Raw genomic sequence first — 576,716 nt, forward strand, 5'->3', positions numbered from 1 at the left:
CTTTAGCCTCCCCCATGGCTTTCAATGTGGGGCAGGTGAGTTAATTATTCAAGGAGGTGTCTCTGCCAAGAGAAAGTCACCTGTGGAGAAGAGTTCTGTGTCTGGACTTGGAGCACAGCCATGATGCTGTCACCCGCTTCCTCTTGGCGCACACCCTTCATCCAAGGCTTGCCATTTTCACTTCTAAATTACTAGGTTAATAGAAATGGCATCAAAACAAGAAATAAAATGAGGCATATACCATGGATCTGCAGTTCTAATTGATTTGAAATTTAGAATCCGACAATTATTAGCACCACGTTAATCTCCACTATCATATGTGTAGCGAACACTGTGCAAAATAATTTGGGTAGAGAACATGCAACTGTACTTTCAAAATGATGCCTAATGTGACTCTATTCCGTGCTGTTGTTGTCTCACTGTTTCGCTCACCAGAGTCTAACAATAACCCTGTGAGTGGCAGACGGGGTATTTTCATTCCGGTTTTCCTCCTGGTAAACTGAGGCTCAGGGTGGTGAGGGAACTTCCCATGGTTGACACAGGACCAGAGCCCCCTTCTAGGCAAGTGGACTCCACCCCCAAGCCCCCACGTGACACGCTGTTTTTCTGATGGCCTCTTACAGCCGTTGCTGCTTCTGTGCTGGGAGTTCTCTTTTTCGCTTGAATGTGTTTCTTCTCCAGGGCTGAGGACGCTCTTTGTGTTGGTAGGCAGCCTGTACTTGTTCCTTTCAGTCCTGGCAAGTAAAAGCAGGAATTCTAAAAAGCAACGATGATTCCTCTTGGTTCCTTTGTATAGAGCCCTGTAAATAATTTATTTGGATTTGAGAGGATAGAGACTAGCAAACATATTGAATCTCTCAGTAACTGGGTGAATTCTGTGTTCAAAGTTTCAAGGCAGTGGAAAGAGAAATACTTCTTTGAAATCAGAGAAGACTTTGAGTGACCCGAGAGCTCAGGCGTGAGGCTGGAAACAGACCACAACAAGAAGTTTTTTCTTTTTTGGCATGTAAAGGTCACCCTTGAGGTTCCCACATCCACATCCTTCACAAATGTAGCTGGGATATTGAGACGACTAGCTCTGGAGTTGGAAAACCCTGGGACAGGTCCGAGCTGGGGCACTGCCCAAGTCCCTCCTGTTGCACTCAATACCTGGGTTAAACAAAGAAAATTGTGTTTGCCAGTCTCGCTAGCTAAAGTCACAAGATTCCGAGTATCATGCAGCACTCTGGAATTCCTACAAAAACTCATCAGCAGGGGTATGCTGCCTGCTATGCAGAAACGGCCGTGCATCGGACTTTCCAGATACAAACATTTAGTACAGAGTTGAAAAACCATGTGATGGTCATGGATTTTGTGAAGAGTAACTGGTTTCCCTCCCAGAGAAGAGCCAAAGTTTGTATCATCCATATGTGTCAAGGCTTGAAGACGGCCGAGCAGACAGCCAGCAGATATGAGGTACGGCTGAGCCTGGGTGGGTGAGTGGGTACACACTTGACTCAGAGAGAGATGGACTTGTTGCTCCTCAGACAGTTCAGGTGTTTTATGTGGTCTGATCAATTAATCATATGTGTTTGTAGACTTCCCTGAGGGATTTGGAAAAACCTTCTTCGTTTCTGAATTTATTTTAGTTTTTGAAATATGGGGGAAGGAGAAAGCATATTGGATGAAGGTAATTTACGATGACACATGTCTGCATTTACAAACGTTTAGTGGTGCTCCAAAGACTACTGAGTTGGGTAATTTGTATCTATGTTTAGAAACTACAGCATGTTTCTGTGAGTTAAATATTCTTAGCTCTGTATGTTTGCAATCACCTGTCTTTAAAAGCAAATTCCTGTTTGTTTCCTGTTGTGTTTTGCAGGAGAACATGTATGACATGTTTTCATTGAGTTAAAATAGGATGATTCAAGTTAGGTCAGTGAGAATGGTCTTTTATTTTTGAGAGCAAGCTCTAATTTTCAAGCAGAGACAACTTTGTAAAAAAAAAAAGAGAGAGAGAGAGAGAACTTTGGAGATTTAAAATGTCAAAGTGAGATAAACACCTTACTCTGAAACATATTTGTATTCTGCAACTAGTATCAGCCGCAAGCAGTTATCTTTTCAGGAAGTAAACACGCGTGAAATCTGATCGGCTCTTTATTGTACATGGAATAAATTATGAACGACATTGTAATTGACTCCCATATAGCTCATTTACCCATCTCTTTTGATAGATGTAACATGCAAATTGCTAATGCCTTATGAAAAGGTAACCTTTCTGAATATTGATGCTGTTATTAGGAAAGCCTTCCCATGAATACTGGCAAATACGCCAGGTCTTTTGTTCCCCAGACTGGGCAGAAGGAAGCCAGCACAATGTGGAAGGAACAGGTTTTGCAAGGTTCAAGGCTGGCTTCTTCCAGTTCCAGCCCTGGGAGTGTGAATTTCCTCGTTCACAACAGAGATGTAAAGGCCACAGAAATAATGGTGCTAATTAAATTCAGTAATAGTTGTTCATTACTCCATTGCCCAATCAACCAGAGCAAAAGGTGTGCAATTAGAATATAATTGAAAGAAATCAGAGATGTCATTATTCACAAGTAATTAATCAGATGGGGACAGAATTTTTTATCATTGCATAATTTTCATTGAGGTTACTTTCCAGTCCTCCAGAGAGAGAAAAACTTGTTGAATTACATTATCATGCATCTTACAAAAGTGTTCATGGCTTCATTTTAAACCCTGTGCAGCGAACAGTAGATCTGGGATTCTCATTTTCTTCATATGTAAAACTTCACTTATTCCTAGAGCCACACTAAATAAAACAATGTGAAAAAAGTACATCTTTTTAGGAGGTTACAAAAAACTTCAAATATGTGACAGTCACAGCTACATTTTTTTCAGGGCCCAATGCCCTGCTACTATTGACAGCCAACAACTGAGCCACCAATGTTAAAATGAATGCCAGATCCAAGCCTCCACCCACAATCAGTCTGATGGGCTGGATGGGCCTCACTGTGTCCGACTTCAGAAGTTGTCCAGGAAGGGCCTGCCTCCTTGGCTCAAGGGCGGGCCAAGTTTGAAAACCATCAGATGGGATTTGCACTCCCTGTCCCTCTGAACTTCAGGCTCTGCTCTTGATTTTTGGTAGCAAACATTTCCGATTTTAAAATATTCCACATCCATTAAACTATTCTTCATGTTGTTCCCACCAGGACATCTCAGCATTATTTAGATTAGGAAATTTAGGAAGAAGGAAACTTCCTTACTCAATTTCCCGAGCAGAACTGATGAGAGACCCCAATTAGCAACTTCTGGATTCTGTCTTTGGACTTGGCCCCGTGACTCTTTCTCTTCTATCAGCTCCAAGGCCATCGATTAACCTGCCCCGGGTTTTGACCATAAAGTACTCAATGGGCTGACAAATGAGCAAGGTCTCTGGGATGAACTCTCAATGCACAAAGGTGCTAGATTAAAGAAACTGACTGGTTATCTGGCAAAAGTGAGTTTTGGAGATTTTATTTCTGTAAAAACCTTATGGATTTCAAGTTCTTCCCATGAGGTCCTGCAAATCTGCTTGATTTTACTGTAAAACCTACAGACTCAAATTTTTCCAAAACCATGGGCTTAGTCCTGAGCTGTCTTAATGATTGGAGAACCCACCTCTCACCTGCTGAACTCTAGCCCAGGGATGATCCAGCCACATGCATACCCTTACATAGACTTCCTTCTGATAGCAACAAGGAGCAGAGCCTGCTGTGCTGAAAGTAACCAGGATTGGAAGCAGGTGATGGTGAGGGGTGCTGAAGGTCCCCGGATTCATATTTTCAAAGCCTTGATGTCTGCACACTCAAAAAATGCCCCAAACTCTGAGAAATACAGTGTGTTAAGGGCATGTCTCCCCCTGCATATGTTTTTGATGAATTTCAGACATCAATGTAGCCATAACCGGAGGATAGGATGAGCCCATATTGAAGCTCTGCCTTCTGTCCACATGGCAAGCAGGGACACTTTCTGAGACTCTATGCAGCAGAGCTTGAATGGTTTTGCCAACCTGGGAAGGGAAACCTCATAGAATTCAGTGATGTGCTCATATCTCCTAAGGTGTGAATGTAGAGGGCATCTCCTAATTGATTGTGGAGACCTTTCTGATGGTAGGTGTAGGCTGAGATGCATCAGCCAAGGCTTACCCATCTGTTCTCTGATAGGCGACAGTTTCTAATGCCTTTAATCATTAGAGGAGCCAAAGAAAGATTATGTATTTGGAAATCACTATTTGGCCATGCCTCCCAATATTTTTCAAAATCTCCATCATCATTTCCATCTCCCTCTTCTATTCATTCTTTTAAAAAATTTGGGTTTAGCCAGCTGGGCACAGTGGCTCACACCTGTAATCCCAGCACTTTGGGAGGCCAAGGTGGGCAGATCACGAGGTCAGGAGATCGAGACCATCCTGGCTAACACGGTGAAACCCCGCCCCTACTACAAATACAAAAAATTAGCCGGGCGTGGAGGCGGGTGCCTGTAGTCCCAGCTACTCAGGAGGCTGAGGCAGGAGAATGGCGTGAACCCGGGAGGCAGAGCTTGAAATGAGCTGAGATCGTGCCACTGCACTCCAACCTGGGTGACAGAGCAACACTCTGTCTCAAAAACAAAACAAAACAAAACAAATTGGGTTGAGCCAGTAGTGCTGAATTCACAGTGAACTTTTTTTTTTTTTTTTTTTTTTTTTGAGACTGAGTCTCACACTGTTGCCCGGGGTTGGAGTGCAGTGGCACGACCTTGGCTCACGGCAATCTCTGCCTCCCGGGTTCAAATGATTCTCCTGACTCAGCCTCCTGAGTACCTGGGATTACAGGCGCATGCCACCATGCCTGGCTAATTTTGTTGTATTTTTAGTAGAGACGGGGTTTCATCTTGTTGGTCAGGCTGGTCTTAAACTCCTGACCTCATGATCCACCTGTCTTGGCCTCCCAAAGTGCTGGGATTACAGGTGTAAGCCACCGTGCCCGGCCTCATAGTGAACTTTTTAAAGAACTGCATACGCCTCTGGCAAAGTCATGGCCATTGTGACTCAGTGGGCCCAGGGCAGCGTGAAGGCATTGGCAATGACAAACAAGGAAGAACACTTACCAGGCGACTCCTTTCATCTCCCATGTCCCTCCTCATGTCTGCACTTTCCTCTACCTTCTTGAGCTGTTCTAAGGTCCTTGTCTGCTCATTTGATCATCATGTGTTATTTCTGCATCGTTTCTAGTGATTGATTTTCCTCCTGATTACAGGTCATGCTTCTTTGCACACTAGGTAATTTTTTTTTATTATTATACTTTATGTTCTAGGGTACATGTGCACAACATGCAGGTTTGTTACATATGTATACATGAGCCATGTTGGTGTGCTGCAGCCATTAACTCGTCATTTACATTAGGTATATCTCTTAATGCTATCCCTCACCCCTTCCCCCGCCCCACAACAGGCCCCGGTGTGTGATTTTCCCTTCCTGTGTTCAGGTGTTTTCACTGTTCAATTCCCACCTATGAGTGAGAACATGCGGTGTTTGGTTTTCTGTTCTTGCGATAGATTGCTGAGAATGATGGTTTCCAGCTGCATCCATGTCCCTACAAAGGACACGAACTCATCCTTTTTTATGGCTGCATAGTATTCCATGGTGTATATGTGCCACATTTTCTTAATCCAGTCTGTCATTGATGGACATTTGGGTTGGTTCCAAGTCTTTGCTATTGTGAATAGTGCCGCAGTAAACATATGTGTGCACGTGTGTCACTAGGTAATTTTAAAATTGAATTTTGGACACTGTGAATTTTACATTGTTTGGTGTTTCATTTTCTTAAGTTTAAGTTATTTGAAAACAGCTTGACACTTTTGAGGCTTACTTTTTGGATTTGTTTGGGCTTGCTGAAATGTCCCCGGGGATATTCGGTAATGTCTGGAGACAGTTTGGTTGTGACAACCTTGGGGACAGTGCTACTGGTGTCTAATGGGTAGAGGCCAGAGATGCTGCTAATATTCTACAATGCACAGGACAGTGCCACCTTCCACCCTGTAACAAAGAATTACCTGGCTGAAAATGTCCATGGTGTTGAGGCCGAGAAACCCTGATGTGGGCTAATTTAGTCCCAGTGTTACAACGTGACCTTCCTGAGGACTCTACCTGATGTCTCGTGTGTGACAAGGTGTTTGTACCTTGGCTGGCGGGAACCTAAATTGCTTCCAAGTAGGTCCTGAATGATGTGACCTACCACTTTCTGGAAGTTATTTTCTTGGTTTCAGGTATTTTTCTCTTGGGCAGGTGCAGATCAGTATTCAGGCAAAGACCTGGGAGGTCCCTTGCAGGCTGCTGGAACTCTCCTTTGCAGTTCTCCTCTTCCCAAATTCCAGCTACATCGGCCTCTCTAATTTCCTTCTCTACCTCCTCCACTCAGCAAAGACCCCAGGCTCAGCTGAGTTTCCCCTCCCAAGCTGCAACCTGGACACGGCCTCCAGGTGGGGACAATTGTAGGACTCACCTCTCAGGGGTCATAGTGCTGCACTGCTTGTTGTTCAATGTCTAGAAGTCATTGTTTCCTAGCTGTTGTCTGGTTACTCTGTCATGGCTGGAAGAAGAAGTCTCCCAGAGTGGTTTCAATATCCCACTATAGTTTGGAAACTTAGCTCTGGGCTTTGCTGAATGTTTTCAAGTGGTTGGAGTACACCGTTCGGTCTTGTAAAATAAAAGCACTCAAGTTTTAACTATTTGGGCTTCAAGAGAATTTGATTCAGGAAATAAAGAGGTCACTGAGACCAAACAGGAGGTAAAGCGAACATTTCCTTTCTTCTCACAGTTATCAAAAGGTGCAAAACAATTTTCCCTGTTTCCAGACCAAGTTGAAGAGCTTAGCCAGATCAAAGCCTTTGGAGTCTCACCTTTCCCCCTGAAGTCCTGGCCTCCAAGCATTATTTTTGCTGGGATGTGCTCGTGGCTCTGACTGCAGTGAAGACTCTACCTCCAGCCTGAGAAGGGCTGAGAAAAGGCTGTTTAACAAAGGGCAATAAAGATTTTCATGAGCTCCGCCACTCCGCCAACAGGCTGGGAGCCCCTGCCTCATTCCTCTGCCTTGCCTGCTGTCTGGTGGGTGCTTGGGCTCCTCCTAGAAGCCTCAGCTCAGCCTCCACTGACAATGGCTGATGGCTTCCATTCAAACGCAGACATGAGAAGCCCAAGAACTGAGAGGGAAATGAAATGGCTGTGCTTGGGTCTCAATGCTGCCCTCTCACCATATTCTTCCAGCCCTCCCTGCACCTGCCAACTGGAGCTGCCTGTCACAGGGCAAGGTCCTAAAGAGGTGTGAGGAGTCAGAAGTCTGAAGTCAGTTTTGTTGCATCAGGAGGCAGATCTGGTGAGTGAGGTCTCCAATCTTGCTACAATGGACAGTATTTAATGAGAGGTCAAGTGTGAGTTGACCCATGGCATTGGCAGCTAAAGCTTGTAATATCTATCTGACATCATTTTAGTCAATTTCCACCAGGGAATTGGGAACTTGTGGGGAGACCACATCCACATTTCAGCCAAACCGAGGGAGAGAAGAGACAGCAGATGAAAGGTGGTAGTGTGGTTAGGAGAAAGAGCACTGGGTTGAGACTGTCTGGGCTCATGCCAGCTAAGTGATCTTGGCAATTTTCTTGTTCTCTTTGAGCCTAGTTTTCTCATCTGTGTTCATATGAACAATGATAATATCTGCCTTATAGGGTTGCTGGGGGCATTAAAAGAGATAACCTATATAAAGGGTTAAGTCTTGGGGCTAGCATGGAGGCTGTACCACATGAAAGTGACACAGAGCTGTGGCACCAAGACGTGGCCCCTGGGTGCAGGCCAATTGTAACCAGTGCTTTATGGGTGCTGCTGCTTTGTAAGCCGTCTTGTTTAAGTTGGGGCAAAACACTTCCCTTCCCTCCTTCCCCACACTCAAAATGTCAGGTCACAGGGACTTATGACCACCTATATTCTTGGCTCAGGGTAACCCCATCCCCCAAGCAATTTAGAAATTAGTCATCAAATTGGCCAGGAGCTAAATGCACAGTTTTCATTCAGAGCACGCCCACTCCTGGGACCAGCTGCAAATTCCATCACCCACAAGAGACTCTTGAGAGTGTGAGTTCATCCACACCTGACTCCCTCACGATAAAGCTAGGGTTAAGGCAGAAAGCATTAATGAGGCATTTTTGACATAAAATGGACCTCCCTAGGAACAAGGATCTAAATGAGGTTTTGCCATCTTATGGAAGATTGCATGGCCCCTGCACCTTAGTGTATTTTAGAATCCTTAGAACATTCTAAGAATTCAGACCCCTGGGTTCTGGGAGGGGTGGCTTCCAGAAATCTATGTTTTTAAATAGAGAACTTGGTGGTTCTGTTGCAGTTCTGAAACCATGATCTGCAAGTTCTAGACCATTATTTTCCAACTGCATGAACCCCAAAGAAAGTCACAAAAAGGCCAGTGGAATTGTCCTTGTTAAGAAAACTAGTGTGTGGAAGGGCAGGGAGTGGGGGCAGATGTGAGTCAGAGAGGAGAGTGTGGAAGCCAGGACCACTGTGTGCAAGGAGAGCTGAGAGATGGAGATGGAACAAAAGAGGCCGGTGTCAGCTGATTCCTGAATTGCCTCATTGAAGCTCACAACAGCTGTGTGAGACACATGAGGCCTATTTTTCCAAAGAGAAAATTCTGTGAGGCCAGAGACATGGTGCAGGCTGCACAGTGACACAGTTAGGAGCGGCAGAAGGAGGATTCCATCTAGGTTACGTCTTCTTCTACAGATTGTACTTCTCACGTGGTGCTGGGGGAGGCAACACATCTCCTGAGAACGACAGCTGGAACCCAGGGAGGTTCAGAGCTAACTACAGAGAAAGTCAACTACACCAGAATGAAGTGGTTAGGGGCAGTCATCGTGCTCCTCTAAACTGGAGGCCCTTTCTCTTTCCTTCTGATTGAGACACTTGTCCACCCACAGCTTTCTCACTGAGAACCTCCTTACAGCTCTGAGGACCACACGTGTTCTTACCACCCTCTGTAGTTGCCACCCTGGGTCCTCTTCCTCCTCTACTGGAGCAGATGGATTAAAGAGGAGACACGAGCTTGCTCTTGTAACAAATACGTATTAAGGACCTACCCTGTGACAGGAACTGTGGTAGGTGCTGGGGACATAGAGGTCAAAAAGGCTTATCATCTGATTGAGGAGGCATCCATCCCAGTGATGCCAGGCCAGGGTGTCTACACAGAGTTGTGGATCCAGAGAACTCAGCAAGACTGCACGGAGGAGACCTTTGGGCACATTCTTTGTGGAAGAGTGGGAGGTTTCCAGGCGTGGCGGGACAGAGAGAGTATAGGCAATTGGGGAAGGGGAGGACATTTCAGGCAGAAGGAATGGCAATTTCTGGATGGGGGCACGGGAAGGGAAAACCTAAGCAGAACCCAGTAGTCTCTCTGAGCTGAAGAGACACAGGGTGTGACTGTAATTTGCAAGGCACACTTCTTGAGAGGAAGGAGGTAGGGGAAAAAAAAAAAAGAACTCCAGAAGTTTGCATTGGGCCCTCTTGAGTCTGGCTGAAAATTAATCTGTGCTGTGTAGGGAGAAAGTCTCTATGACCAGACAGAAAACCGGCAAGGAAAGAACATCTTACTGGGGAGCTGTGAGATGAGCACTTCTCAGCACTACCTCAGAGCCATGAATCATTCAGGTGCCTCACCACCTGGAATGTAGAGACCGCACTGAATACAGGAAAATCACATAGAGCCCCAAGGAGGGTCATGTCTTAGTAGTGTGGCTAAACTAGCCTCAGTAAAGGCTACCCTAGATCCATCCATAGTAATTTTAAAACCAGTTGTTGAAATAATCAAGCCATTCCTCAAGTGGTTTAGTTGGCAAACAAAGTTCAAACTTTTTTTTTTTTTTAACAAGACTACAACAAAATCCAGCAAGCAATAATATAAAATTTACAGTGTCTGGCATCCAATCAAAATTACTAAACTTTCAAAGAATCCAGAGCATATGACTCATAACCAAGATAATGCTAGTTAGTAAAAACAGATTCATTAATGATGCAAATGAGAGAATTCACAAGCAATGATCTATTAAAAGGCTATTACAGATATTATAATTATATTGTTTTCCCTTTAAATTCAGGGATTTAAGAAAAGACATCACCGTAATGGGGCAAGAAATGGATTATTTTTTTAAAAAGAATTTCTTGATAAGAAAAAATGACACTGTCTAAAATGGAAATTTTACTGGATGGGATTAACAGCAGATTAGATGCTGCAGAAGAAAAGATCAATGAACTTTCCAAAATGAAGACAAGAGAGAAAAATTTAAAAAAAGAAGAGAGAGCCAGAGTAAGATTTGGAAAGGGAGACACGGCAAGAGAGAGAGCACTGTAAGATCTATCTGACATCATTTTGGTCAGTTTCCACCAGGGAACTGGGAACTTGTGGAGAAACCATATCCACATTTCAGTCAAACCAAACCAAGGGAGAGAAGAGATGGCAGATGAAAGGTGGTGGTGTGGTTAAGAGAACGAGCACTGGATTGAGACTGTCTGGGCTCTTGCTAGCTGAGTGACCTTGACAGTTTTCTTGTTCTCTTTGAGCCTAGTTTTCTCATCTGTGTTCATATGAACTACGATAATATCTGCCTTATAGGGTTGCTGAAGGCATTAAAAGAGATAACCTATATAGAGGATTGAGCCGTGGAATTGGCAAGGAGGTTGTTCCGCATGACAATGAGTTGTTGTTGTTGTCCAAGTTTCAACATACGTTTTCCCGCCATCTCCACCTCTATCACAGAGCCATGGCGAAAAGACGTGGCCCTTGGGTGCAGGCAAATTGTAACTAGCACTTTATGGATGCTGCTCCTGTGACCTGGAGGATGATATCAAGAAGCCCAACACACATGTGATTAGATACACAGAAAGAATGGGGGGGGAGGAGTGAGGAGAAAAAAGATTTGAAGAAATAATGGCTAAAAGTTTTCCAAGTTAATGACATTTGTATCAAGCATATAATAGCAGAAGCCAGATTCTCAAGGTTGTCCCATGCCACATTAAGTATTTCCAAAATGATGGTCCACAGGGTTGTCAGTAGGGGTTCTCCAGTCCAAGGGAAATGACCACCATGTACAAATTAACTGAAGCAGCTAGCTGCTGTACTTATGACTGAGATGATACCAATTTAGGGTAGGATCACATATTGTGTCTGTTATGATTGGCTATTAGTAAAACTAAAAAAATCTGGCAGACACAATCTGTATTTATTTTTTATTGTTGCCTAACTAATTATTACATATATAGCAGCTTAAAACAATGCCACTGATTATTTGTAGATCAGAAGTTCTGGTGTAGGTTAGATGGCTTCTCTGATTAGGATCTCTTCAGGTTGAATCACGGTGTCACTGAGACTGTGATCTCTGAGGCTTGGGGGTCGTCTTCTACGATCATTGGTTCTTGGCAGAATTCAGTTCCTTGTGGCTACAGGACTGAAGTCCCCATTTTCTTACAGGCTGTTAGCCAGAGATCATTCTCAGCTTTTAGAGGACTGCCTCAGGTCACTGTCTGAGGCTCTAGCCGTGGTCAGCTCACAATATGTTGTTTGTTTCTTCAAGGCCAGAAGGAGAATCTCTGCTACTTTGACTCTCTCTGACTTCTATAAAAGGCTCATCTGATTAGGTCAGGTCCATCTTATATAATCTCCCTTTTGATTGACTCAATGTCAACTGATTAGTAACCTTAATTACATCTGTAAAACCCAACCCTTTTGCTGTATAATGTAACTTAATCATGGACGTGATTGCCCATCATATTCATAGGATCTTTTCACCATCAAAGAGAGGGGAACATATAGGGCATGTACACCAAGAGGAATCTTAAAAACCATCTGAGTATTTAGCCTGCCACATTCTATTTTAAATTTTTGCATCTGTGGAGTAAAGGAAATAGAAGGAGCCCTTGGGATTGAAAGCACATAGGTTGGAGTCTCTGGGAGCTCCATGAGGCAAAGTGCACATAATCTGCTCTAGCTCACCATGTGCCCCTCGCACAGGTCAGTTCTCAGTAGACATTTGTGGGATGAATTATGAATGAAGAAATGAATAACCAGAAGTGCATGCAGTATGTTTTAGATGAGCACCTGAGGCCAGAGTGAATGATGGTTGACTACTTAGTGCATGTAAGAGATCTTCCTTGATTCAATACTTACATTAGTCTCTATTACAGATTCACTCATTTTTCAGTGATCACAGACAAACAGACAGATGGACAAACAGGTAACAGCTCTAGTTTGTCCAAATGAAGCTAAAAATGAAGGTCACTTGTTTGAGCAATGTTTTCATTAATCCAATTCCAAAAAGTGAAATTATTTAACTTCCTCTCTGTGAGTCTAATTTATATCTCTTCTCCATCTAGAAAGGACTTTGAGACAGCCCTAAAAATGAGTATCTTGGAAAATATCCCAAATTTAGGAATAATAACATATTAGAAAAACAAACAGGGCTGAAGACAAATGGGAGAAATATTTTCTCAAAGTAAACAACGCATTGCTTGCTATTTTATGTCTAATGCAGGAAACCACCTCCCAGCAGAGTGGCCAGCAGCCAGGAGCAAGTACATTGGCAACCCAGGGCCTGTGTCAGGGCCCAGATGCCTCTGATTCAGTCCTCAATTTACAGAAAGTTCACAGATCCCCTTATTTTAGCTGCAGATGCACTCATCTCCTCACTGATGCTGTCTAGACACTGCCGGCTTCTCAGTGCGTAGCTCTAGGTTGGCTGCCTCATATTGCACTAGTTTTCAAGGCAACCTGTTTGGTGATGATGTTCTGGGTGAGCTGTGTGAAAGGGACTTGGCTACTGGATATGCAGAGAGGCTCAGAAGTGAATGGGAGATGCCGTGTGCTTACCTCCTCACCGCTGATTGGAAGTAGGAAAGCTCTGTAGTTCCCAGCGCATGCAGCCACTGTGCTAGCTGTCAGATATACAGGAAAAGCAACCGTGAAGACTCTGTGGAACAGCTCCACAACCATGGCCGTTTACTCAGGTTCAGCCTCTGCAATCTGGAAGAAGCTTGCAAAATGAAAATCTGATCCCCTTGTTTTAAAACTAGGGAAAGGGCTAGGAGCAATGGCTTCCGCTTATGATCCCAGCATTTTGGGAGGCTGAGGTGGGAGGATCGTTTGAGCCCATTCAAGACCAGCCTGGGCAACAGAGTGAGACCCATTGCAATCAATCAATCAATCAATCCATGAAAACCAAGGAAAATTGTCAGCAATGGTACTAAAATATAAATCATTCTCATCCTATTCTGTAGTCTTTCTCTTGACTTTTTTTACAGTGTTTTAAATTTGCTATTTATGTTGGTCTAAGTACAAATTAAAATGTTATTATCACAAATTTTACTTTTCAGCTTTACATTGTGCAATGACAGTTTTAACACAAACTCAAAACCATGTAGCTCACAGGTAGACTCACCAAAATGACACAGTTCATGTTTTTTGTAGCTCATAGGTGCATATATGTATTTCATTCAAACCAGAATGATGGAAGTGCTGCAAACATCAACTCAACTGTTTGTAATTTCATTGCTTCATATAATTTTACCAGTACTCTCTGCCCTTTGGCCTGCTGATGAGTGAAGAAAGACTATAAGGAAAGGAACTAGGGTTGCCCTGTCTTTCTCTTCCTTCTGTGTCATCATTTCAGCATATAAGTGGCTGGCTATACAGGGAAGTAGCATGAGTAAGAGAGATTTTGATAGGGCTACTGGTCACTCGTGTTTTTCAGAACATCATTGCCTTCTTTCTGCCTTTGAAGTCAATCTGGTTCCAATGGGAAGTGGGACCTCATGGCTGTTGGCATTTCAACGTCCTTGTTCTGGGACAGAATGCACTCACCTTGTATTCACTGTGTATCATCCTGAACTCCCACACCCAGACTTTGTAGGTTCACCCAAAGTCTGTGAATGAGGATCACCTTATGTCAATGGGGTGGTGAGGGAGTGCACGTGCCTCCTCTGCCCCCAGCATGCCCCATGGTCCTGTTGGCTGTCACTTACAAAACACAAGTTCAAAGACAAAGTATTGGCAGCTGGGTGCAGGAGCTCACGCCTATAATCCTAGCACACTGGGAGGCCGAGGCAGGCAGATCACCTGAGGTCAGGAGTTCCTGATCAACATGGAGAAATCTTGTCTCTATAAAAATACAAAAATTAGTTGGGCATGGTGGCACACACCTGTAATCCCAGCTACTCAGGAGGCTGAGGCAGGAGACTCATTTGAACCCAGGAGGCGGAGGTTGCGATGGACCGAGATGGGGCCATTGCACTCTAGCCTGGGCAACAAGAGCGAAACTCCGTCTCAAAAAAAAAAAAAGATAGAGACAAAAAAATAAAAAAATTTTCAAGTTGGTGATATCAAAAGCACAGGTCCACAAAAGAAAAAAAATTGATCAATTGGACTTCATCCAAATTGAATATTGAGTGCATTAAGGGACACTCAATGGAGTGAAAAGGCAGCCCACCTTTGGATGAACTGTGAGGATGTGGTGCCAAATGAAATAATGCAACACACAGGGACAAACATTGTTGTACTCTGCTTTTATGAAGAACCCGGAATTGTCAAATTCACAAAAACAAAATGTAAAATAGAGCTCCCAGGGGCTGGGAGGAGGAGGAATGGGGAATTATTGTTTAATAGGTACAGAGATTCTGTTCAGGATGATAAAAAAGCCTGGAGATGGTTCGTGGTGATGGTGGTACAACATCGTGAACATGCTTAGTTGTGAACTTGAAAATGATTTAAATGGTTAATTTTATGTTGTGTATATTTTACCACAATTAAAAAAAAATTCAAAATAATGACATTAAACTGAGCATGTGGCAATTCAGTGTACTGGCCCCTATGCAGATTCACAGGTCTCACACCCATGAAGCTGGCCCTGCACTTACCTGTGTTTACAGAACACGAAGTATGAATGCCTAGGACAGTTGTCAGTTGCAGATTCTTTCGTTAAGACAGTGAGATCCCTGAGGTCAGGGTGCATGTCCTATTTCCCGTACTAGTTATATGTTTGTTGAATTGAAATTCTAAGCTAAATGGAAGTTTATTCACAATATATTTGTTAAAAATCAGCCTTATTAAAACATAATTTACATACATGATTACTCATACGTTTTTGAAGCATACAGTTCATTTTGTTGTGACAAATGGATACAGTTGAACACCAGTACCAAATTGTGACATAGGCCATTTCCACAAGCCAAAAAGTCTCCTGTGCCCTTTGTACTCAATGCCTTTCCCAGCCCAGTCCCTGGCAGTCGCCCGTCTGCTCTCTATAGCTATAGTGTTGCTTGTTCTGAAATGTCTTGTAGCTGAAATCCTGAAGTACGTAGTATTGTGTGGCCGTGATAAATTTCGGTTACAACTTCTAGCATCTTAATTAAAGAAATGATGTTCTACTGAGGCAGCAGAGGAGCAAGGGCTTGGCCTTGATCAGGTGAACTTGGATATGAATCCCGACTCTTCCATTCATTAACTCTTCAATTTTTCATGGACTCTCAGTTGCCTCAGTATCAGTCGCCTCATATGTAAAATGGAGTTACCAAGAGTACCTTCCTCTTGTGCTGCTTTGAGGCTTGAGTAAGTTGTGTATGACAAGCACTTAGGGAAACCCTTGGCTCATAATAAGAGACCAAAAAGTCAGTGATCACATCATTATTGATGTTATTATTAATAACATTTCTTTGCCTTTAGAATGGGATTACAGTAGTGCCTTCCTTTGGGAGTTGCCATGGAGATTACATAATGCCTATGAAGCATTTGGAATGGTGCCTGGCCCTTGGTAAGCACTCCATGGTGTGGCTGCTACGATTTTTCTGTTATAAAGCCATTAAGGGCCAAATTTTGCTAGTGTTCAATAAGCAGAAGTTATCATTTCCCCTAATTCTGAGAAGGTGTGAAAGTCAGCCACAAAAAGCACTCCTTTTACATTACTTTCTGTCAGTCTGGGTGAAAAAAAATCACAGAAATCAATCACCAGTGTAAAATATACCAAATCTGAAGGCCTTTCCCCCCCGCAGGCCCAGGACAGGCGTGTCATCAAACAGGTGAGCCAGGGAGCTGGAAATGCCTTTGTTCTTCTTGTTTTTTGTTTTGTTTTGTTTTGTTTTGTTTTGTTTCTGTGGCTTTGAAAGAAGAAAGACAACAATTGAGTTAAAAGTTAAAGGGTCAAGTGAGCTATTGAATTCTCAGAATTTTCTGAGGTGTTCCAAAGTCAGAGTAACTTCAGTGTATTTGATTTCAAAGTATTTCCAACTGCTCAGGACTCTCATTGGGGGAAAGCAGGAAGTGGTGGTAAACAATTCCTGGAGAAAGACGTTTCCACACGGAATGAGAAATGGACTCAGTTCTAGAATCATCAGCTCACATTGTCAAGTACAGCTCATTCTATTGCGCTTTCCTTTATTGTAATTGCAGATATCACGTACTTTACAAGTTGAAGGTTTGTGGCAGTTGTATTGGGCAAGTCTAGCTGTGCTGCTTTTCCAAAAGCACGTGCTCACTGGATGTCTCTGTGCCACATTTTAGAAATTCTCTCAATATTTCAAACTTTTTCATTATTATATCTGTTATGGTCATCTGTGATCAATGATCTTTCATATTACTTTTTTTTTTTTTTTTTTTTTGAGACAGAGTCTTGCTCTGTCAGCTGGCTGGAGTGCAGTGGCACCCATCTCAGCCCATCTGCAACCTCCGCCTGGTTCAAGCGATTCCCTACCTCAGCCTCCCAGTAGTTGGGACTATAGGCACGTGCCAATCAGGTCTAGCTAATTTTTGTATTTTAGTAGAGATGAGGTTTCACTGTGTTGGCCAGGATGGTCTCAATCTCCTGACCTCATGATCCACCCACCTCAGCCTCCCAAAGTGCTGAGATTACAGGCGTGAGCCACCGCGCCTGGGCTCATATTACTATTGTAATTGTCTTGAGGTGCCACAAATTGCACCCAGAAAAAGATGCCAAACTTAATCAAGAAACTGCTCCAACAGCTAGTTTTCCCCTCACCTCTCAAGTGCTACCTATTTCCTGAGCTACAAAAGTATGAAAATTAGGCTAATTAAGCCTACAATGGCCTCTGAGTGTAAAAGTGAAACGAAGCGTTCACATCTCTTGCTTTAAATCAAAAGCTAGAAATGATTATGCCTAGAAATGATTAGTAGAGATGATTAAGCTTCGTCTAGTGAGGAAGACATGTCAACAGCCCAGTCAGGCTGAAAGCCGGGCCTCTTGCACCAAACAGTTAGCCAAGTTGTGGATGCAAAGGAAAAAAATTCTTGAAGGAAATTAAAAGTGCTACTCCAGTTGATAAGAAAGTAAAACAGCTTTATTGCTGATATGGAGAAAGTTTGAGTGGTCTGGATAGAAGATCAATCCAGCCACAACATTCCCTTAAGCCAAAGCCTAATCCAGCCATAATTCTATGAAGGCTGAGAGAGGTGAGGAAGATACAGAAAAGAAGTTTGAAGCTAGCAGAGGTTGGTTTATGAGGTTTAAAGAAATAAGCTGTCTCTGTAATATCAAAGTGCACGGTGAAGCAGCAAACGCTGATGTAGAAGCTGCTGCAAGTTATCCAAAAAATAACTGATGAAGGTGGATAAACAACAGATTTTCAATGGAGACTAAACAGCCTTCTACTGGAAGACGATGCCTTCTAGGACTTTCATAGTTAGGGAGGTAAAGTTAATGCCTGGCTTCACAGGACAGGCTGACTCTCTTGTTAAGGATAATGAAGTTGGTGACTTAAGTTGAAGCCAATGCTCATTTCCCGTTGTGAACATCCGAGGACCGTTAAGAATAATGCTGAACCTACTCTGTCTGTGCTCTATAAATGGAAGAACAAAGCCTGCATAACAGCAAAGCTATTTACAGCATGGTTTATTGACTGTTTTAAGCCCACTGTTAAGACCTGCTGCTTAGGAAAAAAAAAAAAAAGATTCCTTTCAAAATATTATTGCTCATTGACAATGTACCTGGTCACCCAAGAGCTCTAATGGAAATGTACAAGAAGATTAATGTTGTTTTCATGTTTAACACAGCATCCATTTTGCAGCCCATAGATCAAGAAGTAATTTCAACATTCAAGCCTTATTATTTCAGAAATACATTTCCTAAGGCTATAGCTGCCATAGAGAGTGATTCTGCTGATGAATCTGAGCAAAGTAAATTGATAACCTTCTGGAAAAGATTCACCATTCTAGATGCCATTAGGAACATTCATGATCCATGAAAGGAGGTCAAAATAGCACATTAGCAGGAGTTTGGAAGAAGTTGATTCCAACCCTCATGGATGACTTTGAGGGGTTCGAGACTTCAGTGGAGGAAGTAACTGAAGATGTTGTAGAAATAGCAAGACAGCTTGAATTAAAAGTGGAGCCTGAAGATGTGACTGAATTGCCGTAATCTCATGATAAAACTTTAATGGATGAGAAGTCACTTCTTATGAAGCAACAAAGAAAATTGTTTCTTGAGATGGAACTATTCCTGGTGAAGATTCTATGGACATTGTTGAAATGACAACAAAGGACTTAGAATATTCTATAAACTTGTTGATAGAGCAGTGGCGAGGTTTGAGGGGATTACCTCCAAAGTTGAAAGAAGTTCTACTGCAGGTGAAATGCCTCCAAACAATGTCACATGCTACAGAGAACTGTTTCATGAAAGGAAGAGTCAATTGATGCAGCAGACTTCATTGTTGTCCTATTTTAAGGAATTGCGACCGCCACTCCAGCCTTTAGCAACCACCACCCTGATCAGCTGGCAGCTGTCAACACCAAGGCAAGACCCTCTACCAGCAAAAAGATTGCAACTTGTTGAAGGCTCAGATGATTAGAATTTTTGTTTTAGCAATAAGTATTTTAAAATTAAGGTATGTACATGTTTTTGACATAATACACCTTTAATAGAGTACAATATAGTGTAAACAACATTTCTATGACCTGGGAAGCCAAAAAATTCATGTGGTTTGCTTTATTGTGATATCTGCTTTATTGTGGTGGTCAGCAACCGAACCCCCAATATCTCTGAGGTATGCCTATAAGGAGAAAATGTTACAAATGATAAGAAACATAATAGAACATGCTGAAAGGAATACTTAACGAATCCAGGGAAATCTACCTCTTTCATATACAAAATAATTCAGCTAAATCTGACTTGGTAACTGGGTAATTAACATGCCTATATTTTAGTGTCATTCTCCCCTCATGGCTGATGTTTGCATAGAAATCTCCAGCCAAGTGCTTCGTCCTTGCTGCTCTCACTTATACCTGCAAACACACAGGGAGCTGAAGTCACCTGGTGGGAAAATGAAGAGTGAACGCTCTGCAGACCACATCTCGTTAGACAGCCAGGGGAGGTTGTCTTCCTCCATGTGCCTCCAAGAGCAGAAATAGTAGGAATAATATATCCACTTTACATCCTGATTCATCTCATTTTCAAATCAGAACCCCACCAGCCACCACCTTGAAAACAAAAGTGAAGGAGAAACAAGGAGAGACAGATAGATTGAACTGCGGCATCCTCATTCAGATCCTAACAAGGGAACAATCCTACCATTTGCAATCAGATAAGGGATATTATCTCGGTAATAAAAGGCAATTGAGAATCTAAATGAAAAATCTAATGCTTTTCATGCTGATTTATTTTAGATTAGAAAAAGTTAAACCAGATGTAAACATGAAGAGATGAAGCATGAACAGGGAATCATGGTAGAGCGATATATCTCAGTTTTGTTATTATAGGTGCAGGGTTGCATTAACCAGAAAATACACTGTTGATCCATAAACTGATCTGACATTAATTATGGTTGCAGAAGAGTTCAGAAGATTGAATAAAAACATGCAACGCTGGCAAAGATCAATCTTGCATCTAGATTAGCAGTAGAGAGTATATATCATACCATCCCCACTAGAGTCTGTGCTCACCAACAAATCAGCAGTCCAACCTGGAACCATCCATCGCACGTGCTGTCTGCCCTCTAGTGGAACCTCCTACATCCCTTGGAGGAGACATTCAGATGCTGAAAAGAGATAGTCCTCTTTTCTTTGGACTCCAATAATGTCTATCTTTATCTTAAAGGGAAGATGCAGCCAAAAATCCACCTTTGGTCTTTGTCTCCTTGGGATCCAAGTAGACTTGGGATGTCTCCTCTGTTTTCTCTGCAAACCACGCACATGTCCAGAGAGGCAAAGTTAGTGGAGGAGGGTACTGGCAGCAGGGTTCTGTGTAGACCCTGGGAAATCCTCAGCTGTTTTCTCCCCTCTCTTCTTTCCTGCTGTGTATAATGTTTCTGTCCCTGTTCTGCTTGCTTAATGCTGTACAAAGCTCAGAAGCCATCTCTACCTACCCCAACCACCCCTACATACACACACACATGCACACACACACGTGCATGCACATACATTGCATTCTAGTTGGAGAAGGGAAGGCCTAAGCACTTGGTGTAGGAGTTAAAAATGCTGCTGAATCGTGGCTCTGGCATTTAGTACCTCCGTGACCAAGAGCAAATTACCCAATCTCTCCATACCTCAGTGTCCCTGTCTATTAAATGCAGGAGAATGTCTGCCAAATGGAGGTTGAGATAAATTAGGACTGGATGAGGGGGTATATGGAAAACCCTCACCCAGAAGCCGGTGATGAATATTCATCAAATGTCCACAGTACTCATTGACAATCCTCCATCCCAAACTTTTGGGATCAGATGTGATTCAACAGTAAATTTTTTTTTGGATTTTAAAAAGATAATATTGTGCAACAACTCCATCAGGATCTGAGGGAGAACTCTGTAATTAAGCTTAATTAATAACATGTATGAATATTCACACTCAATGGAATAAATTAATATCATAAATAGCCTTAGGTTAGTTCAGGTAAGGTTTTGCTCTCAGAATAGTTTGCTACAAACCGAGGGAGAAAAACTCTCAGACTACAGAGCTTTATGCATGTTAGCATTGCAGATTAGGGTCTATGGATCCATGGTGAGTACTTGGATATCTCGAAGGGAGAGTCAGGAAACAACAAAAACAGTAAAATATTCACTCATTTGAGCCCAGCTATGATGGCAGGATTTGGGAGAACAAGTGAGAGAATGTAGGAGTTGCTTTGTAAAGCATTTAGTCTTACATAAACGGAAGGTTCTACTATTATGGCACCTACAATGTTTAGTCAGAGCTCATGGGAGCACTGCTTCTGGCTATGGATGGAATTCATAGATCAATGTGATGTTGATGTTACTATTGTCTTAGCAGATACCAGGCTTGACCACAGAATTTCTGCAGGGCAGGTCTGGCAGGGTTGTACCTGTGAAGTGGCCGGTGGTGTGGCGGGGGGTGGTGGAAGGAAGGCTGGACCAGGGTCAGGAGGGCTGGTGTAGGTGACAGAGCCACCATTTTCTTGTTCTTGGACACTTAGGTTTCTTATCCTTTCTGGGCCTGAGTTTTGTTATATATATATTTAAAAATCTATGTGTCCTAGCCACCACCTTTCAGGGACTTCAGAGAGTTAAAATGAAGTCATGTGAGTATCAGAGCTTTGCAAGCTGGGGCATTCCACTCTATCAAGGAAAGTCATTATTTTCTTACGGTACTTGATCCTAATCTTAGTTTTCTATTCCCTAGGACTGATTCTAATAGCATGGGTTCCAATTTGGGGTCCTTTACTCAATTATTAGGAGGGTGTGACTTTGGGCAAGTTGCTTACCCTCTTTGTGCCTCACTTTCCGTAAAGTGGAAATAATAGTGATCATGCCTCTGTCACAGAGTTGTCAGAACGATCCTGTGAGGATTAATTGCCCTCATACAATGATAGCTCCTCACGTGATCCCAGGCTTAAATCAGGCCCATGAGTCACTGGGAACAGAGGTGAGAAATGGTTCTTAAATCTTTTTCCCATTGTGTGGCTTTGGTAAACTGTTTCCATTCACTAAATAACACCCTAATGGCTTCAGAGACTTAAGGGAGACACAGTCTTGAAAGGACTGAGTTAGGAGTCACTTAATGATCACTCATGAAATAGTGAAGGCTGATCAGGTTCTCCCTCAGAGTAGTAAACAGTAAAAATTGGAGTCAACCTTTGGTTTATTGGGGAAAATATTTCCACGTGTAGAAAGAGTGCCACATAAATCCCAGGCATTGCAGGCCAGAGGCTGGTGTCTCCTGTTAACTCCTAACCTTGATCAGGAACTCCGCCCTTTCCCTCCCTCTCCCCTCCCCTCCCCTGTTTTCCTCTTCCCCTATGTCCCCACTCCCTCCCAAGCTCCCTCTCTACCTTTTCCCTTACTACTTCCTTCCTTCCATCTTTTCTCCTCTTCTTTCTTCTGCAAACATCCACTGCGTTTCTCATTAACACCCACCATGGTGCTGAACACCAGAGATATACAGGTAGGTCCTGCTCCCAGCAACCTCTAGGTCTCAGGGTGAGGCAGACCTGGTTGGGCGAGGAGGAATCCATTAGCAAGCAAGGCCAACAACTTTCTTCTCACTGGGGTTATGGTTGAGGGAAGATGCAGATGTCAGTTGTAGATTCACATGCATCAATGTGTATTTACAAACCGAGGCAAGTGCTCTGAAGGAAAAGGAATGCTTCTGCAGGAGCTTGTACATCAGAAACCTGATTTTGGTTTGAAGGTAATGTCAGGAGAGACAATCCTGTGGGCAGCTCATGTGAGCCGAGCTTCAGAAGGACCAGGGAGACGTGTTATGCAAATAGGACAACGCGTGCTAGGGCCCTGTGGTGGGTGAGCGTTTAACCAATCGAGGGGACGAGGGGAGCTCATAGAGTGTGTGGCAGGAAAGAGGTGCCCAGTGAGTGATGTCACAGAGATGAGCAGGGGCACCATCAGGGCCCTCATCATACTTTACCCTAATGGCAATGGAAAGTGTTGCTCTTCTGCGTGAAAGGATTACAGTGAGAAACCAGCAGAAAGTAGAGACCACGGCAGGTCTTTCCAGGATGTTGTGATGGGGCTGAGACCCGGGGTCCAGCTGATGAAAGAAGTTCCTGAATCACCCCATTGTTGAAAATTCTTGAATCAATAGTGCCCACAGCCTGTGGAACATGGTTCTAGGCTTTGGAGAAGCCAGGCATTTGCAGAAGGCTGTGGGTCTTAGTCAATTTGCCATCCATTGTGAATTGCTGAGTCGAGAGAGAGAGACAGAGAGAGAGAGAGAGAGATCATATGTGATCCAAACTGAAGCACTTCAGTGTTTGTTACTTAATGGCAAGGCTGGGGCTCTTGACTAACAATTGCATGGTGCATCAGGAGATTTTCAAGTGAAAATTAATTCTGTGTTGTCACATTCCAGGTTAATTAACTTGCTAGACTTGATAGAGTTACATTAAAAATATGCATAACAATCGTTCTTGAAAGAACCACACAAGACCACAACCCAGGAGAGAAGAAGCTTAAAATTTCCTCTATGCCAGTTTCTCTCTGCATCCCTCCACCTCCAAAACAGCCTCCAGATCTACCTGACTGGTGTGAAGCACTGGAGAGATAACTTGCTGCTTCTGACAGACTTAAGATTTAAATTATTTTCCAGCCCCATATACAATGTTGCAGCACTTTTATTTCCTTCCCTGAAAATTTTTATGCATTATCCAGTATTTCCCATGATGCATCTATGCTAAGTCTGAGAAAAGGATATATAGAAGTATAATGGCTATATAAGTATAGCCAGGTATAGTCAAATAGCCAAATAATGATACTTAGTGTCTTAGTCTTCTTTGTGCTGCTATAACAGACCATCTGAGATTGTGTAATTTATAAAGAGCAGAAATTTGCTTCTCACAGTTCTGGAGGCTGGGCAGTCCAAGATCAAGGTACTTGCATCTGGTAAGAGCCTTCTTGCTTCTTCCTCCCTCCTTCCCTTCCTGTGCATTTTGAAATCCTCAAACACCTTCCTTTTATTCACTGGTAGAGGTAACCCAGGAGAAAATGGAAGTACATCCTCATTACAATCTATAGTTGTTTCTTGGGAGAATGAAGAAATTCCAGGATGTTCCTGATTTAAAAAAAAAAAAAAAAACCACCAAGGCAGAGGAGCAGAAGAGAGCAAGCCCACTCCTATAAGTCATTTTAAAAACAGCAGCATTGATTCATTCATGAGGCAGAGCCCTCATGACTTAAATACCTCCTGCTAGGCCCCACCCTCAACACTGTTGCATTGGGGATGAAGTTGCCAACACATGAATTTTGGGGGACACATTTAGACCACAGCACTTAGTAACAACAACAACATTTGGAACACACGGGCTAAAAGCTAGCGTGTTGGGTCTAACTGGCCCGATCTGATTTCCTGGCTCCATCACATCCAGCTGGGTGACCTTGGCCTGTTACTAAACTGAAGCCTTAGCTTTCTGAGCTTTCACGGTGGAGCTAAAAGTAGCATATCTTTCTGAGAGTTGGGAGAATTCAATGAGAGGATATATGTAAAGCACTGAGCATACATAACCAGTATATGTGAAGTCTCAATAATTTTCAGCACTTATTACAATTAATAATCACATGACTGATTGGTGGTGGCTGAGTTGGGCCATGAGGAGGGGCAGAGATGGTAGCAAATAACTCTGTGGATCTCAGCTCAGGCAAGGTCCCTGTCCCACCCCATTCTTTCTCTTTCACTATGGGATCGGGGGGAAGCCAGACTTCTCCTTGGGATGGAAGAATTGCTTGACTACAGATTCTCCACTGCAACCCCAGAAATGGTTGCCCAGATGCAGGGGGTAAGAAGGGGCCGATAATGGGAACTGAACACCAAAAAGTTTAACTCAGCTTCTGGACTGGGGCATGAACTGAGGCCCACGATGACAGCCCAGCTCATGCTCTAGGAATGTGTTGCCCCTTCAAGTCATGCCAAGATGATGACAGGACCATCAGCACAGTTGCTCTCCAGCTTTGGGGCGAGGACACAGGATATTCCAAAGGACGATGGGGATAGGGCAAACCCAGTATGGAATGAGATAATCTGGAGTATCATTAAAGTCAGAAATCAGAGCCAAAAATCTCACCCACAGCAAACTGCTTTGAGAATAATATTACAAAAGAAATCTTTATCTTTTGGCAGAAAAAGTCAGCAAACAGTCATACCTGCAGACAACACAATAGTTTCCTACACATTCTGCTTATTTTCACTGGGTCCTAAAGGCCTGAAATTGGATGGCTCATAGCTAATCAATTTACCAATATTTATTGAATGTCCAGCTTCAGCCCAGCACCTATTCAGCACTGTGATGGGCTAGAAGAGAAATATTAGATGTGGTTCCTTGATCTGCTAACAAAATCCACGGCAAAATCAATGTTGGCTGAATTTTTCTAGTTTCCCTTCCTCCCTCCCTCCCTCCCTTCCTGTGCATTTTGAAATCCTCAGAAACCTTTTTATTCATTGGTTTTATTCATTGATAGAGGTAACCCAGGAGAAAATGGAAGTACGTCCTCATTACAATCTATAGCTGTTTCTTGGGAGAACTGAGAAATTCCAGGATGTTCCTGATTTTAAAAAATGTACATTATTAAAGATTATATATCTGGCAAATCAAAATATGAAATTGGGAAATGTTTCTGTTTGTTTTCTAGATCCACAGTCGACTCTTCTCATCCCCCAAAGATCATTCTGCCTGGGAAAGAAATGAAAGTCTTTCGAATGCAGGTAAACGACTGGGGTCTGCCCAGGCAGGGTTCCCTTTCAAGCCTTTATTTACTCTCTCTCTCTCTTTTATTTTTATTAATAATGGAATGTACTTTTAAGCCTAGTTTTCCCCCAAATGTGAGATGATAGCTCAGTGGCTCTGACAAGATTTGAAACTGGTTTGAATGTTTAAACAGCCAGGCCTTGAGACTAAGATGTCACAGGGGCAGCAGTGGCTTCAGGGGCACCTGTGGAACCTGAGCTCCTTGCAGAGTGCAGAGCATGTGGGTCAGGCCAGCATGCAGCAGGGCTCCCCCAGGGATGAGTAATGGGACAAATACGAATATTCTCAGAACAAAGTGGATGCAATTTAAATATAGGCAGGATATGTGCATTCATAAATCATTTTTATAAAGCTTCCATTCTCAGCCACTAAACTGTAAAAACACTAGGTGAGATGGTTACAGTTCATCACTTTTATTAAGTTTGTTAACATAAATGATGTGAAAACCAGCTCCCCTGCCCCACCCTTTGTGAGCGAAATCCTACGGATTTAGTCCAATGTTCTGATGGAACTGTAATAAGACTACTGGGTTAATAGACTATTTCCATTCAGAGACTAGCAAAATTCAATTCTAAAAGAATGCTTTAATGTCACAATTTTATTTTTTAATCCTCATTTTAATTTTAATTTATAAATATGGCAGATGAGCCACTACAGATGAAAAGTGCATGTGATTATGTGTGTGTGTGTATGTATGTGGATGTGGATATATATGCATGTATGTATACATGCACACACACATAGACACATTTATGTCTTCTCTTCACCACCTGCCTATAGCAAAGATATCAGGAACCTGAATTCCTTTCCATAACTGACACAGTCAACCCAAGACAAAAACACTACTTGAAACAAGTTTTCATATTTAATCCTTTCTGGAAGTCCCGAAGCAGCATGGTTTACAGCTTGTTCTTTTTTTTTTTTTTTTTTTTTTAAACAGGGTCTCATTCTGTCACCCAGGCTGGAGTGCAGTGGTGCTATCATGACTCACTACAGCTTTGAACTCCTGGGCTCAAGGGATCCTCCCACTTCAGCCTCCCAAGTAGCTGGGACTATGGGCATGCACCACCATGCCCAGCTATTTTTTTTTTTTTTTTTGGTAGAGAGGGGATCTTGCCATGTTGCCTCACCTGGTCTCAAACTCCTGGGTTCAAGTGATCTGCTCACCTCAGCCTCCCAAAGTGTTGGGATTACTGGCATGAGCCACCACACCCAACCTCCAGCTTTTTAGTAGTGACAGATACTTAGTTTGAACTTTTTGAAAACTTAGCCTAGAAATTGCCTGTAGTGAGAACACGAATCCATCTGCAGACATTTACTGTGGTCTGAACAGCAAAGGCAGGCTCCCAAAACATGTCTGGCTACTTGCATCCCACAGGGAGTTTGGGGACACTGAGAAGAGTGCCACGTTTTCCTCAGAGCACTCAGAGGTGGCTGTGACATCAATGAGACCTGGTGACTTAAATGTGGATACCTTGGTCCTCTTTATCTTAGGACTGGGCACTTCCACAGTGGATGCCTACTGGAGAGGGCCTGAGCACTTTAATGGCTTAGGAACCAATTCCATGCTGGCCCGAGGCTAGAGGTTAATGGTGCAGGCAGCAGGGAAATTGCTTAAGCAACCCTGGGTTGGGAGGGAGACAGAACTCTTGGCTTTGTATCCTTTTTTTAGTCTGTCAATATTGTCAAAGTGCAGATTACAGAAGGACACTTAAAGGCAGTCCTAAACCTTGAGTATATTCTAGTAGAAGGCAAGGAGTCAGACCTAAATGGGTTTCACGCTTCCCGGCAGGGCTGATTCTCCAAGGCACCCTCTCACATTCTCTGTGTCTTCCCGCAAGGTTGTTTCCATCTGTTTAAGAGAAATTGCACTGGGCACTTGTTTAAAATGGTAAGACAGATTTTACTGGAGTTCTGCAGTGGAAGAGAGAGCCTTCAGCGCAGGACTAAGCTCAGCTCTGAGTACAGCAAGGGCAGCTGGAGGTTTACGGCCAAAAGGCAGAGCGAGGAACTCAGCTGATGGAAAATTACAAAGAGGAACTTAGTATCCAAGGTGGGGGAGACGGACATGATTAGCCATCAAGGGTGGGGGGCATTCTGCCTAAAATGGCTTTGCAGGAACTCACTAATCCTGGGCTCAGAGCGATTCTCACTAACCCTAAAACTGGGCTTAACAGGCCAAGGGTGAGGCCTAGTCAAGAAGAGGGCCCAGAGGAGCCTGGCTGAGGTTTGGTCAAGGAGGGAGTCCAGTTGCACCTCTTCTACAAAAGGAGGGCTAAACAGCCGCCCGTGCCCTCTGGGCTCTCCATGGCTGGCCTTTCTCCCTCAGGAAAGCATAGGGAGTTTAGCTCAGGACTAAAGCCCTTGTTTCCATGCTCAACAGAAGGGCCTGGGACAAGGATGACGTCTTTCTTAGCCCTCTCAGTGGCTTTGGGAAACCCAGAGAACAGAGTTTTAGGTCAAACTCTGGGTTTGGAGACCAGAAACCCACTATTGTAGACAAAGGGAAACTGTTGCAAGGAAACCAGTGAACTTCATGGGAGGATGAGGCACTGGGTTGCAGAAAGACAGGAACCAAGGTTGCTACTTGGGCCTTGGCAGCAAGAGTGTGCGGCCCCTTACCTGGAACTGCTGGGTCAGGCGCACCTGACCCGATCATCAGTCAGGAGGCAAGGTCAGATATTAGATGCACAACTTCCAGAGACCCAATCCTGGGGGTGATGGGCTAGTGGGGCAATGTTCTAGAAGGAATCCATGGGCCATGCATATGTCTCAAAAGGCATAAGTAGGCACATAGGATCTTCAGCTAGGGAGGGGCCACAGAGGTCCTTCTGTCCAGCTTCTTTGAGATGTTTTAAACCCCTCTTCATCATCCCCATGCAAGAATGTGGAAGCCCCTGAGGAGTGGCCTGGCCACATAGTAAACTCCAGGGACAGGGGACTCACTCTGTTTTAAGGTAGCCCGTGGCATGCTCACACAGCGGGGATTGTTAGAAAGCTTTTCAATGGCATCAAGCCAAAATAAATCAGCCTTCTTACCTGTATTTGTTAGGTAGGCAAAGAGGAACAATGAAATATTTTGAAGTTGCTGGAATACACTATCTGATCCAAGCACTAGGAAGACAACTCTGTTGTGATATTCCAGGTGGCAGGTAATGTGGGTTTAGCTGGGGCAGTGGCTATGGTTGCTAGAACTTTTGGAGCCCTAGAAATTAGTCAAATTATTTGCATGCTGTTGGGATAAGGGGAAAGTTAAAGATGTTCCTGGACAGACAGTGCTGTCATTCATTAGGTAGGGAACTCAGGATCCAGGAGGTTTATGGGGTTAGCAGGGTGCTAGTGGGAGGATCCTGAGTTTGTGGTGTTTAGAAACTCTATGTGTGAGAGGTCAGTATGGCCTCATCTGCTCCAGATGCCCAGGAAGCAGCTGGCAGCATGGCGTAGAGATCAGGAGCCAGGTCAGGGTTGCAGGTCAGCATTGTAGATCTTGATATCATCACGGTGTACACGAGGGTGGTATGACAAACCATGAGAATGGCTGAGATTACAGCGGGAGAGAAGATATGAGTTGGGAAGAGGATGAGACTGCAAAACCAGGAGGAACCACATGTGTGGGGTGGGAAGAGGAGCACTGTCCTGAAAACCACAGAGCAGACGTCAGGGTTTTGTCTTTTCAATTGAGATATGTAGTGCCCATGTTGACCTTGCCATCAGTTAGCATTTTGTCTTTGGAACAGTCCTTCCACTTCCTCATTTCTTGGTTTGCTCTTAGACAAGGGTGCTTTTGGATGCTGTGATCTTTATGAAGCTGCTCTAAACTTCAGTGATGCGGGTGGTAGCCTCCAGCAGCAGCTCCATCAGTGGGCTATTTGTTCCAAACAGGCTGTATAGAGCCCAAGCAGGAAATCGGAACTGAATGTCGTCTCTGAATTTTCATTTTTGCATCCTTCACTTTCACAATGAAGCTATTCACTTCCTCAGTCACTGGAAATTCCAGGACTTGGAAGGGTGGTTAAACTGTCCTCCTGGCAGGGCCTTTAAAATCTGTTGGCCTGTTTAAAAGGTTAGTTTACTATGATTAATAGGATCTGAACACGAAAGGAGAAAACAAAAGTAGGAAGGGTGACTGTTCTGTCCAAACTCACATCTGTTTTTAAAATCAGACAGAGGTAGAAAGTCCCTTTCAAATCCCCATTCTGCATGTTACAAAAATACTTTGTCACATTTCCCCGTCACCGTGCTACCTGTCTGCCCATGAGACTACTTGGTCTATGGATTGACAATGATTGGAAGTCAGGTGTCTGGTTCAGCCATTTCTGGGGAAATCATTTAGGGGAAATGTAAATAGAGGGGGAAATGATGAAGGTCACTTGGAACTTTTAATTACCAATTCACTTGGTTTAGAGAAAAAGGCAGGGCCAGAGGGCATGGAATTTTCTTCCTCCTGATCAAGTAAACCTGACCTTTACAACTTAAACTTTGATTGATGAGTTTAAACTTGAGGATGATTGTTCTTTTATTCCAGATTTTACAAAAGCAGTGATTTGTTTCCTTCATAACAATAGTTTCTATTTCATTAGTACTGAATTAAACCATTAGTTGCCCCCCAATAAACCCCATACCCTTCGTCATGATTCACGGAAGGTTTGTTCTAGGATCCCTTACAAACACCCCAGAACCTGGTGTGAGTTACATGCATTTTCTTTTCCAGAAGAAGCCACTTGTAAATGCAGTTTCTTTGGGAACGAGGTATAGGAGGGACACCACATTTATCTGTTTGCTTTCCCTGAAACACCTGGTTTTTAGGAAGCCTCTAATTGTTGGAATTTCAGTGTGTGGATTATCTTTTGATACAGAAACTCTTTGATTGTACCTCACTCCATCCGCTTCCTTCTCATAGATTCCTCCCTGCCCATGGGAGAATCCATGTGTTCAACAATTTATAAGAGTGTCTCCAATCAATGCAACTTCTCTGGTCAAAAATCACATCAGTCCCCAGAGGACAAAATATAAGCTCCCTGGCATAGCATTCAGTGCCTTTCCCCTTCAGAGTCTGATTTATCCTTCTGGGTTTTTCTCCAGGTCCACGGCCTTGCAAGCACCCTGCACCCAGCTCTTGCCTGTCTCTCTCCTTGTCCAGAGACTCTTCTGTCTGAAAACCCTTCTATATGTTTCTGTTGATAAAACCCTTTCTTTTGACTGAAACTTGATTCAACCTGCCCCACCCCACCCCCGGTCTCTCAAGGGCCTTTTGTCCATTGCACAACCACAGCCACAATCCTTTCACGTGACCTTGCTGACTCATCCTTTTTCCCTCCAGAACCGCGGGCTCTGAGTGTAGGGACCTTGTTTTACTCATCTCTGTATTTCCAAGCTCAGGGATCCGCAGGGAGAAGTGGTTCAATAGCTTGAATGGCATAATTTGTCTGAAGAAGCTATTGGAGCCATTTCTCCTTCAGAGGCTCTCACTTCACCCTCCCAGGCAAGCCAGAGCAGGGTGGGAATCAGCGTGTGAGTGACCGAGAACCCCACGGGGAAAACATCTGCCTTTCTGCTCTTCAAGATTTTTTCAAGTGCTTTGAGCAACAGGCTCCTGACCTGCTCCTCAGCTTCCCTTGTCGAGAGGGACAGAGGCTCCCCTAGAAGTGGCTTGGATGGGGTCTGCTTGGCGTTTTCTCCAGCTAGCATCCACCCTGCTGTGCACAGCGGCAGTGGAAAAAGGCAGCGCTGCTTTTCGGATCACTGGAGAATAAAACGCATTTACTCCTGCTTCCTGTGGAGGACATAAGGAGATGCATTTGAGTCTGTTCTGCCTGCTTGGGTAGGATGTTATTAGAGAGAAAGCAGACCAACCGGCCCTTGCCACTGGGGCTGCATGACACCTGGGTGCCCTCTTATGAAGAGCCGCTGTGCTCCTGTGCCATCCTCGACTTTGCTTCGTGGCTCCCTGGGCCTTGACCCCCAATTTTGTTGCAATCACCCATAAATAGTGCAATAAGCAACTCTTTCCCCCCGTATGTGTTTCTGCCTCTAATTTTGCCTTTGCCTATCACCTGGTAACATAATCTAATTTTAAAAATAATTGGTAAAATGCTGTACACGAAAAGAGCTCAACTGCAGATTTTGCAGTCTATATAGCTTTGTGTCAGACAGGAATGAATCAGCCAGATTTTACAGCTTCCTTTCAAAGGCATGAATGCTCAGTTCCTGCCTCTTGTGTACCAAGGCAGTTGGCAAGAAGACTTCATCCAGATGTGAGGAAATCAGACATTGGGGTAGACATGTGGGGCACAGTCCATGTCTCATTCTCAGAAGAGTGGAATGAAGAAACCTACCCATGATTTCATTGAATTCCCCTCTGAAATGTTTGAGCCCTTCCACCTCGCCATGCGCGTCAGGGTGGGCACCTTTGGGCGTCAGTATCCTGATCTGAATAAAGACCTGAATCAGGTCTGAGAGACAGGCATCTGGCACTGGTTTTTCTCTTTGCTTGGAAGGAGCATCTCCTGGGGAAATATCATTAAGAGACCTGAATATGATGGCTGAGCAGCAACCCCGCACCATGTGCCACGGAGACGAGGTTTTCCTGCAACCACAGAGCAGGATAAATGGCTTTGAGTTGGCAGCAGTTCCCAACTGGAGGGGTGCATCTGAATCTGCGATCAAGCCTAGAGCAGAAATAGGTCTCCAGGCCTCACCCAGGCCTGTAGCATCAGAGCCTACAGGTGTGGAGCCCAAGAAGTTATCATGAGCATCCCTGTGAAAACCACCACTCAGGGTCTTTGGCGTTTGCTGGGTTTTTAAGAAATAAAGGTGTAATATTTGTCCATCCAAATGATTGTCATTCCCGCATGTCTAAGAGTTACTCAGCGTAAAGTTATCCCATAGAAGGCTGTTTTAATGGCCTCCTCTTCACCCTGGTGATGAGGGAGGGATTGCTGCTCTAGTGTGATGGAAATGCCCACACATGATACCCAGCACTGGGCAGTTGAGGTCAACAGCTGTTTATTGGTCCCATATGCTCATAGCTCCAGGGAGGAGGGCTCCGTGTGTCCTGCAGGGCTACATGAGGACTGCACTGAGGAACTGTGTGAACACATCGGGTCTGTGGGAGGCAGACTTTGTAGTAAAAAGAGGGCGGGGTGACCTTGGGTTCCTATGATCCCATGATAAGGAGGGCTGTTTGGCTGTGGGAGCTTATCTGAGGGAGCAGCATGGGAGAGGAATTATGACGGGCCATCCGAGGACCTCATCATTTTCCCCAGATGTCAAGGCACATGTCATACTGGACCTCAATGTTAGGCCTTTCACCAGGAGGGCCTGGCAGGGGGAGAGAGAAGATGTAGAGGAGTGGGCAGAATGAGACCTGCTGGGGCAGGAAGACAGGAAATTGAGACTTGGCTCCTAGTGGCTTGGTGAGAGGCACGTGTGGACACCAGTCAGGCAGTGTCAGGGCTGCAGCAAGAGGACACAGAGTCCTCAGAAGAGGCACAGGTGGGTGACTGGGAATGTAGGGTGGAGTGCAGTGGAAAGAGGTGGTGTCCAGGTCCCACACACATCCCTGGCTCATGACCAGCCCCATCCAGAGCTCCTGAGGTCCCAGGATCAAGCAGAGGAATCAGATCCAAGTCATGAACTCACTTCCCAGAGCAATGCAGAAATCTGAGCTCTAGACTGGGTCCAGGGAGGCCGGGGGGCCCAGCGAACCCCGACCTAGAGCCCGCCGTCGCTCTGAACTCAGGAATGCTGCTCCATGTCAGCAACGGCACCGCCATTGCCAGCCACGCCGGAAACCTGGAGTCTTTCTGCCTTCCCTCACTGCAGTGTCCAACCGTGACCAAGGCCCTCTGATTTGCCGCCTCATCATCTTTGGGGCAAGCCTCTTCTCTCTGCCGCTGCCATGCTGGCCTGGACTCCTGCAATAGCCCAGCTGTGCCTCCCTCATTCTCATCTCCACCTACAGCCAGAACGACTTGCTCAGGCCACAACACCCCGCCTTAACACCCTTCCATGCCTTCCAGTTGTTCTTGGAATAAGGAGCATTTTTATTGTGCAAAAGGCCCCGAGGCCCTGGGCCCTGCACCCCGCACTCTGTCTCCTTCCCTTTCTGTCCCACCCTCTGCCGCCACGTGCCTCCTGCTTCGGGATCCCTGCCCGTGCTGGTGGATTCCATCCTGCTAAGTGGCCATGACCCTCACCGACCTGACCTGTAGCCCCTTACCTGCATGTCCTCTGGAAGCCAGCCCGATGTCATGACCAATCGGTGGTGTCCACTGTTCTCTCCCCTACTGTGCCCGTTGCAGTCATGCTTTCAGGTTGATTTGGATTTGATGAATACTTGCTCCTCCATCCAAACTACAAGTTCCACAAGAGCAGAGGCCTGTCTGATTTTGCTTGCCAGTCTCAGTGCTATGCCTAAGCACTCAATAACCCCCTGGTGGGAGAATGCGCTGGCTGATGGGAGGTAGGAGCTAAGTCTAGGATGAAGTCTGGGTGGGGCATGGAGACAGGGAATCAGGCCCATCTCCAAGGCAGACATCAATAGGACTTTGAGACGACACAGAATACATGTCCCCTCGTGTCTGCTTTCTACTCACCACTCTGAATCAATCTGCCCTCCTCCTGACATCAGCCCCTCATCTTCCTCTGACTCCATCAGCCTCTCTCCTCCTGGTGTTGCCTGACTCCACAGCAAGAACCGTAACCTCTGCAGAAGTCCGCGTTGGGCTTATGCGTTATTTTTGGTGTGATTTTAGGCTCCTTTAAAGAAAGAGGTTTATTTGTTTCGACTTCCTTATTAATTGCTAGTTGTATATCAAGAGCACCCCCCAAGAGAAAAATAATACTTACAAATAATCACTGGAAGGCACACACTCCTTCCGAGGGCTGTATATTATTGGGAAAACACTGAACAGAGAAGGCATGTTCCCAAACTTTGTGGTCCCCGCTGTGCGGAATGCTGCTTGTTTTGGTGAAATACTGTTAATAAGGCGTGGAGAGAATAGACTTGGTTATGAGCTAAAGTGTTATTTATTTATTTTTTTAAGTGGCTTTTGCTCAGTTGACTATCTAAGGAAAGGATTTCTAAAAAAAAAAAAAAAAGCATATAAACAAATGCAACGTAAATGGAAAGCGACACAAGGATTTAAATGTATTTTTGAAGCTTGTTGTGTTATTTAATATAATGGTCATGTTAATATCCAGCTTCCCAGCAGAAAAGGAATATTTATCTGGCAGCTGAAATGTGGCAGAGCCGGAGGAGACAAGGACAGGCGGAGTGAAGCAACTGCCAAACAAAACACAATTATTTGTCCTCTCATTGTACACCTATGACTTTTCATGGTTTATTTTATATCTCGGTAAAAATGTCAGAGTGTTGGCCATGAAATCATTATCATACAGCATCTTTTTCTGGAACGAATTACCTCCTAACCTGCTTGCTTCTCTCTTCTTTTCAGCAGTGGGTCTCTCTCTTTCTCTCTGTGTGTGGTTGACCGCTGATAACTTGCCCTTAACTCCCCTTGGTGAAATGCGGTAGGCAGGAAGGCCCACGCCTGGCTGAGAAGAAACAGCTTGTAACACGTGTGAGAGGTCATTGTTATCAAAAACAGAAAATTAGAGCCAGTGACTCCTTTCCAGCTTCCAAGGGGTACAAGGATGTCACGTGTCCTGCTGCAAATTGTATTCCTGTGTTTGAGCAGAAGACAGGTAAGGTCTGGCTTCCCGTTCAACCGGCTTCATGTCACATGCCTACCTTAGGTACATGAGGAGACCTTATGATTATAAAACCTCCCAGAACCTTCTCCCTTTGGGCTGGTATTTGACAATGCCACCGTTTGACCTCTGTGCTGAGGGGAGAGCTCCTGAATAATGCTGTAAGAGATTCAGCTGTGAAGTATCTGTGTCTCTCAAACTACCTTGACCGTTTGGAGTGAGTACAGATCACAGAGGGCTAAGTTTCCCTAAAGCAGTTTATATTTTTAAATGGAAATCTTTCTGAAAAGAAAATCTTGTGGGAGGCCACGTTATAAACCAGATTAAAGCAGAGAAGCTGTGGCTGAAGGAGGGCGGTGAGCACCCCTGCCAGGTGGACAGTCTCCCCTGAGCAGTTAGAGACATCCCTTAGTGTGTCAAGCAGGATTTGAAAACGACTGTCTGCAGGTCTGGGAGGGGAGTGCAGACCATTTGAGTGACATTGACCGATTTCTCATTGAATATTGAGATTGCACCTCGTTAATCTGGAGCCCCGTGGAAGGAGCAAGTTATCACTGTGGTAGTCCTTTTTAACCCAGAGACAGGCCCCGCTTCTTTATTGATCTGCACTCGAGTTCCTAAATCCTGAGCCCACTCTATTTTACAGCTCTTACGAATGTGATTATCTTGGTGCCCTTAAGCCACAGCTGATATTTTGGGCTCTTCAAGGCTGAAATGGTTCCGGGCCCCTCTTCTCCCCGCCCCCCATACCTTGAATGGAGAAGAGGTGGTAGACGTGTGCCCTGGATTTTAACTGGAAGATGGGAAGAAGCAATAATCTGTAATAGGACAGTGCTTTACAATTTTCTTCCTTTTCCGGTATTAAATAGCTTTGCTTTAATGACCCTCAGCTTATAGCTTCTTTTAGATCCTCCATACCAGTGCTGGCAGGAGTCCAGCTACCAACTCATCTCTGAATGTGGTGTTCACTAATGCCTTGTGTGTGCTTAAATTTGATTTGTTCTTTTTATGAGACTTAGGAAACAATCTATGAGGGTGATTAAACATTGAGACAGGCAGCCTAGTGGGGGGGCTGGCCAAACCCTGTTCTTGGACACCTTTGAAAACAGGCAACACTGGGGGTCAGGGACTTCCCTTCCAGAAAGCTGTACTGTGTGATGAAGTTTGGGAATGTGGATTCTTAGCTTGGGGTGCCCAGAGCATGGATTAAAATTTGTATCAAAGGATACTGCTCTTTCCTTAGGAGACAAGATTGAGAGTCAGTGTCTGGGTGAAAAATAGGAGGCTTTGGAGAACCCCAGCTCTTCCACAGTTCATGCTGTGACCATGAACAACTTAATTAATTTCTAAGACTCAGTTTTACAATTTGTAAGTGAAAATGGTAGTACCTACCTTGCATTGTTTTTTTGAGGAATAGTTGTAATAGACATAAGACAGTCATCATAATCTCTTTTTTATTATTGTGGTAAGAATATTTAACATGAGATCTACCCTCTTAGTAGATTTTTTTATGGTACAATGCACTATCGTTGACTCTAGGTGCAATGCTGTACAGCGGATCTCTAGAGCTGATTCATCTTGCTGGACTGAAACTTTATGCTCATTGATTATTAAGTCCTTATGTTTCCCTGCCTCCCAGCTCTGGCGACCACCATTTGTTGATTCTATGAATTCTGCTCTTTTAGATACCTCATATCAGTGGAATAATATAGTATTGGTCATTTTGTGTCTGGCTTTTTCACTTAGCATAATGTCTTCAAGGTTCATTCATGTTGTAATGGGATTTCCTTCTTTTTAAAAACTGAATAGTATTGTATTGAGCCTATACACCTCATTTTCTTTATCCATTCACCTATCGATGGACACTCAGGTTGATTCCATATCTTGGATACTGTGAATCATGCTACAATATCCATGGGAGTGCTGATATTTGTTTGAGAATCTGATTTTAATCCTTTCAGATGTATGTCTAGAAGTGGGATTGCTGGATCACATGGTAGTTTTATTTTTAACTTCTAAAGGAAACTCCACATTGTTTTCCATAGTGGCTGCAACATTCTACATTCCCACCAACAGTGTGCAAAGGTTCCAATTCCTCTGCTTCTTTGCCAAAACTTATCTTTTGTTCTTTTTTGATAACAGTCATCCTGACAGGTGTGAAGTGATATCTCATTGTAGTTTTGATTAGAATTTCCCTGATGAGTAGTGACTAATTCTAATCATTAATTTTTAAATTAGCAGTGCGTGATCTCAACCTCCCCACCTGCCAAAAGATACAGATGCTTACAGGTGTGTCCGTGTAATTATTTTCTGTTCTGAAGCATTATGTTTCCTGCATGTTGGGGGAAGCAGAGAGGTTGGGAAGAGGGAAAGACGGTGAGCACTGGGGTGGGTCTCACAGAGGGGAAGGACAACCGGTTGGATGACCTGAGAGCTCACTCGGAGCCTGCCATCCCAGGAAGTCAGGCATCTCCCCGCTTGCTAGTGACATGCACAGTTGGCCTCCATGCTCAGCCTGTCCCCGCACCTGGCTTCTTTATTCCCACAGCCTCATCCCACAGGAGGGGCTGCTCTTCTTCCAGCTTGCCACAGAGCCTCCTGCCCCAAATCTTTCTGGGCCAGGAGCCCTGCAATGGCCAGCTTTGTCCTTGGCCTTGGCTGTGTCCATCAGGCTGCCCCATTGGGTGGTCAGGCCTGTCTCCTGGCCTGTACTTCACAGCTGGTCAGCAGGGGTTGGTGACCTCACAGCTCCTGTGTGCTGCTCCACCTCAGACAGAAACTGCCAGGTGTTCTCCAAGACACCATGTGGCCCTGGAATGTCCTAGGCCTCCCCTTCCGCATCATTTCTTGCCCATCAGCAAAATTCCTGCCTCATGGGTCTTTGGGCAGTTGATGGAGGGAGGATGAAAAATGCCTGCAGAACCTGGACATCACCCCCTTCCAGGTAGTTTTATCACATGGTTGCCAGGGGTAGGGGGCATGTCTGGATTGTGGCAGCAGGTGCCATGTAGATCCAGAAGTGCCGTTGTGTCAGAGGACCTGGCATGGGCTTGGGTAAGAACAGCCATGGAATTCAGGTATCTGTTGCCACAATGCCAATAAACAAAGTGTCTTCCAACTCAGTAGCTTATGGAACAACAAGCATTTCTTTAGGTCTCAGGGCTGCAGGTCGGCAGTTTTGGCATTCTGCTCTCACTGGGCCCACTCGTGTGTGGGGTCAGTGAGCTGTCAGTTGGGGTGATGGCTCTGCTCACTCAGGCTTATCTAAAAATGTTCACAAGGTGAAGGCCAGGGCCAAGCACAGAAAAGGAAATGCATAAGTTCACGTTCAAAGCAAAGCAAATATAATGGCACAACTCCGAATCTAGAGGTGGAAATATAGACCTTACCTCTTGATCAAAAGATCTAAAAGTTCATTGAAAAGAGCAGGGGCCCTGGGGAGGGGCCATAGAGAATTGGAGCCCTTATTGCCATGCTTCTACAAGGCAGCAGCAGGTGCATATTGTCTGGGACCAACTCCACACCCACCAATTCACTGGGCATTGAAAAGGATTTGTGCTATTTTCACAACCACTACATGAGAATGGGATAAATAAATATTCCCATTTGATAGATGAGAATACTGAGAGCTAGAAAAGTCCAGTAGTTTATGGGGTTTCTGAATTGCTCATGCCTAAGATGAAGGTCCTATTTCTCCCCCCAGGACTGCAGTGGGGTTCAATGCTCTGGGGTGTGTTGAGTACCCAGAGAGGCAGTGCTGGATGCCTGCTGGCTTGGGAGCCTGAGGCCCAGCAAATGCCGGTGTCACACTCCTCGCTGCAGCCCCAGCACCCAACACAGCATTAGAACCCAATACACAGATGGGGACTGGACGTGTGGCAACATTAGAGGGTGGGGTGGAAAGGCCTCGAGGTCAGGCAGACCTGGCCTGAAACGTATCGTCACTTATGAACTATGAGACTTCTGGTTTCTGGGCAACATGGTGTCTCTTCGAGGTCATTCTTGGAAATTTCCTCATCTCTCCCATGATGAGTTTTGCCAGTTTCTTTGTGTTGGGATTCTAGGGCTGCTCCCCAGGGTTACTGTCTTCCAGCTCTACTGGGGCATCTGCAGCTACACACGTGAGGACAGTGTCTGGTCCCCTGTATCAGTGTCTGACGCCTGCCCCGTCTGCTCTTACCACTCCTACCACGTAGTGCTTGGGCTGCAGAGGAAGGTCCACGTTGCGGTTCTTTCGTGACTGTCTCGTTCTTTCTGTGCTGCTGCCTTTGCATCTGCTTGCTGGGTCTTGGTGTTTATGCTGCCTGTCCTCAATTTCATTTGCTGACTGTTCAAGTCCCTGCCCTGGGGGTTGGTGTCGGTGGTGTTCTGCAATCTCAGAGGCCAGGGAGCTACAGGGTGGGTAAATCGGAAGGGTGGTTCCCCTCTTACTGAATACTTCCTATGCACCAGGAACTGTGCTGGCACTGAGCATGCGATGCTGAGCAAGATGTCAAGGGAACTTGCCCTCCTGAAATCTATGTTCTGGTGTTTCGGGAAAGACAAACATGAAGTGGACAAACAAGTAAAATCATCGCAACAAAGAGAGAGCAAAAACCAAGGGGTGCTCTGCTTCAGGTGGAGAGGATTGAATAGGAGTTTGCCATGCAAGCAACAGGGCAAGGGGCAGCTGTCTCCAGGAGAGGAAGCAGGATCTGCAAAGGTTTTGAGGAAGGAACGGGTCGAGTGTGTTCAAGGAGCCAAGAGAAAGCTCACTGTGGCTTGATCCTACCAAGAAATGGGGTGAGTAGTAGGAAGACAAGTTGGAGAGCTGGAAAGGAGGGCTGAGGTAACAGAGGCGAATTACCTGTTTGGTGCAGGAGAAGCTGCTAACAGGTTCAAAAGGAGGGAGTTACAGGATTTGTTTTGCTTTGTGAGAAGACTGTTGTGCATGCTGGAACAGATTCTGGTCTAATACCTAGATAATCTGGTCAACGCTGTTTAAGAAATGTAAGACAAAATGACAAGTACAAAACTGCTATGGCCCCTTGTAGAGGCTTGGAAGGGTGTACGTGCGAGTGAGTGTCCTCTGCTCCACGCGGAATCTCCCTTGACGGTATGAACGGAGGAGGGCAGGAGTGAATGCTGGAAACACACCAGAGGCCTGCAGCAGCTGTTCCAGTTAAAGAGGGTGATTCCTAGGGTGTTGGCCTCTGGGGTGTTGGAAATAGAGCCCCAGGCTTGGCTCAAGCATTGGATGTGGATGGTAAGGGAATGGAGGGTGGAAGATGACGTCACATTTCACTTCATCCTCTAAATAGATCCAAGAGCTACTGATTGTTATTTTTAATAATAATAAATAACTGATTAATAAGTAACCTCTCCAAACCTGGCCTGCTGCTGGAGTACTTGCTTGTTAGCCGTTGTCACCATGGTGCTTGTGGGGGCTTCGGAGCCACAGACAACCCTGGGTGATCACTCATGGTAGTTGTTGACTTTAGACCAGACACACGGAGTGTCCATCAGACGGACTTGGCTTGAGTGAAGGTTCTGTCCTTTCAACCTTCCTCTTCATTGTCCCCACTCTGCGCTCTTCTCCCCATTCCCAACCCCACCATTACCAAGCCCAGGGCCCCTCTATGCTTCTCAGAACCCTGCCTGGGCCATCACATCAGCACAGTCACCTCTCCCTCCTCCTTCACCTATCTGAACCCCGACAAGCTCATCCACAGGGTGACTACACTGGGGCCATGCTGGGCCCTCTTCATCCAGCATCTGCAGGACTCAGCACAGAGTGGGGGTCCAGACAGGATTTGCTGAATGAAGGCCTTCAACATAAAGGCAGAGCAGCGTGTTGGTGAAGTACGAGGGCATCAGGGATTTAAGCTCTCCAGCTCCATTTTCTTGTTATTAAAGTGGGACAGTTATAGTCCCTGCATCACAGGGACATCAAGAAGATGAAATATGGTCCTGCCGGCACCATGCCTTGCATGCAGTGCACACACAGGCAGCTGCTATTTTTATTATCTATATTTTAAGAGGAAAGAAATATGAACAATGTCATATAGTTAATGCAGGATAAAACTCAGAGATATTTGCAAGCTAAAAGAGAAGTTGGTGAATGTAAAAGAAAAGCTTGTCTAGCAGTGAGGTTTACAGACGATCACTGGGGTCTGGAGACCCCTCCCTCCCACCACGCTCACCTTTCCTTGCAGCTGATATGCAGCAAATCCTGCTCTGCCGGGTCCGTCTCTGGACAGTGCTTTGCAGGGCTAGTGGCTCCTGTCTTCACTGAATACCAAGTATGTGGGTTTAGTAATGGAAAGGGATGTTGTATCCACCTGGAATACAAAACATTCATGACCGTATTATTTATAAGCCTATTTTCTACAAATGGCTAGTCATCCCTGTGAGCTTCAGTTTTCCTGATTAGTTTAACTAAAATTTAAAATATATGGAATTTAAAGCTACTTTGAAAACTTTCCCCCTTTCAAGTCATTGCATAAAGAATAGATCCCTTCAGATGTCTGCATCTGTCGGGCAGCTGGTAGCTCCGTCTCCTGCTCTTGCTTTTAACACCTGCCATTTGTCTCTACACAGACCTTTCTTGGTAATTGAGATGTGTTGTGCATCAGGCAGGAGGCTTATCTGAGGGTGCCGAAGAGATGGTCTCTGGCCAGATGTTTCCCCTTCATTAGAATGTGTCCATCAGACATTGCTCACGAGAACTCTTTGCTAAGGAGTGTCTGCCTCTTTCATCCTATTAGCTAGGATAAGCTGGGCTTCTAGTTCTCTCACCAAAAAGATGGAATTAGCATTTAAGAAGCTGTCGACATAAAAGTCTTTACCCTTCACAATTAATGCAGGAAGAGGTCAATGATGGTAAATGAATGCTGTAGAAATCAGCCTTCATCGTTCGCGAACAGTTAGGGCCCTAACTGCCACATTTGAAGGCTGCTTCTGTCTTCCAATCCTGATGAGGACGTAATTGTATGGAACACTGGCTTGTGTTTGGAATCCTAATTTGTGCATTGGCAGTGTCACAAGGAGTTCTATTAAGAGCCCTGATTCTTACAGAAGCACCATGCAGAGACCTCTTTAAAGGCCAGGGTATGCCACAGGGTACAGCAAGTGTCTCCCGACACAGTGGTGGGCACCCACGAGAGCAGTGTGTTTGGAAGGTGCAAGCTGTCCCAGCCCAGCTGCTGCCCCTCTGTAATGGCTGGGATCTCCAGTTGCACTCCTGCCAGTGAGGAACATAGAGAGTGAGTAGTGGGCAGGCAACCCTGGTTTCTGCAGAAGCTGCAGGGACTAGATACAGGAGAGGCAGGCAAGCGAGTGGCTGGGGAGACGCCCAGGTCAGGACTGCTTACTGCCAAGTGTTCAGAACTGTCCACTCTGCAAAACCATCCCCAAATTACTTATTGAACTGTTCTCACTGCTGAGAGGCAGAGCCAGTAGAACTCGCCTTGCATCAGGGAGCCTGACCTCTGGCAAGATCAGCACACCTCCCCCTGGGCTCCACTCAGTGTTCCCAGTGACGGCCAGACCCCAAGCAGAGGGCTCATGGCGAGTCCTGGAGTTCTCCACAAATAAAGAAGCTGTGATACAGCGACAAACACAGCATCCAATCACCCAAATCCATCCTATTTTTTTCATCTTTTTGTCCATCCATCCATCCATCCATCCACCCACCCACCCACCCATTTACCCTTCCACCACTTAATGGACTCTGAGAATGGCCTTGACAATATATGAATAAGACATAGGCCTTGGCATTTTAAATTCTCTCTAGCAAATGGACATTTGGAGATCCCAAGAATGTCAAAGCCAGAACTCTTGAGAGGCTGCCTTGTCTCATTTGTCCAATAAGAAAACTGAGCCACAGAACAGAGAAGTGGGCTGGAATCCAGGCCTCTTCCCTGCCAGTTGAAGGTGTTTTCACACATTACATGGAGGGAACTAATTTCATAATAAAGACAAATGTATACTTTATAGATTGGGTATAATTCCATGCATTTTTTCAAGAGATACTTGCTCTTTTGAGATTAAAAGAACAAGCAAGTTTTCTCATATTCAGAGAAAGCTGGCACAGCATTTTGAGAAATCAAAAAGCACTATTCATCTTAACATGAAAACAAGTTCTGCTTTATAGCCAGGCACATAGGCGCACACCGATAGTCCCACCTACACACGAGGTCGAGTTGGGAGGATTGCTGGAACCCAGGATTTCAAGACCAACCTGGATACCATAGCAAGACTCTGCCTAAAAAAGACAAGGGAGGAGGATTCTGCTGAGTACCTGGGAGCTGGATTTTCTTTTTGCTGAGGGGACAAGAGAAAGGAAATTACAGTGCATAACTTTAGCCTATTAACTTCCTCCTTTTTACCTTTAACTGCCACAAGGTAGAAATGAACTAACAGTGAGTATTCTAACCGCGAATCTCCCTTTTGCCTATGCTTCACCTCTTTTTTTTCTTTTTTCCTTTTAACCTTGGAGTTGTCAAACTTCTGGAATTCCGGCCATGATTTCCAGGCTAGAGGCAGGAACCCCATAGAGACAAGCAAGACGTGTGCTCCTTTGCAGAGTTTCCCTGTAGGCCTCACTCCTGGTAAATTCGATTCCATACACCCATATGAACCACAGTGAAGATTATCCTCATCACTCATGAGACATGTTACAGTGGAACCGTTTCTTAGAAATGAAAATAACCAGTTATACTCACAGTTTAAGAAAAAGAGGCTGGGTGCAGTGGTTCGTGCCTGTAATACCAGCACTTTGAGAGGCCGAGGTGGGTGGATCACTTGAGGTCAAGAGTCTAGACCAGCCTGGCCAACATGGAGAAACCCCCTCTCTACTAAAAATACAAAAAATTAGCAGGGCGTGGTGGCACATGCCTGTAATCCCAGCTACTCTGGAGGCTGAGGTAGGAGAAGGGCTCCAACTCAGAAGGCGGAGGTTGCAGTGAGCCAAGATTGCACCACCACTGCACTCCGGCCTGGGTGGAAGAGTGAGACTACATCTCAAAAAAAAAAAAAAAAAAAAAGTGAAAGAAAGAAAGGAAAGGAAAAATTGAAACCACCACTCCTATCTAGTCAACCTGGTTTCACTGAGCCTTCTTTGAATTTAGCAACATGGCCTTTGTCATGGCAGCCGAGGCAGCTGCTGGATGGAATTGTCCTTGCAGACAGAGAAGAGTTGAGAAGTTTTGACAGCCCCAAGGACAGTCACATTTTCACTGAAAAACCAAGGTGAATGCTCCTGGCGAAGCAGTTGCAGCGTCAACTCTGTTTTTTTCATTGCCAGCACCGGCCTATCAGGAAACCTGCAGCCATGGCACCAATATAGCTCAGTGTATTGATCCCTGTGATTCAGTTTCTGCTCCAGGCACATTTTAGCACTTTTAACACATCAGCACAATAGTTCAAAGATCAATCATTATTTCTCCTTACTGATCCGTTTTAATTGTGATATCAAAGATGCAGTAATGCTTCCTTAAGTTGGAAGAACATATCTCAAGCCAGGGTAAGGTTTTATTGTCATAGTAATGAGCCCTTCACACACGAGGCAAGGCACGTGGCTTTTCAGTTCTTGCACTGACCCCAAGCGTCCGGCACCCCTGAGCTTAACAGAAGTTTCTGTACTCAGCATTCACCAGCCAGGTGACCTCTTTCCCTCCCTCCTCATCCGGACAACTGTGGGTTCTGGGATGCAAATGGTCCCCACAGGACAATACAGATGCAAGTCACAATGAAGGAAGGACCCCTCCCTCTCTGTTCCAGGATGCTTCTGTCCTAAGGGTGTGGACAGGGCAGTGGAGGCAATGGTCAGCCTTCCCTAGGACCTTCCATGATACCTGCCTTCTGTTCAGAAGAGAGTGGCTTATTTCCCAGGAAATTGACGGTGCCTGGAGCCTTCTCACTTTTTTTTTCCTTTTTTTTTTTTGAGATGGAGTCTTGCTCTGTTGCCCAGGGTTGAGTGTAGCGGCACGATCTCAGCTACTGCAACCTCCGCCTCCTGGGTTCAAGCAATTCTCCTGCCTCAGCTTCCCAAGTAGCTGGGATTACAGGCATCTGCCACCAAACCTGGCTTTTTTTTTTTTTTTTTTGTATTTTTGTATTTTTGGTAGAGATGGGGTTTCACCATGTTGGCCAGGCTGGTTTCTAACTCCTGACTTCAAGTGATCAGCCCACCTCGGCCTCCTAAAGTGCTGGGATTACAGGCGTGAGCCACTGCGCCCAGCCCACCTTCCCACATTTGTGAAGGAATTCTGCATTTTATGGAAGGTCTCCATCCACAGAATTGAAGATTGCAATAAAAATTCCAATGAATGATGTAAAGGAATAAGGTTGGATTTCAGCCCTCAAGCTAATTTCCATGTTCCCACCTATTCACTTCATTTTGAGGCCTTGATACCTTTAGAAAAATGAAAGAGTCATCCAAACATCATTAGCAAACTCAAAAAGAGCCTGCACTGCCTCCCCCAAAGCTCTACGCTCAGAGTTTCTCCCGTCAGGATGCACTGGAGCCAACCAGACAGGAAAAGGGGGGCAGGAGTGCACCCTAAAAGAACCCTGGACTCTGGATGGAGTTTCCCGAAGGATGTTCCACAGAATACAGTTAAGCAGGATGCTAAACACCTGCTACATTTTATAAAAGTGTCCTGTGGTCAAATCAGTTTGGAAAGGAACACTGTGGTGAGCTCTATTCTCTACTGAGGGGCCTCCTAGGGGCCTCACTATGCTAATGGACGTATTTCTGCAAGTTCTGCAATCCTGCTTGGCCTCTGTGTGATGAGTGTCTTGCAGGACAAGTGTCAAGTGGATAATGCTGAGGAAGTGCTGCTGAGGCTCAGGGGCTCCCAGGACATTTGTTGAAGGGGGTCCAGCGTGGGCCCTGAGGCTGGCGGGGGAAATGGCACATGAGTGTCTGCTTACGTACAATCGCTCTACTTCCAAGAAGGAAGACTGTGGGGGAGATGCTGGGGTCCCATCAGGCACTCTCTTCAGCGCCTCCAGCTCCCTGCATCAGCATGCCTGGGGGCCCCAGGCCTGATGCCTCCTATAACTGTGATTTAACAGGAGGTGATTTCACAATAGAGTTTAACATTGTAATAGACTGCCCGCTCTCTGAGGGCAAGGGCCAAGTGGGTATTTGTCCATCTTTGACTGCTGGGTTCATTTCCATTTTCTACTAGCTTGCCACATTCTTTGTAGGCCTTAACCTGCTGCAGGCAACCTTGTGGGGAATAAATATGGATGCCTGTCTCCCACTGTGGGGACGAATGGGGCCCTTAGGCAGATTTTCTGCCAGACCTTTCCTTTCTCTGCTCTGTACACTCAGCAAAAATTCAAAAGATGACGCCTGTGGGTGCTCTTTCCTGGGACCTTGACCCTGGGATAAGTAACATAAGCAGGAAATAAAACAATCTCAGGTTATTTGACTCAAGGTTCTTATCCTGACTGTCCAGCTATGGAACCATTCCTAACTCTCTACTGTTTCGTTCCCAGGAGCCTACTTAGTTCCTGCTAAGTTCCAAGTCTGGTTCTTAGCCTTTTTAGCAATTTTGTGAGCTCCCCAAATCCCACTGGCTTAGGTGAGCTAGAGGCAGTTTCTGCTGAGAACTTCAAATGCAAAGCGACACACAAAAAGGGCCATGTTATACTATCTCGTCATCATCCTCTAATGCCAGCATTCACAAAACCTCAGTAGGATTCTCTCTCTCTCTTTTTTTTTTTCCCAGATGGAGTCTCACTCTGTTGCCCAAGCTGGAGTGCAGTGGCATAATCTCAGCTCACTGCAACCTCCACCTCCTGGGTTTCCCCATTAGCTGGGTCTATAGACGCCTGCCACCATGCCCAGCTAATTTTTGCATTTTTGGTAGAGACAGGGTTTCACCATATTGGCCAGGCTGGTCTCAAACTCCTGACCTCATGATCTGCCCGCCTCAGCCTCCCAAAGTGCCGGGATTACAGGCGTGAGCCACCGCGCCCAGCCCCAATTGGATTCTAATACCTGTTTGCTGAGTTGACCAGCAAAGTTCCTCATCTCTTTGTGTTATCAGGGTGGACCCCAAAACGCGATGGTGGAGTCATTCATTCCACAAATATTTATTAAATATTCACTCTGTTCTAGAAGCTAAGGGCTTCTAAGGGCTGGGACCATAGCCTTGAGCAAAGACCCTGTCATATGAAGTGCTCGTTCTTTTCTTTTTTTTGAGATGGAGTCTCTGTCACCCAGGCTGGAGTGCAGTGGCGTGATCTCTGCTCACTGCAACCTCTTCCTACTGGGTTCAAGCAATTCTCCTGCCTCAGCCTCCAGAGTAGCTGCGATTACAGGCAACCACCACCACGCCTGGCTAAATTTTGTATTTTTAGTAGAGACGGGATTTCACCATGTTGACCAGGCTGGTCTCAAATTCCTAACCTCAAATGATCCTCCCACTTTGGCCTCCCAAAGTGCTGGGATTACAGGCATGAGCCACTATGCCCAACCTCATGAAGCTCTCATTCCACTTGGGGAGAGAGACAGATCAAGATAGAAATTGTCAGGTGTTGGTGAGCTCCGCAAAGGAAAATAAAATGATGTGAGTGACCACAAAGAAACAGGGTGTACTACCTTATTGAAGATGGCCTCTCAGATAAAGTAGTGTTGAGAGACCTGAGGAATGGGAGGAAGTGAGATACACCGAAATTTGGAGAAGACAAAACCCTGAGGTCTGGACATGCATGGAGGGTTTGAGAACAGCTCTGAGCCCAGCCTGGAGCCAATGAACAAAAGGGATAGGGCCTCACTGGGGGGGGGGGGGGGGTCCTGTAGCCTTTTAGCTTATGCTCAAGGTGAAGTCAGAAGCCCAAGAAAGGTTTTGAGCAGGGAAAGTCTTGCTCTGACTTGGGTTTTTAAAACACTCCTCTGAAGTCTGCAATGACATGCAGCTGTGAGCTCATTCGACACTTCTTAGAGCTGCTGGCCAGGCAGGGTCGGGCCTGAGGTCTTGCCTGTGCCATTGTCTCTAACTTTTACATCTCCTGTGGAGGATGATTGCATCGAGACTTTTGAAATCAGATGTTATTCTTAATATTTCATGTGAGGCCTTCCAATATTGCTACTTAATTTGTAGCAATGAGGAGTCTGTGTGAAAATGTGTGCTTGCACATGTAAATTAAATAATTTTATGTCAAGTAGGTATCTGAAGGGTTGTTGAGGTTCTTTGCATAATAGGAGTGTGTGTGCCTTTCTGACTACAGCATGGTTGACGCTGTCAGAGCCAGGGACTGCGGCTGCATAAAAAGGCATCCTGGCTACGCCTAGTGAAAAATCTCCCTGTCATTCAGGCTTCAGGGGAATGGAGACTGCTAAGTAGTGGGCAGAGAGGGTGAGAGGCTAGAGTCATTGGGAAGGGTTTCATAGAGGAGGGGTCCTCAACCTCAGCACTATTGACATTTAAGGCCACAAACTTCTTTATGGTGGTAGGGATCCTGAGCACTGTAGGATATTAGCTGCACTGTGGCCTCTACCCATTAGCAGTAGTACCTCCTCCCTCTGGAGATAAAACCCAGAAATGTCTCTAGACATTGGCAACGAAACCCTGGAGGTTGTACATCACCTCTAGTTGAGAACCAGTGTCATCGAGTACCTAGGCTTGGAACCTGAGGCTTTTTTCTGGGTCACAGGGGAGAGAGACTAGAGTTCACCAGTGGGCGGGGGTGATGAAGATTGGAAAGTTGGGTCTGAGTCTCCTTTCTAAGTCTGACAATATTATTCATCAGCTGAGCTAGAGAAGGTTGGCGAAGGTGGAGTTTACTTCACTCATTTCAATTCACTCCACCATAAATCTTTGATTGCTACTATGTCCCAGGGACTGCGATAGATTCAGGAGTGAAGGGTGGGAGTCAGCATAAGAATGAACCAGACATGATCCCTGCAGACAGTTCTCACACTGTGTAGAAGCTGCTATGAAAAGGAACACATTCCAGGTTCTAGGAGAAAATAGTGTAGGACCCAACCAGTCCATGGGAGGGATAGGCCAGGATAATGCTTGCTAACCTGGGAATCTGAAGGTATTGGGGATAAGCCAGTTAGGGGGTGGTGTAGGGCAGGGGTGGTAGAAATGGTGGGGATTAGCATGTTCAAAGACCATGAAACAAGAGAGAGTGCAGTGTATTCAGTATTGCTGAAATGTAAAATAATCGTCAAGCATGAATAGCTGCATGTTAATGAGTTAAAGCAAAGTCAGGGGAATTCTCTTTAAAGTTCCATATTTATACTATGTTCATCATATAGAGGAATTTTTATTAATATCAAGAATGAGCGGAACGACCTCAGAAAAAACAATCCGTAAGATTGTCAGACTGAAATAACCAAATTGGGGATTCTTATTCATGGCAGATGCCACTAAAAATAAATATACCATATGTCATCATTATCATAATAAACAATCAACATTTATTAATTCTTTCCATGCACAAAGCACAGATGGTGGGAATATATGGGGAAGAATACTTGAAACAAACACAACTCCATCCACTCAGCAAAAATTGATTGAGCACACACTGCATGCCAATGACTTGCCAGCCACCAATGATCTGAAGAGAAATTCCACATTGTTCCTGACACGAAGGGTCACAAGGTCGAATAAAAAGCAAATAACGACTGTTTTTGTCAGTAAGTGTCACACAAATTGGTTAGAAAAATGTTAAGACTTTGTTGTATCAATGTACAAAGAATGAAAAAGGAGATGTAACTAGGAAACACATTGAGAAATATCCATCCCCACTAAAGTGTAAAGTAATTCACAATTTATATGTAAAATCTACGTTTATCTGTTGAAGCTGAATGTTTCCAGTGGTTATGTAAAGTAGTAAAATCCACTGGGAAAACAGAATTCAACAGAGTCAAGACAACTGTACACTTGAAGATGTTCATAGCAGTGTTATCTATTCTAAGAAAAATCAAAAGCAGCCTAAAAGTTTAATAGCAGGGAAAAGATTATCTACATTTTGGTAATATGCTTCATAAAATATTACATTCATTTAAAACAAGTTATAAAGAGGTTGCAATAATATAAAACATGCTATAATTCTTATGTCAAATTTAAAAGCAGTGACAAACTATACATATGAAATAAAGACCAGCAGAAATACATAAAAATCCGTAATTGTTGAGCTAGTTGGAACTATAGATCATCCTCCCTTCCGTTTACTGAAATTTGTGAAGTTTTTTTATAGCTTCTGTAAATTTAAAACCAAACAAAATGAAAGCAAATTAATAACAGTGCATCTTTCTAGCATTTTTTTTTCTAGCCCCCACTGACCAATAAGAATGATTCTGGATTTGCTGACATTTTTGTCCTCTCTCCCACCCTCCAAAGAGGGTCTTCTATTTTTTTCTGGCTTCTAAGATGGAAAATAAGAGAGTGGGGTAAAGGAGAAGGTGCCAAGAAATAATGTTCAAGAAACACAAATAAAAGTTTCAAATTATTTTGAAATTCCTTTAGCATTAATGAATGATATTCTTTTAAACAAGACTGTGTCCTAAGGATGAATCACACGAGTGACAATTGACAATGTGAATTTTAATATTTGTAAAAATTGATTAATGCCGAAAAAGCCAGAGTAATCAAGACAGTGTGGAATTAGTTTAAGGACAGACTTGGGAGCCCAGCCACAGACTCGCAGGTGTAGTCATCCGGTGTGTGGCACAGGGGCCACAGCAATGACGCAGGTGGAAAAATGTTCCTGACTCAGTTGGAAATTTGTATAAAAGTTTGCTTCTAGATGGATTACTGACTTAAACGTAAAAGCTAAAACAATAAGGTTTTAGAAGATGGCATGGAAAAATATTTTCATGATTGTGGAATGGGAAAAACATAAGACACTATAAAGGAAAAGGTTGCTGAGTTGAACTGTTGTAAAATTTAATTAAAATTGAGGACTCTTGCTCATAAAAGACACCATGTAAAAAAATAAAAATGTGAGCCACAGAGTGTCAGAAGATAATTTATATCTGTGATATATGTTAGATAATAGATCATTGATTTATATAAAACAAAGGATTTGTATCTGACATCCAGAATATATCAGGAATTTCTAAAAATCAAAAAGAAAAAATGACCAGGTACAGTGGTTCACGCCTGTAATCTTAGCACTTTGGGATGCTGAGGTGGGTGGATCCCAGGAGTATGAGCCCAGCCTGGGCAACATGGCAAAACCCCATCTCTACAGAAAAAATATAAAGATTAGCAAGGCATGGTGATGTGCACCTGCAGTTCCAGCTGCTTAGAATGCTGAGCTGGGAGGGTCACTTGAGCCCAGGAGGTTGAGGCTGTATTGAGCCATGATTGCACCACTGTGCTCCAACCTAGGTGACAGAGCAAGACTCTATCTCAAAAACAAAACATAAAATGAAAAAGAAAAAAACAACCCAGTTTTTAAAAGTTCCAAACACTTGAACAGATTCTTAATTAAAGAGGATATCTGATGACTAACAAATTTATGAAAAGGTTCTCAAGATCATTAATCATCAAGGAAATGCAGATTAAAACTATGATGAGTTATCACCCAGCAGAAGGTAAGATGAAGTAGACATTGTCAAGAGTTGATAAAGATTTGAAGTTGACATGCTTATGCATTGCTTGAAGGAGTAAGAACTGGCACACCTACTTTGGAAAACTGTTGAGCAGTCAGTGCTAACGCTGAACTGATGCTCTATGCCAAGTGATTCAACCCCTGTATATATTCCCAACAGGAATGCGTGCCTATGTGTCCTGGAGGGCATGCATAAGACTATCCATGACAGTTATTCTGAATAGGCATTAATGGGAAACAACCCAAATGTCCATGGAAAGTGAAATGAATAAATGTATTGTTACAGTGAAAAGGAACAAAGCACTGCCACACACTGCAAGATAGTGTGCATGGTGTTATGTAAAGAAAACCAGCGCGAGGAAGTGTAAGGATTATGGATAATGGCCATCGTACTTGCTAAGGATAATGCCTTCCAGTTCCATCCATGTCCCTGCAAAGGACATGATCTCATTTTTTTATGGCTGCATAGTATTCCATGGTGTATATGTACCACATTTTATTTATCCAGTCTACCATTTATGGGCATTTAGGTTGATTCCATGTCTTTGCTACTGTGAATAGTGGCTCCATGCTCTATGCTTTTGAAACTGTATGCTTTCCTTTACATACAGTTTGAAACAGGGAAAATGCAGCTCTGGTTTTGATGGAAGTCAGAATGATTCATTTGAGGATGGGAACGAGGAGTGGAAGGCACAAGAGAGTCTCATACTTTTTAAAAGTCAGCATGGTGATTTCCCAATGTGCTCACTTTGTACAAATTCCACGCTATCCGTTTGTGATTCGTTGTTTTTCTATGTATGAATCATACTTCAATAAAAGGAACTGAGGTTGTTTGACTTACAGGAGAAAAGACTGGAGTGCTTGCTTACTTTCTTTAAGCAAGTACAGAATTTTATTTAAAATAAGGGGGGAGAGGTTTAGCTTATTTCCAGGTAAGTGGGAGATCAAACAAGCATAAATTAAAGTAATAGAGAATTTGGCCAGGCAGAAAGAAGGACTTGTTGAGAATAAGGATGCTTCAAATATAACAGTGTGTGAGGAGGTGGGGGGCCCCTGTCTTAGAGTGTTCAGTAAGGACACAGTGTCCCACACCAATGGTTGAGTTTCCATGTCAATGTCAGGGGCAAAGCCAGAAAAAAATAGCATAGTTTTTTGACTCTAAGATGCACATTTTGTCACATTTGAACATCTCTGAAATCAAGATGCATCATGCGGGGCATAGCACTTGACAATTGATGGTAGTGTCTCTCTTTCTTAGGTCCAAAAAATAATGTGCATCAATATAAGATTGTAAGATCAAAAGGCACCTTCAATTTGATGAAATATGGTAATAAAATTCCTTTCAGCTTGTAGATTCTCTTCTGAGCCTCATGGTGAGGGAGGCTTATTCCCTTAGGAAGGCATTTTCTATCCCTCCTGAGGGTTTGTTCCACAAGAGGGTCAGAAGGGGCCTCGTCCATTATGGGCACTCAATAAATATTAAGCATCAGCCATGGCCCACAGCCAGCTCCGGATAAAATTTGGCATACGTTAACATTTATTGCTCATGGATCTTGTGACTGATGATCTCTCCCCCACCCCCTCTCTCTCTGACTGTAAAATCTATTCTCATAATGGTAAACACAAGGTAGGACAGAGGGAGAGCCCATGGGAGATGCTTTTTTACTGTGGAGATAAACAGTGGGATGAGGTAGCAGATCAGCCTGGCAAATCTGATCTGAGAGAGGAGACCAGGACACAGACAAGGACATGGGCTTTGGTTTCAGAGCTCCTTGCCCTAGCAAAGACCTTGGAAATTATTCCAGCAAATGAGACATAGTGGTGGAGAATGCTTCTCTTGCAGAGAATGAATTGAGGGGCACCTTGTGTCTGTGTGTCCACACCCAAAGACTGAACATTCACCCATGATATGTACACCTGCTAAGAGGATTGGCTCTGTGTGGGAGAAGCTGAGGACCCCAAGCCATAATGTCTCAACCTAGTGGTTTGGAAGAATCCAAGCCAGTCACTATGAGCAGGAAGGCACAATATCCCTGTGCAGGTGTTTAGGTCAGTGGTGTCATCTTGCTGTGGGACACATGACATGCTGTGGTGTTCATTCTTGCCAAAACTGCAAGCAGAACATTCTTTCCATTGGCCCCCTGGGGAAAAAACTGGAGATCAAGCACTGCTCTTATCACACTCTGGGTAGAGACCAAATTGGACCAAACTCCTGAAATGTTCTCTGTTGGGGTGGGATGTGGGTGGGTAGAGTAGTTTGGGAACGCTAAAGAAAAAGCAAAGAAAATTCACCCTGCTACACAGCGAAATGTGTATAATTATTCCCGATGTGTTTTTGCTCTATTTCTCTTTGGGTTATGAGAAACAGAAAGAATTTTGTCTAAGTAGGAATTAAGTCAGTTTCATTTCCTGACCGCAAATGATGTCCGAGAGATTTAGCAGAAACACAGTCCGGGAATTTTCATCTCCCATTGTCTTTCAGCTTAGAAGACATAGCCCTGGTTAGAAGGGGAGGTGTGGGAAGCAGGAAGGCAGGTCACACATCAATGCTGCAGACCTACTTTGCCAGGGCACTGAAGATCCAGAAAAGACTTACTGTTATTTTCCTTCCTGCCTGAGATTCAGTTAGGAGGAGACAAGCAAAGAGCAAAGATTAAAAGGTACTGCTCTTCAAGTGGCATGAATTGCCACAAGTTTGGCTTTAATGATGAACGGTCATTAATTAAGGAGATGGGTTGTACAGACCGGAAAGATGAGGCTCAAATATCCAAAAGCCCTGCCTCTGACCTCCAGTTAAGTTAGTGGACAAAGAGCCACCAGGTTGCTGACCAAGCTGCTCACGTCACAAGGCTTTCCTCTGTGCCCGTGTCAGCATCTATTAGGCGTCTCTGACTCTCGAAATCTTCCCAAAGTCCAGCTCACATTCCACATCCTACTGAAACAAACAAGTGTCACCTGGAGCTATTTGGTAGCAAGGCTCTATGGTAGATTCAATGGGGTAGGGAGAATCGTATTTTGAATGATTAATTGCTGTACTTCTCTCTTACTTTCTACCTTTATGCTCATCAAATCCTCCGGTGAGCCCTAAAAATCTTTCTCCTAGGACAGCTAGACGTGGCTCACCTGCTGCTTGTTGGAAGAGGGCCACTTCAGAGAAGGAAGCATAGATGGTGGTACAGGCTTGATTATTATGTTCGATAAATACAAGGCAGATGGATGTGGAGGCACATTTGCAGAACTAGTTTATTCCAGAACAGATGAAAGACTCACACCCTCAGAATTAGGAAAGCCTACTCTGACAAGCAGTGTTGGGGTCTTGGGTGGTGGGGGGCCTGTGTATCTCTGGTCAATAGTCCAGCAGAAATGATGCTCATTTGTGCCTCAAGGCAGTTCTCAGCTCCACCTCTAGCCATTGCAGGGGACACGCACATGGTTAATAGTACAAGCTGCTCACAAGTCCCTTAGACCTTGGATACCAGTGAAGGTGGTGGTGGCCTGATGGGAAGGCTCCAATAAGTGGCCAAATTGGAAATAGATGGAAACTGTTTGGGGAGTCCATGAAGCTACAACAGTGAGGGATCATAGGATACATACATAGTCCGATCTTGAGCCCGTTTGGACTTTCCTTTGTCTCTCTACTCCCATAATGCCTTTCCCCCTCTCTTATGGTGAGTATGACCATGATCTGAGCATAGGCATATCTCTCCTAGTTGGGTAGAGATGGCATCTCTTACTCATTTTTGGTCCCTACAATGCCTTACACATCGTAGCTACTGAACAAAAGATGTTTGCTGAATAACTGAAAGAAAGCTTAAGGGGGTAAAACATAACCATTTGATTACAGAATAAAATATAAGAAAATTAAAAGTATGAGCTGAATGTGATCATTGTGTTAAGATTTTCTATTTTTATAGCCTTGCTTCAAAGGCATCTTTTTTTCATAGACAATGGCTACAGAAGTCATATTATGAAATATTACTAACAAGTAAAATAACTTGGCCTAAGGTACCTATTCAGTGTTCTCTACATCCCATTCAACAGAAGAGATGTCCTTTGTTGGTTTAGGGCATCCAAGACCTCACATCTGGGATAACTTGGGACAGATCTGATGAATTGTGCTTCCCTGTAGCCACACCCTTGGGTATTTCCTCCCACCTGACCCTGGAGTGGGTCGTGTGACTTGCTTTAGGCAAAAGGATCGTAACAAATATGATGCAGGCAGAGGCTTGACAGGTTTGGTGAGATAGGGCACATCCTGTCTCATTTCTGGAAACCTTTGAGCCTCCATCTGAATAACCTCAGCCCAGCCTCTGTGGAGGATGAGAAAACACTGAGAGAGCTCCAACATCCCAGCTGAGACATGGCAGCAAGGCCACCTGGAACCATCTAGCCTTAGTCAAGCCAGCCAGAACAGAAGCAGCATGTACACAATCATGAGAAAAAATAAATATATGTCATTTCAGGACACAGCGTCTTGAAGAAATTTGTTATGCTGTAAGTCCTAATTGATATACAACTGAACCCACAGCGGCATAGAGGAAAGGGTATTTCTACTGCTATATTTCACGGATAATCTCCTATGTTATCCAGATATGTAAATTTATTGAACAGAAGCTAATACTCTGGGTCATGCCTTCTCAAGGGATGATGTCCTTTGGAGTCATCGAGCAACACCCCTCTCTATTCACTGCTATTCCTCGAGTTTGATGAACCTTCCCTGGTGGTGAAAGGCTGAGCTAAGCACAGCAGAAATACATGGAGGAGGATTTTCCCTGGATTGGGAAACACCTAAGCATGGTAGAACTGGTCTCCTCAACTAGATCCCCAGTGGCCCACATCCACCCCCACATGGTACCTCAATCCACAGGCATGGGAAGGGCAGAGATCATCGGAATTTGTGTAGCTTTAGGATTGAGCAGAAGGTGATACATGTTTCCATGGGCTTTTAAAAATACTTTTCTCTAACCCTGAATCCACTGAAGGCTGTTCTTGACCTTGGAATAATCTAGAGTATTTATCACATTTTCCCCTTTGAGTGTTTTTATTCCCTTAATGGTGACTGGACATCTTGATTCCTTTCTAACCCCGATGACCTTGAGTGAGTCATTTGATTTCCGTGGTTTTCTCTGTAAAGTGAGGATAAGACTTTACTTTCTTGGGAAAGTGGGCAGGGGGAGTCCCAGGGGCTCAGTGCAATGACCTCTAAGGTTTCACTCAGCTCTCTTTGTCCCTGAAAGACCTCAGATTGTTCTCACCCTCGAACCTGCTTGGCAATATCATTAACTTTTCCTGATATCCTGTTGCTGTTTTGGGGACCCGCAACACAAGGAGACGAGATGTGTGATGAGGACATGTAACCCACCCATATTATCCATGATGAATGTAACAGATCTTTAAGGAAGGGGAGTGGCGTCAGATTCATGGAACCTCAGTTTTCTGGCTTCCTTTGGAAGAGGACTGGGTGGTCTATCCCCATTTCCTAAGCATGGGGTGAGGGTCAGGCCATCACAACCAGCCACTTCTTCCAGATTATTGCATTTTCTGTTCAGATGTGAAACACTGAAAGCTTTGGCTCATGCATAAGCCAGAGGATCAAATCCAGAGGGAAGGATTTCCCTCGCCCTTCAGTCTTTACTTGAAGGTCACATGCTTGTGAATTTCATTTATCCTAATTGAGAAGTTACTGGTTGCATCTTTAAAACAACACCTGGCAAGTGCTTGTTTGTCTGCACTGATTGAAGGAGGATAAAGGCTCTTGGGAGGACTTGGCTTTTCAGTTTCTTCATATAGGTTTTCAGATTTGAATTGGTAATTGCACAGTTTTGCGTCAGTGGATTAAAATAGTCATCTCAGGCTGGGCGTGGTGGCTCATGTCTGTAATCCCAGCACTTTGGGAGGCCCAGGCGGGAGGATTGCTTGAGGCCAGGAGTTTGAGACAAGCCTGGACAATATAGTGAGAGCTTGTCTCTGCAGAAAAACAAACAAACAAACAAAAAGATTAGCTGGGTGTGGTGGCACATGTCTGTAGTCCCCACTGCTCAGGAGACTGAGGTGGGAGGATTGCTTGACTCCAGGAGGTCAAGCCTCCAGTGGGCCAAGATCATGTCACTGCACTCCAACCTAGGTGGAGAGAAGAGACGGAGGAGACCCTGTCTCAAAAAAACCAAAAACAACACAAAAATAAAAGAAAATGGTGACCTGTAGCTTTGGTCTTTGAATACCATTTAACTTGTGGCAAAATACAGTATTGTAATTTTAGAGATAAGTCTGGAGCCCTTTAATATGATATACAAATAGTTAGAGGTATTTGTATCCCTTTCAAGGTATAAATGAATATACTGCTTGAATATTAATAATAATTCTATTCAAAGGTATGTAAAATCCAACATTTGGTATTCCTCACGAGACACCAGCCCCCAGAATTCAAGGCCAACTCTGCTTTAGTATGTAACACACTGTTGGAGCTGCGAGGGCGAGCACTTTTCCTGTAAATGACTTGCATAACATTTCTAACATGCTGGAAGCTGAAAAATATTAATTGACTGCTAATTATTAGTAGCACATACACAGCAACTTATTTTTTTAGAAACACGTAAATGCTGGCAATCCTTCACAGAAGAGTTTTCAGAAACAGACCATTTTAGCTATTTAATATTTCTCATCTGAGACATCAAGGTTTGGGTAGTTGGACCCCGAGGAGTGAAAATAATAGCTTAAATGTTCTTGAACTGATTGGAAAACACGATAGTCCACTTGAGAGAGCTTGAGGTCTAACTTTGTGCTTTTCTACATGAAACAGATACCCTTTTATCTGACATCCCTAAGAATTCTCAACCTCTTCAGATGGCTGGCAAAATTGGCCATGGGTGATGGGGTACCTCAGCGGAGGGGGTCTGGAGACAAAGCCACTCTGAATAGCACCTCTCACAGGGTGGTGGCGTGTAGGGCCTTTTCTCTTTCCCTGTTTCATGCCATCCAGTAGAACTTTCTACAATGACAGAAATATGTTAGATCTTCACTGTCCAATATGGTAGCCACTAGCTGCATGGGACTTTTGAGCACTTGATTTTTTTTTTTTTTTTTCTTTAAAACACAGTCTCACTCTGTCACCCAGGCTGGAGTGTGGTGGTGCGATCTCTGCTCACTGCAACCTCCACCTCCCAGGTTCAAGCAATTCTCCTGCCTCAACCACCCAAGTAGCTGGGATTACAGGCGCGTGCCACCATGCGCAGCTAATTTTTGTGTTTTTAGTAGAGACGGGGTTTCACCATGGTGGCCAGGCTGGTCTTGAATTCCTGACCTCAAGTGATCCACCTGCCTTGGCCTTCCAAGGGGTTGGGATTACAGGCGTGAGCCACTGTGCCCGGCTGACCCTTGAGCCCTTTAAATGTGATTAATGTGATTGAACCACTGAATGTTGAATTTCATTTTAATTAATTTAAAATTTAAAATAAATTTGAAATTGAATAGTCACACATGGTTAGTGGTTACCATATTAGACAGTATAGGTCTAGAGCAGGTAGGATTTGTGCGCTTGTGAATTTGTACTCTCTATGCAACACTTGGGACCTAACTACTGTGTACCCCTGGAGCCCAGAGAGAACCCCAGAAATGGTGAGAGGCTGAGGAAGCAGTTCGAGAGCCCCTTAAATCTGTGGCCACTGCAGTAAGGAGTTTAGATCACTGACTGAAGCCACCTGCAACAAAAATCCCCTCTTCTGGGAAATTGAAGAATGAGTGTGGAACCAAAATTTAAAAATAATCATAATAATATTTGATGACAAGAGTTTGAAGAAGTTAAAATCCTCATACACTGCTGGTGGAAACGTAAAATAGTGCAGCTGCTTTGGAAAATAACCTGGCAGCTCCTCCAAAGGTTAAATGTAGAATTACCATATGACCTGGCAATTCCATCCAAGAGAAACGAAAACATATGTTCACATAAAACTTGTACACAAATGTTCATAGCAGCATTATTCCTAATAGCCAAAAAGTGGAAACAGCTCAAATGTCCATCAACTGATAAACAGATCAATAAAATGTGGTCCATCTTTACAACAGAATATTATCCGGCAATAGAAAGGAATGAAGTACTGGCACATATCACTACACGGATGAACCTTCAATACGTTATGCTAAGGGAAGGAAAGAAGTCAGACACTAGGGACAATACGTTTTGTAACCCATTTATACGAAACATCCAGAATAGGGAAACCCATGGAGCCAGAAAGTAGATGAGTGGTGGCTTAGGGGAAGGTGGCTGAGGGGGATAGGGAGGGAGTGGCTGCCAGTGGGTACAGGATTTCTTTCTGGAGTGATGAAAATGTTCTAAAACTAGGTAGTAGTGATGGTTTAACAACTCCGTGAATATACTTAAAAACCATTGATTTATACACTTCAAATGGGTGAATTGTGTTGCATAACAAGTACATCTCAATCAAGTTATTATGTCAAAAAACATAAATAAAATTAAAAGACAAATAGAAAAAAAGAAAGAAAAATAGAATATAGAGACTTCCACCTCACCTCTAGTTGCAAGGAGTAGTGTCTGGGGAGTGTGGCGTGCAGGTGAGATTTTCAGACGGGGCTTCATTTGAGCTCTCCTCTCTGCTAACTTGTTATGTGTCTGTTTTTCAATTATTAACTCTGAGTGGGTGAAGGTTTGATGATAGCTATAGATAAAAATAATGACTAAGGGAGGCAATTAATTCCCATTCTAAAGTGTTTTGAAGCATTTGATTTAATATGTGGAGAGAATGATAATGAATATTCATTTATCATTTATTCATCCAATGAATATTTAATAAATGCCTACTGTGTGCCCAGAATCCTTCCCAATCCTGGAGAATGGCAGAGTGCAGGAGAGAGGTGGTGTCTACCTTCCCAGAGGGTCATCTACATCTGAGGCGTTGGATCTATGGGAGTCCATTAGTTGGAGGACTGGAAGGAGACAGAGAACACACTCCCATTGGGTAATTTTAGGAGAATTTGCAAACAGAACCATTTATGAGATGTGGGCAGGGAATAGTGCAGAGCCCTGGGGCTCCTGTCTGAGCCCGTTGCAGTCCTGCTGGAGGCGGAGAGGGGAGTCTAGGTTACAGAGGGTAGAGGGTCAGGAGGAGTTGTCTGTAGGAACTGGACTGAGCCAGCCCATAAAGGGCCCACCAGGCAGAGCCAGGGGATTTAAACACCCCAACTGCCCTTCCTCCTATATCCTACTGTGGTCCCCTTGGGTGAACCCACCCAGAAGCCAGAGGCCAGGGAGCCCTGAGGACATGGTCCATGCAGGTCAGCCTGTGAAGGATGGAGTGGATCTGGAGAGGTGGAGAGGGGTCCACCAGAGAACAGGGGTCCAAGGGGAGAAGGATACACGGCTAACCCAGACCCTCATGATCCTGAGGGCCCCTGGAGGAGCTGACAAAGGGGTGATGTATTCTGCCTGGAGGCTCCTGGGAAGGCTCCAGGTACAGGTCCAAAGTGAGCGGCCCTAATAGGTCTGCCCAGGCAAGAAGAACAATTCTGGGGAGGTGCACATCCTCCTGATCCCATTACACTGGGAGTCAGATCACATCACACCCTTGCTCAGCATCTCCCATGCCTCACAGCTCTCTCAGAACAAACCCACAGTCCCCCTGCCCTCGCAGAGCCACATGGGCCATCACTGGCATCCCGTGCAGCATCTGGCTGGCTCCCTTGGCTCCTATTGTGTCACTCACAGGCTCCTTCTCCCTGCTCTAAGCCACTGCCCCTAAGGCCCTCCTCTCCCTCTTCTCCCACAATGCTCAGCCCCATCATGCACACTCGCCAGCTTACTTCATGTGCTTCACCGTGTGCTGCGCTTGGCGGAACCTGAGCACCGCAATTTGTCTGTTTTGCTTTGTTTCCCCAGTACCTATTGATAGCTAAGCACTGGCAATTAAATGCTTAACAAACAGGGACTGAGAAGCAGTGACAGCCAACATCATTGAGGACTTACTAGGGACCAGGTGCTGTGTGAAATGATTCACATCCTTTTTTTTTTTTTTTTTGAGATGGAGTTTCACTCTTTCTCCCAGGCTGGAGTGCAGTGGCACCATCTCGGCTCACTGCAACCTCTGCCTCCTAGGTTCAAGCAATTCTCTTGCCTCAGTGTCCTGAGTAGCTGGGATTACAGACGCCCACCACCATGCCTTACTAATTTTTGTATTTTTAATAGAGACAGGGTTTCATCATGTTGGCCAGGCTGGTCTTAAACTCCTGACCTCAGGTGATCCACCCGCTTTGGCCTCCCAAAGTGCTGGGATTACAGGCGTAAGCCACCACGCCTGGCCTGATTCACATACCTTATTTCATATTACCTCCTTTTACAACTGGAGAAACTGAGGCAGGAAAGGATGAAGTCTCTTGCCCAAGGCTATAAAGCTTGTAAGGGGCAGGGACAGAATATTTAAGCCAGTGGTTTTCTAAGTTTTAAAATTATTGGGGTCCCCAAAGAGCTTTTGTTTATGTAGGCTACTTCTATCTATATTTGCTGAACAACAAATTAAAACTGGGAAAAAATGAAAGTATTCGTTTGTTGACTCATTTAAAATAACAATAATAAATCCATTAAAAGTTTACATAAATAAGATTATTTTTATTAAAAAATAACTGTAATTTTCAAACAAAAGAAGTATGAGAAGCCTGGCATTGTTTTACATTTCTACACATCTCTGTGATGTCTGGATTAATGAAAACAGCTGGATTTCTTATCTGCTTCTGCATATAATCCATTGTGATATGCTGTCTGGATTGAAATATATGAAGAAAATCAGACATCACTCAGGTAAATAGCTGGAAAAGGAGAAATAGTTTAATAGCTTTTTCAGATAATTGTGAATATTGTTCCTTGATACTACACCAAAACTTGATGAGTGGAATTTTCTTTTTTCCATTTTATTTTGTGGTTAAGGGCACATATGGTAAAATGTAACATGTTAACCATTTTTAAGTGAACAGTTCAGTGATATTAAATGCATTCAGGCTAGGTGTGGTGGCTTAAGCCTGTAATTCCAGCACTTTGGGAGGCCAAGGCAGGAAGATCGTTTGAGTTCAGGAGTTTGAGACCAGCCTGAGCAGCATAGTGAAACCTCTTCTCTACAAAAAATAAACAAAATTACCCAGGCATGGTAGTAAGTGCCTGTAGTCCTAGCTATTTGGGAGGCTGAGATCGGAGGATCACTTGAGCCCAGGAGGTTGAGGCTGCAGTGAACCCTGATGGCACCACTGCACGCCAGCTTGGGCAACAGAGCAAGACCCTGTGTCCAAAAAAAAAAAAAAAAAGTAAAGAAATACATAAATAAGTTCATAATGTTGTGCAAACTTGACCACCATCCATCCCCAGAACTGAACTCGTTTTGTCTTGGAAAACTAAAACTCTACATCCGTGAAAAAACAGTTCCCCATACCCTCTTTCCCCTGACCCCTGGCAACCACCATTCTACTTTCTATCTCTGTGATTTTCACTACTCTAAATACTTCATTTAAGTGGAATCATACAGTATTTGTCCTTTTGGGACTGGCTTATTTCATGTAACATAATAGACATGTCAAACTTTCTTAAAAGTTGTAAGATCAATATGAAACAGTCTGAGTAAACTCTTACTTTGTTACCTTAAAATTCATTGATTGATCTGACACTTTGGATGGATCTTTTATCCATATATGATTTTGTAACCTCCTGCACTGGTTATTTTGAAAATATTGATTCTTTGAGTTATACAGATCTTCTCAATGTCGGCACATTTTATTTTACAATATGAAAAGAATTCATTGATAGTATCACTGAACTCGTCAGAAAAGTCTGTAATTATTGAGAATCTGTAAGGATAAAGGAGGCATGCAGAAGTTCTCAAAATTCTAATTTGACTTGAAAGTTCAAATTTGATCATTGATAACCCATATTATCACTTGTTTTCCTTAAAGTGACAGGCTCACTGTGTTCATCATGAAACAATGTCTGCCAAATACTCATGTCTGAGAAACCATAGTTTGTTAGTATTTCTTTCAAGTTAAAGTGGTGTTTCCTGAAAACACCGGCTAGTTAGATTTGCAACTACAATGAGTAACAATTGCACAGATGATTTTCAACACAGCCAATGTATCACAGCTAGTGTGAGTTTCCCGTTGTGTCACATAGGATATTAAAATGAAAATTACTCAATGGTAGCTGTATAATAAAACCCTTTTCCTGGCTGCATCAGGAACATTGTTGTCTCAGTGTACAAGTAATGCGGCGTTAAAGAGTGTGATGACTGATAGCAGAGTTGGGCACCCCTGCCTTCATTCATGTTACGGAGCCAGCTGCTTCACCCATCATGACTTCCACACCCATCTGTGCAAACGGTTAACTCCATGGAAAAGGCAAATCACAACTTGATAATATTATGGAAATAATCTTAGTGCTTAAGGATCATGGAAATCCCTATCTTTTGAGAATGACAGTTTTAAGAGACGCCTACTTCTAACAGCTTTCTCTTTAAGCCTTATGGGTCATTGCCATGACTCTTCTGATGGCTATTGTCTGATGTCATGAGGATCATCCGTTACATCTAATGACTGGTCTCTGGTCATGTTCCTGGTCTCCTGTAACTGAATGTGAAGTTTGGAAAATAAAATCGAGGAGCTACAGTGCTTCCCTCAGGTCCAGCAATGCAGAAATAATCCACAGCATTTGTACGAATAGTCCAAAATACCCCCAACAAAAGCAGCTACGTTATGGAAATGATTGAACTTCATCCAATCAAGAGCCAAACCAGTCATAGTTCTACTTTCATCCAGGGCCCCACTCCCCAATTCTAAAAGGATTCCGATGCTGCAAATCCTAATCCTAACAGAAAATCATCAGAGCTGCTCAAAGTTCCTCGGAGGTGGGACTCCAGGAGATGGAATGCCTGGACCTTTTCTGTTTGTCCACAGTGAGCTCACAGTTTTGACTTTCCATGAAAGTCAACGTTGGAGAGCCCACACCGGAATAACCTTGAGAAATGGCATAAATGATTTGTAGTGTCTTCTTTCTTACTCAAAGGGAACGATAAATCAGGTGTTCACAGGTCATAGCCAACATGCAGTAGCCCAACAGCCCCTAGTAAGAACCAGAACTGACCAACAGCCGATGATGTCAAGGCAATGAGCCATAGTTGTTTTCTCCGCCATGGGTTTTGAAACCCAAATCATTTATCATACTGATTATAACCTACAAGGGTGACATTATTCATCTCTTTAATATCATTTCACATCTCCAAGGACATAATCATTCTTTTAATTAATGCATCAATACCATTCCTGAGGGTATTCTGTCTTGGAAGTTGCTTCATGGACTGTGGGCAGAGCTCTTGAGAATGCCTGGGTTCCCAGGGTGCAGTGGGACAGTCTTCTCATGCTGTAGCATGAAACTGCATTGCCTCTGAATTGCTGCTCTATGGTTTAGCTATTTCTTCTATTTAATTTCAAGGCTACTAATTTGAATCTCAAAAGCGGTCTCCTTCAATTCACAGATGAAATTGTTAAATTTAAGGATCACATTTCAGTGAAACAGTCTTTTCTTTTTTTAGTGCTGCAATCAAATGTATGTATGTATGAATGTATGCATTTATTTATTTATTTATTTATTATTTATTTATTTATTTTTTAGGATTTCCTTTGTATCTTCTAGCAGTTCCGTGTCGTGACACACCTTTTCCGGGTCTGGTTGTTCCTCCACTCTTGGGCTGTTGAGTTCCCTAATCTTATGCTCTAGTCATTGCTAGAGTCCGGGTGGGTTCTGGAGGCAGCAATGCCACACCTGGCAGGCAGCCCAGCAGGCTCCATCTCTAAGAGTAGTTATCTTCACGGCACCAGCAGGAGACATTGGAACCTCCTTTTCTCCTTGGCTACAAAGGCTGGATCCACATTCTCTGCAGGGCTAGGGACTGGGAGCTGCGGGGTTCAACCCATCTTTTCTCCTCTCCTGACGTCTTGCCAGGACCACTTCCACAGGCTCTTCCCACACAGGGGCGCAGGGGTCTCCAAAGAACAGGTATCCTGCAGGAGTAGTGGGACCTCTCCAGGGTCCTCCACAACAAGCCCCAGAGGGAAAAAAGTCTCCTTTTGCACCTGGCAGGGCTTTGGTCCCTGCCTGCTCCCCACAGGCCTACAGCTGTGCATCTCAGAGGAGAGTCCTGTGCTTGCATTGGGGTCGGGAGAGGGGGGAGCGCTGGAGTCAGAGAAATCCCTTTCTGCTTCCATCTTTCCTTTGGTTTGTGCACCAAAGCACACACTCCTCCGAGGGCATTTACGGTCATTCATATTCATGACTTGCTGGCCCAAATTCTGGCTCTACTTAGAATAAATATGAAGCCATTTTTCAGAATAAAGTTTTTATTTCTTAGTTGTAAGGTTAAAATGACCATTAAGTGATGAGTGTGACTGAAGACATGAAGCAACATTCATCTGAAAATCGAGTTCTTTGAATGTGTGCAATCCGTTTCATTATCATGTATCTTCTGCGGCTAGTTTTGGCTTTTTTTCCTGAGCTTTCCTGGGGTGGCACCAGATCAAAAGAGCACCGTGGAATGAAATGTCTACATTTTATGCAGGGACTACGTGACCAAATCCCAAGATCCATTAATGGAAAAATATGCATACCTCTCGTGCCCTATTATGAAAACGGCCTTATCTTACCTGATTAAACTGTCAGCTCTTATTAAAATGAATCCATGTAGCTAAAGAAATTCAAGCTTGGTGGAACTTGCAGAGAAGTGTAGCTACATTGTTACCTCAGTGAAATCTGCGTCTCTTATCAGAATCTCAGCCTTTCTGACCCTTTGGATGTGGAGAGATGTGGTTCACTCTATGGCTCCTGAGGGGGAAAGAATCCCCAAATTAACTTTGCCGGGGGTCTGGCGAGAGGAGAAGACACCACGCCCACATCTGCATTTCTGTGTTTTAGAGATTATCTTTCCTGCCTTGAATAGCAGAGCTGAGCTTCTCCCTGAAGGCTGAGGACTTTTTGTTCAAGCAATTTCTCTCTACCTTTTCAAAAAGTGCATCTATATGAGTGTATATATTTTTTCTTTCAACTAAGGATCAAGTCTGAGAAAGAAAATGAGGAATCAAGATAGCCAAACAATTCAGGCAAAATAAATGACCTGCAGGCATTTTTTGAGGATGGTTGTTGCTTTGTGAGGGCTCCTGGGTGATGCCCAGGTGGCGCTGGTTTCCCCCGGGCTCGGTTTTACTCAGGGACTGAGAATGAGTCAGGCAGAATACCAGGCCAGACTGCCACCTGAGGATGGCCAAGAGGTCAGATGACTTCTCCAAATCTATGTTTCTGGATGGAGCCGGCCTTGCTGCAGGAATCGACCTGTCAAGGTGTCAAGGTGGTTGGAAGGGAAGCCTCCAGGAAGGAACTGCACACAGGAAAAGCCGTGATTTGGGTTCAGTGAACACAAGCATCCCTTCCACTCAAGTTAGTCCTACCTAATTTCAACTCCAGGCTTCGAGCTCAGCCACCTTTGACGAGCTTGAGTACCTCTTTGCAACCTTTGAGTTGAAGGGGAGGTCCTCTGGATTTGCAGTGAAGCAATCTTCAGTGTGAAGCTGGCCTTGATGGGCTCCTCCCTCTGCGTGTGGCTCCTCTCATCACCCAGCAAATGCTTCCCCCATTCTAATGTTTGTATTGATTCAACCACACCACTGTGAGGCCTTTGCCGCCTGGGAGGTACATAAGCACCCTTTCGTAGACGGAGGTTCCATACCATCTGAGAAGAACTGAGGGTGGCATGGAAGCCAGGAGCTGTTTTCAGCATCTTATGTGAATTATCACACTTCGCCTTCACATCCTGGGAGGCCAGCACAACTCTTAGGGCACTATTGCAGATAAGGCAACTGAGGCACAGATGGCTTCAGCAGCTCACCTAGGGTTACACAGCGAGCAATCGAGGCAGCCAGGGGTGAAACTCAGGTATATTGTTTTATCCATGACGTCGGATGACATGGATGATGATATGGTTTGTCTGTGTCCCCACCAAATCTCATCTCAAATTGTAGTTCCCAGAATCCCCATATGTCGTGGGAGGGACCGGATGGGAGGTCACTGAATCATGGGGAAGGTTACCCCCATGCTGCTCTTCTTGTGATAGTGAGTTCTCACAAGATCTGATGGTTTTATAAGGGGCTTTTCCCGCTTTTGCTCAGCACTTCTCCTTGATGCCGCCATGTGAAGAAGGACATGTTTGCTTGGACTTCTGCCTGATTGTAAGTTTCCTGAGGCCTCCCCAGCCCTAAGGGACTGTTAGTCAATTAAACCTCTTACTATAAAGTGCCTAGTCTCAGGTATGTCTTTATTAGCAGCATGAGAAGGGACTAATACAGATGACCTCCAGCTCCACCTGCAGACTGGAACTCTCCTCTGATGTCCAAATGCGACTCATGCAGGGCATCATCCCCTCCCCCACCCCACCTGTTCACTCCCTCTCTCCTCCCTCCTTCTCGCTGCTTCCCTCTGTCTCTCTGTCTCTCTCTCTGTTCTCCCCAACTCTGTCCCTCCCTCTGAGTTGCCAATCTGCAGGTGCTGCATTACCCATATTCTGATTTTTCAAAAACCGCGCTTTGGAATGTATTTCAACAAGAGGACGAATAGACATGACCATGTTTCATCAAATCCAAGACCCACTGATTGTAAGGTTCTCCATTATTTTATGCAGAGCTCAGAAAGACAAAACAAAACAAAACAAAACAAAAACCCTGCCAATGACACTATGACACAGCATCCCTTGTAAGACCCATCTTGCTTTTTGAGGGGGTTAAATGGTCTCTACTATCAGGGCAACTGAGCTTACAGATCATATTCAAAGCACTCGGGTGGATACGGGCTCTGTCCAAGCCAGGAAAATGGCCCTGCTCTGAATGTAAACAGGTGCTGCTCCCACCTTCAAAGGGCTGTGAGCCCACAAGTGAATATTTAGGGGCAGACGTTCCACAGTGAGACCACCCTGTTGAGATGGAGGCCAAGTCCTTTCACACCTAGGTCATCTGGGAGGGTTTCTTACCCTTGTTATATATAAGCAAGTACCTACCCCCCTGCGTGGGCATGAGATATGATATTCCAAGTAAGCTAGAGGCCCAGGTCAGAGCAACTACTGGCTAAACAGTAGCTTTCATTACTGTTATCATGATTTTACTCATAGCTGCTTATTTGTCAAGATGGGTGTTCAGTGCATCCAGCAACCCTATTGTAGCTCAAAGCCTAGGAAGAGGTGATTAGGATTACAGTATAATACCTCTGCTTAGAGATGTGATTCATCAGAAGGGCTTGTCCTGAAATACCAGCAATTGAGAGGACAATTTTCCTGGAGCTGGATGGGTGGGCCTCATTGGGAGGGACAGACTATGCTCTTAGGTCAGAGGGGCCAACTTTGAAGGGAATATTTACCTAGCAACGTGAAAGATGGCTGTTGGACTATCCCCTGCTTTTCCTAACGTAGGGTACTTGCACGCTGTTTGTTCATCTTTAGGATAGTTGCAGCATTTAGATCTGAGACTAGCTATAAATGAGAATGAGGTTAGGGTATAAGAACATCTTAGGGGGTTTTCCTACTCCCTGGCCGCAAGTGGACAAGTGCAGGCAGGCCACGTTCCCGGGCAATGCCAGGCATGCTTCCCCCTCCACCAGCATCTAGACCTCAGTGGCCTTGGTGGTGTCCCCGCTATTCCTTAAGAGGGCCACTTGCTGGTTATTCTGGGTCCAGGAAAGAGAGTCTGTGTGGTAGGATCCTTGTCGCATGAAACATTAGCCAGCCTCTGCATTCTAGGGTATAACTAGAAAAATCACGTTATACTATTTAAATGTTTAAAAAGCTGTATCAATCAAATGAGATAATTGGTGTATATAAATGCACCAAAAGGACAAGAAACTAGAAATATTGCTTGTTTGAGGTCAAGTTCATATGAGATGCTTTGGGGAAAGTGAGGGTAAGTGAAACACAGTCCCTGTGTCACCTTGTAAAAAAAATAAATTTTACTGTGCATATTTGAGGTTTATAACATAATGTCGTGGGAGACACATAGATACTAAAATGGCTAGTATAGTTGAGTAAATTAACATATTTACTATATACATGGTTACCTTTTTTGGGCAAGAGTAGTTACAATCTACTTATTTAATAACAATTTCAAATACATTTGCTTACCTGGGGTCCTCATGTTGTACATTTGATCTCTGGCCTTGTGCATCCCACACATCTGCTAGTTTGTATCCTTTAACCTACCTCTCCCCACCCCCAGCCCCTGCCCCTGGTGACCTGGGGGCTTTCTGCTCTATCTCTGTACATTTGACCTTTAAAAAGCTTGCACATCTAAGTGAGATAAGCAGTATTTTTCTTTCTGTGTGGGCTTTATTTCATCTGGCATGATGTCCTCCAAATCCATCTGTGTTGTAGCAAATGACACAATATCCTTCTTTTTAAAGGCTGAATAATATTCCATTGTATACACAGTACAGATGCCATATTTTCTTGATCCATCCATCTGTCAATGGACACTTAGGCTGTTTCCATATCTTGGAATAGCTGTAAAGAGCGCTCCCAGGGACGTGAGAGTGTGGATGTCTTTACAAGGTGGTGGTTTCATCTCCTTTTGGGTAAAACCCAGAAGAGGGATTCCTGGGTCCTCAATCTCCCTCAATTAAGGTAAGAAACTGCATTTAAACAGATGCCTGAGGAAACACACACACATACACATGCACACACACCCCTAAGAAACACACACACACACACACACATTCAGTCTTTTATGTGTAGCTGGGCCTGTAATACATCATATAAATTTTCTGGTTTGAGAACAGCGGAGGACTTAGGTATCTTCTGTTTACTTTTAAATTCAGAGCATTAATGAGATGGATTTTCCCAAGATGGGGTGAGGGGGTTTCTCATCCCTGCTCCGTGCCTCCTGACTCTCCGTAGGCAGTTGGCTTTTGCTCATTTGCATTTGATTGGCTTTGATTGCCATGTGTGTGCCCATGAGGTCCTCACCACATCCAGCTTTTGTTTCTCATATCTCCTCCCTGCACATGGCAGGCACAGGTTTCTGCATACAACAGGGCTCAGTGACTGTTTTCATCCAATGGCCACAAGAGAAGATAATAATATTGCCTGGAGATTTTCCGTAGCGTCTCCCAGGGACAGCCAAACCTGCACAGCTTGGACAGTCTGCACTCCACATGTCAATGCTGGTGAGCTGGCCTCCTGCTGGCCCTCTGGACCATAAGGAAAGTCACCTGCCTGCACACAAATGCATGCACACATATATGCATGCACACACACGTGCACACACACACATGCACACACATGCACGCACACATGCACACACACCTGTATGCACACACACACTGTGGAAACCTGCTTCTCATTAACTGAGCCCTCTCTGCTTTAATTGAAATAATTGGACTACAGTGGCCAATAAGAAAATCGTTGGGGGAAAAGATAGACATTTACATCTTAAAATTTAAGCACTTTCTGACTGATTAATTGGTGGAAAGCAAAAGATATTCTCTTGCTTCCTTTTTGTGTTTCACATCTATTACAGTTTATATTCTAGGAGTGAAAACATGCAGTGCTTTCCTGGATGGAAAAAGTAATCCAGTTATTACCCTACCAAACTATATTCTCTCTTTCCTCTTTTTAATGAAGTAGTTAGTGTTTGTTACATAATGAGAGAAAAAAGCACTTTAATTAATATTAACAATTGGAAGAGGATTAGTGCCCAAATCCCCTATTACCAGTTTTCTAATCCACCTTTAATTGTGTAGGCAGCTATCAGTGAAGCACCTAAAACTCTACAAAGCTTAGGGGCAGCCAGAGGGTGGGGGTCCACCCTCATATCTCTGAGGATACATAGGGCCCCATCAGCCTCTGTCTTCTAATCCTTCCCAGTGGTCTGCCCTTCCATCAATTGAATGGCTCTACGAGCTTGTCTTTAAGAGTGGAACCCAATGAGGCCTGGCATTCTTATCTCTGTAGTGCAGAGAAAGGTCCACTTCGTGTGCAGGGGAGACCTTGCCTGAAAAAGCCAAGATTGGGGAAATGTCAGACGGGCTGATGTTGAGGCCTGGTGTCTCCAACAGAAATATCCTCAGGTTTCTCTGTTATTGTCAACAAAATAGCTGTGAGAAGTTTGCCAACATGTACATGTGAAGATTTGTTTTGAATATAGAGCAAAGCTGAATTATAGATCATCAAGAATCATCTAAGCCTTCATTATTTAATTGGAAGGTAGGAAAGAAGGATGAAAAAAGAAAAGAAAAAAGCACAGTTAGCCTGACTCCCTAGTTTTCATCCATTCCTTTCCCCTCCTTACCCCAATGCCAAAGATGGGAATATTCCCTACTAAACTCATTAATTTCCTTCAGTTTTGACAGCTGCTTAAATCAGCTTAGAAATGCCACCACTGAATAAGCTAACCCCTGAGTTGATGATTGCTTCCTTCCTAAAGAGCAGCTCACACAACAACTGCAAGTGAAATGGTGTACTCCAAGAGTAGCTTAATTACAGATCTGATAGAGGAAGACACCAAATATGTGTAAGAGCTGAAGAGACCACAGGCAAGGGGCGTGAAACCATATTGGTGCAATGGATGCTTAAATCATAACCTGTGGGATGGCATAGCTGGAAGGCAAGGCAGATTTTTTTCCAGACATCTATCTCCCGTGGATTTGATATTCAAAGATACTAATTCTCATATGGGCATCATATAGGATGTTTAAAAAAAAGATACCAAGAGGATATTTGCTGTTTCTTTTTCTCTTCCACGAGAAGCATGCCAGACATGTAGGCAGCTATCAGTGAAGCACCTAGAACTCTATAAAGCTTACGGGCAGCCAGAGGGTGGCGGTCTGCCCTCACATCTCTGAGGATCACCTGAGTTCGTAACACATTGCATAGAAGGGCCAAAGGCTAGCTCTGCTAGACCTGTTACCCAGTCCTGCAGCTGATGGAGAAGGGCCAGGAGTGGATGGTATGCAGCATCCTGTGTATGGGACCGGCTCTGCCACTGGTGGGCAGCAATGAGCAAGGACCACAAGCGAGGCTATAGAGGTCCCTAGGACAGTTTACAGAAGGGTGGGTCATGTTAGCCTTCTTCCTTTTCTGATATGCTTACCAGAGCAGCAGTTCAGAGGAATGCCATGGAAATAGGGTATCTGGATGCCCACGAGGCATTTGGCCAGGTCTTATGATATCCTTGTGGGGAGACTGGAAAAACATGGGCTAGGTATATTCATAGCTGGTAGAGTGAAAAGCACTGGTCCAAATCAACCTGGAAACGTGTAGGGGAGTCTCTTGTCCCTTAATGCACCTTATCTTGTTTCAACATTTGTAGCAATGGCTCAGATGACACACATAGACACTGATCACATTTGTAAGGAATTGCTTATGGCCTGAGTGACAGAATCTAAAATGAAGGGTGGAAACTAACAAAATAAAATTTAATAGGGGTGAGTAGAATAATTTCTCCAAATCTAGTCATTTATCAAATTTTTTTGATGTGATCTCTTAAAGCTCTCCCACATGCACCCACTTCTATGCATCGTCGCCATCCTGACCCCAGCCATGATCAACCCTTGTTGGTCTCCCAGTTGGTCTCTCAGCTTCTACTTTTGTCCTTTTACAGTGTATTCTATTGCCAGCATCCAGTTGTCTTTTTAAAATGCAAAGGTGATCGAGTTCATCTGCTGCATCAGTTTTTCTTGTCCTTGGAACAAATCCAGGCTCATTAGCATGATTCACAGGGCTGTGTGGCATTTGGTTCCAGCCTCCTCTCCACTTGCCCTGCCCCAACCACGCAGCTCCTCAAGCACACCACATGCTATCTCGCCTCTAGACTGATGAACACATGTCCCCTCTGCCTGGAATAGCCGTTCATTCCTTTCTATTGCTGAGTACTACTCTCCATTACATGGGGGTACCACCAGTGTGATTCATGCAGTTATGAACATTCTCATACAAGTCTCTCTTTTTTTTTTTTTTTTGAGACGGAGTCTTGCTCTCTCACCCAGGCTGGAGTGCAGTGGTGCGACCTCGGCTCCCTCCAAGCTCCGCCTCCCAGGTTCACGCCATTGTCCTGCCTCAGCTTCCCGAGTAGCTGGAACTACAGGCACCCACCACCACACCAGGCTAATTTTTTGTATTTTTAGTAGAGACAGGGTTTCACCATGTTAGCCAGGGTGGTCTCGATCTCCTGACCTTGTGATCCACCTGCCTTGGCCTCCCAAAGTGCTGGGATTACAGGCGTGAGCCACCGTGCCCAACCTCATACAAGTCTTTTTGTGGATATATGCTTTCATTTTTTTTTGGGTAGAAATCTGTAGGAGTGGGATTGCTGGGTTGTGTGTAAACATATGTTTGACCTTATAAGAAATTGCCAAACTATGTTCCAAAGTGAACTGTATTACTTCACAGTCCCAACAGCAATGTACAAAAGTTGAGATTTCTCCATATTCTCTGCAACACTTGATATTGTCCGCATTTTTAGTATGAGCCATTATAATAGGTGACTAATGATATCTCATTGTGGTTTTAATTTGCATTTCCTAGATGACTAAAGATGTTGAACATCTCTTTGTGTGCCTATTTGTCATTTGTATGTCTTTCTTTATGAAGTGTCTATTTAAATCTTTATCTCATTTCTCAAAATTGAGTTGTTTGTCATATTGAGTTATAAGAGCTATTTATATACAGACAGTCCCCAACTTATGATGGTTCAACTTGTGATTTTTCAACTTTATGATGGTTTGAAAGTGATACATGTTCAATAGAAACCATACTTCAGGTACCCATACAACTGTTCTGTTTCTCACTTTTACTACAGTTTTCAATAAATTATATGAGATATTCACCACTTTACTATAAAATAGGCTTTGTGTCAGATGATTCTGCACATCTGTAAGCTAATGTAAGAGTTCTGAGTACCTTGAAAGTAGGCTAGGCTAAGCTCTGATGTTTGCTAGGTTGGGTGTATTAAATACATTTTTGATGTAGAATATTTTCAACTTACAATAGGTTTGTCAGGATGTAACCCCACTGTAAGTGAAGAAGCATATGTAACAGGTACAAGTCTATTGCTAGACATATTTAAAGCAAGTATTTGCTTCTGGTCTGTGGCTTTTCTTTTTTTTTTTAATGGTGTCTTTCAAGGAGCAGAAGATTTTAATTTTGGCAGTGTCCAATTATTTCTTCTTTTACTTTTTTTTGAGGCAATGATTTGTTCTGTCACCCAGGCTGGAGTGCAGTGGAGCAATCACAGCTCACTGTAGCCTTGACCTCCAGGGCTCAAGAGCTCCTCCAACCTCAGCCTCCTGAGTAGCTGAGACTATAGGTGTGTACTACCATGCCTGGCTTTTTTTTTTTTTTTTTTTAAATAAGAGATAGGGTCTCTCTATGTTGCCCAGGCTGATTTTCTTTTTTCTTTCATGGTTAGTATTTTTAGCATTCCGACAGAGGAATTAGTGCCTACCCCAAGGTACAAAGATTTTCTCCTGTGTTTTATTCTATAAGCTTTATAGTTGTAACTTGAACATTTAAGTCTATGACCCATTTCAAATTAATTTTCGTGTGTGGTGTGAGGTACAAGCTAAGGTTTATTCTTTTTCTAAATGTCACAGTCTCCTGAACTTGAGGACTCACAGGCACCCAAGATGAGGCACCTGGCTGGGATATGTATTGGGGTGTAGGGTACTGAGCTAGAGATGCGGACCCCAGCTCCTCCTCAACCCGTCAGGGGTCCTACACTGCTATATTTGCCTTTATTGGTCTTTGGATAAAGTTTCATTTGAATACAGGGTTTCACATCTAACAATGTTAGAATCCAGTCTAGTCTCCGAGTTATAAGATGGGGGATTTGAGTCCAGGGAAGGTTGTAGTTTTGCAGGTGAGTCCATGCCAGAACTAGACCTGCAAGCCCGCTCTCCTCCTAGAGTACCACACCTTCCTCGGCCCCACCTCCACACAGCCTCTGGTGGACAGCTGCTGGAGATTCCACAAAATCCCTTATTTGCAATTTGCCTTTTCAGCATTTTAAACATTGAAAATGAGTAACACTTAAAACTAAATAATTTAGATCCTCTTTTTCTGATGCTGTCACTTGCAGAGGAGATAAAAGATGAGTTTGTCAGGAGGGGTGGCAGTCGTCCAAAGGCTCTGCAAGCACATTCTGCATCTCAGTGGAAAAGCCCAACCTATCAATCAATGTGGAGCAGAGGTCAGCTTCATGGGTATCAATTAGAATTTCTTTTCCCCACTTTCTGAAATGTGGTCTGACATCCTAATGATCTGCTTGGGTTTCCAAAGACTCTAGATTCTTGCAAACTAGCTAATAACTGTTAACTGCAAGCAGTTGCACAATGAGAGTTGGAATCCAGAGTTTGAGAACAAGGCCAAAGAGTTCTCCTTAGGATGGGCTCTGAGATGGGAGAGTGCTATAGTGCCACTGTTTCCTGAACAACATTTTGCTTCTTTGAAAAACTTAAATTCTGTTTTAAAACCTTTTAAAGTACACAAATAGAACATGAATACATTTTCTTCTCAACCTGCTCTGATCCAGGTTCATCTCCCTTTCACCACTGAAACCGTGTAGGTCAAGGTCATCAGTGTTGGCCAAGTGGTCATATCTCCACCTTACTAGGAACCATCATCTGAGACAGGGGATCATTTTCTTCTTCCTGAACCACTTTCTGCTCCAGCCTTCAAGATCACCCAGTTACCCACTGTATTTTTTCCTCCTTTGTCTTGCTTGATGACCTCTCCTTCCCCAGGTTCTAAATGTTGATGTGGCCCAAGCTCCATCCTCTTATCTGCCTGCTTATTGCTTTAGGTGACACCATCTTGCCCCTTAGTGTTAAGCTCCACCTTCTCCACCTTCTTCATAGTTTCAGTCTGAACGTTCTCCAATGTTCCACACCTGTCTATATGACTGCCCACCTGTGTCTCCTCTTGAATGGCAACTCAGAGTGATACCACTGTTGATTTTTCCTCCAAATCTTGCCCAAACTCTCTACCCCTCTTCAGTCTGACCAGTTTCAACAATAAAACCATCTTTCAAAAAGTTGCTCAGGATGTCACCCAAGGGTTATAATTGATCCTTTTCTTCTGCCACATCCCGCATTGAATTCATCTGTACATCCTGCCAAATCTTCCTTCAAAAGTGGATCCTGATAATGACCACTTTATAACATTTCTATGACTACTTCCCTTGTCAAACCGCATCACCCCTGCCTGGGCTGCTGGAATCCTCCTCACAGGTCTCCCTGCCACTGCAGCAGTCAGAGTGGTCTCTCCTCCTCCACCTTAAAACTCTCCAGGGCCTTCCCATTTCACTGAGGACACGGTCCAGACCCATGAGCATGCCAATAAGTCTCGCACCTGCCTCTTGGGGCCCTTCTTTTTTCACCTCCTCTCTGTTCACTACTTGCTGGCCATATCCCTTATCTTTCTGTCTTTTGAGCACAGCGAGACCTTCCTGTCTCAGGGCCTCTGCCCTGGCTGATCCCTTTGCCTGGAATGCTCTTGCTTTGAATCTGCTGTAGTTCCATCCTCACTATCATCAGCTACTCAGAGAGGACCTCACCAGTTCCACGCACCATTCCCAATCATGTTACTCTCTAGTTCTATACATAGCATTGATTCATACCTGAATTACTTATTTTTATATTTATTTATTCAATCCTTCCATCTGAATACAGTCACCAGGAGGGTGCTGCCTCACGGGCTGGTTCACCCTGGATGTAGCATCTAGAACAGAGGTTGCTGTAGGTGAATGTTCAGAAATAGTTACTGGCTGCTACAAGTGAGCCACGTAACTCAGGAGGATGTCCCCTGTCCACGCTCATCTTCCCAATCCAAACTCCCTCCCCAGAGATGATTATTGCTCACATTTTCATGTATTTCCTTCTAGTCCTTTCTCTGAGTATTTACATATATATCACACAATCACGTATGAGTGCACACACACATACACACACACACATGCTTTGTCTCCATTTTTGCTCCTTTTTTGTTTTCTTGGCAGATGAGATCTTTCTAGCCACACTGTCCTGCAGCTTACTCTTATCACTTAGGAACGTGCCTTGAGGGAATTTTTCAGTTCACTTCAGCACGTGGAGATTGACTTCATTTTAGGTTAAAAAAAAAAAAAAGCATGGTCCTCTACAATTAGGTAACTATGTGATTATCAGGGGATACGTGGGCTGTTTTCACTCCTGTGGGTCTAGAACTTCATGAGCAGTTCCCTCCCTGGGCTGATCCTGCTTCTAAGTGTTCATTTTCTCTTCCCCTTGTGGAGGCTCCTTTACAATGTGGCCATCTGCAGTCTTTCCTGCCCCTCCATGCAGGATTATGTCAGACGATATCCTGCCCGGAAGACCTAGGATACTGTTTGTGGAGCATAAATATGATACACCCTCACCCCCAGACTCCTCACCAAGCACAATGTTTGGAAACAACAACAACAAAACTTTTTAAAACTACAAGATAGCAGAGAACACAATGTATGGTAGGAAATAAACAATTTTCTTTTTTTTTTTTTCTCATTGTTTTCCTTCAATTTTATTTTAAGTTCTGGGGCACATGTGCAGGTTTGTTACGTAGGTAAACATGTGCCATGGTGGTTTGCTGCACAGATCAACCCATCTCCTAGGTATTAAGCCCAGCATCCATTAGCTATTCTTCCTGATGTTCTCCCTCCCCCATGCCTCTTTGACAGTCCCCAATGTGTGTTGTTCCCCATTCCATGTGTCCACGTGTCCATGTGTCCTCATCATTCAGCTCCCACTGAATAAGTGAGAACATGAGGTATTTGGCTTTCTGTTCCTGTGTTAGTTTGCTGAGGATAACGGCTTCCAGCTCCTTCCATGTCCCTGCAAAGGACATGATCTTGTTCCTTTTTATGGCTGCATATACACCATTCCATGGTGTATATGCACCACATTTTCTTTATGTAGTCTATCACTGATGGGCATTTGGGTTGATCCCATGTCTTGCTATTGTGGATAGTGCTGCCGTGCACATACGCATGCATGTATCTTTATAATAGAATGATTCATACTCCTTTGGGTATATACAAAGGAATGAGATTGCTGGGCCAAATGGTATTTCTACTTCTGGATCTTTGAGAAATCACCACATTGTCTTCCACAATGGTTGCATTGATTAACTTTGTCACCAACAGTGTAAAAGTGTTCCTTTTTCTCTGCAAACTTGCATCTGTTGTTTCCTGACTTCTTATTAAGAAGTGGCAATTATTAATCACCATTCTGACTGGCGTGACATGGTATCTCATTGTGGTTTTGATGTGCATTTCTCTAATGATCAGTGAAGTTGAGCTTTTTTTCATGTGTTTGTTGGCTGCATGAATGTCTTCTTTTGAGAAGTGTCTGTTCACATCCTTTGCCTACTTTTAATGGGGCTGTTTGTTTTTCTTTTTTTGTAAATACAAGTTCCTTGTAGACTCTGGATATTAGACCATTGTCAGATGGACAGATTGCAAAAATTTTCTCCCATTCTGTGCATTGTCTGTTTACTCTGTTGATAGTTTCTTTTGCTGTGCAGAAGTTCTTTAGTTTATTTAGATCCCATTTGTCAATGTTTGCTTTCATTGCAATTGCTGCCGGTGTTTTCACCATGAAATCTTTGCCGTTGTTTATGTCCTGAATGGTACAGCCTAGGTTTTCTTCTAGGGATTTTGTAATTTAGGGTTTTACATTTAAGTCTTTAATTTATCTTGGGTTAATTTTTGCATGAGTTGTAAGGAAGGGGTCCAGTTTCAATTTTCTGCATATGGCTAGCCAGTTCTCCCAGCACCATTTATTAAATAGGGAATCCTTTACCCATTGCTTGTTTTTGTCAGGGTTTTCAAAGATCAGATGGTTGTAGGTGTGTGATCTTATTCCTGAGTTTTCTATTCTGTTCCATTGGTCTATGTCTCTGTTTTTTTTACCAGTACCATGGCGTTTGGGTTACTGTAGCCTTGTAGTATAGTTTGAAGTTGGGTAGTGTGATGCCTCCAGCTTTGTTGTTTTTGCTTAGGATTGTCTTGGCTATTCAGGCTCTTTTTTGGTTTCATATGAATTTTTAAATAGTTTTTTCTAATTCTGTGAAGAATGTCAATGGTAGTTTAATGAGAATAGCATTGAATCTATAAATTACTTTGGGCAGTATGGCTAATTTTTTATTTTTTTTCTTTTTTTGAGACGAAGTCTCACTCTGTCACCCAGGCTGGAGTGCAGTGGCATGATCTCGGCTCACTGCAAGCTCCACCTCCCAGGTTCATGCCATTCTCCTGCCTCAGCCTCCCGAGTAGCTGGGACTACAGGTGCCTGCCACCACGCCCTGCTAATTTCTTTTTGTATTTATGGTAGAGACAGTGCTTCACCGTGTTAGCCAGGATGGTCTCGATCTCCTGACCTCGCGATCCACCCACCTCGGCCTCCCAAAGTGCTGGGATTACAGGTGTGAGCCACTGCGCCCAGCAGCTATTTTCATGAGATTGACTCTCCCTATTCATGAGCATGGAATGTTTTTCCATTTGCTTGTGCCTTCTCTGATTTCCTTGAGCAGGGGTTTGTAGTTCTCCTTGAGGAGGTCCTTTATTCCCTTGTTAGTTGTATTCCTAGGTGTTTTATTCTCTTTTGGCAATTGTGAATGGGAGTTCATTCATGATTTGGCTCTCTGCTTGCCTGTTTTTGGTGTACAGGAATGCTAGCGATTTTTGCACATTGATTTTGTATCCTGAGACTTTGCTGAGGTTGCTTATCAGCTTAAAAAGCTTTTCTAGATGAGATCATATCATCTGCAAACAACGATAATTTGATTTCCTGTCTTCCTATGTAAATACCCTTTTTTTTTTTCTCTTGCCTGATTTCACTGGTCAGAACTTCCAATACTATGTTGAATATGAGTGGTGAGAGAGGGCATCCTTGTCTTATGCTGGTTTTCAAGGGGAATGCTTCCAGCTTTTGCCCATTCAATGTGATATTGGCTGTGAGTTTGTCATATATGGCTCTTATTATTTTGAGGTATGTTCCTTCAATACTTAGTCTATTGAGAGTTTTTAACCTGAAGGGATGTTGAATTTTATTGAGGGCCTTTTTCTTGTCTATTGAGATAGTCATGTGATTTTTGTCTTTAGATCCATTTATGTGATGAATTCCATTTATTGATTTCCATATGTTGAACCAACCTTTCATCCCAGAGATGAAGTCAACTTGATCATGGTGGATAAGCTTTTTGATGTGCTACTGGATTTGGTTTGCCAGTATTTTATTTTATTGAGGATTTTCACATTGATGTTCCTCAGGGATATTGGCCCGAAGTTTTCTTTTTTTTGTTATATCTCTGCCAGGTTTTGGTATCAGGACGATGCTGGCTTCATAATATGACTTAGTAAGGGGTCCCTTCTTTTTAATTGGTTGGAATAGTTTCAGTAGAAATGGTACCGGCTCTTCTTTGTACCTCTGGTAGAATTCAGTGGTAAATCCATCTGGTCCTGGGCTGTTTTTTTGGTTGGTAGCCTATTGATTACAGCCTCAATTTCAGAAATAATTATTGGTCTATTCAGGTATTCAGTCTTTTCCTGGTTCAATCTTGGGAGGGTGTATGTGTCCAGGAATGTATCAATTTCTTCTAGATTTTCTGGTTTATGTGCATATAGATACTTACAGTATTCTCTGATGGTTATTTGTATTTCTGTGGGGTCAGTGGTGATATTCCCCTTATCATTTCTGATTGTGACTATTTGATTCTTCTCTATTTTCTTTTTTATTATGGGGTTTGTTTACTTTTGGTTCTCTAGTTCTTTAAGTTGTAATATTAGGTTGTTGATTTGAGATCTTTCTAGCTTTTTGGTGTAAGCATTTAGTGCTATAAATTTCCCTCTTAACACTGCTTTGCTGTGTCCAAGATTCTGGTATGTTGTCTCTTTGTTCTCATTAGTTTCAAAGAATTTCTTGATTTCTGCCTTAATTTTAATATTTACCCAGGAGTCATTCAGGAGCACGCTGTTGAATTTCCATGTAGTTGTGTGGTTTTGAGTGAGATTCTTAATATTTAGTTCTAATTTTATTGTTCTGTGCTCTGAGAGACTGTTTATGATTTCAGTTCTTTTGCATTTGCTAAAAAGTGTTTTACTTCCAATTAAGTGATCAGTTTTAGAGTAAGTGCCATGCAGCGATGAGAAGAATGTATATTCTGTTGTTTTGTTAATTCTGTAAATATCTATTAGGTCTGCTTGATCCAGAGCTGAGTTCAGGTCCTGAATATTTTTGCTAATTTTCTGTCTCGATGATCTGTCTAATATTGTCTGTGGGGTGTTAAAGTCTCCCACTATTATTGTGTGGGAGTCTAAGTCTCTTTGTAGGTCTCTAAGAACTTGCTTTATGAATCTGGGTCCTCCTGTATTGGGTGCATATATATTTAGGATAGTTAGCTCTTCTTGTTGAACACTTTACCATTATGTAATGCCCTTCTTTGTCTTTTTTGATCTTTGTTGATCAAAAATGGATTGCAACCCCTGCTTTTTTCTGTTTTCCATTTGCTTGGTAAATTTTCCTCCATCCCTTTATTTTGAGCTTACGTGTGTTTTTGCAAGTGAGACAGGTTTTTTGAAGACAGCATAATGATGGGTTATGACTCCTTATCAGTCTTGTCATTCTGTGTCTTTTAGTTGGAGCATTTCACCCATTTACACTTAAGGTTAATATTTTTATATGTGAATTTGATACTGTCAGCATGATGCTAGCTGGTTATTTTGCAGACTTGTTTATGTGGTTGCTTTATGTCACTGGTCTGTATACTTCAGTGTGCTTTTGTAGTGGCTGGTAATGGTTTTTCCTTTCCATATTTAGTGCTTCCTTCAGGAGCTCTTACAAGGCAGGCCTGATAATGATGAATTTCCTCAGCATTTGCTTGTCTGAAAAGTATCTTATTTCTCCTTTGCTTATGAATCTTAGTTTGGCTGTATATGAAATTCTGGCTTGGAAATTCTTTACTTTAAGAATGTTGAATATTGACCCCCAATCTCTTCTGGCTTGTAGGGTTTCTGCTTACAGGTCCACTGTTAGTCTAATGGGCTTTCCTTTGCAGGTGACCTGGCCTTTCTGTTGGGCTGCCTTTAACATTATTTCTTTCATTTGGACCTTGGAGAATCTGATGATTATGTATCTTGGAGTTGATCTTCTCATGGAGTATCTTACCGGGATTGTCTGGATTTCCTGAATTAGAGTGTTGGCCTGTCTTGCTGGCTTGGGGAAGTTCTCCTGGATGATATCCTGAAGTATGTTTTCCAACTTGGTTCTGTTCTCCCCAGCTCTTTCAGGTACCCCAATCAGTCATAGGTTTGGTCTGTTTACACAATCCCATATTTCTCAGAGGTTTTGTTCATTCTTTTTCATCATTTTTTCTCTATTCTTGTCTGCTTGTCTTATTTCCCAAAGATAGTCTTCCAGCTCTGAGAGTCTTTCCTCCACTTGGTCTATTCTGCTATTGATACTTCTATTGATACTTGTGATTACATTGTGAATTTCTTGTGTTGTGTTTTTCAGTTCCATTAGGTCAGTTACCCTCCTCTCTAAACTGGCTGTTCTGGTTATCAGCTCCTGTATTGTTTTATCATGATTCTTAGCCTCTTTGCATTTGGGTTAGAACATGCTCCTTTAGCTCACTGAAATTCATCATTACTCACCTTCTGAAGCCTACTTCTGTCAATTCAGCCATCTCAGCTTCAGCCCAATTCCGTGCCCTTGCTGGAGAGATGCTGCAGTCATCTGAAGGAGAAGAGGCACTGTGGCTTTTTGAATTTTCAGTGTTGTTGCACTGACTCTTTCTCATCTTTGTGGGCTTACATACCTTCCATCTTTGAGGCTGCTGACCTTAGAATGGAGTTTTTGTGGAGTCCTTTTTGTTAATGTTGTTGTTGTTGCTTTCTGGTTTTTTTTCTTTCTTTCTTTCTTTTAATAGTCAGACCACTCTTCTGTAGGGCTGCTGTGGTTTGTTGGGGGTACATTTCAGACCTTAGTTGCCTCTGTCCCTCCCACACCCAGAGGTATCACCAGTGAAGGTGGAGAAACAGCACAAATGGCAGCCTGCTCTTTCCTCTGGGAGCTCCTTCCTGGGGGCCACCGATCTGATGCCAGCCAGAACACTCCTGTAAGAGGTTTCTGGAGACCTCTGTTGGGAGGTCTCACCCAGTCAGGAGGAATGGGATCAGGAACCTGCTTAAAGAGGCAGTCTGGCTGCCCCTTGGCAGTGTGGGTGCACCATGCTGGGGGAACCCTCCTCATCCAGACTGCCAGCAGTCTGGAAATACTGTTGTCTGAACCACAGAGACTGCAGTCACCCCTCTCCCTGCGGGCTCTGTCCCAGGGAGAGATCAGAGTTCTGTTCTGACTGCCTGGACTCCCAGAGCCGGTAGGCTAGAACAGCCAACTGCAACCACAGATATGGCAGCCACCCCTCCCCCTGGGAACTTGGTGCATCTCAGGCAGTCTCTAGCCTGCTGCTGCTGGCCCACTGGAATTCCAAGCCAGTGGGTTTTCACTTGTAGGGTGCCATAGGACTGGGGCCTGCAGAACAAGGCCACTTGCCTCCCTGGATTCAGCCCCCTTCCTAAGGGAATGCATGGATGGATCTCCTGCCTCGCCAGAATTCCTGGGGCTGCATAGCTCACAATTGTAATTCAACAAGGGCCTGGTTTTATTGGGTTCTGGAGGCACAGTGCCTGCCTACTTTTCAAAGATCTGCAAAATGGTTGAATACTTAAAAAGTCATTTTGCTGGCTTCATAATGTGGAAATAAAAAGTGCAAATTAATATTACTAAATGTTTAATAAGTGTCTACAAAATATTACATTATGTCAACTAATCAACCACATCTCACCTCTAAGTCTCTAGCAGAGAATTGCTATGGGCTGAATTTTGCCACCTCAAATACATATATGGAGGGCATAACACTCAATGTGATGGCATTGGGAGATGGGGTCTTTGGGAGGTAACTAGGTTCAGATGAGATCACGAGGGTGAGGCCTTCAGGATGAGATTAGTATCCTTATGAAAACAGACACCAGAGAGTTTACTGGCCTCGCCTCTGCCATGTAAGGATCCAGTGAGAAGGCAGCCATTGGCAAGTCAGGAAGAAGGCCCTCACCAGAAACCAAGCATGTGGGCACCCTGACCTCAGACTTCCAGCCTCCAGAACTGTGAGAAATAAATTTCTCTTGTTAAAGGCAGCCAGTTTGTGGTATTTTGTTATGGCAGCCTGAGCTGACTGATACAGGAATTTTAATACATTTCATAGGATGTGGCAAGGTCAAAGATCTTTAAATGCCCCAGATCCCATGCATGCTTTAAAACATAAGTTATCCAGTAAAATAGAAGAATACCTGGGAATAGTGAAGCCTCTGGATGTCCCTGTTGTGATGTCATGGGGCTATGACTTCACCGATGGTCATAGATTGGTGGATTCCAGCATACACAAGTATGAAACTTCATAGCTAGCCCCTCTTCGGCTGTTACAGTGGGGTGACTAAAAATGGATGATCACATCACTTTTAGATGGTTTGTTCCGACGCTATTCTATATTGGTCACCTCCTTTCCTGATAGAGAGAAGACCGTTGAGGGCCCTTTGCATTCCTGGCCTCTGAGAGCCCCATCATCTTGGACTATTTTCATCCACCGAGTCAGATCCCGAGGCTGGGGGGTGCGGGGAGCGGTGGAGAGTCACAGAGGAGCAGCACCTGTGCTGGATGAGACTGAAGAGACTCCTCATTAAACCAAAGCTTTGATCTCCCTCTGGCTGTTCCCCACTCCCGCTTTCACACAGGAACTTAGGAAGTCTCCAGAGCCCCTCGCCCTCCAAGTCCGACACTTATTTCTCTTAACTTTTGGGGATTCAGGGACCTAATTAAGAAAATGTTCCGTAGGCATATTCTGAGCAGCTGTATGAAAGTTAAGACCGTCCAGAAAGAAAAGGATGTAAATGGCCTTTTCGAAGGTGCTGGGCCAGCAGTTACTGACCCGGTTTCCAATCTGTTATTTTGAGAACAGCCACATGAACCTTGAATGGACTCACGAAAGGGTGCCCCGTTTACTCAGAACGCGTGCGGGTTTTCCTTTGCCTGACCTCTGTGTCAGTGGCTGGGGGCCACCTCCGTCTTGGCGTTGCAAATGCTCTTTTGCTTAATTAAAGCCATGGGTTTCCAGGCCACAGCTGCTGGGGATCCCCAGTGTGAGGCACGCTCAAGGCTCCGGTTACAAGACGGCATCCTCATATCTCTTTCTCCTTGAACAGATTTCCTGTGGCTCTTACTGGTTCACCTGATACTGGTCTGTGACGATTGCTTCTACGCTGTAAACGTTCTAGTAGCACAACTGTTCCTGAATAATTAAGGCTGGCTATTAGGAAATACACTAAAGCCAAAGGCATAAAATTAGGACATGAAACAACTTAAAGTTTGTATTTACCATTTATCTTTTGAGAGGCTGGAAAGAAAATGAGTTGCCTTGGTTTTTATAGTAGAGTTAAGTCGCTTCTCTGTTCAGTAATCTTCAGTGATTCCCTGTTGCTTACAGTAGCAGGTCTCAAACTCGAGCACGTATCTGAATTCCCTGGAAGGTTTCTTATTCTGTGGGGCAGGGGCCAGGGTCGCTTGAGAATTTGCATTTCTGTGTAGTTCCTGGGTAATGATGCTGAAGTTGATGCTGTGGTCTGGGAACTCCACTTGGAGAACCAGTGGTTTATAGCATAAGGCTCAAACACATTAACCTGGGACTGAAAGTGCTGTTTTCCGGCCCTAATTGGCCTTTCCAATTTGGTCTTCAATTCATAAATCCTTTGCTTTTGTCCAGTGGACTGCTGTCTATTCTTTACTCTTGCCTCATACATGCTGAATCTCACCTACCCTTTCTCACTCCCTACTCTGTTTCTTCCATTCATCCTTCTTTCCTTTATTTTTCCTTCCTTCCTCTCTTTCTCCTGCTCTCCCACCCTTCCTCCCTCTTTTTCTCTCTTTCTTCTCTTTCTGCTCTGTTTTCTTTCTTTTCCTCCTTTTCTTCTTCCTCCCACCCTTTGTTTCCTTCCTTCCTCCCTCCTTTCCTTCTTTCCATTTTCCCTCCTTCCATCCCTCTTTCCCTCCATTTCTTCCTTCTTTCCTTTCTTCTTTTCTTCCTTCCTTTCTTTTTTCCCTCTCTCTCCCTCCTGTCTCCCTCTCTCCCTTTCTTCCTCCCCTCCCCCCTCTTTCTTTCTCTCCTTTCTTTTTTCTTTCTTTCTTTCTTTCTTTTTCTTTCTTTCTTTTCTTTCTTTCTTCTCCTTCCTTCCTTCCTTCCTTCCTTTCTTCCTTCCTTCCTTCCTTCCTTCCTTCCTTCCTTTTCCTCCTTTCCTCCCTCTCTTTCTGCCTTCTTTCCTAACTTCCTTCCATTTTTTTCCCACTTTCCATCTAATTTTCTTCCAATGCCCAAATCCTACCTTTAAGGATTCAGACATTACCTTTATTCTTACTTTCGTTATCTTTGCCATGCACAGTTGGATTTCCCAGCAGGAATTCCTGTCTCCAGCATGGACCTCTCCATCCAACCTCCGTACTGCTGGGGAGGTGTCTCCCAGATCGAAATCTGGTATCATGGTAGCTCTCCTGCTTAGATTCGGCAGGGGCTGTGCATTGGCCACAGCTAATATTTGCCAACCTAGTGGGGATAGTGCATGTGTGTGTGCCCGTGTGTACTTTTAGGGATGAGAAGGGGAAGAGAGGGCTTGTCAAACACACCCAGGGAGCTCTACCAACACACACACATCATATAGTGTCAGAGATCGAGGTGGATAGGTATCAGAATTGTGAGAAATTCTTAATAACTAATATTATAAAATTTTAAAGAGAGATAATATCTCAACCCACACCTCCAAGTTCCAGAAATCAGCTGCTCTCAGTGGGATTCTGAGAGGGGGTTGGGTCCCTTGGTCTCTTGTGCTGTTAGCACAGGGACAGGGGAAAAACATGGGCACACACAAGCAAAGGCCGTCTCCCCTGAATGGGAAGGCCAGGCTGGCTTCATTCGGTATTTCCCACATGCCAGGGCCTGCATGGGCTCTGTTCACGCTCCCAGTCCCCACAGTACAGATGCAGATGCTTGCGGGGCCTGTTGAACAGCTCTATAACTGGATAGATGGACAGGTAGATGGATGGATGGACAGATGGAAGGTGGACAGGTGGACAGACAGGCAGGTGGGCAGGTAGACAGATGGCTGGATGGACAGATGGAAGGTGGACAGACAGACAGGTAGACAGATGGACAAGTGGACAGGCAGATGGATGGATAGGCAGACAGGTAGACAGATGGAAAGGTAGACAGGTGAACAAGTAGACAGATGGACAGGTGGACAGATGGACAGGCAGACATGTCAATGCATCAGCTGTTGTTGCGGCTGCTGAGGGTTTCCCCTTCAGGTCAGAGCCCTTGTATTTATTCTGAGATAGAGTCTCACTCTGTCACCCAGGCTAGAGGGCGGTGGCACCATCACAGCTCCCTGCAGCCCTGATTTCCTGGGCTCAGGTGATTTTCTTACCTCAGCCTCCCTGGTAGTTCGGACTACAGGCATGTGTCACCATGCCCTGCTAATTTTTTTGTATTTTTTTAAGTAGAGATGAGGCCTCTCTACATCGCCAAGGCTGGTCTCAGGCTCCTGGGCTCAAGCAACCCGCCCGCTGTGGCCTCCCCAAGTGCTGGGATTACAGGCGTGAGCCACCGCGCCCAGCAAGAGCACTGAATTTTTATCCAGTTTTGTTCATCATTTCAGCTAGACCGTTTGGCATTGGGAATGTGAGCAGCTGGACAGCCTTCTGGGAAAGCATTACTAGAGGCCCCTGGACCTTGGAAGAACTGGAGAGCTAAGCAGAGAGACTTCGGACAGCTGTGGCAAGGTGGGGAGGGGGGGCAGAGCCAGCTTTGGCTGGCAGGTGCCACAATCCCAGACTCCTTCCAAATGATAAGAGAAGCCACTCACCATGCCAGGCTGAAGTCTGAGCAGAAAAATGCCAAGAAATGATTATTTAAAAGAAAAAAATTGATAGTGTTCACTCTCATAAATATGAAACAGAATGAAAATTTAAGAATATAAATTCAGAGCTTTTAACCTGAAATATAAAGTTGAATAAGGTATCTGTCAGACAAACTAGATCTGTGTTCAATATAAAATCCCACAGAGGAGAATGACTTTTGAGAATGAGAGATTTTTAGTTCTTCATATGAGAATTTGTAACCATTTTTTTTTCTCCAAATGTTTCAGATACAAAATTGTTACACTAAGATTTAATGAACAACTTTTGAATTTTTCTTAAGCTACAGTAAATATGTGCACATACACACCAAAGTGTTTCCTGCAGTTTGTTTTGGCAAAGTGGCCTATTGTTCCTATCTTTAAAGCAGCATTTATTGACTGGAGGTGGTTTTGTCCCCCAGGCACATGTGACAAAAATATCTGGAGACATCTTTGGTTATCACAACTATGGAGTGCGGTTTACTGGTGTCTAGCGAGTAGAGGTTGGGAATGCTGCAAAACATCCTAAAATGCACAGCAGAGCCACCCCCCAACAACTAAGAATTATCCAGAACCAAATATCAATAGTACCAACCAAGTCTGAGAAACCCTCCTGCAGAATGACTTTGAACAATTTGCAGGAACAGTGTCTTGGTCTGTCATTGTGTGGCACCACCCATTTCTTCCTAAGAGCAGTGAAAAGTATATATTTTCAAGTTGTAAGTGGTTCAACACACCTTATATTTCAAGGCTTTTGTCTGGGTCCTTGAGATTATTGGGGATAACATGGGATATTGCTTGCATGTCTGGATTGCATCATTTTTATGATGTTTGGAAAACTGAAAAGACATATCATCAGGAGAGGAAAATAAAGAGACCCAAATGGAAAGATGCATATCTCCTCATCCATTTTCGTATTTACATTGTTATATTTTTGTCTCCGTCTCTCTCATACAAATCAAGGATCTTTGTCTCCCTTTTAACCACAGACGTTACAATGGGATCTGGAAACACCAACTCCTTCTCACTCTTCCCCAAGATCACAGCCGACATTTTTGCAGTGAAAGCTGGTGTCTCAGCAGGTTGCACGTATGCACATCTACCCTCCTTGTTTTACACACTTCCATGCGGGCTTCATAAGTGTCCTTAGGTTTCAATTGCGGAAAAGGATAAAAGAAACCATAGAGATCCATCAGGGAAGCAGAGTAAGAAGGCAACTGCACACTTCGAATCCAAAGCGGAGAAGATGTTGAGAAGGAGTTGGGGCAGGGGAGATGCATGCAATCCTATTCTTGAAAGGTGCCCTTAGCACACTCTCAGCACAGGTGTGTTGTACTCCCCATGGCTCTTTGTTACATACCAGCAGTCCCCTGCTGCTAGTTTGGGGGACTCATTAAGGGCAACATTGGAGGGGCCATGGCAGCAGACTATAGGCTAACCCCAGGAACACGTCCCACAGCAGCTGCAGGGTGACCTAGGAGAGGAGCTGCTGTGGATGCCAGGAATATGCTGTTCCTGTCATGGTCAGGAAACTGCTCTGTCTCCTTGCTCCCTCCCAGGTGGGAGCCCACTACCCCTGCTAGCATCAGAAATTGTCACCGCATCTGCCAACTGCCGAATCACATTGTCCTTCTGCAACTGAGATGCTGCCACCGTGCAGCAGTAAGGCGGCCCCAGGTCTCCTTCCATAGCTCCTGTCCTAATCAGTCCACGGGCGCCTGTCTGACTGGTGGCATCTGAGTCACATGTCTGCATTCTGGCAGCAAAGTCTGCTGGGAAGCATAGTTTTTTTTTCTGTTCTTAGAGTGTAGGAATCACAACGTGGGGAATTTTCTAAATACAGAGGTGTTCAGTATATTTTACAAGGCCACATATGATAAATGTGTCTATGTTTAACACTGGCAAATGTGAAGTACGTTCAACTTGGCCCTGGATATCAGTTTCATGCCCGTAAGGAAGATGACCAACCTGCAGAAAGATGAAAGGCAAAGGTCTGTGCCCTAAGAAAGGAGAAGAGAGGAAACATGACTGACCTGAGGATGGAGGACTTGCGGAGTGCCCGGGACCATCTTCAGGGATGCAGATTGCAGCATCCCTGAAGAAGGCATGATGATAGGACCAGCCAGCATGCAGTCCACGTCACCGGGCGGTTCTGGAACCCCTCTCTCCTGGCTATTCCAGATCAGTGATGTGTTCCTGGGAAAATGGCCATAGAGTCAGTCTGTCTGCTCTCCCCCAGTTCAACACTGCTGATCAAATACATTCTGGGGTTAAAATTCCCACTGTAATATGCCTTTTTCCTTCCAATTCCTTTGAGCTTTTTGGAACAAAATCACCTGCATGAATATCTCTGTTGGTCTCGTTTTGCCTAGAGGCTACATAAGACAGAGGAATGAGAAAGCTGATCTAGCTAAGGTCCAAGCTAAGCAAACAGCAGGAGACACAGTGTGTGTTCCAGGATTTCCATTCTGCACGGCGGCTAGTCTAAGCGAGGTGTTGCTCAGACAAGCTGTGAGTGCCTTCTCTGGTTGCACACTTGTAGTTTTGCCTGATAAAGGTAAATCTATGCCTCCTGCAACAACTGTAAATGTCAGTCATGACTGTTGGAAAAACAGGGCCAAGAACACAGGGGAGAACTGACAATGCGGCTAGCTACTTATGGGTAGAGGGAGGGAGGATGGAAATGTGTCCAGAAAACACACATGCACAGACACACACTCAACACATGAACATACACACACATATATACACTCTTGCACACACACCAACACATACACACACACTCACACACATGTTCACACACCACATATGCATGCACTCACACAAACAATACATACACACACACTTCTTGTTTGCGCAGTGGAGAAGCACAGGAAAGCATCTTGTCTTAATGTCTTTTTTTTTTTTTTTTTGAGTTGGAGTCTTGCTCTGTCACCCAGGCAGGAGTGCAGTGGCATGATCTTGGCTCACTGCAAGCCCCGCCTCCCAGGTTCACACCATTCTCCTGGCTTAGCCTCCCAAGTAGCTGGGATTACAGGTGCCCGTCACCACACCCTGCTAATTTTTTGTATTTTTAGTAGAGACAGGTTTTCACCATGTTAGCCAGGATGGTCTCGATCTCCCAACCTCATGATCCGCCTGCCTCAGCCTCCCAAAGTGCTGGGATTACAGGCGTGAGCCACCGCACCCGGCCTCTTAATGTCTTTTAAAACTTCTGTGGTGAGAGAAACCAACTCAAATTAGCCATTGGGAAAATGGATTTGTTCGAAAAGATCAAGATCTCCTAAGATCCAAGAAGAGTTGACTATCGAAGTCTCAGAAGAGAGAGAGCCAAGGCATGGCGTGAGCACAGCAGTGGGCATCCACATGCCCTCCTTCCCTCAGGTATTTTCCTTTACCAGACCCCATGCGCCTCTCACTAGGCAGTGTTTAGATCAGCTCTGGTCCCTGAGCAGAGAGTGGAGCAATTCCCAATGATCAGGGGTCTGCCCTTAGGAAATGCACCATGGCCCAGGAGAGGCGAGTTCTCATAACACCAAGACCCACAGCTCACTGTGTGGGTGAAAATCAATCCCAGGTAGAATTCTGAGCACTGGAACCAGGCAGCCTTGTGTCCCATCAGCTTCATATAAAAGATGGTGATTTGGAACAAACACTATCCCACTCAGCGTCCTCATCTATGAAATGGGAATAATAACAATCCTTGCACCGTGGGGTTGTCCTGAGAATAAATATGGGTTAATGCATGAAAAGTACCTGCATCAAAGCCCGGCATTTAGTGCTCAGTAAGAATCAGCTCTTTTTTTTTTTTTTTTCATTACTTTACAAACATATGTGAGATATTTTGCAGTAAAATTCAAGAAAGTGATGGTAGATTTCAGTAAGAGATCACCCCTGAAAAACTTCTGTTGTTTTTTTTCTTTTCTCTAGCCATGAATAATATACATGTTAAACTTTTCACAAGTTTCAAATGGTCTGTGAACAGAGTTCAACAAAATTTGTTCAGTGTAAACTGCATCAAGAAATACAGATTTGGCTGGGTGCAGTGGCTCATGCCTGTAAGCCCAGCACTTTGGGAGGCCAAGGTGGGTGGATCGCTTGAGTTCAGGAGTTTGAGACCAGCATGGTCAACATGATGAAACCCCATCTCTACTAAAAATACAAAAATTAGCTGGGCATGGTGGTCGGTGCCTGTAATCCCAGCTGCTCGGGAGGTTGAGGCACAAGAATCACTTGAGCCTGAGAGGCAGAGGTTGCCGTGAGTCGAGTGAGACTCTGTCTCAAAAAAAAAAAAAAAAAGAAGAAGAAGAAGAAAGAAAGAGATATAGATTCATAAAATGCAAATCTTGCTGAAACACCTGTATATGAATGATTGATAAGGTTGACCTGGTGGCCCCTGCTTCTGTACAGGAAAGCACATGGCGTGTGCTGTTGCTACCCTGGCAAGTGACACTAAATGCCTACTCATAAGAGCAGAGTTGATAGGTGTTTTTTTTTTCTTTACTTTTAATTGGAGTACACTATCTATACAGAAAATGTACATTTTATAAGTGTACAGTCTCATGAATTTTCACAAAATGTCTTCACCTATGTAATTGGGAGCCAGACCAAGAAACAGAACATGAATTTCTCCCATGTCTTATTTTAGCCACTCCCTTCTGGGATTGGCATACTGGCCAGATTGTTGGCCTATTTTTGCATTTTGTGTCAATGGAAGCATGCAATATATGTTTTTTTGTGTTTGACCTCTTTCACACAACATTATATTCGTGCAATTGTTGTGTTGTTATGTTCATTTATTCTCATTGTTGAGATAAATTTCTTTGTGCAAACATACAATTTAGTTACCCATTCTGGGCATTTGAATAATTTCTTCTTTGGGGCTATAATGAACACAACTGCAATGTATATTCTTATACGTGTGTTTGGGTAAACATATGTAAGCATTTCTGTTGTATACATACCCCGGAGTGATCTGCTGGATCACAGGACATGCCAAATAATTTTACAGCATATTTCACTAATATTCACCACCAGCAGCACTACTTGAGAATTCTTGTTGCTCTATATCCTTGCTAACACTTGGCATTTTCCAACTGTTTCATTTTAGCCATTGTGATGGGTGTGTCGTGGTTTCTCATAGTTGTTTTATTTAGCTTTGCCCTAATGATGCACGTGGTTGGGCACATTTCCCTTTGCTTATAAGCTGTTAGAATATTTCCTTTTGTGAAAAGTCTAAGTTATTTTCTCACTTAAAATTGGGTTGTCTTTTTGTTACTAATTCACAAGAGTTCTTTATGTATTCTGGATACAAATTCTTTGTTAGATATATGTACTATAAATATCTTTCCCTTTGTATGAATTATATTTTCACTCTCAATGTCTTTTCATGAATAGTTCTTAATTTAATAAGGCCCAATTTATTAATGTTTTATGCATTATGAGTAAAGCAATTATTTTCTGTTTATGGCATTTTGGCCTACTACAAAGTTGTGATGATGTTGCTGTTTAATTTTTCTTCTGAAAGCTTTATTTACTGATTGTTACCTTTTATACGGAGATACTATTAATCTGGAATTGTTTCTTGTGTATGATGAAAATAGGGGCCCAGATACATTTTTCTCTCATATGGATGTCTATTCTACTCAATCCCTTTTTTTGAAAGACCATTCTTTCCTCATTACATTACAGTATTGCATTTGTCATAAATCAGGAGAGGCTCTGTTTCTGGACCCTCTTGATTTCTACTGGTTAGTTTGCCCGTTCTTTCATTAGTATTACACTGTCTTAATTTTTGTAACTTTAGTATGAGTTGATACCTGGTAACGTAAGTCCTCCAGTTTTGTTCTTCAAGATTACGTGGAATTTCCAGGTGAATTTTAAAACCAGTTTGTCAATTTTGACAAAATATCCTGCTTGAATTTTTCTGGAATACTGCTGAATTTATGAATCAATTTGGGAAAGAACGAACATCTTTACAAAGTCAGGTCTTCTAATCCCTGAACACAGTATATTCCTCCATTTATTTGTGTTTTTCTATTTCAATAATTTTTTAAAAATTAGTCCAGAGGTCTTGCACAACTTTTGTAAGGTTTATTCCTAGGTTTTTGATTTCTAAATGTTATAAAAATAAGATTTATTTTGTTTTCTATTCATTTTTTGCTAGCAAATAGAAATACAATTAGATTTTGTGTCCTGGTCTTTTATATCAAGAAATCTTGCTAGTTTGACTTATCATTTTAAAATTTTTTCTTGTTAATTTTATCTTTTAATTGACCAATAATAATTGTACATATTCATGGGGTACATAGTAATGTTTTGATATATACAATGTGTAGGAATCAGAACAGGGTAATTAGCATATCCATCATCTCAAACATTTATCATTTCTTTGTATTGGGAACATTCAATATCCTTTCAGCTATTTAAAATGATATAACATATTACTGTTAACTATAGTCATCCTATCATGCTATAGAACACTAGGATTTATTCTTCCTATCTAGCTGTAATTTTGTATCCTTTAGCAAATATCTCCTTCTCTTTCCCCTACCTTTCTCAGCCTCTAGTCTCTGTTCTACTTTTTACTCATATGAAATCAACTTTTTTTTTTTAGCCTCCACACATGAATGAGAACATATGGTATTTAACTTTCTGTTCCTGGCTTATTTCACTTAACATAGTGTCCTTCAGTCCCATCTATGTTGCCACAAATGACAAAATTTTATTCTTTTTATGGCTGAATAGTATTCCATTGAAAACATATATACATATATATTCCATTTTCTTTATCCATTCATTCATTGTTGAATGCCCAGGTTGATTCCATATCTTGACTATGGTGAATAGTGCTGCAACAAACATGTGGGTGCAGATGTCTTTTCAATATACAGTTTTCCTTTCCTTTGGACAAATGCCCAGTAGTGGGATTGCTGAATCATAGAGTAGTTCTATTTGTAGTTTTCTGAGGAACCTCCATACCAGCAGTGCATAAAGAGTTTCCTTTTCTCTATATCCTCACCAGCATTTTTTATTATTTGTCTTTTTGATAGTAGCCATTTTAACTAAAGTGAGATGATGCCTCCTTCTGGTTTTGATTTGCATTTCCCTGATGATTAGTGATGTCAAAGTTTTTAAAATATCTTTCTTGGCCATTTTTTATGTCTCCTTTTGAGAGATGTTGGCTCAGATCATTTGCCCATTTTTAAATCAAATAGGTTTTTTTGCTGTTGGATTGTTTGAGTTCCTTGTGTATTCTGGTTATTAATCTCTTGTTGGATGAATAGTTTGCAAGTATTTTCTCCCATTCTGTAGGTTATCTTTTCACTCTGTTGGTTGTTTCCTTTGCTGTGCAAAAGCTTTTCAGTTTGCTATATAACCCCATTTATTTATTTTTGCTTTTGTTGCCTGTACCTTTGAAGTCTTATTCATTAAATCTTTTCCCATACCAACGTCCTGAAGCATTTTCTCTCTGTTTCTTTCTAGTAGTTTTATTGTTTGGGTTCTTACATTTAGGTATTTCATCTATTTTGAATTGAATTTTTTACAGGGTGAGAGGTTGGAACCTAGTTTCATTCTTCTGCATATAGTGACCCAGTTTTTCCAGCACTGTATATTGAAGAGATTATCCAATGAGTGTTCTTGGCACCTTTGTCAAAAATCAGTTGGCTAAAGATATGTAGATTAATTTCTGGGTTCTCTATTCTGTTTCATGGGTCTATGTATCAGTTTTTATGCCAGTACCATGCTGTTTGGGTTACTATAACTTTGTAGTATATTTTGAGGTATGATGGTCTGATACCTCCAGCCTTGTTCTTTTTGATCAGGATTGCTTTGGCTGGCTATTCAGAATCCTTTGTGGTTCTATACAAATTTTAGGATTTTTTTTCAATTTCTGTGAAAAATGTCATTGGTATTTTGATAGGAATTTTATTGACTCTGTGAATAGCTGTGGGTAGTATTGTCATTTTAACAATATTAATTCTTCTGATCCGTGAGCATGGGGTGTCTTTCCATTTGTTTGTATCCTCTTCAGTTTATTTCATCAGTGTTTTGTAGTTTTCCTTGCAGAGGTCTTTCACTTCCTTGGTTAAATTTATTCCTAGGTATTTTATTTTATTTTTGGTAGCTATTACAAATGGGATTACCTTCTAGATTTCTTTTTTAGCTCAGTTCTAAGAGTTCTTAGGTAGAGTATTTAGGTTTTTCTGTATATAAGATCATACTGTGTTCAAATAGGGACAATTTGACTTCTTCTTTTCCAATTTAAAGGCCCTTTATTTATTTTTCTTGCCTAATTGCCCTGGCTAGGACTTACTTTACCTATTCTAATAGTTTTTAGGTTCCCTTAGGTTTTCTACATGCATAATCATGTTATCTCTAAATAACAAAAATTTCATTTTTTCCTTTCTAATGCTTCTGTTTTTTATTTCTTTTTCTTGTCTTACTAGGCCAGGCCATGCCTTGAGTAGCATGTTGAATAAAAGTGGTCGTAAGAGGCATTTTATCTTATCCCTGAAGCTCAGAGGGAAAGCTTTCAATATTTTACCATGAGAAATGAAATTTGTTGTTGATTATTTTCCCTCTCCTAAATACTAACCAGGCCTGATCGTGCTTAGTTTCTAAGATTAGGCACATGCAAAGTGGTATGGCCATAGATTGCTGTGGATTTCCTTATACCCCTATCACATTAAGGAAGTTCCCTCCTGTTTTTAGTTTACTAAGACTTTATTTATTTATTTATTTATTTATTTATTTATTTATTTATTTTGAGACGGAGTCTCGCTCTGCTGCCCAGGCTGCAGTGCAGTGGCTGGATCTCAGCTCACTGCAAGATCCGTCTCCCGGGTTCACGCCATTCTCCTGCCTCAGTCTCCCGAGTAGCTGGGACTACAGGCGCCCACCACCTCGCCCGGCTAGTTTTTTGTATTTTTTAGTAGAGATGGGGTTTCACCGTGTTAGCCAGGATGGTCTCGATCTCCTGACCTCGTGATCCGCCCGTCTCGGCCTCCCGAAGTGCTGGGATTACAGGCTTGAGCCACCGCGCCCGGCCGACTTTATTTTTAAAAAGTTCATAAATGGGTACTGGAGATTATTAATTAATATTATTAGTTTTATACCTTTTAAGACATTTGTGTTATTAATGTTGTATAATGTGTATTAATGTTGTATATTGCATTGATTGATCTATTGTTAAGCCATTCTTGCATCCCTGCAATAAATCCCACTTGATTTTAATATATATTACTATTTTTACATATTACTTGCTTTGATTTGCTGATATTTAGTTTAATTTTTTTGCATTATGTTTGGAGACTGATCTCTAATTTTTCTGTCTTGTAAAATTATTTTCAGATTGCAATACTTTGTATTTTCTTCTTTATAGTGAGGTTAAACATATTTTCATGTTTAAGAAAATTCTAAATTTTTTTCTTCTGTGAACTTCCCATTTGTGTCCTTTGCCCATTTTTCCTCTGTTTTTCCTTCTTATCTATTTTAGAAACTCTTTACATATTAAGAAAATTTCTTTTGTCTCATGTATGAGTGCTCAATATATTTCTGCCAATTTCAAATTTATCTTTTGGTTTGTGGAATATTTTTGTGACTATGCACAACATTCAAATTTTTTATGTAGTCAATGCTTTCAGTTTTTCATGACTTCTGTGTTTGAAGTCTTACATTGAAGGGTATCCTCACTCATAAAATTATTCCCCCTTTTATACTTCTATGGCTTTATTTCTTAATGTTTAAATATTTGACTACTAGAATTTGTTTTGGAGCAAAGAACATAATACATTTTTGTTAGATGAAGTGAACTACCACAAACTTATATTTGTGAAACTAAAAAGTAAGTCCCTCAGAGCAGGACTGGGCCTATTTTCAGTCTCTGATCCTCACCCCACCCTGCACGAGGTAGAATTTGAACAAAATAGTAGCCGCTGTTTATGCAGGGTTAAAAAAAGCAAAGTTAGAGCTCTTCCTCCACTTTTGAAATCCTTTCTGAGTTTCCTTATGCCAGACCTTGTGTTGGGTACTGAGGAGCAGTCAGGGAAACAGCAGAGCCCACTTGGCTGAACCTCAGGTTCTGTGAAGGTTGGGGACGCTCTCCATGGAGACATCCCATAAGTGAGGCGGTGTACGCAGCATTCAAGGCAGGGGCAAAGCACAGAAGTGTGGGGGCTGTGGAAGGCCCTGGGGATTTTGGGGGACCCCTCTGTGAATGTGTTACTGGATAGGGGTCCTAATCCAGACCCCAAGGAAGGGTTCATGGATCTTGTGCAAGAAAGAATTCATGGCGAGTCTGTAAAGTTAAGGGAGGAGACCACCCCTCATATTGTCTTATGCCCAATTTCTGCCTCCAAAGAAAAAAAGAAGTAAAAACTAAAAGGCAGAAATGAAACCCACAGGCTAACAGCCCGGCGCCACACCCTGGGCCTAGTAGTTAAAGATTGACCCTGACCTAATCGGTTATGTTATCTATAGATTACAGACATTGTATGGAAAAGCACTGTGAAAATCCCTGTCCTGTTCTGTTCCGTTCTAATTACCTGTGCAGGTGCATGCAGCCCCCAGTCATGTACTGGCTGCTTGCTCAATCGATCACCCCCTTAGAGTTGTAAGCCCTTTAAAGGGACAGGAACTGCTCACTCGGGGAGCTTGGTTTTTGGAGATATGAGTCTGCTGATGCTCTCAGCTGAATAAACCCCTTTCCTTCTACAATTTTGTGTCTGAGGGGTTCTTGTCTGTGGCTCGTACTGCTACAAAGTGAAAGCAAGTTTATTAGAAAAGTAAAGGAAGGAAGAATGGCTACTCCATAGACAGAGTTGACTGTTTTTATGGTTATTTCTTGATGATGTGCTGAACAAGGGGTGGATTATTCATGCCTCCTTTTTTAAGACCATATAGGGTAACTTCCTGACATTGCCATGGCATTTGTAAACTGCCATGGCGCTGGTGGGAGTGTCAGAGGCATGTGAACCAGAGCAACACCATCTTGAATGGGAGCTGGGTAAAATGAGGCTGAAACCTACAGTGCTGCATTCCCAGATAGTTAAGGCATTCTAAGTCACAGGATGAGATAGGAGGTCCAGACAAAATACAGGTCATGAAGACCTTGCTGATAAAACAGGTTGCAGTACAGGAGCTGGCCAAAACCCACCAAAACCGAAATGGTGAGGAGAGTGACCTCTGGTTGTCCTCACGGCTACACTCCCACCAGCGTCATGACAGTTTACAAACGCCATGGCAACGTCAGGAAGTTACTCTATATGGTGTAAAAAGGGGAGGCATGAATAATCCACCCTTCGTTTAGCATATCACCAGGAAATAACCATAAAAATGGGCAAATAGCAGCCCTTGGGGCTGCTCTATCTATGGAGTAGCCATTCTTTTATTCTTTTACTTTCTTAATTAACTTGCTTTCACTTTGCACTATGGACTCACCCTGGATTCTTACTTGCGTGAGATGCAAGAACCCTCTCTTGGGGTCTGGATACGGGAAGGGTAGCAGTGAGGATGATCAGAGGTTACTCTCATCGCTATCTTGGTTTTGGTGGGTTTGGCAGGCTTCTTTACTGCAGGCTGTTTTATCAGCGAGGTCTGTGTGACCTGTATCTTCTGCCGACCTCCTATCTCATCCTGTGACTAAGAATGCCTTCACCTCCTGGGAATGCAGCACAGCAGGTCGTAGCCTTGTTTTACCCAGCTCCTGTCCGAGATGGACTTGCTGTGGTTCAAATGCCTCTGACATATGTACTAAGCATAGATGCTGGACCAGGGCATCAGAAGGTCTTTTGAGGTTTTCGTTTTGCCACCACCTCTTGCAGGGACTTCCTCCGAGAGGACAGGGATTCCAGGTGCTGTGTGTCCTGCCAGGAAGTGTACAGGCCTGACTACCTGCACTGTGAGGTGTGATTGGTGCCCTTGAGGTTTGGTAGCCAGTGGCCTGAGGTCTTGGGTTTATTTATGCTTGGAGTCCCAGGTTCTGTTCCCTGACAATGTTATTTCCAGTCCTGGTGGTGAACTGTCACCTTGCTGAAGGGTGAGTGGGAAGGTCAACCCCAACGGGTGATCTACCCTCCCCCTCAACCTACCCAGTGTCCCAGGTCTCACTTGCTTATTCCCGGAGACACTTCTCCTTTCAAGCCAGGAGGAGAAATGAATGCCTCATTTGCGTCCTTTGAATGGAATGCTAATGATGGGCGGGGAGAGTGTATTCATTATTCATGTGCCGCCTCCTCCCTCTGCCTCCTTCCAGGGTGCAGGGATGCCTGGAGGCTTCCAGGTGGCAGAGCAACAGGTAATCAGCCTGTCCCCGTCTGCCCCGGCTGCTAGGAGTCTCTGCTGCAGGAGCAGCTCTGCTGCCCCAGGGTCCCGACTGCACTGCTCCTGGGTGACTTGGGCCACCGGGCTGAGGGCCAGTCCTCCTGAGACAAATCGTTGCCCTGGTGAGTCTCACCTGCCCCTTGGCCTGGACGAGGTTGTGGGAGCCCCCTGCCGGGTCAAGAATGAGTGATACCTGTCTTTGAAAAGTGACTGCATTACCCTCACTTCTAAAAGAAGTCTCGGTGTCCCCAGAAGGACCTCGCGGGTCAGGAGCTGGGTGCATTGCTCTCACTGGCTGCATCTTCTCATTGCCTTCACGTTTCCAATTGCAGCTTCTTTAAAAGAACTGGTGCCAAACCTAACATTTATTTCCATGGCAATTTCCTGCCGGCAAGCACATCTATTTAATGGAAGTAGATAAAGCTGTGGGCTGAGCACAGGTTTGTGAAAGGGATGGGATGGAAATGGCATTGGAGACTGCTGTCTGTGGAGACGCTGCAGCAGGGAGCATTGAGAAAATATGTTTCTGGGATCTTGATACGGGTTCTATTATGACCCAAATAGTTTCATTTTTCTTTCTTTTAAATGAGATCATATTATTTTGAAAGACTGGATTGGAAGTGTGAGAAATAACATATCTGTGGCCTAGTATCATAAAACGTAAGGGATACGTAGGGACCTCCGCAAAGAATGCAGAAACGGACTGGTAAGATGGGATTTGCTTCTCATAGAAGTCGTGGCATTCTTGTTTGGTTTCTCATTTATTTTCAGCAAAATACTTTCAGTGAGGCTAAGAAATAGTTGCCTTGAGAATGATTTCACAATGGCTCGAAAAACCCTTTCTGAGATTCCCACGAGATAACTCTCAGGAATTTCAGTGCATTATTCCAAAGTTTTCAAAAACTCCTGATGAACCCTGTAGGGTCTAAATTTTCCTAATTCAGTTTTAAAGTCACTCCTTTTATTGCTTAAAAATCATTGAGCATTACATTACGGTACCGTGAAGTAAAACTGTGCTAACTGGGTAATAATATATTAACTTCTTGGGGTTCGTGTAAATGCATTTCACTCCTGAAGCACAGAGAACACACTGGCTTGGTGGGAAGTGAAAGGAAGAAAGTGAGGCAGTGCATGAAGTCCACTGTGTGCCAGCGCTGTGGAAAATGCACATAACTCTTTACTGATGGACACAAACCTTAATGAAGTCCCTGCCCCAAGGAGTTTCTGAGTCGCAGGCATGAAGTATACTGTGCAGGGGAATCAAAGGAAGAGAGATAGGGCAGCATACACCAGGGGCTGCAATAACGTGGGAGAATATGATTAGCGCAGAGCTGGGCATGCAGTGTAACACCAGCACCCGCAGAGAATTTTTGCTTTATTTAATTTTTAAAGAGACATTTCTTTTAGATGCATGCTGTTGCCTCTGGTTCACAAGGATTACAATGAATCATTTAGTACAGCCACCATGGAATGCACTGGGTCACCAGTTAAAAAGAAACGTTGTTTTGCTTTTCTTTTTTTTTTTTTGAAGCCTGAAAGTGACACATGACCTGCTTTCTCCATAATTCAGAAACACTTTAGGAGATTTGGGGTCCCTTGTAAACTTGGTTACCCTGTGCCTTGGGTTGATTTTACTAGGGACAATCAGAAGAGCTATTTTCCAGGTTTTGGTTGGCTATTCTTTCATAACACTGAGAGCCATTAGCATAGATTGGCCATAGACACCCAACAGGTTGTGCTGAGAGATAAGACTCCACACTTCCAGTAAATCCTGTCTTGTTCTTCTCCCGAGACACACCCTCTTTCTGCTCACCCTGGCTTCTGCTTCTAATTTTTTATTTTCACATCTCTTTACAAAAATGTATTGCCAAGATACTTACTTGGTTTACACCCTAACTGTGGCCTGCCTGGGTTTGATGTATGAGAGGATTATTTGTGGGTTCATATCAGACTGGAGAACCCTCAAAGGCAGATCCGGTCTCTCTTCGTCCCTCTCTGCTTAGCATAAAGTGTTGGAGTGAGTTGGGCCTTACAGGTTATAAGGAAGAGAAACTCACTCAAGCTCCTCCACTAAAGACAGTTTATTGTAAGGATCTGTGCTGCAATAAAGGAGGCAGGAATCTTGTGGGGCCCCAGAAAGAGCTGCTTCTTCTTTTTTTTTTTTTTGTATCAAATGTGGCACTAAGAAGAGGTTCTCTTGGGACTCCAGAGCCCTCAGGAATCATAGACCAGTTCCTTCTCAAAGTGGCTACCCTGTGGCTACCCTCCCCTGGCAGCCACGCTTGGAATTAGAGGAGGTGTCCTTGGTTCCCTGAAACCCTGCACTACTACTCCCAGACTCTGTTTCCCTCCCTTCTTGAAGAGCCCGACTTGCGTACCCTCCTGCCAGCTGACGTCGCCCTGCACCCTGTCCTCGGGTTGCTGCCCCTGCTCTGGCCCCAGCCCTGCCCTCCAACCCAGCAGGGCTCTGGCGCCCATCTTCCTCTCCAGCCCTCCTCCTGCCAGCTCGGCCTCTTCCCCTGGCTGAGAAGGTGCCCTAACCGCTTTGTCTTCATTCCTCAACCCTCCTGGAGATCCTCCTGCCTTCTCCTCAGGTGAACTTCTCTCCCGTTGCACCGGGAAATAGCACCGTGAGCTGCGAGCCCCTTTGCTTTCCCACTCGGAGCCTCCTAAAACACCTCTGCCTGGCTGTCTTTTGCCTCTATCTGGTGTAGGCAGAATGCTAAGATTCTGAACCCCTGGTACAAGCCCTGCACAATCCCCATGCCTTAAGTGTGGGTAGAACCCGTGACTATGTGATAGAATATCAATTCCATGATTAGGTTACTTGTTATTTGAGGTTGAGTTGATGGAAAGAGATTATCAGGGTGTGTCTGACTTCAGTGAGCCCATGAAAAGGTCCTGCCCTTCATGAGGTCAGGGATGTTCAGGGGGAGGAATTCTGTGCTGGCTTTGAAGACGGAGGGGCCATATGGTGAGGACCTGAGGGAGACCCCTAGGAGCAGACAGCATTCTCTGGCCAGCAACAGCCAGTAAGGAAATGAGGACATTGGTCCTACAACCACAAGGAATTGAATTCTGCCAGCAACAGAAAGAGCCGGGAGGAGGAGCCCAAGCTTCGGATGACAGCCAGCCCTGGCTAACGGCCTGATTCCAGCCCGGTGTGACTCTGGACACAGAGCCCGGTTGGGTCCGGCCTGACTTCTGAGCTAGGGACCTGTGAGATATAAATGTGTGCTATTCTGAGGGCTCCATTTGTGGTTTATTTTTTTGTTAGATAGCAGCAGAAAACTACTGCCTCCTCCCTCTGGCTCTGGAGATTTGCCCACCTTCTAGGTGGCTTAAGCTTAGGAAGTGGCCTAAGCTTCCACTTTGCTTCTATCCCATGCCCTCTCCTTTTCCAGAAGTTTCCTCCTTCTCTTTTCCCCTGTTTCTTGTACAATAAACAATACCACTCTTTTCTACTCCCGGATTATTTCCATCAGTGCACAAACCTGCCCCATCTTACAAGTATCTTTCCCCAGTCACTCATCCCTCTCAAGGTGCCACTCCAGGCCTCTGCTTCCCCCTTGGGAACACTTCTCAGAGGTGAGCACCATCCTCCATCCCTTGTCCCCACTCTTCCACATGCTCCAGTCTGGCGTTCACTCTAACAAGGTCCACAGTGACAACACCTCTCTCTCCCCACCCCGCTTGGTTTCCTAGCAGCACAGAATGCAGTCGCGTCTCGATCTTCTTCTGGCTCAAGGACACCCCTTTCTGTGGTTTCCTCCAGGTCACCTACCAGGGCTTCCGACTCTGCTTTGCTGATCTCCTTCCTTCAGCCAACCCAGCTGTGGGTTTGCTCCTCTCTGAGCAAATCTCCCGGGGGTGGGGGAAGAGGGTCTCATGCCTCCTGATACGGTTTGGATCTGTGTCCCTGCTCAAATCTCATGTCAAATTGTCATTGCCAGTGTTGGAGGAGGGGCCTGTTGGGAGGTGATTGGATCGTGGGGGTGGATTTCCCCTTTGCTGTTCTCATGATACTGAGTGAGTTCTCACGAGGTCTGGTTGTTTAAAAGTGTGTAGCCCGCTTCCTCTTCATCCTTTTCCTCCTGCTCTGGCCAAGTGAAGACATGCCTGCTTCCCTTTCACCTTTCACTGTAATGGAAAGTTTCCTGAGGCTTTCCCAGCTATGCTACCCCAGCCTGCAGAACCATGAGCCAGTTAAACCTCTTTTCTTTACAATTTACCCAGTCTTATGTATTTCTTTATAGCAGTGCGAGAACGGACTAATACAAACCCCATGGCTGTAACTACTTCTTTATGACCAGGGCACCCAGGTGTGGCTCCCCCCAGGGTCCCCTCTGAGCTCCATGTTCACAGCCAATGGCCCACCCAGTGCCACCTTTGGTGGGTAATATGCATCTCAGTCTGGGTGTATCTAAATGGAAATTTTCACTTCCTCCCATCTTGCACCCAAATATTCTCCCTGGGCTTCTTGCCTCAGTAGGAAATCTAGAGGTCATTTTAAAGTCCCTCCCCAGCCTATCTTCCCCACGTGTGCTCCATCGTCAAGTCCTGCGCGTCCTGCCTCCCAGGTGTATCCTCTTAACTGGTCTCTCTGCCTCCGCTCTTGCCCCTTCCTGGCCCATCCTCCACTCAGCAGCAAAATTGCTTTTCCTAAAAGGTCAGCACCTGCAGTCCTCCATGCCACTGCCCCACAGGCACCAGCTCCAGTCTCACTGTTCTCTTTCTGGTTCTCAACCTCACCAACGTCCTTCCTGCTTCGAGGTGACAGCCCAGGCTATTGCTCTGGCTTGGAATGCTCTTTGCCTTCTCTTTGCCGGTGGCTTCCTTTCTTCTCACCTTTCGGTTGGCTCTTCAGGGAGCCTGGTCCCGTGCACTCCAGCAGCTCTGCCCTGGCATCCCTCATTGCAGCCCTGGTGTTTCCATTGTGGAACTCACTGAAACTGAAAGGTAATCCTTTATGTTTTTCTTTCTTGTTCCCTGAAGGCCTGTACTCTTCTTCTGGGTAAAGATTCAGTCCACTTTCTTCACTGTTTTATCTCCAGGACTCAGCACAGTGCCTGACACATAGTGGACCCTTGATGAATATTCACTTACTTTGAAAAATAATAAACAACATCAGGTGTTGGCTTGCTGTCTTTCAAGCATAGCTACTTCGGTTTGGTCCATTCTATAACCCCATCTGTAAGTATCATGATCATGAATGTTGAGAAGGGGAGGAGACCAAATTGGAATCAGGTGAAATAATTTACCCAAGGTTATCGTCGCATCAATGCCAGGCTTTCTGGCTGCAGAGCCTGCCTGTCAGTCCTACACCTGGCTGGGCAATGAACCTGCTCACAGGACTATTGGGGAAAATTCGTAACTAATGACAATAGGGTAGCCTGAAAATACCCAGAGCTGCATACAGGGAAATGGTCTTCTTTGTGAATACAGAAATGATAAGGGGATGTGGAGGAGTGCTATTTGGGTTAACCGTCATGTCTTCGGTGGCCGGTAATATGCTGTTAGGTGCATTTGTTTGCATGTGCAGCGCAGCATCTGAGAGCTGGTTTGCTTGGTCTCAAAGCAGCGGGTGGAGGACGCTGCGACCAGCATCTGGAGCTTTGAGAGAGCAATGTGGCCACTGGGCCACATCAAAGGCTGATGAGACTCTGCTCCCTCCTGGATGGAGAGCGCTTGTATGGGGTTGGCCTCTTTTCATCCCTTTGTTTTCTGTTTCCAATTTGTTCAAACAACAAGGAGCTTTGAAGTTCCTTAAGCTACCACAAGTGCAGAGCCTGGACCACTGAGTGTGGAGAAGTTTCTCTTTTCACTGGAAACGTGCCAGTTTTCCAGATGTTAATGATGAAGGGCGTTTTGTTTTTGTTTTTGTTTTTGTTTTTGTTTGTTTTTTTTTTGAGACGAAGTCTCGCTCTGTCGCCCAGGCTGGAGTGCAGTGGCCGGATCTCAGCTCACTGCAAGCTCCGCCTCCCGGGTTTACGCCATTCTCCTGCCTCAGCCTCCCGAGTAGCTGGGACTACAGGCGCCGCCACCTCGCCCGGCTAGTTTTTTTGTATTTTTAGTAGAGATGGGGTTTCACCGTGTTAGCCAGGATGGTCTTGATCTCCTGACCTTGTGATCCGCCCGTCTCGGCCTCCCAAAGTGCTGGGATTACAGGCTTGAGCCACCGCGCCCGGCCAAGGGCGTTTTTAAAAAGCAGAGCTTGTTTGTAGGGAGGGTGACAGCAAATTGATGCACAAGTTTTTTTTTGTGTGTGTGTGTATATATGTGTGTGTATATATGTATATATGTATGTATGTATATATGTTTGTGTGTATATATGTGTCTGTGTGTGTGTATATATATATATATAGAGAGAGAGAGAGAGAGAGAGTCATATTCCTAAACTTGTAGTTGAGTCATGCAAAGAGGTCTTCATTTCAGTGTTTAATTGGATGCCTTTGGGAGGGTGGGGATGAGTGAAGGACACTCAGGACTCAGGCCCCACACATGTAGGAGGCAGAGTGAAGGAAGCCTGAAGCCAGTCGTGTGCCTGAGTGACTGTGGAGCAAGGCTGGCCACTTCCACGTGAGATGGAGGAGGTTGCTATGGTTTCAATCTGGGAACTTCTCCAGGCTGTAAAAGGCAGGCCCGTTCTTTGCTGTTGAAGGCAGGGTTCACACTGGGTGGGCGCCAGGACACAAACTCCATGGGACTCGGGCTACACGCTGCTTGGGTGAGACTCTGGCCTCCTCTGAGAGCCAGGCCGTTTGTTCCTTGAAAGTGTGCAGGCTTGGCTGTTGATTTGTGTTTCCGATGGCAGGAGGATGGCACCCACAGTGGGACTTTGCTGGTGCTGCCTTTGGGAGCCAGGTTAGAGTCACCATTTCTAGCCCTCTTCTGTGCTCACCACAACCTGGTGGGCTGGGTCTCCATTCTTGATGTTCATCTGGATGGTTACGAAGCCCACAGAGACTCAAATGCTCAGCGTGGAGAGGAAAGTTGCTGCTGACGCTTTGGCGTAGGCTTTCCGGATTTCTTCCGAGCCTCCAGATCTCCAGGGCCTGTGGTCTAGAGCCCTGTTCCTGGTCCGTGTCTCCCCAAGCACACAGATAGCAAGTGGGAGCCATTTGCAATGTCTGGAGACATTTGTGGTTTTCACAACTGGGGTGGGATGGGGACTACTGGCATCCAGTGGGTAGAGACCAGGGATGCTACTAACTTCCCACAAGGCACAGGACAGCCCTCATGCAGAGACTGCTCTGGCCCCAGGGGTCAGCAGTGCTGAGGTTGAGAATGTCTGTTCTCAGCTTCTGTGGTCATGGCCTTTACTCGTCTGGCCCTGCACAGGTCTGTGAGCCACTTGAAGGCAGGACCGCTGCGGCTGATCCTCGGTGGGTGTCGGTTAATGAGTGCAGGATGTCCGTCAGCTGCTGTCGCTGATTCCTCTGGCCTCAGGACCAAATAGTTTCACAGGGGGCAAATGAGCAAACTCTGGAGGCAGGATGCCACGGGCTGTGTTCCTATGTTTAGTGCTCACAGATTCCTCCGCTGAGCAGGCAGACAGGATATTTGCTCATCACCGTCACCTCTATCACAGCCATCAGTGTGGACTGGGCTCACGGCCACCAGCTGGTCCACACATTTTCACACAAATAGTCCCATTGAATCCTCACACCAACCCTCTAAGGATGTGACTGTGACTGTCCTTTTACTATAGATAGAAAAACAGGCTCCAGAGGTCACAGCCCTTCTTTCCCACGCTGCACCCCCAGTGAGCACAGGAGCTTTGCATGTGGCCATTTACAGCTCTGGTTAAACCCCGATCAAGCTAAGGCAGGTCTTGGCCTGGGCTGCCCAGGATCTATTTCACTGCACCTTGGGGGTAAAAGCTGGGGTCTCAAGGCCCATTCTGTCACAGGCCAGACGCAGTGTGAGGGTGGGGGTGGCAGGCGTGCGTCGGACGAGTGGCCCCTCTTTGGCCTCACGCTACTGCATTGCCAATGAACTCCCCTCCTGCGGCCCACGGCGGTTGAGTGGACATGCCCAGCATGTGCTGGTCAGTTTTGACAACAACCAGCTGGGCTGGGGGTGGGGAATTTTGCCTTGAGTTGTAGCATTTGCCGCTTTCTGTGGTATAAACACTCCCCCTGTGGCTGATTTCAAGTTGTCAATGTGACATCACGGGCGTGTGTGACGTCACTGCACAGCCGTGGAAAGCATTGTACGTGGCTGCCTCCTCCCAGCCCATGAGAGCAGGTGGCAGCACGCCACTGCCGGTGGCCGGGAGAAGTGAGTTCGGACTCCCTTCCCCTGGGAATCTTGGTCTCTGCACTGTGCGAGTGCAGCCTCCAGTTGGCAGATGCGGTTATGTGCATTTGGTACATTGTGAAAGAAGGGGCACGCCTGATGATTTTACTGTCCTGGTTGGGGAGCTCTGGCAGGCTGTGCTCCCTGGATATTGCTGACTGTCAGGTGGGTTATAGGCCTCTTAGCAGCAGGCTATAGGAGAAGTGTCTGTAACCACACAATTGGTGCCCATTAAAAATGATTGTGCCTTCAGAATCCAGAATAGTCCTATCCCGGGGAAGGGGGAGGAGCCGCTCATTGAGCATCTGCAGATTGCCTTGTGCCTGTTGGACAGGTGGGACAATCTGCATATCAGCAAGGTCGCTTGGGCCACCTAGGGTGCCACAGGTAGCAATTAATGGAGCCCGGATTTCCATCTGGCTTGTCTGGGCGGTTCTGTCTCATGCTATCTGCAGGAACGAGGGATTCTGTTAAGAGGAATGTCTCATGGCCCGTGTGGTTAGCAGGCCCCGTTGCTTCAGTGTTGGTGGGGGAACAATGCAGAGCATTGCTTGTGGATGTCCACTCTAGGCAGAGGCCCAGCCTTTGGACTTGGCTTCCGTGCAGTCTAAGGGAGCGCAGGGGGTGGCTAGGCAAATCCGATTGGATGTGGGAAGTTGGCAGATGTTAGCACGGGTATGCAGCAATGAGATGAGGGCCGCCTTCTCCCTCCATCAGGGACCCTCTGGGCCATGCTCATAGAGGTTCTGGATAAACTAACGCCGGCAGGAAGCTGCTGGGCCTGCAGTGTCCTCTGGGCAGCCTGTCCCCGCTGGGGCAGAGGGGAGAGAAGGCAGTCAGCACTTCAGTGGCAGGGCGGCACCCAGGTGAGGTGCGGAAGCCGGAATGAACGCTTCATGTCCGGCCCAAGATCTTTCCTCAGTTTTCTAATTAGGAAGACCTTCCTGGTCACAGCTTTTATGTCTCTAATTCATCTCTCAGTGGGAGTTCTTTCTCACTTAACTTCCAAACTTACACCTCTCCTCTCTCCCTGCGCTCCTATCTGGAGGTGTTGACGGGTGCTCAGCAGGCCGCCCCGGGCCCAGGGAGAGGGGCCTGCTCCCTCTGTGTCAGGCACGCATCTGCCCACTGTTTGCCTGTCCTCTCTGTTCCCTGATTCTCTCTGCTTGGAATGCAGTCATTGTTTCTGTGAGAGAGTCCCCTTGTTTAATTTGCAGCTGCAGTTCCGGGAGATGACATTTCTCAGTCACATCCAAGCCTCATTGCACTGCGGATATTCTGTGGCTCCTGCAGCAGGGAGAGTGAAAATCTGCTTTCATTTTTGTCATCGGGACCACCGAAATTCCACAGTCCTTCAACCCGATTCTGGGAGCAAATTTTAATGAATTCAGCAGAAACTTGTGTAGCAGTGATAAAATGTAATTGCCTACAATTTCACACCCACACTCTCCTCCGTGAGCTGCAGAATTTCAGCCAGCTTGCCGCTTTGCAATTTCATCTCCATGGAATCACTCTCTTCTAAGGTATTCAAGCCTCACGTGTGCTTGAATGAAATGTGTGGTGAATTTTCACCATGATACCAAGAGCAGAAGCAGTCAGCAGTGCCATTAAGATTAATTAGAGGTTGAGGGCCCACACTTCGGAAACAGCAGCAGGCTGTGAATTATATTCTTGGTGTACTTTTTAAATATTCTTTCTTCCAGACTCTGATTTTTTTTCCAGCTGTTGTGGTGCCTCTGACTACACATGGGGACTCAATTGTTTGTCCACTCTGACCTCCTCTTCCAGAGCGGGTGGTAAAAACCAGTGACGGGAAGTGGAAGGATGCATCGTGCTTGTGTCTTAAATTACCTGCGAGAGTTTGGTTTCATCCAAACAGGTAGAGGGATGCACTCCCAACACAGGCTTTGTAGGGTGATAGATACTATCCGAGAAGATCAGGTTGCCCGTTTCTGTAAGACCTCTGAGCTAAGAATGTTTTCTACATTTTAAAATGGATTAAAAGAAGCATAATCTTTTATGACATGCAAAAATTATACAAAATCCACATTTCAATGTCCAGAAATGAAATTCTATTGGAATGCATCCACGCCCATTGGTTGACATATTGTCCAGGGAAGGTCTCATGCCATGGTGCAGAGTTGAGTAGCAACAACAGAGATGGCATGGCCTGCAAAACCTGTGATATTGACTCTCTGGCCCTTTCAGAAGACGTTTGCTGACCTGTAGCACAGAAGAGCAGGTATCTCCATGGGGATGACTTTGGTTCCTCTGCCATCACTAAAGAAGCACTGTGCTGGGGGTCTCTTAGTAGAGTTACGTTTTCGATGATGCCCATGGGGTCACTCTGGTTTGAGACCTATGCCCTTCAATGGCCCTGAAGCCCATTGTGAGTCAGGACTGGACACAGTGACGAGGCTTCCTGGCAGCAGGACGGGACTGCCCATTAAGATGAAGACTCAGGGCCTCCAACCATTGACTGTGTGCATCAGCAGCTTATTATTCACCATTTATCACCATGCCTCAAACCTTCAGCAAAGTGAGAAATAGTTTGCCAATGAAGTAAAGTGGAAAATTAACTTGGTTTTCTCCTATTGCAAGTGAATGCTGAAATTAAAAATGAAGCCTCCGATCACTGGTGTGTTTTCCTCTTAGGCTGAGTCTTACCCACTTACAAATCATTGAGGTTGTGGAGATTATTTCCTTCTGAAAGTAATTCTTGCTGGCCAATGGGAACTGTCTAGCGAGATTTGTTGGGGGGAATAATGGAGCAGTTGTATAGAAATATGATATTTATTGTTAAGAGCAGATATTATAAACTGAAAATGTACAACCTTCAGGCAGCCTAACTCCACATAAGCTGGCTCTTATGAGAAGAAAGGAAAAAGGCCTAGAACTTGAAACGGCCAAATATGCAGTTCTCCGCAGTGTCTAATTTCACATTATTTATCATTTATAATGTAATGCTGTATTTTCTCTGAAACTCTTGAGGGTCTAATTTCAGTAGAATTTCCAGCAAGTATTTTGAGCATGACTAGGAGCTGTTAGTAAACACTAGGAAAAAATATTCCTGACTTGCTTGCTGAAGGAGACCCTCTGAATTAAGCTGTTATATAAAATATCCTGACTTGGCCGGTTCTTATCATATAAGAACAAGGTGAGGTTTCTTGGTTGGCTGGTTTCTTGCTTGGTTTTTTAAATGATTGGGCTTCTGCTTAGAGATGGCAGAGATAATCCAACTTCTCTGGTACCCATCTTCAGATCAATTCCACCAGCACTGACCTGGAGCAAGCAGGCGGAGGCAGAAGGTGGAAGGAGAGGAGAGAGGGTCAGGGGTTGGTGGGGATGGATGGATCTGTAGCCTCCCTGAGGCAGGTGGCTTTTCCTGGCTGCCTTCAGTCCTGCTCTTAGTGACAGTTCTGAATATCACTGCAAGAGATATTCACTGCTGCAAACACAGGACTTGCCCTTGTCAACTGAGAAATGACAGATGAGAGCAAATGTGATTGACAGAAGGGATATCAGGTGTCCATATAAAAGCAGAGCCATATGGGACCCGTTGATGTAAGGAGAAACCTTGTCTGGATTTTACTACGTTAAGAATGGGTGCTCCTTATAACAGAGCATGCATGGAAACATGGAAATGTTGGAAACATTTTTATTGCTTTAAAAATTTAAGGAAACAAGGAATAAGGAGTGACATTGAAAATGTTTAACAACTACAGGGCATAGTCATTGGCCGATGAGGATAAATGTGGTTGTAAACAACACATCCAGGTATATAGGAGAATATTGGCCAAATATCAGCTGGCATAGAATGGTTTTAGAAAATGTTCTCTATAAATTACTACATACAAGTATTTTTGGCACAAAGAGATGAACCTCAGTGATGTGGGAAAGCCACATTCAGGATACTGGCTTCTCAATCATTCCAGTAACGAGATCATTGCCCTTTAGCATTTCTAATGGTGTGTGGCCCTCAGATTCCCCCAGGCAGCCTGATTCAGTCCATCCAGTATTTACCCAGCACTGCCAAGAGTGGGCACTGAGCTGGGCCCTGGGGATCCAAAGTACAAGGCATGGCCCTTGCTCTCTGGGAGCCCAACTCTGGGTGGGGAAGAAAAGAGATGCATTTCTAGTGGGTTAATTTGTGACCTTGGATTCTTAATCCATAGCAGTAGCATAGAAGTGTTCCAGCAGTGTGAGTTTGACATGGGAGCCACAAACGCAAGGGATGCTGAGGGCCACAGAGCAGGGAGCCCCACTCAGATGGGTAGAGGCTCAAGAAAGGCCTCCCAAGGCTGCTCAGCTCAGCTCAGCTGTGTCTTGAAGGACCCGTGGCTAACATTGTCCAGGCAAGGAAAGGCAGAGCGAGCACACGCAGAGGAAACCATGTGCAAGGTGAGGGAGTGCACAGCCAGCCTGCAGAATTTCAGCAGCTTGTTAGTGCTGAGGTCTTAGGAGATGAGGCTGGCCAGGTGGGATCAGATCGCAAGGAGAGTCTTGTATGTCATGCTTTGGGGTTTGGATTTCATCCTGAAGACAATGAGAAGTCACTGAAGGATTTCTAAAGTGGAGGGGAGGGGATTTGATCAGGTACAAGTTTCTGTTTTAAGAAAATCCTCTGGCAATGAGGCTGGAGGCTGATCTAGTTTCACTAGTAATGAAGCTGGCAAAGTCATAGAAGTATGAGATAATGGTAACCTGGCCTGGGATATTAGTAGTTGGGATGAATGAAGGTGAGCTTGGACTAAGGCAAGACCAAAAGAAGGCTGGGCAAGTACAGCACCACAATATAGGCAAGAAAGGTGTTCGTTCCCCTGCTGTGAGGCCTGGAGAGTGAAGAGGATATTGCAGAGTCTGCGGGGCATTAGGAGGGGCTGCCAGCAGGACTGCATCATTGGCTGGGAGAGGAGTGGGGACTGGCGAATGCTTCCAGGTTCCTGACTCAACACCGTCACTCCCCAAGAATGAGAACGTAGGAGGAGTAGGGAGAAGGCATGTGGAAGATGTTTCTCCCTCGCCCCACTCACCTGATGGTCAAAGTAACACCAGCTCCATGGAGGCAATTTGGAAAGTGGAAAACAAGAAAGAGCAGAAAGAAGAGGACTACTCACATTACACAGGAGTGCAAAGGAACTTATTAGAGCTACAAGTGTTAACCTGGGTGAATCTCATTTAAAATATTGAGCAGAAGGAGAGAATTCCAGCAGGGTATGAACAGTACAGTATTATTTGTAAATGTTTCGCAACATGAAAACCATGTCACAGATTGCTAAAGAAATTGTATATGTGTATCAAAGCAGACCGAGGAAAGGACAGACCTCAAATCCCGGCAGTGTTTACCTGAGGAGGGGATGTTATGGGGGAAAGGTATAGGGGACTTTTGGTAACTTTTTTTTTTTTTTTTTTGAGATGGAGTCTCGCTCTGTTGCCCAGGCTAGAGTGCAGTGGCGCTATCTCGGCTCACTGCAAGCTCCACCTCCCAGGTTCATGCAATTCTCCTACCTCAGCCTCCTGAGTAGCTGGGACTACAGGCACCCGCCACCACACCCAGATAATTTTTTGTATTTTTGGTGGAGACGGGGTTTCACCATGTTAGCCAGGATGGTCTAGATCTCCTGACCTCGTGATACACCGGCCTTGGCCTCCCAAAGTGCTGGGATTACAGGCGTGAGCCACCGTGCCCGGCCACATTTATTTCTTAATCTGAATGGTGAGTATGGACAATCTGTTATTTATTATACATCCATATGTCTTGACTATTTCATGACTTTAAAAAAGTCATCAGAGACTCATCACCTGAGACCGTCATTCTAACATATTTCCTATGAGGTTGGTGCAAAAGTAATTGTGGTTTTTGCCATTTTTAAAAAATTGATTAATTGCAAAAACCACGATTACTTTTGCACCAACCTAATAGAAACAACTTTCTTCTCCCCTCTTATCCAGAGCCTTCAGGGAGAAACCCCACAGCACTGCCTGCCCCTCAGGCTCCAGGTTTCTGCCTTCCCCACAGGTCACAGCTTGGAGTACACACCTCTGTTCACGGTGTTTGACCTTCATGATGTCTACAGGAACTCTTTCCTGCCTCTTCTTTTCAGAGACCACAAAACACATCAGAGAAATAGGGTGTCTGGGTGGCTGCTATGGATTAAGAATCCAAGGTCATGAATTAACCCTCAAGAAATGAACTTGAAGATCACCTTGTCCCTTAAAGGGTGATTTGTTCTCCCGCGGGGACCTGGTCCCACAGCCAACAATACGCTGCTGGTGTATTGCACTCTGCTGGAATTCCACAGGCTGGTTCATAAATCGAATTTCATTTTCAGAACCAGGAGGAAATGAAGAAATAATTTCACATACCATACATTTATTGAAATTATATCAAAATAAGCAATGAAGGAAAATTTCTCTTGGTAATATAATTTCAAGGATCATTTCATGAGTTTGCAGCTAGAACAGCATCTGAAAATATCTGGGTTTGATAAGCACAGGGAGAAACCGACTGTTCTATTTAAACATGAAGGGAGAAGGGAGCGCCCTTTGCAGAGTCCCCACTCAGTTCTCCTCCCATCCTCGCTTCTTGCATCCTTGTCCCTCTGTAGTACTCGCTGTTGACATTTTGCGATTGTGCATATCCCGATTTAGACACCATTTCTTTGTCTTGATAGAGGGCCTGAAATTATCGTTACAGGACCCAGCACTCAACCCCGGCCATTTTGGTCTCCACATTGGCGTAACTTGACCACATGCCAGACCACCAGCTAGTTTTGATACTATCAGAAAGTGGAGACTCATTTGTGATCTGATGCAGGCTACGCCAGACGTTTTTCACCAATTTTGGTTAATGTGAGGTCAACTCACGTCACAAACTCACAGGTGTTCACCAAAATTGTATCATTTTATTTTAGGAGATGTATGGCAGGTTCAAGTGTGAAATGGACTCTGGCGTCATTTCTATTTCTATGAAGAAGCAACTTCTGACTAACCATTCATGTGGAGAGAGGGACTTCCATCTGCCAACTTCTATCAGCATTTCTATCTGATGCTGACTCCACTTGCATTGACCCAGGTGTAAATTTGGAGGATTCAAATAGCTTTTTTATTTATTTAATTTTTATTAATTTATTTATTTATTTATTTATTTATTTACTGAGATAGATTCTCCCTCTGTTGCTCAGGCTAGAGTGCAGTGGTGTGATCTCGGCTCACTGCAACCTCCACCTCCCGGGTTCAAGCGATTCTCCTGCCTCAGCCTCCTGAGTAGCTGGGATTACAGGCACACGCCACCATGCCTAGCTAATTTTTGTATTTTTTTTGGTAGACACAGGGTTTCACCATGTTGGCCAGGCTAGTCTCAAACTCCTGACCTCAAGAGATTGCACCTGCCTTGGCCTCCCAAAGTGTTGGGATTACAGGCATGAGTCACCTTGCTCGGCCTGATTGGCTTAAACAGTGTATGATGAGACATATAAATTAATATATCAATCTCTTTCCATTTCTTTTGTATCCAGGAGCTAGTACTTGGATACTGCTCTATTTTTTTTTTTTTTTTTCATTTCCTACTCCTCACCCCTCTGCCACCAAAGCCCCATCCATTTGACCCATACATTCAAGGTTATCCCAAAGTCAAGTTGTGAATTAGTAAGGAATGAAATGCTGGTAAGTCAGGTGGGGCCAACCATATCACCACCCCACCTTCCTTATTGAACTTGCTGATTGTAAGGGGGGTCCTGCTGATCAGGTGCAGACGCCACATGTCTGGAGAAGTTACTCCTTTTGTGTGGACCGCAATCACATTGTCTTCCCTGAATACAAGCGAAATTCAGGGGATATTTTCCAGGATTTTAAAAGACTCCTGAGGAAGGTGAGTGCCGTGAGATTGAAGCGAGCAGCAAGTGCTTCTGCAATGCCCAGGTTGCTCGACGCACCTGATGATCAGCTGTCTTCTCTGCGTTTCTTTCCTTCTCTGTTTTGATGCTGGCTTGATTGTGCTGTACATTTTGCTATCTTGCCCAAGAATAATCAGCAGGAGTAGTCATTTTGAATAAAAGCATCTTTGACTTTCATACACATTTTCTGAGACCAAAGAAAAAAAACAGAAGTCATTTTTAGCTTTAAAAATATTGTACTGCCTCTGCAGTGTTTCCAGAGAAAGTTGGTAGCAGGGAATGGAGTTGAAGAGGAATCTATCACTGTGATAGTAAAATTAACAAAAACAGTAGAGTGCTAACTTTTTGAGTGATTGCTATGCACTCTACACAATGCTTAGTGGATTTTCGTTATGTTTAATGAGATAGCACATATGTGTGGCGAAATACACAAATGTGGCTTATAGCTTGATACATTTTACAAATGTATATACTTCTATAATTACCACCCAAATCAAAATAGAATATATCCAGTAATTCAGAAGGCTCCTACCTTCTGAATTCCGAAGGCTTTCCTCATCCATAACTACTACCTCCAGCTGCCTCACCAAGGTAAGCACTATTCTGACTTCTACTGCAATCGATTACTTTTGCCCCTTGAACTTGATGGAAATGGTCATGTAATACATGGTCCGGGATCTGGCTTCTTTTGCTTGACATTATGTCTCACATTCATCCTTGTTCTAGTGTGTTTCTATGCCAAGTATTCTTTTTCATAGCTGCATAATATTCCATTGCATTAATACGTCACTATCTGTTCCACATTTGGGTTATTTCCATGTGTGACGGTTATGAACAAAGCTGCCACAAATATTCTTGTGTGTGTGTCTTCTGTGGACACGTTAATCCGTTTCCCTTGCATATATATCTATAAGTAGAATGGCTACATTAGAAGCTAGGTATAGGGTTTTTTATCTTTGAGAGTAAGATTCAGTAGTTTTCCAAAGTGGCTGTATCACTTTAGCTTCACACTAGCAATGTATGGGCGTTGTGGTTTTTCTACATCCTCTCTAAAACTTGATATTGTCAAACATTTTAATTTGAGCTTTTCCTCTGTGTTACAGCCATGCATCACCTAACAATGGAGATACGTTCTGAGAAATGTGTCATTAGGTGATTTCATCACTGCAGAACTACCGTAGAGTTTATGTACAGAAACCTAGATGGTATAGCCTATAATGCACCTTGGCTAGATGATATAGCCTATTGCTCCTAAGTCACAAACCTGTACGGCATGACTGTATTGAATACTATAGGCAGTTGTAACGCCCGGGTAAGAATTCATGTATCTAAATGTATCTATACATAGAAAAGGTAATAATGCATTGTACTATGATGTTATGATGTCTGTGACATCACTAGGTAATAGGAATTTTTCAGCATCATTATGATCTTATGAGACCATCATCATATATGTGGTCTGTCATTAACTGAAATGTCATTATGTGGTTCAAGACTGTATTTTGGTGATTAATAGGTGTTGAGCGCCTATTCATATCCTTATTTGTCACTAGATATCCTCTCTTATGAAGTGCCTTTTTAAGTCCTGTGCCTAGTTTTAAAATTGTGTTTTCTATCTTTTTCTCATTGATTTGTAGGAGTTCGTAATAGAACATAAGATATATGTATTGTAAATATCCTTTCTCCATCTATGGCTTGATTTTTCATTCTCTTAATGGTTTCTTTTGATGAATATAAGTTCTTGATTTTTCTTAAGTATGATTTATCCTTTTTTCTTTTAAAATCAGAGCTTTTCTGTATCCTTTTAAAGAAATCTTTGTCCCAAGATCATGAAGATTTTCTCCTATGTTTTCTTTTAGAAGCATTTTGGTTCGACCTTTCTTAGTTAGGTCTATTATTTATGTGGAAGTGAGTTGTGTTTATGATGGGAAGCAGGGGTTGAGATTCATTTTTGTCCCCCCAGCAGATGTCTGATAGACCCAGAACGATTTGTTGAAAATATTTTCTTCAAGTGTATTGCAGTGGCATTCTGAGTGTTTTCCATTCATTAATTCTCATAACCCTAAGATATAGATATTGGTTTTATTCCTAATATACATGTGAGAAAACTGAGGCTCAGAGAGATGATGTAACTTATCCCGCCATGCAGCAAGAGCTCAAGGTCTTGCTACTTCATCCTCCACCTTTGCGCATATGCGTGCAGGTCCTGCTGCAGCATTTCCTTTCTGCTGGGTAAATTATATGGCAAAGCGGGAAAGGAATGCCCACTGAGCCACACTGCAGGTGTGCGGGCTGCAGGTGGTGGGGATGGCATAGAATCTTGGGTGAGTGTCCTATATAAGACAGCATCTCCTGGCAGGGCTCAGTCTGGTCTTTGCAGCAAGAACACCTGGATGATGGACAACCTGTCGACTTCTTCTCTGTTTGGCAGGAGGACTCTCTTGAATGCCCATTTCCATTGCAGCTGCGTTTCCTCAGGTGTTGTGGAGGGAGGTTCTCGACCGGTGTGGGGACTTCTGTTCTGCGACTGGATTTAACTAAGACAAATGCAAATTTGTGCTACAGTTTACTGCTACAATTAGTGCTACAATCAGTACCCTGAAGCACTTAAAGATAACAAAGGCAAACTGTTCTGTTCATTCCTTCAACAAATATTTATTGAGTGTATACTATGTGGTTCCATGTACGGGAGTGAACTAAACAGATGAGGACCCCTGCCCTCAAGGAACTGACATTCAAAGAAGAATCTTTTGTAGAGGCTTTTTCACACTGATGACCCTGAAGCTCTATCAATTAAAGATTACCTGAACTTTACCAATCACTTCTTACCCCAAGCTTCTCCACCCCTACTGGCATTTTGACAACCTGGTTCTTCTAGGTACTAACCCTAGACAGTATCCTAGTTTCTTAACCATTCTACAGTAATTCCTGCTTTATCTCCAAAAACTGGAAAATGGGAGGAGTAACTTGAAATGCCCTGGAAAGGCAGCAGGTCCTATCTTGTTCTAGCAGATGAATTCAGTTGTAGGCTATGCTTTTCGTGGTTTTACCAAGAAACTGACACGTAGCTGCTACTTCATTATTCTGCAGGCCTTTTGGAGATTATGTTCAGCAAGTGTGCATGGCCCTTATCAATAAGGAAACTGATTTTTGATTTAATCCTGCAAACCACTTGTTTCTCTTCTGTGCCTTTTTCTTTGAGGCAATCTATAAAATGTCCTCAGATGCAGCCCGTGGTCTGAAACATTAAGTATGGAGTAATTGCACCTGGCATAGGAATCTTATGCTACTTGGATCTGCTGAGATTCAGTAGGTTGCATTTGACAGAGTTGTTTTCATTCTTTTTATTAATCTGCAGTTTTTCTGCCTCAAATTTTTTCCCCCACCCATATAATGTTTAACCATTCAGGAATTCAATCCGACATGTGTTTCTGAGATATCTACTGCATGAAAGACTGTAAAGTATACTTGGGGAAAAGCAAATTAATAGGACCCAGTACATTGCTCAAGGACTTTCCAGTCTAGTGGGGGAGGAGCTCATATTCCATCGATTATTGCACCAGGCAGAGTGGACCAAGTCCACACAGAGGTGTGGGTAGTGGTAGAAACAGTTACCAGTTACTAAGCATTTATTATTTGCCAGTGCATTATTGCAAATGTTCTCTCTAATCTCAAGACAATCCTTCAAAGTAGATTGAATTATCCCTTGCTTAGAAAACTGAGGCTTGGAGGGGATGAATGTCCTCTTGAAGGTTTTACAGCTTGGATGTGAAAGTCAAGGACTTAAATCCAGGACCAACAGCTCTAAGGCTGGCTCTGCCTTGGAGTATTTGTGTATTTAGAACATTTACATTTAATGTAATGATTGATATGTTTGGGCTTAAGTCAACCATTGTATTTATTATTTTCTCTTCCCTCTCCCTTCTTTCCTTATCCTGTTAACCTCAGAGGGAGAAAACACAGAGGAGAGGCAGATTAATCCTAGTTTAGAGAAAGGCAGTGGCATCGTAATTATTTTTAAACTTTTAAAATATGGTGACAATTATAGGTTCATGTGCAGTTTTAAGAAATAATACAGAAAGAGGTCAGGCGCAGTAGCTCATGCCTGTAATCCCAGCATTTTGGGAGGCTGGAGCAGGCGAATCACCTGAGGTCAGGAGTTCAAGAACAGCCTGACCAACACAGTGAAACCCCCATTTCTACTAAAAATACAAAAATTAGCTGGGCATGGTGGCACACACCGGTAATCCCAGCTACTAGGGAGGCTGAGAAGGGAGGATTGCTTGAACCCATGAGGCGGAGGTTGCAGTGAGCCGAGATCATGTCACTGCACTCCAACCTGGGCAACAGAGTGAGACCCTGTCTCCAAAAAATTAGAAAGAATACAGAAATATTTCATATGCCCTTCATTCTATTTCCTCCTAATGGCAACATCTTAAAAACTACACAAAGGATACTGCCATTGATACACTGAAGACGGAATATTTCCATGATTACACGGTTCCCTCCTGTTGACTTTCTATAGTCACACTCACTTTCCTTCTGCACCTCCCTCTTCCTAACCTCTGGCAACCACTTGTCTATCCTCCTTTTCTATAATTTTGTCCTGTCGAGAATGCTGTCTAAGAGCGAGACTCCGTCTCAAAAAAAAAAAAAAAAAAAAAAAAAAAAAAGAATGCTGTCTAGGGGCTGGGTGCAGTGACTCATGCCTGTAATCCAGCACTTTCAGAGGCCGAGGCAGGCAGATCACCTGAGGTCAGGAGTTCGAGACCAGCCTGGTCAACATGGCAAAACCCTGTCTCTCTACTAAAAAATACAAAAATTAGCCAGGCATGGTGGCAGGTGCCTGTAATCCCAGCTACTTGGGAGGCTGAGGCAGGAGAATTGCTTGAACCTGGGAGGCGGAGGTTACAGAGGCCAAGACTGCGCCACTGCACTCCAGCCTGGGCAACAGAGAGAGACTGTCTCAAAAAAAACAATGCTTTATAGAATTTTGCAGCATGTATCCTTCTGGGATTGTCTTTTTGCACTCAGCGTTATTCTTTGGAGGTTCATTCAGGTTGCTGCATCTATAACTAGTTTATTTTTGTGGAGTGTCCCATGATATGGGTGCACCAGTTTGTTTAGCCATTCGTCCACTGAAGGACATCTGGGTTGTTCCTAATTTTTTTTTTTTTTTTTTGCTATTATGAATAAAGATGTAATAAACATTCAGATGCACGTTTTTGTGTGAGCACAACTCTTCATTTCTCTGGGAGAAGTATCTGTGAGTGAAATTGTTGAATCATAGAATAGTTACGTATTCAGTTCTTTAAGAAATTGCCAAATTATTTTCCAGAGCAGCTGTACCATTTTACATTCTCACCAGCAGTGTAAGAGTAATCCTGTTTTTCTGTGTCCTTGCCAGAATGTGGTGGTGTCACTGTTTTTTAATGCTAGCCATGCTGGTAGGTATGTGGTGGTGGTATCTCATTGTGGTATTAATTTGCATTTCCCTAATGGCTAATGAGGCTGGACATCTTTTCATATGCTTATTTGCCATCTGTGTTTCCTCTTCAGTGAAATGTATCTTTATGTCTTTTGTCCATTTTCCAATGCGGCTGTTTGTTTTTCTTACCGTTGAATTTTGAGAACTCTTCAAATATTCTAGATAGTAGTCCTTTGTCAGCTATGTGGCTTGCAAATATTTTCTCTCACTCTGTGACTTGTCTTTTCCTCTTCTGAACAAGGTCTTTCACAGAGCAAAAGTTTTACACTTCGATTAAGTACAATTTGTCAACGTCTCCTTTTGTGGATCATTCTATTTGTGTTATGTCTAAGAATTCTTTGCCTCGCCTTAGATTCCGAAGATTTCCCTTAATCTTTCTTCTCTAAAATATTTATAGTTTTACATTCAAGTTTATCATCCCATTCGAGTTATTTTTATATAAGATGTGAGATTTAGGTCAAGGATTATTGTTTGGCCTTTGAGTGTCTACTTCTTTCCATTTGCTGAAAAGGCTAGCTTTCCTCCATTGAATTGCTTTTATACCTTTGTCAAAAATCACTTGATCCTATTTATGTGGATCTATTTCTAGATTTTCTGTTCTATTCTAAATATTTGGGTCTGTCCCTCTGCCGACGCCACAGTCTTAATTACAGAAGCTATATAATAAATTTTTCAATCAGGTAGAATGTTTTCTTCCACTTTGTTTATTATTTATTTATTTATTTATTTATTAGTAAAGATGGGGTCTTATGGCCGGGCGCAGTGGCTCATGCCTGTAATCCCAGCACTTTGGGAGGCTGAGGCGGGTGGATCATGAGGTCAGGAGATTGAGACCATCCTGGCCAACTTGGTGAAACCCCGTCTCTACTAAAAATACAAATATTAGCTGGGTGTGGTGGTATGTGCCTGTAATCCCAGCTACTGGGGCTGTAGAGGCAGGAGAATCACTTGAACCTGGTAGTTGGAGATTGCAGTGAGCCAAGATTGTGCCACTGCACTCCGGCCTGGTGACAGAGTGAGAGACTTTGTCTTTAAAAAAAAAAAAAAAAAATAGAGTCTTGCTATGTTTCCCAGGCTGGTCTCAACCTCCTGGCCCTTATTCTCCTGTCTCAGCATTCCAAAGTTCTGGGATTACAGGCATGAGCCACTGTGCCTGGCCCCACTTGTTTTCTTATGAAATTATTTTTGTTATTCTAGTTACGTTGAATTTCAATAGAAATTTTTAAAGCGTCTTGTCTGTATGTACAAAAAATCTTGAGATTTTGATAGGAATTGTGTTAAACCTACATATAGGTTTGCCTTTGGCTTTCAGGAGTTTAATTGTGATGTGTCTTGGTGTGGATTTTTTTCTTCTGTTTATCATATTTGGTGTTCACTAAGCTTTTTAAATTTGTAGGTTTTGGTCTCTTCAAACTTCAAAAGTTTTTAGCCATTATTTCCTCAAGTACTTTTTCAGTGTAACCCTTCCCTCTTCTCCTCTGGGACTCCACTGACATACAGTTAGATCTTTTAGTCTCACAGGTTCTTAACGAGGCTCTGTTCAATTTTTTTTTTTTTTTTCCAGGCTATTTTCTCTCTGTTGTTCAGTTTGGGTGATTTCAATTGTTCTGTCTTCTAACTCACTGATTCTTTCCTAAGTACCTTCCATTCTTCTGCTGAGCTTCTTTACTGAGCTTTTTGTTTCATTAGTTTTAAAAATTCTAATATTTTCATTTGACCCTCTCACAGTTTCCATTTCTTTGGTGAGATTTTCTGTTTTATTTGCTGAGGCTTTTTTATTTCATTTGTTTCAAGTGAGCTTATAATTGCTTGTTGAAGCATTTTTATCATGGCTGCTTTAATATCTCTCTCAGATAACTCCAATATGTCCTCTCAGTATCAGCATCTATTGTCTTTTTTTTCCACTCAGTTAAAGATGTTTCTGGTTCTTATTGTGATGAACGAATGATTTTCTTTTTGTTATTTTTGCTGTTTTTTGTTGGTTGGAGATGGAGTCTCACTCTGTTGCACAGGCTGGAGTGCAGAGGCACGATCTCGGCTCACTGCAACCTCCACCTCCTGTGCCTCAGCCTCCTGAGTAGCTGGGATTACAGGTATGCACAACCATGCCTGGCTAATTTTTTGTAGTATTAGTAGAGATGGAGTTTTGCCATGTTGGGCAGGCTGGTTTGGAACTCCTGACATTAAGTGATCCACCCGCCTTGGCCTCCCAAAGTGCTGGGATTACAAGCGTGAGCCACCGCACCTGGCAGTGATGAATGATTTTTCAGTCAAAACTCGGACACTCTTGTTATAAAACTCTGGATCTTATTAAATCTTCTATTTTAATTGACTTTTTCTGACACTGCTATGCATGGGAGTGCCACACTGTTACTGCCAGGTGGAGGTAAAAGTCCAGATTTCTCACTAGGCTTCAGTTGATGCCCAAGAGGGGAGAAATCCTCATTGCTGCTGGGCAGTGTGAGAAGAGCTCTGCTCCCTACTCGGCCTCCACCGACATCTCCCTGTGTGGAGGGAGGGTTAAGAGTGCCTCCTTACTGCTTCCCACGTGGCTTCCCCTGAACTATGGTGGAGGTGGTCTTGTTATCACCGGTGGGTGGTAAGAGTCCAAAATCTCCACAAGGCCTCCTCTGGTACCGTCCTGGTGAGGAGGGGAGGAGATACGTCCTTACTGCTGGGTGGGGATGGCAGTCTAGGCTCCCCAAGTGATCTGAGCTGAACCTGGGGGCAGGTGGGGGTGAGAATTCTGGCTCCCACTCAGCCTGGCTTTCTCTGACCCCACCCTGCTAGTTAGGTTAGGGTGCTTCTTTATAGCCTCACAGGTGTGGAGGCATGCTGGCCTTTGCTGGCATGTGGGCATGAGGGTACAGTTTTATTCTGTGGGATTTGGCTGGAGTAGAGTGGTTTTTTCTAAAAGTTTTCTGTCTAGCTATGTCGTGTCTGTCTTGGTTTTTGTTTTAGCCTAGAGAGCAGGCTTTGCTTGGGGTTTTTTTGTCTTTGTGCCTTGATGTTTTCAGGTTGCTGGTTCCTGCAGCTTCAAGTCTGAGATGCACGAGACAAAAGAAAATCCAGGGAATTCGTCACCACGTCATTTTTGGGTCTCGAGGTCCATAGCTAGTCTTCCTCCTCTCCACCTTTAAGAGTCTTGTTATGTTTGTTTTATACACAATAGATAGCTCTTATATATATTTTATATATAGCATCCAGAACAACATTAGTTGTATTTAGTGGAAGAAATAAGTCACTGCCCTCCCCAAGAAGAGCCACCGCCCCGACTTCCAACACCTAAACTGGGTTGTTGAAAGTTAAGAACCGATTAACTGGGAGAGAAGACGGGGAGGGGCATTCCATGCTGATGGTGTGAAAACAAGAGGTATATGCTCAGAAAAGTGCTGTACAGTGAGGATACATCATTCTCATACTTGCCTTCAGGAATTCCAGTAAATGGGTTTGCCAAAGAGAAAAGGAGAGAGTTCCATTTAAACATGACAGGCTGCTACCTCTAGATTCTGCAACAATCTTGGGATGGTAGGCTATATGGATAGAGTAAGCCTGAAATAGCCAACACATGTTGGTAAGAATAAGTGAATACTTCTAAAGGTTTTTTTTTTTTTTAATTAGTGACTAAAAAAACTAAAGGATTTATATCATTTACTGGGCCAGGCAGTGCAGGTCAGGATGCCTTCCTTAACATTATAAAAGGGGAAGAACAAAGAATTAATTAAGGCTACAGGGACACATTGACCAAGAAGGGTTAGGATATTGGAAAACTAGTCGTGGCTTATACATTTTGCAGACTGAACTGTAGTTTATGGGAGATTTTTACTACACTCAATATCACCTCCCTTTGCATGGGTCCCCGGGGTCAGAGACCTGGCTCCGGAGGATGAGGGAGATCAGAGGAGGGCTGGGTGTGATTAGGAAACAGAGATCGAACAAGGGTGTTAGGAGGGCATGGGATGAGGGGGGTGCCTTACGCATGACCTGCATGACTTTGGCTGAGCTGTAAGATGCTTATTTTCAGGCACAGGCTAACATTGCACCACATCTTTTAAACAATAGGTCAACATTTATCTCTTCTGAAAGCAACAGTGGTGTTCAAAAATCATTTTGTCCACACCAAGGATGGGAAAATCTAGCCTAGGAATTGGCTTTAACATTTGTCACCCTACTGGTGTCAATCAATACGAAGGGGCATAATACTGAAAATCACCAGGCAATCAAAGTCCCCCCCACCCCTTTTGGTGGTACAAATGGGCGGGATCGATAGGGCAAGGCAGGGGCATTACACCATCATCAGGGAAGAATGGACTTCAGAGGACCTCTCCCAGGCCATGAATTATGCACTTATTCACTCACCTCACTTAAGAAAAATCAATTCTGCAGCATTGCCTGGTGGCTTCGTAGTTCCTTTCCTCTAATCTGTCTTCCTCTTTATATTCATTTAATATAATCTTTCTAAAATCTCCACCAACACAGCAGAGATGCCGAATGTCACAAATTCTGTTAACTTATCGTGGAAAGGAAAAAAAACTCTTATATGCGCTTTCTTGCTTGAGAATGTGTCTTATGGTTTATTTTTCTGGAGTGAGTTTTGTGGATAGCACCGTACAGTTACAGGTGTTATTTCACATGATGGCCCCCAGCAGGGGTAGTGGCCCATGAGCGCCTTGTGGAGGGGAGGATGGGCCAAGTCCTAGAGGTGGATGATTGACAGGCTGGGGATGGGAAACCACCTCCCATGGAATGCTGGGCTTGGTAGGACCCAAAGAGTGCAGCAGATTGTTTTCCTGTGATATTTACAGTCGTGGTCTATGAGCATGCAGTTTCACATCTGTAAGGACAAACGTATGTCAAAGAAGTCACCAACTGGGGCCCCAGGGCTAGGTCCATCTCAAAAAGTCTTTGGCCCCAAGGAGTTTCTGTCGTTTACTTTGAGTTAGTTGACAATATTAAAGAATTGTAATATTTCACATAAAAATTCAAGCATAGAGTTTTTCTTTAAAAACGAGAAGATCTGGCAACACCAGACCTGTGCTTTCGTCAGCTGAATTGAGAGTCACCCACCCCTGGAGCACGGGGCTCGCCAGCTTGCCCCAGTCCCACCCAGCCTCCTTCCACTTCACCTGAAATGTCACCGTGACCCTGATATGTGGCTTAGGTGTGGTGATAGCTTTGAGGCTGGAGTCAGTAGCTCACCGAGGCCTTCGGGGAGGTCACATTGATACCAGCCTTCTGAGTGTCCTTTACTGCTTTTGAGAAAGCATTTTCTTGAAAGTAATGGCACTGCTAATGAAAATTGATCTTTCTTTCCAACAGTTGATTTTCCAGAGAACAAACACAGGAAACTCTTAAGCATATGTGCTAATGGTAGAAAGCACAGGCATGGGGAAATGGAATGTGACCATCAGAGGCAAAAGCATATTAGCTGTTTGTCTCCACCATGAGCCGTTGGCCTGGTCTCAGGGAATGGGGTGACCTGCAGCTTCCATGGTACTGATTGGTGATCGGAAGTTCTGATGCTCCATGTTAGCCTGTGCCTATGTTGCCATAGCCCTCATCACCTTGAATTATAGAAAAATTGTCCTGAATTACCTAACCCTCCTTTCCAAATGTCAACCCCTTGAGTGCCTAATATATCCCACACTTACTGTGTGCTTAATTAAGATGTGCCAGACATAATGCTAAGCACTTTATCTGAATTAACTTCGTTGCATCCTCTCAATAACGTTTTGAGGCAGGAATGTTTCTCATCCCCGTTTTTCAAATGAAAGAACAGAGGTGCACAGACGGTTGATGATTGACGGGCAAGCAGAGCTGGCAGGCTTGAATATTTACAAATTTGTTGAACTGCGTCTAAAGCAGCATGGCACTTGAGTGATTTCATTTTATTACAGCCTCTTTATGAAACTATATATATACTATACTATAAAGTAATATATTTATGCATTTGTATTGCTATATGGAATTCACACAAAACACATATAAGTAATTTATGGGTGATTTAAGGAAATTTCAAGGGAAATTAGAGACCAATTGGTTGTTCACTTTCTTCTCTGAGACTCTTAACAAAACCAACAACACGCATTTGACAATTTTTAAAATTTCAAAATGTGTTTCATTTGTAACTAAACAAAACACCAGTGAACAGAATATACACATATATAAACATATCTTGAGGCACATGTGGCATTGAATCCTATAAGTGAAATAGATGGGTCACAAGGTATGTACATTGTACATTTCAGTCGATACTGCCAAGTTTTCCTCTCCTAAATGTTCTACCAGTCTACATTTCAGCCAATAGTTTGGGAAGAACCCACCTTCCCACAACCTGATGCTGGATTTTTATAGGGGCGCGTGTGTGTATTTGCCACACTAAGGAAAAGACAGAGCGTCTCCTTGTTCCTTTTTTAATTGGGGTAAAATTCATATAATGCAAAATTAACTATTTTAAAGTGAACAGTTAAGTGGTATTTAGTGCATTCTCAATGCTATGCAACAAACACTTGTATCTAGTTCCCAAACCTTTTCTTAAAAACATTATTTCATTATTTATTTATTTATTTTTTGAGACAGAGTCTCGCTCTGTCACCCAGGCTGGAGTGCAGTGGCACGATCTTGGCTCACTGCAACTTCCACCTCCCATGTTTAAGCAATTCTCCTGCCTCAGCATCCCAAGTAACTGGGATTACAGGCGCCTGCTACTACACCCAGCTAATTTTTGTATTTTTAGTAGAGATGGGGTTTCACCATGTTGGCCAGGCTGGACTCGAACTCTTAACCTCAAGTGATGCACCTGCCTCGGCCTCCCAAAGTGCTGGGATTACAGATGTGAGCCACTGCACCCGGCCTAGTTCCCAAACCTCATACTCATTAAGCAGTCATTCCCTATTCCCCAGTCCCTATTTCCCCCAGTACTTATAAACTGCTAATCTGCTTTCCATCTCTGTAAATTTACCTAATCTGGACATTTCATATAAAGCAAATCGTACATGATATGATCTTCCGTGTCTGGTTTCTTTCATGTGGCATAATGTTTTCAAGGTTCACCCATGTGTCACGGCTTCATGCCTTTTGTTGGAATGATGTTCCATTGAATGTATGTACAACAATTTATCCATTTATTTGTTGATGGACATTTGGGTTGATTCCACTTTTTGGCTATTGTAAGCAGTGCTGATATGAACATTTTGTGAAAGTATGTACCCCTGTTTTCAATTATTTGGGGTTTGTATGCACGATCATATGGTCATATGGTAATTCTTTGTTTCCTTGTTAGGGAACTGCCACAGCAGCTGCAGCATTTTACATTCCCACTGGCAGAAGATGAGACTTTCCATTGCTCTACATCCTCACCAACACTTGTTATTTTCTGTTTTGTTTTAATTATAGCCATTTTAGTGGGTTTGATGTGGTATCTCATTACAGTTTTGATTTGCATTCTCTAATGACTAATAATGTGAAGCATGTCTACATGTGCTTGTTGGCCATTCATATATCTGTTTTGGGGAATGTCTGTTCTTTGCCCACATTTAAATTGGATTGCTTGTCTTTTGTTGTTGAGTTGTAAGAATTCTTTTTTTTTTTTTTTTTTTTGAGATGGAGTCTCGCTTTGTCGCCCAGGCTGGAGTGCAGTGGCCGGATCTCAGCTCACTGCAAGCTCCGCCTCCCGGGTTCACGCCATTCTCCTGCCTCAGCCTCCCGAGTAGCTGGGACTACAGGTGCTCGCCACCTCGCCCGGCTAGTTTTTTGTATTTTTTAGTAGAGACGGGGTTTCACCGTGTTCGCCAGGATGGTCTCGATATCCTGACCTTGTGATTCGCCCGTCTCGGCCTCCCAAAGTGCTAGGATTACAGGCGTGAGCCACCGCGCCCGGCCGAGTTGTAAGAATTCTTGATGTGTTCTGGATATCAAACCTTTATTTGATATATGATTGGCAAATATTTTCTCCCATTCTGTTGATTATCTTTTCACTTTCTTGATCATGCCCTTTGATGTACATTGCTATTTTAACTTACTTTCTTTAAATATTATTTTAAATTTTATTTACCCAATTGCTAAAGAGCTCTAGCATCTTTTTAGTATATATTATCCCATTGTATTTATTTTCCAGTAACATCCATGTTCAAATCATTTACTCACTTTTCTAAAGTGTTTTCTTCTAATACAATCACAGGAGTTACTTTTATAGCCAGAATATTACTGTTTTCTTCCAGTCTGTTAGGCATCTTATAATTTTTTGTGTAATAACATTGTCATATAAAAATTACTTGTTATAGTCCAGCTCTTCATCTTTCATGGCTTCCAGATATTTTGTCTTCTTTAATAAGACTTCCAATAGTATCAAAATATCTTTCTATTATTTTTGAAAATTTCACTTTTTTATGCTTATACCTTAAAGGCATTTTAAATTTAGTTTGGTGTATGGCTTTAAATATGGACCATAACATTATCCCCAAACAGATTACGAATATTATACACAAATATTCCTTTTGATTTAAAATATTCCTTTCATAAACTAAATTCCCAAATATGCATGGATGTCTTACTCTGTTTTCCTCCATGGATCTATCCATCTCTTCCTGTGCTGAGACCACACTGTTTTACTTAATACTGCCATAGTGTAGGTTTTGATATGCAGTATGTAAGTATTTCTCTCTCATTGTATGTTCTCACTAATTATCTTGGTGGTGGTGGTGGTTGTTGTTGTTGTTGTTGTTGTTGTTCTTCTTCTTCTTCTTCTTCTTCTTCTTTCTTCTTCTTCTTTCTTCTTTCTTCTTTCGAGACAAGGTCTCACTCTGTCACCCTGTCTCCCAGGTTGGAGTGCAGTGGCATGATCTCAGCCTCCCAGCCTCAAGTGATTCTTCCACCTTAGCTTCCCGAGTAGCTGGGACTGTAGACACGTGGCACTATGCTTAACTGACTTTTTAACTTTTTGTAGAAATGGGATCTCACTATGTTGCCCAGGCTGGTCTCAAACTCCTGGGCTCAAGTGATCCTTCTGTCTTGGCCTCCCAAAGTGCTGGGATTAGAGGCACGAGCCACTGCACCACTAGCCTTTGGTTATTCTTATGAATTATCTCTTCCACTTCAATTTATAAATCAAATTATCAAGTTTTTGATTAAATATGGAATTTTATAAATTAACTTGGGCAGGTATGACTTTACAGTTTTTACTTTTTCATCTAGAAACATATTAAGCCTTCCCATTCATTAAGTTCTCCTTTTATTTCCTCCAGTACAATTTTATGATACTTTCAATATAGTTCTTGCAGATTTCATGTTCGATGTCTTCCTGCAGGCCTTATAATTTTGTTGCCGTTGTTAATTGTTTCTCCTGATATTTTCTAATTGATTATTGCTGCTCTTTATGGAAGTTATTTATTCTTGGAGGCTGCTTTGACTCTGGCTAAACTATTCAACACTCCTAGTAGTTGTAATTGCTTTTCAGTTTAAACCCTTGGATTTACAGGTAGATAATTGCATCGCCTGAAATAGTGATCTTCCATTCCAGCTTCCTGCCTCTTTCTTTGCAATCTTTCTGTGTTAGCAGCACCCGCAGTGAGCCTGGGAATGCTTGTCTGTTCCTAGCATCTGAAGTTTTATTATTTAGCATTTCATGGTTCATTACAATAAATTTCATTGTTTACATGAAATTAAAAAAATCACAAGTCATGCAACGTATTTGATAACTATTTGCCGGAAAAAGTTAATTTACAAACTTTTCCAAATATGTTAGTCTTAGAAGTTTTCCCATTTTATAGAAATCACAAAATAGGTATTATATTTCTTTTGCTTTATTAAAGTTTTTTCCCCCAGGTTTTAGAACTTGATCATCTCATTTATATCATATTTATGGAATGAATTTATTGCTATAGTAGTTTGGCTGAAGGTCTGTGTGAATAGAAGAATCACTAAAATGCATTTATTCATATGGCCTCATTTTAACTAGCATGGTATGTGGCAGTAGCTTCTTTGATATGAAAGCTTCACTCCTGCGGTGAAACACTGCTGCAGAGACTCCCATTAACAATCAAGAATCCTTTCACACACATCCTCCCCCCGTGCGTTTAGTTTTATAAACACAGTGACCTTGTTTGCAGTATAAATTCACCTTCACCTGTCTGTAATAATTTTAGCCTCTCTCTGCTGTGGAACAGAACCCTAGCATGGATTCCACTCACAGCCGATTTGCTTTTCCTGCTAAATGCGCTAATTCAAATGGGTTCCTGCGCATTCCAAAAGTGAAAAATTCCTTCTGAAGTGCCCTGGTCTGCCACTGGGGTGGAAAGGTCCCCGCCTGCTGTCTTGCTCTGAGCTGGGACTGCGGGGACTGTGGGGGCTGCCTCCAGGCTCTTTCTCCCCATGGCCCTGCAGCTGGGGATGTTTAATCAACTTCAAAGCTAATTTTGTTCCAAGCCCAGCTTTCTGCAGCAGAAATCTCTTGCCCATCAGCCAAGGACCAGTTCCTGGCTCCAGCTCAGCTGGCATGCCTCACTTCAACATATTAAATATTTCATCGTGCCTTGGCGTTGGGGTTTCCCTGGCCTGGTTAGCAATTAGCTGTGCTTTTAGCTACTTTTGGAGGAAACCCCTCAGGATCAGGTGATGGGAGCTATATTTAGAATAAGCAGAAGTAGAGTGGCATAGGGTTAAGCATGGGATTCCAAGGCATCCAACTTGGGTTTGAATTCTAGCTCCTTCATGTTGGAGCTGCAGGATGTCGCACAAGTTACTCACTCCTCTGAGCCACATATTCCCTCTGTGTTAAATATGGTTAATCAAACATGGATTTGCTGGAGGAGTTATAGGAGAAGGGGAAAGGATACACCTATTAACAATGCATGGCAAGTGGTAAACCTTTGTGTTAGTTTCATAGGACTGCCATAGCAAAAGTACCATGCACTTGGTGGCTTAAGCAACAGGCATTTATTGATGCACAGTTCTGGAGGATAGGAGTCTGAGATCAAGATGTTCGTCCCTTCTGAGGGCCATGCAGAAGAATCTGTTCCATGTCTCTCTCCTAGTTTCTTGTGGTTTGCTGACAATCCTTGGTGACTGGTAAAAGCATCATTGATCTGGTTTGGCTGTGTCCCCACCCAAATCTCATCTTGAATTGTAGCTCCCATGATCCCTACATGTAGTGAGAGGTAATTGAATCATGAGATGGGTCTTTCCCATGCTGTTCTCATGATAGTTAGTAAGTCTCATGAGATCTGATGGTTTTGTAAAAGAGAGTTCCCCTGAACACACTCTCTTGCCTGCCGCCATGTGGATGTGCCTTTCTCCCTTTTTGCCTTCCACCATGATTGTGAGGCCTCCCCAGCCATGTGGAACTGTAAGTCCATTAAACCTCTTTCCTTTGTAGATTACCCAGTCTTGGGTATGTCTTTATGAGCAGTGTGAGAACTAATACAATCACCCCAATCCCTGCCTTTGTTTTTACGTGGCTTTCTTCCAGTGTATGTCTGTTTCTAAATGTTCCCTTTTCTGTACAATAGTCAGATTGGGTTAGGGCCACTCTAACGACCTCATTTTAACTTGATTATCCCTGTAACAATCGTCTTTCCAATAAGATCATATTCTGAGGTACTGGGGGCTAGGATTTCAACAGAGGAATTTTGAGGGGACACAATTCAACCCGTAACAGCATTCAATAAATATTATCAACTAAAAATTTCCAGTAGTAAGTTGAAACCTGGAAATTACCTTCAGATGAAACAGCAGTGTCTCTCCTGGGCTGTAGAATTTCTTGGGATCCAGAGAACTCTTTAGACAGGAAAGAGTATATTTCTGTCAAGCTGAGCTATAAGAGAACTTAAAAAAGTGGTGAGAAATCCAAGAATCCTAATCTTGGAGGAAAACAACCTTCGAAGCTCAGACCCGAGGCTTTTGCACTGGTCAAAGACCCAAGCGGGAAAGAGAGGCCTCCCCGGGTGGCTCTTTACTTTGGTAGCTGCAGGCAGTAGCTGTCTATTAAAGATGTTCCGTTTTCAGAAGATTCAGGTAACCAGCAGGAGTTTTGGGGGGCTAGGTTGCTAGGCAATAGCTTTCTCATTTTCTAGGAAGGCCATAAACTGTCTCATTCCACCTGTTCAAACATCTCTTTTTAGGTAAAGGCTACATTTAGAGAACTGAGGATAATTTAAAGCTTCTTTTTGCAGGAGGAAGGGGAATTTATATGTGTCATCCGTCACATAAACCCTCCTGTTGGAAATGACATGGTAGCCATTTCCTTTGTTGCTTCTGGGCTATTTTTCTTATTGAATCGTGTAAGGGCATCAGGGTGATTTGACTGCTGGGCCTTAGCAGGAGAAGGGGAAGTTAAGGATCTGTGGACTGCAAAGTTTATGTGTGATATCAAGCCTGGCTCCTTTTTTACTTTCAAATTTCAAGTGCTAGTGATAAAAAAGCAATTACCTGTTATCTTTTGTTGGAAAAGAAGATAAGCACCAAACCCACTCACGGTCCTCTTTATTTTTACTTTCCCGTGTTTGTTTAATCTCAGGTGTTCCTATTGCAGGTTCCTCAGAGTTGGCAGGGTGGCGGTTGACTTACCCAATCCAGCCCTCGGAAGCTTCATGTTTTAGGGGAAGCACAAAGTCCACATGTTCGAGCAGCCGCGAGCCTCCTTGCCTGGCCAGGTCTCCCTCTGTGAGGTTTTCAGGGCTGCCTTTGAATGGGAGACATTTTTACCAGACTCGGGAGGGCCCCAAATGAATTCAAGAACAATTTTGTCTGTAGAAAGACAAACGCAGCTTTCCTCACTGGCTCGTGGAGGACAGTCTTGGTGTGGAGAGCACCAAAGCTAAAGCCTTCCCTTTCCTTGATGCCAGTGAAGCTTGGTGGGACAGCTTGGGTCTGGAGTCAGGCAGTCTGGGTCGAATTCCCCGTCTCTCAGCTGGTTGCTTAGCTGCTCTGACTCTGTGCTTCTCTTTCTTTAAAATGGGGATCTTTCCACCAAGGAACTAGGCAATCGTGAGGCCTGGGATGATCCATCTGAGGTCCTTACACAGATAGTAGGCAGTCAGGAAAGAAAAGTAGTCTTGCCGTTTCCTGAAATCGTGGACAGCGCCAAGCCCCAGCTAATTGCTGAGGAGGCAGTGTGGGGAGAGTCATCTGTGTTTTACTATGACGGGGAGATGTCTCCTTACCCTCCTCTGTGACCCACTGCCACCATCCTGATGGGCTCTTCCCCCAAGTTCAAAGGAGTATCGAAAGCCCATATCCACGGGGGACGCCTTGCATCCAACGGCAGAGCTGATTGTCCCAGTCTGAGGAGGCCCACTGTTCCCATGCAGTGCACCGTAGCCACAGAGGACCCCTGGGAGACCCCGTTTCTTCCACACCGGTGGAATAAAACTTTGGTGCACATCTAGATTCTGCTCCACCTGCCCCGTAATGATGGACTCTCTGCACTGATGTCAGACGGTTCTTGGAGAAGAGAAACCCTGAGCGGGGATTCCAGTGTTCACTCCTAGCGTGGCCTGAGCTGTAAGTGCAAGGGCAGCTCTGCTTCACAGGGGGTTTTATGGCTCATTGTTATCCATGCTGTGCTCTCTAATGAGAGTGTTCAGAAAGGAAAAACCCAGCTGGCTAAGGCGGAGGAGAGAGCTTTGCTGTCACCTGTGGAAGAAATGGCCATTTTTCTCCACATTTATTTCCACTGGGGAGATCTAAGAAATTTTTAGAAAATGAAAAAAATTACAATTTTGTGTGAATCTCTCTCTCTCTCTAAATGTACACGCACACACACGTATATATATATGTGTGTGTGTGTGTATGTATGTGTGTATATATGTATATATATGTATTTATCAGAATCCGTGCTACCAGGAGTTTACACTGTGAATACTTCCCTCACAATCTCACAATATATTCAAGGATCTGTTTTAAAATGTCCTGGGGTGATAATATGTGGCTGTTTCACGAGTGTGGTCTCGGATGCTCTGAGCAAACCACCTTGGTCTCAGCTCCTGAAGGCGTGAGGTGGGAAGTGGCCCACTGCTGCCAGGAGGAGGGCGCTAATGGAGTGAGTGTGACCTCCGTGGAGGCCACCACCAGACACAAATGCAGGTGCAGAGCTCGCAGGTCCGTCGAAAGGCAGCGCCATCTTCCCACTCTGCGGAAGCAAGAGATTCCAAAGCCACCACTTGTTCCCCATTTCTTCAGTTTGCTGAGGCTGTAGGGAAAGCAGAAGAAACAGGCAAACCCAGAGTCCATTTCCAGATTTCTGACATACTGCGTAGAGAAATGAAGGTGGCACAGACCCAGTGGTGATATCATCTTCTCTTCCTTTGGAAATGGAAGAAGGATGTGGCAGAGCTTTTTCTGTAGACATCGTGGAAGTGGTGGATGTGCTTCTTGGATCTTGCTCAATGACACCAATGATACTCCCATGAAAGGAGAGACCAGGTCACCCAAACAGTGCAGAAGCCTCTTTTGGGAAAAAAATCTTTCAGACAGATCCTAAGGACTAAGAGAATTGGAGAGAAAGATGTCCACTTACAACTCTAAGAGCAGAGGCACCATGAAAAATGGCAGGCATTGACACCAGAGAATCTGAAAGGGCAGGGAAGAGATGACCAGAAATTCTTAAGTGGCAAATCCAGAGAAGTCGTTTGGACACAGGGCATAGGAGTTCTGAGGCCCACATTGGAAGCACAGAGTACGAGCAGCCAAGGAACCTGAGTTCGGCACAAGCAGGTACGCTCTGCAGCCTCACTGTTGGAGGTGGGTTCTGCACCCTGGCTGTGTAATGCAGAGGGTTCTCAAGGGAAGCTGAACTCGTCAGGGCAAGATGAAATCCTCAGCCTGAGGGCACATGCAGGGCTGGCAGTTCCAAGGGAGCACAAAAGGACAGGGAAGAGCAGATTCCTCCCTCTCATAATGGATCTTCACATCTCCTCCTCCCTCTTCTCTATGTGTACAGCAGTTTTGGAGGCTTTGTTCTAATGTGGCCCCATCTCACACAGGGTTCCTGGTCTCAATGGCAAGGTGCCACCTGAACACTCTGGATTGGGTCCACTCCTGAAGATCCAGCATTTGTAATTCAGCCCAGTTCAGCAAACATTTAATTAGCTCTCATACCTACTGGCAGCTGCCACTTCTTAGCTTCTGCAATGTGCCAGGCACTTGTGCTAAGAGCTTTTCATGCATTAAATAATTCCCTAAAGTGAGTGTGACATGTATTCTCATTTCACAGACAGGACACAGGCTCTGAGGGGTTAACTTGACTGAAATCAAACCTGGCCTCGGGTCCTTTTACCGTCTGAGCTCACATATCCTTGTTATTTCCCCATGTCCAGAATTAGGCAATGAGGACTCAAAGGTGGGGGCTCCTGTCCCCAAGAGGGCTACAGCCCATCCAGGGGAATGACCATGCAATCACCCAATTGCTACAATACAATGTGCCCTGAAAACAGGACTGGTTTGTTTTGTCCAGGGACAAAAAGTTCTGAAACAATTTGAGCTGGTTTTTGAATAAGACACATTTCCTTGAGTTTAAATGGACTGGACTGACTTCTGTATTCAAGGAACTTAGGAATGCTATCACCTTGATCTTAAGTTTTCAGGGCTAAAATATGTATGATATGGCTGGGAAGAGATTCAAGCACAAGCATATTATCTATGAAGCCAAGAGAGAAGCCCACACATATACTATTGAAAGTCCCACTGGCTTGATGTGAGGCTTAATAATGCAGTAGCAAGCTTTTATTTTATTTTAGAGTTTTGAAAACACTTGTTTTGTGCTCGCTCTTTATATGAGTCCAAACCTTACTTATCAGGGGTTCATTTGAGAGTGATGCCACTTTGATCAAGCTCCGTAAAACCCACAGGCCAAAGCTCAGAGACCATGAGGGAGCTGTCTTCTCTGAGGTTTCTGGGGCCAAGAAACAGGGTAGGGAATGGGAGAAAGATGCAGTTGTGATGCCAGCCACTGGAATCAGGGCCTCAGACCCCAGCCTCTGTGGCCTCTTAGAGGGTCACATTTACCATGAGGAGACAGTTTACACTCTGAACATTTGAGAACACCCAAGAGGATCATCATAAAGTTACTCATTATCCACCGATAGAGCCATAGGTCAAGTTAGGGACATGGCAGGCTGAGATGCAATGAGATGGAAGAAAACCAGACAGCCCTGGCAGGCTGGCGGCATATCTGTAAAAGGCGGAGGTCCATCCTAACTCCAGAGCTAAGTTGTATATGACTGGGGAGTTCATTGCCCTGGATGTAGGGGGCAACTGCCTGAATTTATACGTTATACACAGCTACCCAGAAACTAGCCAAATGTGTACGATTTCCAACCCAGTGAGGGTAGTTAAATATTCGGTAACTCCATTTTATATTGGGTTGGTTGTCTTTTTATTATTAAATTGTAGGGGTTCATTATATATTCCGGATATCTGTCCTTTGTCAGAAATATGGTTTGCAAATATTTTATCCCAGTCTGTGGCTTCCCTTTTTATTTTCTTAACAGCTTCTCCTTATGAGTAGAAGTTTTAAACTCTAATGCAGTCTAATTTACCTTCTTTTTCTTTTATAGTTGTTACTTTCTGGGTGCAAGAAAACTTTGCCTCCTCCTAGTTTACAAAGATATCCTGCTCTATTTTCTTCTAAAAGCCTTATAGTTTTAATGTTAGAGCTAGGTCTGTGATTTGTTCAAGTTAATTTTTGTGAATCATTTGAGGTAAGAGTTGAGGTATATTATTTTTCAGTGGAATATCCAGTTGTTCCAGCACCATTCCTGGGATAAACTCTACTTGGTCAGGATAAATATACCTTGTTTATACATTGTTGGATTTTATTTCTGATCTTTTGTTAAGGCTTTTTGTGTCTTTGTCAGGGTTTCTCATCCTCAGAAATGTTGACACTTTGGGCCTGGCAATCCTTTGTCATGGGGCTGTCCCATGCATCCCCTGGGGTTTTGCAGCACCCCTGATTGCTTTAACATCTACCCACCAATGCCAGCTGCACTCTCCCACCAAGGGTGACAACCATAAATGTCTCCAGACATAGCCAAATGTACCCTGGGCAGCAAAATCAACCCCAGCTGAGAGCTGTTGGTCTATGTTCATGAGACATATTTGATCTGTAATTTTCTTTTTTCTTTTCTTTTCTTATTTTTATTTATTATTACTATTATTATTATTATTATTATTATTTTGAGATGGAGTCTCGCTCTTTTGCCCAGGCTGGAGTGCAGTGATGTGATCTCAGCTTGGATCCTGCCTCCCGGGTTCAAGATATTCTCCTATCTCAGCCTCCCGAGTAGCTGGGATTACAGGCGCCCGCCACCACGCCCAACTAATTTTTGTATTTTTAGTAGAGACGGGGTTTCACCATGTTGGCCAGGCTGGTCTTGAACTCCTGGCCTCAAATGATCCACCTGCGTCAGCCTCCCAAAGTGCTGGGATTACAGGCGTGAGCCACCGTGCCCGGCCTGATCAGTAATTTTCATTCTTCCTTCCTCCCTCTCTCTGTTTTGCTTTTTTGGTTTTGTTTTTTGGTAATCTCTTTATCAGGTTTTGCAGTTTGGCTTTTGCTAGCCTCCTTTATTTTCTTATGTTTTATAGGGTTGGAATGTCTTCTTCCTGAAATGTTTGATAGAGTTCATTTTTCCCACATGTGCCTGCAGACTGCCTTGGCTAGGTTTGGTTTCTTCCTTCTCATTCTATCTCATTCTATCCCTTTCATTTTCTTGTCTCCAGTGAAGCTACCTGGACCTGGCATGTTCTTTATGAGAAGATTTTTGATAATGGGTCAATTCTTTAATAGATATAGGGGTCTTCATACTTTCTGTTTCATATTGTATTATTTTGGTAAGGTATTTTTTTCAAGCAATTTGTTTATTTTTTTCTAAGTTGAATTTATTCACATGAAAGTTATTCATAATATTCTCTTATTATCCTTTTCATGTCTATAGTCTCTGCAGTAATAATGTCTCTCTTATTCCTGACAATAGAAATTTCTGTGTGTTTTAAATTTTTTTCTAGACTGATTTGTGTGTTTTTTTTAGAACTGCCTTTTAACTTTGTTAAGTTTTTCTATCATTTCTGTTTTATTGCTTATTTTCTGCTTCCACTCTTATTTTGGTTTGCTTTTTCTCATCCATGTTAATGTGCACACCTATAGTTTATTCATTTTCACTGCTAGATAGTTGAATATTTCACTGTTTATAAATTCTCTTGTCAAAGAACATTTTTTGTTGTTTTCAGGAGCTTTTTTTGACACCATTAAAAATCGATGCAATAAACAGTCTTATATATCCCAGTGCAAATGTACAAGAGGTTTTAAAATGTACATACTATATTTCATTTAGTTTAAGATGCATTTTTTTACATTTTAATATCTCTGAGACCAGAATATGTATTAAATTTAATGACATCTTAGAGTATAATTAGCAGCTTTTTATTCCTTGATGATACATTTTTAAATGGCACATCTTATAATCAATGAAGTGTTAGATTTTGATGAAATATTGTGAATAAGAGCAGAATTGCTAGGTGTTAGGTATTTGCATCTTTCTGTTGATGAGGTTGCTCTTCATAGTGATCATATTAGTTGTGCTCGCTGATCATATGTGGGAGCCTCTGTTGTCTGACATCCTCACCAGTATTTAATACCACTGATTTTTTGCCAATCTGGGTAGATGCGAAATGGTCTCTTATTGTCATTTTATTTTGCCTTTCTCTCTTTACTAATGAGGTGGAATATCTCTTCAGTTGCTTGGGGAAAATATGATTCTACTGAGAAGTGCCTATTTTGTCTTTGTCTATTTTTCCATTGGGTTGCTGGTCTTTCTCAAATTAATTTATGGGCGTTTTAAAATTAGTTTTAAATCACCATAATAACCCTTTGTCTATTATATGGGTTACAAATATCTTCTTCTAAATTGTGGCTCACCTCCTCTCTTTATGGAATCTTTTGACGATCAGCAATTATTACATTAAAAATAATTGAAATTATCAAACTTTTATTTAATAGTGTTTGTCTTTGGGAATATTCTAAAGATATCCTTTCCTATTCAGGATCATGAAAATATTAACTATTTTATCTTTAAAGAATGTTTTAAAGTTTTACCTTTTACATTTCAGTTTTTAGATTATCTGGAGTTGATTTGTAGGTATGGTAAGGAAAAGATGTCTAATTTTGGTTTTTAAAATAGTGGTAGCTAATTGTCCCAGCATCATTTCTTGTAGTTTGTAAAGTGTTGTGTTTATTGTGTATATCCACTGACGGATAGTCTCACCTCATTATTTTTCACATCCATATATGTGAGCGTCTCTTTTTGGGTTCCTTATTCTTTCTTTTCCACTAGCCCATTTTTGTTTATTTCTGTAGCAATGACCTACCTTTCTTCTCGCCTTCATAATAAGTTTTGATATCTGATACGGCAGATCCCTGGCTACATCTACCTTTATAGATCTACTTCTCTCCAAATGGCAGTCATTGATACTGCTGTCTACTCAGATTTGACATATCCTCTCCCCTTTACACACACAAAGAGGCTGCTGTTGTCTGGCGCACAGAGAACCCTGCAGTGAGCTGAGAATCAGCATTGCAGGCTGTGGGAATGTCCTCTAAGAAGGACCTGAGAGTCCAGCCTCAGGTCCAGATGGGATCAGGGTTGTTGAGCCCATTTTGCAGATGAGGAAACCAAGAGGAGGTAAGTGACTCGCTTGGCTCCCACTGCTGGCCTGTGATGGAGCTGGCCTTGAGCACGGTTCGGCTGAGCGTTGCCACTGCAGACTTGTTGACCTCTAAGTAGAACAGTGTCATGATCTCAGGACCTCATTTACTCAAATGAGTTTCACCACCACGCTTCAGAAGCATTCTTTAGCCTAGGCTAGCAGTTTTCCTGTTAATCAGTCTCATGTTCAGCCCCACCCAGCCCTGTTGGACCAGTTTTTCAAGCATCAAGAGGTTCATTCCTTGCTCTTTCTTGCCACACACTCTTCTCATTTATTTCTTTTACACTTAAAAAATTATTTTTATGCTTGCAAAACTCCCCAAGATTAGTAAGTATATTTATTGGTACGTATGATCTCTCTCTTTGTCTAGATATCTGGAAATGCTAAATCTGGTGTTTGCTCCTTTTTTTTCCGTTCCTGAGACCTGGTGGACCCGCAGTCTATGGCTTCTCAAGCACCTCTTCTTCCCCATCTCTCTCTACAAGCAGAAAGGAAGGAAAGGCCACACTGGGGCCTGGCAGGAGAGCTGTAATTACTGAAGCTAATGCTTTGTCTCTCTGTAAAGTTCAAGTTCATTAGTGAAACTTCCTTTATCTTGTCTTCCTAGTTTCTGGTTTCTGATGAGCTGGTACTTATTTTGCAATCAACAGTAAAAATGTTAAATTGTAATAGTAACTAGCATCGTTAACTTTTTAAAGAAAGTTAACTACATGTAAGCTCCGTGAGGGCAGAGTCTTTTCTGGCTGTTTTGCTCATTGCTGTGACTTTGATGCCTAGACCAATGCCTGGCCCGTGGTCAATGCTATATAAATATTTGCTGGATAAATAAAAACTAAATTGTATTACATGCTTCCTACATGCCAGGCAGTGTGCTAAAGGCTTTCTATGTGTCTTCTTTCTTAGCTCTCATAATCTGATGAAATAGACATCACAATCCCTGCTTTGCAGATGGGGAAGCTGAGGTCTAGAGAAGTCAGGTGACTTCTAAGTCACAGATTTTATAAGTGACCAAACTAGATTCAAACCCATGTCTGTGGGACTCCAAAGAACATTCTCTTAGCCCCCATGTCAGAAATGACAGAAATGTCTCTGACATTAAAGGTACATAGATACGAGATGCTGCCTTACGGAGTCTGAGAATCATCACTGCTTCTTTCACTCATTGGCAGGGGTAGGGAGGCGTCACTAAGCATCTTTTCCCCAGAAATCCTAAGAAAAGACAAACAACCCAGTTATAAAATGAGCAAAGGATCTGGAAAGACATTTTTCCAAAGAAGAAATGTAAATGGCCAATAAGCACGTGAAAAGATGCTCCATATCATTAGCCATTAGGGAAATGGAGATCAAAACCATAATGAGATACCACTTCACACCCACTAGATTGGCCATAATCCAAAAGACGGACAATAACAACGGTGAGGAAGGCTGGGGAAAAGTGAAACCCTCATACATCGCTAGTGGGAATGTAAAATGGTACATTTTGGGAAACAGTTTGGCAGTTCCTCAAATTTAAACGTGGTGTGATCATACGACCCAGCAATTCCACTCCTAGGTATATATGAGAATAGAACACATATATCCACTCAAAAGCTTGTGCATGAATTTTCGCAATAGTAGTATTATGACCCCAAAGTGGGAACAACGCAAATGTCCATCAGCTGTTGAAGAGATGCAACATATGTGGTCCACCTATGCCCTGGAATATTATTCAGCGTTAAGAAGCAAGGATGTCTTGATACGTGTTACAGCATAGATGAAACTTGAAAGCGTTAAGATAAGCAGAAGAAGCCAGAAATAAAAGGCCACATATTATATGATGCAATTTATAGGATATATCCAGAATGGATAAATCCAGAGAGAGACAGTAGATGAGTGGTTGCCAGGTGCTGGGGTGAAGGGATCATGAGGAGTGCTACTAACAGGTATGGGAATTCTTTTGGGGATGATGAAAATGTTCTGGAATTAGGTGATGGTTGCACAACTTGGTGAATATACAAAAACCACTGAATTGTGTACTTTAAAAGGGTAAACTGTATGGTATGTAAATTATATCTCAATAAAGCTGTTATTAAAAAAATTAGTCTGCTGAGCGCCGTGACTCACACCTGTAATCCCAGCACTTTGGGAGGCCGAGGCGGGCAGATCACGAGGTCAGGAGATCGAGACCATCCTGGCTAACATGGTGAAACCCCGTCTCTACTAAAAATACAAAAAATTAGCCGGGCGTGGTGGCAGGTGCCTGTAGTCCCAGCTACTTGGGAGGCTGAGGCAGGAGAATGGCGTGAACCTGGGAGGCAGAGCTTGCAGTGAGCCGAGATTGTGCCACTCCTACCTGGGCGACAGAGCAAGACTCTGTCTCAAAAAAAAAAAAAAAAAAAAAAGAAAAGTCAATTGCAGAGAGAGGAGAGATCATCTCAGCCCAGCAGGAAGGGCTGTGGTTAGGAGAGAATGAGACTAAAAGTCAGAGACCTGGGGCCTCTCTTAGACTTGACTGAGGGAGCCTGACTCTGCAACTTCTTAGCTGGGGCCTCTCTGGAGAGCCCTGCCCCTCTTTGCCTCTGCTGCTTCTTTATTTATTTATTTATTTATTTATTTTTGGTTGTGGCAGGTGTGGACAAGCTATTTAGGCAGCTTTGGATTCTTAGGTGCCTACCCATTTAAGAGGACAGTTTCCCTGATCTTGCCTGAATTGAAGGTCTGCTATACAGCAGGGAATAACACAGGGAGTGCAGGGCTCCTCGCTCCATTAAACAGCAACAGCAAAAACAAAGAGCCAAAGAACTCGAAACAAAACCCACCCCTGGGAGAAGAACAGCCTTGTTCTAATTGTCTAGCGGTGCTGATAAGCCATTGGAGAGTTCTGTAGCGAGGCCACTTTGGTTTTCTAAGTGGGGACACAGGATAATGGCAGTGGTGTGAGCATCTTGAGCCTGGGTTTTTCCTTTGATGCTGGGCTCTCGGACCGGGTCCAGTGACAGTGGCTCTCTAGACCCCTGGTGTGCAGTGTGTGGCTAATGGCTCTTATAATGAGAGATTTATGACTTGGGCTTTCAGATGCTGCCCCAACCTCATTTGTCCAGCTCACAGCGGAGCCTGTAATCATTTCTGCGGGCTCCAGCTCCGGGCTCCAGACATTCTGCTCTGGCCAATTCAGCCGGACAGATGAGAAACAAGAAGCCCCACAGTCCCACAAACAAGAGTCACGTTGCTGCTGGGGAAGGAGAGGAAACCCATCCCGACATCTTAGGAAAATATTTTTGTGTCTTGTTTACATAATGAATCTGTCTGTTAATGAAAGAACCTGAGCTGACAAGTTCTTTGGTCTCACTGAAGTGTGTGGCTTTGCAGTGGGCTGAAGGCACCTCCAGGTCCTCTTTTGCAGGAAGTTTCAAAGACGTCCCCTTTTTCTTCCTGGTGGGTTGCTTGTTCACCAGTCCTGAACTAAAAGCAAATAATTCATCCTTGCTCATCCTACAGAAAGTCGCCTGGCTAATGAGTCTGGTAATTGGGACCCTGTTGTAGCATGGATCTTTCTTAGGGGGAAGCTGGGGTGGCGGTTGGGGTGGCAGTTGGGGGTGGTGTCTCTTTCTGGCCACTGTTGTCCACAGAAGCATCCCAATTTTCTGCCACCCACCTGCAAGGGCAGAAACGGTCTCCTCTGAAATCAAACCACACTGTGACTTTCAATACTATGTAATAACGATTCTTGTTCAGTGAGCTTGACAAAGGAGGGAGTACATAGTGATGAAAATGATGGCATTTTCCACTTAATGAGAGAAGCAAGCTAATGGAGACTGCCTCCCTCTCACATGCACTGTCTCTTAATGGCCCCCAGCTCTTGTAGGAGAAGCCCTCATGGCAGAGCTAGATGGCACCCTAGGGGTCATACAGGTCCGTGCACTCCTTGCCTTGCAGAAGAGGAAGCTGAGTCCAGAGGAGAGGCTGACATGGCTGAGTGGCCAGGTGGGATCTGGAGCCTAGTGTCCTTGCTGTCTGGACTCTTCTCAGCATATCATGCTGTGTCCTACTAAGGCTCCCCAAATGGGGACTAACTTGTCATCTTTCAACTTCTCCGAGTGCATTCTTGGTGCCTAAGCCCTGACTCTCTGCTTAGGTGAGGCTGTGCATTTCCTGGTCTTCCCAACAGAATTCCTGTCCCTGCTACCCAGGTCTCAGTTCTCCCTGACCTGGGCTGCCTCCCAGCTCTGGAATCTTTCTGAGAGGAGAGTGCCTCCTCTTCCTGTCACATTGATGTCCACATTGAAGGTGTTTGAGTTACACAACAGAGACCACCTGTGTCTAACTGCTTATGTCCATCAAGGTCTGAAAACAAGACCCTCATTCTTATATCCTGCTCCCTCTGCTCATGTGGTCATGAAGGGAGGAAGGAATGTTTTTAAAGATGGTTTTAAGATTACTACCAAATTTATCTATCCATCGATCTATCTCCTTGCCACCGCCACCTACCGCTCAAAACAAGAACTAGTTTGTGCTAAGAAAATATTATAGAATAAGATCAAGAACTATAGAATGAAAGGCAAAATACAATTCTTAAGAAGGAATTGAAATCAGGGACTTGGATACACGTTTGTACAACCATGTTCATTGCAGCATTATTTGCAATAGCTAAGTGGCGACTAGTGTCCACTGACAGATGTAGGGATATGGACATTGTAGGATATACATTCAATAGCATATCATTTATCCTTAAAAAGGAAGGAAATTCTGACACATGCTACAACACGGATGAACCTTGAAGACATGCTAAGTGAAATAAGCCACACAAAGGCAAATACTGTATGATTGCATTTGTATAAGGTTCCTAGAGTAGGCAAATTTGTAGGAATAGACAGTAGAACAGTGGTTGTTAAGGGCTGGGGGAACGTGGGAAGGGGGAGTTGGTGTTTAATGGGGAGAGAGTTTCCATTTTGCAGGTTAAAGAGTTCTGGAGATGGATGATGGTAACTCTTGCATGTTAGGAAAGTACTTAATACCACTGCACACTTAGAAATAATGAACATGGTACATTTTATGTGTATTTTACCACGAGTATCAAAACACGAGACAACTCATGAGAGAAAAGAAAATGGTCAGATCCACATTGCATGGAAAAATATCTCTTTATGTGTGTCATCTCCCCATTAGACTGTGAGTTCTTCCAAGGCAGGGATTCCTGTGTTCTCTGCATCGTTGCTATCTCAGCACCCAACTCAGGCCCTCAAACATGCTATTTTGTCCGTAAATGTTTGCGGCTCTGAGATACTGGCTTGATCACATCGATGTGGTACCCATGAGCGGGGTGCTTTCACGTGCATTATTGTATTTGGTTGTCATCATCATCCTTGAGGCTGGTGCTCCTGCTCTGTCACCAGGAGATACCCACACTCCAGCCACAGGGAAAGCGAAGCTGGAACACCCCACCCTGGCTGCCAAGGGCCAGAGGACCGTGCTTCACACTCCACGGGTCTCAGATTCAGCTAGAGCCCAAGTGACTACAAAATTCAGCAGAATAGGATTTTACAATGTCTTCATTATAACCCGTAATTTTCTGAGAGAGATGAAAATTATGTGTAAAACTGTGGCTAATAACACATTGTTTTTTGAGGGCCCGTTCTGTGACAGCACTGTGCTGAGCCCATGAAAACTTTTATTTGCCTCATTTAATGATTCCCAGCCCAACAAAGCCTATGCCAGCCTCTCTCTTACAGAAGAACAAACAGAGGCAAGGAGGTTACATGGCTCATACAAGGTTAGACAGCATTAAAATGTGGTGGCACCAAGCGTCAACCTGGACCAGGCGTCAAAACTCAAGCAGCTCTACTTTTGCCTTCTCCTAATCATGTACAGTGATTATTCATATTGCAAACTCGCAGCTTTAGTCTTACGGGAGGGGTGACACCTAGTAAGAGACATAAATGGAGCTCAACTTCCTCATCTGTAAAATGAGTAGTCATAGTGCCCTCCCCACAAGGTCATTTCTTTTTTTTTTTTTTTTTTGAGACGGAGTCTCACTCTGTCGCCCAGACTGGAGTGCAGTGGCCGGATCTCAGCTCACTGCAAGCTCCGCCTCCCGGGTTTACGCTATTCTCCTGCCTCAGCCTCCCGAGTAGCTGGGACTACAGGCGCCAGCCACCTCGCCCGGCTAGTTTTTTGTATTTTTTAGTAGAGACGGGGTTTCACCGTGTTAGCCAGGATGGTCTCGAGCTCCTGACCTCGTGATCCGCCCGTCTCGGCCTCCCAAAGTGCTAGGATTACAGGCTTGAGCCACCGCGCCCGGCCGTCATTTCTTCCATTAAAGGAGATAACACCTGACCAGTGTTTAGCAGGTGTGTGGCTCACGATAAATGTGCAATGCGTTTTAGCCATTATGATGTGACAGAGACCCTGACCAGACGCAGGGGGCTTGGGATTATCCAGTGAAATTTCCATTTGTCTTGTTTTTGTGAAATGGCTTACAAAGCCACTGTGCATTTATATAATGACCCAGGCTTTATCCCAGGAAATAAAAACTGCTCACCTTATAAAATGGTGTATTTCATTGGAAAGGTAATAAGTTATGCAATTTCTCACATTTCCCCTTTACTTCGGCAGTGGGGAACTCACCCTGTCGTTGTGATTCGTCTGTGCCAGTGCTGTCTCTCTTTTTCTTTTTGTTTGTTTTTGAAATGGAGTTTTGCTCTTGTTGCCCAGGCCGGAGTGCAATGGCATGATCTTGGCTCACCGCAAACTCCGCCTCCCGGGTTCAAGCAATTCTCCTGTCTCAGCCTCCCAAGTAGCTGGGATTACAGGCATGCGTCACCATGCCTGACTAATTTTGTACTTTTAGTAGAAATGGGGTTTCTCCATGTTGGTCAGGCTGGTCTTGAACTTCTGGCCTTAGGTGATCTGCCCACCTTGGCCTCCACAAAGTGCTGGGATTATAGGCGTGAGCCACCGCACCCAGCTGCCAGTGCCATCTTTAGCCCAGGTTTTTGAGTTTGATTCAGTGACTTCTCCAGCTCATTATGTGCTTTTTTTTTTTTTCTTTTTTAAAAAAAATCAGTTTGTTTTACTGTTTTTAAACTGCATTATTAACTATAAGCTACCTCAAATTTGGTTGGGTATAAATTATAAAACAATGCTCATTATAATTTAGTGTCAGATATTTCATTAGATTGAAAACCAATCATTCTTATAAGAGCTTGCATGGTAAATTTTTATATTGCTCAATTTTCTATATAAACCGTTTGTAAAAAAAATTGGTAACAAGTAGACTAATCACCAGTGTGATGTTATCTGGATATATTTTAATACTAAGAAAACTTTTAAATAACTCTCATGCAAACTTGTTTTACTCGTCAAAGAAGCCTCAGATGTAAACATCAAAGAGATGATTGCTGCTAACAAGAAATGTCACAAGGTGGGCTTGTATGCTCCCTCCCATGGTTGCCCTGTAAACATTCCGGTGACTTCATCACACATAGAGCTTTGAGGTTCTTTGGCCGAGGCTGGAAGGTGGAAGGCTGACTCATTCTGAGCCTAGTTACAGAGGTAAACTGTGGCCATTTTTTTCTTTCATTTAGCCAAATGCATCCTTGTCATTAAAAGACCTTTGAGACTGAGTAAAATGGCTTTGAAACCTCAGTAGAATATGCTCAAACTGTCTGGAGAAGGTACGTTCTAATTCTTTCCCACAGATATAACCCTTATTAAAATATAAAGTAATCTGTTCATTCTGTCCACACTGAGTGTCTTCTGGGCCCAGTACTGTGTGAGGCCCCAGGGGAAAGGAGATGAACCAAGTATCTCTAAAGACCTGGGCTAACTTGGGGAGATACTCAGGAACAGATCATTACACAACAGCATGAAAAGGATGCACGGTAGCGCCTGTCGGGGGTGCTGGTGTGGGCTGGCTGAATAGTGTTCTGAAAAGGTTATGTTCCAGGTCTAACCCCTGATACCTGTGAATGTGACCTTATTGGGATAAGGGCCATTTGGATAAGGACCTTGGCAGACGTCATGGAGTTAAGATGAGGTCACGCTGGAGTAGGGTGGGCCTTACATCCAATGACTGGTGTCTTTATAAAGGAGAGAGTTTTGGACGCACAACCAGGGAAGATGGCCATGTACAGGTGGAGGCAGAGATTAGAGAGGGGCTGTCCCAAGCCAAGGGACACAGAGGATGCCAGCGACCATGGGACACTGGGAAGGGCAAGGAAGGGTCCTCCCCTAGGGCCTTCAGAGGGAACACAGTCCTGACACCTGGATTTCTGGCCTCCAGAACTGGGAGGCAGTAAATCCCTGTTGTATCCAGCTGTTCCCTTTGCAGTCACTTTTCACGGAAGTCCTGGGGACGAATGCAGGCTCCAGTCCAGCTTGGGGGCCATGTGGGGTAGCGGCGGATCGGGACGTCCTTCTAAGAGAAGCGATCTTGAGCCATGTCACCGGTGAGGAGTTAGGAGTTAGCCCAGTGGGGGAAAAGGTGAAGGCAGCACTCTCGGTCATCAAGCCAGCCACCTGTGGGAAGCAGACTGGGTTTAAGGATTTCTAACCTGAGCTCCTTGAACTCCCAGGGTCCCTCTACATGTGTGCTTCGATTTTGTACCTTTTCTTGGGGAGAAACATGTCCCTTGCATTTGAGTTTTCGAAGGACCATGTGGCCTTCACAGTCACACACTGGCAATGTCAAGAAGGTTTGGCAGGACCAGCTGGGAGATAAGGCTGGTGGGGTCACCAGCTTGATTGTGACCTTGCTGACACCAGCAGGGCAGGGAGGTGAACTGATGCAATGGAACACAGCCTTTCTCTCAGGAGCAAACGGCCTTGGCCTTGGCTTTCAGTTGGATGTTGGAGGTGAGGAGGAGGGTGTGGAGTGGGCGCCTCTGTTTCCAGTGAGGACAGTGGGAGGGTGAGGAGGATGTTGCCTCAGATGAAGTCAGGCCTTTGGTTTTTGCTCGGCCACTGGCCAAGGCGATGACATAGGAGGAAGAAGGGACGGAGAACCATGAAGGGGCCTGGTTGGTTTCCTTTTGCAAAAGCTGTTTGAGGCGACTTGGAGGCAGCTGGCTCTGAGGCGGTGCTCACGGAGGGGATCTGGCCTCTCCTTAGCTGGATTGGTCCCTCAGGTTTGCGAAGAGGGCACAAAGGCAGGACAGAGGAATGTCAACGAGAGAACCCCCAAAAGAAAGTAAGATACAGTAGCCAAGAGGAAAAAGACGAGACGAGAAGTCGAAGACAGGAAGACTTCCCGGAGAAACTGGGTAGTCACTAGCATGGAATCACACCGAGATGATTAGCTGAATTTAAAGCTGAAAAGTGGTTCTCTCAGAGAAACATCTGTTTTAAAATATTAACAAGGAGTATTGTTAAAAGGATGGTGAAAATTCAGAATAAACCTTGACTTCCATAAGACTAGAAATAGGAGAAGGCAGGTAAAAACCCAAGAAGTAAGAATTTGAGTGTCCCTTCCCTGCCTCTGACGCTAATGATGTAGGTAGGAGAGTAAGTGTGATTATTAAACAGACTGAAGGCCTCTGGGCATTTGCCATTTGCACATTTCTTGGGTGGATCAATTCACGAGGCAATATGTGATGGTGCTTGTCTGCTACTTTTGTAGAGACAAGCCAAGCAGTATTGGGCAACAGATTGGAATTGGACATAATTTTTAACCATATTCTATGATTCACCCAATATTCTACTTGCTATTCTGCAAATAAGCTAGATTTTTCTGCTTTTATACTTTATCTTAAGCCATTCCTGCCTTTCCGTTTGACTGTGGCTTGGGCTGTGCCACGATCCCTCTCCACTCCGTTCACCCGTGTCTAAACCCAACCCTATCTGACAAGGCCATGTCAAGTGTCTCCTCCCTCCCACCAACTTTTCCTGGTTCCCTCTGCTGGAAGGGCTCTGTCTGTGGCTTATTAAGGCCAGGGATAGCAAAGCCGTGACTTTCTCTTAGAGTTGCTGGAAAAAGAGAGCATACCTTTATCTCTCAGCTCAGGGCCCCACACGCCCTGAACACTGCCTAAATTCCTGCTCAGTGGAATTCCGTTGCTGAAACTTACACCACCCTCCAGGCAGGAAACCGGGATTCTCAAGTGCTTGACTCAGGGCCTTGTGGTATGTTCATTCATGGTGGTTGTAGCCTCTGGGAAGGTGCTCAAAGCGGGGAATGGTTTTGGATGTGTGGTTCAGGCTGATGGAGATAGCAGCGGATGCAATCCTTCCAATCATCTTAGGAGAGAAGAGCTCTTGGCACCTACTAGTGAACACACACATTCCCTGGGTACAGAGGGCCCGCGTCCTGGGTAGCAAACACAAGTGAGTCATAAACCAGCAATAACTTTGGGGGGCTAATTGGGCTGGTTTTTAATTACTTTCAAAATAAAAGCATGCTGGCTCTCATGACTTTTTTTTTTTTTTCTATGACAGTTTTGTTTGAAGTGAAACCATTGATGAAAAGCCTCATTGAGATTCCCATGCCCACAGACTAGGTGTGATTTTTCTAAAAGTCATGGAGTGGTTTTCGAATCACAGCATTATGATTCTCTTCTGGGGCTTCAGACTCACCATCTGTAAAAGATGTCTTAAGTTGTCTTAGATCAACAAGCACTCCTGGATGTGGGCTGTGCCAAATGTCCGGGAATGCTTGCTAAAGCATAGGGCTGAACCTCCTCAAAACTCCTCATTTGCTAGGTCTGCAGGGCAGTAGGTGAGACACAAGAATGTGAATTTCTAACAAGTGCCCCCATCGTGTGGATGCTGCTGGTCTGGGGACCACATTTTGGGAGCCCTCGCTGTTGAGCAGCAATACAGGGAGGACCCTGTCTCGGGTAAGGTTTCTGAGGGGCAGAGCCTGAGGGCAGTGGGGTTGGGCTGTTCTTCAGGATAAGAACCACAGAAGAGTGAGGGAAACCTGATAAGGAAGGGGGAAGAGCCAAACAAGGATGTCAGGTGAAGTCAGGCCTTTGGTTTTTGCTCTGGAGCATAAAAGGCAGAGCTGTCCTGACCTTTGTACTCCTTTTTTCTTTTCTTTTTTTTTTTGAGAGGGAGTGTCACTCTGTTGCCAGGCTGGAGTGCAATGACATGATCTCAGCTCACTGCAACCTCCACCTCATGGGTTCAAGCAATCCTCCTGCTTCAGCCTCCCGAGTTGCTGGGACTACTGGTGTGCACCATCACGCCCAGCTAATTTTTGTGGTAGAGATGGGATTTCACCATGTTGGCCAGGAGGGTCTCAATCTCTTGACCTTATGATCCACCTGCCTCAGCCTCCCAAAGTGCTGGGATTACAGGAGTGAGCCATCTGCGCCTGGCCCCAACCTTTGTATTCCTAAGAGTCATCCTGGGCTGTGCTTCAACATGGAGGGTCATTCTCAGAGCGAAGCTATGAGCCATTGTCAGTCACTCTCCCAACAGCTGAGGTATGTGGCAGTTCCCCAGCAAAGGGCAGGACTCAGACAGTCTCCACCGCATATTCTAATTTCACAAATGGGGCATGGGAATCAATGAAGTTTAGTTAGAGACAAAGCCCTGTTTGGAGTGTATGCTGCTGTGTTCAGGGCCTGTACACCCTCTACCCGTTTCTTTAACCAGGGCACTTTCTTGATGCGGTTACAACTTTACTATTTTTTCAGATGTCTACACACACTTTTTAAATGTTGCAGTCATGTGGTTCATAGGCTTTTTCCTTCTTTTGATAAACATAGCATTGTAAGCACTTTCTCATGTTGCTATATAGACTTTATATTCATTATTTTAAAGGCCCTACATTACATCCAATACATCTGCCTCCATCTCCCCAACTAGTCTGTAGTGGGCAGAATAATGTCCCCCCTCCCACAAAGATGTTCATGTCTTAATCCCTGAAACTTATAAATATGTTACCTTGGCCAAAGGTACTTGGCAAATGAGATTTAGTTAATAACCTGGAGACGGGGAGGATAGCCTGGAATTTCCAGGTGGGCTCAATCTAATCCAAGGGTCCTTACAAGAGGGAGGAAGAAGGGTCAGAGTCAGATAAGGAGATGTGATATTGGAGGCAGAAGTTCGAGCGATGCAGGGCTGTGAGCCAAGGAATGCAGGTAGCCTCTACAAGCTGAAAAAGGCAAGGAAAAGAATCCTGCCCCAGAGCTTTCAGAAAGGAACCTAGCCCTGCCACCACCTTGATTTTAGCCCAGTGAGGCCAGGTTGGACTTCTGACCTCTAGAACTGGAGAATACCACATTGGTGTTGTGTAGGCCCTGAATTTGTGGTCAATTGTCATAGCAACCGCAGGCAGCTCGTGCTCAGCCTTTGTGTATCTGATCATGGCAGTTCCTCCGCCTCCCTGCTGGAGACAAGGCATCTCCCCAAAGCTAGTGTTTGCTGTATGTTGTTATGTTCTGAACGTTGCACTAAGGGTAGTTATGTCATTTAATTGCTTATAGTAACCCTCTGAAGCAGATACCCTTATTGTCTTCATCTCATGGTGAGGAACCAAAGGATGCTGAGTAACTTGTTCAATGCCACACTAGTAACCAGATCTGGGATTCAGGTGCTGGGACTCTGTGGTGTGATTCTAGCGACTTCCTGACCACTGATGCCACAGTGATAGCGACCAGTTGGGTCTTGGGGAGGGCTGCCTTGATCCTGCTCATTGCCAATCATAACTGGTGTCATTTATAAAACATTAACTCCACACTCCACCCTGCCCAAATGCTTTCCATTCAGTATCCTCAGTGCACTGATGGCAAGGCAGCATTTTTGCAGGAGGTGTTATTGCATGCATTTTATGAAAGAAGAAATTCAGAGAGGGTATACAGCCCATCCACTGTAGGTCGGCCTGGGGCCAAACCTGCAGGCCCAGACCTGTCTAGCCTCAGCCTGTGCTAACTCCAAAGTTCTTAACCACATGCGATGCCACATGACCAGAGCAGGATTTCTGTCTTCATCAGCTTTATTGTCAGTTCATCATGATGCATCAGCTCTGCACAGGAATCCAAAAGACCTTTCAGCTCTTATATTTGTGCTTCACGAAAAGTAATCTGTGCACATCATCTTGGATAACTGTCTCTGTCACTCAATAGCAGTCATAGATGGAGGCACAGCCCCACATCTGAATTAGAGCTGATGGCGCTCACTGTTACCCAAGGACAAGATGAGACACAGCCAGGCTCTGGACAGGTCAATGGTGGCCCTTGAAATTCCCTCGAGCCATGTCCTGACCCTTCTGCAAATCTGCCAAACTTGAAAATATTAGAGCACATTATTTTCCTCATAAAACTCTTTAAGTTACAGCCACGCAGTGCTTCAGGATGGGGATATGTTCTGAGAAATGTGGTTGGGGGATTTTGTTAGTGTGCGAACCTTGTAGAATGTACAAACCTAGATGGTATAGCCTCCTACGCACCTAGGCCGTATGGTATGGCCTATTGTTCCCAGACTAGAAATGTGTATAGTGTGCGACTGTGCTGAATACTGTAGGCAATTGTAACACAGTGGTAAGCGTTTGTATATCTAAGCATATCTGAACATAAACAGGATACAGTAAAAATACAGGCTAAAAGGTAGAAAATGGGCTACCTGTATAGGACAACTCCCGCGAATGAAGCTTGCAGGACTGGAAGCTGGTCTGGATAAGCGAGTGAGTGAGTGAGTGCGTGAGTGGTGAGTGAATGGGGAGGCCTAGGACAGTATTGTCTACTACTGTAGACTACGAGCATTGCACACTTAGGCTACACTACTTTTATTTAAACAAACAATTATACTACAATGTTCTGATGGCTACAGTGTCAGTAGGTGATAAGAATTTTTCAGCTCCATTATAATCTTATTGGACCACTGTCATATATGCAGTCCTTCACTGACTGAAAGGTTGTTGTGCAGTGCGTGACTGTATATCTAAAATGTTCATAAACCTTTTTTATGAGTTGATAAAGGCAGGACTCTAGTTTAGGGAGCTGCTTTCATAAATCTCTTCTTTCTCATCACCTGCACTAGCAGCTGGGGAGCCATTTATTACAGCCCCTTATAAAATCACCTTCCCTAGAGTATTCCCAGTGCAGAGGGAGAGTGCTTACCCTGGGCTGCAGAAAATGGGCCTCTTCCTGGGCTTGCTTCCCACTTCCACGCTCATACTATCTCCCTGTGTTTGGTTCATGTTTCTACATTAGCGACCTGACAAAGGTGACTTTTAGAGACTCGGGGGACTGCGGCTGCTGAGGGTCTGTAGCGTAAGGCGGTGTAAGCCCTGGGTAGACTTTGTAGTACTGCTGGCTTGCATCTGAGAGAAAGCTTCTGCCCAGGACTCCGTGAGGCACTCAGGGCAGGTTTGGTGGATGAGGAATTCAGGCAGAGTAGATCCATAGATATGTCCACTGTTATTAAGCCCGTGCTTGGGGGATCCAGGACTAGAATCCCGCTCCTCCAGTTCTCGGTCTGCTGCTCCGTCCAGCTGGACCTGACAATATTCTTAGCTATCTTTGTGGCAGACACTCACAGAGAGGCACATGTGGGGGATTTTACGTAGAGTGTCTCATGATATGATCACTAAATTATCCTCAGAGGGTCTAAAACAGTGTTCATATCAGTTTCTGAGTCATCCATGACCCCTCCAATAATGGTTGCATTAAGAGGCTGAATGAAGGTCAGTTTTGTATTTCACTCATTCTTAGCTCTAGTGATGTTGGGAAATCTATAGATGTGAATCTCTCTTCTGCTGAGTATAAACTTGGACACTGGTGAATATGATAGGCCTAAAATTATGTAATTGTGACTGAGTCTAAAGAACACAAACGATCGTATGGAAGAAATCTCGCAGCTGAATAAACTAATAACGAACCCAGAGAGGTTAAATGGACGGGATGGAATAAGAGAAATGTACAAGGTTTTGTCATGGTTAGACTATCCTGGATTTACTATTGGCTGATAGAATATGTGAGTAGGTGACATTAAATTTTACAGTGGAGTTATATATTCCATTTTATCCTTTTATCTACTAAAAAGTAGCAATATTATCTCCTTTTGCCTAGGATTACGGGACAACTACCACAGTACAAGCGATCAAATTGCCCTTAAAAATCTCCAGTCTGATGTCACAGAGGCGAAATCTGACTTCACCAAGGTAACATACATTTCTAACTTCTAGAATAGTCAGCAAAATGCACCCATCTATAAAACATAATCACTGGCCTACTTGTGATGTGATTGCGTTTTATTTTATTTAGTCAAAAATTGAATTAATGCGGCAAACAATCTAACCACGCTATAGATGTAATTATTCTTTTATCATCTTCAGCAACAATTTGTAAGCTTGCAGCATCTTAGAATATGGCAATTGCTCTCAATTTTAAACTAAAATTTATCTGCTGGAGAGAGAGATAGAAAGAGAGGGAGAATGATGCCATACAGCATTTTGAAGATGCGAAAGAGATACTCTGAAATCTAACAAGCTGGTATAGGTTGTTAGAACTGCAAAAAGTGTCAGTGGTCTGAACAGGGAAGAAAATCAGAGGTCATATTTATAAAATGAAATATTTCAGATTGTAGGGAACAAAAGAGCTTGGTGCACAGTGGTTAATATTGTCAATGTATCATACACCAGGCTCTGACTAATCGACTGATTCAGTTAATCCTTCCCATAGCCCCATGAGACAGGTACTGCTCTTATATTAATACCTAAAAATGAGAAAACTACAGCTTCAGTAGGTGACTTGCCCCAAATCTCACAGCTCGTATAATCTGCCTGGCTCTGGAGCTTTTGTTCTGAGCTTGGTCTAAAGGACTGTCGTGGTGGAAGTCTCTTTTGAGTTAACAAGATTTACAGTATGGACTTTCTCACCTTAAAAAACTGTCCAAGATGTTACAGTTTACAAGGCTTCTGCTATCTGTCACAAATGGAGATTCTGCCACCAATTTTTGTAGTTCTAAGAGAGAGTGAAATTATAAGAATCACTCTCTCATAACCGATTAAAGTAACAAAGATATCTGTTAAATATTTTTTTACCCAAAATGCTTGTGTTAGGTGTTACTTTGATTTAGCTCTGTATTTAATAAAGCTCAACATTTCCTTCAGAGACTCGGGACTTGAAATCCCACAAGATGGAGAAAGGAAGTTATTTGGGGTCCTGAGATTTACTCATCAATATTTAAAGCCCTTTCTATGTGAAAGCACCAAGCTCACTGTCTCCAGATGTAAAGATGCATGGCTGTAATTAATTTGCTCCCTCAGAGCAGGAGTCAGAGCCCTGGGTTTGGGGAGGAAAATGGGTGGAAAGAGCCGTGGATCACTGACAGCCGTCCTTAGGTGGAGATGCCAGTTAGGAGGAGAGAGATCGAGTCAGGGAAGGGCGTGGGGGCAATCCCACTGAGCTCCACCGCTACTTTTTTTTAAGACAGATATCAGCTAAGGATCTTTGTCACCTGTTTTTCACATTGAGCTGGCAAATTTCAGCATTTTCCTATTGATGTCACAAATTAATCATTTAGTCACTAATGTTGGTGTCCATGTTTGTGGCTATGTGGCTGCATCCCTGTAACACACACACACACACACACAGACACACACGCACACACACACACAGACTTCTCTCTCTCTTTCTCTCTCTCTCTCCCCTTTCGATCTCATGCTTGGTCATTATCTGTGACTGAGTTCAATAACTCTGGAAATTATACCTTCTGACTACCTGCTCTGGCATCATCTGGATCATCTAATTTGGTCAGTAGGTGACTCAAATTTTCCTCCTAACTTGGAATGTTTAGAGCTCGCCCCTGGGCGTGTGCTAGAAGGCTGCCATAAGATGATGAAACACGCCAGGGACTGCCCTGCTGCCCTGCGACTGTGGCTGCCGTAAGTCTCCGCCTCTCCTCCAGGGCCCCCACAAGATTGATCATTTTTCCTTCCAAAATGCATTCAAGCTGTAGCAATGATAGGAAGTCACCTTTTCTGCCACATGATTACTTAAAAGGAGTAAATATAGAACAGAGTTCTCTTCCTTAAAAAAATTTTTTTAAATTTTCCTCTTAATAAAAGTAAGAGCAAACCCATGCAGAAATAGGAAAATACAGAAACAAATAAGAAAATATTTATCTGTACATTTTCCTCTATTTTCCCCATGCATTTTAACATAAGACTGTGATGTAATTTAACTTTTGTAGCTCTCTTGTATTATTCTCTTATAATATCCCATCATAAGCCATTCCTATGTCATTTAAATTATTTGTAATTTGTATTTTTAATTTCTGCAGAATATAAGATACAGTTGTACAGTCACGATTTACTTACCCACTCCCCTTTAAAAAAAAAAAAACAGTGATTCTTGGTGATTGTGAGGGAATGGAGAAAAGGGACTGGGAAGTGAGTGTTTACTGGGTATAGAGTTTCAGTTTTACAAGACGAAAAGAGCTCTTGAAATGGATAGTGGTGATGGTTGTACAACATTATGAATGCATTTAATACCACTAAGTTGTACACTTAAAAATGGCTGAGATAGTAAATGTTATGTGTGTCTCACCACAATTTAAAAATTGGGGAAAAAATAGATTCTTTCTGGCTTTTCAATGTTCTATGTCACACTGCATTGAATTCTTTGTTTTTAGTAACTGCCTGGAAAGGCAAAAGTTTCATGATGCAGAGTGAGAAAAGATCAGATTTTTCCATTTGTCTTTAAACTGTCTTCCCCAGTTGCTACATAATTGAGCAAGCTCATACATTGGAAAATGCGCTTCCATTCAGGATGAAATGCCCCTAGGCTGACAGTGACCGTGGCTCCAGATCAACTCAAAGGAGGAAGGCAGGTTTGCAGCAAATGCGGAGAGGACTGCAGAGTCTTCTGTGGGAAGCTGCGGCCAAAGAATCTTCGGGCAAGTCCAGCATAGGTTGCAGAGCAGCAATGGGGAAAAATTCAGGTTTCAAGGTAGAGTTGGGAGGAGAGGCTTATTCTTTGAAGAAATAAATTGCTACAGGAATGGAGGTATCGTCACTCCAGTGTCTTAAGAGCCGATTCCTCTGATCATCTGCTACTTGACTCTTTCTGGCTTCAATTTATGAAATTACGCCTTTCTTAGAAATACCTCAAGGCATAAATATAAAGTTAAAAACAGTCAGTAAAAGCATGCAACTGTGAAAACAGTTACCAGAACTACAAAATCATCTTTGAAACATTTAAGAGAAATCAATATCTTAAAGCAGCATCTCTGGGAAAGAAAATGTGAAAAATGTGTTGTGTGGTGCTGGTCAGGAAATGGATGGTTCACCAAACCGAGACAAAACCCAGCCACGCATCTGACCTCTCTCCAACACGAACGTTCTACCGTAAATATGAGGTGATTTTCATCCTACTTTTAAATCAAATCTGATGTCAGTTAATTTTATTTTAGATGAAAGGAATCTCTTTGTAAAGACATGTTTAGTTAACCCAGTAGAAAGGAGGATGGAATGTCACCCTGAAATAGCTTAATTTGAGAAGATATTTGGCATAAAGGAGGTAATTACTTTCTAGAGAAAATTTGCCCAGTTTTAAAAGTAGTTGGCTGATTTAGGAACATTAAATAACCCCCCATCTCATCCCCTTCTTGGTTTCCGAGACCCAGAAGAGGAATGCAACACAAAATGATGTGTTAGGGGCTGAATCGTGTCCCCCCAACCCCCACTAAATTTATATGTTGAAGTCCTATCCTCTGCTTTCTCAGAATGTGACTGCGTTGGGAGGTAGCATCTTTCAAAGAAGTGATTAAGGTTAAGTGAGGTCATTAGAGTGGGTCCTAATCCAATCTGACTGGTGTCCTTATAAGAAGAAAAGATTAGGACCCACACATGGGGGCAGAGGACAGAGGGAGGACCATGTGAAGATGCTGGAAGAAGATGGCCGTCTACAAGCCAAGGAGCGGCCTCAGAAGAAACCAGCCCTGTGACACCTTGATCTCAGACTCCCAGCTCCTAGAACTGAGAAAATCAGTTCAGTTGTTTAAGTCACGCAGTGTGTGGTACTTTGGTGCTATGGTAGCCCTGGCAAACTCACATAGATTTTTAAGAGGTTGGACCTTATCTTCAATCATTTAATGGGTCTCACTGAGAGTAGGGTTTAATACACAGAACTTCCCAAACAAGAGTGTCCTGTGTATTAAAGAGCAAAGAGTCATCCAGTGTTTCCTTTTCAATATCTCCCAGTTTGTTGTTTGGGGACTTTTGTCAAAGCTGAGACTGCACACTGGGAAAATGCAGCACTTGGCACATAGTAGGTGCACAAATAAATACATGGAATGCACAGTTAAAGAGTTTGACCGTGACTGTATGTTATGAATAATAGAATTGCACCTAAAAATTTACATGACTTCTACATTTCTATCAACAAAATTTCAATGTATTGGATATACAATGAGTCATTTCTGTTTATGTAATTCAGGTAAACTCAAATGCATTCCATTGTAAATTCCACTGAAATATGGTATCGCTTTGATGTGAACACCCCTCACGCCTCTGTAGGTTGGATTATGTCGGATATCCACTCGTTTCTGCTGGGTCATGGGAAGAGTACCGGAGAATTACATCACACATTGGTATCTTGAGAGGGCAAATCGATTTTTCTTTGGAACTGGGCATTCATCAGTATTTGTCCCTCAGGAGCAGTGTCACCTTGACATCCTGAGTGACTCCAGAGCTTCAGAAATAAGTTCAAGTTCATGCCGTTCATGATTGCTCTTCCCTCATCCATTCACATCTCACAGAGTCAAAACATCACGGTCACACTTGCCAGGCCCCACTTAATGAAACGGTGGCTAATTCCTTATCCCGTCCTCTGGGCCGCTAGGATCTTCTGGAGGGCTGTACAGGCCTGCAGCCCCTCAGCACAGCCTGGGGGCATCCCTCGGCATGCACGGCCCTGAGCTCTGACTGTGGCTTCAGGGCTCAGTCCAGACGTGTAGGCAGCATCAGGTATTTCCCATTCCTGTCGTTCTAGGGTGAGATGACATTCACTCATTCCCAGCAACACACCCCTTGTTGATGCCAAGCTCATGGGTGTCATGGTGTCCTGAGCCTGAAGAATAGGTACTCTCTTGATAGTGGAGACCACAGTACGAGGAAGCCTGGAGGCCCCCCCGAGAATCACCCCTGTTTTCTCCTTGCTTAGCAGCTGTGACAGCCATAGGCCCTGTCCAAGGTCCTGTAGCCAGTATGGGAGTCCCAGCTCACGCTAGACCCCAGCTGGCCTGAGTCCTAGGCTGGCATCCTTCCCACCATATCCATGCAGAAGAATCACCTGGGAGCTGGTGAAAGACACAAATTCTAAGCTTTATCCCCACAGATCCTGAGCAACCTAGGTCCAAGGAGGGAGAGGTCTAGAAATCTACATTTTTAACATGTCCTCCCCACCAACACACACACACACACACACACCATCTCTCTCTCTCTCTCTCTGTCTCTCACTCACTCACTCACTCTAGGTGGTTTCTATGCAGGCAGTCCCTGGCACAAACTTTGGGAAACATTGCCCTGTAAAATAAGACCTGCACTGCAGTTTCCAAAGTGGGTCTTTTTTTTTTTTTCTTCAAAGAGCGGTGTCAAAGGAGTCCCTACTGGGTATGATTGCACTCCTCGTAGGGTACACAAGAGCAATTATGATCAGAACTAAATTTAACTAACATGGGAGGGACTGTGTACCAAGTGAAATAGGCACCAGGTGCATTTCAGTTTTCTTGTATGTAAACTACATCCATAAAAAGTGGTACAAGTGGAAAGGATTCAGGGTGCCGCAGAAGTGCTGGGGCTGCAGGCTGGAATCTCACTGGAAGCTCTAAGAACACTGATGCCTGGGCCTCCCTGCCCAGGAATTCCAATGTAATTATCTGGGAATGAGGCCTGGGCATTGGGGTTTGGATGAGTTCCCAGGTGACTGATGAACCCTGGGCTGACAACTACTAGAGAAGAAGCCCCACCTGACAGGAGTTCCAGCAGAGCTAGCCTCAGGGAAGCAACGCATGATATGATCTGGAAGTGTGAGGTAACCGTTGGGCTAAAAGAAAGAGCTGAATGTCCCCTTTCATAACTCGGTGCTACTTCATTGACCATTTTTTTTTGGAAAAATAGTAGCCAGGGATATTTTGATTTATTTTTAAATGAAGTAAATTTTAAAATGACTCTCCTGTCTATTTCTTCTTTGTTGCTCATCTCTGGGTATCTTTTGAATGTACAACTTCCCATGTATCTTTTTTTAAAAAAAAAACACATATAATGTGATGGAGATTGTCATGCAAAACAAGCCAACCATCTTCTCATGCCTGACTCTAAGGATACAGAGCCCCTCAGGCAGCTACGATCAGACACTGGCCCTCCTGCAGCCATGTGGACTTGCCATGCCAAATGTCCAGCTAGTGGGAAACATGCAGTTATTTGAGTCAGCAAATATTAGTCCTGCCCTGAAGAAAATAAAAATGCTACTGTGCTTGCTGTCACCTCTTGGAATGAGCAAAGACCCTGCTGCCAACATACACAGGCCCTTCCTCTCCAAAATGTATTGTCTTGAGAAGACCAGCAGCCTCACAACTTGTCTGTGTTTCTCAAAGTATGCGACCCAGATCACCTACATCAGAATCACGGGATGTCAGTTGAAATGCAAATGCCTGGGTGCCACCCACAACCAACAGAATCAGTCTTGGGGCCTGGGGAACCTGTACTTGTAACATCCCAGGCCATTCTCTGCATGTTGGGATTTGGGAGCTGCTGTGGCAATTGTTGGGCATCCAGTTATGTCCTCAGGTCCCCAAAGCAAAGATTATCTGCAAGCAGTGGGAGTTTAGTGGATACATACATCATTCCAAATCCTGTGCAGTTCTATGCAAGGATTCATTGTAAGCATGTACCGTAATGAATGTCTAAACGCAGGCTAGACATTCACTTAGCCTTCACTAAGTGCTGGGGTGCAGTCCATTTTCCATGTTGTATTTTATAGTGCTTCATACATAACCATAATAGAAACAAATGAGTACAGACCTGGTTAGACGCTTTGTTAAAAATCATAGCACACTCTTTTGGAATTTACATGAGCAATTTACCATTAGGACAATCTGCTGATTAGGAAAAATGAAACACCTTGGTCATTTAAAAATATTGGACAAAAACTCATGCAACCGATCATTGAAATGCAGCAAAGCTACATGTGCCTTGGTCCAGTGTCCCCATCCCCCAATTCTGATAGGTGAAATCAACTGATTGCCATAGTGTTGGTCTGGGCAAACATGGGCATTTGATTTTTTTTTTTTTTTTTTTTTTTAATGTGTGTGTGTGTGTGTGAGACAGAGTTTCGCTCTTGTTGCCCAGGCTGGAGTGCAGTGACGCAATCTCAGCTCACCGCAACTTCCGCCTCCCGGGTTCAAGCGATTCTCCTGCCTCAGCCTCCTGAGTAGCTGGGATTACAGGCATGTGCCACCATGCCCGGCTAATTTTGTATTTTAGTAGAGTTGGGGTTCTTCCATGTTGGTCAGGCTGGTCTCAAACTCCCAGCCTTAGGTGATCTGCCTGCCTCGGCCTCCCAAAGTGCTGAGATTACAGGCGTGAGCCACCATGCCTGTCTGGGCATTTGATTTCTATTGTTTTGCTCTCTGGACCTTGACTTCCATGATGCCAAGCAGCAGGGAGCAACTGAATTAGAGTCTAAACCGGCAAATGTGGAGGACTGCAAAGGACCAAGGTAGGGAGAGGCCTCCTGGTAACCACCATTGCTGTTTCTTTTCAGGAGTGCTGACTTATCTCCCACATGAACCTGCGGCCCCAAATTCCAGCCCACCTCCAGAATTCTGTCTTTCCTCTCCATTGAGGATGCGAGCCTGTATTTGGGGGCTCCTGGGCTTGGTGGAGGTGGTTATCAGAATTCGATGATTCCCGTTGACACATCATTAGATAAATTAAGAATAGATGCCCAGCAGAGAAAACCAATTCATGACTCAGGCCAATGTTTCCAGAACATGTAACTTGTCATAAACATCTAGTTTTCCTGCCTTTCCTGACATCTCTGAGCATCAGGTGTGCAGTAAAAAGCCTTGGACAAGACATCTGAGTGTTATGAACCAAGTGCTCCAGCATCCTGGTGGCCCTTGAAAGAGAGTTTACTGTCTGTGTTTCAACAGACTGCTTGAATAATTGGAATCTTTTTCTATTTGTAGGAGACCCTGGCATCACAAAACACAAAAATGATTTCATCCTTAGTCATCTCCCAGATGATTGATGAGAATAAGCCGAGAGAAAACAGGACCTCCTTGCCCCTGCCGTGTACGATTGGTCAGGCTCGTGCACATCACACCAAGCAATCTCTGGCTAATCGCAGCGGAGTCAACATTCACAGGGCATTTGCATTACTTCCGGGCAGATTAGGAATCCCAGCACCGTCAGATGAGCCAGGACCTGAGACAGAGCTGCCACCCAAAGAGGAGAGCCCCTGTGGGGGTCCCCGCAGAGGGTTTGCATCCATCACCATCACGGCCAGACGCGTGGGCCCCCCAGCCAGCGCCCTGCTGTGGGGGACTGTTGGGGACTCTCTGTGCCCCAAGTGCAGGGCTGAGGACACACTGTTACAGGCGCCGCCAGCTCTGGCCAATGGCACCCATCCAGATCGGCATCAGAGATCTTTTGCCTGCACAGAGTTCTCCGGAAACAGCTCCGTGGTGCGGCTGAAGATTCCCGAGGCCCACACAGGGTTGTGTGAGAGACGCAAGTACTGGGTCACCCATGTGGATGACAAAGGGACCAGTTTTTCTCCAGACACCCCACTGTCAGGAAAGAGCCCGCTGGTGTTCAGTTCCTGTGTCCACCTCAGGGTGTCTCAGCAGTGTCCAAATTCAATCTATTATGTAGACAAGTCTCTCTCCGTCCCCATTGAGCCACCTCAAATTGCCAGCCCCAAAATGCACAGATCCGTCCTGTCGCTCAACCTCAGTTGTAGTTCCCACAGATTGACAGCAGATGGAGTAGATGGCCTAGTGAACAGGGAGCCAATAAGCGGAGCCCTGAAGCAGGAGCTCGTGGAGGGAGACCAGGACCTCGTAGGCCAGCGCTGGAACCCAGGTTTACAAGAAAGTCACTTGAAGGAAACCCCATCGTTGGGGCGGGTGCAGTTGGGGACCGGCGCATGTCCTTGGAGTGGTTCTTTTCCATTGGAAAACACAGAATTGGCAAATGTGGGAGCTAACCAGGTCACTGTAAGAAAAGGGGAAAAGGATCATGCAACTCATTGTCATGCCAGCGGTCATGCCAACCAACTGTCCATTCACATTCCCGGCTGGAGTTACAGGGCAGGTGAGTGGTGCGTGCATCTGCAGGAGGGTGACCTGTGTAAATGTCCTAGCAAGGTGCTGTTGAGTGTGTTTCTTATACAAAACTTACTCTAAGAGCCATTTCTCAGTAGACTTGCAGTGATCTGCTCTGCTCATAGTTGACAACTGATAGCTCAGCATCGATGTCTGATTGGATAGATTTTTTTAGTTGACACTTTTGTAGATTGTAAGAGGCCTTCTGTCTAATTCTTGTTCCCAATAGTTCCAGACCATATGTAATGAGAAGGAAATGATAGCCTCCAAAGGAAGTTAATTTACAACATGCCCAAACTGCTTTCCAAAAGAGGGTGAGAAGAATGAAATGCCATTCGCCCCCAGATGTTTCATCTCTCTCGCCAAACATCTGTGTATTTGGAAGTGTCCAGATTTCTGTACTTTTTGCTTTTCAAGTTAGCCTCATTGATATAAAAGCTAGACTGCAAAGCTTCATAATGGAGTGTGTATGTGTGAATGTGTGCATGCGAATGTGTATGTGTGTGCGTGTATAGTAATTATAGGACATTTTCTAAATTAAGCAAGTCAGGGATTCTCTGTGCCAAATAGTAGCAGCAGCAGCAATTTTCTGTCCCCCTGGTTGTGTTTTCTGGGGCATCTCGGCCAGGATTTGTTGCTGTTTCTACCATTTCCAGGGTCGGGCAGAATTCCCAAGGTGGGCTGCCCTGAGGACTCTTTACCTTTCTTGGGAAATCAAAAGAGGAAAGCAGGCATTTTTTGGAGGAAAGAGGCCAGATTTCTTTCTTTCTGTGTGTAAACTTCTGATTTTCAACTTTTTACTTTCTACAAGAGGCTCTGGTTTATGAATTACTGAATTTCTATTTGGAAAAAGATATTTAAAGATATTAGTATACAATTGAAAATGCAGAATGTGCATAATAATTTTACAGTACAACTTTGGTTCATTAAAGCTTTGTTAATAAAAATGACTGTAAAACATTTAAAGTTATAATGTGTATAGAAATGTTGAATGATGTAATTAATGTTAACAAGTATATATATATTTAATGCTCAGAGATTTTTAAGGCAATTTTGATATGGCTTTCAGATTGATTAAACCTTTGAAACGCATGTCTTACAGACTTATTACAAGAAGGACAACATAAGCAGCTACCAGTGTTCCACAGATAAATCCCACTTTAGTATTTAAAGAGATTGCTCAAGCTAAGCACTTCATCTTCCTTATTGATGATGATTCCAGAAATATACCACTGCATTGTTGTGTGTTACCCCAGTTAAAGCACATCCTCATTTTTTAAACCACGTTTCATGGTGTGAAATAATAATTTGGATTTATAGTACTTTTCACCAGAGGCTCTCCACTAATAATAAGAGCCAGATCTCAAACACTCATCTCAGAGGAGGGCAACAAGAGTGTGGAAACTTCCCCCAACTTACTTTTTGGCTTTGGTGGTGCAGAGAAGATTTTTTATTGTGATTTTGTGAAATGACTACTCCTGTAAGGGATTATCTTAGGCAAGTAGTGTAAATTCATTCTACATCCTATGGGCCAACATTCCCCAGAAAAAGCACATATCCCAGAGATTCGCGAGTGGCTTTAAGCCATGAGGCTTCATTCTACCATTTGAGGAAAGAGATAGTCACAGAGACTAGGGGAGACTTGAATACCTTTTTAATAATTTCAGTAGCTTTGGGGGTACAAGTGGTTTTTGGTTACATGGATGAATTATACAGTGGTGAATTCTGAGATTTTAGTGCACCCGTCACCCAAGTAGTGTATATTGCACCTGATGTGTTTTTTTTAAATCCCTAGGCCCACCTCTCGCCCTCTCTTTTCTGAGTTTCTAAACCCATCATATCACTCTGTATGCCTTTGCATACTCATAGCTTAGCTGCCGCTTATGAGAACATACAGTTTTTGGCTTTCCATTCCTATGTTACTTCACTGAGAATAATAGCCTCCAGCTTTAACCAAGTTGCTGCATAAGACATGATTTCATTCCTTCTAATGGCTGAGTAGTAGTCCATGGTGTATATATACCACATTTGGAACACCTTTTTGTAGAGTTGCTGATCTGTTATTTCTAGCTCAGTGTATGTGGAGGAGTGACACTCTCTGAACTCCTCATCTGGGTAACTAGAGCAGCGGTTAGATTGGATGTTTTTCGAGATCCTATCAAGCTTCAAAAAATTTCAGCTCTATTTGCCTAAAGTGGACTCTGCAAAGAAAAGAGGCTCCATGTGATTCTGAGCCCTTCAGCCACAAAGTCCAAAGCCACCGAGCCCTGGGATGCACAGTGGGGCACTTGCCTCGGATGCCTACAAATGCACACCCTCACCTACACGTGTACCCCTGGCTGTGTGCTCCCTCACTGAGAAACTAATTTCCAGTGGACTCTATTTCTTCTCAGGTGACAAGAAAGCACATCTGTCCATGCTGTAGAATTCTGGCCTGAAATTTACCAGCACAGCTTATTGACTTTAATGACCACAGGCTGTCCTCACACAATGTGCACGACGTTTGGAGGGTGAGCTTGCTGACCTTCAGTTTCAACAATACCTTTTAGCCATAATGCAAGAGCTTTCAGACTGCAGCAGTGCTCATTAAAACTCAGAGGAACTGTTTATATTTTCCTGTGTGGAACTGGAATCCTATCTGAGACATTCTTGACAGCCTCCTGTGGTTACACATGCTATTAGCAGTCTTCATACTTCATAGTTATTGAATCTGATTCTTTTTATCTGAAGGATTCCAAAATACCTCATGAGCAGGATCTTCTGTTGGCTGGCTTACTGACATTCAGCTGCTTGGTGGGTGCAGCCTGGGAGATTCTACAAACAGAGGCAAAGCAATTTTAGTTCTAGTCATTATGTCATTGGACAGAAAGTTCTACAAATTGTATTCATGATTGAGCCTCCAGGATATGCACCCAAAAGATAAGATTAGGAAAAATGAGACACAAGCACATCATGCAATTCAAATAGCTGTTTCTACTGAGACATAGCATTCCAATAGACATGTGGGCACCTGCTCTCGTCTCGGGCTGAAGGTTAAGGAATTGGTTCTCTCTTTGCTCATCTCCTCGGTGCCTGTATATTTTGTCTTTACATCTCTACTATTGGTAAGCATTCAGATAGCACCATGTAGGTGGGCATTGGACAAATCTTCGCATCTATCATAAAAAAATTTAATCCCCATTCTTGTCATCATCACCATCATCATCTTCATCATCATCATCTTATTTATAACCACAACATATGTTGTAGAAGTCCTAGGCGCCAGGCCCTGGGCTGCATCCATTATTTTGAGTCATTCAACCATCTGTAAAGAGTATCATTATCCTTATTTTTCAGACAACACAAATGAGGCTTGAAGAATAAATGATTTGCCCAAGTCCACGTGGCCAGTTGGTGCTAGAACTATGTACTGGTCTCCTGCTGTTCCCTTCTCAGTGACAGCCCCAGGCAGGGCAATTAAGACGGTGGTGACTCAGTGGCAGGCCCCACCTCCACTGCCACTATCAAAGGTGGTATCTGAAGGCTGCTGCTTGTGAACGTCTGGAGTAATACTAGTATTTGGTTGCCAGTTACCGCGGTAGACTATTAGGAGAGTGAACTGCACGTTAATTTATGAAAAAATGTAATAGGCCATATTATTTGATACGGTTAAAATGTATTGGCTCAGAAATCCTCCTCAGCCTGAAATCCAGTTCTTTGTGGTGGTCTGTGAAATATACCATGTTGATCCAAATGGTTCCCGACTCACTGGATGTGCATGCCTGACTCACTATTGACTTAGACACATTTCTTCCTGCCAATTTTATTGTGCATCTGTGGCTTAAATCTGAAGCTTTTCTCCATTTCTGAGATATCCAAGTAGAGGGAGCAAAATCTTCCAACGATGGTAGATGCTACCGAAGAAGAGATTAGTGAATACACTGTCCACACCTCTTTGCGTTCGCGTTCTATGGTGGACCCATGTTGCAACTCCTTCAGTCAGTGCACAGGCTTTGGTGGCATTGGTCTGAGATGTCCTCAGTGGAGTTTAGCATCACTAGTGAATAAAGATGTGGATGATTGGAAGGCAGAAATCCCTGCCAGGTCTCCAAATGAGCACTGTGCCTACTCACACTTAGGTGGTATGGTACTGCCACATTAATAGCAAGTGAGGTTTATCTCACTTACACCACTCAAAGGAAGATAACAAACCATGCACACATAAGCCAAGCCTACCTGAAGGAGAGAAGCCTGCATTAGACTCCCACTCTCATCCCATGAAGACTTTTTACTAGAGGAACCAGAAGATATTTTACAAATTTGATTTTTTTTTCTTTAATGATCTAGAATTGGGATCAGCAACCTTTTCTTTTTCCCTTTTTTTTGTGAAGGGCCAGATTGAAAATATGTGTTTGGCTTGAAGGGCCATATGGTTTCTGTAGCAACTACTCAACTAACAACTCAGTCTTCAGATACCACCTTTGATAGTGGCAGTGGAGATGGGGCCTGCCATTGAGTCACCACCACCTTAACTGCTCTGCCTGGGGCTGTCACTGAGAAGGGCACAGCAGGAGACAACTTGCTGTTGTAGTGCAAAATCAGCCATCAACAATGCATAAATACATAAGTGTGGCTGTTGCCAATAAAACTTTATTTACACTAACAAGAAGTGGGCCAGATTTGACCTGCAGTCTATAATTTACTGACTTCTGGTCTAGTATTCAACTAAATCCATCCCCTAAGGCAAACTTTACTGTTTCCCAGTGTTGCATGTTGGATTCTCTAGAAATCAGACTCTGAGGTGGAGATGAATGGGCAGGGTATTCACTGGGGAGTGTTCTGGGATACAACATCCAGGAAGGGAAGCAGGACTGGGCAGAGGGAGAAGGTGTTCTGTGGTGCAGTCATAAGCAAGGCCTCTGCCAGCCACTTAGGGAACTCTGAATCTGGGATAGGCCTTCAAGGTTATTCTGAGTTTCTGTAAGGGGACTGGGCCCTTATATTTCCCAGGAAGGTATGTGACCTTGGGTGAGGCAGCTCTCTTCAGTCAGCCAATTCCTGTAGGGTGGATGGCCGAGGGCACTCTTCCTATAGGACTCCCAGCAGCTGGGGGAAGAAGCTCTTCTTTCCTGAAGGGAGATCTGAGCAGTATAATACAGTGTCCATCACAGCTGGCCATTCTGCCATTCAGTCTGTGTTTTCCACTCTGTGATTCCATAACGTTCTGAAATAAGTCAAGGATCTTGCTAGGCTAGACCTGAGGCAGGGGATTGGTGGTGAGCGCTATAGACCTTAGCACCTGTATGAGGAGGCTAGTGCAGAATTCTACACTCTCGCTCTTGATGTTTGTTCATTCAGCAAATATATATTGGACAATTGTCCAGTAGTGGGAGCAGTGACTTGGACAGGGTAGCAGTAGTGAAGGTATTGAGAAGTGGTCAGATTCTGGGGCTATGTGTTCAAGGTAAATCAATAAGGTTTGCCAATGGATTAGATTGTGTGGCAGTCCCACGCTGACTCCAAGTGACTGCAGGTATGCCTAACGCTCTCCTGGTTTTCTGGGGCTGCCTCTACCCTGCAGAGCTTCCCCACTTTTCTGCTGCTGGCTGGCGGACATTCACATCACAACTACACAGTTCTTCCTAATGAAGTGGGTACATGGTTGAGAACCAGGTAAATAATCTTACGATAGTCTTTTCTTACCTTTAGGGAAGCCAGAAGAATTGAGCAGAATGAGTTTTTGTGTTTTGTTTCATTGTTAACAGCAAGATAAGCCAGAGAGTCTTAGAATCAGCTGATGAATAGACAAGAACTCAGCCCCCGGTATTTAGCAGCAGCTCTTCGGCAGGCATGAGCAAACCACCGGGACTCCAAGTTCAGCCTGCTGCCTGTTTTTGTAAATAGTTGTATTGAGACAGAGCCATGCCAATTTATTTATGCATTGTTCTGTGGCTGCTTTCACACTGCAACAACAAAGTTGAATAGTTGGGACAGAGACCTTATGGCCCACAAAACCTAACATTTTTACTGTCTGGGCCTTTTCTGAAGAAGTATGTGACCCCCCTGCTCCAGGGCAGGCCCTCTGGGTGATTTTGGGCAGGTCCCTTGCCTGCAAGGTCTCTGTTTTTTTCATCTGTGGAATAAGAGAGGTGGACAAGATCATCTTGTGTTTTCTTCTTTCCTTGTTAGTTAATTTATACATTTTTTGGGCCTGTGGTTTTCTGCCACAGGAGCTGTCAGACAAGCCTGCTTCTCAGGTCGATTCTTAGAACATGGTGAAGGAGCAATGCTCAGAGTCAAAGGGAAGAGTTGTCGGCCTCCTTGCACTGTTTACTCTTCACCTTTTCTGACCAATACCGTCCCGTCTCGCTCTGTCTCTCTTCCTGTCCCATAAGAGCAGGTGCCCACTGCAGTTCCACCTTGGCCTCCAGCTTGCCTGCCACCTTTCCCATCAGCAGCAAGAACAGGTGCTCCTGTGCCGCTCATTGTGACTCAGTGGGCATGGCCCTGGCACCTCCTGCTAGCACCCAGACAACCTCCCCTCACTCACCTGACATTGATCGTGTCCGCTGTGGTACCAGACGCTGGGCTCTTCTCTGGTTCTGCGATGCTGACACATAACTCAGACCTGGTCTCCTTGCTAGGCAGGTAGCGGTCTTTTAATGTGATGCATTTGCTGTTCCGTAGAGGTCGTTGTTATACTTGCACACCGCACAGTCCTGGAGGGCAGGAATCAACTCTGAGTCATTGGCATTGACCTCATCTTACCCAGTAGAGAGCCTGGGAGCAAAGGCTCATAGAGAACCGTGGAGCAATGGCTTACAGAGTGGGTGCCCTGGACCTGTGGGCTGGGTGGAGGATGGGTTTTGTTGATGACCCAACAAAGCCCAATCTTATGTCAGGGCCCCTTAAGTGCTTGATGTGTTTCCTTCCTCAAGCTACCTTTCCCCATCCCCATATTCAAAGCCTCTCCGGCAAGGAAAGAGTGAGGAGCAATGAAAGATTCTCCGCCAAGAGGTAGGTTGTGAAAAGGAAAGTGAAAACGAGAATCCCCACTTGGTTTGAAGTTGAAGCGGAGGGTGGCGGGGGAACTGTCTCAAAATATTGTTTCCCTTTAGGAACTGAGTAAGAATAATCAAGTATTGTCAAGGAACAACTTTATGATCCTTCATGTGGTCACATTTAATGTTAAAGAGGTGAAAATATATAAGCAGTGTTGCAAAAATATCTTGAAGGTTTTTGAGAATGTTTTATTTATCTCTTGGTAAGTCTTGAGGAGATTGTGTCATTTTCCTCATCATCATAAACACCGTTTCCAGATCATTCCCAAGAGTTCATATGGTATCTAAAGGTTGGTCATGTCAGCCATCCCAGCTAGCTTCGTGGAGAGAATGGCTTTGTTTTTTCTTTTTTTCTGAGTAATTCTTTCATTTATATGAATAGGAGGTGTCCCTACAGTGTTTAGGAGAGAGTCATTATTAATGGGCCATTTACTCAGGTTTGCCAGGAATAGATTAAGAGAAATGGATTCAAGGCCTGAAGCAGGCTGACCAGGTAATGGGCTGATCTTTTAAATTAGGACACTGCAGAGCAGCCATTTACACATGAGTAACAGTGAGTAACAGGGTAATCTGGCAGAAGCACCACGGGCTTGGGAATGAGGCTCATCTGGGGCTCCATTTATACTCCGCCAGTTGCTTGCTTGTCCTTTACAAGGTAATTTACGTAAAGAGTGCTGAGCACTTGGGCTCGTGGTGGGGACTCAAACCATTTTGTAATTATCATTAGTCTTCAGTATCATCCAAGCTGTCCACAGGAAGTCCATTTAGAAGGGATCTTGGAAAAAGGCAGGGGTAGTAGCATGATGAGTTCTGAAAGAAAAAGTATTCTAGATACAGATGACCCTGGAAAATAGAACCAAAAAAGTGAGAAATCGATGATGTGTTTAATTCCTTTGACTTGGTGAGTTTTTGCTCTTTTCTTAATAATCTTAAAGCAAAGCTTTAAGATTTTCTGTAAAATGTGATTTTCTTTTCATCAATAATGGCTAACTTTGGCGAACAAGAAATAAATAAAGATGGTAGAGCCAGCCCATTAATTCTTCTTAAACTATGTTGTCAAAGTAGTTTGTTGTTAAATGCAGAAATATTTTTCATATTGCTATCAGATGTTCTTTTATTTCCCCTGCTAGGTCATAGCCCCATGAGGGCATTACTGCAAATAAAGTACTGCAGTCTATATTTGGAGCATTCTATTGACCTTAGGTGGTACAGGGGTTTTATCAGAGAGTATGAAAAAGATATTCTTAACCAGAGAGGTGCATCAGACATGAGTGGGTACTTTTTCAAAGCACACTCACTCCTGGCTTCAAGTGATCCACTCGTCTCGGCCTCCCAAAGTGTGGGATTACAGGCGTGAGCCACTGCGCCCAACCAAAACACACTCATCCAATGCTGCAATGAACATGTCTCAGTCAGTACCTCCCTGGTTAAGAGCTCTGTTTGGGGGATAAATTAGGATTAAATTGGGACACTGCAGAGCAACCGTCTCTACATGAGTGACAGTGAGTGTCAGGGTAACCAAGCAGAAGCACCACGGGCTTGGGCATGAGGCCCATCTGAGAACATCTGATAGCATTATGAAAAATATCCCTGCATTTTGCAACAAACTACTTTGACAACATAGTTTAAGCAGGTCCATTCTATAGTGTATCTTGATTCTCAGCTATTCATGGGTAATGGGGAGGTTCTTCAAGGTTAAGGTCCCTGTGAGAGCCTGACGGGCAGGTGCACAGGGCAGGTGTCCTCTTTGCAGGGAACACAACCTTTGTCACTTAGGATTAGAAGCTGTTCCTCAAATGCCTACTCTTGCCTAATCTAATTCTTGAAATAAATGCCCTTGTAGGAACAGCAAAAGTCACAGACAGATGAGGAGTATATAAACCGGTCCATTAGATGGCTGTTGTCTATAGAATCAGAAGTTAAAGACAGAAGCTACAGAAATTCAGTTTTCCTTAATCATTTCCTCAGTTCAGTGAAACATTTGCATGCAAGGACCACATCATGGCAGTCAGTCCCTGGCAGAACTGCACTGGTTTTCTTTGGTGTGCTTTGTGCTTTGGTGTGGTGCCAGAGCCTGCACTGAGCCTGTGTCTCATTCATGTTATTAGATAATGCTATTTATGTGTGCCCCACAGGAAAAAAAAAAACCTCAATTCTTTCTTTTTTCCAGAGTTGTGCATCCTCTGAACAACTCTAGGTTTTCTTTCTCAGAGCATTTGACCCATGGGGTAACAAACTGTGTGCTTCGTTGTGTGTTAAAATTCAGTGTCAACTTTGAGGCCCATCTCTTGCAAATATGTGAGCTCTCACGGTGATATTTGGTGTGCAGACCTCACTCCTGGCTTTGTCCTACTTTTCCCATTTATAAATATATAAGTGTGCTGAAATAAAGGGAAACTTATGTAGTTTTACTTAAAATCTACTCACTCTTCCAGTGTCTTTGGTGTATATTCAGCAGATGAACGACCCTGGTGTTTTAAGAAAATAGAGGCTTATCCGTTTTTGTATATGGGTGGGTCATATTTAGGCATTTTTGATCCAATGGCCTCTGTAGATAGTGAACAAATGACTTTGAGTTTCTTTGACAACTTCTGCATCTTCATAAATATCCTTGGGCATGTAAGAGCACGTAGACCACTGCAGTTCAGAAATTACAGCCAAAGAAACTGTGAACAGTGGAGCATCAGACCTCAGGCAGCGGAGCTGGGGAGGGATGGTCCATTGAATGTCACAGTGTTGTGCATTTGGAAGATACAGCATGCTAGACGTCAGGGAGAATTTATGCTGATGGAATTCACTGTCAAAACCCTCATGAACTTCGTGGCCTCAAAGCCTACCGTGGCTGTTGGCGTGGCTGGTAACTGGTTTCTTTCCAGGTCTAATATCATTCACTGAAATGTTGCTTAGAAAGGAATTTAAATGGAATCAGTTTCTTCTTCATTTCGTTTGCTTTTCTAATGCTTCATTTTCTCTTATTGAAAAAACAACACTCGGCCGGGCATGGTTGCTCACTCCTGTAATCCCAGCACTTTGTGAGGCCGAGCTGGGTGGATCACCTGAGGTCAGAAGTTCGAGACCAGCCTGGACAACATGGCAAAACTCCATCTCTATTAAAAATACAAAAATTAGGCGTGGTGGTGGGCACCTGTAATCCCAGCTACTTGGGAGGCTTAGGCAGATGAATCGCATGAACCTGGGAGGCAGAGGTTGCAATGATGCCACTGCACTCTAGCCTAGGTGACAGAGCGAGACTCTGTCTCAAAAAAAAAAAAAGTAAAACATGTTTGTTATAAAACTTAAAATATAAATAAGCAAAAAGAGGAAAGTAGAAAATCAACCATAATCCTACTGCCCAGAGAGAACATCACGGTTAACATTTCAGTAAATCGTCCCAGACAGATTACTTGGAATCTCTCATAAATGCAACAAACTTCTTTTTCTTTGTTTTGTTTCATTTCCTTTTTTTTTTTTTTTTTTAACGAAAAGGGGGATTATGTAAAATATATACTGTTTTCAAAGGCTTATTTTTCTCAACAATGGATTTTGAAGTTCCAGTACCTGTTAAACAAACTTCCTATTAATCGTTTAATGGCTACCTGGGCTTCCATTGTATAGCTTTATTTTTTATTATTATTATTTTTTTTTTTGACTGAATTAATTTAATTTTATTTTATTTTATTTATTATTATTATTATACTTTAAGTTCTAGGGTACATGTGCATAACGTGCAGGTTTGTTACATATGTATACTTGTGCCATGTTGCTGTGCTGCACCCATCAACTCATCAGCACCCAGCTACTCGTCATTTACATCAGGTATAACTCCCAATGCAATCCCTCCCCCCTCCCCCCTCCTCATAATAGGCCCCAGTGTGTGATGTCCCCCTTCCCGAGTCCAAGTGATCTCATTGTTCAGTTCCCACCTATGAGTGAGAACATGCGGTGTTTGGTTTTCTGTTCTTGTGATAGTTTGCTAAGAATGATGGTTTCCAGCTGCATCCATGTCCCTACAAAGGACACAAACTCATCCTTTTTTATGGCTGCATAGTATTCCATGGTGTATATGTGCCACATTTTCTTAATCCAGTCTGTCACTGATGGACATTTGGGTTGATTCCAAGTCTTTGCTATTGTGAATAGTGCCGCAATAAACATACGTGTGCATGTGTCTTTATAGCAGCATGATTTATAATCCTTTGGGTATATCCCCAGTATTGGGATGGCTGGGTCATATGGTACATCTAGTTCTAGATCCTTGAGGAATCGCCATACTGTTTTCCATAATGGTTGAACTAGTTTACAATCCCACCAACAGTGTAAAAGTGTTCCTATTTCTCCACATCCTCTCCAGCACCTGTTGTTTCCTGACTTTTTAATGATTGCCATTCTAACTGGTGTGAGATGGTATCTCATTGTGGTTTTGATTTGCATTTCTCTGATGGCCAGTGATGATGAGCATTTTTTCATGTGTCTGTTGGCTGTATGAATGTCTTCTTTTGCGAAATGTCTGTTCATATCCTTTGCCCACTTTTTGATGGGGTTGTTTGTTTTTTTCTTGTAAATTTGTTTGAGTTCTTTGTAGGTTCTGGATATTAGCCCTTTGTCAGATGAGTAGATTGCAAAAGTTTTCTCCCATTCTGTAGGTTGCCTGTTCACTCTGATGGTAGTTTCTTTTGCTGTGCAGAAGCTTTTTAGTTTAATTAGATCCCATTTGTCAATTTTGGTTTTTGCTGCCATTGCTTTTGGTGTCTTAGACATGAAGTCTTTGCCCATGCCTATGTCCTGAATGGTACTACCTAGGTTTTCCTCTAGGGTTTTTATGGTATTAGGTCTAACATTTAAGTCTCTAATCCATCTTGAATTAATTTTCGTATAAGGAGTAAGGAAAGGATCCAGTTTCAGCTTTCTACTTATGGCTAGCCAATTTTCCCAGCACCATTTATTAAATAGGGAATCCTTTCCCCATTTCTTGTTTTTCTCAGGTTTGTCAAAGATCAGATGGCTGTAGATGTGTGGTATTATTTCTGAGGACTCTGTTCTGTTCCATTGGTCTATATCTCTGTTTTGGTACCAGTACCATGCTGTTTTGGTTACTGTAGCCTTGTAGTATAGTTTGAAGTCAGGTAGCGTGATGCCTCCAGCTTTGTTCTTTTGACTTAGGATTGTCTTGGAGATGCGGGCTCTTTTTTGGTTCCATATGAACTTTAAAGTAGTTCTTTCCAATTCTGTGAAGAAACTCATTGGTAGCTTGACGGGGATGGCATTGAATCTATAAATAACCTTGGGCAGTATGGCCATTTTCACAATATTGATTCTTCCTATCCATGAGCATGGTATGTTCTTCCATTTGTTTGTGTCCTCTTTTATTTCACTGAGCAGTGGTTTGTAGTTCTCCTTGAAGAGGTCCTTTACATCCCTTGTAAGTTGGATTCCTAGGTATTTTATTGTCTTTGAAGCAATTGTGAATGGAAGTTCATTCATGATTTGGCTCTCTGTTTGTCTGTTACTGTTGTATAAGAATGCTTGTGATTTTTGCACATTAATTTTGTATCCTGAGACTTTGCTGAAGTTGCTTATCAGCTTAAGGCGATTTTGGGCTGAGACAATATACAATCATGTCATCTGCAAAGAGGGACAATTTGACGTCTTCTTTTCCTAACTGAATACCCGTTATTTCTTTCTCTTGCCTAATTGCCCTAGCCAGAACTTCCAACACTATGTTGAATAGGAGTGGTGAGAGAGGGCATCCCTGTCTTGTACCAGTTTTCAAAGGGAATTTTTCCAGTTTTTGCCCATTCAGTATGATATTGGCTGTGGGTTTGTCATAAATAGCTCTTATTATTTTGAGGTACGTTCCATCAATACCGAATTTATTGAGCGTTTTTAGCATGAAGGGCTGTTGAATTTTGTCAAAAGCCTTTTCTGCATCTATTGAGATAATCATGTGGTTCTTGTCTTTGGTTCTGTTTATATGCTGGATTATGTTTATTGATTTGCGAATGTTGAACCAGCCTTGCATCCCAGGGATGAAGCCCACTTGATCATGGTGGATAAGCTTTTTGATGTGTTGTTGAATCCGGTTTGCCAGTATTTTATTGAGGATTTTTGCATCGATGTTCATCAGGGATATTGGTCTAAAATTCTCTTTTTTTGTTGTATCTCTGCCAGGCTTTGGTATCAGGATGATGTTGGCCTCATAAAATGAGTTAGGGAGGATTCCCTCTTTTTCTATTGATTGGAATAGTTTCAGAAGGAATGGTACCAGCTCCTCCTTGTACCTCTGGTAGAATTCAGCTGTGAATCCATCTGGTCCTGGACTTTTTTTGGTTGGTAGGCTATTAATTATTGCCTCAATTTCAGAGCCTGCTATTGGTCTATTCAGGGATTCAACTTCTTCCTGGTTTAGTCTTGGAAGAGTGTAAGTGTCCAGGAAATTATCCATTTCTTCTAGATTTTCCAGTTTATTTGCGTAGAGGTGTTTATAGTATTCTCTGATGGTAGTTTGTATTTCTGTGGGGTCGGTGGTGATATCCCCTTTATCATTTTTAATTGCGTCGATTTGATTCTTCTCTCTTTTCTTCTTTATTAGTCTTGCTAGTGGTCTGTCAATTTTGTTGATCTTTTCAAAAAACCAACTCCTGGATTCATTGATTTTTTGGAGGGTTTTTTGTGTCTCTATCTCCTTCAGTTCTGCTCTGATCTTAGTTATTTCTTGCCTTCTGCTAGCTTTTGAATGTGTTTGCTCTTGCTTCTCTAGTTCTTTTAATTGTGATGTTAGAGTGTCAATTTTAGATCTTTCCTGCTTTCTCTTGTGGGCATTTAGTGCTATAAATTTCCCTCTACACACTGCTTTAAATGTGTCCCAGAGATTCTGGTATATTGTATCTTTGTTCTCATTGGTTTCAAAGAACATCTTTATTTCTGCCTTCATTTCGTTATGTACCCAGTCGTCATTCAGGAGCAGGTTGTTCAGTTTCCATGTAGTTGAGCGGTTTTGATTGAGTTTCTTAGTCCTGAGTTCTAGTTTGATTGCACTGTGGTCTGAGAGACAGTTTGTTATAATTTCTGTTCTTGTACATTTGCTGAGGAGTGCTTTACTTCCAATTATGTGGTCAATTTTGGAATAAGTGTGATGTGGTGCTGAGAAGAATGTATATTCTGTTGATTTGGGGTGGAGAGTTCTATAGATGTCTACTAGGTCTGCTTGCTGCAGAGATGAGTTCAATTCCTGGATATCCTTGTTAACTTTCTGTCTTGTTGATCTGTCTAATGTTGACAGTGGAGTGTTGAAGTTTCCCATTATTATTGTATGGGAGTCTAAGTCTCTTTGTAAGTCTCTAAGGACTTGCTTTATGAATCTGGGTGCTCCTGTATTGGGTGCATATATATTTAGGATAGTTAGTTCTTCCTGTTGAATTGATGCCTTTACCATTATGTAATGGCCTTCTTTGTCTCTTTTGATCTTTGATGGTTTAAAGTCTATTTTATCAGAGACTAGTATTGCAACCCCTGCTTTCTTTTGTTCTCCATTTGCTTGGTAAATCTTCCTCCATCCCTTTATTTTGAGCCTATGTATGTCTCTGCGTGTGAGATGGGTCTCCTGAATACAGCAGACTGATGGGTCTTGACTCTTTATCCAGTTTGCCAGTCTATGTCTTTTAATTGGAGCATTTAGTCCATTTACATTTAAGGTTAATATTGTTATGTGTGAACTTGATCCTGCCATTATGATATTAACTGGTTATTTTGCTCGTTAGTTGATGCAGTTTCTTCCTAGCCTTGATGGTCTTTACATTTTGGCCTGTTTTTGCAATGGCTGGTACCGGTTGTTCCTTTCCATGTTCAGTGCTTCCTTCAGGGTCTCTTGTAAGGCAGGCCTAGTGGTGACAAAATCTCTAAGCATTTGCTTATCTGTAAAGGATTTTATTTCTCCTTCACTTATGAAACTTAGTTTGGCTGGATATGAAATTCTGGGTTTAAAATTCTTTTCCTTCAGAATGTTGAATATTGGCCCCCACTCTCTTCTGGCTTGTAGAGTTTCTGCCGAGAGATCTGCTGTTAGTCTGATGGGCTTCCCTTTGTGGGTAACCCGACCTTTCTCTCTGGCTGCCCTTAAGATTTTTTCCTTCATTTCAACTTTGGTGAATCTGGCAATTATGTGTCTTGGAGTTGCTCTTCTCGAGGAGTATCTTTGTGGCGTTCTCTGTATTTCCTGGATTTGAATGTTGGCCTGCCCTACTAGGTTGGGGAAGTTCTCCTGGATGATATCCTGAAGAGTGTTTTCCAACTTGGTTCCATTTTCCCCCTCACTTTCAGGCACCCCAATCAGACGGAGATTTGGTCTTTTTACATAATCCCATACTTCTTGCAGGCTTTGTTCATTTCTTTTTCTTCTTTTTTCTTTTGGTTTCTCTTCTCGCTTCATTTCATTCATTTGATCCTCAATCGCTGATACTCTTTCTTCCAGTTGATCGAGTCGGTTACTGAAGCTTGTGCATTTGTCACGTATTTCTCGTGTCATGGTTTTCATCTCTTTCATTTCGTTTATGACCTTCTCTGCATTAATTACTCTAGCCATCAATTCTTCCACTTTTTTTTCAAGATTTTTAGTTTCTTTGCGCTGGATACGTAATTCCTCCTTTAGCTCTGAGAAGTTTGATGGACTGAAGCCTTCTTCTCTCATCTCGTCAGTCATTCTCCGTCAAGCTTTGATCCGCTGCTGGCGATGAGCTGCGCTCCTTTGCCGGGGGAGATGCGCTCTTATTTTTTGAATTTCCAGCTTTTCTGCCCTGCTTTTTCCCCATCTTTGTGGTTTTATCTGCCTTTGGTCTTTGATGATGGTGACGTACTGATGGGGTTTTGGTGTAGGTGTCCTTCCTGTTTGATAGTTTTCCTTCTAACAGTCAGGACCCTCAGCTGTAGGTCTGTTGGAGATTGCTTGAGGTCCACTCCAGACCCTGTTTGCCTGGGTGTCAGCAGCAGAGGCTGCAGAAGATAGAATATTTCTGAACAGCGAGTGTACCTGTCTGATTCTTGCTTTGGAGGCTTCCTCTCAGGGGTGTACTCCACCCTGTGAGGTGTGGGGTGTCAGACTGCCCCTAGTGGGGGATGTCTCCCAGTTAGGCTACTCAGGGGTCAGGGACTCACTTGAGCAGGCAGTCTGTCCCTTCTCAGATCTCAACCTCTGTGTTGGGAGATCCACTGCTCTCTTCAAAGCTGTCAGACAGAGTCCTTTGCGTCTGCAGAGGTTTCTGCTGCTTTTGTTGTTATCTGTGCCCTGTCCCCAGAGGTGGAGTCTACAGAGACAGGCAGGTTTCCTTGAGCTGCTGTGAGCTCCACCCAGTTCGAGCTTCCCAGCGGCTTTGTTTACCTACTTAAGCCTCAGCAATGGTGGGCGCCCCTCCCCCAGCCTCGCTGCTGCCTTGCCGCGATATCACAGACTGCTGTGCTAGCAATGAGGGAGGCTCCGTGGGCGTGAGACCCTCCCGGCCAGGTGTGGGATATTATCTCCAGGTGTGCCTGTTTGCTTAAAGTGCAGTATTGGGGTGGGAGTTACCCAATTTTCCAGGTGTTGTGTGTCTCAGTTCCCCTGGCTAGGTAAAGGGATTCCCTTTCCCCTTGCGCTTCCCAGGTGAGGCGATGCCTCGCCCTGCTTCAGCTCTCGCTGGTCAGGCTGCAGCAGCTGACCAGCACCAATTGTCCGGCACTCCCTAGTGAGATGAACCCAGTACCTCAGTTGAAAATGCAGAAATCACCGGTCTTCTGTGTGGCTCGCGCTGGGAGTTGGAGACTGGAGCTGTTCCTATTCGGCCATCTTGCTCCGCCTCCACAAAATACCGTATAGCTTTATTTAAACTGCTTTTTAAAAACCTTATTAAATAGGTTGTTTCCATTTTACATTTTTATAGCAATGTGTTGATACATTTCTTTAGAGGAAAATGTGAGCATTTTATGTGATTTTTCTGAAGCCAGATTTCTAGAACTTCTGGTCAAAGAATAGGCACAAATTTAAGACTTTTTAATCTAGATTTCCAAATAACACTCCAAGTGGCACTATCTGTACGTACATACCAGCTTCCTTAAACATGCACAGGTATTGGATATTGCCATTACAAAAAACTCCATGCCATTTTGATGCGTGAAAAATGATACTTATGATTTATTAATTTGCATCTTTTCAGAAAGATGTTGAACATTCTCATGTGTTTGTTGTATATCTGTATTTCATCTTTTCTAGGTCGCCTTTGTTTTCTTCAGAGTTCTCATATTTTGCATTTGTATTTCTGCTGAAAATGACCTTTTGTATTTTACTTTTTAATGTTGTCTATGGTAATTTTTAAAACTTTGAATTTTGAAATAATTTTGGATTAACAAGAGTTACAGAGATAGTAGAAAGCACTTCCATACATACATCCTTCACTGAGCTTCCCCTTACATTTACATCTTACATAACTACAGTACATCTATCTGAGACAGAGTTTCTTGACCTGGGTGCTATCCACATTGTGGGCTGGGTAAGTCTTCATCGTGGGCGGCAGTCCTTCGCACTGAAGGATGTTTGGCAACATCCCTGGCCTCTACCATTAGATGCTGGTAGTACCTCCCCTTCTCCCCCTAGTACACAACCAAAAGTGTCTCCTGGCACTGGCAAATGTTCCCCAGGAAGCAAAACTGGTCCCAAATGAGAACAACTGACATAAACTAAGGAATTAATATCGGCACACTACCGTTATCTAAACTACAGACTCTATTCAGATTCTATCTGTTTTTCTACTGATGTCCTTTTTCTGCTCCAGGATCCGATCCAGGATACCACCTTGCATGTAGGCATCATATCTGTTTCTGGTAATTTTTCACATTCAGATTTCTTCTTCATCTTTTCCCCTTTGTCTTTTCACAGACAGGTTTAGAAAGGACTTCTGTAACCCGCGTGCCTCTCTTGTACTTTTATTTAAATCTGTGGTCCTTCTGGATATATTCCCTGTACAGTGTAAGTTTGGAATCTGCTTTTCCTAAATGGTTTGCCAGTTGTCCACAGACCACTGATGAGATAATTTGTTATTTTTCTGCTGGTTGGAAATTCCAATCACACATTTAATTCTGGTTTGTATCTTGTTTATACAAGGATTTCCCTGACTTATACAAGTGTTTCCCTCTAGAAATTCTCACGCAACTTGAATATTGTGTGAATCACAAAAGCTCCTCTGTTTCCGTCTGTGGATTTGAAAGATGAGGAATCTTTCAGATGCTTCTAAGTGTAAATGGTTAGCATTTCATGTACCTCATTACTGCAGGGGTTTGGAAGTGAGAGAATCTGGCTGCCGTCATACTTTCTCCAAATTTTAATTTTATATTTTAAAAAAGAGCTGGTTCTCTACACTGTTGTTTATTTTTTTTCCTTTTACATTGGCTATTTGGAGACATAATATACTTATATTAAAGTGTACACATTTTATTTATATGCTTATGTAACTAACCACAATTAGATATAGATGATTTCTGTCACCTTAAAAAGGTTTAATCTTTTTGCGTTCAATCTTCCTTCACCCCCAGTCCTGGGAAACCACTGATCTTTCTGTCACTATTCTACAATCTATATAAATTGAAGTAAATTGAGCATACTCTTTTGTGTATGATTTCTTTCACTCAGGCTAATGCTTTTGAAATTCTTCCATGACATCGAATGAATCTTTAATTCCTATCAGCAGAGTTTTGTAGTTTTCATTATAGAGATCATGTACATATTTTGTAAAATTTATCCTTACCTATTTTATATTCTGAATGCTAGTATAAATGACTGATACAGATTTTTTAAAATTTCATTTCCAATATTTTTACTTATGGAGATACTGCTGTATAGGAACTGAATCCTGTGACTTTTGCTAGGTGCACTTAGTAGTGTTTTTATAGATTCCTTAGGATTTTCTACATAATATTTTTATACAGGAACAATTTTTTACATACTTTTTCCCATTTTGATGACTTCTATTTTATTCTTGCCTTATTGCTCTAGGTAAGGCTTTTCGTACAGTGTTGAGTAGAAATCATGGGAGAGAACATCCTCGCCTTTATCCTTTGTTAGCTGTGGGGATTTTCAAAAATAGAGATATATAGATTCTCTCTATATCTATTTAGAGAAAATTTACCAGGTTGAGGAAGTTTCCTTTTATGCCTAGTTTTGTCTTCTCTTTTTAAATTTTGATAAAATACACATAATATAAAATTTGTCATTTTAACAATATTTAAGTGTACAGTTCTGTGGCATTAAGCACATTCATATTGTTTTGCAACCATCATCACCATCCATCTCCAGAACTCGTTTCATCTTGTGAACTCCATATACCCATTAAACGCTATATACCCATTCCCTGGAAACCACCACCCGTATACCCATTAAACACTAACTCCCCATTCCCTGGAAGTCACGACCACTCTACTTTCTGTCTGTGAATTTGACTGCTCTAGTGTCACATAAGTGAAATCATACAATATCTGTTCTTTTGTGACTAGCTTATTTTACTTAATGTCCTTAGGGTTCATTTATGCCTTTGCATGCGTTAGAATTTCCTTCCCGCTAAGGTTGATATTCTAATTGTATTTTAACTGTATGTGTATATTCTAGTTATGTGTGTGTATATATATATTTGTTATTAATGCAATGCACAAGGGATATGAATGTGCTTAATGCCACAGAACTGTACACTTAAATATTGTTAAAATGGTAAATTTTATATTATGTGTATTTTATCAAAATTTAAAAAGTGAAGAAAAAACTAGGCATAAGAGGAAACTTCCTCAACCTGGTAAATTCTCTCTAAATAGATATAGAGAGAATCTATATTTCTCTCTCACTCTATATACAGACACACACACACACACACACACACACACACACATATAAATATGTGGCATATATTCCCCTGTTTAGCCTCCAATTGTATGTAAGTGTCTGTATTAAGGGTCTAATATTCTATGTATGTATATACCACATTTTATTTACCCATTCATCTGTTGTTGGGCACTTGGGTTGCTACCACCTTTTGACTAGTATGAATAATGTTATTAATACGATGCACAAGGGATATGCAGGTACATCTTTAAGTCCCTGCTTTTGATTCTTTTGGGTATATGCTCCAATGTGGAATTACTGGATCATACGACAATTCTATTTTTGATATTTTGAAGAACTGTCATTCTGTTTGCCATAGTGGCTGCTCCATTTTGCATCCCCACCAGCAATGCACAAGGGTTCTAATTTCTCCACATCTTCACCAACACTTGTCGTGCTCTGTTTTTTCAATAATGTCCATCCTGATAGGTGGGAAGTGTTATCTCATTATGGTTTTGATTTGCGGTTTCCTAGTGATTTCCTAGTAATAACTGAACATCTTTCCATGTTTCTGTTGGCCATTTGTATATTTTCTTTGAAGCAACAATTATTCAAGTCCTTTGTCCATTTTTTATTCAGGTTGTTTGGGGTGTTTTTAATTGTTGTTTCTATTCCTAATTTGAGAGATTTTTTACGCATTGGTGTTGAATACTGACAAGTGCTTTTTATGCACCTGTAGAATAATAATAGGATTTTTTTCTTCATTTTATAAATATGGGGAATTACATTGATTTTTTCATATGTTACATTAACTATTTCCAGGGTAACTATTTGGTCATGATCCATTATACTTTTAAAAAATAAATATATTGCTGGATTCTATTTGCTAATATTCTGGGGGATATTTTTATTTATGTTTGTGAGGAATATTGATATGTTGTTTTCTTTTTTAAAATGTTTTTGATTTTGGTGTCAGGAAAAAGGTTTATAAAATGAACTGGGAAGTGTTCTTTCCTTCTCTGTTTCTGAAGGAGATTTTAGAGGGTTGGTACTATTTCTTCCAAAAGGGTTTGGTAGAAACCACCCATGAAGTCCTCTTGGCCTGATGTTTTCTCTGTGGGAAAGGTTTTCATTATGAATTAAATTTCTTTATTTGCTGTATGACCAGTCAGGGTTTCTACTTCTTAAGTGTTTTGGCAATTTGTGTCTTTCAAGGAATTTGCCATCTCATAAAAGTCTGGTTCGGCAGTCTTCTGTGTCTTTCAAGGGATTTGACATTTTATCAAAGTCATTTAAATTATTGGCATAAAGTTGTGCGTAGTGTTTTTCTGTTATCCTAAGATCTTCAGTGATGGCCTCTAATCTATTCCTGATAGTGGTAGTTTTGTCTTTTCTTTTGTCCTCATCAGTCCAGCTACAGGTTTGTCCATTTTATTGATTTTTTCCCCAAATATCCAGGTTTTATTTTATTGATTTTCTCTATTGTTTGTTAATTTTCTTTTATATTTATTTCTGCTTTTAGCTTTCTTATTTCTATTTGTCTATTTATTTTGTTCTGCATTTGTTCCTCTTATATTTTTTAGCTTCTTAAAAAGCTTAGATCAAATGCTTATATCAAATGTTTTCATATACTAATTTGAGCTATAATTTTCTTCTAATTTTGAGCTATAATTGAGCTATAATTGAGCTATAATTTCCTTCTAATATTCATTTTTATTCATCTCAAAATATTTTCTGTATATACTCATAAGTATCCCCTTTGTTTTAATTATGTCTTCATCATGAACTTTAATACATTAGGGCAAGAGGCTGATTACTACATTTTTGCAAAACTTTGCTAGTTATTATATATTTGTAGAAAATTTAGACCATTTACGTTTATTTTGATAAGTAATATGTGTTGATTTATTTCTATCCTATTATTTAGGTTTTCTATTTGTCTTACCTCTTTTTCTTTTTATCTTTCCTCATATTGAATTAATTTTTTTCTGATTCCACTTTTTGTCTGTGATAGTTGGGAGTTACACTGTTTATTTCTATTATTTTAGTGACCAGCTAAAAATTGTAACATGTGAACTCTTCAAGTCCAAAATTAAATCAATATTTTTACTTATCTCTGGAGCAATTTAGAATCTTAGAATACTTTACTTCTAATTATCCCCTCAAGCAGAGATACTACTGCTATTATATGTTTTAGTTGTATCTTGTTTTGTTTTTGATTCTTACAAATAGGATTTTCCTTTTATATTATACAATATTTAGATTTACCTTGTGTTTATCATTGCCTTTGCTTCTCTTTCCCTTATGCACGTAGATATTATCAATTTTTACCTTCCTAAAGTACATATTTTACATGTTCCTTTCGGTGGCACATCAAAGTGGAGGGACTTTTGGTGGTAAATTGTTTCCGATGGCTTGGGAGAAAGTAGAAATCCTAAAAACATCTTTGTTTTACTGTATTCTTAAAAGAGAACTTTACAGGGTGTTAGTCTATGTTGACAATTATTTTCTATCAGTCCTTTGAAAATATCCTAGTGTCTTTCGCTTCCACTATTGCTATGGAGAAGGCAGCTATATGTCTAATTACTATACCTTCATACCTCTTTGGCTGTTTTGGAGATCTTCCCTTTGTGCTTGGTGTTATACTTCATTATAATGTATTTAAATGTGGATTTCTTTTTGGTTCTTTTAATGATTTGTTATCCTTCATGAATCTGATGGTTTTTGTCTTTATTCTGGAAATTTCGCAGCCTTTTATTTCCCCTATTATCTCCTTCAGAATTCTGATTAGGTGTGTTTTATACTATCTCGTTCTTTTCTTTTCTTTCTTTTTTGACAGATTTTCACTCTTGTTGCCCAAGCTGGAGCATAATGGCACATCTTGGCTCACTGCAACCTCTACCTCCCTGGTTCAAGTGATCCTCCTCCTCAGCCTCCCAAGTAGCTGGGATTACAGGCACCTGCCACCACGCCCAGCTACTTTTTTTGTATTTTTAGTAGAGATGGGGTTTCACCATGTTGGCCAGGCTGGTCCTGAACTCCTGACCTCAGGTGATCCATCCCCCTTGGCCTCCCAAAGTCCTGGGATTATAGCCATGGGCCACTGCAGCTGGCCTCATTCTATTTTTCTTTCTCTTAACCTGTCTTTCCTATTTTTGATTTCTTGACTCTCTATGATGCTTTCATTAAATTTTTTAGATTAATATTCTACTTCACTAATTCTGGTTTCACTTGTATCTAAAGTCATCTGAGTTTTAACTTCAATTAGTGAATTTTTTATTTATAAAAGTGCTTTCTAGCTCTTTTGAAATCACTCTGGTAATCTTTATAGTCTCGTGCTCCTCATTCATAAATTAATTATTTTATACCTTTAAACATATTAGTTTATATCCTGTATTTTTAATTTCTAAGATGACAATACAGGACATAAGCTAATATTTTTATTTATTTTTTTATCTGAGGCATACGTGTGTCTGATTCTGAAGTTTGGTGTCTCTACTGACTTTTGCTTAAGTTGTTTCTTATATTATTATGATTTCTGCTCCATATATGTTGTTACTATGATCCTGAGCTCATGTTTATTGGGACTTTATCTGTGAAAATTTTCTGGGGTTGAGAATAAGTTCCTTCAGATGGGGTCTCCATGCTTCTCTCAGCTGGGCTTACTTCTTGCTAAATTTCCAGCTTGTGGTTGTCCACAGTAAGCAGGTTGTGTGAACTTTTGGTCCCAAGTCTGAAAGGGGACTAGCTTATGATTATAAATTGAGCCTTTATACAGGGATTTCCAGTCTGACTTCCCACATTCTCATTTATTCTCAGGTCTCAGGTTTTGTCCCCTGGTGTGATAATAAATTTGTCATTAAATTTAAATGTCATTTGAATTTAATGACATTGGCCTGGCCAACATGGTGAAACCCCATCTCTACTAAAAATACAAAAAAAGTAGCTGGGCGTGGTGGCAGGTGCCTGTAATCCCAGCTACTTGGGAGGCTGAGAAGGAGGATCACTTGAACCTGGGAGGTAGAGGTTACAGTGAGCAACCTCAAATGACAAATTCAATTCAAATTTAATTTGACATTAAATTTGACATTAAATTCAAAACTATAAAGGACCAAAAATCAGCAGTGGCCCCCAAGGCAGATGGGGTTGTTCTCCAGTTTTCTTCTTGGCCTCTGAAGTGTTTCCTTACATTCTTGCAAGCGGAACCATATATTTTAAAAATATGTCTTTATACTTATTTCCAAGTTTTTTGTTTTTTTTTTTGAGATGGAGTCTTGCTCTGTCGCCCAGGCTGGAGTGCAGTGGTGGGATCTCAGCTCACTTCAAGCTCCGCCTCCCGGGTTCACGCCATTCTCCTTCCTCAGCCTCCCAAGTAACTGGGACTACAGGCACCCGCCACCACGCCTGGCTAATTTTCTGTTTGTTTGTTTTTTTTTCAGTAGAGACAGGGTTTCACCGTGTTAGCCAGGATGGTCTCGATCTCCTGATCTCGTGATCTGCCTGCCTCAGTCTCCCAGAGTGCAGGGATTACAGGCGTGAGCCACCATGCCGAGCCATTTCCAAGTTTTTATTTGCTTCATAGCATAAGAATTTTTGTGATATCTAGTCCACCAAATGACAAAAAAAAAAAAAAAATTCCTAAATCTATTTTTCCCACTAGAATGTTAAGTTGGCCATCCATAAAAAAGTTAGGACATTTTTGCTCTTTTAAAAAAATTAAATTCAAAGTTTAATTGTCATCATTGCATTCTTAGTTTTTCTGTATAGTGATGGTATGCCTCTTCATTTAATAATGGACTTCATGAGTCCATTTATACAAGTGGACTTAAATGGGATGTCTTAGTCTGTTAATGCTGCTATAACAGTGCCATAGACATGGTGGCTGATAAACAACAGAAACTTATTACTCAGAGTTCTGGAGGCTGGAAGTCTGAGATCCGAGTGCCAGCATGGTTGAGTTCTGGTAAGGGCCCTCTTCCTATTGCAGACTGTTAAGATTTTGTTGTGTCCTCATGTTGTGGAAGATGAGCTAGTTAGCTCACTGACTGCTTCTTATAAAGTCACTAATCCAATTTACGAGGGCTCCACCATATGACCTAATTACCTCCCAGAACCCTACCTCCTAATAATATCACACTGGGATAACGGCTTCACCGTATGAATTTGGTAGAAACAGGAACTTCAGTCCATTGTACGGTGTCTATTCTTGAAGATTCTTTTTTGCTCACATTGGTAGGCTTTTTCTAATATTGTCACAATTTTTATCAAGCCACGAATTAGTGACCTGTTTTCCTTGTTATTAAAAATTATTTTCAAACATATGAAATAGCTAATATTCAGATCATATGATGATATGAACTTTTAAACTGTATTCCTAATGTTGGGCATTTAGCTTGGTTCCTAGTTTTTCACCATTATAAATCTTCATATCTGTATGTGTAAAACTTTGACTATACCTCTGTTTATGTTCTCAAGCTGTATTCCTGGAAGAGGAATTGTTAGGTAAATGATTTGAACATTTTTAAGGCTTTTGATTCTATATTACTAATTGTCTTAAAAAGTGTCATGGTAATATGCGCTGCCATTGGCAATGTAGGAGAGTTTCTGCCTCCCTTTAGTCTCTCCGGAATTAAGTAGATATATCTCTACACTTTACTAATTGGGTAGGTGAAAAATATGTTATTTTTGTCTAATATCAACTCACAAATAAAGCAGGACTTTTTCATATGTTGGCCATGTATATTTCCTACTTAAGAAATGGTCTTAGTGTTAGGGTTTTTTTGGAGTCACTAGTGTAACTCTTTCACATCACTAGGGACCACAGTGGTTAACCTGTACCATTTGAGTCAGTGTACAGGGACCCCTAAATCCTTTTGAACTTGTGCTTTACATTTTTATTTTTCTAACATTTTTTGTTTTGTTTTTAGAGAATTGGGGTAGTTGTGACAACTCAAAATAATGATGAATCTAAAGGGAATTGGCATATACATGAAGAGAACTGGGATGCAAAAATAACACAGTTTAAAGTTTTATTAAGTATAGAAGGCATATTATGATACAGTGAAGAGAAGGATAACTTGCCCCAAGACGCACACAGACAGGAGAGAGAAAGAGAAGAGAGAAGGTCTACCAGCAATGACATTTGCAAAATGAGTCAATGTCAGGTCTGTGGAATATCCAAAGCCTATGCTGGCCTGCAGAGCAAGGTAGGGTCATCCAAAGCCTATGCTGGCCTACAGAGCAAGGTAGGGTCAGGGGCTTGCTTTTCAATGAGTGGGATGGGTAAGGACATCCCAGGATGGAAGCAACCCACAGCAGACACAGAAATGCACAGAGTCTTGGAGAATGACAAACAGAACCTGTTCTTGGATCACTGTGAACTTGATGGGTTGCAAATAGAATATGGTATTGGATGTTTAGGACCCAGCATGTGAGGCTAAGATTTCAGGCCTCACTCTGGGACCTCTGAAGGGTTGCTAAGAGAGAAGTGACAATACCTGCATCTGGTTGGTATGAAATCTATGCATATAGAGCTAATGCTGAAGTCTTATTCTGAAGATGCAGTCCTCATTTTTAAGGATTACCTTATAAGAATACATCTTATCTCAAATCACAAACAAAAGGAATGCAGGTATTTTCAGACAATGTTGACTAGGCTAAAATATCACCAGTCATTTCAAGCTCAGCTTGGTGCTTGCAAATGAGCTTTCTGCTTTTCTCCTGAGCATAGATCAAGTCAGCACACAAGGCATGGAGTCTAGGATTAGTAGAGAAAGGAGTGAGAGAGGATTTTTCACATGATGTAATTGGATGAGAATCTTTAATTACATTATAAAACTTAAAGCACAAAACTCGGGATCTCTGCAGCTGAGTTGAATTAGTTTCTCAACCAAAAGAAATTAGAGTACAAGTCAAAAGACTAGCAAAGACCAGAATGCCAAGTGTGGAACAGTGTATTTCACTTAGGCTCTACCTGCAAAGAATGAAATGCTGTTGGTTTGCCTTTGGCAACTCCTTTTCTGTTCCTGCCTGGTTCAGAATCTGCCTTCCACAGGCTATCAACCTGGTGAGCTGTCTTGCTTTTGTACATATGAAATAGCTAATATTCAGATCATATGATGATATGAACTTTTAAACTATATTCCTAATGTTGGGCATTTAGCTTGATTCCTATTTTTTCATGGAGATGTAATTCACACTCTATAACTATCATGCACTGTGTTATTTTAGCCAGCAATATCTTCTAGAAGGCAATTTTATTCAGAAATGCATTGAAAATCTGAGTGTTGCATATTATTCAGCAACAGTACCTAATGTCACAAATGCAGAGAACTTAAAGGTAAGGGTCCCCCAAGCCTCACTTGTTCCTTACCTCCTTTTCCAGCAGAGAAAATTTCCTGAAAGTTGGATTCTTTTTTCCTGCAAGGAAATGCACAGCCCTCTTCTAACCTCAGAGAAAGCCTGATCACCTTGTTTTCACTAATGACAACCAGAGCTTGGTATCTGGTCTGCGTGGCCTGGGAAGCTGATCAGCCGCTTCCTTCCTGAAAATTGTCCTCACATGGCTGAGCTGGTGGTCATGTCAGAAATGGAAAATGTGTAATTTTAATCCAGGGAAAAGTCATAGGGGCTACTACCAGCTAGTTAGGGAGTAAATGATCTCAATGACAGTGCAATCGAGCTCTCAACTTCTCCATTCCCACTCTCCTGCATACCTGGCTTTTGTCTAATTTCCTGCTCACCTGTGCTTCTGTGAAGGCGAGGTGCAGAGAGAGAAGGTGAAGTTGGAATTAGTCAAGTTTGCCACTTGGTTTATACAGGTTTCAGAGTGGAAAAGGACAGGCCTTGAGGGTCATGTGAAATGGTTCTGATGGAATCTGTACATTTGCATTGTTGCTTATGGCAATTGCTCACTAGGCTGTGCTGCACTCAACCCCGCATCCTGCCACCTGTCCCATTCAGCCAAGTAGATTCATAATATAGGGGCAGAAAAGGAGTGATCCCTTTCCCCTCCCCTTATAAGAGTCAGGACTGATACCCCTATAACAAAAGACAGGTTATCAAGACAAAAGCATAGCATGTTTATTTCATCCTATTTTTACATGACATGGGAGTCTTGAAGATGAAGACTCAAAGCTTCATGCAAGTCATCTGATTTTATGCTTAGGATCAGCAAAGTAGAGACAAATGTAGAAATGTGATTGGACAAAAAAAAAATATGAGCCAAAGGTAATAGACTAGGGAAACCTAGCAAGGACTGTCTGTTCAGACCCTTCGTGGCTTCTCTTTTGTAGCATTTCTTCCTCCTAGGTATGGGGTAGGAACCCCTCTGGAATGAGGGTCTTCATTTCTTTTTGGTCAGCTGTTACACAGAAAGGTGGGAAGAAGATGAGAGTCATCGTTTTAGGCTTTATGGCTGGTCTTTGGGACAAGACGTTCTGGTTTGTGTGGCCCAACTTGGGGAGGAGGGATTCTAGTTTCTGGGACCTGCCCTGGGGGAGGCAGGGAGAGACAGGAGGGAAGAAGAAAGTCAGAAACTTGGCTTCTGAGGTCTTCATTTTAGGGTGGTGTTTTTTGAGCCCCAGCACTGGTACCTGCCAATATGGTGGCCCAGCTAGGGGGAGCCAGGCTTCCAACACCCTCCTGACACGGAGGGAATGGGGCACGAAAAATGAAGGGCCAGAGAATGCAAAAATGCCTGTGCCATTGGGGATGGGGATTCTGTCTCAAAACAATTTTTCTTTCGGCTGAATGAAACCCATGAGGAGTCATCAGTTAAATGATGTGTCACTTGACATGAGCCATTAGTTAAATGATGATATAAGTCACTTGACAAATGTTTATTGAGTGCCATGTGTCATCTAGGTGTTGGGCACTGCAGTGAGCAAAGCAAGGTCCTTGCAGTCACAGAGCTTGCTATTCCATAGATGCAAATGGACAACAGATAGATGCTTCCAAGTGAGATATCTCAATGGTGATAAGAGTTTGTGTAGAGCACTAAAATCAGATGATGTGATTGGGTTGGCTACTCATTGGCTTCTTTAGATGGGTGGCCAGGGAAGGCTTCTCTGAGTGACATTTCAGTCAAGATCTGCAGATGATGGGAGGAGCCTGTCCTGTGACACTAGAGAGGACAAAGGAACAGCTGGCAAAAAGCCCCTGACATGGCACAAGAATGAAGCTGGCACATTCAAGGGACAAGACCAAGACCAGTGGGACTGCAGAGCAGAGGGGCAGAGAGGGGACACCTGGGCTCATGGAGGTGAGCAAAGGCTAGATCACACCGGGAAGAGTTTGTGATTTATTTTAGATGGGAGGAAAAGCCATCAGAGAGATCTAAGCTGATCTTTACCATAACCTGACCTACATTTTCTCAAGATCTCAGGTGAAGCAGGAAAGTCAACAGAGCAAGGGAGTCCACCAGGCGAGTGGTACAGGTGGGGATGGAGAGAGTATGGTTGGAGGGATGTTTCAGTTATGCAGAATTAGTGCTTGCAATGATGGATTCCATGCAGAACATAGGGAAGCAGGGGTTGACGTAATGCCTAGATTTGGAGGTAAAGAAGTCATTGAACTAAGGGATGTGATGGTTAAGGTTAGCACAGGTCCTAATCGTTAACTGATCATTTTCAAATGCATGTGACAGTGGGCAGGCCACTGTATGTTCATCAGTCCCTGGGGACAACCTTCATCTACAGGCAGAGACCGATGTGCCTGAAAGCTCCCAAGCACTGGGCCAAATGGTACATGGAGGTATGGCTATGTTTAAAGATGCCTATAAATTCAAGCAATGGGAAAAGTGCCCCAAACCATGAAATGGTCCTACGTGGAAAGTTAGAATGTTAAAGCCAATAGAAGACTGAGCAAATTTTGCCAAATTAGGAATTGCTATACTTACATGAGACAAAGCAGAACAGAGCTTTATTTTCAGTCGCTTTTCAGTGACATTTTGAGTTTGGCCTACAGTGTTACTTGTATTTTGAGTGGTATTAACATTTTATCACACTTTTCTCTTTACATGTAACTGTAAAAGTATGTTTATGTTTTTAAGTGTGATTTTATTATATCCAAGAGGCACCTTTTTATCTTGGCCATACATAATCACAAGTGAATAATAAAAGTCATTAGGAAAATAAAATTATCTTTTTAAAAATGTCCTTCCCAGTAAACTTTTCTGGAATACAGATCTTTTGGACCACAATGCAGTACTCCTCTAGCCAATAAAAACCTTTCAGTATCCTGGTCATCAAAGAAAAGATGGGATGTATTTTTCAAGGGATAAAAAGAACATTACTTAAACTGTGTTCATGTAAGAAACTGAGCAGGATGTCACATTATCCCACATCGAAACCAATTTAATGACAAGTAACCAGTCTGCTATTATAATCGAGAAGGAACTGGATGTCTTGGGCAGTGAATCTCTCTGGTTCCCTTTTGTTTATGTTCTTAAAATCCCAAATAGAAACAATACATATGTTTTCCTTCTCTGCATTTTATTTTTAGAAAATCTGGAAAATGAAATGCCTTCAGTTCAGCCACATGACTTCCATTAGCCTTAATGGGAGAAAGGCATCTTCATGGAGGAAAAGAATAACTCCCACGTGTATAAATAACAGCAGGCCTGCAACCATGGGGAGGCCTTGCTGCCATGCCTGTTGTCAACTGCGTCCTGGAGGGGGTGGGCCCTGCCCAAGTCAGACTCCCATTCAGGATGAGTTGGGATTGAACAATCAGGGTCTCCCAGGAGCTCAGCGCCCAGGGGCAACTTCTCTGGCCCACCTCTTCGCCCTCCGGATCTGGGCTGGGCAGGCTCTGCATGACTCACCAGAAATCCCATGCCATTTGGATTGAGCCCCGTTCTTACTGGATTCTCTTCCCCAACTCCAAAGTATACACCAGTGTGACCCTAAAGCTTGTCCCATTGACTGGTCTTTTCTGATAAATTTGTGCAGTTGTAATTCATTTCAATTCAACCAGCATGAACCTGAGCCCCACCTCCATGGGAAGCCATCAGGAGGACTGCCCACGTTGGAATGACGCACAGCCCCTTCCCTCAGTGCTTGCAGCCTTGTCGTGGAAGAGTCCAGGCATTCTTATTCACTGGTTGGCCTTGGACAATTATGTTCTTTTACTCCTCACACCCTGGGGTAGAGCAGGAGTTCAGCACAAATCTCACTCTGTGCTTCTCAGCCCCATTCCCCACCCTAGTGCAAATTTCAGTGTCCAGATGAATCGGACCAAGGTGTTTAAGGGCATCTTTGAAGGTGAGAAGAGTTAGAGTATGCTTGTTCCGGCAGGGAAGGGCACAGAGGGGCAAAGGCTGATGTCGCCCCACTTCATTCCTGTTTCGCATTTAAAGTTCACTGAGCGTCTCAGATCTCCTCCAGCTCCTGCAGGCAGCTCCATATCCTTCTCCCTGCTCCCCAGGGGACACAACACATGAAGGGAGTTGGCACATTGAAAGGACAAGACCAAGGCCAGGGTGTTGGACAGGAGAACCTCCTCCCACAGTGCGCCTTGGTTTGTTCTAGCCAAAGGACAGCCCTTAGCTCACCCTACAAGATGGTCACACCCCTAACTCGCATTGATCTTCATCCGGCCTTCATCCAGTAACTGTGACAAAAAGGGCAGGAAACAGCCATCTTTGAGCACAGGGGTGAGACACGGGTCAAAGATTTAGCAAACTGGCTTCCTGCCTTTCTGTGTCGTCTTGTGTGTATACATTTTTTCTTAGATTTAAAATAAAGAACAAAGTCTATGTCACTTACAGATCCTCTCTTTAAAGTTGTGCCTTAGCTATGGGCCATCCTAGGGCTGAGTCAATTATCACAAAGGCTCACGTCTGTGCACTGCATTGTTCTTGTCGCGTTTTCCGGTGGTCCTATTTCCCCCTCCTGGAGCAGGATGGCGATCGGCCTGTGACGTAGATGAGGAACTTGAGACCAGATGGATGGAGTGACCTGTGCGTCATCACCCAGTTGATGGGTGGCAGAACCAGGTGGGAATAGGTCCCAGTTATTTATTCCAAGGATTCCAAGTTATTCCAAGAGCCTGTATTCCAAGTTACTTCCAATGCCTTCCATCTTTCTCAAATGATGCCATGTCACAAACAAACCATCCTGAGAGATTTTATTCATGGTCTCGCTGGGGGACTCTGCCAGGGGCATGACTCAACAGAGTTGGGCTTGGTGGGATTCTGAGCAGCTGATGACCCATCTCTCCAACAGATAGATGGGAACTTCACCATGATCAGATGCACCTGGGTGCTTTAAGAAATATAGCACAGGTTGGCCATGCGCGGTGGCTCACACCTGTAATCCCAGCACTTTGGGAGGCCGAGGTGGGAGGATCACAAGGTCAGGAGATGGAGACCATCCTGGCTAACATGGTGAAACCCCGTCTCTATTAAAAATAGAAAAAGTAGCTGGGCGTGGTGGCGGGCGCCTGTAGTCCCAGCTACTCGGGAGGCTGAGGCAGGAGGATGGCGTGAACCCAGGAGGCAGAGCTTGCAGTGAGCCGAGATCGTGCCACTGCGCTCCAGCCTGGGTGACAGAGCCAGACTCCGTCTCAAAAAAAAAGAAAAGAAAAGAAAAAAATATATATATATGGCACAGGATTCACAGATATGTTTATGCCATTTCTGGTGAATCAACAGATGCAGAGATTGTATGTATGGCAGAGCTGCTGAGAAGTGACTCAACTGTATAAAAAACTGCTACTCCATGAGGAACTTTTAAAATCTATCACAAATAACCACTTTTAGAAACATTGCACATTTAGGCTTATGGAAATGGAGCAAAAATAGTACAAAGAGCTTCCTTGTACCCCAGCCCTGCTTCCCTAATGCTAACATGTAAGATGTTAACAATGACCATTCTTTTGTTTTTTTCTTAAACAAAGAAACAAGCACCAATGCAACCTAAAGACCAGCTGCCTGAAAACTCACTTTTTAAGGGGATCTGTACTTGCTCTAAAAAAGATTTCTCTGAAAGGTGTCAAGGCAAAACACAAAGGAGTGGGGCAGGTACTGGGTAGACCCAGAGGGTGTGAACCGTGGCAGGCTTGTCTTCCTAAGAGAAGCTTTGGGAAAATTTGACTGGGGTGTTCTGAGGCTTAAAAGCCCAATGAAAAGCAATCAAGTATCTTTTTTTTTTTTTATGTTCTTTAAAAACGTTGAATATTCTGAACCAAAAAAGGGGAGAAGGTCTGGGGGAAAAATACACACATCCTACAATCATTCCGCATAATTCACTGCCAGTGGTGTGAGTTCATATAAAACAACACTCAGCCGTATTCACTGAGCTTAAAAATGTCAGAATTCTGCCTTCTCCACATTGTTCCAAAACGAGAATTTTTTTTAAAAAAAGTAAAATGGTGATACATTTATTTTCCAAAAGAAATCCCTCCCTTCTTAGGGTGTAAGGGAAATGCTTTTCCTAGGTACAAATATTCATGGTAGCTTTCAAGAAGTAGTTAAGCATATTTCTATTTTCTATACCTAAGTGGTCTCATGGGGCAAAGCCATAAACCAAATACATTTTGTTTCTTATGAATTACTCTCAGCGAAGAGAAATAAATAACTCAGGAAGTCCACGTTAAATGGGAGTGATTAGAAAGTGGAGAATTTGTCTGGTGCCACACCACCTGTTTATTGCATTGAGAAAAGGTTGTCATTTGGGGAGGGACTCTGCAACAAAAGGACATTAAATGTCTAAGCTTCGCAGTCACAGAGACGGAGGCAGAGAAAACCAGCTGGGGTCAGTGTCGCCTTCCTTGCATCCTGCCTGCAGCCCGGCTTGCACTGACGCAGGCTCCTTTGGTCTCTTGATTTATTCTTAGTGACTATTTTCATGTGGCATGTGCTTCTCTTCAGAGGCCCTAGGGACTGTCTCCAATTCTGATTGTCAAAAATAGTTCTTCAAAGGGCACAGTGTTCTTAGAAGGCGATGCACACAGGGCCACGTGTTTCCAGCTGAGTTTGGGTTGACATGATTGAGGTTTGCAAAAAGTGTCTGAGAAAAGCAAAGAGGTGATGTCAGTCAGGCTAGGAAGCGCTTCCAGCGGCCCCAGGAGCGCTGAGAAGTGGAACTGGGGGCCTTTTCCACGGGAATCCTACAGCCTTGGAATTCACTTCCTTTCCTGACATGGAATCCTCTAAGATATTTATATCTTCCCAAAATGGGGTTTCCAGATCTTGTAATGGAAATGAGGGTTTGACGGGGCTGGAGGGAGGAACAGGACTGACCGGGAGAGGCAGGAAGTGGAGGTATTTTGGGCCAGGCAAGCCTGTCTCCATCCTGTCCCCAGCCCACAAAGCACCAAAACTATGGATCCCTTACGGTTGGTGTCCCGAGAACATGTTTGGACGTTGAATACATACCCCAAAAAAAACCCCACATATTAGAAAGGGGATTCTGTGATCAGAGCTCTCAACAGTAATATAAAACCTCTGATTTTATAACTTATCCGTAGGCCTAGTGTTTGGTCATATGTATTTCACATTTCAAATCGACTCTTCAATTTTGTTCATTTCCTTCACAACTCAGCATGAAATCAACCCATTTCTGGCTTCAGTCCCATGACCGTGAATTAAGGTTAAAGATTTGCTTCTTCCAGCACCTAATGATCTCCATCTTCAACTTAATTATAGTTATTACGTTTTGCCAACCATACTCATATGCCCATTTGCTACTCATTTTTATAAAGAGGGGAAAATGTAGTATATGTTCAAATTATTGCCAGGAAACAGCTGTCCAAACAAGAATGACGGCCATGCTAATGATGAAGGCGGCGTCCTGAGCAGGAGGCTGTGGTGAGTCGATGCGCCAGTGTTCAAAATCAATGCATGGAAGTTGCTGTAGGCGGATGTCCTAAAATGTAGGAAAGTGAAGACTAGGAACATCAAGATCTGCTTGTGTGTGGACTATCCCGGGGCTTAAGCCTAAGCATGAAGATAATTGAGGGATGATTAAGGCCTTAATTTAGTCTCCATGAGCCCTCACTCACTGATCTAGCTGGGGTCCTCCCTAGACTGCCTGCAAGTTTTAGTCTCATTCAAGATGCTTTGTGGCTTGCTGCCTTTCGGCCTTCAAAATGGTTCTTTCCACCTCTCTTTGACCAGGCTCATTAGCTCAAAGACTCTCCAGGGCTCCGTCAGCCAGCTCCCACATGTTGGATATATTTGTTCAGTGATTTGAACTGCTCAGCACAGGTGACATTCACTGCTCAGTGATGGAGTCGGAATTGATTATCTGAAGGAGCCTGCCTGGTCTGCCCAAATGCAAATCAAAATGATGTCCATTCGTTCTATGGAAGGGCCATTATTCCCCACTGGCCTCACCCCTCGTCCTTAGATCTCTAAGGCTTGCCCTTGGCTTACTTGCTGACAGAGGACAAAGCAAAGGAGCTGATGATGCTGGGGGAGGCCTGCAGGCCATTTCGTAAGCCTCATCAGAGTGGAATCCTCGTAGGGGAATTGCTGAATTGCAAGATATGTTCAGATGTGGCTTTGTCAGGCATTGCCAAAGTTCCCTTGTTTTACAAGCCACATTGAAAGTCTTTTTCTTTTAAAAGATAAGTTAAGTCCATTCACATTTATTGATATAGGCCAGGCGTGGTGGCTCACGCCTGTAATCCCAGGACTTTGGGAGGCCAAGACGGGCAGATCACAAGATCAGAAGATCTAGACCATCATGGCCAACACGGTGAAACCCCGTCTCTACTAAAAAAAAAAAAATACAAAAAAACCACAACACATTTATTGATATGACCGATGTTTGGTGTCAACACTATCATAATTTAATAATTATTTTTATTTTTTCATACTTGCTATATTTCTTTCCAAGATATGTATTCTTTGCTACATGTGAAATTACTATTTTCATATGTAATTTGAAATTACATATTTCGTTTATTTTGTTTTGGTATTTAAGAAGGTTTGTGTTTTGTTCTAGCAGATACATTTGTACTTATACTATTTTAAATTTCTGTAGTCCTTTTTCTGAGACTAGTTGAAGGACAGGAAAGAAGAAAGCCAGGCTGACTGTAGGAGTCCTTAAATTGTTCGTTCTCATTCTTGTTCTCTTTCTGGGAACCTGATGGGATTGCATACCCGCCACCCTGACATTAATGGTTGATGTAGTCCTGAGTGATGTGACTCACCTGGAGTGAAGCCTTGATGGGCCAGTGCAATGATCCATTCCATCCACTCCTTTCAGCGCCCATAGTCAAGGAGGCAGATGGAGCCTCCTTGACGTTCCTGAATGACCGCGATGGACAGAGCCCCCCAGGCTTGCACGGGCCATATAACAGGTCTTGCTCCTCAGACATGGACACGCATGTGAACCACTTGGGAACTGGTTACAATGCAGATTCGGATTCAGTGGTTCTGAGGTGAGGTCTCGGATCCCGTGTGTCTAGCAAGTTCCTGGGCATGGTCAATGCTACTGGTTTGTGTACCACCTTTTTAGTAGCAAGGCACTGTGCCACCAAAATCTGCTTGCTTCTGTTCTTTGTTTCTTCGCTGCAATGAAACCTAACCATGTGGGTCTCAAAGTATGGTTCAAAGCAGTAGCATCAGCATCACTTGGGAGCTCAGAAATGAACATTTCTGGGGCTCACTTCTGATATACTAAACTGGAAACCCCAGAGTGGGCCCAGCAGTCTGAGTTTTAACAAATATGCCATGTGATTGTGCTCTATGCTACCATGAATCTATCTACTCTTATGCCTTGATAGATCAATTAGGACTTGTGTTTAACTCTGAGTAACTAGATACTCAAAAAGCAGTGGCTTAAAAATGTAAGAGTGTATCTATTGTAAAAAAAAAAAAAAAAAATCCAGAGGTAGGTAGCCTGGGGAAGGGTATGGCTCTGACCCCTTCCTTTCTATTCCATTTTCCTTTAGGTGTGGCTCTCATTATTATGCTCATAAAGTAGTTGCCAGGACTCCAGCCATCACATCCACATCCATACTACATACTGTGGACTATCTCCTCTCAAGACCTGCTCAGTTCTCCCAAAGGACTTTTTCCACTTATATTTCACTGACCAGAGCAGTGGCCTATGATGCCAAAATGTTTTTAACTAGGACCATTGCCATCTTGAACAAAATGGGGGGTTTTCTGAGTTAAAACAAAAAAAAGCAAAAATGGATATTAGTTAGGCAACCAGCTGTGCCTGGCAACAGAGGTGCTGGGGACTTGAGGGCTCAGTGATTCTGAGTAAAAGGCATTAACAGAGTAGTGTTCTGTGTTCTGGAAGAGTTAGTGGATGTAGTCAGAGAGTAAGAGGCTTTAATCTACAAGCTCAGAGGTGAAGCAGCTGTGGTTGTATGAATGTGGGGCTGGCATGGAGATGATGGCCATTGGATATAGGAGGCATGAGGGCGAGAATTTTGTTTTTTTTCACTGTTGCATCCCAAGTGCCCTATAACATTTCCTGGCACATAGTAGGTACTCAATAAATAGTTAAATTGAAGATAAAGAAGTCACAAAATTTATTTGAGGGAGCAGGAGAAACTCACAGAAAAACTTTGTTTCTTCCCTCCCTGGAATACTAAAAGCTCAGTACCCTCAGATGAGGGTAGTAGGTTAAAAGTCTGACATGGAAGCCACCTCCTTTCTTCACTCATGCACACGCACACACACGTGTGCATGCGTACACTCATGCACATGCACACACACAGACACACACACACGCATGCATGTGTGCACGTACATGTCCGGTAGTTCTGGGATGACCATCTGGTCCTGAGCAGACATTTCACTCTGTGGTGACCTTGGTCAACATTCCTCTGCGCTGTTCCCTTCAACGCCTGGAAGATTACCTTGATTTTTTTTTCTTCCAATTTTTAACATGCAGCATTGTCTGCTTGGTAATTGTCAGAGTACCCAGGAAAGCAAGAGTGGGAGGAGACATGAAAGCCTGCTGAAGTTGCCAGGCACCAAGAAAGGAGAACCATCCATAGCAAGGAGCCCAGCACCCCAGCTCCACTCCCAAACAGGCATGTCTCACTGAACCTGTGCTTTTAGATGTCAGTGGATATGAGTATGAGAGAGGGTGACCCAGGTGAGTGACAAGCTGTATCCAAAGTGGAAATGAAAGAAATGAAGGAAAAAACTCATATATTAATATACTAGAAATATGTCATAGCTCCCAGAGACACATACTGTGAGCATTTTGGGAGTGTCAGATTGTCAGTATTTTAATTTTTAATACTTTTCTGTAGGTCAGATTTTCTTTACAGTGATCATTTATTGCTTTTATACTTTAGAAAAAGATGTTTTAAATGGAAATGTCTTAATGAAAGTAATTATTGAAATGTATGAAATAATTATTACTTTGAAGGATCACTTTTGGAAACTTTAGCAATGAGTTTTAAGAAAAGCTTAAAGTTATTTTCCTGTGTGCTTCTGGAATCTGAGCCATGCTTTGGGGATAAAGGACTGTAGGGTAACTGATCTTCTGGGACTGTACTTCCTGAAAGGAAGGTAGAAAGATGTGATCTAATATTTAATTGGAACTTGTTTCTATTGATCATGATTCGCAATGTAGTCGAAGTAATCTTGTTATTAGGAAGCAGACAGGCATGAGTGTGTGCACGTGTGTGTGTGTATGTGTGTTTTATTTCTGCCTTCCAAATAGTTTTGTTATGTTTTAAGACTTCTGTTCATCAACCTGAAGATCTCTAGGTATATGACATTATTGGAATAATCATAACTATCTAACAACAGAATAATAATGGATAACTAGAACTGGCTAGTTATCCAGTCCTTTCTAGAGATTCTTCGTGTGGATTGATACATATATTCCTACTTTGCAACAACTGCATGTGAGTCTTTACTGCAAATGAGAGTTGCCTGCACAATTGCCCACATGGTACCTTGAAACTTGACACTAGAACAATAACATTGAATATACTGGTTTTTTTTCCCTTTTTCTCTGAATACACAGAGTGCTTCTGATCACTGAATTTGCATAATAGTATCCTAACACCGTATTGACATCTTAACTATGGTTCTCCCTTCCTGACCATCTGCCCAAGCTCCCAAAAGAAGGAAGCCTCTTCTCATATATCACTACCTCTGTTTACAAGTCAGTCTGATTTCTTGGTCATCAGCCTCTCTGCCCCTGAGGTCTGCTGCTTGAGGGAGAAAAGGTTCTAATGGTTGACGTTTGTGGCAGAAGAAATCTGTTTACTGTCTAGAAAGGTATTTGTAGGAAGTCTGGTTTTCTGGCGAGGAAAGGCCCCCTCCATGTCTGCTTCCTCTAGCCCCACTGGTGCCCCTTCATCCCTGCGGGTAGATTTTCAGGTTGGCTGTCCTCCTTGGCATTCCCATTCCTGCTCTCTCCTTCTTCTTCCCAGTGGCGCCAGCTCCAGCTCCGCTTTTGCTGTGGATCATCTTTGTGGGTAACGCAGCTCACTGCTTCCGTCCTCTCTGCCGGGAGCTGTTTATCCCATTTGCTGTCTGCCTCCTTCTACCTTTTCTGACTCCCTTCCTGGGCTGCAATGCCACTACATAGAAATTGAAGAGAAATGTGCTGAAACAATTATCGGTTGATTTTGAACAGAAGTCTGGATGCGGTGAAATACAGCGATACCAAATGGAGACCCGATCCCATAAGAGGAAATAAAGTTTTAACCTGCAGCCAAAAGTTGAAGCCTTAACCGAAAAAAAAAAAAAAAAGGGAGAAAAAATATCTACCAGCCTTGTCCATGTAAAACGCTTGTTCTGTTCTGTTTTCTTTTCTTTTCTTTTTTTCTCTCTGTTTCTTTTCTTTTTCTTCTTCCTTTCTTTGCTTTTTTCCTTTCTGTATTTTTTTTTTTTTGAGACAGAGTCTCGTTCTGTCACTCAGGCTGGAGTGAAGTGGTGCCGTCACGACTCACTGCAGCCTCGAACTGCTGGGCTCAAGTGGTCCTCCCATCTCAGCCTCTAGAGTAGCTCGGACCACAGGCACATACCACCATGCTTGGCTAGTTGTTTTTTTTTGTTTGTTTGTTTGTTTTTTAGTAGAGTTAGAGTCTTACTATGTTGCCCAGGCTGGGCTTGAACTCCTGTGCTCAAGCAATCCTCCTGCCTCAGCCTCCCAATGTGCTGGGATTACATGTTTGAGCCACTACACTCAACCTCTTGTTTCTTAAAAGGCTACAAATTAACTTGACTTTATTTTATTTCATCTTCCATGTATTGTAATTGGAGGTGGTTTTAGGTTTTCTCTCTCCTTTAAAAGTAAAAGAATAAAGCAAACAACACTTGCTTGAAAAGCTGTGCGATTAGAGTGCTCATTGTTACTGCCTCTTCCTTCCTCTTTCGTGGCCTCCATGTCCACGGATGAGCATGCATCATGCAAAAGAATGCTTCCCTGCTCCTCTGCAGCACGCAACCTGCAGAAGAATGCCTTTCCCTCCGCTGCAGGACACCGCATGCAGAAGAATGCCTTCCCCCCCTGCAACATGCAACCTGCAGAAGAATGCCTTTCCCGCCACTGCAGTACGCAACGTGCAAAAGAATGCCTCCCCCTGCAGTATGCAACATGGAGAATAACGCCTTCCCCACCTCTGCAGCATGCAACGTGCAGAAGAATACCTCCCCCCCCGCAGCACACAACATGCAACAGAATGCCTTCCTTCCCCTCTGCGGCAGCCTCTCACTTGCCAAAAGGACACAGCAAAAGAGTTCTCAACTCACCTGCAGGTGCCTATGCAGAGTGGGTGTTCAACAGACACCCAAGCCTGCCAACCTCTCTTAACTGGTTTCCAGTTAGATGTTGTAGTTTTGGGGCTGGCTGGAGGAGAACCCAGGTGAGAGGAAGAGGTGAGACGCTACGTATGAAATGCAGACCTGAGAGCTTTGCAAAGGTGTTGAGGGCAGAAGGCAGTCTGGGGCTGCTTGTGTTCATGGCAAAGAGCATTAAGGCTCTTAGGAGATGCTGAGGGCCACCCTGCAGCTGAGTTGAGAAATTGATGTTTATGTTGATGGCCCAGAGACAATGACACAAGCTTGGGTTACTGGAGCTCTTAAGACACAGTTGGTTGTAAGATGGCCCAGATTCTGCAGGGAGAAAACGTCACCACCCGGAACATCAGCATATGGAGGAAATGTGTGGTTTACACTCAGGGAGGCCTGCTTTGTTCAGAAAGGTCTTTTTGGTTGAGTGGTTGGTTGAAGTCTGTTTTAAGAGGGCAGGAGGCTGTACAGAGCTGACTCAAAACCTCAGAGACAATCTTTCTCTTCCTGAATGAATGAATGTTCTAAAGAGCTAAGTTTCATCTTCAATACGAGAATACCTTTAACACAATTTAAACTAATCTGGATATAAAGGATTCTACTGCGAGTTCTGTATGTTATTTACCTGCCTTCGGCTATTAAAGTTCCTGGGGCAGCTGTATCCTCCTGGCTCGCGTGTCTGCTTTTCATAGTTTCTTGCTCTTCCTCTGAGATGTGACTGACAGTCTTGCTGTGATACTGGTTTCTCTCCTTAGCAACCACTCATGCTTTCTGGTTTTCTACTGTGAACAAAATTGCCATGGTTATGAGAACTGTGTGCGTGTGGGGAGCCACTGGCTCAACAGGGGCTCGTATAAGAACATCAAAGATTTGTACAATATTTGGAGAGACACAGTAAAGTATCTTCTTCTATCAGATTGGCTAATGGCGGCATTTTCTGGCCAATGGAGGTAAAATGTCCTGAAAAAGACCCACCTTTTTCTCATGTTGTCCTAAGGACCTGCATGGGCTGGCAGTGTCCCCACCTAGCCCAGATACATGCCTCTTCTCGGCTGTTCTTGATGATGTGTCATTGAGGTCCTTGAAATTCCACCACCCCCAGTCCCTGCCCTGCATGGGTTTCCATAGGGCTCACATTTCACTGCAGGTGAACTTATCCCTAAGGCCTACAGTTGAACATGGTGAGGTCAGGAACAGAAAATCCAGACAAGCCTGCTCCCCTGATGCTACTCCTGCCTGCCAGCATGCCCGGACACATGCCAGCCCTGCCTGATGCCAACCGTGATCATTCCCTGATGTCCAGGACTCATTCATCGCTTGCTACTTTCTTCCCCAGCATCATATCCTATAAACTCACATGAAAGCTATGGCCCAGCCAACCTGCTGAAGCCTCCTCTGGAAGCTTTTATCTAACAGATACAATGATGTCCTTACCTTAAAACAGCTAGCTTTTGCTGTACGTGGTGGCTCATGCCTGTAATTGCAGCACTTTAGGAGGCTGAGGCGGGGAGATCATGAGGTCAAGAGATCAAGACGATCCTGGCCAACATATTAAAACCCCGTCTCCACTGAAAATACAAGAATTAGCTGGGCATGGTGGTGGGCACCTATAATCCCAGCTACTCAGGAGGCTGAGGCAGGAGAATTGCTTGAACCCAGAAGGCGGAGGTTGCAGTGAGCCGAGACTGTGCCACTTCAAGCTGGCGACAGAACGAGACTCTGTCTCAAAAAAAAAAAACAAAATGTATTAATACCAAAAAAAAAGCTAGCTTTGTACTTGCTAGTCAGAATTTTGGTATCAAAACATATTGGTTAAGGGTAGCTACATAGGTGGGAAAATTAGAGACAAAAGGAATGTGGAGTAACCCACAGTTGAGGTGAGTGGTCCTGTCTCGTAGAATGTGGGTGGGTGCCATCCAAGAGCAGCTCAGATGTCTGAAGCCCCGGAAATATTCCACTTCTTAATCTAGGAGGTAACTTTGTGGGTGCTCTGTTTAATATCTTTACATTGTAAATATAATGTATTTTGCAGTAAAAGTGAACTTGAGGAAGGCATAAATGGGTACCGCATCATGACCCAAGGGGCTCTTCTATGAGTCAAGGATATGAGTTCAATAGAAGGAATTTACAACTGTTGGGCAGAATCCTTTGGTTGGTTTTTGTTCGCTTCCTGCTGCATAGCTCAATTCTGGGATAATCAAGTTTGTGAGATTGTTGCGCTGTGGCATGAGAAAAGGGGATATGGGGAATGTTTCTATTTAAAGAACAGTCATGAAGGCCTAGCCCTCTCCATGTGGCAGACTCAGGAGCGGGGCTTTGAACGCCCGTCCAGTGGATGGAAATGCCTGGGATAGGTGACTTCGTTGGCAGGCTGCTCTTGAGGTGGCCAGAGCCTGCGGTGGCCGTGGGTCCTCGCTGGGGTGATGCAGTTTAGAATGTTGGGCATGAACAGAGAACGCTCAGTCCCACCCACACGTGGAGTGCATGAGAGGAGAAGAGCACACGTGCCGCCTTGTCCTGCGAGGGTCCACCTGAGGGTGACTGCACAGCTGATGATTGTACGTTTCAGAACGCACGAAATGAGACCTGATCAATCAGTTGTCAGAAAAGTCCCTCTTTGGCTGCATATTTCTTTTCTGCGGTGCACTAACTGCCTTCCATTTTCTCTGAGTTGTTTTAACTCTTTCAAGTCACAGCCTGAATATCTGACTTACATAAGCTCATTCACATAAAAAGTTACAGTAAACCAGAGATAGATGAATAGATAGATGATAGATAGATAGATTAAAATATTGATCGGTTGATCTTATAAATCTATAAATAAATAGTTAATTTAAACAAATCTAACTCCAGGATGGATCCCTATCTTCTGGCAGATTGAGACTGCATCACTGATAACTAATTTGGTTTTTGATTCTGTCAGAGAGCTCTAACAAAAGAAGGTGGTATATGACTATTTTTGGGCTTTTTCTGTCTGCAATCTTTTGTACTTAAACAGAACCAATGTTTTGAAATAAGAGTCTGGAAACATTTTTCTGTACAGTTTAGCAAAGCCAACTTTACAATAGGTAGACAAACATCTCCAAATGACAAAGGCTGATAACAATTTCTTTCTTTTTGGTACTTTCTATGCATCCAACACTGGGGCCTGCAGGCACTTTTGACCTACATTCTGTTTATTTGCATGTAAGAACATGGAAAGCTGGGTTTCCCCTCTTGGTGAATAAGAAAATTGATGGCTCTCAGGTGGCCTCACCTGTGTTGGATCCCACGGCCAGCAAGGTGCTTTGGGGGCCCTCTAGCCCTAGAGTCTTCGCTCTTCCCTCTGTACTACACAGCCTGGCCTTGCCCCACACAGCCTGCTTCCACTGGCTGGAGCAGTGGGGACTCCAGGACAGAGGGGGTAGAACAAATGACAGACTTCTGAGAAATTGATGAGAGAGGTTGGTAGTCATGAGCTCAATTCCTTTTTATATATAAGACATTTGAGAAAACATAGCAAGAATATTCTTATAACTTTTATTATTCCGGGGATTCCCAATATGTTTTCTGTCCCAACACACAGGAAGGCTAGGACGCATTCCCACTGGCAGCAATGGTGGGGCCATTTCTCTTGGGTGGCATCAGCATGGGGGGCTGACAACTTGGTGCAGTCCCTCCCTTATTTAAAAAGAATAACTCTTTTAAAAATGTATAGGGCATTCCAAAATAAAAGAGGTTTAAAAAAATCAAAGAGTACAAAATGGGTGGTGGAAAGAAAGCCTGTTTTCCACTCCCAATTCCTAGTGTTACATTGCCCTCTCCTGAGACAACAGTCTCCTGCCTGTTCTGTGTCCTTTGAGAGAGATCTGAGTCTAAAAGCATTTACTGGGGAAACACATTGTCCTGCATTTTGCTTTGTTCACTAGATAATGTATCTTACAGATTAACCCACATCCACACAAGAGCATCTGCCTCATTCTTTTTAACCGTTGCAGAGCATGGATGTACCATCATTTATTTAATTAGTCCCCTATCAATGGACATAGGGTGGTTCCCAGGCTTTTGATAGTACAATGTGGGAACAAGTGACATGTTGTACACGTCTTTAAACCCACCGCTTTATTAGAGCTATGCACATTGACCCGATAAATTGTTTCCTACCTCTGTATTTGCCATAGTACGTAACTCGGCACCAATGCTTCTGCAATAGTAATCATAACGAACATTTGTTCAAAGCTGATTGTGCATCAGGAACTGTGCTAAACACTCTATATAAATTACTATTTCATTATAACATTACCTCAATTTTCATGTTTGAGATTTATATAATATAGATATGTTGTTATATATAATATCATATAAATTATATAAAATATATAATTTGTTATAGAAATAAACTTATTACAGAAACCTAAATAATATAATAATAAATAATTTAATATTAGTTCATTATATTATTGCCTCACCTCAATTTTATAGGTGAGGCTGGAAAGTTTAAATGTAGCAGAGGTGGGATTTGAACTCAGGTACTCTGGCCCCAGAATCAAGGTGCTAACTCACTCTCTTGCTCACTGAAGATAATGTAATATGAGTTCCTAAGGACACCACCGAGCACAGTCTCTTTCAAGCCCAATCCAGGACAGCCCTGTATAGAGATGGAGCTCCTAACTGAACTTGCAGTACTGTACTCCCCCTCAAGTTTGTCCCAAGAAAAGCACCATGTGCGGTAGATGTCAGTACTTCAGATTGGATTCACAAGAGATTTTGAGCACAATTCTCATTTTATTTTTAGTACACACAAAAGTATTTTCTGGAAGCAGCAAGAGGCAGCAAGGAGAAGTATGCATGACTCTGTCTGCTCCTCCAGTGGAACAGAAGCCCACTAGACATTTCCTTCCCATTGGGGATAGCTCTCCAAGCGATGACTGTCTGTCTAGAGACCTTTCTGAACCCACAGAGGGACGACATCAAAGCTTCCTGAAACCCAGAATCCTTTTTCCTGGGTTTCTTTGCCCCTTACAAGATGTATGTGCATCTCCACAGGAAGACAATGGTGTTCAGATAGAAAGCAAGTTCCCCAAAGGTAAGGAGCGAGGGTGGTGGGTGACATCATTCTGTCTTGACAGTCAATAAAAAGTTGTTGATTGCCTACTTGGACCTTGTGCATACAGTCACTGTTCACCTGAAGAAGCCTCCCCTTCTCCAACTGGGAGAGCAGAGAGGGGACAAATTGTTGCCACGTAAGAACCTCCCAAGCACCTAGGAGGCAGCCCTATGTGGGTCAGGGATTTTCCAAGCCCACTGTGTGCAAGGCCAGTACCCACTGTGGCTGAGAGAAGACCACACCCAGGTGCACAGCAGACTCCCAGGCTCAGCTAAGGAAAGTTGGAGATGCAGGTGTGTGTGGCTGCTCTGAAGGCAGCAGGTCCGCTGTGTTGACTGTGCCCCGTGACTAACGAGCAGGGATAATGACTAAGGCGCGAGGCTCCCACAGGTGCCCAGCACTTAACAAGCATGAGACACTGGAACTCACGTGCCCAAAAGGTAGGTCCCAAACTCAGCCTCCCACAGAAGAAGAAACCAAGAATTAGGACACAGTCGTCATTTCTCTGGGCGTCAAGTTGCTGACCACTACTGAATGGTGCAACAGTGATATAGAAAGGACATAAGAGCACATTGGAAAAACGTCCTGTGGCACCTGGTTATGTCAGCAGGAAAATTTATATTTCCTATCCCTCTAAAGATGTTCTCTAAGAACTACGGAAAAGGACAGAAAGACATCAGCTTGGGTTATAAAATTTAAATTGGTTATGGCAATTGATAAAAGTAATTTCACCTGGAACCCAAGTTAATCCCTAGCTTCTCATTCATTAATCGTTTAGAGAAGCATTTATTAAGCATCTACTGCATGCCAGACGCTGTGCTTTATATCCCCTGCCCTCTAGGCTCTCAGGTGGTGCAGGAAACAGCAGCATAGTTCTGTCTGTGTGATGGGCCATGGGGAAGCCGAGGACAGCCCCTGACACTCCAAGGAGGGTCTGTGCAGAGGCACCTTTGCCAGGGAAGTGATTTGAGCAGGAACTTGAAAGTATATTTGACGTTTTCAAATCAGACCTGAGGGCACAGGGAAAGGTACACACGAAACAAGGAGCTGGGACAGGAAGAACGTGGTTGATGTGGGGACCTGCAGAGGGTCGGGCCAGGACCCAAGGGTTGTGGAGGTAGCAGTGGCTGGCGTGAGTCTGCAGGGGTCACGTGCATCAGGTTGGAAGGCCTTTCTAAACTCACTTAGGAAGTCTGGATTGAAGGCAGAGCCAAGCCTTTGAAAAGGAAGAGACATAATTAGATTTGCTCGAGAGGAAACTACTGCCTCGTGTGCAATGTGGAGGGCAGATGGGAGAGGAGCGCGGCTGGGGCCTGAGGCCCAGCCGACGAGGAGAGCGTGGAGTCACTGTGCAGGAGGGGCCGCGGCTGCAGAGACGCTCGGGATCCAGGGATGGGTCTTTGAGCAGTGAAAAGGTGGGAATGTTAGGGTTGGCCCTGGGGTTTCTGGTTCTGGTGCTGGGGAGAATGATGGAGAAGGAGGCGGAGAAATTGTGGCTTCCTCCCCTGTGTACAGGGTGAACTAGAAAACGTGCTCACAAGAAGACATGGAAGCAGTGTGGCAGAAGGCAAGTTTAACTCCACAGGAGGGGGTTGGGCTAGTGTTAGGCCTGAAGGGGCAGCGGGAGACAGGCGGTGGGTGGGGCAGAGTGGTCACAGGGAAATTTTCCAGAAGGAACCAGAGCAAATGCTCAGAAAAATGAAAGAGCATGACTGGAAACCTAAGTGGTGTGCTGTTGTTAGAGACTCCAAAGCGACCGCTGCTGGTGGGATGCCCACCGTGAATGGCCATGAAAAGTCCACTTGGCTTGGGCTTGTAGGTAACAGGAACTGTGGGTGGGTCTTGAGCAGAGGTTGGACAACTGATCCAGGCAAGGGACGACCCAGGCATAAATAGTGAGTTATAGTCGTTGTAATTGTGGAGATGCATCCCACGGACAGGTGAGCCTCTAGAAGGCCACCTCCACACTCGCCACAGAATGAGCTCCTTTTGGGCACCTAGCCTGGTGCTGTGGAGAGAAGGAGGGTGGATATGATATGGTCCAGCCCTCAAGGGAGTCCTCGCTGGTGGGGTGAAAACATCATCTTCCAACCCCTCCCCCGGTTATAGATGCTGCTGAGTGAGCGACGTGTGTTCCCTGGGGTGACGTAGCAGAGGCAGGGATGGGTCCTGCCTTGGGAAGGGGAAAGAGGCTTTTGGAAGGTTTGGACTCAGCCTGGAGGTGGGAGTCCACTGGGCAGAGGAATCAAAGGGGCTTTGTGAAGATAGGCGAGCCTGTGGGTGAGGAGTGAGGGACAGGCTGCCATGCGTTTCAGAACCGGGGTGGTTTCAGGGCGCTGTGTTGAGGGGAAGATGCAGTGAGGCAAGCAGTGGGGCTCATATGGGAGGGGTGGACTAAGGACAGAGTGAAGGACGTTGTGTTGCAGGCTGAGGCCCGTAAGTGCCCAGTGAATACTCATTAATCCCCAATCCATCAGAAACGGTCCTGCCTGAGATGCTGTTGGATCCATTCATGTCCGGACCTTTTCCACAAGGGAAAGTCAAAATGGCCCCGGGAAGAGCCCAAAACCAGCCTTGAGCAAGAAGTCATCCCAATTGCTTATGCAAAGCCAGTGGTCGTCTCCAGCAAGTACAGCGGAGGGCTCTCTAATTGAATACCAGCGCTCTGTCCTTATATCATCAGTGTAGCAAGCACTGGGTAGATTAATACACTGTCCCAAAACAACCCAACTGTGATAATTGGACAGGACACACTTAATATGAAGCACTGAATAGAAAAGTTTCTTTTCATTTTGAGCAAAGCCATCCTAACCATCAGAAGCCTAGGGAATACCTCCCTGGCATAATTAGCCGGTCCTGAAGTCTGGCTGAATGCAAATGCTCTTCCTTGTGACCAGGGCGGCCGGGGGCTCTGTGATGAGGCATGATCTTGTCAGCTTAACGAGGCCCATTAATAATCCACTGGCGTTTCTATTTTCAAAATTGTCTTCTGTGTCTAATGGTATTGAGGAGTCAGGCGAAAATCACTTGGTGCCCTCTAAATGGGATTCTAAATCTTCTCTCCTAGGAGATTACACGTGCTGTGACTTGGTTGTAAAAATAAAGGAATGTAAGAAGAGTGAGGACCCCACCACGCCTGAGCCCGCCACAGCAGCACCCTCGCCAGCACCCCCTGAGACAGCAGGGAGCCCTGGCCTGTCCGAAGACTGTTCTGAGCCTCAGCAAATGCCTACAAGATCCTTGACCTTGCAAGTAAGGCCTTCTGTGTGTCGTAGCTTGATTCGTGCCAAAGGGAGAGGTTTCCTAGGGAGTCCGTGAGCACACACTCCCTCACTTCCACCTCTGAGGCTGGAAACCTGATTTCACTTCATAGCAGCTATGTGACTGGGCAGGTCCCCTAAGCTTTCTGGGCTACTCTGTCACTGTTTGAATAATGGAGACAATGACACTGACTCCTCCAGGTTAGAATGAAGATCAAATACTATCAGTAGTGACAGTGACAGCGGCAGTGATGGATGCTCCAGCCTTCCACAGGTCACTTCCTAGGCATCAGTGCCTCCAATCCATACAAGACTCCCAGGAGGTAGGAGCCTGTAGGAGCTCCAGATCTCAGTGTCTTCAGATGAGGACACTGAGCCTTTGAGAGGTGAAGTTGCCCAAGGTCACATGGTCGTGAATGGAAGGATAGGAAAGTTTTAGTTTGGCATCTTTTCCCAATTGCTTTATAAAATGTAGTATGCATACATTTTATAAAGTTTAAAAATACAGAGAAATAAAAATTAGGAGGGCAAACAACCTCAGAGAAAGTCTCTGCTAACTGTATTGCACAGCTAGCCACACCTTCTTGGAAGGCACTTAATAAGTTTGCAAACCTCCCTGCAGTTGCAGGTGTGGAGATGGCTCCACTGGCTGGCTCCTGTACCCAGGGGGCCTTGGTGGGACCTGGGTGAGGCATTCATGCTGCCCTCAAAGTCTCCAAGGACATTCTTGGTGGGGTGGGCAGCCGAGGCAGAAGCTACACGTAAGCCACCAGTCTGTTCCTAAGGGTTATCTCTTTAGGCGTGGAACTCTCCTGAAGCTTCAGCACATCCAGTGACTTATACCTTGTGGTTCTCTGCTCCTGGTGGCTGGCATCATGTGGGGAGCTGGCTGAGAAGACTTCTTCCCTAGCATAGCTGCCAGGGACACATATGTGACACAGACTGAGCCCACACTTCTTCCCCCTGGGCACGCTGAACTCCCAGAGGAAGAGGAAGGGAGCAGCGGAACATTTTGGTCATGGCAGCACGCCCAGCGAGCCTTTGCTGAGCGTATACATGCAGGACTCCTACTATGTGAGTGATGCATTGTTAATGAGACATGGCCCATGACTTCCTGGAGCTCACAGCCTAGCACCGAGGTAAATGCGTGACTCACTGTTGCTCAGGCCCATCGGTGAAGCACCATGCTCTGACTCAACAGGACATTTCAACAGGGATTCCTGGGGTAGATGGAACTTGAACCAATGGCTATGGGTGGTACTTCAGGCCGGGGACAACTTGAGCAGAGACACTCAGGAATAGTAAGTTAAGACCATAAAAAGCAGTGCAGGAAAAGAATGGGGTTCCCACGGATGGGTTGTTACCATGTGATCTAACAAACTACCATGAGCCTCAGTTTTTGTATCTGTCAAATGGAAAGAAATATGCCTGCCTTCGTGAACAGCTGTGGGACTCCACGAGGTGATGAATACACATCGAGCACCTAGCCCAGTGTCTGGGACACAGCGGAATGGCAGTTAGTCTTGTTCAGGAGACCTGTGTGGGTGGCTCGGTGCATGGAGGTGGGAGTGGAGACACAGGGACCTCTGACATGGTTTGTGGAGCTCACAGAACCTTCTGCATAGGCAAAGGCTTCCTCCCAACTCTTTCTACCCAGGAGGAGGAGCTGTTTCCTTTGGCCGCAGTTGTGGTGCCTCCTGAAAGGGCGTGTTTTTCACACTGAGTGAATGATCTGTGTCTGTGCTTCTTGGGGCTTCCAAGTGCAACAGAAGCAAGTGACTCAGCACCTCCGTTCCCTCCACACCCATGTCTCTTTGGAATACAGAATGTAGGGCTCTTGGATTGTCTTTTGGGAACAAATGACTCAGCAGGGTAGAAAGAGGAACGGGCAGACGTTGCCTCTACACTCCCGGCTTTGATGCCAGTTGCCGGTCAATCCTGCTGCAGCAGGGGTCTCAGCGCTGGCCAGGCCTGACCCCCAGGACCTGTGTTGTCAACATGCCTGTTACCCTCTTTACACAAGGATGTAGAAGAAAATTGTGACGTACTTTTGCACCATGGCTTTTGGTCTCGGAATGTCATGCTTGCCATCAGCTTCTTGGCCCCATCAGACAGATGTGTTGCCTTTGTGTGTCACTGCTCTTAAAAATGACATATTTTCTTTGCTTTGCATAGGAAGCACTGGAAGTTCGTAAGCCTCAGTTCATTTCTCGCTCACAAGAACGGCTGAAAAAGCTCGAACACATGGTCCAGCAGAGGAAAGCCCAGCGGAAGGAGGACCTGAGGCAGAAGCAGAGCGTCCTTCCCATCCGCACCAGCAAGAAGCAGTTCACGGTTCCCCATCCTCTGAGTGGTAAGCTGCAGGTGGCTTGTGGAGACTGGAAAAGACCGGGGCGGGGGGTTCCTGAAGCTGGAGGCTTCACTCAGGAGTGATGGTTCCAAGTGATGCCACTGACATATGCAGAACCTATTATGGCTCCAAGTGGCTGACCCTCAGCATCAGAAAGCCTGTTCTTGGAGCCAGCCCATTTTGAGAGATCACATATGGGCACTGAGCTCAGCAGAAACAACTTGGGACACCAATTTACCATTACAGCTGGGACAGAAGCCACACCACTATAGCAGCCAGGGTAGCAAGTTCAAATTCTTGGCTCCTAAAAGATATTTGCAAGAGATCCCCTTTGCCCTTTATAGATTGCAAAACAGATCTCGGGGTGAGAGGTTGACTCCAGCTTGTCTACATCAACATTCGTCATCTTGAAACCCCTTTCCTGCTGTGAGCTCAGAGGATGCATGGCCAGCTTCCCAGCACTGTGAGGCCAGTGTCACACTGACCCTGTGAGGGAGGGCACTTCCTTACTCACTGGAGAGGGAGTTATCAGGAACCTTCTCTGGGTGCCATGCTGGGAGCAAGACTGACCTCAGTCCCTACTTCATGGAGCTTATAAACAGACTATTAAACTGGCAAGAATAACAAAAAGAAATGAGGGTAAGGATGGGGGACATCAGAGCACATACTTAGTGACTGCCAACCCAAATCTTAAAATCTGGAGGCCTGGAGAAACCCCAGTTTTATTCCTTTGGATAGAGGAATGAGATCTTTCTTCCTAGGAAAATGTTTTGGCCCCTAGGAGGTGAAATCATGAGTATAACTCAGAATAAAAGTCTTTTGGGGAAATAACCGTATTCAATAAAGTGCAGCTTAGCAAACATTACCAAGATCTCATTCCGGGTGCCTGGGGGACTGAGGAAAAGGGTGTTGTAATAGAATTCCTGTGAACCTCCCCAGTCTATGAGCAGACTAAGTCTCCTTCCCTCCACCAGAACTCTGCTGGTGGAGCTGTCTAAAGACCTCGGGGAGGAATGAATTTGAATGCATCCTTCCCTGTGGCTAAATATTTGCCAAGACACCTGCTGCTCCCTCCACATGACAATTTCTAGTATACTAACAAAAGGGGGTATGCAAAGAGCTCCCCATGGGAAAACGTGTCTCTAACCAGTGCTGTAAGTCCGTTGGCAGATATAGGTTCAATGGGGATACAGTTTCCAGGGGGCTGTTTCGTCTCTGGCCCAATAAAGAGAAAACTGGGTTCAGGCACAGACTTCTCAAGTTGCTGTGAGAACCAAAGCCAGCACCAGGAGACCTCTGGGGCCTTCAGTGCCTACACTGGCCCTGGGCAGTGTTGGGTGTTGGTGCCCAGGCTGTGTGGGCCACTTAGCCTCAATAGTTCTGAAGATGCTACTTGAGAGCATGGTTAGGCTGCCAAATTTGTGGTCAGCAAATATAGAATGACGCCACTTTAGAGCTCAAGACTCACGTACACACACAGAATGGCGCTGAGGGCTTCCTTTTCAGTCAGGTCCCTTCACTTTGTGTGGGAAGAAACAGAGACCCAGAGACCTTAGGGAACCTGTTTAGTGTGGTGCTGTGCTGGGCTTCTCTTCTCCTGGGCCAGCACCTCCCGGCTGTGCCATTCTACCGGCCACAAGTGGTCTGGGACACCACCATCCCAAGTGCCAGAGGCAATGTGGCCTTGGCCATCTGTACTGGTTTCCTAGGGCTGCTGTGAGAAATCACCAAACACAGGGCTTAAAAGAACAGGACCTGGCGGGGCCCAGTGGCTCAAGCCTATAATCCCAGCAGTTTGGGAGGCCGAGGTGGGTGGATCCCTTGAGCCCAGGAGTTCAAGACCAGCCTGGCAACATGGAGAAACCCTGTCTCTACAAAACGTACAAAAATTGTCCAGGCATGAAAGTGCATGCCTGTAGTCCCAGCTACTTGGGAGGCTGAGGTGCGAGGATCACCTGAGCCTGGCTAGGTCATGGCTGCAGTGAGCCGTGATCGTACCACTTCACTCCAGCCTGGGCAACAGAGCACAAGACCCTGTCTCAGAAAAAGCAAAATACAAAAAAACCAAACAAACAAAAAACAAGCCCAGAAACATTTTCTTGCAGTTCTGGAGGCCAGAAGTCAAAATCGAGGTTTCCACAGGGTTGGTTACTTTCTAGAGGCTCAGTGGGCAATGCTGTGTCCAGCCTCCCTCTCTGCTCCTGGCGGCTTCCTGCAGTCCTCAGTGTTCCTTGGTTTGTAGATACAGCACTACGGTCTCTGCCTCTGTCTCTACATGGCCGTCTTCCCTGCGTCTGTGTCTCTATGTTCAAATTTCCTTTCCTCATAAAGACGACGGTCACTGGATTAGGGCTACCCTCATCCAGTCAGACCTCATTTTAACTTGATTACCTCTGCAAAGACCCTATTTCTAAAGAGGTCACATTCAGAGTTATGGGGGATTAGGACTTAAACATATCTTTTTGTTGGGGAGACACCATTATACTCATTATATCATCCAACTGGTGTTTGCCCAAAACAAATATCCTTACAAGTTCACATTCCTTTAAATGAAAATCTTAAAATTGTATGTAATAAAAGGTAACCAGGCTCAGTTCAGAATGTTAACTAACTGAGTACCTTTTACTCCCCAAATTCCAAGACAGTCCTGGCAACCAGCATGCTCTCAAAGTGGGACTTGGCCAACATGGGTTTTATGGCCACCCTGACCATCCCTGTGGTATTTATGTGTTGATGAGAGCTTTACTTTGGGGTTTGTTTGTGTTAGGTCAGTGAAATCAGACAACCTCTGAAACCATAGCCTCATACAAGCTTGGGGAAGTGAGAAGAAATGTTTAAGGCCCTATTAAACAAGTCTGCAGTACACATCTTGTCTTCAGCCTGTCTGCTGGCAAGATGATAAAAGTAAAATGCAGATGTTTTTCTTACATGCTAAATTAGTTAATAAATCATATGCGTGAACGAGCTCTGGCTACAGCGTCAAGGCGCCTGCTAAAAAGAAGACTCCTGTTTGCTTTTGGTGCTGGGGTAGCTGCCTCTGATCGGGACTTGTCAAGCAGTCTTGGCTCAGGAGCAGAACCTGAAAGGTTCAGGTGGGAGCCTTGGCAGCTGACAATGCCAGAGAAGCCAGTCCCTGGACTTGCAGGGGATGACTATGGTAAGAACCAGGGAACCAGCTGAACTTTATGGTAGCTAGTGAATTCTGAGCACCTTTGAGGCCAGGGGAAGAGTGCTGCATGTGGGTGAGTGTTAATTAGGGTTAGGGCTCCTTGTTTGGAGGCAGGAAAATTTTCATGAACAACTGGGGACTCTAGAGGGACCAGGAAGTAGCAATGTCAAGGTCCTAGCTACAGTCCATAGCCTGTCTTGACTATCTTGTCACCTGTAGTTTGAACTCTCGAAGCCAATAAATACGATGCATAAGTCTCTCTCCTCACCCGGGAGCTACCTGGGCCACCTTCCCATGGCTCTAGCAGTGACAGAAGGAACTTCTTTGTCCATCTCTTCAGCATACCTTGTTTGAGAACCCATACAGTGCTAGGCACAGTCCCTAGACTGCCCACCTTGTGGGGAAGCAGGCGGGTGAAGAGGCAATGCTCATAGGATTCTCATAGTGCCACGAAAGGGGTTTGCTGAGGTTGTTGTGGAATCTCATAGATGGTAGCCTTGCTCTCACCCTGGGGAGGAAGGTTCCCGACGTGGGGGAGAACCATGCCAATGGGGCAGGGTGGGTGAGGAGGGGAATACACAGTGAAGAAAGGAGGCTGGGGATACGCAGTTTAGCTATGATTGGATGGTAAAATGGGGATGGGCGGGGAGGTGAAGGGGCCAAAGAGGAGCCCAGGGAAAGATGAACTGTAGATGTGGCTAAGTGTAACCTTATTCTGAGGTCAAAAGCAGGGCTGGGAACTAGTAGTGTAGCTTCAGGTACGACATGATGAGGGTGGGGTCTGGGCAGGGCAGTGGGATGAGGAAGGTGGTGGATGCCAGGGGTTCTCAGGTAGAGGGATCAGTGGGAGGTGGTGATTGTGAGATGTGGAGGACGGAGGCTGACACCCACGGACGCCAAGGGAAGGTGGCAGGAAAGCAAGTCTCTAACATTAGGAACACTCCAACCCAAGGGCCTCTCTCCTCCCCAAGTCAGGGCTCTACCTGTGCAATTCACCAGAGTTGCCTGGGAGCGATAAGCAAGGCTTCCCCATCATCACCACACAGCTCCTGGGGTCCCAAGTGGATTGGGTCGTGTTCAAAGGCTGGCCACAACCTGGAAATTAGTGTATTCCAGAACTTGTCATTGCTCTGCCTTACAGCTGAATCCAGAGCAGGATAGGCTAAAAATAAGTGTGAAGCATCAGGCACAGCCCCTGCAGGTTATAGTGGGGACAGTGCCTGCAAGTATTAGGGGGTATAGTCCCCGCAGGTGGGAGGAGTACAGCCCCTGCAGGTAGGGGACACAGCCTCTGTGGGCAGTAGAGGGCATAGGCCCTGCAGGCAGTAGGGGTACAGCTCCTATAGAGAGTAGGGGTAAACCATAGCTTCCAGGCAGTATGGGGTCAGCCTGTGCATAGGGGCACAGCCTTTGCAGATTGTAGAAGGTACAGCGCTTGTAGGTAGTCAAGGTACAACCTCTGCAGGTCATAGGAACAGGGTGCCTGCAAGTTGTAGAGAGTATCACTCCTGCAGGCAATAGGGGGTTCAGCATTTGTAGGTCATAGGGGGTACAGGCCCTGAAGGCAGTAGGGGTACAACTCCTACAGGTCATAGGGGTACAGTCTGCAAGTCATAGGGCTACATCTCCTGCAAGTCATATGGATACAGCCCCTGCAGGTCATAGGGGTACCTCCCCTGCAGGTAGTAGGGGGCAGAGCCACTGCAGGCAGTAAGGATACTGTCCCTGTGTTCATAGGGGGTACCATATCTGCAGATTGCAGGTGCTCAGTCACTGGCAGTCTTCACTGTGCCCTGTTGACACAATTGTGCCTGTATCCTGTGCCCACTGGAGCTCATCAAACTGACCCTAGCTATCTCCTTCCAGGCTGGGGGCCCAGCTTCAGAGCCTCCCTGGATTCCATCCCTTACCCCAAAACCCAGACCCCTCTCAGCCTGACTCTGCCCACTCTCACCCTTGCCAGTTGGTCTCACTTCTTGTCCTTCCTTCACTCCCAAAACATTCATGATCAGGGTTCCCAAACCACCGGAGAGAAGCCTCTGTCGCTCCTCCTCTCTGTGCTATAAAATCCTGCCTAACCTTGCAAGCGCCTCTCAAGTCCAGCCTTTTTATTCAACCCTTACCCCCAGACCCTTTCCTGTGCTTCCTGTAATACCTGAGCTGGGCTGTGGCGGCTTTCATCTCTCAGCTGAGAGCTTTGCTATGAATTACTGTTGCTGCCTGTACTCACTGCAGTTAACTCAGCCTGAGAGTGCTCAAACTCAGCCCATGTTGCCCCCTTCTGTTCTCAGCTCATTTCCTCCTCTGAGGACACCTGTCAGGGTCCTCCTCCATGGCTCTCTCAGTTTATCCCCTTAACTTTCGAATGTGTGGAAAACCCTTCAGGAACATCCCCTTCGTCCACAAAGCCCTCCTGACTCCCCTCCTGTTTTTCTGCCCTTCACTCCCTCTCCTCTCCTCTCACTCCCATTTGAACACTCTTGGCATCCTGGTATTCTTGCGTCCCTCCAGATCACCTGCCTTCTTCCCTTCTTCACTTTGGCTTAAGGTTGTGTGGTTGCATGGGAAAACCTTCTAGATTGTAAGAGCTGGTGGGCACACTCCACGCCAAATCACTGCGAGAGGCCCTGCTGCATCTAACACAACAGACAGAATTCATCCGAATTGCATTATCCACACTTCCCAAGGTGAGCCAAGTCAGAGCCATTCAAATCATGCACCGGTAGAGGAACGGAATTCTCTGGAAGGCACGGCAGAATTCCTTCTCCAACAAATCTTTCCCTGATGATTCTTGGTTGGAGCAAGTATTAAAATTAATTTGGACTCCTAGAGCATCTAGCCGAAGATACGACCCAGCAGATAGGAGACAACAGTGGAAGGTATCTCAGTAATAAAGATTTGCTCACTGAGCACAGGCCACACCATCCTTCCTGTTGCCTGGTCTGATCTCAAGGCTCTCATTCTCCATAAGGCCTTTAAATAAATATTTGGGGCTAGTTCTCCCGATTTTACTCACAAGAGAATTTTTAAATGGGCTTATCAGATAAAAATAAATTTTTACTTTATCAGTCTACAAAGAAAACAGGAAGTATGAATTACTGAAAAGACTGTTTCCCCAATTCAAAGACGTTCACTTGTACACTTTTATTATCGTCCTTCACAGACACTGTGAGGTTGTATGTTTTTATTAAGATGCTTGGGAAGAAAAGATCAATTTATGTCTATTGATTGGAAGTGGATTTAAAGGACAATTGTACTTACAATTAAAATAATGTAAAAACACTGAGTTTCCAAATGATAAGGAAAATGACTTTGTGAGGAGTTATATTTCCCAATTGCCTTGATTTTATTTTACAAGTGATTTCCCTTTATATTCCACAAAGCAGCTAAGTAATAAACCTTGCAGTGACACCATAGATATAAATCTACTTGGCAACTAGCATAAAGTTTATTAATAATCTACAAATCACCATATTTTATGGTTCTCTAAAAAATGCTGGGAAATCCTGGAATTGGAGCAAATGGTAAAGTTACACTATCAGACTTGTACTGGATATAGCTGTTTTATGGTGAGGTTGTGATTCAAGTCATTGTTAAAATTCCTTTAAATGAGCAGTTTAAACTTGTCATTAAAAAAACCAAATGCCCACATTTTGTTTTAACTTTAAGATTTAATTGACAAATAAAAGTTGTATGTATTTATGGTGAATGATATGACGTTTTGATATATGTATATATTGTGAAATGATTACATGCAGGTAACATATCCATCACCTTGCATACTTTTGGTGAGAACATTTAAGATCTATTAATACTACTCCCAGTAATTTTCACATATAAAAAAGCTTTATTATTAACTATAGTCATCATGCTCTACAATAGGTATCCAGAATTTACTCCTTCTGTTTAGCTGAAACTTTGTACCCTTTGACCAACATCTCCCAGATTCTCCCCTGCTAACACCTAGTAACCAACATTCTACTCTGCTTCTATGAATTTGATATTTTTAGATTTCACATATAAGTAGGATCATACAGTATTTGTCTTTCTGTTCCTGGTTTATTTCACTTAGCATAATGTCCCCCAGGTTCATCTCTGGTGTTGTGGATGACAGGATTTCCCTCTTCTTTAATGCTGTATAGTATTCCATTGTATGTGTATGTGTGTGTGTGTGTGTGTATATATCAATAGACTATGAGAAATTGTGTACATGTATATCATATATGTATGATGTATATATACATATATGTGTGTATATGTACACACATATGGAGAGAGAGATATATATATATCAAAAGACCAATCAATAGGCATAAATTGATATTTTCTTCCCAAGCATCTTAAAAAAACACGACACCTCACAGTGTCTGTGAAGGACAATAATTCACACACACACACATACACACACACTACATTTTCTTTATCCAAGAAAATGTTTCTTTGTTGACTTTCTGTCTTGATGACCTGTCTAATGCTGTCAGTGGAATATTGAAGTTCCCTACTATTATTGTGTTGCTGTCTATCTCATTTCTTAGGTCTATTAGTAATTGTTTTGTAAATTTGGGAGTTCCAGTGTTAGATGTATATATATTTAGGATTGTGATATTTTCCTAAAATTGGATAAGGCCTTTTATCATCATGTAATATACCTCTTTGTCTTTTTTAACTACTGTTGCTTTAAAGTTTGTTTTGTCTGATGTAAGAATAGCTACTCCTTCTTGCTTTTGGTGTCCATTTGCATGAAATGCCTTTTTCTACCTCTTTACTTGAAGTTTATGTGAGTCCTTATGTGTTAGGAGAGTTTCTTTAAGGCAGCAGATGGTTGGCTGGTGAATTCTTATCCATTCTATAGTTCTGTATCTTTTAAGTGCAGCATTTAGGCTATTTACATTTAATATTAGTATTGAGATGGGAGGTACCATTTTATTCATCGTGCTGTTTGTTGCCTATGTACCTTGCTTTTTGTTTTCTTTGTTTTTGCTTTTTAAATTGTATTTTTGTTTTATAGATCCTGTGAGATTTATGCTTTAAAGAGGTTCCGTTTTGATGTGTTTCCAGGATTTGTTTCATGATTTAGAGCTCCTTTTAGAGTTCTTGTAGTGGTGGCTTGGTAGCGGCAAATTCATATATAATGCTTAGTTTCACTGGATACAAAATTCTTGGCTGATAATTGTTTTATTTGAGGAGGCTGAAGATAGGGCCCCAATCCCTTCTAGGCTGTAGGGTTTCTGCTGAGAAATCTGCTATTAATCTGATAAATTTTCCTTTATAGGTTACCTGGTGCCTTTGTCTTAGAGTTCTTAAGATTCTTTCCTTCATCTTAACTTCACATAACCTGATGACAATGTGCCTAGGCTATGATCTTTTTGAGATGAATTTCCAGGAGTTCTTTGTGCTTCTTGCACTTGGATGTCTAGGCCTCTAGCAAGGCCAGGGAAGTTTTCCTCGATTATTCCCCCAATATGTTTTCCAAACTTTTAGATTTCTCTTCTTCCTCAGGAATGCTGATTATTCTTAGTTTTAGTCATTTAACATAATCCCAGACTTCTTGGAGGCTTTGTTTATATTTTTTTATTCTTACGTTTTTTGTCTTTGTTGGGTTGGGTTAATTCAATGACCTTGTCTCCAAGCTCTGAATTTCTTTTTTCTACTTGTTCAATTCTATTGCTGAGACTTTCCAGAGCATTTTGCATTTCTATAAGTGTGTTCACTGTTTCCTGAAGTATTGATTGTTTTTCTTTATGCTGTCTATTTCCTTGAATATTTCTCCCTTCACTTCTTATATCGTTTTTTGGGTTTCCTTACGTTGGGCTCCAGCTTTCTCTGGTGCCTCCCTGATTAACCTAATAACTAACCTCCTGAATTCTTTTTCGGATAAATCAGGTATTTCTTCTTGGTTTGGATCCTTTCCTGGTGAGCTAGTGTGATTTTTGGGGGGTGTTAAAGAGCCTCATATGTTTTGTCATATTACCAGAGTTCCTTCTCATTTGGGTAGGCTCTGTCAGAGGGAAGGTCTAGGGCTGAAGGCTGTTGTTCAGATTTTTCTGTCCCACAGGGTGTTCCCTTGATGTAGCACTCTTCCCTTTTCCTATGGATGTGGCTTCCTGAGAACTGAGCTGCAGTGATTGTCTTCTCTCTTCTGGGTCCAACCACCCAGCAGGTCTACCAGGCTCTGGGCTGGTACTGGGGGTTGTCTGCACAGAGTCCTGTGATGTTAACCATCTATGGGTCTTTCAGCCATGGATACCAGCACCTGTTTCAGTGAAGGTGGCAGGGGAATGAAATGGACTCTGTGAGGGTTCTTAACTTTGGTGGTTTAATGCTCTATTTTTGTGCTGTTTGGCCTCCTGCTGGGAGGTGGCACTTTCTGGAGAGCATCAGCTGTGGTAGTGTGGAGGGGAACCGGCAGTGGACAGGGCCCTAGAACTCCCAAGAGTATGTGCCCTTTGTGTTCGACACCAGCGTGGGTAGGGAAGGACCATCAGGTTGGGGCAGAGCTAGACATGTCTGAGCTCTGGCTCTTCTTTGGCAGGTCTTGCTGTGGCTGCTGTGGGGGATAGAGGGTGAGGTTCCCAGGTCAGTGGAATTATTTACCTAGGAGGATTATGGCTCCCTCTGCTGAGTCATGCAGGTTGTCGGGGAAGTGGGGGAAAGCCGGCAGTCACAGGTCTCCCCCAGCTCCCACGCAATCCAAAGGGCTGGTTGCACTCCGTAATAGCACCAAGTCTGTTTCCAGGCAGTGGGCAAGCAGGGCTAAGAACGTGCCCCAAGCTACTTTTCTCCCAGCTGTGAAAGAAAAAGGCTTTAGTTCTTCCCCTACCTGTGGAGTCTGCATGCAAGATTCATACCCTCCCCTGAGTTCTGGCCAGGAGGCTTCTTGACAGGTTCAAATTGTTACAGAGTTCAGCTGGAGGTTTCCTTCGTCTTGTGGCATTTTCCCTGAACCTCTGGCTGCCCTCCCAAAGGATTCCTGTGATGCCTGGCAGGAATGGCCTGCTTGGGGAACCAGAGAGCTCCAAGGGCCTTCCCTGCTGCTTCCTCTACCCCTGTATTTTGCTCGGCCCTTCTTAAACTTCTGTAATGCAAAAGTGAGCTCTTTTGATGCTGTTCTATAAATCCCATAAGCGTTCTTCATTCATTTTCATTCTTTTGTCTTTGACTAGATATTTTTAAATAACCTGTCTTCGAATTCACAGGCTCTTTCTTCTGCTTAATTTGTCTGTTAATGCCTTTTATTGACTTTTTAAATTTCATTCATTATATCCTTCAGTTTCAGAATTTCTATCTGGTTCTTTTTAATTATTTCAATCTCTCTGTTAAACTTCTCATTTTATTCATGTATTGTTTTCCTGAAGTCATTTTTTTTTCTGTGTTCTCTTATAGTTGGATGAGATTCCTTAAAACAATTATTTTGAATTCTTTGTCAGATGATGCATAGAGTTCCATTTCTTTGGGGTCAGTTACTAGACAATTATCACATTATTTTGTTGGCATTATGCTTGCTTGCTATTGTTTTTCTGTTTCTTTTTGCCTTGCAATGATGTCTGCACATTTGATGGAACAGTCACCTCTTCTAGGTTTTAAGTACTGGTTTCATTGGGGGGAAAAAAGTCATCCTTTTCAGGTAAGTGCAAGAACACTCGGTGGAGTGTGGCAGTTCTAGCTCTAGTGAGGGTGCAGTGGCATAGCTGTCAGCTGAGGTTGACAATTGCCAATATTGCAGATGTCTTCAGTGGCCAAGGCTGTGGTTGTCTACAGCAGCAGCAAGGGTTCTTAGGGCCTTCAATGGCAAAGGCTGCTGGGATCCTCCTGATAGCTTTTTCTACCATCAGGAATGTCATGGCCAAGGGGATTTCTCTTGAACTGGGTCTGGCTGTTAGGTGCACTCATGGTGATGTTGACACTGGTGTATGATGTATGGTACCAATGGAGTGGCCATGAAACCAGGGTCTGGGGCATGGGTACATATGGAGGGAACACAACTCCAGGGTCTGGGGCAGCAGTTGTATAGGTTCTCAGGCATTGGCACCCCCAATGCCATGTTGGTAATGGCACACACACATACTTTTAAGAGATGCCATGTGGCCTGATTGTGTATACCAGATATACACACACATACATCATACATATACACGTGTATACATATATACACACAGATTAAATTCTATGTAACAGGTACAAATAATTTTGAAAACTGAGAACTAGTTATAGCTGTTAATATCCTATAGTTGATCTCATTTTTCTTCTTGGTTTCCTCTAGCCAAATACTAACCACAATGCATTCCAGAGGAGAACCAGATCCTTCAGAGTCCTTTGAAAAATATGTTATTTGTTGTATACTGTATTATTTTAGAAGTGTGTAGTGCTCAGTGTATGTTAAAAGCTTTGATAAATCCTACAGAAAAAAAGTGTTTTTTATGCTTAAATTTGTTTAATCCTATTTTTCCTAAATTATTTTTTGGACCTTGAAATGTTTTTATCTAATTCTCAATAGTCTGCTTTGGAAACATTACTTTAGGAATCTACAGTGCTTTGCCAATGAAACCCCCACTGGAGTTTCAATTTGCCATTTTCCATAGAAATCTGGCACTGTGAGAAAGTGGTCTTACCCTCATTACCTGCATCCTTTATGTCAAGCAATTCCAGGAAGTGACGGCTGAGGGTCCTGGGGTTCCTCTGGGCAGTAGGGTTTGGTGCAGGTTTCCATCTGTGGCTAGCTTTGCCTCACTGGAAGCTTGCCTAACAATGCACCCTGCCTGGAGCTGTCTCTGTGTGTGTACCCTAGCATCTGTAACAATGCCACCATGCTGGTGCCCAGCACAAAGTCCTCTGGAAAAAGTGGAGTCAGTCACATTCCCATTAGAAAGTCTTCACAGATGTCATAGTGTGAAATAACCACAGAAAACAAGATCAAGGGGGAAGTCTCATCCATACCAATTATATGAGAGAATAGCTGCAAGAAGCAATAAACTGCCAGAGAACTAACTGCATAACAAGGGCACAGGCTGGCCTTCCACAGCATTGCCTTCACATGCAGCTACTTCAGACTATGGCTTCAGGGATCCTGCAGCTGGGGGCCTGTTTGTTGCCATGGTATGGAGAGGTTCTGTAAACATTCAGAGTAGAGTTCCCAGATTTCTCTAATGAAAATACAGGATGCCCAGTTAAAATTGCATTTCACATAAATAATGAAGCTTTTTTAGTATAAGTGTGTCCCAAATATTGTATGTCCCATATTTATGCTAAAACATACTTGTTGTGGATCTGAAATGCAAATTTAACTGGGCAGTCTTTATTTTATCTGGCAATATTTCCTCAAAGCCTCCAAACCCATGTAGGGACTTGGCTTTTTTCCTTCTCACTCTTACTACGTTCTACCAAGGTAACAGTGGTCCTGAAACCCAGGCAGGCTTCAGAATCACCCAGAAAACTGCTAAAGCCACAGACCGCCGGCCTAGCCACGGAATTTCTGATTTCGATGACCTGATATAGGGACCGAGTATTTGCATTTGTAACAAAGCTGCAGGTGATGTTGATGCAGCTGGTTCAGGGACTGGAAGGTAACTGGAAGCCACACAGATGTTGACGTTTATGTGATAATACAATCCCTCTTTTGAGAACTTCAACCTTATATCTTTTGTGGAGAATAAAAATCCCACTGGTTCCATCAGTACTCAACTCTCAGGTCTCTTGTCTACTTACTTTGAGAATAGAGGTAATTTACCTACCCACAAAACCCCTGTAAAGAGGAGAGAAGACTAGCTTGAGTGGGTTGCTGTAAGGATGAATCAAAACATGAATTTGGGGGATAGGTGCCCAGTAGAGAAAGGAACGCCGGGGGAATAGTGGTCGTTGGCATTGCCATTAGCTTCTTCATGGTTAATAGAGCACCTTCATATGGACCACTCCCAGCACAGTGGCTCATACCTATAATTACCAGCATTTTGGAAGGCTGAGGTGGGAGGACAGCTGAGGCCAGGAATTTAAGACCATCCTGGGCGACAAAAGACCATCCTGGGCAACCAAGTGAGACCCCATCTCTACAAAATACAAAACAAAAATAACAACAACAACAATAACAAAAACCCTGTTATTTAGGGGAGGCTGAAGTGGGAGGATCGCTTGAGCCTGGGAGGTCGAGGCTGCAGTAAGCCATGATTGTGCCACTGCACTCCACCCTGGGCAACAGAGTGAGACCCTGGCTCAAAAAAGAAAAGTTTTTAAAAAATGATTCTGCTCCCACAATGGGTGCAGAGGAACCAAATCTTAGCATAAGTATCTTGTCCCAAAGTACATAGCAAAGCAAAGGCCTAAGGTGACCCCAAGTTTTTAGACTTATACATGAGAAAGCTTTATCAGTTTATGGAGGCCCAGGCAAGCCAAAGATATCATCACATATATGTCATGAAAGTACGATGTTTAATTTTCTAATGCTCATTTTTTTTTTTTTTTTTTTTTTTTGTAAAAAGAAACTGAATTTCCTGTTGTGTTTAGTGAAAAGTCATTAAGAATTTGAGGGTCGGGCGCTGTACCTCAAGCCTGTAATCCCAGCATCTCTTTGGGAGGCTCAGGACGGCGGATCACGAGGTCAGGGAGATCGACCATCCTGGTTAACACGTGAAACCTCGCCTCTACTAAAAAATACAAAAATTAGCCGGCGAGGTGGCATAGCGCCCAGTAGTCCCAGCTACCGGGAGCAAGTGGGGCTGAGGCAGGGAGAATGGCGTGAACCCAGGAGGCAGAGCTTGCAGTGAGCTGGAGATCCTGGCCACTGCACTCCAGCCTGGATGCATGGTGAGCTTGGAAGACCGCCTCAAAAAAAAAAAAAAGAATTTGAATCACTGAATCCTAGAGACTGGGTGTAGTTGCCCATCTTTCAGCTGATTTCCTTTCAACTTCAACAGTGTGCTCATTGCAGAAAATAGTCTGTATCACTTTGTTAGCCACTGCTGAGCTCCCCTGGGAGGAAATGCATGTTTTGGGCAACTGACAGGAGTCCTCCACTGGGATTCATGTTGTAAGTTTCTGGTCTTGGGTAAGAATCTGGTTAGTTTGAGAGTCTCTGATCCTGTCAACATTGGGGCAAACTGAATTTGCACAGGTAGAGCTTGTTGTTCTGTGGGTCTTTGGCACCACGGGCAACCTGAATTAGGAGGTGATGTGTACCAGCCTTCCTTAGCAGTTCCTATAGCTTTTATGGGGAACCCTTTGTCTATTACTGGATCTCTTGTGGAGTAACCAGTCCATTAAAAAAATGTTAAGCACTGGATATCTTTTGGCCATAGGAATGGAGTGCGAATGGGAAAAAGCAAGGATATTAGGGACTGAGAAGAGACTTCCCTGTCCTCTAGGAGTTCATGTGCCACTTGCGGAGAGAGTTGGCCAGGCAGACAGCTGCAAACCACGTCTAGAATCATATAGGAGAAGACCCCTAGGGAGCCAGGAAGAGAAGGGGACTGAGTGCTTTTGGGTCCAAGAGGTAGAGCAACATGGGCTCAGGGAGTACATCAAGATTCCATTTCTCTCCCAAAATGTTTTTAATAGACATGGTCGACTTGGGGGGTCTGGGATCCTCCAGCTGGGGAAGCAAAGCTCTGGTCCTGGGCCTCATCTGCCATATTGCATCAGGGGTCTCTCCTTGGAAGATCTGGGGAGGCTTAGGGCTGCCAGTGTTCATGGGAGGACATTCTCTTCACCACCTCCCCACCAAGGGTGCAGACCCTTTATCAAATCCATCTAGTAGCTCCATAGCACCCTGTCTTTCCATGGAAGCTCCAAGATGGGACCCCATTCTGAGCTCAAACTCAAGGGTAAGTCTCTGTGTGCAAGAGAATGATCTACCCTTCCTTTACCAGGAAGCCCTATACACCTTGCTTCTCAAACTGAGTATGCAGAAGGAAATCAAATTTTTGGAGACTCTCTGGCTTATTTTTTATTTAATTTTATGTTCCTTCACCAGAAAGTTCTCAGAACCTATTGTCTTTCCAAATTGTTACATCAGCAGCTCTCTCACGTGTCTGGACAGTAATTGGCACATGGCATCACTTTCATACCAATACCAACCTCTGTGTGGCTTCCACTCACCTGACAGGGTTCTGAAACAAGCTGCCTGCCATGTGCACATGTCATTCAGCAGCAGGATTCCACAGAAGATTAGAAGTGATTTTAGAAACAGGATAATGTTTAGAAAATGAGAATCCAGCATAAGATTTTATCATGAGAGCACTTCAGAGCCAAACCACCTATGAGTCATTAACTCACCTTCATATGGTGTCACCTGTGCTGTTTAATTTCTGGAGGGCTAATTTGGTCCAAGATAGACCACTCTCCTATTGCCTACATCAAGAAAATTAGAGGGTCCACCATGGTGAGTCGAACAGAAATTATGTACAAGTTTAAACCCTGAGAACCTTGTATTTAAACCCTGAGAACCATGATGGAATTACTCTAACGGCCAGCGGCAGAGACCCAGTGGCTTTGAAACTGCATGATGCACAGCCTTGTGATCTTAGAATTTACAGTTGTTAGGGGTTCCCTTAAACACACCCATTTCCATTCTTTTGTGAAGGTCCAATCTTTAATACGAGATTCAGGGAGGTAGAGACTTGACGTCTATACTCCAGGCTGGCTTGTGGACTCCCTGCTGATTTCTCTCCAACAGGTATCTCTTGGTTTTGGTGTTTCTAAGATAGGGGAAGCAAATGTCTAAAACATCCTTCAAAGTGCTCGGGCTGACTTCAGAAAAGAGGCTTCTGGAGGGCATTGTCCTAATAAATCGTGTGAACTTGATTATCATTTAGATTACCTCTTCAGTAGGGAAAATAAAGTTTGCAACCAGAGCTGTAGATAAGGGCTCTGCAGGCAAGAAAAACAGCCCAGCCCCCTAAACAACCAATCATGCTGGTGGCAGGGTGATCTTTGCTGCCTTCTGGTGACATCGTCAACTGTCTGAATACTGAGGCCACTTGTCCTTGTGTATGTGTGTGTGCCTGTGTGTGCATACAGGTGATATGAGGATTACAATAAAAACCCACATGTGTTTATAGAGATTAATGGGATGTCTGGGCTTTGACCTTACCAGAGTAGTTCTCAGAAGCACCCAAATCTTGGTACCTGGTTGTGTGCTGACTTTGACACAGGCAAGGGCTTGAGGAAGTCTGGCCTTACCAAATTAAATTAGCAACAGACACTGTAGTTTGGATCCAATAATGAGGCAGATGCAAGACTTTTTGGGGAAAAAAGTATTTTCCAGAAATATAGAAATGGGCAATTTACCTTAGTAATTTTATCGGGGGGAACCCTCCTCTATTTGAATAATTCGAGGTAAACACAACTGCAGTCTCTTCCCTCCATATCAGTGAATTAGAACACATGAAACTTCAAGGAAAATCTGTAAGAGACCCATAAGCAGGCTGAAAATGGTTCTCACCTGCCACTGTAATTTTATGCAGGCAGAATTTCCATTAAGAGTAATTTCATAGATAAGATTTCTCTGTTTTTTTTTTTTTGTTTTTTTCAAACGAAGCTCATGCAGGATAGGTTTCCATTCCATGAAGTGAAATCCCTGTGGGTCATGCTGTACATGTCCTGAAGGCAATTGCACCAGGCCAGGGAAGATGGCAGTGTGCAGGTAGCCATGGGAGTCTTCTGCCCTGCACAGGAAGAAACTGAGTTGTGGGACGAGGAGAGATGAATCAAGGATGACTTATCTCTTGCTGCAAGCAGGTCCATGTGGCCCTGGGCCACCATTTTACCCACCCGCACCCACCACAGGCTATTGGGGAACATGCCTCTCTACTTCATGACCTAGCTCAACTGTCTCCTATTATGGCGTCTTCCCAGATGCCCCTCTTCCCTGGTGGACCTGACCACTCCCTTCTGAGGTCTCCCCTCACCCTGTGCAGACTGCTTTTGGCATCTAAAGGCCTTATTTACCTCATTCTCATCCTGGGCTCGGAGCTCTTAGTTTTATTTATCTTTGTGTCCCTATCGCTTAGCACCCAGGAGATAAAAACTTAACAATGGTCAAATGAATGGGTTGCTTAAACCCAAAGCCTGGGAGTCACCCTTGATTCATCTCTCCTGGCCCCTACAACTCAGTTTCTAACTGTATAGGGTAGAACAGTCCCATGGCTACCTGCACGCTGCCATCTTTCCCCACCTGGCTGCAATTGCCTGACCTGTCTCACTGCTGCCATTTTTGCATCTCTGCGGTCATCTTTTAGCAATAAAAATCAGATCTCATGTTTAAAACTCCACGCAGCTCTGCATCTCTCTTACTCTGGAGGCAAACTCCTTAACAGGCTTGCAAAGCTCCTTAAATAGGTTTGCAAAGCCCAGCATGGGTGGTTTTCAATTCTAGGGCATATTGGAGTCATCTGGAGATTTGGTTGAGATTCCAATGCCAACACACAGGAATCTTTGCCAAATCCCCAGGAAGTTGTAAGGCATCACCTGGGTGGAGAACCAAAGTAATCTTAGCTCTCGCCTCTGCACACTCCCTCCCCACACAGTCACAATGACCCACTTTCAGTTCCTGCTGCAGAAGCTCACTGTGCCCTTCTCCCAGATCCTCCCACAGTTGACTCTTGTGGTCATTCAGGTCTTGGTTTAAAGATCTCCTCCCCCATAGGGACTTCTTGCCTCTCCAGTGCCCCTTTGATAAATGGTGGCATTTCATTTTCACCAGAGCATTTGCCGGATACTTTAGCTGGTTTGTGACTTGTCCAGCTTCTCCTGAAACAAATGAAATCTCATGAAGGGAGGATCTTATCTGTTATTTTTGTTTCTGAGCATCCCCTACCAACATAACTGCTCGTTAAATGTAGAAGGAAGGAGAAAGGCATATCTAAGAAATGAATTTTGGATTGGTTTTGGGAAATGGAGGAGCGCTTGGTCAGGGCTCCCGAAACACAGTTTCTGCAACCACGAGCCACTTCCTCTCTCAACGTGCCCAAAGCTTCTCCAGTGAGTTGTGTTCCTTTCACTCAAGTGAGATTGGGAGCTGTTTGCAATGCACTTGCCCTATTTCAAACCACTTCCTCACGTCTCTTTCCTCTAGGCTAGGAAAGATCCTGCTATTTATCAGATGAGCTTGGGAACCATTAGGAAAACTCCAAGTCAGCAGCAATCAACTTGCAAATACTTTCTGGGGGTGTGGGTTGAGGTCACCAGCAGGGGAAGCCCCTTTGGACACAGTCCTGCTTATTTTGCACCTAACATAGGCTGCTGGGCCCAGAATCAAAAGTTCTGCATGGCACAGCAGGCTGAGCCAAGTTGAGGAAACACAACACTGGAGGTGTCAGAGAGCTCACATTTGCTTTTGTTTCCTCTTGGGAATCAAACCAAAGCTTAATTGTGGTATCAGGTGTTCTAAAGAAACAAACTGAAAAAAAAAAAAAAAAAAATCTCGCTTTCCAGAGTAGACCACATACAGTTGAACCAAGATGATCAAAATCTTACAAATGGTATTTGTAATGTTTTTAATCTCCTCAGGACACCATCTGTCTACCCTGGTCTCACCCTACTCTTGAGTAGCCCATGAGGATTGCTAAGCTGGACTTGAATCTAATTCTTTGTACAAGGTTTCTTTTCCCTAAGTAGAATAAGTGACTGTCAAGAGTCACATATTTGCTTGCCCAAGGGCCTGACTGACTGAAGCTGACATTTCCTTTTTTCTTGGAAATGCCATTGGGATGTTTCTGCGACCCTTGGCTCCGACCTGGTGCTGCCTGGATCAGGGACCACTGGGTACTGGGAGGTATCTTGGCCCATTGCAGTCTCCATGGTGATGTTATTTTCTCACTGCTTCTTCTTGCAAATTGCTCTAGGGAAAGCTGGGATATTTCCTTGTCCTTAGAGGCCTCATACCTAGTGTAGGGATTTTTCTATGGGTGGGGTGACCTTGCACCCTGGCACTTCTCTCTAGAAGACCATGATTCTGTTGCTAAAAAGAAGCATTCAAAGTCATTGTTCTCCATAAAGTAAGTTAGGTGTTAACACTGTACTTCACACCCTTATTTAATTTGTCAAGATCAACTCTGTTTTTGGTCAGTTGTCAATACAGCCACTTAGTTGGAAATATTCTGATTTCTTTTTCTTGTTTCTCCTTTGAGTCTTGTCTTTGAAGTTAAGTGATGGTGCCATATTCTTTTTCATGTTTGAATAACCAGATGGGACAAGCTCAGCCACTGTGTTGTTTTCCATATTGTAAGTCAGTAGCCGTGTTGTCTTTCTCCAGAGAGGAAGAAATTTCTTAGGCTCCTTGGCTCTATCCCACCTTCTTAGATATTCCTAGAAAATTCTGTCTATTCTCAAGCCTGAGAAATATTTGGTTGCTCCACTGGATTGATGAGCAAAGGGACAGGCCCGGGTTGGAGGAGATGAATAGAAACAGACCCAGGACTTCACTGGGGATCGCAGGAGGCCCACTCCAACTCTGATGCTTGGCAAGGGGCCAAGTTGCCTGTCTGCTTCTGCTGAATGAGCAGGTTGCTGCCCAGGTGTTTTAGGAAGCATGGCAGTTGCTCAAACACACCTCCATGCAACAAGCGCCCCAGGAGCATTTACATATGCGAGACTCTTTGTTAATCTACACGGCTGAGTGTCTCATGGAAATTTGAGTTATTGGAACAGGCCTTTTTCAACTTTTGCAAAAGGATATATACTTTTTTTTTTTTTAACACACACCACTTTTAAGTGTGCCATCTATGAACATCATTATGATTAGTAATATGTACTTAGAATGAAAAAATCCCAGTCTCATAGTGATTTTTAGCTACTGTGTACTTTCTTAAAGGATACTGAGCATACATGATCATTATGTTGTGGTTCATTACCTTTCCCCTCATTAGGAAGAGGACAAGGTGGTCTTCATCTTGCAGAGGCTGAGCAACCCTGAGACAGGGCTAAAGACAAGAGTGACACCTCCTTCTTGCAAAATGCCCTAGGGGTAGGTGGGGGATTTCCTTGTCCTTAGAGGCCTCACAGACCTAGTGTAGGGATTTTTCTATGGGTGGAATGACCTTGCACTCTGGCACTTTTCTCAGAAAACCATGACTCTGTTGCTAAAGGAAGTATTGGGGGAACCCGCCCCCAATATTTCAATGTAGGTTCTTTTATTTTCCATAAGTGTTGGCCAGCTGAGAAATTATAAAGAGAGGCATTTTACAGCTGGGCCTCCGGGGGTGACATCACATATCGGTAGGACTGTGATGCCCACCGGAGTCTCAGACCAGCAAGTTTTCATTAAGGGTTTTAAAAGGGGAGGGGGTGTAAGAACAGGGAATAGGTACAAAGATCACATGCTTCAAAGGGCAAAAAGCAGAACTACTAATAAGGGTCTAACAAAGATCACATGCTCCTGAGGGAACAGGATAAAGGGCAAAAACAGAACCACTGATAAGGGTCTATGTTTAGTGGTGCACGTATTGTCTTGATAAACAGCTTAAACAACAGAAAACAGGGTTTGAGAGCAGAGAACCAATCTGACCACAAATTTACCAGGGCGGAGTTTTTCTCCACCCTAGTAAGCCTGAGGGCACTGCAGGAGACCAGGGCGTATCTCAGCCCTTATCTGAACCGCATAAGACAGACATTCCCAGAGCAGCCGTTTATAGACCTCCCCCCAAGAATGCATTCCTTCCCCAGGGTATTAATATTAATATGCCTTGCTAGGAAAAGAATTTAGCGATATCTTCCCTACTTGGACGTCCGTTTATAGGCTCTCTGCAAGAAGAAAAATATGGCTGTTTTTGCCCGACCCTGCAGGCCGTCAGACCTTATGGTTGGCTTCCCTTGTTCCCTAAAAATCGCTGTTATTCTGTTCTTTTTCAAGGTGACCAGATTTCATATTGTTCAAACACACATGTTTTACAATCATTTTGTACAGTTAACACAGTTATCACAGTGGTCCTGAGGTGACGTACATCCTCAGCTTACGAAGATAACAGGATTAAGAGATTAAAGACAGGCATAAGAAATTATAAAAGTATTATTTGGGAACTGATACATGTCCATGAAATCTTCACAATTTATGTTCCTCTGCTGTGGCTCCAGCCAGTCCCTCTGTTCGGGGTCCCTGACTTCCTGCAACAAGGAAGCATTCAAAGGTGTTGCTCTCCATAAAGTAGGTTAGATGCTAACATTGTACTTCATGTCCTTATTTAACTATTGTCAAGACCAACCCTGTTGTTGGCCATTGTCAATACAACCACTTATGGTGTATCAGTCTCTACTGAGTTCTGCTTAGACTCAGGATATGGATTAGAATAAGGATCAATTAACAGATTATGAACTAACCATAATGTTTCTCTAGAAATGTGCAAGATTCTATACCTTCTGAACTTAATTCTCTTTCTATTTTTTCCAGATAACTTGTTCAAACCCAAAGAACGGTGCATTTCAGAGAAGGAGATGCATATGCGATCTAAGAGGTACCTGGCTATTGTATAGTGTTTAAAGAAGTTGGTGGGGCAAGTGGGGTGGTTTGAAGGCTTCAGGTGCCCTCCAGTGGGACCACTGCTTGTAGGCCCATGTTTAAGGTCTGAGGTCTTTTTGGCTGCAGACCTGAAAAAACGGCTAAAATAAGTATGGTAGTTGAAGTGTGCTTTTGAATGTTAATGCTGCTCTTGGAAAAACCTTAGGAAAGTGATAGGTCTTGGATTCTGAACCAGTCCAGTAATTGGTCTCTAAGAGATTCCCAGACTCTGAGCTGGAACTCCTGCACATTTGTATTGTCGCTCTGGGCAGGAGCTATTTGTCACTGCACCTTTGAAGGTAATTTTATGAGGGCGAGAGAAGCTATTTCTCCTAAGGGTCCGGACTGTAGCAGGGACTGAAGGAAAGGATCCAACCTTGGAGGCAGATGGCACATGGGAGCCAGTAGAGCCTCAGAGGGGCCACGAGCTAGGTTTCCTGGTGCTGTCTCCAGCAGACCTGGTGGCCACGCTGCCGGCACATCCTCCTCATTCTGCTTGCCTGGTGCCTGTTCAAGACTCCCACTAATTCTCACCAATCTGGTGCACACAAAGGCTGCCATTCTTTCTGAGATCTGGCCTCTTAACCAAAATATAATAGCTCGGCAGTGTTGGCCAAGTTCATGCAAGTAAAATGTCATTAGTTTATAATAAAGTACTTAGCACAGGGAGGAATTATAATAAGTAAATCAAATTGATAGCACACTTAAAGAAACCATTGAAATAGGAAGAATACTTTTCTCCCCACTTCAGGCATACAATTTCTGCTTTTACCATGATTATATTGTTTCCATGGTGATTAGGTAACTTTGATCATTTATTGGAAGGCTCTTTGTAAATAAGGAAGTGAAAACGAGGAAAAGGGAGACTGTCCCATTAAATACTGGATTCGTAGCATTCTAATTGGGGTTTTTAAAGGGCCACTGGGCTTTAAGACTTGCTATTTCAGAAGTGCAAAGTTACATATGCCTCATGCCAGAACCGTTCCCTTTTCAATTTACAGAAAAATTTCAGCCAAATCCTCCCCTCCCAGTCCCCAAACCCTAAGCCACCATTACGGAGCCTTGCAAACTAAGCAATTAAAATAATAGATCTCAAAGTAGCATGAGTAGTCAGAGAGTATTGCCCTATCATTTTACTGAAGAGGAAACTGAGGCTCAAAGAGAACAATTGAGCTAGGTGACGTTTCATGTCGAGTAACTGGCTTCCCCCAGCTGGTCTCCTCTGGTGGACTTAGCAGCTGGGTTTACACTTTGCTCTGTGGATTATACTTTGGGTGGGCTCTGACTCTGGCTCACCCACAGAATCACCTGGAGCTTTCTTTTCTTTGTATTGTTTGCTATTAATTATATTGTTAAATTACATTTTTATTTTAAAAATGCAAACAATGCAGATAAAGCTAAAGTCCCCTCATGACCAGCAGTTCCCCTCCCTGTTCCCAGCCCACTTTCCCTGTCCCAGTCTCAGCTCCTCAGACACCCACAGTGATATCTCCTGTGTATCCTGTCAGGCCTTTCTCTTTGCCTTAAAGTAGACTTTTACTTGTGCATATACAGTCATGTGATTTTTAACCATGAATGGTATCATACTACACACTATCTCTTGGTAGCTTGTTTTTTCACTTTATGTCTGTGAACCCCTTCTGTGACGAATAGGTAGATTATTTTCCTTGTTGGTTTTGACTGTCTACAGAGTGGTCCATTGCATAGATGGACCATGATTTATTTGGAAAGTTCTTTTAAGAAAATACTGAATCAGAAGTAACAGAGGTGGGATCTAGGAGCCTTTATTTTACACTTCCCAGATATATTAGTCAGGGATCCCCAGCGGGATAGAACTAATAGGATATATGTATATAAAAGGGAGTTGATTAGGGAGAATTGACTCACACGATCACAAGGCAAAGTCCCACAATATGCACGCTGGGGAAGAGAGAAGCCAGTAGTGGCTCAGTCCAAGTCCACAAGCCTCAAAACCAGAGAAACCAAAAGTGTAGGCTTCAGTCTGTGGCTGAAGGCCCAAGAGCCCCCTGGTGCAAGCCCAAGAGTCCAAAGGCTGAAGAATCTGGAGTCTGATGTCCAAGGGCAGGAGGGGCCAGAGGAGGAGCATCTAGCATGGAAAAAGAAGGAAGCCAGAAGACCCAGCAAGCAAGGTTATCCTGCCTTCTTCCTCCTGCTTTGTTCCAGCCACGCTGGCAGCTGATTAGATGGTGCCCACCCACACTCAATGTGGGTCTTCCGTTTCCAGTGCACCAACCCAAATGCCAATCTCCTCTGGCAACACCCTCACAGACATACCCAGAAACAAGATTTTATCAACCATCCAGGCATCCTTCAATCCAATCAAGTTGGCACCTAATATTAACCACTCTGCCAGGTGATTGAGATGGTCAGTATCAGAAAGATCAGTCTATATGGATCTGAGGAAATTCCCACTGCAGAGCTTTGAGATATCTTTGCTTTCTAACTGACTCTTTAACAGTTTTCTCTCCTAGTCCTTCCTAGAATCACTCCCGAATGTGGCAATTATGTGTTCATTTTTTCATTCATTCATTCAACCCATGTTGATGCCTACAGAGTGCTAGGCACAAGCATTTCCGGGATCTCACGAGTAGCTTCATGCCATATTATGGTTGGGTGACAGGGTTGTGTAGAAAGAGTCAAACAGACCAAGGTTCGAATCCCAGCCCACCACAAGCCAGCCAAGGGACTGATACAAACCTCCTGATCTTAGTGGAGCTTGGGTTTCTCATTTATATAACAGTGGGACACTATATGCCTCTTCCAACTGTAGTGAATATGACAAGAAATAATTCATGTCAAGCAATTCAAGCCTAGTGTCCAATACCTAAGATGTCTTCTGCAAAGACAGTCATCATCATTTTTCTACATTGTCCTTATTATTTTAATGGTGGAATATCTTCCCTATATCGTATCTGGCTTCCAAACACGAGAGAAAGATGTTTTAGCCGAGCGCCACATGTACAGCAATCCAAATGCTCAGGCTACAGGGACTCCACTGTGTCTGTGGATTATAATGAAATATTAATTGGCATCAGTCCATGAAGTTTCTGTTAGAAAGTAGGAAAGAAGTGTCCAGAGGAAGATCCCTTGGGCCCTTAATTCAAAGTGCAATAGGTTGAGAGGTAAAAACACACACACTTATATGTGTTTTATTACAGTATTATAATTCCTGCTACTTCTATTTATTTGCTGTTCTTTTTCTAAGTCACAGGAAGGCAAACATTGAGTGGTAAGAAGGTATTTGGAAACAAGTTTACAATCAGAATACTAAAGGAGTAGGTTTAGAATCCTTCATTTTATGATTAATTTGTTAATTATCACAGAGAATGGAGGGACAAAAACAATGACTCTAAATAAGCAACTGGCCCCTCCAGCTTTGCTACTGGTGGGACTCTGCCTGTTTCGTTGACCCAGGTAGCACTGGACAAGGTGCCATCCCCTGCCATGCAGCGGGTTCTGGGTATGGTCAGGGAAGCCCTTCGTCCTGGCATCCTACAGTTGTGAGCTAGTCCATAAGCAGAAATCTTCTCTTTGAAATGTAAGAGCCTGCCATCAGGACAGGATGCAGCCCCACGGCAGGAGCGCGCTGTCAAGCTACCATTCCAAATGTGTTCTGAATCTGTTTCAGAATCTATAATAACTTGCCGGAAGTTAAAAAGAAAAAAGAAGAACAAAGGAAAAGGGTGATCTTACAAAGTAACAGACTCCGTGCCGAAGTCTTCAAAAAGGTAATGGCCTCGTCACCAGCAGGTGTGATGTGTGTGGCGCACAGATGCTGAATCTGAACTTGACATCTTTGTTTCCCTTTTCCTCTAGCAATTACTGGACCAGCTCCTTCAAAGGAATGCGGTCTAACCGCAGGCTGCCCTGCTGACCACACTACCTGGACCTGGGAGGACTTCAAATGCTGGATAAGCCATTAAACTTAGCAATATCTTCATGATGGGAAAACACTTATTTTACCTTTGATTTTTTTTTTTTCCATAAAGGAAAATGTCACTTCCTGAATTACTGACCCAAGCCAAACAGAAACAATAACACTTGAGGAAATAGGTCAACAATCTGTTGTGGGGAAACCACCTCCATGTAACCCACTAGATACAGTCCCCTTCACGTTTTTGCTTCTGAGTTGTACCTTTTGCTTCTGATTTGTTCTCCCCTGCTGTTTCCTGCCCATCAGAGAGGCCTTATACAAGCAAGTTTGCTTACATCCCTGGGGAATATTTTACATCAAACTTTTGGGATCCAAATCCGTCTCCTTTTAAATTTTAATACCAACACCTGCCAGTTATGCAAATGCCAAAATGTGGGTCATCATATAGTATATTTTTAAACTTTCTGAACACGTATACCACCAATGCTAGAGGCTGACTTGGAAACCAGTGGGTACAATGCCCGAGGCTGTGGAACAATCAGCCCATCTCTTTGTGACCTGAAGCAGTCAGAGTGGCCCTCAGTCACCCCGCCCCCAGCACCGTTCCTCACCAAGGGGAAAAGAATCCATTGCTATGGAAGCTCTGGTGTAACTTCAGTGTTTTCTGCAACACTCCTCCTGCCCCACCCCGTAAAAAAAGTTGTTTTGTTAAGAAATAGCCTAATGGTCCAGCTTTGCTGTCTGTTCTTCCAAATGTTTATAATACACATTATTTATAAATATGTGTGTTTGGGAAGCTAAGAACAAGCTAGTTTTTACAACACAAATGGAAATAAATGCAGTTATTATAAAAATTCAAGTATTTCTCTGTTATATATTCTGTTATGAAGTAGGTGGCCAGGATAGATAACATAAGGTATAAAATGCTGCCCAAGACCCAGCAGGCACTACTGACCTGCTCCACATCCTCTTCTGCCTCTGACCACCATGGAAGTCCTTGTGATTCTAGATGCTCCAGTGGCTAATGTTGCCTCCTAGACAACTGGTAAGAGAAAACCTGGTAAAACCATCGAGAGCAAGATTTAGGATCCTTCAGACTCTAAATCTTACTAGGATTCTCCCTGGGAATGAAACAAAAGGTTTGGGGATGAAGCAGGAGCTTGGTGATACCTCTGTCCCTTCCCTGAAGTTGTCACCCTTCCTTCCTTCCTCCTGCTGCTGTACATACTGTCCCTTCTTTCTGAAATGCCTTTCTTTTACACATCTGCTGCAAACTGTTGAAAACTCCACCCTGGGGTTCTCTCCTGACATGTGTCCTCTCTGCTTTGCCCTCCAGTATGAATCAGAGACCTCACATCAGCACACACCGAATCAGACTTGTGCTCTCCTGCCCACGCAAGGGTCTGACAACACTGTCAAGCACGGAAGCTGCCTGATTTCCAATCTTGGCGGCTGCTCCCTGGTCTGTGGCCTCTGGCAAGGGTGTCAGTCTGGGTCCAACTAGGAGAGAGAAACCACACAGTCATTTGAATGGAAAAGTTTAATATGTTTAATCATTAACCTTAATAGCAGATTAGAGTAGCAAAAGGTTGGCTAGTAAGTTGTAAAGATAGCCCTCAAGAATATAGTGGGTACAGCAAATACAAGGAGTCCTAGGAAGAGTGTTCCTCCTAGTCCTGGGCTGAGAGGGAACCACAGGGGCTCAGCAGGTGGTGGAGAAGTTTCTGTGGTGGTGTGCCAGTGGAACTTGGTGAAAATCTACAAATCTCTCTGGAACTTGCCAGAGATCTGCCCTCTAGGATCCACAGGGAACCATCTCCTTGGAGACACTGCTACAATACCACCTCAGGGAGGGGACTGGGGAAGCAGCTGGCCATGAGTGCTGCTGTCCACATGCCACCTGCAGGGCCTGGCGCTGGAGCTGGCTGGGCAAATACACTGCCTCTGGGAAGCAGCACCCTTTTCTCCTGCAGCTTCTCTCTAGCTCTCTCTACTGACAAAGCCTAACATTGTGTCAGCTGGCAAAGGGAAAATACTGAAAGGGCCTGGATCCATTTTAACAGAGCAGGCAAAAAGGGTGAATATGGAGTGAGAGAGAATATAATCAATATCTGGCACAGTGAGTTATTTAACCTTGCCTTTGTTTCCTTAACCACAAAATGCGGATAATTATAGTGCTCCCTTCATAAGGTTGCTATGGGAATTGAATAAGCCAGTGAGTGTTGAATGCTTAGAAGTATGACTAGCCTAAAGCGAACACACCATGAGTGTTTCCTATTCTAAGCAGAGGTGGAAGTTAGGACTGTCTTGGGAAACCTAAGAGCACAGGGGCTGTGAGTTGGTCCTCCTGGAATCCCTCAGCTTTGTAGTGAGTGCTACACAAGACCATTGAACTCATGGGTGCTGGTACAGCCAAAACCTGCCAGTATAAATAGGGTGCTTCATAAACTTCTTCCTTTTATGTTCTTCTCACACTCAGAAACCATTTCAGCAGGTGACAAGCTTGCCTTCAGGTTAATTTCTGTTTTCTTGAACTCATTAGACCTCTTCCAGGATGTTACACTGAATTTCTATTTATACTTTAAGTGATTTTTTAGAAAACATTTAAATCAAATCTATGATATTAGTTAAGGACAGTCTTTCCCAGATAAAGATCCTGCACATGGCTAGGTATGATGGTTCATGCCTGTAATCTCAGCACTTTGGGAGGCCGAGATGGAAGGATCTCTTGAGCCCAGGAGTTCAAGACCGGCCTGGCAACACGGTGAAACCCTGTCTCTACAAAAAATGCAAAAACTCATCAAGCTAATGTTTTAATTTTCTATAATCAGTCATTGAAACTCAGGGCCCAACCACTTCTAGACTGTTCTATGACACTTTTTAGATTTGTGTTGGCTAACATTTAAAGAGAGAATGCTTAGATGGAGCCAACCTTCAAAAATGCCCACAAAGAGCCTCATCCCCTTTGCAAATCCAATGCCCAGCCTTAAAATCTAAAGGATAAACAAACATCAGCTTGAAAGGAAATGCCTCTGAGTCATGTATTTCTGAGAACAGGTCTTAACTAAGGTGGCTAGGATGGAGAATTAAGGTAGGAATATGTGATAGCTGGTGTGAGCTGGTCTTTCCTCTGGGCAGCAGGCTCAGGACAAGGCTGGAAACTAAGATTTGGGTTTCTGTTGAACTAATTTTTTTTTTTTTGGCCTGTTGTTGTAACTGTCCTTCGATGCTGAGAAAGGAATTCAGAGAGCCAGTATTTCTTTTCTGTTATGAAAGATGTTAGCAGGAATATAATGTAATCATGTTATAATTCCTATGAAAGTAAAGCCCTGAAGAATCGTAACTGCTGTCCTTTATATTTCTCTCAGGAATTGGTTACCCATTTTTTGAATTCTGTTATTAAAATCAGACTTCAGGGAATACTTTGAGGTTTTGGAAAATTCTAAATAGAATTTACCATTGTAACTTCAATCATCAAATTCTGTTCTGGAATAGATTTATTTACGTCTGAGTGTGTTTCAGTTCTGGCCTAAAACAATTCTTCAGTGATACAGCTGGCAGCAAGGGGTAAAGATTGTTAGAGGACATTCATGAGCTTAGACCAAGCAACATCTGAAATAACTTGAGGTATCCAGGTGGTGACAGCACTGGACCATCTCACTGCAGTCTCCATGACTTCATGTCGAAGGAGCAATTCCTATTTCGGCTGTTTTCTCTGCCAGCTGGTAATGAAATAATGGAAAAACAATTGCCTTGGTTTTGTTAGTGTCTATTGCCAACCAAACTTCCTGGAAGTTTGCGGGCTCCCCGAGTGAGTCAGCAAATGCTTGCTCGGATGTAACAGGGCTCTTTGAAGAAACTGTTTCTGAAACAGCCAATTGTGGGAGAGCAGTTGAGACTTTGATGCCTGAGGTTCTCCCATTTCAACATTTGGTATAAAAATTGCAGGCAAGGGGCCTGGTCTCTGACCGCATCAAATGACCAATGGTCTGAGTATGAGGCACATCAGGGGCAGAATAAGCGAAGAGAAAGTGGGGTGATGTGGCTGCCCAACAGGAGGTATCTGGCAGTTGGTGTGTGAGAGCTCTGGGTTCAGGAAATAACACAAGAAAAACGATCCCCTGTGGGTCTGTGTGAGTGTGTCCGCATGAGCATTAAAAGCGAAGGGAATAATCTGTTTGGTAATGAAAATGAGCCCATTAGCAGAGGGTTTTATGTTATAGAGTTCATTGTAGTTGTGCTTTTATCAATACTTGATAATTACCCACGAATGTCTAGCTCTAACAGAAACCTTTTGGAAGTGGCTGTCACTGGCTGAAGCAGCCCGCACCGGGACTGATGGCTTTGGAAATCTCCCCAGCCTTCTCCTGAGTGTCCCACGCTGAGGGAACGTTTCCCCACTTAGGCAGGAGAGCAGGCTGCCTGGGAGACCCTTGAAATTCCATCAGATCCGCCCTTTCTGCCCACAGTCGCTGCTTGTTTGGGAGTGGGGGACTCCTTTACTCACACAGATGTTTCAGCCACATGGAATGGAGCCACGACTTTGGCATGTCACTTCCAAAATTCAGGGATTTTTTTCAAGTCAGGTCAATTGTCTCAGGCACAGTTTTGATCCTGAGACCCCAAGAAACAGTCTGAGGTAATGGCCTGGAGTGTGTGTTGGGCAGGGGGGTTGAAATCCTTCCATTTTTTATCCTTCTCTGAGAAGGTTTCCGCATACACATTCTGGATGCTGCCGTGACCTGCCAGGGTGCAGCCAAAAACAGGATGTCAACCTGTGGCTCTTCTCTCACATCTTTGCGCATCAGGAACTTGAAGAGCAGGGAGGGGAGGAAGAGACTGGACTTGCCTCTAGAATCTTAAAAAATGCCAGGTTATTCTTATCAAAGCTTAAAAGGAAAGAGAAAGCAGCTTATGATCTGAATTGCTGCTGAGAAAAAAAAAATGAATTTCTTTAAATCATTTTTATTAAATAGCACCAAGAGTGAATGGCATAGGAAAAAGTGTCCTTTTGATGACTTTCAGAGCATTCTTCCTCTGTTTAAACATCTCTACTTTCCCGACATGCCTGAAACGGTACAACAGCTGTAACTGACATCAGGGAAAAGATATTACAACCGTCACCCGTGTTAACTCCATACGCCGGGTAATATCCTTTCATCAAAGCCAACGGGGCTGCCTGCTTTACCTGCCCAGTGATGTCAGTGAGAGGGAAATTATAAATCTTTTCACAGCTGCCAATTGATAAAGAAATAAAGCACACTTTTGTGTTATATCCACTATGGTTCCTCTTGGCTGATATTATCACATGGGTACCAAAGAAATTAGTGATGACAGCACACTTAACGGGTACACGTTGCCAAATATGTGCTTAACATTAAAAGCTACTCAGTGCATAGACAGAAGTTTTGTGTTTGTTTTTGTTTAAAAATATACCCGAAGGCGAGTAAGGCCAGATTTAATTATTATATGCTGACATAATTAAAATGCCCGGTCTTGCTCTCTCAGCTGAAATGTTTATTAAATCAAAATGACAGAATAATTCAAAATATTTTCTGTTATTGGTTTTTTTTTTTTTTTTTTTCCAGTAGCATGTGACATTGTATTAACAAGGCTGAGCCTGGCTCTTTACAATGGAAAACAAATGTTTGTTCATGGATTAAACTGAGGTGTGTGGACACCAATATTTCTCAATAGCGGTTTTGATTCAGGTGGATGATGCATATGTTTCCATTGAAGCATCTCTTCCTGATTAGGGTGTTTCAACCCTAAATCTCAATTAGCAGTTGATTAATATTCCCCCTCCTCCCACCCCCTCAACACAGGAGTGTTTTCTGATTGGTTGGTGAACAACCTCTCAACAGGGACAAGAGCCTGAGCGGAAAACTCCTGAACCCGGAGAGTGCATTCTGAACATTTCTCAAAAGAATAGCTTACATTTGTTTCTTCTGAGTGCTAACCAAGCGACATTCACTTGTCATCTACTTTCTGTGTTCCCGCTGGGCCACAGCAGCTTTAACTCATGCAAATCAGTTGTTGCCTCTGTATATCCCATTCCCGCCCTGGCCCTTTTAGGAGCTTCCACCCTACTGCTAAGTGGGGACAGCAAGTTAGTATCTTGTCTCTTCTGTTCCTTTTGGAAGTGCTGTCACTGGCTAAAGCAGCCCGCATGTGGGACTGAATCACTTTGGAAACCCTCCCAGCCTTCTCTTGAAACAAAGAGTTCCATTTCATGTACAGGTCCCATCAGTTTGAAATGAAGCCCTGCCTAGGCTCACACTTGGCCTTTCTGAGTTCTGCCACCACCAGCTCCTTCCCAAGCTTGCGGCTAGCTTCATGATGGGGCTTCCTGGGGAGGGGATGAGCAGGACAGTCTCAGCTCTGTGTCCAGGGTCCTTGGGTAGCAATGGAACTGCTATGGACTGAATGTTTGTGTTTATATGTTGAAGCTCTAATCCCCAATGTAACTGTCTATATTTGGAGATGGAGCCTCTAATAAAGTAATTAAGTTAAATGAAGTCATAGGGTGGGGCCCTGATCTGATGGAATTAGTGTCCTTATAAGAAAAGACTCCAGAGCCGCCTCTGCCTCTGCCTCTGCCTCTGCCTCTGCCTCCCTCTGCCTCTGCCTCTGCCTCTCTGCCTCTGCCTCTGCCTCTGCCTCTGCCTCTGCCTCTGCCTCTGCTCCTGCCTCTGCCTCCTCAGGAGCACACAGCAGTTCCCTGAGCACACAGTGAGATGATAGTGAAACATAAGTCAAGAGAAGAGACCTCAGAATGAAACCTACTCTTCCAGAACCTTGATCCTGGACATCTCAACCTCCAGAACTGTGAGAAATCCATTTGTGTTGTTTGAGCCACCCAGTTCGGGGTATTTTGTTATGGTACCCCAAGTTGACTAACAGGGGACCCTTGCTGTCCTCAGTGGTGACAGGGTCCCTTGCCCATTCTACTGGCATCTGCTACTCAAGTCTATAGCAGGGGAACTCTCAACTTGCTGACTGTGCTCCACCTTTGCACTCACAGGGACTATCTGTCCCCCTGAGGCTGGCTGTGGCTCCCATAGACCCAAGGCTCTGTGGTCTACTTTGCAGCCCTGGGCTGCAGGAGGGCTCTATTGATGCTGGCACAATTCTGGGCAAGTTAGGCAACCAGTACCATCAGCTACCTTCCCCATTTGCCCCTGTGGTTTACAGAAGCTTCCTGATACCTTCCTGCATGCACCATGGAAGGGCATGGAAACCTGCTGAAGAACCAAGCTGGTGGAGGTGGATTTCTCCCCAGGTTATATCCTGAATTCTCTCTGCCCTGGGCAATATATTGGGCCTCTGGGACCTAGGCCCATAGGCATAGCTCTTGAAATGCTCGTGGAACTCCAGAAAATTACTCCCCACTCCCCCACAAGGCCTGGTTTTTCAAGACAACTGTGTCATGAAAGATGTTAAGAGACTAGGTTTTAGGGCTCGATGGCCCCTTTTTTATTTTGTGAGATTTCTCCATTACTTTCTTTTCTAAGGGAAAAAGTCTCTGGCTAATGAACAGATGTTCCCTATGCATTTAAAACTCATGCCCAATCCACACTTACTATTCTCAGGAGGGCCCTGGGAGCTAGGCAGCAGGCAGGCTCTGGACTGACTTCCTTTTTTTTATAGGGGCCAGAGGTGCGTGGGGGTTAGTAATCATTTTTAAAGTCAGATGCAATAAGAATATGATGATATCAGAATCACTATTTAAAGTCCCTTAAGTGTCATCTTGATGACAGACTAACATATCTCTTTACAGGTCAGCTCACCCAGACAGCTTCCTTCAGCTCTGAAACAGATCGATTGAGCACCAGATGAAGTTGGCATGGATGGGAGATGTGATGTACAAGAGGTATTTCCTTTAAAATATTAGACTCTTATTCAGCATGAGGAGAAGGCCACGCTTTGAGAAGCAAGGGAACCACACATAGATTTACATCTCCCATCTGGTTCTGCCTCCAGGGCAGAGGCTGTATTGGAATGATGAGCAGTCATTCAACTGCTGGTGAAACTGTCCTCTCTCTTCCTCCCCGAGCTCATCTCTGAATTAAGAGAAGCATGTACATGTGAAGCACTGCCCTTGAATAGTCCCCATTGTACGTGAGGAGATGGAGTAAGCCAGAGAACACGTGTAACTCGCTCAGAGTATTTCATGTTGGTGGGTTGGGACTGAGCTTTGAACCACGTCTGTTTCCCTCCTGAACTCTGAGCTCTTATACTGACATCATGCTGCAGATGGTGTACATGTGTCTAAGAATGAAAGATACAGATTTTTCAGGTTTCACTAGAATGTTAAGTAATTTTACTGGCCCCAAAGAGCCTTAAATTTTAGAATAGGATCCCTCAAAACTTTAGGAAAATAAAATTAGAAAATATTTGCCTTGGAAAATTGCATCCTTAACAAAATAAGGAAAAATTACATAGGGTTATCATGGTGTAGGTTTACTGTGATGTGGGAATCATGGAGGATGTGATGTTTCCACCAGACTGAAAGCACCCTGGGGGCAGGGGCTATACCATGCTTCTCTTCCCTAGAAACTGGTATCTCTGGTGTCAGGACATTCTCCTCACTCCAGTGTCACCAGCCATCAGGGCTTAGTTTTTCCCTTACATCGCCAGCTGTTTCTCACATTCTTCCCTCTGTGTCTCACTCCATCTAGAAAAGCAAACATTGCTTGCGTTCTCTCCCCAAAGTCAAAAGTAATGGGACAGTCAGACCCTCCTGAAATTCTAAGCAGAAATTACTGCTACATTTGAATCAGATTCTAAGAGGTGAGAAATGCTTCTTTATTTTCCCAACTTGTATTTTAAGTTCGGGAGTACATGCGCAGGGTGTGGAGGTTTGTTACATAGGTAAATGTGTGCCATGGTGGTTTGCTGCACAGATCATCCCATCATCTAGGTATTTTTTTCCGGCATCCATTAGCTATTCTTCCTGATGCTCTTCCTTTTCCCACCCTCAGGATGTGTTGTTCCCCCCATGTGTCCATGTGTTCTCATCATTCAGCTCCCACTTATAAGTGAGAATATGTGGTATTTGGTTTTCTGTCTCTGTGTTAGTTTGCTGAGGATAATGGCTTCCAGCTCCATCCACATCCCTGCAAAGGACACGATCTCATTCCTTTTTATGGCTGCATAGTATTCCATGGTGTATACGTACCAAATTTTCTTTATCCAGTCTATCAGTGATGGGCAGTTGGGTTGATTCCATGTCTTTGCTACTGTGAATAGTGCTATAATGAACATATGTGTGCACGTATCTTTATAATAGAATGATTTCTATTCCTTTGGGTATATGCTCAGTAATGGGATTGCTGGGTCAAATGACATTTCTGCCTCCAGGTCTTTGAGGAATCACCACACCGTCTTCCACAATGGTTGAACTAATTTACACTCCCACCAACAGCGTAAAAGCGTTCCTTCTTCTCCACAATCTCGCCGGCATTTGTTGTTTATTGACTTTTTACTAATAGTCATTCTGACTGGTGTGAGATGGTATCTCATTGTGGTTTTGATGTGCATTTCTCTAATGATTAGTGATGTTGAGCATTTTTTCATGTTTGTTGACTGCATGTATGTCTTCTTTTGAGAAGTGTCTGTTCACGTCTTTTGCCCACTTTTTAATGGGGTTGTTTTTTTCTTGTAAAATTGTTTAAGTATCTTATAGATCCTGGATGTTAGACCTTTTTCAGATGGATAGTTGGCAAAAATCAGAAAGACTTCTTACATACAACTGTGGATCAGTGCTGGTCACATGCCCCAGGCCATGATTCTTCATCAGTGCTAAGGCGTTCTTCTAGTGGACATCTCAGCATTGACGTGTTCAGAGTTGTGAGGGACTTGGATGGTGATTAAGCAAAAGAGGATGTCCTGGCAGCAACAACCTGGGCCAGAAAGTGGAAATAGCCTCCTGAATTCTGAACTTCCCAGGTTACATTAATGGAGGTGCTTTACTCTTGATACGAAAAAAAAAAAAGAAAAGAAAAGAAACTGGACCAGGCAAGGTTTCAGCAAATACATGTCACAACTGCACTATGATACAAAGAAGCAAGTTTATTCCAACTTTATAACTTTCTCATCCTTCTATAGAATACATGCATTTCCCTAAACATATATATTATTAATAGCCCATAAAATATTAACTCCATCTAAAAATGCATTATTAACAACATAATGAGTGCAATACACACATCGGTCTTCTCTAGACACTTTATTTAGAAACTCCAAGCTCTTTTGTTTTTGATGTCGGTGAAAAGAGACAATTCTAGAAATGTTTATCTAGAAATTCTAGAAATGTTTATTTGTAATGATCAAGAAAGTTCATGATCTTGTAGTCAAGGAGTCAACACAGAATCAATAGTTTGGTTCAAAAAGTAAGATTTCAAATCAAAGATTGTTCCCCAAAGTTGAGAAAACACAGAGGTACTGTGAAGCGGCACATCTTTATAGATGCACTATGTGGTATTTTGTTTGGTTTTGTTTGTGGGCGCTTTTTCTAAAATGGGATTTAAAGTCCAGAGACCATAATTAGGCCCACCGCAAATGATATTATTGTTGTCTTTAATGTATGGCCTTCAAGACATCATAAGAAGGTTCACAGTGACAGTTTACTCATTGCTGTGAGCTTGTGGACATGAGTTTCTGCTTTAAAACAATGCTCTGACTTTGCTCTTTGAAGACAAGCCCTGAAAAATCAGCTCTATGTATTTTCATAGATCATCAATATTAGAAGGTGCACATTGTAATTCAAGTCTCTGAAGAGGAAGAAGGAAGATGTTGACTTCAGTCTTCATTTAGTCCTGTTATGGGACTTCCGGACACTGGAAAAAGCTCATCCCTGCAGTCGGTTGGAGGATATTGTCCTGGAAGGGGCAGCTTTCACATATGGTTTGAATTCAATTAGCCAGCTCCTCTGAGAGCCACTAGAGTACCATTTAGGACATTGCTTCTTGAATTCTCATTTGCAGTCTTGCAAATAATTTTCAAAGGTCATTAGACCATAAGGAGTTTTCATTACCCTTCATTCATGTCAACAGCAAACACTTACTGATTGAGCGTCCACTTGGTGCCCTCTGCTAGGTGCTTCCAGGTACATCAAAAAAGGGATGCAGTACAAAACTAAAATGACTAGAAGCAGCAGCATATGGAAGGTAAAATCTTTCCAATAAGAGCAATTGAAGAAACGTTTCTACAAATGTTAATCTGTAAGTCAAATGTTTTTAAAAAGAAAGAAAAGATTTGATTAGACAAAAATGAGAAACTGCTTGCTGTGGTCTGAATGTGTCCCCCCAGATTCATATGTTGAACCTTAATTGCCAATGTGAGAGTATTAGGAGGTAGGGCCTTTAGGAGGTGGTTAAGTCTCTGCCTTCATGAATGGGATTAGTGCCTTTATAAAAAATGTGCAAGGAAGCTGCTCATCCATTCCACCACATGAAGATGCATCCAAAGGTGCCATCTGTGAAGCAGAGAATGCCCTTCAAACTAGACATCAAACCTAAATTGGCCTTGATCTTGGGCTTTTTACCCTCCAGAACTGTGAGCAATAAATTTCTGTTTTTTATAAATTATCCCATCTAAGGTATGTTGTTACAGCAGCCCAAACATACTGAGGCACCCTTGAATGTCAAAACACACTGTAAACAAAATTTAAAAGGCAAATGGCAAAATGGGGTAAATATTTAAAACCATAAAGGGTAAAATCCTTTATGAAAGCATCATGTAGCTCAATAAAGGGAAAACAGTCCAACAGAAACATGGTTCTAGAACATAAGCCCTTCACAGAAGAAATGCAAATCACTGACGAACATACAAAATGCCAAGAATAGCTAACATTCAAAGAAATACAATAAAAATAATGAAACATTTAAGCCTGTCAAATTTTCCTCTTCTTTTTCATTCTTTTTTTTTTTTTTTTTTTTTTTTAAGATTCAACGCCATTAGTGAAAGCACAGGAAACACTGTGGAGTTGGAGGTGTGGGTCATTGTCTGCCTGTTCATGCCCTGTTCTAGGTATTCTGTCCTCTTCCCAGGCTACCCTACCCACCCATTACTTCTCTGACCTACACTCACCATGGAGAGCAGCTCATCAGCAAGGGCCCGGAGTGTGGGGCCATACACTCTAGCAAAGCAAAGGCTCCCAGGAGCCGAGTGAAAGAACTCAGAGCCTTGCAGAGAAGCTACTCTCCCACTAACCGGAAGCTGGAGCAGAGGAGATGGCAGCAGAGACAACACACACAGACATAGCACCTGGCTCTGTAGGTGGGCAAGCCCAGGCTGTGTTTCATCCAGTTGGAGGCACTGAGATCCCCCAATAAGCCTACAACGGACCCTGCATCTCACCTGAGCTGCTGTGAGCTGGGCTCTGTTTTTAGCCACTGACAGAGCCGTGCTCCTGCATTGCTAGGGGTACAGCGCATTGGTGGAACTTTTCCAGGGCACGTGGCAATTTGTATTAGGAGCTTTCAGTTGGGAGTTGTTTTTCAATCCAGCAATTCCCAGTAAGGGAATTTATCAAAGATATGACTAAAGATTCGTGTCCAGGGACAGTTACTGAAATGTTATTTTTTATTAGTGAAAAATTGGAAACAATTTAAAAGCCCCACAGGAAGGAAATTGTTTCTGTCCGTAAGATGGTATACAAAGGTCATGGTAACATATCCATGGTGTGGCCTTGCAAAGTCTGCTGCTGAAAAAGTGAAATAATATGAACCCTCAATTGGCAGAAAATGATGCTTTTATGCATAAAAAACACTGAGAGTGTATCATCTAAAATCTATTAATCTTTTATTTTGAAATAATACCACTTGTATAGGTAAGCTGCAAAAACAGTACAAGGAGTGCTCATGTGTCTTCCCCTCAGCTCAACAATTGCTGACACTTCACAACATTTGATTTATTGTTCTCTCTCCATACATACATATTCACTCACATATAATTCTTATTACATGACTATCACAATTTTATACAATATATACATATATAATATGTATGTGAATTATATAACTTACATAGTTTTATATAATTTTGTATATATTATATATGTGTGAACATGTATGGTATTCAAAATGTAACTATGCATGTTATTTAAAATCATATACATTATTTTTCTGAACCATTTGATGGTAAGTTGCAGAAATCATATGCTTTCACCCCTCAATAGTGACCTTCAAATGTTATTTATATTTTTTGCCTCTTTTGTTATTCTGTATTTCCCAAGTTTTCTATCTTTGTAATTAGATAAAAATAACAATATACGTTATCTCAAGAAGTAAATCACAACTGTTTACTTCTGAAATTCTTTAAGTAATTTAAAAATTACATCTAGACAATAAGTTGATATATTCGTTTGAAATAAACTTAGAAATACATACGTTAAGCTTTAAAGATGTACATTTCTTTTGAACAAATAATCCTTCTGGGACTCCATTCTAAGAAATTATTCTAAAATTGCAAAATGGCAAGATGAACAAAATGTGTTTATAGTATTCATTTAAGAGAAAAAAATGTCTAACAACAGAGAAATGGTTATGAAAACTAGCACATCCTTCTAAAGAAAAAGTGTTCATCCATTAAAATGGCACCTGTGGCCAGGTGCAGTGGCTCGTGCCTGTAATCCCAGCACTTTGGGAGGCCAAGGCAGGCGGATCGCTTGAGCCCAGGAGTTCAAGACCAGCCTGGCCAACATGGCAAAAACCCGTGTCTACTAAAAATATAAAAATTAACCGAGCATGGTGGCAGACACCTGTAATCCCAGCTACTTGAGAGGCTGAGGCATGAGAATCACTTGAACCCAGGAGGCAGAGATTGCAGTGAGCGGAGATGGTGCCACTGCACTCCAGTCTGGGTGACAGAGTGAGTGAGACTCTGTCTCAAAACAAACAAACAACAACAACAGAAAAACCAAACAGACAAACAGCGCTTGTGAAGAACTCATTGCCACCAGGAAATACACACCTACACTATGGACACAGGCAGCCCTCACTGAGGGTTTGGGTGGGAGGGTGCGTGCACCACAGCGATCCTAAAAGCCTCAAGTAGATCCCTTGAGAAAGCCTCCCTGATCGTGAAGCCATCTGCTCTGTGGCCAGATTCATCTTTCCTGTCATGAACATCTGAGTCCACAGAGAGCTCTGGGGTCCCAAGCATCACCTGCTAGGGCCCCCCTCTAACAGGGGCAGTGAGCACAGAGGGACTCCTCAGGAGCCAAGCAAAGATCTTGCTTCTCCCCATTCCATGTCCAAGGCAGACCTCATGACCAATGGCAGTCTTCCTGACTACAATGCCCAGGTAAAGCCTCAGAATCATTCTGGACACAGCGTTCCTGGATGGAAGGAACCCATGAGATAAATGTATGTGCTGCCTGGGCCAAGCCTGCAGGTAGAAGTGGAAGCTGGGGAAGTGGGGGCTCAGTAGAGGGCCTGCTGGCAGTGACTGAGAGCCATTAGCACCCTGATCATGGAGCCTCACCTCCAAAAAGGCCAATTTTCAGGAACAATGGTTACCGACCTGGAAAAAGCATTTATTTTTAAAATGTGCCATTGGTCATGGTTTCATTTTCATTTCACTGGAGACTTATGTAGCCTCATTGATTGCCCCAGGTTTCTTCTCAAGGCTGCTTTCATGACCTGAAAGATGTAGCACCCTTTGGGCGTGGGGCAGTAACTGTCTCCCAGAGTCCTGAGGAAAGGCTGGCCTCACCTCTGTGGAGTGCAAGTTCAGATATTTGTTAACATGTCCTGACACAGCCGTGACTTTGAAAGGTAGGGTGCTGTTTTTTACCAAGATCAGGACAGATGCTGGGATACAGGCTGAGGTCCAGGACAGATGCTGGGATGCAGGCTCTAACTCCTGATCAGGCCAAAGGGACCAAGTTGATTGCTCCCACAGAGCAGAAGCGGACTTGGTGACATGGCTCTGGTGGACGCTCATCCAGGACATGATGGACTTGGGCAAATCTAATATGATGCATCCTATCTTACCAAAAAAAAAAAAATCATTTCTAAGGTGAATGCAACCATAATTGCTGCTTGAAGATAAAATTATTTAAAATAGCAATATTCTCTATGCTGAATGCACAATTGCAGCATTACAATCCTCAGGGGTGTCTCTGTGAGTTCAGATAGGAAAGATTTAGAAACCACAAGCCTCTCCAGGATTTGCAGGACGGCCCTTTATGTCAGGCTGCTACATCCAAGGGGTGAGCTGGCAGAAGGCGAAAAGAGACACGATCCCCAGGAATAAACCTCCAAGTGCAAGTTTTAACTTAAAATCCTATTTCATTTATACCAAATGAGATCTGCAAGGAAGTGACATTTTAAAGGTTCCAGTCGTGCAGGAATAACAAAGACAACCATTATGTTGGAAAGAGCAGCTGCTCTTTGATGTTTTAAAGGGCAGAGACAGAGTGCCCAGGTGGAATTAGAGTTGGATTAAGAGGCGAGTTTAGGGAAGAGGCTGAAAGAAAGGGCTGTACAGTTTCAGACACAGATCTGCAGACAGATTGGCCTGTAGAAATAGACAACCCACTCAGGCCCCAGAGAAAGGCAGGGCCACAGTCCGCTTCCCTGCTTAGGAAGATGCAACTGGGGTTGGGGGAGAGAAGGAGATGGATGAAGAGGGATTTGTTCAACCTGACTGATCCCCTCTGGTTTGCAGACAAGAGTAGAAATTACTGAATTGTTCCAGGAGTTAATGTCTTTGAAATATTGTGAACAAAGAGAGACCCTGTTGATCTATCTTCTACTGGGGAAAGAGCAAAAAAAAAGTGACTCAGGTTAACTTTCTTGGCAAAGCTGGGACCTCTAAGAGAGCACTTGCAGAAGATCATTTGCCTGTCTTATCTGTGTCCCAGTAGACATAAATGAGCACCCCACCCAACCCCATCCGCTGCCCATTTAAGCAACTCCTTGGAGTTCAAGTTTTTAAAAGAAAATTCAGCTCAGAAAACACCCTGTGGGTCATGGTTTCAGAATGTGTAAGGTTGGCACATTGCACCTGACAGTATCTGTCCGTATGCCACGACTTCCTTATAAGTTGGTAACAATTGAAAGTTCTTATTCTGTGTCAGTAAGTTCCAGTTCTACAGGAAAAGATGAGAAGGATTTCCATTTTTCCAAAAGGCTCCCAGGTAATGACTATTTTGATGTTATTGTCATTGGAATGTGATGTTTCTTGTGTTGAAGCCTTGTTCTAGGAAAATCTGCTTTGTGCATTTCTTTTCTGGAGTAGAGATTGCAGCTCTCGTTCAGAGGGAAGTTGTAAGTCATTTGTCAGAAAGGAATCCCCTGAAGGAAACAGTGAACAAACCCAGATAAGAGGATGGTCTTTAGGAGGGGGCTTACCAATCACGTTGGTGTGGAGGTAGTGAAGGTCGTCTGTGGTCTGACCCAGCTCCAGGCTTCTCCTCCTCCTCCTGGGCTCCTGCTCTTACCTAGGGGTGTGAACTGCTGCTGCGGGGACTGTGCTCTGGGCTTGTTCCTCTGTGTCTTGGTCCATACTATTCCTTCTACTGGGAAAGCCCTTCTAAGTGTCTTCGCCTGCTGAACAAGACCTCCTCTCCTCCAGGAAGGGATTCCTGACCCCATCACCAAGTTTCCACACCCATGTGACTTCTACAGAAACATTTCCAAGATCCGATTAAAAATACAATTTTAGAGACAGAAAAGGCAATATCTTGACATGGGAAACTGCCAATATCTGTTCAGTACAAATTCAAAAAATCAGCTATCAAAAGTATATACAGTGTGATTTCAGCTGGGCTAAGGTAGCTAAATAGATAAAAATATATCTGAACTAAAATGTGATCATCCAGGGATAATAGAAGTATGGATGGCTTTTGCTTTGTTCTTTGTGCTTTTACATAGTTTCTGACAATTTTGTAATGAAGGCCAGGTGCAGTGGCTCATGCCTGTAATCCCAGCACTTGGGGATGCTGAGGAGGGCAGATTGCTTGAGCTCATAAGCTCAAGACCAGCCCGTGGAACATGGCAAATCCATGTCTCTACAAAAAGTACAAAAATTAGCCAGGTGTGGTGGTGTGCGCCTATAGCCCCAGCCACTCAGGAGGTTGAGGTGGGAGGACGGCTTGAGCCCGGGAGGTGGAAGTTGCAGTGAGCTGAGATTGCACCACTGCACTCCAGTCTAGTCGACAAAGCCCCAGATCTTGTCCCCCATCCCCACCAAAAATTTATAATGAGCATTGCATTCTATTTTTATTGTTGCTATCACAAACAAAACAACAGGCATTTGTAATTTTACACTTCTGCAGCTCAGAAGCCTGATGCAAGTGTCACTGGAAAAAATGCTGGTGTCACCAGGGCAGGGCTATGCTCCTTTTTGAGGGCTCTGGGAATGCACCTGCTCTTGAGCTCATGCGAGTGGTTGGCAGAATTCAGTTCTTGCGTCGTACATTCCCTTGAGGTTGCTGTTTCCTTGCTGGCTGTCAGTGGAGGGCCATTCACAGCTTCTAGATGCCACTCAGATACCTGGTCTTATGCCCCCTTTCTCCCTTGCCAAAGCCAGCAACAGTGAGTCAAGTCCCCCTGAAACCTCAAATCTCTCCTGCCTCATTGTCCCTCGAATCTCTCTGATGGAATCTTTTGCCATCCTATTCTACTGGGTCATTGAGCCTGCTGGATAATCCCAGGCAATCCTTCTATTTTAAGGTCAGTTGATATTAGCAACCCTAATTCTCTTTTGCCTTGTAACTGACATATTCGCAGGCACACCATAAGATCTTAAGGTCAAAACCCTACCTACCACAAACATTCATTTTTAAATAATAATTTAAAAAGTCATTGAAAAAGAAGCCAATTTAAATAAAGGGAGGGGAGTGTCCGCCATATTTTGGCCTTTAACAAAATAAACAGTAGTCCTCTACAAATGGCTCACCACTTCTGTGAATGTCTTAATTTTCTAAGAAGCGTCTGGCTTCTTGGAACTCTCAAACACAATTCCAAATCCCTTGACAAAATTTTCTTCTATTTTTATTCTTTACAAATGAACTTCATTTTTCTGATTTCAAACGGCATGTTTGTTTGCCTGCATGGTCACGATTTCCCCATCCCTGTGTACACAGGCCTTTCGCACAGTGGTTTTGGGGTGTTTCCATTAAGAGGCAGAGTCTTGCCCCCACCCTCTCAAGCCTGGCATGGCACATAGATCATTTTGGCCAATGGACAGGAGCCTACATGATGCAGGCAGAGGTGTGAAAAGAGCATTCACCTTAGGACTTGCCCCTTCCTCCTCCTCTTTGGACCCCCAAGACCACCATAAAAGAGGCTTGGGCTGGCCCCTGGGAGAATGAGAGATGACATATCATAGAGATACCAGTCCCAGCTCAGGTCCTTGGACCAACCAACCTGCCAAAGCTAGAAACGTGAGTGCTGCCACAACAAGAGGGCATCTTGAGTTGGCCTAGCTGTCAGCTGACCTCAAGACCCACCACCTGGCCTAGACCCAAGGATCAGACACCTAGCTCTCAGCTGACCTCAAGACCCACCACCTGGCCTAGACCCAAGGATCAGACCCAAGGATCCTTAGAATTGTGAGAAATAGCAAATGTTTTTTGTTTTAAGCCATTAGATTTTAGAGTAATCTGTTATACGGCCAAGGGTAGCAAACATATTTTAAGAAACACTCAAAAAAATTTTAATAAGAAAACAAAAGTCAGCCACAATTCCATCAACCCAAAATAACCAGTGTGAATATTCTGGTGTATTTTCTATGAATTTTTGTATTTAGTTACATAGCTAGAGAGAACGAGAGACACAATGATCAATAGAAGATGATGGAAACATAGAATTTCTATGACATTTTGTTGAATTCTTGCCTTTCCCCCCTCTAATAAGTTTGATTGTATGTCATTAATTATTTCTAGAAGTATGGCTTTCATTGACTTGGTAACATCTTTCAAACACTGTGATTTCCCTAATGGTTACTTTATTAAATAATGTCACCTGTATTAGCTCCTTTATGAACGTCTGTACGTATGAATTGAAGCCCTAAAAATATTCAGTCTAATTGACTTTAAATGAAACAAATTAATAAATCTTTACTGGCCATCTTATGTTGTTCAAATTTTTCTGAACAACTGACTAGAGCTTGGGTTTGGTTGGTCCAATTTGGCCCTGGACGCAGGAATGAGTTCTTGCTACCGTGGGCTTTTTGTGAAATGCATGCTTTCCTTGGTTCCAGGACCCAGCCAGAGTGAACAGGAACAGCAGCTGATCACCACCTCCGCTGCATGGAGCCCCATCTTGGGCAGTGGTTCTTTCTCTGTGTACCTGTATCCACTTAGCCCCCAGTCTTGCTCACCATGGGCCCCAGACCTAGGTGGGCAGACAGGTGGGGCCGCCTCTTGCAGTGACCTCATCCTAGGCTGATGTCTAATTGGAAAGCCTGGGCTATCTGGAGAGAACAGGCCATTTCAACTGTAGCAGGCTACCTCATGTTTAGGTTTGTTCACATCTGAGTCCCAGGAGGAGCAGGGACTGCGAGTGTGACCTGTCACGCCACCGCTCATGTCAATTCCAAACAGCATGGTTCAAAAGCCACACACAAATCCACAGGGAGTCCAGCCCATTCTTTCAAGGCTCTAAATTGTAACACTCAGGAACTTGCACCCCGTTTTTTGGAGTCCTCCATTTCTAATTCTCTCCACCCCCACTGTCCTCTGACCCCAAATAAAGCACCTGTTAACTCACCCCATTCCCCAGCACCCCAGCTCCCTCCCCACTGCCAACTTTTGCTGAAGTAACTGCAACCTATTGTCATGGGCTTCCAGCTTCACCTCTCTTGCTGGCCTTTCTCCCATCCTCCTCTGCCCATCCCTCCTCTCACAGCACAAAACCAGGAATGTTCCTGGCAGAAAAAAACTATCCCCAGCAGGTTGGAGATACAAGGGCTCTCCATACAAGAATTTTTTTTTCCCTTGGGGGAGGGAGGGATGTAAGTTTGAGAATGCTAACAACGCTTCCACAATAACTTTTTTCAGCCCAAGCTGACAACTGCTATCTTCACAAAAATTCCAAGGAGACATGTGGAAACAAGGCAGTCTGATTGGTGTCACGTATCACAGTTTGACGTCAGAGTGCAGCCCTGGCCATCTGGCCCTTCCAGGGTTTCCTGTGCACAGCTTTAGGAAGATGGGGCTGAGGTCTCTGTGAGCTGGGGGTGGGGGAAGGGGGAGGTTAAGGGCATTTGTGCAAAGGCACACGTGAGACTGTCCTAGAGGCAACCGGGAAGTAATTGACTGAGTCTTTTGCCTTCATGTGGGCACAGGACCAGTATAGAAAATGCAGGAAAGTGGTCGGGTGTCATGGCTCACACCTATAATCCCAGCACTTTGGGAGGCTGAGGTGAGTGGATCACTTGAGGCCAGGAGTTTGAGACCAGGCTGGCCAACATAGCGAAACCCCATCTTTACTAAAAATACAAAAATTAGCCAGGCGTGGTGGTGACCGCCTGTAATCCCAGCTACTCAGGAGGCTGAGGCACAAGAGTTACTTGATCCTGTGAGGTGGAGGTTGCAGTGAGCCGAGATCTTAACACTGCACTCCAGCCTGGGTGACAGAGCGAGACTGTCTCTCCAAAAAAAAAAAAAAAAAAGGAAAGAGTCAGATAAAGGCAGCAAAATACAGTAAGGAATGCAGTCTCATTCTCACCCCCAGGCTGCTGGTGTGACTTGAAGAAACCCTGGTGAAACTAGACTTACATTTGTCCCAGTTTCTTTCATCCTTTTCTCATAGCTCCACTTTGATAACACTCAATCTCTTATTCTTTCTTTTCATCCTGCAGCACCCTCTGCATATAGAAAAGCTCATAAGTTGCTCACAACCAAAGTTGCAGATGTCAGTCTGCTGGTTGAAATCATTTTGCGGAAGTTCAGTGAAAGCCAAATATTTGTCTGAAAGACGTGCTTTTCAGTTTAATTGCTGGTGGTTACAATTATCTCCGCAGGCACTCAGGTTATTTTAACCTACCGGTGAATTCTCAATCCACCATTACACAAATGTCAACCCTTTCTGTGGACGTGTCTATTAGAGAAATTTAAAATAGCATCTCCGTGATCGTGCTTCTCTCTGGGCGTGCACTTGGACCATGAGGTCAGTGCTAAGAGTTCCTGGAGGCAGAGCCAGGGCCAGGGCCAGGGCCAGGGCCAGGGCCAGGCAGGCCCATTTGCATCCCATCAAGCCTCCACATGGAGAAGATTGCTGGTCTTGGCAAGTATTAAAAACGCAGAGTTTGTAAATGCTGTGTTCTGTGATCACGGCAATATGGTGGCCGAGGGGGAGAGGTGGACTTTTCAAAGCAGATTTGTGCGGTCTAAGCTAAGTGCCTATCACAGCGGCTTCCTCCTGGCTGCTGAGTCCTGCTCCTTTGCACCTCCAGGCCCCATGCGAGTGAAGCCTTGGAGATGTAAAATATTTCCCAGTCCCAGAGAGTTCTCTGAATTTCAGGCAAAATAAATTATCCCTATGTGTTACAACTATGGAAATAGGTTCACATGATCCAAAGAATTTAAGTGTTTAGTAATAAATACCAGGTCCTACCCGGTAAGTAAGTAGGTTTTAAGCTCTTAAGAATATTGATTGATTGATTAATTGATCCAGTCATTAAAATATTGCTTAAGCCAGGCCCTGTGAATAAACACTGGAATCTTAAGAAGAATAAGACACTGCATCTGGCCTGGGGGAATTCAGATCCTAATGAAGAGACACAAGCAGGAAACAAATGATTCTGCTCGGGGTGATAAGAGCTGTAGCAGAGACATGGAGAAACTGCTTTGAGAGCCACAGGAGGATTAATTCTGCAGGACACAGGACATCTCTGAGGAGGTTTCCAAGACAGGGCGATCCCAGAATGGCTGAACCAGTGGCAATCCCGGTATCCCTGTGAACGTGAAGAAGCTAGGGCTTTCACATTGTTCCAGTGGGAGTGACAATTGGTATAACTGTGTGGGAGATTCTTTGCTGGAGACTGTGTTGGAGATTCAGTCACTCACTGAAAGTAAATATATGCTGACCTCATGACCCAGCAATCCCACTCCTGGGTTTATACCCAAGATAAGGGTGTGCATACGTCTATAGAAGACCTTTATCAGAATGTTCATTGCAGGTTTCTTCATAACAGTTAAAAATCAGAAGCAACCCAAATCTCTATCAAATAGTAGGATAAATAAATAAATTCAGGTGTATTCATACAATGGAATATGCAGCAATGAAAAAGAATAAACTACCGCCACATGCGATAACATGCATGAATCTCACAGACATAAAGATGAGTGAAGGAGGCCAGACACAAGGAACCACCCACTATGAGGTCAGCTGTGTCTGTGATGTTGGAAATTAGTGTAGTTGATAGCTATGGGGAGACGGTTTTGACAAGGGACACAAGGAGTGGAGATGCTGGAGTGTTCTATATCTTGATCGGTGTTGCAGTACAAGCATTGCAAACATGAGCAAAACTCATGAAGCCATATACTTAATATGCATGTACCTTACTGTACGTATGTGATAATACAATTTTTAAAAGTCAAAAAGCAGCTAACAAATACACAAACAGAATGTCATTACTTAATACGCTAGGACACCTAAAGGATCTCCAGCTTTGCAGGAATTATGAATAATCTGCTAGATAAAAAGGTTTTATTCTTCAATGTCTAGTGGGGAGGGGTAGAAAGAACACAAACCTGGACAGAGACTGACATGGGATTGACCCCACTCGTGGCACTGTGACCCTGGGAAATGCCTCTGAGACTTCACTTCCTGACTCTTTTAATTGGTGATAATAAAGCTTAAGCTATAAACACCTGGAATCATCGAATATATCATCTCTGCACATAAAAATTGGATCAGTAACGGTCAAAGCAAATATATCTGTGTTTTCTATAGTGATATTCACATTTTAGGCATGAGAACCTATTTCAAACTTTTTTCCAATGAACTTTAAAAAATTTGTAATTATGAACATAATTTTTAAGGATATAGAAAAGCAGGGAGAACATTGAATAATGACTCTAATAAACCATCAATCCAATTGAACAGTTGTTAACATTTTGTTATAATTGATATACTATTTCTCTGAATTAGTCTTTTTAAAAAAAAGATCTTATGGAAAGATTGAAACATTAAAGAGAGAGAGTAGTATGGTGAACTCTCATGTACCCAGCACCCAATCTCAGTAATTATGAAGACCTATTTCCCCATCTCCTACCCTAGAATTATTTAGAAACAAATCTCAAATATGACATCATTACATGTACAAATATTTAAGTACATATGGTTAGGTCTCTTTTACAACATAACCACAAGGCAACTATCATATCTTTAAAAAATTAACAATAACTTCTTAATAGTAAATACAAAGTCAATGTTCATATTTCTCCATTTGTCTCATAAAACATGTTTACAGGTTGCTCAAATCAGGAGCCCAATAAGGTTCAAATACTGCATGTTGCTGCTATTTTTCAAAATTCTTTTTGAACCTATAGGTCCCGCTACTGAGTTTTCTTGCAGTTCATTGTTAAGGAACCCAGGTTGCTTGTCCTGTACATCAATGCTTCTCACATTTTAGCATGGAAAAGAACCCCCTGGTAAGTGTGTTAAAATGCAGATTCCTGGGGTCCAATCCCAGAGAGTCTGATTCAGTAGGTCTGGGCCAGGGCCTGAGAATTTGCATTTTTAACAAGCTCCCAAATGATGCTGATGCTGGTCTATAGACTCATGTTGAATAGTGCCACTCATTTCCCACAGTGCAGATTTAGCTAGTTACACTCCTGAGGTGTCTTTGAATGTGCTTTTCTGCTCCTCGCATATTTTTAAGTCACTTTGGCTAGATTCATATGTAGGGTTGTGTACTTTCATCAGGAGGCTTCACCTCTGGCCAGTAAGTAGCCATCAATGATCATCCCTAGATCTTTTATTTCAGCAGAGGTTACAAAATGGTAATTCCTAAATCTATCGTTCCTTCTTCACATATTACCTGGCTTAATTCAACAAAAAGAGACTTTCTCTCAACAACTATTTGAATAAGGTAGAGTTTATACAGAAAATTCAGGATAAATATTTGAATCTCTCTTTTTATTAACCCATTTTCAAAATAGTGACTTGGTTGCCTAGCCTCCTGAGCAATCAAAGACACATTTTGTTTGTCTGCCTGTTTTTTTTTTTTCTAATCCTGATGAATTCATGAATACAAACATATTTGGCGTGTTTCAATACATTAAGTTATTGTTTCTGTTCAAATTGTCCCATCTTTGACTAATGGGAACTTAGTAGCTCCTGGGTCCTTTTGACATGACTCTAGTGATCTTTGACAGCTTCCTTTCTTTGGACATGACAAGATATTATAGCTCACCTTATATATTTCCTGACTCAGACCCGGAGTCAGTCATATCTCCAAGGACCCCTGGTTGCATTTAAGGGGAAGTGGCAGACAGATCACAATCTAGGCACTAAAAGCATCATTATTAATGGATTGGTCATTGTTTCCAGACCCTTTCAGTGCACAAAGCTAGAAAATAGGTTTTATTTTTCCAAAACAAAATATGTCATGAGTTTATACGAACACTTTCAATTGGAGTTTAAGGGATATTTTACTTGATCCCATCAATCTTAAAACCCAGAAGAACAACTCTAACCCTATAGCCAATAATAGGATTGTTAAAAACCACTAAAGTTGTTTTTTCTTTTTTATGTTCTTTTTGTTTTTAGGGTATGTCTCACTAAGGATGTACAATGAAATCAATGTTTTTAAGTCACATGAGATTGTCTCTTTCTTTGTGGACATGCCACAAATCAATATATAATTATGTTTATTCCATTTAGGTTTTGATGTTTAAGAACTAATTTTTTTAATATTTCAATTTGTTTCATAATTATGTAAAAATATTTATGCAGTTTCAAAATCAAATCTACAAACCGAAGCATATTTTGAGATATTTGACCTGTTCCTTTTCTCTCTGTCATATCTCTTCATCCCCTTACATAATTTAAAAAAAATTTATGGTTTATATTTTCATTGAAAATCAATATATTAACAGTACATGTATAATGTTATACCCACACACATATATTTATATCACAACTTCCAGGATAAATGTTGTATTATATATACTTTCATTATATTACATACTATATTATATACACTTTTACCCACTTAGCTTTTGAGACCATTTTATATTGTCAGTCATTTTTATACTGAATATATATATCCCATTCCATTCTTGGCGTTCATTAAGGAAATATATAAGGACAGTGCATTTGGTCGCACTTTTAAATAACTTTGTTAGTCCTAACTTTGTGTAATTGGAAAATGCTACTCCACGTGTCTATTCTGCCTACAATAAATAGTCCTTGGTGCAAATCTTGATTTGAATTGCCTGGATAATCAGGAACCACAGGATAACTACTATTTCTTCCCCCTTTTAAGTTTTGGAATAATTCTGGATTTACATAAAAGTTGCAAAGTCAGTACAGAGAGGTCTCCCATATCCCTTCATCCAGCCTCCTCTATTGTCAACATCTAAAATAACATAGTACATTTGTCAAAACTAAGAAACCAACATTAGTATATTGCTATTAACTAAACTCCAGACTTTATTCAGATTTCACTGTTTTTTTCACTAATGTTCTTTTCTGTTCCAGGAGTCAGTACGGGATACCACATCATATTCAGTATCTTTCCATTTTTCATTGACCTAAAATTTGATCAGTGCTAAAGAGAACTCCCATTCTGTGGGCAGTAAATGACAGAAACCAAGTGGTTTACTAGTGGTAGGATAATCACAGGATTTAAGTACACTTTTGGGTAGAATTGACTTTTACAAGAGGCATTGTGGTTTATAGAAAAAAATGTAAACTCTAGAATTAGGCAGTCCTGTGTTTGAGTCCTAGTTTGGGACTTACTAGTTTTAAGGTTTTGATTATTTAATATCACTGAGCCTTCATTTTTCATCTGTGAAACTGAAATATACCTCACAGGGCAATAGAGAATTTAAAAAATAACGTATGTGAAGTGTTTGACTGTAATATGTGCTACTTCAATGATAATTGCCATTATCATAGCATTTTATCGGGCAGGCTTATAACCCGAGCTTGGGAGCTGGATGTCGGGTCATTTGCTAACCAGAACCCAACTCTCTCATAAAACAGATATGTAATTTTTATTCCTCCAGGTTTACTATGGGGTTACAGCTCAGATATGCAACCTCTGATTAAAGTGACACTAAGCAGGAGGAGACTTTTCGAGAGCCATTTGCATCTAAATCTACCATGACTCATATAAAAATTGCCTGGTTTCTGTTTATAAAATGAGGCTTTCCACCAACATGCACTGACATTACCCTGCAGGTATTTTTACCAGAAAATAAGATCTAATATATTATACATATTAGTTTTGAACATATATATATTTATATTTAGTCTTGAAGTACTGTTGACACTTTTTAAAGTACTTTCTGATGAGTTAATTTTTTTTTTTTTTTTTTTGGTGACAGAAAACAAATGCTCCTTTCTAGAAAATTACTCCAGCCTTGATTTCTGCATGTGTAAGTGTTCATGGGTGCCTAGGTACGTGTTTTAGTCTCTTCTTCTTTTGTAGGGATACAAAAGGCTTTTGTGTCACTTTCCGAAATAGAACTTGAAAGTAGGTCAGTAAGAGAGCTGTAAAATAGGTCAACTGCCATAAATCTAGGCAAACGAAGGAAATAGTGTTCAGCTCTAGAAAGATTTCATGTTTAGACCTCTGGTGCCGGTTCTGCTAAGGCCTAGAGGACCATTTGGGACACAGGGGTGACACCAGACACTCTACAGTACCATTGCTGCCTGCATTTTCTTTCTCCAGGGCAGAGATCACGGCTGCTGGTCATCAGGACCAAGTGGCAGATTTAAGCCTGATGTCATTAGGAAGCCCAGCATGAGGTTGAGGGCAACATTCTGCTTGGGGATGAATAAGCAGGATGCTTTCTCCCCTCCCTGGGTAGGTGAATAAGCACTGGTGTTGAATAACGTGATGTGAAACCACATTATTGGGTCATGCTTCTGGTATTTCAGTGCAGTGGAATTGGACATGGATCCTATTCCACAACACCCCCCACCCAGAGTGATGCTGCAGTTCCTGCTCTGCTGCTGGAAAAGTGCCTAAAAGACTCAGGCTGCAGGAATGGCTTTTACCTGATTTAACAGTCTCCCCTTTAATGACAGTATTGTGTCCTCATCAATGGGGGCCACTTTTCCATGCACGAGACTGTCTACATCTTACCCCCAACAGAGACAGCATTTTCCTGATGGTGCAGGATTTTGAGTTCCCACGACTTGATTTTGTAAGAATTCTTGGCACTCTACCAGATGTAAGGGGCTCTCTACTATATGAGATTGTAATTTTTGAAAAACCATCAAATCTGGTGTTGTGACCGAGGCTCTTCCATGTGACTTTCTGAGTTATTATGAACACACATTTCTGGTTTCAAGTTATTCTGACTCATGCTCATATTTATTTTTTCCATTGTTGGCAATATCTCCAACTAACCACAATCCTTATGTATTGTCTGATTACCAGAACAAAACACAGTTTGAGGTTATTTAGAGCCTTAAGAGTTTTATTTTGTTTCTATTAAATTTTAAAATAGTACCAGAAGTAATAGACTTAGTTTAAAATCAAAGATTTTCAAAAATAAAACATGTCCCAGTACAAAATGCTAACTCTGTGAAAATCAGTTCAAACTTGATTTGCAATGGTAATGAGCCTTAACTGGAATAATTAGGGAGATTATTGGAAAAATAGTTTGCGAGAGAAATGAAATATTGTCCACTTACTGTCTTGAACCTCAGCAATAAATACACTTACATGGAATCCCTGTTCTTAAGCCTGGATTGGGAAACTATATATAGAGAAAAATTCCTAAAGACCCAGATGGCAACATGGTCACACACTGGTTCATTTATCCACTTCACCAGAAATTCCTGTGCCTTCTCTGTCCCAGGCACTGGGCTAGCCATGGACAATAAGCGTGAGTAAGACAGGGCTACCTCCAAGGGGATTCCTGTCTCACAAGGCAGACAGGCTTGCACAGCAATAATTGCACCATCAAGCGTTAAGCCTCATGCTATCAGCAGATACACAGAACTGTGGGAGCACAAAACAAAATGTTCACTTTGCCTGAAGAGGTAGAGAAGGCATCACAGAGGAAATGGTGCCACTCTGGACCTTGAAGGATAGATCCGCTATGGAGTGGAGGAGGAGGGCATTGAGACAGTGGGAGAAGCACATGGAAAACCACGACGTGGTCAACATTTTGCAACAGTCAAGTAGTGCCATGTGACTAGAGGATGGTGCTGTGTCAGGTGGCAGGAAAGAGAGGAGGCTGGGAGTGTTGATTGTGGTCTGAATTAGTCCGTGCTCACGCTGCTAATAAAGACATACCCGAGACTGGGTAATTTATAAAGGAAAGAGGTTTAATAGACTCACAGTTCCACATGGCTGGGGAGACTTCACAGTCATGGTGGAAGTTGAACGAGGAACAAAGGCATGTCTTACATGGTGGCAGGCAAGAGAGTGTGTGCAGGGGAACTGCCTTTTATAAAACCATCAGATCTCATGGGACTTATTCTCTATCATGAGAACAGCAAGGGAAAAACCCACCCCCATGATTCAATTACCTCCCACTGCGTCCCTCCTACAACATGTGGGGATTATGGGAGCTACAATTCAATATGAGATTTGGGTGGGGACACAGCCAAACCATATCACAGCCAACCCCAAATTGCTTTATATGTCTCGTGAAGTAGATTTAATATATTTCTGAAGGCAATCAGGACCCATGAAAGTTTTGTCAGATTTCCATTGTAAAAGTGCCTTTGCAGGAGCAGTGGCTAGAATGACAGCAAAACAAGCCTCAGGACCCTACACCTTTCTGAGGGGAGGCACCTGGGTTCTCTACCCTGGGGGATTATGTGGAGAGGGCAGAGCCAGGGGGATATTTCCAAGGTGGCATGCACAGGACTTGATGCCCAGTCTGAAGGGCGTGGTTCAGGGAGAGAGAAAGGAAGGGGCCAAAGATGACTCGAGTTTTGGGCCAGCACTGGCAGGGAGAAGATGAAATGGAAGATCTTTGGAGCCAGACAGACCCAGCCTCCAATCCCAGTTGGACCACTTTTGAGTTTTGTGTTCATGGGCAAGCCACTTCTCAAAGGCACCATTTCCTCTCAAAAGAGGAGGAGTAGTTAACTGTCTCAGTGAGGGCTGATGAGATCTTGCAGGCCTTGGACAGAGGGGCTGCAGGACAGGCCCTGTCATTATTATTTTAGGTAGGCTCAAAGCCATTCTCTGTATCACAAGACCAGGAGGTCTTTGAAGGCAAGATTTGTGTCTGTGTCCTTAATCTGTGGGGATGCTTCCTCAACTATTGGTTCTTTACTTTTCAGCCCAGCCTAGGACAAAGAAAGCTGGAACATTGTGAGTATGGCTTAGGGATATTAGGGGAAAGGAACGCTGGAGTTTCTATCCAGGAAGGCAGTGGGATAATTCCTTCACTCAGGAGTGTTGGGGGACTTGCAGCAGTGGGGTGCTGCTGGCTCAGGATCTGATGGAGATGAAAATTTTAAATGCTTGCTAACTGCTAAAAAATTAAAGCTGCATTAGAGGCCAGACCAGAACTTAGTGTAAGAGGAACAACAATTGACCCCAGGCCCTGGCACTTCTGACCATTGTCTCGTCTGCCTGAGCTCATCGAGGAGTTAATTCTAGGGAGAACGGAGCCTTGGATAAAAGTGCTCACCAGGATGCAGAAATGAGAGAAACTGAAGCAGCAGGGAAAACTGAGATCTGAGAAGAGGACTGAAATAACTATGGTGAAGGAGGGGAACTGCATGTATCACAATCAGGGCTTGGGAGCGGATGGGTGCAGGGTCAGTCACCCCGCTCTCAGAGCAGCTGGCCTCCCCAGACCCAGAATCACTTCTTCATCCTCAGAGTAGAAACTAGGTCAGGCCTCCTAAAAGGAGTTAAAAGTCTCAGCTGCAGAGAGACCCCAGTAGGCATAATCAGCCAGCGCTCTGCCTCCCTTGGCTTCATGCAGACCCTTCTTGGAACTCTGTAGCCACATTTGGCCTCCACAGTTTAAGAGAAATCAAGAAACTGGAGAGGTGCCAAAGGAGAGCAACAAACATGATTAGAAAGAGTGAGAATAGGACCCAAGGGGTACATTAAAGAAATTGGGGTTTATTTGCCTGAAACAGTAAAGAAAAAATGGAAACTATTTTCAAGTACATGAAGTGGGATCAGTGTCCAGTTATTTGCCAATTTTAAGGGCACAGAATAAGAGGCAAAGGGCCTAATTAGCCACAGGAGAGATCAGGTAAAGACGGAGTTTCAATAAGGCATGTAGGTCTTGGGATGGCTTTTCCTGTGTTATTTTAAAGTAGGTCTGGCCTCTCTCTCTCGGAAGAAACCTGCTGGAGATTAGATAGGAAGGCCAAGACTTGTCCCCAGAGTACCATAGAGTCCTCCCCCAGCCTTCATCAAGCCCAGCCCTCCTGGCTTCTGGGAGTCCATGCATCCTTGCAGGAACAGAAACCTGACACTCGAGTGGCCAGCCTGGGTGGTGGGGCAGCTTTGCTTCCTCTGGTGATTCTCAGAGCAGGAACAAGCATGACCTTTCATCACATCTTCTCTTTGATGCATTGAAGATACTGCCACCAGCAGAGCCCCAGGTTCTTTGGCAGCCAGTGAAAAATGTCTTACAACTTCCGGAAATGGCAGTCCAGATCAGATCCCTGTGTGACTGGCTAGCCGCGCAGTGCGGATACTCAGACAACCTTGTGAGTCTTCATGGCCTCAGCCAGTTTTGCTTTGGGTGCTGTGGCTTTGTATCTATCACCGCGAGTTCACTCACTCCGTTAACCATCCTTCACAGAAGGAATCAAGTCAAGATGTACAACCAAGCATGTGTGCCTGCCCATCCCTCCTGCCCTGAAGACATGGCACAAAAGACACATTTATCTACAGACAGGATAACTGTGCACTTTGTTTACAAATCAGGACTCTAGTGAGAGAGAAAAGGGCTGCTGTTGATAAGTATAATAGGACAAGTTTGAGATCCCCGGCCACCCTATCAACACCCTGTTTTCAAAGCTGATAAACAAGAAGGGTGCCCTTCATATTGAAATTATCAAGATGTTCCAAAAACTAGAAAAATATATAGAAATGGAATGTTCACTTTATTAAATGCATAACAATTACTGCTGTGTAAAAAATTATTCCCCAAAGAGTCAAAACAACAAATATTCATTATCTCAGGGGGTTTCTGTGTGTCAGGAATTTGGGAGCAGCTTAGCTGAATGGTTCTGCCCTGGGGTCTCTCAAAAGGCTGCTGTCATTTGAAAATGACAGGCTGAATGATCCACTTTCAACACAGCTAACTCACATGGCAGGAAACCTCATTCCTCACCTCAGCTCTACTCCACTGGGCTGCTTGAGGCTCCTCACAATATGGCAGCTGGTTGCCTCCAGAGTGAGCAGCCTGAGTCAAAGAGCAAGCTGAAATGCCTTTCACAATTTAGCCTCACAACTTACACACTGCTCACTTAGGCGGCGTTTTGTTAGAATGAGTCACACTGCTCACTTAGGTGGTGTTTTGTTAGAATGAGTCACTAGTTCATAATTGCAAAGATATGGAACCAATCCAAGTGCCCATTAACCAATGAGCACATAAAGAAAATGTGGTGTATAGGCACTATGGAATACTACTCAGCCACAAAAAAGAATAAAATCATGTATTTTGCAGCAACTTGGATGGAGCTGGAGGCCATTATTCTAAGTAACTCAAGAATGGAAAACCATATGCCATATGTTCTTACTTATCAGTAGGAGCTAAGCTATGAGTGTGCAAAGGCATATCAAGTGGTATAATGAACTGTGGAGACTCAGAAGGGGAAGGATGGAGGGACATCAGGGATAACATATACTACTCGGGTCCCAGGTGCACTAAAATCTCAGAATTCACCACCATATAATTCATCCATGTAACCAAAAACCACTTGTACCCCAAAAGTTATTGAAATTTTAAAAAAAAATGAGTCACTAAGCCCAACCCACATGAAAAGGGAAGAGGAGTAAGCCCTATTTCTTAAATGAAGTATCCTCAAATGCTTGGTCATTCTTGTCATTCATGTTTGTTTTTGAGATTCCCGTTTGCCTTTCTCTGAGTGCTGCCTTTGCACTCAGCCTGCCTGCGCTGATGGCGGGAGAGATAAACACCTGGGCCAGGAGGCTGTCTCAGCAGCTGCTGCTCCAGGAGGTTGTCTGTTTCTCTTAGTACTGTCAGTCACTTGGGGTACATAAAATGGAATCGGGGGGTGTGTAGGGAGGGGCATAATAAGTTCCCCATCACAATACAGTCATGAGTCACTGAATGACGTTTTGGTCAATCACATAGTACGCACTTGAGCACTTGTAAGGATGCTCCCACAAAATTATAATGGCGCTTCCCTATCCAGGTGTACCATTTTAAAAAATCTTTTCCACTGTATTTTTACTGTACCTTTCTGCCTTTTTACTGTACCATTCCCTACAGTATTCAGTGGAGTCATGTGCCATACAGGTTTGTAGCCTGAGAGTAAGAGGTTATACCATAAAACCTAGATGTACAGTAGGCTGTGCCATCTAGATTTGTGAGTACACTCTGTAATGTTCACACAGTGACAAAACCGCCTCACGATGCCTTTCTTAGAATGTGTCTTTGTTAAGTATGACTGTCACTTGGTTGGAGAAGTTGAATGGTCAATGGGCAGGTGACATCGATGAATACAGATGGGGTGACCTTTCCTGTCTCTTGTGACACAGCGCATCCCTGAGTTCCCTGCCCCAGGAGCATTCTTTCTTTGGCATTTAGACAGGCTACTCAAGTGCTGATTCTGTGCAATTATGAAAGCATCAGAGACAAGAGGGTTTAATCTGCCCAGAAGAGGTTCATTGGGGGCAGGTTTCTGAGGAGGTGAAGGCATGGATTCTTGAAGTGAGAGATCTAGGAAAAGAAAAATGGACTACATGTTATTAAAATAGACTGAGAGGAGCAGTTTTCATCTCCAAGAGATAGAATTAAAATTTCCAAGAATCTTAATCTTGGGGCAATCACATTTGTTTACGTTTGGAGTAAGCCTTGGGAACTGTGCTTGGAGAGATAAAAGCTGTTCTACAAGCCTCTGTCTGAAGTTCTGTCAATAGGTCACTCTGCAAGGAGGCTGGCTCTTCACTTACTGCAGAAATTAGGAGTGGCTGCCTGTAAATTCCTGGCTTAGGAAAGTTTGCCTCCATTTTTTATCTGCTTGTACTCAGAGCAGAGTGAGCTTACATGAGCTTGGGTAAGAAATAAGTGCCCTGTTCATTGTGAATGCCCAGGCTGTTAAACAAAAATAGCACACAGGAAACAGTATTGCAAAGGTCAATTCTTCTAGAAAGGAAGGGACAACAAGCCATCTATCTGAAATTTTCATGTGCAGATCCTGGCCTCTGACCCCACACCATTACCTAACAATCCAGTATTGAATGAGATGTCGGCTTCCATTTCCTGTGAATGAGGAGGCAGAATTTCCATCCAAAGGCAGACCATCTGCCGGACGCAGGATTTGCTCTTTGCCTTAGCTGGCTGTTATTGATGTGTATGAAGGCTTTATGGAGACAGTGTCAACCCAGGCCCCTTGCTTCACAGAGACGGTGAATTACAGGGTTGAAATCCAGGGCTTGCAGCTAGGATTTTATTTCTCTTTATTTTTCCTCTGCAATGGCTGTTTTGTTTCATTCAGTCAAAAACAAATCAAGGACAGTCTTGGGGCACATTTAGTTCTTTGGAGGAAGCTTTGCAACTTCCAGGATTAAAAGAAATTGGACTTTTACAGCCAACAGTAACAATTGAATACTAAAGAGTGAAAATAAATTGATCATTAACAGAAGATGTATACAAGGCCCCCAGCCCAGCGCACAGCACATATTAGGTCCATTGTGAATAAACCACTTAACCAGTCAGAAGGATCCAAGAGGCCAGTGACTGGGCTCATCTGCAAGCAAATCTGGCTCTTTGAGCTGGAAGAAAACAATTTTTAATTCTCCTACATCGAGGTGTCTGAAGTTCTATGGGTCACAAGTATCAGGATCACCTCAGCACTTGCTAAAAACTGTCCTTCCCAGACCGTTCTAATGAGAATCTCCAGTGCAAACGCCAGAGGAATTGAATTTTTAACAGACATCCCAGGGATCAGGTAGGTTGGGAGACATTGCATTAGTTCACCTGGTGCTCACAACTACCTAGGAGGTTTGTATTTTACCTTCAATTAACAGCTGCTAAAACTGAAGTTTGGAACTCCGGCTTAAAGAAACAGGCTGTATCTTTAACAGGTCTGAGGATGGGCTCTGACCTACTTTGCTGTGTGGTGGTGGGAAAGCTACATCTCTATGCTGCAGTTTCCTCATCTGTATATTCAGGATTTTAAAAATGAAATAATGGAGGCGAAAGACTTTAGCACAATACTCCAATTATATGAGGTATGTAAGGAATTATGAAGCAGTAAATAGTCTGTTTTTGCGCTGCTGATACGGACATACACAAGACTGGGTAATTATACAGGAAAAACGTTTAATGGACTTACATTTCCACACAGCTAGGGCAGAATAAATGGAGGGGCAAGTCATGTCTTACATGGATGGCAGCAGGCAGAAAGTGTGAGAGAGCTTGCGCAGGGGAAGTCCTCTTTTTAAAACCCTCAGATCTTGTGAGACGTATTCACTACCATGAGAACAGCATGGGAAAGACCCCATGATTCAATTACCTCCCGCCAGGTCCCTCCCACAACACATGGGAATTCAAGATGAGATTTGGGTAGGGACACAGCCAAACCATATCAGTAAACAAGCCTAATTATTATTAAATAGGTTAAGTAACTAGCTCACACTGTCCAATAATGGTGATTTATCAGTTTGACCGATCAGAAAGAAAAGTCTTTGAAGGCAAGAGGCTTTCTCATTAGTTTCTCAAGTCCCTAACATAGTGTTGACCATGTTGATTGACTGAATGAACATAAGAAGTATACTGCAACGCTGGTTGGTAGTACGGTTACATATGACACACGGCTTGAACCAGGCCTGGTTTCCAGATCGGGGACTGAGATATGGCGGCATTGGGAAGGGGGCTGGAGAGCCTGTGCCTCCCACTAAGGTTTTTTAAAAAGAAAGTCCTGCACCTTGTTGGAGGCTCAACCTGGTGTTTGGGAACACTGCAAAACCTGCGGTGGGAGAGAACTCCCGAGAAAAGCTCCTCTGTAGTGGGAAGAGATGGTATGGAAGGCAGTTTCCTCAAATGCTGGATAACCGCCTCCTAGGAGTTAGGAATCAGTGCGGAGTGGCACGACCAGGATGGAATTTCTGCAGGTGGTCCTAGGTCTGAGCAGCACAGTAGAATCACCTGAGGCTTTGAAAACTATTGAGCTCCACGCATAGTGGGAAATTCTGAGTTAACTGGTCTCTGGGGTGGCAATGTCTTTAACTCTTACTATTCTAATAAGTCCCCAAAGCTGGGAATCACGGTAACCCGCAGGGCAGGCATCAGTCATCCAAAAATGGCTCCAGCCATTTTTGTCTGTGCGGTGGCCCTCGCTGCTGCTTTTGATGGTCTCCCTAAGGGCCGAGCGAGGCTGAAGAGGTGAGGTCAGCCCGGAACAAGGATGAGAAGGCACGGCGCACCATTCTTTCATTGGTGTTTGTCCAAACACCCGGGGCTCCCCTGGCCCCACAGTCTGAAGAGTCTCTCATTCTGAAAGCGTAGGAGGGCGCCCGGGAATCTTTTTAACAAGCCAACCCAGGTGCTTCTTACAATCAGGAAAGTTTGGGGAACGTTACTGTACACCCTTTTCTGGGTCCAGGTCATGGAAAGGAAACGTGAGCCAATCTATCAACATAAAACCTAACACTGTTGATCAAAAGTAACGCCCAGGTGTCCTGTGCCTGCGAATCCAAGCTTGTTTCTCGGGCACGAGATGCCCCTTTGGGCGCTTAGGGCCGGGCGGGGTCGCGCGCCGGGCTGTGGGCCTCGGTGGAGACCTGACCCGCACTCCGAGGGTTCCCGGAGAGCCGGGGAGCAAGCAGCCGAGTCATCGTTTCCAGCTTCAGCCTGGAAAGCTGGACCGTGCCGCCGCGTGTGCTCTTGGCAGCCGGGCGCCCGGGGCCCTGCGGCCACATCATCCTGGGGCGGGGACGTGTGCGCTCCGGGCGCCCGGCCGCCACCGAGCCACGTCTAGCTGCCGGCGCTCGCGGCCAGGGAGGCGCCCTGCCCCGAGCCGCCCACCCCCGGGGATGAGCGAGCCGCGGCTCGGGGCGGGACCCTGGCGGGGGGACCGGAGCGGTCTCTAGGACCCGCGGGACGCCGCCGACGGGCGGGGGTGCGGGGGAGACAATAATTTGTTCGGCGGTAATGAGAACGGTGACTGCTGGCCGTGGATCCATTTCACAGGCCTGCCTTCTCTCACTAACGCTCCTCCTCGTCCCCGGGCCAACTCGGACAGTTTGCTCATTTATTGCAACGGTCAAGGCTGGCTTGTGCCAGAACGGCGCGCGCGCGCGCACGCACACACACGGGGGAAACTTTTTTAAAAATGAAAGGCTAGTCGAGCTCAGCGGCGGCGCGGGCGCTGCGCGAGGGCTCCGGAGCTGACTCGCCGCGGCAGGAAATCCCTCCGGTCGCGACGCCCGGCCCCGGCTCGGCGCCCGCGTGGGATGGTGCAGCGCTCGCCGCGGGGCCCGAGAGCTGCTGCACGGAAGGCCGGCGACGATGGCAGCGCGCCCGCCGCCCGTGCCCCCCGCCCGCGCCCTCCTGCTCGCCCTGGCCGGGGCTCTGCTCGCGCCCCGCGAGGCCCGAGGTAAGTCGCCGAACCCGGGCGGCTCGCTGCCCGCCCCGCTGGGGGCACCTCACGCTGCGCCCGGGCGCGCCGAGGTCCAGGGCTGCCCCGAGGGGCGACGCGCCCGGAGCCCCGGGGCTCGCGCTTCCAGCGCGGCGAGACCGACCCCCTCCCAGGTGTCAGTTCCCTGGGGAAGGGGGACACTTGGCCCGCAGCCCCGCAGGAGCCAGTACCTGCCCCGGAGGGCACAGCCTCGGGACCGTTCCTCCGTCCTCATCCTCTTGGGTGACATTTGTAGATGTCTCTGTATCTTGACATTTACACGTGTCGCTCGGGACGATGCGTGTCGGGTCCTCTTGCTGGCCCTATCCCGCAGTTAATACCGCCACCCCAGGCTCCGGGCCAGCCCCCACCAGGTTTGCTTTCCATCCCCCGCCTCCTCTGCTTACACACTTAGGTGGGGCGCGCAGCGGCCCCGCAGGTGAGGCAGGCCCCTCCTCCGCAGGTGTGCCTGCTGCGCTAAACATTGGGCTCTGTTTTCATTAACTGACTCTCTTACCTACTTCTTTAGTTTCCTCCCTGCCCCTTTTCCTGGCTTCCAGGTCACTTCCTAGCTGTCAGTCGCGGGCAAACTTTAGCCGAATTCTCCTTCCTCCCTCCGCTCAGTTTCTCCGCCGTAAATAATCACCCACATCAACTTGGTGTACAAAGAGAACTTACTTAGTTTAACGTGCGCATCTTATGGTTGTTTTACAGACTTAGATTTTCCCGAGTTGTATCCCCTTAAAATCGGGCACCTGTGGATCCCGTTTGCACAGTGAGGACTCACTCAGCAGGTGCCTTTTTAAAAATCCGGGAGCTTCCCCGGGTCTCCGCCGCCGCCGCCTTCTTTCTGCCGCCTGGGGCGCTGTCGGTCCACCGATGAACGACTTGCCTTGGCCGCAAGCTCTAAATTTCTATGATTCTATATAACAGGCATTTATTTTTCAACAACTGGCCTCAATCACGAACCGTTACCACTTTATGATACGTTTTATTTTGCGATTGCCACTGCTGCCCTCCGCCCCCACCGCATCTACTGTAATGTGGTTAAAACCCAGGTCTTGTTAAAATCCACACTGCGAAGATCAATTTGGAGATTAACGATTAAATACAAAGATTGCACAAAGCAATGAGAAAGCCAAGAAAGAATACTGCTGAGGGTTTAAATAACTCTATGACCTGTAGTGAATTGTGCTTTGAAAGACTTTTAAACAAATTAGTCCTTTTGAATGTTTATTGAGAAAGAACTTTTTAAAAAACGGAAAGTGTCTCAAAGTGTGCCTGACATGGTCTTTAACTTGGCACGTGCTTTGTACACAGAAGTCTACTGAGCAGGGACAAAATTTTTTTTAGAAGAAAATGTTTATTAAATCCAGCTAATAATGAGAAATTATTTCTTGGGCATGTGTTTATTAAATCAATTAAAAATGTTTATTGGCCGGGCGCGGTGGCTCAAGCCTGTAATCCCAGCACTTTGGGAGGCCGAGACGGGCGGATCACGAGGTCAGGAGATCGAGACCATCCTGGCTAACACGGTGAAACCCCGTCTCTACTAAAAAATACGAAAAAACTAGCCGGGTGAGGTGGCCGGCGCCTGTAGTCCCAGCTACTCGGGAGGCTGAGGCAGGAGAATGGCGGGAACCCGGGAGGCGGAGCTTGCAGTGAGCCGAGATCGCGCCACTGCACTCCAGGCCGGGCGACAGAGCGAGACTCCGTCTCAAAAAAAAAAAAAAAATGTTTATTAAATCCAGCTAATCATGGGAAATTATTTCTTGGGTGTGTGTGTGTGGGAGGACTTTTACTATTTTATGACTTCAACTTTGGTGGAGAGACTGTTTCCTTAAGAGAGATATGACCCAAAATAGAAAACCAGGGGGGCCTAAGCACTTTGAGTGGGCTACCTTTTGTGATATATTCCAGGATTCACTGCTTGTTTACCCTTAGATTCTCAGTATCAAGTCTTCAATCAATCAGTGCCTTAGATTCTCAGTATCAAGTCTTCAATCAGTGCCCCAAATCATACCACTGAGGCTGTTTAAAACTCCAAACATATAACGAAACATTTCTTTGCATTGGCAAGAGAAAAGGAGGAATTACTACCTGTTGAGACTGAGCATATTCTGAGTTTCTTCCTAGCCTTGTCTGTACCCTGAGCCCTGGCACAGTTGCCTACTTGGTACTTTCTGCGGGCAACTCAGCCTAACAAGTCCAAAACAGAGCCCTAGATCCCAGACTCTAGTTGCAAATCATTCCTTCCCCAGTCTTCCTGAACCCAGTAACAACCTCCTCTGCCTTCTCCAGATGCCTTGTGCTGACATGTAGGAAGTCATCCTTGTGTCTCCCTTTTTACTCCGTAAGCCACCAACCTCCTAAGTATATTCCCATCTACCCACCTCCTTACATCCCGAAGTGTGCCTTTCCCAGTCCAGGTCACCGTATAGGAAAAAATCTCTTCTGCAGAAGCCTCTTATTCCTCTTATCCAACAGGCCTACTGGCTTTTCACCTTATCCCTGCATGGTATATTCTCCTCCACAATACAGCCAAAGTTATTATTTTCAAACATGAGTTACAGCATTCAAGTTTCCTGTCTGAAACTCCCCAGTGGCTCTGTGGCACCCTTAGGAAAGAAAATCCAAACCTCAGCATGACCTAATTCCTGTTTTCCTTTCTGATCTCCTTTCTTACCATTCTCCCTTTGCTCACTCTACTCCAGACACACTGCCTTCTCTTCTTTTCAACTACCCAATATAGTAGTGCCATCTTTAAAAAGAATTCAATGTTTGCACTAAGAAGACTTTGCAAATACTTTTCACTGTTTTGCCATGCAGTGTTTTATGGCATTTCATCCCTCTTGTAACTTTTTGCTTTTCCTAGAGTTAATGATTGCCTTGTTTTGATTTTTGTTTGCCTTATTTTCTGTGCACCAAGCTGTGATATTGTGATATAATAAGAAATGTATATTTGGTCTCTGCCCCTGGTTCCTGGCACAGAACTCCTAAAATCCTTGGACTCTCTGGGGTATTAAGAGTGTCTTTTGTATGCTAATCAGCTTATTAAGGCATGATTAGAGTTGAGACTTTCAGTGCCACCCCTCTTGCAACCTCCAGGGACGGGGAGAGGGACTGAAGGTTGACTTGATCGCCAGTGGTGCAATTAATCATGCCTATGTAATTAGGCCTCCATAAACCCCCAAAAGGACAAGGTTTGTAGAATTTCCAGATTGCTGAGCAAATCAAAGTTCCTGAAGGGTGGTGCATCTAGAGAGGGCATAGAAGCTCTGCATCCCTTTCCACATTCTCTGTCCTTTGCATCTCTTCCAACTGCTGTTCGTCTGTGTCCTTAATTACATCCTTCATTATATAATAAACTGGTGAATATAAGCAAGCATTTTCTGGGATTCTGTGAGCTCACCTAGCAAATTAACTGAACCTGAGAAGGGGGTTGTGGACCCCCAATTTATAGCTAGTTGGTCAGAAGTATAGGTGTGACAACCTACTACTTGTGATTGGCATCTGACATGGGGGGGATGTTTTGTGGGACTGAGCCCTTAACCTGTGTGATCTGATGCTTTCTCCAGGTAGATAGAATCAGAATAGAGTTCAATTGTAGGACTCCCAGTTATCTCTACTGAAGAACTGGTGGTTGGTGGGGAGAGATTCCCACACATTTGGGTGACCAGAGGTGAAACATTTGGTACTGAGAGTGAGAGTAGGGAGAATACTTGGTTTTTGGTTTTTCTCATTCCTTACACAACCTCTATTTTACCTCCACACTTTCTAGGAGAACTATCAACCTCCTTTCAATACGATCCAACACCTCAGGTAGTCTAGCCATGATTGTTTTTTCTTGATGTCATCTTTCCTGGAGCCCTTCATCCTCCTTTTCCAATGTGACTGGGTTACTTTGTAGGCACACATTACAGCTGTCATCTCAGGACTGCCCTTATTACCAAGACACTAAGAATTCCTCTTGTATCCTTCCTGTGTTGAATCATCTATATTCTGAGCACTATACATTTTTCTTAGAGTTCATTCCTCATTTCTGTGGAGCACATTTTCCAGTAACTTCCTGAGGAAGGGTGTTGGGGAGATACAGTTTTTTGTTCTGATAACTTGTGAATATGTCAGGGATGCTCTCAGCTGCAAACAACAAAAAAAAGTGACAGCAGCAATTTTTACAAGCTTGTGTTCTTTATAAGCAGTTGCAAAATAAGTAGTTTGGTGGCTGGTGTAACTAGTGTGGCAGGTCAGTGATGTGATCGGTCACCCAAGCACTTTCTTTTATTTCTATCTGCGATACTTAGATGTTGACTTTTGCCTTTATGCTTACTTCCTCGTGGTCTTATGATAGCTGCTGTACCTCTTGGCATCATATCTCCATTCCAGGCAGTAATGCAGCAGAAAGGACAAAAGGCAGAACCAGTCAAATCTATTTTCATCAGGAAAATAGTATTTCCATAAGCCTTTGTAGTAGATTTTGTCTTAGATATCATTGGCTAGACTGTGACACAGGGCCACTGCTAGCTTGTACAGAATACTAGAAAAGTAAATACTTTTAACTATATACATTGTGGCTTCAAACAAAACAGTTCTGTGAGTAAAAAAGAAGGTTGGAATGTGTCTCTGGCATACCTCGTATAAAATGTATTGATAAACACACATTCATTCATTCCACCCTTGATTGCTAGTTTGTTTAGGTATAAAATTCCAAGAAAGAAATCATATTTTCTCAGTATTTTATAAGGCATTTCTTCATTGTCTCTGTGGCCATTACTGCTTGAGAAGTTGATGGTATTCTGCTTGTCAAACCTTTGAATGTCGTCTTTTTTCTTTTTGGAAGTGATTATCTTTTTTCTTTGTCACTAGTATTTTGCGTTTTATGATTATGTGCTTTAGCAATGCTCTTATCAGTAATTGTTGGGAACTCAGTGGGCTCCTTCAGTTTGAATATTCATTTTGTCAAGTTTTAATATACTTTCTTATATTCGTTCTTCAATTATTTCTTCCTCACTGTTTTTACCACAGTTTTTCTGAAACTGCTATTAGCTGAATGTCCCAGCCTCCTGAAAACATCCTTTAATTTTCTTATCTATTTTTCATCCCTTTCCATTTTTGTTCTACTTTCTGGGACAGTTGTTTAATTTCATTTTCCAACCCTTCTATTTAAATTTTTTGGCCGGGCACAGTAGCTCATGTCTGTAATCCCTGCACTTTGAGAGGCTGAAGCAGGAGGATTGCTTGAGCCCAAGAGTTCAAGACCAGTCTGGGTAACATAGTGAGACTCCCCAGCCCTGCCCGCATCTCAACAATAAATTTTTTAAAAATTAACTGGGCATGGTGTCATACACCTTTAGTGCCAGCTACTCAGGAGGCTGAGGTGGGAGGATCACTTGGGTCCAGGAGGTCAAGGCTGCAGTGAGCCGTGATCATGCTGTACTACTCCAGCCTCGGTAACAGAATGAGACCCTGTATCAAAATAAATAAATAATTTTAAATTTTATCCTACCACATTTAATTTCCAAGAGGTTTCTTGTGCTATGAATGTTCTTTTATTCTTATTGTAGTGTCCTCTTCTTTTTTGTAATGGATATAAGATTACTATTAACTCTAAATGTGTTAGTCATTACTTGCTAAACACTTTTTGTTCACCTAATTCTCACTGTTAGCTTTGAGATTCTCTTTCCCCCCTATTTGTTTAACATCTATCTGACTTTCTTCAAATGTCTGATTTTTGGCTCTCTGTTGATATTTAATAATGGGACATTAAAGAGGTGATTAGAAATTCTGTGTACTTCCACAGATGGATTTACTGACTGGTGAACATTCATTTTGCTGAGAGACATCCACATATCACAGACTCTGTTTTTCTTAGGCTGGTCAATTTCCCCAAGGAAGAATCCTTCAGCTTCTTGCCAAGGCGATTTCAGTCTGGCAATTTAAGCCTGGCTCTAGGGCCTGTGAGCTTAGCAGGGGAAAAAAAGATAGTGTTGCCATTAAGTATGCTTATATTATTTAAACTTAATCCTTTTGTTTTCAGTTTAGCACTTTGCTATGCCCCCCACCCCCTTCACGAATCCTGGGAGTCCTTATGTTCAGAACTTCTCTACTTCAGTGTCTTCAGGAAATACACCTCCTGTGTTGGTCAGAGTAGGGCAGGCAACACCTAACTGTGTTGGCTTTGCAAGGGATCTAGGGCTCTAGCTTCTCCTTATACAGCCTTTCAGCCTCAGCCTGTATTGGCCTTGGCCCATACAGTGCCCCCTGTTCCAGTGCCCAGTGCCCCCTGTTCCCAAACCTTTCCAGGGTTCTGCTTATCCATCCCACCTTCTGATGGCTGCCCTCCTCTTCAGGTCATAAGTTCCCATTCTCTCTTCCCTGCTAAATAGGTAACAACTTGTCCGTCCCCTTTCCATCTTCCAAAGCTTTGCTGCTTTGTTTTTTAATTATTATTATTTTTATTTTTTTTCTTAGACAGGATCTTGCGTTGTCACACAGGCTGATGTGCAGTGGTGCAATCGGAGCTCACTGCAGCCTCGACATTTTGGGTTCAAATGATCCTCCTACCTCAGCCTCCCTAGTAGCTGGGACTCCAGGCACACACTACCATTCCCAACTAATTTGTTCTTAATTTTTAAATTTTTGGTCAAGCATGGTGGCTCACACCTGTAATCCCAGCACTTTGGGAGGCCGAGGCAGATGGATCAATTGAGGTCAGGAGTTCGAGTCCAGCCTGGTTAACGTGTTGAAATCCCATCTGTACTAAAAAAAAAAAAAATACAAAAATAAGCCAGGGGTGGTGGCAGGCACCTGTAATCCCAGCTACTCCAGAGGCTGAGGCAGGAGAATCACTTGAACCTGGGAGCCAGAGCCTACAGTGAGCCAAGATCGTGCCATTGTACTCCAGCCTGGGTGACAGAGTGAGACTCTGTCTCAAATTTTTTTAAAAAAAATATGCAATTTTTAAATTTTTATGCAGATAGAATCTCACTCTATTGCCCCAGGCTGGTCTTGAACCCCTGGGCTCAAGCATCCTCCTGCCACAGCCTCCCCAAGTGTTGGAATTACAGGCATTGAACCATGGTACGCAGCCTATTATTGCTGTTATAATTATTCCTTTATTGTAGGGTTTCGGGCAGGGCACACAGATCAACACCTGTGACTCTGCCATGTACATTTAGAATGTAGCCAAGGCTTTGATTACCATGCTCTACATATAGATGTATTTTCTTTCTCTCACTTGTCATTTGGCACTTTCTACTCCTTCCTTGTGGAAACAAAAATTAAACTCATTTTTAAATGTTTCAAAACTTTCTTTTCAAAATCTATAAAAACTCAAAGTCAACATATACCTAATTAGATAAATGTTGCAGCTGTGGAAACTGTAACAAAATTTTTCTTAAGGAATGCATCTACATCATTTAAAGAAGCTAAGCACATTCCTTCCTGGCGTACATGATGCTGTAATGAACTCATTAGAGTTGCAGAAAAAAAATTTTGTATCAGAGCGTGTTTCAGAGGCCTCCTTCAGCTAAATTGTTTCTGCAGCGTCCATGATTTACAAAGACAGGTGTAGAATTTTCAGATGTTTCTTCTATACCGAATGGCTAGCCCTACAGCCCTTTGGCTGTGTGCCCACAGGGAGCTATAGGAAGCAGCTCTGGAGTATGTCCATGCTCTTTAATTGTCAGGTCTCTGGGATGGAGAAGTGACATTGATATAATCTAGACAATGTTTATGAAGGTAGTTGCTGTGAATTTTTCATAATTGTTTCTTTATATGTTTGGATTTTATTAAACCTAAAAGCGTCATACCATCACATTGTTACTTAAAAAGGAGTTTGGGCCGGGCGCGGTGGCTCAAGCCTGTAATCCCAGCACTTTGGGAGGCCGAGATGGGCGGATCACGAGGTCAGGAGATCGAGACCATCCTGGCTAACACGGTGAAACCCCGTCTCTACTAAGAAATACAAAAAATAGCCGGGCGAGGTGGCAGCGCCTGTAGTCCCAGCTACTCGGGAGGCTGAGGCCGGAGAATGGCGTGAACCCGGGAGGCGGAGCTTGCAGTGAGCTGAGATTACGCCACTGCACTCCAACCTGGGTGACAGCGCAAGACTCCGTCTCAAAAAAAAAAAAAAAAAAAAGGAGTTTGTTGAGTGCGTCAGTGCCAGGAGTGGCGGTGCTCAGGTCTTTGCATGCACTATCTCATACAATTCTGGTGAAAGAATCTTGTTGGTCCTGTTAGTACTCTCATTCTACAGAAGAAGAAATGATAGCCTCAGATAGTGAGATCAGCGCTGTGAGGAGCAAGGCAGTCTAGTCTACCTCATGCTGGAGACTGCATCTTAACCTAGCTGTGGCAAACATTTCATAACCTATCTTTGCCATAACTATAGCAGTGAGATTGTAATTAGCTTGAATTTCAGCAGAATGGTAATGCAGTTCAAATAAATGTTATTTGCCAATTGAAATGTGCACATTAAATACTACACTTTCTTACAGGCTGCCATTTCAATCTTCATGCTTTCTCCAGCCCATTTTTCATCCTGTTTCTTTTGTGCTTTATTTAATGCCCAATATACCTTGCCTCCAGTTGATAGATGGGATGGAGAAGCCGAATAATTCAGCATCATGTTGTTATTTTTTATCCTTTAAGCTTTTATGTCATTCCAAGGCTACACTAAGAGCTCAGCTTCTTGGCAACTGTTTAAAAAATTGGACAGTTTCATTGGATTACATTTTCTGTCTGTTTACCTCCTCCAGGAAGCCTTGAACTGCTTAATCAGTTTAGATGATCCATTCTTAGAAATGGTGAAACACCTTGACATGTCTTCCCCTAGCAGGCGTGGTGAGCACTGGTCTGCAATTTGACCAAAAGATTCCTTGTATTATGTGTTGCCATGTTTGTAATTGAAGCCATGATAGGATGGAAGCATTTCTTGTGAGAGATATGCTCATTTGAATCTGAACAGGATCTGAGAACTTAGTCTTACTTAAAAAAAAAAATGGAAACATTGGCAGTATGTGAAGGATTGCCTAGATATATGACCAACTTTTTAAAATATACTTTTAAGTTTTGGGGTACATGGGCAGAGCGTTCAGTTTTGTTATGTAGGTATACAGGTGGCATGGTAGTTTGATGCACCCATCAACCCGTCATCTACATTAGGTATTTCTCCTAATATTATCCCTCCCCTAGCCCTCCATCCCCCTGACAGGCCCCAGTGTGTGATGTTCCCCTCCCTATGTCCATGTGTTCTCATTGTTCAGCTCCCACTTATGGGTGAGAACATGCAGTGTTTGGTTTTCTGTTCTTGTGATAGTTTGCTGAAAATTACGGTTTCCAGCTTTATCCATGTCCCTGCAAAGGACATGAACTCTTCCTTTTTTATGGCTGCATAGTATTCTGTGGTGTATAAGTGTCACATTTTCTTTATCCTGTCTGTTATTGATAGACATTTGGGTTGGTTCCAAGTCTTTGCTATTGTGAATAATGCCGGAATAAACATATGTGTACATGTGTCTTTATAGTAGAATGATTTATAATCCTTTGGGTATATACCCAGTAATGGGATGGCTGGGTCAAATGGTATTTCTAGGTCTAGATCCTTGAGAAATCGCCACACTGTCTTCCACAATGGTTGAACTAATTTACACTCCCACCAACAGCGTAAAAGCGCTCCTATTTTGGTTTTGTTTCCATCCTGGTTTTTTTATTGTTGTTGGTAGTGTTCTTCAGAGCCTGCATTAGGATTTAGGGTCTGCATTATACCTTAAAATGCAGCTGTTGTCTGCCTATGGAAAGGTACATTCCTAAAATTAAGCATACTAAGTAAAACTTTTAAACTAAAATCATTATTTCAGCCAATTTCAGTATGATTTGAGAAGATCATGTAAAAGATGATTGAAAAAGAAATCTGGCACCATCATTCATTTATTTCTAAAATATGACCATTTTAAATTGAAAAATGGACATAGAATAAGTTATACACGCATATATTTGCCAGCCAGATTCTACTATATATGCTTCAGAACTTTCAACATTTAAAGATGTAAAATGTTAAAGATATAGTTATAGCCATCCTTCTTCTCCCCACCCATTCAGACTATTTTATCTCAGTCTTCCTTTTGCAGAGGCTGAACTACTGTGAAGTTGGTTGGTCTGTGTGTATGTGTGTGTATACACACACACACCCCTAATCAATACCTGATATTCTTTATGTATTTAACTATTAAATAAATGGTACCCTACTATATATGACAACCTTCTGCAACTTAAAAAATATATATATATTTTAGACTTATTCATATATGTGCTTGGTTCATTCCTTTTAATTGAATGGCTGAATCATAATTTGTGTACCCCTCTGCCGATAATAAATCTGTTTTCCCCAACTTTTTGATATTGCGATGGTGCCAGGATCCTTGCTGTCTTAGGTATGGGTGTAAGCTCTAGGGAACCTATTACAAATGAATTACTGAGCTGTAGAGTACACGAATTTTTTACTGTAACATATTTTGTTAAGTTGCTTTCTAGATTGGTTGTACCAATTTATGTGCCCACTTACTGGAGAGCTCTGGTTACCTATGTGGTTGTCAATACTTGGTATTTTCAGGCTTTTTAAATGTTGCCAAGCTGGATGTTAAATATTTCATTGTTTTAATTGGCATTTTTCTCATTACTAAAGACTCTAAGATTCTTATGTGTTTATATGTTCTTTGTATTTCTTCTTTGAATTATTTGTATTTGTTTACTCATGTTTCTTTTTAAGTTTAGTTTAAGCAATCCTCCTCTCCTGAGCTCCGAAATAAATTTTGATACTTTCTTCTAAATTTAAAATTTTTGCTATTCCCTTTTAGAATAACTGGAATTTAATGTTTATTTATTGTATGAGATCTATGTCTGTTTCCCCCCATCTGGAAAACCAATTGCTCTAGTAACATGTGTTGAATCCTTTTCCACTTCTGATAACCAGCAAGCACACACAGATATGCTTCCGGGCTCTTTGTCCTACTGTTCTGTTTACCTCAGTTCCAGCCTCATATTGTTCTCAGCATCCTTTACTTCATGATAAGCCTTCAGTGTTTAGATTGGTTGGCGTGATGGTTAAGCTTGATTCGATTGAAGGATGCAAAGTATTGATCCTGGGTGTATCTGTGAGGGTGTTGTCAAAGGAGATTAACATTTGAGTCAGTGGACTGGGAAAGGCAGATCCACCCTTTGTCTGGATGGGCTCCATCTAATCAGCTGCCAGCATGGCCAGAATATAAATCAGGCAGAAAAATGTGAAAAAACTAGACTGACTTAGCCTCCCAGCCTACATTTTTCTCCCGTGCTGGATGCTTCTTTCCCTTGAACATCGGACTCCAAGCTCTTCAGCTTTGGGACTCAGACTGGCTTCCTTGCTCCTCAGCTTGTAGACAGCCTATTGTGGGACTTTGTGATCATGTGAGTTAATACTCCTTAATAAACTTCCCTTTATATCATCTCTATGAGTTCTGTCCCTCTGGAAAACCCTGACTAATACAGTTGGTATGTAGTGGTGCAGAAAGCAGACCCTGAAGCCAGCTTGCTGGAGTTTGCAGATCAGCTCTGCCACCTGGCTCCTGACATGTGATCTTGAGAAAGTAACAAACCAACCTGTGTGCCCAGACTTTCCTAGGTTTAGCACTGAAGATGACACATCACAGGAAACCTCTCAGTGCCAGGCAAATTGGGATCGTTGCTCACCTCAAACCTTGAACAAACTACATAATCTTTTTCTTTCCCCATTTCTTCTTGATGAAATGGTGATAATAATCGTATCTACCTCCACAGGGCCGTAGTGCAGGTGAAATGAAATAATACATATACAGTGCTTTGAGAAGTGCTCAGACCATGCTAAGCATTCAATAAAGTTTAACATCTCCTTTCCTTCTCCCCTCCTCTCCTTTAAAGTTATCTTGACTATTCCTGAAACTTTAGTGTTTCATATGAACTTTAGAATCTTCTTGCTAAGTTTCGCAAAATACTGTATGGGGACTTGTAGGCTAATTTAGGGGAGAATTGACATCCTCATGACATCAAGGCTTCCCATCATGAATGTGTTGATTTCTCTATGTATTTGTTCCCTTTAATGCTATTCAATATGTTTTCAATAATATTCTCTTCAAGGTTCTTGCGCATCTTTGTAAGATATATTTCTAGATATCATAAGTACCTAATAGTTTTATTGTCACTTTAGATGGTATCACTATTTTTAAAAATATTTTAACTTTTTAATATGAAAAGTTTTAAACATACACAGAAGTAGACAGACTGCAATCAATACCCATGTTTCTATCACTCAGTTTCAACAAGTGCCAGTTCACGGCTATTCTTGTTTTATCTGTGGAGTCATTTCTTTATTGAAAGTTCTAATTGATGTTTTCTTTTCAGTGTATATGAATGTTACTTATTTTTGTAGGTTGACTTTGAATTCAGAAATCTTGCTCAATTGTTTTAAATCCTGATGATTCAAATCATAGCTGGGTGCTTGCTCAATTTTTACTCTAATAGTTTGTCTGTAGATTGACTTCATAGAAATTCTAAGAGAATAATCACCTGAAAGGGTAAGTTTTTTTTTTTTTCCTTTACAGTCCTTATGCATTCTACTTCTTTTATTTTTCTTCTTTCATTGGGTAGCATCTCCATTACAATGATGAACAAAAGGATTAGCCAGGCCCAGTGATTCATACCTGTAATCTCAGAACTTTGGGAGGCTGGGGGTGGGTGGGGAGGGGGGATTACTTGAGCCCAGAAATTTGAGACCAGCCTGAGCAACATAAGGATATCTCATTTCTAAAAAAAAAAAAAAAAATCATATGTGTGGCACATGTAGTCCCAGCTACACGGGGAGGCTGAGGTGGGAGGATTGCTTGAGCCCAGGAGGTCGAGGTTACAGGGAGCTTTGATCTTGCACTGCACTCCAGCCTGGGAGACACAGTGAGACCCTGTCTCAAAAAACAAGGAAAGAAAAACAACAAAAAAAAGTGATTGCTAGTCTCCTTGTTTTTTTTTTTTTTTAACTTTAATGAAAATAACTTTTGCTATCTTTATACATCTTTCTTTTCTTTCTTCTATTGCTGTAGGATTATTTATTCCTACTTTTTCCCAGTTCTATTAATTTAGAGGTTACATATTCTCTTTCCACAGTTTCAGTAGTACCATTAAATTTTTAACATTTGCACTTCAGCAACGGAGTCTAAAGGTAGTCAATAACTTTGGCCTCCTCCCAAACAATTGCAGGCTAACCATGCTTTAGTGCCCTTCACTGTGCCTCCTGTTTTTTTTTATTATTGTCTAGAATTTTAGTTCTGCCATTTTGAAACACATCTCTCAACAAAAAATGTAGTGGGGAAATACTAGGCTTTGTTCTATGCTGAGCAGTTCAGGCTTATGCTGATTTATCCAATGCAACCAGTTTCTTTTCTTTTTCTTTTCTTTCTTTTTTTTTTTCCCCATGGTTTTTTGCAAACCACTTCCACTTCTGGATCCAGTTGCTTCTTATTGAAGTAGTCTTCCATCGAAGGTCTCTGAGTAGCAAATTCCCTATATTTGTTTGCCTGGAAAATGTTTTTCTTTTTCATGAATGTTTAGCTATGTATAGATAACCAAACCAAGGTTGGCAATTGTTTTCTTTTATCAGATATTACCTGTTGTATCCTGGCCTCTCCTGTTGTTGTTAAGGAGTCTTTCATTTAAGGACTATGCCTTTGCACTAAACCTGCCTTTTTCTCTGGTTACTTTTAAGGTAGTTCTTTGGTGGTGGTGGAGTATGTGTGTGTGTGTATGTGTAGTTCTGTATTTTATTAATGTGTTTTTATATGGTTTCATATTAAATTTGTGTGTTTCTGGCCTTGCTGTGCTTCTTGAATCCAATCAATTATTTAAAAAAAGTTTAGTAAGCATCTCTTTAATTACTGCCTTGCCCTTTTTGCTTCATCACTTCCTTTGGAACTTTTGTTATATGTAGTTGGGCCTTATAATTCAGTCATCCTGTTTTTAGCTTCTCTTCGTCTCTTTATCACTGTTTGCTTTATATTCTGGGTGATGTCTACAAGTCTAAATTTCAGTTTACCAATTCTCTCTTGAGCTGTGTCTAAATGCTGTTTAAACTGTCTATTGACTTAACGTTTTTCAATATCTTTAATTTTTCACGCATGGAAGCTTTGTTTTTCTCTTTTTCAAACTTGCCAGATCTTTTTAAAATGTAATATTTTAAAATTATCTTTTGTTATCTTTTCTTTGTATTCCTACATGTCTTTAATAATTTGGGATTTATTTATTGTTATCCATTTCAGGTTATTTCAAGTTCTTAGGATGCTGATTCTGTATTACCGTGGATTATCTCTTCCAATGCCTTACAATTTTAAACTGTGAGTTCATTTTCAGCTTTTTTTCCCTCCACTGCTACCCTCTTCATGCGAGCCCTATGTACCCTGGATTAGGAGAGTTCCTGTGGAGCAGAATCTGTTTACTCCTGACAGATGCCGCAGGGATTTCCCTTGTCTAAGCCCAGTTATTGTGGGAATTTTACACCACATGGCTATTCTAATTCTGGTCTCCATACCCATGTGGCAAAGGCTTGAAGTTTCTGTTTCTCTTGCAAAACTCCCTAACCCTCACCAGATCTCTGGCGAGACATGTCACTTTGAAGTTTCCCTGTGGCATTTGGTAGAGGTTTTCTAGCCCTGATGACTTGGGAAGGGCGGCCTGTCTGGGCTTGGTTTTACTCAAGGATCTTAGCTAGAATTCTCTGACTCATGGTGTTCAAGATCATGCCTCCTGTTACTAAACTCATGGTTTCCAGGCTGAAGGCTTGTATCTGCCAGGCCTCTGGGATTCCATGACTTTGGCAGTGGGTGGATGCTCTGGCTAGGAATTCCTTCATTCCCTGATAATTTCCTTTCTCTTCTTTCTAGTTCAGTTATACAGGTTGTCACATTTTATTTAACATGTTTCTGTGTTTGTAATAGAAAGGTTTTCTAGCTGTGTCAGCTCAGTCTACTGTGTTTTCAGAACTGGACATCTCCAATATTGATTCTTTGGTTCTTTTAGTCAACACATTTGTTTGCTGCCTATTGTAATCCCAGATTTGTGCCAGGAACTGGGGATACAGTGTTAAGAAGAACAGGCACCCTCATTTCATGGCCTCTAGAGTGAGTGGATCGTAAAAACGTACAGAAAATGAGTTGAACCCGCTTGGCAGCTTGATTCTCAACTTCCAGTACTCCAAACACTCAGTCAGAAAAGTCAGTCAGCTGCTTTCCTGCTGGCATGTTAGTCTTTGCCTTGGCAGCTGCCGGGGTGAGATGTGCTAATGATGGGGCCAAGCTGAGCTTTGGGGGTGAAGCCATCAGCTGTTCCCATCTCCCTCTGGCGGAGGCAAAATGAAAACAGCTGGGAAGCAAGGCCAACATACACTCCCAGAAGCCGCTGCTCTGCCAGCAGAGGTGTCAACAGAATTCCAGTCATGGGAGCCTTCCAGGAGTGTATAGTGAATTCATCCCATACTTAAACATTCTAGTATACAGAGAAGATTGTACAATGGAGTAAGCCGACAATGGAAATACTCATTTGTATATTTTTGTAACCTTCAGAATGAATGCTACGATTCCATATAGATTGGTTTCTCCACTGATTTATCTAGAAGAAAATCAGATGCCTGATTTGCCACTAGAATTTGGACATGTCAGATTTAGTCTATTCAATTCACTAAGCTTTACTTCCAGTTTCTTAGTAGGAAGAGTCTGCTCCTTGGAGCATAATTTATTCAGCTGCAATAGATGGTTCTCTTGAAACTTTTTTCTCACATATTTTAGTCTCTTTTCTCTGTTTCTCATCTCTGCTCTCCTTTAAAAAGGTGCTTGTCATCCTTCTTTCTCCCTCAGCACTGCTGAAGACTAAGCCATTGGTTACAGAGGCTCAGTGAGGAAGCAATTTCAAAAGAGGGAGGCAGAAAGGGCTGGGATAGGATATGGTTTGAAAAGCTAAATCAAGACAACTGTTTTCAAGCACAAAAGCTCCTAGTAGAAGCGTGTGCTTCTCTTATGAACTTCAGTGACATAAAATAATGAGATTTCTTCAGCTTATCTCTCCTGATGTTACTTCCTTATGGATTTAGTGGGTCAAGAGTGCTGTGTATTCTGGCATTGTAGTTATAAAATTGACAGGTGGCTTGGATCATGGCCAGAATTCTGGACTTGGAGTGAGAAGTGGCTCTGAGTTCCGGCTTGGCCTCTTTATAGCTGTGTGACCTTGAGGAACCCACTAAATCTTTCTGAACTTAGTTTCTTTGTCAACAATGAACAAGGATGCAGCCTACCTCCCTGGATTGTGGTGAATATCAAATGAGGGAGATGTTGGGGGATGTGTTTTGTAATTTAAGGTCTTCTCTTTCGATGGTACAGGGGGACACATGGTACCACTGTTCATTTGTTCATTCAGTGGCTGAGGTTTGCCCTCATGCCTTGGACGGCACAAGTTCTCAGCATCCATGAGCCACCGTCCCCTCCTGCTCGTGGTAGATGGGTGTCCAAGTTAATCCCAAAGTTTGGCAGAGGGGGTGGCAGAGATTTGGGAGAGGAGGGCAGTTTCTATTCCTTTTTTTCCTACCTTAAATCTCATGTTTCCATCTTTGTTATTTATCAGTCTACCATCAGGGGCATCTCTGTTAACCAGGACTATTTGAGATTGCATTAATAATGTGAACTCTTTCAAATATCATTTACTTATAGCACACAAAATGGTCGTTAGTTTCCTTCTTCTCTGCTGTATGGGACACACTGTGCGCTAGACATAAGGGCTGCAGAGAATGAATGGTAGCAGATGCCCAGGCCAGGGGCATGAGTTTTCCTGGCCTTCAACTTCCACTGACTTCTTGAGAAAGAGGTGTGGGAGGGAGGATAAACGTAGAATGGCAAGGCAAATAAAATTTAACATGCCTCTCAGGGTATTGGGTTGGCATGAATAAGAATTGCTGTAGAAATAGGAACCTCACATTTGTGGATGAAGCAGACACATAAATTCTTGACTTATGTGTTAATTACCAGTTAGAGCATGTGATTGCAGCAGTGAAGCCCGTTAAGCACTCTGCATCCTTGTGGCTCCAAACAATACAAATTTAGAACATCCAGAATCTGACAGAAATGTTCCACTCTAAGACCAAATATTGGTGGTGTTTTCCCAATGTACAGCAAAACATAAGTGAATGGAAATATCTCCCCCACACTACTAAGATTGTTCGTCTGAATCTTTCTGAAACTGTGGATTGCAGCTACCATATCTTCTGACTTGCACAGCAGCAAATGAATTTTCTAAAATGTTTACTCAGTCTTAGTTCAGCACATGATCAGACAACACCCAAGGGCTCCTGGTTGCAGGTTTATCTGTGTACCTGGAGAACAATTACATTTCTGAGTGGTAATTGCTCTTTCTTTATAGGATAGAATTGAGGAATTCCATAAGGGATTTTGCCTGTGTGGTTTCTGTGCTAGCACTGGTCCAAGGGCTTCTCATACATTCTCACCATGTCCTGGGAGGTAGGCACTATGACCACTCTTTCTTCCAAATAGGAAAGCCAAGGCTAGGACATTCAGCTTGTGCAGTTATGCAGCTACAAGGTGGCACAGCTGAGATTATGCACGTGAATTACTGCACAAATAAGGAATGTACTAGACATGGGACTTACACGAATAACAGTAATAGTGATGACACCGGCAGTTAACAAAGCATTCAGCAGACTCTGGACTAATCCCTTTACATGAATTATGTGGTTAAGATATCCTTATAGCCCTTAGAGGTATGAGCCATTATTATTTCCATTTTACAGATGAAGAAACTAAGGCATAGAGAACTCGTGATCTGCCTTAGCCTCTGCATCTTATAAGAGGCTGAGCCAGGATTGAACTAGGCAGTTGATTTCAGGGCCCACATACTAAACCACTGGACTGCCAAGGGAAGACCTATGATGTCCAGGAACTCTTCTGTACTCCAAACCATTTGCAGCTATCTCAGCTTGTGTTTATCTTGAGACATTGGGATTTGAGGAGAGAACCTAGGAACACACTGAAATAGAACAATACTTGAATTTTTAGCTGTGTGAATCCAAGGAACTTGTCCTGTGGGCTCTGACCTGCAAGGACTGGAAGGAAAAACGGGACTGGAGACCCATTTGCAGGGCCTGGTATCTCTGACCTTTCATTTTCGCATCAAAGGAGCATGTGGACTTACCAGCTAAAATGTATTCTTTTTGAAGGAGAAACTTACTGTTTAACAATTAAGTACACTATCTTCTGTTTTCTCTCACAAATAAAATGCAGGACTGAACCTAATAACTTCTACCTATGATGACTGTAGAAAATACTTGTAAACATGATAAACACACATGCATGAGTGCATTCGTTATTTATTGCTGTATGACAAATTGCCACAACTTAGTGGCTTACAATCACACCCATGTACAATCTCACAGCTTTTGTGGGTTATGAGTCTAGGCACAACTTATCTGGGTCCTCTAATTCAGCTTCTCTCACTGGTTTCCGTCGAGGTGTTAGCCAGGACTGGGTCTCACTTGAAGGCTCAACTGGGAAGGATCTGTTTTCAAGCTCACAGAACCATGGCAGAATTCAGTCCCTTGAGTTGCTGAACTGAAGGTCTCAGTTCCTAGCTGGCTCCCATTTTCCTAATCAGTATTCTCTCCAGTATAGAAGCTTGCTTCATCAAGGCCTGCAGACTGAGAAGGCAATAGAATCTGCAAACAATACAAAATCACAAGTTGTATAATCTAATCATGGTCCGTGAATATTGCTATAGTCTATTGGTTAAAAGCAAGTCACTAGGTTAAGAAACCTAGTGACTTGCTTTATTTTAACCCTACCAGGGTTACACATGGAAGTGAATACCAGAAGGCGGGGGCACTGGGAACCATCTCAACGGTCTACCACAGTGAGTTAATTAGATAGTCAGCATTGTAAATATCAGGAATGGCTTTGACAGGTGGAAGCTTCTGTTTTCAGAGGTGTCCACTCACTATGTACAGGTCTTGGAGCTGGCAGCAGCATCTGATTGGTAAGGTGGCTCTGTTTCTGCATTTTTGTTCCCTAGCTGTTTCATGTCCTTTTACTACAGCATCTTCATTATCTTTGCCTGACAGTTCTTTTCCCATTCTCACTCCAACACTTGGCCGAACTCCTCCTTGGCTTAGACTTCACTTCCTCACAGGCAGCCGGTTCTTGGACCTTCCCACCCAACCCCAGTCAAGGAAAGGTCCCCCTGCTAAATGTTCTCAAAATGCTATGTCTCCATCAGAGCACTTATCACATTCTAATCAACGGTTTGTCTTCTTGTTTAGAATTTAAACTCTGTGGTGACAGACCACATCCATCTTATTTTCTGTTGGGTCCCCCGTGCCTAGCACATCACAGCTGCTCAATAAATATTGGCATGATGAGTAAATAGTCCCACTTGATGTGCTGCTTTTTCATTTCAACAAATGTGATTCACTAAAGCTCTACTCTTAAATTTTTTGTGTTTGTACAACCTTTCATGTAAATGAATTTGCATATTTGGAAAGTCTTTTTGAAAAAAAGACCATGTGTCCAAATATTTGATATGGAAAAGGTAGTTAGTAAATATTAGTGATACAAAAGGAACATCTTTTGGAAATACTGTGATGCTGTTATGGATGCTGATTTTTATATTGGGTAGAAAATGTGAGGTGATAGTTTAATAAAAATCACAAGAGGTCTCTATTAATTTTAGCTTGTTCTTCTGATCTGCCTGAGAAATGTACAGATGTGAGGATGGGCATGAAGAACTCTATGCGTTTGCTTGGGTTTGGATATTCTATAGCTAGCATTTAGTGACCTGGTGATGATAAACTTAACTATATATTTACTTTTTTTCCTTTTTATTTTCTCTACCCTCATTTTAAACTTTTGAAGTGATTTTAACCTAAATGAGTCAAAATTCAATTGGGGAATGAAATGACTCCTTCTAAAACAGAGCTCACCTTCTGCAACTACAAAGGCAAACAAACCAACAAAAAACTTACATCAGGCTAATTTGCAAATCACAAGTTTTACTTTGTTTTATGCTGCTTTCTTACATTGAACTTGGTTATTTTATTTACATCCACAGTGGATAGTTTCAGTGGTTTGATGAAAATCATTTTTATATGCAAAAATTGGAAGACTTAACATGAAAAGTTGTTATTGATAAACCCATAGTAATTTTAAAAGTACATTTCTTAAAGTTGTACCATATTTATTGTTACAATACAGTTTTCTTTTGGTGGTTTGCCTTCAGTCCTTTGTAAAAAAAAAAAAAAGAAAAAGAAAAAAAGCACAAAATCTAACCTGGGATCATAAAACAGTGAATTAAGTTATCAAAGGAATAATGAAATTTATGTTTCTGAGGAGTTTTAATATAAATAACAACTGGGTAGCCTGATTAGTTATAGTCCTGGGAATATAGACTACAAGACCTACTTAGGTTTTCACAAATTAGCATGCCCATTCATTTGTTGTTTATCCTATATTATATATACACATACACACACATATATACACACATGCATACATATACATATATGCACACGTTTATACACACACACATACACATGCACACATATACATTTATGTACATATAGAGAGGGACCTGGGTTTATTACCTAATATTTTAAGGATTTTATGTCTGTTTTTATAAGAGATAGTGCTGTTTCTCTTGTTATATTATTGTCTGGTTTTGGTGTCAGGGTTATACTGGCCTCATAAGTTAAGGTTTTCTAACTTTCTGTATTTTGTGAAAGAGTTCATGTAAGATTGTTATTATTTCTCTCTTAAATGTCTAATAGAATTATTCAGTGTGGCCATCTGGGCCTGGAGGTTCAAAAAATATGTGCATGTCGTCTGAGTTAACAAACGTATTGGCATAAAATTTTTCATAATATTTTCTTATCACTTAATGCCTGTATTATCTGTAATGATGTACCCCTCTTTAATTCCTAAAATTGGTAAATTATGACTTTTTTCTCATTTTTTTTTTATCCTGCTAGGAATTTAACAATTTTATCAGTGTTTGCAAACAACCAACTTTGGTTTCAAAGATTTTCTCTTTTGCTATTTATTTTTTTGATTTTTGCTACTTATTATTGCTTTTCTTCTAGTTTGTCTTTGATTTGCTCTTTAGCTGCTTTTAGTTGATCCTTACTTTGAATATTAACATAACATTCTCAATTTCTAGTACAGCCATTTGGAAATGTAAATATCCCTGGTACAGTACTCCTTTAGCTGAGTATTATAAATTTGTATAGGTTATTTTTTCATTATCATTAGTTTAAAATATTTTAAAAATTTCTTTTGTAATTTTTTTTCCTGTGACTTATAGCTTATTTAGAAATGTTTTTAAATTTCTGAATATTTGAGATGTTAAGATTTTTGTTATTAATTTCTAATGTTATTTTCTTATAATCAGATTGTCTTGTTTATTACTTTTATCTTTACATTTGTTAGAGACTTGTTTTATACTCTAGCTCATAGTCTTTATTGATGGATATTCCATGAATGGTTGAAAGGAATGTAAATTCTGCTGTTATTGTATAGGGTAATGTCCTGTAAATAGCATAGTTGATGGTGTTTACTTACTAATATTTTTTGTTTATTATTTCTATCAATTATTGGGAGAGGAGTAAAACCTTTAACTGAAGTGCCAATTTATCTATTTGTGCTTTCAGTTCTATCAGTTTTCTTGATGTATTTTGAAACTCTTTTTAGGTTTATATGCATCTAGGATTGTTATGTCTTCTTGATGAATTGACCTGTTTATCCTGATGAAATTTCCTCTTTATCTCTGGTAGTAATTTTTGTCCCACACTTTGACTAACTTTGACTAACATTGATATGGCCTTTGACTAACATTGATATGGCCACCTCAGCTTTCCTATGCTTAGTGTTTGTGTATATATGCACAGAGCATCTTTTTTCATTTAAAAAAATTTTCAGTATATCTATATTTATGCTCAAAGTGCATTCTTTTAAACAGTGTGTATTAGCTTTGCATTTCAATGTTTTCTGAGAGTCACTATCTTTTAATTGAAATATTTAATCCAATTACATTTAATTATTCTTATGGAGAATTACATTCATTTTCTTGCTATCTTTTACTATTTGCCCAGTATGTTTTTTTTTCCCTTCTTTTCCCATTTTCTTTTGTACTGAGTAGTTTTAACATTTCCCTTTTTTAGCTGTAGTTCTTCATGTTGTTATTATATTTTAGTGCTTGCCATAGGGATTAGAATATGTATCTTTAACTTAGAGAGCTATAGAAAGGATCATGCATCCTGCTGTGACATCCAAAAAGGCTGCATAAAATTAATATGGAAGCAGTGTTTTCATACAGTAGTTCTGTAGTTTTAGTTTTTGTATTTAAATTATTCATTCATCTATCATTTTTACATAAAAAGTGAGGATAGGAATCCATTCTCTTTTCAGATGACTACCCAGTTATAACCACTGCCTATTTTACTTCCATTGATTTGAAATACTACCTTGTTTGGTAGAGTTTTATACATATTTGTGTCAATTTTTCTCACTTTCATTCACTTATATTGATCTGTCTACTCTTGGACTCTATGCTTAATTATTGCTATTTGATAACTCTAACACCTGGTAGATCTAATATTCTTTTCAGAATATTCTTTCAGAATTTTTGTACCTTCTTGATTACTTTCCATATAAATAAACTTTAGAATCTAAAAGAAATCACAATAAATGTGAGCAGGATTGCACTTAAAAAGCAAGTGATATCAGAGAGGAGTAAGCACCTTTAACATTTGTGCTATGTGTTGTAATTGGTTTTCCAATGGCTATGCTGCTCCATATGGTTTGGCTGTGTCCCCACCCAAAACTCATCTTGAATTGTAGTTCCTATAATCCCCATGTGTTGTGGGAGGGACCTGGTGAGAGGTAATTGAATAATGGGGGCAGTTACCCCGATGCTATTCTTGTTATAGTGAATGAGTTCTCATGAGATCCGATGGTTTTATAAGGCGGCTTTTCCCCTTGGCTCAGCACTTCTCCTTCCTGCCTCCCTGTGAAGAAGGTGCCTTTCTTCCCCTTTGCCTTTTGCCATAATCGCAAGTTTCCTGAGGCCTTCCCAGACACGTGAAACTGTGAGTCAAACCTCTTTTCTTTATAAATTACCCAGTCTTGGGCATTTCTTCATAGCAGCATGAGAACAGACTAATACACCCCTTTATGTTCTTCCTGGCCTGTGTCTCTGAAGCTTTTTAATTCCTAGCTAGTGGAATTATTGTTACAAATTATTATCATATTTTCTTGCCAATTTTCTAGGTTAAAATATTCTAACTTGCTTTTTAAATTTATTGTTGGGGTCTTAGTTGTCTATTAAACAACACCTTCCTTCCCCTGTTAGGTTCAGAAGTAAACGATGGCACAGGAAGCAGAATGTTAGAGAACAAACTATCTGCTATCAATAAACAGCTGATAGTAGAATTTGGCTTTAGGTCTTTGGCTGCGTAGGCTTACTACTGCTTTACTTCCAAATTTGAGAGTCACCAATCATACTGGATAATATTAAAATGTAGCATCTTGCCCAATAGGGTCATATCCCTTAACATATGGCAGAGGGCAGACCAGAGTGAGTGTGCTGTAGGCAGATCCAAGATGACAGGGAGATCCCAGAAGAAATGAGCCACAAAATTCAGTTCCTCCTTTGAAACTCTTATATACATCACTATTCTTTACCTGGGGTAGTTAGGGCAAGGGAGGGAGGCCAGGAATATTAATCTAATGAAAATTCATGTACACTAAAACAAGGACAAAGGTAGGATGGTGATGGAGGAGTTGAGGTAAGGAGATTCTCTTTAAATTCTTCATAATGCAGTTTAATTCCCCCCCCCTTATTTTATCAACAATTTGTGATTCTTTTTTTAATTGTTAGTTCATATCCTTTGGTCACTTTGTTATTGAGGATTTGTCTTCCTTTAATTGATTTGCTAAGTGCTGTTTATATATGACAGCATTACCCTTTTGTGAGCCATAATTTGGAATGAACAGCATATCACTCATTTCTTACAAAGTATTTTTTAGGTGTTATTTTTCTGGTTGTTTTTCTTTTCTTGTCATTATAAATGGAGTCCAATTTTCAATTTTATTTTAGTAATGATATTTCTTTTGGTTTATTGGTTTATGGTTTATATATACACATTCTGGGACTAGCCTGTTTATTAAAATATCTTGCTGGTTTTAGTAGATGTTCAGTTGACTTTCTTGGGTTTCCTAGGTAACTAATCATACCACTTATAAATAATTTTTCTTTTCTAACATTTATTTCCCTGAATTGTTACTGCTTTATTGCAGTGTCTCAAACATAAAGAATTGCTATAAAAATGTATACGAATAGCAATAATTCCTCTTTTGTTTTGGTTTTTAATGGAAGGCTCCTGATATTTCGCCATTGATTTTAGTATTGACTGTTGATTTAAGATGTGAGTTTATGATTTTAAGAAAGAACCTATTTCTAGTTTTCAAATAGTTTTTTTTTTTTAAAAAAAAAAACAGTATTGGATATTGAATTTTATTAACTTTTTTTAGACATTTACAGAGGTACCATATCTTGTTTCTCTCTTTTTAAATCCTGTGACCTGATAAAAATATTGACTTATTGATATAAATATTCATTCATGGATTTCCCCATATCAAAATATTCTTACATTTTTGGGATACATCCTGCTATGTCAAGGCATATCATATTTTTAATATGCTGCTGAATTTAATCCCCTAGTGTTCTAACTAAGATTGTTTGCATCTATATTAAGAAGGAAAGTGGTCTTAGTTCTCTATTTATACAAACTCAGTGGCCTTAAAACAGTAAAACACATCTTTAGCTCATGTGTCTGTGAGTCAGGGATTTAGGCTGGGCAGTTCTGGTCTCCGTTAGGCTTGCTGCCGTGTTTATGGGCTTGCTGAGTATAATAGAGTGACCAGGCTCTTCTCCATGTCTCTCCCATCTCCCTAGAAGACTAGCCCAGCATGTTCTCATAGGGAAGGCAGAGGCATAAGAACAGACATGTCCTTAGACACAGCCCATTTCAAGCATCTGCTTTGGACCCACCTGCTAACATTCCATTGACCTGTCAGGGAGGCAAACTGGGGAGGTAGGTTCTACCTCTTCAGAAGAGGAGTGGAAAAGCCATATCCCACCCCCAGCCAAGGGATTCCTTGGGGCTCAGATAGAGGGATGGTAAAGTATTAGGGCAATTTTAGCAATCAGCCATAATCCTAAAGTTTCTTTTGTACAGTCTTTTACTGTGTGTTTTTTGGGACAGTAAAAATTATATGAAAATAATCTGTCATATTTGGGGCTTTAAAAAACTCTCTCTTAAAATTATTTGGCCCCAACATCTTTATGGAACATAAATCTCGTACAGATTTTTGAACTTTTTACAGACTTACTGGTTTTGCTATTTCTTGTTGAGCCAATTGCGATAACTTATCTTTTCCTAGAAAATTATTTATTGTCGCCATGTTTTCAGATTCATTAGTATAAAGAACATGTAATACTTGATTACAATTTGATTTTTGTAGCTATAATTATACTCATTTCTTTTTTTAAAACTTATTTTTATTATGAGTTGACAAATTATATGGGGCCTAAAGTGATGTTATGATTTGTGAATACAACATGAAATAATTAAATCAAGTGAATTAACATATCCATCACCTCAAATATGTAGCTTTTTTTGTGATGAGAGCATTTGCAGTTTATTTCCTTCACGAATTTGAAATGTACAATACCTGTTATTAGCTATATTCATGTCACTGTGCAATAGATCTAAAAAAAACAAACAACCTTATTCCTCCTGTCTAACAGAAAGTTTGTACCCTTTAACCATCATCTCCTCACTTCCCTCATCCCCAAACTTTTGGCAACCACCATTCTACTCTCTGTGTGAGGTCAATTGTTTTAGATTCCACATGTAAATGAGAACATTTGTCTGTCTGTGTCTGGCTTGTTTCACTTAGTATGATCTCCAATTCCAAACATGTTGCAAATTACAGAGTTTTTTTCTTTTTAAAGACTGAATAGTATTCCATTTGTATATGTACTACATTTTCTTTATTCATCTGTTGACAGACCCTTGGGTTAATTCTATAACTTGACTATCATGAATATTGCTGCAATGAACATGGGAGTTAAGACATCCATTTGACATACTGATTTCAAATCTTTGGGGTAAATGCTGAAGAGTGGAATTGCTGGGTCATATAGTAATATTGCAGGGTCGTTTGGTAATATTATTTTGAGGAACCTCCATATAGTTTTTCATAATCATACTAATTTACATTTCCACCAATAGTGTACAAGTGTTTCCTTTTCTTCACGTCCTCGCCAACATTTGTTATCCTTTGCCTTTTTGATAATGGCCATTCTGACAGGGGTGAGATAATATCTCATTGTGGTTTTATTGGCATTTCCGTAATGACTATTTATGTTGGACTTTTTTCATACATCTATTGGTCATTTGGAGTATGTCTTATTTTGAGAAATGTCTAGTCTGGTACCTTGCCCATTTTAAAATCAGGTTAATAGTTTTCTTTCTACAGAATTGTTTGAATTCCTTATATATTTTGGATATTAACCCCTATTAGATGAATGGCTTGCAAATATTTTCTCCCAATGCATACATTGTCTTTTCATTCTGTTAATTTTTTTTTCATTGTGCAAAAGCTTTTTAGTTTGATGTAATTCTATTTGTTTATTTTTGCTTTTATTGCCTCTGCTTTTGGGACAAATCTAAAAAAAATCATTGCCTGTAGACCAACATCATGTAGATTTTCTTTGTTTCCTTCTGGCAATCTAGTTTCAGATTTTATATTTAAATCTTTCTTCCAGTTTTAGTTGGCTTTTTTGTATATAGTGTGAGATAAGTGTCCAATTTCATTCATCTGCCTATGATTATCCAGTTTTTCCAACACCATTTATTAAAGAGACTGCACTTTTTCTATCGTGTATCCTCGGCACCTTTGTCAAAAATCAATTGACTGTATGTTTGGGTTCATTTCTGGGCTCTCTGTTCTATTCCATTGGTTGATGTGTCTATTTTTAGGCTTAGTACCATGCTATTTTAGTTACTGTCACTTTGTAGTGTAGTTCGAAATTAGGTACTATGTTGTGTTCAGCTTTGTTCTTTTTGCTGAGTACTGCTTTGGCTAGTCAGGGTTTTTTGTGATTCCATATAAATTTTAGGATTGTTTTTTCTATTTCTACAAAAAATCATATTGGAGTTTTGATAGAGATTGCATTGAATCTGTGGATTGCTTTGGGTAGGATGGCCATGTTAACAATACTAATTCTTTCAATCTGTGAACATGGACTATCTTTCCATTTATTTATGTTTTCTTCAGTTTATTTAACATTTTATAATTTTCAATATGCAAGTTATTTAACTCCTTGCTTAAATTTATTTCTAACATTTTATTTAATTTTTATAGCTATTTTAAATGGGATTTGATAAGGTTTGGCTGTGTCCCCACCCAAATCTTATCTTGAATTCCCACCTGTTATGGGAGATAATTGAATCATGGGGGCAGATCTTTCCCATGCTGTTCTGGTGATAGTGAACAAGTCTCACGAGATCTGATGCTTTTAAAAATGGGAGTTTCCCTGCACAACCTCTCTCTTTGCTTGCTGCCATCCATGTAAGACATGACTTGCTCCTCCTTGCCTTCTGCCATGATTGTGAGACTTCCCTAGCCATGTGGAACTGTAAGTCCAAATTAAACTTCTTTCTTTTGTAAATTGTCTAGTCTTGGGTGTATGTCTTTATCAGCAGCGTGAAAACAAACTAATAAAGTAAATTGGTACCACTGGAGTGGCACTGCTGAAAAGATACCTGAAAATGTGGAAGCCACTTTGGAACTGGGCAACAGGCAGAGGTTGAAACAGTTTGGAGGGCTCAGAAGAAGAGAGGAAAATGTGGGAAAGTTTGAAATTTCCTAGAGACTTGTTGAATGACTTTGACCAAAATGCTGATAGTGATATGGACAATGAAATCCAGACTGAGGTGGTCTCAGATGGAGATGAGGAACTTTTTGGGAACTGGAGTAAAGATGACTTTTGTTACATTTTAGCAAAGAGACTGGTGGCATTTTCCCCTGCCCTAGAGATTTGTGGAACTTTGAACTTGAGAGAGATGATTTAGGGTACTGGAGGAAGAAATTTTTAAGCAGAATAGCATTCAAGAGGTGACTTGGATGCTGTTAAAAGTATTCAGTTTTAAAAAGGAAGTAGAGCATAAAAGTTTTGAAAATTTGCAGACTGACAATGCAATAAATAAGAAAATCCCATTTTCTGAGGAGAAATTCAAGGCAGCTGCAGAAATTTGCATAAGTAATGAGGAGCCAAATGTTAATCCCAAGACAATGGGGGAAAATGTCTGCAGGTCATGTCAAAGATCTACATGGCAGCCCCTCCCATCACAGGCCTGGAGACCTAGGAGGAAAAAAAAATGGTTCCATTGGTCAGACCCAGGGTCCCCGTGCTGTGTGCAGTCTAGGGACTTGGTACCCTGCATTCCAGCTGCTCTAGCCATGGCTAAAAGGTGCCAAGGTGTAGCTTGGGCTGTTGTTTCAGAGGGTGAAGCCCCAAGCCTTCGCAGCTTCCATGTGGTGTTGAGCCTATGGGTACATAGAAGTCAAGAATTGAGGTTTGGAAACCTCCAGTTAGATTTCAGAGGATGTATGGAAATGCCTGGATGCCCAGGCAGAAGTTTGCTGCAGGGGCGAGGCCTTCATGGAGAATCTCTGCTAGGGCAGCACAAAAGGGAAATGTGGGGTCACAGCCCCCATACAGAGTCCCTACTGGGGCACCACCTAGTGGAGCTGTGAGAAGAGGGCCACCCCGTCCTCCAGACCCCAGAATGGTAGATTCACTTACAACTTCAACTGTGTGCCTGAAAAAGCTGCAGACACTCAACACTAGCCCATGAAAGCAGCCAGGAGGAGGCTGTACCCTGCAAAATCACAGGGGTGGAGCTGCTCAAGACCATGGGAACCCACCTCTTGCATCAGAGTGAACTGGATGTGAGACATGGAGTCAGAGGAGATCATTTTGGAGCATTAAGATTTGACTGCCTCGCTGGATTTTGAACTTGCAGAGGTCCTGTAGCCCCTTTGTTTTGGCCCATTTCTCCCATTTGGAATGGCTGTATTTACCCAATGCCTGTACCCCTATTGTATCTAGGAAGTAACTAACTTGCTTTTAATTTTACAGGCTCATAGTAACTAACTTGCTTTTGATTTTACAGGAAAAGACTTGCTTTGTCTCAGATGAGACTTTGGACTGTTGCCTTTTGAATTAATGCTGTAATGAGTTAAGACTTTGGGGGACTGTTGGGAAGGCATGATTGGTTTTGAAATGTGAGGACATGAGATTCGGGAGGAGCCAGGGGCAGAATAATAGGGTTTGGCTGTGTCCCCACCCAAATCTCATCTTGAATTCCCATGTGTTGTAGAAGGAATCTGGTGGGAGGTAATTGAATCATGGGTGAAGGTCATTCCCATGCTCTTCTGGTGATAGTGAGTATGTCTCATGGGATATGATGGTTTTAAAAACAGGAGTTTCCCTGCACAGGCTGTCTCTTTGCTTGCTGCCATCCATTTAAAACGTGACTTGCTCCTCCTTGCCTGCCACCATAATTGTGAGACTTCCCCAGCCATGTGAAACTGTAAGTACAATTAAACCTCCTTCCTTTGTAAATTGCCCAGTCTTGGGTGTCTTTATCAGCAGTGTGAAAATGGACTAATACAGGATTCTCTTGATTTCTTTTTTGAAGAGTCTCTTTTTAGTGTATAGAAATGCTACTGATTTTTTTTTGTGTGTTTATTCTGTATCCTGCAATTTTACTGAATTCATTTATTCTAAATTCAAAAAGTTGTTTTAGAGAATCTTTAGAATTTTTTATGTAAAGAAACATGTCATCAACAAACAGCAACCATTTTACTTCTTCCTTTCCTTTCCTATTTGGGTGTCTTTTATCTCTTTCTCTTGCAAAATTGCTCTGGCACTATGTTGAATAGAAGTGGTGAGTGTGGGCATTCTTGTCTTGTTCCAGATCTCAGAGGAAAGGCTTTCAATTTTTTACCATTGAGTATGATGTTAGCTATGGGCTTATTATATTTTACCATTGAGTATGATGTTAGCTGTGGGCTTCATTGTGTTGAGATACATTTTTTCTATGCCTAATTTATTGAGAGTTTATCATAAAAGGATGTTGAATTCTGTCAAATGCTTTCTCTTCATCTAATGAGATGATCACATGGTTTTTGTCCTATGTTCTCTTAATGCGATGTATCACATTTATTGATTTGTCTGTGTTGAAACATCCTTACATCTCAGGGATAAATCCCACTTGATCATGATAAATGATGCTGTTAATGTGTTTTTGAATTTGGTGTGTTAGGTTTTTGATAAGGATTTTTGCATGTATGTTTAACAAGGATATTGGCCCATAATTTTCTTTACTTTTGATGTGTTTGTCTGCCTTTGGCATCAGGGTAACGCTGGCATTTGGAAGTATTCTTTCCTCTTCAATTTTTTTGGAAAAGTTTGGATTCATATTTGTTCTTCTTTAAATGTTTATAGAATTCAGCAGTGAAGCTAATATGGTTTGGCTGTGTCCCTACCCAAATCTCATCTTGAAATGTAGTTCCCATAATCCCCATGTGTCATGGGAGGGACCTGGTGGGAGGTAATTGAATCATGCAGGCAGTTACTCCTATGCTGCTATTCTTGTGATAGTGAGTGAGTTCTCACGAGATCTGATGGGTCTTTTTATAAGGTGCTTTTCCCCGTTTTGCTCAATACTTCTCCTTGCTTCCCCTTCTGCCGTGATCAGGGTCCTCCCCTGCCATGCTGAACTGTGAGTCAATTAAACTTCTTTGTTTTATAAGTTACCCATTGTTGGGTATGTTTTTATTAGCAGCATGAGTATGGACTACTACAGAAACCATCAGGTTCTGGGCTTTTCTTTGATGGGAGACTTTTTGTTAAGCATTCAATCTCTGCTTAGCTTTTGTTTGTCTAGGAAAGTTTTCATTTCTCCCTTATTTCTGAAATACAGCATTGCTGGGTAAGGTATTCTCGGTAGACAGGGTATTTTTTTTTTCCCCCTCCCTTAGCACTTTGAATATATCATCCCACTCTCTCCTGGCCAGCAGGTTTTCTGCTGAATAATGCACTGATAGTCATATTGAGACTTCTTTGTATATAATGTATTTTTTATCTTTTGCTGCCCTCAGAATTTTTTGTTGGTCTTTAGGTTTTGATGGTTTGATTAATATGTGTTAGGGTGGACTTCTCCTTGGGCTGAATTTGATTGGAAACCTCTATGCTTTCAGGACCTGGATGTTGGCATCTTTCCCCAGGTTAGGGAAGTTTTCAGCCGTTATATCTTTAAATATATTTTGTGGTCCCTTTTCTCTTTCTTCTTCTGAAATTTCTATTATGCAAAGGTTAGGTCATTTGATGGTATTGCATCATTCCCATTGGCTTCCTTCATTGTTTTTTTCTTTCTGCTCCTCTGATTGGATAATTTTAAATTATCTACTTCAAACTCACCAATTCTTTTGCATCTTGCTCAAGCCTACTGTTGAAGCTTTCTATAGCATTTTTAAAGTTTAGCCATTGTATTCTTTATCTCTAGTGTTTCTATTTGTTTTTTGATTGTTTCTGTTTCTTCGTCAAACTTTTATTCATGTATTGTTTCCAAATTTTATTTAATTTTTAATGTGTAATATTGTATAGTTTACAGAATTTCTTTAAGAGGATTATTCTGAATTCTTTGTCACTTTATAGATATCCATTTCTGTAGGGTTCATTTTTGCAGCTTTGCTAGTTTCTTTTGGTGTTGTCATGATTTCTGGATCTTTGTGATGCTATGTTCTTGCACTGGTTTTTGTGCATTTGGTGAGACAGTCACATCTTTCGGATGTTACAGGTGTTCTTTGGCAGAAATACACCTTTACTATTTAGTTTAGCCTGTGATTCTGGATGGGCCAACTGGTAATGACCCCAGGCAGGCAGAGCTTGCTTTCCGTTATCTAGATGGCTGGAATGCTGCCTTTGCTTTGAGTTTGGGTAGAGCTAAGCTAGCTGGGCTCAGGTGTCAAGTGAGATCACTAACTGAACTCTGTAATTAGGCAGAACTACTGGCTGGTCATTGCAATTTACTCTGATTGGGCTGGGCTGCAGGGTGTATTCCTTGGCCAGGTGGTACTGTTACTTGAATTCTTCAGTTGTACAGGGTTGCAGGAGGTTCCCTGGGGTCAGGTGGAGTCATTGCTCAGGAAGGTTGGGATGAGCTGGTGTTTTCAGTAGAAATGTATGCTTGAGGTTTGTTTCTTTGCCAAAGCATGGCCTTAGGGTAGGCTTTGAGGTTAAGCTGAGTGCTGTTTGAAGTTTTGGGTGTTGCAGAACTAGCTCTTGCTCTTTACCAAAATGTGCAGTGGTGGGGAGCTCTCTCTCCAGGTGAAGCCTTCAAGTAGAGCCTAAGGCTGGGCCTGGAAGATGGCTGTTGGGATTCAAGCCAGGCAGAACTTCTCACCACTTGCGAATGACCATCTTGGCTTTGCAGGTGTGCTGTGCTGTTTGCTGGTACCTCTCATTGGGGGCTGCCACTGGCAGATAGACAGAGATATCAGCAGTATCTGCTGTGGGCCCTCTCTGCTTGTTTTGTTTCTAACTGACTCCAGCTGGTCTCACCATGCTACCACCGCGAGCATTCTTTATGAAGTGAGACTGGGGTGATCTTCCTGGAAAGCATCTCAGAATGCTAGAGAAGCTAGATGTCTGCTTCTGGTTCTCCCTGCCCACTGCAGAAGCCATGGGCGCTGAGGCATCCTCTTTGTGCGGCACCATGCTGAATGAAAGGATGAGGGGAGAAGCAGTGTGGTCAAAGTGAGACCATTTCTCCTACCCTTCCAATGCAGACTTCATTCGTTTCTGTAGTCTAGGCAGGCCTCTCAGGCTTATTCCCAAGTTTTGGGGTTTTGACCCACATGTTCTTGTCTGTAGATAATTGCTAGTTGAAATTTTAGTGGATGACAGTAAAGGCTGGGGCCACCTGTTCCATTATGTTTGCCCACTTCTCTTTATTTACAATTTATCTTTTCACTTATTTAGACTTGTCAGAGATTTAGGTATGTGTTTGGCCTGTCAGAAGAATTCAATCTTGGATTTATTAATCAACACTATTCCTTTCATTCATAGCTTTTAATTGAGCCATTTCTGGTTTTATTTCTTAACTCCTTTGTCTTAATTTTTATTGTTTTGACTTTTTGGCTGAATGCTTAGTTCATCTATGTTCATATTTCTTGATAACAAAAGCAGTTAAAGCTATACATTTTTTGTTAGTGGAGTTTTGGTTTCATTCCATATATTTTGATGTATAAATTCATTCAACACAATTACAAAAATTTTTTACCTTTTAACTTTTTTTTTTTTTTTTTGCTGTGGGGAATTGCTATTTGACAGTTGATGTAAGAACTCTTGTGGGTCAGGTTTTCTGTGAACTACTATGAATTCCAAGATCACTGCAAGTTTTAATATAAATATGTGAAAAGCTCCCATCTCCCTATTTTGCCTCCCCTCCAACATAAAATGAGTACAGATTTAGAATTTCATTGATTAAATACATCTTCTGAGTGTTCATTTTTCAAAAAAAAAACTTTAGCAGTGGTTACTCAAAGTCTTGCTGTAGTCAATTCTGCAGTATTCACTAGAAGACTTAGATTTTTATCAAAATTTATTTCCCCCTAAAGTCTATGTGGTAGAGCTTTCTTTTTCAATCACTAACCAGTTTATTCTTGGCATTAAACATTATCTTTTTCCATTAAAGCTCTAATTTTTTTAAAAAGCTAATGATGAAAATTTTAGTTATAATTTAAATGTAATTTGCATGTACAATTGTCAGTAAGGACTATGAAACATAAACAGTTACATAATTTTTGAGATGCAGCAGATCCTAGAAACTTACCCAGTCCTGTGGTTGCCAACCTTTCTATGTCTCCCGCAGATGTTCATTGAGCACCTACTGCATGCCAGATACCATGTGCAGTAACTTCTGAATCCTCTCATCCTCCTACTTCCAGAACATAGGACTGTGAGTTACTTGAGAGCTGGAGCCAATTGCATTAAACTAACTAACGTTATTGCAAAATATATTCTAGGGCTTTTACTCTAATAAAAATGACTCCTGGAACTGCAGTACCATATTCTTAGAACCCCAAGAAGCCAGGTGACAACCCATAAATTTACCATCATTTTTCAGATGAGGAAGGCAAGTCTGGAAGGTCAAGTGACTTGTCCAAAGATAGACACCAAACCAGTAAAGGAGCAGGATTTGATGGAGGGAGGATGAAGTATCAATGAAAAAATAAGTGTAAGTAAAGAAATGCAAATATCTTTTTCTTTTTTCTTTTTTTTTTAAAAAAAAGCTTGTTATCATTATAAAAAACATTTCAAATATGGCATCTCAAGTTTGAATTGGTTAACTTCCTTTAGGGATATGGAATTTTCTGTCAACATGATTCCCCTGGCCAGGATTAAGACGTGGTCTTATAGACTTGTGAAAGGGCATTATCCCTGGAAAATATGCTTTTCAAAATAAGGGCAGCTGGAAGCCTACAGTTGACTGTTTGTGCCAGAGCAGTCAATTGATTACAGCAGGGAGCTTTCCCTTCTTTTTAAGGACTGTGGAGAGTTCATTATGAAATCTTTTGAAAGATATATGAGCAGGAACAGGCTAGACCTGGATTCCATTAGCTTTGTCTATTCACAAATAGTGGTTAGTATTAGAAGAGTCATAAATCTCTTTTTTATTTTGCTATCAGAGATCTTCATATAACTCAGCTCTTTAATAAACAGGTTGAGATACTCAGCAAACTGAATGGTAAAAATGATAAACTCATGTAAACACAGTGTTTGCCTTGTTTATCATCGAGTGCCTATCTGTGCTTGTTGCTTTCCGAACCTTGAATGCTGTTACTGCAGACCCTAGCTTTGTGCCTATTAGCCCGTGTCCCTTGGGAAACCTCCTTCACCACTGTCCTCTTGCTTCAGCTCTGGTTCCTTACTCCAGATACTGGAAGCCATTCTCCCTGGGAGCTCCACCATCTTGGTATGACACTGTTGCTTTCCCCACTTATACCGTAACATCGTTCAGATCTAGGCATGTGACCTTTGATTCTAACCTCAAGGAACTGGCCTAGCACATAGCTGGTGCTAAATAAAAGCTAGCTGGTTACATAATGATCTCATGAGGTTGTGAGCTCATTGATATCAGAGTTCAGGTCTCCACTCATGGGGTGTTACAGCCATTTAAGTATAGGGAGTGAGTGGCAATTCCCTTTGACTCTGTGGGCTGCATTTGGTATGCAGGAGATGCTCTGATGTTCCATGAATGGGAGGAAGGATGTTCTGGGGCAGTGGAGAGAAGCCTGCTTTGATCACAGTGAGGATGCCCCCACAGCAAGAGCAGCCTTTGTGCTTTGACTTTAGGTGGTGGTCAGAGATGGTTGGTTCAAAGGCTAGGGTCTGTGAGACTGCTGGTCTACCAAATGGTCTGCATTGAAACCATTCCCTGGGAGCTTGTTTTGAATGTATGTTCTTATACCCCACCTTGAATCTGGATCACATCGCTGCCACAGTGGTGACACCCTATTGTTTATTCCTGTTGTTTATGGCAAGGTCCCCAGCCTCCAAGGCTCACTTCCCACCCACCCCTTCCCCTGCTCAGCAGAATGGGGTGAAGAAAACCTACTGCAACGTCTTTGTGCACTGGCGTGAGGTGACAGATGCAGGAAGCACTTTGTAAACTGTCAAGTGCCTGGCAACTGAAAGACATCCGACATAAGACGGCCATTAGGTAATTACATGCATAGCAACGCTGACCAGCTGTGGTCCAAGCAGTTCATATAGTACCAAGTTTCCTAACTTGGTGTTATTTGAGAACTTACTTTCATGACTTTTTAATAAATGTATATCACCTGTGCTGTACACAGGTTTGCTTTTCTTAATATTTCTTAAACTTTAAGTCAGTATACACATTTTGCTTAAATTTGTTTAAGAAGGAAGTTGTACTTCAATATTATAAATAGGCTGGTATCACTTGGCATAAATACTATAAAGATAAATTGAAGGAAAACAAAACAATGTTATTAAAATGCAGCCAGACAATAGTGTCTGTTGGTGTCCCTGAGCCCCAAGACTTGTTCTCTTTGTGAACAGGGACAGAGAGCCAGTGGCTGGGAGGTTTTAGGCATGGTATACCAAATGGACTTTTTCCTAATTAGAGGGCTTTGACAGGAAACTGAAAAGGGAATAATTTGTTCCCCGCTTGACCTTATGTTAAGTGTCAGCACCACCAAGGACACCTCCACCAAGCCCGCTAGGTGTGTCTGGTCCTTGGAGGGGTGCTGATGAGTGCTGGGTTCTGAGGCTCAAGGCCGGAGGTCTTCAGTGAAGGCCCTGAACAACTCAGTGAGTCTTTGTCTAAAGCAGAGGGGATGAGGCCAGAGTCCTATAGTGCCTCGAGAGTACTTTCTCAGTCCACTCCTCCTGTGTGTGTCCAAAGGCCGGGTGAGGGCTGAGTGCTGGAGTTGGGGGCTTTGGGGGCTCAGGGCCTCTCACTGGGGGTGGGGGTACAGGGAGAGCAATGCACAGTTGAAGGCATTGCCTTGTTGATGAGGAGGTTTGAGATTTGTTCCTGGATCCTGGATCCAAACCCATCAACCAGGGAGCATTTTCATGCAGGTCACTGGAGGGCTTCCGGACCTCCCGCTTCTCTATCACATCTATTCAACATGTTGATTTAGCTTGTGGGAGGTCCAAGGTGTGATGCTGAGGAATCCAAGGAGAAGAAGCAGCAGTCTCTCTCGCAAGGAGTCAGCTCCCCTCCTGTGTGGCCAGGTAGTAAGCACAGGACATGCATGGGCTCTGTGTCAGGCGGGGAAATCCAGCACCAGAGGACCAGAGCAGGAGGGATCGTTTCTTGCAGAAGGCTTCAGACAGGGATCCACTGTAGCTCAAGCATACAGGGTGGTGACCACCAGTGAGGTCAAGAACCGGCCTATCCAGTGGGAACCCTCTTGATTTGGATGGCACTGGCAGAAGACAGAGCTGCCAGAAGCCGGTCACAACTGGGCCACATCTGGTGAGGTCCGGACAGCTGCAGGAAAGCCACGACTGAAGGGGGAAGTCGGGACAGAAGGGAAGGGCGGGATGGGGCACAGGTTGTCTGGTGCCAGCTTTGGGCTGAACAGGTGGGGTCTGGGCCTCCGGGCTGAGGGCACTGCCCATGGGCACCTCTGCCACAGCCTAGCTTTGCTTGAAATCCTGGCCATGGCCTGCTTTCCACACCCTGCTTCATTTCACTACATAGCCGATATGGGTACACTGCAGTGGGGAAACATGGCCCAGACTGATGGAAGACCAGCGTGAGCAAAGGTGCCGTGCAGGAGAGCCTGGACGGGGGAACAGGCAGGGCTCTGGAGGTCGGCAGCAGTTCAGGTCACAGGATACTCTGGATCTGAGGTGCCCATGGCAAGGCAGAGCCCTGGATGTGAGCCTGAGCTCTGCCCACTGCCAGAGGCGTGCATTCTGGCCAGGTGCCCGGCCTCCAAGGCTCACTTCCCACCCACCCTATCTCCTGCTCAATAGAATGGGATGAATCAAACCTACTGTGGCGTTCTTGTGCACCGACGTGAGGTGACACATGTGGGAAGCACTTTGTAAACTGTCAAGTGCCTGGCAACTGGAAGCCATCCAACACAAGACTGCCATTTACAGCAGACACAACTGCTCACACACGCAGGTCACTGCAGAAAATGCTCCAAGAGACAGATGGAGTCAGGCTGTGGAGCAGGAACCTCCTAGAATGATGGAGTTGACAGGGTCAAGTGAGTCTGGTTGTGGTGGCCATGCCCAGGCAACTGTCTCTGTCCCTGGGGCTGAAGTCCTCTCCCCTCTTCCTCCCTTTCTCAAAGTCAGCCTTGTAGAGAACTTGCTTTACTCGGGCTTGGCTGACTCTGTGTGTGGATGTGTATTTTCAAGAGGAGAGTTTCTCTCCATGTGGCTCTGATTTATGCTGATACTGTCAAGTTGAAAAATACAAATTGCTTGATTCCACAGAAAATCAGTTTGACAATTTCTTTGCTCCCCACCCGGCCCTTGACATGAAAAGTAATCTTTAGGACACGCTGGAAAAGTCGGTGTGTGGACGCTGCTTTGTTTTAGTTGTTTCAATTTTTTTCCAGCTTCTTCTTGGGGATGGGGAGAGCATTGAAATATTTTTGAGAATATCATTGGCCGGCCAGTGACAAGTACCCTCAGCTCTCTCTTCGGTGGAAGCTGTGTCCGTGTGCAATCACAGAGTTGGAGGAAAGACGAAAAGGAAACAAAGTCTACTATGTGGCTTCTTGGCTCTAAAGACAAATATCTGGATTTCAATCATATTCATTTTCCATCTAGAAATTTGTCTTATGGAGAAAACCCGTGCCTGAAGAGCAAGCCAGCATACCTGTGTGTTTCTGCACACGGAGAATTCCATTATGTGATCTTTTTCTGCTTAGCAGAGATAAATGTAATAGTATCTTCATTGTTATAGATCTCATAGATCTGGTGTCCAAACAGTTTACCTAGATGGAGGAGATACGCAGATAGTTGAGCCTGTAAGGGACGTTGAAAGTTTATTAAAATAGGAGTTACTTCCCTTGATAATTTCATTCTCAATTGGACATTTAGAGGGAAATTTCCTCTTCATATAAGGAATTATGCAAATGTTTGGTTTATAGTAGATACATTTGGATTCCTATCTCTTATTTTATAACAATTGCATACTAAAACAGGCATCTCCGGCACCAGCCCCCTCATAAACTTAGCTTTCTTTAACATATTTTAAAAGCAAATAATTTTGGTATTGTGGTCTGCTACAGACATCATTTGTAGTTGAGCCAGGATATTATTTGAGAACTGCAAAGCTCTCTAGGTATTACCTCCTATATAAACCATGTGTTAGAAAGATATAAATTCAGTTTTGAAATATTTGTTAGACTGCTTTTGGCTTTCAGTTCGTGCCAAACATGTGCTTTGGTGACAGATGGAGTCATGTGGGCCCCTGAATGAAACACTTTATTGTGTATAGACTTTGTCTTCCAGCAGTTGGGTTGGAGAAGCTGGGAGATAAAGAGGATCCAATTGCTGGTGTGTTCTCCAGTGAGCATAGGACCCTTTTCCCCCTCAAATATGTCACTAGGTTATTTGGTCTCAAATTCTGTGCCACAGAAAATAGTGCTGTACACTCTGAAGTTATCTAGAATAATTACATGTAAAGCATTCTCATGTTAACTTCAAATTTTCAAACTAGAACGTTTTTCCTAAGAATTTCTCGAAACATATTGGCTTTGTGGGCCTGTGAACCATTCAAGGAAGCCTGGACCTAGGGTTGCCAGGTAAAACAGGACTCCCAGTTGAATCTGAATTTCAGATAAACAATGAATTTTTTCTTAATGTAATTATATCCTCAGTATTGCATGGGACGTATTTATCCTAAAGTATTATTCATTGTCTATCTGAAATTAGATTTAACTGGAAGTTCTATATTTTTATTTGCTAAATTTGATCATTCTACTTGGATCCCAATTTATGGTTCACTCTCATAAACAGTGACTGTCAAAGAACATTCCTCAGTGATGAAGGCTCTGTGAGTTTGCAAGTCCACGTGGCACAGAGACGGAGGAAATCTCAGTCCAGTCCTTCTGCAGAATAAAAAGAGTGTTCTGTTAGAACAAAGCGGACATAGATCACATCTACTGCACTTCGGACTGTGCTCGTTGAATACTTTTTTCTCCCCATATGCCTTTGTTCTCTGTCATCTCCCCCTTTTGCATTTGTCCAATGTTGTATAGGCAGAACAGGGAGGTGAAGGGATAACTCGGAAAGGCATGCTTGGACCCCTTCTCTTTTCCATACAAGAAACTTCCTCTCCCTCCCCCATCCTCCCACATGAATGCCCAGATCCTACCCATTCAAAGCCTGATACCATCGGCACCCATGTTGTGAAGACGTCCTGCCTCAACTGCAATCAGGTTTCTAGCCCAACTCCGATTGCTCTTACAGGCACTATCCCTTTCTTTACCAGACTCTATGCTCCCTGTAGGCAGGATCCAGTCTAATTTAAGAAAACATCCAGGGAGGAGCCTCCAGGCTACTGACATTCAGAAGAGGTTTCTCTTTTTCTCTTCTCTCTGTAGGTAGCATGGTAGCTTCTAATTGAGCACTCAATGTACAGGTGCTAAGACAAAGGCTTTCCACAAATCCTCTCCTTTCTCAATTGTCTCAGGGGTTAAGCACCCTGTACTGTGAAGGTCCCACCTTTGGTGAAAGGCAGAGCTCACTGGAAGTTGTTATTCTAGACTCCCATGGAAACCTGAAATGCTGTTGACTTTCAGCCTGTACATCCGTACCCCATTTCTGAGCAGCAGTAGAGAATTCGTCACTGGATGTGTGACTCCCAGCCTCCACTCTCAGGGCAGGATTCAGGGTGACCCAGAAGTTTGTTTTAGAAATAAACCTGTTTAATATTCTTAACACATAAAGTTTCAAATAAATAAGAGAAAAATAGACTAATTAAAAATTGGCAATAAATATGAGCAAATAATCCCCAAATTAAGAAACAAAAATAACTGATGAAAATATGAGAAGGCTCAATTTCAGTGATAAGTAAATGCACATTAAAACAACAAAGAAATTTGTTTTCTTTATAAGTGGCCAAACAGTATTTGTAGGGCTTTCTCTTTATAATGATTGGCTATTGAGTTGTCAACTTGCCAGTGCCTGGTCGTTGCTGAATGAAGGGAAACTAGTCACATTTCAGGTCCAGCGGAGAGGAGGAGGGAGCCCTGCCCATTCCCCAGCCCTCCACCCTCCCTCCAGCCCTCATCAGTGGATTCACTTGTTGATTTATGGTGCTACACTGCGCGATCAGACACCGAAAGGAGAAAAACTGGGCGCTTGGATGACATATTAAGTGTTCATCTTGCAGAGAAGTGAAAATCCATTTAGAACAATTAATGCATAATTAGCATGGATTTTAAACCAAGGCAATGTTCTCAGCCCACAAATGTTCTTGTTCTGATAAGAGACCTGCCAGCCAATACTGGATTGGGCCAGTTCTCTTGTCTGTGGGAATAGATCAGAGTCAAGGTGGGTATTCTTGAGAGGAAATTATTTAGAAGTTCCTAAAACGAACAGTTTTCTTTACTCTTCTCTATGTAAGATGAGGCAAGGATTTAAACAGTTAAGTACACTGCTTAGTTTCAAACACTGAGAACAAAAAAAAAAAAAATTCTAATTAGAATTATTTAAAATGTTCCTGGGTCAATCTATATGCCTAATAAATATCTGTCAAATTGAATAGAATTAAAAGTTCTTCAGGATGCTAATTCTAAATTGTAATAGTTTTGTTTATCCTGTTTGACTATTTAAATTAGGATTGCCCATTTGGGTCCTCCAAATTCAATGGCCAAAGTCAATGGCTAGAAAATCAAAGGTTGTAAAAATCATGTCAGCACTTATCTCTAGATAGCCACATTTTCTCCTTGGCTATTGGAACTTAGGCAGGTGTCCCCTAACTTTGTGATTCCAATCATCACAGCACTTGAAGTCCCACCTTATTCCCCATCTCACCCTGTTCCCCACCTGTATCCTGCCCAAGCCACAGAAGTCCCTGCAATTGGGTGTCCAGCAGGTGGGGAAAAAGGGAAATGAACATTCCTGCTGTCGGGCATGGGACACAGGATATGCCGCTTCTTGTTGTCTTTTGGAATTCAGGTTCTATTTTCCCATAAAAACACACGAGGTTTCAGATATAGAAACTATTGCCCACATTAGAAGTCAAAGTGCATTTTTCTCATAAAGAAAATGAAATGTTCTAAATGGTGATATGAAAGTCAACTATATGAGTTAAAAGGCATTTAAGAGCTAGCCTTCAAAAACTAACCGAGTCTATAGAAAATACATTTCAAATTCAAATCATCAACTTGTGTCCACTGCCTTCTGGTGTGTAGCCACGTACGTGCTGGGGTTTAGCTTCCCCTCGGCTAATGTAGCAGGCATGGATCCTTAAACAGGAGGAAATATCAGGCTACCATGATGACAATTGCTATTATGGTCCCTTAGTTCTCTGTTCTTCTCTTAATTTGGGTTCTCAAGGAAGCTTTCCTGCTGGGTAGATAATGAACAAAATGTTTTAGACGAGGACTCTGGTTGACTTGGCAGTTCTTTCTCATTAAAAATAAGCAAATTGGAATTCTGGCTTATAAATAAGGCTCATGTGGATTTGGTTGTGTGCATCCACCTGCGAGGAACCAGACATTGCTGGGTGAGCTAAAAGTCAATCACCCATCAGAGTGTCCATGAGAACAAAGCCCTGGACCCCATCCCTGTCTCATCATGATCACAATGAGGCCATGGAAATTTTTAATTTGTTTGATGATAATTCATTGCACAAATATTTGTCTGCACATGAAGATACAGCAGTAAATTTGATAGACAAGGCCCCTATTTCTTGTTATTCCTATTTTTGATGGAGGGGTGGTAGAGACAGACAGAGGTAAATAAATAAAACACGATTTGATACTGATAGTTGCTGTAGGCAGCATAAAGGATGATGGGCCGGGAAGCAACTTGGGTTGGGAGGAAAAGTATTTAAATAGGGAAGACTCTCTGAGGGGTAACATTTGAGCAGAGACTTGAATAACAAGGTTTGGGGGCATGTGAAGGTTTGACAGTAGAGTATTCTATGTAGAGGGCACAACAAATGCAAAGGCCATGGCTGGGCGCAGTGGCTCACGCCTGTAATCCCAGCACTTTGAGAGGCCGAGGCAGGTGGAACATGAGGTCAGGAGTTCAAGACCAGCCTGGCCAAGATGGTGAAACTCTGTCTCTACTAAAAATACAAAAAAGAAATGAGCTGGGCATAGTGGGGGCACCTATAAACCCAGCTAGTCGGGACGCTGAGGCAGAGAATTGCTTGAACCCAGGAGGTGGAGCTTTCAGTAAGCTGAGATCGCACCACTGCACTCCAGCCTGGGCAACAGAGCGAGACTCCATCTCAAAAAAAAAAAAAAAAGGCCATGAGGTAGGACATAGCTGGGCATTATTAAGGGGTCAGGAGGGTGGTCAGTATGGTGGCAGTAGAGAGAGCAAGATGGTGCTATCAGGACATGAGGTTTTCCAGAACTTAGGAAAGCATGTGAATTATACTTCAAGTGTTTCCTAACCAGCATGATTGTTTATTTATCACACAGTAGGATTATGAGCACAGCATTCTGTAATGTGGCTGTGTGGGTCAGCCACCTGGCTTCATGATTTGTGTGATCCTGGGCAAGTTGCTTAACTTCTGTGCCTCAGTTCCATCATCTATGACATGGAGATAAATATCATAGGGTTGTTGTCAGGCTTAAACAAGGTAAGCTTATAAAAGATTAGAATGGGGCTTGCTTGCATAGCAGTTGTTCATTTAGCATTCATTATAATCAATAACTATTTCTTGATTATGTAATCTATGTTCAACACTCCGTGTTTGCCTTATGAATAGTTCTCATTCATCCATTCTTCAGGCTTTATACAATCCATTCTTAGGCAGAGTACGTGTCCATTATGGGTCACAGTTAGTCTGTTTAAAAGCCCTAGACTGGGGCTGGGCGCGGTGGTTCACACCTGTAATCCCAGCACTTTGGGAGGCCGAGGCGGGTGGATCACGAGGTCAAGAGATCGAGACCATCCTGGCCAACATGGTGAAACCCTGTCTCTACTAAAAATACAAAAATTCACTGGGTGTGGTGGCATGTACCTGTAGTCCCAGCTACTCAGGAGGCTGAAGCAGGAGAATCACTTGAACACAGGAGGCAGAGGTTGCAGTGAACTGAGATCATGCTACTGCACTCCAGCCTGGGTGACAGAGCAAGACTCCATCTCAAAAAAAAAAAAAAAAAAAAAAAAAAAAAAAAAGCCCTAGAATGACTTCCCACTTCACTCAAATAAAATCTAATTTTCCTGCCTTGAAAGGCTCGCCACAGTCTGGGCCTTGCCTACCACCTCGACTTCTGCTCCTCCCTCTCTGCATCCCCTCTCTCACTCCATCTTAGCCATACTGACTGCCTGGCTGTTCCTGGAACCTACAAAGCACTCTACTGCCTTGGGGTTTTCACATTCATGTTCTCTTGATGAGAAACCTGTTATAGATGTTTGCTCTTGTTAAATGTCCCTCCCCTTTAAGATTGGAAGAGGGAGAACTTGCAGATGATGAGGCTATCTAGAAGTATTCAGTTAAGAACTGGAAGCATCTTTTAGAAGACAAAAGAACAAAAGCAAAGCACAAAACGACCAACTGGAGTTTTACAGGAAGAGGACTCTGTCAAAGAAGTCAGTCATCCAGACACGTGGCTTAATAAAGGGTGATGAATGTGGATGGGGTATTGACAACTCATGTATGATTGAAAATGTGTTGGTTTTTCGCTGGGGGGTGAAGATTAAAAACCTTTGATTTTTAAACACGTTGAATGTGAGGTGGTGATGGTGATGAGACATTGAAATTAACATGTCCTGTAGATAAAATATAGACTGTGCTTGGGTGAAGTGGCCAGATGGGAAGAAAATATTGATTTGGGTAACATCAGCTTAAAAATTAATGAGTTCTCTGGGGAACAGTAAGGGTAGAGAGGGAAGATGGCCAAGAACGGAGACTTGGGGAATGTTCAAGTGGAGGAGGCAAGACCCGGGCAGAGGAGGGGAAGAAATCCAGAATCACAGAGTGCTGCCCAAGTTGGTGTGTATTTTGGCAGAAGGTGGTCACAGATACCCAGTGAAGCAGGAGGGATGTGAGAGAATGCCGTTACGTGGAGCTGGGGCTTTAATGTAGATGCAGAATGACTTGTTTTTCATTGTTGTTTAATTCCATTCAATAAGTTTGCAAGACTTAATGAAATATACAAGGTTCCATTCTTCTTTTGCTGTCAAGATCCAAAAATTATTCCTAGGTTTTAATCATTAGTTTCATTTTCCCCTTACATCATTTCTTGCAAGGTAAACATTGAAGAATTCTGACCCTCTGCAAAAGTGTTACAAAGTGATTGTATGTATTTGACATGCAGAGGATTTGGGTTTTGCCATTAATTCCGCCATTTATATTATTGGGCAACTTTGAGAAAAACCTATACAGCTCTATAGTTTAGTCTCACAGTGTGTCAAACGGGATTAGTATCCCACTGACCAGTAACAGGGGTATAAAAATGTAAGTTACTGTTGTAAGTGACTTTGCTTCCCACAGCTGGGAGGCACCATAGGCATGAACAGTTATGTTTATGTGTAGTAGAGACAGCTCGTGCTTGGTGTATGAATCTATTTAGACATTTATGAGAAGCCGTAACTAGCTTTCTTTGAATTTCAAAATGACATATAAAACATCTTTTCCAAATTGTAATTGTTCCATAGCACTTGATTGCTTTTATTTCCAAATGGCTCTGTCCTCTAACACGCCCAAGGCTGTGTGTCTGTGGTGCCAGGAGAACTGTTGTTTTGTCATCATGAGTCCAAATGATTTTTTTAAGTTTATTTTTTCATCATAAAAGTAATATGTGCCAATTATAGAAAAGCCAGAAATACATACAAGCATAAAGAAGAAAAATATAATGAATTCATAGCCCCAGCACTGAAAGAAAGCCAGCAAGAGCATTTTGGTGTGTTTCTTTCCAATGAGGGATTAGGAAAAAACAAAAATAACAACCTAAACTAAACGATATCCATCTGTGATGGTTAATATTAGGTGTCAGCTTGATTGGATGGAGGGTTGCCTACATGGTTGATAAAGTATTGTTTCTGGGTGTGTCTGTGAGGGTGTTGCCAGAGGAGACTGGCATTTGAGTTGGTGGCCTGGGAGAGGAAGACCCTTCCTTTCCCAGGATGGGTGGGCAGCCTCCCATCTGCTGCCAGCACGGCTGGAACAAAGCAGGTGGAGGAAGGTAAGATGATCTGGCTTGCTGAGGCTTCTGATTTCCTTCTTTTTCTGTGCTGGATGCTTCCTCCCACTCCTCCTGCCCTTGGACATCAGACTCCAGGTTCTTTGGCCTTTGGACTCTGGGACTTGCACCAGTGACTTCAAAACAGGCAGAGGAAGGTGGGATAAGCTTGCTTGCTGAGCCTTCTGGCTCTCTTTCTTCTTCCTATTCCTCCTGCCCTGGGACATCAGACTTCAGGGACTGAGACTTCAGACTCTGGGACTTATACCAGTGGCTTCCAAACCTTTGGCTGCAGACTGAAGGCTGCACTGTCGGCTTCCCTGGTTTTGAGGCTTTCGGGCTTTGACGGAGCCACTACCAGCTTCTGTCTTTCCCAGCTTGCAGATGGCTTGTCCTGGGACTTCGCCTTGTAATTGTGTGAGCCAGTTCTTCCTAATAAACTCCCTGTTTTATATACACGTATTCTATTGGTTCTGGAAAACCTGACTAATACACCATGTACACGTTTGCATCCATGATCTCATTTGATCCTCTTGCCGGCCCTCTGTGGCAGATGGTGTTCCATAGCTCAGCTCCACTCATCAAGGATCTGAATCGCAAGGAATGCGAGTAACTTGCCCAGGATCATTGAGAGTGTGTGGTGGGTGCAGGACGTGTCTTCTGACTCAAAATACTATGCTGCTTCTCCTACATCTGCCTACGTCTTCGTAATTCAGCCTGCCAGCGTGGTAGCTACAATCTTAGACTCTGAGAGAAGCTGTGTTCTGTCTTGACACGGTTTTATCAATGTGTTTATGCATGTGTCACTTGGTGTCACCTTCCCAAACCAAGTGTCAGTTTCTCCCTTTCACTTTTCTGGCATCCGGGACCCTTGTAGCCAATGATGCAAAAAATTTTAAGTTTTTATTTCAACTTGCTGTTTCTGTGTTTTCTAGAATATGCTGGAGTACTCAGAAGGCCCTTTCAGCTGCTTGAGAATCAATTATTTTCACATGCCTCCCTTTTCCTACTCCAGGAAACCCTGTCAGTGACAAGGTTTCAGCTTGCCTGCAGGTACCGCATCTTCTGTCTGAGCAAATAGCAATGTCGGAAGAGCAGTGAATGGTAAACGTGCCAACTTTCTGGTATTCAGAGCCCCCAGTGATAACCAGTCATCCCTGAGCCTTTTGATATGTACTGAACTGCTCCAGAATGTCATAATTATTCTTGCAAAATTCCGATTACATTTTAAAAGTTATTCTTAGTAGACTTCATTTTTAGAACGATTTTAGAGTGACAGAAAAATTGCAAAGCTAGAACAGATGGTTTCCAGACACTCCACATCCCATTTCCCCTATTCTTAACATCTTACCTTCGTATTGTACATTTGTTACAGTTAGTAAACCAATATTAGCATAGTTTAAATTAGGTTGATACTTTATTCATTGGTTCTTACTGAGTGCATTTTTTCTGTTGCTCAGTCCCATCCAGGATACCACATTACATTTAGTTGTCATGTCTCCTTAGGTTCATCTTATCTGTGACAGTACCTCAGACTGTCCTTTTTGTGATGATGTTGACAGTTTTGAGGATTACTGGTTGGTATATTTTAGAGTGTTCCTCTTTGGGAATTTATCTCATGGTTAGACAGGGGCTGTGGATTTTGAAGGAGAAGATCACAGATGGAAGCGTCACTATCATCACATCACGTCAAGGGCCGTACCATCCATAGGACTTATCACTGTTGATGTTGACCTTGACCGTCTGGCTAAAGTAGGGTTTGTCAGGTTTCTCCATTATAAAGCAACTCTTTTCAGCTTAACTTTTGCCACTGGTTCTTTTGCGGATCCTTCACTTATGTTATTTTAAAATTGCATCACTAATTTACATGTAGGGAGCATGCAGCTAAAATGAAAGAATTACATCATTATTTGGCTAAGATGGAAAATGTGAATCTGAACCAAGGAAATCTTGCTGTTGTTTATCGGAGCATCACCAACATATTGCCCTGAGACAAGGAGTTGCTTAGTTCTGTAAGATTTTCTTTAGGTCTCGGATATTCAGGGGCTAAAAAAAAATTACTTAATCAGTTTCCAAAACCTTGTCCCTGGCTTCTTTGCAAATGGCCGCCTCAACTTTTTGCTTTCACTTAGATTTTTCAAAATAATGTTTATCTTAATTCTACTTTTTGCATCTCAGATTGATTCTCCATTTTAAAGTTCACATAGGTGTTGATAATGGTTTCCCTTTCAAACCAGAACTCCAGGTGTGATATTTAAGTTTCTCTTGACTAATGATCTCATCAGAGTTCGTTTCCTCAATGACCCACTGGGTGGCTTAGGACGATTCCCACTGGCACCCACTTACACACTGGCATTTTCAAACAATCAGTATGGTGTTGTGATTTTCACACCAATAGTGTGGTTTGGTTAAACGGACACGGCCTCAAAGTCTAGAAACTTGGATTCTGATATGAGACTGATTTCATGCATTAAGCTTTTCAAATCCCTTTACTATGTTGACGTATTTGAGCTTCCTTAACCTAATGAGAATCTTAGAGGAGAGAGTACAGTTTTCATTTTGTGGAGGGTAGAGCCTCAGATGTCAGACTTTGACAAATGGAAATAAATCAAGGAGGAGTCAGGACCAGGGTTGGGTCTTGTGGCTCCAAGACATCTCCTCGTCACTGTATGTGTCTTCGAGCTACTGCATCAGTCTCCACCTCTTGTGAAATGAAGCTTGCGGGTGTGGGCATCAGGGTGGTGTGGACTTGGTTAGCCTTTCCTGTTTCCCTTCATAAGCTACCAAAGGAAGGTTGGCTAGAGCAAGGATGGGGCAGGACTCATGCAGGCAGCCAGCCTCTGGGTGACGTGAGGGGAAGATCTGGAGTCACTTTGAGAGGTTTCTTCTTTGCCTGGTTTCCCATAACCTTAAAAACTTTCATTGCAATCTTGACCAGCCTGAATCAGATCTGAAAATGACAAAGTCAGAAGACGAGACAAGCAAAGCAGACACACACTTCCCATGGGAAAGCACAGCTGATGATCACAGCAGATAACCATCAGAGACGAACAATCTAATATGTGTTTTTCCACTCTGAGGCTGAAGCAAACTGGCCATTTTATCAAAACTGCAAGCAGTGTGTCAGGTTACCCAGTGGCAAAAAACCTGGAACTTCCTGCCCAGTATAATCTATCCACATTTCTTATTTAGGTAACTATGAGTTCTATTGATGCCCAAATATATATTATGAAAAATAAAATATATGCAAACTGTGTATTTTATAGGGTCATATTTTTTCCCCGGGTTTCTCGGGCTTGAATGTATCCATCATTCAGCTCCCGCGTTTATAATTTATCAATAAGATCACTCTATAAAATATATTCTGATGCCTCACAGCTGTGTATAATTTATTCTGTCTATCCTTGCAGTAGAAATAAAATTTTTATTTGCATCATCTAAAGGAAATACCAATGTATAAATACATAAGAAAAGCTCATAAGAAACGGTCTTCTGACTACAGATACTGCTGAGGGGATGTTGTGCAGCCAATTAAAAAGCTGAGAGATGGCTTCATTATCCATGTACATAGATAATAAATACTGTACTCAGCAAATAGTGCAGTTACTCAATTTCTCAAAAAGGTTGCACCACATTCTACAAGGCTGCCACAGCCTGCTTCTAAATTCTCCTTCGAATGTTTGGAAATAAAGCCTCTTCAAGGAAAACATATTTGCCAAAAAGGGCTCCTTTTGGATTAAGATGCTGGAGTATGTAGGTAAAACAGGAAATGTTTCAGTAGTTGGAATATTTTGCCTTCAGGAAACTAAATAACGGTGTCTTTCTCAGCCACTAAGAGCCTTGGAAGAAACAGTCCAGAGGATGGAAGATGTTCTTTACAGTTGGTTTCTGTAGCCTCACCCTGATTATCCAACAGGAGGCCCCACCAACACCTCCTGAACTTCCCCAAAGTCAAGATGTGAAGTTGCTGCCTCTCCTACAGCTCTCCCTGCAGGAGCACCTGCAAACGGTTCAACTAGAAGACCCGGATTTCACGCATTATCTCCTTCCTCCTCACACATACAGCTTCTCAAGGAAAGTCTATTAAGTGCAAAGACTTTTCCTGCAGGCATCTGAGGCCTGGGTGAAAACTTTCCAGGTCTTTTGGAAGTGTGGCTGGAATACCCATGGAAACCATCCCATCCTCCCCATTGCTGAGGTTGGGTTGGGGGTGATACAGGATTCTAGTTTTAGAACTCTTTCTCTGCCCAATTTAACAGACCCTTGGCAATAGGATTGATTCGTGGTTACTCAATTTCACAATTCACTTGTGTTGGAAACTCAGCACTGCCAGGAGTACCTTATAATTAAATTGGTTTGTTTATGTGGAGGATATTTTAAAATGCTCGTGATCACTTTTTTGACAGTTTTAGCTGACTTTCCAAAGACTACACCGATGCCCATGGTAACTCACCGCGTGGTGTGGTTTTCGGCAGGTGAAGGGAAAGTTCAGATGGATCTCCCGTTTTCACTCCATAATTGCTAGTATTTTAAAGCTGCCTTAATCCAATTCCAATAACATGACAGCTGTCTTATAAGTTCAGTTAATTGCACTCTGTAGTCGGCCTCTGCAGGAGCTGTATAGCTGGATCAGAACTCACTTTGTTTCTTTGCATCCCAATGTGTGAATCCCGTGAGGTCCTGAGCAAGAGACCCAGGTCTTGGCAAAGCTTCAAGAAAGGTGCCGTTGAAACCGGTCCATGTGCCCCTCACACGTCATGTGATTTCCCTCGGGCTCACCACGCTCTGTCTCATTTTATGGAAAGGAAAGTCTTGCGCTCCCTCTGCTGCTGTCTGTCCTCGTGGCTATATGTGGAGCTGGAGGCTTCTCTTTGTCAGTTCTCAGCTTATAAGCTCCCCATTCCTAACAAAAAAGGGGGACTTTCCTGACCTGTCCTTCAGAAGTACCATCCCCAGCCATTCTGCTGTCTCCCTGGTTTTCTTCTTAATTTTTCAAGTTTGAAATAATGTTTGATTTACAGGAAGGTTACGGTTTTAACAGAGTTGCTGTGGTCCTGCTGTTTCACACACTTGTTGCTCTCTGAACTGGTCTTGTTTTCATCGTTTCTCTCCCAGTACAAGAATGCAAGTCCTGAGGGTAGCTTTCTCTACGTGCCCCTCTGAAATGCACAGGACGGAGAGAGAGGCAAGCCTTCTGGGATGAAGCTGTGCTCAGGAGATGAGGGTGTCAGTAGTATAGACAGAGGGAGCTGGCTCACTTTGGGGCAGAAGGCATCAGGTCTAGAGTCACTGACAAGAGTACCCGTTCCCAGGTAGAGAGTTGAATACTTGGTGAATGGTGAGTAAACGTGAGATGCAACTGGACCACGGCCCCGCAGCTGATGTGTGGTAGAGCTGGTGCTGCTGCGGGGTGCGACTTCCTCCAAAGCCTGCGCTATTCTGCCTTTGAGCACATGGAAGGCATGGGCTCAAGTGACAGGAGGAGGGAGACACACTTACTCAAGATCTCCATGGTGCCAGTGGTTGCACCCCTGCAGCCAGGAGAAGGACTTCTGATGCCTCCCATTCAGAGAGTCGACTCTTTACCTCCAGGCAGCCCTCCACAGATGTCACAGATATCGCCATCAGAGCCAGCACCTCTGCTTGCTCCACCAGAACCCTTCTCGCTTGAATGCAAGTTCATCCCTGAAGACTCAGCCCATCCCCACACTGAAGATGACACGTCCTGGGCCCATAGTCCCCTCCCTCCTTCCTTCCCCATGCGGCCGAGAGGCGCAGCTCAGCCCTCTCCCATTGGCTGTGTTTCGGACTTTCAGTTCATTCCTGTCCCTTGTCCCCTTGGTCCTCAGCACCTGAGAGTTTTAAATGTTCTGTGACCAGCTTGAGAATTTCTCAGAGGCTGTTTCAGACAGTGACTACGCGAGTAGTAATCCTTTGGTAACCTGAATATAACTGCAGACTTCCACATTGAGCATGATAAAATGGTGTGGATTTAAAAGTATTTGGGGAACTGTAAAATGTCTAGGATTAAAATTTCAATACCATTTGTGCCCAATAAATGTGAACTCTTTAGTAACTTAAAACTGTGCTATTATGACTCAGGTCTGAAAATTATGAGTCCTGCTTGAAGAAATGCGAATAACATGTGAGGGAATCTGGTCCCATCCTTCACCTTGAGGGATATACTGTGGTCAAACCAAATAGCAGGAACATGACCTCATAGGAGAGCAAGCCCAGAGAAATTAGCGTATTTGTTGAGAAAGTGATACACCCTCCAGAAGAGAAAAATGTTATACTTTCCATTAGGATTGTTTATGGAAATGGGGCTAAATTGAACCTGTGTCGGTATATTAACTGGTTCAACAGACAGGACCCCAAGAAACAAGATCGTATAATAGTTTATTGAATGACTTGATTTTTTTTTAAAACATAAACCGGTCTAGTCAGTCTGAACTGGAAAATTAATTTTGTCTATAGAATCACTTACTAAAGCATATAAAATTAGACTCCGTAAGTGCAGAGAGGAGAATTGGCATTATGTTTAACAGATTCGCTGGGACTTAAATAAATGGATTTAGTCTTAATACAGCTAAAGCCTTGTGACTTTTAATACAGAGCAGATCTTAAATAAGTATCAATTCATCATTTCAAAAAAGTCACTTTTGCATTTTTGTTGCTTGTCTAAGGACTGAATTATATATCTTGTCTATGATAATACCCCAGCACATGTTATAGGTCTTGAAGGAACAAATTAATTAACTTTTGTTTTCTTTAAGTTACAAAATTTTCATGGTTAGATTGACAGAGAATTCAGCAGTTTTAACACTTATCATGACTTAATGGGTTCTAGTGTTTCCCTGGGCTTATTTAACTTCCAAATATTTTCACTGTGTCATTTATGTAATAAGCTTCTGATGCCAAACTTTTCCTGACTAGAGTGAAATATGGGACTGTTTTCCTTTTGATTCAGGGGTGAGCTTATGGGACCAAGGAGGAGCTGATGAAGTTGTCAGTGTCTCTGTTCGGAGTGGAGACCTCTGGATCCCAGAGAAGAGCTTCGACTCCAAGGTGAGTTCCTTTTCTTCTTCTCTCCGCTCTGAGACTGCCAAAGCTTTTAAATCACATTAGCTGCTTTGGTATTCTTTCATTCAAGGGTTGCCTCTACTCACTTTAATGCTAACTCTGTCCTTATAGAATGGAAGCTTTATTCTTAAGAAGATGAAATGCAAACCAATTTTGATGTGACAGTGCTGATGAGGGATCCAACATTATTTGCATCTACTGAAAATTAGTTTTTGAACAAAAACCAGGGGTTACAATCCCAGATACACAACTTCCATGTTCAGTTTAACTGAATGAATGATGGGCATTTTTCTATATTTATGTCTATTTAATTAACATTGATTTCCTTGAATTGATTATTGCTAGAAATATATTTATGCAACTTAAAAACCCACTTGTCATGAGTTTTAATGCAGTCTAAACTTTGTTTACTTTGACATGTTTGATTTGAGCCTTTTATGATGTAAAAGAATAATATAAAATGATTGAAATAATAGTGATTAAATTTAATATCTTGGTGCATTCTATCTGCTAAACTGACATGACTTCCTTAAATTTCAGTGCTTGTAGAAACAGTTGGAAAGTGATAAAAATCTGTGGAAATATGAGCTCTTTGAAGAGATCATACAGATGGCTTGGTCCTTGTATTATATAGAACTATTTTTAGATCATTTTTCATAATAGAAAGCAGATTTTTTGAAGAGCAGTTGAGATTGTGAACATCCTCTGTCACTTCTGGAATGGTTGCAGTGGGCCGCCTTTATGTGAGTAATGCTAAGGTGATTTCCATCTAGGGAACTTACCTTGGAAACTGAGCTTTTAGAAAGATTGCTGGTTTGATTAAAAGACCCAAATGCCAAATGTGCACGTATTTCTAACATTGTTGTTTCATGGACATTGTTGCAAATTGAATATACAAGGTACAAGTCAAGTATAGTGGTGTTGATATTTTCTGGAAGGAAAACTTAAGATATTAAAGAAAATTCCATCATGCTATTGGTCAGCAAAATTAAAAACAACATAATAGATACAGTAAAAGAGGAGTGGGCTTTCATTATTTAAAAAGTTGATTTAAAATATTTAGAGACATGAATAATAGAAAAACATGGAATAATCTAAAGGTTCTTGGATTATGGGAGCCATTATATAGACTTTCCTTGGGGGTAGAGTTTCCAGATTTAGCAAGTTAGAAGTACAGAATGCCTGATTAAATTTGGATTTCAAATAAACAATGTATTTAATTTTAGTGTAAATATGTCTCATGCAATATTTGGGACATACTTTCATTTTTAACCTATGTGGTGCTTATCTGAAATGCAAATTTAACTGGATGTGTCCTGTCTTGTGTCTGGCAACCTTCCTGGAGGGGATCAGAGGGACAAGCTCCTGAGGGCTATGGGCCTGCCCCTGGGGTGGACCAGTTCAGGTCTTCTCTGGTTTGTGACCCCCAGCTTCCTCCTTCCTACCCACCAGCCACCTGGCAGACATCACAAGGTGTGTTGGAGGAGGAACTGGCACATCTGCTGCTGGCCAAGCATACCACCTGATAATTGTGGATCACAAGCATCATCTTTTAGAAAACTAGGAAAAACCATGATTATTAGGTAGCTGTCCCAACTCTTCTGGGTTTCTGCCTCCAGAATGAGAGCCCTGTGGGTGACAGGCGTATACCCACTGCACTAAAAGAATTCCAGGTGAGTGACATTATGTAGGGGCATGACAACCTAGGTGAGTTGGAGACAGCATTTTGTTGTAACGCCAGTGGGCTCATCTCAACATATAGTTTATGGCATCAGTGTATGGCCGTAAAATTACACTATGTACTCATATTTGGTGGGTAACCCCGAAAGCTTGTGTGAGAAGTGGTGCATGTCAATGTCTGTTACGTGTGTGTACCTGTTTGCAGGAGTTCCCCATGGGGAGGACGTGTATACATGCCGTGGGAATAGGCATTCTGGCCAAAGGTGTGTATGTGTGTATCTGTCCTCATTATCAGTAAGTCAAGATTTTCATTTTGAACTGAATCATGCCGTGTATCTTCAGTATGCAAAGCATACTCACGTTAAGAATATTTTTTGCAGAACAACGGTGCCTGCTGTGCCTCAGAATATAGACTTTTAGATTGGCTTCTCGCTCCCTGCCTCTTTCTGTTTGGCCAGTTTTTAACCGAGCACCTATTATGTGCCAGGTGCTAGGCATGCAGCCAATGCAGAAGGCAGGCACACTTTCTGCCACCTGCAGCTTACATTACAGTAAGGGAAACATAATTAAATAAATTCACATTGTGATAAGTGTTAAGAAAAAAACAACAAAGTATTCTAGGGGCCAGGAGAGGAGGTGGATTTTGATAGGTTGGCCAGGAAAACCCTTTCTAAGAAGGAAAGGTAATTGTTTCAATAAGTTCTAAAGAACCAGCCATGAGACGAGCCAGTGTGTAAGAGGCTGGAGGTGCAGGGAGGAGGCAGGTGTGTCTAGAGCATGGAAAATAAGACAGACCTGGAGTGATGCGGGAGCAGCAGGGGCCAAGACTCCCCACAGGGCTCCTCCCACGTGTGACCTCACTGTGGAAGGTAGTAGCCTGTAGGAAACAGACATTCCTCCTGAGATGACGACATGAACTGTGGCCTTCTTTCTCTGATAAATATTCTGATTTTTTATGACTTACCAAATCGTAACATTAATTTTTTGTGACTCTTTTTCCCCAGAGGTGACATGCAGTGTTCACAACCATATAGCATGTTCCTTATTTATACAGAAATGCCTAGCTTTTAAATTTCTTCTTCTTATTTATTTATTTATTTTGGTAGAGATGAGGGAATCAGGGGATAGGAGACAGGCCTCTTTTGTCACCTAAGCTGGTCTCAAACTCTTGGGCTCAAGCATCCTCCTGTCTCAATCTCCCAAAGTGCTGGGATTATAGGCGTGAAGCACTGTGCCCTGCCAGAAATCTCTAACTCTTAAACATTTTATCAGATGGCCGTGACACGTCCAGTAAGCCAGAACTGGAAGTTTAGCCAGCAATTTCTGGTTGGGAATGCCATGGGAACCTAAAGACAGGGGGCCTCAAATTCCAAGTCACAACCTTTCTGGCTTTCTTCCAGACAGATTTCCACAATTGTTTTCTTAAAATGAAGATCTAACTCATCACGATTTTCCTTGAGATCCTCTGAGGTATTCCTCGCATCCACATCCTAGAGTGTGAAGACAAACTCTAGGCTTGGCATGAAAAGCACATTACTCTATGACCCAGAGGCACTCACCACGGCCCCACCCCATGGCCGGGGGCTCTGACTGTCCCTCCGCTCTCTCCTCATGTGCATTCTTCTTCATCCCATGGTGCCATAGCATGGGGCCACCCCTGTGACCTCAGGCAGCCTGGTCACCTGCCCTGCTGTGCTTTGTCCCAAAGCACTTTGGGCTAAAAAGCGGTAACAAGTTCCTGGGGGTTCAGTCACTCATGCCCAAATCTGGATTATGTGCCTGCCGTGCACCCGGTGCTGGAGCTGCGTCCCTGCCCCGAGGGTGGTCAGGAAAGGCCTCTCTGTGGAGGTGACATCTGAGGGTGACCTAAATGACATGAAGGGTGAGCCTGCCATGTGGAGTTCTGGGGAAGAGCATCCAGGCCAAGGAAACCACGACAGAGGGAGCCAAAGAGGGAGCGTGGAGAGAGATGAGCAGGGCCCTGAGAAGGTAGAACAGCTATGGGAAGGTTCCTGGGGGCTTGGGGCAGGGTGTGCAAGTGAGTTTTAACAATGATCTGTGACAGCTGTGCACAGACTACAGCGTAGGGCCCTGAATGGAAACGAGGAGAGCCATGGGGAATCCAGTGCAACTGTCCAGGAAGGAGAGGGAGGCGTCCACACTGACCATGGAGAGCATGAGAAGCGACTGGACTGGAGACGTATTTTGAAGGGAAAGCTTGTTGGACTCGCCAGTGGATTCAAGGTGTTAAGGACAACCCCTGTGTTTTGGCCCTGGCTATGTAGGTGGCAGGAGCTTCCATCATATACACCCCCAGAGAGAAAGGACCCCCTGTCTAATTTGGTGTTCACCACGTCATTGACTTACTATGTATACTGGTTCTCAGCCTAGCTGCATTTTAGAATCACTCAGAAACTTTTACAAGTAACAGTGTTCAACCTCCAGTTGTTGAGATGGCTTAAATGGTTTGGGGCGGGCCCACACAGATTTCTTTCTTTCTTGCTTGCTTTTTTTTTTTTAAAAAAAAAATACTGCCCGGTGATTTTAGTGAGCACCCAAGGCTTAGATCCACTTGGGGAAATTAATGTTGCATCCAATGCCAGAGTGCTAGTAAAGTCAATTGAGCTGATTTAGGTAAAATTACTGTCAAGTTTTCCCTCTCTTTCTCTCTGAATGGGATGTTAGAATGTCCTTTCCAAATCAAGAATCGAGCCATCACTGCCACTGAGAATTTAGTGGAAGGAGTAGGGGGACAGGAAAGGATGCCACCGCGTGTGTGTTGGAGAGCTTGCACTTTTGTTCGTTGGTTGTTGTCTATAATGTAGGGATAGGCTTATCTGCATTCCCTCCCTCTAAGGGTCATTGTGAGAATGAGATGAAACAGTGGCTGTAAAATACACTAGAAACTTAACACTACTACAGACATGTAAGGTGACGCTAAAAGTTTAAAGTGTCTTTAGGAACCAAACTCCAATTTCATGTCTTGAAAAAATTAACCGCGGAACCAGCGAAGACGTGTCAAAATGTGATTGATCGTGAGATGACCTCACTTGAGCTCAGCCTTTGAATACTCCAGGAAATGTCCAATTTCCAGCTTTCTTGAGTGAGAATGAAGTTATAGAAAGAGTATGCGAAATGGAAAATAGAAGGTAAACCCATTAGAACATGAAACTAAAGCTTCCCTTAGCATATGGCAGGTCTCAAATATCAAATAGCAACTAATTAAAATGACAGAGGCACATTCTACTCTATACATTTCCATGTGCCTTTTTTTTTTACAGCTGAGAAAACGGAGCCCTGCTCTCCCCTCCAACAGCCATCCCCATTCTTTCCTTCACAGCCAGACTTCCCAGAAAGGTGGTCTGCGTTCACTGGTTTACCGCCCTGCAGTTCCCTCCCAACCCACGGTAGGAGCTCCCATTCCCAACATGTCATTGGAACGGCCTTTGCCAAGGTCAGAGATGGCTTCCTAGTTTCCAAAGCCAGCACACACCTTTCACTCTCTATCTTACGTATCTTGACACCCATTCCCTCTCCTCCTCTGAAATCCTCTCTTCTTTGGGCTCCTGAGACCCCATTCTCTTGTTTCTTCTCGTATGTTTTTGTTCTTGCTTTTCATTCATTTTCCTGGCTCTGTCCCTCACTCTTGGTCTCCTCTGAGTTTCTTTGTGGCCCCACTTCTGAAGAAGGGTCCCGCTGGTGATGTCCCTCTCAACTGTGACCTCATGGCCTACTTGTACCTGGGGACTCGCATGAGTGGCAGTGGCAGTGAGAGCCACCACATGTGGAGCTCCCCTTGTGTGAACCGCTGTGTCAGGTGTTACGAATGATAACTTTGGCTTTTGTCATCTAGCTTGCGTTGACTTAAAATCCACACCTCTCATTCTGCTTTGACCCCTGAGATCTAATCCTCTGCTTCCAATCAATTATAGGTACCCCCAGCTGAAAGTTCCCAATTATGCAAATGTATTGTCCCCCACGGTAGACTCTGCCTCCCACTTAATTGTCCCTAGAAGATAGGGTTGTCATCTTCCTTCTCCCCTGAAATAGTAAGGTTTGAAACACTTCTTAACTCTCCTGGCCCAGTATCCTGACATGAGCTTTTTCTTTCTGCTCTGCATTAGTCTTCCTCCATTCTATAAAAGGAGGCAGAGTGCTCTGTCTAAGGCACAGATAGAGCCTGTTCCCTTCCTGCTTTCCAGTCCTTTGGAAGTCCCAGATGACACCTGAATTCAAAGCCAGGCTGCTTAGCTTGTTGCTCATGGGACTGGGTAGCCTGGGCCATCTGGACTCTAGAGCCCCCACTCCTACATCTTAGCCATGAAGCTTGTCAGGGCAGCTAATTGCCGAAATAGGCCATGTTCTTTACCACCATGCTTGCACTATGTTCTATCCCCATGTCCCCCTGACTCCCTCAGTCCTACTCATTCTTGAAGCACCACTTAAGCACTCATTCTTAAATGGCACCTTATCTTGTGAAACCCATCCTGCACCCCTGGCCTCCTGGCCAAATTCTTCCTTCCCATACCTTTGTCTTTATAAGTTGTACACATCTCTGTGATATGCAATCACATCATGCACACATTTAATTCATGCAAATTCAGCCTTGCACATGGCAGAAACAGATGCTGCAAGATGCAACTTAAGTGACATAGGTGATCACATCCCCTTGGATCCCTAAGGAGCATGTGGGCATCTGCTGTTTTCTTGGTTCCTTCTGCCTCTCATGAGGCAAGCTTCTTACTTCCTAAGAGCAGTTCTAGTTCTTTCTGTTGGATATCATGAAATAGCACAACCCCTAAAATAAGCCACCTCAACTGTGCTCAACCCAATAAACAACGCCCCAGTGCTCTGTGGAGAAGAAATGTTGAACCTGTATAAAAGCATGAAAGCTGTGAGGCTTTCGAAGATTAATTTTGACTGTGCCTCAGGTACTACCTCTACCTTCTATATTGGCCTTCGACCCCAACCGTGCATGACTTGGGATGCAGCTCTCTGGCGTGATCACACAGTACCATCATTATTAGTTTTTATCTCTGCGTCTGCCAACCAGCCTGTGCCCTCCCTCAGGGCAGCAACCACAGCTCTGTGCCCTTCCACCTTGGTGCAGTGCTTGGCACAGAGTGGAGTGAATGCAGGATGCTTGTTGACTGACTCTGAAACTTTATCTGTGCCTGGATCCTGAGCCTTGCCCATTTCTGTGAAGAGTTTGCAAACCACTGACTACCACAACTTTTTAGATGTTTCCTATCTCCTTTTGGCAACTCTGGGTCCTTTAAAATCATCTGGAGGCCATGTCTAGCTGATAGAATGCTACCTTCTTCACTTTAGTGCTATGTGGTGTCTTACCTGGAACACCTCCCCCAGTGTGGCTCTGTGCCAGGAGCAGTGCTGTTACTCTACATGGGTGGGTTGACATAGCCAGACCTACAGAGAATGATTTTCCTCTTTATCTAAGGGATTATTCGGGTAATTACAGGAGTTGCTCAGGCTAGACGGTAGCACCTCCAGCTTGGCTGAGCAGGCTCAATAGTTAGCCTTTCGGACTTAGGAAGCATCTATTTTACATTAGCTTCCAAGCCAGCCGATGGTGTTTCCTCTTAAGAATGGAATGACTAAAATACCTACTGTGGAGTAGATCTCCTCATGGGACGTGCATAGTGGCTCATGGTTGGAACACTGTTTCCAGACTCTCTGGGTTCCTGGGTATGGTCTATCCCATCCAGCTTCTTACCTTCTGTGGGAACCCCAACCCCACCCTTGGCCTGACAATCCTCATGAAGCTGTATCTGCCACACAGGAGGCTGCTGGAGGCCCCAACTCCTGCACCAGGCCTCATGTAACCCACCATTATGGGGAGAGGATTTGGAGAAGTAAAAGCTGGCACCCTTGTATCTTGGCTGGGAGCTCACCTGTTTCAAGAATCATTGCCATCCATGGTAGGAGAAGAACAGTGGATGTTGGGGCCTGCAGAAATGGATTTGGACTCCCTCTGCCTTGCTATGTGGCATTGGGCCTGTCGTTAGCCCTTGCTCAGCCTTTGTTTCCTTAGCTGTAAAGGAGATGGTGATGGTGACCTTGTGACCTGATGTTACGCCCTACACATGCTGGCTACTTAGCAAATGCCAGCCTCTCTCCTGTCCCTCACTGGGTCCTCCTATCACTACCCCAGGGCTGGATAAGCCTTTGCTGTATGTGGGGGAGAGCACTGGCCTGGGAGTTCCTGGGTGTGTAGCAGCATCCCTGCCTCTACCCGACTGATGCCAGTGCCACCTTCTTCCACTCACAGATGTCTCCAGGCATTGCCACGTGGCCCCTGGGGTACAAAATTGCCACTGGTTGAGAACCACTGCACAGTGAGAGAAGATGAGGAAGGAAAGGAAGCTGGCAGTTACTGGGATCCCCCTCTTGGCCTTGGATGGAGCCAGACTGGGGTTCTGCAGATTTTTCTGGGAAAAGCTGAACAGTAAATATGTTCAGCAGCACAGGTCATAATGGTACCTGCTGCAGCGACTCAACTGGGTTGTTGTGTAAAAGCAGCCGTACATAATACGTAAATGAATGAGCATGGGTGTGTTCCAACAAAACTTACTGGACGTTGAAATTTGAATTTAGTATCATTTTCATGTGTCATGAAAAAATCTTTTTAAACAATTTTAGAACATGAAACCAGTCTTAGCTTGCAGACTGAACCAAAACAGGCAGTGCATTGGCTTTGCCCAAGGGCCACAGTTTACAACCTCTGGGCTACATGTTCCGTAGATATCAGCTCACTGGATGCCCCCAGCAGCCCTGCAAGGTGGATGCTGTTGTGCACACTTGCAGATGAGGATGCTGAAGCTCCCTACTCCCCCAGCCCACCCTGAGGTAGACCGTTAAGCGAGAAGACTAGCATCTGGGCCAAGGCCTGTCAGATTTGAAATCCAGTATTCTTTGCATAGTGCTCTGCTACCTTTCAGAAAAATCTTTAACTTTCTTTCCCCTGGGCATCATATCAGGACTGCTTCATAAATCTTGACTCCAGACAGCTGAGGTCACGGTTCAGGGGGCAGATGTGGTGAGCACTTGCCAGAGCTCCCTCCCTGCCCATCTTGCCTCCGAGGGAGATCTGGCTTTCTTCAACAAGATGTGATTGTTGCATCCCAGCTCCCTGCCAGGGTCTTTCCTGTTCACTCCTCCTTTTTGGCCAACACACAAAGAGGAGAAAGCAGGCCAAGGTATTGTACTTGTTTCAACTGTGTGCCTGGCCTAGGGAGCTCTCCTTCAACCAAGGAGGGGCTCTGCGTTTCCAACAACACTCACCACCCACCCGCTTTTTTCTTATGACCTCTTAGCAAGGCCTTAATATCATACTTTTAAATTGTTTTTATTGAATCAAGTTGTCTTAGATTCTGTACCTTTTCCTTCCCCTACAAGCTTCTGTCATCATCATTAAACTGGGTCCTTTTGAAAAAAAATCATATTTTAAAATAACAAATTTGGATAATGCAGGAGATACCATGATTTGCCTTCTTTAGACAGAAATTATAAAATATATTTTTATAATCCTGAGTAATGCTTTTTGTTTGACCAACACGTAGGGCTTATAGTTGCTTGATATTAGGAGAGAAGGAGTTTGATGAATTCTGTTTTCAGTTGTACATTTGCCCAAGGACGTATAAATGCTGTCTCTGAGACCCGAGGTCAAGTTCCCAGGAAACAAGGATGAATGGGACCCAATCCTGCCCTTGAGAAGCTCACAGACTGTAAGAGATTTAAATAAGTACTTAGTCAGACATGTGGGATTTAAAAAAATAAACAACTTATTTTAAAACAGTTTTGGATTTATTGAAAAATTGCAAGGACACTACAGAGAATTTTTATATACTGCATACCTTGGTTCCCCATTTCTCACAATTACCTCTGTGTAGTTCATTTGTGACAATTAATATTTTTTTCTTTTTAAGCCTGAAATTTTTTTTAATAAGAGAGAGAACATTCTGAGTATTGAGGTCATTTGGAAGAACATATAACTTCCAGAAGGGATTAGGATTCTAAAATCTTACTTTAAACTGAAGAGCCTATCTTCCCGAGAGATTTAATGTGTATTAATGTTGCATTTTATAATTTCATGCCACAGGAAACCTGAGGAAGCCTTCTTCTATGTGTTTACTGTGGAATTTCTCTGAAGTTGCAACATATAATCAGTGAGGACTGTTCCTTAATAATTACTCAATAAGTAGTTGTGATGGCAATGAAGATGTTTTTGTTCAACCAAAATGTAAAGTTCAGATTTTTAAAAAATCCTCCTATTCTTTCCTTAAAAAGTGAGAAACATTTTTGTACCTATCCTGATAGTGCCTGCAACCACATATATAAAATCATATTAACAGTTGACTACAGCACCCTTGTAGAATGTAACATATAGCTGCATAGAGAGCCCCTGTGGGAAGAATTTCCTTTTGGATGTATTTAACACACTCTTCATGCTCTTGTGTCTTGCATGTGTCCCTGAGAATGTGAGGAAGACATGCATTGTTCATGGTGTACACTGGTGCTTTAGCAGCATTTTTTATTACTACCTCCTAAAGAGAAAAATTAAATGAATTTAAATTTAATTTCTCCCTAACAAGAGAACTCAAACACTAAGGACTAAGATTTTATTGGGTTGTGCTAAGCTAAGCTTTGGAGGGTAACAACCTTTGTAACATCTAAGAATTTTCATCACCTTCCTGGTACCAATTTTGCTCATCCCCATTGAGAATGCATGGTGGGCACCACACGTAAATGGTCAAAAGGAAACACGTGTCTCCCAAGACTGCACGTGTTTAGAGAAATCTGCCCACTGGAGATTTGGGGCAAGGAAGAATAAAGTCGATTCCCACCCTTCCATCCTCCCAAGATTACTCTCGCTAGATCTTTAAAAATAAGCTTTTTATATAAGAAAAATTTTTAATTTATAAAAATAATTGCAAAGATAGTATGGTTCTCATGTACCTCACACCAAGTCTCCCCTGTTATTACACTTGTCACAATTAACAAGCCCATATCAATGGACTATTATGTGCTAATGTCCGTACCTTATTCCGATTTTCTTAGCTTTGACTCCATGTTCTTTTTCTGACGGTTCATCGAGGACCCCACATCATGTTCAGTGTCGTGTCTCTGAAGGCTCCCCTTGGTTGTGGCTGTTTCTTGGGCCTTCCTTGTTCTTGATGACCTAGACGGTTTTGGGGAGTAGTGATCAGGAGTGGCATAGACTTTCCCTCAGCTGGGATTTTCCAGCGTTTTTTCTCATGATGGGACTGGGCTTGTCTGTTGTGGGCAGCAGATCACAGAGGCAAATTCCCTGTCTTGTTACACCACGTCGAGGGGACATACTGTCCATATGTCTTATCTGTGGATGCTTCAGCACCTGGCTGAGGTTGTGTTTGTTGGGTTTCTCCACTTGTAAACTCCTTTTTCCCCTTTCCATGCTCTGTTGCCTGGAGGGAGGTCACTGTGCGCATCCCACACTTGAGGAGTGGGTAGTTATGCTGCACCCCTGGAGGGGGAGGTAGCTGCATCCATTATTTGGAATTCTCATGCATGTGAGATTTGTCTGTGCTCCCTATTTATGTTTTTAATCATTTAACGACATTAATGTGGTCTCATGGTTATTGATATGGTTTGGCGGTGTCCCCACCCAAATCTCATTTTGAATTGTAATTCCCACAATCCCCCACATGTTGTGGGAGGGACCTAATGGGAAGTAGTTTAATTACAGAGGCAGGTCTTTCCCATGCTGTTCTCATGATAGTGAATAAGTCTCATGAGATCTGATGGTTTTTTAAAGGGGAGTTCCCCTGAACATGCTTTCTTGCCTGCCACCATGTAAGATGTGTCTTGCTTCTCCTTCGCCTTCTGCCATGATTGTGAGGCCTCCCCAGCCATATGAACTGTGTGTCCATTAAATCTCTTTCCTTTAAAAATTACCCAGTATTGGGTCATCTTTATTAGCAGCATGAGAATAGACTAATACAGATATTTATTTTATACTTTAGAATGTAATCCAATACTCTTATTTATTTTGTTGCTCAAATTGTTCCTACTTTGGCCATTGAGAGTTCTTTTCATTGATTCCTGTGTCTCTTTGACATACACTCATGTGTGCATGTGTGAAGGTGTGTGAGAGAGTGTGGGTGTATGAGTGTGTGAGTGTGAATTTTAGTGAGTTTGAATGTGTGTGAAAGTGTGTGTGTTAGAATGAGTGTGTGTGACAGAGTGTGACACTGAGAATGTGTGAGTGTGAATGTCACTGCATGAGTTTGAATGTATGTGAAAGTGTATCTGTGTGTTAGAATGTGTGTGTATTTGTGTATGACAGAGTGACTCTGGGAGTGTGTGGGTGTATGTGAGTGAGTGTGAATGTATGTGAGTTTGTGTGTGAAAGTATATGTGAGTGTGTGGGTGTATGTTAGTGTGTGAGTTTGAGTGTGTGAAAGTGTATGTGAATGTGTAAGAATGTGTGAGAGTGTGTGTGAGAGAGATGGTGTAACTGTGAGAGTTGTGTGTGTGTGTGTGTGTGTGTGTTCTAGCACTTCCTTCTTTTCTGGCACTGCAATCTGCACTGGGTTCATCTGGTATATTTCCTGTTCCTGTCCTAAAGTCAGCCATTTCTCCACGAACCCTGATTCCTTGGAGAATGGTATTAGAGACTAGGTACTAGATAGGCTCACTGCTACTGGGCAGTCATTGCTTCTAGGCCCTCTCAGCTGACAGGGCGTGGGAAATACATGTGTATGTTTGCTGTGGGTAGATTATAAAGAAACAGATCTCAAATGATGGATCATGGCTGAGACACACCCTACCTTTTCACAAAATTAATTTAAAATGGAATAAAATTGGGAGGCTGAGGCAGGAGAATTGCTTGAACTCGGGAGGTGGAGGTTGCAGTGAGCCAACATCATGCCACTGCACTCCAGTATGGGTGACAGAGCAAAACTCCATCTTGAAAAATAATAAAATAAAATAAAATGGTATAAAAGAAAATATGCCAGGAATTTGGCTCTTTATGGATGTACCTATAGACATAAATAAAATAGCTATGTTCAGTACGTTAAATCAGTTACTGAGAATCAAACCTAATCATTAGGCTCTTTTCCCTGGGGAAAAAAAAAAGTTTCTTTAAAAAAATTAATTCCCAACTCTTCAGTATTTGACCTAGCTCTGGCATTTCACATTCCTTGCATTGATCCATGCCTCAAGGCTGCCTTTCTGCTAATTACTTGAAATTAAATTGACCTTTTTCTGAAGTTGGCACACAAAAAGGTTTCATTTGGGGACATAACAATTGTCATATGCACTTTTTACTCAGCAAAGGTACTAAGGTCTTCTTTTTGCTTAAACCTACTAGTTTTCCAAGCATATTGTTTAAAGATTTGTCAAAATCCCAAACAGAGTTGGTGAGAGCACAGAGCTACTGAGATCCAGGGTTGTGGATTGGGTCTCTGTTAAGATGTCCTGTTTCCATGGGAGCCATTAGCTTGGCTGTGTTCCTCAGCATCACCTGGCAGGTCCCACCCCAAAGGTGTCTCAGGAAGGACTCCTCAGAAGGGCCATGGTGGATTCACCAATTGCAGAAACATTACAGGTACAGCACTTCCCATCATTGACAGACTCACAGCGATGTTTCTGTATATGTAGGCAACGTAGTTTGCATCCATGTTTCTCAAACTTCAGTCACCCAGGTCCCACCAGTGTGAATTCAATCTAATTATAAAAGCAATCACATCATTAATATTATAGCTTATCATATTAATAGCTTATACATGCTTGAAGTACTTACGGATTTTTTTTCTCAAACACATAAAACTGATTAAAATGAAGTGTGCTGTATACCTCTTAAAATGTATTTGTCTATCATGGGAGAACACATTATACCACTTGCAAAATGCTATTTTAGCTGTTGTGGACTTTTAACAATTTCTTTTTTTTTATTTTTTGAGATAGGGTCTCACTCTGTCACCAAGGCTGGAGTACGGTGGCACAATCAGTGCACCATCACACCCGGCTAATTTTAAAAATTATTTTTTGTAGAGATAGGGTTTTGCCATGTTGCTGAGGCTGGTCTCAAACTCCTGAGCTCAAGCTATCCACCTGCCTCAGCCTCCCAAAGTGCTGAGATAACAATCATGAACCACTGTGCCCAACCAGTTTCTTTTATTTTTCTACCTTGAATACCTCATCAGGTGTATTTTTTCATCAATTTATATGTATAGCCATGTAAACTGAGCCCTGCACAACTTGGGGCTTAGAGTTGAGTGGCTCTAAACCTGCTCAGCTGCTGAGGGTGGAGGCCCTGTGTAGGATACTGTTGGGTGGAATTATCTCCATGAGTTTTGACTTAACACTTTTGAGAGGGAAGGAGTTACTGATTAGATATTACCCTGCTTTTCTGTTGAGTCCTTTCTGTATATTCATTTAATCAACACATATTTATCGAGAATCCTTCAGGTGCCAGGCCCTGCGCTAAGTGAAAAAGATACTTTGCCCTTTTAAAAATTGCATTAAAACTGGCCATTTCATTTCAGAGCTACTTTGCAACTTGCTCAAACAGAACTCTTGAAATGTTAACTCCTCCTGCAGTACAAACATAAGGAAGAGTTAAGAACCCACCAGGGGTAGAAAATTCTATCATATCTCCTTTGAAATCTATCTCCTTCTTTTATAGTTCAAAACAAGACCACGGGGGCATATAATCTCTGGTCGTGCCTATTCAGCTAATAGGAATGTGTTTGCATTGCCAAAAGTTATTGCTGGTTTTAGTGTTCCTTGACACAGGCAAATCTCCTAAGTGGACTTCGTGGGAATGCATCAGATCTCTGGGAGCTGTAGGACAGCCAGACACTAGCTGCCCATGTCTCTGTCTTTGCTTACAAGGAGCATTGGGAGTGGGCATTTGCTGTCCTGCGATTTTCATGTCTGGATCTGCTGTGGAAAAGTGAAGAGTCACAGATCTGCAGACACCCTTGCCTTGCAGTTTTAAGTAAAAAGAGAAGGGAGCTTTTTGAGGTTGATCTCCAAAATGGTCTCGGTGGAACTCCAGAGACTGAGTTTTCCAGCCTGCTGTTTCATTGGCAGGTACTGAGCCTCGTCTGGTTCAGTCTGGAAGTGTTTCTGGGAATGCAGCTGCCATGGGAAACGCCTGTGATGGGCAAAACACAAACTGGTCATCCTCCCAGCTCCAAGGATTAAACTAATATTCTGATTTTTATGCCACATACTTCAGTTGCCCAGACAGGGTTAGAAGGAGCCATCAGTTGGAAAGGACAGAAACAGTGTCCTTAAATCAAATACAAAAGATTGGATGCATTTTTGTTGGTTATAACAGACAGGAACACAGAGACGTTCTTTTGGCTCCAGCAGGCATTACGAGGAAAGAGCTGGCGAGCAGAGTTGGCAGGTGGGGAAATGAGTTGGAGAAGCTTTAAAGATCTTTTCCTATAAAATAAATGTCCAGAAGCTGTGGAAACGTACGTCTTTAGTTAAGTAAATACCCTCAAAGACAACACACGTACATTTTTCAGTGAAAGCTGACCAGCTACAACTGCCATGTTTTCAGATTCCAAGAATTTCAGCACACATAGAATTGGCCTCTCATGCTCATTAACCTCAGAGCAACTCCTTTCAAGAAGTTCCTGCAGCCATGACGGCAAATGAGTTTAACTGTTTCATTTTAAGTGCAATGACTTGGAGCAGCATGCTTACTGTTTCCTTGCCCTGCATCTCAGGCTCAAATGAGAGGGAACGTTAATTACCTTACCAGTCCTAGCTTCTGTGCAAACTGGTGCTGAAACCCCCACTTCTCCCTTTCCTTCCATAGAAAGCCTCATAGCAGGGGTTTTGGATGAGGCTCTGTGTTGACTGTACTCTGAAAGGCAAATTGCAGTCCTCTGTTTATGTTTGCGAGTGACTATTAAGTACCTATTCCAGCTAGATTTGGGGTTGGGGTGAGGAGTTTTCAGATTAAATGAGGCCCTGAATGTCATGCTAGGGGCTTGACTTCAATTCTGAAGGCAATGGGGAGCCATTGAAGGTTTCTGAGTAGTCAAGCGACATTTTGGGGGTGTAATTTTAGAAGAGGTTTGAAAATAGAGTATTATTGAAAACTTTATATAAACAATGGACTCTCAGGCAAATCTTTTTTTCCTGAAAATGTCCGTGTTGTATCTCTTGATTGATTTGTGTCTCATTTATGAGTGGAGGGTGCTCCCAAAATTTGTCCCAAATTCAAAGCAGAACTTGTTAACGTGTGGCCCCATTGAGGTGATGTTCCAAAGGGCAGCCAGACCTTGGCCTGCAGCCCTAACGCTCCCTATGCCCTACTCTGTCTGCATTGAAACTCCCTTTGGAGCACCTCCCTCACACCATGTCCTCACCCCACAGCATCCCCAGCTGGTTTCCGCTCTACCCCACCTGGGACATCAGGTGTCCTCTCTAGCAATCAAGCTGGCTATTTTTCCCATGGCTGTGGGACTTGCATCCATGTCCTTCTCTCCAAGCTTGCTTCCTGCCCCACCCTCAGCTCCTCCAGCAGTACTCAGGCCACGCCGCTCCTGCCAACCAGCGCAGGTCAATGGTGATAGCCTCATCTTCCACACCTCGCTTCTCATCTTGTTCCTGACTTGGTTCCTCCTCTGGCTTTTGTCCAGGAGAGCCCTGGGAACCTCCTTGGGAATGCCTGTTCCTGACCTCTGTCCGTGAGTGCCTACAGCACCCCATCTAGTTGCATGGTGGATGAGTCCCTTCTCGTCTCTGCCTTAAAACCCCTTCCTTAGGGAAGGTTTCCTTCCTTCATTATTTCATTTAAACAGATGCCCACTCAGTTGGTTGCTATAATTATTCTTTGTGTCTTCCATGCTCTGCCTCACCATTTTCTTTATCTGTTTATATCCTCATTTAATGTCTGCCTTTCAGCCTTAACTCTCCATCCCATAAGGAGAGAGACTTATCTTTTTTATTCACCACTTTTTCCTAGAGTTCACCACAGAAGCTTCTGTGATGAATACCAGTGATATGTGTGTAGGTGGATAGATGGGTGGGTGGGAAGACAGATGGACAGATGGATGGATGGACGGATGGATGGATGGATGGATGGATAGATGGACAGATGGATAGATGGGGCTCACACCTTGAAATAGATGGTGTTTATGAGGTGTATGTATTCTCTTCCACCCTTTTATGTGGTCATCTTATATGTCTGGCTATTCCTTTTAAGATCTTAAAATGTTCTTCTGTTTCCCAGGTGGGAGACTTTGACCCCATACTTTGCATTTTCAAAGTTGAATTCAAGGGCTTTGTGATAGCCAGCTTCCAAGGTGATCCTTGCCCTTCCAAGGCCCTCTCCTTTGTGAGGCAGGGTTGGTTTGGGTCACCAATAGAAGAAGGCAGAAGTGTGTGACCTTGAGGTTAAGTCATAAGAGACATGATACTTTTCACCTGGGTTTCCTGGCCCTCTCAACTGGTGGGAATATACTTAAACAACCCGGTGGAGATGCCGTGTGGAGAGCCGACAGCCAGTGCTGACTTGCCAGGCATGCTAGGGTGCCATCTTGCAGTGGGTCCTTTCATCCCAGCCAAGCTGCAGGCTCAGGTGGTGACTGCACCCCGAGAGACCCTCAGACTGGAGTCTTCCAGCCAAGCTGCTCTGCATTTCTGCTCCAAAGAAACTGTAAGGAAAGTAGCAACGTGTGCTGTTGTCTCTTCATCTGAACCACCATGGCTAATTTATGCAAGTAAGTAATAATGTCTTACTGAAAAGTAAAAGAAGAAACTGCAAAATCTGAAGACTTGGCCATAAATACCTGTTAGCTTTGGCGGTGTGGCTCACATATGTTCACGTGCGTACGTGGCTGCAATGAGAGGGCATCATTCCTGATTTGTCAGTGCCGAAGATGTCAGTGCCGAAGACGGGTTTGATGGCACCATTGTCTAACAAGAGAAGAGAAGGCAGTTGCTTGTTGCTGAAAAAGGGCAAAGTCTACAACATAAGGAGTATTTAATAAAGCCAGCCACAATGTTGATGTCGTGTTTGGCTTAGTGTTTAGGTTTAATTACAACAAATTCAGATTTAGAACCTAAGAAGAGACTTCTGCCTATTTATGTTCTCCTCCTCCTTGAAGGCTCCCCACAGGCCTGCCTCCTCCCTGAAGCTTTCCCTGACCACCCAGACTCCGCTGACCACAGGGTGTCCACATCCCATTAACCACATAGTCAGGACCGTCCAGCCACACACAGCGTTTCTCCTTTTGTGTTTGGTTTGTTGAAGGGAGACAACTATCTAAATTAAGTCACATTCATCCAGAGGCACAGCTGGGTTCTCACTTCAGGACTTGCCATTCTGGAGCTCGCGGAGGACAGAACGCAGGTGTTGGAGAGAGGAGGAGCAGGTGTGCCTGGAAGGCCCTGCTCTTTGGTTCCCTCTGCACCTGTCTTGTGGCCCCCGCTGGTGCTCTGCCATGGGTTTCTCACAGCCTCTCTCACATAGTCTCATTGCAGCTGTTGACAGAAAATGCAAACCGTGGCCTTGACGCTTACACTTCACTTCTGGTCACCAGATGTGGGTTTTTTGTTTTTTTTTTTTTCATACCAACGTGTTCTCCAACTTTGGACACCAGTTGAGTGCCCTACATTTCAATTATGATGCTGACTACCTGGAGTTAGCACAGACCCCACAGGCAAAGGGTTCCATCCCACAAGATGCCCCACTTCAGATGCCAGTTGCAATCCCCAGGTGACCCACACTTCACTCGCACTTGGCTACAAGTGAAGGAGTCCCATGACCCCCTTGTCAGGCTTAATAATGTGCTGTAATGACTCTGGACTCATTTATTTACTTAGTCTTGCTACTTTATTATAAAATATATGGTAAAGGACACTGATGAGCAGGCAGATGAAGAGGTGCATATAGAGCACGGTCTGGAGGATCCTGAGTGCGGGAGCTCCTGTCCCCGTGGAGTTGTGGTGCACCACCCTCCTGGCACGTGGGTGTGTTCACCACTCCAAAAACTGAATCTCCTCTTTTCAGGATGTTTGTGAAGGCTTCATCACTTTGGCATTATCAATTTTTAACTCCAACTCCAGCTTTTCTCCCCTCCCGAGAGGATGAGGGTAGGCTGGAAGTTCCCAGCTTCTAATTATGGCTCAGTCTTTCTGGTGACCAGCCCCCATCCAGAAGCTCACCAAGAGTCACCTTATTAGAACAAAAGACATTCTTGTCACCCAAGAAATTACAGGAGTTTTAGAAGTTCTGTTCCGGGAACAGGGGGCAGAGACCAGATACATGTTCCTTATGTCACAGAGGTCTCAACGGCTCTGCCAGTGCTGTGCCCTAAGCACTGTGCTACTTTTTTATAACTGTTTTTGGAGATTAGGTTTAGAGGGAATTATTTTCCTCTCCCAGGTTTCTCCTCCCACTCCAGCCCCAGTTATACTTCTGTATTTATTCAGCAAACATGGGTGGAAAGTGGCATTGCCAAATAAAATACAGGATGCCCAGTTAAATTTAAATTTCAGAAAAACAATGAGGAGTCTTTGAGTATATCTCATGCAGCTTGTGTGCATACAGGTGTGTGTGTGTGCGTGCGTTTGTGTGTATGTATAATGAGGAAGACCCATAACCCACTGAAAAGGTGGGCGGGAGATTTAGTATTACCTCAGCTCAGAGGAGGCATCTTAGAGATTTTCTCTGCAACCACCCTTAATGAAGACTGGCATTCTCTAAAGGCAGGAACTTCTTTCCTACCCCTTAGGGTCCACCATGTCCCCTTGCACAATAAATGCTTAGCAAAAATGTATCATCCCTCTCATAGAGCACAATTTCATATTTTGGTCCTATTCTCATGAAACAGCTATGAGACTATGTTAATAATTTCCCTGTGCCTGTGCTACTCTGCATTACAGCCTTCTTTTATTTACTGAGAAAGTTCTTTTGTACCTTCCCATTGATAACGAGACACATCCCACACAGTGATCTGTACTTAAAAACAATATAATGGTATTTACATAATTTTGAGGGTTAGCACTCCAATTTCCATACTGTTACCTCTGCACCCGCCTGCCTTTCTGCCTCTGCCTCAGCCACCAGGCATCTCGGAGGTAGCTGACTGCTTTTCGTGGCTGCTTTGTACCATGGGTTTTGCCGTGTAACTATTGCAGGCTGGTTCTACCCTACCACTTGCTTGGAACATCTTTTGGCAAGCTCAATAATGCTTTGGTAAATACCTTGCTTCTTTTACATTCTCTAGGGTCTTTAATTATTGGTATTTGTCGTTGGTGATTTCTTTCTCTTGCTCGCAACTGCTGCCCCTGGATTTCTTGGTCCCAGGTTTTGCCTTGTTCTCCTCCAACCCCTTTGACCACTCTACTAGCTTCTTTTCCACTCCTGTTCTCCACCTGCCTTCTAAATGTACGCAACTCCCAAGGTTCTGTCTTCTGTCTGCTTGTTTTTTACTGCATTGCCTCTCTGGACCCTTTCAGAATACTCCAAGATATCATCTATCACTTTTTTTTAATACTTTTGAGACAGTCTCGCTCTGTCACCCAGGCTGGAGTGCAGTGGTGCAATCTTGTCTCAGCACATCCTCCACCTCCTGGGTTCAAGCGATTCTCCTGCCTCAGCCTCCTGAGCAGCTAGGATTACAGGCGCACGCCCCTATGCCTGGCTAATTTTTGTATTTTCAGTAGAGATGGGGTTTCACCATGTTGACCCGGCTAGTCTTGAACTTCTGACCTCAAGTGATCTGCCCACCTCAACCTCCCAAAGTGCTGGGATTGCATGCATGAGCCACTGCATCTGGCCCATTTCATCTATCGCTTCTGTTAACATGACACAAAAACTTCACCTCCAGTTCTAATATTTTGCAAGGCTCAAGTCCATATTTACAACTGTCTTAAATCGTCTCAATCTGGTTATTAAACTACTCTCTCTAGCTGCTAGCCCACCCCCTAAAACTGCATTTCTCTGCTTCTCCAAAGCTTAGTGGCTTATTGATGTCCATATTTGCATTGTGACAGAGCCAACTCCCAAGAATGGATTTCCACTCAGTGTAATGCAATAGGAGCACTTTAATTTTATCTGCATTTTCTGGACCCGATGCACCATTCTAGCCCTTTTCTCTTGGAATGAAGTCTGGCTGAGAATGATGATCCATTAGTAAGAATTACCTAATAAATCAACTCTTGGTTATGAGTGGCAGAAAACTAAAGCCAGCTTATGTGAAATTAGAATTTGTTTTCTGTTTACAATACGCAGAAGTCCAGGGGTGTTTTCTCGCTTTAGATATGACAGACTCCAGGGACTCAACCAGTGTTCCCGAGACTGGAATTTATTCTTTCTGTTGTCTCTGCCCTCAGAGAGACAGAGATGGCTGCTAACAGCTACAGTCTTGTCTCCCCTTCTCAGCAACCCCAGCTGCAAACATTGTCTTCCTCAATGATGTAAATAAAAGTCCTCAAATAGAGTCTCTGAGATCTCATTTAGGTCATGTGCCCCCATTTGAAATGATCAATGTAGTCAAAAAGTATAGAATACAGTGACTGGCCAAGCCTGGGCCATGTGTCCACTCTTGGCACTGGGAGAAGGAGATAGTCCACCAAAATCACAAGGACTGGGTGGGAGAACCGTGGTTCCCCAAAATAACCCTGGGTTCTGGGATGGTATAAGAGAAGAATAGAAGGCAAGCAGGCAAAAATGGCAGATGTCTACTCAGTTGTATAAATTCGTCTCTCCACTCGTCCCAGAAGAGGCTTCATGACAGCTGACACATACATCATTCTTGGACTGGTGAGGGATAAGATCTGACCTTCAACAATGGATATGAATTAAAGGATCTCCAACACATCACAGCTGTTACTTGCAGTTGCTAACTATGAGATGATAATGCCTCTTATCTGAGATGAGATGTTCAGTTGTCTTCTACCACAAAGCACACCAGGCATCAACCAACTTGCAATGAATATTTTTAAACTTCTAAGATATAGTTTGAGGGCATTTCCTCAAATAGAAAATCAAAATTTGAAAAAATAGTCAAAACATCACTTACTCAAGATTTGAGTTAATTTTAAACAGTGGCTGTGTAAAAGTTTACTTTTAGACTGTTAACAATATTAAGTAAGTCTATAGTAAAAGCAATCTGCCTATGGTGATGTTTAAAGTGTTAATAGTGGGGGAAAAAAAAGACGTGTTGAAAGTTTGCTTGACAAAGTAGTATAAATGTACATATAATTTCTGGCATTGTTTAGGAGGCTGAGGCACTGGGTGAGAAAGGCTGAGTGAGATCTTCCACAATCTGCTGGTAACTTGGGAGACAAGGTTCAGCTAGAGGAATGGGGCTTGCAACAAACACATAACTGGTCTCCCATGTCATGTTTCTTGCCCAAGTTGCATGGGCAAGAAAACTAAACAGTATGCTTCTAGTTTCCAAAAGATAGAACTTAACTTCTTCTGTAGTCTTTTGTAGTGTTTTGGGGCCAAAAAGACAGATACTCCAGACCCTAAATTAAAAGCCTAGAATGGTCACCCTCAAGGAGGCATCCTTGAGGATGAGCCTTACTAAGGCTTGGACTGAGCCTTACTGAAAGTGCAACCCAGTCCTGACCCAGCTCAATTCCTGGCAAGTGAGAGACTGATCACATCAGTCCATTTTTCCTACAGATGAAAGGCTGTACTCTCTCTGGTGGGAAAATCATCTGGATCCTTTATGGCACTGCCATACAGTGTCTAGCATAAAATACAAAGTAGCTAGACATGTTTTCAAAAGCAGGCATGAGGGCCAGGCATGCTGGCTCATGCAAGTAATTCCAGCATTTTAGGAGGCCGAGGCAGGCAGATCACTTGAGGTCAGAAGTTTGAGACCAACCTGGCTAACATGGTGAAACCCTGTATCTACAAAAATACAGAAATTCACTGGCCATCAGAGAAATGCAAATCAAAACCACAATAAGGTACCATCTCACACCAGTTAGAATGGCAATCATTAAAAAGTCAGGAAACAACAGGTGCTAGAGAGGATGTGGAGAAATAGGAACACTTTTACACTGTTGGTGGGATTGTAAACTGGTTCAACCATTGTGGAAAACCGTATGGCGATTCCTCAAGGATCTAGAACTAGAAATACCATATGCCCCAGCCATCCCATTACTGGGTATATACCCAAAGGATTATAAATCAGGCTGCTATAAAGACACATGCTCCTGTATGTTTATTGCGGCACTATTCACAATAGCAAAGACTTGGAATCAACTCAGATGTCCATCAGTGACAGACTGGATTAAGAAAATGTGGCATATATACACTATGGAATACTATGCAGCCATAAAAAAGGATGAGTTCGTGTGCTTTGTAGGTACATGGATGCAGCTGGAAACCATCATTCTCAGCAAACTATAGCAAGAACAGAAAACCAAACACTGCATGTTCTCACCCATAGGTGGGAATTGAACAATGAGATCACTTGGACTCTGGAAGGGGAACATCACACACCGGGGCCTATTATGGGGAAGGGGGAGGGGGAGGGATGGCATTGGGAGTTATACCTGATGTAAATGACAAGTTGATGGGTGCTGATGAGATGGGTGCAGCACACAAACATGGCACAAGTATACATATGTAACAAACCTGCACGTTGTGCACGTGTACCCTAGAACTTGAAGTATAATTAAAAAAAAAAAGAAGAAAGAAAGGAATTCCCCAGCCTGGCCAACATAGTGAAACCCCGTCTCTACTAAAATACAAAAATTAGCTGAGCATGGTGGCATGCACCTATAGTCCCAGCTACTCAGGAGGCTGAGGCAGGAGAATTGCTTGAACCTGGGAGGCGGGGTTGTGGTGAGCCAAGATCGCACCGCTGCACTCCAGCCTGGGCAACAGAACAGAGTGAGACTCTGTCTCAAAAAACAAAAGAGAAAAGAAAAAAAATACAAAAATTAGCTGGATATGGTCATGCATGTCTGGAATCTCAGCTACTTGGGAGGCTGAGGCATGACAATTGCTTGAACCCCAGAGGCAGAGGTCGCAATGAGCGGAGATTGTGCCATTGCACTCCAGCCTGGGTGACAGAGCGAGACTCCTTCTCAAAAAAACTAAAAAGGCAGGCAGTAAACTGTGACTGACAATCAAGAGAAAAAAAAACAGAGCCACCAATGATGTAAGTATTGAAATTAGCTGAGAAGGACTTGAAGCTAATTAGGATTGGTATGGTAAAAAAGCAAAAACAAGAAAACAATCTCTGAAATGGAGAAAAACATGCAGAATTTCAATAGTGACCTGGATTCTACAAATATGAATCAAATAGACATTCTATAACTGAGTAATATAATCAATATCTAAAATTAAGTACTCACTGGGGTGGAAACAGAAGTTGTTAGGAATAGTGAACTTGAAGAAAGATCAATAGACATGAAACACAATAGACATGAGTGGAAGCAACAGAACAGAGCACAGAAGCCACATGGAACACTGAAAAATGTAATTACACATAACTGGAATCCTATAAGGAAAGGAGTGAGAGAGACTGGGAAAGAAGCAATGTCTAAGGAGATGATGGCTGAGAATTTTTCAAAAGTTATGACTAATAGTTAATTCATAATTTCAAACTCAGTTAGCCTCAATTAGAATAAATGCAAAGAAAACTTCATCTGAGCCCGTGGTAATCAAACTGTTGAAAGTCAAAGTCCAAGGGAAAATCTTTTAAACATTCAGAGGAAAGAAAGACTTTCAAAGGAGCAAAGTGAAGACTGGTGGTTGACATTTCAATAGAAACAGCCAGAAGAAAATGGAAAGATGTCTTGGAAGGGCAAGATGTAAGAAAAACTGCCAATGCAGAATTCAAACTCAGAGAAAATACTCTTTCAAATGGAGGAAAAATAAAGATATTTAAAGACCAAAAGCAGGTGATAAAATTCATCTCTAACAGAATCAAACTGTAAGAATTATGAAAGGATGTCCTTCAGGTTGAAGGAAAATGATGCCAGATAGAAGTATAGAACTGCAGAAAGAGCATGAGAATATCATCAGGTTGGTAAATATAGCAGCATTAACTCTTTAAAAGAATAATGCAAGATATTTAGGGCTTTACAACATACGGATAAGTAAAATATGAGTAGCACAAAGGGAGGAACAAATAGAGCTCAACTATTATAATATTTTTGCTTGTTCTGAAAACAGTAAAGATACTAAGTTAATAATAAGTCTACAATCCTCATTTTGATCTCCCAAGTAGGCACTGAAAGGATAACAATAAGATACAAGAAGCTGTTATGGAGAAAGATGGAATAATAAAAATATAAAATGTATTTTTAAAAACAGAAAGGAAAAAGAAATAAAATACTAACACACAAGAAAATAAGTAGAAGGATGCCAGACTTGCAACTCAACACTGCAGGAATTATAGTAAAATTAAATGGAAAAATAAAAAAACAAGGATTATCAGATGGGGTTAAGAAACCAAACTCCCTGTATATGATTTACAAGAGACACTTTAAATGTGAATACATACAGAAATGAAGTGTGTATAAATATAGAACTTCCGACAGAAATCAGGTAAAAGGACAGAAAAATATATATGCCATGCAAACACACCAAAATAAAGCTCACCAGCTGTAACAATATTAAATATAGTCGATTTAAGACAGGAAGTTTGATGAGAAATAGATAGGCATATCTCATAATAAAAAAATCAGTCTAGTAACCTGGTCATAATTCTACTCAGTATCATTTTCCTTCAATCTGAAACACTTCCTTTAGGATTTTTTCAAAATATGTACCATAAAAATTTGTAGAACTAAAAAGAGAGAAAACCATATCACAGTGGAGAGTTTTTGTAAAAATAAACTTTGAAGTAAAACAATAAAAAGATAAAATACACATAAGTGGACAGTTTAATGAATTTTGACAACTATATACACCCACATAACCATCACCCAAATCAAGACATTAAATATTTCCCTCATCCCAAAAATATTTCTTTATAGTCAGTTCCTTTGTAGTGTTCCTTTTCAATCAGTCTCTCTTATCAACTCTGGCTTCAAGTAACCACAAATCTGTTTTATATCACTAAAGATTAGATTTCTCTCTTCTAGAACTCATATAAACGAAGTCATATGATTGTACTCTTTTGTGTCTGGCTCCTTTTAACATAATGCTTTTGCTTTTAACAATTTCATCTGTGTTGTTGGTATCAGTGGTCCATTTCTTGTTATTGCTTGAGTAGTAGCTCATTGTTGGATATCCCACAGTTTGCTCATACATTCCCCTGTTGATGGATATTTGGGTTGATTCAAGTTTTGAGCTATTAAGAATAAAGCTGTTATAATTAACTCTGTGTAAGTCACTGTGTAGAAATATATTTTTATTTCATTTGGGAACATACCCAGGAGTAGAATTCCTGTTTCAAGTGTTTAGCTTTCTAAGAAATTGTCAAATTGTCTCCCAAAGTCGACCATTTTACTTTCCCACCAGAAATATATATGTGTTCTATTGTTTCCGTCCTCACCAAGGTATACATTATACGTCAGTGGTGATTTATAATTTACACTTCGTATATTCAGTCTTCTTAACCTCAACCATTGTAATGGATGGGTATTGGTATCTCATTGTAGTTTTAGTTCACATTTCCCTGATATTTCATGAAGTCAACCATGTTTACATGGAACTTATAGGCCATTCAAATATATTTTTTGTTTTTGTAAATGTTCAGATTTTTTTGCCCATTTTTAAGTGGGTTATTTAAATTCTTGGGTGGTTAACAGTTCTTTATATATTCTGGGTAAGAGTCGATTGTGTAGCAAATATTTTCTTCAACACTGTGGCTTAACTTTATATTTTCTTGATGGTGTGTTTCGATCAGCAGAATTTAAAAATTTTGAAGTCCAATTAATCAAATAGTATTTCATCTTCTATAATATATCATTTACTGCTCTTTCAGTTTTAATCTATATGCGTTGTTATACTTACAGTGGGTTTCTTGCTCACAGCATGTAGTTAAGTCTTCCTTTTTCACTGCCTGTGACCATCTCTGCCTTTTATTTTGGAGTATTTAGATCATTTATCTTTAATGTAATTATTGATATCATTGGCTTTTTGGAAGTCATTGTTTTTTATTTTCTACTTTTCCATGTGGGTTTTTGTTTGTTTTTTTCCCCTCCCTCCCTCCCTCTCTTCCTTCTTTCCTTCCCTCCCTTCCTTCCTTCCTTCAGTTCCTTTTTGTTACCTGGTTTTGGAATTTTAAAAAATCAGTATTCTAGTTTTCTATATGTTTGTTTCTTAGCTCTTTGTCTCTATTGTATTAACTATTTATTTGTTAACTAATTTATTACTTTTGGGTGTTTGTGTGAGGCATAGCCTCTCTTAGAGTGTTTCATCCTAATCACAGAAGACAGAGAAATGATTGAGCATCTTTCTCAATTCTCCCAAGGATGATACATAAGTAACACCATTCTAAATGCATAGGAGAGACATTAATTCATCATATATAATGAATGTGTTAAGGTATTGCAGCTTAATCTCTGGAGGAGGTCTGATCGAGAAAGGCTGTGGAATTTATAGTATGGTTCTATAATGTATTCATAGTCTACTGTCAAATAATAGTATACCACAGTGGGAGAATTTAAAAATATCTTCAGTCTAGGATCTTTGCCCTTCTGTGAACCAGCCAATTTGGTGTATAATATGGTGGTGTTCTCACAATTAGGAGAAACAAGGTGAGGTATCACCTTACAATGGATTTCAAACCCACCACAGGTAAAGTGGTTTTGCTATGCAGGGTTAATTTGTCTCAAAGCTGCTCTGTGACTAGGACAGCATTCAAGCATATTGCTTGTTTCCCTGTGCTCGGACCGTCTAAAGGTTGTGCAAAAATTATTTTCCTTTACCACATTCCCTGGTTTTGCACAAAGCATATCTCACTTCAAAAATGCCCAAGAGCCAGAAATAGGGTGATTTTCTTAATTGCCCTGAATGCTCTGTGTGAATCTTCTCCTCTTGGAAAGTAATTTAATGACCTGTCTTGGGAAATGGACTGGGATCCCTATACAGGCTATTACATTACTCTTTCTAATAGGATTTCTACAGCGATTTAACTATTCCCACTAATCACAAACAACCAATTTAATAAAAGGGAAAATGACAGTTTTGCTTAGAAAGCTGTACAAACATGTTTGCACTTTTCCAGCACAATGACAGCAGCAACAAAAACAGGTGTTGTTACATTGGTGATATACATAGGATAGTATGAACAACTGGAAATACCAGAAGGATTGAAAGCTCACAGTAATGAATGGGGATTTTATGCATGTAAAAAGGAATATCGATGCTTCCCAAAACAGCAATGGATCACATTGTACTTAAACAAACACTACTTTCAAATCGGTAAAAATGTTTAACACATCAAATAGCAAAAATGATCAAGTCAGCCCTCTCTCCCTTATTTTCCTCTGGGTGTCAGTGTCCTCCCAGGCACCCAGCTCCCCACTTTGCTCCATTCTTGACTTCTTTTTTGTGCTTAATGCCCAGCCTATTCCAAAACCATGCCACCTCTTCCTTTGTTCCCTTCTTATAAAAGTCACTTCTTTTCTGGTGTCACTGCCATTGCGCTCAACTAGTAGAAATTGGAAGTAGTAAAGTCTATACTGCATTATGCCTCAAAAATACACACAGTTAAGGCATTTATCATTCTGAAATGACACAATTTTTGTAATGGTATGTGTAGCCTATATCAAAAATCTTTTCCTTTCTTTCTAAATGTTATTTTTCAGGAGTGATTTATAATTTAGCATAATGAAACATCCTTACCACTGGTGGTTTCCTTTTTAAAAACAACTGAGTACAAACTGACTCTAGACAGGAGACAACTGTGCTTTTGTTTTAAACTTGTAGAGATCACTTCAAGCTCTTCAGACGTCCTCCCCTTCCACCCTCCGGTAGCTTAGACCCCCGCTCATTATCCTAAATGTCCTCATGAAAGGGATGAAATCTTCCCATCTATCTGTGTTCTTTCTTTTTCTTTCTTCTCGTCATCATTTCTGTTTTTGCCAAAACACATTGATCACATTCAAAGTATCATATAATATAAGACCAATTACTTTCTAAAAAGTGCTGACTTTCCATTTTTAGTCCAAGTGCCTTGAGATCACACACAAAAGGAACACAGATTAGAAGCACATCTGGGATCACAACAGGAACAAGTTAGTGAGGATTTAATCTGAACCCCCATCTTGTAGAAGGATAGTCCAAAGGCCGAAGGCTTAACTTGCAGAATTTGGCACAGAAACAGACTTAGTGAAGTAGAATGAACAGTTTGGATGGACAAAACCCTGGGGGTGGGGTTGGTGAGGTTTGAGGAACAAAGAGAGAAAGCCAAGAGATTATTTGATTTAAGCATCAGAATTGGATGACCCTGAGAATCCCTCTGGAGAACACACTAAAGACTGTTTCTCCAGAGAATGTCGAAATTTTAGATAAGACCAGGATGTTTTTGTATACGATTTGGACTTGAAATTTTTATTAAGTGGCTCAAGCTGTCCCACGGTCATGATACATGCTACCCATATATGTTCCGTGAATTTGAAAAAGATTAAGTAATTAGGCCCCAGGCTCAGAGTATAAATTATGATTTAAGGAGGCAGAGTATTAACTATGCCTGGAAGTTAGGGAGGATGTAAGAGTATGTATAAAGGGCGAGGTCTGCAATCTGGATGGGAAGAGAGTAGACCAATGTGTTTTTGTCTTCTGAGTATTTCTCAGTGGACTCATAATGGTTGCTGCCTTTTTATTGCTTGGGATTAAATATAACCTTTGATGATCGTCCTCAAAGCTTCTTACCAGCTGGTCACATCCTGCAAGTCTTGACCTCCTATAAATACAACCTCCTTCTCCAGAAGTCCACTGATTCAGCTATGTCAGCCACCCCACCCCTTACCCCCATGTTCCTCATTTAGCCTAGAAATGTGGAGGTTCTTCTTTCCTTACTCTTCCTCTAAACAAGAACTGAAGACCTAACTCTCAGGAAATCTCCCAGGTTAAATGCACAGCCACCTATTTTCCAATGTGTCATCATTTGGGGACTGAATCAAACTATACTCACCCTGACATAGATTGAATGTGATTACATTTTGGCAAGTTTTCTTCCATTCAAAGGTGGTCTTTAAAAGAACATAACACATCTGTTTGCATATATAAATAAAATAACAAGGGTGGGAGCTATGAAAGCCAGTGTGTTGTTAGCACTTATAAGGTTATAGACCATCTGGTTAAATACAGCTATTCAAGAAGAAAAATTTAAACCAAGGTTTCTTAACAATGACACTGTTAATATTTGGACTGGGTTTCTCTTTGCTGGGAGGGTACTGTCCTGTGCATTGTGTGACGTTTAGCAGCATCCCTGGACTCTACCCACTGCATGCCGGTAGCATCTTTCACCCTGTTGAGACAACCAAAAATGTCCCTAGACATTGCCACATGTTCGCTGGGGGGCAAAATTGCCCCACTTTGAAACCACAGATTTCGACCAACCTGTTTAAAGAGTTGCTTGTTTTGAATACTTGTTTTACATTAAGCAAATCAAACTGAAAAGACCTGAGGACAGAAAGCTCTGAGCTGCCTTAGAAGTTGGTCTTTTTCATCATAAAGTACTAGTGGGATCTTGTGGAATACTTGAGCAATGTTAATCTGTGGACACGGGAAGAGTTATGCACTCAACCTATGTAGACTTTTACATCAGGGTTTTACAACTGACATTAATTTTTCTGTGCAGAATTGTATTCTCCAGTAAGGTCAGGTGTTTGTGTTTCCTATTAATTAAAAAAAGAAAAGTGAGGTCCTATGGTAATAAGTTCTGTGGTAAATAAAATTGGGCTATTATGTTAATAGCAGAGATAATGAAACGGTACTTTCATTAAAAAAAAGTCTTTTTAAAATGTGTTTTGGCCATAAATTATCTACACACCCGTGATTGATTATTGCTGTATAGATACAATTTATCCTGCAAGTTGTTAAACAGTAATGCAGATATATGCAGAAGTTATTGCCAGGATTTAGGAGGATAACTCTTAGCGTGGAGGTACTGAATTTGGTAAGGGGAAGAAGGAAGGAGAGTGGTCTGGCTGCAGAGCCCCATGGATAGTATCAAAATTGGCCTCTTCCCCCCTGTTTATCACTGGGGGACCAGTGCCCAGGTCCTGTCAGGTGGGATGGGGTAAGGCAGGTGGAGCAAAGCAGTAGCCTCTTTCCTTCTTTCCTGGGCCACATTAGAGCTTTAGCTTTGACCCTGACCCCAGTTCTTGGCCAGGGCAAGAGGACAGTAGCTGTGTATGATTTGGGTAGCATCATTAAATGGTTGAAAATTCCAATAGGATTCTTCTTTTTTTTTTTTTTTTTTTGAGACGGAGTCTCGCTCTGTCACCCAGGCTGGAGTGCAGTGGCCGGATCTCAGCTCACTGCAAGCTCCGCCTCCCGGGTTTACGCCATTCTCCTGCCTCGTGACGGGGTTTCACTGTGTTAGCCAGGATGGTCTCGATCTCCTGACCTCGTGATCCGCCCGTCTCGGCCTCCCAAAGTGCTGGGATTACAGGCTTGAGCCACCGCGCCCGGCCCCAATAGGATTCTTCTAACTGCGGAACCTTGCATGTTTGCATCTTAAGAAATAGAAGGTCACGTGATCCATTTATTAACTCAAGATATTTTTATTCTACAAAGGTAAAAATAATAGGAAAGAAAGTGAAAAGGAATACTTTGAAGATGGTGAAGAGATTGACAGTGATATGAGGATGTCAGAGAAAAAAGCTGAGTGGGACCAGGCGAGGTGGCTCACACCTATAATCCCAGCACTTTGGGAGGCCGAGGCAGGCAGATCAACTGAGGTCAGGAGTTCGAGACCAGCCTGCCCAACATGGCGAAACCCCGCCTCTGCTAAAAATACAAAAATTAGCTGAGCGTGGTGGTGGGCGCCTGTAATCCCAGGTACTCGGAAGGCTGAGGCAGGAGAATCGCTTCAACCCAGGAGACGAAGGTTGTAGTGAGCCAAGATTGCGCCACTGTACTTCAGCCTGGGCAACAGAGTGAGACAGTTGAAAGAAAAGAAAAGAAAAGGGAAGGGAAAGGGAAAGGGAGGAAAGAAAGGAAAGAAAAAAGCTGAATGGTAATAGCAATAAAATACTAGAGAGTAATATGGGTAAATTCAACATGAGCATTCATGTATGTGATTTTTTTAGGGAGGGGAGTCAAGATTGCTTAGTAAAAATTTCATGGCGAGGAAATTGATCCAGGGTTTGGCTCTGCCACGTAGGAGCCAGGTAACCTTGGGCAAGTTGCTGAACTTCTCTGAGTTTTCCTTCTTTGCCTATAAAATGAGTGTCTTCATCTCTGTGGTCCCAGAACTCTGTACAGTGCCTTGCCCATAATAGATGCTCAACAGATTTGTTGAAAAAACGACTGAAAAGAAATGAACGTAGCCAGAAGAAATCTGGGCTATATCCCTAGTGACTGAAGTTCCAGGCAGGCATGCCGAGGCCTGGGGTCATGGAATCTTCTTCCATTTCAAAAATATGTTCCTGGAAATGAAGGCATTGAAAGTGGATATGTGCTGTGTTTAAACTGTTGTAAACTTATTCACTGGGTTCTGTTTACCTCCTCTCTTTCCCATTGTTGTACCATGCATTTAATATTCATTTAGAGGTTCCCACATGTTAACCTTTCCGCTTCATTCCTTCCTACAATCTCCAAGCAGCTGTCAAAAGTAATATTCCTCTCGCCTGAAGAAAAGCCCTTAGTATTTCTTTAATGCAATCTGCTGCTGCTGAATTCTCTCGATTTTTGCTTGTCTGAAAATATCTTTATTTCACCTTTAATGTTAAGGATATTTCATTTTTTAAAGGATATTTCATTTTCAATTTTAATGATACAGAACTTTAGGTGACAGTTGTTTTCTTTAAACTATATAGTATATTCTTTTGTCTTCCGTGATGTCATTTGTCAATTATTATTGCTCTTTTTAACATACTGCATCTTTCTTTTCTTTGTCTCTGTTTTTCAGAAACTTTGCTATGATTCATCTAGGTGTGGCTTTTCTTTTTCATTTATAATACTTAGGATTCATGTTTTTTAAATAAAAGTATGTGACTTGATATCTCTTCCCAATTTTGAAAAATTCTTATTTTCTCTTCAAATATTGCTTCTGCTGTTTTCTCTTACCTCCTTTGCTGGGTCTCTAATTACATATACCTTTCACCATGTCCCATATATCTCTGAAGCTTTTTTCTGAATTTTCCCACCTTTTATCTCTATGCTTTTGTCCTGCATATTTTCTTCAGACCGATTTTTCACTGTACAATTTCTTCCTTCAGCTGTGTTTAAAATGCCATTGAACCTACTCATTGAGTTGTATTCTCCAGTTTTTAGAATTTCCATGTGGCTCTAGTTCTCTGCTGAAATTTCTGTTTTTCAATTTCTTGAACATTTGAAGCGTGGCATTTTAAATGTTAAATTCTGCTTCTGAGTTCCTTTAACTGCATCTCCTATAGGTCAGTTTTTATTGCCTATGGTTTTTTTCTTGTATTTCAGTCTCATCTTCTCAGTGTTCACTTATGCCTGGTTATTTTTGGAGTGTCAGACATTGTATATGGGCAGCTTAAAGACAAATAGAGCCACTAGATGATGTCATCTGGTTGGTGCCTAAGCTAGGGGCACTTGTGATCAGTGACTGAACTGGTCTCAGTCTTTGTGAAGACTGATCTACTTCTCATTCACCCTCTCTCCTTGGGTATAGCATTTTGAGATCCCAACCCAAACCCTGGAATCAGGAGTTATCAATACTGCCTCTTCGCAGGCCCTCATCTCTTGGTTTTGTCTTCCTTGCCCTGTGAGTCTGTGGGAAGTTCTGGTGAGGTTTTTTGGCCTCTCAGCTGCCTCTCCTAATAGCTGTAGATTCCTTGAGTGGGACAGTTACCTCCCCATTCTGGGATCATACCTTCTGTTTTCTTCTCCATCTGGGTCATGGTCCCACAATACTTTATTACTTTGGAAATGCTACATTGCTTTCAAATATCATTTTTGTATATTTTCCCCAGCTTTTCTAGTTGTTTTTGGTGGGAAGTTAGGTCTAAATGACTCAAACTGTCATTACCAGAAGCAAAACCCCTCCATTTGTGTACCATCAGCTTAATGACTGCGGAATATCACATCATGAGGTTCCCATGTTGTTTTGTTGTTTTTCATTCCTGAGACAGGGCCTCGCTCCCTCACCCAGGCTGGAGTGCAGTGGCACATTTCTAGCTCACTGCAGCCTTAAACTCTTGAGCTCAAGTGATCCTCCTGACTTCAACCCCCTGAGTAGCCAAGACTACAGACACATGCCACCATGCCTGGCTAATATATATTTTTAAATTTCTTGTGGAGATGGGTTTTCACTATGTTGCCCAGCCTGGTCTCGAACTGCTGTCCTCAGGTGATCCTCCTGCCTTGGCCTCCCAAAGTGCTGGGTCTCTAATTACATATACCTTTCACCATGTCCCATATATCTCTGAAGCTTTTTTCTGAATTTTCCAGCCTTTTATCTCTTTATGCTTTTGTCCTGAATATTTTCTTCAGACTGATTTTTCACTGTACAATTTCTTCCTTTAGCTGTGTTTAAAATGCCATTGAACCTACTCATTGAGTTGTATTTTCCAGTTTTTAGAATTTCCATGGGGCTCTAGTTCTCTGCTGAAATTTCTATTTTTCAATTTCTTGAACATATGAAGCATGGCATTTTAAATTTTATGTGTTTTTTTTTTTTTTTTTTTTTAACCATTCCCCTGATGTGGACATAGAAGAGGTGTTTTCCGACTTCACTGTGAATTATGCTAAATGTCTTTCTGCTTATATCTGTGCATACTTTTCTAGTTAGTTCCTTTAGATGATTTCTTAGAAGTGGAATTGTTGAATCAAAGCTATGCACATTTTGAAGGAGTAGGAAACCTGTTTCCAGACTGCCTTGTGGAAAGCAGCACTAATTTACACTTTTACCAGCTGTGCATGGGAGCGCCCATTTCTTGACATCTCACCAACACCAGCATCTCATGCTTTAATAAGCCTAGCACAGTCCCGGGCGGCTACCAGCTTGGCTGAAGGACTCCCAGCTTTAAAAGTCCTCAATAGGTTGGAACTGTGTGTCAAAATTCGTAGGATAAGTTGTTAGGTGAAATGAAAAGGGCTGCAGTTAAAACAACCAACCAACAAAAAACTAGCTAAGCAGATTCAGGATAGGGAAACCTGATATAATAGCAGTTCATATTAAAAAGAATGAGGGGTCATTTTAGATGACAAGCAAACGCACTCCTGGACTGGATTTGTAGACCTTGAAGGTACAGATATGGAAACATGGGGTCTCAGTGAACGCTAAATTAGGTGGCTCATATCTGAAATACTCCAACCATGGTTACATTTTAAGAAGTCTGTGGCATGCTTCCAGAGCAGAATATAGAAAGAGGCTGGTCTGTAACCATGTGGCAGGGAAAGCAGCTGAGGGAACAGCGGTGTGTGTCCCTCACAAAAGATGTGTTTGGGGGAAGAAATGAATTTGCATGACTTTGAAAAGGTAGTTCTCGACTACGTTTAAAAATATTTAAAAGCTGGGCATGGTGGCTCACACCTGTAATCCTAGTGCTTTGGGAGGCTGAATGGGGAGGATCGCTTGAAGCCAGAAGTTCAAGACCAGCCTGGGCAGCATAGCAAGACCTTGTCTCTACTAAAAAATTAGTCAGGCGTGGTGGCATGTCCCTGTAGTCCCAGCTACTCAGGAAACTGAGGTGGAAGGATTGCTTGAGCCCAGCAGTTCAAGGTGGCAGTAAGCCATGATTGTACCACTATACTCCAGGCCTGGGCAATAGAACATCTCAAAATAAAAATAAGGAACAGGCAGTTACCTACCAAATATTTCATTTTAAAAATGTTTTGGTGCACATTTCCTGTTGGTCCCCACGCACAGGGATGGACATGAGCCTGCTCTTCTCTCCAGTTACTGCCCTTCATGGACTGTTGCTTGGAATTGGTTGTAGAACTTGGAATTGGTTGTAGCAGAGGGCAGATGCCTGATTCCCTGATTTACCCATGGGGTGTGTGTGTGTGTGTGTGTGTGTGTGTGTGTGTGTGTTTCTGTTGTTCAATACTTTATGACAGTGGTTCATTTTTAGCTTTGATCATCAGAGGAAGAAAGATGGGCTTGCCTTCTGTCTACCTTACATTCCATAATTTTGTTTTATTTTGTTTTTCTTTATTAACAGCTAGCAATAGGACCCCAAAAAGTCCAGGCATACTGGGGGCAAAAGAGTATGCATGGTTTTCATGGTGAAGGATAGAGTGCCCCAGAGTCATTGAGAAGGGATTTATTAACTTTTCTTATTCAGGTAACTATGATTGTCAGTTTGGATGAAATTCTTATGAGTGATTCTTTTTCTCACTTCCAATGGGAGAACAGAGATAAATGTGTGTGTGTGGGGGGGGGTAAGATGTTATGGTTTGCAACAAAATGAAAATTCTATTGCAAGAACAGTAGTATTTTCCTGGATTGCAGGGCAAAAATATATTCTTAGACAAAAGCAGCAGAGGTATGACCAGTACAAATGGCAGTGTGGTGTGATCCTTATTGTCAGTCACATGAAGTGCTTCTTATGTGCCATCCCTGTCCAAGTCATGATAGAAACTATGTCATTTAGTCCTCCCACCTGGCATCTTATGACTTACCCATGAGGGACACTGGACTCAGAAAGGCTGACAATGTCCAAAGCATCACACAGCTAGTAAGTGATGGAGCTTAGATTTGACCCCAGATCTATGTGATTCTAATTTTGGGGGGCAGAGGGAGAGGAGGTTATAATATTTTTTTTAAAAAGAGTTCTAGTTTCTTGTGAAGCTCTGATGGGTTTAATTGACCACTTCCTTTTATTTTCCACTGAGGCTGGATTTTCCATTTGTAAAGAATTAGAAAGGAAACCTTTCATTTATGCTTGATGATCATGTAACAGTTTTTGGACTTCCTTATTCTAGTGCAATTTTAGGTAAGAACCTGCCATATACTTGAGGAGAATACACACAGACACACATACACGCGCACACACACAGGCACATCTACACACAATTTTGTGTATACAAAATATCTCCTAACTAGTAATGCATCAGAAATATTTTCTGAACTATTTTCTCTGAAATCATTACAAATAAAATATTTTTCTGTAGGAGTTCAGGAATCTCTGTATGATATGATATCTCTAGAAAATAGTGGAATTTTGGTTCTTACTGGTTGTAAATAATGTTGGTCAGTTGTAAGTTTTTCACACCCACGTGCTACGTCTGTTAGCTGTCTTGACTCTTCCTCTGTCTTCCTTTTTTTCAAGTCAACATTAGTTTTATAGTCCAAGTAAGTTGATTACCCAGTTTTTTATCATTTAAGTCAGGTCATTCTTAGGAATGGAGCAACCCTTTCCTCTTCCTAGCAGAACAGGGAGGAAACCTGAACAGCCGAGACTGTCGCGGGAGAAATCCTGCAGTTTCCACAGTGACCTCTTAAATGCTGTGACATTTTCACTCCTGTGGTTTGGTTTCGGATGGGACAATCCAGAAAGGTTGAAAATACGCTAAGGTTTTGCTGATCACACACTTGTGATCACTCTAGCCTCATCCTCAGCAAGGACTACATTTTCTATTTTGGTCTGAAATTCGTCTGTGTTAAGGGTGAATTTAAGTACTTTGCCAACGAATCAACAGCCAAAATTCTATTATATTCATTTATTCCGTGTAATGATGACTTTGACTTTGTAGCAAAAATCGAGATTGACATCAGAGTGGACAGCCTGTAGTTAGCACAATGTCAGATTCTGCCCTGTAAGCATTTGATGAAGGCATGAGCACATTTTATGAGGCATTGATACAGTTAATTCAAAAAGGCATTGATTTCATACTTTCTATATACAAAGAAGTAATGCCTGAGGTACATTGATGGGTTTTCAAAGTTTGCTGAGGCCTCAAGAAACTTGAAGCCTAGTGACTGGGCAGTGTTTGTGAGTAAACAGAAATAACCACGTTTCAGGTAAAATGTGGCAGTATGGTTAGAAGAACAGAGACTGGAGAGAAGAGCTCTTCCTGAGCCTTCGTGGAGAGTTTTAAAGGCCAGGGCATCTGAAGGGGACTTATGGAAGATGGGGAGTACTTTAGGAAATAGAAGGAAAGGCAAAAGAAGAAATGGGAGGCCGAGGTGGGCAGGTCACCTGAGGTCAGGAGTTCAAAACCATTCTGGCCAACATGGTGCAACCCTGTCTCTACTAAAAAACAACAAAAGTTGGCCGGGCGTGGTGACACACACCTGTAATCCCAGCTACTCTGGAGGCTGAGGCAGGAGAATCACTTGAACTTGGGAGGCGGAGGTTGCAGTGAGCCAAGATCGCACCACTGCACTCCAGTCTGAGTAAAGAGCGAGACTCCATCTCAAAAAAAAATAAATAAATAAAAATAAATGGGGTGCTCATTCACTTGTTTCATGTGTATCCCACATCATCATCCTTTTGACTTGAGGCCAGGGATTGTGAACTCAATACCTGTAGGGGCCAGGCCAGGGATACAAACCAGTGTAGCTAGCCAGACATAAGACGACAGGTAAGGTTTGCCCCTTGGGCTCTGTATGTGCATCCCATAGGGCAGGTGCAGCTGGGAGAATTGGTGGCTTCTAGTTAGTTTTGGCCAACTGTTACCATGGAAGTAGAAACCCAGGGTTGCCATTTTTTTCCTGATATGTCTCCCCTCCCAGAATCTGCACATCCAGATTTGTCTGAGAATTCTCCTGACACTTAGATGTTAGCAACTTAATCAAATCGACAGCACTGGATGGCGCATACTTTGGGGCCATGCCAGTGACAGCTACAGGCTGAAGGAGACTTGTGGGTTGCTGGCCTGTGAAATTTGGTCAGGCACATGATTCTGCAATGTGGTCCCCAGACCAGCAGCATCAGCATCACCTGGGAACTTGCTAGAAATGCAAATGCTTGGGCCCCACCCAGATCATCTGAATCGGAAGCTTGAGGTGGGCGTGATGAGCTCTGTTGTAATAAGCACTCCGCGTGATTTTGATGCTTGCCCGTGTTTGATATTTTTTATTTTTATTTTTATTTTTTTACTTTTCTAAATGGCTGGAGAAGAAAATCAAAAGAAGAATATTTCATAACACATAAAATGATGTGAAATTCAAATTTTGGTGTACATAAGTAAAGTTTGATTGGAACACAGCCACATTCATTCATGTGGTCTATGACTGCTTTTGCACTGCAGTGGTGGAGTTAAGTGGTCACGACAGGGACTGCATGGCTAACAAAGCTTAATGTATTTATTATCTGTTCCATTACAGAAAATGTGCATCAACCCTGCTCTAGAGCACTGGATGTGATGGAAGGGGAGGAGGCAGGTCAGGGAGTCTGGGATGCTCAGGAACCTTGGCTTTATACCCAACCTTGGCTTTATATATGAAGGGCAGAAGTATTATTTGAGCCCTGCATTAATAAAACAGCTCGGGGAACAAAGTGTAGGACTGGCTGATGAAAGAGTAGCCAGGGGAAAGCTGGAATGAGGGCCATGTGGCTGGAATAGAGGGAATTGTGGAGATACTCCAGAGAAGGAATTGCAAAACTCAGTCACTAATTCAACATTGGAACCGAGAGGAAAAAGAGAGTCAGAAGAGGGTACCAGTGTGGGCCAAAAGGATGATGATGACAATAGGAAAAAGAAGGGGTCACAAGATGAGGAATGCACTTGGGGGAGATGGGAGAAATATGAAATGAGCTGGTGAGTTTTCAACACCATAGCCTTTGAGTTGCCAGGGAGAGATCTGCTGATTGTGGCTTGAGGGGCATTTGCAACGCTTGTGCTGGGCTCAAGAGAGCAGTCAGAGCTGGAGATTTGGAATCGAGCATCTTCTACATAGAGGACCAAGTTTTTCATAAGTATGCCTGGGCTTCATGACTGGCTGATTTTTCTAATGTTTTAACAGAAAAAAAAAAAAAAGCTGAACCCCAATTTTCATCAGCGAAGTATACAGATGGAGGATCTCTCTGTCCCAGAACCAGACTGGGTTGAGATGGAAAGTCATACCCGTAAAGGTTGCAAAGTCCTGCAAGCCTGGTGAAGTGATGGTCTGGTTCACCCGGTGGCTCCAAGGAGCCAAATAGCCAGATGACCCAGAGTCCTTCTCAAGTCCTTCATCTGCTTTTGCCTTGAGTCCTCAGTCCCAGAGCTGCATCCATCACCCCCGAGCCCTGGGATTTCTGGCTCCATCTCCCAACTCCAGTGGAGCTTCTCCTCCAGCCTCAGCGTCCACCTCTGTCCCATTCCTCCCATGCCATCTCCCTCCTGATGCTGAGGCTCTCGTGAATACCCCAAGATACAGCCAGGCAGGCAAGCAAAGGGAAGAGCAGGTGACAGTCTTACTTCAGTTTTTGTATGCAGCCACGAAGTGAGAATTCTCTTTGCAGGATCTTTGTGAGGCTTACAGCGTGCATTTTCATGGTGCAATTTGAATGTGTTTTATAAAAAGTTAGCAATTAGCTGTAATTCTGTTTGTAATAGAAAAACTTGTTTGCATTCGGCCTCACTTAGTACATAGTGACTCGCGGTGCCTCTGTGATCGATAGCAGGATTACTCTTTAAAGGGCTTAGTATATTCTGCTGATGTTTATTTGAAAGACATTACAGTGATGCTTTATAAATGGCTTTTACTCAACATATGAATGGGGTATTTTTCTAGAAGACAGCTTGCATGCAAACAAACTAGCAACTTAAGCTAACTTCCCCTGACTGACAGTTTTGAAATGGTGTTGTAGGAAAATGGTACATGAATGTTTCCAGATATCAAATTAGTTAGATAAATGAACTTTGAATGGGAAGCAAGCTTTCTGGTTAATAAACACAGTGCATGTTGTTCTACCACTGGCTGTGTCTTAGAAGGCACATAGGCCACTCCAAAACCAATGTTCTGTGCTTTTATAATATTTTAATATCCCTGGTTATATCAGTAAGCGTATCTTAGAAAGTATTACCTTAAAACATTCTACACCAAAATGAAGTACATTCACATATTTTGTGCTGCATCTCACAGGTCTTCTAGTACCTTCTATCCCCTTCTATGATTGGTCATACACATATTACATAAGAGCCTCTTCCCATATAGAAGAAGGGTGAAAGCTAACCTGCTTTCAGCTATCAACCCAGGACTGGACCAGTGCCTGGCTCATAAATAGGCCCTCAGTTAATAAATGTATAATATTCCTTTTTGAAAATTTTTTTAAATGTCATTTATTATGCCCATTTTGATCTAACTATAAAAAGCATTAAAAGGGTGCAATTTGGGAAAATAGCAATCAATAATAAGTGAAATGGTATCTTGTCACTGTCATGCTGTGCAGTAGCAGTTTGATTTGTGATTGGATTTCTGTAATAAGCATGCATTTTCATTTTGTCATGCATGATGGTTTCCAAACAGCCTTTTTACCATTTGAATCTCATAGCGATCATCCTAATTATGTCAGTTGTCTAGTGCTGCTATAACAAATCACACCAGTTTAAGTGGCTTAAAATGACACCCATTTATTATCTCACAGTCACAATCTCAAGGTCAGAAACCCAGTGGGCATGGCTGGATTCTCTGCTTCAAATCTCACCAGGTTAAAATCAAAGTGTCCACAGGACTTCCTTCTTGGTAGAGGCTCTGGGGGAGAACCCATTTCCTGCTCCTTGATGCACTGGCGGAATTCACTTCTACGTGGTTTTAGGAACATGGTTCCTATTTTCTTGCTGGTGGTTGAGGGCGGTTCCCAGCTTCTGGAGACACCAGGTTCCTTGGCTCATGGCTCGCTTACGTCACCTTCAGAGTAAGCATGGTGGGTCATGCCCTCTTGTCGCATCTTTCTGACCCCAGTCATGAAAGATTCTCTGCCTTCAGGAACCCTTGTGATTACATTGGGCCCATCTGAATAATCCATGGTGAAGTCCCTGTCCTTAACCTTAACTGCGTCTTCACAGTCCCTTTCACTGAGTAAGGTGACATATGTATACATTCCAAGGCTTAGCACATCTTAGGGGGCTGTCACTTCAATGACCACAATGATAGACAGGAAAAGTGTTGTTATCCCATTTTCCTAGTAAGAAAACTGAGGCCCAGCAGAGTTAAAAGACTGGCCCGCAGTCCATGGCCCACAGCTGCCATCTGACCATAGCCTTCTAGCCTGAGGCCCCTCCTACTATAGCCTCTTAAATGGAAAAATGCTACATTTCCAAAATGAAATAGTTCTTTGTTGCTTAAAATCATTGTTCCTTTGCAGTCAAAAGAGGAGGAATTTCTGCATCTCCATAAATTTTCAACTAAAGATGCTCCTAGAAATTGATCAGGGTGCTCCAAGACCTCCTTCTGGGCGGTCCTAGGATGCTGAAATGAACTGGGTCTTGGAACCCAGCCTAGGCCTTCTTCCCATGACAAGCACACCTCCTCATCAGGCCTGCTTTCCAGTGCAGCTGGCATTGACACTGAATGTTGCAAGGGGCTGGTACCCATGGATGTGGATGCCAGGCACTTGGCACTGGGGCTGTCAGTGGTCCTTATGAGCCCAGGAGGTGTGTGGCTGACAGGAAAGACTCATCCTGGCCTTGGCCTTCTGCCTCCCCGCCTTGGCATCTGATGGTCCTCAGCAGGCAGCCAGGTGCTGGCAGAGATGCCTGGAAGCAGGAGAGGGCACAGGGCAGCAGAGGTCCGAGGAGGTGGTCCCACAGCCTGGCAGGGGTTAGTGTCAGCTGGGGCCGGGTCAGAGGCTGACTTCAGCAACATGATGTCAACACACAGTCCAGCCCTGGGCACCAAGTCACCACATGGTCCTGTCCCCAAGCCATTGGGTCACCACGCAGTCCTATCCCCAAGCCATTGTATCACCACATGGTCCTGTCCCCGGGCCACCGAGTCACCACATGGTCCTTTTCTCTGGCCATGATGTCACCACACAATCTTATTCCTGGGTCACCATGTCACTATATGGTCCTATCCCCGAGCCATCATGTGACCATGTAGTCCTGTCCTCAGGGTTACCATGTCGTCATGCAGTCCTGTGTCCAGGCCATCATGTCACCCTGTGGTCATGTCCTTAGGGGTAACTATATTACCACATGATCCTTTCCCCAGGGCCACCATGTCACCACTTTCCTGTCCCAGGGCCACTATGTCACCATGTGGTCAGGTCCTTAGAGTCACTGTATCACCACATAGTCCTGTCCCTGGGCCACTATGTCACCACACGGTCCTGTCCCTAGGGCCACCACGTCACTGCATGATCCTGTCCTAGGGGCCACCATGTCACCACATGCTCCTGTCCCTAGGGCCACCATGTCACCACACTGTTCTGTCCCTGAGGCCACCACGTCACCACACGGTCCTATCCCCAGACCATCATGTCACCACACCCACCTCCACTCTTTACCTTGTATTTTGCATTGATTCAGATTTTATCAAAAGTCCTGCTGCTGCTGCTCCTCCTGCTGCTGCCGCCCCACCCTGTCTGTCCTATTTTGGATTTTTTTTATCACGAAGATCCAAAGAAACTGAACAGGAGGATGTGGAATCCTCTCCAGAGAGCTGAGGGTGCTGGGGCCCAGCCTGGGAACATGCCTTCGTTGGTCATTTGTATAGTCCCAAGTACAAATGTAAAAAATTCAGCTCACAGGCCAAGCCCTGTCTACTCTCCTCAGAAGAACAGAATGCAAGTCCATTTTCAAAGACCAGGGTTTCTCTGCTCCTTGTACAGGGATCCTTGTACAGCCACTTGTGTCCCACAGGGGACGTTGGCCTCCTAGGGTGAGACAAGCAGGCAGCCCACAGGTCAGAGGGCCCTCTGCTTGTGACAGTGTGTGACAGGCGAGGAGGGTCTGGAGGTCCCTGTTATACCTCCTTAGGGGACCGTTGCAGCTTTGGGGTCTCCTCTCCACCCTCCAGTTAGTGTTCCTCCTGCATCCCCGGCTCCTCCTGCCTGTACCCTTCATCCTACAGAGGCATCTCGGTGGCCCTGCTCCAGGTGTGGGGACTGTAACGTGGAGCACGCTGACAAATTCTTTGTCCTTGGGAAGTTTCTATTGTACCAAGGGAGATAGACTGTAAACAAGTAAAAGAAAACCAACAAATCATCACAAATGAGGAACTTTGCTAGGAAGAGACAGAACGGGGTGTGTGAGAACCAAGAGCCCCCTTAGGAGGTCACCAGGGCTTCTCTGAGGCGGTGATGTCCAGGCCAGTGCCTGGAGGTGAAGCCACACAGAGAGCCCAGGGAAGATGCTTTGGCAGAGAGTCAGCAGCCAGAGGGACCCAGAAGCTTCGGGAGCAAGCGAGTGATGACCTCCAAGTGAGCTGCCAGGTGAGCAGACGCCAGAGCCTTCGCGGCGTGAAGGCTGCAGTTTTATTCTAAGTGCATCAGGTCGCCATTGAAGGGTTTTAAGAAAGGGCATCGCTAAGCTCGGGAATTCTGGAGGAAAGCTAGAGTGGATTTTCTCCAACCTCCCCTCTGTCGTGGATCAGGGGTGATGGAGGGAGATGGTCAAATAAAAGCTGAATTTTAGCTGTGTTAAGTTTGAGAAATCCATGTCATCGTGTTTTCCAGGTTGCTTTCTGATAAGTCATGTTGTCACTTCCCTCTTCCAACCCAACCGTAAGCTTGAGAAAGAAACAGAGTAATGTCGTCTGCTTCAGAATTGGCCATTGTCCTCAGACAGATGCACGCACCTGGTGGACTGTGTCATTCTATAGCGTTCAGATGCACAGAAGCAGACCAGAAGTATTTCAGTGAATAAATAAGGCTTTAAGATGCTCTGGCTATAGCTAAAGTAATCTAAAATGAAAATCTAAAATGTTTGCTACAAACTTGAGGATTAGCAATCATACCAGTAGCAATGGGACAAAGAACTTGAGCTAAGAGCATCACAAGGACCAAAGGTGATGTGATTGTGCCTTTTCCTGCAGGGAGGGAGAAGCGAACTGAAAAACTGAGACTCTATCATGCGACAGAAACACAGTGAGAAGATCCTGTGCTAAAAATAATCCAACATTCTAACACACAAACAACTTCCAACTGCATTGTAAACCTAAGGATAATACGTGCCATCCGCTACATTTTAACAGGTTGTTTGCTAAGGTTAATTATCCATCAGAATAATTGTCAATAACTCATGAATAAACATTATCATTATTTTTGTAATAACAAACAGGCCCCAATCCAGGGACACCCCATTATAATGCTGCAGTGCCTTAATTCCTGACTGTGTTATACTGCAGTTAATTCAATTTTGTCCTCTCTAAATTCCACAGTGCGCATATCTTCCAGGCTGTGGAACTAGCACACTAATATTAAAGTGGTAATCAAGATTGCCTCTAAATATTCATAGCAATAAATGACTCCCTCGTGCCCCATGAATGCCAGGGCTGCAGCCTGAAGCATTTATTTAGTGCCGGAGAGGGATCTAGTTATTTTAGAGTTCCTTTGAATGCAATATTTTAATTTTGTTGTTCTGCTCGAAAAATTAGATCCCTCTGAGCTTCCAGTATTGATGGTTGAGATGAATGACTTTGGCTCTGGCTGACCATGGTCTTTGGAAGGATAACCTCAGAGTTGTGGTGGGAGTGGACTTGGCCATTGACCCCAAATCTTACTTTTTGGATGGTAATTCCCTCCTGCCTGCCAGACCTGCTGCCGTTCCACTGCCACATTAATTCACCCTCAGAATCAGGGCAGATTTTTCTAAGCTGTTGAAAATTTCTTATTCTCTAAAGAGAGAAAAACACCAAGGAGCTGATGCTGTACGACCTCCTGTCCTTCAGGGAAAATAATGAGCACCCTACAACCATGCAAAGCTACATTTATGGACTCCAGGTATTTTGTGTTCATCATGGGTGAAATGATTTAAAGTCAAATTTGGATCAGCCTCCAATGGCACACATTAAAGAAGGGTAGCACAACATGGATAGCACCAAAAAAAAAGAGAAAAGGGATATCAATCTAATCAGCCAATCAATCAATCATCACTTTTTGCACATCTGTTTGTACAGCCAGTTCACTGGGGTGCCCTGGCCAAGTGCATTGTGGGAAACTTCTGAGAGAACACAGGCACCTGGGGGCCCTAGAGGTGGGCCGCTGGGTCCTGACTGCACCCATCTTTGCAGATTTGCCTGGGCTCGCCGTCTCAGGGGGAGTCTGCCAAAAAAGCCTTTCTGTGAGGAAGGCACATGCCTCCTGCGAGCGCATGTGCACTGAGGGTAGAGTGTCTGATAAGTTTTTCCCAATGACAAAGCTTCTCTCCTAGGAGGAAAGAGGGATTTGGGGTATATGCAGTATCAGTCTTGGGGTTCATCTCCCAGTCTTCATGCCCTAATGAGGGAACCTAGATCTCACTCCTGGATGGAATTAGGAGTGAAGTGTAAGTACAAATAGCAAGAGCTATTTCATGAAAAATTCTATAATAAACTGGGACATCAGCCCAGGTCCTATAATACAGTTACACACAAAAGCACGTGTTCATGCACTTGCATGCATGCATACAGGTAAGTAGGGATATCAGTAAATGTCAGTGCCTTATGGTCTAAGAGGCAGTGCAGTAGATAAAAATAAATCGATTCACTTGAACTTTCAAACTTAAAAAGATATTTTCTTATGATTTTGGAGGAAACAGGAAGCTGTTGAACAATGCCATGACTTTTTTTGTCACTTTTGTTGAGGAGAACTTACCTCCAAATTTTAATGCTTCCCTTGCTGCAGAACCCTTTCCTTCTCTCCTGCCCAGCATCCCATAGGAAGTAGTCCCTTTCTCTCTGGAATGTCCATCCGGAGACCTCTGTCCAGTCTCTCAGTCTGTAACCCTTTCTTGGCCAACACCTACCAGCTCCTCTTACCTGCTGGCTCCCTCCCCTCCAGCCTGTATTCTCCCCTGGCCTTCGGCCACTCTCGGCCTGCACAGTCTCTAGTCTTGGGTCACACCCTTAACCCTACCTGCTTTTTCCAGTCTGCCATTGAGCCCCGAATGCTGCAGAAGACAGACAAGTGTGTATGGGTGAATAAGAAATAAAAAAACCCCAATGAAGAGAGTAAGAGAGCATCCTTTCTCCAAGGAGGACAAATCAAAATGAACAAATAAAATTCACACCCAGAGATACAATGGTCACACTGCCAAACATGGAAGAGAAAAGGTCACAAAAGCAGCTGGAGAGAAGAGATGGGTCACCTGTCCAAGGAGGCTGAGGACTGACTTCTCAGCAACAAGAATGGAAACCAAGTCATCCGTGACGATTCAAGCCTGTAGTCCCAGCTACTTGAGAGGCTGAGGCAGGAGGATTTCTTGAGGATAGGAGTTTGAGACCAGCCTGGGTAACATAGTGGGGCCTCATTTTTATTAAAAAGAGATAGAAACAGAAGACAGTGGAGCAATCCTAGGGTGCTGAGATAGTGGAGGTGAGAAGACTCACCTTGCCAAACATCAGGACTCAGAGTAAAGCTGTAGTAATTAACACAGGGTGGCATTGGTGCATGGACAGACAATGAGACACATGGCATTAGCTCAGAAACGGCTCTCTACATGCTGCTACAGATACAGGGGAAGGATAGGTTTTTTTTGTTTGTTGGTTGGTTGGTTTGTTTGAGATGGAGTCTTGCTCTGTCACCCACGCTGGAATGCAGTGATGCGATCTCAGCTCACTGCAATCTCCGCCTCCCAGATTCAATTGATTCTCCTGCCTCAGCCTCCCGAGTAGCTGGGATTGCAGGAGCACACCGCCATACCCAGCTAATTTTTGTATTTTTAGTGGAGACAGGGTTTCACCATATTGGCCAGGCTGGTCTCGAAGGCCAGACCTCAGGTGATCCCCCCAACATCGGCCTCCCAAAGTGCTGGGATTACAGGAATGAGCCACCGTGCCCAGTCAGGAAGGACTTTTAACAAATGGTGCTGGAACAATTGGTTAATCACATTTTCTCTAAAGTAGAGTTAGACTCCTACTGTGTACTAGACACAAGAATCAAGTCTGGATGGGACTTAAATGTGAAAGGCAAAATTATGAAACATTTAGAAGATAACGCAGTCTGCTCTTTGATCTTGGAGTAGGGAAGGATTTCTCAAATGAGGCACAAAGACTTTAAACCATGAAGGATTTTATTAAAATTAAGGCATTCTGTTCATGAGAACACATTCAAGAGGATGAAAAGACAAAACCCAAACTGGGAGAAGGTATTTGTCACCCATTGAACAGAGAAAAGCATCTACAGATTCAAAATGACAAGAGAAAGGGAGGAGGAAGAAACCAGGAAAGAAAATGGTCAGAAAACATGAGCAAGTATTTCACCGGAGAAGAAAATCAAATGTTCCGTAAACATAAGCAAAGGTGCTCTGTCTCGCTACTGAGGAGGGAGGCATAAAGGAAAACCCCGGTGAGCTGCAGTTGCACAGTCAGCAGACTGGGGCTGCCTGCCTTTTTAAATTTTTGCCAGATATTCATGAGGCTATGGAATGAGGGAAACATTTATAACCCATTTGTACTTTGGAAAACAATATAAAGATCTCTGGTAAAGTCAAACATGTGCAAACTACACCACCCAGAGTTTCCATCCCAGATTAGCCAGGGAAACTCATATCTGTCCAGCAAGGCAGAGGTCCTCAACCCCTGTAGCCTAGGAACCCAGCCACACAGCAGGAGGTGAGGTGAGCTGCAGGCGGAGAAGCTACATATGTATTTACAGCCACTCCCCACCGCTCGCATCACTGCCTGAGCTCCGCCTCCCGTCAGATTAGCGGAGGCACTGGGTTCTCGTAGAAGCACAAACCCTATTGTGAACTGTGTACGTGAGGGATCTAGGTTGAGGGTTCCTTATGAGAATCTAATGCCTGATGATCTGTCACTGTCTTCTGTCTCCCCCAAATGGAACCATCTCGTTGCAGAAAAATAATCTCAGGGCTCTCACTGATGCTACATTATAGTGAGTTGTGTTTCATTATATATTACAATGTAATGGCAATAGAAATAAAGTACACAGTAAGTAATAATAATGTGTTTGAATCATCCCGAAACCATCCCCCACCCCCAGCCCCAGTTCCCTGGAAAAATTGTCTTCCACAAAATCGGCCCCTGGTGCCAAAAATGTTGGGGACTGCTGTAGTAGGGGACATGTACACAAGAACATGCATAACAGCATTGTAAGAGCAAAAAGAGGAGTGGACAGAAAGAACGCCAAAGTCCACCTGTAGGAGAAAGGACTTACACATTGTTTTTACAATAGAATACTATATAGCAATGAAAATATATGAACTACAGCTATAAACAACCATATGTATAAATCTAATAGATATGAGATTAAGTAAAAGAAACCAGTCCAGTCATAGAAGAATGGACAAAGTATGAGGCCATTTTTATAAGGTTCAAAACTGGGTAAAACTAAACAGTGTATTGCTTAGGAATATGTACATTAGAAATAAAACTGTAGAAGAAATCAAGATAATGATTAATAGAAACTTCAGCATAATGGTTACCTCTGATTGCGAATAAGGGAAATGTAATAATGAATTTAGCATGAGGAGGTGTATGAGATGAATTGCCTCTCCCTTCCCCCCAGCAAATTCCTATATTGATATCCTAATCCCAGTACCTTAGAGTGTGACTGTATTTGGAGAAAGACCCTTTAAAAAGGCAATTAAAGTAAAATGAGGTCATATGTGTGGCCCCTAATCTGTTATGGCTGGTGTCCTTTTAAGAAGAGATCAGGACACAGACATACAAAAGGCCATCTGTGGACACAGTAAGAAGGCAACTGTCTCAAAGCTAAGGAAAGAGGCCTCAGAAGAAACCAAACCTGCCAATGCCTTCATCTTGGACATCTAGCTCCAAAGCTATAAGAAGATAAACTTCTGTTGTTTAAGCCACACGGTCTCTGGTATGTGTTATGACAGCCCCACCAAACTAGTATAGGAGGCTTCTAAGATTATAGAAATAGTCTCTTTTTCAGTTGGGTAGTAGGTGCCCTGGTGTTTATTTTACTGTTGTTTTCCAAATTGTACTTATACATTTTATATACTCTTGGATGTACTTTCCCACTTAAAAAAAAAATAGAACAACAATTACTGCCAAAACATTTCTGGCCCGTTGATTAGCATTTAATTGATTTATTCAGCAAGTGCATTTCTTTAAGCATTCAATAAAAGACACAGTTCCATTAGGGTAATCAATATATCATTTTTAAGAAAAGGAATGCCATATTTTACCAGTACTACTCCATCATCTCCAATAGGTAACAATCAAAAGAAAATGGAATGAATACATGCTTTTAAGAAGTCTAAGGCAATTAGTGGTCTTAAATTAAAATAGCTGTCTGTTCTTCCTCTCTATTGATTTCTCCTTTACTAGTCATACCTCAACTAATGTACATAAAGATCTTCCCTGAAGGAAAATATATTCTTCTGCAAGATGTTGACACTGGACTCTCATAACACTTCTAGTACTTTATGTGGAATTACTACAAATGTTAATGCTTAAACTACCTCAATTCCTTGGGGGAAAAGGGATGTTGCAAATAATATATTTTTATTCACATATAAAATTGTCTGGATTTCCATTTAAGGTATGTGATCTGTGCATTGATATCTTAGGCAAAGACAATTTGTAACTAAAGTAACTAAGTTATGTATATATACATACATATGAAACATGTAGTTATACACACACATGTATACATACGTATGGTGTTTGGGCACATTTTGACAGAATATTGAGAACGTATTTTGTTCTAATATTTTGTAAATATAATTAATAATCTTGTTTTTCACACATATAATTAATGAGTACATATTGCAAACCCTGGAGAGAACATTATAGAAACATTCATGGTTCAGCCCGGGTGTCAGCAAGTACAGGTAAATATGCAAGAGTCCCTGTGATGGACTCCAAAGCAAATACCTGTAAGGGCATAAGAACACTTTGACGGCCTACACTAAAAAGAAATGGTGTATGCTTCTTGGCATGTAGGATCAAATAGTAAGATTAATTTCCAAATTTGAGTAAACACTCAGAAATGCATACAGTTCTTATAAACACCAGACAGTATCAAAATATATAAATTCGGTGTGTTTTTGTAGTCTTTTGCTAGAGTAAGTCCATCAAAAACAAGGCCTGTGTAAACCCAGAAAACATACGTGAGAATTTCCCATATCTGGAAATTCACCAATTTAACTCTTAAGTTTAAGTAACTACATAAAATAACATCATCCTTCAATGAAAATGGAGAAAGAACCTCCTTGAAGCTCATAAGAAAAAAACCCTTGGGTTTGTACCTATTTTTATCTCCTGAAGGCCCTGAAATTTAAAATAATCTATTCCTCAGGCAAGCAATTGGATGATGTAAGTTTTAGGTCTTTGTCACCGACTCAGAGCTGTCCAATAGAACATTCCATGATGATAGAAATGCTTTTATATCTATGCTGTCCCACAGTGGTGGCCACCTGCCACACTGAGTTATTGATTCTTGAAATGTACCCAGTATGACTGTGAACTAATTTTTAAATTTCATTTCATTTTAATTAACTTAAATAGCCATACACAGCTAATGGCTACCATGGGAGACACAGAAAGACTACCAGAAGATGTGCAAAGGGCTGCCCTAAAAATAAAGCAAATGATGTTTCAGCCTTTCTGATTCTAACCCAGTTATGTGGCCTTAGTTAAGGCATGTTTCGCCTTTTTTCCCAAAACTCACGTGACCTTCAGTTGTTGTGGGTTTTCTTTAAATTCTGTTTCATTTTAACTAACTATTTTCATGTTGGATATTTGGAACCCACAGACCATTTCATCTTAAAGTGTAGTGGCATGTGGTTAATTAAGTCATGGTATAGCTGAAACATTATACATACTGTGAAAAGATCTTTTGAGCTCTGGAGTTATAAGACCAACTTTCAAATATGAAATATTAGAAAACTATGTCTAAACTTCTCATTCTCTTAGCTTTTATACAAGCATAGTACTGAAATAACTGACAAAGCAAAGGCAGACAAAGTCAACATAACTGAAGGAAGCACTAATTGAATGTGGCGGTGATCATGTCTCAGCAAGACTGAGTCCCCATGTTCCGCACTCATGCGGTGCTGACCAGGAAGAATGAGGTCTCCTTGAGTTTGTGGTGCCTGTCCCGACCCAACTCTCCCTCCACTCTTGTCTTCTTTTTTTTTTTTTTTTTTTTTTGAGACGAAGTTTCGCTCTTGTTGCCCAGGCTGGAGTGCGGTGGCGCGATCTTGGCTCACTACAACCTCCGCCTCCCAGGTTCAAGCGATTCTCCTGCTTCAACCCCCTGAGTAGCTGGGATTACAGGGGTGTGACACCGCATCAGGCTAATTTTTTGTATTTTTAGTAGAGATGGGGTTTCACCATATTGGCCATGCTGGTCTTGAACTTCTGACCTCAGGTGATCCACTCCCCCATCGGCCTCCCAAAGGGCTGGGATTACAGGCTTGTTTTCTTTTTTTGAGACAGGGTCTCACTCTGTCACCCAGGCTGGAGTGCAGTAGCGTGACCATAGCTCACTGCAGCCCGAACTCCTGGGCTCAAGTGATCCTCTCGTCTCAGTCACCCAAGTAGCTAGGACCTCAGGCACAAACTACCACACCTGGCTAATATTCTGATTTGTTTTTTAATTTTTGTTTTTTTGTAGAGACAGGATCTCACTATGTTGCCCACCTAAGCTGGTCTCAAACTCCTGGACTCAAGCAATCCTCCAGTGTCTGGCCTTCACTGCTCTTTTTAAGCTGCAAGAAACCTTAGTTTATACGCCGTGTTGTGATGGCATTTGGCTCTTTCTTAGGTTGACCGCATTTATTCCCACAATTGACTACTCCTGTGGGTCTTATTCAGCTATTTGCAAGTCAAAGCCAAGTGTTTTTCAACTGACTTTTCTTGTTTGTCTTTCAGAATCATCCAGAAGTGCTGAATATTCAAATACAACTGGAAAGCAAAGAACTGATCATAAATCTGGAAAGAAATGAGTAAGTTAATTCTTGTTTATTGCTTGATGGGAGAAAGTTAAGGCACCATGGACAGAAAAGTGCTCTGTGATTTATGCTGGGGTTTAGAAAACAAGAATGAGATGCGTGGATTTGTAATCCAAATTTGGATTTGAGGTGAGAATTAACTTTAAAAAATTATCTAATGGAAAAATAATTTTATCACTCTGTAAAGGAACTTTATAACTCAACACTATTTTTTCATAGTTCTGATGTTGTATTTTTTTCAGAGCCTGGTTGTTCAAAGATTTAACTTAAGCATCCCTGTACTGTTCAAATAACAGAGTTTCATAATTAATTGACTTTTGACAACTCCTGGATTGTATTAGGGGAAACAGCTTCAAACTGATAGAAATTATCTTCTCCCTGAGAAATACCAAGAGTTTATTTTATCTTTCAAAGCTTATCTCCAGTGGTTTGGACTATTTCTTTCATCTTCTTATTTTTAAAAATTGGTCCTTTTATGGAAAAATTATATAAATTTCCAGAAAGTGGCATTATGGCTTCTTCTGGGCCACTTGGATACGATTATATATTTTGTGTGCCTTGCTAGCAGAAAACTTTGTCTGCCTCCAACCATAAGTAAAACAACTCATTTTCTTATTCTTTATACCCTGGCTATCCCCACAGATTCCTCAGATTTAAAGGACTCCTTAATATTCTATTTCATTTGTACCATAAAAGAAGAACTTATTAGTTCTTCTAATAAGACAGAAGTCAATTTTCCAAGTCCTGCTTGGTCAAAATAGCAGTTTCTGTCTTCCAAAAGTACTGGTTCCTGTTCCTCACCCATCAGCAGGATGCTGATTTTTTCTGAAACAAGAGTAAATGAGTTCTGTCAGGGACGTGGAGTCCCAGAACCTGACTCAATATCGTCCTCTAAACAAGTCAGATCATTTACTTGTGTTGGTGCTTTGAGTTGAGCGTTTTAAGCAAGTCAGATGAAAGACACAGTCAATCAACAGCCAGCCCGAATGTTCAGTATCTAATGCCAAAATACATAAAAATGTATATAAAATCACACTACCTGCTCCCTGGGATCCGCAACCTGCCTCTTTGTATTTTTTTCTTATATGCTTACTGCTCACCATTAAATGGATCAGAAGCTTTGGAAACAAGAACTGAGGTGTTTTTAGCTTTTCTTGTGACTTGATCTTAAAATAGAGGTTCAGGCACATATATTATATAATCAGGAATCTGAAGAGAAAACTGTATATTGCTTTTGATCCATCTCCCTTAGCAAAGTACATATTTTCATACTCTATTTCTTTACATAAGAATATCGAGGGGCACACATTTTTGTACATTTTTAGGTATGGTTTTGAAAATATCTCAGTGGAAGAAGCTAGGCATTCCCTGAAAGATCAAAAGAATATAAGCCTTCTGGTGGTGATGCATTTTCTCCATAGGGTTCTGTGGTGGGCAGCTGGATTTAGGAGTGTTCTTTATTGCACCTGCTCCCATTGTTAGACTGTTGGAAGAAACGTGGTGCACAGTATGAGGAGAGGTAATCCTGAATGTTTTATGGAGCATTACAACTGCAGGTAGAGAAGCAAAAATCGACCTCATAAAAACCATAAGTTGTTTTTACTATGAAAATAATATACATACCCAGTGAAGAAAACTGAACATTATAGGTGGGAAAGGAACAAATAACCCTAAATTTTTTTTAAAAAGTACTTTTACCACCAAACACAATCCTGTTTAAGATTCTGGTGAATTATATAGATGGGTTTTTTTTTTTTCTTATAAATAAGCCTTTGCTTCTTTTCTTTCTTAGTTGATATCATAGTCTATATGCAATTTGATATCCTACTACTTCATTTAGCTTCATAATGGACATATATTTCCATAGAGAAATAATTTCTTAGAGCCCATCTGGTTCTCTGAGTTTGTAAAGTGACTTAATAGCCTTATCCACGGTTCCCTCTGAAAATGATTTACCTTCCATTACCGCAGATACTATAATACATGTTCATTGCTAGATAGTAGCTAATTTGTATAAGTATCATTTTAAAAGGTGACTTAATTTGCTGCCTTTCAATTCTGAGTCTTTCACGAGATAATCTCAAAATTATAAAAGTTGAAAACATAAAACTATCTCTTTTTAATTTATTCCTCTTTTTGCAACCTCACTGTCAGACTGCATTTTCAAAAATATATAGAAAATGTTTCATATGTTCCTATGATATTCTATCATTTTAATTGTATTACTTGTACCAATTTTAGAAATTCCATTATATTAAAAGTAACATTTTCATAATAAGAGGGGGCCAATATTACTATTTTACCGATGCATTACCAAAAATACTTCAGTGTAACAATTTTTTTGCAAAAGGTTACATATCTATTCCGAATTAACTATACCTTGGATGCAATGAATACTAAAAACAAAAAAAAAAAATTCAAGTAGGCTGAAATGGTTGTGCACTACCAGCATGTAAGGCTGTTAGACGCTAAAGGCAATCAATCATTTAGTATATAATAGAATTTTTAATTTACTTAGCCATTGGCCCAATAGATTCAAGTCAGAGAGTTTTTACAAATGAAACTATAAGAAACCAGAGATAAAAACATAAGCAGAGGCCATTTACATGTTTAACAATGAGTACAATAAAGGCCCTGACCAATCAGGATGAACAGCCGACCAATCTGACCAATCAGAAGGCAGGCTGGTCAGTACACCGCTCCAACACCTTCAGCCGCCACAGAGTCAGCCCTGTGCTTAAAGATGTTTTACCTAAAAGTACGTCAATAGGAGACTGATTCAATAATCAGCTATGAAACAGGATACCATCCAATAGTTTTAAATGATGAGACTTTTATTATAAAAAATTTATGGTATAATCAATGTAACTAGCATGTTAGAAAATAGTTGTTTCTGCTAGTGTTTATTTTTAAAAAATGAAAATAGTTTACATAGTATTCAATTTTTATTTTAAAATTATACACATGACATGTATCTCTGAGTAGGAAGATTATAGAAGATATTTACTTTCTTTATTGTATTAATGTTTCACAAAATAAAATATTTTAAAATTAGGAAAAAACATTTTTCTTTTGAAGGAAAAAAAAAACCTATCTTAAAAACTTGATAATGGTTGAAAAGAAGAATGCTAACGTATCTATTATTCCTAAAAAGAAAATGATAAAGGTTATTCTGAAAGGCCTCTGGAAGGCCTCTGGTGACTTTTAAAGAGCAAAATAATACCTACTCATTGAATATTGGGTCTTTAAATATCCAGAAGTTTGCTGTAATTGGAAAACCTGCTTAGAAACCACAACCTAAATTAAAGCGGTCCTATTCCCTTAAATCTGTAGCTAATGCTGAGAGTCATCTAATTAACCCTACTCAAAATGCTTCTGTGGTAAACCAATTCTTCATGGCACAGGGCTGGATTTTTATTAAATAGTTTTTCAGGGAATCTCTTTTATTTGCCTTCTAACATCCCTAATTTATGAAAAGACTGGATGCTGTTCACTTAAAATCTGTATTTGTATAGCTGTAATTGAATGTTTAAAGAAACACAAAGCTTCCCTTGAGAGCATTTTTCACAATATTGCTGTCTGCCTATGGACCTGCAGAAACCGGGTTGATAACTTTTCTAACTCTGCTAGATCCCCGTGGACTCTCAGGCCATCCCTTACACAGGTATTCTGTGAAACTATATCTTTGATCAAAATGTTTTATTGGACAGGCTGGCCAGCTTCAACATCAGTTTTTCCAGTTTAGGATAATGAAGAGCGATGGCGGTAGATCATGTTCCCTGCATCTCTCAATCCCAGCATGCCTTCAAACTCTGTTCCCATCACTGATTGAAGGCAGTTGCCATGGGAAGTCCATAGCCCTCTGAATTTATGTTTGGGGTATCTCTGGGATAGAATAACTTCAGCACTGACTTATTTTGTCTAAAACGATTCCAGACATCTCTTACGGGGCAACTTTAATTAGTAGTCACTCTAAAACAATAACAGAAAGGGCATTTTAAAATGGCCAAACATGGGTATAAATATTTGGAAAGGCATTTATCTTAGATCATCTCTCAGAATATCATGATACAGAATGGAGCAACGTAACCAGTGTGGAGATGGCATTAGATGGTTTGGTTGGCTGAATCACCATCCAGAGGACATTAGGCCGTTGTTCCCATTGACCCAACCCATGTTGAAGAGGGGGACTGAGGTTGCTGCCGATGGCCTTAGGGCTGTGTGCATGGCCTTGTCCTGGCCCACAGTTTCGTGGGCCATCGCGATGAAGACATAAAAGGTGCTCTGATCACATTTCCTGGCAGTGCAGAGCTGGGGGACATAACTGTGCTTGGCATGGCAAAATCTGGATTATGAGGATTTCAGCAGTTTGGATCAATGGGCCAAAACTAACAAGATGAGATTTAATGGGGATAAATGTAAAATCCTACACTTGGGTTAATAAAAAAATAAACATTGCAAGTTCAGAAGGAAATTTGTTAGTAGTTCTTGTGAATGAGACCTGCATACTCAAAAGACGCCCCTGGGGCAACGTGGCTGCTAAAAAGGTGACTGCTGCCTGAGCGTGTGGGGGTATACATGGTGGGTCCTAGACAGGGGAGGTCATCCCTCTGCTACACAGGGCGGGGCACAGTCAAAACCCTGCATCCTTCACTGTTCCTAGCCTGACATCAGAGAGCCACCTGCTGCTTTACTCTCATTTCCACCATTGGATGTTCCTTTCCTTTCCTCCTCCACCAACCATGACATCCTTACAGTGAGGGGTAGGGTCTTAATATCCTCCCTGACCACCTCCCACACAGCGTGGCTCATCATAGGCACTCGATAAGCACTTCTCAAATGAGTGGAGAGCCTGGACAACCTGGACCAAGCTGGAAGTGAGTTCCCAGGAGGTCGAAGGTCACCTAGGTGGGGTGAGGAACAATTCAAGGAGAAAAGCTTCCAGAAAGGAACACATGATTTGGAGTTAGGAGCCCAGGCTTTGAAAGCAGCTCCTAACAGCAAGCTGCTGATGTTCTCTCCACTTCCTTCATGGCCTCAAGCGATCTGCCCACCTTGGTCTCCTTGTTTGCAAAATGGAATAAGCATCTGTGTCCAGTCAGCGAGGGAGGATTAGAGCTCATGTTAATTTTGATGATCAAGTTTGAATGACTCAATAACATTTCTCTGTGGATCCAGCAATCTTAATTATTTTACCTAATTATATTATGTTTTGTTTCAGAGTTTCTAAATTAATGGAAATCAGGTTATGCCTACTCTTTACCTCTAAGTCTTGGTGATGGCCAAGCATCTCAATGCTCACAAGACTTGGAACAGATGTGCCGGGCTGGTCCTTTGGGATCCAGCTGCTGTAGGGTTCTTACCTTTACAATCTTGACATGTCCAGGGATTGGACTTTTAAAATCTTTGAGTGTAGAGTGCAATTCCTTCTTTTTTCCTTCTCTTGTGGAAGAAACCTAGACTGTTTCCCCGCTCCCCGCCCACCACCTTTTTTTTTTTTTTTTAAAAAAAAGAGAAGTTAAACTTATTTGCACTGTCCAAACATCAGTCAATATACTGGGCAGACCAGCGGAAGCCCTTGCCACAGCCCTGTTGTTGTACACACTGAACATGAACAATTCCTTGGAGAAGGCATTTGGCTCCTTCAGGGTCACAGTTCCCTTTCCTGTGGTCTGTTCATAAAGACCAAATGGCGGACAGAGTTTTTCTTCACTGATTGTGCCTGTTCTGTCCAGTTTCTGTTAAGATAAGGACTGGCACATTAGATATTCTTTCATCAGTCATTAAAGCATTGAGCTCCACTTTGGATTCCAGGATCTGAGGACAATCTGCACAGTCCCCGAGAAAGGCAATCCCATTTATTGCTAGGAGATCGCTGTTCCAAACCCCGTGTGCCTGCTCACACCCCAGAAGATGAAAAGTTGTAAAAGTCATGCCAGCAGCTGTCAGCTCTGCTGATGTCAGAGGTCGCGTTGGAGCCTCTTGGCCTAGTCCACCATCTTTGAGCATGTGAGGAAGAATAGTTTCATCCACATTGTCCCAACCCAAGAGAACAAGTTTTCTAGATTTCTTGTAGAGTCCTAGGAACTGGAGCACACTGTGGAAGCTGTTGTAGATCCACTCACAGATGAAAGACATTATTAATGCTGACCATGGCCTGAGGGGTTCCTTTGGAGGCAGCATGTGGCCTGGACCCTCCCTCAGAGAACACAGACCAACAGCACCCGGGCCAGCAGTGACTTGCTGGGTGGACATCACACCCCTTCCCCACAGCCTGTCCTTAGGAATGGGGAGTTCTAAACTGCCTGGTGGTTCTAATTAGTGATTAAACAAATGTCGATGGAACTGTATCTCAGAAATAATAGTTTCATGTTTCCAGCTCTCAGCTTCCCTTCTACTATTCACAGATCTTTATTGGAATCTTTATTACTATCTTATAATTATCCTTACTAAACATTAATAATTAATAAAGCTAATTAAGACAATGTACTTGCTCATGTCCCCCAAGATCAAAAGTTGTAAAAGTCATATCAACAGTTGTCAGCTCTTCTGATGTCAGAGGTCATGTTGGAAAGTGTTGGCCTAATCTGCCATCTTTAATGATTATCATCTGCCATCTTAATTATCTTTAATAATTAATCTTTGTTGATGTGTTAAATCACTTACTCTTTCACTTCTTCACCTGGTCATTTATTCACAAATATGTGTTTAATACCAGACAGTGTAATTGACCCTGGAGGGAGAGTAGTGAATAAGATAAACTTCTTGTCTTCTTAGAATTTAGTCAAGGAGCCCAACACTAAGCAGATCATTACAGAAACAGTAACTGGGTGACTGCAGTGCTCAGTGCTTGGGAAGGAAAGGTATGGGGCCAGCACCTGGTCTGGGGAGGGAAGATGTAGAATGAAGCAGCTTTTAAGCTGTGCACACACAGGGAAGAGCCCAGTCAAGGAGGGCAGGAGGTAGAGAGAGAAAGAAGAGCAGAAGTAAACGTCCAGCTTCTCAGATTCTAGAAGATCTTTGTACTGATGACCAAGAAAGAGAGACAGAGGAAGCCAGGCCATACAGGGGTTTGTGTGCCCTGATAAGGATCTTGACTGTATTCCTAAATACAGTGGCACACCATGGAAGAAAAGGCCTGTAGGCAGAACAACGACATGATAAGATTCTGCTTTTCATTTGTTTGAGATAGGGTCTCACTCTGTCGCCTAGGCTGGAGTGCAGTGGTGCAATCACGGCTCACTGCAGACTCAACTGCTCTGGTCTCAGGTGATCCTCCCATCTCAGCCTCCCTAGTAGTTGGGACTATAGGAATGCACTGCGATATCCAGCTAATTTTTCTATTTTTCGTAGAGACTGGGTTTCACCATGTTGCCAAGACCAGTCTTGAGCTCCTGGCCTCAAGCAGCATGCCCACCTCAGCCTCCCAAAGGCATGAGCTACTGCTCCCCGCCAAAAATTCAGTCTTTTAAAGACCATCTGGCTGCCTGTGAACACTAGCTGGGAGGGTAGAGTGGGCGTGGTTAAGAGCTGCATATTGCTGCTGTCCAGGGAGAGCTGATGATGGCTTGAGCCAAGAGAGTATCTGTGGGAAGGAGTAAGTAGTTAAGAAATGTTAAGTAGGCAGAATGGACAGAATCTGATGAATGATGGAATATGTGGGATCATGGAAAGGAAGGCATACAATTCTTACCTGAGATGCTAGGAGAACAGTGATGCCTTTGATCAGAATAGAGAACCCTGGAAAAGGACCAAGAACTTGCCCTTTGAGCAGCGGCCAGAGACACAAAGATGTGGGTCGTAGTAGGCATGGTCCTGAGAGTCTGGAAGGGGCTGAATATTGGGTTTCACAGAGTTCAGTCTGGAGGTGCCCTGTGGAGGGCCCTTGTAGAACTGGGCATGGCATTTTTGAAGGGTGGTGTTCATGACCAGTGGCTGGCAGCTATGAACTGGAGATCAGGAGCCGGCAGTGGGTAGAACATGGAGAGGCATCAGCTGTGGCCCTGACAGTATCCGAATAGCTGTCACAAGCCAAGGCAATGTCAGTGCTCCACTGAATTCTAAGCTGGAGCCTAGTGGGTGAGCCTCTGGCCTCTAGGCTCACTCCCAGGCCGTATTCCATATCCTTCCTATAGTCTGTCTCCACGCACTGGGTGTTCCCCACACATGGACTCCTGCCCTGCTTGAAGTCTAGAGCATTGCTTCAAGACTGCCAGCATGAGGACCACCTGGAGAGCTTGTTAAAAAGGGCAGTGCCTGGCCCCACTGCTATTGAACCAGAATCCCCAGCTATAGGGCCTGAGGGTCTCTATTTTTAACACATTCTGCTAGGAGTTATATTCACGCTTTACGTGGACAGCCACTAGCCACATGTGACTATTTAAATTAAGCTTAATTTAAATAAAATTAAAATTTTAGTTCCTTGGTCAAACTAGCCACAGTTCAAGTATTCAATAGCCACGTGTGGCTAGACGGACGTTTCCATCATCACAGAAAGTTCTGTTGGACAGCATCGGGGCCAGCAGGGAAATTCCAGTTCATTGGATCCTTCTGTGAGACTTTGGGGTATCTGTCATAGCTGATGCATCGCCCACAGGAATGTTCTTTCCTACAGGGAGTGACCACACCTCTTCAGTCTGCCTAATGCCTGCCGCGTAAAAAGGCCCATCTTGTGCCTTGGAGAATCAGGTGCTACCAGAGGGGTCATCTCTGCCCACTTTGATGAAAGGGTGATGGTGCAGTTGGAAATTCTCTAAGCATGACTACAGACTCGGGGAATTGACTCAAGCTTCATGCACTTCAGCTGTCTAACTAGACCAGACTCCTTCAGATTTAAGTTAAAATCTCTCAGCCTTAACATTTAAGATCTTTTTAATTGAGCTAAATTTTGTTTCCTGAATAAGAGCTAAGTTCCCTTGAGCTTCTCTCCTCATGTTATTCTTTGAAGTTGTACAGACGCTGAAAAAGGTCAGAACACCATTTTTAGAGCTTTTTGTTCCTCAACCCGAGTTAACTTGAAAGTGCCTAAACTGGTTAAGATCAACCTTTTTAAAACAGGCCCTTCTGGGTTGTGATTTGAGAGTGTGGTGTCCTTGAGTGAACTCTTTGAAGTTGGTAGAATGAGAAAGGGCATTTGAGATGGAGGTGGAGTTCCGCATTTCATTACATCCCCCGTGCTCCTTCCCTTCTGACTGCAGACTCAGGGTTTTCTGATGAAAATCCTGCTGTGGCCTTAAGCTCCTTTCCCCAACTCTGCATCCCAAAAGGACAATAATGGCTGTCCTGGCTCTTCCCAGGAGGTCTCTGGCATTGGAGAGGCCGATGCCATCTTAGCGGTTGTCGTTGCATCTTCCTTCTCCTGGTGCGGCCAGGATGGTTACGTGCAGACACTGTGCAGGCTGTGGTCGTTATGGCCCATCTCTTCTGGACTTTTTCTAGTTGTTGTGTCCTCAAAACAAAGACCACGATGCTTTCATTGATTGCTTACGACAATGAAACTAACTCTCTGGAAAGCTTGAAAGTTTTGTTAGAGGCGTTTGAACCAGAGCAACTCCATCTTGAATAGGAGCTGGGTAAAATGAGGCTGAAACCTACTGGACTGCCTTCCTAGACACTAAGGCATTCTAAGTCACAGGATGAGATAGGATGTTGGCACAAAATACGGGTCATAAAGACCTTGCTGATAAAACAGCTTGCAGTAAAGAAGCTAGCTAAAACCCACCAAAACTAAAATGGTCACGAGAGTGACCCCTAGTCATCCTCACTGCTACACTCCCACCAGCGCCATGACAGTTTACAAATACCATGGCAACGTCAGGAAGTTACCCTATATGGTCTAAAAAGGGGAGGCATGAATAATCCACCCCTTGTTTGGCCTATCATCAACAAATAACCATAAAAATGGACAATCAGCGGTTCTCAGGGATGCTGTGTCTATGGAGTAGCCATTCTCTTTTTCCTTTACTTTCTCAATAAATTTGCTTTTGCTTTGCACTGTGGACTCACCCTGAATTCTTTCTTGCACAAGATCCAAGAACCCCCTCTTGGGGTTTGGATCGGGAACTCTTTCCTGTAACTCTTTGACATAATTTTGCTGAGTTCATAAACACAGATTCTGCTACATTCTTAGAGTATCATGCCCCAGGAAGCCAAAATCCTAGATTACTGTTTTCAGATGTGTTTACTTCAAACTCGTTATCTTGAGTGGAATTGAGCCCTGTCTGTGATTGGCCATGTTTCATAACGTGCATGGGAAAACTTCAATTGATAGTAACAGCTCTGTTTTCTTGAGGCCTTCTTACTGGTTTCTCATACTGTTTTCATAGTTTATTAGTGACGATAACGAGCTGCAATATAACTCTACTTACCAATAGCTCATTTGTTGCATGCTGACAGTATGTGGCATGCCTTTATTCCTCATCACAGGTAATGTCATCATGAAAAAGCTGGACTTCATCGGGGGCTTACAGAGATTTGTACACCCACCTTCATAGCAGCAACATTCACAATGGCCAAAAGGTGGGAACAGCCCTAGTGTTTGTCAGCAGATGAGTCAGTACACAAAATGTGGCATACATAAAATGAAATTTTATTCAGCCCTGAAAAGGAATGACATTCTGACACATGCCATCACATGAACTTTGAAGACATTATGCTAAGTGAAATAAGTCAGACACAAAAGGACAAATATCATACGATTCTATTTACATGGGGTATACTTCAAATAGGCAAAATTCGAATAGGCAAAATAATAGAAACAGGAAGTAGAATGGTGGTTACCAGGGACTGGAGGGTTAGGGAGTGAGGAGCTTGGTGGGCAAAGATTCTGTTTGGGATTCTGAAAGAATTGTGGAGATGGCTGGCAGTGATGGTTGCACAAAATCGTGAATGTGCTTAACGCCATTGAATTATGCAATTACCAATGGTTAAAATTATAAATTTTATATTATGTATATTTTGCCCCAGTTAAAAAACAAAGTTGGGCTCCTGATATGTTTTTATCATCTAACAAAAGGTCTCCCTCCCTGTCCTCCTCCATGAAGGTACATAGTGTAGAGGAAGACGGTGCTAGTTTCTTCTAAATCCCCGCCCCACCGCCGCTCTTTTTGGTACCTCTAGGAGAATCACAATCCTCCAGCTCCATTTAGGCTAGGGGTCCCCAACACCCTCTCTGACGTGCTCTTCCCAACCCTTAGGAAATGGGCCACACAGCAGGGGAAGAGCATCTGATGAGTGAGTGAAGTTTCATCTGTATTTACGGCCGTTCCCCATCACTCAAATTACCGCCTGAGCTCTGCCTCCTGTCAGATCAGTGGCAGCGTTAGATTCTCATAGAAGCAAACCCTCTTGGGAACTGCACATGCGAGGGATCTAGGCTGCACGCTCCTTATGAGAATCTAATGCCTGATGATCTGTCACTGTCTCCCGTCATCCCCAGATGGGACTGTCTAGTTGCAGAAAAAGCAACTCAGGGCTCCCACTGATTCTACATGATGGTGAGTTGTATAATTATTTAATTATATATTACAATGTAATAATAATAGAAATAAAGTGCACAATAAATGCAATGTGCTTGAATCATCCTGAAACCCATCCCCACCCCTAGTCCATGGAAACATTGTCTTCCATGAAACCGATCTCAGGTGCCAAAAAGTTTGGGGACCACTGATTGAGGTGACTGTTCTGAGCTAATGAATAAGGGTGTAACTGTGATTCAGCTCACAAAACCCAATCTGACTTTCCTGGACTCTTTCTAGAGCTGCTTCCATATCCCTATCAGAGATGATTGACAGTGTTAGGATCTGGATTTGGGTATCAGGCTGCTTGGAGACAAGCCACCTCAGCTCCTCCATTCTAAAATGGAGAGTAAGGCCTTCCTCCCAGGCTGTTAGGAGACCACAGTGATATGGTTTAGATCTGTGTCCCACCAAATCTCCTGTTCAGTTGTAATCCCCAGTGTTGGAGGTGGAGCCTGGTGGGAAGTGATTGGATCTTGGAAGCGGTTTCTCAAGCGTGGTTTAGCACCATCCCCCTAGCGCTGTTCTCGTGGTAGACCTCTCATGAGATCCGGTTGTTTAGAAGCATGTGGCACCTCCCACCTCTCTCTCTTCCTCTTGCTCTGGCCATGTGAGATGCTTGCTCCCACTTTGCCATCCACCACGATTGAAAGCTCCCTGAGGCCTCCCCAGAAGCCGAGCAGAAGCTGTCATGCTTCTTGTACAGTTTGCAGAACCGTGAGCCAATTAAACTTCTTATCTTCATAAATTACCCAGCCTCAGGCATTTCTTTGTAACACTGCGAGAACAGACTAATACATAAGGGATGTGGTATTCAGTGTGCTTGACACTGCACTGCCATTCACAGCGTGTGTGCTGCTCTGCTGCCATTGCTCTCCCATTATCTCCTTCCTCATCCTGTCCACCTCTGTCTGTAGGAACAGGAATCACATGCTCAGGTCTCATCATCTCCCCTCCTGCAACCAGCTTCCTGTGATTGCCCCTATTCCGCTCTCCTCACCCATCTTTCTCTTCTTCCCTCACTGTGATGGTCAGATAGGTCAATCCCAGTACCCTGCCTCGTCCTACCCTGCACCTGCTGCCCTTGTCACCTGAGGGTTTGGATACCCCCATTTCCACTGGCCCTGGCATCAGCAATGAGAGAGCCCCCAAGTCACCTGTGTGCTATGGATGGAGGTGGGCCAGGAGGTGCAGTGCAATTCTGTAGGCCTGTGGAGCCCAGGGGCCACCTGTTTGGCTGGCCTGGCTACAGATTAGGTGAAGTGCATGCAACAGTTAATTGCTATGTACCCGTAGCCTGTGTGCAACAATTACCATGCAATTGTCGGACTCCCCTACCTCCAGGCATCACATCATTTCACCTGCAAATTCTGACATATGTATTGCTAAAAAAAAAAGAATTATTTTTATCACACCTAAAAGATAATGATTTCTTAATACTATCAAATGCCCAGCCAGTATTCATGTTTCCCAGATTTTATATATGTCTCTTATAAGATACAAGATAAAAGGCAAGATAATTTTTTTTCTTGGCAGTTGGATTGCTTGAACCAGGATATAAACACAGTCCCCACATTGTATTTGTCTGCTATATTTTTAATGTCTCTTTTAATATATAGGTTTCCTATCCTTCCTTTTAATTCTTGCAATTAAAATCTTGCAGTCCTGAAAAATGAAACCAGATTTTTACTCAGTAGAATTTTCCACACTCTCAATTTGCTGCTTTCATCCTCTTGGTGCGGTCTAGCCTGTTCCTCTGGGCCCTGTGTTTTCTGTTTACTGGTAATTCAGTGTATGGGCTTGTACAGATTGAGGTACTGGTTTTAGGCAGGATGACATTGCAGGTGGTCCTTGTTCTTCTCTTGTGCCATGTCAGTAGTTCTCTGACCTCTGATTGTCTTGTGTTGACAGGTTGATCACTGAGTCTGGGGTCACTCTGAAGCTTCCATTAGAAAGCTCTGCCTGAGCCTTCAGCCACTGGGTTCAGTGGCCATTAACAATCAGTGCCTGCATCTGTTCTTTCTTTGGGTCTTGCAAAATTGCAGTATTCTATCATTCTTTCTTCTTTTATTAGCTGAAATGCTCCTATAGAGAAGAACTTTCCCTCATCAATTATCGGTTTCCCTGAGATATGAGATAAAAGGCAAGATAAATTTTTTTTAGAGACCACCTCTACTTATCACTCTGCCTTTGCCAATGGGTAGCCACTGTGTTCCCCAAATTTAACATCTCACACTTGGTGGTATGCTGCATAGCTCCCTGTTGAGGGTCCACATTTGTAACAGGTTCTGTAGGGGTACCAACGTGCACCACAGCCTGTCCTGGAGTAGCTTCTTATATGCTGTAAACACTTCTTGATCCAAAAGCCTTGTATTTTCACATTGAACCATAAATTACCCATATAGATATTATGCAAATCTTTTTATTTACAGTGCTGGATAAAAGGCTGACTTTGAAACTGCTCTACAGAGACCTAATTTTCTTGTTGTTTTTAAAGACAAAGGCATCCTCACATCTGGCATGGAGGCAGATGCTGGGGCGAGAACAGGAAAGCAGGAACTGGTTCTAGTGTTGCTAGTAGGAAAAGCAGGGGTGTGGATTGGAGTCTAGACATGGCCTGTCCCTTGGAGGGCTGTTTCCATTCCAATGGCATTGGCAAGTTTAAAAAAAATTCATTTCATTCACAAGCAGGCTTAATCCCACTGAAGGAAAATTGCTGTAATTGGTAAAGACCAAAGCCAGAGAAGACATAGAGGCTAACCCTACTTGTTCAGGAACCCGTGAGAAAAACAGAATGGTGTGTTTATCTAAAAATGTTATAAAATACTCACTTCTTTCTTCTCAGTATGCTGGTGGATTTCACTGTGGGATGAGGTAGATTCAACATAAGGGGAGAACAAGGCTTTCTTTATTTTCTTTTATGATTTTCTTCCTTATGAAAAACATGTGGTCAGATAGAAGATGATACAAAACCAAGCCCCCAGCAGGAGGGTTATCTGGGGAGATGATTTATTTAGAGAAAGTTATTTTCACAGCCCTTCTAAGGCCACCTCTTCAGTTTCAACTGGCCTAGAGGATTTCGTTGGTCAGTTTCATGGTTTTCTTTGAAAATCTGACAGGCTCCAGTGGAGAAGCCGCCCGTGCTGTGTCCACAGCCGGCCAGCACCCATTAAGCAAATATCAGTGTCATAGAAGTTCCTTCAGAGTTGTGGGAAATGGTTTTTACATGTGGTTTTCATAAAACGAAAACAATTATTCATTAATATGCTCAGTAAAGTTTTGATAGTATTGTACATTCATATCAACAAAATATATAGAATGTGAGGCTGGTTAAATGAAAAACTGTAAAATGACATTAAAAACTTACTGAAAATACTAGCCCCTCAATTTAATAAATATATTTAAAATTCATTTAAATTTTGGAACAAATTCATGATCTTACCAAATAGGGTAATGATTATGACTTGATAACATCACTTCTTATATTCTGTAAGTACTTCCTGATCCAAAAACCTTGTATTTTTATATTGAACCATAAATTACCTATATAGATATTACATAAATCTCTTTTTATCTAGAACATTATTTAAGACAGTTGCTTTTTCCAAAGTAATTTTACATGTAGGAACTGAAATCATTGATGTAGAAGGAAATATGTTATTCAATTGGTTAATTAATTGGTTTTTACCCTATCATAGAAAAGATTCAAGGTTACTGAAGGACACATAAATTAATTAATAAACTTTTCCAGATGTGTGAAATACCCCCCTGCCCACCAATAAGCTAACATGTCTGCATTTTACTGTTTTTGGAGCAGCAGTTCTAGTTCATATTGAATAGAAGTGATGAAGACCATTTGAGGCAGTATGATGCATGCCTGTTACTGCTTTACTTAGACAAACAAACAAAAAGCAGCAAAGAGGATTTAGTATGATATAGGGGAGAAGCATTGAGCCAAGGGAAAGGAAATGTGAAATCTCTGGTATTTGTAAGCTCTGTGACTTTAGGCAAATTAATTAACCTCTCTGGTCCTGAGTTCTCTCATCTGTAATCTGAAGTTAAGCCTTCTCAGCTTGGAGACTGGATCAGATGGTTTTCAGGGGCTCCATTTCCACTCTAAGATCTTCGGCCTCAGTAATTTTCTACATTCAAGTATGTCCTCGCTTTACCCAGAGGAATGCTTAAACTGATCCTACTGGCAGAAATCATACTTACAACACTAGATGAGGAATCATGTAGGGCATGTGGTATTCAAGCATCAAAACAAATTAAACGATTCCTACGAGAGCCAAGGTTTCTTATCTCATTTTATTTCAGTGAACCAGGAAACCCTGAGTGAGTGGCTCCTTCCATGTGATACTGAGTGCTGTTCCTTGGAAACCTGAGAATCCAGGCTGCATCTCAGTGCCCAGAGCAGTCTATTTTGTTGGGAGATTTAAATGTCTGAGATTCCTCATCTGGGGGAAGTGTGTGCTCAGGGGACACTCCTGGCCAACATGATGAAGCCAGCAGTACCCCATCTGTGGGATGGAGGCGGGGTGGGAAGTGCCCTTGGCCTGAGGAGTGGGTGGCATTTGATAAAAGCTAGATGGCCTTCATGATACACTTATATATAATGGCAACCTTGACCTCCTTAAAGGCTTTTAAAACAATTTGTAAAGCAGTTATGATAGAAGAAAGGCACTGGGAAGCCCCTGGGACTCTAGTTATGTCCTATTTTTTAAGCCAAGTGATGAGGGCATGGGTGTTGATTTTAGTGTTCGTTTTTCCACGTTCTTTTATGTGTTTGGTGTAGGTCACAAAAATAAAACATTATTTTTTGGTAGCAAAACCTGACAAATAGTCTTGTCCAAAAAGGGTAATTGTACTACTCTTTTTGAACACATTTGTTTTCTTCTTCCCCTCTGACCTCCTTGGCTAGGAATCCTGACTGATTTGCAGATTTACAGAGGACATTGTCATTGGAATGAGTTTAAGGAAAGTGGCCACTGTTTGTTGCCAAAGACAAAACTTGGCTAAATATTTTGATGAATCAGCATCTTTTTTTCCTATAATCATTGGCATTAATTCCTATAAGTGGAAATAGTGAAAACCAACACAAATACTATATAAAGAGTAGGATTTCTCAGAATGTCTTTGTAATTAAATTTGAATACTGATATGAATATATATAAATATATGTACATATTCTACATGTACTATATGTTATATGATATTACAAAATACAGGTCATTATGTTTAGAATGCAATGATTCATTTTACTAGGTTGAGCCAATAACAAATATGCTATGTTTAGAAAAATATGTTAGTTCAACCTATACTATTGATGACTTTTCAAAAATTCTACTGCAGTACAAACGTGGCTGATGCCCTAAAAATAATCTATAGGTTTTGATTTAGAAATAGAATTCCTTCCAACATTTAAATGTTGGGTATTAAAAATACTATCCCAGGAGGCTGAGGCAGGAGAATGACGTGAACCTGGGAGGCAGAGCTTGCAGTGAGCAGAGATCGTGCCACTGCACTCCAGCCTTGGTGACAGAGCGAGACTCCATATCAAAAAAAAACCAAAAAACAAAAAACAATAAAAACCTGTCCATCCTTGCTTATTAAGAGAGAAAAAGCCTTTTAATCTGGGGTGGGTTTTTGCCATTTTCATTTTTTACATTTGGATGTTGAAGTGCTTGATGCCATACTGCACATTCTGTACATCTATTCACGTTTGTTCATTTGCTTATTCATTTAACAAACTGTGTTCCAGATGTTGTATTGGGGTTTGGGACACAGATGAATAACACATAGCTCCTGCCCTTCCTAAGGCCTAAATCCACCACTGTTTTATACAGTAGCAAAGGATAGGCTTGTCTGAATTGATTTATAACAAATACTCACTATAGGGCATCAGTGAACTAGATTGCCAATTAATAGGAAAATTAGATAGATAATATACTGCTCTTCCTCTCCCAATCTTTGCCATGTCTTTCCTCCCAAAGAATTCGATAATTTTTGCTTTTTTTAAAGTATACTCTTAATTGCTAAGTGTATTCTCAATTTTTCCAAACAAGAACCAGATGAAATGCAGCCCATTCATTGTTTCAATCTCCTGTCCTCAGATGAAGCTTTCTTGGTTCCCATATAGAATTTTTAAACATACCAGCATGTGTGTGTGTGTACATGTGTGCGCGCGTGCACAGTCATCCCTTGGTATCTGGAGGAGATTAGCTCCAGGACCCCCCACGGGTACCAAAATTCAAAGATGCTCACATGCCTAATATAAAATGGCATAGTATTTGCATATAACCTACAGACCTCCTCCTGTATACTTTAAATCATCTGTAGATTACTTATAATACCTAATACAATGTAAATGCTATGTAAATAGCTGTTATCCTGTATATTTTAAAATTTCTATCGTTTTTATTGTTACATTATAATTTTTTGTTTTCTCCCCCAATTATTCTCAATCTGCAATTGGTTGAAACTGAGAGTAGGGAATCCCAGGATGCGGAGGGCCAATTGTGTGGACATAAATATAAAGCTCAATATGTATGTCACATCATACAAGTACATTTTTTGGTGTAATCTATGGGTGGTCTGTTTCTGTCACAGTGCTTTGGGGTGGACATGATAGAGACGCATGTCGTTAGGGTGGCACTGCCACGGCACACCCCTTCTGTCCTAAGATGGATGGTCTCTGGTTTTCAGTGGCAGCACTTCTCTGAAGTGCCATAGCTGTCATCACTCACCCTCTGTCCACTTTTCATGTTCCCTTCCTCACAGCCTGACAAGTTATCTGAACAATTAACTGGCCTTAAGGAAAGTTTCAACCTCTATATGTTCAGAATGAGGGATCTGCTTGCCTGTAAACATTTATTTTGCTTCCTATTTTTGTTTTTACTCTTTTCCCCAGTTGTCCAATTTTTCTGAATAAGAAGCAGATGAAAAGCAGCCCATTGGTTTCTCCAATCTCCTGTCCTCAGATGAAGGTTTCTGGGTTCCCATATAGAATTTTTAAGTGTTTGGGGCTGGCTCAACAGCTTTCCCTTTGGACCCTGTTGTAAACACCGACCACTTTTGATTTATGAGAATCCCAGCCAGGAACAGAGGGCAGCTTTTAAATTGCTAATTTGTATCCATGTTTGCCTGTGAGTATGGATAATCTAGCAGGCAGCTTGGAGCACTGGCTCCTGGTCATTTGTCCTGTTGTCCCAGGACAGATCTGAAGAACCAAGTGAAGACTACTTGGCACCAGCCATGGGTAGGTAGGTAATGTGTATGGTAATGTGTGTGGAAGAAATGCTGGGGCTCTTGTAGGCAGGTGGGACCCAGGTGTCACTTGAGGTGGTGGCTGACCTTGCAGGCAGTACTGTACCTCTGGGAGATCATCCCAGCTTTGCACATCCACAAATCATTCTCCACGGAACTCAAGAGGTCTGACTTACAATGACCAAACTCACATGTGACAGACACCTAAACCAGACTCATCACTGTCATATATGCATCATTTCCCTATCACCATCCATGAGCTGACTTGATTTCCCTCAGTTTTCTTTAAAGAAAGAATTTCAGTGTTAGATGTTTGACCCAGCAAACCATACTGTGAGCTCTGGAACTTTTTTTTAGGAGTGATCATCAGTTGGGTTGATTGCCCTGGTTTAGTTCTCAGAGGGTGACTTTATTCTCTCATGGGTGGAGAAGAGGTACTTTCTCTCTAACCCATGTGTGGATGATGAATGGGTTATCCCATGGTCTTTGTAATAGAGAACAAACGAAATCAGGACATCAAATTCCCATCTAAGTATCAAGTATTAGAATTGCATTTTCCCATAGTAAAATATTTTGCTATCTCAGACCAGATCAGGTGCCTGAGACCTTCTCAGTGAACAAAGAAATGAGTGGCCTTTATTTTTGTTAGTAAGAAAACATGTGATTATTCTTTTCAGTAAACAAACTTTGCAAAAATCTTGAAAAGAGACTTTTTTAAGCCACAAGGGCTAAAGCTCATACTGTAAGCTTATTATAACTTTACAGAGCTTGACTTTCCTCTCAAAGCTCCTTGAAGCTTTTTTAAGAAGGTTTTTTCTTCTGTATCACATTTACTTGGATATCTAAGGTTATTTATTTCACTAGATAAATTGAGAGCACTGGGCTGGGAATCTGATAATTTCAGGTGAAAGCTGCACTCTGCTGTGTGAATTTAGGAACTGAGCTGTCCAAGCCTCAGTTTGACATCTATTAGATGCAGACCACCAAGATCCTACTGTTGTTTTAGGAATTAAATGCAATAATCCATAAAACCATTTACTACAGAGTCTAAGGCATAGCAAATATCCCACAAAGGTTAGCTGGTGCTGCTGTTATAAATTCAACCATTGTTTTTGAGCTCCTGGTATATAACAAGCATGGAACAACACACTGGGGACACAGTAGGGAACAGGGGAAAACAGCCCTTGACCTCAAAGAGCTTGCAGACTAGTGGGACTGTGAGATGTCAAAGAGATGATCTTACAAATAATGGATTATGCTGTTATGTGCACCGGAAGTGCTTACGGGTGTGGGCAATGAGGGGAAGAGAGGTGTCTTGATGTGGCAGCCAGGGAAGGCCCACAGGCTAGAAGTACCATCACCTGGGAGTCAGCCAGGTGCAGAGAGGAGGAAGAGTTTCCAGCCAAGCAAGCAGTATATGCAAAGGCCCAGGTGGGTGAGGAGCTTGTGGCATAGAGGCTCTGGCCGAATGCCAGGGCATGGGTTGAAAGAGTAACCCAAAAGGGAGACCAAGGGGCTGCCGAAGACCAGACCAGATCTGGCCAGGTTTCAGACGCCACCCTGCACCAGGGGAAGCCCCTGAAGGTTGGTAAGTAGGGTATGGATGGAATGAAATTGGTGTTTTAAGAATGGCTTCCTGAATGAAACATAAAGTAACAAGAGCAGATGTTGGAGGCCACTGGGAGACCGTGACACCGGTGGGGCATGTGGGGCACGGAGGCAGTGGGGGTGAGTGAGATGGAGGAATTTAAGAAATAATTAGGGAATAATCCTGAATCCTGAAACATTTAGATGCAGTTGAAAGTGATAGCCCACAAAACTGTGAGATGACTCAGACTCTAATGAGGACAAAGACAGATTGTAAATAAAAATGTTTTTATAAGATATGAGAGTGCAGAAAGCAATATCAATAAACTTGTGCTTACATTATTTTAAATGGGTGCCTGAATTGGCCAATTAAATATTGCCAGTAGACAGTGGATTGTTCCCCACTGTGTCCCCAGCATATTGTTCAATGCTTGATGTATAGCGGGAGTTAAAAATTGAATATAAATATAGGGACACAGATACAAGATGGCCAAAAAGTCCTTTTGGTATCTTCTCATTGTGAAAATTGAGAGGCCACTTCTATTTGAGGTTGCCAAATATAGTAGGCGCCTATCTTACTAGTTATTTCCAGACATGGGGGCTGTAAGGATACCACCCTTGTCCAGAAATCCATGACCTCTGGTGAGGAACTCACCTGCTTGTAAGTGCCTGGAGTCATTTGCGCTGCTGAGCGTTTCCTGAGCCCTTGGCAGGGCTGACTGTTTTTATAATTCTAACCTCTGCATTTATATATTCTTATCTTTATCTTTGTTCTTACCTCTATAAAATGAGGGTGGTTATATTTCCTTGCCCATCTCCACAGTTGATGGATGAAAGTTATTTCATGAAGCGACTGCAGTATTTTATCTGCGATGTAAATTTTTATGTGATTGTGTGACAGGTCATATTTCCCCATTTTCCTTTATTGTTGTGGATAGAGTTTTATTTAAAGAGTCAATACAGTGTTTTTCTTTTAAATACAGCATAGAAATGCATGACCACTTTTGTGCACCTGAGAAAGTTGGTGAAAAGAATAGATTATCACATGCTTGAGAAGTTCCTCTTTGTTCTAAGTTGTATTGAGTCAGAAAGAGTTACTTTGCTAAACTCAGTGAAACTCTTGCATTCTCTCAGCAGTGAAGAGGCCATCTCAATACAAACGGAACATTTTGATCACAGAACAGAAGACAATGTGCACGTTTACTTACTTAGGTGTTTTGGTGAGGATTGAGCATACCTGGTGTCTGGGTTTTAGGACATCGTTGCCTGATATCGTTCCTTCCTGGTACTGTCTTTGGAGGGTAACTATGTGTGTTGTTGTGTTTTGCAGAGCACATTTAGGGTTAGGAGGTTGCTGTCAAGTGAAAGAGAATCCAGGCTGGCAGTACACATACAGGTGGTATCAATGTTCAGGGAGGAAGGGGCTGAGAGTGGGCACTGCAGGCCTTGCACAGGATACAGAAGTGGGCTGGGGAGCCCCTAGGTGGCCAGTGGGTCACCTAAGAGTGGATGGCAAATGCTCTGCAAAACATGAAAAGCTGCAAAACCACAGAAATCCCGTCTTCGTCGTCATCATCATTATTATTATTATTATTATTATTATTATTATTCCTACCCCAAAGCTGCAGGAACAGCATTTCTTCAGAATAAATACACGAAATGGTACTTAAAGAACCAGACTTTGCAATGTTGGTGTTGATATAGAAGAGATTTCTGGATAAACCCACTATCTCGCCATCCTCTTGGGCTCCTACCTCATCTGTCTGTGTTGTTTTGAAGCCCTCCAGAGTGATTCAGGGAAATTTTTCTCCAGTTCCTCTGCTTTTTAGTTGGTATAATCTCTGCTTCTCTGCACTGGGCTATTGTCCAGATACATGAAGTGGATTCCTAAGTGGAAGTAGATGGAAGTGAGGATGTCTGCTGGAAAGTAAGCTCCTGAAGGCCCCCGGGGCTGAATCTCCAGCACCCAGACCAGAGTCTGGCACACAGTGAGGGCTCAGGGTGGTAGAGCCTCTAACAGTGCAGAGAGAACAAAGGGACCTCAGAGATCACCATGTCCACGTCACCCATTTTACAGATGGAGACTAGAAGAGCAGAGAGGTTTAGATACTTGCCCAAGATCCTGTAGTTTCTGGTGGAGTCGAAAACTAAACCAAGGGGTCCAGGTCATAAACCAGAGTTGTTGTTTCCTAATACATTGGTCTTCTACTGTTACAAAGCCATAGGAGTCTGCCTTCATGCTTACCCATTCATTCACAAACTAATCATTCATTCATGCAATGTGATTGGTAGACCTTAGACCAACGGCTTTCATTCTGCTTGGACATTAGAATCACCTGGAGCACAACCCAAAGTTGCCAGGTAGGACGGTGATTTGATTTACTTTTACCTGGACATCAGTATTTTTCTTAAGTGTCCCGGGTGATCTGCAGAAGCAACAGGGTTGAGCACCACCTTGGCAGACTTGGCTGGTCCTAAGTACCAGCCATGGTGGGCGAGTGAAGATATTCCCTTGGCTGGGTGGTAAGTGCCCTGACGAGATGCCCATGGGCACCCACCTTGTCCCCTGCACCGTTCCTGATGCAGAAGGCCCTTGGACAGCCTGCACTAGCTGGATCTGGCTCCAGTAGAGGTGAGGGAAGGGTAACACCGTAATGATCAGATGTGTGCCTTGGCTGTCCGCTGCCTCTGTACAGACATCTCTGAGACTAGCTGCAATGGGGCCAGTTAGCTTTGCCATCCCCTGTTCAGAGTGTCATTCTGTTGTCCTGGAGACAACCCTCATGGAGCCAGGTGCTTTGCTGGGGATTCAAAGAAAGGTAAGATGAAGCCCTCATTGGGAGGGACCCTCCATGCACAGGAGGAAGTGTTTTGATATTAGTATAAAGTGAGGTTGTACTGACTACTTTGTTTAATGCTGGGATTTAAAAATCAGTTTTCCTGGAACCTTGCTGTTTGCTTTTTAAAAAAATTAATACTATGGCCATGATTACATCATCAATGTTTAAAGTGCCTTATTGGACCCTCCTAGTCCCCCTGCCGTGAAGGGGCTGCATTCTAAGAGTGAGTGTGTGAGGTGGAGCCGCAGGGAGGAAGCTGGGACTGAATGCGAATGAGAGCTGGACTCGGGACACTGTCTGAGATCGCCACACACCTGAAGCTTCTTTTTGACATAAAAAGGAGCAATGTTTTACTTCCCAATGTAAGTCAAAACCTGAGTCTGTTCAGTTCTCAGGCCTCACAAACTTTCATTGAGTGTAGCACAAGGAAGACAGGGAGAAACCTGTATCCATCACCACCTGACATCGGTCTGAGTGCCACCTGGCCGGCGACACCACTGGGAGCTGGGACTCCTAGTGTGGAACCCACAGAGGATGGCATTGCGGGACAAGCCAGCAGATGGGCTCACGACAGGAACGCCCCAAAGCTGTCTGAGCTGACCCCACTTCTGGTGCAGGAAAGCTATACTCAAAGGGTGGCCCCTGTCCAAATGCCGCTGGGGGCTGGTGACTGGGGCAAGCTATGACCAGAATGTGAGACTTCTGTGCTTTGTAAAGGGGGACTGATGTCAGGGAAGAGAGATGGTGCCTTAATGGTTTTAATTACGGTTTACGTCAAGAGAGATGACGTTTTAATGGTTCTAATGACAGTTTCAGGCTGTCAGTACACTCGCAAGTCCTATTATCTTGAAGCAATTTCTGAACATGTGAAGAAACCCCTACAAAACAGAGGGGCCTCCCCAGGGATGGCGACTGTTGCACAGTTCAGAGGAGGCCTGGGAGCATGTGAGCGGAGCAGTCAGTGGCCTTCGTCCCCACCACGGTGCTGGCTCCATGGATGCTCTGTGGCATCCCAGAGAAGGAAGCAAAGAGGAACAGCAGTTCAGGAGGGCCAAGGAAAGGGCCTCCCACCTGGGCCAGGTGTGGAATTGACGCTGAGTAACACACCTGTACAGGTGGACTCTGAGCAAAGGCGAGAGGAGAGGGCGGGATGAGGAGAGCATCTCCAGGGGAAGAGGCCAAGACCGCATCCTGAGAAGGAAGTTTTGTCAGTTGCTCTTGCTGGGGTGAAGCTGACCAGACCGCAGGTGCTCCCTGGAGCTAGTGACAATGCCAACAGCTGACATGGAGGGAGCACATGACTCATGCTTGGCATTTGCATGCATTATCTTGTTTATTCCTCACATCAGCCCTATAAGGTATGTGCCATTACTGTCCTTGTCTTCCAAACGAGGAAACTGAGGCACAGCCCTATCAAATGACTCCTGCCAGGTCACACAGCTGATAGGTGACAGAGCTGGCTGTGGACCCAGACAGGCTGCCTGCAGACCCCGAGCTTCAAACCTATTCTGATGGCGGAGAGCTGAACACACCTGTGGGGCCTCCCAAGGGAAGGGAAGGGATGAGCTGGGAAGATGAACAGTGCTGCCCAGGAGGGACCTGGGGAGGGGTAGCAGAGGGGCCATAGGGCCTTGGAGGAGGGCCACTGAATGGCTCTGACTGAACACGGCACTGGGCTGGGTGAGCCAGCTGAGACATCGCGCCCTGAAAGTGTGGCCCTCAGCATCCTGCACTGTAATTGCTTAACTCCAGGTACAGGATGGGGCATGGCAGGCCTGCCGGTGAATAGAAACAGGGAGGGCTCTGGGCTTACCTCACTCATCCTTGAGGTTTCTCTCCTGGAGCCTGTGCCAGCTTAGGCCAGGCAAGAACCGCATCTCGTTCCCTGCTTATCCCAGGCTCTGCCCTGGTCCCTACAAGCCCTCCAGGAGGAAGAGTGGGACGGTATGAGGAGAAGAGCAGAAGCCCTCCCCCCACCCCACTCACAAAGATCTGCTCATGCAAAGTGAGTCCAGGAGCTGTCAGAGGAGCAGGGTTTTCTCGGCGGGGGGAGTGGATATTCCCCCTCTTAGCCCAAGCCCTGCCATACAAGAAGCAGATGTCTTGTTCTAATCTTCAAGTGGGATGATTCGTGGACACTGCCATTAGCTAGTTTTCTTAACATGAAGAGACGGCTGCTTAGTGGCTATTTCTATGTGGGCTGAGATCATTCAGTAGAGCAGCTTTCCCCCCTGGAGAACAAGAAAATGATAAGCGAGCATAAATCATGCTAAAAGGAACGACTCCTCATCATGAGTCATTAGGACACATGCCACATTGGCGAGCAGATGAAAAACCTTTGATGAAGACCAGTTGTAAAAGCACAAGCTAATGCTGGAGAAATGCATCATGGTGACTTGAAAGTGTAATGTATGCATGCTCTCGCTCTCGGTCTTAAAAAAAATTGCAGTGCATGTCAAGAGTGGTCCAAAAGCATTTCCTGTGCTCGACCCTGCAGGGAGAGGTTCAGGGGAGGGTGGGTCTAGAAGGGTACTTCAAATCAGTGAGTGCTAAGCGTAGTTTGGCACAGTCCTTCTGGAATGGCATCAGGAATGTGAACCACAGTCCTAAACAGGTATGTCCTGCTATGTGACAGTAGCTATAATAGAGCGTCATTTCAGGGTTTCGAGAGCACACATCAGAGCATGGATGAACAATCATCCAGTGAATTTCCAAAGAAGACCATGAAGTCGCAAGTGCCACCTTCCTTCCTACAAGCAGCAGGAGGCAGTATGCCAGGGCTAAGGCACCAGCTCTGCATGCAGGCAACCTGCTCAGTGTCCCTGTTCTACCACTTCATAGCTGTGTGACTGGTGGTGAATTTAGGTGTCAACTTGACTGGGTTAAGGGACACCAAGAAATTGGGTAAAGCATTATGTATGGATGTATCCATGAGGAGGGTGTTTCTGGAAGAGATCAGCATTTGAATTGGTGAAATGAGTAAGAAAGATCCCCCCTCACCCAATGTGGGCGGGCACCATCCAGTCAGTTGAGGCCCTGGATAGAACAAAACTACAGGAAAAGCGAATTCGCTCACTTTCTCTTCTGGAACTGGGACCCTCATCTTCTCCTGCCCTTGGTTGGACATCAGAACTCCAGGTCTCCAGTCTTTAGACTCTGGCCTCCCAGGTCCTCAGACCTTTGGCCTTAGACAGAGTTATATCATCAGCTCCCTTCGTGTTCAGGCCTTTGGACTTGGACTGAGCTACGCCACTAACTTCCCTAGTTTTCCAGCTTGCAGACAGCATATCATGGGCCTTCTTATTCTTCATAACTGCATGAGCCAGTTCCCATAATAATTCCCCTCCCATCCATCCATCCGCTCCATCCCATCCATCCCATCCATCTATCTAATCCATTCATTCAGTCCATCCCATCCATCAATCCAATCCATCCATCTCATCCATCCCATCCATCCAGTCCATCCATCGTCCATCCATCCCATTCATCCACCCATCCATCCTGTCCATCCATCCATCCCATCCATCCCATCCATCCATCCAATCTACCCATCCCACCCAATCCATCCACCCACTTATCCATCTGTCCATCCATCCCATCCCTCATCCATCCATCCATCCCATCCATCCATCCATCCATCCATCCCGTTCATCCATCCATCCGTCCATTCTATCCATCCCATCATCCCACCCATCCATCCTATCCATCCCATTCATCCATCCATCCTATCCATCCTATCCATCCATCCCATCCATTCATCTATCCATCTGTCCATCCATCCATTCTATCTATCCCATCATCCCATCCGTCCATCCATCCTATCCATCCCATCCATCCATCTCATCCCATCCACCCATCATCCCATCCATTCATCCATCTATCCTATCCATCCCATCCATTCATCTATTCATCCATTCATCCTATCCATCCCATACATCCCATCTACTATCCTATCCATCCCATCCATCCATCCCATCCATTCATCTATCCATCCAGCCGTCCATCCTATCCATCCCATCCATCCCATCCATCCCATCCATTCATCCCATCCATACATCCCATCCATCGCATCCATCCCATCCATCCATCCATCTATCCTATTGGTTCTGTTTCTCTGGAGAATTTTGACCAAGACAGTGACCTTGGGCAAGTTCTTTAACTTCTTTAAGCCTGCTTCCTCATCTAAATAAAGAATAATATTCACACCACCCACTCTCTGGACAGGTTTCTCTTATTGCAGGCAAGACAAATGCACACTGCTGACTTAAGGAGAGAGGAAATGTTTAGGAAGGAACTGGAGGAAAGCACAATGAACCAGGTCTCAGAAAGGTCAGGGACCAGGCCACTTGGGGATCTTGGAAAAAGAACCAATGAACATGCTCAGCAGGGTCTGCCAAGGACTGTCCTTGTGTCATCTGGTCATGTCCCTACTCCTTGGCCAGAGGAGAACAAGCCACTTTGATGTTAGCCAGTGAGAGAGGCAGAGTTTCTATTCCCAGAAGAAGGAAGCAAGAATGTTAGGGGGATTGATTAACATCATGTGTGTCAAGCTAGTACATCATAAAAGCTGAAAAATCAGCAGTTGTATATTAACAATTATAAATTGGAATGACTTATAGCAGATCAATAATGTAAACTATTCCAAATAAAAAGCTAATGATGCATACACATAAATGAGTGCAATTAAAATTAGAAATATGAATAAGATTGTTGGACTGTATCAGTGTCAATATCCTGGTTGTGAAATTACACTAGAGGCTTGCAAAATCTTTCCACTGGAGGAAACTGGGCAAGGTGAACAGAGATTTTCCCTGTATTATTTCTTAATAAACGCATATGAATCTACAATGGTCTCAACAAAAATTTCAGTTAGCAATGTAAAGCTAATGATGGCTTCAGAATCCCAAGAAGTGTTTTGTCTCCATTGCGGCTCATTGTTTTAATTCCCAAGCCACACACACACAAAAAAAAAACCAGAAAAATGTTGTTTACATGTAAGAGTCTTGATGAATAAAAAATTATTTTTAAATGCTTGAGAGAAACGTAAGATACAATAAAAGAGCAGGGCCAGATCAGAATATTCCCTTCTTAAAAATGCTCATTATTAGGCATATGGTAAGCTTGACTACACACACACACACACACACTCACACACTCACTCACACACTCCTGCCCTCCCAATAAACATGTGAACAAAATGTCAGCCTGGTTTGTCCCCAGTGGTTTATCTTAGAGAGCACTGTTTGTTCTCAAATCTTATCTTTAAATGTTAGTTTATTGAAGTAAAGGTGGGCCCCAGTGAGTGTCAGCTCTGGAGGGATATTTGTTGGGTTTATTGAGTCCTTGAGTCCCTGTTTATATATTCTGGGATTATGCTGGGGGAAGAAACCTCATGCAAGGACTTTGAAGGGCCTTGTGGTCAGTATGTCCTGGCTTGCAGCTTTCTGTGGTGGTCCCGGATAGGCTGGAGTATTGCTTTGGTGGAAGGGGAATCTAGCCATGCACCGGATTTTTGCTTACTCCTTTTTTTTTCCCCCTTTCTTTTTCTTCTAGCCAGTGTTTATCAGTGGCCTACTTACTGTGTATGAGTCCCTGTGCTGAGTAGTGAGGATCCTAAGACCCAGTTCTCCCTTTAAGAAATTTGCAGTTTGATAGAGGACCATGGTGTGTGCTCCAATAGTGAGCAGTCAGGGAAGTGGGTCTGTATGTCTTATGCATGTAACAAAGTGCAAGATGAACTCAAGAAAAGAAGAAAAGCAAATTCAGCCATGAATTCTAAATTAGAGTTCCTGCAATTTAAATGACATTGCTGGCAAGGGCTGCATGCTGGTGTAGGTTTTCTAAGGCACTTTGGCTAACTCATAAGGCCTCCGCTTCCCCTCGCAGACATAAATGCACTCCCCATCACCACCTACCCCCACCTAGACTGCCCTCTTTGTGGTCTAGAGGTAGTGGAGAGTAGAGTGTTTGCATTGGATTCTCTTGGCCATTAGCTGTGTGGCTAGATTTTAGGAAGGGAAATTGATTACAGAATAAAAAATATCTTCCAGAGTTAATTAGAAAGAACGGATGGGAACATTTTAGCCTAGAGGAGGCAAGACTTAGGAGAAACATAAGCTGTGTGGCCTCAGGCAGAGTACTTAATTTCTCTGTGCCTCAGTTTCCTCCAACTGTAAAGTAAGGATCATAATCTTACTCTATAGTTGGTTCTGGAAATGAAATAAGTAAATAATTGCAAAAGTCAGACACAGTGGCTCACGCCTGTGATCCCAGCACTTCAGGAGACCGAGCTGGGCGGATCACTTGAGGTCAGGAGTTTGAGACCAGCCTGACCAACATTGTGAAACCCCATCTCTACTAAAAATTAGCTGGGTATGATGGCGCCTGTCTGTAGTCCCAGCTACTTGGGAGGCTGAGGCAGGGAAATCACTTGAACCCAGGAGGCGGAGGTTGCAGTGAGCCAAGATCGCACCACTGCACTCCAGCCTGGGCGACAGAGACTCTGTCTCAAAAAATAAATACCTGTGAGGCTCCTAGAGCAATACCTAGCTCATGGTATGCATTCAATAATTGTCAAGAATACTGATATGTGTTTGCTTGTTGATGAACCTGTCAGATGGCAGAGACATCTGTTTGGCCACCAAGGACGAGAACAGACCAGTGAGAAGCCAAAGCAGTGCAATCGGCTCTAAAACAAAAGTCATGTTGCCTCGAGGGGTGGCAAGGCCTGTGTTTGGGAGGGCCCAGCCATGACTTAGTGGCAGTTGTGTGTCCTGGTCGAGAGTCAGAAGCCTAAGGAGAGACAAATATGGTTGTTCATTATGTGCCAGGCGCTGTGCTAAGTGCTCGCATGTTGGGGCCAGGGGCCTTGCAAGTTTTGTTCATTTCTGAGTTCATTTGTTTATTCTGAGTACCTAGACAAATTCCTGACATGTGAAGTCGACATCACCCTAGAAAGAACATGTGAATTATGGCCTTTAATTCTTCCCGCTACCCAGTGATGCATAGAGGGTATGACTGCCACACTCAATCGGCAGATGAGGACACTGAAGCCTAGGGAAGGAAGTTATATCACCCGAATAATTTCAGCAATGAGCTTTGCCACCAGCAGGTGCAGAGCCAGAGACTTGAACCCACATCTGATACCTTCTCCAGCAATCTTCCACCAGCACTGCTGCCTTTACGGCCCACAGACACCATTCTGATTCTCCAGTCTTTGGTTTGAAGAAATTACGAAGTTGAAAGAGCATCTCACTCAGTCACTGGATCGTGGAGCCACCAGATCCCAGGAGGCAGGCTTTATTTTTATTTCTTGGAGTTTTAGTGAGTGGCTTGACAGAGGAGGAGGTGAAGTTATGGCCACTGCGTGCTGACTGCATTATCTGTTTGTTGCCACCATGCTGATTTGAGAGGTATTTTTAGAGTCACACGTTCATTATTCATGGCTGACATTTTTACTATTACCAAAAACTAGATAACAGCGAAGAATTCCTGGTTGGTGACTTAGTCTCAAGATTGGCGCCAAGCCCTGTTTTAAATGATTCACTCTTTTCTTTGGCTGTGGAATGCCATTGGGTCCTTATGACTCAGGGCCAAAAAGCACATGAGTTTCTCAGGACTGAGCCGGGCGCTGGGATTGCCCATACGTCACAGATGGCAGGCTGTCTCCTAAACATCTAACAATAATTGTTGAGTGGACAAGGGTTTCCAAGTTCCTGCTACTACTGTGATACATGAGTGAAATTTGGTTAGTGGCTCTGTTGCCGGGAAGTTTTTCTTGTTGCTGGTTTTGTTGACATTGCACTTGAATGGAATTGAAACTATTTTGTCTAGGAAGAGGGTGAGAAGAGTTAATATTATACACAGACATTTTATATAGTGATATTTTCAAACTCTCTCCAAAGGCAGTAATGTTTAAATAAAGGAGGCATTTGATTCTCCTTAAATTTTTTAGCAATGGCCTTCATGTATTAGCAAAGTTGAATTGAGATAGATACACTAAGGTCAACATGGAAAGGATTTTCTTAGAAACCACTCTCAGATACTTTACAGGATAATTGGAATTATTTTCCAACAAGAAGTAATTTTATACAATTTTGAAACCTTTTTCATTTAAATAACAAGTGACATTTCTTCTTTGCTGTAGAGAAAGAAAAGTTTAAGGAGCTTTTGGGCTGAAACTATGGGTTTTGCTAGATGTAGATATAGAATCATGTTGTCTGCTAACAGGGATAGTTTGACTTCCGCTCTTCGTATTTGGATGCCCTTTATTACTTTCTCTAGCCTGACTGCCCTGCCCAGAACTTCCAACACTATGCTGAATAGGAATGGTGAGAGAGGGCATACTTGTCTTGTGCCAGTTTTCAAGGGGAATGCTTCCAGCTTTTGCCCATTCAGTATGATGCTGGCTGTGGGTTTGTCATAGACGGCTCTTATTATTTTGAGGTATGTTCCTTCAATACCTAGTTTATTGAGAGTTTTTAACATGAGGGGATGTTGAATTTTATAAAAAGCCTTTTCTGCATCTTTTGAAATGATCATGTGGTTTTTGTCCTTAGTTCTGTTTATGTGATGGATCATATTTATTGTTTTGTGTGTGTTGAACCAACCTTACATCCCGGGGATGAAGCCTACTTGATCGTGGTAGGTAAGCTTTTTGATGTGCTGCTGGATTCTGTTTGCCAATATTTTCTTGAGGATTTTTGCATTGATGTTCATCAAGGATATTGGCCTGAAGTTTTCTTTTTTTGTTGTGTCTCTGCCGGGTTTTGGTATGTACTTCATGGATAGCTGGATATTCACATTTACCTTGAGTTGTCTATGGCTATTTTCCTGGGGATAAAACTATAAAATCCAGGGCATTTTACAACAGATTCAAAATAAATTGGAGAGTCAAGTAATTACTCATAACTTTACATCCATATATCAATATCTCTATCTTTTCATCCTTCTCCCAGTTTCTGAGAAAGAGGGTTATCTTTTTATCCCCAAAGCCATTTGTTCACCTATATCTTAGGCCCTATTTATTCCTGGCTTTCTCCTCTAGAATGCAAGCATTTTGTGTCCCTCATTATTTTCTTTGTCTTTACCATTTTTCCTAGGCCTTCCCTGTGTACTCCTTCCTTTCCACCTCTCAATATGCTTTCTGTCTCCACCATTTAAAAAAAAGTCCATCCAACTATTTTCTCTGTCTGTCTGTCTAGCTATCTGTCCATCCATCCATTCCCACCCAGTCAAATTTTTCCTTCATCTTGTAGCCAAACGGTACACACCTGTAGGGTGCTACCCTCTCACTTCTTCATCCATTCCGCTCTCCTGTCACCCCTCCTCTCCATGACCTTTTCTTTCAGACAACCCAAAGACAGGGCCACTTTCTTGCCAAATCCAATGCTTTCTTCTCAATCTACTTCCTCCTTGTCGTCTGACACTGACGTTCATGCTCCCCCTTGTGAAGCCCCCTGCCCTGACTCCCATGATAACTTTTTCCTGGTGCTCCCAACCTCTCCAATGGAATATCCCCTTTACTGCCTTTCTTTCCTGCTTCTAAGTGTGGGTGGATGCCAGGGTGCCTGATCCTTGGCCCTAGGGCCTGGATTCTTTAGGCTTCCTCTGGGACCTATCTCCCACTCCCATCGATTCCAAAGGCAGTGCCTCTAGCCCTGACCTTCTGCCCACTGCCCAGTCCTTCAGGATGGTCCCCCTATCTTCTAAAGCCATCCTCCCCAAATGGGAGCTCCTGGTCCCCCCAGCGCCTCCGTAGTGGGCTGCAGTTCCCAATTGTGCGCATTCCCTTCTCGAGCTGGCAGGACTCTCTCCTTTCACGATCTAGGTTTAGTCTAAGTTCCATGTTCTTCAGCGTCTCTGGGGGATGTGTCCTTCCTCTTCCCTGCCTTGCTGCACATTTGCTTCAGGTCCCACCTGGATTATTTGTCTCCTCAATGACCTTTCAGAAACATCCTGCCACCAGTTTGTCTTACAGAGACAAGTGCCCTTTCCAAAGCACAGACTGGAACATGCCACTGTGATACTCTCCCTTGAGGGTTCCCCGAGGCTGACGAAGGGGATGTCCTAGTGCTTTCAGGTGACACCTACATCTCTGTATCATGCCCCCGCCTTGCTGTTTGCATTTACTTCTGCTTACCATCTTCCTTCTCCTTGGTGCAAACCCCTCCCCTGATCATGTGCCCTACTCCCCATCTTCAAACATGGCCAGATGTTGACATCTCCGTGTCTCTGTTCATCCTGTTCTCTTGTCTGGAATGTCACTGTCTCCTTTGCTTGGTGAATATCTACTCATTTGCTAATGTATAACTCCAATATCATCTTCTCTTAAAGCTTTTGCTGTTCAATTTCTAGTCCCCCCATTCCTGTCCCCACTCAAGTAGCATTTTCCTTCCTCTTTCATTCTGTACAACTTTACATCTCTCTTTATCATAGCATGTGCACTTTATTAGATCTATTAATAGGTCTGCTTATGCTAATGGAGCATGAGCTCCCTGATATATGAAATTTAGTGTCCTCTCTCTGTGTCCCCAGCACCACACCTGTGAATTAATCGCTGTCAGTATATACTGATTGAATTAAATTTTAAGTGACACTTTCCTGCTGAGGGAAGAGGATACAATCTTGTTAATTGGCATCTCTAGTCTAAACTTTCCACCATGTCTACCATGATCCCCCAACGGTCAGTCAGTCAGAGTTTTCTGGAAATGCCTAAGCCCATTCTCACATTTCTCATTCCTGAGCCCTCCCTTCTCTGCTGCTTCGGAGTCTGTCTCCCCTTTCTCACCATCTGTACCTTCTCCTCTCTTACATGCAGGCTGTGGTTGCCTTCAAATACAGGCAGTGCACTGCGTGGTCATGGACCCAAGCATGAACCCTCAGCTGATTTTCCGTGTTTGTCTGATCTCTCAGAATTTTGTATGAGCCAGATGAAGGCAGAGGCTGGCCGTTCGTTTCCCTTGAGTACAACTCATGTTGGATTCATGCTTTGCCCATAGTTGTACATCAGAAACTTGATGAGTTGTTTAGATATCTTAGATTTCATTGCCAAGTATTCAAGACCATCAAACCCACAGTTTTATGGCTAAATCCATGTGCTCTAATCATCGAGTTGCCAAAACATGAGTAGGCAGTCTGGAAATGACTAGAATTTGAGAAACAGAAACCTTTTGCCCCCAGTCTGATCCAGTTGGTGCGATGTCGTCCCCCAGATTTTGTTACAGATGCAAAGCTTTTCCAAACTGATTTACTCTAGAATTGTTAAAAGCGTATAGAGGACAGTCACTGAGGTTAAGCCTCACATTCCCCACTGTCTGTGCCATTCCATGACAATCAGAAGCCCTCCTACCTTTGAACAATAGCTGTGGTCTAGTTCCATTGTGAAAGACATCAGAAGCTGCTTCCATTTGGCTGGTTCTCTAAAATGACTAGATACTTGCATACAAGCACCTACAAAGCAGGGTGTGCTGTCTCATTAGTATTCTACTCAGAAAGCAGCTATCTGCAAGAATACCACTTTTATCCCACCAAAAGAAGTCAATAAAAATGTTTTCACCCTGAAAGTGAAAAACACATCCCGTAAGTGTTTTAACGTGGCCTGAATGACCTACACACACACACACACACACACACACACACAGTTGCTCCCCACTGGTCTACACAGAAGATAATGTTAGTCCCTGCCTCCTGGGGAACTGGGAGAATTAAGTAAGATGCATGAGAAGGCCTGAGAACAGAGTAAGAGATCAATAAAGGTTTGCTCTGGTTATAATTACATACTCAAAATTGATATCCATAGTTATTATCAATTGCACTTTTATGCTGCCTCAACATCCAAGAGTCAGACACAAGACATCTGGCAAGGGCTGCCTGTTGGCATCAGCAACTTGGGGCAGGAACCTCAGGCTAAGGGTCCCCTGCCGCCGGGGCGGCCTCTGTGCTGCCTGCTCAGCAGCTGCATGCCCAGGAACATGGTAACGCTGGCCTGCTCCCAGCAACATGATGCAGCCATCACAGCTGCTCTGCGCACACCGACAGGGTGAATGTGTCTACAGGGAAAAAGAAAAAAGGATGAAGTCATTGCTAGTTCCATATGGGTGGATGGGTGGCCACCCCTTGGGCTTGTATTCACATGTCTCTTGTGTCACAGCCTTGGCTAGATCATATCCCTTTCAGAGGACAGTTTTAATCTGGAGAATGGAAGAAGGTTCTCTTATACGAGATCATAAAAGTCCACAGCCCTTGGTGATGTCAAAACCAGGCACTGGAAAGAGCCAGCGAGAGCTCTTTCTCACGAAGTGAACCCAGAGCTGGGAGGCAGACCTGTGTCCACTTCCTTCTCCCCACATGTGGACATCTTGAAATCCTGAGGAGCCTGGGACCCTGGCCATGGCTTTGTTTGTTATTTGTGTCAGAAACTCAGAGAGAACACTTCTGTACCTATTCCAACTCAAATAAAGCACAATTGGGCTTCATTAAGAGGGTTTGCTTGGCCTGTGTCAGGGACGTTGTGGAGGACCCACTGTGGATGGGGCTGGAGGTGCCCACGCTCCGGGAAGCGCTGCCTTCGCACAATCTCGTGGAAGGGAAGTAACCCTCAGACACCACCTCCCTACTCCTGTCTTGGGCCAGAATTGCTTACATGTGCTTAATTTTCCATCATTTTGCCTTGATTTTGAAAGTCTTTGGGGAATTTCAGTGGAAAGTGAGCAAGCCTGTTTAGTGTTTACTGCTGAACCATAAATACGACTCTCTTCCCTGCTGGTAGAAAAGCCTTAGGAATAAACGACTGGTTTTACAAAATAGTAAGTTAGGGGTTCCTTAGAATGTCAAGGGGGTTTTAAAGTATGTTTTTACAACTTGACAGAGTCTGGGGAGAAAAGAGGCTGAAAACTAAAGTGTTAGGATCTGCTGCCAACTGGAAATCCATCACAAATGAAGATAAATCAGCCCTGAGCCTATAATATGGAACAATGGGAAAATATGATGAGAATTGTAAAAATTTGATTTGCATGCAACTTTTCAGAAACATGGCTTTGCAAGCATAAATTGAAACAAGCAGACTGACTCATATAACGGGGGGAAATCAGTCTAAGAATCCAAACATGTATGTCATGGGATGATTATTAGATGGGTTTTAAAAAAAAAAAACTCCGTTTCACAAAGTATACCCCACTAACTCTTTCTTTGCCATGGAGAATCCAAATAGCATTTATAAAATGGACTAACTACAAAGGTACTAATCTATAAAATATACTGTCAAGACCCTGTAAAGTATCAATAGCACTATTAATAACACCTTATTTATTTATTTATTTATTTTGAGACGGAGTCGTGCTTTATCACCCAGGCTGGAGTGCAGTGGCACAAATCTCGGCTCACTGCAAGCTCTGCCTCCCGCCATTCTCCTGCTGCAGTCTCCTGAGTAACTGGGACCACACCCGGCTAATTTGTTTGTATTTTTAGTAGAGACAGGGTTTCACTGTGTTAGCCAGGATGGTCTCGATCTCCTGATTTCATGATCCGCCCGTCTTGGCCTCCCAAAGTGCTGGGATTACAGGCGTGAACCACCGCGCCCAGCCCAATAACACCATTTAAGTATCTGCTGCTTATATTTATCCCATGCACATATCATTTCTAATACTTACAGTGATGTTCTTGTAGAAGTCTTGTCCCCATTTTTACATGAGGACACTGTGCAGAGCATTCACGTAGCTTGCCAGAGGCCACAAAGCTATTAAGTGGCAAATCAGGGTTCAGGCTCAGTTTCAGGCTCAGTTTGCCCTGGCCTTAAACACACCTGCTTTGTCATGGCCTTAACGTGTCTTATAAACAGAAAATTGAACATTGGCCCAATAGAGGCATAATGCTTGTTGGAAGGAAGAGACCTTGACCAGAGAGAAATTCTGCCAGTTTGAGCACAAGTCATGATTTCTGAGACTGAAGGAAACAATTTACTAGATGACATATTTTTTTAGTAGTCAGTTTTATCTTTCTGGTTACGATTCTTCTAATTGAGATGTAATTCATGTAACATAAAATTCACCATTTGAAAGGTGCAGTTTCAGTGGGTTCTGGTATATTCACAATGTTGTACAGCTGTCACCACTATCTAATTTCAGAACGTTTCCATCCTCTCCAAAAACAACCCCCAAACCTGTTAAAGTCACTTCCTATTCTCCGTTTGCCCATCTCTCTGAATCTTCTGGCAAATGCTCACCTTTCTGTCTCTATGGATTGGCCTCTTTTAGACATCTCATGTCAGTGCAGTTATATAGTACATGTCCTCTTGTGTCAGCTCCTTTCACTTACAAGGTTTCCAGGTTCATCCATGTTGTTTGTAGCATGTACCAGAACTTCATTGCTTTTAATGGCTGGAAGACCATTCCATTAAGACAGTATGGACATGCCCCATTTTGTTTATCAGTTCATCTGTTACTGAATGACATTTCAATGACACTTTAGATTTTATTTCAAGGAGTTTGGTTTACACCATAGCAAGCTGCGGAAGAAAGGTCTTTCGCTGCAGGATGGATACCTGATGGTGATACAACAAAAAGTGGAGCTCCCTGGGGGCTCTGCGTTGTCCTTGGAATGACCTGGCATCTCCTGACCATGACCTTCTAGGCTGGCGTGCCCTGCTATCAGCCTGCATCTCCGACCGTGGTCAGATCACTCATTCACTGAGTTCCAGCTGCTATTTGTTCAGTTCTCAAGCATGTCATCTCTTCTACTGCAGGATCACTTGTGTCCTGTTCTCTGCCTGGAAGTCTCTGCCTCCAGCTCCGGCCTGCCTGGTAGCTCCTTCTCGGCCTTCAGGTCTCAGCCCAGAGACTGAGAGCACAACTGACCGCCTGTGTGAAATAGGCCTGCCTAACCCTCAGTCTTTCCTAGCATTTTCTTTCTTTCCCTTTAAACTGCATCTCCTCATTTATGATTCTGCACTTGTTGTGTGTTTACTCATTTTATGTAGGTCTCCCCCACTACCCTTAATGCCATTGACAGGAACCAGTTCTGCTCCTGTTACTTTGTCTCCAAGGCCCAGCCGAAGCACAGATTAGCACAGGTGTGACTTCTGTCACACTCTTAAGGGCTGATGCCCCCCAGAGCATCGCCTGTGCCGCAGTTGCCAGAGCTTAATGAGTGCTGTGGAATGAATACTTTAAAGGGTGTGCCTGTCTTGGTTGTATGGCTCCCCTTCAGCTGGTGAAGAGTCCTCAGCTATGCACACACTGAGTGGGAGGCAAGAACAGTGCTCAGCCAGGTCTCTGCCCTCGGGCTGGTCATTGCACAATGGACGGAGCACTTCACTGCTGAGCACTGCGTGCACCAGTGGGCAGTATAGACGCATGCTACAGCAAGCCAGGAGGGAGCTGAGTCGACTCAGGGCAGAGCAGGGCAGATGTGCTGCCTGAGCTTGGCACAGAAGGATGGAGGAGGAGGGCAGGGGGCATGGCAGTGGACACCCAGTGATTGGGTGTAAGACCCCAGTTTGGAAGCCCCACCAACCAGAGCTCACCTAGGACCTACTATATGGATTCCACCTGCCCATCATGGGGTGAGATGCTGGCCTTCCTTTAGAAAGGGGCCAAATTTTGATTCCCATCAGAAAATAATGAATACATAATCAGATAGTTCTGAATGAAGTGAATTGTTCTCTTTCAACCTTACAAGGTTTTGAGAGTCTAATATTAGGATTTGTGATCAAAAAGTTGCAAACGTGCATTATGTCATAACTCCTTAGATCCGACAGTGAAGGATTCCGTTGTAATTCTCCATCTTAAGTGACTTTTTTTTCTCTCAGATGAAATAACGACCTAAATAAATATCGTGTGCTTTAATTTCTGAAAGGAAAATGTTACCCCATACCCATCTATTTTAGAATCGGATTTGTTCCCCTGTGAACAAAAGTTCTGAGCTGCACATTGGTGTAGACAACCCCAAGTACTCCAGAAAGTTGAGGGTTAAAAATCGAAGAATAGATTTTATAAATGTAGGACTGATGAAATTTTCAGCAAAAAATCCACCATAATGTCCTATCTTGTAGGCAAGGCTTTATCCACACATGACTTCTTGATATTCTATGCTGTGGTTTCATCCAGTAGTACATTGGTTCTTATAGATACGTGAACACAATGAGGTTCTTTCTCCTATGTGATTTTTATTTCTGTAGTTTACATATCCCACCCGTTATCTAGAAAACACTGTTCAGTTATATGTACATGTGGTGTTACTTGAATTAGTTCAGCATCAAAAGCTAATCTTTAACACTGGCATTATTGCTGGAAGTGGTTCTCCCTTACTGCCTGCTAAAAAACTTGTTGACATCATTTTTACTTCTTAATTTTGGTTTATTTCAGCTCCCAAGATGCCTACTTAGTCAATGTGATCAAACTCCTAGAACCTGAGGCCTAACTATTTTAGTCCCTGAAACCTTCTCTCTTTTATCTCTTTCTCTATGAATAATTCATTTGTCTGCATAGCCTCTGAAGCAAATCTTCTTTATAAAAAAGAAAGACAGGGGAAAATGTAGCAGAGCAGAATAAGTGCCCATGAAATCTCAGGTTTGCCCTCAGAAACAGGCTAAGATTTTGAGGGAGTTTCTGTTTCTTGTGACTTCTTAGCTGGCAGAGAACTATGGATTTATTTTATCAGCTGTTGCCTGAAGTAATGACATTGATATTTAGGCATAATACTGCACATGTTCTTGGTCTGGGTATTACATTCCATGTTCTTGTGTTAATTTCTAGAATAGTCTATATGTTCTTTGATGTATGACTTTTAAAAATAAATTTTATTGTGTATATTTGAAGTACACAACATGCAGTTTGGGGATGCATATAGATAGTAAAATGGTTACTACATGGGTTTAGAACTTAAACTCTCAGGATTTAATTAATTAATTAAATTTTGTTTGCCTGTTTGTTTGTTTGAGATGGAGTTTTGCTTTTGTCTGCCAGGCTGAGGCATGATCTCGGCTCACTACAACCTCCACCTCCTGGGTTCAAGCAATTCTCCTGCCTCAGTCTCTCAGTAGCTAGGATAACAGGTGTGCGTCACCACATCTGGCTAATTTTTGCATTTTTAGTAGAGATGGGGTTTCACCATGTTGGCCAGGCTGGTCTTGAACTCCTCACCTCAGGTGATCCACCCACCTTGGCCTTACAACATGGTGGGATTACAGGCGTGAACCACCATGGCGGGCTAGGATTTAATTTAAAATACGATTGTAGGAAGAGTTTTGAAGGACCTTATTTTACACAATGTATGTATTCCTAAAACGGCATGAAAGTTGCACTTTTACAAATAAAACCATTTTGATGATCTTTGTTTAAAGGAATGCTTTAGATAATTATTTTGCATAGCTAACAAATGTTGTCCTTGCTTTGTTTTTTTCTGTACTATCACAGGGCCAGCAATTTCACCCATTCTCTTATCATTTCATCCCTAAATTCAATAAACAGTGTGTCACTCCTGAGTTCAGTGCACTGTGCTGGGCACTGTTGAGAGTACAGAATGACACACCTTGATCTTTATATCATCCTAGCTTGTCCCAAGCTCTTTACACCCCATCACTCTAGGGCTGGAGAGAGGATTTACGTTAGAGTTCTTTCCAATGGGGGCCTCTGAAGCTGTGCAGTGCTTAACCTGGGCCATCACATGCATGGGTTGATTGTCAGCGTGTGATTAGGAATGTTTTGCTACATACGTATGATTTTTATTTAGGTTCTACCTATGACCAAATATTATTTGAAGTGGCACATCCAAAATAATAAGGATCACAGCCCAGTATAAAGATGAAAACCAAGTAGAAAGAAAAAGGGAAGGAGGAGGACAAAAATATATTAAGATATTGTAGATAAGAAATGGTTCTAAAGCAAAACTTTTGCTGAAGTGTTTCCAGTGAAGATATCTGGGATTTGCTTCAAAATAATTCAGTGAGAAGAAGGGAGAGAGGGTGCTGCCATAGATGAAATGAGATTGGCCCCGAGTTAACGATAGTTGAATTGGGGTGATGGGTATAGGGGAGTCCCCTCTATTTTTCTGAGAATAATAGAATACAATAATAGAAGTCCTCTCTATTTCCCTATTATTTGAAAATTTTCAAATTTATTTTAAATTGCCAGGCCAGCAAACACACAAAAGATTCCTGTAGAGTTCTCACAGCCAAGGCAAAGAATAAAATAAGGAGTTATGTATCTCATAGTCCAGAAAAGGGAACACAGCAGTTTTAAAGAAAATATCTGAATTAGATGTGTCATGAGGGTATTTATTTGAAGAGTGCTAGAAAATGTGTTAATTAACGCAGAAGCGTCTGGGGAAATGGGGCGAGGGGTTGTGGGCGAGGCTGGTCCAGGCAGGGAGGAGTGCTTTCTCACTGATGTTGTTTAGAATGGGCAATGCACGGTGATAATAAAAACCAGGCAGCTTCTGCTCAGCTCTGTATTGTTTTAGATTCTCTGCAGGCAATGCCATGCTGCCTGCCCATGCCCAGGGTGGACGGCTCCTGTCACCCCTTCCTCCTGGAGGCAGCCCTGCCTCTTGGCTTTGGGGGTGCTGCCCCCAGGAGTTTCTCCATCCTCAGAGATCTGTTGGTTCCTTCATGGGCTCCTTCCTGTGAGTGCTCCTTCCTGTGGGTGCTTCTTCCCGTGACGCTCCTTCCTGTGGGTGCTCCTTCCTGTGAGTGCTCCTTCCTGTGAGTGCTCCTTCCTATGGGTGTTCCTTCCTGTGAGTGCTCCTTCCTATGGGTGTTCCTTCCTGTGAGTGCTCCTTCCTGCAGGTGCTCCTTCCTGTGAGTGCTCCTTCTGTGAATGCTCCTTCAGGTCCCCCTGCGGTTCCCTACTCTCTTTCCTTTCCACACACTCCCATGCAGTATCCACATCTGTGGTCCAGGCTGTGATTTATCTGGAGTTCCGTATCAGTCTGACAATTTCCAGAAACCAGGCTGTCCATACTCAGCTGTCCCACACCCATCTGAGACTCAGCAAATCCCAGCCTGAGCTCACAGGTTTGCTCTCCTGCTCCCCACTTATCCTGGGGGCTTCCCCATCATAGTCCCTAGCATCTCCATCTGACCAGTGGCCCCAGCAGCCAGACACCCGAGAGTTGCAGGGTCTGCCCCAGCCTTTTCCCAGGGCACTAGGCCTGTTGATGCCACCTGGGCACAGCTCTGGATAACCTTGCATAACCTGCCTTTTCTTGTCTCTACAGCCACTCACTGGGTTGAGCTCCAGCATCCCCTGACTTCTTTGCTCCAGAGTGAGGGCATTCCCTTCTAACTCACAAATGTGTTCTTCCTCCTTCCACACTGGTGGCCTATCCTTTTCAGGTTGAAACCCAAAGCCCTGGCAGAGCCTCAGCACCTGCCTGAGATACCCTCTCCAGCCCAGCGCTGCCTCCCTGTCTGCCAGGCCCTGGACTGCCCTCATCTCTGCTCCCCTGGCCCCTTGGTCTGGCCAGGTCCTGCACAGCCCATGGTACAGCCACCCCCTCCTACGTGTGTTACCACAGAGACCCAGATCCCTGTGTCCCCCACACCCTGCTTCTTGCTTACCCAGCCAGTTGCCAGGGCCTACGATTTGACCCTTTTGTTCCTAACGCTGCCACTCTCCTTGAACTCGAACACTATTTTTCTTTGGAAACCAACGGTTTGTAAGCAGATTTGTAAACAATGGAACCCTTTCTTCCCTTGACATCTGGAGCAGAAAGTGGGAGGAGAGCAGAAAGGGACCAGGAGGCTGGAGAAGGAGACACGCATCCTGGCAGCATCTGCTGAGTGTGGCTGGGCTGGACGGTGTGCCACTGCTGCCTTTCCAACAGCCCCATGAGATAACTCGAGCCCGCCTCACAGATGCAGACACGCTCCTGCGGCAAGTTCAAGTCCCTCGAGGAAGGCCAGAAGGCCAGTGAGGGCAGAGCCAGGACTCACACCCAGGGGCCCGACTCGGAGCCCGGCGGTCCATGCTCCTCGGCTCTCATCACTCCCAGAGCCTCTTCCTGTCGTCCTCCAGCTGTGTCCTCTCTTGCTCTGGAGTGGCCATGTTTGTGTTTTTGTTGTGTTGCTGCCTCAAGGCAATGGAGCCTCCTGTGACACACCCAGGCCTGAGGTTCATCCTGTGACTAAGCCCACTCCCTCAAGGCCGTGGTCACCGGTCAGTCAGGCCAGGTCCATCCCTGGGGGGGTGGCTTCCTGAGGGTCACCTGAGGCGGATGCCACAGAGCAGCAGGTGCCTGGGCTCCCAGGGTGGCCCCAACCTGCAGTGGCCTGGCCTGGACTCAACGACCTGTGGGGAGCCTGGCCTTATATGCAATGTGGAGACGACCCTTTCCACCCCTTTGCCAGCTCCCCCGACTCTTCCACCTCCTCCTGTGTTCATCCAGTCCTAGTCCCTCGAGTGCCCCTTCGACCCTGAGATGGGGAACTGCTTGGCATCTCAGCCATCACTGGTAGCAGTTGGGCTTTCCTTGGTTATTGCCTAGTGTGAGTGTTGGCCTTATCCATCCTCCCTCCATTTGGAGTTATTCCTGTGTTCCAGATCACTGGCCCAGCACCATTCTTGCCTCTCCACCTCCTCACACAGATGGAAGGAAATACAAATCTGCGCTTTCAGGGCTGAGCATCCACATAGGCGGACACCGTCGGGATGCTTGTGTGTTTCTGTTCCTCACCAGGCAAGTTCTGAGTTGGATACTACACCACGTCTCTCTTCATATCCTCCTCCATACCCAGCTCATTATTGGGCAGAGTAGGCACATGGGAAGTAATGAAGGAGTCATCTTGTTGAACCATAAATGTTGTAACTGATCTGTTTTCTAAGCCTGTGTTTGGATATTAGATGCAGCGTTAATCTGCATTTGTATATTTGAGATTTGGCAACAGGAATCTAACTGGCTTTCAAACAAACAGTACTGAACTGCTTTATGCCTGCTTAAAGAATACTTATGAGTTTTTATTAACATATGCAATTTTAATTGTAACTGTGATTGCTTTTCTTATTATAAATGCAGCCCGTGGTAATTACATAAAAAATAAGCACAAGTAAGACAAGAGAAAAAAGATGACACAGAATCTCATTCCATTTTGGTACCCTTCCTTCTCATCTTTTTTCTTTGACATGCTTGAACTTCTGCCTGGTGGTTTTCTTTGTATAGGAGTGGTGTGCCTGCCCATGAGCTTGGGAATTTCTGTACTCCGCCTACTGTGTATTATCAGCCTCTTCATTACTTTCCTTGGGAGGTACAGCTACAGCCAGCTTATGCTATCTTTACTGTAAAATAGGTGCCTGGTTATTTTCCCATCATACACACGCAAAGATAACAATGATATATTGCCCCTTCCTTAATCTCTTCTCTTTTCCTTTATAGAACCTTAGGGGATACAAAATTATGTATATGAAGGATCATAAAATACCAAGTGCAATGTAAACACAGTTGCCACTTACTTCTTTACCTGTTATTGTAAATCAAAGACCGCTTCTACAGTAAGAGAAATGCATTTCCAATTCAGGTGGGACTCACCTTACAATATGTGAGTGGAGGGAGTCCCCTTGTTAGAAACATTTGGTTTACACGTGTCCAATAATTGCAGAGTGCTCCCATGAGTGCAGAAAGCTCCCACGAGATGGTTGAGGCTTATGGAGAGCCAGACTCGATCCTTCTATCTCCTGCAGAATGTGTCTGTCTCCAGCCTCTCCCTCCTTCCCAGCTGCTATGCAGCCCACGACATATACCAGTCTTAAAACTATGCCTCCTTTCCCCAACTGCTCACCCAAACCATGTGGGCCCTGTGGTGCCTCTCTATGTTACTCTCTCTTTCTCCACTCCTGGTCCCCGCTGGTTCTTATCCCCATCACTGCTACTTGTACAACCTCCTCCCCCAGCAGGACCTTGTCTGGAACTGACTTGATGTGGACTCCACTGTATCTGGCACAGTCCCTCAGGTTCTCCTTCTTTAACACTCTCCTCACCTGGTTCTGTGACGAGGCTCTTCTAGCATCCTCTCTGTCACTCCTCAGGGGTCCTCTCCCACCTCTTCTGGACTGTTCCTCCTCCACTCAGGTCTGAAATGCTGGTGCCCTCTAGATTCTGCCCTTGGCTGTTCTTCTCCTGCACATCCTGTGTCGTGAGGACCCATCCTTGAACTCCCACCTCTTCACTGATGAAGCCCAAGTGTACATCTTCCGCATACATCTGTCCCCAAAGCCCTGCCCCAGGCCCTTGAATTGACTGTGGTAGGGGATGCTCTTCTGCCTGGACGTCTTCCACGTGCACTCCAAATGCAGCAGAAACATACCGAGATGCCACATCTTTCCCCACCGACTCCCTACTGCACCCTGTCCTTCCTTCCTCTGCCTCCATCAGTGACCCCACCTACCCACTCACTCCTCTTTGTCCTCATCCTGTGGAATTTATGTCCTAAATATTTTTAATATTCCTTATCTTCCTCCCTAGTCCTATCACTATTTGTCTAGTTCCAACCCTCATCATTTTCACCTGGGCTACAGTCATAGCTGCCTGACTATATAATAGGCCATCTTCACAAGTCACTCGTTTTGCTGCACATGTGCCAGCTGAGGATGTGTTTCTTGGATGTCTAAGAGAAAAAGACTGATTAAAGGTTGATATCTGAGATGCTGGCCTGAGAAGATGAGGGGACAGTGCAGGAGTCAGTTGAGAAGGAGGAGAACAAAGAGAGAGCAGGTTGCTTGGCTCCATGTGGGGTTTTCTGGTGGTGCTGGTGAACATGGCACTTTCGTATTTTGCTGCTCTAAAAAAAAATCACTACAAACTTCATGGCTTCAAACAACATCGACTTGTTGCCATACCATTCTGGAGGTCAGAAGTCCAAAATCAGTCTAACCAGGATACAACCAAGGTGTGGATGGGGCTGTGTTCCTCTTGGAGGCTCTGGGGAAAATCCCATTTCTTTGACTTTTTTAGCTTCTAGAAGCTGCCTGCATACCCTGGTTCTTGGCCTCATCATCCTTTTTCAAAGCCAGCAGTGTGGCATCTTCTAATTTCTCTCTCTGACTCTGACCCTCCTGCCTGCCTCTTATAAGGACCTTTGTGGTTACATTGGGTGTGCCCAGATCATCTCCTTCATCTCCAGCTCCTTCATGTAAAGACATCAGCAAAGTCCTTTTGCTAAATGGAGTGATAGATTCACAGGTTCCAGGAATTAGGATGTGTATGTCTTTGGGGAGGCCAATATTCAGCCCATTACAGGAAACAATGGGATGAGGAACACTCATGTCCAGAGTTCCTTTCAGTCATATGAAGTTCGCAGTGTCTGCTGGACATTCAAGTAGAAATGTCAGAAAGCCATTGATTATGTCTGGAATTCAGGGCTGAGAAAGAACAGTTGGGGATCAAAAGAATCTACACTGAGGCTAGACTGAGTCACCTAAAGAGGGAAGACATAGAAGACCAGTGGGTCAAGGACCAATCCCGTTCATCCCTTTGAATCTCCTCCACAGCCCAACACGCTGAGGCTGGGAAGAGGAGGAGGTGCCAGCAGAGAGCAGCCGCCCTGAGGCAGGAGGGAGTTCATGACCTAAGGCATTGCCAGGAGGAGAGAGTGGTGGGCTGGCCTTGTGCTAATGTAGGGAGAATAAGATCAGGAAAAGAACTGGTCCTTCCATGTGATCAGAGTGGGTAATGGGTGGCCTTGGTGACATCCCTGTTAGAGACAGGAGTCCTGTGCCAGGGCAAGGAGAGGATGAAAGGTAAGAAATGCAGCACATCACAGCCACTCATGGGAGGGCAGTTGCTATGGATGGCGCAGTAGCTAGAATTAGGGACAGTGGCAGTTTTGCTTAAAAGATAGATATTATTAAGACATTTGTATGGTGTAAAGGACCAGTAGTTTGGTTTGTGTTTTTTTCCCCTACTAATTTTCTATTTCGGTTGCCTTATTTCCTCCCTCCTAAGATTTCAAAGTTCCTAAGAAGACATCATTATTATAAAAACCCTGGAAAAAGGAAGCCAAATGTTCCAACACAAAGAAGAAACATTATAGTAAATAAGTCTCTCACAAACTTTAAATAATCTTAGTGGACTATACTATTCTGGCAAACCTCGGCCTCTAGTAGATTGAAGAAACCATTTTTTAAACTAGAGCTATTAAAGTGCACGAATATATAGATTTACAGTGTATGGCAGGCAAAAGTCAACAGGGGACTCAGAAGATGCTTCCATTTACAGGAAAATGCAATGAAGAAGTCCCTTTAAGTTGATGTCTTACGTTCTTAATAAAATGTTTTTGGTTGCTAAAATTGAACTTATAACCTTCTAAAGTGCAAGCTTTTATAATTTACATAGGACACAATCCCCTTAGATTTAAGGCATGTCCTTGCTTAACATAAAAGTAAAGGGAAAAAATGAAGGGATAAGACTGCAATAGTTTATCTGTAAGTTAAAAATGTTTATTTTTAAAATATCCAAATCAAGGACAAAGAGCACATGATACAATGGAAAAAATATTGGCAGCATAAATACAGTGAATATATAACGAGCTTTTACAAATCAGGAAGCAAAAGACGTTCACACTGAATTTACAAAGGGCTTAAGACAATCACAAAGAAAGTACAAATGACTAATGAATATGTGGGAAAACATTCCAATTGATTTATACTTAAATGAAAATTCAAATGAGGTCATATTTTTCATCTATCAGATTGGCAAAGCTTTTAAAAACTACAATTCAGTGTTGATGGGGTTTCAGGAAAGTGGGTGGATTCTTATACAGTTTGGAAGAGTGGAAATGGATACACCCTTTGGTAGAGCAGTTGAGAAATACATATTAAGAATATTAAACATACAGCATTCAACTCAGCAGTTTCACATCAGGGATTTATCCTCAGGAAAGTATGGTGTATCCCAAGGCATATGCAAAAGTATATTCATTGCAGTGTGGTCATGATAGGCATTCAAGATATTATATTGAACATCAGCTAAGTGCCAGGAGCAGTATTAGGTGCAGGCAATATAAGGTGTGAGGGGCGGGTAGAAACAGATCCAGTCCCTGACCCCTTTACGAGTGTACCCTGCATCTGAGGTACAGATAAGTAATTTGGCCATAAGAGCCCAATGCCATGAGTGCTTTGGGGGCTGGAAGATCACACAGAAAAGGAACCTGCCCTGGGCTTGGTAAGACAGGAAAGGAGAGTACCATGAGAAGGCTTCCTGGAGGAAGTTGCAGCTCAGCTGAAATGGAGGGATCAGTAAGCATTAGCCACATATAAAGGGCAGGCAGGAATTGGCCAAGCCAAGGATGTGGACTGACACATTAAGGGCAAAACAGTGCTAGAGAAGCACAACCCGTTGGGCACCTGCATGTGGGATAATGGAGTGCGGCAGCAGCCAGGTCACGAGGGCCTTGAGAGTCTTCAATAGAAAGCACAGAAGCATGACATCAATAAGAGATGAACAATCATGCCTTTACTGGAATACGGAGCATTTACTGGAATACGGGGCAAAGCTCCACCTGAACCCCAGGCATGAACAGAGCAAGAGGGGGCTCCCAAAGGAAAAGTGAGGTTTGCAACTGGAGGAAGGAGAAAGGGTGAGTGGAAGGTAGGGAGGGAAGCGGGAGAGATAAGGACAATAGGACGGGAGGGAGAGAGTGGGGGGAAAGAGGAAGAGAGGGGGAGAGGGAGAGGGGAAGGAAGAGAAAGAGGGAGAGAATGCACATGTATAGGGAAAGAATGGAAGGAAATAGATACATTCAATGCTAATTAATATTTTCTAGGGTGTTTTACTGGGGACTTGAAATTTCTTCTTTATAATGTTCTCAAGTTAATATATATAACTTTTTAAATTCTAAAAACAATTTTAAAAGACTCTTACAATTATGCAGCCATTAAAATGAATGAAAGTTTTCAAATGCATCAAACATAATTTATCCTCCGAACTGCCATGCCCAGACAAACCCAGAATTGGAATCGAACAGGACTGGAATTTGGTTTCTACAGACCTTTTCTCAAAAGGCAAATTAAGAGCCTTCAGCCAATTAATATATTTCTCCTCCTGGATTCCTCTCCCTCCACCGGAAGCCCCTGCCCGCCTCCTGGGAAGGGGAGGCGCTGAGGGCATCTGCACGTGTGATCACTTGAGTAAGGAAATCCCCTGGCTCCCTGAAAAAGTGTTTCCATTAGCGTGGTCATCTCAGGTTTTTCTGTTTTGTTTTTTTTTTTGTTCTTTTCCTGGCAAACGGGGGAACCACAAAAAGGTATTGGATTTTCTTTCTTTCCATACCAGTTGATTTTATATTGTCTGACAACCCTTGTACGCACTGCCAATAAGATTTTTTTTTTCCTTAAAAGTAATCTATAAAATCTTACTCCATGTAATCACTGGATTTACATTTGGTTTGTTTTATACTTGCAAAGAAAACAGCCACTTTTATTTAAAGAAAAGAGGATTGAACATAGCAGAAGCTTCAGCTACGTGGGTGGGAGTCCTGGCCCATGTCTACTGCAGATCACGGTTTGGGGGCAGAAAGATGAATTTAAAGTCCACCCCTTCCTCCTGATAATCAGAACTTCAAAGCTCCAGGAGGAAGGACAAATATTTGCAACCAAGTGTTTCATTTAGTAGGAAATTGTCTTATATTTCCACAGTGTAAAAATACCCTACTAGAAACATGATTTCTAATTATCTGGTTTCATTCTAGTATGAAATAGACTTATGAGTAGGATGTTTTTTATTTAAGTATTTCAAAAAAACATATGTTTAAAAATACAACTAAACCTTCTTAGGGTTTTATAAAAATTAAATCCTGAGCCCAACATTGTACATTTGAAGTTACTTTTTGAAAATCTGTTTCACTTCTGTTCTTTCAGCACCCAGTTCTTGGTCTCGTATGAAATGATCTCTTAGAATCATGCATTTAATAGAAGTTGAATGGCGAAAAAATATCTTAGAATGCAGTTTATGAATCAAAAACTCTTACATGCCAAGTGTTAAGCCTCTGTTAATACCAATTATTTGTTGGCATATTGGGGGTCACGCTTATGACTTTGCCAACTTTCAGAAAATGTTGATTTGTTTTTGTCAATGGGACTTGATTTTCATTCCAGAACCTAAGCAGTGTTGAGGGGTGCAGGCTTCCCTGTCAGGTGTCCTCTCTGCTTTCCAGTGAGGACTGGCAGTGTCTGAGGCTGTCCTTGGCCACTTCTCCTTCTCCTGGCTTCTGGAAGCTTGTCTCCACCCAGACATACCCTGATTCAGGGGAATCATCACAGGAAGGTCCCCACTGTCTCCTCCCTAGGGACTCCAGGCTATGAATGGTATGAAGGGCATGGCTCTTGGTGAGGAGCTGCCAGCCCGCCATCTCTGATGACTCAGCTCCCTCCTCACTGTCCTCTCCACTCCCAACTGTCTCTCTACCTCACAAAACTAGTGCCATTTTTTTCTGCCTCTTTGTTTTCTTGGCCTAGTGAGGTTGTCAGAAGGATTGTTCAGTGGGGTCCCTGGGAAGGAAAAGGAGGGGAAAGAGAAAGGTGCTGGAGTACTCTCTCCAAAGCAGTCACTTTTTGCTGAGACACGGCGCCATCCTGAACGCCATCTTCTTTTCTGAGTCAGGGCTTCTCAAACATGAGCATGCCTGCAGAGCACTGGGGATAATGCTGACATGCTGATTCTGAATCGGTGGGTCTCGTGGGGCCTGAGAATTTGTGTTTCTGACAAGCTCCTGGGTGACGTACCTGCTTCGGGCCCATGCTGTCATGAAATGGCTGCTACTTGAACGCCAATGAGATAGTCTATGTAGTAGGGGGCTTAACAAAGGGCCTGGCAGATAGTAAGTGCTTCATAATGTGCATGAAGATGATGATGAAGAGATAATGGTGATGGTGGCATAGTGAAGATGATGATGATAACAGCGGTGATGTGGTTATGATCACAGTGCTGATGGCAATGATGATGGTGATAACAGTGATGATGGTGACGACGATGATGGTAATGATGGTGATGGTGATGATGTAATCATGGTGATAGTGGTAGGCATGATGGTGATGGTGCTGGTGTTAGTGATGATGGTGATGATGATAATGGTGATATGGTGATTATGATAATGGTGACGGTAGTGACAATGGTGATAATGATGGTGATGTTGGTGGTAATGGTGGTGGTGATGTTGGTGGTAATGGTGGTGGTGATGATGGTGATAACAATAGTGATGGTGGTGATGGGTCAAGTATTGATGGTAGTGATGGTGGCAATGCTGGTGGTAGCAGGAAACACTTATCTTCATAGAAACGTTATTGTTGAATCTGCTGTAGGATAAGCAGTTATTTTCAGAGAACAAGCATCAAGGAGAACAGGGAGAAAAACAGGAATTGGTTCACTTGACCAGTATATGATATGTTCATATTTCCACCCAGAAATGTAGTGCAGTTTGCAAACCTGCCTTAGTTCTTCAGGCCGTAAGCTCTGAGGCCGTAACTGAGTCAGTCATCATTATTCTGTGTCCTGGCACCTGGTAAAGAGCCTGGCACATAGTAATCCCTCAATAAATGTTGGCTCCTGTCCTCAATTACTGAACATTTACTACAAGCCAAGCTCTCTACATGCATTTTTCTCATTTAGCCTTCACAACAAACTTGAATGGGAGGTATAATTATTAACCTTAATTTGCAGGTATGAAAAACTAAGTCTTGCCTAAGGCCCCTCAGCTGGCTGGAGGCAGAGCCAGAATTCAGGCTCAGGCCCATCAGAGTTGACAGCCCAATCCCAGTCCTCTTGTAATGACATGTGGTTCTGGAGCAGCGCCACCACTGCATGCATGTCAGCCATGCCCATGTTGCCTTCACACCACTTGCCAACGCAGGGCTGCACATGCATCCCCTCCACACAGAAGCTCCTCACCAGGCGAGGCATGTGCCCACCAGCCACGCCTGTGCCCACCCAGCTTCTCCTCTTATTCCTGCTCCTGAACTTATGCATTCTTTCCACATGGTTCTGATTCTGTCCTGGAGAGATTTGCTCAGGCTGACATCCACTGGCTGAAAGAACAGCACTCCCACCCTGCCTCGCCTCCCCCTGCTGCCCCCTCCGCCTGCCACCACCACCTTTCCCCAGGGATGATGCAGGGCGCCTGCTGGGCCATCACCTTTAACCCATCTGTACCATGTGCCCAGAGCACCATCCTGGCATGCACGGGCGGTCTGTGCCAGGCATCTTAGGTCTGCAGCTGTTATCCCGTAAGATGCCTGTCCCTGCTGCCCTTTGAGGGTACTCAAGTTGAACCCCAGATGCCCATTTCATGTTTGATAAACTTTGCTCCACACTCCCATTTCTGTTAAAGCTACGAAAGGCTTCGACTTTGTTCCATTTGGAAGGGAGGCTGGAGTTACCACTCTCCGGGCTCTTACATCCTGTTGTAACATCGTTGTAAGGGTTGTGTTGTGACTCCAGGAATTCCCAGTTGCAGTTCCAGGAAGGTCAGAGAGGAGCAATGTTCCCAGCCACAGTTCTGTGAGCTGTGGTTCAGACTGAAGTCTTTTGCTTATTTTGGTGATAAAAGCTGAACATGGTTTGTGCTGAAGTTCCAGCTGGTAATCGGAGTGCTTTCACTGCTTTGTGAAAGGGAATCCAGGCCCCTCTTGCCCTCATTTTGCAGCCTGAACACATGCTCCCTTTCCAGTCCCACGTGTGAAACATGAACACACGCACACCTCCGCCCACTTATGCAGTCGGGCTCGTGGCTCAAAGAGACCAATTTTCCAAATGATCGGGCGGGATCACACTTGGATGACGGAAGTTCTGGCTCTGCCTCTACACTAATTGCTGTGTGATCCCGCACAGGTTTCTTTACTTCTCTGGGCGTGTTTCCTCACCTGCAAAATGGGAACACTTCATGAGGAAACTTCGCAGAGAGCATTCAGCTTTCAAACTCTGACTCCCCAAGTGTGTGGCATATTTTTAAATAACTCCATTCTCATTATTTCCCTTTTACCTCCTCGCTTTGAATCTTGAGACACAACAGAAAACATACACATGGTGCTTTAGCAAAGGCAACCAGCTCCTGGCCACCCTTGCCAGGGATCAGGCAGAGGTGTATGTGGTACAAATGGTCAGGAATGTTTTCCATCCCTGAACAAGCCTTCTCGCCCCTCTGCCACCAGGACAGCCTCCTCTGAAAGCAGTTGAAACAGTGGGCTCAGAGGACCCCGCCCTATTCTGGGGGTGCCCCCTTTCTAAAGAGCTGCTTCTCACTCCCAAACCTGACTCAGAGGTGACAGGAGCGGTATCTGTGACTGACAACAAAAGCCATTCATGTAGAGGGGGAGGGTGGCGGGACTGGCTTGGCTCTGATGCTTCCCTGATATCCGCCTTTCCCAAGTAATTGCTCCCTCATCTCCTGCTGCCGCATCTGCGTGGGACCCTCCATGAAACAGCTGGCTAGGGCTGCAAAGTGCCTCCAGACACGCCCTTCTCCTGTGTCCCTTCTTGCTCACTTCTGGGTGGCAACAGACGTTTGACCTGACTTTGTGACAATGGCTGGCTCTGTAGCAATCCAGGGCCAAGGTGAGCCAGGGAAGGCAGGAAGCAGAGGGGCTCTGGAGCTGGTTGTGATCCAGGTGAAGTCACAGGCTAAAGACTGCAGTATTATGGGAAGATGCCCATGGACCCTCCCTTTGTGACAAGGGCCATGCACCGCCCCCACCACCACCCAAGCACCTCCCCAGCCCCCTCCCCCAGAGTCCATCCCCTAGAGCCTTCCAAGAGCCAGAAGAGCCACCGTCCATCCTTCCTGTGCTTGTTCCTCTCTCCTGCCTGGGAACCCACTTCTCCAGAAAGGCCCAGGAGAAGAGTCCAACAGCTGCAAGCTCCCAGCTCCAGGAAGGCAAGACAGGGCCCTGGTGGAAGGAGATGCCCAGAGCTGGAGGTGTGTCCAGCTTGAGCTCTTCTTTCTCCTGGGACTCCCCTTGCCAGCATGGCCCCAGCCTGGAGCCTGTAGGACCTGTCTAAGAATGGAGGAGCTGAACATGGGGGTGGTTCTAACCCCGGAGAGAGGGAAGGACAGGAGGAGGGGGCCCAAGTCAGGCCCTCTCTGGGCTCCCCTCAGGGCAGTCAGCTCCCTGTCACACCAGAGACCCACCTGGAAGCTACCTTTCCCACATCTCTCCCCAGGCCCCCTCCCCAGGAGTCCAGGTGTCTGGGGCCCCACAGCCTTAGCTGGTGGGGGTTATGAGTTCCACTCTGAGAGGACAGGGCCGGGTTCAAATCCAAGAACCACCTTGTATGGGCTGTACTACCCTGGTCAGTCATCCAGCATCTCTTAGATAGCAGTTTCCTCATCTATAAGTCTAGGCACCAACCCCCAGGGATGCTGGGATGGCTCTAGCTGGTGTAGTACCAGGGTAGGAATATCAGCATTGGCCTCACATAAAGCACAGGTCCAGGCACCAAAGCAGTCACGCCCAACGCACAGCTTTCCCTTCCCTCCCGCAACTGGAGTGTTGCTGCTGAGGCTCAGTAATTGTGACCAAAGACCATGGAGAATTTTCTTTCATGCCACGGTGCTTCTGCCCGGCATGTGTCTGTCCCTGGGCCTGGCAGCAGCCCGCCTCCTGCACCATGAAGTGGTGAGGAAGGGCCACGCGGGCTGCTTTTCTCGTAGTGTAGCGGCACGTGCTGGGAGGTGCTGCTGAGGACATTCTCCCAACATTGCTTGCTTATAATTCCTTCTCAAATTTGAGTTGTGGCCTTTTAAAAATTGTATATAGAAACCTATTAGGCTCTCAGCTCAAGCATTCAAGGGCATTTAAAATAGCAGGTTGTCCTTCATTTTCTTGTGTGTGTTATGTATGTCAAAGGCAGACAACAGAATAATTTCCTTGGAGAAATGGCACCCATCCGCAATCAGTGTTCATCTTCTTGGTGCTCAGAACCTCAGCTGATTTGAGAGAGCAGAAGAATGTGACAGGCAGAAGCTGAAATATGAGAAATACTTCTTTGAAATCAAATTTGAATCTATGTCAGAGCATTATACTTTAGACTTATTAAGGAAGCAAAAACAACTAGATTAAATTACACAAGTTTATTTAGAATTAGGCTTATTATAAGCAAAATCTTCCCCAAATTGTATCCTAAGTAGAAGGACTTGTGAAAACTTATAGATTATAAGTTGATAGGAAAAATGACAGGCAAAATGAAGACTATTTTTTATGTTTGAATAAAGCATTTTCAGTAGATTTGGCAGAGCTGTGCTTTCTAAACCTCCAAGGAACGCAGGAACAATTAGTAAGTATGATGAATCCGCTGACATAGGCTGTTTTCCCTTGGCCTTGTGTGAAACGATGGAAAATTTTCTATTGCAAGTCTCATTTCCCAAGAAGTTGGAGTATGCATTGGATAAAGGCTGAGGTCTCTAAGGAGAGTCAGAAAGCAGCTTGGGATGAGAGAGTATATGGAGACAGGAAGACTAGATGCTTTTTATCTACTGACTCTGAATCTATGAAAGTGTGAAATTGCAGATTCTCAGCAGCCTCTGCCATCACCAACCATTCCTGAAAATTGAAGTCACTACCATGATGCCTGTCTTCTTTACAGTTAGAAAACAACCCAGAAACGCAGGATGAGAGCCCCAAATGGAAGCTTTAGGCAACTTTCCGGATCAGCATGCCGATCGGAGCCAATAAAGGACCCCCAGTGAGTCTGTCGTAGACCAGCTGGCATGCTCGGTTCTGGGGCCACCAGGAAGCCAGGGATGCCACTTTGCAAGAAGAAATGAAATCTGGTATGCCGAGCACTCACTGGGAGTCAGAGACTGTGCTGGGCTCTTCCTCCAACCACCCAGTGAGATAAGCACGAGCCTTGTCCCTGTTTCTCAGATGAGGAAACTGACCCACAGAGAGGCTAACAGATTTTCCCAAAGAAACACAGTGAGGAATGGGGCCATGTTTTATGAACCTGCCAGTTCAATTTCATGTGAGACCTCAAAGGCGAATTGCCCTGAATGAGGTGCTTTTTTTAACAGAAGTAATGCCATGCTGCAGAGATGTTCAAACCCAGCGTCTTCTCTGCAAACAAAAGCTTTATGTGGAAACCCAGAATATGCCATGAGTAATCCTAGAGGTTAGCCACCTATGAGCAGTCCCTGTGACTGAGTACCTTCCAGAGAGGGACGGTGCCCACGGTTCCGTGTGATGCCTATGTTCGCATGTGACGTGTAGGCAGCAGCATAGTTCAAAGTGGGCCGAACTCAGCTGCTGAGGACCTCAGGAGACAGCCATCTGGAGGGGGGGACTTCTGATGGACAGCCAGTGGGTGGCCCAGAACGAGATGACCTCTTGTGACCTAACCTGGCACTCTGGTTCTGAGGGTCTATGACAGTTCGGTGGTTTAGAGGGAAGCATTGGCCTCAAGATACCACCATTGGGCACGTTTAATGAGTGACAGCTTTGGTTACTCTTTTAACATAGTAGAGTTTCATAGTGCCTGGTTCAGCCCTGTCGCTCTTTGGGGAGAATGAGAAGGTCTAATCTCCTGAGAGAAGGAGGATTCCAGCTCCTTTGAATTTCAGACCTGCTTCTTGCCCTCTGTGACAGATTTCACACCTCTGTCTCCTCGGTGTTGGATGCGAACAATGAATGAGTAGCAACTTGCCAAATTCCTTTTCCTTAAGTGAGAGAGAAGACAGATGGCGAAGAGATTTTTAAGCATTTTAACCTTATCCACATGTTATAATATTATTTAAATAGTAGAAACTGGCACATATTAAAATCACCCACAAGTCAATAACCTGAGGATAATAATTGTTATTTTATCTTTTGTGTGCATGTTACATCCAAATGTCAACAGGACTTTTCCTCTTTTTCTTTTTTTTTTTCTGGTGTGTGTTTTTTTTTTTTTTTTTTTTTTTTTTTGAGACAGAGTCTTGCTCTGTCACCCAGGCTGGAGTGCAGTGGCGCAATCTCAGCTCACTGTAACCTCCACCTCCACCTCTTAGGTTCAAGTGATTCTGCTGCCTCAGCCTGCCGAGTAGCTGGGATTACAGGCATGTGCCACCATACCTGACTAATTTTTGTATTTTTAGTGGAGATGAGGTTTCAGCATATTGGCCAGGCTGGTCTCGAACTCCTGACCTCAAGTGACCTGCCTGCCTCAGCTTTCCAAAATGCTAGGATTACAAGTGTGAGCCACTGCACCCAGCCTCCTTCTCTTCTAAATCTGCCTCATACATTTCCTGTATTGCTCCATCATCTTCAAAACTGGAGTCTTCCTTGCCTGAGAACCACCTGTCAAGCCCCCAGTGATGTAGAGAAGCTTTGTTTCATCCCCTAATGGGGTGGGATCAGAATGTGTTCTGGAAGCCTCTGGGCCTCCATGTGGCCTGCTGGAGATGCGTGATTCCCTGCCCCAAGGCACTGATCCTAGGAACCCACAGGTGCCCCAGAGAAAGGGCCTGAAGTTGCTAAGAGGGACGCGGAGGCTGCCAGATTTGCATCTGGGAGGAGCAGCTCCTAATATGTGACAATTATTCCTAGACTTTCCAACTGCTCATGTTGGGTGAGATTTTCAAAGCCAATTATTTTATAAGCAAGACATTCATAACTTTGGAACCCATCATTAGCATCACAGAGAAGGGAGGACACTAAGGATTGCCGTATCTAGCAAATGCAAATACGGGATGCCCTTTGAAACTTGAATTTCAGATTTAACAAAATCATTTTTATAAGTGTGTCCCAAATGGTGTACAAGACATACTTAACAACAACAAAAAATCATTTTTGAATGAATTGATTTTGGGGTGAATTTTGATTTGTATTTCCTCATTTGAAATTCAAATTTAACTAGGCATCCTGTGTTTTATCCAGCTCTCCTCTCCAGGCAACACAAACATGACACAGCGTCCTCATTAAGGGTGAGGGCTGAGAAGCCCTGGGCCAGTTCCTTGCATTCCCTGACCTCTGTTTCCCAGCTATACACAGGACTGTAGTATTTGCACCTACCTCAGAAAGTGCTGTGTGGTGCTTGGCACCTCGTAAGTACTCAACAAATATTTACTGTCACTATTGTTTTCATGAATCAAGGACCCAGCTCTTCAGAGTTAACTAAGCCCTTGTCACATTTCACATTGCCATGCACAGACGCACACACGTGTCTCTGAAGAGTGGAGGCTCCCGAACGACTCACTGGCCCTGTGGGCATGCGTCATCCCTGAAGGAGACCTCTCAGCCTCCTCCTACACGGACTGAGTCTCTGCTGAGGTTCAGAGTCATCCTAGTTGGTATGGCAAGGAGCTGCTTTATGACCACTGCAAATTCCAGAATTTTCCAGCTCCTGTCTCCCCGTTGGTTCCATCTCATTTCCAATTCCCAGTGGCCTTGTTTGGACAACTATGATTCAGGTAGATTCCCATTGATTGTCTAGTTCAATGAAGAAAACCCATTTCCTATTTTGCCTGCAAACTGACAATGTTTTTTACTTGCCCGGAATTGTCTGATAATAAGAGGAAAGTCTATCCAAAAAACAAATATTTCTTTAAATAGGTGGCATTCATTAATGTATGCGTTAAATGGATGGTTTAACTAACAGCATCTAAATTTACTCATTGTCTCACAGAACCTAAACTTTGTGAGAAAAGTTGACTTCTAGACAATTGCAACATATCTATGTCAATTATAAACTATTATATTCAACTAAGGTTGTTCAACTATAAGGGTTTTCAACAGAAACCTTTGAGTTGTTAAAATAGTAACACTTACAATTGGATTTATGGACATTCCTTTTCTCTATAAAATGTGGACATTTTATAGCTCTGTCAATCTTAAAGAAAAGAAAAAGGCCATTGGTGTCTGTGTTGCAGATAGGTAAAGAGATTAATGCATGGCCTGATTAGCAAAGGTTCCCTGCTGGCCCACAGGGAGAAAAGGCATGGGGGCGGGCTGAGGTGATGTGTCTGCCACACCAGTGGTTCAATCTGAGCAGAGCCTCCTGAAGCAGGTCACCAGGACCTCTGTTGGAGGAGTTAAGGACGACTGCAACAGGCCCTCATCTCAGAGGTCACACGTCGTCAGGCGTGACATCTGGGGTAATAAATCCTTTGGAGGTTGTAGCAATGGATTTTTGTTTTTGTTATTTTTCATTCCAAGAGCAAACCCCAAATAGCCTCAGCCACGTGAGCTGCACAGTTACAGCGAAAAGCACGGGACCTGTGAGGTTCTCCACGCCGGGCACCACATTCTGGCCCTGTTACCTACTGCCTGCAATCTGTGTCTCATTTGCTTCACCTGTAAATTGAGGGGAACGTTACCTTGCAGGCCTGAGAGGCTTCAATGTGATGTCTGTAAAGCATCAGGCACGAGGCCAGGCATGATGCAGCTGTGCAGTTGATGGGAGGGAGGCGTTGGCATCAATATTTATCACAAATATTTAAATGACTCGCTTTTATCATAACCCCGGACATCTCTACAGATCCTAATTTGGCAGCTGCCATTCTTATCCTAATGCCACATGAGAACTGGGATGGAACAGTACATTCTGCCTCCGGAGGGTTTGTTTCTGGGGTTCACATTTGCGTCCAAACATTGGATGTCCTTTGAACCCGGATAATGCAAATATGAAGCCAGTGCTGTGGGATGAATGCGTGAGGCCCCGACAAGGCAGCCCCATTGCCCGGCACCTTCGTGCTCCGCTTCCCGCAGCACCTATTCCAAGGCCCTTTCACAGAGAATGAAGGTTTTGCTGTCTGTTCTGCCTCGGGTACCTCACAGACCCAAGCACCTGCAGGGAGGAAGTACCAAGATGCCCTCAGCATGTCTGTTGTTGGCTGAGAGTCTGCCCAGAAAAGTCAGTGCATTGCAGTTAGTTCCAAGTCCAACTCTTCTATTCACCAGCTGTGTGACCTTGAACAAGCCTTGGTTTCCCCCTCTGTAAAATGGGCATAAGAATACCTAGCTTGGTGAGTTGATGTGGAGTTAGGTGAACAACATAGTTAGAAGGAATACATGTCCATGTTTACCTGTGATGGCCCAAGTTATGCCTATTGTCAGGGCATGTGTATTCATAGTGTCCCTTCTCACTCCAAATGTATCTCAGTGTGGATGATGGTTACCACACACACATTCAACAACTGTATTTTGCTTTTGTTGCTGATAATGATTAATGATTATAATCGTAATCATGTCACTGTTATTCCTAGCAGCTCAGTGTGACTGAAGTACATAGTACCAAAAAATCCTTATTTACATTATACTTTGATGTAATTAAAAGCTTCTTATATTTCCAACTAGAAAATATTGTAATTTTTTTTTTTTTTTTGAGAGACGGAGTCTTGCTCTGTCACCCAGGCTGGAGTGCAGTGACGCGATCTTGGCTCAGTACAACCTCTGTCTCCTGGGTTCAAGCAATTCTCCTGCCTCAACTTCCCAAGTAGCTGGGACTACAGGCATGTGCCACCACGCTCGGCTAATTTTCATATTTTTTAGTAGAGATGAGGTTTCACTGTATGTTGACCAGGCTGGTCTCAAACTTCTGACCTCAGGTGATCCACCCGCCTTGGCCTCTCAAAGTGCTGGGATTACAGGCATGAACCACCGTGCCCGGCCAAAATATAATTTACATGGAGCAAAACTGTGTGGTGGCTCACGCCTGTAATCCCAGCACTTTGGGAGGACAAGGCAGGTGGATTACCTGAGGTCAGGGGTTCGAGACCAGCCTGACCAACATGGAGAAACCCTGTCTCTACTAAAAATACAGAATTAGCTGGGCATGGTGGTGCATTCCTGTAATCCCAGCTACTAAGGAGTCTGAGGCAGGAGAATCACTTGAACCCCAGAGGCGGAAGTTGCGGTGAGCCAAGATCGCGCCACTGCACTCCAGCCTGGTCAACAAGAGCAAAACTCTGTCTCAAAAAAAAAAAAAAAAGGTCCAAATGCACAGGCTTTTCCTGTTTTCCTGTGATAACTTCATAAATTTGAGGTATTTATTTTTCTTCCTTGTAGAAAGCTATGGGACTGATTATTTTTCTCAGTAACCTTTGCTCTCTTCTGGGTAAACTTTAGTTCATCTTTTCAAAGATTGCAGTGTATTTAGGACATTCATTAGGTAATTAATGGTTAGCCTTTTATAGTTATTATTATAAACGTGCATTCATCTTAATCAGTTTTCTTCATTATAAAAAATATTCCTACTTTCATGGTTTTACTAATTAAACATTAATTAAACATTGTTTTATTAATGTACCAGGATTTGTTTGCTGACATCCCTGATTCTTGAGCTCAGAGTTGGAAAGATGAGCACCAAGAAAACAGGAGAAACAGAAAAATATTCTTAATTGTCACGTGGGATTTCAGGCAAAACCACAGTGCATGGGAAGTTATAGGGAAAAGGCCTCAAGAACTGAAGATTCAGGGTGTGCATGTGGATGAGAAGCCCTTTGGGGGTACCTCATGGATCATCTTTCAAAATCTGGAATTTTCTGTTTGGCCCCAAGGTAATGTCCTCTGGCCTTCTGCCGGGGTCACCCTGGTGGCCTGGCTAAGTTCCAGGCAGGGAGGGAGGCCACCTCCCTGACCTGTGAAGCCCCCTGGGCTTTTGATATACATTCAACATTCCAAATGGTCAAAACCAGAGGCATCATTAATAAAGGATGTGTCGGAAGGAACATTTGAAGCAGTGTGATGCATTTCACATGACGGTCAGGAGAGAAGATTTATGATCCTGGAGGATAAGCCCTTTTCCTGGAGTTACTCAGACCTAACAGTTTCTTGAGACTGAAACAACAGATCTATCACAAGCTGTGATTTATGTAAAGGCTCTGATGGAATACATCTTGGCAGGGGCGAAATTGAGAGCTTTCGAGCTCTGTAACAGTTGGGAAACAAATGGCTAAGCCTCAGCAGGCTGACTTGTGCCTGCCTGGAGTTTGCTTTTTAATCTTTATGGGAATTCTTTGAACTTCGGAGTGGGCTTTGCTGTTGTAGGAAAGGCTGTAGCTCATCCTCATTGGCTAGGGCCAAGCTTTATCTTCCCAATTTCATTACAGTGTTTTGCACAAAGTAGTCACTTAAATACTGCTGGGATGGAGTGAGGATTAGGGCCCTTAGCAGGAAGACCTAAAACATGTCTACAGAAGGCACATCCGTGTATGATTTAGGGAGTTTCACAATCTTCTCTGTGACCTCTCAGACTGTTTTAAAAGAAGCAAGCTGTGAGCAAAAGCTTTTTAACACCAAATGGCAAAGCAAGCCCTCGAAAGGGGAAAACAAAAGGCCACAATCAGATGACTTGGGGAAAGGGGATCTTGCTGCCTCCCTGGGGTGGGTTCATGGCTATGACAATAATACAGATGTCTTCAAGGAATGCAAGCATAAAGCTTTAGCCAGAAACCAAGGGCAACTCATGAGCTCTCACTAATCAAAATATTGATGCATTCGCGAGTACCATGACCCTTGGCTAACACCCCTGATTTTTTGTGCTGTTTACACAAGTCCTTAAAGCTGTTGTGGTGCCGGGGGTGACAAATACACAATTTACTGTCACTGGTACCCACTCTGCTTTTGAAGAATGGCTTAGTTTTCATCCCAGGCTTGAGTGTTGCATTTGAACTGAGTCTCTGTCGTCCTCATTGAGTTCTGCCCTCCCACCTTCCAATGGCCGTGCCTGCTCTCTTCTCCTGCACTTTTCCAATTTCTTCCTGGCCTCAGTTTACCTATCATGTATCGCTTTTTATATAAAGGTTTTCTAATGGCCTAGTCCTTGGTTAGCACACCTCCCTCACAGATTCCCACACAGAACCTAAGCCCTTGATTATTCTATTATGAGCTGTGATTTCAGGGGGCTCTGAGCTGAACTCCAAACTCCTCAAGGGGAAGGCCCTGTCCTGTGGCCTCCCCCAGATATTTAACATGGATTGAAACCCTGAGTTATGGAAGGGCAGCCAGAGCCAGCGAGAGGCCAGAGGAAAGAGGAACGCACCATGGGATTGTCCCTGCACCGAGGACATACCTCCTTCCCCCACCACCCCTGTCGGTACTGCGAGTGAGGAGTGTTATCCCTCCTGTGCCAGAAAGGGAAAGGCCAACCAGGCCGTACAGCTAATACCTTCAGGAGCAGAACTGGTTTGGAGCCAGGTAACCCAGAACCACAGCTAAGTGCCCCTCACAGAAGTCACACATGTGAGCGGGAAGTGTGGGTATGGGGAGGCTGGACTGGACAGACGGGTGTGGTCACACAAGCTAGAGGACCTCCAAAGCCAGCCCCAGGGGCTTGGACCAGGTGCCGTGGGAAAATCGGTGTCAGAGAAGGCTTTGGGACAGGAAAATGGCCCAGCGAGGGACTGACTCTCCCAGGTGGATGAGAGCCGCCAAGGTGAGGGTAAGGGATGAGGCGTGGAGGCCTGGGAGGCGAGCAGCCGAGTGGCATTCTAATCCAGCCTTCAGGCATGAGAGGTGGGCTGGGCCGAGGGTCCCATTCCAGAAAGCTGCTATTCTAGAGTCAAAAATGGTCTGTACATGGCCACCTGTGATTAACTAGGACTCCAAGCTGAGTCATAATGAACATCATAGATACTCTTCTCAAAAACATTGCTCTCATCAATGGCCCAATTTATTCATTTTCTAAAAATTTAGTGCTTTTTGCCATGTAACAAATGCAAACAGAAACTCAATCACTGCAAAAGGGTATTGTCAATCAGTGAATCTTCCTCTGATCACCTACTCCCAGACCCTCCAGAATCTTTTAGAGGCAACCACTGCTTCCAGTCTCTCATATACATTTACAGAGACAGCCCATGCATGTTTTAACACAGCTGTGTTCTGCTATTGCTAATAATGATGGTGATGAGAATAGTAGCAAATATTTATATAATAGGTACTACTATATCAGGCACCATTCTAAGTGCTTTATAAATGTTATCTCAGAGGAGCACTTTGTAGCAACCCTACAAGGTAGAAACTCTTACCCTCCCCCACTTTACAGATAGAGAAACAGAGGGAGGGGAGGGACTTGGCTAACTCACGTGGCTAATGAAGGGTGGAGCCAGGATGTGACCACATAATCCTTGTCATTCTGCATCTGGTATTCTGCACATACGACCACGGACAATCATTCCTTAGTAGCTGTATGCTTCTTCCTTCTTGTTTTAATGCCCACACAGAATGCCACATATTCAACGAACCCTCATTCATCTAACCAGCTTCTTATTGATGCTCCTTATTGCATTTAGTGGTTTTTGAAGTGATTTATTGGGTCATGTTATAAAATTGTACTTTTGTAATCAGTATGTTGTTTTCTAAAGAGTGGTAGCAAAACTTTTGCTAAGCCTGGAATTCACCTCGGTTTGGAAAGCTGATTTCTAATAGAAGGAACTTGCCTTAATTTGCTTTCGCTATGTCTATGGAAGGACAAGGCAGCAGATGGTCCCTGCTTGAAGGGGTAAACCAAGCAAGAGTTCATTCTAGCATTTTGGCAGGGAAATTTTCAAGAACATTGTTAAGACACCTGCTTGGTGCTTCAGTCTGAATGCTTTAGGCATCTCTGGGAGCTTTTCAAAATATGTATTTTCACTCACAACAGTAATTAGTTTTAGTCACATGAAAATTTAAGGATAAGAATATTCAGTTTTGTGTTAGTGGGTAATTTAGCCTGTGCATATTTTTATACCCCAAAATTGTTCTGCAACCCTCATAGAGAAAGTGGTTTTGGGTGTATTCAGTGGGTGGCTTATTTATTTCAACAAGTTGGCAAATTCTAGCCTATAATTTCCAAGAGTTCCATTTGAAACAAATGTTTGATCAATTATTAGCTTCTTGTTTTCCTGCTTGTCTTGCTAAAACACTCAATTAAAAATTGTTCAACAGATTCCTTCTGGCACATAATCTGGGGATCATCTCTGAAATTTCTTAGGCTGAAATTAGATAAAACGAGTGTGTTCTATCTAAAGAACAAAGCGTATGCACATCACCTCATGGATGATCTAAATTTATGTTGTCAAGTGAAAACAGATAACCTATAGCATTTTATTGTTTATAAAATTCTGGTTTATGATGTTTTGCCAGAACACAAATGAGGTTACTATATTTAGTAGATCCTGCAGCTAAGCCCTCTCCTAAAATAATGGGTACATTCCTTCTATAAGTATTTATTGAGCACCTATTATCTGCTCAACACTGTGCTAGATACAACAGGAAAAAAATTATGAACCAAGTGTGAATCTTGTAGAGCTCTTGGAAGGCTTTGAAGGGTGGGGGTGCACTTACTAAAGATCCCTCCCACAATTCTGTGAATGTAGTAAAAACCACCAAATTATATGCATTCAAAGGCTGTGTTTTATGGTGTGTGAGGCATATCTCAATAATGCTGTATTAAAAAAAAAAAAAGTTACTCTGCATGAGAGAGAATGCACAAAAGGCAGGTGGTAGGACCAAGCTCAGGAGTCCAAACACATTCTTAAGCATTTAATCATAACAAGGAAGAAAAAGTCTTAGCTTACCATGATAGCAAATTTGAAGATAATCCATCTCCCCATAATCAAACTGCTCTTTTAATTAAATTCAGAAGAATTCAAATGCTCATCCTTAAGATATACCTGTGTCAGTGGCTAAAGATGATAAAATTAGATTACCAAGGCAAGACTTGAGAAACCAAGATAGCCCAGTTTTCTTCATATATGTAAGAATAAAATGGATTGACCCAAATAAAATAAAATAAAATAAAATAAAGAGGAATGAAGAACTGCTGCTTAACTCTCCATCAAGTTTTATTTGCTTTTCAAGATAGTTACCAAAAGATAAACCAATGTTTAACCAAGATAAGTACATCTTAGTTTTTTCACAAAGGTGAGGGGCAGAATACATTTAGAATATACATTTTATTCCTTGGTTCAAGATAAAATCAGTAGAATTTAGTCACTTGGAAAATGACAGCATCATGATCATTATTAGAACAAATCATTCTTGTTTCAAAATTCTAATTAACCCCAGCTGTGTTGATTCAATATGGGCACCTTACTCAGGTTGAATTTTCACATCTATATATGAAACTTTTTTTGGAGTTTGTGAATGAATATGCATAAAAGAGGAGAAAATCCTCATTTGGAAAGTGGGAGTCTGCCCGTGAATCTTAATCGCCAGTGCAGTACCTGGCATGGCAATGCACAGCCAGGCTGTTGAGCTGCACAGCACTCATGCCTGGGAGTGAACAAGACCCAAACTCACAACCTTTCCAGGCAATGATGAAACCCCAGGTAAGTCCTTATTCCCTCCCCATCACCCACATTCTTCCTCCTACTCTGGACTTCACAACTGCTCCAGTCTAAGCACATTATTTGGACAGATTTGTTTCACGTAACAGAAAACCCAACTCAAAATAAGCACAGAGGGTGTTTATCAGCTCATGTGGTTTCCCTCATTCTACTGTACTTTCCTCTGCATAGTTTTCATTATCCGTCTGGATCTGTCCACAGGAAGCAGAGATAACTATTGGCAGGTCCAGCATCACGTGGTCCAGGAGGCAGAGATGACTATTGGTGGGTTCAGGATCACATGGTCCAGGCGGCAGAGATGACTATTGGCAGGTCCAGGATCACATGGTTCAGGAAGCAGAGATGGCTGTTAGTGGGTTCAGAATCACATGATACTGGCGGGTCCAGGATCACATGATCCAGAAGGCAGAGATGGCTACTGGCTGTCCAGGATCATATGGTTGAGGAGGCAGAGATGGCTACTGGCAGGTCCAGGATCACATGGTCCAGGAGGCAGAGATGACTACTGGCACGTCCAGGATCCCATGGTTTTTATGTTCTTTCTCCTTTGAGAATATGTGAACTCTCTTTCCCAGTGTCCTTGGCAACCACTGAAAGAAGAACTTAAGTGAAGCACCCAGCTTTTGAGGACCAATTGCAGAGCCCAGGAGGGTGGGGTATGCCGCCTGGCTAGCTCCATTTGGCAAAGGAATGGGAACAAACACACTTCAGGCAAGTTTTGATGCAGCTATTTGATATCTCAGTGATGGGTTCTGTACACCTGGACAGGGAGTGCCCTGAAGGGAAGCTCCACCTTCATTCTTTCTATGGCGTCACCTCCAGCCACCCGTGTGCACACCCTGTGGCTGTAAATGGCGACAGCGGCTGCTATCCCTCACACTGTAATACCACAGCCCCAAACAGAGGAAGAGAGAGGAAGCTCCTTACACCACAGTGGCCCGAGTGGCACCAAGACCCCACCCTTGGTGGAGTCAACTCCACCAAAGGACAAAGATTGAAAACAGGAAAAAGGCAATTATTCAAAGGAAAATATGGAAGATATTGGCAGAAAACAGGGACCAAAGTGCCACCTAGCTGGAAGCCACCCATAAATGCCCCTCATAACCTTTCTATGATTTCCCAGTCTGCCAGACTTCTCACAGCCTTGCCCCTGCCCTATCAGCCTCCCTTAATGTCCAGAAAAGCCCCACCTCTGGGTCAACCCAGCCCTCTGCTCTCCTGCTCTGTCTCCTCCAGTGTAGGTTTCACTGGTGGAAGGAACCTTTCCCTAGACATATGGCTGAACCTCATCCAGGCCTCTCTGGAGACCTTCCTCGTGGCCCAGTTATCATCGTCCACATCCACGTTCATCTCCTCCACCACCTTCTTCACTGGACTTCTTTTATTCAACAGTCAGGAGGACTCATCCTGTCAGCCAGGAAGCCTTCCACGACATTCTGTCTGTGCCCCTTCCCCCACCCTACTTGTTCCACCTTGCTCTTTCCCATCTAGCATCTGGCATGCTGTGTGATCATTGTCTCCTCCTGGACTGAACCTGCCAGGGCCAGGTGCTAGGTGACTCACACGGGGCTGATGTCCAGAGCAGGGAGGAAGAAATTGCTATAGGGGCTGTCTCTCTCAGGTTGAGGACTTGGGGAGGAGTAAATAAAATAACATTTATAAAATGACTAGCACAGTGCCTGGCACAGAGCAAAGCATTGGTCAGCAGGAGCTGCTGCTAGTCCAGCTTTGTCACGTGCTATTTCTGGAAGAATGAAATGGAGTTCATCAGTCAGAGATGAAGGGAAGGACCTTCCCCATAGAGGGTCAGCCCAGGAGGAGGGGAGCAGGCATGAATGTACCTGGCAGATGGGGAAAGATGGGAGATTCAGTCATCGAGTTGAGTGTTGCATCCGCAAAGTCCAAAACCCAAGCCTGAGAGTTAATGTAGTACCCGGAGGATCCCAAGATGTAGTTATGTGAATCTGCATTAATACAGTGATCAAGGAAAATAAGTTACACATGAGGAGTGATCGGTAGCAGACTATTCCCAGTGAAGTTGTGTGCTAGCTAGGATAATCAGCTATCTTTTGAGCTTTTCATGGGTCCAGACCTCTAAATCTATTGCGTCGTGTTCTGCTATTGAACTTAGTGTTCATAGGCTTGGGAGTTGTGGTAAAGGAAAAGTAAACAACTTCTTGTTTTACAAAAGATTTTTCTTGGATCATCTGTGGCTTAAAACCTGCTTTCAGGATAACAATATAGGCCTTGTTTTGTCACCCTCTTTCTGAAAACTTTTTATATCTAAAAATAGCTGTTGACAGAATGCAGCTGAAATATTTGGATTATTTCGACCATCATGTGATCATTGCCTTAAACTCAACAGAGTTTGTAAAATCTGACTCCTGTGTTTATCACCATCAAACTATGACAAATCATGTTACGGTTATTAGGACAAATTCTAATAAATTCTGTGTGACAATAGGATACCCCAGTGATTTATTTTTCTCACCATCAATTATCTTCATAAATTCTAAAGAGTAATCTCTGCTTAAGACAGTTTTGTCTTTCCTACCAAGACAAGAAAGGAACAGCACTATGGATCAGGTAATTGTTAGGCATTTTTATCAGTTTGAAACAATTTACATATCCAACAGAATTTTATAGAGGTGTCTAAAAAACTTATACCCAGGAATGCTACAATAATAAAGTTTTCGGAAGCTGCATTAGCTTTTTCCCCCTTTTCATCAAGGTGTGAACAGTCTACATTTTCTGGAAGTAGCCATAAGAAGCAATTAGAAGATGAAAATATCCCTCCTACGTTGATAGGACTTTGGCTTGCTGCCAAAATTTCCAACAGTGAATTGACAACGTTCTTCTTTCCTTGAGATTTCTGATTTTCATTGCTCTCTTGCCGGTCTCAATTTTGACAGCAGAATAATGAGTAATAGAAAAGTTTCATTAATTCTGGAAAGAAATGTCCTGTCATTTGACAATTCTCAGAGAACATTCTTACGACAAGAAGTTGGCACATAACTGAGGAAAAAGCTCAATTTGTATAGGCTAGGGGATGTGATCACCAGAAAGATGTGGGCGGTAACAGGAAAAAAAAAAAAACTTGCTTTTTTTTCCTTTCTATCCTGCAGTGTAAGAGTTTCTGATGGATGTGATTTAAAGAAGTGTACTCACTCCATTGGGCTTCATAGCATTTCCCTACAAGTATCAAATGATCATTTTAATCAGGTTACCTGATGGTTCTGTTTCTGCTCAGTCTTCCTGTGTTGTGAGTTTCCATTCTCTTCTACCTGAATTTTGGAGTGTAGATTCTATCCCCCAGTGAGCATGTCATAGAATTCCTGATGGCCAGTCAGCTGCCACTGAAAAGTAAAGATAAATCCTACTTTTATTTTTCTTTACCTTTACTTCATTAAGAAATATATGTGTGGTGTGCCTATCCTGTGCCTCCCACATTTATTTGTGCTTATGCACAATTGCATATGAATTTTCAAGAGCTCTGAAAGCCATCTGACCAACCAAGAACCAGTGTCTGATGAAGCTTGAACAGATTTCTTACCCTCAGCCCTATTGACTCTTGCAGAGGAGGGGATAATTCTTTGTTGTTGGGGGTTGCACTGGGCATTGCAGGATGTTTAGCAGCATCCCTGTCCTCTGCCTGCAGTCTGCTCCCCTGATTGTGACAACCAAAAGTATCTGCAGACATTGCCAATGTCCCCTGGGTGGGGTGGGGCACAAAATCACCCCATGCCCCATTAGGAACCACTGATTTAAACTAAGGACCTTTTATGGTGGCTTCTTTAAATCTCCCAGGGAATTCTTTCTCAGCTGATAGAAGTATTTCCTTTATCAGAGCAGCATAAATCCCACATCAAGAAACACAGAGTTTGAAAACTGATATAATCCCCTACATAAAATCTAATTCTGTGAATAATAACTTTCTTTATTTAAAATGTAAATTATCAGAAAAAAATTACAGAAATCATTGAAATATGTTCCTTGCAAGGCTGGCTGTCTACTATTTTTTCCTTTTAGTGTTTTTCATATTGAAACATGTAAGAGTTTCTGTGTATTTTTGTAATCTTATCAACAATATATTCTGGAATTTAATCTCTAATTCCTGAGAGATGATGACAAGGAGATGAGTGGAACAAGAATCTGGAAGAATATTGGTGTTTGAGCAACCATTTAAATAAACAGCAGCTGTAATCTTCTTAGTATCAGTAAGTAATCTTGAATAATATAAACTTTTAAAGTTCTACAAAAATATTAGCCACAAAAGCAATTATATTTTAGTAACCAATTGCTATATGAGTCAGTATAATTGGAGCAGAAGCAATCATATTTTATATTGAGCTTATTAGTAACAGACAAGGTCCTGGGCAGAGTCCTCAATACCAATAGCATTTCGAAACTGAGAAAGTAACATTGGAATTGCACAGATGTATGTTGAGCACTCTTTGAGAATGTTCTCTTAAATGATCATTTTAGTGTGGTTTCACATAAAATATCAGACCTGAATTATAATAGCTTGTATAATTTGCACTATAGCATAGCTAAGATTATAAGAAAAGATCCCAATGCATGATCATTTCTTAGTGATGAAATCAGAAGTATGGCAACTCTACTAATATGTTGGGAGCCATTGCATTCTGCCAATGAGGCACAATAAACCTCTTTCCCTTTTCTGTGTCCTGTCTCCCCATTCCATTGTTTCCCCAAGCTTTCTCATCTAAGATCTCAGGGTGTTCATCTGAAGTGACTTCTAGTTTATGTTCTTTACCCTTGCTTTCTGTATTAGTCCGTTTTCACGCTGCTGATGAAGACATACCCAAGACTGGACAATTTACAAAAGAAATTTAATAGACTCACAGTTCCACATGACTGGGGAGGCCACACAATCATGGCAGACGGTGAAAGGCACATCTCACATGGCAGCAGACAAGAGAAGAGAGAGCTTGTGCAGGGAAACTCCCCTTTAGAAAACCATCAGATCTTGTGAGACTTATTCACTATCGGGAGAACAGCAAGGGAAAGACCTGTCCTCAGGGTTCAGTTACCTCCCACTGACTCCCTGCCACAACACATGGGAATTCAGGGAGCTACAACTCAAGATGACATTTGGGTAGGGACACAGCCAAACCATATCACTTTCCTTCCTCATTGCTTGCAGAGAATTGCAAAGCCGACAGGAGAAAGAAGCCCCTCCTACTGCAACATACTTAGAACTCAGAGCATGATTCTTGCATGTTTCCTTCTGGAAATGTTAGTACTTGCCAGCCAGGTAATCTTATAATTGCCTAGTGTTTGGTCTTAGCAGATACAGATAAACATCCTGTAATAGAAAACGATGTACTTTTTGAGTCAGCTGTGGTATGTTTGTCAATGTTTGATATGAATACACATGTTCTAGAGGCAGCAGACTGGGGGTTTCTCTTTACTCATGGGATGTTATGATTAACTTAATTCCTTGCCTGAGTGCTAAGGAGTCACCTCTTTTATTTTGATGCTTGTGTTTGAAAATGTTTTCGAAATTGATTCATGTGTCTCCCTAGACTAAGCAGAATAGTGTCCCACCTGAGTATACTTTAATCGTCTATTGTTTTGGGATTTAGGATCTTGAAGCCTCTCAGAGTCAGAATTTCTGGTGTGTAGAGCAAGTACTTTTAGAAAGGGTCAGAAAGATGCATGTCCATATGCTAGTTCTTTGGACTAGTGATTTTGCCTTGCAGTTGTTTTCTTACAATGTGTTTCCCCTCAATAAAGAAGGTTTAACCACAACACAGCATCAGAGGGTTTGGAGGTCTAGTTATTTGGGTTCAGGTTAGACCCAGCTTTGCTATACACAAGATAATTTGTTTAGGTGCTAGAAAAAAATTAGACATTTTTCCAGACACATGAAGTCTAGCTAAGAAAGCCAGACAACAGCCTTCCCACCAAGATTTTTAGACTATGATGTGTTATTTTTTTATGTGGTTGGGTGTATGTACTAGTGTGCATTATTAGAATTTATTCAGATACCAGTGATGTTTTGTCTATAAAATAAATCATGTGACCAGACTATCTCAAATTAAAAAAGATATCAACTGAAAAACAATAAAAAGAAATATCTCCAGGATATACTGATCAGTCTTTCACAGACAGTAACATGTTATACATCGTCTGGAACTAAAGAGTCATGAAGTAATGGAAGGGCAGAGATACAAGAAGTCTGCAAAATTTGAGACAAGATTCTATATCTTAGCCTGGGTTTTGTCTTTACTTTTGGAAACTGCAATGAGTGTATATTTCAGACACCTGATGCTAAGCATTCCCTTGTCCTGTGGAAGCCTATCCCTTTCAGAAGGATGCTCTGCGTGACAGACAGATCAGGTTTAAGAAACCTACAGATCCTGAGTTGGCGTGGGCTGAGCTGAGCTTCAAGAAATGGTAATAAGCCAGTGGATTTGGGAGATTTTTCATTTTAGGTTTTACAACTCTTGCTGACATTAAATTAAGACTTTTGCCATCTTATATAAAGTATATTCCAGTGAGTCAGCTCTTCTAACTTAAGAGGAGTGAAGTTGTTTTTTTTTTAAAGAAAAAAAAAAAAGAAAGAAAGAAAGAAAAGAAAAACATACAGTCAAAATTATTTTGGTTGCAAGTGATAGAAAACCAACTCAAACTGCTAAAAGAAAAGGTAATGGGTTTTGCACCATATAACTGGGAAGCAAGCTACAACCTGCTTCAGGTGTGGCCTGATCCAGGGGCTCAGAATGTCATCATGGCTCTGGCTCTCTGGTTGTCTCTTGGTCAGATTCTCCTGCTATGCTGGATGACAAAAGCCATTGGCATCCACAGATCACACACTATTAGCTATAGAACTCCAGGGGAAAGGTACCATCTTTCCCAGGTACTTGCTGGAAAGACTTGAGGTGGTGTCCAGATGGCCTGGCTTCAGGTGCCTGTCCCCGAGCCAATCCACCTTGACCAAGAACCTGGGGTTACTCTTGGCAAATGTGGTTCTCATGCCCATTCTTGTGACTGTGGCTGGGTTCTAACCTACCTAAATCTACTTAGAATAGCACAGAATTGGGTAGTTGTGACAAAGACTGTGCGGCCTGGAAAGCCTATAATATTTGTGATCTGGCCTTTTACAGAAAAAATGTGCTACCCATTTGGTAGGTAAAATAAGCCCGTATATAGGACCAACTTCATGAGTGTGCAATCCAAGTGGTCACACAAGACCCCATCCCTAGAAGGGCCCCATGGTTGGTTTAATGCTCTGCTACCACCGTCTTTACATTCTTAATAATTTATGAACAAAGGGCGCCACGTTTTCATTTGCATTCCCTTGAGTTGCTCATAGCCTAAGCTTTGAGGGATGAGAGGGATTTCCCAGAGGAAAAACGCCTTGAAGACAGGGTGTGAAGCGAGAATCTGCTTTCTATTCGATGTAACAGAATACCCAACCCAGAGTGACTCGGCAATGAGAAGCTTACTGTCTCACGGACGCGGTCTCCCAGAGGTGGCACTGCTAGGTGAAGCTAATTCAGCAGCTGACAGCACCTGAATCCTGGGCCAGCCTTTCTGCAATTCTCTGGGCTTTCTGCTAGTCACAGGTGATGGAAAGCTCCAGTTCCAAGCATCACACCTTCACCCAGCAATGTCTAATGGGGGGAAAAGGGAAGCCATGTTTCCTGCCTTGGACTGCCCTTTTTGTTAGGGAAGAAAATGTTTCCAGAAAGTTTCCCAGCAGATCCACTGACTGGAGCTGGCTCCCAGGGGTGGGGAGATTTCCATTTCTAGCCTCTGAAGTAGGAGGTGGCTTCTCCATGAGGAACCAGGGGCTGGAGATAGGAGCTGGGGGTCAGCAGCCAAGGCATTCGCAACTGGCAGCCTTGCATCGGCAGCTCCTACTGTGAATAATTTGCTGCAGAATTCCTTCAACTCCTGAGCAAACTCCTGGGGACATTGAAAAGATGACTTAGTTTGGTTCATACACACACACACACACACACACACACACACACACACACACACAATCTGATTTGCTTGATTTCTCCAAGAATACATCTACTGCAGAGAGTGAAGTCCATCACCGACAGCTACACGCTCAACATAGAACTGGGCCATAGTGCAGTCTTTGTGGGTCACACCCTCACATTGCCCAAAGTTATGAAAGTTATTTTTTAAAATAGTTCTGCTAGGCAGTTTCTGAAGAATTTGTGGGAGTAGGAAGGAAAATTGTACCTCAAAAGATATTTGATCAGATCCTGTCACATAAGCAGAGGGTATTTAGGGTATGTTTGTGAAACATGATTTCTTATCTAAAAATTGAACAGCTCTTCAGTAAAATGGTATTTGATGGTTTGGTAGAGTTTATGCCCAAATCATTTTTCTTCCTGACTTCTGTATTTCTGCGTATTTATGCTTCTATATTTATTCAAAAAGAACGTCTGAAATGTGTAAAACATAATTTTTCTTGGCTGAAGCACCTCCATTCCACACAGGAATTTCACTATACTTGCTTTTTATAAAATAAAACGTCTGTTGCAATATTTACCTTAAACATGATTTTAGTTACAACTGAACCAAGCTATTTCTTCTCCTTCAGACTGTAATTCCTTCTAATAGATGTTAGTAGGAAGGCATATGACATATTAATATGCATGTCAAATAAAGAATACGTTCTGGTTTCTTATAGGAAATTACTACTACAATCCCTATAGATTAAATACAATTTATGCTCTGATTAGTTATTAAGGTAAAAAAAACTTTCAGTTTAGAAATAAAGGTTTTTCATGGTTTTTACCGAATTAAAAGCCTGACCATCGCTGTCTCCATACTTCACTCTTCCTTCCTTACTCCTTCCCTGATGACAACTAGTTGAGCACTTGAACTTTCACAAAAGATGTCTAGTTAAAAGGGACTAGTATGAAAGTTTGTACACAATTTCCCCTGTATTCTACCATCGGCAATGATGTGAAAATTTTTAACTTTAATTTTTAATTGCAATGTGAAATAAAAAGTCTTGAATGGAGACATTTTTTCTTCCAGTGGTTTAAAGATCGCGTCTCACTTTGACCGTTGGAAAAATGTTAGAGCCGTTTCAGAGACACGTACATCTGTGAACCTGCAGTTATCTGGGGACTTTATACAACTTGAAGTCACTTGAGTTCTGTAGACACTCAGAGATGATGAGAATTCTGTTGACGCAAAACTTTTTTGCCTCTTGGCCCCGGCAAAATTGCACGTTGTGAGTAGTTTGTATTTTTAGTTGAAGGTTTTGCTTTGGAGTTCAACTGCAATTTTACTTTCGTTGTCGTCTTACATCTGTAATTTTGAGAGAAAGTTTTTAAAAATATCTTCAATCCGCTGCAGCAATTACTCTGACTGCAGAGTGACCTTTATTTTCTTCTGGTTGAAGAGAGAGAGAGAGAGAAGCAGTAGAGCATTTGGGATTTTTCAAACCATCAGATTATAGGGTAGGACACCTCAAGATAAAAAAGCAAGATTTTCAGACTTCGTAATGTCATTGGATAGTCATTAAATTTATACAAAATTACAGTTCAGTGAACTTAAGGATAGGCTGAAAAAGGTAAAAGTGGTAATAATCAGAAAGGCTGAAATCTGGAATCAATTAACTGAAAACAAATTAACCAACAATTATGGTATGCCCTGTTTATTTTTCTAAAGATCTTGAAATAAAGCAAAAGTTTTCCACAGGTACTAATAGCTATAAACCCATGGGAATAAGTTTTGGAGTCGAATTTCCCCACATGGGGTGGATCTCCAGCCACAGTGGAAGAAGAGTCGACTGAGATGTTTGGAAGTTTTAATTGCCAAGGCATGAAGACAAGAGTGGATGGAAGTGGACAAGGAGGCCTGTTGCTGGTGCTGTACATTCTGTGCATTGCAGCTCCAGAGCCTTTCCACTGGACGAGCTCTGACCTTGCAAGGAGAAGGGCCGCCCACTCTTTCCCTGGATGTTCTTTATGTGAACAACAGCGTTGTTGAACTAGCCTGCTGCCTCCCTCTGGGGTAGGCCTCTCTGCTCAAGGTGGAAGGTCTTGCTCAGAGCCAGCACCTCTCTGCTTTTGTTTCTGTCTGGTCTTTGTTTCTATCAATGGGAGAACCTTGGCCCTCTGGGTTCTTACCACTTCCCTTTTTCTTTCTTCATTTCACCATTGTATCTCCAGGTCTTCGATCCACTCTAAGAACGGCTTCTCAGCTCTGTTCCTTGTCACCACCACTCTCTCATCTGGTAACTACATCACGTCTTCCCTGTACATCGCCAGTTCCCCATCTCCCAGGGTGCCGTAATGAAGCACCACAAACTGAGTGGCTTCAAACAACAGAAACTTGGTCTTTCACAGCTCTGGAAGGCAGAAATCCTAAATCCAGGACTTGTGACTGCTGGCAGGGCCACATTCCCTCCCAAGGCTCTGGGAGCTTGCCTCTTCCACCTTCTGGTGCTTGCCTGGAGTTCCCCAGTGTTTTTGGCTCGTAACAACATCACTCCAGTCTTTGCCTCCCTTGTCATTTGGCCTTTTTCCCTGTGTCTCTTCTGTATCTCTGTTTCATCTCATGGCCGCCTCCTCTCTGCGTGTCTGTGTTCAAATTTCCGTCGCCTTGTAAGGCCCACACTACTCCAGTGTGACCTCAACTTAGCTTGGTTATGTCTGCAAAGAACCTATTTTTAAATAAAGTCACCATCACAGGTGCCGGGAAGTAGGAGTTAAACCTATCTTTTTGGAAGACACACATCATGTTATCCTTTCTCACATGCTCCCTTTTTCTCACTCCATTGTTCAATAACCATTTTGCCTGTGGAAGAAATTCTGACTACTTTAGCCTGATGCTCATACTCTTTTCCAGCCTGGACAACCGCACCTTTCTAGGGTCACTGCCTATTACCTCCCATATGAGAACCTTATGCCCTGCCCAGACTGGTCTACTGTTTCTAGAACATTCCATCTGCATTTACAATATCTGTGTCTTTGCTTACAGCTTCTCTGTTGCTTTGATTTAACCACCACCACCCTGCCCCCATCACATACACAAAATCTAAGTCCTAGCAACTCTTCAAGGTCCATCTCAAACCACATCCTGGGCTCTTTCTCTAGAGTCTTGGAGACTCCAACCTATTGAGAATCCTCTCTCCATTGAACATTCTGAACCATTTAGAGCTTCTCATCTGGTGCTTTGTTGCTGCTGATGTAGCTCTTGCCATAAATAGCTAACGTTCCTGGAGAGTTCACTCGGCGCTGTAACTGAGCTCTTGGTACACATTATCTTATTGGCATCCCATGGCAGCTCCACAGTGTAGGAACCATTATATCGTGGTGTTGTGGATTAAGATGCTGAGGCTGAGGGAGGCAAATCCCTTGCCCAAGATCTCACCAAGTAGTGGGAGATGGAGCCAGGAGTCTTGCTGATTTTTCTGACTCCAAAATTCTGGTTCTTAACCTCCAAATGCTCCTGCTTTTATTGGTGTTGGTTGCTATTCAATGTCATTTTCATATAGGATAAACTTCCTGAGCCTTGAGACCATACTTGAAGGCATCTGATCCTGTTTGGGGATCAATGTCATGGTTACTAACCTGTTGCTCCATTTTCAAAGACAAAATCCGTTGAGTTAACTGAAGACCTAGGAAGTCTGGAGTCCCTCCTGCTCCCTCCTGGTGCCCTCAGCCCATCCGGTCCCTGTGTGAGCTGCACTTCTTGCCAACCTTAACAGCTTGCATCTGTTCCACCTGGTTATGTGAAATACCAATTCATAGAATATTCTGATTAGTAGAACAGTGAATATTAAAGAGCATCTCATAGATGGTAATGGTCTGGTAACTAGTATCTAAGTCAGTGTCCTTCCTACTGTTGATGGACTATATACATAGATCATGGTGTGTGTAGAAGATCCCATCGAGTGGCTGTATTTTGTGCCAGTGGGCATTTTGTTTTTATTAGTCAATCATTTGACCAGAAAGCACTGCTTTGATCAGATGCACACTGTCTGTTTGTTAATAGAACAAACCTTAATGCCTATCTCGTGGTCATGCACAATCTCAATTAGCTAGAGAGAGAGGGATGGGATGACTTATTTTAAAAGAATGCATCCTTATTGTTTCATTATCAGGGAATATTACTGACATGTAGAAAAACTTTTTATGTATTTCATTTGTAATTCTAAATGTTTATTTTTCTCTGATTTAGTAAAAAAAAAAAAAGTAACTCACTGAAGCCTAAAAATGAAATCTTGGTTTTGTTTAGATGTGTAAGACGGTCCGAGACACACTGTGGGAAGCAGCAGCAGCTTCCCACGGACAGGGTCACATGATGCATGGGGCTGATGACACTTGATGAGCAGAGGTTTCTGGGAGCATTTCTGCGGTAGAATCCCAACACATTAGCTGGAGGCCAGAAGGGGCTGTGAACCTGACCATACGGCTGAGTCATGGGTAGTCATTGAAATTGGCTGGTGCCCGTTATGCCTAAAATGACTCATGCACTGCAAGCAGATATGATTGTTGGTGTAACTTGAAATGAACACTGGCCATTTCAGTGGGCTTATCTCGATGGTGATTATCTCGATGGTGATTAGGTGGGTAATTTTTCAGCAGGGCTGCGTTGCCTCACCCTTCTGTCATTGTCCCAGTCTTTGAAATCACTTCGTCTTACACTTTACTGAATCATCTAGATAATTGTCCCAAACAAAACCTTCAGGTGGTTAGTCTAAACTTACTGGGGTCTTCAACCTGGCAAGAAGGTAGTTTTAAAGTGAGACTGAGGACTTGACTACATAACTTAAATTCCTTATTCCTAGGGCCGCAAAAGCACAAAGCTCACCATAAAAAGATACAGACTCCCTGAAAGAAATCGCTGGAATCTACAGACCTTCCGCTCAAGCCTACCTTCCTTACTCTTTGATATCAGATAGTGGTAATAAAATGGGACATATTTTTGATATATTGGGAAAAGTCATTTCTTCCCCTCTTGAAAAATGTTCTCCTCTTTTCTCATCACAGCTGGGAGTTTTGAATATGAATAAAGTGCCAAGAATTTGGCAGTAACAGTATATTCATAAATACACATGAAATTTGGTGGGGTTTAAAGAAAAATAAAATGGAAAGAGCATATTGTCAGGTTTAAGCACAGACGTACCTTGAGATGAAAACTGAGTCTGTTTGCAATGGGTTGTTCATTTGCTTTGCAAGGCTGTGTGCCAGGCACTCGACCTCATACGGAGGTGCAGGCAGAGATCCCCGGCACCCACAGTTTAGTAGGAGTGGCAGGGGAGGTGCTGGATCTCTGTCTTCAGGCCCAGAAACAGAAGCGGCAGGATTCAGGCGAGCTAGAGGTTACGCTTGCCCTGGTTGCACATTTTGCATCCACAAACCAGATAGCAAATATTGCACTGCAAGAGCTGGTGAAATGCAGAACATATGGCCCCTCCCAATGGCTCCAGGAGCTGCAGACAAATCCGGCATGTGGGTGATGAGACTTGCCGGGCCCTTCTGTTCTCTCTCCTGGTTGTGTAAATTCTGTCGTCTTACACTTCATTAGACCATAAAAAGGTGCACACCTTCCTGATAGTGCGACCTCCCCTCTGCCATGGGAGGGTTAAGATTCAGTCTTTGAAATGTGTCTGCTGATGCTGGAGAGCATGGGCATCTGCACCAGTGGCTCGCCCCTCTCCTGTCCTGCATCTGCGTCTCCCACGGGGGCTTGCCAGGGAGGGGCATCGACTCGAGGGAGGAGAGCAGGGCCCATTGTGGCTTTCCATCTTGACTGAACGACCCCCAACCCATGAGGAAATACCTGGTTTGCATCTTCATGCTTCTTAGGAAACAGTGATGTTAATTTGGAACATGTGCCTTTGTGGAAATGAAGAACTCTACCTGCACATTGAAGCCCCAGCCCCTTCCCTACCCGATTCCTGCAGTTCTTGGAGGTGATGTCACCCCATGCGTGGTGGAGACTTAGGCCTTCCATGTGCCATCCCCTGTCTGGGGCTTTCAGGCCCATGAAGAGTTTTCTTGCTTCTTCTCCACTCATAACCTCCCTCCCTTCCCAAAGATGTCCCTACCAGCGTCGCTTCCCTCTGTCACCTGGCCACCTAATGTGTCTTCACTTTAGCCTCCAAATTCATTGACTATTTGTTGGGCACCAGTGATGTATAAATGCCAAATGCAGCTAGGCAGGCTTCTGCATACCAAACCCAGGGCTGTTTCTCAGGCTTACCTCTGTGTCCTCGGATGCTCAACCACGCAGCCTTCCTTAAATCAGAGTCATTTAGTTCCCAGCACTGAGAAATTCCCTGAGTCCCATTCTATCTTTGTGCTGCTCCTCTTCAGACTCCTGGCTTGGTTGTGCTTCCTGTGCAACCCCAGGAGGGAAGCACTCAACTGTCCTCTCCCACAGGGTCACTCACAGTCTCGCTGTGGACCTCCTGCGGTGCAGAGCCTCCAGGCTGCATCGACAAAACCCTCAACTTGCCTCCCTTCTGCTCAAGCCTGGGGCATGTATCCTGAGCACGTTCTATGTTCTGGGCACCAAGCTCAGCCTCAGGGATTCAAAGACAGATCAGATGCGCTGGCTTCTTCCAGAGTTCACCACTGGACTTTGTCCAGAAGATGCCTTGTCACTCCCTGTAGGGCCCCTAGTCAGTGCCCTTTTCAACCAGCTCATCTTTGCTTCGTCATCTCTAAGTCTTTACAAATAGCTCCTCAACTACCTGTGCCTTCCTCACCACCCCTGCCTCCACCTGGGTCCGTGTCTTCATCTCAGGTCTGGATTGCACAGCAGATTTCTACCTCTTTCTCTTCTTCCCATCTCAAAGCCACAGCAGCTCCCTCTTACCCAAGATGATGGGTCAAATTTGTCAGCCCAGCTTCCAAGGCCTCTACAGCCTTGCTCCCCTGCCCTATCTGGATTTTTCCTTTGTCCCCTAATCTCCCACTGAAGCCAAACGACATTCCCTGATTTTACCTGATTGACATTTTTGAAAAGTTAAAATCAAATTCCCCACTTTTTTTTTATTTTATAAGAAGCAACAGATGCTCCTTACAGAAAATTACAGGAAGGGAGGAAATCTTTAAGTATTCATTATCTCACCTAACAGCAACTAACTGTAACTAATCAGGCAGTTACAATTAACTGTGACTTTTACTACACAAATTTATTTCTGAGTACATGTATTGATGTATTGTAGTTATTTGAGTGGATGAGTTATTTTCTATCAACTCCAGTTCTTATCCACTCTTGGATCCCACCTAGCATCCAACATAATTCTACAATATAGAAGGGGCCCAGTAGGTCATTGAGCCAATCAGAGTTGCTCAGTAAATATGTCTTCAATCAAATGTAGACAAATAAGTTATGTCAAAGCACAAACTTCAGAAAGTTAAAACCATGGCTGTCACATAAATCTATAGTGAGCATCTGCCAAACGTTTATGCAGGTGATTGATGAGGGAACCAGCAGGATGCCAAAGCAGGCTCAGGGAGAACAAGGAAGGTTGAGAGAAGCCTGCTAGCTCACATCCAGAACCGGCTCATGTCCTTCTGGGCGATGAAACCATCACTTTAGCGGTTTGTCTTTTCTACTTGACAGATATCACTTGCCATTTCTCAGTCTTCTACAAGTTAACATCTAACTTTACAGAATCAGGTCGCTAATCAATAGCAAATAGTAAATCAACCCAAATAGCATCCCCTAGAATAAGGGTCTACAAACGTTTTCTGTGAAGGGCCAGTTATTAAACATCTCAGACTTTGCAGACCGTGCAGTCTCTGTCACAGTTACCCCACTCTGTTGCCGCAACGCAAGAGCTGCCATAAACAACATGGTAAGTGGCTGCATTCCTATAAAACTTTATGAGAAACAGGCCCCTGGATGTAGTCCACTACCCCTGTCCCACTAAGAAACATTCTAGGCCAGCTTGTGAGACGGTGATCGGGTTTGACTTTGAAAGCAGACACAGTGATCTTTTCGCCTTATTTCCAAGTTTTAGGTAACTTATCTTAACAGTTTCATGGACGCCTTTCTTTTAGATATCAGTTCCCAAGTTTATCATATAAATTGTATCATATAAATAGAGTAGTCAAAATTAAAAATAGTGTCTAAGAATTCAACAATATTTAAGATTGATACATAATGCAGATTTTTAAAATTGTATTTTTATTGAAAAATTGAAAAATTATATGTATTATATAAATATTGTTTTGAAATATGCATATATTGTTGAAGGGCTAAACTGGGTTAATTAACATATGTTGATGTTTTTGTTTTTTGGGTGGGGGATGGAGTTTTGCTCTTGTTGCCCAGGCTGGAGTGCAATGGTACGATCTCGGCTCACTGCAACCTCTGCCTCCCGAGTTCAAGCGATTCTCCTGTCTCAGCCTCCCGAGTAGCTGGGATTGCAAGCACATACCACCACGCCTGGCTAATTTTTGTATTTTTAGTAGAGATGGGGTTTCGCCCTGTTGGCCAGGCTGATCTCGAACCCCTGATCTCAGGTGATCCACCCACCTCAGCCTCCCAAAGTGCTGGGATTACGCACATGAGCTACCGCACATGACCGACATAGGTATTATTTCACACATTTTTTGTGTGTGTGGTGAGAACGCTTCAAATCTGTTCTTTTAGCAGTTTTCCAGAATATGATACACTGGTCTTAACTGTAGTTATTATATTGCACAGTAGATCTTGAACTTATTCCTCCTAACCGAAATTTTGTGTCCTTTGACCCACATCTCTCCACCCCCCGAGCCCCCCACCCCTGGTAAGCTCTGCTTTGGAGAGTTCAGCTTTTTAAGATTCTACATATAAAGGAGAACAATATTTAAGGCTGATACATAATTAGTGCAGATGTTTTAATACTACAGTCATGCTACCTTAGCTTAAACTAACAAGGCTATCAAATTCTGCCTCACTGCCAGAGGCATTCAAGCGTTACCTGCCAGCAGAATTTGGGGGGCCACATGAGGTCTGATTATCCTGTTGAAACAAAGTTGTGAGGATGTTCCTAGCATTCTGTGTTACATAAGTATGTCAGCAGACATTATACACAAGGGTAGGATTGCAGGCAAATACAGAAACATTCACTGCAGACCCAGAACCAGGGTTGCAACTTTCTACTCTGAAACTCTGAGTGAGCAATTTTGCTTCAACAAAACCACATTATCCATTAGGCTGAATTAATATCCTTCAACTGAGTGGTCTTGGGTTGGTAATTTACTTTGTTTTTCATTTGTGAATTTGTTTTGATTGGCGTGTTATACACATACATTTATATTTCATTTTATTCTTGCATACATTTAAATACTATTGGAATAAAAATATTGCAAGTCACCACCAGAGATCTCTGAGAGTTGGAGACTTTCTCTATGCCTGAGAAATGCTACATTAAATCACTTTTTATCTGTCACTGGCTCAGCCAGATTACCCAAGTCTGCTTCCCGATAAATGGTGAGGTGTACACTTCCCTTTGATTCCTTCCCTTTTATTTGTCTCAGAAAGCTTAAAGGATTCCTCTCTAGTCTTCACACAGATGGGCTGACAGTGTCCAGAAGCCTTTTTTTTTTTTTTTTTTTTTTTTTCCCTGAGCATATGAACTTCTTATGTGGTGTCTGTGACTGCTGGCAAGGGACAGAAGCACCAACGATATTTAGTTGTTTGAAACTGAGCCACTCCAAAGTTTGATTTAACATTTACTTACATAACACGCTGTATTTAAAGTCTTATGTATATGTTTCATGATCTTCTCCTAATAAGCACCTAGACTGTTTCTTGAACGGTCTTCTCTTCATCTCACAAATGTCACTTTTCCGGGAAGAGCATCACTGCTTCTAACGCATTTCAGGCTGTACAACAGCAATCTCTCTGTTTCCAAATCAATCCCTCAACTTTGGTTTCTCATGGCAGGCCTCCCTCACATGTTTATTTTATTTTATTTTGTGAGACGGAGTCTCACTTGGTTGCCCAGGCTGGAGTGCGATGGCATGATCTTAGCTCACTACAACTTCCGCCTCCCGAGTTCAAGAGATTCTCCTGCCTCAGCCTCCCGAGTAGCTGGGACTACAGGCGCATGCCACCACATGCAGCTCAATTTTGGATTTTTAGTAGAGGTGGGATTTTGCCATGTTGGCCAGGCTGGTCTCGAACTCCTGACCTCAGGTGATCCACTCGTTTCAGCTTCCCAAAGTTCTGGGATTACAGGCATGAGCCACCACACCCGGCCCTCTCTCATATGTTTAAAAGATGTGATAATGCCATTGTTGTTGCTTTATCTTTTGAAAGAAAGAATCTACCCCTTCCCTGGGTTTCATAGCTGAGTTTTCTTTAAAGTGACCCGCTTAAACCACATGATAAATTAATCCAGTAAGCACATTTCTCTAATGTATTTGACCAGTGGCAGGAATCAAATAGATTTTTGTCCATCGTGGCCATCAGATTACAGTGACTTTGCAAATTAAGCAAAACCTTAACTGTCATACTGGTTACCTGAGTTCATTGTCTCCTAGAAATATTTATTTAGTCTTGCCTATTGTATATGGTTTGTCTTTTTTTTTTTTTTCCTTGAGATGGAGTCTCTGTCGCCTAGGCTGGAGTACAGTGGCGCAATCTCGGCTCACTGCAACCTCTGCCTCCCGAGTTCAAGTGATTCTCCTGCCTCAGCCTCCTGAGTAGCTGGGACCACAGGCACATGACACCACACCCGGCTAATTTTTTGTATTTTTAGTAGAGACGGGGTTTCACTGTGTTAGCCAGGATGGTCTCGATCTCCTGACCTCATGATCCACCCGCCTTGGCCTCCCAAAGTGCTGGAATTACAGGCGTGAGCCACTGTGCCTGGCAGTTTGTATTTTTAAAAAAATTTTTTTAAAAGTCCATTACAATGTCCCTTTGGCAAAGGCTGGCGACTGTCTCCCATTGGGGTAGGCCGAATGTTTCTGTCTCTTACAGAATTACGTAGTAGAAACCCGCAGCTCTAGACCAGTCAAGTTAAGGCCTTTTGAGAAGGACCAGATAGTCACATGCTGAAATGGGTCTTTGGCATATCTTTCAAAATTTCACTGGCCTCCATGCTTAAATTTGATCATTTCAAATATTCTTTTTTTTTTTTTTTTTGAGACGGAGTCTGGCTCTGTCGCCCAGGCTGGAGTGCAGTGGCCGGATCTCAGCTCACTGTAAGCTCCGCCTCCCGGGTTTACGCCCTTCTCCTGCCTCAGCCTCCCGAGTAGCTGGGACTACAGGCGCCTGCCACCTCGCCCGGCTAGTTTTTTTGTATTTTTTTTTTTTTTTTTTTAGTAGAGACGGGGTTTCACCATGTTAGCCAGGATGGTCTCGATCTCCTGACCTCGAGATCTGCCCGCCTCGGCCTCCCAAAGTGCTGGGATTACAGGCTTGAGCCACCACGCCCGGCCCATTTCAAATATTCTTTAACCACTTCAGAAGTTTTGTAATCAACTGGTGAAGGACATTTTCAAAATGTTCCCAAAGGGGATCCCATCTACTGGAGTACAAATAGAGATTTAGAATTGTAAGTTAAGTATGTGCGATGGATGAACATAGACATCTTTGTGGTTGATTCCCGTGTCACATTTCTCTTGGACTCCTATTATTCTTCTTTCTCTGTAATAGTGTGGCCATCGGCTGAAACAAGGAGTAACTAAAGCTGTATTTTATGAACAAGTCTATGTTTATCACTCCCATAGAACATAAGCCTCTGAAAGGTAAAGCTGATGTCCCTATGTCCCTTTGCACCCAGGACAGAGGTGCCTCCAGCAGACAGGGTGCTGAGTGTGTGTTTGTTGTTAGTAATAACTATAACTAAGGTGGTGGCTGTTGTTTACTATGTACCAGGCACTATTCTAAACACTTTTTATATGTATATTAACTCATGCAGTTCTCATAAGGACCACGAAAAGATTGTCCTCATTTTTAAAATGAAAAAAAGCAAGTCACAGAGAAGTTAAGCAACTTTCCCAAAGGCACACAGCTAGTGATATGGTTTGGATCTGTGTCTCCACCCAAATCTCATGTCAAATTGTAATCCCCAACTTGGAGGTGGAGCCTAGTGGGAGGTGATTGGATGGGGGGGCAGACTTCCCCCTGCTCTTGTGATAGTGCATAAGTGCTCATGAGATCTGGTTTAAAAGTGTGTAGTACCTCCCCTTTCTCTGTCTTCCTCCTTCTCCAGGCATGTGGGACGTGCCTGCTTCCCCCTCACCTTCTGCCAGGGTTTTAAGTTTCCTGAAGCCTCCCAGCCATGCTTCCTGTACAGCCTGTAGAACCATGAGCCAATTAAACCTATTTTCTTTATAAATTACCCAGTCTCAGGTGTTTCTTTACAGCAGTGTGAGAATGGACTAATAGAGCTAGTTATTAGTAGAGCCAAGATTTAAATTCGAGCTTGCTGGCTCCAGAGTTCCACCTTTTCAAACCCTGTGCTAAGCTGTTGTTCACAGCATTCAACATTGTTGAATTTTCTTTGTCAACTAACCCTGGAAGTCTTAAATTTTGTCCTAATCCTGTCCCCTATTCCCCCTACCTTAGTCTTCTCCATCACTCAAACAGAACATTAGGAATCCTTTGTGATGCCCCTCTCTCCTCACCCACCCCCTCTGATCCCTCTCCTTCTATACACATCAATCTTGAATCTATCCAGCTCCTCCTTCCCAGTGAGGCTGCGCTGAACCAGTCCAAACCATCGCCTTTCATCTGGACTCATGTGGTCACCTGCTAACTTCCTCCAGGCTTCCCCTCCTGCTGTTCACCCCCATCTATCCTCCACTCAGCAGCTGGAAGGATTAACACATAAGCTAAACAATGGTAATCCCAGTTTATAACCCCGTAAAGGTTCCTCATAGGCTAGGCCCGGTGACTCATGCCTGTAATCCCAGAACTTTGAGAGACTGAGGCAGGCAGATCACTTGAGGGCAGCAGTTCAATACCACCCTGACTAACATGGCAAAACTCCATCTCTACTAAAAATACAAGAATTAGCTGGGCATGGTGGCAAGTGCCTGTAATCCCAGCTACTCAGAAGGCTGAGGCATGAGAATCGCTTGAACCCGGGAGGCGGAGGTTGCAGTGAGCCGAGATTGTGCTACTACACTCCAGCCTGGGTGACAGAGAAAGATTCTGTCTGGGGAAAAAAAAAAAAAAAGACAAAACTCCTCATGGTAGCCCAAACAAAACCCAAACTCTCCCAGACTCTTCACCCTGGCATTTGCCTGACCTGCCAACCTCTCCAGTGTTAGCTTGTGCCTCCCACCTGCTGTGTGCTCTAACCCCACTATCTTATTTCTATTCCTGGGCTGCTCTGCTCTTTCCTGCCTCTGCCCTGTGTGGGAGCATTCCTTCCCAAACCTGTCCACAAGGCCAGCACCTTCCAGCTTTGCTCTCAGCCTCCACAGCATCGCTTCAAAGAGGTCTGTTCCTCACCACCTTCTCATTTTCAATCTCCCATTAGTGTTTGTTGCTTTCATAGACAAAACAGCACAGGCTGTAATATACACTTTTCACATTGCGTCTGCTTCCCACCAGACTTTGAACTCCCAAAGGGCAGAAGCATACATGTGAATTTTGATGAAATCCCCAGCCTCCAGCACAGCTGGCTGGAGGCTTGACTGGCTTTTGCTAAATGAATGAATTGGGGCCAGGTGTGGTGTCTCATGCCTGTAATCCCAGTACTTTGGGAAGCAGAGGCATGTGGACCATTCGAGGTCAGGAGTTTGAGACCAGCCTGGCCAACATAATGAAACCCCGTCTCTACCAAAAACACAAAAGTTAGCCGGGCGTGGTGGCACATGCCTGTAATCGCAACTACTCTGGAGCCTGAGGCAGGAGAATTGCTTGAACCTGGAAGTGGAGGTTGCAGTGAGCTGAGATCGTGCCACTGCACTCCAGGCTGGGTGACAGAATGAGAGCCTGTCTTAAAAAATAAAAGAAAGTCAATTGGACAGATGCAGAAGCAGGCACACCACATGCCAGTCCCCTCTGCCCCAACCTGAGGAGGCTGGATACACGATGGGATGTCTCAGCAGGTGGGGAAGGCTGGCCCCAGTCTTTAGTGACTGCCTGGCATCAAGGCTGCACTAAGCACAGCCATTTGGAAGAGTGAGCTCAGGATCCCATTCACAGTGCTGGGTCTTCAGTGACCATCTCATGAAAAGAGACAAACGCCTGCAGGATTAAGAAGTGAGTGGGGATGTGTGCCTGAGAGTGAAAGTAAGTGCGCCTGAGTGAAATAAGTGAAATAAGCTGCTGCACACATGGCTTAGGGAGCCCGAGGGTTGGGCATTACCGCAATGCCTTCTTCAGGAAGGTTCTGCAGGAGGCTCAACCTTGCAGAGCAGAAGCTGGACATATGAAAGGTCAAGCAGAGAGAAGGGAACCACTGAGGCAAGGGACAGCTTGCGGGACTTAAAGCATGGGCTCCACAGCAAGCCTGCCTGCAGGTAGATTCCAGTGGCCCTCAGTACCAGCTCTGTAGCCCAAGACAGGGAGCCCAACCTGTCCTCACTTTGTTGTCTATAAAGTGGGAATCACAACGGTATCTACCCATAGCTTATTTTGAGGCATAAACATGGCAATGCATGTTTAGCACATGCCTGGCATGTAGTCAGCACTCAAAAAACAGTCCTAAGAGTTGGTGGTATCCGTGGAGTAGAGCAGCTGTACTTGTGGCTACTGTTGTCATGATGATAAATGAGGATAGAACAAGGGACAAGGAACATGAGGAGTTGGAAGCTGACTCTGGCATTTGAAGTCCTTCACATTCTGGCCCCAACTGGTCCTTCTGCCTTAGTCCTTCCCATACTTCCCACTGTATACCCCATGCTTCATCCCCACCGAACTCCCCATTCCTGGAATGCTCCATGCTCTTTCCTGCTTTGGTTTCTTTCCACGTGCTGTTCCCACTGTCTAAACACCTTGCTCAGTTTTCTATGCCTGGTGAGCCCTTCTCCTTCATCATGATCCTTCTCTATGCCACCTGGACCTTCCTTCATTCCTTAGGTCCAGGGCTCCTTCCTAAGTGCTCCCAAAGCTCTCATTGTATCTGTATTTGTCTCGCTACTCTAGGATGTGGGCTTCTTGAGAAAAGGGACCTTTGTGCAAGAGGGCTTACACTGCACCTGATGCTTAGAACATGTTCATGGATGGATGGATGGTGAATGGATAGATGGATGGTGAATAGATGGATGATGAATGGATGGATGGATGGACGAGTGATGGACAGAGAGATGAATGAAAGGATGATGGATAGGCAACAAATGGATGAATGGATTATGGATGGATGAATGGATGGATGATTGATGGTTGGATGATGAATGGGTTGATGGGGGATGGATGGATTAAAGGATGATGGATGGATGGATTAAAGGATGATGGATAGATGGATGGATAAATGGATGAATAATGGATGATTGTAATAGTTAAAATGCAATTGAAAAAAATAGTTCCCAAAGGTAAGATGAGGGGATTAAAGGGCGTACAAAGATATGTCATGGGATCAAATAAAAGAGAAATGATTCCACTCACAGAAGATGCCTGTGACTGATTAAGGTCCCTGAAATTAGGAAATAAGAATGTTATTTAACACTGAGCTGTAAGTTCACACACAGGCAAGGCCTTTGTTCATTTTCTTCCTTGTGCCCACCAAATGCACGAGGCATAGTAGGTTTAAAGTAACCCTGAAGGAAAAAATCAAATGGACCATTCTGCAGGTGCCCCATTCAGTGAGTTTGGAAGAGAAGGAATTTCGATGCACATTTTATGTGTGGGCAACAGAATTGGACCACACTTAATCTTAAAGGCTTTTTCAACAGTGATGTGGCCGAGAGAATTAGGGCACACCCAGTGGTACACATGGAGTCTAGCAAAGGTCCACAGAAACTCAGGGCCTTTGCTTTGAGCTGTAAGCTGATTCCACTTTGAGGCTTTGGACTCTGCTCTCAACATATTTTTGCCCTTATGAGCCAGACTTGTCAGAGGAAAGAAACGGACATGGGAACCTGAGTTGGAAGGAAGAGGACAGCAAACAGTGAGAACGAACTACAGTGTCCAGAAGCTCTTTGCCACATAGGGTGGACTGGGTTGTCATTGCCCCTTCACAGCCTGGCTTTCCAGTGACCTCTCCCAGGAACCTGCACTTCCTCTTTGCAGATCCCTTAGCTGCCTGATTAGCCAGCACTCTGACCTAAATCAGATATGTGCTTCTTCCTTGGATGCTCATCTCACACTCCCAGTCATCTGCAGGAATGTCAGGCTCAGGGGACAGTGTCATCTGGTACTCAGAGTAGGATGTGATGCCACGTGCACATTTACCCTGGACCAAGTAGAACATAAGGACGTCTTCAAAACTCCTTTCACTTTAGCTCATCAAATAATTCCAGCAAGATATTAAAACCTCTGCACTGTGTCCAGCGTGCTGTGCCCTGTGTCCAGCATGCTGTGCCTTGCATATTCCCACCTGGTGCCCTCTCTGTGCCCACCCTGCAGCTCCGCCTCTTCCTTTAGACAGCCTCTGTGAAGTCACTTTGAACTAGCCTAGGGTTGGATTGCCTTAACACCACCCTCTAGGGGCAGGAGCAATGTAGCCCCAGGAGTGGAATATGTAGCCCCAGGGGTGAAGTTTGCAGCCAGGGCATCCCACAACACCGACCTGGGCTCCCACCTCATGATGACTCCAGACCTGAGCCTTCTGCCTACAGACATCAAACACAGCCACTTGCTGAGCACCGCGGTGCCTGTGTGTCAGCATTTTGATTTCCTTGGCTTTAAGAAGAAGCTAGAAGGAAGGTTGAAATTATTTACTGAAATGCCCCCAGCAGCAAAAAGCCACTTAGTATTTTATTTGCAACATTAAATTTGTTTTTTGTTGTTGTTGTTGTTGTTGTTCCATTTCCTTCACAGTTGGGGAGAACTTAAAAAACAGAGGTAATAAGAACGATAAAAATCATGCAGAGACGACCAGAGTGGACAAGTCCTCAGAGGATGCCTGTCCTGTATTGTATCTGTATTTTAAGAAGTGTGAAAGTTTTACTGATGTTGTAATTCCCACAATGCAGAGATTTTTATATATAAACAGCACCTAAACACTGGAGTGAACGAAGAAATTAGTTACTATGTCATTCATGTAATTAGCTTAAAACTGGGGCAGAGAGGAGCTGCAAGACAGTGAAAGGCACAGGGGAAGACCATGCAATTTGAATCCAAAGTTGGAGATTGATCTAGCTAGTGACTGTGTGTCCTCAGGAAAGCATATTTGCTCACGATGACTCAGTTTCCCCATCTATAAAACAAAGATGGTAGTGCCTGCTTCCCAGAGCTGTTTGAGAGATCACAGAAAAATAATATGGATGAAAGTGTTGATTGCTGTCCATCCTGCGGAAATGTCCATTTCACAAGAAACTTAAAAGTCATCTTCTGTCCATCCGTGATGCATTCTGCTCCTTCTGGCCCCAGCCACCTCTGTCGTTGGTCTTCTCTGCTCTTGATGACCTGCTTCTTGCCCCCTCCCTAAGGCTCCAGCCCCTTCCTGTTGTCTGCTGGTCCAGATACTGTGTTATTCCTGCCCCCGTCTATGGCCCACTGACCCCACACTCAGCCAAATGCCACACAGAATGGCCTTTTCCATCTTCTCATTCATCTCCATATCCCTAGAACTACAAAATTGAGTGCAGAAATAAATGACTTTTGTTCAAGTGAATACAGTATGTTGGGCTGAACTTTTCTCTGGGACTCAGATGTTGCTCTGCTGTTTGAGGAGTTGGAGCGATAGCTCCAAGGGAAGCCAAAGCTCTTCCATTCAGATTACTGCCCAGCCAGACAGACCCAGACAGAAATTTTCCTTCAAGCAAGCACCAATTGCTCCACATTGCCATTCTCCAGCAATAGACTCTTCCTTCGTGGCTAAATGGTCCCCTCAAAGGTCACAGTCGCTAAGCATATTGATTGATAGGATTTTTCTGCCCCGTGGGAATTGCAACATGGCGAACCTAGTGACTGAACACTGTACACTGTCCAGTTAGAATAGCAGTCAGGGACGACACAGAGATGGGTTTCCTGAGGCATCCCCACCGGTGCCTACTAACGGGCACTCTTGCCACAGCCCTTGGGGACACAGGACAGGCACAGTGCCCTCTCTTACTGCTTTAACTCTCATTGGCCTGAGCGGTTGTCTTTCCAGGTAGACGTCAGTGACTTCTAGCAACAGCACAAGTCTAGACAGAACATTTAAACCAAATGTCATCAAACTTTGTAATTACAAGTGACGTTTTTGGTCATCTAGTTTGTTTCCCTGGCTAATCTTCAAATATTTTTGAAAACATTCCCTCAGGAGTTGATTCATACCTGGGGCCAGGGGAATGTGCTCTCATTTGAGACGGTCTGTTTCCTGAGACAGTCATGATGATGGTAAAATTATTGCTTGTATTGGGCCGCCCAGGCCGGTGTAGCTCCAGCCACTGTGCGTTGGTCTGCTCTTTCTCACTCAAATCGTCTCTTGTTTCTCTAATTGTTCCCCATGGGATGGTGTGTCTTATTTTCTGGCCATCCTAGATGTTGTCCCCCAAATGCACTGTTGCTTGTCAAACTCCATCTTTTGGGAAGCTTTTTTTGCTATAGTTTCCCCTTGTAATCTCACACATTAAGCATATAATAGACCACAATTGGCCCCATTATGTACTTTCTAAAAATTACTTTCCCTCTATCCAAAAAAAACAGATGTTAACCAAAATCAAGATATTCCAGCAACCCTTGACTCTTGCAAAGTGGGAGCATTGTATTCAGAAAGGGATGCTATCATTTGCCCCTCTAAGACTATCAGAGTCATTTCACTAAGACCATAGGGCATAGCCCTGCCTAGCACAAAGAAATTCCACAAAAGAAAGTTGAAGAGTAAGCTCAGACCCTTTTTATTTTACACCATTGTTAAAAAATGAAAATATATTTGAAAAATGCAATGCAATAGCAACATCTTTCTTTCTTCGTGGACATCAAAACGAAAGAATTTTGTGACTTAGAAGACAGATGAAGCAACAACCCCACAGCTTTTGTTACCCATAGAGGTAAGCCAGGACCCAGCCTTATACTACAAAATCCAGACCATGTGCAAGATGGTCCTGAAAGGATATATGGCCCCGAAAGGGAGAAAAAATAGACTCCAACCCATGCTTTCATGAGATGGGTAGATTTAATCCAATGAGATCGTGGTCAGGGTACCATGTTAGCTTGGTCTCTAAATCCATCAGGATGTGCCCTTTCCACCCCAGTTTTCCCCATACAGGATGGTGATGGTCACTGAAGTCTTGATTCCAGTCCTCATGGAGCCCCGAAGAAATAAGGCAGGGCTCATGGTGTCCTCATACCCTTGTTGTACACTTGCAGAGAAAGGGCAGGATTTGAACTCTGGTCCTCTCAGGTGGATCTTGTGTATGTTCTGCTGCTGTGTGCTGGGTTCATTTTTCCTGCAACATGGTTGTCAACAGACCAAGCACAAACACAAGAGACAGAACTGAAGCGTGGCAGCTGACGGAAAGGTCTTCAGGTTGTGAAGGTGCCCAAATACTAAATTTTTGACGAAACCATAAAAAATTGAACTTTAGCACTGAATCCCTTAATTCTAGTCTAGAAAATGTCATCTGCAATCTGCGAAATGTGGTACAGCTTTTGCCACTTCATCATAAAAACTGGAGTACTTAAGTCTAAATAAATTATATTTGGAAGACTAATGTACTAATGAAGGTTTAAGCGTGAAATCCAAGCAGGATTAACAAGCTTTGCGCCATATTAAAAATTTGAGATCACTTTTATGTAACACTCAAGAGCTGGAGGCTTTCTGTCGAGCATTCTTTTGTTATGAAAAATAATAAAACCTGTGAGAGGTTAATTTGTTCATATTAATATTATCTAAAAGTTGCTGATATCACAAAACCAAATGTAATGGCACCGAAATATCACTTTGCATTTCACTTCTATCTGGTAGTTCAATTCTGCTACGCTCTGGATTGACACTGGGAAGACCCAGGGTACTGGAGGAGAAGAAGGTGTTGAATGCGTCTTGGAAGGGGCTGAAATATTTCTGCTTTCAATGGGACACAGTCTTGGTTCTGGTACACATTTGGTAGGACTAGGTCCATATTCCTTGGCTCAGAATTATGATGTTAATAGATATTTCACACTCTTTTGAAGAAAATCAAGTAAAATATAAGGATCATAATAACGTAAGAAAAGAATATTAGATATTTCATTGTGTTACATAAGCATTTATTAAGTGTGGATTTGGGAAACGTGCCAAGTTTTTAGTGTTCGTCACAGAATTCAGTAATAGATTCTTCTGCAGTTACACGTAAATCACCATTGACATCTCCGTGTTTGGATTTCAAAACCTTCTATAATTTACTCACATTTCCATCCATTCATGACACTGTCAGTGGGCGCCCACTGTGTGGCTCTAGGAGAAAAGATGTCATGGGTTCCTGTGGTTGTACTTTGGGGAAAATGAAGCCATGACTCTGAATTTGTCACTGTCGTTCTCAAAGCACTTAGGATAATGTGTGGGAACAGAAAAGACATCCAAAAAACATTTATGTGAATTAAGAAATTTTTTTTTAGAAGTACAGATGACATGTTCACTTATCAGCTGTGCCTTCAAAAAGCCTGCGCTTCACCACTTGCCCCACATGGCTGTTTCACCTGTTCTGCTTTTTTCAGGATGGTGTGTAAATGGCATGGCAGGAGGTGAAGCTCACCTGTCTGCGGTAGCCATCCTGGGACTGGGCGAGGTGTTTTACAACGTGACGCCCTGCTCACACACTGGTGGTGTTCTAGTGCAGTGGTCCCCAACCTTTCTGGCACCAGGGACCAGTTTTGTGGAAGACACTTTTTCCATGGAATGGGGTTGAGGGGGTGGTTTGGGGATGATTCAAGCTCATTACGTTTATTGTGCACTTTATTTCTATTATTATTACATTGTAATACATAATGAAATAATTATACAACTCATAATATGCAGAATCAGTGGGAGCCCTGAGCTTGTTTTCCTGCAACTAGACAGTCCCATCTGGGGGTGATGGGAGGCAGTGACAGATCACCAGTCCTTAGATTCTTGTAAGGAACACGCAACCTAGATCCCTCGCAGGCGCAGTTCACAATTGGGTTTGAGCTCCTGTGAGAATCTCATGCTTCTGCTGATCTGACAGGAGGTGGAGCTCCAGCAGTAATGTAAGCAACGAGGAGTGGCTGTAAATACAGATGAAGCTTCACTCACCTCCTGCTGTGTGGCCCAGTTCCTAACAGGCCACAGACAGGTATCGGTCTGTGACCCAGGGGTTGAGGACCCCTGTTCTAGTGGATTACACACTTGCATGCCAGGAGACGGGAAGATTAACTCTTCTTATGTTAATGCAAATCCCCGTTTTCCTGAGAATTAGACTGGGGGTCATCCAGATAGAAGAGATACTAGGGAAGCAAAACCCTCTGGTACACTCCTCAAACCCACCTCTACTGACCTCACGGATGCTTATTTCTGCCCCAGCATGGTCAATATTTGCTTTGAATCCCTTCAGCAACTTGCATGAAGTCTGGGTTCTTCACATCCTGGCGCGGGCTCACTCACTCTCGCGCTCTCTCCCTCTCTCTCTCTCTCATGTGCCTGATAAGTCCTATACCTCCAGTGACATTTTAAACTTCCCCAAGGCAGAATCTGATATTTTCATGCTTTTACGTCTTTTGTCTACAAAGGATACTTTGAAAAGATCAAGAATTTAATAAACTTTCATTAAATAAGTGAACACATCCAGAAGAAAAATTTATAGTGGGTGTTTTTTGTTTTGTTTTGCTGGACAAATCTGGGTCCCTGGTTAAGGAAATTCCATTTGTACCAGACTATAAATGTGTTTTAAGTCCCTTAATGTTTTTTATTAGATGTCTTTAGGTCTTAGACGCTGCAAATAAGTATGCTGTGCTGTGATAGAAATCTGACCATCAATATCAGACTTCTGATTGTACCACATACTCCCTCTACATGTTTGTGGTTTTGAAATATAATTCTGACAAGGCATGTCAAAGGAAACTTGCCAGCCACCAGGCAGAGGGGCACCTGGCAGCAGGGCCGCTGTTTTCTGGTATGCCATCCGTCAGTGGCTACTTCCTGGGATGCGCTGCCTTGCCAGTGCTGTGTGAGGGTGAACTGCTGTCTTTATTTGTTTCCCTAATCATGTGCTTTACATGTCTTCTGAAGGATTATATGTCCTCTGCTTCCATCCAAGAGACAAAGACATTGTGTAGGCAGTGGACTGATGGTCACTGACCGGGCTATGCGATTAAAGACCCCAGAAATCATGTAATCTCCCAGTGGATCTCAGCTCTTTCCACACCAGGAGGGGCTCCTGCAGCTATTCATCAGTCCAGAAGGACTGCCCCTGAAGGCCTGATCTTCTGACCGTCAACAGCTGGCTTGCTTCCAGAAGAGGTGGTATAATGCCAGTGAAGGCAAACACAAAGCTGCAATTTTAACCAACTGAGAAATGGAGGTGGAATCCCACAGCATGCCTGTCTTCTGCCTCTCTGAGACCTTCCTCTGAAGGTTGTTCTTTCATTCGCTTGCCCCATTTGTCTTTCACTGCCCAACATGGCACCTGACACTTAGCAGCCTCATAATTAATGCTTCTTGAGTGGTTGGATGACTGAATGTGTGGATGGCTAGGTGGGTGGACAGATATGTACACAGATACTATATTTACGAAATAGTAGTAATCACGAATTGAGTAGGACATAGTATCATGTAATATATATCAGTATAACTATAAAACTATCAATATAATTATTATAATTATTTTGAGGCATTCATAAAGCTATGATCAAAATCCCAGTGTAGGCTTGGCATGGTGGCTCACGCCTGTAATCCCAGCACTTTGGGAAACCTAGGGGGTGGATCACTTGAGGTCAGGAATTCGAGATCAGCCTGGCCAACATGGTAAAACCCCATGAAAATACAAAAATTAGCTTAGCGTGATGGTACTTGCCTGTAGTCCCAGCTACTCAGGAGGCTGAGGCAGGAGAATCACTTGAACCCAGGAGACGGAGGTTGCAGTGAGCCAAGAGCATGCCACTGCACTCCAGCCTGGGCAACAGAGGAGACTGTGTCTCAAAAAAAAAAAAAAAATCCCTATGTAGCACAAGCTGCTTTTATATCTGCTAGATTCTTTATTAGTATTTATATTAATCAGCTAGTATAACATTGTCCATGAAATAGCATTGACTGTTGAAATTATCAGGCTAAAAGCAATATCTGAACTTTCCTCATTCAGACTTGTACTTCTTCCTCTTCTAGAATGTGTGTGGCTGATTGTTAAATAATGAAAGTGTATTAGTATAATTGCGGTAACGATGGCCCTCTCTCCAGAAGCACAGTGCCACGGTGGGAAATGAAAATCAACAACATAACACATTTGCTCTTCATTAACTTCCTTTCTAAGAAGCTTCTTTGTACGTGATAAGGTTTTGTAACTGAAGAGGGAAAAGGATCGATAACTTCCAATGCAAAAGCAAATTAAAACTTCATAAATATTTATATGAGGAAAAGGAGGCACTTCTGCTGCTTGGTTAAATCCTTTTGGAACAGGTGCTAGACAGACAGACACTGGGGCTTATCTCTTTTTGTAGAAAAAATAAAAGATGCATACTGTCGGAATTATCAAGCTTACCTTTTACGTTCAGGTTTCTCATACTCTCTTCGTTTAACATTTCAGTGCTTTTTCATGAGCATAGCAATAAACGTTACATGCCACCCATGTACAGAGATCACACGAACACATGAGAGTGCCGAGTCAACCTCATGGCTCCTGAGGTCGGTTGCTGGAGGGCCCCTCCAGAATCACAGAGCCTGGCTCTCGAGCTCTTGAATGCGGAATACTTGGGAAGGTTTTCCTTAGCTGTTGCTCAGAACTTGACCTCTGTAGTCAGAAAGCTCAGATTCAAACCTTAATTCAGCTGGTTACTAAGTGGATGACCTTCAGGACATTCTTGATCTGCATTCATCTTCATGTGTCAGTTTGGATATTAGTAGCACCTGGGGTTGTTGGAAGATTAAAAACTGCTTCATACAGTACCTGGGACATGGCCATCATCCCAAATAATTACTGTTCTTCTGATGATATTGTCTGTATTGTATCAGTATTATATGGATGGGTATTGTATGGCTGTTGTAGCCTAATAATAGTTTTATTTGAAGAATAAGTTGGGTTTTTTTGCATTGGTTTATTGTAAAAATTGAGAAATACCTTCTTTGAAGGCAAACAAGAAGACTCAGGAGAAACATCGGTGTGCGGTCATCACATCCAGGAAGCTTTCCTTAGCTCTCACTCCCGTCTCTATTCTGCCTGCCTAGTGACAGCAGACTACTTCCTCTTTCAACCTTGCATGCCATGCATGAACTGCTGTCCCAGCATCGATAACTATTTATTTATACTTATTTACTGCTTGGTCACCGCCACGAGACCAGAAGGACCCTTGAGTACGTGAACCATGGTCTAACCCATGTTTGTTTCCCCAGTACCCAGCCTGGCATTTATAGGCACTCAGTGTTTATTGAATTAATTAACAAATTAATCCTAGATCACCTACATAATGTTGAACATAGTCAAAAGACAGGCAGGTAGTACCTGTGACTCAGTAACATTTTTTAGCATCCAAAAGGTGTGACCCATTTTTCTTCACAAGGTCAAAACAGTTCTAAATTGCATGAACTTTTTCTCTAGAATTGACTTTGTTTTATCGGAGTGGCCGTTACCACTCTTGGTGGAAGAAATAGAAATTTGGTTCTGACCAATCAGACCAGCTCGTTTTGAGCCCAATGTGTAAAGAAAGTGGTGCCAATTGATTGTATCCTGTGTGATGACTTGATTGCAAACACAAGAAGCCAGAATTGAAACAGACTGAAAGCACAGTTACCTGCAGTGGCTCTAATGCTAACTACAGAGGTGCCAGAGCAAACAGCAGAGGGGGAGGAGGAGCAGCTAACCTGCTTCATTTAACCAATATTTACGAAAACTTTGGGCACAGCCGATGGGAGATTCCCACACACTCCACTTTTGTTCATGAAATAAACTGCACAGTCACATTGATAGGGGCTGCTTGAGTGCATTTTTTTCTTTTTCTTCTTCTTCTTTTTTTTTCTTTTTAGTTAAGAGTCTCTCTCTGTCACCCAAGCTGGAGTGCAGTGGCATAATCTTGGCTCACTGCAACCTCCGCCTCCTGGGTTCAAGCAATTCTCCTGCCTCAGCCTCCCGAGTAGCTGGGATTACAGGCGTGCGCCACCACACCTGGCTAATTTTTGTATTTTTAATAGAGATGGGGTTTACACCACGTTGGCCAGGCTGGTCTTGAACTCCTGACCTCAGGTGAACCACCTGCCTTGGCCTCTCAAATGCTGGGATTACAGGCGTGAGCCACTGCGCCCGGCCTGCTTGAGTGGATATTGACAGCTGTGTGTCATGTTTTCCAGTTCACATGCAATGGAGACATTTGCTCGTTTCCTTTTCTACAAAGTACCTTTTCTACAAAATGCTCTCGGAAGAAGTGTTTTGGTTTCATCTTTTTGTCTCCTTTGATTTTTTTTCTCTCTGAAGCCTGTTTCTGTTGTGTTCTAGTACTTTCAGTCTCATAAAAGGGTAAGAAATAAACAATTATTTTTACAAGCATACAAAGAAATATATTGCTCTTTTATATGAAAGAGAGTTTGACAATTTGTGTAACGTTTCAATTGCTACTTATAAAACTATCTGAAAGATGGTTATCCAAAAAAAGGAAAAAGGTGTCCTCCAATGAGGACTAAGGTAAGCCAAAAAGGAAATATAAGTATTTCTCAATTTTCCTACATGTTTTATTGATTTGAGTTTAACGTGCAAAATTCTCTTTATAAAAAAAATGTGACTTGATAGCAGAACACATGTGTAACAAACTAAATTCCTCTGGTAAGAAGCTTTGTAACTACAATGTGGGAATTTTTTTTTTTGACTATTTGAGACCATGTTTATTCTCTACATAAGAGAATAGATCCCATTTCTATAGAAAGGAGTTTTTAAATGACTGTGATGATTGACTTTGTCTAATGTAGACGCTAAGAGCTTAACAGACAGCCATTTTCACATCAATGATCGCATAAATAAGACACAAAAACTTTCCCGGTTATTGTTTTAAAAAATTCCAAAAAATTAGGTTAGAGACTAACATTTTATTCAGAATTGAGGTTAATAAGCTAAGTTAAATGAGTGCTTGGAGATTGCTCGCTAATGAAGCTGAACAAAGATGCCAGAGGCTTGAGTGACACATTGCTTGCTCCAGCTACCTCCCTTCAAATGCAAAGCCTTTCTTTCTTTTTGGCCAAAAGCCTGATAATGAAGAAGCACTTCAACTGCAGTTAATTCCCATTCTCGTTTGCAATGCAAGAAAGCAGGGGCAACTCTTGATTGTATTATTTAACTTTATCTTGAATTCACTGCATTGGATTCATTTGGGTTTTTTTGTTCATTTGCTGATTTGTATCTGCATTCTTCCCACATTCTTAAACCAAAATGTTGTTTACTTTTGTCTTTTAAATAACCAAAACCAAGCAAAACAAAATCGATTCCTATCATCATCACAAATCTTCAGTAGGAAACCTTGAAACAGATTCTGGAGTCAGACTGATTGAGGTCCCAGTCCGGGATCTCTGATGTATTAGCTGTGTGGTCTTAAGCCACGTAATCTCTTTGTGTCTCAGTTGTCTGTTCCGCAAAATGGTCAGATTCGTGAGACCTTCTAGGTCTTTTTACGTACTAAGTGAGAGAGTTGCTTATTAAATATTAGCATGACACATAGCAGGGGTTCAGTAAATAGTGGCCATCGTCGTTATTCTGTAATTATCAGTGTTCCACATCCCACTGGCATCAAATCTCCTGTTTCTCATCTCATTACTTTTTTTTTTCCATTTACAATCCAATGTTATCTTCTGTTTTCCTCCTAGGTAAAGTAATTCTCCATTTTTCTTAGTCTTTTCTTGACAGCCTGGCCCCTCCTTTCATAAAAGGCTCTAATAGACATTTCCCATAGCACACCTGCAGCCATGTACAGCCATAAATGAACAATACCGAGTGCGTTACGACCAGGAAACCTTTGTGTGTGTGTGTGTGTGTGTGTGCCGCGCACGCACACAAACACATACTTTGGCACACTCCTGCTTAAAAAAATGACACAATGACAGATTCACTATGGCTGTATTCAAACAGGGCAGCTCTGTTTCAAATGAAGGGAGCCCTTTTCTGAAAGTTCAGGAGTCACAGTTGCCAATTTCTCTCTATACTTTTTTTCTCCCTCAGGCTTTGGCAGTAAACCCTTAGAGGGAAGCTCCTGCAGTCCCCGGACATCACATGGAAGAGTCACCTGCCATTTAACCACACATGTCTCCACGCTTTAGGAGACAATGAGAGATTTTGTTCAGAGCCGTTAGGAATTAAGTTTTTATTTGAATTTATTTTTATAAGGTCATTATTTTTAGGCTAAAAGATGATCATAGTTTAGTTACACTGTTGCTTCCTGTGCCATTGAAACAAAACAATCGCATCACTCTGTGACATACAAATAATATGGGATGTACTTGATTTCACTATTTACTTATTCCGAGCACAAGATAGACTCTGCCCTAGATGAGAGATTCAGAGTTCTTGCAATGGCAGTGTCTTGCCATGTCTGGTTTTATATTTCCTCTCCTCATCATGTGTCTTAAATGTCACCTAGTGTCTTTATTTAAAATGACAGTAAACTCTATTTCATATCACCTGTAAATGAATGCCCTCGGAGGCCTCATGATAATTAATCCCACCCTGAAGGATTCCAAAGCCAGGATTTGGAATCATGGCCTTGGCCAAGAGCAACGTGTACCCTCTTGGTGAGTTGTGAGCTCCTTGAAGGAAAGGCCGCAGGGCCAGAGAAGGCCTTGAACGCATGTTAATTCATGGTATGTTTTCCATCCGAGTCCCTGAGAATATTCTTTCCTTGGGATCATTCGGAAGTTGTTATGTGTGCTCAGTAACTTCCCCGAACTCAGTGCCTGGTCCGTTTTGTTTTATTAGCCGCCTGGTTCTCTGACCCCCTGAGGACCGCGGTGACCTGACTCTCTTGGAACAGTTCTTTCTCTGTGGTGTGCAGGGTGAGGGCGAGGCAGCCTTTCTTTATGCTGAGCTAGCACACCCAGAATGTTGATTTCCATCACACAGCTTCAGGGAGAGACCTTACGAGACCCATATTTCCAAAAGAGGGGAACGGCAGATCCCACCTGCGTCTGGGGGCTTAGATGCTGACTGGGCTGTCTTGCGTGAGGCTTGAACCCCCAGGGAAGTCCAGAGTGGTAAGGGAGAGCCTTTCCCCTCCCTCCAAGAGCAGCTGGCAGGGCGGCCACTGGCTGGGCTTCTTTTGCAATGTGCAGTGGGAGCCCCTGCTCTTCTGTGCAGTCCGATGGAACGAGCAAACTCTTTCCCAGCTCCCCGCAGCACAGCTCTTACGTGGCACCCGCATCGTATCACGTCCCTCTCTCGCCACTCGAATGAAACAACTAGGTTATGCTTCAGAACTCCTCGTACTGTTCCTCGATTGTTTTTGATGAGAGAAAAAAATGTAGGGCATGTATAGGCAGTTTCCAAAGCAAGTCATGTACACAGAAAAAGGAAAATCGACTCGATGCTGGGTTTTTTTGGCACTCACCACTGACTGTTTTAGAAACATATGTTTAGAATAAAACCTGTAGAAATCTCTTCTTGGTGTGCCAATGGTTTGCCTGTTTTGATTTTTATTTTCCGAGCAATTGTGATTGTTACGAGTAAATAATAATAATATTTTGTAAGGTTGCCCCCCCAGCAGGCAGGCCATCATGGAGGTGAGTTGCAACTCCTGGCACCTGGCTGTGTGGCCCAGTGGCCTCCGCATACACTGGTCTCCTGGTGCTGTGTGTGTCTCTGGGCGGCGTTCTTCGCTTATTTGTAAATGCTCCACCTCCTCGTGTGTGCCGTGCCGTTCAGCTTGGCTGCAGGTCCCTGTGAAGCCATTGTTTCTGGCTATTCTCGCAGGATTGTGGCTCTGAAGGTGGTCCCAAGGAAATAGCAGACAAACTCAAAATTGTTTTAATAAAAAGGGGTGAGGACTGTGGTCTTCAAATATGTCATTATCATAGGAGATAAAAGCAGTGGAAATGTCTCATTCCAAGAGACTAGGGGTAGTGAGTATAAAGTAAAGGGCATGGGGAGATGGAATGCCTAAAACCATCTTGTGGTAGATGGTGGCACCACCCCGAACAGGGTAAAAAACATGCAATTGTATACCTTCAGTGGGCAAGTTGTCTGGTGCGGGAACCGTGTCTTAAAGTTGTTAATAAAAAGATAGGGGAAAATGGACACGACACCGTAATGCACGCCCTGGCCCTGGACTGAACTCGGCCGGGGAGAAGGAAAGACAGGCTGCAAAGCTCACAGCTGGGTCAGGGAGAGCCTTGGGTGTGGCTGAGAAGTGAGGGACTGCCTGGATGTGACATTTGCTGACTTGGATAGCCGGGCCATGATGTGTAGGAGAATATGTGCTTATGGGAAATATGCAATGAAGTATTTGGTGGTTAAGGGCCATGTTGTATATCACTTATCCTCAGATGGTTTAGGAAAAACACTGTGTGTGTTTGTAAAGATTGGTGGGCGGGCAGTGGGGGGAATTGTAAAGATTGGTGGGTGGGCAGTGGTGGGAAAGGGTAGGAGGGGAACAACGCATAAAGCAAATGGAATAAAATATCGTCCCAGCTACACAGGAGGCCGAGGCAGGAGAATCGCTTGAACCCAGGAGGCAGAGGTTGCAGTGAGCCAAGATCATGCCACTGTACTCCAGCCTGGTGACAGGGTGAGACTCCATCTCAAATGAAAAAAAAAAAAAAAAAAAAAAGATGAACAACAGATGAATCTGGATAAAAGATGTATAAGTGTATATATATGTTGTTTGTATGATTTTTATTTTTGCAATTTTTCTGCAAGTTTGAAATTATTTTCAAATATTAATGCTCTTTTTGTTTTCTTTTGTTTTTTAATGCACATTCCTGGTCCCCAGGCCCCTGCGATGCTGACTCCCTGGGCCTGAGGTGGTTCCCAACACCAAGGTCCCAGACCAGCCTGAGAAATTCTCTGGAGATGGGGCCCCTGGTCTCGGAGCCCCAGGCAGACTCTGCTATACTCCTCAGGAAGATTTTCCAAACCACAAAAGAGACTGAATTAGCGTTGTGATTTTTCACACTTTTGTTCCTCCATTGACTTTAAAACTTGTACTCTGAAACTTAAAAAAAAAAAAAAATCTATATTCAAAAGAAGAGAAAATAGTATATTAATCCCTCCGACATACCAGCAGTTCTCAACTGAGGGCGGTTTTGCCCCACAGGGGACAGTTGGCCATGTCTGGGGACAGTTTTGGTTGGGAGAAGGTTACTGGCATCTCGGTGGTGGAGGCCAGGGATGCTGCTAAACACCCTCATTACACAGGACATCCCCCCAGCACAGAATCATCTGCACCGAATGTCAGCTGAGCTGAGGTTGAGAGACCCAGATTCAGCCGGTGTTAAGATTTGCCGCATTTGCTGTTTCTGTGGTTCTCCCTTTTCTGACATCACCTCTAACAGACTTCATGCCATTGCTCCTCTTAACCCTTCAATTTGTGTTTTTATTGTTATTATACTTTAGGTTCTGGGGTAAATGTGCAGAACGTGCAGGTTTGTTACATTGGTATACATGTGCCGTGGTGGTTTGCTGCACCCATCAACCCGTCGTCTACATTAGGTATTCCTCCTAATGGTATCCCTCTCGTAGCCTCCCACCCCGCGAGAGACCCTGGTGTGTGATGTTCGCCTCCCTATGTCCATGTTTTCTCATTGTTCAACTCCCACTTATGAGTGAGAACATGTGGTGTGGGTTTTCTCTTCTTGTGTTAGTTTGCTAAGAATGATGGTTTCTAGCTTCATCCATGTCCCTGCAAAGGACACGAACTCATCCTTTTTTACAGCTGTGTAATATTCCATGGTGTATATGTGCCACATTTTCTTTATCCAGTCTATCATTGATGGGCATTTGGGTTGATTCCAAGTCTTTGCTATTGTGAACAGTGCTGCAGTAAACATACATGTGCACGTGTCTTTATAGTAGAATGATTTATAAGACTTTGGGTATATACCCAATAATGGGATTGCTGGGTCAAATAGCATTTCTGGTTCTAGATCCTTGAGGAATCACCACACTTTTCTTCTACAGTGGTGGAACTAATTTACACTCCCACCAACAGTGTAAAAGCATTTCTGTTTCTCCACATCCTCTCCATCATCTATTGTTTCCTGACTTTTTAATGATCGCCGTTCTAACTGCCGTGAGGTGGTATCTCATTGTGGTTTTGATTTGCATTTCTCTAATGACCAGTGATGATGAGCTTTTTTTGTATGTTTCTTGGCCACATACATGCCTTCTTTTGAGAAACGTCTGTTCATATCCTTTGCCCACTTTTTGATGGGGTTGTTTTTTCTCGTGAATTTCAAAATAACACACAGTTCCATTGTTACACCCAACAAAATTAGTGATGACTCCCCGGGACCCTCTAATAACCAGAGTCTGAATTCAGTTCCAGGTCAAACAATGCTCTGACCCATCGAGAACTGAAATGCAATTGTTTAATTTTGGAAATCTCTGCCTTTATGGGAAAGATAAAGGCAGTAACTCCACATTTTATCTACTTTCTGGTTGGATCCATTGCCTCAGTCTTTGAGTGTACAGGAGTGCACTTAATACATAGTTGTTTTCTGACCCCAAGAAGTGTTGATTAATTCAGTAAGTTTGGAGATCATAATAGTATTTTTTAAAATGAAACTATTAGAAGGGATTACTGAGGCTGATCATTATAAATTACATTTTTTAGTCATTAAATTGGGCCTCCCTCCTCCTCAACATATTAGCTATTTTTTTCCCCAGACACATGGAAAGCTTTCAGCTTCTAATGAAGAACTCCTTTCTGGAGCATGTTTCTAGAATATGAGTTTAGCAGCACACATGATGTCATCCTAATTCCCAACTTTGCGTGCAAGATTGTTGTGTGAAAATGAAACCATAAATCCCATCTGAATTCTACTTGCTGGGTCCTTTATAGGAAGTATTCTTCTGTTTTCCTTTTCTAAAGAAACCACAACAGTGTCATCTGAGTAACAGATCAATGGCTGGGGAGCCAGAAATACTGGAAGCATGTTTGTCTTTTTTCTGGCCAAAGTCCATCCAGAGAAGTGAAGTAATGTTTTGGGCTGGGTGCATTGAGTAGGTATCTGGTTTTGTCCCATACACAAGACACCTTGGAGACTTAGCAGTGAACAAGCCACAAGGAAAAGGTTCTAACTCTTAGCCTAGTGCTGTAAGATTGCTTGTTGCCTAATGCCAGCAGCTTTTTAAAAATGCAGTCCAAGTAAGTAATACATTAGAATGCCTGGACAGCAAATGAACTCTAAAGATTTCATAAATGTAATGAATTACTGCTTCAATCAAATATGAACCAACTAACCACCCCTGCCACGGTTTTTAACTAATTTTACAATTTGAGACCATGATGCTTATTAAAGATCTCTATTTTTCATGACCCAGGGTAATATTTTGTCGTGTATTGCATTACTTAACTAAATCAACAAGGTAATTCGTAAGAATTACCCTGCCTAGCCTAAGAATAATGAAAGCAACATAAAACATTCCCAACCATCATTCTGACTAAACTATTTAAGTGCTTATGGAAAATTAGCTGTTAGAATTAGCCGAACTCTTTTGTAACCTTAGAGGCTGGAATTGAATAAGAAATTAAGGCACGGGGGAAAATGTCCATTTACCCTTGGAGAGTCCACATGGAGGAAGCAAATAGTTCAAAGGCCCAGCTGTAAGAATATTGATTGGTGTGGTCTTTATCCTGGAGAGAGATCCATTGATGGATGGCCCACTGTCACTGGCATCTGTCCTTTGGTTCTTCTCTAGGGTTTTCGACAGCATTAGATCTTGATGCAAAACCCTCCCAGTTTTGTTTTGTTTAAGCCCAGTTGCTGATCAGATAGTAAATCAACTAAGCACCTGGAGAATCATTATTGGGAAACAGAAATATTCAGCATGGGTATTATAAGTACTTCTTGTTGTGGTTTCTTTAAAACAAAGAAAACAGAAGACTACTTCATATAAAGAACCCAGCAGCTAGAATTCAGATGGGATTAATGGTTTTATTTTACAATTTCATATTTTACAACCCTTCCTTGTCCCAGACGCGGTACTTTTCTAACAGCTCTGTGGCAGGCGGTGGTGTCTGCTTGGGGCTGGCACAACCCATGGCTTTTTTTGGATCCTCCTGACTCAGCCTGGGGGATCGGAGCAGACATACTCAGTGGGGCCTTCACAGGAAAGAGGGTGTGCTTTACCTGATTAGGCCTCTGTATGCCTGGGTTCACACACAGGGACCGCCCCACCCCCCGCCCTTTTTTTTTTTTTTTTTTTTAAAGGTAAAGACGTCCATTTCAAAATCCAGGCACATTTCATGGTAGCCTCAGCAAGAGGACCTGACCCGCGCCATGGGCCAGTTTAGAACTTCAGAAAGTGAAGGTCCTTTTCCCCGCCCCAGATCCCTCCTGGTGTCTATCTTCTGGCAGCGATGGTATGGAAATTTGCAGAGCATGACCCTGTTTGAGCAAGCAGAGAGGAACAAATTTGATCTAACACACATTCTGTGAGTTTGGTTCAATGTAGGTCAATTTTTAGGAGAGTCCAGCTGGCCAGTCTGCAAGTCTGCCAGGGAGCTGGCTGGCTGGCTGGCTTCCGCCACGGCCAAGAAAATCCCCTTCTGCCCCAAAGCACCAGTTAATACAAGTTCTTCACCGAGCTGGGTGGATGAAGGAAACAGGGCTGAAATGCATCCGGCTTTCAGTGAAACCACTTACCAGGTCATCAGCCCTGAAATCTTGCAGGAACCCCTGCTTTGGGCCGGGTGGAAGACGCCTGTCTGCACCAGAAGACTCTTGGATACCGGCTGGTGTGAGGAGAGGACACGCACACCAGGTCGTTTTATTTTTAAAGTGTAAAGCTGTGTGTCCAAGGAGTCAAAGGTGTTGGTTTAATGGTTCCAAATAAGTCGGCTAAACTATTTTTTTAATTCTGGAAGTTAAGCAAATGCCATTTGAAGATGTATTTTGTAAAGTATATTTTCTATTCTACCTGATGAACTAAAAACCAGATATATTTTAGGTGGTAGAACTTCTAAGGATCAATGTGTCTCTTACCAGTCAGTGTTTTGTGGGTTTTGGTGATGTTGGTGGTTTTATTGATTTATTTATTTTTCAAGTGGAAAGAACTCCTCGTATCCTAAAATAGCAGCAAGTCAATAATGATTCTATTATGTATGAGTGCTTTTGCCATATTTTTCTCATTCTCAGTTATTGCATTCATTCTACAAGTGTTTATTGAGCATCTGCTAAGTTACAGACATTAGTGTAAGGGCTGGGGAGGGACCCAAACAGACTCTGCCCTAATGGGGGAAACATACCTCAAATGACAGAGCAAATAAATGAGAAATGGCACCATGCGCTCAAGGAACGGGGCAGGACGTTGCAAGAGCAGCTAACAAGGAGAACCCCAGTTAGGAAGGGGCAGGCAGGGAAGATTGCTGCAGATGCTGTCATTTTGGATGAGGGTTACTAAGAGTTGGCCAGGCAGAGAAAGTGGAAAGAATGTTCCAGACCAAGATAAGAAGGGTGGTGGACTTGGGAAACCAAAGCAAGGTAACAGAGCCTAAGTGGGATGAATTGGGCAGGTAGAGGGGGTGGGCCTGGTCCACACTAAGGAATTTGTGTTTTGCTTTTTGGTTTTTGTTTTGTTTTGTTTTGTTTCCGAGACAGGGTCTCACTCTGTGGCCAGGCTGAAGTGCAGTGGCATGATCTCGGCTCACTGCAACCTCTGCCTCTCGGGTTCAAGCAAATCTCCTCCCTTCGCCTCCCGAGTAGCTGGAACTACAGGCACGTGCCACCACGCCCGGCTAATTTTTGTATTTTTAGTAGAGATGGGGTTTCACCATGTTGGCCAGGCTGGTCTTGAACTCCTGACCTCAAGTGATCTGCCCACCTCAGCCTCCCACAGTGCTGGGATTACAGGCGTGAGCCACCACATCCAGCCTTGCACTAAGGAATTGGAATTCTACTCTGGGTTCTGTAAGAAGAGTGCACTGTTTTAAGTGGAGAAGTGACATGATCCGTTTTTGTTTTAAAAACTTCACGCTGGCTGGTGTGTGAAAACGGACCTAAATGTTTCAAGAGTGAAAACAGGAGTCTGGCTGATCTATTATGGAAGGTTAGGGGAGGGGAAGTGGTGGCTGGGACCGGAGAAATGGTAGATGAGATGAATGGAAGCCAGAGGGCTTATTAATAATAATAATTGCTTCCATTTACTGAGTACATAATGTGGGTTCAGCCTGTTTATCATCTATAGCATAGATTAACTTCCCGTATAGTGTTCCTGTGAGGTAGGAGCTATCATTCCCATTTTAGGTGAGGAAACGCCAGCATGAGATCAGATTTCATGTTCAACGTCATAAAAGAAGAAAATGGCAGGATGAGATTTGTTCTTAACCACTGTTGCTATACTGCTGCTGGAGACATATTTGAAGGTAGATTGGTCTTCTTGTCCACATTTTATTACTGGGAAATGTATCAGCCAAACATTCTGCAGATACTGACTGAAAGCCTTTCGGAGCCAGGAACTGGCCTCGGAAGTGAGTAAGGAAGACCCCACCAGTTAGCCCAGCTGAAAAGGCGCCTCTCTCCACTTGAATCTTTTTGTACATGAGGTTCAGTTCATCAGTTAGGTAAATACATTCCTTAAAATAATCAACCACAAATTTTCTGGGACTGGAGGAGAGAAAGGTATGCTTTTCTATCCAACATGCATATGGCCAAGGGCTGGGTGTAAGATATGTTAGCATGTAACGACCCAAGCCCGTTGCCGCTGTAAGAGTGTGTGACCTTGAACACATTTCTTAACATTTCTGAGCCTCAATTCCTGTATCTATAAAATGGCCACATACCAACTCATAGTGTCATTATAAAGATGTAAAGAATCACCCGTTGTCACATGTCCTCCCACATCGTAGACCATGCGGATGCTTAAGGATCAGTGGCTAATAAATACCACTTGCAGTCCAGGACAAGAAGGGCAATTAGAAAATGAATTCGAGGTTCACTTTGCTTCTGGTCTGTAGATTATTTGCGGACGGTATGTGGCACTAATGAGTAAATATAAATGGGTTTGATTGTTCACTTGCATTATTGAATATTTCACGCACCTTTACGCGTGGAATAGTGTCAACTGATACACATAAAATGACTAAGGTGATTATTCTTCAGACTAGAGGCAAACAGAACGCCGATTTATACAGTTCCTCATTGTTCCTTTCAGTTTTGACCCATGGCAATAAGTGGGAAATAGATTCACCCAACTCACTCCAAATTCTTTATCATTGCTTTGAAAGACAGAGATTGCTACATTCAGTATAGTTGTCCCTTGAAAGGAATATGGGCAGAAAAGGCAAAAGTCAGAGTAAGGAGAAACAGAAGTCATACAAGCATAGCAATAAGAGCTCTGAAGTCGAAACCCCTACACAGTGCCAGCTATGTGACCCCGGCCAAGTCGCCTAACCTCTCTTTGCCTCCAGTGTCTCATGTACAAATAAGTACCTGCCTGCCAAGATTGTTGTAAAAGTTAAATTTAAAAATACACATAAAGTGCCTTTGCTTAGGAAGAGCTCAAATGAACGTTAGTGACTGATGCTGCTTAGTGACTGATGCTATTGCTACTGTTATAGCCAACTCTTGTTTTCTTAAAGGAAGAAGGAAAATTCTGAAGTTTAGGAGAAATGACTGTTTTACCTATGTTGGTTGAAACGTTTGAAGAATGCAACGTAAGCTGACCTACTATATCTACGCTTGCAATTGATTCTGAAAGAAGTGGGTGCAGGGCTTTACTGTCAGTGGAAGTAATTGTTTATTGGGTTTACAACTTTTCCCCGGTATCTGAGGCCCTATTTTATTTTATTTTTTTCTTAAAATTGTGTTACTGAAACTTGATAGCTCTCATACTAGGAACGCAGTCATGACACGTTAAAAACAGCCTGAGGCCGGGTGCGGTGACTCATGCCTGTAAACCCAGCACTCTGGGAGGCTGAGGCAGGCGGATCACAAGGTCAAGAGACCAAGACCATCCTGGCCAACATGGTGAAACCCCATCTCTACTAAAAATACAAAAATTAGCTGGGCGTGGTGGCACATGCCTGTAGTCTCAGCTACTCAGGAGGCTGAGGCAGGAGAATCATTTGAACTGGGTGGTGGAGGTTGCAGTGAGCTGAGATCTCATGCCACTACACTCCAGCCTGGTGACAGAACAAGACTCCATCTCAAAAAAAAAAAAAAAAAGCCTGAAACAGTATGTAAGTCCTCACCCAAGACTTGAAAACTGTATCTGGTTATTAAAAAGGGGAGAAAACAGCCCAAAGCCTTAAGACTGAGTCTCATGCCAGCTGGAGAGCTGCGAAGGCAGGAGCCCATCAGTTTCCACCTGCTTGTACATTTCAGCCAGTTGACAAGTCAGTCCTCCTGTTCTTATAGAGGCCTCCACTGAGTCTGCAGCAGTCCAAAGGGGTGAGCTCTTCGTTCATGAACAGATAGGCTCATCTGAACAGTCCCAAAAGACAATCATAACATCATGTCTCAGTGTGTCACATGATTTGACCCAAAACTCTGTGTATTTGTGACTTATAACGGAAGCAGTATATTAAGAAGTTATTTTGCAGGAAACTTTGTTGTCCCCTACAGCTTCCAAAATGCTGTATCAACAGTTTTATTTATTATAGTTTGTGAAACTAAATGAGAAAGAGCTGGGCAAGGAAGCTTTTTTTATTCCAGGGGAAAACAAAAGTTGTTTTGATCATTTTGGAAATTTTAGTAAAGGGAGAATAACATAAGAAAAATGGAATGTACGTGCTCCATTGTTCTTACAGATGTACAGTTTAAATAGTTAGGATCCCAAAATACTGAAATTATATCCAAAAATAAATCTGGATTTTGTAACAAAATTGAATTGTGTGTGAAGAGAAATAGCATAGCACCATGTTCAAGTGTCTCTTCCAACATGGAGGAAAAATTATTTCAGAAAAACACGGAATTTGATTTTTGCTGCTTTTTTTTTCAGACCGTCAGAACCATACACTGATGCTGCTTCCTGGGAAGGCAGTGTCGACCAGTGGTTAGGAGCAGGTGGGCTTTGGAGCCAAATAGAGTTGAGTTTAGTCTCCAGGGCTCAGCTGTGTGGCTTTGAACAAGTCACTTAACCTCTCTGAGTGCTTCCTCTTCCTTATCAGACAGGCAATTACAGTCCTTACCCTGCAGAGTCTCTTTCAAGATAAAGTAAGGCAGTGCATATTAAAAGTGAGTGCCCCCGGGTGGGCACGGTGGCTCATGCTTCTAATCCCAGCACTTTGGGAGGCTGAGACAGGTGTCAGGAGTTCAAGACCAGCCTGGCCAACACAGCGAAATCCCATCTGTACTAAAACTACAGAAAATTAGCCAGGCATAGTGGTGTGTGCTTGTAATCCCAGCTACTCAGGAGACTGAGGCAGGAGAATTGCTTGAGCTTGGGAGGCGGATGTCGCAGTGAGCTGTGAGCCAGAATCGTACCACTCCACTCCAGCCTGGGTGACAGAGAGAGACTCAGTCTCAAAAAAAAACCCCAAAACTTTTTAAAAAGTGAATGCCACAAGGCCTACAACGTGCAGGCAAACAATGAACAGGGACAGGAGGAAGGTGGCAAGATGATGAGGGCAAGGCATTGAGGGTGGCGGTGGCGATGCTTGGCTTTAGTTCTCCAAGCCGAGAACCCAGACCATGAGTTATTTACCAGGCTGTGATACGTTTTACCATAAAAAAGAAGCATAAATATTTGCAAAGGCAAAGTTGAGATGTGAGAAATACCAGATGTCTTCGATTCTTCTTTTTCATTTTTCTCCTCTTATTTTATACCTCAGTACACTGGTTTCTGATCTTTTCATAAAATAGTCCAGAAAAGCCAATGATAGCAGCATAAAGACCCAGCCAGTCTAGAGTTTCTGCTGAAAACTAGATTGTTTTCAGAGGATGCAGGGTCCGGTCTGGGTGCATACCATTTGCCCTCCGGATCTTTTCGCTATATTTATTTAGCTCTGATTGAGGAATAGACAGTTTTCATTAAAGAATGTCATTTTAGTAACTTGGAGAATCCTGATCATGATTTTTAATTATGATCTTTATTGGATGCTATGTTTTGTTAAAGCTCTGGCCCTTAGTCTCACATATGAAAGTATTTGTAGCTGTATTTCCACATTCTAAAAAAAGAAATCCATTACCCAAATTTATGTATGGGTGATTTTGTAATTTGTGGAATGATGACATGATAAAGTAAGTCTTCGGCAGAAAACTCAGTTGGATACTTTGTTTTAATACCAAATGGATCTACCAGGAAGAAGAAATCTCTGAAGCCTACATTGCCTGGCATGATTTAATTGCAAAGAGTATCTATACTGCCTGCTGGTGTTAACTGACAAACAAGAACTGTCTTGTGATACTTTGGCATGGCATGAATATGCTGTACGGAATAATTAAACCCTCAAACAATATGTATGGTCTTCAAAGAAATAATAGGAAAAAGTTGACATGTCATCAATAAGTGTTTTCATATTCTAAGTAATTGATGCCAGTCTCTTACTTTTCGTTCCCGGTTGCCCTCATTTAAACAGTTCTGAAATTGATAACATGTTGTCAGCGTTGATCTGGAAGACCAGAGAACATTCAGAATTCTTGAAATAATGAAGGAATGAATGAGATTGTCCTCACCCCATATCCCCTGTGTGATCAGTGTAAGCAATTTGAAGCATATTTCTTTTATTTTTAATTGATCCAATTAGTTTTGATACATTCTATCCAGATTGGTTGCTTTTCTATGATAATATTCAGTTTCTCATTCATTTATTTACGAAGCCCTTCTTCTATGCTAGGCATTGTGCTGGGTTTAGAGGTGTTGTTTCTGCCTCTTAGCTCAACCCAATGTGGGAGGAAGACAAGTAAACAAGAAATAAGGCCGAATAGGGAAAGTCGTGTTTCAGAATCCCGGCAGAACACAAGAGAAAGGCTGATTCACTCCTGGGGTCGGGGAGTTTCTTTCAGCTCTCCCATGCTTTAGAGTGTAACATAACATATGTCATCTTAATGAAATCCATCTCATTCAAACTGTGTGACTAAATTAGATAAGGGTAAAGTTAAAGTCAAGTAATTTCAATATTGATCTGAAAGCAATTTGGAGGTCATGCATGTTTTGATTCAATACTCAAATCATCTCAGAAATGCAAGAAATTTTATCAGGAAGAACTTTACCTGCATAGTAATATTTTCATGCAAATTCTTTTTTTTTTTTTTTTTTTTTTGAGACGGAGTCTCGCTCTGTCGCCCAGGCTGGAGTGCAGTGGCCGGATCTCAGCTCACTGCAAGCTCCGCCTCCCGGGTTTACGCCATTCTCCTGCCTCAGCCTCCCGAGTAGCTGGGACCACAGACGCCCGCCACCTCGCCCGGCTAGTTTTTTGTATTTTTTAGTAGAGACAGGGTTTCACCATGTTAGCCAGGATGGTCTTGATCTCCTGACCTCGATCCGCCCGTCTCGGCCTCCCAAAGTGCTGGGATTACAGGCTTGAGCCACCGCGCCCGGCCTTCATGCAAATTCTAAATAACCATTTTCAGCCAGTATATCCGAAGATTTTGAAATCAGAAAATACAGTATTCAGCCAAAAAGGATGGGAGTCTACTTGTCCTCTCTAAATGAGGGTGGACACCGTATGTCTCCAAACTGTAGATGCCTGGGGTCACCTGCTCCCATAACATGTCCAAGAAAGAGAACAGCTCTCAGCACTGAGCATGGCCGGATTAGGACATTCTTGCACTGCTAGGAAGAAATACCTGAGACTTGGTAATTTATAAAGAGAAAAGGTTTCATTGGCTCACGGTTCTGCAGGCTTTTCAGGAAGCATAGCATCGTTATCTGCTTAGCTTCTGCGGAAGCCTCAGGAAGCTTGCAATCATGGTGAAAGGTACAGTGGAAGCATGTACCTCAACTGAGGAAAGCAGGAGAACCTGAGAGGAAGGGGTGGGAGGAAGAGGTGCCACATGCTTTTAAATGACCCAATCTTGCAAGAACTCATTCTCACAAAGATAGCACCAAGCCATAAAGGATCCGCCCCCACAAGCCAAACACCTCCTACCAGACCCCACCTCTAGCACTGGGGATTACAGTTCAGTGTGAGATTTGAGCGGGGACAAGTATCCAAACTATATCCATGGCTAAGACTGAACTCATGTCTCTTCTCTCATTTATGAGTCACCCATCTCTGTTGACATCACCCAAGAGTCCTCAGTCTGTCATGCAGTTCCTGATTCTGGGCCCCTCTGAATTTCCCATCCTGTCGTGTCCTGGCCTGGTGCTCTGTATGGACGCTCACACCAGCCTCTTTGCTAACCTTCCTGCAGCCTGTTTTTTTCTCTTTCCCCTCCAAGTCTCATCCATGTGGCTGTCACTGCCTGTGGCTCTGAAGCTCATGTCTACTGAAGTCCCTTCCGTGTTTGGTGGCTCCGCATAGCACAGGATAAAGTCAGCAGCATTGGGCAGCATGTAGGTTCTGTCCCCAGCCTGCCTGTCTCAGCAGCAGTGGGTCTCCCTGCCTCAGGCCCTGCACCCTGACCACGTGGCATCCACGTCATTTCGCCTCCCCTCTGCGCGTTGCCCGCTAGCATGCTGTTTCTGCACCCCCATGCCTTTGAGGATGCAGTCCCCTCTCGCTGGAATGCTCTCCTCCCCATTTCCCATTCCTCTCTTCACCTTCCCCCGACCAGCCCAGCTCACTCTTCCCCATCTTTCCTGGCTCCTTTGGGCACCCCCTCCGCAGGCTGACTTCTGGTTTGGAAGTCTTTCCTGGGGCTCCTGTGGTGCTTTGGGTATGTCTGTGTCATGGAGCCCTGACTACTCTGGGTCTGTGTCCTTCACCAGTGGGGCCTCCCGGAGCATCTTATTCCCATTGTGCAGCATGCTAGATATTGTTTAAATGAGAGAATATTTAGGTGTCACATGTCATCCCACAACAAATGGCAAATAGCAAAATCAACTCCTGGCACAGTTAAAATGCATTTTATTTCCTGGTATTGAGAGAAACAGAGTACCTTGTTAGATCAGCTAATCTAATAAGCAGAGAAAAAGAATGTTCTCATGAAATTCTGCATTCACCTTCTGTTTTCATTTGCTGACATAAGAGAGTCCATCTAATTGGATTTTCTCTTTGGGGAAATCTGCAGGCTCCAAGGCCATTGCTGTCACATTTCCAATACTGCCATTGTCCATCCACCCCCGCTTAGTTCTCTCCAGGGGCCTTTGACTCCTGGCCCCTTTTAAATTAGACACACATCTTAGAAAACCTCCATCCAGCGCCTTCTCGGTTTCATTCACACTCCCTGGCAAGTCATGGTGCTGGAGAAAGATGTGGGATGTGTATCACCCAGGAAGGAGCGGAGAGCCTGAAGCAAAAGGGGCACTGCCTGCCTCATGCTTCTCAAATTCACTTATTCATTCATATATTCATCTGCTCAACACATATGTATTCAGCACTTAGCACAGCATCTGCAACAAACACTCCGTCAATATTGCTTGACTAACCTGTAAGATCTGCTAGTGCCACACAGCAGTTAAGAGCACAAGTTCTAAAGCAAAACCACCTGGACACTGTCGTGGATGGCATGACCTTGGGCAGGTCACTTGACCCTGCTGTGTCTTGGTTTCCTCTTTTAAATAGGGATAAAAAAATAGTATCCATGGGCCAGATAATATATGGATTAAATGAGATATCAGGGGCTCAGCACAGCACCTGGCCCAGTGTGAGTGTTTAGCAGCTATTAATGCTTCCAGCCAGGAGGAGGTGCACGCTCTCTGCAGGGCTGGAAGTGAGGGACACAGCAATGACCAAGGAGGCCTCCTGTGGCTCACATTCTTGAAGGCAGAGATAAACAAGTAAGGAGATGCGTAAACAAAATAGGAATACCAGACAGAAAACCAAAGGAGGACTGCGATGGGGGCTAATAGTGGTGATGGGGCCACTTTAGATAAGAGATCAGGAAAGGACCCTTTGGGGAGACAACACTGAAACCAAGAGCAGAAGGGTAAAAGGAGCTGGCTACATGAAAAGCCATGTAAAGAATGTTCCAGACACAGGGCACAGCAGGTGCCATGGCCCTCAGAGGGAGAGGGTCTGGAATATTCTAGAACCAACCAGAGACCAGTGTTGGCTAGAGTAGCATGAGCTAGAGGGAAAAAATTGAGTGTGGTGGGAGGGTGGGCCGCATGAGGTTGCACCTCAGAGGCCATGGGGAGGTGTTGGGATTTCATCCCAGGGCCAGCGGGAAGACACTACAGAGCTTTAGCAGGGAGGGCAGCATGATCTCCAAGCAGGACCTGAGGAAGTCAGAGCAGGCAGCAGGGGCACACAAAGCCCTGCAGGGTGGGTTCATTCCCAAGGGTGTGGAGCGCATGACACGTGGAGTCCTGGCTGCGGAAGCAGATTCCTGGAAGGGACAGCTGGGAAGGCGTTCGGGTATCAGGTCACATTGCTTCCCTCCATCTCTCATTCAAACCCTGCATAGGAAACCAAGGAAGCTGCCTGCTTTTCCCGGCTCATAGCGCTGGGGCTGCTCCACAGAAAGCCCATCATCAGTTTGGGGCTTGTTTTTGGAGGGGGGTAGTTGGTGTTTATTTAGGTATTTAGCTATTTAAATGGACACATCATTGCAGGTTGTAGTTAGGCACACCGTGTTGTTTTGAAGGGGATGGTTGAATCTAGCTAATAAACTAATGTATTACCTCCCAGTTACCATTTGTGTGGTGAGCGCACGTAACATCCACTGTCTACATTTTGCGAGACTCTGTTGTACACTGAGCATGAACTCTTGCCGGCTTTCCTCCTGTTCCTGTCTTTCCCTTCCCCTTCCCCTTTCTTGCCTTCGAAATATCTTGAGAAGATATAATATACACAAGTGGTATGACTGCATCCTATCCATAAATCAACATTTCTTTTCCAGACTGTACAAGAAAAACTCGAAAAGGAGCGTATCATTTAGTGCCTCAGCAGCAGTGGGACATGGTCAGGGCTGTGAGCAGAAGCCCCTGTTCCACTCTCTTTCGACAAGAGAAAACATAACACAGGGCTTAAGAACTCTCCAAAGCTCCAAGCATGACGGTGGTGGTATTTCTGCTTAGCTCCGATGACACTTGGATGACGATGAGGAGCAGTGGGTAGTTTTAGGGCTTTGTATTGCTATTCTGAGTCACATTTCAAAACCTTCTAATTAATTTTACTGCTGTTTAACCCTAAAATTACTCTGTCCTCCAGTTTGCTGAGAGTTGTCTATTGAAAGCTCGTTTTCTCTAATCCCCAGCTTTCCTGATGGATTTTCCATCTCCCTCATACGTAAAATGACTGTTCTCCTTGGCCATCTGTCCAAACCAGCTTTCAGTTAAGCCTGGTCAGAAGCCCTCGAATGATGTCTCTTTGTTCTACAAATGTCTGCACCCATCACTCCCCTTAATATTAGGTATTTATATACCTTGTTCATTCAAATAAAATTTCAATATTGTTAAGACCTGAATTGCTAAAATATTAATAAAATATGTGATAAATATAAGTAAAAATACATAGTAAATAATATAAGCAATAATTAATATAACTTAATCTACATTAAATTCTTCCTTTCCTTTCTCTGTAATCTTGAAGCTGGTTAAGTGTGCGCCTTTTTTAAGACTATAGACTATTGAGGCCACTCTGGGTTCTTGCTCAACAGAGAATAGGCTATGTGCATCCTTAGCTGCATCCTCCGTGCTCTGTGCATCCCCCCTCCATGCTCTGTGTATCCCCCTCCATGCTCTGTGCCTCCCCCATGCTCTGTGCCTCCCCCATTCTCTGTGCCTCCCCCATGCTCTGTGCCTCCCCCAATGCTCTGTGCATCCCTGTGCTCTGTGCATCCCCCTGTGCTCTGTGTGCCTCCTGATGTCTGTGCATCCACTCCCCCATGCCATGTCCACCCCTCCATTCCATGTCCATCCACTCCATTCCTCTGTCCATTCTGTCCCTCCATGCTGTGTCTCCCCATGCTCTGTGTCCCCCTCCATGTCTGTACCTCCCCCATTCCATCCATCCTCCCGTCTTTATTGTATTTCCCCGTGCTCTGCACATTGTCCCATGTTGTGTGTATCCCTCTGTGCTCTGCATCCTTCTGCCTGTTCCTCTGCAGCTTCGCCCATGTCCCCTCTCCGCCCCATCCCTCCAGTTATTCCCCTCAAGTCCCATCTCTGGATTTCACATCCTGCCTCTCTGCTTCCCTTTGGAACTGTGCTGTGGAAGATTGGTTCACCTCGCCTGTCCCCTTGACCTGGGCTCACCTGCTGCAGCTCCATTGTCAAGGTCGCCAGACTCCTCCACCCTCCTGGAGCTCTCTACCTGTGACCAAGGACCACCCCTTCTTCACACTCCTCTCTTCAGGGCTCTGTCACCTTCCCACTGCCTTGCCTGCTCTCCCTCCCCTCTTCCTCTCCTTTGCTCCTGACCATGTGACAGGGCTGGGGTGCCCAGTGAATAAGCCTGCCCAGGCAGCCCCTCTGGCAGCTCAGAGGAGGTGAGCTTAGAAGACAGGGGTTTGAGAGCCCAATGCTGCCAAGTAAAGCAACTTTCTCTGGCATGACATGTGCACTGCTGAGGAGAGTGAGGGGCAGCACTCAGGAGGCCCACGTGCCTTTGCCAGGGAGTGTGAGGGCCCGTCTGTGTTTTATGTTTTCCGCACGCTCTCTCAAACACTCGCTGTTAAGTAGACTGCAGCAGAGACCTGCCATCAGGGTCTAACTGATTTAAGCCAGGCGTATCCTCAATATATTGCAATCCATGTAAAACAAGGAGCTGCCTCTCAGTTTTGAACTTGACTGGGAGGGGGTCTAAGGAACTCTGACTGTGTAAGGAAAGTGCTTCTCATCCCTGACATTTGCATCGTTCCCACTTCTTTTCCTTCCCTGCCATACTGATCAGGACTCTGGTTGCAAAACGCAGCTCCAGCCAGCGGAGGCAGAAGAGAGGGACTTAGGAGGAGGAGGAGAGGAGGAGTAGGCCCCGGGGCAGCAGATCCATCTCCCTCTCCCTGCCTTTTGTCCCTGCCTGAGGGTGACAGCTTTGTTCTCTCTGACCAGCATTCTCCTGAAGTAAGGGACCAGGGTGGAGGTGGTGGCCACATCCTCAGAACAAAGAAAGACCTCCTCCCCGGACATCCCAGCTCAACATGCTGTAGGGAAGCTTTGTGATGGGCTTAGCTTGGGTCACGTGTTCATCTCCGGATCAGGTGTGGAGGAACCACCCCCCCCCCAACCCCCACACAGAACCAAATGGTGTGAAGAGTGTTCTCTGAAGACAGGAGAGGGCAGGCAGCACCTTCACCATCCCCAAAGTTCAGTATTTAAAGGAACTCTTGACTCCCTGTTGTCCAGACACAGAAAACCCAGGTTCTGTTTAGAGCCTTTCTGTCTCTTCCACCAGCACAGCTCCCCAGACTCCAGGCCTTTCAGATCCTGACCTTGACATTATCTGCCTGGATTTCCCCTCTCCTTCCACCCACTCCTGGGCCCGGCTGACTCCTGCTCCATCGTTAGGGCGGGGTAGTTGTCGGCTCCCTCTGCAAAGCCTTCCCCTGCAGGAGGCTCCACCCACGGCTCATCCACGCACCCGGAAGTGTTACTGCTGGACGATGTCCAAGTTCTTGGTGTTTTGAACAAAGAATTGGACAAAATGCACAAACAAAACAAGGAAAGAATGAAGCAAACAAAAGCAGAGATTTATTGAAAATGAAATTACGCTCCACAGGGTGTGAGGGGGCCCAAGCATAGGTGCTCAAGAGCCCTGTTACAGAATTTTCTGGGGTTTAAATACCCTCTAGAGGTTTCCATTGGTTACTTGGTGTACACCCTATGTAAATGAAGGGGATGAGGTAAAGTTACAAAGTCATTTAATTGCTGGACTCCCTATGTAAATGGAGAGGATATTTCCTGTCCTAGCTGAAGTGTTTCCATTTGACTTAGTTCTAGAAAGTCAGCATGAATCGACCTCATGTTCCCTGTCTCCAGACCCTGTTCTCCTGCCTCAGAAGGACTCTGTTTCTGTTCGGTGATCTCTCCCTTCACACTGGATTCTGTGTCACCCATCACCCTACCAGCTCGTGGTGTCATCAAGAGCGGGGCTGTTCCTACTTGTCTTTGTATCCCAGCAGCTAGCACCTGGCAGCGGTAGTTACACAGGAAATACTTCCTGTGGTTGTGTTGAGCGGGATAAAATAGTGCGTGTTATGTAAGACATTGGAAAATAATTTAAAACCTAAGTAACCCATGCTTTGCAATCTTTAATGAAGTTCTGGTAGACTGCATACAGTTTTATTAATAGTTAGAATAAACAGGCGTTTTCCTCCTCCTTTCAATTTATCTTAGAAATTCAATATTTCAGGGTGTGCAGAATCATTTTTCCTCACCTCATACATACATCGCTGTTTTTAACATTTCATTGCTGTTCTAATCTCCTCTGTGACATTTCAATATTGTCAGCCGGTTCTCTCACCTGCGGGGGAGCCAGCAGGGGCACTGCAGTGGATCAGAATGATTTTCCCAGTGGGAGGCTCAACCATTGATTCCAGTTGATGGGGCCTGTGACTTCCAGGAGGGAGGTTTTCCCAAATTAGATATCTGCCTGTACTATTCATGGAAGAGTATATGTGTGTGCACATATGTGTACATTTGCAAGTGTGTGCACCCAGGTGTGTGCATGAAGGAATGAAGTGGGAGGAAGGAAGAGAGGAAGGGTTGCACATTGAGTGTGTGGGCTATTGTTCCAAGGACGCATTATCTGACTCTGTTGTCTGAGTCTCCTCTGAATTCTCCCTGGAGAACCTAAACCGGGAAGGCCCTAATGGGAGCCTCCTTGGATTATCCGTTAAAAAAAAAAAAAAAAAAAAAAAAGGAGGTCACAATCTTGCTACCCTGTAGCCGAGATATTCACAACAATATATCAATGTGATTGTGCACTCATCTTTCTGTGGTGTTTTTATTTTTCCACAGAGGTCTCATTGCCAGCAGTTTCACGGAAACCCACTATCTGCAAGATGGTACTGATGTCTCCCTCGCTCGAAATTACACGGTAATTCTGGCACGTTGGGATCACCATAATCTTACACCATTGGATCTGTGCTTAAATTTTGTAGCCATTTTATTCGGAGCAAAATCACATGCCCAGATTCTTAGCTTAGGCCCCAAGAAGTGCTGGTGTGTCCCTTTAGTGGTAGGCATTCCATTGTAACTCCAAAACACCAGCCTTGGCCAGGTATGTGCACAGACAGCCCTTGAGGGAATGGTTTTATGGCAGAGCTGACCTTGAAACCACCTTCCAAGGACTATGGATGCTCATTTGAGCAAATCCTTTTTGGAAAACCTAGCCAGTTAGAGATGGCTTGGAAGGCAGCCATGCCTGGACTGAACTTGGCTACGTTAAATTCTGAGGCACCTTAAAGAACTTTAAAAGAAAACTGATTCTGCTTAACCTATTCTGAATGTATCCACAATGTGGATACGATTCTATACTGTGGGTGTTACTGTAACATGACATTTATCACCTCTCAGGCAGTGTTCCTGGTATTTGAACTTTTAGCTTTGTCCTGGACAAAATGCTCACTTTATTTGTTGCTTTAACAGATGTTTACTGTGTACTCGCTGTGATCTGTCCCACATGTGAATATGGGGTTTCAGAGAGAATAGGGCAGAGTCACTGCCCTGTGGGAAGAAGGAAAGTTACTTGTTTTAAAGAGCTATGGGTATTTATTTGAAAAAGGATGAGCTAGAGGCAGGCTTTACCCTTATCCCTTATCATTGAAGCTTGTCAAATAGCCATTACTGTCTGCAGTGATTCCTCCCTTCTCTGCGTGACGCCAACACTTTTCTTTATCACTTGTTTGACACTTGGCACTTACAAGCTGATACCTGCAGCCTTCCAGGAACTTGGTGGAATGAGCTGCTATAGCTCTCCCAGCCCAAAGAAAACACGTGGAAACCCTGGATAAAATATAAACATTTAAGATTTTTGCTAATGCCTGGTCAAGCTCAAAAGAAAGTCAGCAAATCCCCAAGAGGCAGAAACAAAGAGGGGATGTTGTTCCTGAGCCCTGGCTGGTGAGTTGGGGCTCACCGAAGGGCAATTCAAAGACCCAGAGGGCTATTCAAGACCCAGCAAGAGGGCCTGGTGCTTGGGTTTGGGAAAAGAGAAGTAACCGCCTACAACTGAGAGTCGCACAAAAGCCAGATCCCCAGGAGAGCTGCTTTCCTCTGTGAAAATGAGACAAAAAGAACTCTTCCAATCCAGGGATGGGGGCTGGGAGGAAGAATTGTTTGCCAGGTGTCTTGGATTGAAAAATGATTTCATAAAAAATGAAGACATTGAAACCCCAGTTAGTCTCATGTGTGGATGTTGGGAATAGTCTGGGCCTGTGTCCAAATTTTTAATACCAGCGTAGGAATGGAATTCCCAGTCAAGATATTGACCTCAAAACTGGTCCCACATCAGTGAAACTCCCATGGGCCCAGGCCTAAGCCAACCCAAAATAGTTCTGTAGGAATATTTCTATAACCCAGATAACATGAGACACCCTCATGGAAGAAAAAGTAATAAAAATATTAAAGATGAGCCCCAAATCAAAATTATAAGCCACACAATGCAAAAAGACATTGTACGCAAGCATCAGTAGACAAGAGAAACAAAAATTAGGACCTCTGAGAACATAAGAGATAATAGAAAAATCAAAGAAGAAAAATTAAAAGAATAGAATGGGTCTAATAGAAATTCCACAATGAAAACACATAAAATTTTAAAACACACACAGGAAGGAAGCCGTGTTTAATCAGAATGTGATGAGCCTGTCCCTGAATTGAGGAAAGACATGAGTCTTGAGGAAAATCCACCAAGTCAAGCAGGAGGAATAACTAAACTAAACACACTCCAAGACAGCTTATGATGAACATGCGGAACACCAAAGATGAACTCTTGAAACCACTTGAGGCAAAAGAGAGATTTGTACAAAATAATGACAACTAAACCAACAACAAACTTTTCATTAGTAACTATGCAATTAAAACTTGAGAACTAAGGGAAAATTTTTGTCAGTCTCAATCCTATATTCATTAATTATTTTATAAGAATAAAAATGAAATAGACATGTTCATACAAAGATGAGAGAATTTACTACCCTCAGATTCCAACGAAGGTATCTACCAAAGGATAACTAACAAAGAATAGCTCAGTAGGAAGGAAATTGATCAGCAGCAGCAAGGACAGGAAGTCAGAGGCACTACTAAGCAAAATAATGCATGTGAATAAATTTAAATAAGCTTCTTAAAATGACTGTTACAACAGTGACCAAATTTGGGTGGTTTAAAACCAGATGAGCTAATAGATTTAAAATGGTTTAAGAATTTGTATTGTGCTAGAGAATAATAGACATGCTGATTAACTTTAGATTTTGATAAGAGCGTGACCTGCAATTTTAAGTATAACTATTTAAAGAATAGAAAATCATAAAATAGTAAGATAAAAATGAGTCCACATATTAATCTCATTATATGTAAATAGATGGAATCTCTTTGTGAAAATGAAAACAGATAATCTGCATAGAATTTAAAATAAAATCCAGCTGCATCATTTTTACAAGATTCACACCCAAAATATAAAATGGCTGTGAAAACAAAGAAAAGGAATGGAAAAAGATATTGTAGACAAATCTTAATCCAAAAAAAAAAAAAAAGCTGCTGTAGTGGTAACATCAGAGAAGCTAGACCTTAAGGCAAAAATGACATGAATAGGGATAATAGGGTTATTCTGTAATGATAAAAGGAGCAATTTAGAAGGGTAGTAAAAGAATTTTGAAACTGTATATGCTAGCAAAATTGTCTCAAAATATATAAAACAATAAATGACAGAATCCAGGTATAACTTTTAATCTAATTATATAGATTCATCTAGAACTAAGCTTTAGCCCAGCTCCTAATGAAAGGATTTTTTAAAATCTGAAACAAAACAAAAAACCATTAAAGATTAGACATTATTGACTAAAGCTTTTTTGGTTCCTAGAAGGTTACCAAAAAAACTTTCAATACAGACAACATGTTGCAATTTTTCCTCAAAAGAAAAGTCTCTAATTGTAAAGTTGATAAGCTTAATTTATAAAGCAAGTCACTGAAAATGTCTGGACACATTCACAGAGTGGGAGATTTAAATATACCTCTCTCAGAAATGAAGATTTTTTAAATGAGCAGAAATTAATGAAAAGAAAGACCCCCCCCCAAAAAAAAACTCAAGAGAGAAGATAAATTAAACCAAAAGCTGGTGCTTTGAAAATATTCATAAAATGGACAAAACATTTACAAAATTAATCAAGAAAGAAAGAATTCCTAAGTAAATAATATTAAGAATGCAAAGAGGGATATAAGTATTGTTATTCAGAGATTTTTTAAATCACAAGAATGTTGTGAACAATACTAACCATTTTCTTAAAAATGTAAAATTGTTAACACTGGTTCAAGGTGAAAGAAGAAAATTTAAATATAACTATGTGAAGAAATTAAATTTTTAATAGTATTTTTAATATTTACTTACAAAAATAAGATCAGACTCACATGATTTAACCAGTGAGTTTTAGCTAACGTATAAGAGACAAATAGTTCCTGAGAAAAAAAGAATAATTTATTTAAAGGAGGGGGTGGAAGGAGCTACTAAAACAAGAAAAAGAGCATGCACAGAATGAATCCTACAGACTAGTTTCAATTATGGACATAGTTGCAAAAATCCTAAGTAAACTTTACAAACCCTATCCAGTGCATATTTTTAAAATACTTTCTGACCAAATTATACTTAACTGAAGAATGCAAGGATAGTTCAATATTAGTATATCTGCTAAGGTAATTCAATCCATTAATATCTTCAGATTAAAAGTATTATAACTGATAGTATTTCTTCTATGATAACCTATACTGTTTCTTACAGAGACTATAATAGCTTTTGTGAGTGGGGAATGCTATCTATCCCTTTCCTACCCCCATAGAGCCTCACATAGCATCTTGCATATACTAGATTTTTAATAAAATTATCCATCTAGCATTGCATTGTCTTAGGTGATGCCATGTAAAATTGATTTCTTCATCTATTCACTCAGCAAACATTTATTCAGCACCTCCTGTTTGCAGACACTGTTAGGCTGTGGGGAGATAGGCTGACTAAAATATATTCCTCAGCATATAAATTCTACTGGAGAGGCACAGAGCACTTTAAAGACATTTAAAAAACATGTTTTAATATAATTACTATAATAGGAGAAGTGTACAAAATACCATTGTGGTATTTTAACTGTGGCTGATTTTAATTCTTTGGAGGCCATTTCACTAAGGAAGTAACATTAATCTGGGTCTTTAAAAGTGGGCAAAGAAGAACAGCATGATGGGGATGAAACCTTTCAATACTAAAGAGTTTCAATTTTACCTATTGAGAATTGGGAGCCATAGGAAGTTCTCATGCAGCAGAATGGCCTGTTCAGTTCAGAAAGGGTCTCTGACAACAGAATGGAAGAAAGATGGGTAGGAATATTGGTAGACAGAAGATGGGAAGATTTCTTATGGGTCCATTGTAGTTAGTGAAAATTTTGCCTACAGAAGTGGGCCTTGGAATGGTCAGCAACTGGCCAGAGTCAAGAGTGCTTGGGAAGTCAAAGGAGACAGGATCAAGGGATAGGGGGTAGTGGAGGTGTCATCAGTGGGACTTTCCCTTCCACTTAAGCCGTTGGATGGGCAATTTGTTTCTCACTGGTACCATTAAGGAGCAATTGTTGGTTGGAAGGCAGAGGAGATGAGTCTTGGTTTGTCAGTGTTGTGTTTGTCATAGGACAGCCAAGTAAAGGTGTTCTGTAGGCAGATGGATATATAAGAACCTAGAGTACAGAGAAAGATGGAGTCCTAAAGTAAAGATCTGTGGATCAACCTCATATATAAGTGATACGCAGGGTCATGAGTTCATATTTGACATTTTTGTTCTCTTTTACCCCACTAAGATCTCACTTAAAATATGTTTTCAGACTCAGCACTAAGGCTGTCTCCACAGTGTAAATTGTTATTTCAGAAAGAAACAGAAAAGAGAGATCTTAGAAATACCACAATAGGCTCCAGTTTTCCAAACGGCCACAATCTATGACGGTGAACAGTGCTTGTCTAATACGGACATCTCTAGAACGTGTAAAATATGCTTCCAAAGTTATTTGAATACTTTTGTACATTCTGTTTCAATCTCCCATACTACTTTTCTTTTTCTTAGGCATTTGTATTAGTCGGGGTTCTCTAGAGGGATAAAACTAATAGGATAGATGTATATATGAAGGGGAGTTTATTAAGGAGTACTGACTCACACGATCACAGGATAAGGCCTCACAATCGGCCATCTGCAGGCTGAGGAGTAAGGAAGCCAGTCCAAATCCCAAAACCTCAAAAGTATGAAAGCCTATGGTGCAGCCTTCAGTCTGTGGCTGAAGGCCCAAGAGCCCCTGGCAAACCACTGGTGTAGGTCCAAGGGTCCAAAAGCTGAAGAACTTGAAGTCCGATGTTTAAGGGCAGGAAACATTCAGCACAGGAGAAAGGTGAAGGCCAGAAGACTCAGCCACTCTAGTCCTTCCACATTCCTCTGCCTGCTTTAATCTAGCCATGCTGGCAGCTGATTAGATGGTGCCCACCCATTGAGGATGGGTAGGCCTCTCCCTGTCCACTGACTCAAATGTTGATCTCCTTTGGCAACACCCTCACAGACACACCCAGGAATAATACTTTGCATCCTTCAATCAAGTTGATACTCAATGTTCACTATCACAGTACTTTTTCCCCTTTTTTCTCACTTGGGAGGAAAAATGCAGTAAGTGAGAAGGTGAAGAAACAGAGGACTAGAGAAACAGAGGTTCAGCAGCTGCCAGATCTGTTTGGGATTTGGATTGCAAAAGCTGAAGGCTACATATCCAGGCATCTTATTAAACAGCCCTGATGGAAGGGCTCCAGGATATTGATAGTGGTTGTCTCCATGTGGTGCGGGACTCTGTGCTTTTCTGGGTTCTCTGATTCACGTGTGCACAGGAGCAGGGGCTCACATTTTTCCTCTCCTCTTTTTCCATGTGGTGACTGTGTGAAAGGGTGAATGTCTGCTCCATTCCCCTCCTCTTCCCCTAGTCCTCCCCATGGAACTGTCTCTTTACAGGGAAGAGGGTGGGAGGAGACAGGCCCTGAAAATTCCTGGTCCCTGCTAACTGGGGAGTGGCTGCAGCCCCTGTGTTGGGCAGCCCTTGAAGTCAGTAATGGGTGAGACTTGCCCCTCCCTCCCTCCATGGTGTCCTCTAGGCAGCAGCATTCCTCATCTCCACCTTCCCCAAGATGGGTCCTGAGGCTTTGGCTGGGAAGAAGGGGAAAGAGGTTGAGGTGTGGGGAGGACGGAAATTGGAAATTGCAGGAAGCCTCTCTACTGTCTAGGCCTAAACTAGTATCCTCTCCAGAATATACCAGAAGCCTCTTTTTTTGGTAGTCATTAAGCTGATGCTGTATTTTGATCTTCATCTGACTCTGTGGATCATCTCCACTAGGGGAAGCAACTGAAAGATAGATTAATTGGCACCCCCAAATCTCCAGAAGCATCAAGCACATGTTGCTTTTATAATTAGAAAAATGGTGACTTTTCTTTTAACCCAGTCGTTCCCTTTCCTCATTCCTCTGAATGCCTTTCCAAGCAGTCAGCCTTGTTACAGTAAAGATGGGGAGTGAACAATGTTGTTCACTAAGTAAAACCCGCAGCCCAGAACAGCTGGTCCTTCCAGCAGGAGGCCCTTAAGGAGGGTCCGAGGCCTTGTATTGTTTTTCGTGGTGAGGACCCAGATGCAGATTTTAGGGTTTTGTTTTTATTGAATCAGGCTGGAAAACAAAAAGAAATTTGCTGACTCATCTCCTTATCTGCTAAAGTCAGCACACAGTGAATTTTCCTAAATTTAAAATTATATATAAAATAAGAACCACTTTTTGGTGGCTATAGCGTATAGTGCTATTTTTTTTTTTTTTTTTTTTTAAATATCTCAACAATTGGTATAAGCTGGTTGACTCAGAAGAGTGGCTGATTTTAATTTTGGAGTTAATCACATCTTTTTTCTCAACTGTCCTGACAGGATAAAATATTTGTGGCTTTATCCTTTGCTGACCACATCTAAGGGGAGATTGTGTTTTATACTGTTACTTTTAATAAGGCCTGTGGGAGACTATCCGCGTGACATTTCTGCTGTTTACATGCCAAAAGACAGCTCTGGGAAAGGCTGGCAGAGGCCCCCAGAAAAGCTAGATGCTGTCAGTGCTTTGGAGGGAATACATTCGTCTGTTACATGCATGTTGTCAACCAAGCACCATGACCTGTTCACGTGCCCCCTTACACTGAGAACACAGCAGGGATTAAAAACAGACAAGGGAACCCATGGGTGGGGGGAGGCTAGAAGAAGAAGACTGCCCTTATCCTGGTAATCACAAACATAATTAACATCTGGGCTAAGTGCACCAGAGGAAAGGCCACGGGGCCCTAATCTGGTCTGAGGGATCATGGAAGGCTTTACAGGGAAAGGAACATGTGAACCAACAGCTGGAGGCTGAGAAGGCATGAACCAGGGGACAGGAGGAGAAACATTCTGGGCTGCTGCTGAGTTTTACCTGGGGTGTCAGGTGAGGGGAAGGAAGTGTTTAAAAGCTAATGAAAGTCAGAGCGTATAGGACCTGAAGACCATGGTGACAGCCTTGGTTGTGATAAACATTAGGAGACCACTAAAAGGCCTTCCCGAAGGCATGTCATGACTATGTTTGGGCTTTGAAAAGCACCCCGTGGCTCCAGCATGAAATTGTAGTCAGAGCGAACAGGAGGGGAGGGGGAGGGTCCCCTGCCCTGTCAGGGTCAGGCAGGGGCCTCTTGTGGAAGAGCCTGAAGCCCAGGTGAGAGGAGATGGCAGCAGAGGCCAGGTGCATGGAATGAAAGGAAGAAAAAAATGTCTCACCCCTGGACGTGATCAGGACCCAAAAAAGTTTCATTCGTGGTATATGTTTCTCACTGGAAAAAATATAGAGCATTTGCTTTGATAGTGTCAAAGGAGACCAGCTGAGATGAACTGAGCCTGGACCATCAGGTGAGGATAGAATCTAATATTTTGGCCAAAAGTGTTGTTTGGGTGACATCCCATTCATTTCCATGGCAACTACTGATTGTCAGAAAGGGATAGTATCTTCTACAACTGGCTTGGACTAAACACATCAGGGCGATGAATGTCAGGAGTTAACCACAGTTCATTACGGTTAGAGAGCATCTAACAGCGATGAAAAGATAATTCTGGAGGGAAGGGGAAAGTCAGAGATCATGCACATCTCATAAGTGTATCAAGTGTAAGTGCTGTTGCGGGTGGGCAGTGGCTATCTGGGCCAGCAGCATCGGAGTAAGAAGAATTTACCAAGACAGTTGTAGCTAAAGAAAGGGAGATTTATTAGAGATTGTAGGAAAATACATTGCAAAGGAGCAATGGGCAGGCCAGCAAGAGAGGAGATGACTGCAAGGAGACAAAGGCTTGCTGGAGATTTTATAGGATGGTGCTTCTGCAGTGTGCTGAAGAGAGCTTTGTGCAATATTGATAACACCAAGGTTGCATTGAACTAACTTGCAATTTTCTATCAGCTGGGGGTCTGGTGATACCTGTGCGCAGGAAGATTGTGAGTTATGTGCACAGGAGGGATACGTGTATTGGACCATGAAGAAAGGCAGACTTATAGTTTATCTGCTTCTTCATTTTGCTTTCCCCCAATCCTGTTAGTCTGACTCCCCCTACCTAACTAGGACTCCACAAGCCAGGCCCATCATCATATTCTTAAAACATCATTGAGAATGGATTGAATTTCCCTGCTGTTGCTGTATTCCACACATACCTAACTCACCAGTTCTCCCTGCTTGCCTCTCCCTCACAGGCTGCTCTGCTGTCCCACTGGCTGAGGCACTCAACACCAGTGCCTTCTCTCCCTTGGGTCTTCACCCAGGTCCTGTGGTGACTCCTACCTCCATAGCACATTCCACACCCTTTCCTGTCCACCGTCACATGGCTGCACCAGCTCAGGCCCGCCCTCCCTCACAGCTGCAAGATGTTTTAGCCGCCTGACTTTTTCTCCCCACTCCCAATCTCACCTAGCTTTAATCCAGACCCCACTCCTGCCTGAATGATCCTTCTAAAACATCTTTCTATTTATGTCACAAGATTGCATTTACATTTTGATCCTCCCAAATCATCAGCAGCTTCCTCCAATGCCTCCTCAATCAAATTCAAATTTCTTAGGCCAGTATCATCTTCCACAATGGTGACAGCCCCTACCTTTTCACGCATGTGTGTGTTTATTCAGTTATTCATTCATCCACTTATTCAACAAATGTTTACTGAGTGTCCATTGCGGTAGCCAACATTGAGTAAATATCGACAATAGGCAAGACACTGTGCACAGGACTTTTTATATATTCTGTTGTTTGATCTTCACCAAAGATTAATTTTTTCTATCTTTATACCCAGATGAGAATACTGAGACCTCGAGGGGTTAAATAACTAGGCCACACCTGCAGTTAATAAGGATTCAAACCCAAATAGTCTGACTCTAGAATCTGAGCTCCTAGTCTGAGGCCATCCTACCCAGAATGAGCCTGATCTTGTCTGATCTTGGAAGCTAAGCAGGGTCAGGCCTGGGTAGCTCTTGGATGGGAGAGTCTCAGCTCCTGTATGCTGTGCTACACGCCTCCAGTTCACTTGGAACAAAACACTGAGTCTCGGTTATACGTTTCTGGCTATGGTGTTTGTTGTAATGGAATTAGTCTATAAAACTACAATGGGGTGGATTGGGGAAAGGGGTGGCATTCATTTACAATGAGAGACACCTAGAGAATGCTCTTGGGGGAGAGCAGAGTATGTTCAGCTGAACCAAAGTCCTGGAATATGAGGAGAGGAGAGGCCAGAACAGGCCTCTGGAGATTCACTAAGTGCATCACTCCAAGGCCCAACTGAACTCAGACCAGTAAACATCCTTACTCTGTGGCAAGTCTGCGGAAGGGAGGATGCAGCCCCTGTCCTCAGGGAACATACACTCTAACAACATATGACATGATGTGCCCATAACAGAGATGCTTTGGGAGTCAAACAATGCAAGGGGCAAACCCATGTTCCCAGAGGAACTCACTGTTTTAGTGACTTTTCTTCCATAAAATTGTCAGGAAAGGGCAGGCGCTAAGATAGACCCTCTGTCTGGAGACAGTATACACCACGGTTAGGATCACAAGCCAGAGTCTGACCACCCAGGTTCAAATCCCAGCTCAAGCACTTAATCAGCTGTGGGATGTGACAATGAAACAGACACCGAGCCTGGTACGCAGTCAGGGCTTTAGAGAAGTGAGCCAGCCATGGCCACTGCTATGCCAGTGATCATTTCACAGCACTTCTTCCCCATGCTGTACCATGTGTTCCTTCTGAAATCCCTTGTAGATTCTGAGAACAGATGAGAAGCTGGGATGCGGCTGAGAGTAAGGTAGATGAACATGCTGATAACTGAGTTGTTCAGGCTTGTGTGTCTCCATTAAATTGCAAATGGCCCCATAGGTCTTCTGACCCCTGCCCCTGCTAACCCTTTCATGTGCATTTTCACACAATATCCAAGAAGATTTGCAGTTGGGAGTTAGAGCCAAGTGACAGGGTATAAGCAAATAACCCTCCCTTCTCTCTAATGGGTCAGTTTCTCTCATGCACATCCATTCATTCATTCATTCATTCATTCAACAAAAATACACTGAGCAATGGGTCAGTGTAGAGGAAATAGCAGGTGGAAAATAGAGCTTACAGCAGAGTGGGTTTAAAATATTTATGTTCATATTCCAGATTTGTAATAATGCCTTACATTTTATGAATTGCATCCCCATGTCATGTTCATTTGATCTACAAAGCTCTGGACAACTAAGTGCCTGTCCCATTACACAGATTAAAAACTGAGACTCCAAGACTCAACCCCAAGATTTCCAATTCTGGATGGATCTAGTGGTCTCACTATTGCAGACGTGCTGTTCCCAGGCTCAGTTTGCCTGGAGATCTCAAAGACTGTGAACGTGATTTTGTAAGTGTTTGTTCTGTCTGCAGAATTGTAGCACAGCAAAATGATTTCAGGGGCCCCTGAGGTTAGTTCTTTATAGTCTTTTAACCAGACATGGTTCTTGTTATGGACATGGGAGCAGAGATCCTTGGAGGATGGGTGTGGTGACTTATTGCTTCATGATCCTGTCCTGCACACTCTCAGGACTAAGTGTAATGTAGCCCAGTTATAGAAACACACAGAACTGCAAAGTCACTTTTTCTTTGCTCAGATGCATTGTCACCTTGTTTTATTCTCAAGCAAACATATAGTATGTTGGGGCTTGCGTGCAAGGGAACAAGGACCTGACTGCAGTCATGCTGAAATGCAGGCTGGCAACAGACATGCATGTACATACACACACCCAGAAACACACATACACACAAACCCATATACACACAATGCATATACACATACATACCCACACGCACACATATACACACATGCACACCCATATATGCACATACATATACACATATGCACACCATATACACACATACATACACACACACACACTCCCATATACATACACACACGCACATATACACAAATATACACATGTGTCCACATATACACACATGCATACCCATATACACACATACGTATACACACATGCACACTCATATCCACACATATACACACATGCACACCATATTCACACACATATACACACATACACACCATATTCACACACATATACACACATGCACCCTATACACATACACACATGCACACCATACACTGCATATACACACATACACACCATATACACACATGCATATTCACACATGCACACCATATACACACATACACACATGCACACCATATACACATGCACACCCATATGCACACATGCATATATATACATGCACACCCACACAACCCATATACATACACATCCATGCACATGCACACACACAAATATACATACATGCCCACGTATATACACATACACACCTGTAGACACACATACACCCATACACATGTACACTTACCTACCCTTGGACCCCTCCTATTTATGGGCTTTTCTCTGAGTTTGGAAATGACTTCACTTTCTTATGATGCCGTGAGTGACACTGTAATGAGGCTCCACAGTACTCAGGAAAAGCATTCCACCCATGTGTGGATTTTAGGTGATAACTTTTTGTTGGGAACAGGCCCCCCCAAAATCTGGCCATATCCTGGCCCCAAAACTGACCATAAAGAAAATGTCTCCTGCACTATGACATGTTTGTGATGGCCACGACACCCATGCTGGAAGGTTGTGGGTTTACCGGAATGAGGGCAAGGAACCCAGGGCGGGAAAACCACTTAAAGGCATTCTTAAACCATAAACAATAGCATGAGGGATCTGTGCCTTAAGGACATGCTCCTGCTGCAGATAACTAGTCCAACCCATCCCTTTATTTCAACCCATCCCTTTGTTTCCCATAAGGAATACTTTTAGTTAATCTATAATCTGTAGAAACAATGCTTATCACGGGCTTGCTGTCAGTAAATACATGGGTAAATCTCTGTTCAGGGCTCTCAGCTCTGAAGGCTGTGAGACTCCTGATTTCCCACTCCACACCTCTATATTTCTGTGTATGTGTCTTTAATTCCTCTAGTGCCACTGGGTTAGGGTCTCCCCAACTGAACTGGTCCCGGCCGCTTTTCTTTTCTAAAAGAGAGAGAAACTCATGTTTCTGACTGCCAGGTATGGAGGGAAGCATCTGGCCTGGAGTTGAGAGGCCTGGATTTTAGTTCTTGCCCTACCATTAACCAGCTCTGTGACCTTTGATGGTTATTTAGGCCTTGGTTTCCCATCTATTCAGGGAAGGGACTGGCTAAAAGAGAAAGGTTGGCCTTAGATGCCCCAAGGCTTCCTTCTGGCTAGAACATTGTGTGATTCAAGCACTAAATCAAGATAGTTTGGCACATTCCATATGGCAAGGAGTCTGGAAAGACCCTACAAAGTTCCCCTAAAGAAAGCATTCAGAATAATTTTCATTTGGCATACTCCCTAACAGACTTTGTCTGGTAGCATTCCTTTCTAATCGCAAGGTCAAGCCATCTTTGTTACCACTTAAGCATATAAAATGCCTTTCCTTCTAGTCCACTGAGAGTTGGGTAACCGACGTTTGATTTTACTTCCCACATGGCGTAGAGTTGAGGGCTACCAATTTTCAAGTTCAAGAGTTCTTATTCCATCTTCCTCTTACCCACCATTATATTTGATTGATAGTATTAAACAGAAGGAAAAGTTGTTCTACTGGAGTGGGAAAATGCATTCGGTTAAGTAGTAAGTATATAAAATACATGGTTAGAGGTTTTTTGAAAAGGAAAAGATGTAATTTTGTGGTTATGCATGTTTGGGGCTCTTTTTCTGCGTTGTGTTTTGTTGGTAGAAATAGAATGTCTTGGATCAGCAGAACTAGGCAAAGACGGCCTGGCCTAGTGGGACCACGTCTTGTTCGGCAGTGTCTTTAGAGACATAAGACAATGTCTTTAGAGACAAAGAGGCTATACAGTTTGGCGCCCTTGAGGCAATCAGAGAGAGGAACAGAGATGCAGTGTTGGAAGGTCTGCAGAGGACTGTGGCCACAGCTGGCTGGTAAGGGCCATGTGGTGATCAACAGGTCAGGGGACCCTGGGGCGCCAGACCCTCTTAGGCATGATGGCTCCCTGCTAGGTCTCTTTCTGGTGTGCATATTCAGACCCAGCAAACCCAGTGTTGTGAACCCACAAGGCCTGGTTGGTGCCCACCTTTTAGCATCAGTGCACTCAGAGGTGCGCCCTTGGGCAGGGCACACACTCACCTGGAGATTGTCTCGAGCGGCCACTGCTGGCCACTAGTGGTGATGTAGCCTGTACTCTCTCTCTGCGTTTGTCACTAAGAGGGTCACCCCCCACCCCCAGGGGTTGAAGACTGCATCTCCTCCACTCCCCATAATCAAATTTCCCAACCAACCACGTGATGCATGGTGTAACAACCATGTTTTGCTGAGTTGTGAGATTATCTGTGTGTTGACTTATGTTATAAAAACTAAATCACATTTGTTTAAACATTTAATGAGACATATTGAAAAAAATTAAATTTCATGAAATTGTCATTGCCTTGGAAAATCTAGAATTTGGAGTTCTAATAATTATGATCAGTAATCTAAGAAGTTAATCAGTGTCAGGAATGAACAATGGACTTGTTAGTCAACTGTCTGAAGGTGATACAAAAGTGATGTTAAAGCTGGAAATCAGTTGTTAACTCTACTAATGACTGAGATTGTTTACCTTAAGCAACAGTTTATGAGAGCTAAAATCCACCCCCCTCCTCCTTCATAAGCAATACTTCAGCTGAGTTGTTGAACTGGAAATTAATTTGATACTAATTTGTTCTAAGCTCATGCTTTAACGAGCTTATATATCTGTGTATTTAATTTGAAAGTACATTTAATAAATAATCTATTAAAATAAATTGAGATTGAGTGTAAATGAGCTTGAAATTTCAGAGGTCAGTAATTAAAATCATTGTCACCATTTGGTTTTCAATTTTTTAACCAGTGTTTAGCTACTTAGAGCAGCATTTCACGTTCCTCTAAAATGGAGGAAATTCTGTAATGTATGTGACCCCAAAGATCTGTGACAGTCAAAACCCAGTGATTCTGGTTACCTTGAGCAGCCGAAATCCTAACAGCAGCTGCCAACCTTTCACTTTCTGCATCGTCTTCCGCTTTGATGCCTGCCATGTGCCCAGGGCTAAAATCCCTACCAGTGAAGCCCAGCCTGGGAGGGTACTAGGATCCCCCTGATGCCCCAGAGCATTATGATCCAATTATATAACACCCTCATAGTAAGAGAATTATCATGCTTCCCCTACAACCCAACTAAGAGTTATCTAGAGTGAGAGGACCCTGGAGCCATTCAAAATATATGTCACGTAGAAGCTAAGTGGGTGAACTGGTAGCAAGGTTTTTGCCTTCCCCGATGGCCTGGGTGGAAGCCTGATGCATCCTTTCCTAAGCCACATGCTTATTGAAGATGGCAGGTTCTCTGGGGGAGGAACAGGACACCGTGAGAGCTACGCTCCTGCACCTGAATCTTCCAGCCCAGCAGAACTAACCCCACCCCTGAATGCCACTCCCCACCCCCAGCGCCCACTATCTTTGCACATGCTTTCCCTCTGTAGGCAAGTCCTCTCCTGCCATGGCCCCTGCACGCCTAGCCATTTCACTCTTCAGTGTTGCATGAAGGATCCATAAAGAAGCCCACGGTACTTTCATTGTTTCCAATTTATATAATCAGCAACATAGAAAAAAGATACACTACAAACTGATAAACTGATAGGATGGTGTGGCAAAAGTGCCCAATATAAGACCAACTCGCAAAATCAAAAGCTTCCTTCCCATGAAAAATAATTGTATGTAAGACAAAATAGGAAAAAAAGATCCTATTTATGATAGCAGCAAATCTGTACAATATCTATGCATAAGCTTAACGAAAGTTTTCCAATAGCCACATGGAAAAAAAAATCTAAAACTAGACTAAAGGACATAAAAATGACCTTGTTAAAAGGAGAGGCCTGCTTACCATGTACAGAATAGAAAAACTGCTTATTGTGAAAATATAAGTTCTTCCCAAACTGACCTATACTTCAGTGTAATACAAACTGAGATCTCAATGGATTATTGTGTAGCTTAAAATTGGATTCTTTAATTCATCTGAAGAGAAAATGGGGAATGATAACCAAGAAACTTTTGAGAAAAGGATGGTACCAAAAGAAAACAATTTGGAGAAAGTCACTAAGACAATTCAATAGAAAAAAGAGTAGGTGTTTCAACAAATGGTTCTGGAACAACTAGCTGTCCACATGCCGAAGAATGAAGTTGGACTTGTACTTCAAGCTACATACAAAAATTAATTCAAGATGGTTAAAGATCTAAATATAATAGCTAAACCCATACAACTCTTTAAAAAACATATACGTGTAGATTTTTATGACCTTAGGTTAAGTAATGGTTTCTTAGATACGGCACCAGAAGCATAAGCAGCCAAAGAAAAAAATAGATAAGACCTCATCAAATAAAAAACTTTGAGCTTCAAAAGATACAATCAAGAAAGTAAAAGGGGCCAGTCCTGATGGCTCACGCCTGTAATCCCAGCACTTTGGGAGGCTGAGGCAGGCAGATCACTTGACATTGGTAGTTCAAGACCAGCCTGGCCAGTATGGTGAAACTCCGTCGCTACAAAAAAATACAAAAAGTAGCTGGGTGTGATGGCATGTGCCTGTAATCCCAGCTATTCCAGTGGCTGAGGCAGGAGAATCACTTGAACCTGGGACACAGAGGTTGCAATGAGCCGAGATCACACCACTGTACTCCAGCCTAGGTGACAGAGCAAGGTTCTGTCTCAAAAAAAATAAAATTAAAATTAAAAAAAGAAAGTAATAGGACAACTCACAAAATGGGAGAAAGTATCTATAAGTCTTGTATCTAATAAGGGTCTAGTGCTGAAAATATATTAAGAACTCTTCCAACTCAACAATAAAAACACCAAAATCCAATTTACAAATAAGCGAAGGATTTAAGTAGACATTTCTTCAAAGAAGGTATAAAAATGGACAACAAGCACATGAAAAGATGCCCAACATCGTTAGTGATTAAGAAAATTAAAACAAAAACCACATTGAAATACCACTTTATATCCACTAGGATGGCTATAATGGAAAAGATAAACAACAACAAGTGTTGGTGAGTATGTGGGGAAATTAGAGCCCTCATCTAATGTTCACAGGAATGTAAAAGGGTTCAGCTCCTTGACAGAACAGTTTGGCAGTACTTTAAAAAGTTAAACATTGAGTTTCCATATAAACAGCAACTTTACTTTTAGACCCATATGTCTACTCATAGTACATATCCAAGAGAACTGAAAACACATCCTTACAAAAATGTGTACACATGTGTTCATAGTAACGTTACTCATAATAGTCAAAAAGTAGAAACAACTCATGTGCTCATCAATTGGATGAGCAAAATATGTTTTCATCCACACGGTAGAAGGTGATTCAGCCATAGAAAAGGAATGACATTCTAATGCATGCCTCAGTATGAATGAACTTGAAAACACCATGCTTAAGTGAAAGAAGCCAGTCACAAAAGGCACTTATTGTATGATTCCATTTCTATAAAATAACAGAACAGGCAAGTCCATAGAGATAGAAAGCAGGTTAATGGTTGCCAGAGATGGAGGAGCAGGGAATGGGAAGTGACTGCTAATGAATATGAGGTTTCTTTCTGAGGTGACAGAAAGGTTTTAGAATCAATTAGTGGTGATGAGTATATAATATTGTGAATATACAACAAAACTCACTGATTATATATGCTTTTAAAAGGTGAGTTTTATGGCATGTGAATTTCATCTTAATTTTAAAGGACGACGTACTCTATCTGATATCAAAATAGAGTATAGAGCAATAGTCATTGGAACAGTGTGGAATTGGCACAGAAACAGACAAATGGATGTCTGTTTCAGTGGGCTAGCACAAAGAGTACAAAAGTGGTGCCACAAACATATTGTGGGCCTTTGATATATGCCAAGGTAGCATGTCACATCACGGAGAAAAGGAAAAATGGCAGCAAAGCACAGCTGCCTCTCATTTGTAGGGGAAAGTTAGCATTGAACCTCACACTCCCACAAAAATTAATTCCAGATGGATTAAAGAGCTAATTATAAGACTATAAAGATAGAAGAAAATAAAGAAGGACGTATTTGTGATCCTGAAAACAGCCACCTTGAGCTATACAAAAAATGCATGAAGAGAGAGACAAATGCATTTAAATGGATATACATCGGAAACTCTGAACAAAAAATATCATAAGCAAAGTTAAAAGACATTTCCCATGTAATAACAGGCAGAGTGTTAATATCCTGAGTATATAAAGAACTTCTAAAATTAATATGAAAAAGCTCAACAGAATAATAAATGTCCCTGCAACCCCTTAACCCCATCACCCTCCTTTCATCGCCTTTTAGGTGATCTGAGAATTTTGTCATCTACGTCGAGACCAGGAGATAATCTTAGCCCCTTTCCCGTGGTGGTGTCTGGTTTTCTTCATTACTCAATTGCATCTGGTGCTTTTTCTTAGCAAAGTCAAGGTGGGTTTTGTTGGGCAGAACAAATGGACACCAAGCTCTGCCCTGGAGAAAGTGCATGACTGTTGTCATATGTGAAGGAGCCGTGTACAAAGGAGGGTACAGTGGAGACAGACTAACACCTGAGCTGCTTGAAAGAGGAGCTTCTCAGGGGAAACCCTGAGAAGATACATGTACCTTTCTCTGCAGAGATCTGTACCCAGCTGATATCCAGAGGACCTGGGTGAGGAGTACTGAGTATACTCAGCCACTTCTTGCCAGTCTGCCACTTAACTGGAGCTGCAGCGTACCTTTTGCTCAGTGATAAAATTAACCTTGATTCCGGACTGATATCTGTCTTCACTAAGGAAGTGTCTGTGCTGTGGTTTCTTTTTGTAAGCTGTGACATTATCAAAGGATAGAATATTACAGGCATGACACACGGGAACTTTTGTCTTAGACTTAGAAGACCTTCCTATTTTTCTTTCCTGCTGAGATAGACTTTTAGCTCTCAACTGGGTAATTCAGTGAGGTCCCCTCCTTCCTTCTTCACCCCCACTTCCTCTCATCTGCTTTCCTGTTTTCATAAGCCACAGATTTAGGCCTTGTTTTATTACATTTCACAGTGTGCTTAGATACCCCCTACAGTTCTTCATCTCATTACAAAAGACAATTTACATGAGGGTAAAATGGTGATGTCAATGTGATTTGTTCTGCTGCTGGATTTTGTAAAACATTCTGTATCAGGGCTTTCCTGTAGGGTGTCAGAGAGACAAGAGTGAAACTAGGGTTCATTTAAAAACCCCTATTGGTAACCTCTAAGTAAATCAGATATTCCCGACCCTGTCTGGGTCACGCTGGGCTTTGCGTTAAATAGTAAGGCTGCATAATAATAATTTATGCAGAAGAAAATTCTATAGCTAAAAACAAGTGGAGAGGATTAGAGGCAGTTGATTTATTATAAGTGGGCAAAAATATGTTATAACTGATTCTCCCCTCCTCCCCTGTAGGGTCACTGTTACTACCATGGACATGTACGGGGATATTCTGATTCAGCCGTCAGTGTCAGCACCTGTTCTGGTCTCAGGTAAGTGGCCATGACCGTGGTGGCTCTAGTCTTCAGCCGTCTACTGCAGACAACCTCTGTCTTTTCCTGCTCATGCTAAAGCACTGAGAGTCAGTGATGGGGGCTCCCAGCTCAGCTGCACCTTCACCTGGGCAAGAGAACACGGAGGCCCTCGCTGCATTGCTTGCAAGAGCATGGCCACCCAGGATCTTAGCCTCATGTTCATGCCCCCTCTTTCAGTGCTGTCCTCAGGCCTGGTGGGGTGAGAGTGACTGAACTGGTTGAATTTCAACATCCAAGCATTTTGTGAATTAGCTTCCATTTATGTGGCTCTGATGCTTTATAATTCCCAGTGCTAAAGGACAGAACATTACGTACTAATGTTGAAGCTGCTGGCTTAATGTAAATCTTTTTTTTTTTTTTTTTTTGAGACGGAGTCTCGCTCTGTCACCCAGGCTGGAGTGCAGTGGCCGAATCTCAGCTCACTGCAAGCTCCGCCTCCCGGGTTCACGCCATTCTCCTGCCTCAGCCTCCCGAGTAGCTGGGACTACAGGCGCCTGCCACCTCGCCCGGCTAAGTTTTTGTATTTTTAGTAGAGATGGGGTTTCACTGTGTTAGCCAGGATGGTCTCGATCTCCTGACCTCGTGATCCGCCCGTCTCGGCCTCCCAAAGTGCTGGGATTACAGGCTTGAGCCACCGCGCCCGGCCCCTTAATGTAAATCTTAAAGGGCCTCCCCTCATAAGGAAACAAAGTAAAGAAACTAATTTAACAACGCCCAAGGTGAGTTGAATATAGGCATGGATCGGTAGGGAGTTTGCTACTATGCTATGGGCATGATGCAGGAAGCGATTACCTTCCCATGCTAGACAAGTCAACCTCAGGTGTTACTCGCAGCCCCCTTCCTTCCACATCACAGTTATTAGCCATCGGGTGGCCCTTATGTGCTCCCCAGGAAAATCATTTTGTTTGATAAATTTCCAGCTATTTCAGCCTTTTTACTGGATTTACTTGTTGAGTTTGTGAACTAAATGTTTGTATCCTCAGAGCCCTGGGTAACTTTGGCCCAAGGCACCAAGTCATGGTCCCATAGGAGGGAAGAAAGAAGGCCGTGGAAGGATGTACCCGCTTGAGTTAAAAAGCAGAATCACATTCTGCATATCAGCAGTTCCTGTGACGTCTTTGCGGGTTCTGTGTGGGATCATGGAGGATGAGAATGTGCATGTGACACACCTAACAATGACACACCTACCAGTTTGTTCTTTGCTGCCCTCACTTCTGCTCCAGTCAGCAGAGAATGAGAGTTCTGTTTGCTCACATCTTCCCCATTGCTCAATACATCTGATTTATCTCTAAGTATTTACCAACATTGGTCCTTTCATGTACCTAAAAATATGTACACAAAGCTGTTCCTCTTCCTCCTGTATCCCGTTCCAGTCCCACTCAGATAAAAATGCAAACTGGGAATTCCCCTCCCAGCTTTCTGATCCCTTGTGCATGTAAACACATAGTCAGAGATTGGGGTGTATATTCATTTATTTTTGCAAACATAGAGTCGTGTCATATACATCATTCTACAGCTTTCTTTTATCACCCGACCCCATCTGTCTCTCCAAGTCAGCAGATACAGACCCAAATCATTGAGCGAACACACACGCTCGCATGCACACACTCATTTCTGCATACCTGCATTTTTTAAAAGCATTTTTATATCCTATTTATGCAACACAATTGAACTTTAAGATATCTGCTACTCTGAAAAGTGAAGGAGGTGCCTTGTGGTTTGAATTTGCTTCTCTCCAGTTATTCACTCATTCAGAAAACATTACTTGAGTGCTTCCTCATTGCCAGTTCTGTTCCAGGTTCTGGGGACACAGCACTGAACCAAACGTGTTCTTCGTGGAGCGTTTCCTAGTGGAAGGAACAGACAATGGACATAGAGTAAGATACATGATGTCAAGGATCATGGAGAAAGACAAAGCTGAAATGGAGGACAGGAAAGGCAACAGGGAGTCAGGGAGGTTTGGGAGGAGGTGAGCCCTTTAGATGACATAGGTGGCATATCAGACAGAAGAGCATGTGCAAAGCTCCTGAAGCAGAAAGATGCCTGGGATATTCCCAGAGCAGCAAGGTGGTCAGCATAACTGGAGAGGACAGGGACAGGGAGGCAGTAGAAAGAAATGAGGTCAGAAGGGAAGTGGAAAGGTAAGATCACCAGGGCTCACAAAGGTGATCAGATGTCCTTTGGCCTCCCCCTAATGATGGGTGCCAGGGGAGCTTGGAGCTGAAGTGATGTGATCTGACTTAACATTTTTACAGGGGCACTCCAGCTGCCAGGCTGGAAATAAGACTATATAAGAAACGCAGACTTGGGTAGGTGCCTTCACAGTAACTCCGGTAAGAGGTGGTGGGACAGGCCTAGTCAAAGGTGGCAACTTTTGTGAGACTCAAGAGACTTTTCCAAGGGTATTAGAGAGGCTGGTGACTCTAAATTTTTTTAGTGATCTGTGTCTTAGACTCACTTTCCTGAGGAAATGTGAGGTGTGAGTACTTGAAAGGACCTACTGAAGATGCAACAAAATCCACCACCTGGCAGGGACTCCAATATACGTGCACGCCCAGCATGCGGGGTGGGCGCTCAGGAGAAGGTGAAGGCGGAGAGTTTGGAAGTGACAATTTAGAGCAAAGATGACAACTGTTCACCACCAAGGAGCTGAGGTACATGAGGGAGAAATTTTAAGTAACGAAGTATCATCCTGAGAGGCTGCAGGGGAGGTGATATCAGTGGAATGAGCCAGGATTCAGCTAGGGGAAGGAGGTAAGAGGAATATGCTGGAAGAGATTTGGATCAGGAGAGGATTTGATGATGGACCATGAGCCCCAAGAGCACAGCGGGAAGGGTTAGGGAAAAGGGAGTGGGGATAGGGTCAGTAGATGATTCAAGAGTTGTGAGGGATAAGGGGCCGGTTTTCATGGAAAACCAGTGCTTGAATTCCTGGAGGGGACAGAGATGAGCAGGGCTGGGGGTGAAATGGGGTCAGAGCTGGTGGCATCTGAGGTGAAGGTGAGTGACCAATTCAAAATGGGTACTCTGGGACCCCAGGTAGATGTTCTCAGCCTAGAACATGATAGGGTGGTGAATTAGCTGTGTGACAATGGACAGGTCAGTGGGCCTCTCTGAGCCCCAGTTTGCATGGTGGGAAGTTTGCATGTTCCAACAAAGTTTGAGTTTGTTTCTCCCCTGTGATGGGTGCCAGGGGAGAAACCGTAAACAATTGCAGTGACCTCTAGGAAAGCCAAGCCCTGTGCCGGCCTCTAGTGAGCATCGTGAGACCGTCTTTGTTCTTTGATTCTGGAACTGGACTAGTTGGGGAGGTGTGTTCATGCAGCACTCCTGGGATCATTCCTTGCAAAGTTTTGCTGCTCCTGTAGAGACCAGGGCAGAGACACACAAGGCCATGGTAGTAAAGACCACACACACTTGGAAAGGGAAATCCACACTTTACTATTGTGCCTCTCTAGGGCCTGAAAGGTGGACCTCTTTCTTCAAAGGTCATGTGTTGAAGGCTGGAGATTTTCAGCCTTCAATTTGGCATTAAGGTCAATGTGTATAAAGAAGAAAAAAGCTGCCCAGGGGCATGGTGGCTCACGCCTGTAATCCCAGCACTTTGGGAGACCGAGGCAGGCAGATCACAAGGTCAGGAGTTCGATACCAGCCTGGTCAACATGGCGAAACCCCATCTTTACTAAAAATACAAAAATTAGCTAGGCGTGGTGGCATGCTCCTGTAGTCTCAGCTACTTGGGAGGCTGAGGCAGAGAATTGCTTGAACCTGGGAGGCAGGGGTTGCAGTGAGCTGAGATTGTGCTCGCTCCAGCCTGGAGACAGAGTGACACTCCGTCTAAAAAAAATAAAAAATAAAAACTCAACCTGACTTAAAGAAAAACAAAATAATGTGGAGATAGGCTTATGCTACTCAGAAGTCCAGTCATGGCTGGATCCAGCGTCCTAGCTAGTATTATCAGGGTCTGTTTTCTATCTCAAGCCTCTACCACTTTCTGTGTTACTTTCATTCTCAGGCACTATCTTAGCATGGGCTGCCATAGCAAGATACCGTAGACTAGTTGGCTCAAACCATAGAAATTTATTTCTCACACTTCTTGAGCCTGGAAAGTCCAATGAGCTGACAAGGTCAATTTTTCCTCCTGAGGACTCTTCTCTTGGCTTCCAGGCAGGCGTTAGCTTGCTGTGTGCTCACATGACCTCTTTTGGTGCATGTACAGAGGGAGGAAGCTCTGGTGTCCCTTATAAGGTCACGAATCCCATCATGGGGCTTCCCTTATGATCTCATCTAAGCCTAATCAGCTCCCAAAGGCCCCATCTCCTGATACCATCACATGGGGGTCACGGCTCTAACATATGAATTTGCAGGGTATATAAACACTCAGTCCATAATAGGCAGTTTTTGTTTTGTTTTGTTGGCAGCATGAGGCTTCCATGTTCAAAAAGCAAGTAGAAGAATAAGGGCCTCTCTCCCAAGCTCAGTGGAGGTCATCTAAACACAACCCAGTGGCTCTGACTAGGCCACGGACTCATCTGTGAAACAATCAGAGTGGCCAGTGTGGAGCTCAGTGGTCTGGTCAAACAGGTTATGGGCCTATATCCTGGACCAGGTTGAGGGAAAACTGCAGGGAGCGGGGAAGCAGGGAGCGGGGAAGGGGTGAATGTACCAAAGAAATGCAATGAGCTTTTGGCAAAAAAAAAAAAAAAGGACAACTGAGAGCCAGGGACACTCAGAAACAAATAGGCCTCTTCCAGCAACAATCATGAAGAAATTCTCAGTCATCAAAACTGAGATCAGCCATTAGTGGAAACATCCAGGATTGGCCAGATAATTTTCAGGCTATCTTTATAGGGCTATCAGATTCTTGATGGGCAAAGAGAAAAGGATTAACTACAAGGAGTTCCTAATAGCTCCTATTTACCTGAATAACACAACTTATAAACCAGTGACATTAACTCATTAGAGTGACAACTGGGGAAGGTATTCCTAGAGTAATATCCAAGCAAGACAAATCCTCCCATAGGGCTTGGCCTTGCCACTCGGTCACCACCCTCCATTCCTCTTCCCAGGCCGGCCCTGCAGTCACTCTGTGCCGGGCACACTGCCTTAGCTCTTTCAGCCTCTCAGAAAGGTGCAGGGCAACTGTCAGGGTTGCCAGTTCCTTCCACATGGTGGTAATGACCTTGCTGGCCAGACTCTGCAGTGTCTGAGTCTCCACGTCCACCCCCCATCTCCAGGAGCAGGCACAGACTCATAATTTGGCAGAAAAGAATATTGTGAAATCTTTGCAGCTGGGGTGTCAGGAAAAGTCCGAAGAGTAAGTGCTGCATTGTCTTGTGTCAACCACCAAGAGGGAATGGGAATGGTGATGAGGAACGCTGTGTGGGTCTAACGAACTCCTCACTGTGGGTGCTCCTGAGAATTTTGACTTCCCAGATCTTTGTGCCATTGTTACAAAAGCAGCAGACTGTGCATCAACAGAGAAATTCCACAGCTGTACAGTCAACTTTATGATCTTTCAAGTCAAGAATCAGACCAGGGTGAAGGGAAGCTATATCCGATCAACTGCTCACTGACAGAAGAATCGATTGAGACTGGAAATAAAGGGAAAAAAAAAAATGCAACTAGAGTAGCACCAGCCTGCTAGCTGTTAAGAAAGAAAACAGGGATTAAAAATTGTGTTAAATGTGGTGTGCTCCAAAAACACATTAAGATCTAGGAACGTGGAGGGAAGCTGGGGTGTCCTAGAAGACACATTAATTACAGCCCAACAGATTCCAGTTTTGCAGAGAAAGAACATCCCACATTGCTTCAAAAACACAGGATCACAAATGCGCAGGAAGAAAAAAACTCTGTCCTGGAACACAGAAGAAGGAGGGAACCCAAAGTTCTTCATCATTTGAAGCTTGAAGCAGAAAACACAAAGATAGAAAAACAGCACAATCTCAGTAGAAAGGGACATTAAAGAGGAGACGGCTCTTGAATGGAGGGAATGAAGTGCAACATGGAAAATGGGTCATAAAACGGAGTTCAGCCATGGAGTTTATTCTTACTTTGAAATGACTCCAAGTCGAATGTGAAGTTGAGGCCATACATTAATTTTGTCCCGTATCATATGTCTCCCATTGATGCGCAACTCCCAGTTAATACAGTTTCGGTGCAGTGCTTGTGATTCTCCTCCCCCATTTACATTCTGGTCCCCCATTTGCTCTGGTGGCTTGGTGCTCTCATTCCTGCCAGCCAGCGAGCCTGGAGGTACTGCTATGAGCTTCGGATAATCCACAACTCTGCAGGACACAGACATCAAACTGTCACTGAGATGGGAAGAGAATCCAGTTCTTGGCCCAGAGGAACTGACCTACTGTACTTTGTAATGGGACAGATGTCCAGCCCTGTCATGCTCCTGCTGGGGCATCAAAACAGCCATGCACCCATCTTCTGAGTTTGTTCCTAAATGCCACCTTCCCACTGCTTCAGCTCCCTTATTTTTCTGGTTCTCTTGCTCCACCCTCTCAGCTCCAACTCAGGTACATGGCAGGAGGAGTCTCGTGGGCTCTTGCTGTTGGAATGAGTCCCAAGTCTTCGTCACCTGCAGGCGCAGAGGTTCGACTGAAGCTGAATTTCTTAAGGGCCCACCTGTGCTTTAAAAGACCCAAGCCACGCTCACTTGCTAGATGAGGAAGTGGTATCTGGATCAGATCGTACACTGGAGACTGGTTGTAATCATAGTTATTTCCTTTTTAAATTGGGTTGGTGACACCTGAGCACCAGATGTCCACACACTCACATGCACGGGCGCCCACCTGCACACATTCCCACACGTACACTGCACACTCATAGGCGTGCCCACTCCGTGGGGTGGTGATCAGATAATTGCGTAGCTCGTACTTTATTTTTCATCATTGTTATGATTCGTATTTTCATGAGGATGGGACAGGTATTATTGTCACCTGAGCAGCCGACAAAGGCATGGCATCCTCAGGGGCCTGGAGTTCGTTCCCCAACCCCCAACATTGCTGTCATGCAGTTTGTACCTTGAAATCGCCATCCTCCCAAAGCCCTTTGCCTCATCCCCATATCACCAGCTGCTGACCCAGCTCACTCCGCTTCCTCATCCCAGCTGCAGACAGGGGCCTCTTCCGCACTGGCACCGCGCCTTTCCTTGTTCTCATGGGAAGCTCACAGAAGCCACGAACAGGTCTCATGCTCCTTGGTTTACAGGTAAAAAGCAGAGACCACGAAAGTGACTTCCTCGCGGCCTCTCAGTGGTAGTGGTCAAAACTCGATCTCAAACCAAGTCTGGCTGACCCCCTGTTCCATATTTGTTCTGCTAAACCTCTTGCACAATTTGGATCCAACCTTCTTTTACAGTCCCACTATCCCGCTCCTAAGGAAACCACCCTATTCCCGCCACGCTGTTTTTTTGGTTGTTTCCAGAGTGTGCCCCCACATGCATGGTGCTGCCCCTCTGCTTGGGACAGACCACTCCCCGCTCTCCCTTTTGACTCTGGAAGATCCGCTCTTCCCTCAAGGCCCAAGTCAAACACTACTTCCTCCTCCAAGAAACCTCCCCTGGTGTCCCCACCTCCTTGCCATCTGGCTCAGCCACGTGCTGTCATGCATTTTCTCACACGTTGCAGTTCTGGTAGCATAGCAGGTGCTTTGTAAATATGTTTTTAAGGCCCCTCTCCTTCCTTGCCCCGTGCCTTGGTAACTGCCATACCTCATTCTATGAGGTGCCTGCAATGTATAGGTCTAACACTCAGAAGGTCAGGTGCATGGAGGTGGCCTTGCCTTCGCCTTCCTTCTACTAGACTGGGAGTTCCAGGAAGGCAGGGACTGGGTGCCCCAACACAGCTGTGTCCCAGACCCTGGCATGTTACAAGTACTCAGTAAGTAGTGCAGGAATAGATGTGCCCTCCCAAAGGTCAGGCGGTTCATAAACCTTAATTCTGGCCAATCCACTTTTTAAAAACTATTTAAAGTGCAGTAGATCATATGAAGGAGGAAATTGGCATGGAATGGCGGTAAAGCCACTTTGACCTTCACCTTTGCACTTATGGCACTCACTCCATCAGCATCTGTCTGACTAGCCCACCTGGCTCTCCTCCAACCTCTGGCCAGCTGTCTCTAGCCAGGTTTCCACACTGCTTCCCTTCTCCCTTCTGCTTCCTCCCATGGAGATCTTTGGACATCCGGCTAAACTCTTGTGAGAGCTATCCCTGGGAGCCCACCTCAGCTGTTTGCAGAAATATTGTTGGACGAGTGCATGAGTCAGCGAGAGGCTTTGACGCACAGGCCACAGGGAGCCACGGTGGTTTTGGCAGGTGGCATCTACTCTGAAGGACACCCAAGGTCAAGTCTCTCAGCTCTCCCCAGGCCCCACTGTCACTCAAAACTCAGGATGTCTCAATCTAAACTCCTCTTTGTAGGTCCCAGACTGGCTTTCCACCTGACCTCTTCTCCAGAAGGTCCACACCATCTCAAGTCTATAAGCCTGACCTCAGGGAGATTTCTATAACCTACCTTATCCACCCAGGCCCTGCATACTCTCCCCTTCATCAAGCGTCTCCTTCATCCCTCCCTTCTATTACCATCCTCGTTCAAACCCCCTCCTTGATTTGAAAATTGCCTCCCCCACTGTGCTTCTGTCTCCACCCCTCCTTTCATCACCATGTCACACATTCTAGAAGGTCATATTTTAAAAACACTACTAGATCATATCATAAATCCTGCCAACCCATTGCACTCCAGCCCACCATGGCTCTCCGTGGCCTACATGTCAAAGCCTCTAGTTCAGTATTATGCTTGTTCAATAGTCCTGCAAATATTTAGTGATCACTTACTCACCTACTGGTCACGTGCAAGTTGCAAAGCTGGTTCTAAGAAAAACAACAGAAATAAGGAAACTATTCCCTGGGTGTGTAAAGGGAGCCAGGTATCAGTTTAATAAAATGTTCTTAGTGAGGGGAAGCAGGTTGCACAAAACCACATGAGGAATTCTGCAGAAGGGCCCTGGATGCTGGGGATCCTGAAGGAAGGGTTGGCTAACCTGGACCTTGAAGGTCATGCATCAGCCTCGAAGGTCATCCCCGGCATTAGTGCTGTGCGTGACCCTGAAGAGGAGGTTGGCCATCCAGTGTGATGAGGGCAAGTGACCAGGCCCAGCAGCCAGGTCCCGACTGGGACATCTTGGCTCTGCTGCTGATCAACTGTATGGCTGTGTCTGTTTCATAGGGCTACCTTCACAAACTGCCACAAACTAGGTGGCTTCAGACAATGGAAATTTAGTCTCTCACTGCTCTTCAGGCCAGAAGTCTGAAATCAAGGGGTCAGCAGGGTTGGTTTCTTCTGCAGGGTCTACAGAACAATCCCTCCCACATCTCCCTCCTCGCTTTGGGTGGCTTCTGGCCATCCCTGGTGTGCCTTGACTTGTAGATGTCACTCCCGTTTCTGCTTGCATCTTCGCTTGGCCTTCTTCCCTGCATCTGTGTGTCTCCTCTTCGTACTCTTCTAAAGATATGTGTCATTAGATTTATGGCCCACCCTAGTCCAGGACAATCTCATCTTGAGATCCTTAATTTAATTACATTTGCAAAGTCCCTTTTCCCAATAAGGTCACATTCACAGGTCCGGAGATTAGGACTTAAACATATCTTTTCTGGGGGCTGGGGGGACACTACAGAACCTCCTACAGTGACCTGGGGGCTCTCATCTTTATTTTCCTCATTAGTAAAATGGGCTCATGTTATCCGCTTTACAGGATTGCTGTAAATATTAAAGAAAATAATATATTCCTGGCTGGGCGTGGTGGCTCACACCTGTAATCCCAGCACTTTGGAGGCCAAGGCGGGCGGATCACGAGGTCAGGAAATTGAGACCCTCCTGGCCAACATGGTGAAACCTCATCTCTACTAAAAATACAAAAATTAACTGGCTATGGTGGCACATGCCTGTAATCTCAGCTACTCAGGAGGCTGAGGCAGGAGAATCCCTTGAACCAGGGAGTCAGAAGTTACAGTGAGCCGAGATCATGCCACTGTACTGCAGCCTGGAGACACAGCGAGACTCCGTCTCAAAAAAAAAAAAAAAAAAAAAGGAAAAGAAAATAATACAGTCAAGATCCTGGCTCATGAGGGCCATGGAGGGTCAAGAGTGACTACTGATAGGTCCAGAGTTTTGCAGGGAGTGATGAAAATATTCTGCAATTAGATAGTGGTGATGTTTGCATGACTCAGTGAATATGCTAAAAACCATTGGATTGTATGCTTTCAAGGGGTGAACTTAATGCCCTGTGAATTATTTTTCCATAACACTGTAATTTTAAAAAGGAGCCTGACTCAGGGAATCTTTTCATACATCATAGCTGCTATTATTATTGTTGGTGTGCTGGTAATGCTGGTAATAACACTTTTTCTTTTTTTTTTGAGACGGTATCTGACTCACTCTGTCACCCAGGCTGAAGTGCAGTGGTGCGATCTCGGCTCATTGCAATCTCCGCCTCCCAGGTTCAAGTTATTCTCCTGCCTCAGCCTCCCAAGTAGCTGGGATTACAGGCACGCACCATTACGCACGGCTAATTTTTGTATTTTTAGGAAAAATGGGGTTTCACGATGTTGCCCAGGCTGGACTGGAACTCCTGACCTCAAGTGATATGCCAGTCTCGGCCTCCCAAAGTGCCGGGATTACAGGCATGAGCCACCATGCCCAGTCCTTGGTAATAAGTATTCTTAATGTGTTTTATCACAGTTTAAACTCTTACCTCTTCAGTCGTGCTCCCACACCCTGGTCGTGAGTTATATTTGAAATGGGAACCACAGGCAACGGGTCTTTGCATGTCTCACCTAGTGCCTTGCACGTAGTAAAGGGATAAAGAATATTTGTTTCGATTGTACCTGAGTAGTTCACATGGAAATTGCTGAAGCCCTGTGGTGCTTATGTGTTAAGTGATACTGCTGCCACGACTGTTTATCAAACATGTATGGGGTGAGATATTACTTTCACCCATGAGTTCCTCCAAAAAAAAAAAAAAAAAAGCCGAAATTAAATTTCAAGCCAACTGCTTTTCCACCATATGATTGACAGCACCACACTGAGACCAGAAGTCTTTTTCTAGGAAATTCAGTTAGCAGTTGGACACTGAGCTAGGCAGGATAATTCATGTTTTCTAATCATCATCTTATTACAGGCAGTCAAAATCCATGTGCCACCGACCTGCTCGCCGGGTACAGTCAGAAAAATCAGGATCAGGCATTAAGCGGCCCTGGTGCCTGCTGCATCGTGGCTTTGGAGATTAAAAACTGAATTTTCAGAAGGATAAAATCTTATCTTGAGGAAATATAGGTCTCCTGAGTGTTCATTTTGAAAGCTAAAATAATCAACTAATAAAATTTTAATAGATTCCTCTTTGTTTCCAGTCAAGGAAAAACAACAGGATTTTACGTTTGAAAGGAAGGCTGCTGGTTCTCAAAGCAGCGGCTCCATTTTCTCTCATTCTAATTCCAGTCCTTTTCTTTTTGAATTCTGCTTTTTTTCATGCTCCTGCTGGTTCTGGGCCCTTCTCTCAAAACTGCACAAAGGGAAGCAGGCGAGTGTGAGGATGAGAGGTCCAAGCCTGGGACACACAGGTCCCGACTGGGTTCCCAGCTCTGCTACCTGCGCACCTTGGACAGTGGGGTCATGGCGGGAGCTGCAGCCATGATCAACAGAGTGCTCAATGTACGGAGCACGGCCCAGAACCTGGGTCCTAGAAGAGTGCCACGGGGGGTGACCCTCACCACCCTGAGAACCCCTTTCTCTCTGCCCCAGAATGTGGCCTGAGCCTGGGGTGATGGCTGGCCCAGCCTCCTCCTGTCACTCTAGAGAAGGGACCCGCGGTCTTCATCTTTCCCAAACATTGGAAACTTTCTTCTCATCTTTTCCTCCTACTCTACCAAGGGAGAAAGAACTCCACATGCAAAGTCCACTGGATTTAAATTCCATGCTCTGACAGCCTTCCAACTTCAAGTTTACAACTCAGTATCTATGACATTCAACTGAAAACAAATTACATTCACTTATCTAACTCAGGGCCAGTAAGGGCTGTGAGAACATCAAAATGTTGTATCTCAGAAACCCTGAATGCTTGAATTTTGTGTCCGCTGTTGTTTCCAGCAGTTCTTTAGAGCTAAATAATTAATTATACCCAAGACGGTCCAAAGCAATTATTTAATTAAGCTTATTATAGGCTGCCAATTGTTTGCAGTAAAGGGAAGGCCTTCATCTTGATTTCTCAACATCTGGCCTTTGGATGACTTAAAAGATAAAAGAAGATAAGGGAATATTTTTACAACTAAGTAACAATTACTAGAAGTCTTCCACTAAGTAGAAAAACTTTTTCAGTAATTTGCTTCTCATGATTAGAACGTGGTGACATGTTTTACGTTTTGTTCAGCTTATTTAGATCCAATGTAAAATTGAAAATGTTGCAATACAAAATGAAATGTTACTGCCATTTTCTTTTTAGGGCAGAATTGATGGTATTCATTTCCACTTTCCCCTTGCCTGTTTTTGTTTTTTTGTTTTTGAGAGGGAATCTCATTCGGTCACCCAGGCTGGAGTACAGTGGCACATCTTGGCTCACTGTAACCTCCGCCTCCTGGGTTCGACAATTCTCCCACCTCAGCCTCCCGAGTAGCTGGGACTACAGGTGCGTGCCACCACACCCAGCTACTTCTTGTATTTTTAATAGAGATGGAGTTTCGCCATGTTGTCCAGGCTGGTCTTGAACTCTTGACCACAGGTGATCCACCCACCTCAGTCTCCCAAAGTGCTAGAATTACAGGAGTGAGCCACTGCAGCCGGCCTCCCTTTGCCTATTTTTTAAAGTTCGCGTCTTTAATTTAGGCTTTTAAAACTCAACTTTAATAAACAAAAATCCTCTCCTACCTATTCCAAAGTTAGAAGTCTACATTTTATTTCATAAAGAACATCTTAGAGAAAGAGACACAAGCCACTCCACAGAGTTGTTGACCAAAGTAATTCCTGAGTGATCTGTTCGGTGATACACGTGGACACCAGTGTGGGGGAAGACAACACTTCATAGAATGACTTTTAGTCAATCTGGCCTTTGGATGACTTAAAAGGAGACATGAGAACATTTTCATGACTAAGTAACAATTTCTACAAATTTGGGATTTGAAAATATCAAAAAATGTTTTAGTTGCTCCAAACCACATTGGACTCCCTCTTCTCTGAAGCATTAAGTTTTATGGTTCTTTCAATGCACATCTTAGCTCTCATGTGATTTCTAATTATCCCAGGTATCTCGATGCTTCCTTGTCTATTAGGATACAAGCATCCTGAGCATGATAGATCTGTTTCTCCCATTGCCCATAACAACTCATAAAACAGGATTGGTAGAGTAAGCCAGCTAAATAATAGTGAGTTGATTAGTTCATATTTGCTTACCGGTTGTGTTCAGAATAGATACTTGACTAACTCAAGCCTCTTCCTTCCGCATCGTTTGAGCGTTGAGATACTGTCAATCAATGTTTTTTTTTTTGTTTTTTTTTTTTTGAGACAGTCTCCCTCTGTCACCAGGCTGTGCGATCTTGGCTCACTGCAAGATCCGCCTCCCAGGTTCACACCATTCTCCTGCCTCAGCCTCCAGAGAAGCTGGGACTACAGGTGCCCGCCACCACACCCAGCTAACTTTTTTGTATTTTTTTTAGTAGAGTTGGGGTTTCACCGTGTTAGCCAGGATGGTCTCGCTCTCCTGACCTCATAATCCGCCTGTCTCGGCCTCCCAAAGTGCTGGGATTACAGGTGTGAACCACCACACCTGGCCTGTCAATCTTAAAATTTAAGAGTTGTTAAATACTACCTACAAATGGGCCATCAATGAGCATAGGATGATAAATGACTGAACAAATAGGTGAGCAGTAATGAATGACATAGGAACACCTTATACAGTCCCTTCTTTGGAAAGAAGCTTAGATTGAGGAAAACTCATGGAGTTTGCAACTTGACCAGCTATTCCTCAAGGATTGATGTATACCTAGATCCTTGGGTTGCTGTAATATAAATTATATATTAGAACGAATTACATATTATAATAATACATATTATTATATATTGTATATAATTATATATTAAAACTAATGCCCTGGACATCATTTCCATCTCCATAGACCTCATCCTCAGTCCTGAATTTGCTAAAATAATCTGCAAAATTTTGTGGTTATGTATGTTGGGGCTCAGAAACTGATACTCCAAAATATGACTCTTTGACATACTGAACTGTAGAAAAACCCTCAAGGTCTCTCTGGCCCCTGGCACCCACCTTTACCCCATCTCTGTCTCTCCCAAAGCACAGAATGAAGTTGTTCTCTGAAGTTCCTTTATCTCCCTAAACTAGACACCCTCCAAAAAAGAAATCAATGACCTTGGTCCCTCTCTGAGTTTTCATTAACTCATGTCACAGGAAGAAAGACTGAAGCCTGTGGACACATCCAGACAGACTTTTGTCATAAACAATCGTCTGCTCTGCGGGCCCAACAGACTTTGTCCCAGGCCACTGTGTGTTCTTCAAGCCCAGTGAATTCCCCTAAAAATCACTCATTCACCCCCTAAAATTATCCATACTTCCCTCCCTTTCTCCTAAGAAGAAGGGTATATAACCATTTGTACCCCCATCGAGTAATCATTCTTCTACAATTCACCTGTGCTATGCATGTTACAATAAACTTGTATGCTTTTCTCACATAATATATCTGCCTTTTGTCAGTTGATTTGTAGTGAACTTTCAGAGGGCAAAAGGGGAAATTTTCCCTTAGCCCCTTACAGGTATGGATATGAATTATTCTAGGGAGAGTCTGAGGAGGTTCCTGTCTCACAAAAGGTTAGTAGTCACTGTATTAGAAGGGTCCATTTCCAGTCAGATGAATTTTGCATGAAAATGTTGTGTCTTTCCAAAGTGGAGAGATAGTGGTCACCTTGCTAAATAACATAAGGTACTAGACACGTGGGAATTCAGAGCTGCCAGTTTGCTGTTACCCTAATTATCATTTCTCCAAAGAAAACCTTTCTCTCAACATCAGGAAGCACCTTTTAAATTAAAGCACTTCACTGCCCCACCATAGGAAAGAGAGAAATGAAAACCAAGCTGCAGGCCAAGGTTCCCGTCGTTTGAAGGAACCCGACAGCCCAAGGCTAGTATTACTCATTTCCAGGGAGTGGGACGTGGCCTTAGCCGTGAGCTCCAGAAGGTCAGACATGTGTCATGGTCCATGGCTAAATGTCACCTTCTGTCTCTGCAAGTTAGAGTCTTCAGCAAATTTGTCCATTTTTACGAAGAATCTATGCTTTTATTCCCAAACCTAAAGGTTGGCTCAAAAGGTTCTTTCTTAGTTATTGTCATTCCCAGAAATGTATTTATATTATTAATGCTATATTTTGTATCGCAGAGCCATGAGTGACCAGTATTCCTATGAGCAGATGGGTTAACAAAATACAGAACTTTCCTGAAATTGTCAGTCTCCCGATTAACATGTTAACAGATGCCTAATCCATGGATCTGCCCTTATTAATAGTAAAGAGAGCTACCACCTCTCAAGCACTGACTTGGGGCCTCCCCTGGGCTAAGTGTTTTGACTCAATGACATAGCAACCCTGAGAAGTAGGCACCATTATCCTCATTTTACAGGTGAAGAAACCAGGGCTGAAAGAGACTAAGAAAGTTAAGGTTACCAAACTAGTAAGTAACAAAATGGAACTCAAACCCAGAGCGCTTCCAGACTCCAGAGGTCACCCTTGCAACATTGAGACTGACACTTCTCCCTGTAGTGTTCCTCGATTCCAGAAAAAGCTGAACACAGGATCCAGAGGCCAGAGCTGAGCCTCCAAGAAGCAGTGCTAATGCTCTGTGTACTTAAGTGGGTTCTTTTATGCACACATCTCCCACAAATTAAATAAGTAAATAAAAAATATCAATTTGTACTCATGCTTATAATTCCATCAAATATTTAGGGAATAGGGCTGATCAGGATAAATAATTAGATCTAGGAATTGTCATTTCATAAAAAGATTTCCTAATGACTTTTGGAGCAACTTGGATGGAACTAGGGCCATTATTCTAAGTGAAGTAACTCAGGAATTGAAAACCAAATATGGCATTTTCCGGCTTCTAAGTGGGAAGTAAGCTCTGGGTACACAAAGGCATCCAGAGTAATATAATGGACATTGGAGACGCAGAAGAGGGAGGCCAAGAGGTGGGGGAGGGATGAAAGACTACCTACAGGGTACAGTGTACACTACTCGGATGACAGGTACACTAAAATCCTAGACTTCACCATTACACAATTTATCCACATAACCAAAAGCTACTGTACCCCTGAGGTTACTGAAATTTTTTTAAAAGTTAAACATTTCCCTTTTGCCATGTGGCTGCTAATTCAGATACAGTTACTTCTAAGCAGTTGAAACATCTTTTTCCTCATTCTTCTTCCCGGCAATATATCTTTGAGACATAAAAAGTGATAAAAACATACAAAAGCAAAAGGCACTGTATTCTTTACCATAAAATATTTCAAACAAAAGACAATTCCTAGGTTAACTTTCCAAAAGATTTGCGAAATGAATCAATGCAGACATATGTCACAGAAATGTCCTTTCTGATTAAAATCTGAGAATATAAATAAATTGGTGTTTCTTTTTTCATTCTGTCTCTTGTTAAGAGCTATGTCTTAGCCATCAACAAGAAGCTGCCCTTAAAATTATATTTTTTTCTTATTTATTTTTCAACAGGGGACTTATTATGTTTGAAAATGAAACCTATGTCTTAGAACCAATGAAAAATGCAACCAACAGATACAAACTCTTCCCAGCGAAGAACCTGAAAAGCATCTGGGGATCATGTGGATCACATCACAACACATCAAGCCTCACTGCAGATAATGTGTTCCCACCGCCCTCTCAGACATGGGCAAGAAGGGTAAGAGGGATACCCGATTTTGTGTTTCTGGGAAGCTAGGAGCTCAAGCTATGGATACCCAACACTGTGATATCTGGAGAAATGTTGCCATCTAGATGATGTGGCATCTGGGGGATAGAAGTACCCAGTTTATCTGGAGGTGGCAGACATCATACAGTGGAGTGCAACCATAACCCAAATCCCCATCACTGTATTGGAGATGTCAGCCTCAGACTCATTAAAATATGCTGGGTGAAGTCACATAGTTGGGATCAGAGGATGACAAAATCACCATTCATGAAAACTCCCAAGAGACCCTATTATGGTCCTAGGCCCAGGGTTGGGCCCCACCATGGCAAGCAAGACAACATTGGACCCTGACCTACTCTCTAGCAGCTCTCCATCTCCTGGAGGCAAAAGACCACATAGAGCCTTCTTTATGAGCAAGTTTGGGTTCTTACTATAATTCGCAGAGAATTCTCACTCTTTGCCCACACACTTATGCAGAGGCGAATGGGGCCTTCCTCCACGTGGTGTGCCTCAGGAATCTTACTTACCCACAGTCCCAGCTGCGAATGCTTGTCCTAGCAGTCTGTGTTTGCTGGCCACCAGCCCCTGGATCTGCTCATAAAATGTCTTCCTTTTTGCAGCAGCACCGGAAAGAGTAGTTGCCTAAGGGAGTCTGCGCTGCAGACAGTCTTCCCTTCCTGACACGTGTAGTGTCCCACCATGAAAACTCCACCCCTAAGGGCGGCCTGCCCTTTTTCTGTCTGGTATTATGTGGGCACCAGACGCCACAGTAGAGCTCTGTTAACAAGGATTAAAGGTGATCATTCCCAACATTTGGCTGGAGGCTCTGAATTTAAATGAGCAGAAAGAGATAGGAAATTATCAACAATTTCCTGATTTTTCATTTCTGGATTTCCTGTTCCTCTGTTGACAAGAAATCAAGAAAATTTATAGATAGGATGTCACTTGTGCTTATATTTGAGTGTCCGGGAACATTTCTTCCAGGTTCCTTCTAACACATTGTTGTCTCGTAACTTTAATTTCAGTAGACCACTGCTTAGCACTCAGCATTTAATGAATATTATTCTTGGTTCATTCTAAATCATTTTTCTATTTGGAAACAGTAGAGGTTATCCCAAATGATATCTTCTCATTCTTTTTTTTTTTTTTTTTTTTTGAGACGGAGTCTCACTGTGTCTCCCAGGCTGGAGTGCAGTGGCGCAATCTCGGCTCACTGCAAGCTCTGCCTCCCAGGTTCATGCCATTCTCCTGCCTCAGCCTCCCCAGTAGCTGGAGCACCCGCCACCACGCCCGGCTAATTTTTTTTGCATTTTTAGTAGAGACAGGTTTTCACCGTGTTAGACAGGATGGTCTGGATCTCCTGACCTCATGATCTACCCGCCTTGGCCTCCCAAAGTGCTGGGATTACAGGCGTGAGCCACCGCGCCTGGCCGATTCCTTCTCATTCTTAGAATTCCCCTCATACCTGTGGATAGATGTCTGTTCCCGTAAAACTGCTCTTACCTGAACCAGTTCAGGACTTTTAACTCTAATTTTACATTCGTTCTTTCAGTCCAGGTATTCTGCTTGTGTAACCCTCACATCTTCTGTTTGCTAGTGTGTTTCTAAGAGTTTCTATGGCAGGTGCTCACAACCTCTTTTTCGTTTCCTGCCCCGTCACAGGACGGAGAGGAACTCTCCCGTCTGGTACTGTGGCTCACCTTGACATTGCTGCTTGGTGGCAGAACACTGTATCCTAATCCCCAGGAACAGAGCTTGAAAATTACCGCCCCCCAACCTCCACCCCCACAAGCTCAGGAGACTTTTCATCCTGTGCTTCTCCCCGCTACCTGTCTTAGTGATGGACTTAAAGACTAGCCTCTGGGGTCCCATGGCGTGTTTATTTTACTCTTCAGATGCTTTTGCCTTTGATTCCAAACCTTGAAGAAGATGTGATTAAGCTGTGGCTTTACCGGTCATAAACAAGTAGAACATTTGCATTTTGTTTTCCAGGCTCTTTGCTTTGAGTACCTTGTTGAATGCATGTTACCCACGTTATGAGATTTATAACTTGATGGTTTAAATGACACTCAAATATGTTTGTCGTTTCATTTAGCAGTACAAACTTGATCTGTACTTGCCAGCCATATTTTAATTCTTTTAGCTTACAGCTCTCTAGAAGCATGATTGTAATTTCCAGTCATTTTGACTTGTGGAGAAATGGGGAGAATGGGAATAATAACAGTGCTTTGTGAATAATGCGTGCTGAAGTGCAAATGAGCCTTTAAATTGAAAAGGGAAGGCACTGATGCTGGTCAACTCAGTTCTCAATATTTCTCTCTAGAAAGCGCTGTGATGGTTTTTATGGAAGAGAAAGCATCCTGGACTTAAAATGCATGTATATAATGAAAATGGTGCGAAAAATAATTTCAAATATGTGGAATCCTTGTGAATTGGAATTATATAGTAGATTATTTTGGTTAGCACCTATGGTAAATATGAAAGGGACATTTCCTGCCCTGCTTACACTGCCTTTGTTTCACTCTTAAAAAAAAAAAAACAAAATCAATGGAAAGGCTGCTAACTAATCTTGTTTATGCAATGCAGCAACTGCATTTGCTTTTTCCCTATATTTTTCTGCCCCCACTAAATGTTAACTATTGCAAAGACTGGTTTGCAGACTCTGGTTTTTCTGCAGGTGTCTGCGTTTTTCTTCACAGAGCATCAGGAATAAATCTGCACTCAGGGTATACACTGGCTGTGATATAAACCTGAGCTATTGTTTGTCTTTTTCACAAGGCTCTACATTAGATTTTAGTGAGAACCCAAGTTGCCCCTCGAAGGGCACAGAGAATCAGGGACGTCACAGTCAGCTCGTTCTCTCTGTGGATTTTTGAGTCCAGCCTGAAGCCTCCTTACTGTTCAGCTCCCCCACGGCAAACTCCTTCCCTCTCCATCGGCTACTCATTCAAGAATGCAAACCAATTTTAACATTATCCTAAGCAAGCTCTGAGCAAGGCAAAGATGGTACATCTACTGGAAAAAATCACATAAGACATCCCAAAGGCAAATGCAAATTAGTTTTGAATTGCCTTTTCTTTAGGGATTATCTGTGCCATTGTTCCCCTCCATTAGTATGGATAATTATGAGTCAAATAGAAAAGTTGCTGCCTTCTCTGAAAAGAAATGTTTGCTTGGGCCGCCGTGTACATATAGGACAGCGAGTTGGGGAGGTGCTGTTTTGCTTCCTCGAAGGTGGCCATTCTGAAATGAACTGGTGCTATTGCTTTTGTGTTTCTAGACAGCCTGTCGTATTTGTTTAAAGAAGGCACAGTAGTGGTGGGGTATTTGTAGCCATAATAGTATATAACACATTATATGTAGAGCCTAATGAGAGTTGAATATCAGGAATGGCCAGAACTGTTTGAAAACTCCTTAATTATGACAGGCATACTGAATTCCTCTCTAACAACCATCCTTGCTTCCATACCTCTTCTAAGAGACTATCATGTTCCCTTATTACCTTAGTTGTTCTTTTTGTTTGTTTGTTTGTTTGTTTTTTTGAGACGGAGTCTCACGCTGTCGCCCAGGCTGGAGTGCAGTGGCGCGATCTCGGCTCACTGCAAGCTCCACCTCCCGGGTTCACGCCATTCTCCTGCCTCAGCCTCCTGAGTAGCTGGGACTACAGGTGCCCGCCACCCCGCCTGGCTAATTTTTTGTATTGTTAGTAGAGACGGGGTTTCACCGTGGTCTCAATCTCCTGACCTTGTGATCCGCCCACCTCGGCCTCCCAAAGTGCTGGGATTACAGGCGTGAGCCACCGCGCCCGGCCACCTTAGTTGTTCTTAAAGCTTGGCAGTGGGGGCCGGATACAAGGCTCACACCTGTAATCCCAGCACTTTGGGAGACTGAAGCAGGCAGATCACCTGAGGTCAGGAGTTCAAGACCAACCTGGCCAACATGGTGAAACCCTATCTCTACTAAAAATACAAAAATTAGCAGGGTGTGGTGGTGGGCATCTGTAATCCCAGCTACTTGGGAGGCTGAGGCAGGAGAATCGCTTGAAACCGGGAGGCAGAGGTTGCAGTGAACTGAGATCGTGCCACTGCACTCTAGCCTGGGCAACAAGAGTGAAACTCTGTCTCAAAAACAAAACAAGACCAAACAAACAAACAAACAAAAACGCTTGGCGGTGGGGAACAGGGCAGTACCACTTCCTTGGCCCTGGGCTTTGAATATCTGTTTGTGTGAGTGGAGGCTCCAGTTTTCCAGGTGTGAATTCCTAGTGAGTTTCAAATCCACTGAAGCTCTGGATAAATAAATAATAGACCTCACTTGTGTCATTCGTTTTTAAGGCTTAATTTCAATACTTCACACTTGTCCCTATTAACATTCAGTTTGCCAGATTCAGCCTATTCTCCTGGCAGTTTGTCTCATTTGTTTACTTCTGCCTACCTACATGTCGGCCAGGTGTCAGAGGCTGTATCCTGTGTGGACATGATCAGTGTGTGCTGTCCCCATGCCAGTCACAGTCAAGGACGGTGGAGACAACCTTTCCTAACTGAAATCGGAGCTCAACCTACAAATATGTGGAAAGTGATCTTAGAGTCAAGGCGTGGAGCCTTGCTTGAGCTAATACTGATTTTTCTTGCCTAGAGGAAGAGAAACCAAACTTTTGATTGATTTCATTTGCTGATCTTGCTGGCAATGGAAACATTGGCTCTGGTCTCATTGTGATTGTTTTTCTCTGGCTATCGGGTGATAGCACAGCCGGCTTGCATGTGGCTGCCCATGTCCACCATGACTGCCACCTCTCACCTGGACAACTGCATGGCCTCCTCGCTGCACTCTCAGCTTCTAATATCATCCAGTATCATCCCCCTAGAATCATTCTCCTTCCAGTAGCCAGAGCACTATATATAATATATACTAGTATATTATAATATAATATATACTGTATTGTATATTATAATATAATATATACTGTATTGTATATTATAGTATATATACTGTATTATATAATATATACTATATTGTGTATTATTATATACTATATACTCTGTATTATATAGTATAATACATTATATATTAGATCATATTAATATATACTATAGTATATATTAATTTTATATAATAATAATATATAATATATTAATTATATATTAATTTTATAATATATAATATATTAATTATACATATTATATATATTAATTATAAATATATATTTTTTGAGATGGAGTCTCACTCTTTTGCCCAGGCTGGAGTCAGTGAGTGGTGCTGCCCAGGCTGGAGTCAGTGGTGCCATCTCAGTTCACTGCAACCTCCACCTCCCAGGTTCAAGTAATTCTTGTGCCTCAGCCTCCCGAGTAGCTGGGACTACAGGCGTGTACCACCACGCCCGGCTAGTTTATGTGTTTTTAGTAGGGGCAGGGTTTTACCATGTTGATCAGGCTGGTCTCGAACTCCTGACCTCAAGGGATTTGCCCACCTCGGCCTCCCAAAGTGCTGGGATTACAGGCGTAAGCCACTGCTCCCAGTTGCAATACTTTTAAAATCTCACATTCAAGGCCCCCATGCTCTTAGATTATTAGGCTATCACTCAACCTCCTTGCCATGGCCCCAGTGTCCTGTCCCCATCTTCCACCTCCTCTCATCCATTCTTGTCCCCCATTTGCCAGACTCCAGCCATACGGCCTGTTGCCAACACCCACAAGCTCTCCACAGCCTCAGGACATCTGCTGTTGCCTTTCCATCTGCCTGGAACACTGTTCCTGCAATCTTTCCACACATGCCTGCTTCTCATCCTTCAGGCCTCAGCTACCTTAGGCCTGCCCACTGCCCACCTTCATCCTACCTGCAGAACCCTGTGGATTTCCTTTGTTGTACTTTTCACAGACTCTCTCTTACTTTTGTTAATTCTGTATGGGCTCACCTTCTCCAAGCCCCCACCAGAATATGAGTTTCAGGAGGACACTGGGTTTCAGGAACGTGGGTTTCCTGTCCACACTGTATCCCCAGCACCCTACACAGTGCCTAGCACAAACAGCATCCCTGGTAGATAGCGTGGGATGAATAAGTGTTATACAAATGATATGACCCATATGAAGAAAGATTTGCAATAAGGATTTATTGCAGCCCCAGTCTCAACTTGCTTTTCTAACTTGAGTTAAGTTCCCATTGCCAGAGTCCTCATTGCAGGCTGCTTGGGGGATATTTATCCTTGGAAACTTGGCTGTGATGACTTTGAGAGGCCCAGGAACTGGTTCTCTCTTGAGCAAGATTCAAAGAAGGCCTCTGCCTCCACCTGGGAACGGAGACTTTTGGGCCAATCTCAGAGGCTGCTGTTCTCATTTGAGGAAGGGCTTTTGTTCATGACCCCCAAAATGAAAATTCAATCGAGCAACCAGTTTCTTTTTTTTAATTTTTTAAAATTATTATTTTAATTTCTTCTTAAAAAAAAAAAAAAAAAAAACAGGATACACGTGCAGAATGTGCAGGTTTGTTACATAGGCATACATGTGCCATGGTGATTTGCTGCGCCTACTGACCCATCCTCTAAGTTCCCTCCCCTCATCCCCCACCCCTCAACAGGCCCTGGTGTGTGATGTTCCCCTCCCTGTGTCCATGTGTTTTTATTGTTCAACTCCCACTTGGTTCTCTGTTCCTGTGTTAGTGTGCTGAGGATAATGGCCTCCAGCTTCATCCATGTTCCTGCAAAGGACATGATCTCATTCCTTTTTATGGCAGCATAGTATTCCATGGTGTATATGGACCACGTTTTCTTTATCCAGTCTATCAGTGATGGGCATTTGGGTTGGTTCCATGTCTTCAGCAACCAGTTTCAAATGTTGCTCTCCATATCACAAATTTAAAAACATGATTCTTTGTTGTTGTTGTTGCTGTTTTTAACTGGACAGCCAGATAGGTGGAAATCACGTGGGGATAATGTAAGCCTCTCTCTGTGTGTGCAGCTAGCAGTAGAATAAGCCTCTGCCCTGAGCCGAAGACTCCCCCAGTGCTTTTCTTTATTATGTGGTTAAGCTTCCCTCTGAGCTTGCAGTTCTCTGAATTCGTGAGAAAATGTAGACTTCTCTGAAAATTGCAGAGACAGGAAAATTGTGTTCACATGTTTGTTTTTATTATCTGGAATTGTGTGTTTTCTGAATGGCGATCCTAAGCCAGTTGGAAATATCCCATGGTCGTTTATGTCACCCCTCTGCAGGCTGAAAAGTGTAAACGTCTAAACAACCAGATTCCTTTCCATGAGTTTTTCAACAAGAGATTAGGTTTTCCTTTCTGGAGCTTTATTTTCTTCCGCATAATTAGCCAAATTTGTCAATGGTTCATCAGGGAATTGTGGGCAACAGAGAGGGTTCTGCCTCTTTCACGCCTCAGTGAGGAAAAAGGGCAAGGTCTTCACACGTCCAGAAGGTGACTCGTTTTGTGTGCACCCGTGGGTACCATGGGGACAAAGGTTTTTTCTTTTATAAGTAACGCACAGTTATCCCCATAAAGCATGCCTACAGGTATACTTACAAAGCCTGACAATTTCTTCTCATAACGTTTAAACGTATGAGAAATTGTACCTTTCCTGGTGCTTTATTTTTCCTTTTCTGTAAGGTTTCCAGATATCTTTAGGAACACCTAAATTCGTGAATTAGCACAGCTGGGCAGCAAGAAGGAACACTGCTATAATACAAACATTTTTCTTGTAAAAATCTGTTTGGAAGATCCCGGACTGATGAGGATTTGTTTTATAAAAGATGTTTCCCTCAGGATTATGTGACTGGAAACCTGGCTCAAAGCATACTTTCGTGATTTTCTTTTGCTTTTGTCTGAAAGAGTGGTTATAACATGCAAGTTTTTACCTTGAAGCAGTGTGCGTAGTTAACTCATAAACCAGCAATATCAGTCATCAGGACCAAAGACCAACTCAACCCCCACTTCCTCCAACTGCATCTTATGGCAGAAACAGAGGCTTTGTTTTTTGTTTTTAATGTTTGCTTTTCCAGACCACCCTCCACGAACTGCTTTATTTCTCTGAAAAATGCGTTTGGAATTCTCCCAGTAATTCGCAGAAGAGTGTGAATGCTTTTTGAGGAAGTTTGATTAAAATGTGACCCACTTCAGGAGCCGCCTTTGTGGGGGACCGGGTTCCTATTTCTGCTGCCTGAATCATCTCCATTCATCCACTTCCATATCCACTTTCCATGTTCTCTCAACTGTTTCACTCTTACGAAATCCCTGTTCTCCAGGGGCATATTGCAGTCTTATTTTTTCTTAACTCTATTTCTTTCTCTTTCTTTTAGCTCCTTTTTCCTCCTCATACCTTTCTCACTTCTCTGTTCATTAGTCTGACCGTTCCCTTTTCTCCAGACCGCCCCAGTCTTCCATTGCTTCTAATTAGATTTTTATATGATCATTTTAAAAATGATTTTACGGTTCCTGTTCAAAATGTATTCTCCTCCACTTTTCTCAAGTCTCAAAACAGGTACACTTAGACCATAAAGACAAAGGGAACAGCCACAATGCATTGAACTCCGTCATCTTCTCTAATGAGCTTCAAATGTGCTACACGTAGTCTGAAATACATGACCTTTGAGTGGCTGCTGTTCTAGAGAGTGCATTGATTCTGTTTGTTTATGTGCTCGTTTTATTTAACAATCTTGACTTTTTCTGCTCCAATAATCCATGATTCAGCAGAAAGGTTAAACTCCTTTTTAAGGGTTTTCCAAGTGGAAATGGAAGCTGGTCGCTCACGTTGAGAAGGTTTTACAAAGAGATGGTTGCAGCTGGGGTAAACTTCTAGATGGAATGGAGGTGTGGGGGGCCTGGTGGGGATGGGGGTATAGAGTCTCAACCTACAGTGTTTGGACTGAGAGACACTGGCGGTGTTCCAGAAGCCCCAGAGAGGCATTAAGAGAGACTAAGTGCATGTTCACTCTTGGCAGCATAAAAGGGAGACCCTCAAGGCGACCAAGTATGTGGAGCTGGTGATCGTGGCGGACAACCGAGAGGTAAGAAGCTTTTGAAATTTCTCAGTATGGTTGTTGAGAGAAAAAAGAAAAAGGACATGTTCTGCAAATTATTACTTGCTTTAATGAACCTCATTTCCTATGTGCTCTTAAAAGCAGTGGAAACAACCCATTGAAACAATGGTTTTCTGATTTTATAAAGTATATAATATTAAAAATTTATTTGATCTATAAAGTAATGGCAAAGCCTGCAGGAAAAAAAAACAGAGTTGCCCTATAGCTAAGCGCTCCAAACGAGGAGAATTAACTGAGGGGAATGACAGAAGGCTTTAGATTATATTCTAAGACATTTTGGGGAAAAGTTTAGTCTTTAAAATGGCACATTTAAAATAATCGCATATGTCATTAATCAAAATGAATGAATGAATGAATGAAGGCCATAGAGACACAGCAGAAAAATCCTCCCCTCTGAGCTATGGCTTGATACTACCTCCGTTTTTTATTTTAATTAATTTTGAATTAGTTTTTCTAAAGATTATCTTCTCTGTATTTACTTACTGCCTCATTGGCATACATGAATTGGGTGACTGGGTAATATTTTCTCATAGACTCTTTCAACACATATGAATGAAACACAGGCTTGATTATTTTTAAGAAAACGATTCCCGTTCTGGAAGGTCAGATTAGAGGGGGGAATGGGAAATTTGTTGATTTTTTTTTTTTTTGTCTGTTCTCCTCCGGATTGTTTGACAAGTTGCCATGAGCTTCTATTACTTTTACTTTTTAATTTTTAAAAACAAATACAAAGAAAATTTCTCAGGAAGTTAAAATCAAGTCGATGATATGAAAAATGGCTTTGGACTGACTTCTAGTTGTCTGTTTCCTCTTTGCCAAAACATGTCACTGCCTCCATCATTTATGAGGCTGGAAAATTGCAGAAGTTGCTGTCTTGAGAGCACTTGGCTTAGGCAAATTTCAGGGAATTTCAGGGAGTCCCCAGCCGGGAAAGATATTCAGCAGGATGCAAGCTCATTTCACCATGAACTGTGGAGGGTCCCCAGTGGTTTGTAAAATCCCAAGACTTCACATTTCCAGGAGCCAGGAAGATGAGACATGATTGATATTCTTGCTGGTATTAATGCTGACATTTAAAATTGTTAAGTTTCAGAGGCAAGGAAAAGATCTGGAAAAAGTTAAGCAGCGATTAATAGAGATTGCTAATCACGTTGACAAGGTAAGTTCTTTTTCGGTAGTTAAATCATTCAGATCATGTAAATGTTTGGAAATGAGATTGGGGGACCTCATCTGACTTAGCACGGAGACGAGATTCTGCCTCTGGGCCTTGGGTTGGAACTGTTTCCTGTCCTCTGAGTGTATAATTCCTGGGTGCTGGGGCAGCTTCAGGGGATGCCAGACCACAGCTGTCTGGACTTTGGTGGCCTTGGGGACATGTCTTCCTCCAGGCTGTCTTCTGGTCAGGTGGAATACCAGTCTGAGGGTGTTTTGGACTTCCCAGTTAGCTCCAGAACCCCTACAGAGTTCATTGATCCTTTGGATTGCTCCTGAGCCAGCCTCTCCCAGGTCTCCCGATGACAGATCCCACAGGCCCCTGCCATCTGTCCCCATCATTGCAGGCCTGTACCAATGTAACCCTGAGGGTGGGCTTGCATTTCTAAGGGATCCATAGGCTTCACTGTCCTGGAACACAGGAGTTGACTTGCAGCTCAATCAGCTATTGGAAAATCCCTTGCTAAGAACAAATAGGTCAGAAACTCACCTTTCACAAAGATAATTTCCTTGCTGGAGGAGCCCCTGGAAACCGGGTCCTATTCCTGGGGTACTTGTTCACTAACTGCTCCTCACACTGTGGGCCGGCAAAGAAAATGGCAGCGCTCTCTGTGTAAATCACCTGTCCTTCCTCAATGCGTCCTGCTGGAGAAGATGTTGGCTGTTTGATGCTGATGACCCTCAGCCTAAAATAGGGTTCTTACAAGTCCCGCATATTGGAGTTGCCCTGGGAGCTTCTGAAAGCATTGCTGCTTTCAAGGGGCAGGGCAGGGGAGGAAGTTAGACCTCAGAATTTTCAGAAGCTCCCCAGCAATTCTCATGTGCAATGTGGATGGCAACCGCTGTCCTAAAGCAGACATAGTCTCTCAGGAATACTGAGTCTCTTGCCTGCGGGGACAGTGTGAGAAGGGATCTGGTCATGGCTGAGCCTTTCACAGCCATGGTCCTCTGAAACAGCAGATTTTACACACAGTGGTTGGTGAGGGTGCCTCACTCTAGCCTTGTTTCCAAGCCATCTTATTCGATTTGAATTGCATTTTCTAAGTTTTCAGAAAAATGAAGGCAAAGGCCCTTCCAGAAATTCGGCTCCATGTTGCAAGGCCTTATGCCCTCTGCATCAATAATTCAGAATGAATCAGGTGTGGTTCTTCTACTTGAGAACGTCAAGGCTGGTAGGGAAGCAGGCATGCAACCCACATAGCATGTCCAAGGCGTTAGGAATGATCCATGCTATGAATGGAAGTTTATGGGGATGCAGAAGAGGATCACTTACTTCTTCCCGGGGCCAGGGAGTCTTTGCAGGGAGAGGATCCTAAAAGGTAAGTTCAGTTTCACCATGAGCATAGCAGAAGAGGGAGTATGTGTGATGTGGACATGTATGTGTTTCGTGTGCATGTACATGCATGTGTGTTCCTATATGTGTTCATGTGTGTGTTCATACATGTGTGTGCCCTGCATGCATGTATGTGTGTTTGTGTACATGCATGCTCATATTGTATGCAAATGCATGCATGCAGAGCTAGGGCAGGAGGAGATGAAGCTGCAAAGATTCACAGTGCTCAGGGCCCCGGCTGTTCTACGAAGCCATCTTGATGTTATTCTGCAGTGAATAGAGAGCTAGGTGAATGTTTTTAAGCAGGGGAGAGACACATGGGATGGTAGAAAGATATCCCTGCAGTTAGTGTGAAGGGTGGAGTAACCAAAGACAAATAGGGCTGAGAGGAGCCTATTGCATAGAAATGATAAAGGCCTGACCGGGAGCCGTGGCTCACGCCTATAATCCTAGCACTTTGGGAGGCCAAGGCGGGCATATCACGAGGTCAAGAGATTGATACCATCCTAGCCAACATGGTGAAACCCCGTCTCTACTAAAAATACAAAAATTAGCTGGGCGTGGTGGTGGGCACCTGTAGTCCCAGCTACTCAGGAGGCTGAGGCAGGAGAACTGCTTGAACCTGGGAAGCCGAGGTTGCAGTGAGCTGAGATCGCGCCACTGCACTCCAGCCTGGTGACAGAGCAAGGTTCCATCTCAAAAAAAGAAGAAGAAAAAGAAGTGATAAAGGCCTGACATGACCCAGGGCAGGGGAAGTGGGGATGTGAGAAGGACGAGGACTGAGAGATGCTTGAAGGGATGTGTTTCCTGATTACTATTTTTACCAGTTACGGTGTGTCAGGCTCTAAGTGCTTTGCATATGCTCTCAGGTACGTGCTATTGTTCCTATTTTTAAAGCAGAGGAAGCTGAGATGGGCAGAGGTTAGTCATTTGCAGGACGAGGGATGAGTGCTAGTCTTGCTGAACCCCAGCGGCAAGGGCTCTTGGCTTTGACTCTACTCCACCTGCTGTGAGTCAGGACCTCATGATGACCAAGCAGAGGCTGAGGGCGAGTAGGAGGCCATGTGACCCCCAGTTTCGTTGGAATGGAGAGGCAGGTAGACAATGCTTCATACCCAAGGAAAGCAGGAGCAGGAAGAGGAGTTCTGAAGGGCACTCTGAGCAGTCAGAGATGTGGGCTTGCCACTCAGAGAGAGGCTATGGCTGCATGGAACTTTCTGGAAGTCAGAAAAACCCACATGGCCATTGATATCCTGGGATCATGTTGCCCTTGTCCACCTTTGAAGTAGGTCAAACTCCCTGGCAACCCCTGCCCGTTGATGTGTTTTCAGTAGTTACTCTTTGCAGATTCAACTTTATCCCAAAGCCCAGGTGCAGGAGAATCCTGGTGAAAGGTGAGTCCTGGCAAGGGGATGAAGGGTGGGTCTTAGAGGAGACATCGAAGATAGCGCGACAGTTAGAACTGGACCTCGGTCTAGGCTGGACATTAGAAGGCCTGGAGGGGAGTTTGTTTGTCTATTTGTTTATATGTTTACTTTTAGAAATACTGATTCCCACACCTTGGCCCAGGGATTCTGATTTGATTGACCTGGCACGGGGCCTGGGTACAGATACTCTCCAGGGTCCTCCAGTTATCCTAACGTGAAGCGGGACTGAGCCATGCTGGCCTGGAGGGCGGAAGGCTTAGGTGCTTGAGCTGGGAGCGCAGGTGCCATTCCGAGGCGAGAGAGTTGGATTGTTGCCCGGAAGGCCTCGGGCTATCCTCAGACTGTCCAATGAGGAGAGAACACGAGTTCTTCTTAGACCTCGGGAGCAAAAGGAAATGATAAACTATATTAAACCCAAAGTGAAAATTGCTGAAGCCCCATTTTTAAAAAGGGATGTGTTTGGGTCCTCTGTGTTTGTATTTCTTTACATTTATTCTAGGTTATATCTTGCTTCAGTTTGCAAAACCAAAAATGAGCAATTGGGGGTTTGTTAATAACTCGTACTGGTAATTAGAAAACACCGTGCCTTGGAAAAGTCCTAACGGACTCCTGGAGTTTGCCAGCCTGGCGGTCCTTGTGTTTCTGGCAGGGAGAGAGCCGATTTGCTGAGCACACAGCTACCCCTGGCCCTGGCATCCCTGTCCATCCCCAGCAGATACCAAAGACCTTGGAGGAGATACCCAGACTCCCTGGGAGACTTGGTGCTTCCAAGTCTATTAACAGATGACTCCCAGCTCTGTTACACAATTCTCAATTTCAGTTTTTCAACTCCACAAATCAAAGTGTCTTATCCCAGAAAACAATGACTGTGCCAGTGGCAACTTCCTCATTTGCTGAAGTCTTGGCTCTCCTGGCCCATTCTAAATTATTAACTGCTGGCTGCGTGGAGAAAGAGGACATCCCAGACTAGAAGACAGAAGAGTGGTTTAGTGACGAAGGTGACATTCTGGAATGTTCAGGAAAGTCCCCCATAAGCAAAACACAGAAGGCATGTCTGACACTCATGCTTCCAGGCCAGATGCTGAGAATTTTCCCTGAGTCCTCATTACATCCCCACAGGAGCCCGGGGAATGCACCTGCCAATGGAGCTATCGTGGGGTTTGCATCTTCCACCCTTCGCCTCCAGTCTGTCCTCCTTATTCATTAGGAAGCTAGTGTCAGCTGCAAATTCAGGGAACTGCTTCTGAAAGGACTCGTTGCCTATGTATTTAATTTCTTTTTTTTCTTTCTTTCTTTTTTTTTTTTTTTTTTTTTTTTTTGACAGAGTCTTGCTCTATCCCCAAGGCTGGAGTGCAGTGGCGCCATCTTGGCTTACTGCAACCTCCACCTCCCAGGTTCAAGCGATTCTCCTGCCTCAGCTTCCCGAGTAGCTAGGATTACAGGTGCCCACCAACAGGCCTGACTAATTTTTGTATTTTTAGCAGGGATGAAGTTTCACTATGTTGGACAGGCTGGCCTCAAACTCCTCACCTCAAGTGATCTGCCTGCCTCAGCCTCCCAAAGTGCTGGGATTACAGGCATGAGCCACCATGCCCAGCCTCTGTATATTTAATTTCTTAGGGTATTTTCACTCATGTGACAGTTTTCTTTCCCTCCTGTCCCAAACCAGCTGCCTGAAAGGTGCAGTTTCCCTCATTAGACCCCAGGGGATTCTGCCTCACTGTTTCTTCCCGAAAGTCTCCAGTGCAGTGTCCCTGGACTTCGTATATGCACCACTGCTTGGCAGTTCACTCTATTGGAGTTAACTGAACTGACAGCTCAGTGTGCTATGCCTTAAGCTCCTGGTGACCTCTGAGCATTTGGGTAGCAGGGGCGAGGGCATCCTAATCTTTGCTCTCTCTGCCACTGCCAGCCCAACCCACAGCAAGAGGCAAGCAAATATTTGTTACTGTTGTGTAAACAGGTGAATCGCTTCAGCTGGGTCTCTGACTGTGTCCACATATGTTCTGGGCTTTGTAAGTCAGGCAGGCAGCTGCCAAGCTCCATTTGTACCGCAGAGGGCCGTGAGCTTCTCTCTGGGCCTGGGGTCACAGTGGGCCATCTTGGGAGGGAGTCTTAGCGCTCACAGAAGACGGCAGTGTTACCTAGTGGTTTCAAACATGAGCATCAGGGTTAGCTGGCCTGTGTTCCAACCCCAGCCATGGAGTCACAATCTTAAGTCACCTGACTTCTCCAAGCCTCCGTGTCTTTGACTATAAAATAGAAATAATAATAATTCTAAACTCATAGAGTTATTTTCAGGATTAAGCCACAGCACAGAAACCGCCGTGGCATCATGCCTGTGATGTAGTAATGCTCACTACACATTAGCTGTGGTGGTGGTTATTAGGAAGAATCAAAAGGAACCCGTCAGCAGCCCTGGAAAGAACTTTCAGAGCAGGCAGTAAAGGCATCATGTATGATGACTTGATGTGAGTTTAGCGTATATGACAGTCAAACAATGGCACTAATTTTGGAGAGGGGAGATTGTCTGTTATATTACTACTAAGTATGAAATCTAAGGATGTGGTTTGAGAGGCCTAGTAGGTGGAAATGCAAAACCCATCATTATCATGAAAAGCTCCTTGATTAGGAAGCAGCAAACCTAGCACTGAGGAATGATGACAATTAGTCCTTTGCAGACCTTCGTTACTGCCTCCATGCAACACTCCTGGGAGGCAAACCTAGTGTCTCCTTCCCAGATGACAACCCTGAGCCCACGCAAGGTGTCTGACTCCGACGACGTCTCTTAGCAAGCTGGTACACGCATCAGCATTGGATCACCTCTGTTTCTGCTTTCTGATCACTGTTACCTTTGTATATAATAGAACTGAAAATGTAATCTCTCAGCGAACAGCAGCCAAACATGTGCACTGAGAGTTCCAGAGCCAGCCAGGAACTTATTTTTGCCCCGGAAACCTGGGCTGGGAGTTTGCAAGTAGATGGCGTGGGCCATGCAATTCTTGATTGAAAACAAACTGTTGGACTGTGTTGTAGTCATGTAATTGTCTCGTTAACTCATTAATGTAATGTCTGTAATTGTGATCTGTTTGAAACCAAGTTGGACCAATGCAATCCGCATATATTCTGCAATGCAGTTTGTACCCCGGTCATATTCTCCTGCTAACCCAATGCTCACCAGATGACTGTGGGGACCAGCAAGGGAAAAGCTGAGCTTGCCTTATGTGGGTTAGAATCTAGGGTCAGATGTTCAACTTTGAGGATTTTCTTGTACTTTAGTTCACCATGTTGGAATAGTGCCTAACTAGCAAATGCAGAACTTCTATAAGTTTTGTTATTGGCCAGATGCTTCTAGCAACTGAGAATAGGACCTGCTTTTATCTGGTGCTTGGCTTTGGTTGCTATCACTAGCCACCCTTTTCTCCTTGGCTACCTAGGATCTCAGAAGATGAGGGCTTTCTCCCTGTGTGCTGCCTCATACACCAGGGGCATTGAAAGATTTGACAGCCAACCAGGTGACACCATGTCCTCGCCCCCTCAGCCATGAGTACAAAACCATCTCCTTGTCTATGTAATGCCTATGAGGACGGTGGGTAGGTCATACCTTTACCCTGACCACTCATGCTGGCCCTCTGAACTCCTATGAGACAAAGCCATCCCTTAGTCCCTGGAGGAGTTGCTTTTCTCTGCTCTGACCCAGGACGACCTGCCTGTAGGTGTAGTCAGGTATGGGCTGTAGGCTGAAGTCAGGAACACCCAAAGATGGTGGGGGCAGGCAGGGGAGTGAGAAGTGTTGCTTTCAGTGCTGTGCCAGCTGCTTTGTTTCACAGGCCCTTAAAAGAGGAACTTCATTTAACAGATCTTTCCATGACAGTGCTGGTGAGCTAACTTCTGGCTGTTGGGAGGATAGTCATTAGTGTTCCTGAAGAAGGACTCTGTTTATGCCTTCGTTATTCTGAAAGACACTGACTTCTTCATTTCATTAAAACCTTCTACGTTGATTATAGGTGACAGAATATGATAGTGTTGGCCAAGGCTGAGACTTTGCTGAAAAATTAATACAGATTCATTTTCAGTAACTCACAAGCAGAATATTTTGCTCAAAATGAACAAGTTATTGTCCTTGGCAGAAGCGTCTGAAAGATCCTAATTCACTTATTGTTTCACTCGCAGTGGATATTCACTGGCCATCTTTAGCTGTAATATACATCTGTATGCACATTTTAAATCACCAATGAATCATTTGAAATGAGTGCTTCCATACAAATGAAAGCAGACAGTACAAAGCTAATCACTTCAGCATCTAATTGGTCAACCTTCGAGAACCTAGTTAACACATCACTTTGCATTAGGCACTGCAAATATTTCTTAAATTCCAACACCACGGAACCAAAGAGCACAGAGATATTTTTCTCACCTGTGTCAGTGAACCTCAAATAACGCAAATCTGTTCTAATTTTCATTTTGAGTTTTCATTAACGTGATCCCAACTCCAATGCCAGTTTTGCCTGTTTCGCCCAGTTTTACAGACCACTGAACATTCGGGTCGTGTTGGTAGGCGTGGAAGTATGGAATGACATCGACAAATGCTCTATAAGTCAGGACCCGTTCACCAGCCTCCATGAATTTCTGGACTGGAGGAAAATGAAGCTTCTACCTCGCAAATCCCATGACAACGCGCAGCTTGTCAGGTAGGGAGTTCCGTCTTCTGTCTGCTTAGAAACAAGAGTGCCCTCAGCGAAGCCCTTAGTTTCACCTGTACAGCCCCGGGAGCTGCCACCTTTCTGCAGAGCACACTGCCTTGTATAAGGGGGCTTCTCAGCTCACACCAGGGGGCAGATGCCACCCTCACCTGAAACTGAAGGTCTGTTAGAAAAGTCCCCCTCTGAACACCCTGGGAAACCTGTCCCTCTACAGAATTTTCATTTCCTTCTTCCAGAACCTGGACATTTTATTCTGTACCAATTTTTCTGATTTTAGCTGTGATGTAAAGTTGTTCTGAGTAGCCTATTTTTTTGTTTTGTTTTTTGTTTGTTTGTTTTTGAGACAGAGTCTGTCTCTGTCGCCAGGCTGGAGTGCAGTGGCGTGATCTCGGCTCACTGCAACCTCCGACTCCCTGGTTTAAGCGATTCTCCTGCCTCAGCCTCCCAAGTAGCTGGATTACAGGCAGTGCCACCACTCAGCCATTCTTTTGTATTTTTGGTAGACAGGTTCACCTATGTTGGCCAGATGGTCTCTGACCCTCCTGACTGATCCACCAGCCTCGCCTCCCCTCAGTGCTCGGGATTACAGGCATGAGCCACCACGCCTGACCACGTAGCCTGTTTTTAAAGATTCATCATTATTAGTGGAAAAGGTGTGTTTATACAAGATCTAAGGACAGTACTTTGGGTGAATATTGTCAGATTCCTGGAGGGAAAAAAGACTTCACTCCTCCTCCTGTTGTGGCTGTGACTCTTTGGTTTTCTAGATGAGAGACTATCAGGAAGTATAGCACATTTACCTTGTGTTCCCTCTTTCAACCAATATGCATCGAGTACCTGTTAGGAACCAAACAGTGTTTCGGGGGCTTTGAACACCATGGTGACCAACACTGTAAATCTCCCTGTTTCAGAAGTTCCAATTTTACTGAGAGATAAACAAAGAAAGAGGATGCTCTATGTAATCAACTGGAAGATGATAAACTAAGGGAAAGCATAGCTCTATTATAACTATAGCACAAAAATTGGTGGGATGTTGCAGATGCCTTTATACTTAAAAGGAACAATCTTACAACAATCTAAATAAAGGAAGCAGATGTTTCTAGCAGTTTACAATTTTTATTTGGTTGCTTTTATTATAATTTTTAAGTTCTAGGGGTACACGCACAACGTGCAGATTTGTTAATATATGCTACATGTGCCGGGTGTTGGTATGCTGCACCCATTAACTCGCCATTTACATTAGGGGTAGTCTCCTAATGTTACCTCCCCCACCCCATGACAGGCCCCGGTGTGTGATGTTCCCCACCCTGTGTCCAAGTATTCTCATTGTTCAATTCCCACCTATGAGTGAGAACATGCGGTTTTTGGTTTTCTGTCCTTGCGATAGTTTGCTCAGAATGATGGTTTCCAGAGAAGCGATAAATTTTTATTTAAATCTTTAAATACTTTGTGCCACTATTCTTTTGTCGTCATGTGGCTTATAGCAGAGAAAAGGACACCTTCTGGGACAGAGACTCTTTCCCTTGACAAACCCAAGGTAGCTATTGAACATTTGTGGAAAGTTAAAAAACCAGTCCTACCCCATTGTCACTTTAGAAAATGCCTACGTCTGAACTGAGGCTGTTGGCATTCCTTGATAATTTACTTTGGCCGTTTTCACAGGGTTCCCCCCTGCCCCCACCCTTGGATATTTGTGGTTGCCTCACATTTTATGCATTGATTAGTCTTGAACTACTAAAAGTACATTTTGTGTATTTCGAGTCAGAGTGTTTTGATATTTTTCCCAAATGGAGTCTGTCCAACTTGAACATCTGGAAATAAATTATTATTTTATGTAACCTTATTATTTACATACGTGTATAATTGTATCTGTTCATGCAGTCTATATAGATGTAAATAAAGGCGGAAATTTCTACTACTGTAAATATAAGTATAGTAGGATAGGTGGATAGAGAGGCAGGGAGGGAGGGAGGAAGAAAGGAAGGGAGGGAGGGAGAAGGTTCTATATATACTTACCACTTTCTGTTCAATTGACCATAACTAAAATATCTAACTTTTCAAACAATATATCTGTATACATACATGGCCAAGAGTATTGGTAAGTCATTTGACTCCTTTAAAGGAAATTCAACAAATACAACATTTTCTTTTTCACGCATGAGGTTGGAATTAACAGCACTTGTGTTCAACAGGCCCTTGGTGTCATTAGAGTCATAATCAGGTTAAGATTCCAGATAGAAGGACAACTGCATTGAAGCCATGAAGTCCCCTTCCAGAAGCTTCCTGCCTAGGTGCCAAGGTTTTGCGGGTGCTCACTTGTTCTACACTGGCTCCAGGGTTGATAATTTTTCTGCCAATTTCAATTTTGCAAGCTATCTCAGCAGGACATTTTGAAGGAGTTTTGGTGTCTGGCGGAACTGTAGTAAGTTATCCAGGAAAGCAGTTAAGCTACAGGGAAAATCTAGTAAACCATCTAATGCATTTCTTTTAGTTAACAGTGATTCTCTGTGACTATTTTCAGCCTTTCCATCAGCAGACATTGTTTAAATGGAGCAGCTTCCTACAGTCCATTAGGAAATAGGCAGATTACAACTCATAAGTACAAAAGTAATAACTGGTTGTCGTCTGAGTCTTGAAAACAAAACTCTAAAAGATGATGGAAACATGATGCAACTGCAGAAATAAAATTTTCAGGGAAAAAAGATAAAATCACATGTGAATATTCCCTCATACAGCTGTTTTTATTTTTGCATATTTTATTGCAGGAATATCCAACAGAATTTTTAAATATTAGAGAATGCCCCCATTCTAATTTGATTAAAGAAAGTCCTCTCTTTTATTTCCTAGTGGGGTTTATTTCCAAGGGACCATCATCGGCATGGCCCCAATCATGAGCATGTGCACGGCGGAACAGTCTGGGGGAATTGTCATGGTAAGCCAAGGGCATCGGGAGCTGGTTCCCCTTGTTAATGATTCCCCAGGAAGTCACTACTTTTATCAGACTTTGTGAAGATAGATCCTTTCCTTTAACGCTTTTTAGGTTTAACTCTGGTTTTACTCTAGCTGTATTTATAATTTTATATATCCCGCAGTATTTTAGGAACTGTTTAAAAGCAAATTGCACACAGGAAAGGTGGGCGTGTAGAATATCTCAGCAGAGGCAAGCCTACCTCTTTTATGGAGAAACATTTTCAACCGGGACTTTCCAAACCAGGAATTCCTCCCAGCACTGGGGTGAGCCAGGGCATTGGGGTTGCCCTCATCATGCAGCTGTTGGGACGCCCTGTGGTCTCACCAGACATTCCCATTTGAATTTTTTTCTGATGGTTCTGTCTCCAAGCCCAATGGCCCAAAGTCTGAGGTTTTTAGCTCTTTACCACTGCAAATGCTTTACATACCTTCTGGCCAGTATACACTTTGTCTTTAACCTTATTCTTGGAAGTCAGAAACCCAGGTTTATTGCTTTACAAGGATCATTTTGTCATGTATAAGCTATATATGTTTGGGGAAGAAAATACAATGGGAAGACTATTTGGGACTCGTTATGAATGTAGGAGGGAGGTAGCTTTGACAGGCTTGCCCAGCAGGGGGCGTGTGCTCCATTTCATCACATAATTAAAGGAGAGGTTTTCACCCTATGTTGTCCCCACTCTGAAAATTTAGTGTCTCCTCCGCACCAGACCTCAGACAGGGAGTATCCTCAGAGACCATTCCTCCATCTCCATTAAACAAACAGAACCCTGCCCTCCCAAGAAACTGTGAGTTCCTCCATGTTTTTTGAACAGAACATGTGTGAATGTTCGGTTGTATTACATGGTGGAAGGAGTTATGTTCTGCTGATGATTACTTTCTGTCCACATACTGCCTAACCAGATCTTCATGAATATACGGAACCAACATTTCCCTCCTCTCTGGGCTCAGAGAGTGGTCATTCATGTAAGCCTGCACTAAGGGTCAAAGCTGCGTGGAGGGATTGCCCCCACTTACTGGTTTCTGGCTTGAGCGGTGACTCCCTTGTTTTCTGTGGACCTGGAGGCCCTGCATGTGATCTCCACCATGGCAGTCCTTGGCGCGTTTGGCTTTTGTTGATGCCAGGTTCATTTCAAGTCAGATCCCAACTCTATTTTTACAGAGCAGACTGCACATTTTTAAGAGGCAATAATTTTCTGTTTCATGGTTCCATGGTCCGTTGCTACTGACTTTGCCACTTAAAGTTGGCATCATATTTTTTTTAGAGCTGAAACTCAGTTCTTCATAAGCATGGTAAGTTCTGCTGCTGTGCAGTGCTGAAATGGGCCTATAACCCATGTCACCATAGTAAGTGGCTTTCTTCAGGGCATGTCCCTTATTCTATTTCCATACAAGCATTTGATCAAAATTCCTTCTTTAGAAGGATACAGGGAAGCCTATTTTTTAAAAGATATATGAAAATGAATGTGGGAAATATAAGGAAATTTTGTGTAATGCAATAAGAATCAAGTGAAGATCAAAGTTAATTATCAGGAAATATGTTTTAGCAATTTGACAGCAGCTAGCATCATCCTTAGACACACTGCTTACACGTACCACATATAACAGAAACATCAAATAGGATAAAAATGCCTCAGCACCTTTGATTTCTACAAAAGTCATGAAATCAGCAAGATCAACATCTTGACCGGACCTAACACTTCTAGACTCACTTTCTTTTCCTGTGTCTCTAAAGTTACATTCACGGGCATCCCGTGTGACTATGCTTCATTCGAGGACTCACAAATCTAAGAGGAAGGAAGCAATGTAGCAAGGAAGCAGAGATCCTCATAAAATTGAAAATAGGATTGTAGTGCCATTTCTGTATTTTTCAAAATATAGCAAATCATTAATTTCAGTAACTGAAAGTCATTCCTTTATAGCTAACTGGCCTAAAACAGCCTTGGTTTGGAAATAGTATTAATAGCATGAATAAAAAGATTTTTTTTTCTTACTACAAATGTAAACTGTTTATCAAGGTCTCTTAAGAGACATTCTGTTTATAATCATTGATGCGTGAAAGAATGTAAAACAATCTGGCAACTAAAAACCAAGATATTCAATGACATAAAAGAATCAGAAGAATATTTTTTAATGATAAATTTCTTGAATTTTGTGCCAGAGCGTGCTAACTTCAGCCCCCATGTTCTTAGACTGACTACATTCTCTTCACTTTTGTGTTATTTTTGAGAACCGATTTCCTGAAACATATTTGTAAAGATTCCTACAACAGGAAACTCTAAAATCTAAACAAAGTAATTTAGGAATTTCATCTTGGTTCCTTGACATGCCATTGTTTTCTTAGACCGAAGGCTTGTTGTAAACACTGTCAACACACCTGTAAGATCTTGCATGAGCACACTTTTATCCAGGAGCCTCACACAGACTGTCTGTATCGGTGTGCTCTCTGAAATTCAGCATCATTTGTTTTAGCCCATTTTCTGTTGATTCTAACAGAATACTTGAAACTGGGTAATTTATAAAGAAAGGGAATTTATTTCTTACAGTTACAGAGGCCGAGAAGTTCAAGGTAGAGGGGCACACCTGATAGGGCTTCTTGTGGGTGAGGACTCTCTGAAGAGTCCCAAGGCAGTGCGGGGCATCACATGGCAAGGGAGCTGAACAAACTAGCTCAGGTTCCTTTTCTTGTTATGAAGCCACTGGTCCCACTCTCATGATAACCCATGAATGCATTAACCCATTAGTCCATTAATCCATGGATGGATTAATACATTATGAGGGCAGAGTCCTCATGACCCAAACCCTTTTTTTTTTTTTTTTTTTTTTTTTTTTGAGACAGAGTCTCACTCTGTTGCCCAGGCTGGAGTGCAGTGGCACGATCTCAGCTCACTGCAAGCTCCACCTCCCGGGTTCACGCCATTCTCTTGCCTCAGCTTTCCGAGTAGCTGGGTCTACAGGCGCCCACCACCACGCCTGGCTAATTTTTTGTATTTTTAGTAGAGACGGGGTTTCACCGTGTTAGCCAGGATGGTCTTGATCTCCTGACCTCGTGATCCCCCCGCCTCGGCCTCCCAAAGTGCTGGGATTACAGGCGTGAGCCACTGGGCCTGGCCTGACTCAATCACTTTTTAAAGGCCCCACATCCAATACTGTCATACTGGGATTAAGCTTCAGCATGCGTTTTGGAGGGAACAAACATTCAAACCATAGCAGCACTGTTTCTTGGAAAACATCTTACCTCTTTCCTAAGTAGCACAAAGCAAGATTCAAACAAGGTACTTTCCTTATTCTGTGGTATACAGGCCTTTTCAGAAATGTTGTATATAGGCACTGTTTCTGTAGATCATATACACTAATTAATTTCAGTTTGTAAAAGTTAAGTAACTATGTTTTTTAGTTAATTTCTAGTATCTGTTTGAGCCAAGTCATCCAGGCACTCCACTAAGTTAGGGGTGGCCAAGTAGTGCTTGCTGAATGGAGAAACCACCTTCCACATCCAAGCAAAAGGTTAATGAACCGCCAGTCACAAGAGTCAGAGAATCGAGACATCTCCCATTTCCAAAGTCTGCCTAGCAACACAAAGGGCCAGCAAGAATAAGATATAACTGGATTATAATCTTAAATGAATGGCTCTTCAAACAGATGACTCAGTGTGTTCAGATTTATTATGAAATATTGTGAAATTTTCCAACTATCCTTCCCGACTAAGCACACAGGGAGAGGCAGGCTCAATGACAAGCTCTTAGAGCTCATTTAAAATGTCACAAAGCGTGCTTGCACCTGTCACCTTTATATCAGCATCATCTCAATCAAGGGTAAAATGATACTTCTGTTGTCCGTGAAGGAATGAGCTTTTCCTGTGGTGCAGGATGACTGTTTGCTTCATTCAATGGAAGAGTTTTATGGGGCAATTGTAGGAAGCAGAATGGAGACCCTGCCTTGAAGATGTCATATAAAAACATGAAGAATCACACATGTATACGTGTGGCATACAGACATTCCTCAGCAGAAAGGACCCCAAACTGGCTTAATTGAAATGTCAAATTATATCTTTTTTAAGTTTAAACTAAATGATAGCATTTTACCTTGGTCCCTTATAAGGAATTACACTAAGTCAAATGTTAATGAAAGGTATATTTCTGTGGGGAGGGAGGCCTGGGAAATAAGGCCAAGGAGACATGAATTATACACCTGTGCTTTTGTGTTTTCTTTGAGGACCATTCAGACAGCCCCCTTGGTGCAGCCGTGACCCTTGCACATGAGCTGGGCCACAATTTCGGGATGAATCATGATACACTGGAGAGGGGCTGTAGCTGTCAAATGGCGGCTGAGAAAGGAGGCTGCATCATGAACCCTTCCACCGGGCAAGTACCCATCGCTTGCATCTGCTTTGAGAGTGTGCATAGCTTGAAGTGTGTCTTGGGAACCAGATGAGTCCCTGGTTTTCTGGTCAGAGCACCCAGGGAAGCTTCCAAAAAGTAATTCCTTCCCAAGTAGCAAGAGTGGCCTGTGCTACTCCAGAGAGCCACGGGCAGCCAGATGGCAATGCTACATGGTGCGAGGGCTGACCTCTTCCTTGAGGAATGGTGGGGATGGATGCTGTCTGTGTTTAGAAATCGCTAATTATCTTCCTGTCCCAGCAAGTGTTTTTTATTTGAGCCTACGGCTCCAGCTGCCAGGCAGTCCCAGGAGCCAGCCATCTGAAAGCCTGGGCAGAGTGGAGATGGGCCACATGTAAACTCACTGGGCAGAGTTGAGATGGGCCGCATGTCTTTAGAGGGTGCTGGGTAGAAGGTGTTTCTTTCCCCGGGGTTGGCCCTAGGGTGTCTCTGAAGTCAGTAGCTTGGGGGTTTGTGGTGTCTCTGCCTCTGACATCATATCACCTTACCAGATCTTAGAGGTGTAAATGAAATCATTTATCTGCTTTGGTAAATTATGATGCTCTTCCTTATTTAATGCTTTCCTGACTCTCCAGACTTGGCTCAACCAGAAAAGAGCGAGACGGTTCTGTTATTTGGAGTGATCAAATGAAGTGGAAACAGATGCACCTTGGATTAGAGATTAGATGATTAGATTGATTAGAGATTCAGATGTGTTCTTATATCTCTAAAGAGCCTATCCCAAGCTAGAACTCTGTGCTAATTTAAGAAGATTCTCATTAGTAAGGGGAAGCATGTGCTGGATACAATACTATCTTCTTTCTTATACCTTGAAACCTTATAAACACTGACTTTCATGGAACGTTCCAACCCAAGCTTGCTCTCTGGGTTTCCTGAAAGGAGACACTGGGATGAGAGATAAGTGCTGTGAGCAGCCCTATGACTCATCTCTGTGAAGACTTGCTGGCCAGGGGACAAGCATGGTGTGAGGGGATACCTGCTAATGCAGTTTACAAGACCCAGTAGAGGGAGGAATTTTTAAAGAATGTGTCTGTGCTTTTTCAAGCAATAGCCTTGTGGGCCCCCTGGGAAATCGTTTGTAGGGCATTGAGTTGCCCTTGAAACAAGCACTGGATAGAACCACACAGCTCATCCGGGTATTGTCATTTCATGCGAGCCATCAGGAGGCATCTTCTCACAGCAAGTGACTGATTCTTCATGCTCATCGCCCCCATTTGCACAGAGCCTTCAGGGGCATCTTTCTGCTTGTGGTTCCCTCTTAAGCATAATTCAAGGGAGTCACCAAGTCTTTGTGGAGGAAGTGGCTCTGTGAGTGTGTAATGACAGAAACCAAGGATCTGTACACAAAGTGAAAGTACCAACCAATAGGAACTGAAATATTGCAAAACTCAAGATACTAACAAATGTGTCTCTTCAAAAGGGAGGCCACCCTAAAAAGTAATAGGTTCCTAAGTCACTAAAGGTGTCTGAGCAGAGGCACAATAATTGTTTGCTGGACATTTGGGGCAAGGATTTCCTTTTTAGGGTATATAAGGTTGGGCCAAGGACCTGTAGATGCCTTCTGTTTCCAACCATTCACAAGCCCTGATCACGATGCTGGGCCACACACTGGGTGACTTTCAGAGAGTGAGTTTGGCAGGAGACTGACATGCAATTGAGTGGCCTTCGTGTTTTCTCGCTCTTGATGAACTCATAGCCATAGAAAATGCACTCTGTGTCTAATTTCCCGATCATCAAATGGGCACAAATACATTAGCCTATGGGCCTCCAGAAATGGTTTCCCATGACTAAGAAGATCATATTGTTAATACTGTTAATGTTTTTTAATTGTTGATAAACCAATGGAAGACAGGAAAATCTAGATCAAGAACACTGGACTTGAAGAGATCTGGTTGTCCCAATTCTCACACCATTTAAAAAAATAATGTAGGCAGATTAGTAACCCCCTGGCTCTTACATTCCTCATCAGTAAGATGAGTGAGTTGGTCTTCATCCATCCAACCATCCATCCATCCACCCATCCACCCATCCACCCTTCCTTCCTCCTTTCTTTCCATCTGTCTCTCCACCCACTTGTTCACATATTAAACAAATATTTTTGACCCCTGTGCTTGTGAGGAGGAATGCATAGATGAGGAAGACTCTACAGCTCTAAAAATTATGTAATTCTGAAGGCACAATAGCGAGGTATATTTTCTGGCACTCTATATGGTTTTATCTAAATCCTTTCCGATTGGGAAGTCTTCATGGAGTGCTGAAGAATGCAAGTCAGATTGCCCCGGAGATATTCGAACACTATAGGTAGAAATGGTATTGTTAAGAGCTCAGCAAATCATTTAAAAGCCTTTTTTTCCCCCTTACCAGGGGTTTGCTAATAGCCGTTATTTGATTTATACCATATTAGCAATTTCTGAGTTTTCTCTTTTGCTGAGCTTGTGCTTTTGTGTAAATCTTTTCTATTTGCTTCTCATTTATGATCCCACATTCCTGTCCAGAGATTGGTGTTTTTAATTTTCTCAGATGGAAAGCAACTTCCTAAGCAAGTAGGTGAATTAATCACAAAAGCCCACAGTGAGGGGGAGGTCGAGCGGCCCAGTCAATCCTCAGTCATCCATCACCCGTGGTGGAGATTTCCCGGCTGCTCCGGTATTATCTCAAAGTGGTGGTTCTCTTACTTCATAGTGTCTCCGAGAGAGTGGGAGAATGGACTCAATGAGATCACATGTCTGTAAATTGTAAATCATTCCACAAAGGTGGTATATTATTACTTAGCTTACAGGGATGTTGGAATTATCAAAAAGTTAAAGGCTTTTTTCAGAATTCCTACTCATCATTGCTGGAAAGACTCCCAGTGCCCTTAGCAGTCACTCAGCAGCATGTCCACAGTTTCTGTGTGATGGCTCATTTTAAACTGGCCCACATCCAAACACCAGCCTGCCTCTGTCTTCCTCCTCCCACCACTGATGGAGGCTTGGGGATGTCAGTTAAATTCAGTCTCAGCTCCAAAGGTGATTCAGAGACGAATCAGTAACTGCTTTAATGATATTAACATCTCAGAATCAAAAAGAACCAAGTATTGTAGATGGCTTAAAGGCGAAAAGTATATCCCCTCATATACCTTGTTTATTCTTTATCAAAACATTCCAAAATCCTAACTCTGACAACATTAACCAACTGCTATCACTGACAAATGGGACTTGAGGCCTGTAAATACGAGGATAGAGTCCTATTTCAACTTGAGTCTTACGTGACTCCAGTTGCACATTGCAGGGATGGTTGGAGGGGGTTCCTTATGGATTGTATCATTAATTATTGCAAGGCTTTAAGTGTGTGTGAGAGTGTGTGTTTTATGTCTCTGAACATTTAAGACCTGTCTTGGAAGTGACTCTTTGGCAAAAGCAGTATCTGGGGATTCATGTGGGAGTTTAACTCAGTTGAGTTTATCCATTAATGAGCTTGGAGTCCTTGGTCTTAGGGAGGTGAGGGTTACGTATGCTGCATTTATAGGAGTAAGAAAATTGTGAATGATTTGAACACTCACAGTAAAGAATATTTACCATAATAGTAAATGTCACTTCCTAGAGTAGGAAAAAAGGCAATATTAACATTAAAAAAATTACTCTTACAGATTCTTTTTTTTTTCTTTTGCAGAAAGTTTTCTGTTAAATAAGAGTTGGAGGAATAGGGCCATCTTCTCAGGTGGGGCAGGTGAATCTGCAAGTCATATTCACTGAGTACTTGCCACTGTTCCACACTGACAGGTGTTAGGGACACAGCTGTGAACAGGACAAGCATGTTTCTTGCCCTCATGTAACTGGTGTTCTAGTGGTGAAAACAGTTGAAAAATAGAAAATTTAAAACTTGCAGTTTGGGCCAGGTACAGTGGTTCACACCTGTAATCTCAGCACTTCGGGAGGCCGAGGCAGGAGGATTGCTTGAGGCCAGGAGTTCAAGACCAGCATGGGCAACATAGCAAGACCCTGTCTCTATTTTAAAAATAAAAAAATAAAAGTAATAAATTGCAGGTTGAAAGGAGTACTGTGAAGAAAGCAAAGGAAGAGGACAAAGAGAGGAAACATGGGCTGGGGGAGCCCACTTTAAGTGGGGGTTTGGGGGAGGCCAAAAGGAAGACAGGGATGGAGAGCCTGCAAAGCATGGAAGGAAGGGAGTTCAGGTGCAGGGGACCATGGGCCCGTGGGCACTGTGGGGACACCTGGCTGCCAGGAGCCTTGGGGCTGTGGGGGGCTGGAGGGAAGTGATGCTGGGTAGAAATGGAGGAACCAGAGCCAGCAAAGCCCAGTTGGCCAGAGCAGGAACGTGGATTCTTATCTGCAGAGCAGCAGGACATCATTGAAGCTTTTCAGGCAAGACAGGAATATGATCTGATTTAAAGTTTCTTCATTTTTAAGGAGACCATGCAGCCTCTGAGATATTGTAGTTTGCCAAGTTAAGGGGTTTTCTGTCTGTACAAAGAAGAGGGAGGCTTCCTGTAGAAGAACAAAGTAATACTAGTATATGAATTCTAGTTTAATTTCGGTGTAATCCATAGGCATTTGGAAACAATGAAAAGGAAGGGTCCTTCACTAGCACACTAGGTCCTCATCACGCCACGCTCCACACTCCCCTCTCCAGCCCTGTACACTTGATGTAAAATCTTTCTTTTGGTTTGAGATTTCTTTTTCCTTTTCCTATAGTGAGCATCCTTTAAGGATTCTATGTCAGAGAGCCACCAAAGAGCACATTCACATTTTCTCTGTGTGTATCTGAAAAGAATTGTTGCCACAGTTGCCACGCGGATGCTGAAATCAGGAGTTTGGGCCTGTCTGGGTTTTGCTAGGTCTATACTGGTAAATGGCTTCAACTGACGAGCGTGTCCCCAGCTGCCAGCTAGGAGTGGGGGGAGGGGAGCAGCGTGTTTGTGTGGTGCATTTAGGATAATGTAGGATGAGAACATAAGCAAGTGAGGGTTACCCCCTGCTCTCCTGGGGTGCAAATCATTCACATTAAGCTGAGGTCAGACCTTCTGCAGTCTACACCCAAATCAAATAACCACATTGAAGGAGAATGCGTTGCCATCCTACTTCCCCACAAGCATGTATAATTGGCCCATTCGATTCTGTTTAATTCCATTCAGGACACATTCGTGGCACACCTGCCTGGACATGGAACACAAACAGATGTGGCCCCAGGTCTAGGTGGCCTCTACCCAGGTCAGTTTTCTCTTTTATTTCTTTTCTTTTTTTTTTTTTTTTTGAGATGGAGTCTTTCCCTGTCACCCAGGCTGGAGTGTGCAGTGACACAGTCTCAGCTTACTGCAACCTCTGCCTCCCAGGTTCAAGCAATCCTCCCACCTCAGCCTCCCGAGTAGCTGGGATTACAGGCACACACCACCATGCCCAGCTAATTTTTTTTTGTTTGTATTTTTAATAGAGATGGGGTTTCATCATGTTGGCCAGGCTGCTCTTGAACTCCTGACCTCAAGTGATCCGCCTGCCTCGGCCTCCCATAGTGCTAGGAATACAGGTGTGAGCGACCGTGCCCGGCCTCAGCCTTCTCTAAAGACAGCAGAGAAGACAGCAGCCCCTGACTCAGGACAAGCTCGCTACAGGAAATGAGGTCAACAGACAAGCAGCTGGCCACCAGTCAGAGCAAAGCCACTCATTTACTCAACTAGTATTTACTGTGCACCCTCTATAAGCCAGATCCTGGGGAGCAGATTCGGAGGGGGCACAGAAACACGAGCAGGATCCTTGACTTC

At 43.3% G+C, this 576,716-nt stretch overlaps 2 protein-coding genes, 4 long non-coding RNA genes and 1 pseudogene across 16 annotated transcripts in view; 3 read left to right on the plus strand and 4 right to left on the minus strand.

Annotated features, from left to right (window-relative positions):
- The first annotated feature begins 605 nt into the window (after positions 1 to 605).
- Positions 606 to 244,753, plus strand: C11H10orf90 (chromosome 11 C10orf90 homolog). 8 transcript variants are annotated; one of them, XM_021943836.2, is made up of 10 exons: positions 606 to 1,455; positions 25,643 to 25,715; positions 157,800 to 157,891; positions 165,925 to 167,053; positions 212,436 to 212,726; positions 215,815 to 215,999; positions 218,183 to 218,360; positions 239,897 to 239,960; positions 243,654 to 243,753; positions 243,842 to 244,753. In XM_021943836.2, exons 1-10 carry the CDS (start codon positions 1,216 to 1,218, stop codon positions 243,878 to 243,880), a joined length of 2,391 nt encoding a protein of 796 aa, XP_021799528.2. In that variant the 5' UTR covers positions 606 to 1,215; the 3' UTR covers positions 243,881 to 244,753. The 8 variants fall into 8 exon arrangements, with proteins under 8 accessions (XP_021799528.2, XP_021799531.2, XP_021799529.2 ...); XM_017944431.3 differs by lacking the exons at positions 606 to 1,455; positions 25,643 to 25,715 and adding exons at positions 151,573 to 151,641; positions 153,484 to 153,620; XM_021943837.2 differs by lacking the exon at positions 212,436 to 212,726 and having other exon boundaries at positions 1,187 to 1,455.
- LOC108580492 lies at positions 33,641 to 34,443 on the minus strand. Of its 2 annotated transcripts, none has more exons than XR_001891615.3 (3): positions 34,356 to 34,443; positions 33,980 to 34,113; positions 33,641 to 33,715 (listed from the first exon to the last, which is right to left on the minus strand). It is a non-coding gene; the product is annotated as an uncharacterized LOC108580492 (long non-coding RNA). The 2 variants fall into 2 exon arrangements; XR_004176857.1 differs by having other exon boundaries at positions 33,694 to 33,784.
- LOC116269398 lies at positions 34,436 to 41,739 on the minus strand. Its single transcript, XR_004176858.1, has 3 exons — positions 41,655 to 41,739; positions 34,609 to 34,737; positions 34,436 to 34,518 (listed from the first exon to the last, which is right to left on the minus strand). It is a non-coding gene; the product is annotated as an uncharacterized LOC116269398 (long non-coding RNA).
- Positions 244,754 to 280,249: 35,496 nt separating the features above from the next.
- ADAM12 (ADAM metallopeptidase domain 12) overlaps positions 280,250 to 576,716 on the plus strand; it is a 374,618-nt gene continuing 78,151 nt past the window's right edge. The window contains exons 1-11 of one of the 3 annotated variants that reach the window (XM_021944084.2): positions 280,250 to 280,825; positions 333,932 to 334,029; positions 386,712 to 386,785; positions 509,502 to 509,580; positions 528,785 to 528,861; positions 545,689 to 545,875; positions 554,815 to 554,880; positions 556,001 to 556,072; positions 563,407 to 563,576; positions 566,436 to 566,520; positions 570,774 to 570,922. In XM_021944084.2, coding sequence (XP_021799776.2) covers positions 280,738 to 280,825; positions 333,932 to 334,029; positions 386,712 to 386,785; positions 509,502 to 509,580; positions 528,785 to 528,861; positions 545,689 to 545,875; positions 554,815 to 554,880; positions 556,001 to 556,072; positions 563,407 to 563,576; positions 566,436 to 566,520; positions 570,774 to 570,922 — 1,145 coding nt within the window. In that variant the 5' untranslated portion in view covers positions 280,250 to 280,737. Of the gene's footprint in view, positions 280,826 to 333,931; positions 334,030 to 386,711; positions 386,786 to 494,934; positions 496,037 to 509,501; positions 509,581 to 528,784; positions 528,862 to 545,688; positions 545,876 to 554,814; positions 554,881 to 556,000; positions 556,073 to 563,406; positions 563,577 to 566,435; positions 566,521 to 570,773; positions 570,923 to 576,716 lie in introns of those variants that run through there. The other 2 variants (XM_031652575.1, XM_031652576.1) reach the window with 2 other exon arrangements.
- LOC116269520 lies at positions 392,336 to 392,929 on the minus strand (annotated as a pseudogene).
- Positions 442,309 to 445,056, minus strand: LOC103887813. Its single transcript, XR_004177135.1, has 3 exons — positions 444,962 to 445,056; positions 443,535 to 443,628; positions 442,309 to 442,377 (listed from the first exon to the last, which is right to left on the minus strand). It is a non-coding gene; the product is annotated as an uncharacterized LOC103887813 (long non-coding RNA).
- LOC103887814 lies at positions 444,075 to 448,617 on the plus strand. Its single transcript, XR_652052.2, has 2 exons — positions 444,075 to 445,359; positions 448,200 to 448,617. It is a non-coding gene; the product is annotated as an uncharacterized LOC103887814 (long non-coding RNA).

This window comes from Papio anubis, chromosome 11 (genome assembly GCF_008728515.1).
Source record: "Papio anubis isolate 15944 chromosome 11, Panubis1.0, whole genome shotgun sequence".
NCBI classification, from domain to species: domain Eukaryota; kingdom Metazoa; phylum Chordata; class Mammalia; order Primates; family Cercopithecidae; genus Papio; species Papio anubis.

What these genes read in the sequence shown, in the direction of transcription:
- C11H10orf90 (XM_021943836.2), top strand. Translation starts at nt 1,216, where the DNA reads ATGCAGCACTCTGGAATTCCTACAAAAACTCATCAGCAGGGGTATGCT. An exon ending in AGAAAGCAAGTTCCCCAAAG is followed by an intron (nt 212,727 to 215,814) that starts GTAAGGAGCGAG and finishes CTTCTCTCCTAG; the next exon opens with GAGATTACACGTGCTGTGAC. An exon ending in CAAGATCCTTGACCTTGCAA is followed by an intron (nt 216,000 to 218,182) that starts GTAAGGCCTTCT and finishes TGCTTTGCATAG; the next exon opens with GAAGCACTGGAAGTTCGTAA.